Source organism: Ciconia boyciana, chromosome 12 (genome assembly GCF_034638445.1).
Source record: "Ciconia boyciana chromosome 12, ASM3463844v1, whole genome shotgun sequence".
Classification (NCBI taxonomy): Eukaryota; Metazoa; Chordata; class Aves; order Ciconiiformes; family Ciconiidae; genus Ciconia; species Ciconia boyciana.
Genome location: NC_132945.1, coordinates 17005174 through 17576713, shown reverse-complemented (window position 1 = coordinate 17576713; position 571540 = coordinate 17005174). Strand labels below are relative to the sequence as shown.

Sequence of the window (571540 nt, the reverse complement as noted above, 5' to 3'; positions counted from 1 at the left end):
ACACATTGATGTCACTTAAACATCTTTCTGCATAATTCACAGGTGCCATAAGGCTTGTGCCCAACAAACAAATGCACCTGCATTTACCTGCAGTTGTAAAACTGAAGCCTCCATATGGTAAACTGCTTACTTTCACAAAAAATACACCTCCTCTAGGTGTCCTGTCCTGTGCCAGCCCATGCAAAGCTCCACACTCCTCTTTAATTTAGTTCTGTCACTTTACTGTAAACTCCAAGGACTGTGCCAGGAGTGAATATGCTTGGTGACATGAGACACAGTGACTTCGTCACCACAGAACATGCTGAACAGCACTAAAAAAAAAAAAAGAAATTTAGCTTGAAATAAAACAACTGCAAGATAACCAGTTCAAATAGCAGCAACATATACTTTAGCCTTAGCTATGCTTGTGCTGGAGACAAGCACAAATATCCCTTCTTAACGGCAACAGAAAACTTCCTGCTATGTGAGCAGGGTGGTGGTAAGGGGAGGACGGGATGTTGAGCTGGAGTATTGCCCCTTGTACCTCATCTCTCTGCTTGGTCAGTGTAAAGAATACGGTCAAAAGATAAGGAGCATCCCAGAGCCTGGGATGCCCGAGCCAGTGTGCAAGAACTGTGGTGTGCCTCAAAGAACCGCATCTACCAATATTGCAGCTATTGTTCTGGATGAACTTTCCTGGTTAAACATAGATTCACAGTCAGTCACCCACAGCAGTAAAAAAAGTTATCCCCAAAGGAGTCCCCGAAGGATGGATACATTGCACCACTGCAGCAGAAACATGCTATTAAGAAGTGGAGTTTGCTATTCTTTCCCTTTAAAACACTTAGTAGTAAACTGTTTAAGTAAAACTTGGGCTCCTATGTTCCGCTTCACTTGAAATTCTTTGTAGGAGGCATGAATCACACAAGATATGACAACCACCATATCTGGAGGAGTAGCTCTTGGCTTTCCAACTCTTAGCACAGAAAGTAATGATAAGAATATTGGCAAAGGCTACAAGCAGGCTTTTGGGACTGTGACTATCTAAACTTGAAATGGGATTAGTGCCTGCCTGTTCTCTCCTTTGTGTATGTGTGGATTCATCACTTCTGAGACCGTTCCGTTATCCAGCTGCTTCTGTTATTGATGACAGAGTGGAATTCAGTCGAGAGGAATGCCTCAGAAGCCCTTCACAAATCAGTGGGGCTCTCCCAGGGGATACAACAGCATTATTGTTACAAAGCACCAGGGATGTGCTCAGTGCTTTCCTTTCCCCAAAGGGCTTAGTCATACAGGACTGCAGATAAGGAGAGCACTGAGCCATCTTAGGACTGCCGAGTATGCCACTTTGCTAATTGTGATTCAGTGAAGATGGAATAGATGCTATCTCTTGGTCAACAGCAATGCTGTGGCCAACTCACAGAAGCATATATTGTACATATGACCTGACAGGTCACCTTTCTTTCCAAAGAGTCCTCAGACACTCATGCCAGCTGCTGTTTCTTTCACTGGTCCTGTTTTTTGCTGCTTTTCAAAGCAGCTCTAGAGAGTGCTGACATGAGCCACTGCTCTTGGACAGCAGCAAGAGTAACCAAAAGCCATAGAGAAGGCTCACCACCCAGAGTAGCTGCACTCCTGGGGTCCCAAGGATCTTGCCAGGATGTGGTCAGGTTGTGTGGTCCATGCAAATGTGTGGTCTTGAAGGGGCATTGGAGGGGAGGCATCCTGGTAAAATAATGCATTGCTGGACATACAGGAGAAAATTCTGGTTAGTTTGGAGGTTTTTTAAGCATTAATGTCTAGGAAATTTTATTTCTGAGCCAAGTGTGGTCCGACTATGTTTTTATAGCTTTTCCTTGTAATGTCAAAGTACCATGCATTTATTTCATTTGACCTAATTAAGAAATATATGACAGCCTACTGGGGTCACTCTAATTTTGAGCTAGTAAGGAACTGCAAAGAGAGATTCCTGCATCTCTGAAAACACTTAAATCTTATATTGGATGTTGTCACCAAAGCAAAATTAGAATCTCTGAACAGTATTATCCATTTTTCCATCTTTATTTCTCTTGTACTGGCATTCACAGTAGTAAACGCGCAATTATATTATACCCCTGTCTTCAGCTGATAATGAACAATCCACTAGATAGATATATAGCTGTCACTTTGCTTCTAGGATCCATGGCATATATTGAAAGGACATTACAGGGTTTCAGAATTGTGAGTTTGACATATGTAAATGTTTTTAAAGTTTTACTGAGAATGGAAATTCATTCTGTGAGCTATACATCACTAGACTGATGTCAGAGAACATATTAACTTTCAGTCATTTTGGCATGCCATTCTCCTAGTGATGTTGCAAAGAACTTGGTAAGCATTCAAGTGGCTTCTAATTTAATTTACAACAGGTCCTTTGACACAACAGCAAACTGAGCACATCCCAGTTAAAAATAGTGTATGGAGGTTCATTTCCCAGTTACTTTGGTGACATACAGGAATACTAAAGAGCAGGTTTCCTGATTCTGCTCTGGAATAGATGTATCGATAAATTTCAGTAGAAACAATGTCTGGGAAGAAATTCAAAATCACATATCCATGATCTACTCTAAGATTTGTTACAAATGTGAGTCCTCACTTATTAACCTTTATATCACAGCATATCTTAGTATCTTGGTATTCTTCTCTGGCATAATCCTGTCAGCTGTGCAAGTTTCAATGACTTTATCTTCAAGTGGTAGTTTATATCAAAATTCACTAATTTCATCATCAAAAATAAAAGTCAGTAATTTCAGTCAGTCTTTGCATTGTTCAAAATCACACTGACCAATTACATGGCAGTGCTTTGTCTAGTGCTGGTAATAAATTTGTGCCTCCATTATGCAAAGTGGATCATACAATAGTCATCAGTCACAGGCTTTCCTGCTCCCCAAACCTCTCCTGAAGAGTGTTAGGCAATTACCCTCCTATCACGCTTGCACTGCCTGACAGTAAAGCACAACCTTCACTAAGAAAAAAATGATAAAAACATCCTTGCCTGGGCCAGATTCACAACTCTTGATAAATCCCCATGAAGACTGAATCAGTGTAAGCCAGAAGTGGAGCTGCTCTTTCCAGCTCCCACAGTGCTGCAGGACAACAGCACACTCCACGGCTCGGGGTGGAGCAGTAAGAATAAGAAACTTTCTCCTCCTCAAGTACCATCAACCTCATGGGAGGAGCTTTAGAGACAGATGCACAATGAAAACAGCTCAGTTTTACACCAAGAGTTACACTTAACAAAATCCTAATGTAAAACCAAAAGAAGCTTTAGTAGGACAGGGATGTGTTATGTGTACTTTAAAATCACTGTTTGGGAAACCAAGCCCAATGCAAAATAGAGTCTGAGTTTCAGTGAGATCTTTGGCAAAAATTCAGTAAATTTGAGCTAGGATCTAAACCCATTAGTGGTCTAGTTTCACACACACTTAGATTTTAGGCTGTAAATGTCACGCAGCTCATGCAGTCATTAGTCATCCCTATGCACAATACATACGTACAGAGGCAAAATGAATGTGGTTGCTGACTTATAGCAAAGAGCTCTTATGAACACCTATCTTGAACATTAATATTGATAAAAGTATCGTTAATAATATGGGATAGCAGAGTAAATTGGTTTCAATACATATAGGAACCTCTCAAACTTTTTTTCCTACAGCTGGGGTAGAACCTCTGGTGACATTTATATAAATTCAATTATTATTTTTTTAAATCTCGGTGATTTTTCTTGCCTCTGTACTTGAAGAGTCCAGATAAACAGGGACTGAATGCTGAAATGCTTTGAGAAAAGCAATTGACATAAGATTTCCAGCCCCAGCTTGAAGAATGAAAATGACGGGAGCACCAGATTAGCATCCAGAGGCTAATTCCCTGCCTGCATACATGAATGCAGCTCCACTGGGCAGAGAATTTGCCCCCCAGTCCTGTGACTGCTGATCCGAACTGAATCCATTCTCCTATGGCCTACTGCAGAAATGGCCTGACAGTACCTTGCTGTTGCTTTTGCAAGCTCACAACTAAAAATAAGATAAAAGACCACATCAGAAACCTTCAGATTCCAGTTTATCTTCTCAGCCAAAGCTGCACTGTTAGCTACTACCTCTGTCTGCCATGTCATGTCCTCTCCCACATTCCTTGCATATTAGCTGCCCTTTAAATGACTCATCCACTTCTCCATCTGGAAAGAACATCTCCTTCTCTGTATTCTTTTGAGGAGGGCTAATAAACTGCCTGAGTCATCACCATTTTTCACATGGTTTGGTCTTAATGTTTCAATATTCCAGTTTAGACAATATCCACTTGGAGGAGTTCTTTGCTCAGCAGCAGGAAAGAAAATAACTTTACTCCCTAATGAAAACCTCAAAAACATCCCAACTACTAAAGGGTAATGAGACATGGCCCTGATTGATTGCCTAATAACCTTTATCTAGATACTAATGAATGTAATAAATTGTGGGATTTATGGGTAGCCCCTGCTCATAGACCATCTTTTAAAGCACCTACTTGGGGAACACTAAGTTGTGACATGACTTCCAGCTTCAGTTTCACTGGAAGAAAAAGGCCTGTGTAATGTGTAGACTTGAACTGACAATCAATCAGCTGAGATGTTGAAGTGAAACAGTCTAGGGGAATAAATTAGCATTAAGTAAAGTTTGAGTATTACTGGAAAAAAAAAAACCCTGTATTTAAAAGTTCAGGCATACTTTGGAGGTCACAAAGGCCAGCCTGAATAGTAATATGATTTTATCATTATGGTTATTTATTACAATATTTGGTAATTAATTAGTATCTTAAAATCAAGTCCCAGGCAGAAAATCTTTCTAGCATGTCAGAACTGATTGTAATATTTGCAAAAAAAACTCAAAGCAACTTGGGATACGAAATCCCAGCTCCAAAAGTTACAATGTCTTCAATCCAGCTTTCCAAAGGTATTTACATAGGTAACTCTCATGTAAATCAATGTTCTGATTATAAGACTTTATATCTGAAGTGCTTTTGGTATCACTTAGACTTCCCAGATTTGGAAAGTAGGACTTTCAGGCTCGCTAGTTTTTGTTTGCCATTTAAACTCTTAACCCCTTATACTTTTGTTCTAAAAGAAGAAAAATTAATAAGAGCTCTGAGATAAAAGCAGGGTAACCTAAACAGGAGCTTCTATTTCGATTGCCAGTTCTCATATTCGAGGGCAGAAACTGAATCCTTACCACTTTTTGTGTTACTTGGCATCTCCAGGTCTATTTTGTTCCTCCATTTCTTTAGGGCAGGAACTTGTGGCCAGTTTTTAAGGAGCTTTTGTAGCTAGAGGACTCCTCCTACATAGAGCCTGATCTATGCATTTCTCCAGTTCAGGTAATACAGTCAAATCTCAGTGTCAAATTGCAGCTGATCATCACACATGTGCCAGGAATGTACAATGTGTTCTGGCCCTTTCCCCTCCAGCTCAAGGACGTTGGCCATGCCAGAGGAGCACCTGGCAGCTCCCTCAGGCAATGGGCTCTGCTCCAGTCTCATTAAGAAAGCCGGTGGGTAGGATGAATCCAGCAGGATAAAACTGGGTCTAAAATGCTTGGGGTAGACTGATGGTAGCAGAGCATCTCACAGTGAGACAGAAGACAGCCCACGGTTCTTGACATGATATGCTAAGAGCAAGCATTACCCCATGATTGCTGTGAATAGATTCTCTATATTTGGGGAACAGTTTTAACATTAGTTACTTCCAAAAGAAACCAGATAACACTTTCAGGGTGTTCCTTGCAAAAACAAACCTGAGACAAGTCCTAAGAGTTCCCAGGAAATTGAAACATCTCATATGAAGGCAAGAACAGTAACATCAATAAAGCCTATTTACAGCAGCACTTATGAATCATCAGTGCCTCATACTCATTTTGGTTGTGCAAATATTAATAGCCTTTTACTTCTTTTTATGCTACCATTGCTTGCCACCCAAAATCAATGTCAGTACAAATGAACAATGTACAAGAGAAAGTTTCCAATATTGTCTCCGTTTTAAGATTCCAGTGTTAGTTTTCCAACTTTCAGAAAGATTCAATATAAATTGGTAGTATCTTTGTGGCAATATCAATACCCATGATTATAAATATTCATAGAAACAGTAAGAGAAAGAGCTTTACTTTTCCGAAGACAATTGATTCTCTTGTAGAATTTGCTAATCTCTAGCATAGAGATTTTTTATTCTAGTTTTTATTCTAGTTTTTATTCTTTGAGGGAGAACATTTAACTCTTACCAGATGATAGTCTCTGCATGACTGCCCATTCCCTGTGTTGGGAAGAACAGTGTTTCAGAGGCTTTATGTAGTATTAACAAACAATGTCTGCTGCTCAAGACTGCAGAGAAAGCCGCGATCGCTCTGTAGCAATGATTTATGAGTAAAGTGCAGTCATGCAGTCTCACCAGAAAGCATCTCTCAATGTGCAGCACTAATGGTCTTTTAGAAAAACCTCTGCTTGTACCCTGTTTTTCCTGGTCCCTAAAGAACTTAACCTACAACTAATCCTGGGTTCAAATGCTGCCACTGCAACCTTACAATATCTGCTGCATGAAAATAACAGATGCACCTTCAAGACAGGTATCACAGGTGTAGCTGGGACTGGCAATATGTGAGAAACCCCAAAGCTAGCTAGTATCAGCAAAGTTACAAAGGAGGCCTTGCTTAGGAAGGCAAAGCTCATTTGTCACTTCTTTTAGCAAGCTGTACCCAAAGGTCCAATTTTTTCCAATTTCTTTTTTCTTTTGAAACCTTGAATAGCAAATAGTCTTTGCAAGCCCTGTAAAGTACGAAAATGTTTCCAAGAAGAAATCTCAGATACTGGTCCGAGTGAATAACATTATTAATATTATTTTTTGAAATCCCACATTAACAGCTCTTTCGAGAATTGGAAACCTCAGGGTTTTGACAGTTTTATGTTCTGGAGGCACGCATAATGCACAAATTAAATATAAAAATTATAACTTTTTTTAGAGGTAAAAATAGAGCTAAGGTTCAATTAATTTTTAAGATGCAGATGCTGTCCTCTTAGCACTATATAATTCCAAACTACAAAACGATCTTGTTTATATGATGATGTTTATATTTTTCTCACTATGCAGAGGAGGGAGGAATAAGAAACAAATTTTGCATTTTATGGCTTCTAAACGCATGCTCCTCCTTCTAAACACAGAGCATAAACATAGATGTACCACACACTATGACTTCAATGATATTATAGTTCTGTCAAACAACAGAGCATTAAAATAGTAACACTAACTATCAGAATATAATCTGATATAAATCACCACATAATCCTACCAGCATAAATACTATCTCCTTCATCTTCACTCACCCTGTTTGTTAATCTTGTCCGCTGTACTCAAAACTGTATTCCACAATATCACTTTCCAGGCTGAGGACCTTGCCTTTTGTTACTTTCTATAAATTCACTGACCAGGAAATTAAAATGATAATAGAAAACATAAAAAAGGCATCATATTAGCTAATTAGATTTCCAATCAACTTTTAGTAAAGGGCACAGTAAATTTATTTTTATGTTGTTGGTAAATATCAGACAAACAAAACCACTAAAATTCTCTGCAGTTCTATTAATTAATGCTCTCTGTGAATGAAAGGAGTTAAAGGAAGTTATCCTGGTTTATATATTAAACTGAGGTTCAGTCTTCCTGCCTCATCATATCTAAAATGATTGATTTAACCTTAGCAGCAACCATTAAGCATTAGGAAAGCATTACTGCAACAAGGGAGATACATGTGGGTGCCACCAGTTCAGCAACAGTATGTGCCCTGTATAAATAATAGGCTCAGAGCTAGATTCATCAAAGGGAGAATAGGAAGATATCTTGAAAGGGAGAGAGGGAAAATGAATTCAATGAATCATGTAAGTGGCAGCCTACATCTTGAGGGAACAGTTCTACATACTGTAATTATGAATGCGTTACATGCAGAGTTTCATCAGGAAATGCCAAAGAGGAGGAAAAAAAGCTTAGAGATAGCATGTCGGTGGGTACTCTGCCTGGGTGGTTCCAATTCAGGGCCCATGAACACTGCCGAACCAGGCTGGGACAGGCCCCAGTGGGACTGAGAGTTCGACAGTCTGAGACTGAGAGTGCCTCTTCTGCAAGGCACCATCTAGGAGAAGGAAGGAAATACAGGACTGCAGATGCGCTTTATAAGGGTCATTATCTTGCCACAAAGCTCCTGTTGATCGCAGGTCAAAACTGCAGCAGCCAGTCCCTCAGCCAGGCCAGTCCTTTGTGTAATTTAGGGGAACTCTTTTGCAGCTTCTTTCCAACTCAAATGCATAAGACACTAAAGCATTTGCATTTATAGAATAAAACTGACTGAAATAATTTAGAGGACTTATGTCACACAATATTTGTGGAAAATACCTGGTACTGTATTTTCCACAAATATTGTGACCCTCTTTCGAGGGCCACAGCGGGGGAGGAGAAGAGCCGCTGTCTGCCATCCATCCCACAGGACTGATTCCTTCATCACCCAGGCTGGCTACCAAAGCCCACCATCTCCCTCTCTTTTTCAGCAGGCCCAGGCTTCCTTCTGGTGTAAATGCATGTGCACAGCAGGTGGGGAGCACAGTCTCTGCATTCACAGCGAGGTCCCACCTCAAGCAAGGATCTAAAATTCACTCACAGATTCCCCCAGTTTAGAAGCATCTTGTGGCTACTCATATTGATCAAGTTATTGGGAAGATCAAGAGCCACTGAGAGAGACACAGATGCAATATTATCATATCACTGATTGTGTCATACAAACAGCAAACTACACAGAGTGAATCCCCGCTACGGCTTTCATAGCTGATAATTTATAAGCAACTCACAGACTGAGTTGTAATTACATATGGCATTCACTGAATAATTTCAAATTAATGAACGTGTTCACGAGTGCTTAAAGCCCTTTCACAGATCATTCATACACAAAAAGGGCTTCAGAAGCACCACAAGAACTTTTGGGAAATCGGCTTTCACTGTAAGTGGGATTTATAGTTTAAATTCTCATTGATGCTTTGCTAAATTAAGAGAAGGAAATTTTCTCAGCCAGATTTAGATTATATGCTAGGTTGGATTATCAGAGTGTCTAAATGAAGCTCATGCTATTGAAATCAGTAGAAGAATACCACGTTAGATACGTTTAGCATCTAGCTCACTAGTGTGGCAATCCTCTTTAGGCAGTCACAGCTCTAGGGGGAAAAAGGTTCACAACAACCTCCCTCCACAAAACCCTGCTTAAGCAGCAGCAACTATTTTGGGAAACTGAGTTTCAGACACTGTAGCTAAAAACGAGTTGGGACAAAACTGATTACCAATGAAGTCTAAGTAGTATTGTAGGAACAGCCTTTGGCCTTGCAGACGTCTTAGATTCTTTACTGGAGTAGAAAATTAAATTCATGAGATATATTGCAACATTTTGTCACTACCAAGCCATTTCATCCTGCTACTTGGCTGGGAGGCTATGCCCCATGTTGTTAGATAAGCATTTGGTCAAAGAAATTCAATAATGCATAGTTTCTAGAATTGATTATGATGAAGTGTTACGCGGAGAGCTAAACAAGAAAAACTAAAGACCCTGCAGCTGGTGCCAAGACAGGAAATGGAAGCTCTGTCACCCTCATACTTCCTTCTCTCCTCCAGCTACCCACGGGAAAGTAAGAACAATTTGAGGTCTTAAAAGAATTCTGAAGCACTTTCAAAACTCTTCCAGGTGTTTCCAGAGGCCACTTCTCCTTCAAATTGTGAAGCAGAGGTAGGTAGGATTAGAAAGGATCTCCTAGGTAATTAATTTCCTGACTGCGAAGGAACAATAAAAGTGCATGCAAATTCATAGATCATAAGACATCAGCAAGTATTTTTTTAAAGCATCAAGAGACAGGAAATAGGATGACCTACATTTTTAATCTAACTTCTTCATATCCATCTCAGAAAATTCCCGTGCAATAAGTTTTAAGGCTCTGCCCAGTTTTTAATTGCTGATAGTTCATGCTAGCCTGCACTGTACACTTGAAAGTTTGACAGATCATAGAGATTTTCCACAGGTAAAGCAGTGGCTGCTGGAACTACAAGTGCAGCAGCTTTAATTTTAAACCATACATTTTTCTCTTTAACTTAAACATCCCCTTTTAGTGCAAATTAAAAGAACTGTACAATATAGCTGACCTAGTTTTTATTAAACTTCAGTGGGATGCCTATCCAGTCTGTGAATGAGTTGACATTGATTTGAACTAAAAAACATGTAGATCTATAATATCTGGACTTAAAGGTGATAGTTTATTGTCATTGCCACACAGATGCCAATGGACTGCCACAGGAAGAATACATTATCTTGTAAACAACATAACAGAAGAGAAAAATATTTTTCAAAAAACATAGAAGGCAGTATTTAGGATATATTAGGGATATTTTGTGAACTTATTGCTGAGTAAAATGGGCAAGCTTAACAAAATACAATTAAGAATTAAATAATTGTGTCATCATGTGTTCAACTTTGTCACCTAAAACTGATTTAGCCAGTACTTCTACATGAATCATTTTGCCCTTCTTCACTTTTAATATACTTTATACATAAGAATACATCGCCCCAGGTTTCATAGGAATCGCAAGCTGATCCATTGCTAGCCCAGATGTCTACAAAGGGCTGACACAGAATTCCTGATTCAAACAGGAGTATATTGCTAGATCTGGCCTAAGTTTACATTACAAGGAGACCCATGAGAACTGTGGTACAAATCAGTGATAGGAAAAGTAAATGGCAAAAGAAATTCCATTTATCATCACTTCTAAAAATAATCGTGAAAGAAGTGTCCCAGGAGATAGGGTGCATTTTTACTTGCTTTCCTCAATTTTTCTTTTAAGCTGTTAACCCATCCCAGACTAGAAGATGATACTTGAGCCCTCCAAAAAACCACTAAGTATACAAGATGACAACACTGTTCCAAGTGAGCTGTAATTTCTCCCTAGGAGAGGTAAAGCAGGGGCAGCAGCACAGCAGGCTGACCTGATGATGCAGATGGGGTGGCTGTTGCCTTCTTCCTGCCACATGACACAGAGCAGGCACCTAGCTAGGAACACTAACAAGGTGAAGGAAAAAGGTCGCATCCATGCTTCCTTCAGAAATCTGCTCCTGAGGCTCAACGAAAACTTTTCCAAGGCCTGACGAGACTTAAATGTTAGACAGCAGTTTGGATATATCCACAAATAACCTGTGGGCTGGAGAGCCAGGTCCTTTTAGAATGAGGTACCTTTAGGCCCAAGCAGTATGTACACACAGAGTGCTGCCAGTTGGTAACCTTTTGATATCATGGAAAAAACTGAGAGGAAACAAGCAATCATCTTTTCCACTGAAAGTTCTTCTGCAAGCTGTAATTTCGATATGAAAAAAATAGACATTTTTGGAGCCAGGAAGAAGACAGAAGAAAACCTATTACATGGATGCCATGATAACTACTCTCCAGTCATTTGGTAAACACATTCCCAAGAACACTTGTCATCATCGTTTTCCTTTTCATTTTACTGATCTTACAGTGTGTAGTAAAAGAAACACCTGTGAAAACAAATGCAAGAGTGATTGCACATTCAGTCAGAAAAAGTTACATTTTGCTATCCTGCAAAATCAACAACGATGAAAATTTAAAGCAGGAGGTAAATGAGTGACAACCACTACTGTTTGATTGACAGAGCAGCGATCTGTGTCAAATGGCAGAGACATGCGACACCTCTCAGCCAAGAGGTGACCACATCCTACAAATTTACCACATAATTTGGCAAGCTTGGTGATTTTCTTGACTTCACGTTCCTTGAAAAGATGCCCTGAATCCACCTTCACACATTTCTCTGTGCAGATTTACAGGTCTGTGTACTCTCCATCCTCTTCAAATCACCTCTTAGGGACAATTTGTTGGTGATGGTGAGGGGATGGCTTTGTAACATCCCTCAACCTTTGCATACGGATGGACATGTGGGTACAGTGACCAACTGGTCCTCAGTTCACACTCTTAAGCGAGCCCTTGATATGTCAAGAATGAAGATCTGTGGAAAGAAAACTTGATACCTTTACCTTTATATGGCACATCTCATCTCAGGAACTGAAAGCACTGGATCATACTGGCAAAATCCTATCCTAGAGATGCAGAAACTAATGAAAGAAGGAAAGTAATTTTGCAAAGGTCATGTCCAATTCTATGATGTCTCCCTGGATTAAATGACAGTATTCGTGCAAACCCTGAATTTAAATCCTACCCTCTTCTTGGAGTAAATTATGACTACATGCAAAACCTCCTGTGTTTTAACAGGAAGACAAAGACAAAAGTTGAGCAGCATCTAAATGTTCTTTTAAGTAAGAAAGTCTGTGCATATACATTATGTCTGTTCCTTCATCCTTCTTTAATTTTTTACACCTATAAAGCAAGTCCTTTCCAAGTCTCTTTTTGCTTTGCATTAGCTGAATTTAATTGTAAGTGCTAACTGAGAAGTCTCAGAGTCTCTCAGCTCATTAGTGAAACATGCACCAAAAGAGTTAAGTAGGCAACTGACATTTTATCATTTTGTACCTTTTAAGCTTATTTTAATGAGAACAGATCCATTTTTTTAGTAAATTCATAAATAACTTTCCTCATAATGAATTGCCGCTCCATGAAATTTTAAGATGGATTTGAATTTGCCAGGAGAAGGATGATTTCCTTTGTAATTAACTAATGTATCAAAAGGGATCATTTATAATATCTGTGGTCAACATCAGTCAGCACTGTTACAGGGCAGCACGGTAGGGCATGACTAATGAGCACATGATGGAATAAAACTGACAGACAGAAAAGTCATAAATCTTTAATTTGCATCCTGAATTTCACATGTGAAATGGGCAGTTCGTATCAAAGTGATATGATTTGTGAACAAGCTACAAGCTTGAAGTCAATGTCAAATCTGAAACATGTGGCTAGCCATTCCTCTCTTCAGAAAGTAGCTGGAGAATTGAGCACTGATCCTCATAGTCTCCTTAGACATCCATGTGAACAGAAAGGCACCAGGCCCTATTCCACTTCCATCAGCAGATTTTCTAAAATGTTATGTTTCTCATGAGTGCCCCTGAAAATTGAAGTATTGATTACATAATATACTAAAGTGATGGGTGCTCTATAAATACCTAAGATCGATAGCATTCTTATCCTGCTTATCTTGGACAACAGTCTGCATCTCCACTCTAAATACTCATAGAATGGTTTACAGAATCACATAATCGTATAGGTTGGAAAAGACCTTTAAGACCATGGAGTCCAACCGTTAACCTAGCACTGCCAAGTCCACCACTAAACCTTGTCCCTAAGCACCTCATCCAAGCGTCTTTTAAATACCTCCAGGGATGGTGACTCAACCACTTCCCTGGGCAGCCTGTTCCAATGCTTGACAACCCTTTCGGTGAAGAAATTTTTCCTAATATCCGATCTAAACCTTCCCTGGTGCAACTTGAGGCCATTTCCTCTTGTCCTATCGCTTGTTACCTGGGAGAGGAGACTGACCCCCACCTCTCTACAACCTCCTTTCAGGCAGTTGTAGAGAGCAATAAGGTCTCCCCTCAGCCTCCTTTTCTCCAGACTAAACCACCCCAGTTCCCTCAGCCGCTCCTCATAAGACCCTTCACCAGCTTCGTTGCCCTTCTCTGGACACACTCCAGCCCCTCAATGTCTCTCTTGTAGTGAGGGGCCCAAAACTGAACACAGTATTCGAGGTGCGGCCTCACCAGTGCTGAGTACAGGGGTACGATCACTTCCCTACTCCTGCTGGCCACACTATTTCTGATACAAGCCAGGATGCTATTGGCCTTCTTGGCCACCTGGGCGCACTGGTGCCAGGTTTGATTCTTCTCTCGTCTTAGCTCCTCTGACTAACCCAATTTGTTCTACCCCAGCAACTTTCTTACTCAGTCCTCCATATAAGCACTCTCAAAATAAAGCTGCTTGAGCATCTGTCACTTATTCTTATGAAAGTCCTAGCAACTCTTCTCAGTGTCTCCCAATCATTCTATGAATGATTATGAACAGATTGTGTTATCTCTTGGAAAAGGAACATTACAGTGTTCACTCAATTCTCTTACTCTAGTTTGAGGAGATTTTGTTCAAACCTGTGGTCAGTGCTGTAGAAGATGTCAGCCTGAAAGACCACATCTGCTTTTATGATGTTTCAATATCAAATGGGCTTAATCATGTCATAGCATGGATGGGATGACTGCGCAATCATAGAGCTACACCTATGTCACGTGGCCAGACAATGCTCAGAGGAGAAAAAGGGGCTGTAAATCTCATACTCTCAAATATCACTGGTTTTTTAAAAGTTATGGCTATTAGGCTATGCATATATTCGTTCTCAAGCAGCATGGAATAATAGTAGATCTATAGAGCAAAAAGATGCTGAGGTCCTGATATCCATGATATGTCTGTTCCACGGTATTTCTTTCACTTCAGACTAGTTGTAGTCTGGTCCCATGGGCTGAGGGCCCATTTGCACTTGGAGTACTTCAGCTGCACTCCCAGAGTATGTCTTCTAGTTTTGTTTCATCCAGAAGGAATCCACTTCATGTGCTTTGAGACTGCTCTCAGATGCTAACCAAAGTACATATAGAGGGATCACCAGAAGACTAGCTTCAAAACATGCTCCTGATCCAAACTAAAACCACTAATGTAGCCACACCACACATATCTGCCTCTTCTCCAAAGATGCCATCAAAAGAGGAAGATGGGCCCAATCTCACCTTCATACACATCACATCACTGAACTCAGTGAATGCCAAAAGGTTCAAGAGCTCCCTTCAGTGTTAACATGCATGCTTGAACATAGTAAGCCATGCCATATGCAGGACAACTCCTTTGTCCAACCAACAGGCAGAGGCAGGGCATGGTGCCGTGTTCATCCAGGCTCTGACCAGTGGTGTGCACCTCCCCAGCTGGGCATGAAGTCATGCTGTGTCCATTCCTGGCTGCCCAGAGAGCTGCAGACACAGCATTAGGGGAAGCATAATGGTCATAAGAGGTGGGGTCACACATAATGGTAGGAAAAAAGGGTGGCAAATACAGCCTCATGTTGAAATCTGACCAAATAACTTCTATAGGCCCAATTACTCATCTGAGTTAGGTATGCCTGAGCAAGGTCTATTGCACTAATTTTGTTTTTAACGCCACAGAAAAGGATTATAAATTAATATAAATATTGTAAAAAAGTCTCCACATCAATTCTTTATATAGTTTTGCTTCTAATACTTCTTTACTCCTTATCCAACCTGCCCAGTCATTGTGGTTTTTCAGAGTCTTGGCAGAATGCAACCTTATTATCACAGTCAATATTACTATTAATAACAAAGTGTGACACACCATCCAGATCTGAGTAATGCCTCTCTGGCATAAAAGTTGTTTCTAGGACCACATGGTGTTAGACCTAGCCTACATGCAGCTATAGAGGCTGGACAGAGATGTTCAGAGCTTTACACACCATATGGAATGAGCAAAAATTAACCAGGAAGCATACAAAGTGGCTAGGAACATTGCCAGTATTTAGAGAAGGCATTCCCTCAAGTTTGGGGCATGCAGCAAATGAAGGAGAAAGGCTTTTTGGATCAAGGCCTTTTGTATTATATAGCAAGGGCTCATTTTGGCTCTGCTTGCCTTAGAGGTAAAATTTTGGTTATCAGTTGCCACTTTGTGTTTAAAAAGCAATCGTTCAAACATGATTTCTACACAGGGATAGCAAAGCTTACCCAGCGTGAGGGTTAAATAAGGTCTGTGATGCAAGAATTCTACTTTGTCAATGTCAGGAGACTACTCAATATTAAAGCAAGGATTTACTTCTAATGACAGCAGCTTGTGTACATGGCAACGTGCCATATTTACGAAGCTCCTTTACAAATATCCTCAATGGTTCCAAGTGGGGAGCAACCTAATAGAAATGTATTCTACGATCTACATGCTAAATCATCCTTCTGAAGGTCATGTTTTTCCACCTCATTGTGTTTCAGTCAGCTCCTGGTAGATGGCCATATTTCCTGAGATACAGTGCCACAGAGAGTGAAATAAGGGGAATATTTTGGCCTATACTCAGAATATTTTTGCTTTCAGGGGTTTAAATGCTTTAACAGCTGCTTAGAGTCTCGCATAAGGCAAGTAATAATGAGGCTAGTAAGGAGCACTCAAAAAAAGAAAAATACAACCAGATATATTTGCTGCATTACTCTTCAGTAGAAGACTTTTTTTACCTACTGTTTTTGATAATGTGAAGACTAGTTCAGCGACAAAGAATTCAGCAACATTTTTGAGAGAAAGCACGTATATCTGCTCTTTGTTATTTCATCTTTATGAGCCTCCTGAGAGACAGAGAGGAAGAAAGGATTTTAAGTTCCTGTACTTAATACTCATTTCAGGACACAGTACTTAAAAACTTCTGTACTTCAAAATCAAATATATGTCAACTTGGGTTTAAGATATCAAATTTTAATTTACAATGTCTGTATTTGTCACTGTAGATCTTTATAATCTATTTGCCATTGTCTCCAAAAGTATCTGATACATTGTGTGGAAGACCAAAAAGACACAGTGATTTTTCTTGTTGTTGTTGTTGGTTTGTGTTTTCAGTTTGAAATAAAACAATATGTTACATTAAGGGTGATTCAAACCCTCTGGTAGTCAATAAATGCTCTCTATTTATAACTTGGACCAAATAAAACTATTTGCAAATCATGCTGAATTAACTGAATTGTTTCAGTCTAAAACCGGAAGTTTTCTATTTTTTAAAGGAAAAATGTTATTTCTAATGGTTTCAAAAGATAGTATTTCTTTTATTGTGTGTCAAAATTAAGCCTACATTTAATTCTAGTGGGTTTTTTCTATTAACAACTTTTTCTGTATTTCAATCATTTTGCAAGCCAAAATATCAGTTGCTCATACAGCTCAGAGTACATTTAATCCTACAGAAACCCAAAAGAAAGATGCCGTATTTTCCATAAGATATAATGTCTCCTCACAGAACCATAACTATATGTGCATATGACTGTCTGTGTGATCACTAAATCTAATACAATCCGATTTAATCAATTCGGACAGTAATTAATGCCACTCACCTACCTCTCCACTGAACAATTCATCAAACTGCACATTAGAAAAACGTGCTCTCAGAATCACAGAAATGATGGTTGGATAGGACCTCTGGAGGTCCACTCGTCCATGTCGGGAGTACCAGATATACTTGTTCTCTGTAAATAATATCTGAATTAAATAATATCTGAACGCAACTGCCTGTTGAATATCATACCACACAACGTGTAAACTGTGACCAAAACTGGGCCCTAAGTAATTGTACTAAAAGTTCTTAGGCTAAATTTAGTCAAATACCACTTTTGTCTACAACGTACCTAACGCTCTATTTGCCAAATAGATTTCTCTACAGATTTGTCTACGTGTTTTTTAAATCCTGGCAATACTTCTAATCTTTGCAGTGCAATAGATGATTGTCACTGCATTAATTAACATACTACTGCCCCTTAACCCAGCATGGGAGAGGGGTATCCGAGAAATCCACCCAGACAAACAAAAGGAGGGACTAAGTGACCTGACAGGCTCTCTCCATCTCTAGGTCCCATGATTAAACCCTACCCCACCAGCAAACTGGCAACCTCCATTGAACAGTAGACTGCTCATCGCAATGAGGTGAACCACAGAGCCCAGCTCTTTATGGTCTAAATTAGAGACAACAGTGAGCACAATGAAGGTAGGTTGCTACAGAGGGCTACTAGAGAAACACTGCAGTGAATGCAAACCTCAGGAGATGCATTTGTCTCACTACAGAATAGCTAGTCTGAAGATACTTTTATGTATCTGTCCATTTTCCAGTTGTGATTGAGGTATCACCACAATGTACGTAGATATACTCAGGTCAGCTTTAACACAGCTAGCTCAGGTAGCAATGTCAGTGAAGATGTCACTAAGCAATTAATGGATTTCAGTGCCAGGGTCCTTGGCAGGTTTTGTGTGGTTCATACCAAAGCACGGTCTTCCCTGCTCTGGGGAACCCATGGCATTTCAGTGAAAGCTACCTCAGGTATGCCACCTACACATACCCAGACACGCATGCCTCCCACCTGCAGGGTAAGCAAACACAGTTTGGTTTCATGATCCAGTTCCTACAGGTCTGTCAAGCCTTCACAGCCCAGCAGAAAGTCATGCAGCACTCAACCACAGTACACTGTTCTAGCTGAACACAAGCTGCTGGCAAGATGCAGGAACCTACTAGGCCATGTTATAAGTGAGACTGGACTAGATGAACAGTAGGGTATCAGCTGACCTTCAAATCCACAAATCTATTACTTTAAGTAGGTGACCAGTTAATAATAAACTCGTAATTCCAATGCTTTTTGTGCAGTTCCAAAGGTTATTATCCCTTTGTCATCTATGATTCATTTTGCCTTTTAATTCAATAATCTATTTTTAAAATCCAACAAAAAGCCCTGCAATCATGAGCACCACAGGTAGACTACATTTTGAGTAGAAGACTACAACCTGTTATTGCTCTTAAATTTCCTGCTTTTTCATTTCAAGAACTATCATAAGCATTTTAGAGAAAAATGCCTCCTAAAATCCATAAACAAATAATGAGATTTTGCATTTACCTCCAAAGTAATTTTGCAATTGTATTGCTAAGCTCTTTAATTGTAATTGATTATGTCCAATTTTCCCTGAGAATTTAATCCTAGGATTCAGCTCAGTTACTCTATTCTGACTGACCTTGACTATATGAGATGCAACACTTGTTGTTGAAATTGAACAAAATTGGTTCCCTCTTTTGAATGTTTTGAAAGATTAAGTGTGAAATTACAGATTGAATATCAACCAGAGTAATACCAAGGTCACGCAAGTTAAATCAGTTACATCTGAGCACTCAGGATGTAATCGGGGAGCAGACGCATTAAAGGCTTTTACCGTGCTTTCTTTAATCCACAAAGCACTTGACTTTTCTGAAGAAATGGAGAACAGCACAGGGAAAGCAACACCAGCTCCATGAAGCTGTGAAGGAAATTCACTGACCACAAACTGCCAAATACCCGTACCATAGATTAAAAACCAGTTAAAGAAAGTTGACATGTATTATGCCCAAACTGACAGTTTTAATTTCTAAAAAAAATTATCACTTAGCAACAGCCTGAGCAACAGCAATACCAAGAGCCAAAACCTGCATTCCTGAGGCAAGCTCTAGCTTTCATACACAGGTAAGGAAGTTACAGTAGGGCACAAGGAAACCAGGGCATTTAAGGGATTAACACAGAGGGAGAAATAACCTTTACTGCAACATAGACATACTCAAGTAGCCTGTAGATTAACTAGTTGCGCCAGAGAAGCAATCTGATCACGGCAGCACAGAGCTGAGTGCAGGCTCCTGTTTCACTCTGCCTTGTCAGACCATAAAGCCAAAAGGACTTAGGACAGGAGGTGGATGGCCAGTGCATAACGTAAGGAAGTCCCTACACTGTTACAAACCCTTTCTTGGATTTGGTCCTCCTGCATGTCAAGAACTTCTTTTTCCTAGTGCAACTGGCACTGTATTGATCTCTGTTTCCTTGCATGTTGAGTAAATCAAGGTTAAGACTGCCTGTGAATCCCTAACCGATGCTAAATCCCAACATCCTAAATCCTGTCCTCACCAGTCTGAGTTACCCAGCTGTATTTCAAGCCTCACTGACAAAACATAGAGGTACAAAAAAAAAAGAATTCTCCAAGGTGCCACCTGTTTCATTCACCTTCGCCGAACATTAATTCCTCACCACCTGCCTCCTTTGCAGGTTTTCTGCAGGCTGCTGTCATGCTTTGTTTTGGGGAACTTTTTGAGAAGGATCCTCAAGCAGTGGGACTGGGGAGGCTTCCCAGTTACCATGACAACTAGTTTACAAGCCACGTTGTTAGTCAGAGGAGCATGTGCTGTCTTTGGAGAGAAATCTAACCCAGCTGCACCTTGCCTTTTCTTTTTCCACAAAAAGAATTAGTGCCTAGTCATACAGGGGGGTGAGGCTCTGAGGGCAGGCAGGGCCACCCCTCTCACGCACCTCTTGGCAGGATGGCGGCTGCTCCACGTCCCCTGAGCTTTCCCTCTGCCTTCAGTAAGGCTTAGCTAAATCCCATGTCACTCTCCAAGCTAACAAATTCAAAATGCTAAATGTTCAGACAATACAACATAACCCCATGCAGAGACGTGCTTTGATCTCAGATAAAGCTTCTGCATTATCTGAATCAATAAAATCAATACTAAATAGCATAACCAATTTGTGCATATATCTACTCTCAAGTTTAATATTTTATGTATTTTACACAGATCAAGAATTTCCTACTAAGTTTGTTCTCGCTTCTAACATTTTCTTCTATCTTTCCCCAATCAAAACTAGAACGTAAAGCTCTTTGGCTACTAACCCTGATGCCAAAGAACATAAAGGTGGAAAACTCCTTGCTCTAAAATCAAAAACACTTGGTAAGGAATGGTAATCCTTCTTAAAGGCAATACAAATAGAGTGCAGCTCTCTCAAATTCTTCAAGTTTCTGCAGTTATTTCAGCAAAGTCTTCTTACATTTAATTTCCACTACAGAACTTCTTGTACCGCACAGTTCCAACAGCATACGTTCTGTCATTGGCAAACATCATCACATTTTTGTAAATAAATCCTTAGATTCAGTCTCATGTCCTAAAAATGCTTCAGCTGAAGCAATCTTATTCTGAAAATACACTGTAGGATATACTTTCAAAAATCAAAGACCACCAATATCTGCAGATGATAAAACAATAAATGCCCAGTTTTGCATATCACCCAGCTGATAACTTAATACAAAGGGCTGTAATTCCCAGCTGTTGGACACCGGCACTGGCAATTATATGGCTTTTGTTACCAGAGTTGCACACTGGTGCAAACTCCCCAAACCAGAGTTTTGTTCCTGAGTTGCACACTATCTTCATGTATCTGTCCTCGCAGCATCCGTGGCAGTTAGCAATAAACTCTGGAGTCCTTGGGCCCTCATTTACATCAATGCAACCTCATTGACTTAACTGAGCACTAACAGAAGAATTCAGCACAAAATCTGGCACATACTAAGTTCAGCTATGCTTTCAGTGCCAGGTAAGCCTGTTGAAGTAGTGCCAACAGTACTGCTAAGACATAATAAATATAGTAAGAGGAAAAAATTTTCTGGTACGTTTAATTTGCAGACCAAAGGGAGTTTCCATAGATGAAGAGTGCAAAATAATTTACAGAAGCCAGCGTTTGAGATATTTGCCTGACAAACACGGTATGTCCTCTCAACGCTGCTAAAATCCCAGCAGAAACAGGATTAACAAACATTGTCTATTACAAATAGTTAATACACAGAAAGTGGACCAGGCTTTTTCTTTTTATTAATTGAAAAATAGCAGTATGAAAAATATGCACTCTCCAGGTAGGTCAATTACTTAAAATACAAATAAAGGGTAATATTGAAAAGCGTTTATTATGTAATATAGCATCTATAGCCTATTGTGAAATCCAAAAAAGTTTTAAAAATTAATGTAAACATTTGGTAATTCATATTTATTTGCATATGCACACATGCTTGGTTTGGCGTAATAATTTATTTATCTTTTTATTAAAACCAAATACAATATAGGGATATTTCTTCATTTTTATAAACTCCAGGTAGCACTTCCTTTATTGGCATGTTCCTATGTTAGAGTTTATGAATTACTAGTAATTTCATTCTTGATCTCTTTAATTCAGCATGAGAAACATTCAATTTCTGTAAAGACACTTTGACTCCAATTTATGTAAAGTAGCTTCTGTTTACTGATTGGTGGTTTTTATTTCATATCATTTATACTCTAATTAGATTTTCTTCCCCTTTTGAATAGGGTTTATGAATTCATCACAAGAACCACAGGCAGTTGTGAAAACCCCCTTAAGATAGACATGGGTTAATTACCATTATGGACGGGTGAACAAGTATCAGCCAATTTTATACCTACATCATGCTTGCTGAGAATTCAGATCTTACCAATTTGCCTTGTACCGATGAAGTATTAGAGAAAACAGGGGCAGAAAGCTGGAAAGCTAAACATGAAAGAAAGCATTCATGAAAGAATAATAAACTACACACCATGATCTGTGCCTGCTTCTGGCTTCAGTAGCTTTTTGCAAGAGTAAGAAGTTGCAGACTTTATCTGTAATTAGAAAAACTGTTCATGGGTAATCCATGGAGCAAGCCAACCACTTGTATTGGCAGTCTGTGGATTTATTCGGCCCCTCCCCCAACTTCAGTAAATACTAAACCGCTTTTAACTCTCTTCTCTCTTCAGAGCACACCAGACTTTTTAAAAGTGCCATTTCTTTACTACTATGTCATTTTCTCATATTTAACAAAAGGATCAATATATGCTACATATTCTCTATACTGTCAGTCTTTTACCTTTAAGAAAAGGATTCCCCACTAAAAAGCTTATACTGACAGACCACATACTGGACTTTCCTCCTCCCTAAACACTATCTTTTAACTCTGACAAAACTTAAATTCCAGAAGGAACGAAGGATCTTTCTTTCCCAGGTTGCCCTGTAGCACAGAAACTAGAAACAGCAAAACTCCTTCCGTTACAACTGACTGCCCTGTTTGTTCTACATCACTGCAGTGTGTTAAATAAGTGAATTTCCATTAAGCTGGCTTAATATGAGTGTAACAGCTGAAATCAATGATATTAATTCCTGATTTCTATCAGGTAGCAGCCAGAGGGAAATTTAGCTTATAGCTGAGAACTGGAATGTAAATCTGATTTCCAAAACTTTACACTTGATGGACTGCCTTGGGGGCAAAAATTAGGTGGGTAAATCTACAGTGTTTCCATTGCAAATTCCCATTGACTTTAGCAGTACTGCACACAAAACATATGCATAGAAATTAATCATGAATACAGATGCCATAAATTAAACTCCCTCAGAGATTTTATTAGACAAACCAGTGAATGATTTTCCTACTATTCTTCAATAAAGCTGTAATTAGGAGTATATATTCCAAACGATTTTCAATGAAATGCCAGATAATCCTACAACGTGAATGCTAGTTGTTCCAAAACACAGCAAGTACAATTTTTTTTTCAGTAAAATCTTTTGCTAACTCCAAAAACTTTTTACCATCCAATATATTCCAGATTGGTTGTGTTGGTAGGGATGACTAAAGAGAACTGGAAGGTAAGAAATCAACAAGATTAGTGAAACCTTCACCCTGGTTTATGGTCATTTAGTGAAAGGAACTGCTGCAATTCTTCTCTTTTACTGGTTCTCACATTTATAGATGAGTATGGCAGTTTTTCACATAAAAGGAACGTTCTTTTATGAAAGAATGAATAAAAGGACCTCTTCCTTCATAGCTGGGAAAAAGGATTTGGAGGATTTGGAATACTGGAAGAAAGCATTTTTCCCTGACTGCCATTTTTTGAAATGGACAGCTCTTAGAAGGACAGTTGTTGCATCCAGTAGTGAAACAGGCACACCACGATGAACTATTTTACTCAATCTGCTACAATTGGGTTGATGACTGTAATATGCTAGTAAACCTCCAAGTCCATTTCTGAGCACCTTAAGAAAGGGAGAAAGTCAGAAGGAAGCCTATGGGTAACTGTATAAATTCCATTCCATTCCATATGGAGACAAAAATGTAAACTCTTCAAAGTGCTACCTGTTCCATTTCTAATAAAGACTATAGTTTCTATAATTTGAAAGATGCTTCAGTGATTTTTATTTCCAAGTGAAATTCCTTCAGCTAAGTATTTAGTGCAGATTTAGCAAGATCAAGATGTGACAAATTTAATTTTTTTAAGCAACTTAGCAAAAATCAGTTACAACTGAGAATAAATTTGAACATTTCCCTTCAACATTTTCTAATCCAATTCAGTATTTTTAATTCAAGACAAATTTTATCTGAATTGTTCAAAATTAAAATGCAATGTTTTCTTTTGCAATGTACTCCTTTTATCAAATATCAATCTATGACATTTGATGAAATCAAGAAGACACATTTCAACTTGACAGTATCCACATTTTACTTATAAATTCATCAAAAGTATTGAATGGTTTTGGTTTTAATTCAACTCAAAATTACATTTTCCCTATTTTGATGAATTACTGGTGACTAGAAGAGCTCAAGTAGTCATCAGCCAAGTAATTTAAAACAGAAATCCAATGACACTATCTGTTGTCATTAGCTAAGAACATGAGAAAACGCTAAAATGCTTGGATGAATGAAGTTTGTTCTTAAATGCTTTGCTAACTCTAGCCTTTAAAAGTAAATCATAACTAAAATAACTAAGATAACTTTTTCCTCTAGTCTGTACTGCATTGGACAGTTAAACTACAGACATTATTTCCTTGATATTTGGCATTATAAACAAAAACATACAGAGATGAATTTACTAGCACCTACATAAGAAATAGTGGCAACTATTTTTATACTTTAACAAAAATATTCCATGGTGAAATAAAAGATTAAAGGTATTTTAAACTCTTCTTGAAAATAAACAGAGGTTAAAGAACTGCAGCACTCTGAATGGCACAGATTAACATTGTATTGGCCTTCAGTGCATTTATTGTTAATGGCATTAGACAATGACACTAACGTAACCAGGCATGGCGGGCTGAGCTCACTCTGGAGACTGAAAAAATTGTAATTGGGAGTATAGATTTTCAGCAATACACATTCTCAGTGTGAGAAGCCAACTGCATGCTCCATCACACTGACCTTTAGGAAAGGAAAGATGTGGAAGGCTTGTGGGAATAGTCCCAGGTCTGGTATTTAACTCCTCTAAACACATTCTTGTTAAGCCATAACGACCTTAAATAAATTCACAGTGAGACTCCCTGGTTTATAGTACTGCTTCTTCATTTCCTTTGCCTTGTTTTCATCTCTGTTATTGTTCAGTGCTCTACTCATCTGAATAACGATCTCTCTGCTGAGACGTGAGCCGGCAGTGACAGCAGCAGGGAAAGCCCAGTGTTTGTCACCTGCCTGCATGTTCACACAGGTACTTCACACGGCAGTGGAGAGGTAACATCACTGCCACTTGGGTGAGCTCACAGCTCCACAGCACAGTCTGTCACCTAAGCAGAGACAAAGGAAGAACAGAGAAAAGATAACTGCCTGTGTGCATTTCCTCACTCCACTCAAGAAGTATTACGCTTATGATTAACTTTATGGACATAAATACTCTCAAGGAATGCCTACGAATTCCTGCCAGTATTAAAGAGCTGGGAAAAATCTCACAGGGGCTTCGTGGCTGGGATTGCACCCAATAGGATTATAAAGGGGTCTAGAGCTCTGCAAAGCCTCACAGGTGTGCTAAGTGTAGGCTCTTGCGGTAGTTTTGTGCTTACCACCATCTGAAACATTACCTCTACTTTGTTTCTTCCCTCATTCTACACTTTGGGATAAGGCAGCAGAACTCCTGAGAGCACCTGCCTGAATGTTGAAGAATCATCCCCTTCATCAGGCTGTTCCTTCCTGGGGCTCAAGGGCCTTAAGAAAGGCACATATCCAAAGAGATACTGTTACTTTACTTTTTCCTACCAGTCTTCTCTGATTATTTTTTTCCTTTTTATGGCTTTTAGTAGCATAACCTTGAAGAGTCTCTTCATCTTTAAGCTGATTAAAAATATTTTTCACACCCAGTAAGCAAGATGTGACTCCATGCTATGTGTACTTAATAGAAGAAATATGCTTTACATGCTTCATTAAGTTATTTGTGAAATTGCATTAGTGCCATTCCATTAGTATACCTCTTTCAGCTACATCTGTGGCCTGTTTTTGACAGGCAAATTACCAGTTTCATAAGTCTATTTTGAGTTAGTAATGATCTTCTAATATGTTGAAAAATATCCATCTTAATAGCAATTGGAAAATAAAATAATAATATATTTTTCAATATAATGGGAGCAAAATTATCTGCCATGGGGCAAAATAATTATCAGATTTCTTAAAACAAGAAATTACTGGTTATTTTGGATATTTCATTAAAATTACAACCTTATGCAATACAGGAACATTAATCTTGAAATAAGATGTCATAGTGAAGTCAATATTGATCAGAAGAAGTGAAAGGAAAGTGTATACTGCATTAAAATCTTTTAAGACACCTGGAAAGATATTAAAATGATTAAAATGATGATATGGTGACTATGCACTAAATTGTGAGAAAATTTTTATACCTTCTTGCTCTGCACAGTAAGAATTCCTTTAAGAGAAGTGAAACATTACTGATCCTGGTGTGGGCACTAATAAAAAGCTGAGATTTAACACAATAGTAATTATTTTTTACTTTCTAGGCACTGTTTTATACTGAGATCCTATTTTAAATCATACCAAGATAGATGTCTAAGGTGTGAGATGTTATTTTCCATCTTCCTTCTAAGATTAATGATAACATACTGTTTGTGTTTAGTTAGCTCTTCACTTAAGATCAAGGTCTCATTATGTTAAGCATCATAAATATAAACACAAGAATTTATAGCCTCTGGCCTGGAGAACTTACAGTCAAAGACTTCAGAGCATACTCATCTATGCTGTGCTAGTGCAGAAGTAACCACGCACAACACATATTTCAGAATTGTTATTAAATAGGCTCCATGTGGCAACAACCTGCCAGAGTGAATGGGGGAACAAATATCTACATTTATCATTTGTCTAAGCTATTGACTGTTCCTGTCCTTTCTTCTGCCTGGCTTCTGACCTTCAAAATGAATGAGGGACCTTGTGTCAGGTTTTAATTCAGTTATATTAGGTGTGTTAAGATACTGAGTAGATAGTAGCTGTTTCACTAGACTAACAAAGATTACCTGAAGGGGAAAAAAAGCACTGAAATTAATAATCATTGGAATCAGTAAAGCTTGTGGTTGTATAATAATTCTGTATGCCAAAATCCCAGTTTAGAAGTATGCATGACTCAATTTCTTGAAGGTCTTCTGATGTTAAAGGAATATATATTGAGTGGAAAACATACTAGAGGTAAAAGTATCAATGACTGAAACAACATGAAGAATTACAGCATCACTCGAAGGCAGCTGTCTCCAAACATTCTGATTTTAGTCGAAAATGAAAGACTCTTGGCAGAATTCTGCCAATGACAAATATAAACCAAATTGGATGGCTTGTTTAGAGCACTCAATAGCAAAGTAGGGCATTTAGCCACCTCACAATTAAAATTGAATAGTAAATAGTTCAGGCTTTTTTCACAGCTTCTCTGGACACATTAGTGCTGCCCTTCAATGTGTAGAAGTATGTGAAGTTGAGAAGCCCTTCAAGTTGATCAGCTCACAACTCTGGCTCTTCACTTATTAAATCTTTTTGTTCATCATAGAAGAGCATAAGATGTCTCACATTGATGAAGGAATATAAATAGTCTTGTTAAGCTGAACATGTAGTGCATCTGTATTTAAAAACATCTCATTCATTTTATCTCAAAATATGACAGCTAGGACATCTGTATTTGGTATCATGGGGTTTGCAAACTCTGAAGCGAATCAAGCTGATTGCAATCTTGCACCACTACCACAAGAAGTTTCAGCTTTTGATTGTCTTCGAGATACATGGTACATGTATGCATAATAAAACCAAGCAGATTGTTTGCACGTGTCCCTGTGATACAAAATCTCTGTCCTTTACAATTCTTGCCGATACCTGACACATATTGTTCTTCAGCCTTTGCTGGGAACACTGTACCACAAGCATGAGACAAGCCCTACCATAAAGGTAGGAGTTCTGAATTACTGCCATTCTCTAGTTTTACACCTTGAAGATTTTGTAACCTTTCAATAGCTCGCTTACTGTAGACCAATTATCACTTACTTTTACTCATAAAATTAAAGGCAGACATCTGAAATGGCATATATAAAATGCCTCACTTATTTACAAGCATGAACCATACCCAAAGATTCATGCAGCTTGAGCAGCTTTAAAGGACCGCAGCTAAAATCAACGGCAATGCCACCAAGAATTTTCTCACGTAAGGCCATATGTCAGGTTCATTAGTATATTTGCTTCTGCCATTTACAAGCACAACTGTAAATTGCACTCTTCCTACCCTCACAGATTTTAGAGAATATTGACACAGGAGAGAGTCTGGCCCCAATTACAGCTCACAAAAGTCAAAGCTACAAGACTCATAAACACCTAGGACAAATGAACCACAGGGAAAGAAAAGCACAATTCAAGAAAGCTTGGAAATAAGGACTATTAATAGCTACAGACCTGTGGGACTAGGAGAGCAGCACACATGGGTACACAACAGTGCCCTACATTCACGAAAAGGTTACAGAGAGCACCAGCAGGCCATGAATCACACTCACAAATAGAAGGGCTGCTCCACAAATAAGTGGGGGTTTTTTAACTTTCTTGTGATAAAAATGTTGGTTTTGCTCTTCCTCTATTGAACCCAAATGCACTAAATGTTGTCTCAGTAACACAGAAGCACAGGCCAAACTTGACTGCTTTCATACAGAACATATGAAATTAAATATTTAAGTAAGACACTGATTTACAGACTGTATATAAGCTTTCATTCTCCTCTTGAATTTTACAGACACAGCAACTCCATGAAAACTGTCCATTTTTTATATAGGATAAGATGAAGATCCTGTCAGCGTTGTTTATTCTATATGGAGGTGTACCCATCTAAGTCTATTTCTGTCTGTACAACATTTTTACTATATAAAAGGCCCACTACTGCTGCTAACTCTTTATTCCATGTTTTAAAGAACAAACGCACAGGTTAACCAAGCATTACTCAGATCACATCATGCTTAGGTTGCAAACAGACAAAAAGACACGTGAAGATGGATTAAGAGGTAGGCCTTGGCTAGGCAGCGCGGTGGTGGCACCCAACAAGCGTGACCCTGCTCCTTGCCTCCATCTTCTGCAACCCTGAACTACTCCTGATGTAATCACCATAAACAGCCTGCTAAAAAGCCTGCCTAAGGACATTGGGATCTGACGGATGATTTTTTGACAGTACTAAACCTTAAAACAGGGTGTTTTTAAGTTTTGTGGATTGTTTTTTCCCTTCAAAGACTAAAGCAAACTGGTGTCAGAGGAGCAGGAATTACTTAAACCACTGATAATGTACAGTATATTTTAATGTTCCAGCTCCACTCAGGTACTAGAATAATTACGTGTATTTATAGAAGCACTTTTAGGGACCAGAGGTTTGGATTTTGGCATATGTGATCAAAGTAATTCTATAAAGAGGTGCTAAGGCCAGAATTTCTTGACCTTTATATTTGTGAAAGTTGTTGGTTCAATAAAGGTCAAGATGTGTGACAAAATTCAAGCCTGTCTGAACCAATTAATGACAAGTAACCAGACCATTAAAAATCTCATTTATGCTGAGCAGTCAAGTGGGTTATGTGAGGGCAGTCTGTACTTTAGATAGCCTACACACTCAGTTACAGGCTTGCAATAGAATAATAAAGGACAGAAGAAGGCAGAATGAGAGAATACTTAAAGTTTTAAGAGGAATAAGATAATCTTTCCAGCTCAACCAGCAGAGATAGAAACACATAAATAAAAAAAAATTGAAGAGCAGCATTTCTTTATTTCATTGTAAAGATTGGCATTTCACAAGAGAATATAAGAAAAATTGTGAATATTAAGAATTCATGGATATACTGTATTGATAAAATGCATGGCAATAAACTCTTCAACACAGCTATATGCAGATCATCAAGCACCAGTGATATGCAGAAATAAGATATTAAAGAAATAGTTTGAAAGTACCGAACTGCTCAGGGATTTCTTTCAAAACTCTGGAGAATTGAACAAATAAAGTATGACACTAATCACGAGGAAAACAGGAAAATTAGAACCTGAACTATGCTGTTAATGTCTGGTAACTCTAATTTTAGTCCCTAACAAAACTTGGGCCAACACTTTCTATTTTTTTTTTAAATCGTTGGAAAAATAAAATGGTGGTATTAAGCCTTTCTCTGTTTCAAGGTCGTAAATGTTTGCATTTAACCAAGGTCTTTTGAAACCAAGGGACAAAAGAGCCAGCAGGTTTCTTTTATTCAGACACCTTGGATTTTATGATAACGGCAAAAAGATTTCACTGGTTTAGATTTTGGTTTCTCCTGATAGTAGCAGCAATCTTCAGTTCATAAAAATGTAAGAAATCCTGCTTTGTTAGATAAGGTGTGATGCTAGTGAAAGGAATATGTCCAAAAATAAAAGCCAGCTTATACATATTTTCTGTTAAATAGGGACATATAAACTATGGCTTTTATTTCAACTTGCACATAACTCTCTGTTAAAACCAACACTAAATATTGCAAGTATCAGTTGTATTCCTAGTAAAATTGTGTTCCAAATAGGTACAATAAAAATTACATCCACCACCATCTCTGCAGCTAAAACCCTACACTGGGACTAACTGTGAAGAGGGGGAATGTGTGTTGTCAGACTCACAACCATCAAAGAACACTGCCTGGGGAAGGACAGACTTACTGACTCCAGCGTCCATGCTGCCTGCACAGACATCGGACATGGACTTAAATACAGGCAGGAGAGAGCATCTGCTAGGGCCTGAGGTGCAGAGCTGGAAAAACAGGTAAGACATGCCCCAGTGCTGTGGGGATGGAGCGGGATGGGGGGCAGACCAGCATGGCTTGAGGCTGCAGAAACTTCAGCACACAGAGCTGCAGCCCCAGGTCAGCCCCAGCCTGAGTGCCGCAATAAAATAGTAGATAACCTCATATTCATACAAGGAATGCACCTCCCTGCAGCAGCATGGCCCCAGCAGGCCCCAGGGGCAGGGAAACACTCTGGAACAGAAAGCAGACACCAGTCCTCTCTCACCCTCAAAGATACACAAAATAGAAACACATTTGCAACATTTTTGCTCAAAGTTGCTTAAATTACCTGACAGTGCCTTTTCTTTTAACAGCCCGTCATAACTTCCCTGAAGGCATTTAGTTAGCTTGGTAAATTTCAATTTGCAGTACGTTGTTTTTAAAGCAGTCTGACAGACACCTTTGCGTAAGGATCAGTAGCTTTCAATTTTTATACAGCAAAAAATTTTTACTTTCTTAATTGAACACTGCAAATCACATATGCAGCGCCTCTGCTACCACAGGAAGCAGGGCTGACAGGGCTGTGCCCAGGGCTGGCGGCCATCTTCAGACACAAAATGGATTCCGGCGCTAGACACAGGCCGCCTGCATGGCCTTACGCTTTGCATCTATTCAGCTTCTACTTCTCACGCACATAAACTTAAGCACATACGAGTCTCTAATAATTCAAACATACGATGCTTAGTGCACTATACAATCAGCTACTGAGATTGGGGCCTGGGACCCATGTCACAATATCCAGCTTTGGCACTTTCTGGAAAAGCCTTTTAAATAAAAAACAAAGCCACCTCCAAGGGAAACAGATACTTACCTCACACTTTCTTTTTTCCTGTCACCGCATATATCTCCAGAGCTATTTTAGCCCTAATTCAACAACTCTCCCTTCCTACTGTGTGCCCCCCAACATAAAATTTAGACTCATTCCTCACCCGCGTCCCTGCAACCTTTCCTGAGCCCAGGCCTGCTCTTTCAGCCCCTCTTCTCTCCCACTGCCTCCCCCTCCCTCCTCTCCCCTTTCTCCTCACATCTCTCCAGCGTCCCCTCATTAATAAAATAAGGGGGAATCTTCTTAACTTATTTTTCCCACTTTGCTATAGCTGAATCAGTGGGATTTAATTCCCAGGCAAAATTTGTCTCCAATATCAATGAGATTTATGGATTTAAAATAGTGCAAAATTTTCTATTTTATGATGGATACAATAATATTTTGTTCTGCATTCTATCTGTGACAGCAAAGCAAGTCCTCAGTAAGAAAAACACATTCATCCAAAATGTAGGAATTTGAAGTAAACACATGAAATACTTAGTTCCTTTACAACTGTTATTTTTGTGAGTGTTGCTGGAGATACACCTAAACAGAATACCTTTACATAGCCTTCCACTAGACTTCAGCTTTCCTTCAAATAAGACCCAGACAGGGGTGTACATATAAGTACACCCAAGAATATGATGCAACTCTGGAGTAAACTATTCTTCTACTTCAGCCTTTACCAGGAAAACTCCAAGTAAGTTATCAGCCTAAGCTACTTACGGTGTTTCAGCGTTGGTTTTCTTTTCTAGTAATGTGGCAGAAATTGCGCTTTGGAATTAGGAGGATCTGCAAGTTATATCTATGAAATCTCATGTCTGCTTTGTGCAAGGCAGGGTCACCCACAATGTTCATGAACTTATTTATGGCAATGAAATACTATTGGAAGAGAATATCTTAGACAAATTAAAAGAAAAATTAAAGGTTCTGAACATGCTCCAAATTCCCCACACAACCCTACAGCTTCCTATTCACAGCATGCAAAAAGTCGGTATTTCTAGGAATGAGGCAGGAACAAATTTATAATGTAGAAAGGCCTCTGATAATTTCAAACTCTAGAGAGCAGAGATGAAATTCCATTTGTTTGGGGTTTTTTCTAGTCTGGAGCATCTTAGTGACAATACAACTATGCAATTTTATTATTTATTTTTCTTAAATCCAAAAGACATGTTGAATACTGGAGAATCTGCAACATCCAAACCAGAAACTCTGCAGAACACCAGTCCATTCATAAAGACTCGATTCGCACATTCTCAGCACTTAGCTCCCTCTGAATGGTGTGACTAAAGAAACTGAAAATTCTCTATTAGTATTTCTGTAATGCAATTTAAAACATGACTCCTCTCTGCTTTTGCAAGGATTAGATAGTACAATCGCTTTTCACACTGCATGGAGTTGAAGCTCTAGCTTTACAAATAGATACAAGCCTGAGCATCCCAAAATAAAAGGTAATCATGTATTTGTATTTCTTTCCAAGCCTAATTCCTTTACTCATCTAACTTCAGAATGATTCAGGAACAAACAAGCTGCAGGTAAGCTGGCAGGTTTTCAACTGCATAGTGCATTGCAGTTTTCATATTCTTCACCTTAGCCGGAATTTTATTTTGCTGACAGCATCCTTTAACAGAATGCAGCTTAATTATACTCAGCATTACCTGATCAGCAGGACTTTATTTCTTTGAAACTTTTTTTTTTGGCCACTAAATGTATGAATTAAGTCTGGCCCATAGCTACCTTTACAATCTGCAATACTTAATTTAACAGCCTATATTACATTATGTTCATACTCAGAAAGAAATGTAATCTCAAAATGATTCATAGATGGTCGCAGTTGCCTACATAATGAGCACTCAAAAGACTAACAAAAATTGATTGTGCTTTGGGAATCAGTGTACAGCATATAAACTCCCTGTAAAGTCTGAGTCAGTCTGCAAACTCCATTTTGATGGCACGGCTCATCCTTGCCATCCCTCATTCTGAACTACAGTTCAAAAGGGTGATGGGACAAGATCAACACCACAGAGGGGACAGCCTTAGGTGACTCTGTTTTAACAGGCACACACCTGGATGTCTCTCATCATAGGCAAATCTGTTTTCTGGGGGTTTGCTTCAAATTTGAGTTCTGTGTGGGTGGCAGCTAAACTAAAAACCACCTGGCCAAAGAACTCATGAGAAGGGATAAGAATAGAAGAGGATGCCACATGAACAAAGAAATAAAGCATTATAAATCAAGGAGTCTCTTGATACAAAGTTAAGCTGACTTGCAGCAAAATCAGCCAGGCAAGACTCCAGGTGTCTGAAGAAACACTGCTTAGAAGAAAGGGCTGTCCCTGACCTTTCAGGGGACTTTGCCCTCAGCCCAGGTACTCCTGAACAGTGTGGAGGTCAAGGCAGCTCAATGCCCTGTATTGTCTCTAGCACTGTCTCTCTCTACAGTCCCCATAGCAAGGAGTAATTTGCTGTGGAATCTCTTTTCAACTAGTTCTGCTTTAAAGCAGACAACAGTTATTCCCAGGGCATGGACTTGACCAGGCTGTGAAATAGAGGCTAGTGTTCTGCTAAAGGCATGGCCTGAGCTCTTATCAACTCTCCCAGAGACTGGGTACAGGATCTCTAAAGGAGGTAGGGAGGGTCAGAGCCTCCCTGTCCCCTCTCCCCAGGAACACAGCAACCAGAGCACTCCCCCAGGACATGGTAAATTGGATTCAGTTCCACCGTCTCCTGATGCCAGCTCAGACATGTGTTCCTCCCAGAACGGACCTTTAATTGTAAGGTGGGACCTAAAGAAGTCCTGAACTGTGCAGGCAGTCTTGTCATTTTGACCTCTGTCTTATGCTTTGAATAATCTCCCCATCACCTTTATTTTGCAAGCACACCTTCCCACTGTGAGGCCATAGCATATGATGATGACATTTGCTTTCTATTCCTTCTCTCAAAGCTGTTCTACTTTGTAGACCAGAAAGTTTCACAGAGCCAGTGAGAGAGAACAGCATGGAGCACAGCTCTGCAGGCCTATAGCACTAAGCGCAGAGGGCTGTAGTTTCTACACCCCACTCCAAGGCCACTTACAAATATCATACATTAAATAATATTTGGACAAAATAACATTTTGGTCATATCTTGGGAGGAAAAAAAATCTATGTAATTGGCTCCAGAACTTTACTGAGTCCTCCAGGTCTTACTAAAATACCAGTTATAACAATAATGCCAATAGTGGCTGCACAACTTCCAATTCAGCCAAACAACATACACTTACAACTTCCCAACACTGTTCTGAGGATTTCAGCTCCAGTGTGCAACTATGCAATGCTTGGGAGGATTGTTGTAGACACTTCATTCCAGACTCTGTATTAATTAAGTCAGGGTATAGTGTTTTACTCTTCTTGGGTACGTCAAACTTACTGGGAGTAGGTGCACCCAAGCTGCATTAATGGTCTCAATTTCTTGCTAATCTGCCTCAAGGGACAGATATACATAATACCACCAACTTCAATACGCTCATATTAAAAACAGAGCAAAGTTTAGTCATCTACTTATGGCCCTGACTCAAGAAAGCTTTCCCACATATCTTTCACGATAAAGACAGATTCAGGCCCTACTTCTGGTAATGCTTAAGTGCTGTCCTAAGTGTGGGAGGACTTAACTGCATCTTAGAGTACTGCTGTGTTCAGAGGGAGTTTGTTTTCAGACGTTATGTCCAGCAGTCCATACTCAGGAAGATAGTCGCAGGTATAATAGAAATCAGCCAACCTTTCCCCAAGTTGCCTGCCTGTTCCATGTGCAGAAACTCAAACCACCACATCTGCCTCACTCTGAGTATAATTGCTACAAATTGAAAATAACAGCGTTTCCTTTCTACATTGTTTCAGCCTCAATAGCTGCACAGACACCCGAGATTGAAATCAAGAGTTGTAGATGAGAAATTTAGATATAATTGAGTGTGAAGCATCTCATTTCAGACAAATTGTTTCGCTTTAATACATACAAGTGTAGGGGTAAAAGATGTTTTGAATTGCAAAATCCAATCAATGAAAGTGTAAAAGAAATTAGTTACATTTTGCAAAACACATCGGAAAAATGTTTTCTATTGAAGTAAAAAGAACATTTCCTTTCTCATGAAGTAGGAGGTTTTTTAATAACTATTCTACAGTACATAAATCACATTCAGTCTAAAAGTACATGTATTAAAGAAAGAATTTCAGTAGCCAGTAGAGCTCAAGAAATTCTCACCTTTGCTGAATAGCTAATTAGAGCAGTCATTTATCATTCCAAAAGGCTCAGAAAAGATAAAACAAAAAGAAAACAAAAGAAACAATAAATACATGTGGCGGCAAGACAACTGAATAAGCTATGTCATCAGCTGAATTTAGTAAGTCTCAAAAATTTAATGCCAACAGAAACAGAGTGAAAATACCATCACAGGGAGATTCTGCAGCGTGGCTAAGGTGGTGCAGGCAGCCTCTCGGGAGCTCATAAGCAGCCACTGTGCAAAACCACAGTCCTGTTACTGAGTTTTGCATCTGCCATATTAGGACTAGCGTGAATTTGTGGCAAGCTGATGAAATTAATGGACTGTTTTACCTAGGGCTCATTTCTTCTTAGACAACTATCCATTTAAATGAAGAGCTCTATGACTCTTAGTTTGAAACGCTGGGGCTTTATAGAACTTACAGAAGGGCATGTTCCTTTCCAATATTTTACTGAAGACTTAGAGAGTTGCTATCCCTAACATACAACAACAAGCACAGAAGAAAGTATTTACTGGTTTGAACCATCAATGCCTTCACCTTGCTTTCTACTGTCTTCTGTGTAAGAAACATTGCCCAGTATATCTTTTGGAGCAGCTTGTTGTGCAAGTTGCTCCAGTTTTGATGCAGAAAAAAAAAAATCACAGTCAGTTCATAAAAACCTATCTTTGAGATGCTCTAATCTCACATCTCTCTGTAAAAGTCTTTGCATAGAAGAAAGGGTTTAGAGGAGGCAGGAGGGAAGGGGTCAATATATGAAGCACTGGAAAAATTTCAGAGTCCTGGAGCAAGTAAATGAAATGGAAGTGAGCTGAAAAGCTGAGAAAGACAAAGAAAATGAGACGTTCAGGTAGTTCACTAAAGGCAGTGCCCCATTTAATTTCTAGCGAGTGCCAAAATCAGCCTGTCCCCATCCTCATTTCTAATAAACTGTTCTGGTGGTGACACTGCTGGAGAGCACTGATTGAATCCACAGGATTTGCATGGCAGCATGGTAAATTGTTCTCTGTAATGGAATCCATTATAAAAATATGTGCACCTAATCATAAAATTCTGGCTATGTCCAACAACCTCTTATAGGAAAAGGTAGTAATGAGAATTTTATTAACTAAAATCAGTAATGTACACAACTGCAAGTTCTTACAGCTACAAAACCTATTGCATTGCAACTGGAGACTATACAATAAGTTGTATGTTTTCTGAAGCCACGTAAGCACCAACAATTACAGATGTAAACCAGCCATTTGTATGGTATCAACATATTAAACTCAGGACTGCCCTTTGAAATCCTTATTATAAAAGGACTGATTTATCTGGTGTGCAAGTAACATATCAATATAATCGCAAGCATAAAACTAACAATATGTTTTGCAAAATTCACTGCATGTATGACATGATACAGTTTTTGAAACATGCTTACCACATTGTGGCTCTGATGTAAAAATTAGACAATGATAGTTGATTTTGTGAATGCAAAATCTTCTATGGCCTACCAGTTTTTATGTATTTTTTCTTTAAAAAGACCAGATAACTTGTTAACTGGTCTCATCTCTAGGGCAAAAAGCTCTTGCTTCATAAAACTTCCACCCATAATTTGACACCATTTAGCAATTTCTGCTTATTGAAGCTGAATTAATTCACAAAGTAGGTGAATTACAACACTTGTTACTTGACCAGCAAATGTGCCCGCCTACATGATCACTGTTGAGGTCAGTGAAGGGACACTAACAGTGCCTATAATTTATTAGTTTGTACAGAAGAGTTTCCAGCTCAGTTTCTTTAAGCCCTTGAGCATATCTAAAACATATGGAAATAAAAAATAAATCTGAAATAAAATGATCAAGGTAAGGTGTTCTTAACTTTTCAGAATTGAGGAGATAGCTGGCTTTGATGAAAATAGAATTATTTTAGGGTGGATAATATTATTCAATACGGACATCTTATTAATTTTTGGACGCGCAAATACCCATGACTGTCTTGCGTACAGATCACGTGTTCAAGCGCATGGTTCTAAACTATGAAGTTCTCTTGTCACCTACAAGTGGGTTATACTTGGTTTCACTTCTCCACTTAGCATAAACTCTGCAGCACTGCCTGAAGCCACTCTTTCCTGACAAGTAAACTGGTGATCCACTAGCATTCAGTCCTGTTTTCCACTATGGTTCTGACAAGTACTAGACAGACCCCATATGTCTGCTTCGTTTCATGGCTGTTGAGCACAAACCTGAACCACCAGCCATTATTACACTACAGAATTACAAATTCCTGATCTGTCTGAGCATATGAAAAACCCCTCTCTGCCAATACATCTACTCCTATCTTCTCCTTAATAAACGTCTGATTCGTAATCATACTATCCATGGAAAGATCATATTTTTGATAAAGGATGCTGTCTTTTGTATAACAATGGGATATGGCAGATGACAATAGCATCCCTTCAGTGAATGCCTCTTGAGCACAAATTCCCCTTTATTTGTACATATTTTTAATTTTTTCTGCTAAAAACTTAGCGCAAGTGATCTAATACTGCTTTTGGTTACTTTAAATATTGTTTAAATGCAATATAAACAAATTGTCTGAACCTAACCTTCCCCCCATCAAGAAGCCGCAGTTTCTCTGTAGTTTAATTTTTCTTAGTTGTAGGTAACTGTTACATCAGTGAAAAATGCCATTGTGAACTGAAAAGATTTTTATTAAGTTGATATAGACAGTTCTTCTATCCATCATGTTGTGTCTACACGTATAGATTAGCACCCGCACATATCAACATGCCAGACTAAAAGAGGAACGAGGAAAGGAGAATGATGGATACAGGTATATTGCCAGCTAAGAGACAATGCCACGAGAAGAAGGGGGAGCAGGATGCTCTCTTCCCAAGTGAGGGTTGAGGCCAGATCAATCTGCTTCTTGTAGTACTGAGGCCTTTCTCACAAATGAAAAAATACCGTCAGCACATGTCCTGGGAAAATTCCAGATAAAACCTCCCTACAGCACAGCAATGCTTAACACATACTCAGTTGAAACAACTGCTGTGTCACATCCCTGAGGCAACAGGAAGTCAGTGAAGATAAAACAATTCTTTTGTACACTGTGTAGTTTTGCCATGGGCTTGAGGATCCATCTGCCTAGAAGGTGTTTGAGAAATGAAAGGTGTTATCTTGATTTTAATTGTTATGAATGTTTTTGATCAAACAGCAGCCCTTTTTTCAACAAACATGGTTACTGCTCTGCAGCTCTGACCCACTAACTATTCTGTGTTTTTGAAAGAAATTTAAAATAAATATTTAAACCAAAGGAGATGCAAGTTTCTCCACTTACTGCAGACCCCTTGATTTCAGATTCAAATGCATCATTTTGGCATACCAGGCACAAACTACCCTTTCTTTAATGACAGCCTCAGCAGCAAAAGCACGACAAGCATGCTCGAGTCTAGAGTGTTATAACTCAACAGTAAGCAATGTGCCTTGGGCTGGTACTGTCAGGAGAGGTCATGGACTGGGAAGAATATTTTTAAAAAATCAATCCTTTAGGCAAGTTCAGGAAGAGTGTAAGGGAAGTAATATAAAAGCTTTAAAGTCTCCTAGATCTATAATGTTTGTGTAGTGGAGTGAAAGGGCAGAAAGGTAGATTATTAGATACAGAAGGGGAGTTTTAATATGTTAAGTACCACCAAAATATTCCGTATGAAAAGTATTGAAATCCTTGGTCAAGGAGAAAAAAGCAAGCCAGGCATCACTTAAAATTAAGACAGAGTTTCTCACACAGTAAAAGGCAAGCAAGCCACCGGCTAACAATAAAGCGCAGTCATGAAAACAGGCATTAAAGTAATGCTAGCGATTTGATGGGAACTCAAAGATGCCACAACCAGGCTCCACCATTTTGTGCCCTACAATTACTAGGTGTAGCAATACTGTGATTCTCATGTCTCTCAGCTGTGCTATCGGACACTGAGGACAAATGAGCTGGTGCTTATACTTTCATTTCCCTTCCCTCGGTGGAGTTAAATTATGCAACACTGGGGTTTTTGGCACTCCTTTCTGTCTAGTTGTTGGATGACTGAGGATCCGTGTATCTGGAAAGATTGCCCCAAAGCGTTAACACTAATATGAACACCATTAATTTCAATCTTTTCCTGTATAGAATGCACTCCCAGTTCTTGTGTTATGCATCTCCATCTGGGTATATTTCTCCCTCTTTCAGATAGCTGGTGACAAAGAGGGCATCTTAGAGCTACTGCAAAGGCCGAGATTAGTATGTTTTTTATATTCATAAAAAATCTTGTGCAAAATCTTTCTGAGACCTAAGACAAAAAGTACTTGGGGAGACTTCACTGGTCTTGATGCAATTCCTGCTACACTACTTACTTTATTTAAATAAAAGAACACCTACAGGGCAAAGGAAATTAAACTGTTTCCAGAATTGACTCTGATAGTTAGGCCATCAGACACAAGACAGTCGATAGTGAAAGGCTTCCCCTCCACCTTTGATTCATCTTTTTTTTTTTTTTTAGTATTGACTGTAACTTGAATCCATGCACTGTATCAGGTTACCTGACGATCAGAGTCTCTACAACACACAGGTACAATGGAGTAAGTCAAAACCAAGGGAAAGTCTTAATACATTTCCACATTATTTCTCAGGGGTTTTTTTCACCTTCTTCATCCTTTTAACGCCAAACTGAGGTCTCTAATTTGCACACTAAGTTCAGAAGCACGCGGCTCACCCTGACTACTTAATAAACCTCAGCAAAACCCTATTGCTTTAGCGCTAAAAGATCTATGCAGACTTCAAAGCATGTTTTTCTGAGCTTGTTTAACGACAATGAGCCCACAGTAATGAGTTAGCCACAACAGCTAATCTGCACTCCACCATCTTTCTTGAGGTTGTGTTTTACCCTCAGTTTTGAATTTGGAAATCCTCACCACACTGGGGGAGGGGGATAGGAAAGAAAAGAGTTCCGCTTAATATATTAGAGGCAAATTGCCTTTAGTGCAGCACATCACTAACAAGTTTTTAAGACCCAGACACATCCTCCTTTTAAGCAAAATGAGACCTCCAGCAAGAGCAGCAGGAGATTATGATCCTCTTCATCTACATTCTGTGCCAGCCCTAAATATTATAAAGTAAGGATTGCTCTGAATATTCCACTCATTTATTACCATTATCCTTCTCTCCCCTTTCAGGAAAGGCTTTCGGTGTGTTGATTATATTTCTGTGCTGAGTTTCTAGAAATATTTAATCTAAAGTGACAATTTGACTAAATACAGTAGCTGCCATTTTACATAGCCAGCAGGAGAGGTGAAAAAGTCAGTCTGCTGCTTCACTCTGTGAAATGGATAATATAGCTCAGAGAATAGACATATAATATTTTCTGTCCATCAGTCTACTGCTTTCATTTTACAGTTTTATCTGCTATCTAAAAGCTACTTGTTTACCCAGTCACTCTTATCTTCCTTCTATGTGAAACTTCTTTGCAATAAATAAAATGCCTTGTGTTTGCCATGCCTCCAGATCATTTTGATTTCAAACACACTCAAGATTTCATTTTGATTGCCCTTCCAAAAATTATATTTCATATTATGCCATAGCATCAAAATGGACCAATATAGGATATTATTTCTGTTTGGTGGTTTTTTCTGTTTGTTTGCTAAACGAAAATAATTACATGTATCTTTTAAAAATTTTTCAGGGCATTTTCACTGAATTGAAGTGAACCAGTATTAATGGAGCTGCAGAGGGTGGTTCCAAAAGAAAATAGAAAGATGAGCGTAAACTGAGTTGACTACCAATAACTTCCTATAAGAAAGAGAAACTATTGTACTGATTAATCTACTAGTGAGACAGGTCTTAGCAAGATTATTTTCACTGTTCATTGAACCTCATAAAATATTTAGATGATCTCAGAACTTCAGCTGACAAACACACTGATGGCAATAAGAGGAGTTTTAGTCTGATACAATGATGCTAGAAATAAAAATGAAGTTCCTCTATCGATAGTGTTAGAAATTAGCTTCTTTGCATGAACCTAGGAATATAATTTAGCTTTTTCCATTCACATGCAAATGCACTATTCCAAGTGCACAAAAGATATCCCAAGGAAGAAACTAAAACATTATAGATTCTAATACTAGGGTTATTACATGTCAACCAAGTTTTGTGCTATGCTTTGTTTCAGGTTCTGTGTGATATGACAGCTGTTTCTATTCAGATGATATTTTAAAGGAAACATTTTCTGTAATTTCAGCTGACTCATTCAAACTAGCAATACTCCATTTTAAAATACCATTGAGAAAATGCAAAGCGTTTCTTCACTTAAGACAGCATTTACTGTTCTAATCTAATGCAAATGTTAGTTAGAATCAACAAGACTGCACAAATGCCAATATCGCTTGTCCCCCTTAAGATGATTTCACACCTAGCACAGCAACAGACACAATTTGCCAGAAAACACATTAAAAAGCAGTTTAAAATGTATCACTGGGTATTATCTCTATGGTAAATAACACAGTAGGTCCCAGATGGCTGTTCTAAACAAAGAAAAAACACAAAAACAATCTTGAAGCACAACAAGGTCTGCGATACAAATTCAAGTGGGACTAATATCGCAATCCCTAATAGAGACACCACCCTGATATTAATAAAAGTTTCTTTCTAGACAGGGACAGCCAACAGGTTGTCAAGTTAACGCATTATTTTCTTCTAAAGACAGAAATGTTAATTTAACTAGTAAAACCACCTTTCCCAGCTACTCCTGGATGAGTCCCATCCCATTTCACTAAGCAGAAGACAGATGTATGGACTGATAAGATCAAAGGATTATTTATGTGAAGATGAAGCACGTGTAGAGGTCTCAAGGAAGGACACAATGCCAAGATCACTTTGCCGTGTCAGAAGTTGCTCAAACCATATCCCCAAACAGCGCAAACAGCCCTGTGTCTGTGAGAAATGAAAGGCAGCAAAGCTTGTTGGCTAGGCAATACCAGAACAGTGTATGAAGCACTGATGGATGAGCCATATGGTAATAAGAAAATGGCAGCCATTTAGGCAGCCATAGGAGGATCATTTGTTTTGTGGGCAGTGATCAAAAGTAAAATGGAAAAAGCAGGAAGACTGGGGAAAGCACCTGGTGCTGCCAAATGGAACAGCTGATGCCATAAAACAGGTTGGTGATTATGCAGATATCATCCTTCATAAATCTGTCCCAGCATATGGTGAACAGGAGAATGAAGATGGCCAAAATACCAAAGCATACTTCCTATCAGGGACTGCTAAAGGTATCTAAGAGGTATAAGAAGTATGACCAGACACGACTCTAAGACCTGTGAACACGAATGTGCCCTCAAGATGAGGATGATGAAGGCCAAAACTGTTGCTGTCAGCCCAGTACTGTTTTTGAGAAAGAAAAAAAGAAAAAAAAAAGGAGAAAAAAAAAAGCACCAAAACTAAACTGAGAATCTAAATCCATGTTAAACGTGAGCCCAAGCACTGATGGGATTGTGTCCAGCACCTTCACAGCCAAGATGACTGCTCTTGATGTGCTGGGGGTTTCTCACCATTTGGACCTGGCTGAGACTCATAAGCCAGAGTTGTGCAAAGCAAATACTGACATATTGGAGCCCTGGCACTTGAATTTAGCTCAGTTTCAGTACACCTCTCATCTCGACACTCCCTGAGCCTTTTATTTTAACACGGCAACTCCTCCTTGCCCTTTCATCCCTCCTGCCTACTTACGAGAATGTGACCTCAGCCGCTAACCCTCAGCCTGGCATTGTGCACTGCTCCAGTCTCTTCTTCAATGAAATCACACATAATTTATTCATCTTGGGGCTCAGGACAGGTGCTGCAGCAAGAATGGCAAACATGGTTAGGTCAGTGGCAGGGAACGTGAGTCACCAGCACACCTGGGAAGCCATGTCCTGGCTAGTCCCAGCATTAGCTCTTGCTCCATTTAGCAGCATGGATGCTGTGCGTCACACTGTGAAATACTGATCACAGTAATTAAACCTGCACTCCCCGGCACATCAGTTGGTTACCAACCAGCACTTACATGGCACTGAACTGAAGACACTCCTTGGGAAATCTTGCCTGGATGAAATTTTGACATTGTTGGCTTCTACTTGTAAGGTTTACCTAATAGACTATGCATAATTGTGCTTCTGAAAGTGTCAGGCTTTGTATTCTATCCTTTCTAGAATAAACAAAAGACAGCGTACCCAAAAGGAAAAAAAAAAAAAATCTACTGTTAATTCAACATACATATCCCCCAACTTTCTGCACAGAGCAGATCATCATCAGTATGCACAGCAGATTGCATCCTACAGGACACAGAGACACTCCCAAGGCTGCGTCAAATCCGTCAGTGGTTTTGCTAATTGATAAAAGGATGTTTGAGGCCAGAAGCCAGTTCAGGTTCATGTCACGTCCCCCTCCCAGATGGCACTGAAATATTATGTTGATGCTGGAAGTAGCAACAACACAGTTCTCCTCAAAGACCTGTTGCCATCTGTTGCCAAACCACATCAGAAGGGGATGACAAGAGTCTTTAGCCCGTCACCCTCTCATGTGCTAAGCGGAGAGTCAGGAGGCAGCAGAGACATTCACATGCTGTCAAAAATTTCAGCAATGGATTAATTGAAACTGGCAGAAAGAAATGGGCTGATACGGACTGACTGGAGCGAAATTACTCAATATTTGGCCAATTCAAGTATATGCAATTTTAATAGAATTTTTTTGTAAGAACATTTCATCCAGCTTTAATTATCACCAAATAGGTGAGATGGATGGGGAAACAGAAGCAGAGAGGTAAAGCTACACACACAACACAAGTGTCACGGGTTTGTGCAGAACCCAGGACGTCAGTTTTGTGTCTCTTGCTCCAGGCTGGGACACACAGATCCTTCCTCAAGTGAGCTCAGCGCTCTAACACATTTCACAGGGAAATACAAATCCATCAAGTACTATCCTGCATTGAGAACTCAACTATTTTATTCCATATTCTCATTATATTTGCTTCCAGGTCAGTTGAATTTTTTTTGTCATATTTTCAGCTCTTATTAGAGCATAAAATTTATAACTTGGGTCTAGTTTTAATTTATTTCTACTCTATTATAAATATTTATCAGGCAAAAGATACAAAGTAGTAAGAATGAAAAGAGGTAGTATTAAAGTATAGGATAAATCATTACATCAAAAAGCTTGCAAAAAGAATCGAGTATTAAATTACTCTAGGCATCTGTTTGTCCTCTCAGACAACAGAGTTCCTTGACAGCCCTGCATTTATAACAGGCACAAATTAAAGCGAGAAACACAAAGGCAATCTCTTCAAGTGTAGGGCAAGAAATGTTTATAACTTCAGATTACGGCTGGCCGAAAGCAGACACACTCACTAGACTTTCAGTCACACAGCACTGAAAACTGATTACCAGAGCCATTACTGCACCAAACGGTGCCTGTTAAATTGAAAGCAAAAGCCAAAATGTAAAATCTTTATCCCATCTTATTAAATGGCTATTAAATAATAGAAATGCACCAGTAAGTATTTCAGAATGACATTTACAAGCAATAAAAGCACAGAAGACAAGGCAGACAATTTTCTCCCAAGTGTATTACTGTAACACAGAGACAGTTTTTAGAAAGGTGCCAAGGGGCAACAGCAGGTCACTCCAAGGATTATGGTTTTGTACCATTTCTTACAGCTCTACTTTATGCAGTTACTCTTCATGCATGTTGCCACTCCAGACGAGCAATCCATGCCCAGGCACAGATAAGATCACCAATTTACAGCCAGCAAGGCAAAAGGTCACCAACCAGACTGTTTCTGTCATTGCTAAAATGACTGTCCCTGTCTCCGGCACGGTGTCCAGAGCCAGATTGGGCATGACGGTGCTCTGTCCTGCCCTCCCGCAGAAAGCGCAAAGAGCACAAAGTCCGGGGGATACTTAAGGGATACTTAACCTGTAAGGAGGGACAGCCTGGGTGAGCTGCGCTGGGAAGCCCGTCCCAGCACGTCTCTAGCATCTTTTCCCGCATGCAGCTATTTTGAGGTCGGCTCATAGCCTGGCTCACATAGCCCGTGCCAAGGCCATCTCCTCTGAGCCAGCTGCCCACCCCACCACCTCCCATGGCAGAGAAGAGGTGCACCAGCCCTGTTAGAAATGAGGACAGCTAGGAAAGAAAAGCAGGGAAGGCAGAGGATTGCAGAGGGCAAAAAGCCTTCCGCACCAAAACAAGCACAGGAGCAGAGACAATCAAGGCAGAAAAATCAGCAGCTTCAGCAGTCAAAGTTTTCTTCCCAGCACCTGTGCTCTGTACAGAGCTAGCCACAGCGGCAAAGCAGACCTAAGGAAGCCACTCAACATTATGTGTCTGAGAGACACTGAGCGTTGTCCCCCATCCATTTATCCCACGTGAATCAAACTTACTGAACACAGGGCAAATTCTCTCAGCTGGGAAAGACTCCTCTGAGCAATGAAACATAAATGCAGAAACTCTTCTAAACACCTCGGCCGTACTGCTGTGGTGTTCCCTGCTGCTGTGGATGAACCTGCAGCAATGTATTTCTGCACTCTGCAGAGTGCCTGCCTGCTGAAGGGCTTTGTCATCAAGCTTGTAGTGAACAGCTCTTCTTAAAACAATGGGAAATATTTTCTTTTGTATTAGTAACAGAACTGATACAAAGGAATGCAAGAGAAACAATACAACAATACCAAAGCGAGAGAGGAAGCAAGCAGATGTGCCTCAGCACCACACAGGCTTCCTGGCCATTTAAAATTATTTTCATTTACATGATGTTTCCAGCTACAGCTGAGAGCAAGGAGAGCTCAAGGGTGTCATCGCTTTGTAAGCTAAACCAAGGCCCTTTTTGCTTTGCCTCAGGTAGAAAGCCTCCCAGTTTTGTGTGATTTCTCGGGATTTGCTCCCTCACTTGACACCTCTCTAAAGACTATATTTTCTAAGTGAGTAGTATGAGGAGTTTACTCCAGCATTCACGCAGGGCTGAACCACTTCTTGGTCCGTCTTGTCACAGACACCATTTCCACTAACCTTGATGACACGAGGATTATCTGCAAAGGCTGGCATCTTTCTATGCATTGTCTTCCACACAACTTTATCGAGTGCTAAAAAGCATTTCGGAATGATAGGCTCATCACCCCACAGATCAACTTGTTGCAATAACACAATCGTTATTCTCACTGTTTCCTATTTCATATGTTTTCTGATTTCTTCCCCCTTGCCTCCAGCACAGCAGCAGTGCGGTTGTACCACAGAGACACTGATGCGCCCACCCTCTAACCTAACACGTGCTACTACTACAGTAGGCTACTACCTCCACAGCAACACAAGGACCAAATGCCAAATACATTTCTCTGTCTGTAACACTTCCCCAGACACTGATCAGGCCCAGCCCTGTCCTGAAGAAGCTGTAGAAATTCGTAATGAGAGAGATGATCATACAAGACTGATAGGGAAATACCCTGGACCACCTCAGACCGCTGGTGCTGGGACTCCACAGAATAACACCCGGCCTCTGAGAAACAGCAGTATCTGACACCCGGCGATACTAAACAGATGCACAGTTATAGTGCCGTGATGCCTTTCTTGGACAAGTTACTTCCAAGATACTTGGCACTTGGTTGATCTGTTTTCTTCACAGCTATGCAGCTCAGTTGCTTCATTTTTCGTATTGGCCCCAGTTCATGCTTAAGCATGTCGGGGCAGAGATTGAAGTCATGTATGTGCTCATGGCACATGGCTCATGAAACCATGGCTGACTGTTTTAGCCCCATCAACTCTGCTTTCATTGCTGAGAGCAGTATGACAAGCTGGATGCAATAGACAGGGCTGTTGTTTAAATAATTTAGCAATTAACAAACCAAAAGACACTGTCAAATGTGTTCTATGTATAGATGTTTTCCACAGATTATTGTTGCTGTCTTGTCTTGGAAGAAATGTGTCACAAGATGAGCATTATTTCCTTTTTTCACCGTGGCGTAGCCATGATTTGATATTTGTATGAGCAAGCAATGCAAATACTTCATAAAAGCCTTTAATAGTGTAATTCAGCTAACAGTGGCAACAGTAATCAGCAGCTTGCTTCAGACACTGAGCAATGTGACAGCTTTCTCTGATTGCGTCTCAATATTTTGCTAAAAGCAAAGATTGCCGTAAATGGGTGGATTAAAAAAAGCAAAAGTATGATTGAACAGGTGTGTACAGGGGCCGATCATGGTCACTATGAAGTATTCATACTGTGTAAGAGAAAACAAATGGGAAAGGTGAAGAAAAATGGGCATCTTCAAGTTTTGTCCATATTAAATGAATATCAATTGTATCCACTTCAAATGAATTATAAGTTCTGCCACTGAGCAGATTTATGTACGCTTTGAGATGGTACTGAATAATCTTCCCATTAACAAAAATAGCTCAAACATGACAGATTTAAAAGAAATTCTGATTTAGGTGCCGCTAACTATATTTTGGAAGTTTAGAGAATCGCATATATATGCTGGCTCTTACAGAGGCAGATATTTCAAAAATCAAGTCAACAAAGTCAAGAGTACCAGTATTTATTCATTCATACTTTTAAAAGGTGAAATGCCCCAACTGAGCAGTAAGTTGTTTCTCACTTAGCTATGCCTCCTCTGTATTTAGCAAGGCATAACCCTAAAATGTTTTCACAAAATATCTCCTGTGTTTTCCTAACCTAACGCTTCACCAGTTCTGTGACACCCCTTAACTGTAATTATACTTCCTCTGGAATTGCACCCTAAATAGAAATTGAACTATTCATGCTGCAAATTGAAATTCTTCAATGCGAAGCCATACAAGTAACTTGCATTAGCATTAACCTGCTCCCAAAATTTGATAAGATCACTCTTGTTTCTCAGGAAGATGATACTAATTGCTGCTGTCCAGGCAGATACATTCAAAGCAACAAGTAAATGCTTGAATGACCCAGAAAAATTGCCCTTTAACTTTTAGAATATGTGGATGACCTCATGTGAAGACCCACTAACCGTACAGCCACGGTCAGAGCCGCTGTCTGTGTAACGGAGCTAACGGAGTGACAGCAGGCGGCATTTCAGCCATTAAAATGAGGGTTTGTGGCACTATGCACTTAAACGACAAAACAAAAACTCTTTTGGGATTATATAGCAACTGAGGAAGAAGCAACACAAGAACACTGTTGCAAGCTTTGTTAGACTAAGGTCCAAAGCACGCACAGACTTCAGTGGTGCTAAGTCGTAATCCTGCTACCTGCTATCCGGAGGGCTCCAGCCCTCCCCGAGCCCCCGACATGAGCTCCCCAGCTGCGCATAGGGCAGCTCCCCAGGAAGGACTCGACCAGCACGTGCCCCAGCCTCTCCGGTAGCTTAGCCTTTATTAGATTAAAGGACACAGTTAATTATTATTTCATCCCCACCGTTTCTCTCTGCCCTTCCATAGTCTCCTGTACCCCCCCTTCCACTTCCCTGCTAGCTTGTGTCACTGTAACTCATTAAGGCACCCCTTGGGTTAGGCTCAGAACTTCCTCATCATCCCAGCCTTTGGGACAGCCAAGTCAAGCTGACAAGACAAGGCCTGAAAGTACAGCTACAACAGATATCAGTAATAATAATTGGAGAAATACTATATTCCATTGTTCATCTAGAAAATATGACTGTTGAATGTTAAGCAATTATTTTTTTTTCCCTAATCACTGATATTGACAGCAGATCTTACCGGTCAGATGATAGACTTATTGCCATGGGTCTTAGGGCAGCAGGACACACACAGACAGGACATTGTACTTCTGCACTTACATGGCTGCCTGAATTTCCACTGGGAAAATCTGATTCCCCATGCCACTGCATCTCTAAGCCAGAGTAAGGAGAATTCCCAATTCTTTGCTTGCCATGCTTAACATTAGAGTTGATTCTCTACTATATGAAATCATCACTCAATAAAATCAAAAGCTCTGATTTCAATAGTGACAGATGTTAATGCACTGTGTGCAATATCCAGAGGAAAGCTCTTCTGCAGTAAGAAAAAACAGCATATATTCTAGAGGAGCCAATCCTGCAGGGGAAAGGAACTAGGCTGCAGGAATAAGCACACAATTTTCACCTCTAACTTCTACAATGTCATTATGGAAGACTTTGGAATATTTTCTTGGAGTAAATGCATTACTTCTGTGAACCAGAAGGGCTGGAATTAAATTACTTGAACAGAAAAATTGTATTAACATTTGTTCTTGAAATGCAGCATTATGATAACACACTTTACACTGGGAACATTTCTACAAATACTTTTTTTTTTTTTTAATAATAATGCCACTTCTCCTCCTGCTGAACAGACTATAAATATCCTCAGGTAATTAATTAGTAAGAGAGTCCAACTAATTAATTACTGCAGGCCTAGTTATACATTGTTATATTTGTTAAAGGGACATGGTCATGATAACATTCACTGACCAAAGTCATGATATTCATCTACAGAAAGTGCTAGATTTACAACAGAACCAACTTTAGCATGAAAAAGAAAATTGAAGGAGACACCGGTGTAGCCATGCATCCGGCACACGGTTTACTGCCTAAGCTAGGAGCAGAGCTGTCCTTCCATGAAATGGCTGGAAATGCCTTTCCTGGTCCAGGAAGGAGACACAGTAACCCCGTAACTCCTGAATAGTTCTCAACCTCAGAGCTAGATAATTAGAGATTATTTACATACCAATATAATCATATTAATTGTATCTGCTCCTGGTGTGCCTCTTAAAACCCAGTGACCCTTCTTCCAGCCCATCCCAGGTGTGGAGCCAGGTCTTTCCTACTTTGTAAGGAACTGACTTGCAGGGTCAGCAGGGGAAGGTGACTCCTGAAATCAGTCCCCGGCAGGCAAGCCGAGTGAGGCAGCCGGCAGCTGTGTTGGTTGAGGAAAGACGATTCATTTTTTGTTGCTTTGTGAGGGAGTTTGTTGTTTGAATTAATAAACAGGGCCCTGAGGAAGAGCCTGAAAGTGATCCGAGCATGTTGTTTAATCCTTACCGCCTGTTTCCCTAGCAGTCTATGCTAATCATGCCCAGCACCATCTGAAAACTGAAATACACAGCTGCCTAGTTGCCTTCATCATATTTATTAGCTAAAACAGCTGCCTGCAAAAAAAATAATATAGAAAGAAAAATCTTACATCTTAACACTACTGCAGATAAACCTAGGAAAGAGAAGTATGCTGTACTTGTACAGACATTTTCAGGTTAGATTTGTGCTCTTTAATTAAGCAAAACATTAAGAAGAAAAAGAACAAAAGACAGTAGAAACAAGTGCCTGTGGAAGTCAGCTCACGCTACCTTTCCTGCCAGTTGTAAAGCTGAATTTTAATAGCTCACCCTGCTATTCTCTTTGCACCAGTTTCAAAATCACATTACAGGCAAATACAGTGTAAGGTTAGCATCTTCAAGAGTCCTTTGCAACTTGTTTTTCCAGAAACAGCATCTGTGAATCTGATTGTTATCTGAATCCTTGTGTTACTTTACATCAACTGTGAAACTGCTTATGCTAACAGGGGATAACAGAACATTTCCCTGTGGATTTGTGAGCCTAAACTCCACATGCTGTCTATGGACACTTTGCACCTGGTCTCCTTTGTGAGCAATTTCATATAAAGTCATAAGAGTAATAAGAGGATCCTAAAAAAAATCTTCATAAATCCCTATGCAGCAACACTGGGAAACTTTGCTCATTGAGGTGCATTGCTAGCACCATTTGGAAAGAGAAAAATATCCGAAACATCCTTAACAAGGCTGAAGTATTCACATGCTCAGACATAGGAGATATGAAAAGAATAATTTTCACCTATAATTATGTTACATGACTTAAGATTGAATGCAAGCCCTGGGAAAATAACATCTCTAATATAAAAGGAACTTACAGAGAGGGATCACTTCCAGATCCACTTGAGAAAAGCAGACTGTTTTTATCACCTTTTGGATGCTCTTTTTCCTGGCTGTGGGCAGCAACACTACATATCAGCCAGTATCCACCACTGCAGTGCTACCATCCTGCAGCAGCACAAAGATCTGCTATCACACGCATCTGGTGTCCTAAACTTCCTATGGGATGTTCTCCATCTCAGCAAGATAATACGTATCGTTAAGAAAAGATGCCTCAACCTGAAAAGGCTGAAAACACAGAACAGCGGAACAAGCCAAAGAGACTGGGTACACACACACAAAAAATCACCCGAATAACAACAGTCCTATAACTGGTGCTAAAAAACATTGGTGGGGGGTGCGGGTGGGGGTGGGTGAGCATCTTTCCAGAAGCTGCCTGGGTTAAGTCACTCCACAGCTAGTAGCAACAGAGATGAAACTTTAATGAGGGTCAGATTGTTCCCACTTACTTATTAAGGGCAGCTCCTGGCCTAAATGAAGTGGACAAGCGCAGGTTGCTCCGAGAGCTGGAGAGCAGTCACAGGCTCCCGGCTCCCTCCGGCCACCCCAGGGAGCGTGAGTCAGCGACCCAGTTTCTCAGACCTCTCCCCGCATCGGTCCCTGTCCCACTTCTGCTTCCAGCCCTCGGGCTAGGGCAGGAAAATGCGGTTTTGCCTGCTCCGCTGAGAAGCCTTAAACCGGCCTGAGAAACTCTGCAGAGTTTTTGCACCTTCCATTGAAATTTCTGGGCTATTTACTCAGTTTGCAAGTGTATGAGCAAAATGCACGAGCAATGTATGCCAGAGACTGTAGGAGAGCGTAACTCAGTTGTTAGCTGGGCTAGGGATAACTTGCACCAGCCATTTGGAGGATCCCGGGTTGCTAATACACACTTAGAAAAACCAAGACCTTAGCAACAAAACTCAGTGTCAAACTACTACCATAGCACAAACAAGTAATCAAAAACATAGTGGACAAATGAGTGATCCTGAGACCCAGCGTGACCCCAAGGAGAGCCCAGCGGGTCCCCAGGCTCCCATTCCTGACCTGCATCTGGTCCTCACCCGTCCCCTACATACATGGGACAGAAATCAGCTGGACAGGCTAAAGAGCAGAAATCACCAGGGACAAAATTTGCCACCCCAATTCACCAAGCAATTTTTTTCACAGTAAATTGTGTTTTAATACCAAAACAGCTTTCTGCTGTATAATCCTAACGCACATTTCAGCCAAAGTAATGATAGCCATGTCTCAAGAAGAAAAAGAACCATTATTATTGATCATAAAAAGAGTAGTTTATAATTGGGCTATAGCACTTACTAGCCTTTTTTAATGACGCATTATACCATCTCATTTTTTCTTTTTTATTAAAAGAAATAATTTTCATTGCTTGTGGGTTTATAAAAGGACAAACAGGAATTGATTATTCAACATTTTCAGAGAATCTCTTCATTGACAACAACATGGTCTTCCAAAGAAGCAACCAAAAATTTGTAACTAGTGAATTCAAAGTCTTTTACCTTTTTTATTTGCCCAGCTTTCCAGCAGACAATGTTATGGCTTTTTTCTTCTCTTGGTCCATTATCATTGCAGCTAATCCACTAGAGAAGTGGATAGTATAGATTTTACTGAAAGTGCCATCAAACTATTTAATACATATACCCTATGACAAATAATAATTTAAATCCACTTGAAGGTTGGTCTTTTTATTTTTCACATAAGTTAATTCAGTTGTAACAATAACATATGTAGAAATATGTTGCCAATGAACATTAACTACATTTTATGTCTCTATTATTTTGTATTTTACCAGGTTGTCAAGAAACAGATTTACAATAGAATGCAAAACATGAACATTTCTGGTGTCCAAACATGTCTAGATGGTACATGAGCTGGCATTAGTAAGGAATTGTTTGTAATTTGCATTTATAAGACTCAGTTGGTAGCAACCAAACATATATATGAATTCATATGCATCAAAAGCCCATTTCAGTATTTTGCGTGAGAAGCACCATTTCTTTATTGACAATTCCTTGGTTTTAATGAGTCCTATACTCCACAAAATGCATGTTCTGAATTTCATGGGAAAATGCACTACAGGATAGAAACGTATCAACCACAATACATCATTGTAAATTATTCTTAAATCAAATAGGACAACATTTTGGCTTCAGTCAGCAACAGCAAACAGGAAGAAGGATCACTAGCAGCATACTTCGAACACCCAGTACCGTGTGTCCGATGCCTGGAGGCTGCCTACTCACCATGGGTCCTCAGGCAAGTCAGCTCATTGCTGGATGTACCATGTTTCTGTGTCACTGGAAAAATGTCACAGTTGGTTTGATTTTACTTTTTATTGGATTTGTGTTGCTATACAGTGTTTTCTGTGTCTGAACTCTTTGGCTTGTACTCTGTTTCATTCCCATGAATGGCTTCCAGTTTGATTATAATCCTGCTCTTTGAAATAATTTATATTAATTAGGAAATTAAGCCATTACCAGTCCTCAAACTACTATGATGACACGACAATGTAGAGAAAGACACCAGATAACTTTATGATTTCATTCACTACCTTTCATCTTTTAGAAACTCAAGTAAAGTTTTGACCAAGACATAGGTAAGAATGCATTTTTAACAAGGATTCTACTTCTTTTGTCTGTATCACAAAATTATGATGACAACAACATATGTGCTTAAAAAAACAGAACTGGAATCAGAAAGGGAGATACCTCTCAGATCGGGACCAAGCCTCTGGTCTAATCAATACTATTCAATTTTATATTACTGCCACACAGAATAAAGTGTTTGTAAGGCAATAATTAGGTATTAGTATTTGTTTTTGTGAAGCATCTGGGAACAGTACCAATATTACATCCTCTTTGAAATATCTAATGAAAGGAAATACAATGCAGCAGAAAATCACTTTTTCTTTAGATTAAGTGTGCATCAAACATATTTATTGGCTTTTGAGGCAAAATTAATGTGTACAGGGAAACACCAGCAGTCTGTTATTACAGGGTTCTACTGAAAGGAACAGACCTACACGTGGGTTTTGTTCTGAAAATCTGAGACACATACTGTATTAAAATAAGATGCTTGCCTGCAGTAACACTGGATTTTACAATACAGAGCAGAAAGATGATTTAAAAGTTCTCCTCAATGACTGCATACGCAGATGATCAGGTAGAACACTGGTCCAATGCTTCATTTAGCAGGCCATGAACTCACAATGAAGAATTGAAAAGTAAGCTTGAGTATCGATTGCTGAACATGCAGATGAAATACTGGGAAATACACTTCACAAATACAAGAACAGTCCAACAGTGTTTAGAGAACCAATTTATAAACAACCTTTTCTGGCTCTCCATTACTTCATTCCACGTAATAAATCACTACCACGTATTCTCACATCTGTGTCCAGGATTCCTCAGAGAGCTCAGAAAAGCATAGAGCAAACAAACGTGGCAAGGACAGATCTACCCGTACCAGTGAGAAAACATCTACAGGTGCAGGTTCAGGTGTCCAAAATGAACAGCTATATTACTTAAAATATCTCTTTTGCCTACTTTTTTAAAGTCTTACAGGATTGCACCACTGTGAACTATTTTCTGAGTCAATTCTTTCCCAATGTAAGGAAATGAGCTCAAGACAGCAGGTGGGTATAAGGAGAACAGTTCAGGGCAACATGACCCATAATGTGCTCTGCAAGAAGAGAAATCAAAGTGTTTCACATAACACATCACAGCAGTCTCTCTGAAGGTCTGATCTGCCAATGTGCTAAAAAAACCTCACTTCCCAAAGCCAACAGGACAGGAGAACACTAATAACTCTATGTGGAGCCCTTAGCATTTAAAAAGCTGCAGGAAGGGAAAAGTAAATCCAGCTCTCCAAAACACGGTCTCAAAGAGAAAAAGAGGGAAGAGAAGGGCCACACCTCATGTCAAACCTCAACACAGTGAAGCAATAAATTCAAGCATCTGGTGTCAAGTGTGCCGAGTAAGTGGATCAAAGATCCAGCATGGTGAGCTCTGACCGAGACCTGGCCGGTAGGTTGGCCGGGGCACAGAGCAGGTGAGCAGGAGCTGGCCCAGAGGGTCCGAGCTTTGCCTCATCTTCCAGGGAAATGAGCATGGCCATCCCCACTTCAGTGATGGAGGAAGAAAGGAAGCACATTATTGCTGCTGGAAGCAGCTAGCCCTGGCACAGAAGAAATTGCAAGAAGAAAGGGTAAAGAAGCAGCAAACCTCCCAGCATGCAGCTTCAGTCAGAGGTTCCTGCTAATGGTAAGAGAGTTCTGCAAGTTTTCCCTTATCCCACTGAACTCAGTTATTTGAAAAACGCTGCTCTTCAGTTCTTTGCCCAACAGAAAATAACTACATTTGCTCTAACACAGCACAATAAAATGTTAACAAAATGTTACAAATCACTAGAGAAAAGTGTCCTCCAAAATTAGCTCTGTATAAACCAAAGGAAATTCTTGCTATGCATGAATGAGGCCCAGATCTGAAAAAAATCTCTGCTCCCTAAACAAATAAGGCCATTCCCTCTTTTTTAAGGAACTGGAATGTTTTTTCTTTCCGTTTTTCCTGAAAATCCCCTTCCCTGCAAATGAATGCCCATGATAACTATTTCGGAACAGCTCTGCAGTAAAAACTTGCTGCCGCCCTTCAGTTTTTCATAACTTTGGAGTGCTGCAGCAATGGCACACACAGGTACCTCTCACAGTTATGGGTCCCTCTGGAAATGACCATGCCAGGCAAATGAAGGGAGAAGGGACCAGGATTTATTAGAGGAACACACCGTCTGCTTCTCTCCACTGACCTCTCCTCCTTCAGTACGTGCTAGTTTCCTCTGAAAGCTCTGGCCTCTGCAGCATACAAAGCCCAAACGTAACAGGACCAGCACCTCCTGCAACCAAAGACAGATAGGATGGAGCAAGGCTACCCCAAACCTGGTTTCTAGCCAGAACCCCAGCGTGCCTGGCTCCCTGATGTACTGCCTGAGCAACCCCAAGTGCCGGGCACGAGGGAGGGGGGCTCTGACCCTCCCCACAACCCTCTGTGCCTGGCAGCCCCTCAGCATCCCTCTGGCCTCCGTGCCCCAGCGAGAGACACCCGCAGCAGCACCGAGCTCATCCCTAGGCAGAGGCCGGGAGGTCGGTGAGCTTGAGGGTGAAAAAGGACATCTGAGAAGAGAGGGGATGAGGAAGGTGGCTTGGGGAAAGCAAGGTGAAATTATTTAAGTCAGGAATTCAAGCTGCTGATTTCAGTGTTGACTCAAATCATGGTTCATTTAAAAAAATAAAAACCAGCTGGTCTTTCCTGGTTGCACTCTCAGAACTTATTTTTCTAAAGATAGATCAGTTCTTGCCACCTAGTAACCATCAAGGCATTTGATTAATAACTAAACTTTCCCTTTACACTCTCTTTGACCCACCTTTTTAAGCAACCAAGAGAGTATGCTACATACACAGTAAAGCACTTATGCGGGTTGACACGTGGACTTGCAGTTTCTGCATTTCGTTAGACAGCAGAAAACTTGAGACTGTATCTGAGAGCTTTGAATGGAAACTGGAACCCAGTTCTTTTTCTAATCCTTTCTCCAACTCCTGTTATGAGGCCAAAAGCACACTTTTTGATAGAAAACACAGAACAAGAAAGGGACATGAAGGAAGATGAAAAGGGACCTGGCCCACTTTGGTGGGACAGAGAGCTAGAGCTGGTAGATTTTCTTCCACTTCACTCAAAGCCAGACCTGGCAATCACACACTTTCCAGGTTTGCTTGATACAGAGTACTTCTCAATGACAGTCATCTCCAGGAGCCCATGGATGAGATGTCCCAGACTCCACCTGGATATTCTGAGCTAAACCACATGCAGAAACCACAAACTCTGCCACATCATCTTGCTGATAAAACAGCACTCTGTATAAAGTCTTCATTAATCTTTCTGTTTAGAGATTTTTACCCATGGATTTGGTACAGACTCCCACAAACATTGTATAGGTGCCTTATATTTCTCATGGCTGGTTCACACCTGAAGACTGGAATTTAGCTTTCAGTTATTCTGTGTACAAAATCCCCCCTGCCACTTTTGAGCTTACATCTGCTCCACAGCTTTCCTTGGCTGCAGGCTTGGGGAGAAGTGAGACACAAAGAGCTCACAGCATTTTGCCCAGTGTGTTCTGCGTGTTTCCTTGCGACATCTCATCAACTGCTGCACACGTTTTATTGTCAAAGGCAGATGGTCAAATTAGAGATATGAAAAATCTCCCAACTGCAATTGCCTGAGAGTGTCCCTGAGCCACTGGGGACAACTGAAGTGAAATCTCAGATCAGACCGGGGAAACCTCTAAATTCACCCAACTAGAAACTGTTTACACAGACCTCTGCAAAAAGAGACCAGTAATGCTTCCCAGCTTTGTTCAAAGTCACAGCGATGCCCCCAGGCCTGCTTTATCCTCCAACTATTCTTTAACATGCTGAGAAGTTTTTCAGTTGTTCCACTTTCTTCTTGCCCTCATTGGGCTTCAGGAGGAAAACTGAATTTGTTTCTCCTCAGGATGTGCAGAACTTGGAGGGGGGTGGAGGAAATCAGAGGACCAGATGTATTTCACCTCCTTTGCCTCCCTAACAGATGGGCAGCTATTCTTCTACTCGTGAATCTCCTGTCTCAACAAGGAAATACAAGCCAAAGCCCTGAGGTAGAGAGGCTTGAGGTTTTTTCGTATTTTTTGGTGAGCTCAGGTGGAGGGAAAATAAACTTCTGTCCCTATGCGTCCCACCTGATTGCATTCAACCACAGCGTTTGATGCAACTGCCCTGAAATAATTTCAAAGTAGATGCTAAAATTAATCTTCTCTCACAGAGCACCAACACAGGATTAACTCACAGCCTGGCACTCCACACACATGGATCTCTCTGGGATGGATGGACGCCCTTCTCGCAGGAAGGCCCGCCACAAGCCTATGCCTACAGCTCCATCCTGCCAGTTGCTTATGAGTTATGTTTTTTGATCTATATTTCCTCCCATTTCTCAGACCTGGGTTGCAGGACACAGCAGAGGCTTCAATGAGCATTCAGAGAGAAATAAACAGGACTCGTCTCCCCACAGCATCCATTCCCCTCCTCCCACTTTTTGGGACAAAGACAGAGATATCACAGAGGAGTCCTGTTTCCTGCCTGTCATAGCTGGGAAAAAAAGAGAAGGGATAAGCTCAGAAAGTCCTTTAGGCTGTAGGAACAGTCCTACCCACAAGTTCAGCTCTCCATCTGCCAGACTGGCTCCAGGAACAGCCAAATGGGCAAAGAAATTAATTGACCACGTTAAACCCTAACCATACACATCTCTTCCACTTACATTTTGACTGTATAAAGACAGAAGCTAGGATCCTTACACTGAGAAATTATAAAGAACAGCACTTCAATATTAAAAGTCTTTCTCCAACCAGTGCTACAAATTGCAGTAGGTCAGGAGCTGTTGTTCATGTAAGTGCACAGTTCCTACCATCAGCGCTGCTATTAGGCTGAAGGGAACAAACGTTACTCTTCTTTCAAAAAGATACAGGCCAAGGTCAAAGCTTATGTCACCACAAACGCAAAACATGAGAAGCCTACACATTGCTTTCAGCAAGAGTTCATTTCGCTGACATGCAGTTTTCTATTCATTTAGGACATTTCTGTCTAAGATTAAAAGCCAGAGGGTACACTCTGTGCTGACCTTCCTCCAACAATTAAAAAGAACACAAAATCTTCAGGCATCAGAGGGAAAAAATTGGTGCCAATTTAGTCTTAGATAACGCAACATCAATGAGCCCAATCGATATTGCACACAAGACAGTCAGCAATTTAGGCATCTTGTTACATTTCTTTTTTGGGGGTATGCATAGTAGCAAAAGAAAAAAAAATTTGCTATAAGGATCAAAGCGTAGTAGAGAAAAGCTGACAATTGACTACAATTGCAGCTCAGTATTATATTTCTGAAAAGATACTACCAGAGCAATTTGCAGCATCTCTGAGACTCATTGCCTCCACCAAGATCTCAAACAAGTATTCTTCATTTTTGGTTAGCTATTAATTGTACTGGAAACTTATTTATGCTGAAGGATAGCAAAGCCACACAAAAGTATTTTATTGAATATTTTCATCTAAATAAAAACCATGGTTCTGTTTGGGAGCAGAGCAACGCTGGCTGCATTACATTATTCTCAAAGCAAGTTCAACCGATCAGTTTTCCAAGACTGCAAAAAAATAAAAGGGACAGAAATTGAAAGTACATTTAAGACCCTGTAAATCATGATACATCAGGCAAGTGCACATGATTACCCTGTATTAGAGGCATTTTGCTTTATTATGTTTCAATTTCAGTAGATTTGGATTTTTTTCTTCCTCTCCAGAAACAGTTGTGATCCATCACAATTTATGTGACTATTCTGACTGTTGCTTTGTGGCTGCCTGACCCATCCATGTTTGGCTGGAGGGTCAGCCCATTCCTAGAACTTGGCTCTTTTTCTCTTTTATGCAGAGGGTCTCCAAAGTCAAGAAAATTCAGTGTCAGACCACAGAGGGAGCATCTGAAACAACTCTCCCCTTGCATCTCTGAGCAACCTTTTGTTGGCAGAGCTTTAGGCTGGCCAAATTTTCAAATGCTGGTTTGTCTGTTCTGAAAACGCTGGCCTCCAGCAACTTTCTAACTCACTGAAAGTTATTGTACCAGGCCTTGAGCTATGCTTTATTTTAAAATAAAACTTTTAAGCAAAGGCCTTTCACTGCCAGGCAGATGTGACAAACCCATCCCAAAAGAACGATTGCAGTAGCTATAATGAATGGCTCAAATGACCCGTTTAACAGGGAGGATGCAGCAGCAATCCTAGTTCCCACAGCTGGAGATGGACAGGAGGAGATCTAATGCAGAACATAGGCGTTACAAGTCAGGTACTCCGATGTTAACCGTCTAGACTCTTAGTTCCCAGGATTGAAAGTCAAGCTTAGAGTTAAGCCTCTAGGCAGGTGCTAACACTACACAGTATTGTAAGTTTAAATGACTTCCCACACTCTGGATCCAAAGATGATGCTTTCCTGAGAACAGGCACCTATAAATAGTTTTTGAAAGAAATGAGGTGTCTCAAAACGTGGCCATCAGTACAGAAGATATTATCCATCTCCAACATAATAGCAAATACCTCTATCTGCCAATGATGTGTATTGTACATGTCCTAGCTCAACACCTCGTGGCATTCCAGCCCTCTCTGAGGACATTATTTAACTCGGCCCACACAGACCGTTATTACCATAAGTCCCTGTTCCTGGCTATTCTGATGCCTGTTCTCTCACTACTCCTCTTAAACAGAAAGAAGCCAGGTGAGGGGTGTGGAGAGGGTAGAGACTAATTCTTTTAAGAAGTAGTAATTAAGTAATTAGTCTCCAGTCTACACACAGACAGCAGGATCTGGACACAAGTGACCCAGGTGACTATTTGCATGTTGATGGCAAAGGACAGCCCAGACAGGTCAAGAAGGAATGTTTTAACATCAGAGTAGCTACCTCATTCCCCCAGGAAACAAGAGGCTTCACCTCCAAGCTGCTGCTTTGGTAAAGTTAGGTGAATAGCAGGAAAGTGCAATCCCCCAGAAATTAGATGTTGGCAAAACATAATGAATAGTGGCATAACTGGTGTACACGTTCCCTGGTTGCACACGTCTGATGTTTAATAAGAATTCTGGTTGCATTATGTACACATGCAAGAATAGTTCATTTTTCAAACAGTCACTGCCAAGGAATTAAATTAGGAAAAGTTACTAATTAAGAGACATTGAGGTTGTCTAGTAGAATAAACTGATTCTTTCTAGAAAGGTGATAACACACAAACAAAAGCAAGCTTTCACTGGAGTGCAGACCATGGCATATTAAGGAGCTAATTAACACTGAGCAACACAAATTTATGACTTCCATTTAAAAAAAAAAAAAAAAACACACAAGACAAATATTTGTGATTGCCTACTTGAGAAACAATTGAGAACTGGATTGCTAACATCAGACTCCCTCCAGGCGTTTCAAGTAAACATTGATTGGAAATGTCAAAGAATCAAAATCTCATTAACAGGAATTTGCCCTGCATTGATCTGACCCTCTGTCCAGTCAGCAGAAGTGTTGGGTTGTGTTTCTGCAGTGGAGAAATACCATGAATGGATGGTTAAGCAAAAGAGCAGAACATACTAAGCAGAGACACAGACACGTTTTTATCCTCAGGCAATCCAACTGATCTATGATTATTTCATTACTAAAAGTTTTATTATCCAAACAGGTTTGGGGTGTTTTTTAAAGCCAGGAAGATGATTTATTAATCCTGTTACACAGTTCCCATCACAAACTGAAGAGATATTGAGCCTGAGTCTGCTCCCACTCAGACAAGTCCCTGGAGTTGCCCTGATAGAAAACTGAGGTGAATATGAGAAGAATCAGGCTCTCAAATTACACCAGTCACATACTTTCTTCCAGTGAGAATATTATATATGGTACCTCACCAACAGGCAAGTAGTTTAGGAGGTTTAAAAGCACAGAGGCAATCTTTAAACACGGCAAAATAAAGAACAGCTCATGCAAATCCACATAACTCATGATATCACCTCATGCCAATGGAAAATGTCACTAATTTTTTCTACAAAGAAACGCATATTGGATAGCCAATGAAAAGTGCAGACTGCAGTTAAAAGGAAATTTTCAATCCCCCAAAAGACAGGAATTAAATAATTTGCTGATATGAAAAAGAACGGAAGCATGGAGTTTCTCAACTCTCAGTTTAGGCACAGCCGCAGTACTAGATTTTGCAACCATGCCCTCCTCTGCCTTAGGAAGTAATCTCTCTTGTTTTCTCCCTGACACCCCCCCCACCCCGCATTCCCCAGCCAATGGACTCGAGCTTCTCCAAAAAGCCCCCTTTGCTTCTATTGAAAGGAGGCACCTGCACTGAAACTTGCTCCAAGACCGCCTCTGTTGCAACTTCCCCACACGCCTCCCTGCGCTGCCTTTTTCCCACTGCAACATCATCCGTCCCCATCCTGCCCCTTTTAGCACAACTCACACTTTTCATCCTAGACCATCTCTCAAAAGCCTGCACAGCTGCATTTCCTGCTAACCTTTTCTTATCCATTCTTCTGCTCCAGAGTATCTTTTCTTCTAGGTTATCTTCTCAGTCTTGTAAAACTACCTGTTATACAGCTTTCAGTGCACAGTGCATGCCTGAGCTGAAGCTGTTCAGCTATTCTACTGGAATACCACCCAGGTACCCCTACCCCAAGCTCCCTGACACTCATGAACAGCAACTGTTAAGAGGCAAAACCATTATTCACTGGGTTGGATGTGTCCATTTTTAAAGTACTTTCAGTAAAATTTTGCTGCTCTTGTTTCTAATGTCCTTCCCCCATCTACTTCAAGAACCATTTTACAGTCTTATGTTTCCTAATTTTATCCCTCATTCCATCCTGAAAAATTATTTCCTGCTTGATGCTCATACTCTTAAAATAGTTGTCTGATTACGTCAGTCTAAGACCCTTCATTGTCACTTCGCTAGGTCATACATCTCGGATTCTTCTTCCTTCCTGGTATGGACTGTACTCCCAAATGGATTTGTTTCTTAGATTGTCACGGTCTAGCAATTAATCCCACAGAAAGCCTTTAATTGCAGGCTATGAAAGCTGTTGTCCGCCAAAAACCACCTGACACTACTCCTAGCAGTTAAAAATGAGACAAGTGACAAGCTTGCTTTTTTGTCTTCAGACAAAGCAAAGCAGGTGTCTAGTTAACATTGTGAAACCCAAATTCATGACTTCCGCAAAAATAAGAGACAAAAATATTTGCACTCTCTCTACCTGGTGCTCTCTAGAATTCCTGCTCGTGTTTGTTGTCAAGCACCAATTGACTGCTGGTCTTTGTTGACTGTTTCCTTGGTTTGTCAGTGCCTCTTAAGTCAGAAAGCTTGTAAAACATTCAAATGTATGTTAGTGTGTCAAAAATTTTACAGCAATAAATCAGAAAGCACACAGGGAGTGAGAAGGTAAAACCTGGACCCTTACAAACAGCAGTGGAGTCCCACCTTGCAGAAGATGCTACAATGACATACCCAGGAGTCTAGCAACTTGCACAGTCACTTGACAACTTTGTCACAGATTTCTTATGCAATCACAGACAAGTTCAAGAAACTTGTTCCAAATGAGTTTTCTAGTTATAAACAAAAGATAATGAGACTTCCCTCTTTCACAAGGGTGTTGTAAGTGGAACTACATTGATGATTACCAGGTGCTCAAAAAACTCTTGCAGTGGGCCAATATAAAACCTGAAAATAATGATACAATAAGGGGTAATGCATAACATATTCATTTTGAAAATGTGACCTTTTGTTGTCAATCCTTCTTAAGCTAGAAAGAGCAGATGTGGATTTTTCAATTTACAAGCCTGAAAATTGCAAATTGAAAAGAATTCACTTCTGCCCTCTACTGTGAGATAGCTAAGTATGAGTGACAAGTAGACATGCTCTAAATATAACAACTTTAATTTCTTTTGAAAGCCATTTGCAAAAATTCCTGTTCTCTCCAATTCTTCTCCATAGTGAATCATTCTGGGGTAGAAGACAAGTTCTCAATAGTGATATGAAGATGATGAGTAGACCTGTGTTTCCATCAAACACATTCTTCAAATATGGTATTTTGTAACAAAGGAATCATTTAGTGATTTTGCAAGTCAATGAGCCAAAACAGAATAATTAATGTCAATGGTAGATGATGAACCCTTAGAGGTAGTAGGAAACTAATTGCCATTAACACACAGTACCGCATCTAATAATTCTGGTTTAAAACAGCTCCTGTAAAGGAAACTGAATGATCACATGGAATTATTTGCATTCTCTACATGGCAAGAAAAAATTGGTGACAAGACCTTTGTTCTGATGTATTTGATTTGTGACAGAATTAATGCTGTGGAATTGATGGCCAGCTGTTCAGTTCCAAATACTGCTTTGTTTGATTTTAAAACTCACAAGCATTACTGCTTTTCAGGTTATGACTGAATACAGCTATTGCTGAGAGCTCAGGTTTAAATACTGTAGGAAATATCAAATAGTCCTCCAATAATATTTTGTCTTTTAACAACTAGGATCCTATAGAACAATGCATATTTGCTCATAAATAATGGGAAAGATTGTCTTGCCTTGGACTCTACCCTAATTAGTGTGATCTAAACTTAGCCATAAATCACACTTTAGTGTATAAACTGAGCTTTACTCAAAAGACATACTTAGAAACGATTGAAGCTGAAATTCATGTGTGGAGCTACAAGGTCCACACACTCTCCCCACCCTTCCCTACTCCACTGCCTATCCCACTTTATGTCTTCCAAAACTTCCAGCTCCTTTTTCAGTCCTCCTACCAAGTATTAAAGGTAGAGCACATACGCACTCACAGACACATTATCCTACAATGAGATTCTACCTTCCTTTGGTCTGAATGGAGAGAAAATGGAAACATCCTCCATGCTGCCAACTAGGTATTGAAATTCCTGTGGGTTTAGATACTGTTTGGTTGTCTGCATATGGTAAGTCATTCTTTTTTACAAGACTCTACACAGCACTGTGCAGAGATACCCAAGTGAGCTCTCAAAAGCCACATTAGGTCCTAGAAGCCCTAAGTCTATGTCAGCTCAACACAGTGTCGAGTCAGGTACCATAAGAAATACTGGTATGTTCTTTCCCATACCATTGCTAGCACACGCAGGCATGTATTCAGCGATGTGGACCAAACCTATAGGTCAACCATTGTCAATGTACCGAATTTCACCCAGCAGGCATAAAGACCCTATGGTGAAAAATACACAGCGCGGTGACTGCAAAATCCAGCTTTGGTGCTGCTGACATCAGAGAAAACCAGCAAAGACACAGGACTTTGTTTCCAAAGCACAGGGAAAAGGGAGTTTCCCACTCATTCTTGGAAGGTGCAGGACACACGATACGTGGTTGCTCAGTTACAGGCATCAGGCAGAGAGTAGAAGTTCACGTGCACACTAAATGGTACATCATGCTACATTTAATAATTCTAAGTGCTGATGTCTCTAACATGCATGTTTCTGAAAAAAACAGCAGCTGTTTGTAATTAAATGTAGGACTTTCAATAAACTGAAGAATGAGAAGTGCAAGGGCAGACAGAACAAATCTTCTGTAGGTCATTAGCAAGATCAAACACAAAACCTTCAGCATTTACGCACTCAGGGTTTGCAGGGAAAAATAACAGATTTCAGCAAATGGCAGCATTATCATTAAGGTCAATTCTTAGAAAAGGACATGCTCACACAAAGCCAGAGCGTTTCCCAGGTAAGTGCTACACAGACCAGATTAATATAATTGCAGTAAGACAGATGCTCGCTGCTCCTCCACCCCCTTTCCACTCTTTGCAGCCAGGCTACCGTATAGGACAGGCAGGTCTCCCAACCTTTGCTGCAGGCAATTCCTAGGAGACTCCAACTGATACAAGACAGCAGATCACAGCTTGCACCCCAAGGTGTCCCAGGGCCATGGAAACTGGACACAAAGCTTCTCTCAGTCAAGCTGCATGGGACCCAACAGTAGCTCACACGAGTCCACAAAGGACACGGATCCTGAATTCACACAGTGCTACCCACCAGGACTTGGATGCAGCCAAGTGGCTGCCCCTCACAGCAGCAGGTGAGCCAGGAGCCGAGGGTGACACCACGCCAGATAGGGCAGCGACCTCCTTAACAAGGGCACAGTCCCACAGCGCCAAGCAAGAAGGGCAGACCAGGTCTATGATAGCAGCCACAGCGATCACCAGAGGCAGGTCAGCAGGTCAAGCCAAGAAGTCAAGTCAGCAAGACAAGGTCAGGACCAGCAAGGTACCTAGCAGGGCATAGGCATATCTGTAAGAGCCATATCTATAGGCATATCTATAAGAGCCAAAGGCAAGGTATTTGAGCTTACAAACACCTCCTGAACCAGAAAGTTCCAGATGAGATTTCTGCCAGCTCTTTCCCCCACAGATCTTCCGGGCAGTCAGAGCATCAGAGCTGACCTTGAGCAGCCAAACCCCCAGGCAAAGAGGAGACATGCAAACATGTCTCTGACAGCTCTCACCATTGCAAAAGGAATTTCTCAATCATTTTTATCAAAGTAGAATGGCCAGTCTTAGCATCTACCTTCAATTCCACTGCAGTTTGACTCGGTAACCTCCCCAGCCCCACAGATTACCTTGCAGAGCTCCTTAGCATCCAGTGCATCATTCAGCAGTCACCAAGGCCCATACTTCTTCAGGGTGTGAAAGAATTCCCATTTTCCATTTATCAGCCTCACAAAATGGCAGGAGTCAGTAGTAATGTGTATGCAGCTCTGATCTCTAGGTAGGTGCATAGTGCTGTGGAAGTGCTGATGGCAGCGGTGCCCAAGGGGAACCTTGGGAACTCCCCTTCATCCACTTCTAATTTTACGGTCTCATTGATCCTCCCGCACCTTTGCACCCTGCAAGCGTCTTGACACACCTACACCCAAAGCATTCTCATTTTAAATTCTTAATCTTTCCAAAGAACAAATACCCTCCTGATACATTCAGGTTGCATTCAACTTATTAATCTCCATACTTGTCAAAGGCACTCAGAACTGGGCAATAGCACCAAAAACATCCATCCTTTTGTCATGAACCGCCCCCCGGGATCAGCATAAACACCCACTCATAGCAAGAGGCCAAATCAGTGTTCACAGAAAACAGAGCTGTGCACTCAAAACACACCTTCTACTTCTAACCTTTCTCTCAGACATACAACAGGGAATTTGGCATAAGGGATGCCCTTTGTATATCCTATACATTTGGGGGAAAACTGGCCTATTTTCCTGTCTCCATTCATCTCCTTCTGTTCTTTGAAGTCTATACAGGCAGTTAATCTTTCTTCAGTGGGAACTGTAGCAGTGTCTTATTTTTATGCTATCGATCATTGCAATGTTTGTGTGGAACAGCTAATGTAACATAATTCAGTCATGAAAAGCATGAAGACTGTCGGTCAGGGAAGTCTCTAAATATTTTGAGAGGAGCCTTGCCCCACAAAAGTAAAGAGAAAACAGTAAAGAAGGAAAACCAAGCAGGAAATACTAAGGATTTTCAAATATTTGTCCTAACTGCTTCCTAAAGACCTTGCAAAAGGCCAGGAGAGGGGAAGCAATAAATAACATGCAAGAAAAGCCTTGCTAACAAAATTGGCTCTTCCTGAGGCTACTTTCAACAGCAAACATGGTAGTGGTCTGGGATTCAGGTGACAGAAGCTTTGCCATCACTACTGATCTGCCAGATGGTCTTGAGCAAGTCCTTTATCTCAATTCCTCCTCCCATCCTTGCCTACTCTTTCATTTCAAAAAAAAAAAAAAAAGAAAAAAAAAAAAAGAAAAAGCTTTGGAGCAAAGACTCGTTCACTCCTGATCAGGTACCGCAGACTCAGGGGTAGCCCAACAAGTTACCAGGACATATTTACTTAAAACATATTAATAGTGGAGGAAATGAAAATTGAAGCCATTATGACCACTAACATCTCTGTTCAGCTATAAAAGGAATTATTCCCATTATTCCTCATCTCCCACTGTCTCCATGAAGAGCTCAAGAGAAGGGCTGCCTGCCAAAGGGCAAGCCCCCTTTCCCTTCCTCACCAAACTCCATTACTCACCTCCCTTGCATGAGGTGTCAGCTCAGTAATGCTTGGGGAAGCATCGGCCGTTGCTGGCATGAAGGCTCTGCACAGGGCAGAGCTGATGCTAACGCAAAATTGAGAGCAGTGTCTATTCTACCATCACTGCTGTGGTGACAGCACCACGTATACAACACCTAAGGCATCTCTGCTTGTAGGTACACATCCAGCCTAGGAAAGCAGCCACAGCACCATGGGAGATGGTGTAGCTTTAGTTTAAGACTAGCTTCTATACAGTTGTTGTCAATAAAGGAAAAATATGGACTGTAAAAGCATAGGAATTTAGGGCTTGTTTGAAGATTTTTTTTTTAATTCTTTTTTTCCACTTCCTGGGTTCAAGAATAGCCTAAGAAATATTCTTTAAAATTGTTTCAAGACTGATTAAACCTGACAAGAGACTTCAAGTAAAGGAAATCCTCCTAAACTCTTGGAGTTTATCAAAGTCTGTGTACACTGCATTTGAAATCAATAATCCTGCACGATATACAGTGTAAGTGCCTACCTCCTCTCTCACAGCAACAAAATCACATTTGGGAGGATGCTGTCTAGATCTATCTAGCATAAGCAATAATAGCAGAACCATTAGGCATCTCCAGCTTTAGCATATGCTTGCAAACAGAGTACGTACCATAACTATTAACAACTAATACTGAATAGCCACCAGTGCTGGTAGAACTGGGTGTCCCACTTCAGGCTAAGTTAACTCCAAAAAGAGCCTATATACCTCTAACCATGCCTACAGAGCCATTCTTCTGCTTGCTTCTGCTCTTGAAAATTTGCTATCTTCCCCATCACTTTTGACCAAAAGAGGCATTTGAGAATCTCAAGTCCAGCCCTGGATTATACAACCTTCCTTGTTGGAAGACCTCTACTGCTTCAGTCAGGGTAAAAATCTCCAGATGGGTTACTTCTGCTCAGTCAAGATGTGGAACTATTCCTGCTCTTTTTCCTTAAGTGATCCCACCAAATTACATAGTCCCATATGAAAACGTTGGTTCAATCAACCCTTAGGACACAGGTAGCACAATATTAAATTCCAGTTTTGCTAACATTACTGCTTAGTCGGGGCAGCTGATAAATTCTGTAGCACTTTAGGGCACTATATTATCAGCACCAACAATAATTTGCTAAAGGTGAATTGAGCTTGCTTAACTGAGTGCCTCAGTTCACGTATCAGACACTAAAATCTTCGGGACAAAAAAAAAGTCCCACTTTGTAAATATTGGATATCCAGGAATACACACCAGGCAATGCCTCTCACAGGTCCTTAGCTCAGTACCAGTGAGAATGAAAAACAGTTTCTCGCCTTCTAATGAAACCATTTCTAGACACCTATTCCTGCATCAGGCATGGACACAACTGTTTGCTTGAACTTCTGCTCTTTCTCCAACTGGCCAGCTCCCTAAGCCCCAACTCTCCTTTCTATAGACTTGAGAAGCTGACTTGTCTATCTCATCGTTCCTTTCTTTGACAAATAAATGCTTTTACAATGACCTCTTGGTTCAATACATTTAGTAGAAAAACGCCAGTGATGGAAAAAGTTCTGCTGATTTCCATGACGCTATCACTTCTCCCACAATAAAAGTCTGGGGGATATGAATATCCATATATTTTCCAATTCTTACTACAGTAGTAAGGAAAATAAAATGTTCTTTAAATCTAAAATGATACAAAAATGACCCAAAGGTAAAAGTTTTTGTGGGGTTTTTTTACCTCTTATTTGACTTACTTGCTTCTAATCAAAGCTTTTATCAGTTTTCATGAAAGCAAGAATAAAGATAAAGGCTAGGAAGGTCCCATCAGCTGAAATTTGCATTCACATGTAGGCATATTCAATTTCCAACTTCAGAAATCAATGAGAACAGATACTAAAATTTACCTGATCAGGAAAATAGGATTAAACAGAGTAACACCAGCATGTCCTAAAATATTTTTCAAGTAAACCAATTTCAACTTGGGATCAATTCAGGATTAAGATAGCAAGTGGCAACATTGAGCTGGACATTAGATCAAAGGTAATGATGCTTGCACTCTCTCTGGCTCCAAAACCATTTGCGAATATATTTGTATTACTAGCAGCAAGACGACCTACCATTTATTTGTCATTAGTTTCACCAGGTCATGAAAGAAATGATTGTATTAACTGTAACACATATTATTTAGTAGGAGCCCTTGTGCGTTTCTCTCACAATAATTCATGCTTAAATTTATGGGAGGCATAAAATTCCTGTGTTAGAGTGCCTGTAATAGAACTAATGTATCTTGTATGACAGTTATTGACAGCAAAAAGAACTCTTAACTTGCAACATGTCCTAGTTAATTGGTACCTTTGGTCTCAAAGAAGACACATTAAATAAATGTTTTTTAATCATTTCTCTTTGTTTGAAGTACACAGCGGAATTTATAGTGACCTCATTTGGACTTTATCATCAGCTTTTTATAACAGGTTCCTTCAATCCCCACTTGGTAGATTAGATTGGACCTTGAGAACAGATTAATTTAGAATGTACCATCTTCAAGCTTCAAGAGAATGGGGTCATTCCAAAATCAAATTTCAGCAGGTACCAAGTGTGGGTTTGAAGGTGGCCTCTTTTCTACATCTGCATATGGGAACATGAAGCTATAGCAAGAATAAACAATTTGGCAATAGGAGTATGGCCTTAGCAAAGGAACCTCTAAGAATAAACAAATGAAGAACCACTGCTGTGACTCATTATACCATCAATCTGAGGGGGAAAAGAGAGAATAATATTTTTCTCCACTGGATTTTTGCAAATCTTTTTACTTGTAAATGTAAACACTCACATGGTGATCCTGAATGGTGCGTTGCAAAGATTGCTGCAATCTCCTGCCCACATGCATGCATGCAACTCTGCTCCCTGCAGCCAGGGAAGACACCCACTATGTATAGTTAAGCACATGCAAAAGTCTGCAGGATCTGGACTTGGGATACTCAGTTTCAATAAGTGCAACTTAATTTTTCCCATACATAGCTAGCATCTCCCTTGATATTCTAAGGAAGAATTAAGACAGAGAACATGAAAGTAGGCACAAACCAAGTGAAGGACAATGGCTGGAAGCTGGAGGTGCAACCTTAGTTTAGAATACGCAGTTTGATATCTACAGCCACAACTTTTGTTTCTGCAGAAGTTGAGGAACAGGATGCTCAGGCATAGGAGTCAGAAATAAAGTGGAACTTGGAGCGAGATTTGGAGAAGATAAACATCCAGCCAGGAAGAAGAGGCCCATCTCCCTGCAGGAGGGAATGGCAGGAAAAGCACTCATCTGGAGGAGAGACGAGCAGCAAAGGCTACAAGTTCAGCCCTGGAAAATACTGCCTCAAACCCAAAGCACATCCACCAAAGGCTCCTTTTAGGTGTATTAACATTTTAGGGGAGTAAAAGTCACTTAGTGTTGATTTCATCAGGAATGCGCACACCTAACAAAGCCTCAAACGCCGTGACAAACCTCAGCAACCTACAGCAGCCACAGGGCAGGACAACTGAGTACTGAGCTGAAAGTAAAGGCAGTGAGCCCAGAGAGATGCCCAAGACCTTGTTTATGTTCTCAGTGCTTAGCTGTGAGATTTAGAAAAACCAAACCACCCCAGCCAGCAACTGTTTGGACAATATAGGTATAAAGCAGTTCTTTGAGAGCTATGAGCTAGCCAAGGAAGAGGACTTTCTTCTGCTATAATTGCTCCTGTGCACATGCACAGCAATGCCATTGAGAGATGGGGTGAGAACCCCAAATGACAAAGCTACACCAGGAAAAACTGAAGAAACAAACCCCAAGCCTTTAGAGAGGGGGTGGACTCTAGACCTTTCTTCATCTACTTCAACACAAGAGAGAAATGAAAGTGTGAAATAGAGAAGCCCCACATCATAAGGCTCAAATCCCATCCTGGACAAGGAGCAGACAGGACAAGGACTTGTAGCCTCCTTCCCCCCAGGTAGCTCCTTGCGGACTGGCGTGTTCTTCCCTTGCTGCGGGGCACAGGGCTCCCACACCTCAGGGTAGAGTGGGCAGATGACATCTCACACGGAAAATTTTAAAACTGGCAACAGAAGAAGGAGGAGATGTTGACCTAATAAAGCCTTTCCCTCTGAGCTGGGTCTCACAGGGACTCAGGTGGATGTTAGAGACCAACATGGCATATCTGAAAAAAGACGAAATTTAAAATAACATAGCCTGGTATTTCTGCCAAAGACCGGAAAAGTATACTGTTCTGAGTTCAGAAAGAGCTCTTACTTGTTGAGGAAACATACCATTCTATCACTATAATATACATTACTGTACACTGCCTGCTATGGAAGGGCAAACAACATCTGATTTGGCATAAAATTGGGACAGGGGAGAGATACAAAACATGAACCTGCAACAAAGCCCATCACTCTCAGTTAAACCACCAAAACACTTTGCATACATCTGAAGTGACACAGCCGCTGTAAGTTGATGCTGTATACCACAGATCTGTGGGGCTTCTCAAAGGGTTGCAAATAGCTGCAAGTTTAGAGAAGCTGGATTTACCGTTTTACAAACCATACTGTATTAAAAGCTTATATAATACATTGGTACCCAAGGTATGCAGTTCAATGGTTAACTCTTGCAGACATTGGATTAATCTTTAACTAAACTGAAAGTAGTAATATCCCCAGGCCACCTCTGTTCATAAACTGGTAGCCACACGTTATTCATACCTGTCACTTCACGACAGTCACACCCGAGTCACTTTTTCCCTTCTTTGTATGATCTACACCATGTATCAGAACTCTTCCCTTCCTTTAACTCATGAACACTCTACAAACAGGTTATGATTTTCAAGAGCTCCCTCATTACATGTGTAACTGTTTGATAGTCTTGTGTGCAAATTAAAAGAAAAAAAAACCTTTTCAAAAGGACTAAGTCACTTCTAGTGGGAATACCTCAGAAATCTATGTAAGTATCCATGGTGCTTTTGTCTTCTGTGTTTTGTTCTTGTGAATAAGAATTAGCTCAACCAGATGTTCGCACATAAAGTGATTAAAATGGTATGCAATGTCAGCAAATCAAATCAGCAGGTTTTATTCACAAGAACATTCACAAATACTTTATTGCTATATTCACTCAACTCCAATCTGAGCTTCTTTGGCTGTACTTCTTTCTTCCAGCAGCCTCTCCTCCTCTTGATAGCTTTTAACAGATTTGTTGAAGTTTCATTCCTGCTGCAAGTCTCTGTTACACTTAGTATTAAATCTGGTTTTGTGTTAATTATACATTTAACATACCAGCACAGTAACAGCTAGGAGAAGTTAGACTTGGTTTTTTTCCTTTTTCTACTTAGTTTCACTGGGAAGCACTATGAAGGAGTAGGGAGGATTCACATCTTGAAAACAGCAAAAAACAAAACAGTGCGCAAGTATGAAACCAGTAAGGATTTCCAAGAAAATTCCTTTACACTTTAAGATTCAAGTCTGTGTTAAGCACTCTTGACCTTCTGTAGCAGAAGACTGAAAGTTCCGTCACCCAGTTTTAATTCTTCTTTTCCCCCAGTATATTTTTTTCCAAACAAACCTAACTTCAGAAGTGAGGGGGACACACATTGTAAAAAACATTAGCCAAGATAAAACAGCAATGCCTTCATCTCTGTATGAATCATCTAACAGAAGAAAACCAAGGACACTGATTAGGCTTTTTGTGATAGGAAGCAAGATGAATGTTCTGCAGGTTACAGCTAATGAGGATACAATTTCACAATAGGCCTATTCTTTCCTGAGCACCTGAGTAATATAGGTCAGGTGCTTAATTGAGGGGGGGGGGTGCCAACTTTCCAGCAAAATAATTCAAGAAAACAACATAGGACAGTGACTGTGTAATGCTGCAGTGCAGTATAGAGAGTGTCCCAAAATTCACTTTCTTATTTTTATGTGACAAACGGCTCTCATTTCTGTCCCTGAGGAGAAATGACTCATTGGCTTCTTAGCTCCCTGAAGAGAAGTTTGTGCTCTGCTCTCCCCACCCTCTGTTACTACTTTGTTTTCTTTTCTTTAGGCTGTAACTGTTGTCCATTCGAAGCCTCCAGGAGTAACATAAGGCAGTAGTTTTTCGTTACTCCTTTGGCTTTTTACATCCCTACTGCTCAAGGCGGGTTTTGTTGTGGTTGTTTTCTTCGAAACAAACAAACTATCTCTTCCAAGCCACAGCAGAAGCAAAAGTAAAACAGTAATAACACTTTTGTAACGCTAGTGGTTTCTAGGGTACCAGATGTGATGCAGCATTTTGGAGAGGGATTTATACAAGAAGGGAGTGCCAGGGAAAAGGGAACGATGGCTGAAACAAGGCTGACAGCCTGGTGTTTTATATCAGCATTTTCTACAAAAGCATACTCCAAAGAGGAGTAGAAGGATGAGACGACACAGGAAGGAGTGAAGGAAAAATCTCAGATTGTTTTTTTCCTACTACAGACCCCCAAGGCGTTGATGGAGTATTTTCAACCAGTATCCTGCTTGCAGCCTATTTGCAATAACACTGCGTTGCAAGACCACAGGAGCAGCTCTTAATGAATTAGATGCTTGCAAGGTACTGTATCTCAAATGACATAACACGTCAAGGTCTCCTGAGTACTGTTTATTCTCTAAAAGGCAATTTTATAAAGATTTTGTTTGCAGTTTAAGGTTCAGAAACACTGGAAACTAATGATTTGTAACCAAAATGAAATCCATGTCTCCTATTGATTTTGTTTTAGTTACTTGGAAACAATATTGATTCCCAAGAGATGCATCTAAACACCAAGTCTGAGGCCTAAAGAATTTCCATACCATTGATTAATAGATGCTATCTATCACTTTCACTTTTAATGAGACATTTTCTCTTCCATGAGATACTGTATTCTATCGAAAGGTCAAATGTGGATTCTGTGCAAGAGAGAAATACCAGTGCACACAACCAGCCTCAGCTCCAGAACAGCTGATTTGTTTGCTTCTTTAATTAAATCACAAGCAATTGTTTTCCTTCCTGTTCCCCCAAAAGTTATTTTATTAGTGCGCTTTGTTCTTTTGATAGTCAGCTCTGTTGATATTTAACCTATGCTTTGGTTGGATGTTCTTTAAAATTAAGACTGCTTTTGCCCTATGGTTTTATAGGACACAATAGAAACCTGATTCACGACCAGGTCAGTGCATTACAAATAATAATGATCCTCATTAAAGAAATCCCCATTACTCTTTGAGGCATCTTTCCTCTGGGCCAAATGCCGTTATCTGTGCAATGCCCTTAAACAAAACCAGCAAAACTAGAAGTGACAGTAAATATAAAGCCATTCATAAAGGAAGCTGATTTGCAACGATATTCGCCAACCCATTGGGAAATACATATCACTAGGAATTCAGTAAGTGATACAAGTGCTTATTATACATTCAGCTTGGTAAACGATGAGAAAATTTCCTCCAGGCCTCGGAGAGAATAGCTTTAAATAAATCCTTATGGATTAACGATACTTCCAGTAGTATTTGGCAGCACGCAGACAGAATACACAAGTTACCACAATAGGAAGGTTGAAAAATGGGGAATTTGCATCCCAGAAGTTTGAGGTGACAGGGTAGCAGGGCCTAGCATCATCAGCCAGTTGCAAACCCACAGGCAGGAGCAGCAGAACCCTAATCCTAAACCACTGAAAGGAGAACCAGGTTTAAATAATAATTCAGGTTGAAATGGCCCTTGGAGGTCTCTACCCCAAGCATCTGCTGCCTCTTGTGCTTCCATGGAGCACCTCCAAGAAGAACCTGTCTCAAATGCCCCTATGCCATCCCTTTGGGTGGCTGATTTTAGATCCTCCCCCCACCCCAGTCCTCTGGGCTGCCATCATCTCTCGGCAGACACTTGCTCTACCCTGTGCCCGACCGATGGCTATTCCCAGAGCACCCCCACAAAAAGCAATGACGTCCGTAAACATCAGTTCTGCTGCACAGCAGAGCACTTGGTCATCTGCTTAATTTTATATGCATAAATGCCCTGGTTTAGGAGAGCAGGGCAATTCGATGCTCTGGAGCTGAGCAAATCATGACTGGAATTTGGTGATCTAATGACTGGCACTTACTGATTCAAGGGATTCACCCTCACCCCCACAATTAATAAGAGAAGCTGGCTTTATTTAAAATACTTCAATTCTAAAACATGCATTTTTCTTTATAAATAGCAAACTGAATATATTATGAAAATATTCATCAATGCCTAAAGTTACCGGGCTTCTAGTGAAGCAAAGTAAATTAACAAATTAAATGGTAATATTCAAGCACTATATGCTATTGACAAAGTTTATGAAAAAAATGAGGTAAGGGAGTCACTGTCTAAGCATCTGAGCTGGAGTCTGGTATATAATAAACCGAGCCTTGACATTTTAGCTCTCTCTCCAACAGGTTCCAAGAATATATTCTCTTTACCTTTTTCCCCACTGAGCCTAGTTCAGTTTCATATGTAATTCTTTCAAAGTAAAAGAGCAGCTAGGATTTGCAAATTCAGAAATTTCTTTCCTTTCTGTAATCTATTAATAAAAACTAACTTTGAGAATGCAAAAACTACAGAAAGGTATTTTGACCAGAAATCATCAGCTCAATTCACCAAGTCCTGACAATACTGTCTTTAATAAATCAGCATTAGATGACTTGTTAAAGGAAAATGGGAAATATATTTTGATTACATTTTGCTTCATTATTCAGTACATTTAATGTTAATTTATTTTAAAGTACCAGTTTTCTGCACAAGTTTAATTCCAGTTTCTAGTCAAAAGCCAGATCAAACAGTCAAAATAAGTAAGTTATTCAGGCCTGTTTAGCAAAACCAACTGCAAAATTAAGGAGCCAACCTAATGCATGTTAGAGTTCATGTGACATAGTAGATACATCATTAAACTCTAAAACTAAGCGCCAAATTTTGGATAACGACTTGACTTCATCAAAAATCCACATTCTAAAGGTTACTAGTTAATCAGAACAAACCTCTGTTCAGAAAAATTATCTTTAAAAGTATCAATAGGAAACAAGAATAATACTGATGGCGATACAGCAAAGTTTTTGATTGCTGTTTCAGATCACCGATTTCCACTGATGCTTTCCAGACCTACCCTGACAAGCACTGAAATGCCCCAGCATAATCTCCCCAAACCTGTACTCCCCTCCCCACTGGCTGTAATAAGTTCTGGATTAGCCCCCCCCTACATTAACGTGCCTAGGGAGCAGCAAGGGAATATTATCCCTTGGGCAGACATGAAGCAGAGGTGGAAGAGCTACATGAAGCCCACACCAAGATGCCCGCACACACATAGCCCATCACCTTTCCCAGCAAAGCCAGCATGCACGTCCACAGGCTGTATGAAGTCTGAGCCTTCGCAAAACGCAGAGCAGAACTGCAAAGAGCTTTTCTGCCTTCCCATACTCCAGGCACAAAGGCAGAATCAGCCAAAGAAGTGCCACACATCACCTATATTAAATGCACCTGTAGTAAATGGCAGCCAACAGTAATTCTCTCAATCTATCCACTAGTATTTAGGGACTAGAGGATGAAATGCTGACCATATATAGCATGCTGCACAAGATCTGTTTTATTGCTAAAAAATTTGGCACTTCCTTATCATGTCATAAATCAGCACTGAGAGAATAAGCACATATGTTTTCCAAACAGTATATTAAATCAATTGTCACCAAGAAAATAAAAACTGTGGCAGCGACATGAACAATTGTATCCTGCCTGGAAGACAGAGAATATAAGCAGTTTCTTTAATTGTATTTTGGCAGTTCCATTCACACTGATATAATCAGGTTGCCTCAGCAATCGTAGCGTGATCTGCCTTTATAGATTTACGACCCACCTCAAGAAAGGCTTCCTAGGGCCAAAACTTGATATCTGAGGTCCGTATTACTAACCTGCATGTTTGCACATTGAGAAGAAACATTGAATGTTCAAAAACCCAGGCTCTCCCCTTGCTAAAACACGACTGCACTTTTTTTTTTTTCTCATGTGCACTTCTTTTACAGCACTACAAGTGCAGAGAAATAGCTGGAAAGAGAAAATCATTAACTGGAACAGCGACAGCTAATCCATCTGCAAACGCCGGCTCCCTCCGCTCCCGCAGCCACAGGGAAGCGGGGCTCCCCCACACCAGCTGAGGCCCAATTAAGAGCTCCTGGTCCCAGGTGTTTGTAGGTGAGCACTTTACTAACAGCAGCCCAGACAAATCCAATTACTCCCAAACTCTTAGAACAGGAGTGATCACAAATATTTTTATAATGGTTATTACGGTTTTAGGGTAACTGTTAATCTAAATAAGGTCCCACAGATCAAAACAAATGGTTTGCCAGGCACTGGTGTTAAAAAAAAACAAATGCTTTAATGAAATTCTCCTTGAAAGCAGTTTACCTTTAAAAGCTCATTCTTAAAGTTCTCCATCACTTTTTCCACCTGCCCACGTATCCCAGGGTTTCTGCTGCCACCTCCTACAATCTCGAGGTCCAGATCCTCCAAGATACAGGGCCAGATTCAAAAGGCAACAGTTACAAGGCACTCACAAAAGTCAGCTGGACAAATACCAGCTGCCAAAAAAAAAAGAAAAAAAAAGACATTTCCGTGTTATGTACAGACACATAAGACAAGTTGTCCTTAAAGAACAAAATACTAATAACAAAATTCTAATGTCAGACTCCGTGACAGGTGAAGTGACTGAGATTAGCCAACCAAAAATCATCATGTGTTACTAGAAAGGTAATTAAAGCTGAAGTTCCATCTCTGTATTGCAGAAACCTGCAATTAAGGAAACCACCTGGAACTTGGGAACTGATCAGGAGCATTCCAGGCACACTTATTTGGACAAAAAACTAAATAAACAAGGTAACTTAAAAAGAAATTATATATTCTTACATACCATTTCAAGATACAAATATTCAATTTCAGAGCACATACTTTAGGACCAAAAAAGTATAGGAAAGAAACCCTGTTTCAGAGCAGCAACTACACAGTTTTAGATCAAGGGGTGCTGAAAGAATATCAATGGCATGATCTTTAAATTTCCCACAAATCCAAAAACTCAAACAAAACTGCTAAGCCACCTATATTACTGTTGTGACAGTGTGCAATTGTTTCCATGGATATATTAATCCAGATTTATACATGACACAAGCTGGTTAGTAGAGCAAGCTTAACACACTGACATTTCAGCGTTCATATTCTGTCAAACACCTAGAGTTTTTAGTAGATTTTTTCTCCCTTGCACTTAAAGAGAGAACAGAGGTGGCTTTGAGACATTTTCCTATTCAGATCACTAGGTTCGTCTCAGTTGGCAGGGCTTTTCTTATTGCCAGAGGTCATCAGGATTCTAGGATACCTGAAGATAAACACAGATACAGTCTTTCAGTTTTGGTTACATATGTGGCCCGAATTCCAGCGTTTTAAGTTAACCTACGTGCTTAAGATGTTATCAACCTGAGTTTCACTTCAGAGTTTCCATTGCTAACCAGACAGCTTCAACATCTATAAAAAAAATCAGATTAGGTACGTATAAATGCATGGCATCATGTTCTGCTACCTACCACACAGCTTGTATTTTGGCAAAAATAAGAAATACAGAAACGATAAGAAATATTAGATATCTACAAAGGTCATTATTAAACAGTCCTTAGCCTTAATGTTACCTGGCATTCTTATTTGTCATTAACTGCAGAGGAACAGCCTGGTACCCTACCAACCTTGTCTTTTTGTAGTGACACAGTAAGAAGTTTCAGTCTCAATCATTTAAAACTTCAGCAGAGTGAAGAAAGGAGAACAGACACAGTTAATGTCCAGTTAGCTTCCCGGTGCTATTATCAAGAAGAAGAAAAAGAATGCCGAGAAAACAGTTGTAACTTCCCTTTTAAAAAGGGTGAAATATTTATGACAGTCTTTTTCCTCATGTCTAGAAAGACTACTTCATCTGCCATTGAACGGTACAAACAGCTTTCATTCGCTTAAAGGATATTTGTTGAAGTTAGACCTCCTCTTCCTCTCCTCGTGTTATTTATTCTATGTATAGCTGTGGTTTTCTAAAGTAAATCCTTCTAAGACCTTGTTTATGCTTCTGCCCTTCCTTGGAAGCTGGTGATTAACAAAACACACACAGACATTAAATGTGAAGCTTATCTCTAAAGGGTTTGCCAAAGTATGTTGGCAGCCCTATACTCATATCAAGTTTTTTGCAGAGTGCGCTTCATAACAAACTAAACTTTATACATCCTTACCAGCATTTGCACCATATTTCTCTTAGTGTTCAATATGTGAAGCCAAACTACTCTGGTTTAAATATTCAGGAAGACATACAGAATAGCTACAGGCCTAAAGCCAAGAACGTTTCAATGAATGTAAATACAAATTAAAAGCAATCAGGAAATTTTGAAGAGCAGGGGAGTAAGGACAAACAGTACTGGAGAGCTGTGTTACACCCAGTCACAGGCACGAGGTGTGGATAAAGAGAAAGAGAGGAGGGAGGAGAGAGGTGGTTAGGGCAGTCCCTCCTTTACCAAGATGGCCATTCTTCTCTGGAGGACGCCACAGGGGACGCAAGCTCTTGCAAACTAGAGACAGTTGTTAACCACCCTTAGAAAATGAGATGCCGAGAGGGCAAAGGAGAGGCCTTCTTGTTTAGCACATTTAATAACGCACCTTATTATTTTTACACTTTTTTTTAACCTTTTCCACTAGAAGAATTTTGGTTTTGCAAGCAAAGTTATCTCTGTATAGCCTGCCACTTGTTAGTGTGTCCCAGGCCATCTGGCGATCCATCAAACCAAGGTACAGGAACCGGTTTTCAGTAACCAGCTCCCAAATTATCTACAACACCCAAGGATGAGAGGGTGCACTTCTTAAAGTTTACGCATTCATCGGAGAGCCATAAGGCACGACCTGAGAGGCAGAATCATAGTTTAGGGTCTGGTGCCAGACAGGCAAACACCTACAAATAAGGGGAAGATGGATGCTTGGGCCAGGAGGTCCCTGCAAAGCTTTGCAACTGCACCATGCAGGCTGCTCTGTTCACAGTAAAGTCAGAGCGATAAAGTCAGGTGCAGCAAAAACCACTCAACTATTCCTAGCATCCAAGCATTTGGGTCCAGCTTGCTGTGAATGCAACAAGCGTCTGGAGAGACAGCGTTGCACCATCACCACCTCTCCCTGCTTCCACCCAAGGCCTCTGCTGGGCATGAGTTGTGCTGTGACACTGAACTGGGCCATATTTGTTTGTGGGTGCAGCTCCCATCTAAAGAAATAAGCCTTTCCAAGGAATATGAGGATATCCATAATGCTGTTTCTCTGCTAACAGAGAAAAAACATTAAAGATGCTCTGAAGAAAGGTGTTTGGATATAAGCTCTTCCTTAAAGCATTCTGCAGTGCTTACAGCTCTAATGCAAGTCTGAAAAAGTCAGTAGTTTCCCACTGACTTTGATGGGATTTGGGTTTGGTCTCTGATGAAAAAAAAAATATATATATATAGCCATCAGAGTTTTTAAAAGAGCTCCAGTAAATGCAGCTATTGCTGCATTACAGGACTAGAAAACAAAATCATTACCTGTAATTCATCCATCTCCACGGGAACTTCCCTGTAAGAACTACAGATCTGTGACAGAAAAAGAACATTATCATCCTTTTTATCCCAGATCCTGGGAGAAGGAAATATGCCAGAAAAAGACAATAAGACATTGATTTCCACTGGAAGAATGAAAGAATGACTCATCAGATGGCTCATCTAAAAAGTTCACATTCACAGTAAAGGGGAGAAATCCTACCCTGGGCTTAGGTGTTACACAGGGAGGAAAAGATTTACAGTGATCCTTCATAAACTGATTAGATACATCAGAGAAATATGAAATCCTGGTCAAAGATTTAAGTGAAAACAGATTTGGGAAAGGATTTCATGTTGTTTAAGAACTTCTGTTTGACTTTTAAATGCTTTCACACTTTTTAATACCCAAAAAACCCATGACTCTTGTCAAGACAAAACCTCCAAAGTTTCCTTTTCCAGAAAAGCAATGTCCTTGAGGTGCTCTGCTCTACCATGTAATTTGAACACAGCACCTGTTCCCACCTGCAGGAAGCAGAGCTCTAGACACACTAAACAGCAATGGATTTCATAGAAATGAAGTATGAGAAAGGAGACATGTAAATATTGCTAGAATAACATCTAATCATTTTTGTCCTCCTAAACAGTGCTCTGACATGATGGATGTGCTGCTGACACCCAGTGTTATATTGGTTGCCACTTTTAAAGATCATGTTTTAAATCTAAAGTGCAGAAACAGCTACACTGTAGGCACTAATAAATAAAGGGCTTTTTGACATCTATGGAAAGGGAAGAAGTTACACATACTGCCAAGTTAAATTAAACCCAAAATTCAGGGTTTATAACAAGCTTTAGCAAAAGCTAAGACAATCAAAAACTTTCCAGGAGATTATTTCTTTTCATTTTAATGAAATCAATGAAGCACTTCTCTCAACATATAACTCCTAGATCTGTAGTCCACCAAGGACATCAGTAAAAGTCGTGCTGCACTAACAAGCCACTAGCTTTTATATACAGCTGGTATTGAGGACAGGCTGGGTGTAGCATGGCATTTACCACAGACAGAATAAACCAAAGGTTCAAGATTTCCACAGAAGTACCCCACATTCCTCAGCTGCCGTGTACGGTCATCATATTGTCACCGCCCTGGGCCAGACTCAAAGGCAATTTGCAGGTACTGGGTTCCCAAGACCATAAACACGCCCCAATTCACACTGCATTTCTGCATTACAGTAATTTACATTCCATGCTCAAAAGTAAATTTAATGGAGTTTATAGGTTGGGAGAGGAATCATAGAATCATGGAATCATTTAGGTTGGAAAAGACCTTTAAGATCATCAAGTCCAACCATTAACCTAGCACTGCCAAGTCCACCACTAAACCATGTCCCTAGGCACCTCATCCAAGCGTCTTTTAAATACCTCCACGGATGGCAACTCAACCACTTCCCAGGACAGCCTGTTCCAGTGCTTGACAACCCTTCCGGTGAGGAAATTTTTCCTAATATCCAATCTAAACCTTCCCTGGTGCAACTTGAGGCCATTTCCTCTTGTCCTATCGCTTGTTACCTGGGAGAGGAGACGGACCCCCACCTCTCTACAACCTCCTTTCAGGCAGTTGTAGGGAGCGATGAGGTCTCCCCTCAGCCTCCTTTTCTCCAGGGTAAACAACCCCAGTTCCCTCAGCCGCTCCCCATCAGCCTTGTGCTCCAGACCCTTCACCAGCTTCGTTGCCCTTCTCTGGACACGCTCCAGCCCCTCAATGTCTCTCTTGTAGTGAGGCGCCCAAAACCGAACACAGTATTCGAGGTGCGGCCTCACCAGTGCCAAGTACAGGGGGACAATCATTTCCTTAGTCCTGCTGGCCACACTATTTCTGATACAAGCCAGGATGCTATTTGGCCTTCTTGGCCACCTGGGCACACTGCTGGCTCATATTCAGCCAGCTGTCGACCAACACCCCCTTTTAGCCTTGTTGAACCTCATACAATTGGCCTCGGCCCATCGATCCAGCCTGTCCAGGTCCCTCTGCAGAGCCTTCCTACCCTCCAGCAGATCAACACTCCCGCACAACTTGGTGTCATCTGCAGACTTACTGAGGGTGCACTCAATCCCCTCGTCCAGATCATTGATAAAGATATTAAACAGAATTGGCCCCAATACTGAGCCCTGGGGGACACCACTTGTGACTGGCCACCAACTGGAGTAAACTCCATTCACCACCACTCTTTGGGCCCAGCCATCCAGCCAGTTCTTTACCCAGCAAAGAGTACACCCATGCAAGCCATGAGCAGCCAGTTTCTCCGGGAGCATGCTGTGGGAAATGGTGTCAAAGGCTTTACTAAAGTCCAGGTAAACATCATCCACAGCCTTCCCCTCATCCACTAGGCGAGTCACCTTGTCATAGAAGGAGCTCAGGTTGGTCAAGCAGGACCTGTCTTTCATAAACCCATGCTGACTGGGCCTGATCACCTGGTTGTCCTGGAAGTGCCGCTTAACGGCACTCAAGATGCTCCATAACCTTCCTTGGCACCAAGGTCAAACTGACAGGCCTGTAGTTCCCGGGGTCCTCCTTCCAGCCCTTCTTGTAGATGGGTGTCACATTTGCTAAGCTCCAGTCAACTGAGACCTCCCCAGTTAGCCAGGACTGCTGGTAAAGGATTGAAAGTGACTTGTTGAGCACTGCCGCCAGCTCCCTCGGTACCCTCGGGTGGATCCCATCCGGCCCCGTGGACTTGTGTGTGTCTAAGTGGTGTAGCAGGTCACTAACCATTTCCCCTTGGGTTATGGGGGCTTCATTCTGGTCCCCGTCCCTATCTTCCAGTGCAAGGGGCTGGGTACCCAGAGAACAACTCGTCTTACTATTAAAGACTGAGGCAAAGGTGGCATTAAGTACCTCAGCCTTCTATTCATCCTTTGTCACTATGTTTCCTCCCAGATCCAATAAAGGATGGAGAGTCTCCTTAGCCCTCCTTTTGTTGCCGATGTATTTATAGAAACATTTTTTGTTGTCTTTTACAGCAGTAGCCAGATTGAGCTCTAGTTGGGCCATCTTATTTTCTCCCTGCATAACCTCACGACATCTTTGTAGTCCTCCTCAGTTGCCTGCCCCTTCTTCCAAAGGTCATAAACTCTCCTTTATTTCCTGAGTTCCAACCAAAGCTCTTTGTTCAGCCAGGCCAGTTGTCTTCCCCACCAGCTTGTCTTTTGGCACATAGGGATGGCCTGCTCTTGTGCCTTTAAGATTTCCTTCTTGAAGAATGTCCAGCCTTCCTGGACTCCTTTGCCCTTCAGGACTCCCTCCCAAAGAACTCTGTCAACCAGTCTCCTAAACAGGCCAAAGGCTGCCCTCCAGAAGTCCAAAGTAGCAGTTCTGCTGTCCCCGCTCCTTACTTCTCCAAGAATCAAAAACTTTATCATTTTGTGATCGCTGTACCCGAGGTGGCCTCCAACCACCACATGACCTACAAGTCCTTCTCTGTTCACAAACAGCAGGTCCAGCGGGGCACCTTCCCTAGTTGGCTCGCTCACCAGCTGTGTCAGGAAGTTCTCTGCCACACACTCCAGGAACCTCCTAGACTGTTTCCTCTCTGCTGCATTGTATTTCCAGCAGACATCCGGTAGGTTGAAGTCCCCCACAAGAACAAGGGCTAGCGATTGTGAGGCTTCTCCCACCTGCTTATAGGATATTTCATCTGCCTCTTCATCCTGGTTGGGTGGTCTGTAACAGACTCCCACCATAATATCTGCCTTGTTGGCCTTCTCCCTGATTCTTACCCATAAACACTCAACCCTATCACCACCATCATTAAGTTCTAGACAATCAAAACACTCCCTAATGTACAGGACTACCCCACCGCCTCTCCTGCCTTGCCTATCCCTTCTGAGGAGTTTATAGCCATCCATTGCACCATTCCCGTTGTGCGAGACATCCCACCATGTTTCTGTGATGGCAACTATATCGTAATTTTCCTGCTACACAATGGTTTCCAGCTCCTCCTGTTTGTTGCCCATGCTGCACGCGTTGGTGTAGATGCACTTCAGTTGGGCTATTGATCCTGCCACCTTTTTTGGGGAAGAAGCCCTAATTCCTATGTGACCATGCTCAGGCACTTCCGTGGTTTCTAACACATCCGTAACCCTTGCGTCTTTGCTGCCGCATGGACCTCCATCCCCTACCTCCACTGAGACGGCAGAGTGAGGAAGAATGAGGGAGGATGAAGAACACCTGTAGTATTTCCTAGGGTTATGTATTTATAACAAAAATTGAAAGGCATTGGAAAACCTGTTCTGTTGAACAATATTTTGTGATAGCACACATTTGACAGGAAGAACATTCAGATACTTATCTAGCAATAGTTGTGGGTTGTTTAGATGGATGGAAAATAAAAAGAGCACGAGTCAAGGCCATAAAACCTTCTGATTTATAAAGAGATGTCACTGTATTAGTAAAAAGGCGATTCAGTCAATATCCAGGAAGCTTTGAAGTAAATGTGACTTACAACTAAATAAGAACAGGTTGTGAAATTTTATATACTCTGCCACTGAAAAGTCATACTATAAAGCATCCATTCTTATAAATGAGATGAAATTCACAATAATTTCTGAATGGTTATTTCAGAGATGGATTGCAAATGCATTTTACTAAATACTAGTATCTTTGCTTATTCTTCATGCAGTGAACACACATTTCATTTTTCTTCCTCGGAAAAAATAACTCTGTCAGTGCCGAGGAACAACGCAGAGTACTTGCTGCGCGCAGCTCAGGGAGCGGCAGTCAGGCTCACGGCATGGGTACGACAGAAGAATACGGAGGCACACAAATAAGGAAAGCAAACATTCTTATCACGAGCAGAAGCTTTGTAAAGCTTTACAATTCACAAAAGCACAGGGGCACCTCAGTGCATGTAGTTAAGCTATAACAACATGATTTCACAGGATTATCCGTCGTCATTAGAAACTTCCTGAATTCCTTGCAGGATGCAAGATTTCCTGATACCTTTCGATTAACTTACCTCTTTAATCTCACTTCACTGGAGTAAAGGAGAATTGACAACAGCAACGCTTGCTGCCCCTGCCCTCCCCTTTTATCTCTCCACGTTCCCTGCCACACAGGCAAGGGCACGCAGAGCCACGCACGCCGCAGGAGCTGCGGCAGCCACCATCAGTGTGGCTTCCCAGGGCCTGACCCTGTCTCTGCTGTAATAGTGACATGCTAGGGCTGAAAATGCGAATGAAGGCACATCTCCTGGAGCCCAGAGGCTCCCTGCACCGCAGGTCCATGCACCACACCAGCACAGTGCAGCAGCCCTAGGCTGCACCATGCTTCACCCCTTACATGGGACTTCATGCCTTGAGAGGGACCTGCAGCAACCTAAGGCTGAGCATCACCATCACGGCATGAGCCATAGCTACAACTGAAATTAATTCTTCTGGGATCTCATAGGTAACGCAGCATTAGCCACCGATATTAATGTGATTCATGTTCTTGGGGATCTCATCCCATTCCTCTGAGTTAACATATTACTACTTTACAGACAGCAACATCAGCTTTTCGACGCATCTCCAAAAAACAGTTATACACATGTGCCTATCTATTACTCTTTTAGCAGTGCCAATCCATGACTTTGCAGCAAAAAAGGATGTTGAAGATCCAGCCAGACATCAACAGTTACGGAGCTGCTTGTAATTTGTGTTAAACAGAAGTTGCAGTAGAACGACGTGACAGACAGACCCCAGAGGCAACGGAGGAGGTGCATGTTCTGCTCCTACATCTGCTGCTGGCCTGTTGGGTGACCTTGAGCTAGTCCTTTCACTTCAGTGTCGTGTCTATAAAAGCTGAGCCAATACATCTGACCTCTCTCAAGATGAGCTTTGAGCTCTACCCGTGAAAAGGTCTGTGCAAGAGCACAGGGGTATTGCATTATCACTGCACGGATACATTAGCTCAGTTCTATAGGGATCAGTTTACAACACAGGCAGAGAAAAATAGCTCAAGCTAACCCTAGTGAAGGGACACTTTCAGAACAGTTACAGAAAAAATGCCAGATCTGTCAAGATTTTGCCTATGATCTCCTGCTAATGATGAATTCAGGTTTTTCAGAAATGGCAAAGGTTTACATGAACCCAGGAGTCCAGAGCACTGGGCAGGACTTGAAAGGACTCTGAGCACTACAGCACAAGCTCTATGGGAATGACCATGCGGGTGTCAAGAGATAGGCAGGATTTGGGGGATTTTTTTGTTGGGTTTTGTGGATTTTTTGTTTTTATTGTTTTTTGGGGGTGGTTTTTGTTCCATTTTGGTTTTCACTGTTTTAACTCCTTCCTCTAGAATGCTTTTTCATTTCTGCCAAACATACCACAATTCAGTTTTAAGAAAGTTCTTGGGCAAGCACTCACGTATGAAAGAAACTTCATTAAAACCAGTGGGTTCTTCAAGACAAAGCAGATCTGGGATGGTAAATCAGTGATTGATCTTCAGAGTATATCTTTCGCTATTCTGAGCTGGGAAAAGCCAAGGCCTATGATCTGTACAAGAATACATCCTCAAAGGTCAGCAGCCACACAGATGGTGCCAGCAACCAACAACAAACACGTTCAAGAGATGATAGTCTACCTTTCCGCCATCTCTTTCCAGGGCTAGTATATTAAAAGAGAAGCTGTTTAAGGACACTTCAAAACAGCCTTTGCAAGCCTCTGAAGTATGACCTCATTTTCTAAATCATTAGTAACCATTTTGGGGATCAAACTAAGATTCTAGGAGTAATTAGAAAACTGGAAAGTTTCCTGAAAACACGGACAATATGCGAGACAGTTGAAAAGCCAGTAGTGTAAAAATAACGGTGGCGAGGAATGAAAATAAACAGAAACAAAAAGACTTCAGAAGAAAGGATGGCCGAAACATTTTGCCTGCAACTTGTAGCACAAGAAGGATAACAATAAAGTGGATATTAAAGAGAACAGCAATTTTACCATGGTATGGCAAATCACCTTTTTGACATTCATGTCGGATGAAGAAAACCTGCACAGTCAAATTATCAATGTTTTAAGAGAATATAAATTAAATTCCCCCCCCCCTTTTTTTTTCCCCTTTTAAACTAAACCCCCTTATTTCCTTAGGATTACATATTGTCACCAAAAACACTGTGGAGAAGGACCAGGCTGCTCAGTTCTCTCATGACCAAGCTTCTCAGGTACAACCAACACCTACAGACATTAGAAATCCTGCAAACACAGAGAGTGACAAAACCAGCAGCAGTCAGCAGCCTTCTGCTTTAGGCCTCATAAGTGCATTAAGATCAGCCGTACGCAAGAAAACCTGTTACTCTCCCGCTAGCCAATTACTGCCTGATTAACTTGCACACCTGCGATTCCAGCGGCTCTCCCGAGAGCACAGGACTGAAACGCAACTCAGGGCTGTGAAGGAAAGTACCAGTTTGTACAGAGGAAAACTACTCCTTTTCAGCCAAGGCCAACACAGCTCCTGCTGATGGCAGGACGACTTCTTCCCTTCCCAGGAGCTCCAGGATCCTGCATATAACAGCTAAGGGAGTAACAAAGGCTACTAATTTTCTGTGTGTTTGGTTTTTTCCACTTTCAGCTGATTCCCATGGGCAGCTTGTATTACCTGACAGCACACTGACGTAGGTGCCGATTTGCCGGAAGGTGAGAGCCAAGCCATACCTTTCCAAGGGGTTTTATAACATTCAGACACTGCTGGTATCTAGTCAGATGGTTTTTTTCCAGCTATTTTTACAATCAGTAATGGAAGGGTCACATTGCTGCTGCTTTTCAAGTGCGTGCATCCACTCAATTCCACATATAATTGGGACAAATGCGAACCCAACTTTTTTTTTTTTTAACTGTGTCCAGTTTGGAGGAAGAAAGAGATTACGTAAGCTATTCTTAAAGGTTTTTCTGTCATTGTACTCACGCACCAAATACAAATTCTTTCAGCTTCAAAAAGTTCAACCCATTACTCTGAAAATTTCCAGACATCTGATACAATAGTACCTGCTCTTCCTTGCTACATGCCTGAAAACCTTTACATGGGAGTCCAATTACCAGTCTCTCACCAGTCACATGAATACAAAAAGCAGCTGTAGCTTCCAAAATAGTGATCATTTAAAACCCTCTGAAATCAGTGTGCTTGAAGAGACATCTTGCTGTTTTGGTCAGCTGATTAATGAATCCAGAAGCCCCTGAAACACTGGCGTACAGAAACCTTGGTAAAGTTTTTCCACTATCACCAGATAAAGAATTACACTGTGCCCAGTCCTATATTCTTCCTGTACCCCATGGGGAAAGCAAGCACTGAGGATAGCCAGCCTGACCAAATATTTCTAAGAGGAGCCCAAGAGAGCAGCGGAGAAGCCCCTACATCCACGCAAAGCCTTTGCAGCACTCGCAGCGGCCCAGGCCAGGGAGCTGCACCCACGTGAGTCCGTTCGCCCCCCACCTGCAGGCTGAACTCGCCCTTGAAACAGTACCAAGGAGAAAAGCACTCCCGGGACTCTTCTTCCCTTGGAGGTATGAGGAAGGCTTGAAGAAAGCCTAACCAAAACTTTGCAGATTTCTCAAGTGTTGGAAATCATCATTTGGAAAAAGCATTGCACAGGAAAAAGAAAAGCGTAGGGCAGAAGTCAGATTCTTACAAGTATCTTAGCTTAGGTACACATCCTACATAACACACGCACTCCCATCCACTGGCTTAGGGAGTCCACAAGCCACAAACTGTGGGAGGCCGGCAGCCGGACACGGGATGGGATGGGATGGGATGGGACGCCTGTTCCCTTCACTGTCGTACTCTGTTGTAATTATTCACTTGTAAGCACGGGTCGAGGCGGGATACTATACCAGACAGCGCCTTGGTCTCGCCCAATATATTTGTTCTTATGGCTCTACAGTCCCTTCAGGCATGGAAAAGGTGTTCAAAGCAAGGTTTTGCAAAATAGCTTAGCATCACCACGCTGCTCTCCTTGAATATGCGAGGAAACTTGCTGATGTATGAAGAGCTACGTCCTTGGTCTCGCCTCTCGTCTCCGAGAGCAATCAGAATCCAGGGTGGGAGAGCGTTTTCAGAGGGAAAGTCACCCACGCCAGCGACCTTCCCTCCATTTGCAGCTGCTAACGTACCTGAACTGGCAGCCTGGAGGGTCGGCCTCCCACGCAGCCCTGACAGCGCGAGAGGGGCTTTGCCTGGGAGAAATGAGCTTAAGAAGAGAGCGTTACTAAAGCTCCCTGACAAATAACTACAGCATGCTTGAAAACAGGACTCCTGTGTGCCTCTAAGTCCCTTTTTTTTTTTTATAAAAGATAAAATAATTTTCTGTTGAGAACTTTTTGTATCAAAACCTGCTCAGCACATATGAAATGAATTTGATGTTATAACCAACCGTTTTTACAAACTGTAGGAAGAGACAAGTGTGAAAATTACAGTTATTTATATTCAGACAAACAGCTGACAAGACTGCACAACAGCCCAGTAGCACAATAGCAATGGCTCAGAGTGAATCAAATTAGCCTGGCATTTTAATTAAAAATTTTCTGCTTCCTGGAATGCACCGATTGTCGCCTTTCTCTGTGTCACAGATTAACAGAGTATCCTTTAACTGCTTTTATGTAAGAAACTATTCATATATTAAATATAGAAAATATTAAAATGAGTTAGTGTATCTTTAGAGGCTTTTCCTTAACATATATGCTGGAATTGAAACGTTGAGTGATGTATCCTACAAGAAATTGGAGGGTGGGGAATCTAGAAGCTGCCTTTGACAGCTAAATCAGGGGGAGGTTGTTTCTTTTTTATTATTTTTAGAGTTTGGATAGTCTAGCTCACTTAGATCTAACTCTGGATCTCAGATAACGTTACATTATTCCCTGATCAAAGACAATTAATTGTTTTGGTGCTGCATGATGAGATTCTTGCATGATGTCATACAGTGCTGCTAACTTGTGGCCTCTGATGTTTTTCTTCAAGCTCAAGCTCCTGAGAGATTCTCAAGTTTCAGAGTTTGTTTTAAGAATCCTTTCAGCTTTTGTGGCTTTAGAGAAAGGAGTTAACCACTAAGCAGTCCAAGACTGGAAAACAATCTAAAAAACTTTAGCATTCCCTTAAAACCTAAGCCAATGTTATGATTTTCTTGGTGCCCGATGCAGGACTTTGCAGTATTGTCACAAGTCTCAAAACATGTGAGAGACCGGTGACTTCCTAAGCTTATCACAAGTGCTTACATCTTACTGAAGCTCAATAGGTTTAAGTGCAGACGTCTGCACTTGCCTCAGCGATAGCCAGGCCAAAGAGAAGATTCCTCCAACTTTTTCTTAAGGAAACATACTTAAGCTCCTATTTACTCTTCTAACTGCAAAATGATATCAGACAACAATTTAAAAACCAAACCAGAAGCCAAGAAGCAGGACAGCAATGGTTAGGTGCTCTCTTCTGTGCCTAGAGCACGCACACCCTCCGGCGTGGTGCAGTTGCGATGGAGGCAGCAGCGCCGCCTCCTCGAGGGGCATCCGGCAGAGCCCCAGGTCCGCTTCCCGATGGCTTCTGAGCATATGGGAGGAGGGAAGAAGAGGGATGAGGGTAATTTCTTTCTCCTGTCCTCTTGAATAATGCAAATAATAAATACTAGAAAGTCTCATTCTCTGCAAAATTATAATTGTCAGGTAGTCACCATTCCCCTGCCACAAATTAGGCAATTATTTCTCAGTTTAGGGAAACGCTCACCTGCCATTTCTGTCCACTTTTGTTTAAACACAGGCCTCAGGGGACTTCATAAATTGAAGCAGTTCGCAATCATTGCCAAGATACAAAATGTGTTTATTTTTCAGCACCACATGTTGGATGGGAGGGGCTATTGTGCAGCAGCATAGCTCTGTGCTGGGAAAGCAAATAGGTTCTCTAGACCTAAATCAACTTGTCCTGAAAAGACATTACAAATTTGCTGGTATTTCTCATACCCTACACAAAAAATACACAACCCAAGGAAACTGTGCGTTATCTTCCTTCCTCCCTATTTTAACAGGGATTTGAACTTTTTGGGGTATGAGAAGTATAGCACACACGTTGGGGAGGACAGTACTTGCTCTGAGACTGTATGAGTAAAACCATTAGTTAAATCGAGTTTAATTATGCCAGTCTAATTAATTTAAAGAAATTTATCATGTGTTGGCCTTTTTAGATCCCAAGTGAACAACAGAGATTTCTAACCTTCCACATCATCAAAACTAATTAAAATACCATGCATATGATTTCTGAGTACAGAATTATGCAGGACCGGAAGGGACCTCAGAGCCTTTCAGTCCAGGACACACTTGAGGGGCTGTATGACACAAGAAACTTTTGCAAATGTTCACAGAAAGCACTTCCTATGCTCATAAACAAGCACACAAAACAGGGTGATGGACAGGGGAAGAAAAGTTAAACAAAAAATTAACACACATAAAAACTATTTTTTCTTGTATTCAGAACGCAAAATCTCCATGGCAGCATTGTACAAAACAGTCCCGGCTATATTTGGGCTTCTCCTCAGAAAAGTTAGCCAGTCCTTTGATTAAGAAAAGTTGATCAAGTCTATCCTCCTGCAACACATGAGGTTGCAATCATCTACCCTAGCACTGACCCAGTAGGTGTGTTATTGTTGACTGGCTGTTCTTCTTGGGCCAACTGTGACTGCCTGCTAAAGGATCAGAAGTTGCTTATTAGCTGAGGAGCTGGGCAGTGGAAGAGGCTTTTTGGCATTCAGTATACTAGCAAATCCATCCGTGAAACGTTTTGATGTAGCTGCACCAATTGCCTGATCCACTTGGTCCCCCATTAATTCATCTGATTTTGACGTTACACATCAATAAGCATCAACATTGTCTCTTACTGAGGCTTAATGCGTCACATACAAATGAAAGAAAACAGTACAAATATGCATATAATACACACATTGAGCACTAACTCAAACAAATCTACACATGATTTTAAATGAACCATGCTTATTCACTGCTCACGAATGTAGCAACTTTCCTTAAATCAAGCACTTTATCCCAAGGAAAGAAGAGGAGAAGGGATATAAAAAGGTCGTCTTTTTTTTTTTTAATCTAATTTGATACCATAAATACTAATTCTTTTTATTTTTGTTACCGAGCAGCATTATTACTGTCAATGTTACTTGGGTCTCTAACATTGTATTTCCACATTTTGAAGTATTAAGATTTCCTTTAACAATAAATGATTAATTTTCTGATATGTAGTACTTGTTTGGGGGATAATTAATATCCCCGTTGCGATTTTTTTGCTCTTAAATGATTACAAGCATGTCAGCCTTAACTCCATCTCACCACAGGGGTTTATCTAGCAGTGTGAGCAAAAACATCCAGTGAAATCCTGTATTCAGATTTTTTTCTAGCGGGATTATTTTGATGAAGGCGTTTGTTACTGGATTTTGTAACTGAATAGACAGGGAATTTTGTGGCAATGTCAATACTGCGCTTTCCTGCTATAAAACTGGGGGTTGGGGGGAGGGCAGAGGGGTGGTGTTTATGGATGACTAGGAAACCAAGCATCAGATGGAAAGGCAACACATCTACAAGTTCAGAACACTAATGAATCCTGAATGTCCTGCAACGCTATTCTGCTTGTTAGTCTTATCATTAAACAGTCGTGCTGGAAAGCCTGCGTATTTGCTTCCAATTGCCATCAGTATATGAAAAATATGCTCATGCCCCTTTCGTTAACTTCCAAGACACTGTCTCTCCACCAGCATCCCCACACAAGCTGGAGGATGGGGCAGACCTGAGGCAGAGTACTGCTCCTTGGCCAGACCAGAGCATCAAAAAAACCCATCACACCATATCTCACCCTTTGCAAACTGAATGTTTGTAGAAAACCTGGTGCTAAATCATTTGTAGATGACCTGATTCTGCGGCCCTTGCCCTGTGAGCAGAGGCTGAGGCAGCTGGGCTCGTTCAGCTTAGACAGTGGCTGCTTCAGGGGGCCCAACATCAGCCACCCCATCCTTACGTTGAGGTTATTAAAGAGAAGGAGCCAGGTTCTTCCAACACAATGTGCCTTTAGCAATACCTATGATTGCATCAGTGACTACCTTCATAAAAAGTAATCAGCTTCATAAAAGTATATCAACTGAAAGCTATGCTTATAAAGACCACAGATAACCAGACAAGAAAAACCATGCACAGGCCATGCCTAAAGAACTGTAGAAGGGACAAAAAAAAAAAAAAAGGGACAACAGTATTTGACTGCGGGGAATTTAAAGGCAGAGAAACAAGTTCACCAGGCTCACAGCAGGGACTAACCAGGCTTGAGCATCACCAAGACTCCTGGGGTCCTCCCCGGTGCACTTCAGCCCCCCCGCCCCTGCCAAGGGATACTTCCTAACAAACAGTATAGATGAGGCCACACTACTGGGCAGGGGAGAGGGAAGAGAGAACGTGTGCTGCTCCATGCCACTTGATCTTAGTGCTAGAGAGTGGCCCTCACCTGCTTTATTCACCGTTACACCTGCTTTACTTACTACCCTAGATGCAGGCTCCCCACCAGCTCAGCCAGCCTTTCAGTTCTGAGCACTCATCCTTCTCTACCCTGTTTTTGGTTACAATTTTTTCTGCAGTGATTGGATGAAGAATGATTAAAAGAGACCTATAAATAAATCCAGTGACCACATAAGATTGTAACACAGCAATACTTGGTTTCCTCCTTACTACGAAGCTGCATTGCTTGCTGCTAATCTTCTGCAAACCTTGCTTCCCATCATCCAGTTAAATGCAAATCTTAGCTAACTTTTGCTTATAAAAAATTTGCATTTACAAGAACTTTGCTATCATTCATATGGTGAAGTCTACATCGTGATTTGCATGCAAGACTCATAGGAACAGCATAACCTAGCTCTCCATGTCATTTTATCTCGTGAATCCAGCCTTCAACCTAACTCATGTTAGATGAAAACAAATCTTAAAATATTCCATCCAGCGCGAGCACAGCATCTTTAAGCAGCACCACCTTTCTATCACACTTTATTTCTCTTTGCATTTAAGGCAGCACTGTCAGTAATCATTCAGCACTTTTCTTTATCCTAGCCCTTTCCTAAAAAAACACAAACCCAGCAAATTAAATAGAAGTAGAGTTGCCAGGAGTGAAGCAAAATAGTGAGTTTTCCAAATAAACCATTACATATTTAATCAAATGAAAACCACTTAAACAACCAATTCTGATAGAACCATGTTACGCATGCTGTATCACATTATAGCAAAGGAAAACCTCTATAAGGCAATATTAATGCAGTTACATCTATATTAAAGATCAAGGAAGTGATGGTTATAGAAATTAGAGACGGTTAAACTAAAAGACTTGTACAGAGCTCTCCAAAATGCATCCAAAGTCCTCTGGGAGCAAAATATCGTGATGTTTCCAGTGCTTCTTCAATCCAAATAGTCTGAAAACAGCACCAGAGATTGGTTTTACACAGAGGTGGGCCCAGATGGCAAGCTTCCAGTTTGAACGTGGGTGTATTCGAATTCATAGCTTTGGCTTATGTTAATAAGCATTTTAACACTTATGCCTCCTGTCACAGGAGGAAAAAAAATAACAGTATGCTGAGCTATTGCATGAGAAACAGGAACAAAGAAGAAAGAACAGCAAAACTAAATCAAAGAACTTTGGGAAGAGGCTCAGCTTAGCTACAGGCAGGGATGATAATTCTTGCTACCCTCATACAGACTGTCTTCTTGTAGACCTTAATGATGCCTTTGCTAATTTGAGAAAGACTACCACTGAACTGACTCTGAGACCGAAAACTAAGAGGGCAGCATCTTCATAAGCAAGTTGGGAGTTACCTGGCAGAAAAACATAAGGTGGAAAAAAATACATGTTTAACTTTTGCATTTTGCAACAATAAATTAAAGGCTTCAAATACTGGGAAGTGTTCCCACACACACACAATTGTATAACAGAGTGAAGAGGGGAGAAAAAAAGAGCTTATATTAACTTCCAAAACCAGATGAGGATTGATGACACCTTTGATTCTAACAAGGATTAGGAAAGGCAGTTGTACTCTGTTAAGAATGGCCTTAAACTGACTTTCCATGCAGACAAGCGACAGCAGCACAAGTAGTCAGAAACAAAGTGTCACAGTTTGATTAATATGCAATCCTTTAGATCTTTAGCTTACATCCAAGGTTTCAGTTCACTCTGGGGTGGTTTCTATTAATTTCTCTCCATTTGAAGCAAAACCAAATCATTTTTCATACACTGACACAACTTTGTCTTTGAATATGATACCTGATTCAGCAAGAGGTGCAAACAGATGCAAGTACTATCTGCACGTTCAAAAAGTGCATTTCTGCTCAGTTCTTTTCTCTGACAGAGTCCCGGTGCTCTATCCTGCTAATTATGGACTACTAAATCACAGAAACAAACAGATGTGCATGCACACTGGTGAGAAAGATTTTAATGTACATGTGATGAAGATATTTAACCCTGTCTCTGCTTCTTTAGGAAGCCATGTCCACTGTCAAAGTCCACTGACTTTTCAAAGCTCTCATTCAACTTGCAACCAAGGTTTTTTTTCCAGTAGAAATTTGGAGAAGTACATGTATGTCCATCTCACTGTCTTTGGCAATTTCTTCTAGTTCACTTCCACAACTTTCCGCTCATCTGAAGAGCGCCTGAAATTTTTTTCCTGAGATTACTTCTCCATCCATTGTACTGGAACCTTCTGGCTAAGGCCTCTATAGGCCTTAGAACCCTCTGGCTAAGGCCAGTTTTGCCTCAAGCCACCATCCCAGCAATGCTATCCATGGTCAGCAACTATCTAGAAAACCATTTTATACAGCAACATATAATCCTTTAGCAACATATGGTCCTTAAGTTTCAGCAACGGGAAGTTTCCAACTTGTTTGAATGTTTTATTCTCAATTCGTAATTGGTGTTAAGCATCTAACACTGGTAGTACCCTTTAAAATCTCTAGACCATCTATCTTTCCTTCCTCTCCCCCAGCCTTCTCCTAATATCCTTTTACCTGTGTCTAGTGGCATTAACTGTACTCATCCAACACACGACAGCAGGGAAAAAAATACTTGATGGATCAAAGCGCCAACTTAAGAAATTCCACATCACTGACAATCTTCAGTCTAAGAGTTAGGCTAAGGGTTTCACAAAAGGCTACACGCACAGTACAAGACGAATAGCTGTTTCTTATAAGCCTCTTTACCATGCAAGGTCCCCATTATCATTCTCCAGCAGCAATAAATTTCTGTGGGAATTAAACATCTCTCAAACAACCCCATCGATCAGTATAACACTGTCAGATGCTGCTAAGTACTGCCTCGAGGGAGAACGCTGTATTTCCAAAGTCCCGTTATCACCAGGAACTGGAAAAACCCTACATTTCCAAGCAAGAGTGAACTTTCAGAAGAGCCACTCTGCCTCAGTGCCATATTATTTTACACTATATTAAAAGCAGCAACAATAGTTGATCTTCTTTTCTCTCAGTGCCTTTTTCCCCCCTTCCTATGCTACTCATGACCTTGTGCTCTTCACCACCGTATTAAACATTATCAGACAGTTAATAGCCCAAGAGAGGCTATTACCACTCAAACACCAGAAAATCCAGACACGATCTCTCAGTATGGCAACCTCTCTCTCATGTTTTAGTATACTGAATTCAATAACTGACTTATCAGGTCAGAGACCTCAGGGTTTTGCTCATAATCATCCTAAAAATCCCATCTCTCTTCTCAAAGGTCGGGGGGGAGCCCAGCATGGGAATTTCTGCCACCCAAATTTTCACTTCAGTTTTTGCCATTTTAGAACATGAAGAAATCTTGGCAAACCCTTTCTGAACACAACTGGATTTTCTTCACAGGTTTTAATTTAGTTTTTGAGAACAGCTGTAGTCAGATACTCTCATTTCAAAGACTAGTGCAGATAATTAAAGAAAGGGCTCATTTACTCCTAAGTAGCTTGCAGAAAACTTTCTTCCCAATATGTGGCCTTCCTCTCCTCCCCCTCCTTTATTCCATAATCACTATTTGTAATTTATTATATGTGCCTAATTAAACGTGGGATGCAACTGATCTTAAGTCTCAAATTTCAACTTATCTTGGTATTTGTACAAGATGTTCTCATTTTATAAATTAATTGACCTAAAGCGTGGAGAAGATACTAAATCTTCTGCTGGTTAGTACAGCCTAATATAACTATTGAAGTATTCACTGTTGTATAACAGTATTTTCATTTCATAGCCATACTTCCAACATATGCCAGCGTGGAGAAATAAAGTGGAAGAAAAGAGGCTAGATGTTTGCCTCCCAAGAAGCCAGGTAAGCATAAAGTTAAAAGAATTAGAAAGAAAAAAAAATTGCTGGCAAAATCCATTGAGATGAGAAACAGTATATCCATGGCCAACTACTTTTTATGTTAAATCTTGTCTGCAGGGTGAAGACAAAGAAAAATAGTATTTTTCCTGTCGCCTTTCTCTTCTGTGCGACTTCCCTGTATCGGTTATTACACGCAAAAAAGCTTCATATATAAGGGCTGTTTTTCCAAAATCCAACATTTGGTTGAAGGGAAACAAAAAAGACAAAGCTATTTAGTAATAGCAAATTATTTAAAACAAGGCGCTCTTTAGAAAACACAGGCTTATAAAAGACAAGGCAGGCAGAGGGGCTGTTCCCCTCAAGCATTCACATCTCATTTCAAAGTTATCATTCCTTCTATTTTATTACTTTTCATTAAGCATGCGAGACACACAACATGAGAGTTCTTGAGTGTGGTACCTTCAAGAGCCAAATCTGAGGGGAGGGGAAGGTTCTGTTTGGTTTTTAAACAAGCTGTGGGGATGGCACTGGGGAAGCAGGTGCTGGAAGCAGGGCTTCCTCCCCGCAGGCCAGCGTCCTGCTGGGCTGCAGCCTCACCGTGCCCTTCCCGGCGCTGGCACGCTCCGCTCCCACGTACACCACAGGGATCGCCGCACCCGGCGGGCGGTCTCGAGAAAACAGCAGAGCTCGCCCACTCCTGGAAGGCACAAGATGTAGGTCCAAGTGCCTGGGGACAGAGCTTCACGCAGAATCCCTGCTCTTGAGAAAGTGCTTTAACCAGCAAGTGAAAGAGGGAGCTCACTCCCAGCTACCCAGCCTGAGCCACCGCGCAACTGCAGCCACGATGCCCTGTGCTGACCACCGCGCTGCTGGGTTACAGGAGACAGACCACAGCGCGCTGGCAAGGCCCGGGCCCCTGTGTCTCGCTTGCGCATCCCAGAGAGACGTCCCCAGTTACTGACACTGAGACACCTAAGCCAACACATTCGCTGTTGTAGACGCGCGCAGCAACACAACGCGGGGCTCCGGAGCCACATCTGACAGCTAAATAGCAGCCGATGGGCTGTTGAAACACGTGAGCAATTAGGTGCTATCTTGTAGGTTGCTCTGTTAGACTTTGGCACCTATACATGGTCCAAAAGAAAAAGACAAACCCGAGTTTGTCTTTTTTAGGATACAGCCTCCAGTTCTGGAGGTAAAAAGTCAGGCCTAAAGAGTGTGTTGTATCTGAAGCACTGGCCTTGAAGTGAATCTCTTGGCAAGCACGAAGAAAGTATTTGTCACCCCACCGAGATGGTCAGTCGGTCTGGTGTCACGACAGACCCTGCAGAATACAGAGGCAGGAAAAACCAAGCCAGACAAGAAAGGAAAATAAATAAGTATAGCGATACCCTCTCCAAGTTGATGAGCTGCCTGGCTTAGGAAGGGCAGTAATTATTCATTGACTGTTCCTGAACAGATCCTCAGAGAGTACGTGTGGTCTGGTGTCTGGTTAGAGAGGGGAAAAAAATCCTCCATCCTGCAGTGTAAATGTCAGGGCTGCACGCTACCTGCCATTTAGTCATACGCTATTGTTTTATCAGATGCAAGGTTATTTCATCAGGGCCAAAGTGGCGGCAGATGCAGCGGCCCGGAGCTTTTGCTGCACTTGCTGATAAACCCGCGAGAAGCCTGCGCTGGAGACCAGGAGCAGGGACCGGGTGTAACAGGGCTGGGCCATCGCCTCTTCAGCAACAGTCTGGACTACACAAGGGCTGGGAATATTAAATAAGGGAAAACAACATCTTAAATACATGAGCCATAAAGGGTATACTGCAGGGGGGCAAATCAAATTACAAATAGTTTTTTCCTCCAACTTCAGCCAAAATACTTGAAGTCATTTTGCAAAATGATTTGCATTTGGGTTTGCTTTTGAATTCTGCGTACTGTGGAATACCTGGAGTTTCTAACACTGGGTTTAACAACTGCAGACTCCATGGTGATAGCTACTGACACAAACAAATGATAATTTGGGAACTAACACACTTACTTTTGAGTAACATGTGAATATTTTTATATTATTTGGGTTTTGAGTGGGTTGTTTTTTTTTTTAACTTGATGCTGAAGGTCTCACAGGCTGCAATAATGGGTGAAAGACTTGCAAGCGCAAACAAGTAAAAGCTGAAATTGTTTTATACTTTAATAATATATTGCAATATTTAAGACTACTCAGAAGCTTTAACTAATACACAAAGTGGCTGTCTACTTATTTAGTAGAGCCATGAGAATTAATACACTAATTCTGTGAAGTTTCCCCTACCTTACAATTTTCTTCCGAGTGTTATTCAGGGAGATAATTTTTATCCTTAAAATTCTATCTGATTTGGGAAGGTTCCTGGGGGACAGGAATGAATCTAATATAACTGGCTATAAGAGAAGAATGTATTTAGAAATGCTATTAATCCTGCATCTTTCTGGCTTTATTTTGTTCCTTCTTACTTATTAAGGCAGGAGGCAACACTGGGTCCATCCAGCCCCACAAGGACCTTGAAATTTCATTCACTTTCTCCCACACTGATATCCAGCAGCTGAAGTTTAATTAAACTATAGGCAAGCTTTGAGTCTCAGTCTAAGGAAATCAAGAAAGGGAGAAAAATACTACTGTGCATTCCTGTTCTAACCTTGTATTATCTTCTGTGTTAGCAGAAGGGAAATCCTAGTTGCACTTTGAATTTACTAGCTTTTAACAGGCAGCCGCTGGTTATCAGACATTAACATGAAGTTATTTTGAAGGGGAAGTTTACATAACAGAGCTATTCGTACAGCTGAAGCTAGCAGAGGAGCTGGTGAACACTGTTGATTAAACAGAGTTTCAGCAGAATCTCTTCCCTGTTTGTAGCTGTCAAAAATCATTTCTGCTCTCTAGTCTGACTTACTTCTTTTGAACCCACTTGATGTGGAGACTTAAAATGACCATTTTATTCATTACCCTCATGCCCTGACAGCACAGATTGAGCTGAGCTAGGACAGCAGCAGTGTTGCATGGAAATCAGGACTCTCTAGGAGGGAAAAAAAAAGTGGTCAATTTTGGTTTCATCTTTCTATCATAATCTGTGAAGAAAGACAATATATCTTTATGATTGAAATTATTTTTCCCCACTAAAAGTAACATCTCCAGTTTCATCTAGCAAGAAAACACATATGCCTGTTAACAGATCTTGTAAATTCTGGTTCAAAGGCAAAATTCTTCTCGATGCCTAAGTAATTGCCCCAATATAGCTCCACTAAATGCCACCACTGAACAGTCCGCTGGCAACTACTCAAAAAAAAAAAAATTCAAACTTTTTGCCTAGGTGCTTTGCTATTTGGATTCTGCTTCTGTCTATATTGTTTTTCTTCTCATTGTTCTACCTACAGTCTTCAGTATAAATCTGCAGTAGCTCTAGCATGAATCCTCCAATTTTTGCTAATAAAGCAAGTACAGTTACAGCAGGCATTGGGAATTCTCCCTAAATCTTCTCCTTTCAGGACTGCTCCAAAATTCAGTTTCTGGGCAGAATATATTCCCATATTGATTCCTAAACAAGAAAATGTAGCTCATTGCTATGCTGTTGCAAGGGGAAGACTAAATAAGATCATCATATGTCAGTCTGAAGAAATATGACCTAAAGCTCTCTCAGACCACAGTATTTCAACAGATCACATCCTTGCAGCTGCATGTAGGAAATGCAGCAGAATGATGACAACAAAGAAGCACCTGAAAAGAAGAAATTACATCTGTTCTGTCTGTCACTCCTCCAATTTTAAATGCAATTAATTTAAGCAGCTTTATATCTTAGTGCAAGATGCTAAAATTCTTAGTAATTAAAAGGTGCATTCAATCAACTATTCCCCTGCTGGCAAGAAAAGATAAACATATTTTGATTTTGCTTTCCTGGATGTACAGCAAACACTGATGACAAGCACTATCCTCCAGCCGTGTTACCAGCCCCCCGATGCTGGTGCCCAGACCCTGCAACGGGAATCCCAAGCTGGGTTATCACTGACCCCAGCCAAAATACACAGAGGGTAATGGAAACACCTGGAGAAGAGGAACAGAACATGGAAAAGCTTGGGGGGGGGGGGTGGGGGAAATGAGCATGGAAAGATAGATTCTGGCTTCTTACAATAGAGATACTTGGTTTTTTTTTTCAAAAAACATGTCAACCCAGAGGGGAATTGGTGCCAGCCACCTGCCAGGCAGATGTCTTTTTGGTCCTAAGCACTGATCTTCACAGGCTTTCCTCTGGCTGAGGAGAACCACCAACCCAGGCAGAACTAGGATGCAGAGCTGATGTGGTACCACTATTTTCCTTTGCATATTTTCAGCATGTTTGCTTGAGCAAGATTTAGTTCATTATTTCAGGCCTCTAAAATACAGCAAATCGATGGGAGACAGGAGAGATTAATATTAAAAATAGAAACCCCAAGCCTACTTAAAACTAAAAATCAACAGTACAGTCTTATTCCTTTCCCTTCACATATAAATGTGAGATCTACTGTTAAGTTTCACAAGCTTTGACAAATTCCTGTCTTCCTCATCAGTTTTTAGGCATATTCTTCCTGCCTTATTACACTGGGAAAGAGTCCAGAAGTACTTTTTGTTTGGCACATTAAAAACTGAGCTATAAAGTATTAATCCAATATTAACTTAAATTTAACTATGTAACTTTGTGGAAACAACATCAAAAATTGGAACTAAAAAGAAAACGGGGGGAAGGAAGATCATCTGGATTCACTTGAGCTTAAAACCATTTCCTGCTTCTACAGAAGAAATTGATCATTCCAGTGATTTCATTTATTAGGGTGACATCTCTATTTGTAGTTTTTTCCAAAAAGACACAGGAAACACTCACCTTAAAAAAACATTTTAGATTTCAGTGGTAATAGCACCCCACAGCCTGAATCTACGATAAGTTTATTAATTATACATTGTTCTCAATGCATAACTATGTAAAGTGCAACAAATTTGGTCTGATTTACTTTTCCCTTATGTGGCAAGAGTACATCCATATTTAATGAGGCCATTGTAGCAAACATGAAAGTCTAAACTCCTCGCACTGTCCACGGTTATGAAGACAGTAAATTAGAGCTTCAGCGTGGGTCCTTTGAGGAAAATGCAGCAATTAAAAAACTGTATCCAAAAATTACTTTTTTTTAGTAGGGGAATAAAAAAACCTAAACATCACACTACAACAGTTTTGCTACAAAGCCAGTGATATTTTCAAATTCACATCCATGACATTTATTATATATAAGCTTTTAGATAAAACACTAAAAACATAATATTGTTTTAGTCTGCCAGCAATAGGCCATGTATTTTTTAAAGTATTCTACCCAATGTTTCCAAGCATTCTTCCTAATGGCATTTCAGCTCTCTTCTCCCTGGCATTTTAAACCACATCCAGATTCCTCCTAAACCTCTTTATTTAAACTCTCAATTTGTTAGTTCTACAGCTTTAGTCACTGTTTTAGATAGAAAATCCTGAAAACAGAAAAACACATCAGTCTACAGACAGCACAAAAAGGGCTGATACAGAAATAAGACTGTTGCTAACAAACTCAAGATTATTACTATAGATTTGCAAAAGCACTTTTCCCCGATGTGTGCATGGTGAAAAAAAGTAACACAAAGCTTCTGGTCAGCCTCTTGTGACAGGCAAGAGGGGAAGAAACAAGAGCAAACACTCAAAATTATCAGCCAGATGCCCTGCAGCTGCATGGCTGAAGTGCAATTTATAGAGATGCAGAAGTCGAGACCAGAGAACAGCAGCGTTGATGAACCAAGTTAATTTGTGACACCTTAAAGAAGACCGACCCAGAGATGACAAGGGAATGGTCGAGTAGGAAGAAAGCCTAGCAGCACAGCCAGAAGTTTGTGTAGGAAACATGTGCCAGGAAGTCACATCAGAGATGTGCTGGAAGGTTGTGACAAGCTTAAATCTGAGGCAATGGGAAAAGAGAGGACTGCAACATGACCAAAATAAAGAGAGAGCAAAACCACATGATAAATTTCAAAACTAAGACTTTTTTTCTCCCTGTAACGTCCAAATAAAACAACTCAGATCTCTGTCTCCAAAACCTCCCACTGCAGCTTGTGAGAAGAATTCCTTACCCACATTAGCCTTGTCAGGCTTTCTTCTGGAGCAGTGTCAATGCATAGCTCATGCATCAAAAAAGTGCCAAAAGAAACCTATTAAAAAAAAACAAACAAAAAAAAAAACCAAAGAAAACCAAAGACAATAACAAGGTATGCATACTGCCACAGCAGATGGCAACCTGCACAGTCAGGGAGTTTGAAAAACTTTCAGTTCTAGCACCAAAATCGTGACTGAACTTTCCAAAGGACATTAAAAGGGATACTTTCAGAAGCTGAAAACTTCTGCAGTTCTTCCTCCAAAAGGAACTCAAAAGCCTGAAATAGTCTATGCAGTCTAATATAGCCTTATCTTTGTTTTCTTAACAGCTTTGCCAGCATCTCACAAACCAGTTTTGAGAAAGTTTGTAACATTTCGTACAGTTGTCCATGATATCCAGTTTCCATGAATATCCATTTTGCAAGAGCCCCAGAAGAGGGGCAGAAGAGAGGACTCTGATGGCTAATTTCCACCAGGCTCACTGACGTCCAGCTCACTGCGCAAAAGCTGGGGTGGTCTAAGCTCCCACACATGATATCCCTGTAAGACTTTGCTTTTTCTGGATCCCTTCCATCTTTTCTATATCCGATATCTTCATGGGAGCAAGTTTAGCAATAACAGACTGACAATAATGTAAATCTGTGCATTTCATTAAAGTCAGTCTGAGTACGTCAAACCAAACCCAAAAATAACTCAGTCCACTTTTGGTAAATGTTGCTTTGAAGCCATACTCCACCCGTTCTTTTCTCTGCCTCTTCCCAAACTAAAAGTTTCTTCCTCTACTGCAGAAAAAGTAAAATCCTCTGTAGATTTTCTTCCTTTAAGATATTCCTCATTTTAAGCACTGCTGATTCCATGAAATTTGGCACATGAAATATCAGAGTGCAAAACAGTCTTTGAGGCCATCAACATAAAAATCAAATCTAATATTTATATCGGGGGGGGAAAAAAGCTGAAGATGATGCATAAGGAAAACTCAGAAGAAACCTGGTAGCATCTAAAATATTAAATTAAACCCATTTATCTGAAGCAGAAGATAAGTTGAAGGAGTTTACAAAAGAAGGGAAAGCCAACAGTGATGAATGTAGCAATTTGGAAACTGAGAAAGAAAGAAAAGCATGAGGAGGAGAAGTTATGGAGGAGGAAAGCAGGGAGGACTAATAAAAGGAGAGACTTTGGAGGGAGGAGAGGAAACTCTGGGTAGCTCTGTATGCATCAAATTGTTTTCCATGGCAATAAAACAGAAATGGGCAACCTCATCCTTCTGACTTTAGTGACCTCAGTAGAGTTAAAAGGATAAAACAGGCTGCAAAATATTAAGCTGAAGTCTCTGCACTAAAACCCTCTCAACCCATTGCATAAATAGCTCGTCTCCCTCATGGGATTTTCAGTTCCATTATCTAAAGGCAGCTGACATATTTACAGCTTTGACACTGAGGAAGGCAATAATCCGGATCGTTTAGGAAAACCAGGGGCTTTCCATGGACCTCTGGCTTGTGGTGGAGTTGGGGATTTCTTTCCCCTGCTCTCTCCCACTACAGCATTTGACATACAGTATGTGAGACTTTTTGGTCTTTCTACTAAACAACTTCATATTTTTAATAGACATGGGAGCCATTTAATGATCTACTTGCAGTGGCTCAGGAGACGTGTAAGAAGAACGGATGTTTCTGTGAAATTGTCTCAATTCAACATCTGCTATATAGATGCCTGTGATTGCAGCCGAGTGGATTCAGCAACCCATGTGTTCCCCAGCTATCCTGTAGTTCCAACCATTTCTTTTCTGCTGCAAGGTAGCAAGATAGAAAAAAAATTTAATCCTAGGAGAGCGAAAAAATTAGATGCACAAAGGAAAGCAAGCTACTCAACAAGATACACACAGCACACATTAAAGAATTTCTTCATACCCCAAGGTTCATTATCACCACAGGAAGCTTCACAAAATCAGAAATTAATTGCTTAACAATGACAATCACTGATAGAACAGATGTTAATGTTCATTATCATATTAAGAAACTGGCTAGATAGTTAAACAACTCTGAAGCCACAAGAACATTAATCCACAAAAGTAGTTTTAATTCAGCTAAAACGTTTTTGAGTACCTGTGTTGTATCTTTGGATTGCTGACACCTATGTCCAGCCTCCAGCCCGTCTAACCAACACACGTTTTCCTGACGGTCTGCAGATGAGTTGGCTATTTAACCCAGGATTCCTCAGGAAATAGCAAAAGCAAGGCATTACTGGAAGTATTTAATTTTGCAAGAGTCTGAAGGGCACCAAAGTGCTTTGCAAATTATTCTATTTGAGTTTTAGAGCTACAGCTCTGGTTTTTGAATAGCACATTGCATTTGTTTCTTCATACAACAGCTTCTCTGTACTGCTTATCCTGCACACTTCCCACAAAAGCCACCCACCTTCTTTCATGCTGGCCCATACACACCATGTGTTCTAGCTGAGCATGAAAATATAACCTTCTCGTGCCACCAAACTGGCCAAGGACACCTTCAAAAAACAAATAAAAGTGCAATCCAAACAGGCTGCCAATCCAAACCAATGATGCTCTGGCCCCATGGTTTTGCCAGCCACTGGGGAAATCAGACACTCAGCCTCAGCTGGAAACACAAGAACCGAGGCATGCAATTTTAAGAGAATAGCACATTTTTCTTTAGCTCTTTATTCATAAACGAAGCTAACTTTTTTCACCTCCCTCATTAGTTTTTTGTGGGGGCCTAGGGGGGGTTTTTTGGTTGTTTGTGTTGTGGTTTTTTTTTTTGTTTCTGTACCACCTACTTGGTGCTCTCTTCACTTTGCATGGTTCAATGCTTATCTTTCAGCCCGCTCTTATACACTGATTTTTCACATGGCATTCAATACTAATGGCAATGACCTGAAAAAACAACTGGCTGATGGTTATCCATATCACCTCAGTAAAAAAAGTAACTCATTAAAGACTATAATGGAACTGGTGCTTATCCAGATAAAATGCAAGTTTGTAGAAAATGAAACCAAAGCCAAGAGAGTTAAAGTACCGTCGAGGTTTAGAGAAAAATTAACTATCAAAACATACATGAAATACAGTAGCGGCACAACAGGCATATGTCTCACACACACAGCCCAGCAATCCCTTGCTTGTGTCTTGTGTTTGAAGTAAAAACCTTTAAACAGCATTCATAGGAAAGGACCCAGAGGCCCACTGGGACTATGGGACATCCTAGCACCCTGCAGAACCAGGCCACTGGGTCCCCCATTACCCCGGTTGCCTCCAGTGCAAAGAGCAGCCGCTGTGCAGCACTGCACGCCCTGGCCCTGCCAAAGCCACCAGGACCATGGGGACATAGGAGACCAAAGGAGACCAGCTGCACGGCCAGCAGTGCTGGGTCCTCCCTGCTGCTCAGCGGCTGCTCGCACCAAGCAATGGAGGGATGGGCTTCAGTCAAGGGGATGCTACTGGCAACCATCCTAGCCATAAAGCTCTATTTGTTTGCTTTTTCTCCCAACAATGTACTTGCAGTTTTGCTACCTGGCCACTCATTGCCACAAGCGATAAACAGCTCAGACAAGTGAATCCCTACCATCAAACCATCTGCTTAACCAAGGCCCATGTCAGCAGTAACCAAGAGGCATTCCCAGCTGCGTTTGGGAAGCGACGCTGTCAGATGAGCAGCCACAGCCCAGGCCCCAGCAGACAAAAGATTCCTTTGCAACTGGCATGAACGAATCTCCCTGCCAGAAACTTTAGGAGGTTTTAAGACATAGCACTAAACTCAGTCCATCAATTACATTCCTACACAAAATGCAGGCACAATCAGGAGAATGTTAACCCATCTTCTCACAGCCAAGCACAGACTGGAGGCACCTCTGTGTTTAAAGTGAAGAGATAAACATATGAAACTTAGAAAATATTTTCCTTCCTTTAGTACCAAGGGAATGATTATAACAACTTGGACTTCAAACATTTCTCTAACGCACTGGACGTTTAGACCACATGCTGCTTCCTGCAAACACTGCTGGCTGGGGGAAAACACATTCTTTCTGTTCCAGCCAAGTTAATGCTGCATTTTGAATCCGTGGTGGAGCGAAGAGTTGACACAGTGTCAACATGAAGATGCCAATTAGCACACTATACCATGATAGCCCCTACATCTTCCAAAGAAACTAGGGACATTTTTACATCCAGTGACAAGTGGTGTTCCTCAGGGGTCGGTACTGGGACCGGCGCCGTTTCACATCTTTGTCGGCGACATGGACAGCGGGATCGAGTGCACCCTCAGCAAGTTTGCCGGTGACACCAAGCTGTGTGGTGCGGTTGACACACTGGAGGGAAGGGACGCCATCCAGAGGGACCTTGACGGGCTTGAGAGGTGGGCCCATGAGAACCTCATGAAGTTCAACAAGGCCAAGTGCAAGGTCCTGCACATGGTTCGGGGCAATCCCAAGCACAAACACAGGCTGGGCAGAGAATGGATTGAGAGCAGCCCTAAGGAGAAGGACTTGGGGGTGTTGGTTGATGAGAAGCTCAACATGACCCAGCAATGTGTGCTTAAAGCCCAGAAAGCCAACCACATCCTGGGCTGCATCAAAAGAAGCGTGACCAGCAGGTCGAGGGAGGCGATTCTCCCCCTCTACTCCGCTCTCATGAGACCCCACCTGGAGTACTGTGTCCAGCTCTGGGGCCCCAACATAAGAAGGACATGGACCTGTTGGAGCGAGTCCAGAGGGAGGGCCACAAAGATGATCAGAGGGCTGGAGCACCTCTCCTGTGAAGACAGGCTGAGAGAGTTGGGGTCGTTCAGCCTGGAGAAGAGAAGGCTCCAGGGAGACCTTATAGCAGCCTGCCAGTACCTGAAGGAGGCCTACAAGAAAGCTGGAGAGGGACTTTTTACAAGGGCATGTAGGGATAGGACAACAGGTAATGGCTTTAAACTGAAAGAGGGTAGATTTGGTTAGATATAAGGAAGAAATTCTTCACTATGAGGGTGGTGAGGCACTGGAACAGGTTGCCCAGAGAAGTTGTGGATGCCCCATCCCTGGAAGTGTTCAAGGCCAGGCTGGATGGGGCTTTGAGCAACCTGGTCTAGCGGAAGGTGGCTCTGCCCATGGCAGGAGTGTTGGAACTAGATGATCTTTAAGGTCCCCTCCAACCCAAACCTTTCTACCATTCTATGATCTTCTCTGGGAATCAAGTTGTTAGTAAACTTTGTGGGTTCACATTCTTTTCAAGAAAAGCTAGTTATTCTTCTGCAGAGATGTAAAAGGATGGAATCAGACATGGGTAAAAGAGCTATTTTAACACCTAGGTGGAACAAAAATTAGGAGTGACCAAAGAGCAAATTAAGTCTTTGTTGGGAATTAACTTATTAATGAAGAAATATACATAGTTTGCTGCTGTCAATTTTTTTTTTAAGGATCTGCAATATTCTTCCTGCAAACTATTTGTGATTGACAGTCACCTGTGATTTGCATCTTTATGAGGAAGAATTGCAACAATCCATTAAACAGCAGAGGCAATGTGTTACTCTTTCCAACAGGAGATACTCTACCAGGGATGCTGCAAAGAGTGGTCTTAAAGTAGACTGACTGTCACCAGCCCTTTGAGCAACTTCTTTTCCAGCTCACCAAGGTTCATAAACCTCTAGGTCTACAATGGAAGACAATATCTGGGAAAACATAGGCATCCGTTTACATCTTCATGATAAAGGTACAGCATGGGGCTGAATAGCTTAAGGGAAAACAAAGTAGAAATTTCTCTTAAAACCTCTCTGAAATGATTGAAAACATTCTGACTTGGGGTCTTCCAAGCTGAGACAAACAGAAAGGCAAGCACCCTTCTCCTTCTGTCTGCTTTGAACCTGAGGCAGCTCCACCAGGAGTTCCTCTGCTCAACTGCAGAAATGCAGGGCCTCTGTCCAGCTCACAGGGACTTCTGCAGTCTTCTGCTTTCCTTGGAGTAGTGCAAAAATGCATTCCAACACTTTGAACATACATAAAACAGGAAGCATGAGGTGTTTTCACCAAATCAGTCAGCATACTGACTTTTCCATAGTACCTCCTGTGAACACATCTTCTATGTAGAGAGGATGTAGAGAAACACCTTGAGAATCTGATAGTAAAAACTATGAGCTATTGTTAAGCATCTATTAAATGCTATACTATTTTCCTAGAAGGGATATACTGTTTTGAGCTGAGCAGCTTGAATTTCCTTTCATCACTCAGCCTGAGGCCAGGGGAGTGCAGGAATGATCTGCCCATTATGTGTCTTGAAGTCATTATAACAACCGTTACCAAATTTTTGAGGCAGTTTTATTTAACAGCATCCATCACAGCTCTGCATCACTTCACAGGTACTGTCTCAGCACAGCACTCACACAGGCAGGATAACTGAACCATCAGACTCCAAAGGGTAGTGGTAACTTCTGCCCTGCAGCAGTGATTAGCACCAGAAAGGTCAAGGTTTAAAATGAGGTTTTGCTGTTTCACTTCATATGAGCAATTTTGGACTAATAGCTGTCCCATCTCTTATTAGTGCCGAGCAGTAAGTCATACTATGAAAGCCCTGCAAGGCACACCTGACAATGATTTCATTTTTTACTACTACTACCTTCAGGCATTCTCCTTGAGCTGGCACAGGAATATTATTTACATTACGGTTAGAAAGTAGATAGACACTGCATTTTGATTGGTTTCATGTACTGTAATTCTAGGATTCACAATTTGCACTCAGCCAAGTGGCTGAATACCCATGAGACTCTTACTACTAAATACAGAGTGATCTAGACAAATGTTACGGTTCTAATCATTTGTACTTCTCAAAGGCATCAGCCATGCAGCCGCAGATCAACAGTTTCAAGGTAGATGTAAAAGACTGTTTTCACGCTTACCAATTTGCATGTTTGAAACGGTAATATTCTTCCTTATAGTTAACAGATGAGATGCTCAATTTACTGCCAACGTTTTTAGAAGTTGACATTTGCAATTCACCGCATTCAAATCAAAATATAAAGGAAGGCCTTACGACTTTTAGCAGAGAGGTTTCCAGCACTACTGGCAGGAATATCTTTCCACCTGAATAACCACTGCCACTTGCAACAGTAGGCTCGATTCTGACTTCATCCGGATGCGTGGGAGTTTATGCATGAGCTCCTGATTATGCCTAGATTTTTCACTTCAAGCAGAGAATGTGTGCACCTCCATATCATCAGATAGTAGCAGTCCCTGTAATTATCTTGTCTCCTTCGATTTTTTTTTTTTTCTTAGGCTTTCCAAAGATTATTCTCCCTCTCAGAAATTATTACACCCAGGAAGATGACATTCATTAAATACAGTGAGGCAATGCTAATATCAAGGACAAGGAAGGAAAAGGGGTTGAGCTTTTATCCTTTTCATTCAAGAAAGCAGAATGAAATTATTTTTATTGTAATGCTGGAAGGAAAAGAGATCAGTCTAAAGTTTTAAATTCTATAAATCTCCAAAGCACTATTTTTTTCACAAACTTTTCAAGTTTATCTTTAAGATTTTAAATTTCTTTACTGAATGAATATTTATCTGCATCTTCCAAGAAGAAACATGATTCCTAGGCTAAACAAGTACCTGTGTAATACCCACTCAATGCATTCAAATATCCAGTGAGATAATTCCTACTTCTCCCCTTTGCCATTTGCATTTACGTAGTCTGGTATTTCACTGGGGAGAAAATTACATTTAAAAGGATATAACCTGTATTAGTTATACTTTTGTGAACAGAAAGTTAGAATTACTAAAATAATTACACAAAAGCTCTTGAGAAGCCAAGAGACACAAACAACAAAGGCCAAAGCTGAACGCACACATCAAAGTACTTTGACTCTCTAAGATCTACTCAATATTATCTGCAACTTTGGAAGTTATGTTATTCCTCTAAGTCCAATAGCTGCATTAAACTGATAACACATGTCTATATATCTTAGGGAAAAGTAATAAACCCTGCTGTGAAACACTATTTCCGTAGTATCTTGGAGGAAAGATAACTTTTTACACAAACTCATTTTTCATTTCCACAGCATTGTCTTCTCTCTCAAACAGGATATAAGATTATTCCACAGACAGCTTAAAAAAATGGGTGTTTATCCAAGCTCACCCTTTACACAAAAGCTGTCCATCTCAAGAAATGAATAAAAATAGAATGCATTATATTCCACCAGAAAGTGAAAGACAACACTAGCGATCAGCAGAGCTAAAGTATTTCAAGTTCTTTTCAAGGCAGAGACATCACCTCCTATTGGTTAAAAGGACAGTCTAGTTGAGAAATAACATTTTTACAATGAGTCACTTTTATTCTCACTTTTCCTGTAGCAAAATAGGTAATTTGAAACATTATTAACTACATCATAAGACCGTCACACCATCATAAGACCTTCATAACTACATCACCTAATGGTGATTTTCCACCTTTTCCTAAACCAGTTGCCTTTGTGTTACCATTCGGACATCACTTTCTTACTGTATTTTCTCCACCTCCTCTAGAAGCATTTACGGGAAACTTCGTATATGGGCTGTAATGGTGTAAAGGTATAGACATCAGCTTCCATGTGGCAGGGAAATCTCCAGTGAAGACTGGACCCTCCAGCCCTGTTAATGCTGCGAGCATTATTGAGGTCCACAAGGACAACCATTTACCGTACTTCTACAACTTCCTTCTAATTTAATTTCCCATTGAAGATATCTTTGAAAGATTAGCACTACCGTAATGAGATAATGTGTCATTATAATCCTATTGGAACAGAACAGCTCAGAATTTATTGCTGTCAGCAGTGTAATTGCAGAGTTAATGCCACTCTTCTACTGCTGGGATGGGAAGGAAGCAGAGGTGCTCAGCCCCACAGCCCATCCAAACCTCTGCTCCAGCACAGTGAGGGACACAGCAGACTTGGTTTGGGTTCCAACAGAAGCAATAAATAAGGTCTCCTCTCCGGCCCAGCAGTACCCATCATCTTCTGCTCAGCACTTGGAGTCTCGCCCCGAAAGCAGGGTCTGCCGTACTGCCTGCACGTGGGGCACACATGCCCTTGACTTTGCTACAGACCCTTGTTAGTCCAGGGCATGCACCATCACCATACATCTGCATGCTCCTAGCAAGACATTAATTTCTCCAACTGCAGCTACTCTCTAACCATCCTTAGCAATGCTGATGCGACTTTAATGCTGGCCAACCAGCAGGTATTCTATTGATTAGAATTTTAATTATAACTTTAGAACTCCTTTCCGGCACAGTACTACAGACTCTGACCCTAATTTAACAAAAACACTTTGAGTCATACAAGAAACAGTTCCTGCCATGAAACTACTCACAGTCTGAGTTGTAAGAGCATGCTTAAGGGCAATTCAACACTCTGCTGAGTTTAAGTTACTCATTAGCTGGTCACCCACTGGCACCATTCAAGAAAAGTTCCCGGCCCCGATTTTGCTTGGCAACCTCATCTCCCACTAACATACAGCCACTGGCCTGGAACTTCAAAATCTTACGGAATTTTTAATCACTCTAAAGACAGTTTTTAGAAACAAGATATAACTTCAGAACAAGACAAGACATGACCAGGAAAGATCAAACTCATTCAGCCTGGCAGCCTGCTTCAGATGAATACCCCCATGAGTTGGGAAAGGTGCACAGCTCCCCCAGGACAGCTGATGGTGAGTAGGTATGCCCCAAGGCATGTCCATCCTTTAGATGGACGTAACAAAACATCAATGCCTTTCAAGCCTTATGTATCCATAAATACAGACTTAAATTGCAATTTTTTTTTTTTTTTTTAAGTGGTTGGTAAACCTGTGTCAGGAAACTTCACAAGAATATCCAAACATAGCATTACAAACATACTTTAACCCTCTTCATAAACTGAAAAGAGGAAGGGGAAATATCACAAACTAATCCTGTTTTAAGGAGGGATCGGGGGGGAATGTTTGGGTGTTTGGGGGGGGGTATGGGGGTGTTTTGTTGGGGGGTTTTTTGGCACTTTTGGTTTTGTTTGTTTTTTAACTAAAACAGAAATAAGTCTGAGGCTTTGGCTTGGTTTTTAGAATATGGCAAAAACAAAAAGACTTCCTCTTTTCCCAGAACTCACACAGCAAGATTGACTACGAAAAAAACCCTACAAATTGGCACAAATCTGTGAAATTTTTCAGTCAGCTTAAACCTGCCTTTTCCTCTCTTATTTTAGCAGGAGTGAGGGGTGGGCAAGGATCACTGTAACATATCTGTCTTAACTACAACTTTGAGATCAATCCTAAAAGTCACTGACCTCCTCTAAGCTTTATCTCCTCCCTGTGTCAAGCCCTACCATTAATCGTCACTTGTCTCTAGAGCTCTGAGACTGACACGAGCTATCCTTGGCAACGGGTCGCTACCACTGTAGTATCTCCACCAAAGCTAGCTATAGTACCTATGAATATCTGATGATGTTTCTTTTAAATTAGTATTAGCAAGTATAAAAACAGTAGTGCAAACAAAGACAGAGGAGACTGCAGAAACAAAGGAAGACTGGGGGTGGGGGTCAGGTGTCTCCCCCTCCCCCAAAAATAACACAAAGAAAACAAGTTCAGAAAACACGTTTGTGAGCAACTTTTCCTAAATTCTGTATTGACAAAGCAAGATCATGTCATCGCCTTGTTTTCAATGTAGCTGCAGGCAAAAAGGCCTGGAGCTAAATAGTGAATCTCTGCGATTCCCTATTGTTATCTCTTTCAAGTCAGTTTTTCTGCAGGGACATGGTGCCTCCTGCTTTTGCTGTGCCTGGTACGAGCGAGTGATCATCTTCCCCTATCCTCGCGTAGAGAAATCAGCTCGCCCAAAGGAGTATCTGATTGTCTGTATTGGGTATGGATGGCAGGTCAATAGAGTCACATTGCAGTTTTCACCTGATAGCTCCAGGTAATGACTGCAGTAGAAAGAAGAAAAAAAATCTCCACCATACACCTACTACATGTGAAATGATGCAACTAGTGGAAAGTTCCCATGCAACTACTACGGATATCATCTTAAAAGCTAGCTGATGAGACTGGGCTTCAGTTATCTTAACCTCCACAAAAATGATTGTTTAGATTTGCTACTATTCATTCCCAGTAAAATCTATCCAGCCTCTGTTTAAATATACCACTATTATTTTACTCTGTTCTTTGTCTCCAGTTGCTAAAAGCAACTCGGAGGCAAATAGGGCAGTAGGAATGGCACTGCTGCATGATAAGGTCGAATAGTTATTTCTCTGTCCAAGTGGATTTCAAGCCAGGGGGATTTGTTCATTTCTCCCACACCAACCCCAGTAATCGGCCAGCTCGAGTGAGTGCACTTCTTTGGCTGAAATGGCAGTGCCCAGAGCCCAAAGGTGCCAACGAAATCACCAGAGCCACGCAAGCTGACTGCTGCATGTGGAAGCAAAATGATAAATAACCACGCCTGAGTGACGGCTACAGACTCGAGAATGGGAAAAGTCGGGATCGCATGCGCAGCGCTGCTCTGCGGAGTGGGCAGAGGCTGCTGCTGCTGGATGCGGGGTTTGATCCAGCACAACAGGAAAACAGAAGGTGCCCAACAACTCTCTCAGCTGGCAAAGGGCCCTGCCGTTGCTGCCAGTTTGGAGGCTGGGGGAGGCCACTTAGGCAGCCGGTATCTGTCAGACTGATTATCAGAGCAATGCCACACAGTAAGTGAGGGAAAGGAGGAAGAGGAGGAATTTAAAAGACATTTCCAGAGTGAAGACAGTGAGGTCCCAGATTAATCGCTCAAATCGCTCAATTCTAAAGAAGGGAGAGACTAGTGACTGCATAAAGCCAAGACTTAACTCAGACACTCCTTACACCTCAGAAAACCCTTGGTTAAGTTTCTGCTGTGACTGGTTCAAGCCAGAGATTTGAACATAGGTCTCATACAATCCAGTAAGCAATATAATCCCTAGTTATCACTGCCTGGCAGGGACAGGACTCCTTCAGAGCTGCACTACTTTTATAAATAAATGTTTACTGCAGGCAAGATACAAAGATAAGTCATGACATACAGCCAGTAAGACAGGCTACAAGGTTCAGTATCCTTCCCCCAAAGTTTTAGTTTACTTATACAAAGAACAGCTCCAGCTGCAGAGGTTGAGACCAAACCCCCAGAGAGTCCTGAAGCACAGCCACGATGTCCATTTGAGGGCTGCCCCGCTGCTGATGCGGGGTAGGAACTTATCTTACTTCAAAACTCCGTCATCAATTTGAGAACAGCATCCAAACCTTATTTCATTTTTTCCAAAAAAACCAACCTGTCACATTCTTGTGGAAGTTTTACACTTTGTCAGATTAGCACTCTCAGAAAGGAAGAGCATTCACCACAACGCTTCACCCCAGCTTGGGCTCAAGCTTTATGGCAGAACTGCAAGAGGACCTCTACCTCTTTACACAGGAGATCACTCTGAAAATAGCCCGCAGTGAAACATTTTACATTAATAAGATCATCTAAGTTCATCTTTCTGTCAGGTCTTCTCCCTTGCTACTTTGTAAGACACCGATGTGTGCCACTGGGCAGTCAGCAGAACTTGAGCCAATGGTTTAAGTTTAAAAACGTTAGAAATCAGGTTATAATTACATAACAGCCAGGACAGATAAAGGGGGTAGGGGGAAGGGGAATAGAAGTCCATTCCCCAATTTGTTACTATACAGAACAGAACTTTCTCATAATGTATAAAATTATCTTCCTCATGACTCTTGCCTGTATGAAATTCTATTTGCTGTGCATTTACTTTCCATTACCGACAACACAGAAAGCAGGCTGCAAAAAATAGTTTCTCTAAGTCACTGAATCACATTTAAAGGGGAAAAAATTGTTTTGGAATACACCACGCTAGCAGAGATACAAACTTTCAGCTGCAGCTAAAACATAATAAAATGCTACCAGACTAGGGGTAGAGGCACAGGTTTTCTTGGTTACCAAGAAACACAGACCTAGGTAGCAACAGGTACTTTTGTCAACTTCCTTAAGCCTGTTTTCACATCAGAAAGACCATTTGCCCATCCTGCTTCCATTTCAATAGAAAGCACACAAGCTTTCAAAGCTTTGAAAGCACACAAGCTTTCAAAAAGCACACAAGCTTTTGGGTTTTGTTTGCAGTGCTTGCAGTGCTGAGTTAAGTTCTCCTTGTCAGCTCCTATTTTTCACCATTGCACCAAAATGCAAGTCAGGCCAAGCTCATCAAAACCCTGCCCGCCTCATCAGGAATTTTGGAAACCCTGTACGAAGCACAGAGCCATTACTTGCAACATCGGGAAGTCCAATTCAATCTTTAAAGAGAAGTGATGGAGGGTACATCCTCTCCTGTTTTATTTATTTTTCATGCCATCAGACACCTTCCTTCACTCCAAGTGAAGAGAATACTAATGCTGTTTGTAATTGTTGTTTTGTGTATTAAAAACATACTACTATCTGGAAGAATATCATGAAATGGAGATTCATTTAGAGTTGCTCTGTATTTATCCCAATAGCATAAGGAATAAGCTGTATAAGCATTGCAGAATTTCCAGTAAAAAAAGAAGAGTAATATCAGTTATATAAAGACTATTTAAAAAATAGTGGGAAGAACCAGACATGAGAAATTTATCATAGCAGCTATATATTCCTAATAATGAATATGACAATATCTCTTTAGACTCTAACTTCCTGAGCAAAAGCAGCTATGTAGGCCACCTGAAGTTAGGTAGACATACCAATAAATTCAAAAAGTGTTCAGTTGCCATACTGTTGTTAAAGAGGTAACAGGCAGCCCTTTATAAGAACAGAACACAGCACGAGTATCAGAAGTATTTATTTCCCCCCAAACAGAAAGGATAAAAAAGAACAAAATTCCTCACTATGATTACAAACAAGTTGAATAAGCTGCAAGAATATGGTGTCAGAGTGAAGACTAAGAAGGTCCAATCAATAGTTTCTTTCTTCTTTTCAACATTGGTTCTAAGTGCCATTTCAAAATTATGTAATGGTAATCCTGAAACAAACATCAATAAACACAGTTAAGCCAGTTATTAAACCAGTCAGTAATGTCACATCAATAGCAGCCCTCATTCTCATCAACAGAAGTCCCAACTCAAAGCGGACATTTTGTTGTTGTTAAATTAATGCTTCTGGTACTAATTTGTTTTCTTCATGTCATTATGGATAAATTAGCATGTTTCATATGCATTCCCTAATAAATCAGAGCTTAACATGGAAGAACTGTACGACAGGGTAATTCAGAGGAGAGGGACGCCGTCTGAACCCATTTCAGAAAAACACATGACAGTAAGCACTGCTGCGTTCACTTTCTTGCCCCATGTAAAACAAATGAAGAACTGGAAGCACGTACTGCCAGTCTGCTTTCACAGCAGGAACACCCAGAGTCCATCTACAGGCCAAAACATCCTTATTTGTTTGAAAAAGTATGTAACAAAAATAGGTTATGGTTTTATTTGAACATAAGTGACTATCTGTGTGATACTTACCTCCCAAACATAACAACATAGTAGCAAATCTTGAAGGAATGGTCAACTTGTTTGCCAAAAACTCTTAATCAAAAAGGTATCAGAGAAAAAACTAATAAAAATATCTAGAGGAAAGATTGATAGAGAGCTCACATCCTTCACAAAATGCCAAGATAGCCAGTTTACAGAGGGACGATATAAAGAGGAAGAGGGTTTCCAAAATCTCCCCAAGATTTTAGGAAGTTGGATATGTTGAGTTGCTTTCTCTGAAGGTACTGCTGAAATAGAGTCCTGAGATTCATGAGATGACACGTTATGAAAATATACATACTTGCAAGCTACCCTATGCTCAAAACCTGAGTCAGTCACATATAGAAGCAATATTCCTCTTTTACAGTATGTGAAATAGTTTTATTATTGTATCAGGGAGTTTTTTTACTTTCAAGGAGATAGTGAAACCCAGCTAGTTGTTTTCTCTCTTATTAAAAAGTAACACTGGGGCAAATGGGAAGAGCTCGGAATACTGGAGATAAAAATTCAATTATGTCTTTCAGACCATTTTCCAGATCCCATATAGGTACAGCTTGGCTCAGTTCCTTTTACACAACCCCAAAAGTCTCAGCTGAGTATTGTCCTTAGCCAGGCACCACTGACCGTATGCATGTCCAGCCAGGATGCAGACTCACCTGGGTGCAACCACATGTAACAGGATGGTCTGTCCTACGTACAGCTTGAACAAGCATGGAAGGACCATCATGCATATAAACGGAACAACCCTGTTTGGACAAGACACCCCAAAAATATCAACATAGACATTAGGGTGCAAAATCACCCTTGATGCACTTGGGGAGCTTGAATCATTTTCTGCCTTGGAGGCAAAATCCTCCCCTCAAATCTCTTGCCCTGGATAGAGATGTATGTGCTGCAGACTTCAGATATACTGTATACGTTCATGCATGTAATCTGCATCTCGGGTAATTTACCCTTTTACAAATACCGCTCCCGGAACAGAAGTCCTCAGATACCAATTATAATAGAAATAATGATTTGGAGAACTAGCATTAATGTATATGGAACAATCCGTGACCAAAACCCATAAGATGAAGTGTATGTGTGTGCTAGAAAGTGATTCTAGCAGTCTTAAGAGATAAGGGCACTGGAAATTTGTGAAACTCCCCAGTATATCTGTTCTAATGGCTTCGCTACCCATGTTGCAGGCTGCTCTTTACTCCTCTTCACCCAGCTACTCACCGCAGAGCCTGCGTTGTAGGCAGCGCTGTGTCATTACCAAGACAAGCTTTCCTGCTGCCTACCCAAATCCCCATATTTACTTTTCACATGCAGAAAAGGTTGCATCCACCTCTGTTTTAATATATTCTTGGTTGATAGACGAGTTCTAAGCTTCAGTTTCTGCCAAGACCTTTCTCATGCAGTCCAGAAAGCAAAAGCAATACAGCCGCAAGACAGGAAATAATGTGTGCAAATGTGACCTGATGCAGATCAGTAACCATGCAGTTCAGGGCAATTAATTTCTAGCTCTTGCCATATTCAAGTACTAAGACTGCCTTAGAATTACTTATTTTCATATTAGCAGCACTGGCAACCAAGTGTTCCAAATGATAGCTTATCAGATATGCATTTTTTACCCTCTAGGTTGATTTTGCTTATAAAGAGACCACAAAAGAGTGTTGTATGAAGGTAAGCCTTCTGCATAAGTATAACACAATCCATTTCATTTTAAAGCACACCTTCACCTCTACCAACTGTAAAACAAAATTTAAAATAAATATACACTATGAAATGAAAAAGAAGAGCAGCCTACCGTGAAAAAAGGAGAATTTGACATGATGAGAGAGAAATAGGTATAAATGCCAGCCAAGAGGTCATGCTAACAAACAGCTTTGAGACAAGTTTGAAGTAGTCATTAAAAAGTGATGAGCTAGGACACAGCTGGTTCCACAGCCTTGCATGCAGAGCCATCTGTGTAAAGCTTTGGCAATCCCTCACTTCCCCAGAAACAAAGGATGCACACGATGCCTGCACATATATAAGACAGTAGCTCACCAAGATTCCTGCAATGGAGACTAGCACTAGGAAAGTTAGCTCTGAGAAATCATCTGTGAAACACTGCTGTACCAGCATGACAAACCCTAACGTTGCTTCCTTCCAGAGGGCTGAGGAAAACGACCTAATAAACTCCTCCTCCACAGCTGTGGTGCGCCCAAGGCAGAAACTTTACATTTTCTCTTTTCTTTGCCCTCCATGAAACTTAGCAAAACAATCAAAACCAACCATGACGAGACGGTTTGAGTATGTCAAATGGGTAAAATATGTCCTACTAAAAAACACATTGGAGTGTGGTGGCGATAAAAAAAAAGCTGCCTACCCACCAAATCTCCAATACGCTTACAGGTAAAATACCACACTGAAAAACCTGGCTACTAACTCGACAGCCTGTGCTGGAAATATATGATGGCCATAACACTTAGGATGGACAGAATCACACTGAAAAGGAGAAAAAAAGCCAGTGGATATTTCCAGTCTGCCCGAGAAGCACACAACACAACCTCCAGCTGTTTAAATTCAGCACCACAGCCCTTGTGCTGCCTGATGCAATACCTTACGTAAAAGCAGCACTGCAATACACTGAACAGCCCCCGGGCAGGGCAGACAGAAGGCATAAAATGCTGCATCAAACAGCACATGCCCCTTGTTAGTGCTGCTGGGACTGCGGAGGAGAATAGCCTGTGACAGCAGCCTCGATGCCTGCAACACACTAGAGAGGCAGGATTTTTTGAACGAGTGCCTTTTCCTCTCAGAGAAAATACCAACCAAAAGCTTTTGGGAGTGGGGGGAGGTTGGGGAGAAAAAGGGCAACTCCCTGAGGAGAACAGAGAGACCTTTGTGCTCCCTCCCTTTTGCAGCAAGGGGGGGGGGGGGAACACACACACAAAAAAGAACCACCACACACAAAAAACCACTCCTTTTTATTTGAAAAATATGTATTTTGTGGTAGCAAGGACTGCTCGTCTCTTACAGGCAGTCAGAACTTGCAGAATCAGTGTGGTCCGTCACGCATGACCTTTTCAGCTTCTTTTTTGGTGTCCAGGCGCACTACGACCGGCAGAGGAAGATGCAGGGAGAGCCCAGCTAACCCCAAGACAGTTGTCTAGGCGAAACTCCTGCCAATACTTCCAGAAAAGCCAAAACCAGGAGAGCCCCCCACTCAGGAAAGCAACACGCTGCCACTCCTGCCACTCCCATTCAAGGTGCGCTGACAACAGCAAGCAGGGTCTGACGAAGCCGTCCAGCTCAGGGCTAGGAAACCAGACGGAAAAGAAGCCTGTTGCAAGGGAGCTGATCATTAGCAGCCCAGACCCCGAACAGCCAACAAGCTCCCACTGCTATGAAATCTGTTGGCCTCATACACATAGCACCAAGAAGAAACACTGGATGCCCGGCTTTCCAAAGCAGACAAGGCTTCAGCCTTCCAGAGTTATACTTGAAATTACAACATGAGAGCAGCCATATGGGGTTAGGTCAAACGCTCATCCTTCCTGTGTCCTAACATTGGCCATAAGCAGAGGCCACAGGGAAGTTAGAACAAGATAAAAATGGATAATGCTTCCCCCAGTTCCAGATCAGCCCTGTGAGACGAGGAAGGTACTGGGAAAGCAAACACCACCTGCAGAGCTCTGCAAGCAGCAGCCGATGGTGACAGACTGTGTCCTTGCACTTCGGTGCAGCACCCCTCCCACAGCCAGGCTCCGAGCAGAGCACACGCAGTGATTAAAGACTGTGCTGCTGACTACCATCAGAGTTATAACCACTATACCAAGAAGAGACCTCACTGAATGCCTCACTCATTTTTTTTTCTGTCAAGTCATTTCAGCAGTTTACAAGGTACAATCCAGGGGAGAAGGCAGTTAAACTGTAAAGCTAATTTGGCTGAGAACACAAGACTCTTGCTTTATCCTCACAGAAGGCAGCAAATACTTGCTTTGTTCAGTTTAATCAATAGTAGGTTCTACACACTGCAGATATAAATGACTTTCACAGACTTGGCTTAGCACCTAGAACAAAGAGAAATCTGAAAGTAGAAAGCCATGTTATTTGTGAAACAGCATTGCATCCTGTATTTATAATATGTGTTATGTCCATACATCAATGAGAAGAGCTCATCAATAAGCAGCCATAGCTCCAAGTTTCTGCAACTTTTTTTTTTTTAGTATTTACTTATATTCACAATGGTCTCATAATGATATAATGCCTTAGGATAAAGTGTTAGGGTTTAGGGACAAGGCCTGAAATCATTTTTGTATTTGTTTGCATAACCTATACAATCGGCCTCCACTGTAACAACTGTCAGAGATTTTGCTGTCCTGTACCACTGCAAATATAGCAGGAGAGAACTCCACTCCTGCACAGTTTTCACTTTTCCAATAAATTAAGCATGAAAACTATCCATGTACTGTGCAGTGTTTCACCTGCATCAGCCTCCCACTGCTTGATCTGGAGCACCTCAGATCCTAACCATAAACCTCCCACCTACAGCAGAGCAAGATGTAAAGGAAATGAGTCAAGAACTTTCCTCAGACTTAAGAACTTAAAGAGGAACTCACACATAGAGAGGAAACCTAGAAAACTGCTGCCTAGCTTGCAGAAATATCACTAAATTCTGTATGACAAGACATTTGGTTAAGAGGGAAGGAAAAAAACCACACGTTATGAATTTCCATCCTCTCTCACAAAATGTGAAACTGACTTCTTACTTTCTAATGATTACGTGGCTACAAAATAGTAGTCATGTCATGGGTACGGCATCACTAAGTACAAGAAAAATCTATAATGACCAGTTTAGTCATCACCCCAGAAAAACAAACGGGCTTAAAACGGAAGTAGAGGAAATTCAGATTATAGACTACAGAGTAAAAAAGGCATACTGAATGTACATAATTTGGCACTGTTAATTTGTGCCAAATTAACAAAAAATTAAACCAAAAGAGAGGCTTTGTAAACACCTAGAGCACAAGGAGATTACTGCAAGGGCTGATCCAAAAACTGTGTCACCTAGTCCATCATGGGCAGGGAGAGACCAGATGGACCAACAGAAGATGTTCAATCAGATGGTCCCAAGCAATTATGTAGTCCATGGTTTAAAACATAGCAGAATTGATAGAGATCATCTTGCTTCTATTCCCATCTGTCCCTGGCTCACTCGGACAAAGGAGCTTCAGAACCTGTTTCCAAAGGGAAGTACTGCTGTTCCCAGGCATACAGAAAGCACCAGGTAATAAATCCTGCAAGCTTTGAGCTTACCTCCATGAAGTACCTTGAAATATGTCAGAATTATTGAAACAGAAACTTCACAGATACAACACCAAAAACTTGAAGTTATAACAGCATTACAGCCAAAGCCAGCTGTGGCTGGAATCCACACACTCAAGGTAAGCATGCCTCTTATGGGACACTGAAGAGACAGAGAAAATTAGTTGCTAGAATTGGTTGTTAGCAAACATTTGTTTTCCAAACAAAATCGTGGCTACACCAATTCTCCTATAGCTTTTAGTGGCCACATTGTGCTCCACTCCCATCTTCCTCTGCATATCAGACATAGCCAGCAGTACTCTTGCTACTAACCCAGCTAAGATGAGCTACCTACACAGTCTGGAACTAACATCCATAAACGTATCAGGGCTCTAACACATGCACAGCATGGCTTGTTTCTGCTGCAGACCACATAACCTGTTTCTCAGCTTCTCCTCAGCATGCAACCTCCCTTCCACAGACTTTAGCTCTTGACATTCAGCACAGAACATAAAAAGTTACAGTCCTCTGCTCTAAGGAGCAAGTTGCTGGAAGGGAGATACAAAAGGAAAGAGATCAGAGAAGCAGCATCAGGATCATCGTCCTGTAAAGTTGTCTGCATCAACTGAAGCTGGGTTAGACAGAGAGCAATCAGCTTTATCCAAATGGATTGCACATGGACAGGGTGCGTAAGAGAATGGTTACCCATATGGAAACAGCTACCTTTTCTCTTATATCCCCAAAGTCCCAGACCACTAGGGATGCAGCCTGTAATCGGTTCCCGTGTAAGTGGGATACTGTTTGAGGAGAGTGTTGGTATCATGAACAGGAATTCTATTTTGCTATTTTGAGGGAGGCCATCATCTTTAAAGACAGGCCTCGTTCACTGTACAGACATCCAACAATACATCCAGTAAGGGCTTCTCCTTGATTTTTAAAGGACTTGTGTTTCTCTTTCCCATCTCCTGCATTCTGAGTTCCCTTTTCTGCAGCAGTTACTGTGACCAGGCTATTTGCAATGCTACATGATCCTTTCCTCCAGCTTTACTGTCCTACTTCCTTGCAGACTGAGCTCCCTGACCTGCGACTGAGCCTTCCACTATGATCAACTTCATCGGGGTTCCCTCCGCCTCGCTGTCTAATGAGCTTAGAAAAATTCTGAACATCTTGTCATGGTTTCACTTTAACAGATTATTTTTCCTTAACTGAGATGGGCAGGAGGCAATAGCTCCAGAGCTGCCTCTGAGCTGCGGAGTTCAAAAGCTAGGTTGGGGTGGTTCCCCCTCCCCTTCCATTTCTACTGTTCCCTTTGACATTTTGGAGTTCATAGGGCTTCATACAGAGGCAAGATAAAATTTCTCACGTGGCCAGCTGAAGGCTCCTAAAGAGAACAACAAATTAACAGTAATGGATTACAAGAAGTAAACTGGGTTTTGCTCATCTGCAGCCATGCTCTGCCCCCAAGGGACAATTTTTATAAATACAGTGTTGTTGTTATTCAAATGTTTCCCCTCGAATCTAGACTCTCACCTCTTTATCAGTGGCAGGTACTGTTGTCAAAGTAAATGTAAATAAACCATCACGATAATCCATGGAGCAAAGAGCAGACTAGAAGGCTCAAGATTGTCAAGCTATTTGCATTTCTGTCGTAAACTGCTTGCACCGCAGCTCCAAAGCGGGCCTTATGCGATCTATAAGTTTCCTATTCATCTTCATAAAATTCTGATTTTACACAGCAGTAGTGTAAAGTCAGTTAAACACAAGAATGATTTTATAGGTTTCCAGAGAGCTGATGTCATTTGGGAACAGTGTACTCCATTTATGCATTATGTCTGAAAAAAACACAGTCAAATACAAATCACAAAGAAACATAGTGAGCATTCTATGAGCTCATAAATCTAAGGCTATGGATATGCAGGAACCAAAATTTGAATCTTTAAGCACCACGATTTATGGACACAAAAGGATTCATTTTAACTTCACAATATTTAGAATATGAGCAAAACATGCTGCAGCAGAAGCAAATATATGATGCACTAAAATAGCACTAACTAAAAATATTTTATTATTGTTCCATCGCACAAGTTCAAAGGCAGTGGTCTAAGCATGTAACAGTGTGCATCAATAAGAGATGCTGTGAGAACAGACACATAGCACACGTGCAGTGCCTCACACATGCTCTAGTTTGGCTGATCATTACATAACTTTCTTTTTTTTTCTCCCCCCTTTTCTTCTCCATCAAGAAGGATCAGGAAGAACGAATACACAAGAAAGGGTCCTGATTTGCAGCTGGTGAAATGCAATGTTATATTCTTTATAACTGTACATTCCTCTGCTGCCTATCGACACAGGTGCTGCTCAAATGCATAATGGCAGAAGTTTAATCAGCATTCATCCATAGCCAGGAAGCATGCAAGTACACAGAGCAGCAAAGCTAATGTGCTTTAAAAAAAAAAAATGGTACAACCTGGACACAATTTTAATTTTTTTTTCCAACCCAAATTTTATCCCTGCTCCCCAGCTACATCTGTCTGTTCTGCAGCAAAGCACCTCCATGTGCCAGCAGCTGAAAGCTATGTCAGCCATGCTTCAGTGGGGCAGAAAAGTACCTTCTGTTTAAAGAAACAGGACATAAGAATAATCTTAACAGGCAAAATTTAACACTACATTGCCCATCAGCTTCTGGGGTGACATGTATGATTACACACTTGGAAATGCAGTGAATTATGGTAAAGGCTGAGGTGTTAGAGGCACTTGAGACATGGCCACAGCACACGATTCCCCACACACGTGCACCTGCACCCCCATACACAGTGAGAGAAGGCACCACCAGCGGTTTAGCATCAGTTTAAAGGAGATTCACACTATGGCCAGAATACAGGGCCACTTCTGGCACAAATATGGTAGATCCCTGGTTAAACAGAGCAAAAGCACATACCTAACATGAAGATGTAAGTCATAGAAAGTTCTCAGGTGGACGCTTAGGTGCTCTTCTGACTTCAGTTTAAACCCTAACCCAGTTTCAAACTTGAAGACACTAAGAACACAGAAGACATGTTCAAGGCCTCACCAGGCACCAGAGCAAGCAATAAACCCTCTACATCTCTCACCTTGGTCTTTGCCCCAAGCCCATCTTACTCTTCACAAATGCTAATACTACCTCAATAAGCTTACTTTGAGGAGAGGTCAAAAATAAATGATGTGTAATCACAGAAAACATCGATCAGAAGCCATCCTTAATCAGCACTGCAGCGCTTGGAGTCAGCAACACTCTCCACCTAGGCACAGCTACAGGTCTTCTGGGTCTGAACTGAGCTCCACTGAAACACATTGAAACATTCTTCCTAAGATCAAGCTGAAGCACAAGGCGTTCTCGCAAGCAGGTATTATATCCTTTTTGTAAATAAGCAAAGTGAGACACAGATGAGTTCATACACATCTCAATGGTATCTCAAGTAGCATTTTCGGCCCTGACTCTCAGCTGCTTGCTCTGGTCTTCCAGTGCCATAAAAATCAAAGCACAAAGTCAGTTTCAAGTAAAGCAAAACACAGGGTAGACACATGGGTGTCCTTAGCTGGGACCAATTAGCAAAGGCCCACTAGCTCTGTAATGATTGGGGCTGTGTCACAACTGGTAATCCTCCCTTTAAGTAGAAGAACATAGATATGATCAGGATAGTTCCAGCTGTTTCCCTCCTACTTTCCATCTTTCTCCCACACAGACACCCACATTGCCACTATTTTCGCTCAGTTTTAAGAGGTCATTCACATTTTTCTTACTATCGTTTTCATTGCAATGCCTAATTAACAATACTTAGACAGTAATAGTAGCTTTTATAGAAGAAAGCTTTCCATCAGTAGATCACCAGGCTTCAAATGGCAGCCTGCATCATCCTCTCTGTAGAGATGAGGAAGCAGATCCAGGGGAATAAAGTGACTCACGCACCATCCAACAAACTAATAGCAAGACTAGATATAGGAACCTGGTATTGCCAGTGCCCCATGGACTATGTTCTCAGGCTGCTCCCCCAGTAAAGCAGCAGCTTGCTTTCTGTTCTCACAAATTAGACTATCATCAGGATGCAATAAAGAGCCTTCTCTACAATTCAAACCTGTTGCAGTCACTGCTGTTGTATGCTCTGGCCCAGGCCTCCGTTAAGTTCGAAAAAGCAATTCATATAAGAAGTTTAAGAGCTAGTTTAGGACTGAAAACAAAGATGTAATATGGAGAAAATGCTAAAATAAACTACAGTTGGGATCTTAAATCTAAGAGAAAAAACACACACAAAAAAATAAGCTTAAAGTGAAAGAAAACATATCTGTATATTACAAATACCAATATTACAAATACCAATACAGACAGTTATAAATACAATGCATTTTAGCATTTGCCCAATGAAGTAGGACATCAAACATTAACAATTGCCCTTACTATTTCAAGTGTAATCTTGCTTTCAGGAGCAACACATTACAGAAATTTCATGCAGTACATTCAGAACTACTGTAGTTATAATAAATTACATGTTTGGATTCAATTATCAGACCCTGATGAGTCATAGCCTATGGCATTTATTTACAAAAAAAAAATCTTGGAAGCCTCTAGCGCCACAAAGAAAATTCAAAGGGAGGGTGAATTCAAGCATTTGAAAAAAATGAGAGGTGCATTAATCAGCAGGTTCAACCTCCCAACAGCAGGAAAAAAATTTATTGCTTGTCTCAGGCATCCTTCAATCTGACCTGCAAAGCAAGCAGATTTAAAGTAACATCCAGTACCTTACTGAGGCTCACACGCTGCGAGCCAAAACCGTCTCCATTATTTGCATTTCCCACACACATATAGACAAGTGTCTTAACCACATCAAGGTCATTCAACACCAAGACCATTAATTTAAGTTTTCCTCTAAAATGAGGCCTCATTATCAAGACTAATTAAAAGGATGACAAAACCTTCTGAACAGTTCCAATCCTCAGCAAAGGCTTATTCATGACTAGAGCATTCTTTAGAAATGAAGTTGATTAAAATTATTAAAAGCTATTTTAGTCTCTGTGTTAAAGGTCTCCTGACTATCAACACTAGAACTCTATAAAATTGCTATGATACATGATTTTTCTATTTGCACTTTCACCACATGCTTTTTATTGATCTTCTGGACTCACTGGCTCCCTAATTTTGGCAGTTATCCATCAATGTTTGGAAATCACAGTATATGGGAAAAAGGCATGATATAATGCTCCATTGTATCCCAGGAACATTGATTCCACATGAGCAGACTGTACCACTTACAGGAGCTTATTCCTGCTGTTAGCATTTTAGATTTCTGGTTCAGATGTGTCAAAAACTTGTTGAGTGGTTCTCAGTGCTAGAACAGAAACAAGCTTATTTCTTAGTGGCTTGTACAGTTAGTATTACCTAGACAGCACCAGACACACAAGCAGTGCTTTGTGAACTCATCTGAGGTCTGAATCTGAATTTCCAAAGTGCCTGATTATGTTAGCAGAGGAGCACAGGTAATAGAAAGAATATAAAAAGGCCTGCACTCCTCTCCAGAGACACATCTGTGGGTCTTAGACCTCAGGAAGAAACTTCTGATATCCTATTTGCAGTCTCCATGTGGAACAGAAACTGTTCCACTTACTCCTCTTATCCATGGCTCCACGTAAAAAAACATCTCCCATGAGCTTCCCCTTGTCCTCTGAATCTCCCTTCCATCTATTACACACAATGCAGAGATTTGCATCACGTGTTTGAAATGAGATTGAGAACCCTAGACTGTAAAATCATTTTCAAGATGCAAAAAGCTAAGAAACTGCGATTACTTCAGGTAAGCACTCGGAGTCTTATGAGTTTCTTCCATTTCAGTGCAAGAATGGATTATATGCGAAGTGAGAAGTTTCTTTTGGTGCCATTGCAATTAACAAAGAACCTACAAAATCCCATTTGCCTGCACACAGCAAACGAGAATACCCAGCTCCTTCCTAGCTCTGTCATCTTGCTCAGTCTTTGCCACGAGCCCCACGCCCCAGAACAGCTCCGTCTCTACCTCCTCCCAAGGCTGTGCTCACCACTCTGAGCTTCCTCATCGTTAACTTTACTCACACAGGCAGAACTCAGTCCCCAGGCTGCTGCCATCAGTCCCCTCAGTCTAATTTAATTAGCCTTGCTGTATATGCCCCCAGGCCTGAAACAGTAATTTCCTACCATTTCCACCATCACATGTAGGGTGAAATGGCCTCATCCTTTCAGGCTGAAGCAGGAAGGGCTATCACGTCCATCTGCTTTAACCAGGTCTTTAAGAGGTGACTACCATTAACGCCTTCTTCCTGCGGACCAGGTGTTGTTGCCAGCAGGACTATTGCTTATTGCTTCTCAGCAGGAGACACGGGCGAAACATCCACGTAGCTCACAAGAGTTTCCACACTATGTGCATGGGGAATCTGAAAGCAGCTGAAAATCTTGCAAGGCAACCCATAATAAAAGATTTCATGCTGCCTTTCTCAGACCCATTCCGAGGGGATGGATACAATCTGTTTTCCATAATTAGATGCTCCCATTGCCTGATCAAGAACCCAGGGAAGAATCAATACTTGGAAAGTACAGTTTTCACAAGAAATTGCATCAACAGAGCAATAGCAATGAGGTTCTTAAGTACTAAACCTGCCAGTGAGCAGGGAAAATGCTGGAGAAAGGAAGCTAATCCAGAGCAGCAGGTACAGAGATATTAAAGAACAGCATGCCCAGACCTTTGTAAGGCACATATACTGTGGTGACTACTTGGAAAAAGGTGCAAAGCTTCTAAAAAGATATTTTTTTCACTTGTTCTCCTTGAGGGGATGTGGTTCCAAGAATGAAAAGAGACTTCTTAGAGCTCTGAAGAATGTGGGAAAACTTATCTAACCCTGGACCACCTTCTAGCATATGGAAATTAAATTGATAAATTTGCTACCCAGAATACTTTTCATACAAGGCACGTCACTACAACAGGCTCCTTTACTTCATCTTTTTCTTTTCTTTCGCTCTGCTGGGTCCCTCCCAACCTCACATAAACCTTTCTCTCTGCCTGTCCCTAGGCTTTAATTCTTTTGATGAACTTCTGTCTCTTTGCCTAACACTGACCTGTCTTTCCCCCTTGGAGAAAAACATCCCATAGAGGTAAAATATAAGAAAGAAAAAAGAAAGGACAGTAATGGGTTGTCACTGTAAAATGGATTTACCCCATTCCCCATGCTCTACATCAAAAAGTCCCTCAAAAGCCAAGTCATCAATCACTTCTCCATTATTGCAAAACATATTATAATCCACTTGTATACTTTGGCAATTTTAAGATTAAAATTACACTGTCAAGACATTTTTATAGCTTTTAATTTTTTTTTCTTTACTTGTGTTTTAATACCCTCTCACTAGGCTTGAAAAGCAAATGTCTTTCCCTATTGATTCTGTTCTTTCCCTTTGGCAAACATTGATTTTTTTTTTCCCCCCGAGTTACAAATAAATCAAAAATTAACATGTCTGTTCTGTTCTATGACAACAGTTTCTCAGTATCAATTGTGGCCCCCCCTCAGCTCACCAAAGCCTTCATCATTCATGACTCAGTACTATAAAGGGTGACTAAGCACCCTTCACAAAGCTACTTTTGCTACAAAGACTGAACAAGCCAAAGTATGGCTGGTTTGCCAAGCCTTGAGACTGTTCCATGACCTTAAACATTAAGATCGATCTTAATCATGTTCTTATATTTAAGCATACAGAAGCGTCACACTGATCTCTTGACTGCTGTATGTGGAACAGAAGGAATGCATTGAACAGAGGTGTATACATATTCACGTACACACATAGTTACACTCGGTATGTAGAGGTATACAAGTCCCCACTTCTAAAGTGATTGCAGCCACCCAGTGCTGTGGTCATCTGAATAAATCCCAGGACATGAGAAAAAAACAATCCCATGATGCTTGTCCTTGCTGTTGTTGCCCACCAGAAACAACAGAAGACTTTGGACAAGAAGAAAGGGTCAAACTAAAACTCCTAGAGTTCCTCTTCTGTCATCCATGAGTTTGCCGCCATTAATTTTCTACCTTTGTTAAGCAACTTGCTTTCTGGTTACATAGGGATCTGCAGTACTTTGACATTGTGGGAATACAGCTAACAAGTGAGGAAGGTGATTAAATTGTCCAGGTGTTTCTGAGGACTGAAAAGGCAGCAGAAATACCCTACAAAAAAGCAAGGTGTTGTTTTGCTATTAGTTGAATGCAATCTTTTGGACATCCAAGGAATCCAGACAGATGGGACTTAGAAGAAAAGGAGTAAGAAAAGAAAGTGGACATTAATTACAAGCAAGAAAGGGTCTCTCCAAAATATCTCAAGCGGTACAGGATGCTCTTTACCACACACGACAGCAATGATTTCCCCTAAAAGAGGCTGGGGGTGCAGCTCTTAAAAAGAGTAATTATATCCTGAATGTCTGAAGAGATCCCCATGGAAGTCAGCGTGGGGGATGATCACAGCCAACAGAACAGGTGTGAACTCACCACGAGTAACCAGAGGTGATCTCCTTTGGAAGCATTCATACAGACAAGTGGCAACTGTTGAAAATAAACCAACGCACTGGGGTTTACACAGGTACACAGACAGGCTAAGTCAAGCGCAGGGAATGCAGCGTAGGAGAAGAGCTGGAAGACTGCCAGGAAGAAGGAAAAGGAAAAAAAAAAAAGAAAAAAAGAGTTAAGAATAAGATAAACTTTCTAAAGAGGAGGTTCCTCTTGTTCCAAAGCAGATTGCTTACTGTAACCTAAGGCACCAGATAACTGCTTAAAAATAAGTTGTGTGCAGACACAGGGCAGTTCTGATGGCAATGCCAATATGACACGCTCTCACTCAATCTGAGGTGCTAAAGCTGTCCCACTTCGCATGCAATAATTAGATATTCACTGGGACAATGAGACAGAGCGAGCATTGCTGCAGAAGGTGCTGCATTAGCACGTGGGGGCAAGCCTGAGCTTTATACACAAGCTGGGCTGGGACCGACTGTCACAGACCAAGATGCAAGAGGGGTTCCTAACTCTGCAGCAGTGTCACGACCTCAGTACTTCTGGCCCTGCCAGCAGGAAAGCAGAAACTAAGAGCCGGAATTTCTTCACCCGACAAAACACTGCCACCTCCACAGTTAGGCAGGAGCTGGGCAGGGATTTTGAAGCGCTAAATTCCGGAGTTGAGCTCTTTGATGCCCAAATCTCTTCACAGTTCTAGGTATTTAGGGGAGACTGACTCCAGGTACTTTCCAGGTTAAAGCCCACAGAGATCACAAGATGTGTCCATCAGTCACTTTTAAACACAGGGATGAACTTTATTTGTCACAACCTCAAACAACAGCCAGAATCCCGTTCGAAACGCCACAGAGACAGACTCAACTCTATCTACTGTCTCCCTCAAACTGTCTGTGGCTTGATTCAATACAGGAAACAGACCACATCCATCTGTAATTGTCTGTAACTGTGTAAAAAGTACTGTTCTCACCTGGCTAAGCACAAAGTAATGATAATTCAGCCCCTGCCCCCAAAAATGGTGTTTTCACTGGCCACTGCATGAAACAATTTCTCTATCTTGAATAAATATGGTGCCAGCCTGCCAAAGCATGTCTGCCAGGGAGTCCAGAATCCTTTCAGAAGCTATTAGACAGGTACTCCAAGATCTTTATACAACACTTCACACTGTCTTGAGGTAAGAGACTCAAAGCCAATACTAATGCTTTTCACATGATGAACAGAAAAAACCCAAAACACAAATTGCTGGAGGGAATAAAAACAGTGCCAGCATCACTGGTCACTAGCTTGCCTACTGTGAAGGAAGATACACTCATGCATTTTGTGCTGCACTTTACCTCTCCCTGGGATTTCAGAGCATTTCACTCCCTGGGGCAGCTAGGATTTTGAGATGTTTTACACCAGTATTTTCAGATTTTATTTTTTATTTCTTAGCTGCTCTTTCACCAAAACCAATATGCTTTTCATCACCCACAGCAGCTCACCTAGCAAATTCTTCACGTAAGTAACCACTGACAGGTATCACTGAGAAGCCAAGGAAGAAAACAAAGGTATGTGGAAAATCGGCTTGAAGTATGAAGTATTAGACAAATATACTAAAGGCTAGTGAAAGCAAGCCAACTAAACACTAGTTTGTGGTCTTTACTTTAGACATGGAGGATAAACAGTGTCCAATTAATGCCCCAATATTGCAGCAAATCAAAAAATCTTCCTCATAAGACAATATGGCAGGTTTTACACAGACTGTCAGTCCACAGGACAAAGTTCCACTTCTTTTAGGCAAAAGTCCACTGCCTTTCCAACTACCTTTCAACTTCACAACAAGCACATCCTTAACTCTGAGTGGTTACACTGTGAGTGGAAGTGTTGAAATGAAAGGGCTGTACAAGGAATAAGGACACTCAGGCAGAAGTTTGGAAGGATGAGCAGAGCAGCCGTGGTGAAAAGTAACAGCAAAGCCCGAGATGAGCTGGGTGTCAGGGCAGACTCTGATCTCGAGTCCCCTGACAGATACATTCCCCAAGAAATGCTCTGTATTGACTGCAAAGCACACGATCTTCCTCTAAATTACGCCAGGTTGGTTTGGAGCTTTATGTGAAAGCACAATCTTTGTGCATGTATGTGTGTCTGCCTCTCTGCCACAATCACATGTAAACCTATTGGTTGATGGTGATCCACTTGGACAGAGGTCTTCAAGGTTACTAAATCCCTCAAATTTCATGAAAGATAGACAAGCTGGTAGAGGAAAAAAAGATGTTATGGTGAATAGAGAGGGTAAGACATCAGTGGGAGCTCAGCCCTTATTAATCAAAGAACCTTCTTGGGAAAGACTCGTTTGGAGTGCTCTAATTGCAGAAAAAGCATCTCTCAAACTTTGCAGTTATTAGACATGAGAAATTCTACCTCTTATTCACATTTTTTTATGCTCCTATGAATCCTCCAGAGCTCACTCTTAGTTATAAACTCAGTTAAATCTCTTCCCATAACCAAAATATTCTCTCTCCCCAACTCATCCCCACTTTTTGTGAATTTTCTGATGTCTTATAAAGCTCTACCTCGCTACTGTAGCTCTAGAATAATTTAGTTAAAAAGCCAATCAACCATGAGACACAAAGCCATAGGAAATGAGTTTTCATTAGTTCTGCTAGTCACAAAAGTACTTGTTTATTATTACAGAAGCAGCTGGAATATATTTGGTTTCTGCACAATGTCTCTCAAATTTTACTCTCAAAACCAAGAACAGCTGGGACATAAGATTACTGACAGTTGCCTGTAACATTATTAAAAAAAAGAGGATAGCATCACAAGATAAAGCCCCAATCTGTTGAGGAAGAGCACACTAGGGTAAGGCAAGAAATCTGCCAAAAAGCAGGCTGTATCTTTGCAATCTTTACTGGTGATCTAGAAAAAGAAATAAAGACATGTTAATGAAAGCAGGCAGGTGATGAGAGCCAGGGGCATGCTGTCAACAACAGAAAAATCCAGAGGAATCCAACAGCACAGCAAGGAAAATGCTGTGAGAAAGTGTCTCAAGTTATCACTCACATCTTAAAAGTGAACTCCCTTTAACCTGGTTCTCCACAACGTGGATGTTAAATGGTTGAGCTTTGCATGCAAGACTGCCTGTCTGCACTCTGCTATCCGTATCTGAAGCAGTCTGTTCTACGGTACAGCATGATACAATGAGATAAAAGAGCTTTCCAACCCCCTTCCATAAGCCTGATGCATCAGCAATTTAACCAGGGCAGAGGGCAAGCAGTAGCAAAAACTTTATTACCAGACAGTCCAAAATTGGCTCTGCAAGAACAAGCAAAGTCAATATAGAAAACAGCTCATCAAGGGCCAGAGACAGCCTGCATGACTGAATAGTCTCTTTAGGGAGGAGGATGAGCCACTGCGAAGCTTAAGGACTTGCTTAATGCCCTGCTCCAACACAGATCTCTGCAACACACTGAACAAGTCATCTCGGCACATAGTTTTGCATTAGATACAGACATCTAACTCCCTTTCGAGTCAACTAAAATGAAGGAGTTGAGTGCTTCAGAAGTTCTCTCCGTAGTCAGATCCTCGTCTGTGAAAGGGTCAGGTAATAAGTGGAGACTGCAGAAAGGACCAAGACATTCAGACTGACAGCAATAGATGGCTGAGGCTCGCTGCACACCTGGGGCTCCGAGGTTTGGTGGAAGGGCTTTCCTAGCTTCTCTAGCAACACAGACACAAAGCAAACAGCGGGAGAACTTCTGGAGCAGATAAACTAAGCAAGACGCACCACTTAATGCTGACGTACATAAGCAACCTTGCAAGGAAAAAAGTGATTTTGCTGTTTCACTGGGGAAGATGTCTGAATTGTGAATTCAGATCTACCACATTCCATCTTCAGGTAGACGATGCTTGTAGCAGTGGAAACTGGCCATGTAAGAGACAAGGGATTATTACAGCTGAGATTTTTTTTCCCAGGGATCTAAAGGTATGTCACAACCTGAGGTGGCTACAAAAGGCTAACTGAGAACAGCCAAGTCTAAAGGGAACCACTTAGCAGTGATGAAATCTGTCAGGTAATATCATTGCTGTCACGTACAGTAATAACCAATATGATCTAAGCATCCTGAGGACAAACTAGCTGACTGCTACTCAGCCAAACCTGAACTTCAGCAAGGACATCGCTAGCAAGGCAATCATAGAATCATAGAATATCTCAAGTTGGAAGGGACCCATAAGAATCAAGTCCAACTCCCTGCTCCTCGCAGGACTACCTAAAACTAAACCATATGACCAAGAGTGTCGTCCAGAGGCTCCTTGAACTCTAACAGGCTTGGTGCCACGACCACTTCCCTGGGGACCCTGTTCCAGTGACCGACCACCCTCTCAGTGAAAAGCCTTTTCCTAACGTCCAATCTGAACTTCCCCTGACGCAGCTTCATTCCATTTCCTCCTGTCCTATTGCTGGTCACCAGAGAGAGGAGATCAGCACCTCCCCCTCCTCTGCCCCCCTTTAAGAAGTTGTAGACTGCAATGAGGGCACCCCTCAGCCTTCTCTTCTCCAAGGTGAACAAGCCAAGTGACCTCAGCCACTCCTCATAAGTCTTGCCCTGGAGGCCTTTCACCATCTCGGTCTCCCTCCTCTGGACACTCTAATAGTTCGATGTCCTTCTTACCTCGAGGCACCCAAAACTGCACACAGCACTCGAGGCGGGGCCACACCAGTGCAGCAGAGATTGGGGCAAATCACCTCCCTTGACGGGCTAGCTATGCTGTGCTTGACGCACCCCAGGACACGGTTGGCCCTTTTGGCTGCCAGGGCACACTGTTGACTCATATTCAACTTGCCATGAACCCAAACCCTCAGATCTCTTTCCACGGGGCTGGTCTCCAGCCTCTCGTCCCCCAGTTTCTGTGTATAACCAGGATTACCCCATCCCAGGTGGAGAATCCTGCACTTGCTCTTGTTAAATTTCATATGGTTGGTGATTGCCCACCTCTCTAGCCTATCCAGATCTCTCTGTAAGGCCTCTCTACCCTCGAGGGAGTCCACAGCTCCTCCTAGTTTAGTATTGTTGGCAAACTTACTCAATGTATGTTCGATTCCTGCATCCAGATCATTTATAAAAATATTAGAGAGCACTGGCCCTAAAATTGAGCCCTGGAGAACCCCACTGGTGACTGGCCACCAGCCTGATGCCACCACCACAGTGAGATGACTCCTCCAGCTCTGGGCCCCATTGAACACAGCTTTCTAGGAGCTTTTAGAAATCACCTTCACATCTTTCATCCCATGGTCAAGCTGTATTTCTGTGCCTTGCTTCTGAATCTTACTTCTGACAGCAATGACTCAGTTTGCTTTTATTGGGCAAGTCAGTTGTGCCCAGCTTTACTGGTCCACAAAGTCACGAGCCAGACAGAGCTCCACAGCACAGCTCCCACCTTAGAGGGGATGGGGAGAGGAGAGATCAGAGAGCAAAGAAAGTGGCATCAGTGGGCAGTGGAGTATTACAACTGAGCTCATGTGAAGGTGGTGGGAATGCGGAGGGAAGCATACCATAGCTTAGCTCCATACCATAGGAGCTTCACCTTCTCTCCCCAGCCAGAAAAAATAGGCAAGAAACACCAATATTTTTGTTGTTTGGTGGGATTTGGGGAGGTTGTTTAAGAAAAGTGAGGCCACCACATTATATTACATCTTGGTAGAATTGCCTGAACTTAAAAAGCAGGCTAGGAAAAATGTTTATTCTTATTACAACTGGGAAGTACAAGCTACTGTTCATCTTCATCCAACGGAAGCCAATAGCCATGGTATTTAAGTAGGGGGGCTGTTCTTCGGACTGTTTTCTTCTCTGAACAACAACAGTGGTGTTTTTCCGTGCCAAAAAAAGTAGACTAATGAATGATATTTACAGGACTATCCTACAGAATAAAAGCAGTAGGGAAAGGAAATGCCTTGGACGATAGACATCTACAGCTCTCCTAAAAACCTGGACAGCCTATAGAGTCCCAAAATCCCATATCTACAAATGAACTTTCTATGCCTATATCGCATGAGACAGAGGAAGCTATTGCTTCCCTTTTACAGATGAGAAATGAAGCAGTGACTTATTCCTAGAGGGACTGGTGAGAGCTCATACCTGAAATGCATTTTGCTGCCGGGCAGTCCGGCAGGACTATGAAGAGCAGAGAAAAAATAAAGCCATCACTTTGAAAAATCCACTGAGCTCACAACAGTGGCATGGAATAACTCAGCAAGCCTGGGGACAGTGGTCAGAATGAGGCAGACCTGAAAAGAGAAGAACCAGGAGGGACAGCAGTTGGGACCAGGAGCAGCTAAAACTTACAAATCCAGATTTCTGGACTTTTGCAGAACAGCAGTACTGGTTTTGCACAGAACTTAGGGCATCTCCTGCTCTGTCTTCCACAATCTACAGAAAAATGGATTGGCCAAATATTCCTACTGCTGAATCATTCCTTCCACTACTAGTCACAGCCCTTGTCTCACAGGAGTTTAAGCATCAGAAATTAAGGCTAGAAGCCTCTCTCAGGCACTTAGCTCATCTTAAGACAGGAAAGGGATTCTGGACAGTAAAGTAGGGATTCCTTTTACTGTCAAAAAATCATATACCCTCCATGTGGGCAATAATAAATACCTCCAGTTATGACTGCCTGAACTACTTTTGTAGCTTACGACCAGACTTTTATCCTTATTGAACAGAAAACATGATACCTATATAGGCCCTCTAATAAAGTTAAAGCATGATAAATACAAGGGATCTGCTTGACGAATACAGAGTTTGCAGGTGGTATAAGCAGCAGGAATTACGTGGGCCAAAGCATCAGGCCTTGAAGATAACTGAGCGGCCTAAGGTCACCAAAGCCTGGTGGCTGCAGGCTGGGCTGCAACCGCCAGCCCGGTCTGCCTCCCTCGCTGTTGGGCAAGCCACCTCATCCACACCTCCCTCAGCTTCCAGATCCAAGTTACACAGAGGAAAGCAAAGTTACCAAATAAAAAACAGTCTGTCAAAGCGTGTTGTCTCTGGTCTGGTTCAGTGTTTTTCTGCCTTCTCCTCCTTCCCCTGCTTGAGAGAAGACCAACAAGACTGCAGTTAAATTCTGTGTCTTTGAGACAAAGAGGAAACTTAATTGCAGTCTTCAGGAAACTGAATTTCTATTGAATAAGATAATGAAGCATAACCAATTGCATTGCGGTGCCAGGGCTCAGAAGGCAATTTGCTAAGAAGCAGAGGTGTGGAGCAATCTCCTCAGTGCAGTGATACGCTGAAACACAGCAACTGGCAGACACAGACAATCAGCCCCAGATAGAAGGCTTTCACGGATGACAGTAAGAGGAGCTTTTAAAAGGCTCCAGCTCAGGTAAACTGGGAAAGACATGTCACCACTGACCAGCTAATTAACAAAAATTATTACTAGAATTAGCAATATACACGTATAGAACCTTCCCTATAAACACTGAAGCAAAAATATTTACTGTTAACATAAAACCACTGAATTAGTCATGCAGTCTCTAAGTACCTTCCTGCTGTCAGCAGTGTCTGGATTCAACAAAACAAGATGCTGCTCAGGACAGAAGTGTCTAACTCTAGCCCTGAATAAATGGATTCTTAAAATGCTTACTAAATCACTACACAATAACTAGTGCTATATCACAGGAAGCCTCATTTTCTACTGCTAGAAAAGAGCAGCTAAACAGCTTTATTTTTCAATGTATTTTTGGAACGTGCTTCTATGAGCTTAAATGATGGTGTTGAGTCATAAGCTCTGGGATTCATCTATTCAGCCCGTGCTCAGGTATCTGGAATGCAAAAGGCTGGGAAAGAGAGATATGAGCTTTAGGTTCTTCACCAACTCAGTATGTCCTATATTCCACCAAGTATTTCCCTCCTCCAAAAGCAACTTCAGAATAACTTAAGCAACCTATAGAGATACCTCTATCTTATGTATTGCTGCCCAAACACCTGACATGCTGGAAAATCCAAACAGAGCTCTGCAAAGATATCTGATCTCCCACAGGAAACCCAATTCTTTTATCATTGGTGAAGGAAATACAGTTCTTCATTCAACAGAGTCAGCTCTGAGTTGTGAGAATTCAGTGGCTCTGTCACTCAGGATCACATGCCCACTTAAACACCAGATGAGCCAAATGTTTAGGAACAAAATCAAGAGCAGAACCACAACTGACAAACTTCTACGAGCTTGTAAAGAACCGGACAACCTACCACCTAAATGAGATGGTTGTCACTTCAAGAATACCCACCGCATTTAGGTTCATCTGACCCCGCCCGCCCCCCTCCAAAAAACCCACATTCCCTGGCTGAAAGTAGAACACACTACAGCAGAAAAAATTCACATTCTTCTAGACAACTGTAGATAGCGCTGGGTCACATACCCCTCTCAAAACAGTAGAGTGGGAAGAGGAGCAGAAAGGAAGATCTGACTACATTTTCTGTCCTTCTCTGTACTGATTTTTTTCAGACACTTGTACAAGACAGAATTTGACAGAGCAAAGTCTCAGCCAGGAACTCCTCAGACTGACATGATCTGGAGAAGATTTAAATTAGGGAAGAAATTGTACAGCCTTGGTCTCAGCTGTGAGACCTCAAACATAACGTCCATCATCCAGTAAAGACACTTATAAAATGGAATCTCAGTGATTGTCAGGAAGAAAGGGCTTGGGATTTGTAGCAAAAGCCAATTAAACAGTTCCCATCTCGACTCTCTGAGCATTTGAGACTGCAGCCCGAGGAGAGTGTCTAACCACGTCCCCCTAAGACAAAACGCATAAAGCAAAATATTCAATTACTCTAACTTCACGGTTCTAACAGGAAAGGGGACTCAAATCAACACTCCTAGGTACTGGGAACTCTGGATTAAGATGTACAGAAGTTCACAGTTCATTCCTAACCAATTAAACAGCTACATCAAGACCTTAAACCAAGAACTACATATCTCAATACTCCTGGGTTCTGGGGAGTTTGTTACAGATCTTGGCTGTTTTAGCTGTACAGATTTAGTACAGAGTAGCTACGCAGAGCAAAAGATAAATAAAGACCACACAGTGCTGTCATTAGCAAGTTCCCAAGCAATTCAGTTCCTCTGCTCTTTTTAGACAGTGCTGTTTTCGAGACAGAACAGAGTTTCTGGACAGCGTTATTTTATGTCACAAAGTGTTGGGGTTTTTTTAATGAATTAGAAAAACAGAACTTACTGTCACTAATACTTTGCACACTACAAAGGGTAACTAACATCATAGACTTACTGCAAGCACGTGGCATTGCGCACATTTGTGGAGGATAGAAATGCGTCAAATTCCAGCGTCATGGGTGAAAAATGACATGGATCTTTACACCCACGCCTCATCCACAAACAAACAGTGCAAATACTTCACATGCTGCTGCCTTGGCACAAAAGCCTACCCTTGCCCTGCAAGTGGCCATGGGCCAAAGTCAGCTTTCAAAGGCCCTCCAGTGCTGGCATAAGCGTGCTTCCACTGAAATCAGTGGGAATTTCCTCACTGAGCTAATGAGAGGAGACCCTGGCCAAAACCAGTCCCATCTGTACCGAGTATAATCCATCGTTCTAACAAAGTAGAAAATTCATTCATACACAAAACAAATGAATATTCAGCACAGCTATACGTGATACTGAGTCCAGTAGCATTATCAGCTATCTCACAGTCATGAGCAGAGAAAACCGCATTCTTGCAGGTCTATACTAAATCTGAACAGGCAAATGGCACATTATTTATTACAGCCTCTGAGCCACCCAGTCCCTTAACGGATGCTTCCAAGTTTTTTCATTTCTCAAAGATCTCAGCTATCGTTTATCTGTCATCCCCATCTGCTAAAACACAAGTCTGCTTCCCCCAGCTTTGACTGAGAACGTTGCAACTTCTAATTCTCCGAGCCCATTTTCTAATTGGATGGCTCACTCCCCAGCATAATCATTTTATGGGGAACCAAAGCATGATTTAATCTGTCAGGTTCCTTAATATATCTTAAGGAACCTCTGCATTCCCAGAGGGTCAGAAATCTTAAACTGTTGATTGCTGAGAGTATTTGCAATAGGCAGAAGACTGGAGTATATTTGCTTTGTTCCATGTATTCTTTCCCTAGGCATCCTCTTTTGGCCACAGTCAGAGACAGACTGCTGTGCTAAATGGAAAATAAGACCTGTGTGGAAGTATTTATGTTCTGCAATGGATCTAAAATGAAAGGCAACACGTACATGTTCACTTATATTACTAGTGTCCTGCAATGACCAGGTGCACCCTCTATTTTATCCTTCCAATCTGTTCATAGATGCTATATTTTCAATGCATCAAAGTAATCGAGACAGAATTGCCACATATTAACATAAACCTAAATGATAATTTAAGACTACACAAGGCAAGCATCAGAAAATAGCATTAAAGCTGTAAACCTGCCCAAACCAATTACTTGTTTCTCCTTCCAGTGAAATTAAAATAACAGTTCATCAACAGTATTCAGGGGAGAAAAAAAAAAAAAAAAACACACAACACACCAGCATGATTATTCCCTTTCTCCATTTTCAAATTTTCTTTACCTAAACAGGTAGTGAAAAGCAAAGTCAAATCTGTCCAGAGTTCTCTAGGAAATCTCCTCTATAAGAGATGCCATGCAATACTTGTCAACTCTCACCGTTTCACAGCCAATAACTGCTTTAGCAAGAAATTCTCAGTCATGCAACATCATCATTTCATCCTGGCTGAGTTTCCTTCGCTGTCCTTATCTCCAACTGCTGAACCTGCCTCACCTTTTCAGAATCTATTTATATCAAATGCCAGCAAGGTAGCAGGGATTGTCAGCTCCCACCTGAGTGGGACACAGCTCTGCAGAGACAGAGAGGACATCATTTCAGCAATATGAAAGGAAAATAGCTTTCTTCTTCCAGAAGAAAAAGCAACAAGAAAGCCTTCATATTAATGTGTAAACCAAAGCAAGGAATAGTTGTTTATGCAAGGGAATGACACACCCAGGGAATACTTTTGCTAACAGCACTGCAAGGAAGCTTCAAGATGGTGAGTGTGCTGCAGCAAGCCTGCATATATACAGCATAGGCCCAGGCCACACCAAGCCTTTTGATTCCTCTTATCAGTGAAAATTAATGGAAGGATGAGCAATACACAGACTCAAAGCATCTAGTTAAGGGGGGGACGACACAAAACACACAGCTAAGGGGATTGTTTTTCCCCAACATGCTAAAGGGGAAGCTATGTTAATACTTCCAATAACCTGAAGGCACAGGAGACAGCAGTACCCACACAATCCCTCCCCTCAGATTTGCACCAGGCCAACTCAGTTTCCCACAGAGAGTGCCCCAACACAGCTTCCCTTCCAATACTCCTATTTGAGGAAAATCAGGAAAGCCTCCAAAGGGACCAAAGCTCTAGCAGCTGTAGCCCGCCCCGTGGTCTGAGCAGCGTGATCCCCCCTAGTGCCTCTCCCCATGTTGCAGCTTTGGCAGGCTACTCCCCCTCCCATCCCACAGTGCTTCCATCACTTCCCACCCTCGGGTTCCAGGCACAGAAGTGAGCTGTCATCCACTCAGTTTTACCCAAACAATGGTCCTACCCCTTCCTAGGTCCCCCACCTGAGCTATGCCCCTTGCTGAAGTACTCCAGAGAGGTAGCGAGGGGTCCTGCTGTGACTACTTGCACACTCGATGGTGCTCGGCCGCTCCGGCCAGGAGCCAGGGCAGGGACTGCACTGCAGATGGGCACGCTGATGGGCCCACGTGCAGAGGGACCCCGACACGCAGAGCAGGCTTTGCTCCTCTCCCTTTCACACACAAGAGCTTGCTAGCACCGATGGATGAAGTGTGTCCATGCCGGCCCTGGACAACATCCTAGTCACCCTGAAAATCAAGCAGCATTGACAAAAAAGCACAGGTCTTAAGTATAAATGTGAAGCTGACTTCAACTGTTGCTCCAGCCAGCAGCTACGCCAGCTTTTGCTGAGAATATCTGGATGCCAGCCTAGTTGCGCTGTCTTCTTCACAGCCGGTGGTTGGTTAAGCCTATGCATCACTACCAAAGCCATACAATCATATGGACTGGTTACAGCAGCAACCCACAAATGAATGTGGCCACAAGCTCCTCTTAAAATGATCTAGCCCTCTTTTGTACGTTCCATTCTTGAGAAAGGATGTTTTGTATCACCCAAATCCAGTAGATATGAGTCCCTTTTTCACAAAGCTGTTTTGCCTTAGAAATTTGCCTTTCCTATCCCTACCCAAGCACAAAGTGATGAAGGCCCATTTGTTACTATTTATGTGCATTAAATACAGTTGAATACATGCTAAGTAATTGGCTAAACACAATAAGAAAATACATCTGATCAAAGCCTCAGAAATAATCAAAAAGTAGGAGTGAAAATTAACTGCCATAAAGTATCCAGCAGATTACAGCCTCATTGCTTCAACATGGCATACGTATTTTTCAACCTCACCCACTCCTCCTATGTGCATGAAGCACATTGCGCTGCAGAACTTGCCCCAGCAGCCAATGTGATGGTAACATTTTCTTCTCAGTTGTATTATCTATTTACAAAACTGTTGCTTGATAAACAGGGTTAAACAAGAACGTAAAAGGTACCTATAGTACATATTTTGGCCTGTGGTGTGCAGCGAATCGAGATGATAAAAGTCATCAATTATGCTTAGTGATGGCATCTTAGTGATGTCCTTATCTTCGTGATGACATTCAAAAGAAATTAAAAAACAGTCCAACATAAGAATGTAAATACCAAAAATCTAATTCTGCTTTACAACAGCTTCTCCTGGATAAAATCAAATCTCACAATTATGAAACTAACCCCAAGGCAGCAGAGAACATACGTGCTTCTTGTGCTACGTTAGGAGCATCCTTAATGGACACTCCTCTCTGATGGCTTATGGATGGCTTATTCCTATAGCAGGAATGCTCCTATGGGAGGAGAAGCAAGTCAAAACCTCTCAGGGGATGCAACCAAAAAATCCCCATGTGGGACTTTTCAAAATCAGAGCAGACAAAGAGCGCAAATACCTAACAGATACTGTGTTAGCAAGTGAAACACCCTGTACTAGCCAGCAAGATTGTCCTCTCCAAATCATCCATCTGCAAAACATGCTTTGTCCCATTCACACAACACAATGCAATTTTGAAGTGGCTGGTGGAGACTCGATCTTCAGCCGAGCAACGCTTTCAGTGAAAACCCATGGAGGAGATAGACCCAGATCCTGGGCAGCAAGAAGTAACAGGCAGATGCGTGGTGGACAAAACAGTGTTTTGCTAACTCAAGAGTCACTAGTGAACTCTAAATCAGCAAATGAAACTGCTCCTGACAGCTTTACTATACGGCATGGACCAAGGCAACCACTCTGCGTCTGTGCACACCCTCCCTCACCTTGCAGGTCCGGCATCATGAGCAGCAGGAGCTCAGCTCTCTTCCAGCACATTGCAGCTCCATGACTCTACATCTGAGCCGGGTATTCAAGAATATTTAAACTGCTCTTGGATCCAGCACAGACAATATGCCAGGAAGCTCTATCAGGAAACAGTTTTGAAGCGTGGTCTGCTCAGTCATTAGGGGCTTTCAAATTTTTTTTGCTATTTAAACCAAACAGTAGCAGTTTAATCTTGAAATTCAAAACCAGGCAGCTTTACCTCCCAAAGAGAAAGGCTGGAAAGACCGCACTAAGGATGCCATTCCTTAGGGAGTCATTCAATACATGTACTAATATTTTTCCCTCTCCTTCCCTACTGTCCAACAACTTTGCTGCCCAATTTTAGTGGGAGTTATCGTTACACTGATTTTCCATTCCTTTGTGTTTGTCTTCATGGGCTGCAGTATTGGTAACAAAAATAAGCAGATGATCTGCCTATTCCACTTCTATTCTACTAAAATTCATCAGAATTTATGAATTTGTGAGCCATAATTGGCTACAAAAACATGGGGAGAAAACAGTGATATGCAATGTTAATTTTTCTTGTCCTAGAATACAGCAACTGCACTGCAAGTAAGCAATTCTAGGAAAATATCTCCTGCATTAACAAGAAAGATTCACTACCTTATTACTAACAATCCCAAAGCATAATTCATGTTCACATAACTGCCAGGAACATTCAGTTATTCTTTAATAACAAAAAGTCAGTCAGCTGCTCCTGCTTTTCTCCCTAATTATGAAAAATGTGGTCCTTCTAATTCTGAATTATAATAAAAGCACTGCCTGGGGCTGTTCGAGTTCCTCTCTTTCTACATATGAATTGTCCTTGAACGATTGCAAGGTAGCTAATGCATCAACTTGTGAAAAATCTTCACATGTAAGTACCTAGAGAACACATCTGCACGTGTCCTTGAGGCACACCATAACATCGCATTTCAATGAGAAATCGATGTCTGCAGCCTTCGCTGACGAGGTAGTACCATGCATTTTAGTACATATTCTGCCCTAGTCACTCCCCCTTAATATCAACAGGAAACACTCACTACAGATATTCTACTAACATTTCATATATTCTACTAACGTTTCACACATTCTAAAGCACTTAACTTTTCCATGTATACTGTAGTGCATTAGGGGAACATCCAAAGACTGCAGTCAGTCTTATCACAGCCTGCTGTTGGAAAAGCTCTCTTTATACTAAGTGACTTTAAAAGTACAGACAGCTTCACACTGCTGCTGCTTTGCACTGGGCAGAGCTTCATATTTGGCATTTATCTACACCACCACAAACCACAGCACTGGCTTGAAACATTGATGAGTTTTACATCCATGACTGAACATCATGGTGTTTTCTCCATCAAAAGCTAAAAAGTAAGTTTTACGCGCATTTACTTCAAGGGGACTAAAGTTTACTCTAAATTCAAGCTAATTACACTTCACAGCACTTTCATTCTGTGAATCTGTAGGCTTCTTAAAAGTCTTGGGCCTGATACTGAAGTCGTCTGCATAAAGAGCCACTGCTGCCACGAAGGACACTTCAAAGCGGGGAACGCAACCTTGAAGTGAACATCCAGAAGGTCACCACAGCCACCAGTGAAACGCAGCTGTGTTCGGGATAGAGGGGACGAAGAAGGGACAGAGACATGCATGGCGTGCAACTGCCAATACAAAGAAAAAAAGAAAAAATGAAGAACATTGTATTTTTATCTAATTGCACAGAGAAGTAATTTCACTATACACAAAGGATAAAGTATCTGTTCTTGTAAGACCTACTGTGCCAGTTTAATAAGCCACAAGTGGGCAAAACCTTTTGCCACACAGCTGTTCCATCATCCTGTGCTGCCTTGCACAGCAGTAGGAAAACTTTTCCAGGGGAAAGCTCATCACAAACCAATACGCCAGAGCCCAGGAAAATACCCAGGGGATGTCTACTTGATACAGCATAGGTCCAAGAGGGCCAACATATATATAGTCACATTCATGCATTGCTGAATCCAAGTTCTCTAGATTCTTGCCAAAAAACATTTGTTCAGCCTCTTGCCAGAATTTGTTAGTGCAGCTTCAGCACGGTACCTGCCACAGCCATATGACTTTTGGTTGGCACAAAGCCCAGAGGAGCTCCCATCCACCACAGGTTTCTCCCTCACAGTACATTTATCAGCACAGTTTGCACGTCATAAAAACAATTTCTAACTTTGTGTTGCTTTAACTTCATCTCTTATTTCAGTGACCCAGCAGATACACTCTGTTAAGTTAGAGAGGCGAGTCCCACCTTTCTCTGCCTCATTCCTTCCATGAGGATTCTCCCCTCTGCAACGTGGCTGTGATATTCACCCCTGGCGGTCACGTGAAGCTGCTTACTTCACGTACAGAAAAGTCTCCAGGCAGAGCAACAGGAAGGATGTGTCACTCAGTCTCAATGCTACCATCGAAGGAAGAAGAGGCACCTGAAGAGCCATCCCCTTCTGCAACAAGGTACTTATTTCTACACGGGCTCAAATACAAGGGCTCAACTGGGATGACCCTGCTTCTTTTGCCAAATCACAGCCTTGGACAGTATAGCTTCAGGCACTCGGAGAGATCTGTATTTTTGCTTGTGTTTGATTTTGGCTCGTTTCTGACATGGGTTCATGCTCCCAGAAGCAGGTAATTTCACAAGCCCTTCTACCAGATAGTAAGTAAATACATTACGGTTCTGCATGAAGGAACTGCAATATATACTGAAAATCAATGCCTGCATAATTCTGAGGGCAAGAACTTCAGGATGTAATTTTACTTCAATATCTTATGTATTTACATGCTCTCACTGGGTACCAATAAAAGCTTAACAGCATTCAGTTTGAATACAGCTCTGCTACGGGTATGTACATTTGACAAAAAGTGTATTATTAAAGCAGCTTTGATCAGTTCACTGCATGGCCTATCCCTTTTTTCTATTTAGAGAACAAAGACTGGAGTCATAATCACAGAAAATTATGGTCAATGGATTTGAAAATACAACCAACTGTGGGATACCAGGCAAGAAGCCTGTGGCTGGCACAGGAAAGCAGTACCTCTGAAAAGCCACTGGATTCTCCCGTTTCTGTTCTATCCTGAAAGGGTAGCCAGTCGCCGTGATGGTGTTGGCCTGCTGGACCACAGCAAGGGCCCTTGAAAGGGGCCCCCCAGATAAACAGCAACAGGGTTTCCATGCAGTAGAGAAGAAAAAGACCAAGTCAAGCAAGTGCAGAAGGGCAGAGAAGGGCAGCAGGGTCCTGAGCAATGCTCGGGGTGCGACACAGGAGCACACAGACCTTGCTGCCCAGCAGCTCTGCAAGATCAAAACCCAGGGACAGCACTACAGACGGTCAAGCAGCAGCCAGCTTGAGCAGCCCGCAACGCCCCTACAAACATCCCTCTGGGTGTGAGGTGTATTACAACCCACTTCGCTATTATACAGTTTTACTGTATATGTTTCAAAACAGGGCATGCAAAGCTCAGCTTCCCTGTCTAGGGTTATATGTAAGCAGCCGAGGTCAGTCATTTTTCCCAGGAAACATTTGCTTGATATATCTTTTATTTCAAATCTGATTCAAAAGCTTTGTGTTCAGCTTTGAAGACACTAAACAAGCAGCATAAGATTATGTACACAGTTTATGCAGCCTACAAGAGGCTATGTACCTGCCAGCCGTCATTCACAGCGGATGTTAGTTTAGATGCAATACTGAAAATATCTCAGTGAAGGCTGAAAGAATGAAAAGCAATCTCTGCAGTCACATATTGCCCACAAATCAATGCACCAGTCAGACTTAAGGAGAGAGACTTACATCTCCATAATGAAAGGCGGTCGAATTTTGATATTCACAGACTTCAAAATTAAGCTTGCCAGATGATATATCACCAGCAGGACTATTAACCAGGAAATCCAACTTTTGTGTTGGTTTATTTGGGTTTTGGGGGATTTTTTTTATTTTGTTTTGCTTTTAAAGTCTGAAGTTAAATAAGAGCTGGAAATTTCTGATGGGTTTTACTGTGATGAACTGAAGACTGATGCAAAATCTCATATCAGGTGCAGTGAATACATACAAGAACCGTATCACACTACTGGGTTACAGCCCAGTTTTGCACAATAACATGCAATATCTGGAACGTGCCGTGACTTATCCCAGAGGATATTGCACAGAATTTATCCATAAAACCCTGAAGTAAAAGAATTTTTGTAAAAAAAAAAAATTTAACAGGTCAATATTTTCTAGAAGCTTTGGTTAAAAATACATCATTTTCTTTAAAATGACAAATTGTGACCATCTTTCACATTCTTCTAACAAGAAACAACTGCTGCCACCTCATAAGTTTTGCACATAAGCCTTTGAAATCTCCCTGTTCGGCATCCTCTGAATGGGATGCCAGGCAATTTTAAATATCTCATCAACTAGGAAATACAGGTGGCAAAAGAGGGTTGATTGAGAACAGAGATTGAACTGTAACTCTGAACAGTTTCTCCTGTGAAGGAGACAGAAGAACAAATTGCAATACAGCTCACATGAGTGAAGCTGTATAATTGCAAAACGCAATCTCTCTCCATGGATGAGAACGAACTTTCCCTATCAATATTTATAAGCTTGGTATTTCAGAATCTCATTAGAACATGTCTGATCTCTCACAGGTTGTGTAGAAAATAAAAAATAATGGCATATTTGCCACGGCTTCTGACAAATGCCAGCTTCTTTTTAAACAAACACCATCCTGCATCCACTACCCTGTGCTCACTGAATGCTCCATCTGATGTTCTGCTTTAGGGGGTGTTTGTTGCTGTGTGTAGCAGAGCATGTCACAGTAAAGTTTATGCTTGGAAAAAGTCAAGCCTGCCTAAAATACGTTGCTCTCCAACCTAGTAGAAATAAATATTTTAGTTACTTCCCCTCTTCTACAGTCAGGCTGATGTTTTTCTTCTGCTTCTAGCCACAGGCTTTTCCTTTGGGCCTCTCTCATTTACACAATTTGATAAAAGAAACAGACTCTTCCAAATAACTTTGCTTTGGATGAAGAGCTTAGTTAGCATTTCCTCCCTTTTAGTGCAAGATCTCCAGTCACCAAGGAGACATTAAAAAAAAAAAGCACAGTTGAAACAAGCACCCAAACGTTTGTGCAACTGGGGGGGGCAGGGGGGGAACACAACATTCTTCAACACCATAGGAGCTTCAGAAGCAGACGATGGATTCATGCATGGGAAGTCTACGCAAGTGTATGCATGCCTTTGCGCATACAAATCAACAGCGCAGGATCAAAACACTCTGCCTTACATACTTGCATTAATGCAAGTGCAAATATAATAATCCAATAACATGCACAAGCAACATTCTTGCACAAGCAATTGGTCTTTACCCTCTACTATTCTCTATATAACAAAACCATTTTTAAAGCTCATTTTGAGCCATGAGTGACACCAACAGAGACTAGATTAAAGCCACTAAAATTCTGAAAATCCTGCATTAAGGTAGATGTATCAACAGGAACAGCAGCCAATGATACATATCTGTACGTTATCACTCTTCCTTGAGCAGATCAGAATGAAAGCAAGCATTGCACATCATTCGACGTGAGGATATGGCCCAGCATGTTAAGACCTGGGCAGGAACCATAATGAGAATAAGGGAGTTCTTATAACGAAGAAGTCTTTACAACAAGAACTTCCCTGTTGAACTACTCCACTGTTAAAACATAAATCGTGACACAGCTTTACATTTTCAAGTTCATTCTGAAACCTGATCCCAGCTCTGCTAAACACCAGGAACTCCCACCTGGATCTTCAGGATTGCTTGGTATAAAGCATACTCACTCCTCTCCCAAATTTAAACAACAAATATATTATTTTAACCACTATATTATATATGTTCATATTATTCTGGTATCTCAGTGCCCTCAGCAAATATGAATAAAAGGAACAGCCGCCTACGTAAAGGCTGAGCATTATGTATCCCCCCCTCTTCACAGCAGAAAGCAGGCACATTCCCAAGCTGGGAACAGACAGGAAATACTGAGCTTCCCAACGCCAAGAGCTCTGTTCTTGTTCAGTGCCACCAAAACAAAGTCTCCAAGGCAAAAGTGTTTCTCCTCCAAAGAAAAAAGAGATCCTGAAAACTCCTTTTTAATTTCGGTCTTTATAGAAGCATGTTTTTTAACCTCTCAAGAATTTTCAACTTTTTTCAAATCAGTTTTCTGCACCAAGTCAAAAAATACCTTTGTGTTGCTTACCCATAGGCAGTAAGACTAAAAATTAAAAAGGTTCACGATTAAACTGCAGGAGTTGACAACACAACTTTAAAATAACTTGTCCTGTAATAACAGGACACCTTTGTGAAGCACACCATGTAGGTGCCCTGAAGGAACAGGACAGAAATGCTGCAAAGGACAACTGGCTACTTGCAGCAAGAGTTCTCAGGAATGTAGGGGTGCAAAAGCGTGAGCAAAAGTCAGATGCATCACTGGGTGGACGATCATTGTTTCTCTGGGTTGCTTAAAGTTTGGTTAAGTACCCTGGTGTGAAGTTATAATAGCACTGGTATTTAGTGATCAAAATAAATCTTAAAACCTATACAGTATATAGAAATACTGTTAAATTCATACAGAAACATCCCCAGAACACTGTCTCAACCTGGATGTCACTGCTGTTCATGACTCCATATAACACAGATAGTTTTGTGTTTAACGCTCTTTTGGGAGTGCAAGGGGAGGGTGGGCTGCAGGGAGACTGTATGAGCCCAGAAACTATTAGCAGGAAAGGGATATTGTCTAATTCACAGTCCTAAGGCCACCCATGTTCAAGATGCCACATGATTAAAGAGGCACACAAAAATAGGGACTAGCTAGAGATACTTAGTACATTTCTGATGACATCCTGGCACAAATTAAAGTGCCAGCTGCTGAGGATCTCTGCAGAGAGACTACAACAACCACCAGTCAGCGGTAGCCCACCTGCGATAGTTGCCAGCGCTGTCACAGGAATAAGTAATAATACTTACCCTCCCCACAGGGGTGTTGTGAGGATTAATTATAGCTAATGTTTGTACAACACTGAACATGTATAGTGCAATGTAAGTGCAAAGGATTATCATCTCTGTGTCATACTGAGGGAGTTCGAGTCTCCACGGAGGGGCCTGTTTTGAGAGCACAGTCACTGCCATGCCAGCGTTGCTCATCCTGTACTTTCTGCCTTAACGCCTGTTGTTTTACACATATTGTCATTTCAGCTGCAGATTTAATTGTTTGTGGTTAATAAGAGTTATGTACATATTTAATGCTTCACATATTGCTAGTTTTATGAGATAATTCATCTCCTTGGACACATTAACCCTGAAAGGGTTGTCAAGCACTGGAACAGGCTGCCCAGGGAAGTGGTTGAGTCACCATCCCTGGAGGTATTTAAAAGACGTTTGGATGAGGTGCTTAGGGACATGGTTTAGTGGTGGTCTTGGTAGCGTTAGGTTTATTGTTGGACTCAATGATCTTAAGGGTCTTTTCCAACCTAAATGGTTCTATGATTACCCTGAGAACACATACTGGGATTCATCAGACTACTAGGTCTGAAAACAGACTGGGATCTTCGGTCCATGCTGGGAGGTCCAACCAGAATATTTCCTAAACCACATGACAAGTCTGCAAGCTTTAAAGTACTCATTGACATTTAACCAAAAATGCCTCCATCAGGAAGTTTCAATGTTATACTGTATATATGACAATTTGGCAAGAGCAAGCCCATAACCTGTACCTGGGAATAACTGTTGTGATTATGGATGCAAAACAGATTATCAATACTTGTGCATTTGCATAAAAATCAATAACTGGGGGGAGGATTGAGACCTTCCTATTGCTGCCCAGCACATTTACTGAAGAAGTATGAGAATATCTCACTTCATCAGGAACAGAGAATTGTTTGAGGCAGGACAGAGCGCTACCTAAGCAAGTTCTCTCTCCCCTTGGCCAAGAGGGAATACAGGAGCTCCTGTCTGGTGCATAGTCATGGAGAACAGGACAGAAAGGGTGCGGGGGCTCCATATAGAGCAGCCACCAGGCAAACCGCTCCGCTAACACATGCGGGGAGCAGACCCAGTGACAACCAACCCACCCTACATCACGAGTTGTCAAAATGAAACACTACCTACAGAAGGATGCAGATGCAATCAGAGAATAATATTGTACCCTCTTGTAGCCTGCCAAAAGCACTAAGAAGGGACCCTGGAGCAGGTCACCGGTTCGCTTCAGTGCATGACCAGGAGAAAGACTTCAGCAGTGAGCTGAAGAGCAACACAAATGTCTACAGCCTTTGATTAGCCTGGAACATGCCATGTGTGTCAAATAGATTAGCCCTAAATGGAGACTATGGCATTTATTCCCCACAAACTATTTCAAATATATGGCTTCTATTTTTTTTTTACCAGAAATAGTTCTTCCAAAATAAAAATTGAGCTCTTATCCTGTCAGCACCTCAGTGAACATGATGACTTCTCATGATTTGGTACAGCTAGCGGACATTAAACAAGGACTCTGCTATTTTTAACAGCATAAATAATGACATAGCTATTTGGGGATCTCTCTTCCATTGGATCTTCAGGATATTTAAGTACAGTTGATATTCAACTACTACTGAAGAAAAGAGAAATTAAGGATGAAATTCCTCCAAGAACAAACAGCACAAATCACCACTACTGAGCACAGAGGACTACTCCAGTGTATTCGTAATGCATTGCCAGAAATATTTCACATCTCCCTGATATGAAAACAACAGCATACAACAATAACACATTCTTTTCCTTTGACACAAGTGCTTACATTTAAAAATCCCTAAAAGGCATGACAGAAATCTAAAGCAATTCAAGAACAGGAAAATTAAAAGTAAATATGAAAATAAGCTGTCATTTTAGCATGACCCTTCCTAATTAGGAGTAAACAATGAAATGTTATGTAAAAAGAACTATATTCTCCTTCTGTTAGTTCCACAGAAATCAAGCTACAACAGGAACATTTCAGTAACATGCCAGCTCCTCTCTGTCCTCTCTTGAGTTCCTCCAGGCAGTAATTAACGCTACTGTAGGGATCCAGTCACTCTCCTTCGCCAGTGAAGTCTCATCAGCCACCCTCATTTGGAGCCTCAGGAGGAATCTCAATACAACAAATCAGCAATCCGCAGCAATCAGAGGTCAAAATCCCACCACATTAAGTGAAAAGTGGCTATATTGTAAGGAATAGGCTGCTTTTCTACATTCACCTCCAGAAAAAGATTAAAGCAACACTGTAATCGCCATCAAAAGCTTCCTACCACTTTTAACATCACAACTGTCTCACAATAAAGCTTTTCAGAAAGAAAAAACACAAATATATTTATAAAAAAGTTTCCCCACTGTTACAGCCAGGAAATTTAAAAGACAAAGAGCTTACTCGGTCAGGAAAACAGCATATTAAGATGTTGTTAAGCTAGCACACTATTTAGTATTTATTATAGACAAAAACATCCCTCAGGAGATGTGTGTTTTAGGAACATATGTCTACACGAAGAGACATTTACCTCTTTTACTCCTCTGAGTCTCTGAACCTAGATTGAATGACTCTCCATTATCACCAAGTCAAGAAGAGTTCAGAAACATACTTAAATACCATGTTTCCTTCATAAAATAGCACTCTCATGTCAAAAACTGTGCCTTTTCAACATTACCTATCCCAACATCCAACAGGAGGATGTTTGCACCCTCCTGCACATCACAAGGGCCTGAGGGACAATGTAAGCTAAAACAGTCCCAAAAAATGCACTCGTAACTTGCCATCTCCCCCAACAGGCTGTTAAGGAAGAGATAGTGAAGTCCCTGAGGCTTGGAGAAGTGACTAATCAAAGAAAGCACTTTTTTTTCAATGGCTTAAAGATACTTTTTTCTTGCAAAAGTTTTTCAGACAATTACTGAGGTCAGCAATGACCAAGGAATAATTAAACGCCTGCAGTGCTGTGAAAGCTGAATTTGGAGGCACAGCAAGGAAGAAAAGATGCGCAGTTCGGGCTTTAACCTACGGGGAGCCCCCAGATTTAAATCCGTATTTCACTAAGGACTGCTGGTGTCAGTCAGAGCAGACCGAGTTCCTCTGTGCAGCACCGGCCTGCTCCTGGGGACATCAGCAGCAGCCCCTTGCAGAGCACTAAGCAGATAAATACATTGGACACAGCGAAGAAATTCAATACTGTGTCAATGGGGCACAGTAACCATGTGCAAGGATGCATGCTGGAACAAGTCAGGAGGTAGTGTTTCATGAGGCAGCCTTCGTCCTGAAGGCCAGAAGTCAGAAGAGGGCTGAAGCCACAGTTCACAGCATTTACCCCTTTTAACCTTTTTATTATGCACACACCGAGTCATCCCCAGACAGGCTTCTCGCCACATAAGGTTTGCAGCAGAGAGGAGTTTGTCCCAAAGGTTTAGGGAGGTACAGGACAACAAAAAAGCTAATTTGTTGGAAGCTGTATTTCTGCTCTAAAATAACTATGCACAGTCCTTGGGTGCTGGAAAGGGAAGTTAGCACTGGACTTGCAGGTGCTTAACAAGAGACACAGAACGAAGCCCTTACAGCACCGCTCACAGACACCAGGCTCCCCCATGGCTTCTGGGTGCCCACATTTCTCAAAGCCCAGTAATAGTTGTAATTTCTAAACCAAAAGATTTCTAGGCACTGTCCACCCATCTTGAACAGCATCCGTGGAAAGAAACTCTGTTGAGGTGGTCATATTTGAAGAACTGACAATATTTTGTCTCTGATTTTTCTTCCCAAAATTCAGGTAGCGAAGTCGGGGCACCAGGCACACAAACCCTGCTTTTACCATTTTAAAAACATACTAATAACATTGTTCTGTAAAAGGTGGCTTTGGGTAAACCATAAGACCAGTAAACATAATCTTTATTTTTTGTTCAGTGGCAAAATAACTGCCTTGGAGAAGGCTCTGAATGCAGATTAAACAGTCGGCGTTGCGTGCAGGTCTCGCAGCAGCGTAGCTGTTGTGACATACGAACTGTAGCAGGGAGGGAAGGACCGGCTGAACTGTCTGCCACAGCCAGACACTCGGAGGAAGCAACACACTGCAAACCCCCTTCCACTTCCGTCACACAGCTACGGTTGGAAAGAAAGAGCTTACCATCAAATAAATACAAGCAGCTGAGACCAGTAACTTCCTTTGATGTTTAAGTGCACAATCTCCGCAAATTAGGCCCTTTTTTTTTTTTTAAGCACCCAGAAAGGACAGGGGTACATTAAGTACTAACAAAGGTGCCCTCAATTGGCAATGTCAAGGCAAGAGCTTGGAGGCAATTGCCATGTGGTAACTGTACAAATGAACAGGTTTTCTGGGAAGAAATTACCTTGGCCTCTTTCTAGGCTGGAAAGTCAGAGGTTTATCCCAATTCAAGGGGCTGCCCCATGTAGCCATACATCCTGCTCACTGGTCCATGCCAGACGATGTCTAAGAGGTGCTATGTAGCTACAAGGATGTGTATCTCCCCCTTCCTGGTGGTCACCAGGAGCAAGATAAAATGCTACTAAGAGCAAGACAGGTTTAACTAGGTCCTCTGCAATTTGCTTTTTTATAGGAGTGAATTCTTATATAAAGGAGGACAAAGGGGGCAAGCAGGGGTGCTCTTCCCTTGTAGACTACACCTCTGGGCTGAACACCATGTCAGTCCTTTATGATGCACAGCCCTCAAACCCACAAGCCCCCAATATTACTTCACTTGCTAAGTGAAAAAATACCACAGGCACCATGGCAGGTGTCTATTCAGCAAGTAAAGTTATTAGATCAAACAACAGAAGCCAACGATCTCCATACTCAAGAAAAGCATGTGCAAATGTCAAAAAAAAAAAAAGAAAAAAGGCTATGTTCAGTTTTAGCAAAGAAAAATTGCATCAGGCCAAACTTGTAATAGCCTAAAGGATTTACTATCTGACCAAGTTGCTTTGGCTGCAGAGGCCTTCAAGGGGCTATTCCAATAGCCTGGACTCAGAGTACAACAGCCCTACAGTCAGCACTCATCCACCCCCACTCTCCTCCCTGCGTGCCCAGGGCCAGCAAGCAGGAGAGCTCCCAGCAGAGCCCGCGTGCATTCAGCTACGCTGCCTTTATGTCACCCAGGAATAGTCTTATGCTGGAAAAAATCTCCAAACAGGAAACAAAAATCAACGTTCCAGCTGCTTTTGCTTCCATAAGTGAACACAAAGCATCTGCTTGGGGGTGCCCAGTTGTGAGCTGACAACAGCAGGGTGCAGCCCAGCTTCACACCCCGCTCCTCTGTGTATAGGCCATGGCCCATAGGGTACAGTCCCAAAAATCTATTCGCCCTCAAGACCAGCAATACCAGAGAGGGGTATATTAGTGAAACAAGAGCTTTGTGGTGTTCTTATCACATGCTACAGCTAACAAGACAAGGAAAACAATCAAGCAGGTCAGCATGAGCTCTTCCTCTGCGCGCAGGCAGGGAAGGAAGGTTTGCTGTGCTGTTTTCCCCTCCACTTTATCTAGAGGCATTCTAGACAACTCTGAAAATGCCTTTTTGCTTGCCTTTTTTTTTTTAAATCCCTGCAGTAGGTAGAAGCTGAACTCTGGTAAAAAGGTACTACAAGAGCAGTGCATAGAAATCAAGGTATTGCAAACATTTTAGAGACAAAAGCATTTAATGAGTACATGTATGGAAAGCAGAACTAGCATTTATTGAACCCTCTGGAAACTTGCTGAAGTTATTTTGCATGAAACTGAATAACCCATCATCAATTCAAATGAGTGGGAGAAGAAACAAAGATGCAATCTTGCAAGTCTTCCAATTATTTAGTTTGTTTAAAGAATTAATTTTTGACAGTCAGGGCTCAGTCCTAACCTATGCTGAACATTCCCCATTTTCATTTACTATTACAAAGAAAAACCTGCAATTCACAGAGTTAGGCCCTACGTAATATATTTCCTGCTGGACTGTTCTACCTGTCAAGCTGTGCTTGTGCTATTAGACACTCCACACTGTATCTACCTCAATCCTTGCAGTGCCTTTTGATAAGCTGCTTCTTTTTCCACAATGCAAAATTGCAGTTCACCAACAGCCTTTGCAGTTCACCTTAGAAGTGACTTCCTTGCAGTGATGGAGAAACACACAAATTGGACACAGGAGAATACACTACAGGTCCCTAAAACGTGCAGATATGAGTATGATCCCTCTGATGACCTGTTTTAAAAACCACAGTAGAGAAACGCTGAGGTTAAGAGCAGAGTACTGTTGAAAGGCAAAGATTTTACAGTAAGTACTTGTACGAAAAAATGCAACCAGTGAAGCGGTAAGAGTAACACAGTATTCTTTCTCAGTGTTTTTAATGGACTTATCACTCTCCTTTAGAGGGGAAGTTGAATAAAAATAATTACTCAGCCTGAGTTTCTAACTCTCAGTATTACAGAGTGACAGAAAGCAAAGTTGACCAGAGTGCCTATGCCACGCGTGACCTTCTGAGGTCTGGGGATTGTTTCCAAGGACTAGGGATGGATCAGAAAGTTATGTGAGTTAATGATTTATCTTTCCTGCAGCTTCATGGTAAACTCAAACCCCACTTAGCAGCAAGAACAAATGTGTCAAAACATTTAAACTCTAAAAAAAATTCTCAAAGCTGAAAACTGAAGGGACAATCCATTGGAGGGAAAGTAGTTCAGGATTTTCACTTTGGCATGGAACAAAGCTTTCTCAACTCAGGAGAGTATGAAACAATTCTACGCCTCTGTTCAGCCTCCAGAACACCAGTTATTCACAGTGCTTTTGCTAGAGACTGTGCTGCTGCAGGCTGCCTCTCTCGAGGCCAAGCCTCCAAGAAACCCTATTCCTCGTGCTTTTCTGCCAGCCACTGTACTTTGTTAGAGCCCTGCCCGAAACAGCCACTGGAAATTAAGGGACTTCACATACCCCAAGTTCAGGAGAACGTGCGTATTGACCAGGAACGAGGTACCTCCATTTAGCCTGATACTAAAAATGTAGGAATCTATATACTTTCTTTCACGTACTATACATGAAGTAACACTGCAAACCTGTTTTTCAAGTTTGATTAACAGAAAGTTTTCCAAACAAAAATCTTCAGGAAAGGATCTTTTGCAGCAATTTTCTGTCATCTTTTTCATGTATATACATTACTAGCTTACATGATCACAGATTTTGATAAAAAAAAAAAAAAGAACAGTAGGGAACATCTAGAGAGAACTACTGTGACAGTAACCTGGTGAGTTGATAACTCCTGCCCCTGCATACCATGTTTTTCCAATATAATTATTGCTACTACAGTATTACTGGCCAATGACCAGCACCACACTCAGATGCATGAGAATGCATTTCAATGATTAACAGTTCAGTCATGCCTAAACTGGACTTTTCTGTACAAACATCATCCTGCGCTCTGATTATATCAGCATTTGTTCTCAATCACCACAGCAGTCATTAGAATATTAATAATTTCTGACACATACCACACCTATTGCCAGCTACAAATGTTGAGGAAAACAGGTATCTTGTATCACTCTTTGGAAATCAGTGGCTGGTGAGACGACATTTGCGATGCTTGAGCAAAAAGCTTTCCTGTACAGAACTTCTCATTTTCTATCATTCCAAATATGACTATATAACAGAAGGTGCAAACCTCAATCTGTTTTAATTAACAGTTACAGGGTTTTATACTGAGCGTACCATATTTGGAATGACTATTCTTCAAAAAAAGCACTTTAGTAGGAAAGTGTTATTGATCTCATGGAAAGAAAGACTACACACCCCTAAGAATTACTGCAAGCGAGTCTAATAATACTATATCAAATATATGTCCAATGTAGAAAACAAAAGTCTCATGTGGCTTGCTCCTAGCTACCTTAAATTGCTAAGTTTGTCCATAGGGTCAAATCAACACATTATTTCTGTAATTAGCAGTTCTTTTTATGGAAATCAGCATCATATCTCTTAAGTCATCCACTAGCTTAACTTTTAATGTTATTGTTCTAGTTCGTTAGAAAGCTGGGGAGATTGTATGTGAATATTTGAAGAGTACTGTCCAGGCCTAGCCAAGACAAAAATGTTATGTGAAGTGAAGTCAACACTGCTTTGCATCATACCGTCCTGCTTACCAAAGAGTTGATCCAGCAACATAAGTCAGGTTAAGGCTGTATTTCAGGCCTGTCCCTATCACTTGGAAAGGACAAATTGTCCTTGGGATTCAGAGAGAATAATTCCAGAAGCAAGATCTTCTCCCACTGGCAAGATCTGCGGGGTGAGGATAACCCAAACAAGAGCACAACTTCTTTACTGCAGATAAACAACCTGAAAACAAACATCTAATGAGCCACTCAGAGGGCAGAGGTACCTGGAAGAGGATGGTTTAAAGAAACACCCTACATGCCACTGCAGCTGTCACCTACTCAGGATGAAGTCTTTCACTGCAGAAGCAGCTAGGCACTGTGGCACAATACGTGCCAAGACGTTTGAGCATACTTGTTGTGACAGACAGTACCTGAACAATGAAAGAAAAGAGGACAATTAGTTCAGAGGTTCTTCTGCCTGCCTTTGGGACTGGTTATGCTCCAGCTGATGACTGGAAAACTTAAAATGCACATAACAAGAACGAACTGCTTGCAGGCACTCCACTACTGTCAGTCACAGAGATTCTCATCCAACATGCTGCCATCCAAACTGCAAAAGGTTGAAGCCATTCTGAAGGTACGTATTATACTCAGACTGCCCTTTGCCCAAGGATCTTTTGTGGGGGAGAACATGACAATCATTAAGCTTCCCAATGCCCCTACGAGGCAAGCCCACTGCTACCAGGGAATACAGCGGCAAAGCTATGAAGCTCTGAAAAGTTCTCAGTCAAACTAAAAACTCCCTCCTAGAAATTAACATCGGGCAACTCACTTGCAGACTGATCATCACCTTTTGCCGTGTAACACAGGGGACCAAATTTAGCCCTGATTTTAAGTGGGTAGATAGCCACAAGAGAGCATGTGGAGCTTAAAAAGGGATTCCATCAGCTCTTCACAACAAATAAGGTGAAAAGACCACTACAGTTTTCCTTGATTTAATTCTTACAAAAATGTCTTATCCCCCTCTATGGCCTGTACACTGGTTATCCCTTTAAAACTTCTTCACTCTCCTAGATTGCAACGTGCCCGCTGCTTCCCAAACAGGTGCTCAGAGGCTTGTCTTGGATGTTCTGTAAAAGAACTAACTGGATATTAGAAAGATAATAATTACACTGTTCTGTGAAAGCTTTTATTTTCACTCACATTGCAGAAGCGTCCAGAGGTGTGAACCACGAGCAAATTCTCCTTCTATTAGAGCCCACAAAACAACAAACAATTCAGAAAAAGCAGAAAAACAGAAAAGCACCCTGTGCTGACAGTGAAAGCAGAAAAGATAGGAACAGAAACAGAAGCGAGGAGCAGAAATTGCCCAAGGCCATGTGGGTGTTCATATTAATGGAAGGTTTGCAACTAGATCTTACAATTTCCACTTGGGAGGTACCCTGTAAGCTAAAGTGTTGCATTCTGCTGAGTGTCCTACTGCCATCCTTTACAACTCCTGAGGATTAGCCATGTTATTTCTAGTTAGTTCTGAATACTTATTTCAAACACTGAAAAACCTTTCCTAAGAAACCTTGAAAGAGTCCCATGCAACCAAACCTTCCACAGAGAGGCCTCAAAGTTGACATTTAAAACAATGGAACCACATATAGCCCACCGCTCTGCAACAGCTCCCACTGCTGACCCAATATATACACAAATGCGTGGGAATAAGCTACAGCATGCAATGAATTGCCTTGGTCTAAACACATGAGTTCATTCTGCTAAAAGCGTCACATTATGCAACCTCTGTGGTTCAGAACTCAGTACTACAGGTAGAGGCTAACGCAAACTATTCCAGTTAATGAAAACAGGGCTGTTCTTACAAGCCTGCTGGATTGCCAGTTAGGATGACTAAGGCTGTAGCATGCTGTGAACTTAGAATCTGACTCTTCAACTATGCAGTGTGCAGCACGAGAGCCTGTGATGTCTCAGTCATTGCCAGAACAAGTAATTGAGTTTTCATATTCTGAACTAACTCTGCCTAAGGATTTTAATACTCTGCAATTACACAATCCCACCTCTTCTCCCCAGACCCTAGGGATTTCACATGATTTAAATCAAGTTAAAGGTTATACTCTGCCCAGAACAACCCTAAGCCCCACATAAACTGACAGGAATCATAATTCAGACTTTGCCACTTACAGGAATATGTGACTCCCTGAATAGGGAGTCACAAGATTTCCCCCCGCCATACCCACTGCCAGGGCATGAGATACTATTTCATTTAACAGTGCAGCACAAAGCCTCAAATCAGTATCCGCAGGAACATTCTGCTTTGCTATAAGAAAGTAAAACAAATAAAATATCTAAACTTGGGAAGTTGGACAGTACATTAGGGGAAAAATATTCAAGTCTCTATGCCACATATGCAGACCTGGGCAAAGGTTTTGTTTTCCCTGCAACACAGCCTTGTGTCAGACAAAGGCTGACAGATACATGAGCCTTGCTCAGTGGAATCCAGAGGAATTTTGACACTAACTTCAAGAGGAGCGCAATCCTACCCGAAGACTTGTATGTCAGCAGAAGGGAAGCACCCTTCTATGAGTGCTTCAGCATGGTTGCATTTCCATTTCATTAGCGATGTCTGTGTCTGCCTTTCACTGATCATCTCACCAGTTAAAACGTCTAGCTTTCCAAGACAACTTTTTGCACTGTTTGTATTGGGACTGCTCCAAAATCAGGTTAGGGTCGTTGGAGTGTTTGTTTTTTGAAGTTAGGCATATTAAAGAAATATTGAAGTCCTACCTTGAGTTACAGGCAGTGAAGCAGCATAGCTTATGTCAGTAATACCAAGTTATATCCAAGTCTTAACTGTGAGTCATGGAGTTATAGAGAATGGCTGCCTAGTGAAAATCTTCATATATTCCATAGGATTATCTTCTTGACACGGAATAGGTTTCTGGCTCAAAGAGGTTCTTTGCCATCAGGTGTGAAGGGCTCAGGTTATATGTCTACTCTGACAAGTAGCACAGCACAGTGGGAACAGATCTACAGAGTAAAGCAGGTGGTGCTAAAGATCCAATATTTGCACTGGGCACATTTCTCAGATTCCTCTTCAGACCACATCTAGTTGGTCCCACAGACCAACATGCTCATTAGTCACTGAAGCATATTAGATGCAATCCTAGTTTGTATTCTGCAGTTCAGTTTCATCCAAAAGAAACCCAGGTTGTATGCTCCTAGACTGCCCCATGATGCAAACAAAGGTACTCTAAGCAAGGACAGTTGGGAGATAAATTTCAAAAAACACCGTTAATCCAAGCTAAAATGCTAATGTAGAGAGAGCATTTGCTCTCCCTGCTGTAAACGCTTACAAAATATGCAGCCTACCTGAACTTTGGATACCAATGCTTGCAAGAGGCAAGAAAGGTACAGAGCTAATGGGGTTCCTGAGCCTCCAAGTTCTCCTGGGAGGCACAGGTTTTGACTCTCCTAACAAGTTTCTCCTGGGCTACAGTAACTCTCAGATCCCAGTAGAGGAGATCCTGTTTCAGTTGAGTGACAGCCATAGAGACTGTGCAAATGGAGACCTGACCAGGTTTGATTGTAGGAGGTGCTGAATCACAACCATCTCTCACAGATGATTCACAAATGCAGAACAAATTCTTCAACACGAACAGAATGCAGTTAGTGTTTTGGGATCGAGATATATCTTCCAGCAATACAGTTATCTCAGCAATGTCTTTATGAAGCAAAAAGATCATTCCACAAGGTGCTGAAGTACACGAGACCCTCAAGCTAAGGCTAAAATTAAATCTCAGTCCAACACGGAAAATTGGACACATGCTTCCTATAGGGAACAGGATCTACAGTGGTCCAAAGCTTGGATATAATCCAGAAAATCTTCCCAGAGGGAAGCCTTTTCTCTTTATTGTTCTCTTTGCTGTGAAGCATTTCCCCTGGGAGCTGCTCTGTACAAAGCTCTAAGTCAGCTTTCAATTTAAAAGGGCTCCCAGTGACAGAATCTTGGTGCAGACAGAGCTTAGTGTCTGTGTGCAGACAGCCCTCTCACAGGGTAAAGCCGCTCCAGTTAAATTATTGGAAATTAGTGGCATGGAAAGAGAACAGCCTCCGCACAGTTTTAAAAGCTCATGGGTCTTCTATGGTCCATTTTGAAAGACATGCATCTGCTTTAGAAATCCTTGAGCTGCCCATGTTTAGACAGCAAGATGGGGCCCTACAAGTTTATTCTTTCATGGCTAAATATTTCCATAAAGGTATATAAATGATGACAAATCTCTTCTGTTAGCAGATTTAATTACGAGTTTTACATTAATAAAGCCTCGGGCTTTTACTGATATAAGTGGCATTTCCTAGCATGCATTTGAATTAGAAAGTGCAGAAAGAATATAAATCAATCTTTGAAGTTAACTAAGTGGCCAGCAAAAGTTCCTGTTTCCCACAGCATGCTGTAAAGTTTTTGATAAATTATGAAATATAGCTTTTTTATGTCTAACTAGTAGAGTGACATTTGAACTGGCTTTAACGGATCTCAGAGACCAGCTAATCCAGCAAAGCCACCAACAACTGCCTTCTCCTTTAAGTAAACATGTGCAACTTTGCATGATATGGAAGCAGTCTGCACCTCTCTGCACCTCACATTAATGGAGATAGATGTGGTAGCCTGTAATAACCACCTGGGCTCTAGGAAAAATCCAGCTGCACAGCTCCCAAAGCACATGCTTTTCTCAGTTCTTGCCTCTAACACACTTTCCTAGAAGACCCTGGTTAGGACATCCCTGTTTCCAATATAGGTTTACACATACATTTCCTAAAAAAATAATTTTGTAACTGATTAGGAGAGAGGACGAAATGGGACTCCACTGGGACTAAACACACCCACGCAAACATACAGGATGCCAAGTTAAAGTTCTCAAGTCCAGTTCAGGCTGACCAAGAGCTGAACCCCTGGTATGCCAAATCAGTGCCTTAACAACTGGTCTATTGTTATTTCCAGCTTTACCCCAAAGCTTTCCCATACTTCAGAAAACCCACCAAGGTTAAATTTAATTAGAAATGGCAGGCTGCCATGAAGCAAACAGCAAAAAATCTTCATGTTAAAAGGTTCTAGACAAGCTTTAGCCTGACACCTACATGGGCAAACACTCCTGCCTGTGGCAAGCTGTGTTGAAGCCCACAAATATTAACAGAAACACAAGTGCAGGATCAAGTCAAAATATTCCCATTTGTCAGAGACTGGAAGGTCTTTGTGCATCATAACCAGTCTGGCCAAAGTGCTGGCCTTCTCCCTTCCCCTGAAACTTGCTCTGAAGGACCACAGGACCCTTCATTTGTCAGTCCTTGGCCAAGTGATCACCACCTTCAACACTGTGGTTCACCTCCCACCACTCCCACCAGACAGCAGCACCAGCGCCTTCACTTTCATGGCCAGCAAAAGAATAGGTGTTTTATACCCCCTCGTCCTCATGCCAGCCACACTCTTTACTAGGAACTAAGCTTTGGCTGGCCTCCGGCTGGAGCCTTCTCCCTGCCTGATATTTATCTCCTTGATATATTTATAGGCAAACATACCCTCTCTTGGCCTTCATTGTACTATGCTAAGCAAGCAAGCCAACCTCTTCTAGTCTCCTCTCATAAAGTAAGCTCTCTATTTTCCTTATCACACTAGCAAGCTTTCTTTGCACCAGTTTATTTTCCTTGGACATGGGTCATCAGAACTGTACACGATATTCCAGAAGAGATCAATTCAGGTCCTTGTTAAGTAGCATTTATGTTCTCCACTGGAAGCAGCTCTCACTGATACATTCTAATTCTCTCTGCTTCCAACCTCTCAGTCTCCTGCAGGCTCTCCATTCCCATTTTCATCACTCCTATCACTCCTGTCCCCCCCAAACGCAAATACAGCAGCTGCCACTTCCACACCCAAGGCACAGGTCTCTGGAGAGCAAAGGGAGATTCTCGAGGGAGGCGAGACTCAGACGGCATTCCCCGTCCTGCAATAGCAGGGACTTTGGACAGGACACAGGTGGTAGAGTCCTGTCCCAGCAGGAATTTTGCAGTGTTTGAGAGCACAGTATGTCCAAATTTGGGCAAATTTTCCTCAGCTAGGAACCTTGACACAAAAACTGCAACCAGATTAATTTTTTTTTACCTCCCCCCCCCAAGCATAGAAATACTAAGACAGGTCAAAGGACTGCCCTACCTGTCCCACCTATAACATTTCTAGAGTTTCTTATCCAGAAGATGACACTCATTTCTTTCACAAGAAATTTTCCCTTTAATTTTTTACTGGAATTCCTCATCTCTTTCAATTACAACTGGAACTGATATTATTCACCTGTTTAACTAGAATGCTGAAGCAGCACTCTAAAATGACTATGTAGCAACAAGCACTCTGCAGGCTTTACTTCTGGCACTGGACAGTCAGAGCATGTTGAATTCAAGTCCTATTTACACATTGTTCTATTAGCTGAAAGATTTCACTGAGTAGTGACAGACGCAGTTGCCTGAAAGCTCATTATAATATGCAACGCCTGTTATCCTGGAAGTCAGGCACAGGAGTATAAATTAACTGTGTTTCATATTGTAATACATGCAGCATACCTAATCTGGAAACAATATATACTTGTTGCTTTTGTTATAACCAGTAGCCTTCGCGTAACACAAAATTCAACTCCAGAGTTCAGCAGATGCTCCAAAATTTCATAATTTTACCCCACCTTCATCTTCAAAAGATACTTTGTGTTTGGCAAAAAGGAGTCTAATTAAAATTCTCAGTGCCCTTCAAATAAGACTTTAAAAAAAATCAGGACTTAATGAGATTATACAATTAAAGATGCTTAAAAAACTGCATATATTGTGCAAAAATTGCCATGTTCTGTGGTTATAGTCTCCTGTGGTCAATAGGAGCCTTCACTATGCTTCAGTTGTCCCATTAACAAACATGTATTAATTGAACTATGCAAGTCCTTAGTAAAAATACTTACTTACAAACTCAGGAAATACTGAAAAGCACGCAGAACTATTCTATGAGTCTCATGAATACCATTTGGCAATACTGTATGGGATCCTGTCACAAAAAAAAAAAACCACCGAGCTTCACATCAACAGCACGTATTTACAAGTCTATAATTCAGATTTTTTTTGTGGGAAGATGCAAGGTTACAGAGGGAATTTTGTTATGAATGAGGGAAAAAAAGGCTTTTAAGGCAAGCACTATTTCATTGAAGGAGACTGCTCTTTTCAGATACCAAGTCCCAGTTTGGAAAGCACATTTTTCCCGTTGCAGTGAAAAGCCAGAATCAAATGTTGACTTAAATTAATGCAGCAGGGCAGTCAGTAACACTGCGCTAGTTAAACACTGACATCTACAGTCGTGTCTTGGGAAAAAGATTGTCTCTGGAGCAGGATCCGACAGAGTCACCAGCATCCTTTGGAAAGCATTGCCCTGTACTCACACTCCAGTAGGCACGTCCCATTCATAATTAACTGGTGCGAAACTCGCTGTGCAGATTAAGGATTATGCCATGACAACAGACCTGGCAGAATTACTACTTGTTATCAACAATGAAAGGACAGGCACACGCAGAAGAACAATACTGCTATCAGGAGGCAGGAAATAAACACAGAACTCAAAGCCAGGCCCATGGCTTGGTTTTTCAATGCCACTTGAACATCCATAATTTCAACTGGAGTTTTCTCTGTGCTGGCACTCTGACAAGAGGAGGAAACACCTTGCAGTTTCTACTGCTCCAAATGGGTAGTGGGGTTTTTAATTATACTATTTATTAGTCCAGTAATTGCAACTGAAAGGAAAAAAATTAATTTGATAACTTATATTGTACCTGAGTCACATACTGCCAACAAACAAAACTGGATGACAGCTATAAGTTTAACAATATTTCATGCTAAAAAAGAAAAAAGAATAGCATTTACAGTCAGAGTGCATATTTAAATTAAATTATTAACACTAGCTTGGCCTTGAACTTTCCTCAGGTGAGACCAGATGCCTGGATCTGCACAAATCCTTCCCAGCTGCATGTCTTTTGTTCTAACTGCTACAGAACAAGCTCTCAATTTTTTAAAATATCAAGGAAAAATAAAGCTCGAAGAAGTCTGGGGCAACAGCTACTCCCAGGCTCTGCGCGTTCATCCCGTGCAGTACCTTCACTCCACTGTCAGATCACTGGCTGCGGTGCCCACAGCCCTCGCCTTGTCACTCCAGCACACTACTGGAAGGATCACACACCTCAAATTCACTCCTGCTAAACTCCAGTAGCTGACACCGTACTGCTGCTCATCCACGGTCTACATGCACTCAAGCCATCTCTTCATCCACGTGTTATAAGATTGATTTTTAGTCAATGCCCACTCACATTGAAGGGATCAGCCACATCAACGATAATTTTAAACCTTCAGAGATCCACCTCCTTCAAAATGACCTGAGCTCCCTTTATTATGCTCACTTCAGTGTTCCCCTGAAGAGAAATCTCAGCACACGCAGCAGGGAGGAACAGTTAAAATATCCCTGTCATATACCGAGGAATACACTCACAAAACAACAGCTACTAGCAGGGAAAGGGAACAAAAATCACCACATGTATTAGAGTCTGTATTTCCTATCTCAAAGGGACAAAGTTGTAGTTCCTATCTGGAAACACAACATAAAAGAGATTTTAAAATAAGCATGAAGGCCAGGAGAGAAGAAAAACACATGAATTGATGGATGGATGAAGAGAATTGAGTAAGCTGTTGTTACAAGTGGCCTTTTACCATGAAGAGGTAAGACATTGAGGGGCTGGAGCGTGTCCAGAGAAGGGCAATGAAGCTGGTGAAGGGTCTGGAGCACAAGGCTGATGGGGAGCGGCTGAGGGAACTGGGGTTGTTCAGCCTGGAGAAAAGGAGGCTGAGGGGAGACCTCATCGCTCTCTACAACTGCCTGAAAAGAGGTTGCAGTGAGCTGGGTGTTGGTCTCTTCTCCCAGGTAACAAGCCATAGGACAAGAGGAAATAGCCTCAAGTTGCGCCAGGGGAGGTTTAGACCGGATATTAGGAAAAATTTCTTCCCTGAAAGAGTTGTCAAGCACTGGAACAGGCTGCCCAGGGAAGTGGTTGAGTCGCCATCCCTGGAGGTATTTAAAAGACGTGTGGATGAGGTGCTTAGGGACATGGTTTAGCGGTAGACTTGGCAGTGTTAGCTTAACAGTCGGACCTGATGATCTTAAAGGTTTTTTCCAGCTTAAATGATTCTATGATTCTGTAAGAGCTTAAGCCCTTAACTTCTGTCAAATTGGAGAGCGCTCATCTATTCTCAGGTAATATTCACCTCATTAGGGAAGGTTCTATTAAAAATGCAGCTCTCAGACCCTCAGCTTTATTGTTTTTCTCTTACCTGCTGGTCAGAGGGGGTTTTATTACCTTAATTTCCTCTCAGTTGGTGGACTGGATTTTCCTGACTAAAAGTCAGGAAATCCTCTTTTACCAGCCTCTTTTCATGCATGTAATCCCAGGCTACTCTATAACAATGCTATTGCACATTGCCCTTATGATCACTGATTAGATGCAGGACAACTATTGCTCTCTTGGCAATTTGCACTCTTAGTAGAGCAAGTCACAGTCGGGTCAAACAGCATCAAAAATATCTAGGTGTTTCGGTTTAGAGCCAGCTCTTCCCTTTCTCAGAAGTGCTTAAACTTGCAACCTCTGTCAGGGTTCACCATCATTTATCCAGTTATCCTACTTCTATTACCTGATGGTAGATCTGGGTTCATAAACACCTTGCCTGAAAACTCCATCTCGCAAGTTAAGTGATTTTCCATTCATGGTTTTTGCTCTCACAACCAAGGGTCTTGCCAGTTGTTACCCAAGATGATTCTATCCTGTCCACCCACATAACCAACATTGCAATTCAGTTAGCATCCACCGTGCTCAGTATACCAGTCACTGTAACATCTGGGCTAGATTATGTGGCAGCAGTCCTTGGATGGTAAGCAATGGATTGGCAGGGATGTCAGGAATGCTCCCGGGTAACCGACTGCAGAGTCCTGTGTTCACAAAGCAAGCAGAGTTAAGTGATCTGCAGAAGGCTGTAAAACCACTGAAACACAAAACCGTGTATTCTCCCATTCTGTCGTAAGTACACGAGTAACATTTCCATGACGTTTACTACACAACTCCTGCTGTTCAGGGGTGCAATACTAAACCTTGCTTTGCGGTTGCTTCTGTCTTTTGTCCTGGGGATTAGGCACATCAGGTCCTCCGAGACCAATAAGGCTCACCAGGCTGTTTGTGCCATATTTCAGGATTAATTCAAAACAGGAATGCAGAACAGAGCTCAAAGTTTAGTCTGCTTTCAAGTCTTTGCCTCACAAAATAATTAACTAATTTTCCTCATGCCTTACCCAGAATATCACAGACTGGAAAGATAAGAAGAGAGTGAAGAGAAGCCAAATTTAAAAATGGCATATCTTAAAAATTTCTTTGGAATACATTATGGTTTCTCACCCCAACTGCCAGCCTCGATCCCCTTACTCCCCAGTCTCTGTGCATGAATCCTCTCCCACTGAAAGAAACCCTTAAGTGGAGAAGTCATTTCTGCAAAATCCTCAAGAAGCTGCAGTTCCTTAGTCTCCCAGTCCTTTCACCCTCAAACAGGGGGAGCCAAGCATACCTTTGCATTACATGTGCAAATGAAGGATGATGCAAATAGCTGCCTGTAAAATCCAATTATGGTAGCATTGAAAAGGTTTTATGCAAGACTTCTGGTTTGCAAGAAAAGCAGATGACTGCTTTTAAGCTACCAGTGATGGAGTACTTTAGATTAAAAAACAACCATCTGTTTTGTTTATTTATTTAAATTTTAAGTATTGGAACACTGGTTCTTTGAAGACTTGTGCTGGGTTCAGTTTATTAAAGAAGTTATGCAACTCACTAGAACACTAGCTGAAAGGCAAGTTTCTTTCCAGTATTAAATTAATATCAAACCATATCTTGTCACAGAGAAAGCTATTTTTCAGAGTTCCTCCTTGAAAACAAAAACTGTCAGCTAAGGCCAGTAGATAGGGAGTGCAATCAAAGGATGAGAGGAGGAAAACTCTTAACTGCAAATCCCTGGACTACCTCTATCATCACTCAAAGAAACAAAACATATATCTGGGTGTTTATATATCACTATAATTTATTCAGGTGGGCGGCAGGTTTTACACTTTTATAGTCATAATTGCACAATGCCGTATTGCTCTTCAGCAAAAGTATACACAAAGTAAGTTTCAAGAGACCATTATAGAGCTCAAATCTGCTCACAACTAGCGATCTCAAGCCTGTTATTACATCCCTTCCCATTTTTTTCAACAGATCAAGTCACACAAAAACACTTGTTCCCATTAATGGAAACAAGGAAAAAGGATAGGATGCAGTGTTTTACCTTGCAAAAGAATTTTGACACTATCCCTATCCTCCCCCAAAAAAGCAGTTTTCCAACCTACTAGAAAGAAACACTTCAGCTTTTATTGCAAAGCATTTTCAGGTAGTTTATAGAAGACAAAATGCCCCAAACTACTTGTATTTTACTACATCTCAAGTTTAATTGGCTGTTCAATCAAATACAATTGCCAAAAATTGAGTTTTTTCAAAAATATCCGTTTCCAATCAGAAATTAACACAAGGTCACAGGAGATTTTAGAGACTGAATTTTCCTGATATTTCCATAAATTATAATTGTTTTAATCATCTCTAAAAGTCAGAAAATCATAGTAGGTGAAGGACTATTATTTATATTATCTTATTTTGTTATGTTGAAGGCCTTTCTATTCAGAGAAAGAAAAATTCTCGAGCTGCCTCAGGTTGCCCTGCAGGCATCACCACCCTCACTTGAGTGTTGGGGCAGGACGGGGGGGGCAGGGGGCAGAGGGTTAATTGATTTTTTGTGGGGATATTTGTAGCTTGACCAAAATTGTCCACACATTTGTCCTTCAAGTCTTATTTTTATCTTGTAGCTAAATTTTTCCTCTCGATTGTTTTCCAGCTCTGTTTATTGTTTTTTAATTTCCTAACACTAACAAGGCTTCCTCCTCTCCCTGGCTTTTTCACCTGCCCAGCGCTGGGCACCTCCACAGACACTATCACTCCACACCTCCACATATCACTTCAAAAAAGTAGTCAGAGGAGCAGGAAACACAGATCCTTTGTATGTCCTTTCACAGGTCATACAAATTAGGTGCAACGTTACTGGTAAGAATCCTGCTAACAATTAATTCCATTTCATTCGCGAGACTTGTATTACCAAGTATCTCAGCATATGCCGAACAAGCTATTTGTTCACAAGGTTGGTGCCTCACCCTCAGCTGGACAGGAGCAAGGACACCCAGCCAACTGGACTAGCCCCAGTACTGCAGCAATTTAGAGGTGGTACCCAGACCCCAGAGAAAACTGTCCTGTCATCGGACTAGAGCGATGCTACTGAAAGCAGAAGGGTAGGGAGCGTGACAGGATGCTAAAATAGATTTTGGAAATAGCATGTTGGTTAATAAAGATGACTATTTTAGCAACCAAAAAAATGAAAAAAACCTGAGCTGGAGGGTGGGATGTAGGATAAGGTCCCTGGGATACTTCAAGAGCACAGATTACTCACGTGTGGATAGGACACACTTGTAGAGATTCACCTCTGCTACACATACAGCAGTTTTCATTATTTGGCCCAGATATATGCATCTTCTATGATTTGTTAGAGAATGATTGATATAGCAGCTGTATTAGTCTCTCCATATTGCTTCCTTTAGGGTGCTCTTGTGGGTTACATTGTCAGTCAGAGCACATACAGATGCAATGCATAGGAAAGCTACTGTCACTGGGAACACTTTAGGGGAAACACATTAGACTTGGTCCCAAAAACAAGTCCTGTGAAGGGTTACCAGGTAGGGGCTTGCTCAGGATATCTGTCTGAGAAACACTCTCTGCCTGCACCTAAGTTTAGAAGTATGTAAATCCAGCACAAGGGTCTCACCAGCGGGCAGGGTATCATCCCAGAAGGCAACATCACCCATGACCATGTAGCCAAGCTTGTAACAGATGTGGCAAGCACCATCCCAGCCATCGTATTAACACGCCACTATGATCTGCCAGCAGATGGATAACACTTCTATTAACACTCCACAGGATATTTCACATCCCACTGGTATTCTAATAGCATTTATTAAATACGGAGCTCAACAGCCATGAGAAAAAAAAAATCCAGCTTTGCCTGCATGCTGTAGGATACTTTTTTTATTGTTTTAAACCCAAATATATCTATTGCTGTTTTTCTGAAACTCCAGAAGAGACAACCCCTGAGATTACTGGAGCTCTAAAGATGCCCCAGCCCTTCCCGCTCTCCCCGGGAAGCTGCCCCAGGGCTGGCTGCCAGAGCTGCCCAGCACAGCCCCCCCGTTCTGACCGGCTGCGCCCAACAGGTACAACTGCTAGAGTCCACCTCACAAAAGCAACAGTAATCTCCAAAATTTTGCTGACATTGAAGTTGTAACTTGGCCTAGTATAAAAAGGACCAATTATTTTTTAACAGTGCCATAAAAAGCCTATTCTTTTAATATATTCACATGGATCATTAATAGCTTCTCTATCTCAATTAAACATTTAGTTTCAGTAAACCAATGGCATGATAATGGAAACTCATCTGCTAGTTCTTATGTGTATTTAAAAGACAATGGCAGGCACATTTGGCAATAATACTCCCTATTACTATTATCACCATGACTGCTACATATAGTCAAAAGACATCCTTGAGGCTGCATCAATTTTTAGAGTTTCCATTGACTACAAGCACGAGAGGTTAACCCTGGGACACAGGCAATCTGCCAGGCAGGACTGCAACATCCTCCTTGGATCAAGTCACCAACTCTTCCTCACCACCTCAGAACCCCTTTTGCCCTTCCACGTTATATTTCCTCCTCGCTGGCTGCCCTCTGTACACCAGAGGTTTTCCTCTCTCTTCATCTGCTGAGAAAGTTCACTGACATTTTCCCCGGTTTCCCCTCACACTAGTATTTCATATAAATAAAACCCTTTTCAGAACACCTCTCATAGTAAAGCAAAAGTAATAAAGTTTTACTATATAGATATATCAAATCCAATTAAACATCATACGGTGATAATATTTTACAGGGATTATTTTAAGTATGATTTTGAAATTTGTTATGAGCAAACAGATTTGCATCCCTGAATTTACCAAGTCTTCCTGGAATATGTAATGCCTCAGACATTCGTTTTAGCATCCATTCGAAAGATGAGGTCTCCAACCCTTATATTTGAGCATGTTCTTTAATTTACTAATGGCAATAAAGAGATTTCTCAGACAATATACACAGAAAAAAAACCACCTTTCTTCAGTACAGAGGACTGACCACACCAAAAACCCAGACTGAATGACACCTGAATGCTACAGTTTATAAATTAGAAGTCAGTCAGAAACATGAAAACTCCTAACTCCTCCTCAAGCCCTATCCACTAATATTTGTTATTTTTCTCAATATGTTATCTAGTCCTACTGATCATTACTGAAGACTAGAGAACTGCAAAAGTATTACATAATTCTAAGGTAATCATCATTTTATGATTCTACTTAGATTTTGAGCCATTATCAGGTCATAAGTGTGTTATGAGCTGTAGCCATATTGTCCAAAACCTATGCAATATTGTAACCAATTTGTGAGTATTTAATATTCAATATAGCAATATAACAACACTTGGCAGTAAAAAGACTGTACTATGTTATTCAAAATGCCTATATTCCACAATACATATCAATTAATTTATATTATAAAATCCATCAACCCCATTTCACCATTTTGAGACCTTTAACAAATAATTTTTTCCTTGGATAATATATTGAACAAATTGCCACAATCAGGGAACAAAACTGAAGATAAGAAGAGAATGAAGATATTAGAAATCCACTTGCAGATCTCATAAGATAACCAAACAAGACACTCATTCCCACTCTCCCCTGGCAGAAATATAGCTGTGTTTATAATTGACTTAGTTGATTTGACAGATTATCTATTTTAAAAAATGCAGAAGTTCCACTGCTTTTAGAGTCATAGCAATAAACTTGATAAATGCCAACTTCAGTGCTCACTGGCTACCACATCATAAGATCGGAATCACTCTTGAAAGACTTTGTCCTTTGTCATTATTAATCAATTCGTAACATAAGTATTTTACATGCAGAGACACTCCTTATTTTCTTCATTACTCCTACAACCCCGGTGCTAGAGTAGAGGATAGGAACATAGGGAACTCCTTAGAACCCACAATCAGTCGTTCTTTTGTTTGTTTGGGGTTTTTTTTAATAATTCAGGTTTTCGGTTCAGAAGTGAATGTTCCCTCAACAATGCAATGTTGGCTTCCCTCATTTTTTCTGTCATTACATTTTATAATCATAAGAGCCTCAAGCACCCCTTTCAAAACTGAATTTACTACATTACTCAGACTGTCCATCCATCACTAGCCATCCCCTAGTCCTTAGGGATGCTGGCATGCCATCTGTCAAGGTGCTCTGGTGCACCTGGGGACGGCTGGAGCACAGGGCAGGTGGCACAAGGACAGCCTGCCGAGAGGTGCAGCCCGAGGAGGCAGTTTCCAATCTGAAGCTCAGTGGCCAACTCCCTAGCATCAAGATGGGAAACCCTGAGAGTACAAGAGAAACAACGGGTTCGTAAGGTGAATTGTTTGGACAGAGTTACCATTCTGTAGAGCACAGCACAGACTGTGCTCCCAAGAGAGCATGCAAAATAAATTCACTTTTTTTTCTTTTTGCAAAGGAAATATTTCCAAAGGAGAACCAAGCTTGCATGCACAAAGGAAGATACATGGTCCATGTACAGCATTACGCCAAGATCCAGAGGATTACGAGAGCACACACAATATTAGGATGGTCAACAGGTTGGAGGGAGAAAAGCAGAGAGTAAGCTACTATCTGAAGACACCAAGTCTTATTCCTCCCCATCCAAGTACATGCACCCATGCCAGCAGCCTCATTCTACTGGAATACTGGCTTTTCCAGGACGTCCTAAGCATTGTGGCTTCTCCAGGTGTGCCATCCTTTTTTGCCTCCTCCTCTGGCCAGCTTCTACTGCCTCCTTCTTCTCACTTCCTTCCATTAACAGAAAAGCAGTAGCTCTGGGCTTTTCAAATGTACATCATTCACCACTGACTGTGATCCATACACTGAAGAAGTGAGAAATGCAGAAAAATGCAAAAAAGCAAAACACCCTCAAAATAGATTTGAAGGGATAAGAAAAACCGCTATCATAAATAATGTACGATCCAGGGGAGTCAGCCTTAGAAACCACTACACTCTGAGCAAGTTTCCAGATGTACAAGGAGGCCAGGCAATTATGTTCAATTCTTGACTGATTTAATTGGTATGCACAGCAAACCCACAAGACAAACTACAGGCAAAGTTATAATTGCCCTGATTACATAGCTCTACAAGAAGCTTTCAACAAAATAACATGCAGCAGTTTTCCTTTATTTATATTGGACACTGAAGAACATCATGGAAAACCTCCTCTAAAGAAGCTATTATCAGAAGCGAAGAATAATAAAAACAGGAGGTGGAAAACCAGTGATCTAATCGGTACCTTGAAGTATATCCCATCTGCTTTAATGTCTCTATTTTGTTTTGTTTATGAAGGCTTAGGTTTAAAAAAAAAAAAATGCCCAACAGTTTTAATGACAAAAATAGCAATTTATGATGTAATTTCTTGATGCCATAATGTAGCAGTGAAGATCTTTGGTTTTTGAGAGATAAAAAAATGTTTTCTCTCACTAAATAGGCTCACAAAGCAGGGTTTGCAGCACAAACATTACCCTCTAGCTTGAGCTGAATTTCTCCCACTACTGCCGACACGTCAACTTAATCAATAGGTTATACTCAACTGTCAAAGTCTTTCCTACGCTTATATTTTATCTCGCTCTTCAGTAGTTAGAGAGGAAGGAAAAATGCACTACCTAAACCAACATAAAGCCAAACACTGCATAAAACCTTTCTCTCACAGCCTGCAAAGATGAACCTCTCTCCCAGCTGTTCTGCGTGCTGGTGTGCAAAGCAGAGGTGCACAGGACAGCAATGCTTTCACCCCAACCCCACGTGCTTCCAGCAAAGGCAGGAGACAATGTTATTCCTTGCAGTTCTTCTGCACCAAGGAAACTCTTTCTCTACTACTGACAAAGGGCTGTTTCATCTCTGGCTCAAGAGCTCTGTCTGCATGAAATAATTCATATGTGCATATGGACCAGCACAGGTACATAGGACACAACACTGAAATCTTGAAATTTTCAAAGCTATTATCCATCTTTACCAATGCGTTCCCCATTTGCCAAGGATCCTACACCTCAAACGGAGATGTATTGTGCTAAGAGTCAGTCTTCTCCTGCCCCTTCGGGAACTTACCAGCGCAAGTGCTGACCACTCCTCTTACTGATAACATTGGGTAGATTCCTACTTCTTTCAGGGATTTGTGATCTTCATACTGAGTTATGTATCTTAATTGCTGACTGCATTGTCTGGCCTATTTAATCAGACTTCATTAAACACCATCACTTTTACCGCTTTAACAGACTGACCAGTGAAATAGCCTGGTACATGCTGATCGTTTGGAAGTAACTAAAAGGCTACATGGGACACAGATCAATATGCAAATTCTGACCCCAGATCAGCAAAGCAGAGCTGCACAGCCTGGCCTCCCAACAGAGGAAGGCACCAGCTGGAGCATGGAAATCGAGGTGGAAATTCCGGTTCCATCCCAGCTTCTGTGTGATTTGGAAAAATACATTTGACCCATGGGTGATTTTCCCAAGTGGTACCTCGGTATTTACTAGAGCTTTCGGGCAGGCCTAAGTAGGTTGCTCAGTCCCAAAGCCAATGGCAAGGAAACTCATAACCTCCTTAGGCATTTGTAAATCCACCTGGGTATTGATCTGCATAATGAAGTATCTGAACAGAGCTAGTCCTTAGTTTCTCACTGCCTTGACTGTCTCCCATTGAAATGAAACAAAAGCTGAATATATCTATTGAGAGAGACAGACTGAACCAGAAGCTCTACCAGCATAAGTCTGGCACACATTTATTTGGCATAAATTTGGTCCAGCAGATTTGTTGCCTCAAAGCTTAAAATAAACTAAAAACAAAGCTGCAGATTCAAAGCTTCACACTTCATCCTTGGAAGCCTGGGGTAGTTCTGGAAAATAGCTGTGAAAGTTACAAATGGCAATAATACATTTTTAATAAAATTGCTGCTTTAAATCATTTGCTTTTAACATCTATTTTGCAAGTCTCAGAGGAAACCAAAAGCCATTTTGTGGCAGCTTCCTCATTTTTATATATTATGAAGAATCTCAAAGATCACTCCAGCTATAAATACATGTTATGAATGGAGTTTGGTATGGAGGACAATAGCTGTAAAATAATGCCTAGGGGAATGAAAAATTTACTGAGGCTTTGATATAACACTGACAGGCAGAGGCTGAGTGCATTATTTCAGCATCAAGGTAACTTTTCTGTCCCAAGGACAATATTTTACACAGCGATTGCTTGAAAAAACAACCAATATTTCTTTTATTACACTTGTCTGTATTTTTTTCCCCACACCCACATATTGAAATTGCTATAAATCCTATTTGCTCAGGGCAACATTACCCATTTCATTTATTTGGGTGACACGCTTCTGAGCACATGCTATTTTTTCCACACTATTTCCCAATTTTCCAGAAAACTGTGCATATTAGGTTGTTTTAGCCAGTTAAGGGACAGGGGGAAGAAATCAGGAGCTCTCAGAACAGCTGTAATGATCCTGACCCCCACAGAGAGGAAGAGCAGTACAGTACACAAAATCAATACACCCCTCAACCGCCGTCACAAATTGTGCATGTGATGGAGACCCTCTTGCAGCAAACTGCCAGCTGCAAACAGACAGGTTGTTACGCAGCACACACACAAGGCACAAGCAGGAATCCTTGTCTTTCGAGATACACTGAGGAAAAAAAGAAAAAAATACATACACATTCTTTTAGCACAGCACCTCAGCAGTGCTGTGATTCCCCACAAAGTCAGGGCATTACTCCACTAAAAGCAGTTTGCTTTGTGCCCCAGCAGGAAACATTTCAGACACACGGACAGAACTCCAGCCTGGCCGTCGCTGCGAAGCAGCATGTTGAACAGCTGCGACAGCAAGCTGCATTTGGAAATTTTAGGTAAGTTTCCAAATGCAAGAGCCATTAAGGGAAGCTCGGTCAGCACGGCGGTACTGCCAGGAAAGCAGAGAGTACGCTGGCACATGGCACCAACAGGACACTAGCAGCACCCTGCACACTAGCTCCAGCTGCACAGCAGAAGGCTGCTGGGCTCAACCTAATTCTCCTCTCACCCTCTCTCAGTTCAGGAGCTGCAGATAACCTCAGAAAGCTTTCCTCTTGCAGCGTTTCCACACAGGAAGGCTTTTCCTAGCTTTGAGCATTTAGCCAGCTACAAACCCATTTTCTCCGTGTCCCTTGTGCTAACACTGAAGCACGCGAAGTGAAGGATACGTAGCAGGTCTAAGGGGCACTTTCAGAGCTACAGGTTTCTCTGAAAAATGGCTGACAGGCTAGCTGGGAAGATACAAAGCTACACGGGCAGCAACAGAACCAATTGTTGCAGTACAGAGCCAGCTGCAGCATGTTGCTGTGCTGGCAGGGAGCAGGAGCACTAGAGAGTTTATATTTGCCAAGGTTTGTTATAATTCTGACTGTATTCCAACCAGGGAGAACGAGCTCCCTTGACTAGGTTTTGCAAAGTTGCTGCATCTTGAATTTTAGTCACCAGTTTGTTACGCTGTTAGTTTTCAGCCAGACCAATTCCTGGTAGTCTTGGAGAAGCGCAGCCCCTTCAGGTGACTCTGAAGAGCCCCTTTGCCTCGGAAAAGTGCTTTAATACATGCATTACTGTGGCACCTAGAGCTTGAGTCAGAGACCAGAGACTGGCGTATGAAATGCCCAGAGAAGAGAAATGGGCATAAAGAGCCTATATGAGCAAGCCCAGCAAAGAGGGGGTTGAGGGCACGTGCTGAGCCCCAGTATCATTACCACTACCTTAGCATCTGCATGGCAACTTTGGAACAGAACCAACACAGTGCTCTTCCTCCTGACACAGGCAGGGTGCTGCATTTCTGTCATCTATGTGTCTTTTCTGTTTTCATCACCTGCATGGTGATGCCTGTCTGTCTAGGCAGAAATGATAGCAACCGTAGTAACTGTTCCTGAAACATTCCCGCTTCAATCCAGGATGAAAGTCCCACACTGTGTGCTCTTACTTGCAATGGCACTATAGCCAATAAAACAAATTGGGCCAAGGAAGATTGATTGCTTTGTTTGATCAAATTACAAAAAACAGTAGCTGAAGGGAACACAGGAGATGCAATATCTCGACTTTCATCAAACATCCACTACGCTGCCTCACAAAATCTCTAAAATGTTTGAATCAAATTGGTTTGGACAGAAGCACTGTCAGATGGTTTGAAAGTTAACTGGAAATCATAAGCAGAGAGCAACATTGGGCAGCAGTGTTTTGAACAAGGAAGGCATTTATAAGTGTGCTTCCTCAGGGATTAACATTAGACTCCATTCTATATAAAATTTCTACTGAAGCATCTGGAAGAGCAAATAAGTAGCACATTACATTTGTGAATAGTAATTGCATAGAACAAAGAGGAGCCAGTTAGAATTGAAAGTACAACCACGCAACCACTTGCAATGCAACCAACCCATAGTATTTAACTGGTATGAAAACATCATGGCAGGAAAAATAGTGGGAAAGCAGTAAAAGCAAAAGAGATGCCTTGCCATTTGGCCAGCAGAGTAGCAGAACCATGACTGAAGGCCATCTGTTTTCCAAACAAGTTGCCATTCTCCTGAGCAGAGTAGATAAGATCACAGGGCACATGACAGCTATTTATGAAATGTACCATCATTAGGTCAGAGCTGGCCATCTGAAGACTAGACAGATCCCAGCGAAGCCGAAAAGGTTTGAAGAAAGGTCTCTATATTTATTACATCCTGGGAGGTTTTCCTTGTTAATTAGCAAGTGATTTTCTCTGAGCAGCAAGGAAGGTGGAATACAATAAAAGCTGACACTTGCAAACGCTAGCAAGAAACAGATGGTCCTGCTCTCAGTCAGGGAGACAAGGCTATGGATTTGAGTCTCTCAATTTGTAAATACTATCTCTTTCTTTTGAATTATATTAATCTGGAAATAAGGTTCCCATAATATAATATAGTCTAGACATCACACTCAGGCTGACTTTACTGCTCTCTAATTCACCTTCTGTCAAGTCTGCAGCTGAAATACACAAATTTTCCTTTCATTTCTGTCTGCTGTCAATATACCTCAGGTCTTACACACATTCATTAACAGCCTATGATCTGTTTTGCACAGCCAGTCTCACAGCTGATTAAGTTGCTAGATAAAACACATTAAATTTCAGGTCCTAATTCCCTTTATCAACTATAAGAAAACACTCCACACCATAAAATAACAAGCCTTACTGTTAGTCTTCAGTAGCACCTACAAGGTATTAGATGTACAAATTAAAGAGATTCGTATCTCCTGCTGTAATGCAAGAGTCCAAGCGCATCAAGATGCTCTGCAACCTCTCCCTGGCAGAGCTTGCCTGCTCTGACCTGGCACAGTGGTAACCTGGCATCCAGCTGCTGGGAAGAGCCACAGCAGGGGAAAGATACAGGAGAGGTCTTGGCTGGGCCCTCTCGCCCTTGGTTCAGGAGGTGTTTGTAAGCTCAGGGAGGTCACTGCTCTGCCTGGCTCAGCATCACCCTTGGCTCCCAGCTTGCCTGCCCTCGCTGCTCCCTGACATCTAACTTGTTTACCCACCATCGGGGTAGAGCACCTGGTAGTCAAAGTTATGCTTCACATGAACAGGAGCTAAGTAACCTCCACTCATTTGTAATTAAAGTACATGATTGCTAATACAAACTATTCCCAAACGCTGCTCTATAACCAACACTGGCCCTAGGGCCATCGTTAGTAGTTGAACTCAGGCAGGAGACAGTCAAGGCAATGAGTCAAAACAACAAGAGCTATGGTGGATGTTACTGCTGATATTCTGGGCACGCTGCCTGCGCCTCACACCTGTCCAACACTCACCCTGATCCACTGGTGCTGTGCATACAACAAAGCACCAGCCTAGTGACACTTTACTACCAAACCCATGAAAGCTGGAAGTGCTGAGGATCTCCTGCTCCTGAAGTACAAGCCACACAATGCACAGAATGGCATGTTCTCATGGGTGCTCTGCAAAAGAGGAAAGGAAAAGAAAAAGGGCCCTTCGGGCCAGCACTGCTGAACTCCAGAGGCTGCTCTCGGCGACATATCAACGAGAGCTATGGTTGTGTGGCTCAGAAGCGGCACACTAGTCACAACACTTCATTTGCTTTTCTTTTTTAAATGGGGAGGGAATGGGGGATGTTAACCAACAAGTGAGGAAGTACATCCAGGCACGCTATGCACAACACGGTGAAATGTATAAGTCATCAGCTACTACCCTAATCCTATAAATACAGCATAACTGGCTTAAGTGAAAAACACCAATCTTGTGATCAACGGCACCAAGTCCAACCGGTGCCACTAGTAGCATCCCTCAGAGACAGATATTAGAGTCAATACTATTTAAAGTCTTTTTTGAACAACCTAAACAACATTCTCAGCAAGTTTGCAGACAACACCAAATTGAGGCCAGTGCTTGAAATTCTGATTATATATTTGCACTCCCCCCCACGCAGGTGATCAACCACCAGAGCAGGGGCCGGGTGGGTGGGGAAGGTTTATCCTTGGACATATTTGAAACCCAACTAGACAAAACTCTGAGTAGCCCGATCCAAGCTGGCCCTGCTTCAAGCAGGGCATCTCTGAACAGATGACCCCCAGAGGTCCCTCCCAACCGAAGTTATTTTAAGACAGCATTAGTTAATATATCAACAGTGGGGCCTGTGCTTTTGTATACCGTCTATCCAATATTACTACAATGGGTTATAGAAGCCTGAACATCCTGAATAACACCTTATCTTCAGGTTTCTTTTTTTGTTAACATATCTAGCTTCTGACACAAACTAAATTAGATTTTACTCAATACTAAGCTGCAGTGAACAGACCGTCTAATGAGCACAGAAACATCCTCAAGCCACCTCTCCTTGATGGCAATTGTTACAATGACACATTTTGAGCTCAGTAGCCACTTTCAAGGCAAATTATGCAAACTATACAGGTTCTTCTCAGAATTAGGTACAAACCTTAGGTCAGCTATTTTATAGATTAAAAAGAAAAATAACACACAATAAAACTCCTGATGGCCAAGTGTGAGTAATTACTTATCTAATTAAAAGCACATTTCCCCCATGTCCTCAACGCTGTTGAGATCGTCTGCCCATGGTTTTTGTAAGCAGACTAATTCTCAGCCTGCCATCCTTTGCCTACACTAGTGCATTCTGCTGTGATAAATTGTTGCCTGTAGATGCACTGAATCTGCAGGAATAAAAAAAAAAAAGGAACCTCTCCTTATGGTAATACTGCTAGAAAAAGAGCAAAACACAAAAACATTAATTTTAGCCATAGCGCAATGAGTAATGAAGGAATAAATAAATTATAATTGGTTAAATTATTGATGTCTATCATTTAGGAATCTTCTTGTTCAGCAGTAGATGTTTTCCTCCCGTAGCTATTTACAATGTACGGGTGGAGCAGAGGTAGAGGGTGATATATTTGCAGCTGTATTTGGATAGCGTAGTTTTGCAAGCATTCAGTATTCTATTGAGATCTGAGAAGTTGTTGACCCTGCCAGCAAACAGCAATTACAAGATCAGTAGGATCTGGCTGTCCTAAAGCCTCGCTTTAAGGAAGCCTCCAGCTTATTAACATGATACCAGCTTTCAAAATAAATACAGAAGGATCTCCTTGCTTATAAAGTACGTAGCAGCATTATACACATGAACAGCCTGAGACCTGCAAAGCATTTTTCTGGTTAGTTGGCATTTTTCTTCATAAGTAATTGTGGTACTAATGATTCTATTAAAGCAAATATGTACTTGAAAAACATTCAGGAAATTTATTCTATGTAATGGACCATTTCTCCTTAAGGATGAGGCTCTATGAAAATACGGACCATAAACCTTCCTTTTTGATAGAAAAATACCATGCTTTCCAGGTTATTAAGGTTTAAGCAGTTATCAGAAAAATAGGGCTCAACTAATTACTATCCTGTTTTCTTTCAACACAGTATTGAAGTGTACCAATTTGAAAGAAATGAAAGCTGCAGCCACAAAATGTCTCAGCAGAGTTTTGTAGCTCCCCATGTTTTAGTGTTGTTTTGCCTTGTGAAGGAGTGTGTGGCATCTGAATTACTCTCCCAGGGTCCCTATGCACCATACAAACACTGCGGTGCACTGCAGAAGGGGAACCGCAGAGGCCCGCTCACTAACCACGGAGCCCTTCCTAAGGCTTCAGCTGAAACATAACCCAATTGTCGTAACGCACGCTAGGACCAGTATCACTACTCAGTATGGAGCCCAGAAGAAAAATAACACCACCGCTCCCTCCCATGTTCTTCCCTCTGTGGTTTATTAGTTATGTGCGATGTTCAGGGCTCTCTATTGTTATGAGCCTGACTCCAGTGGTAATTAATGGCAATTCCTAAGAACATAACAGGATCCTCTTAAGGTTGTCAGCAGCAAGTGCTGAGAGCACAGAAAGCCCATTTCTCCAAAGTGCTTTGTCTTTCAGCTGCAGAGATGCACCTCCCCACATACCTTGAAAAGTCTCCTGAACTTTTTGAACAAAAAGAAGTCTCTTTGAACCACCACCCTGCTTTTTTTTTTCTTTCTCTGTGCTAACCAATACCTTTCCCCCAGCTGTTGTTGCTACCTGCAGTATGTTTTTTACTGACACACAAAAGCTGTTGACCTGGCCAGCAAATAGCAGTTACAGATTGACTGGGAACGTGCTGTCTTTAAGCTTAGCTATGAAGAAGCCTATCTAACCCCAGGATCAAGTACACAGAAAGTCACAGGTTCAGATGCCTCTTTGCCAGAGGAAACTCAAGCATACTGCTCCAAGGAGGATCCTCTGGCAACAGGTTACTTGGAACAAAGGAGAAAGCAATACTTGCACTCATACAAACTAAGGCAGACCTGCTCCACGTTGAATAGTTACACAATCACTGACCACGGAGGAGCACAGTACCCAAGGAATACTAGCAGAGGAAAACAACCTGGATTGCAGTCCTTCCCCCCTCCCCAATTCATTGCTATTGTATATAATTTAGGATTCCCAGTTCCTCCCTCTCCCAACATCCCCAAATCCCAAAGTGAAAAAACATCATACTTGCTCTTTCTTCTCTCAACAGCCAGCTGTTCCCCCCTCCAAAGGGCACATGGTCCAGCAGTCAGCGCACTCACCCAGAAGATGGGTCAAATCATCCTAAATAAAGGAAGGAAACAACATTAGTCCTCCCATAATACCACTGTCCCCTTCTACAGGGTGACAGAGAGCCTACTCTCCTACATAAGCCCTAACAAATACCTGTTAGATCAGCAGTCACAATCAAGACAAGCACAGCAAAACCACAGCCCCAGGTAGAGACCAGGCCACCCAGCACAGGTCTGACTTACCTCTCTCTGAGCCAAGCAGCATAATTTAAGGCACCTGTGGCACTTCAGTAACAAAAACCAAATACACCTGAAGACATGGGCTCCTCAGGGGTTAACACAGTTGTAAGGATTTTAACTTTGGACTTGCATGTCCCAAAAGTAGTAGCTTGTCCCATATCTGCCTTCCTGAGGATCTAAGCCCAAGTAAATTCAGAAAGAAGGGAATAAGCCTTTGCTAGGCACCACTGTCTCCCTTCATTTTTCAAGTATTATTCATTTAGGGCTTGGTGTAAATGTGGGTGAAAGCCCAGCCCCTCAAGGAATAACCACCATCAGCCTTCTCCTGTATGCAGTGACCTTGACAACTTTACACCACCAATTTTCAATCATAGATGATGGATTAATCAAGGCTGATTTGAACCAGCTGCACTCTGTCAGAGTCTTTGCTCTGATCTTCACGCTGCAATAACTTTCCATTTTAACTGATTCTGCCAGGGGTGAGGCTGTTAAGACAGCAAAGTACTCTTTGCCTCCCTTCTGCCACAAAAAAAAAACCAAACCCAAACAATTTTCACTAATACTACTAAGGTATTTTTCTACAATAGCGAGAAGACTGACGACCCGATTTCTGTCAAATGCTTGTGTGTGCACATGTCCTCATTACTTGAGGCTTCAGAAACCGACCTAAAATTTTAATGTCAGCAGACCAGGCAACAGGAGGAGAGGCTTACGCCACAAACAAACTCACATCTGTAGAAGATTATTCATAGGTTTCCCAGCTCTTTCTGTGCAACTTAGAGCTTGCTGCCTTTCAAGGAAAAAATTTAGTACTGTCCCCAGTCTCTATCATGTACCATAATAGTTGCCATATAAATGCATCTCACTGCTTATCTGTCACAAAAAGCACATTTTGCGGAGGCTTGTACGTCCCCAAAGCCTAAATCAAAAGTTGGTGTTAGACTGTTTACTCTCCAGTTCCCAGCACGCACGCACACACAAGCACATGCTTGCCTGTTAAGACCATTTTTAGATGATCAGTAATTGACAGACTGCTCCAGGCACAGTTTCCTGCAAAAGCTACTGGTCTTAGTGAGGTGGAAGGGCAGTGGAGTAGCCACCTGGAAACCCAAGATCCAGGATGGATGAAGTTGGCACTGGGCCACAGGCTCTGATCACCACCTGCACTCCCATCCCAGACAAGGAACTGCAGAGCACCAGCCCAATAACCCAGTCAGCTCTGTTCCACCATCTCAGACAGCTACTTTATGAACTCTGACAAAAGCTGCTCACTTTCCCCTTGTCTGGGTAAACAGAAATCCTTCCCAAAGCATCAGGAATTACCTCAGTTTCAGATTTTGGTTGCAGGGACCCTGCTGTCAGCACAGGGGACAACAGCACCAGATAAAAGAGACCATCTACTGTCTCTCCGTGTCCCACAGCAGGCCATCCAGCATTAGACACACTCCTGTTGCTGCTTGCTGGCATGCTGGTTCCTTTAAGTATGCTTTCATTTCTCACACTGGGCTTAGCACACAACAGACCATTTTGCCTTACAATCCAGTCTCTCATTCAACTGATTGCTTCTGTCCACTCAAAAGTATCTGAGATCACAAGTACCTCTCTGCTGCTAGAGCCCCACGTTACTAGGTACAGCAACACTGCCAGTGAACTGAGGGTTAATAGTAATTTCACTGACACAGGTGCTTAGATAATTAGATCCTGGAAGGATCATGGGAATCAGGAGTACTTATCAACCACTAAATTAAACTGTTTATTGGCCTCCTTGCACAGGCTCTAATTTACACCATTCTCTGCAGGGTAGCGTATAAAGGAGTATCAGCTCTGAAGCTGGCTGGGATTCAGCACTGGTAAAGCAGCTGCAGCACCACTGATTCCAAGAGTGGCTTCATTTCACCCAGTGGACAATCTCAGCAGCCTTCCTGAACTGAACGTGGACCTAGCCAACAGATCCCTGTACGCATTCCTGTCCCCACGTGTCAACAAAGCTGCCTGACCAGATTCACTGACTTTATTTCAGTTTAAATATTGGAGTGCATGAGTACATCAAGAAAGGCCTTAGGCCCCCCATAGCCAACTCTTTCCAACCTTCCTGGTTCCTCCAGAGAAGCTTAAAAATTCTGAAGACCATACAGACAAATATTGTTATAATATTATAGAAGTAAAACTACAACAGCTACTAAAACAACTTTAGTAAAAAATAATCAGCAGTATACAATAAGACAGAATATACTAAGGTGGCTCCTTTTAAATGCTACAGTAGAAGAAGCTAGTCTGAAACATGCAATCCTGACAATGCCTGAGCTATGAAGGGACATCGGAAGGCTCATCAGAAAAAAATATCATTAAATGAGGGCCTCCACCAGGTGAATTTGAACAACAACGCACCACTGATCAGCTCTAAGGGACAGCTCCTCCCTTTGTGACCCAGGGAGGGATCAGAGTGGAAAGAAATGGGGATTAGCATTCAACCCAACATCCATTCCCTCTGATGCGAGAAGATGTGATGCATACGGTCTCTTCTAGCACATTAATGCACCCACTCTGCTCCTTTCTTGCCTCATTTGACTGGAGGATAAACAGTTCATTGGCATCATCCGAGACTTCATGACAAACTTTTGAACTAACTCATCATGGGAGAAATGCCTGCAGTCCATTTCTCTCTAATATTTATTATTTCAGGCTGACAGCAGGAATAAAGCATTGATTACATGCAGTTCATGTTTTGAATATTAACTTCCCAACCATAAAGAGTAGAGACATTTTAGTTTAAACAAGAGTTTAGCTTTTAGGACACAAAATAGCAATTTCCAGAAGAAAAAAAAAGATACCACTTTACCAAGCCTGTACTGTATCCCAGTTTGGCCCTTGGGTCTAGTGCTGAAAGCCAACACCTGAGCAAATGCTGGAAGCAAATGCAGACATATGAATCCAGACAAGTCACTTAATCATGCTGCGCCTCCATCTTCTCATAGGAATAATGCACAGCTACTTCACTGGGGTAATGCAAAGCTGATTTCATTAGCATTCACAAATTGCTTTCTGCCCAGCAGAGGAAAGTATTAGGGAAATGCTAAGAGTCTCTACTGCTGGGCTTCTCTTCTAAACTAGCTCTTTTCATAAGTTATGTCCTACCAAGCATGCAAAAATTTCTTAGAACCTTCTTAATCAAGAAAGCAAACACATCCTCATTTACCAAACACAGGCTCGTAATTATGTGGGAACAAAGCAGAAACAGCACATACATGCATTAACATTGACATGATCAAGAGATAACAGCACCATTAATATATCCTCTTGGAAATGACAGTTTGCAGCCAGAAAAACAGTTGGAAAATCATGACTGAGGCTCATTAAACATTTTCTTTTGCAAGATGAATTAAACAAAGAGGAGGCTTAAAGAATGCTGCAGTAACTCAAGGGAGAAAAGGGACAGTGGTGCTCAAGTGCGCTAATACATTCTAAACTATCCATGCAAATGGACCCATGGACCTCAGGTACCCAGAGCAGACATTTAATGGACTGCTGGACAGCTGTAAATAACCAGATGACCTTGTACGAGCTCCTTCACCTGCTTCAGACAGAAAAAATCTCGGTCGGTAAAGATAAAAAAGCACATGCTCCTCAATAATTGACGCTAGCACCCAGAAATGGTAGCAAGGTGAGCAGCAGGAAGGTGAGCAGCAGCACTGGGCATAGGAACGGAGCAGTCCATAAAACACTTGCCATTACAACACAGGTTACCTGAAGGAAAGCACTGCAGAAACACCTGGATCTGTGCTGGAATCCAGTGTAAAGTCAGGGTAAAATATATTCCACTGTCAATCTGTAACATAGAAGCTGTTCTTACTCTTACCATAGCATTGACACATAAACAACTTAATATCATGCTGCCATATCCTGAATTAGTTTCTTTCTTTCTTCTTTTTCTTTTTAATTAGAATAGATTTATCTTTCCAATTATCATTTTTCAGCACCACAAGTCAGCATTCTAACTCCCATTATTTTCAACTACATTGACATTGGGAAATACAGAAACAATCCCACGGTTGTTTCTTTACTTCCAGATTCCATGAAAAACAGCTTGACACATACTGACCCAGATGCAAATGACTGTGCTATACATACTGTCAAGTCAAATGCCTTCAAGTCATTTCACCTGCTACAGACAGTCAAGAGATTATATCTATATTAGTATTACTAGAGATAATAAACATTAGTTCAAGAGTTAAAGGCCCAGTTCCAGTCGCAAAAATCATATTGTCACAGAATAACTTGAGTTGGAAGGGTCCTCCTGAGGTCCTGCTCAGAGCAGGTTCAATTAGAGCAGGTTGCTCAGGGACCCAGCCAGCTGAGGCTTGAACAACTCCAAAGACAGAGATCCCACAACCTCTCTAGGCACCAATGCAGTAAAAAATACTTCTCTTATAATTAACCAGAATTTCCTATGTTCCAACTTGCACCCATTGCCTCTCGTCCCGTCCCTGTGCACCTATGAGAAGAGTTTGGTTCTGTCTCCTCCGTGTTCTCCGACCAGGCAGTTGCAGACAGCAATAACGTCTCCCCTAACCTTCTCTCACTACAAGTATTTTAGCTACTGAATAGTTATAAGATTTCCAGTGCTTTGTAAACTACGTGAACCTATATGAAGGAGGGTGGTCTTCTCATTGCTTTGGTTTCTATTATAAACACAAGTGACCATTCTCTTCCAAAAGCTTCATATTTGGTAGATCTTTCTCTGTGTGACATGCAAGACAGAGCCCTTTCATTTTAGCAATGGTTAAGATTGGATTAGTTTAAACAAATGCAAGGCACTTGGATCTTTTTCTAAAACAAATTAAGGATCCAATATACTTTATTAGATCTGGGAAATACAGGATATTCCTCTAGACTAAAAGCTATATTGCTTCTGTTCTGTGATATTGCTACAGCTCAGGTGCTCAGAATTTGTATCAGCACCTTCCAATATCTTTAAAGTTCCAACATGTTGTAAAGTAAAGCTTTAATTATCTTCTTGTCATTTTACCGTTGTTGATCTGCCACCCGTATCATTGTATTAAGTCACAGAACAGAGACGTGACATGGGCAAATACTACTGATGGGGAGTTCTGGCAAAAAAAAATTACCTTAGTTACATTAATAAGCTTTCCCCATCAGGCAAACTCGGCTCAAGCTGCTGCAGTCTTAATTTCTAATTTGTTTGGAATCCGTTTTGATTTTCTGTCTCCTATTAAATAGAATTCTCTTCGGGGCTCTGTTTTATGCATTGATTTTTGCAATTGCATCCATATTACATTGGGACCCAAATCCACAGTTGTCTAATTCAGGTTACACAGAAAAGTTTAGACAAATAATCCTATTTTTTTTTTACTAGAGAAATACTTTGCCTCTTTGAACAAGGATGGGACTCAGACTAGTTACAGCACCGTTTGTTCCCACAGTCAAGGATACACATCAGGAAGGGATGGACTGTCGACTTTTTAAGAGTATACTAAAAAAAAATTCTCTCTGGACTATACTGTGTATTGGAGAAACTTACAGTTTAATTAAGTCATCAAACTATTATTTTAAATAGCTGTGCTCCAGAGTAGCCATCAGTGCTGCACTGAGAGAGAATACAGAGAATCTCCTAAAAATCCCTTCCACCCAGGCGAAATCTCTAATGCAGCACATGATGACTTTCCTCTTAAATAACCACAAGTGGGTCTGACATTTTTATTTCAAGCAGGGTAATTTTTACTGATTTTTATGGCTACTAGATTAGTTTTCGCATGTATTCATCTCAAAAATACACACAGAGAGCAGAAAGATCATTACCACTGCACAGACCTGGTTTCTATTCCTGGCAAGTCATTTAAGGCTTTCTGGAAAATGCAGGTGCAAAGTCTCCTACCCCTGCTCTCAGCTCAGTAACTCCACTGCTGAAGGCTGTACCTGTGTCAGCACAGCACCATACCCAACCTAATCCGGTTGTATCCTCTCTTCCAAGAAACTCCTCCAGCTATCCTTGTCTTCAACTGGAATGTAAGAAGGCAACAGCTCTGAGGATTACAATTCAAAATTAACTGGGCTTAAGACCATCCCATTTGTAAGGAGCAAATACTATTAACTACTTTTTGGTGTTTTGCCAGCTGAAGTTACTCGGAGCTTGTAGAAGTACTCGGTGGGTATGAAAAAGAGGATGATACATAAACATTGAGAACCATTTAAGGGGTAGAGATTTTTTTTCTGTCTGTTTTATATAAAAGCAAATAAGAATTCTGGCTAGCAGCTGACAATTTCTGCTGCTATAGGAAATGCTGTTTCAAAGGCAATTAAATCTTTGTACCTAAACACCCTTCCTTCACCCCCTTTATTCACAGGGTGTGATACAATAGTTTTGATCCTCTCTTGCATTCAGTTCAAATAAATATTTTCAATCCCAAACTTATTTTATATAGACAACCAGAATATCGTCAAGGACAAGAGTCTCCTTCCTGGTTGTCCTCTCCCCCCGTTTCTTCCTACAACAAATATGCCACAAGATAGAGATGCCCACGGTACTATTACACTAATATTAAGAGATTTGGTTTCCTTCCTCTTAGAAAACAGCCTGTTAGAGCTAGATGCATGCTAGATTGCTTGCTTTCAAAATAGCCAAGAAACAGCCTGAGAGGTGTTTTGGGCTTGGTTTTGGTGTGGGTTTTTTGGAGCATAAGCAAGGGCTCCCTTCTTACCCCTCTTCAACAGAGCATAATCTGTATGCTTTTCTGATATACTGCTCGTTGTCTAAGTTTACTCACCATGTTGACCAAGGAGTCTGGAGTAGTTTAAGCACCCTCATTGTGTTCTCATTTTCATTTCAGAGATTGCCTTCTCTCCATCATCTCAGATGGAAGAAAGCAGAGCAGTCACTCTGATGTGCTACCCTACCATTGCGCTGACCAATCACACAGAAAAAGACGCTTTGTACATTTTTTAAGAAGATGGAGTTTTCTATTGCTCCACCACAGTGATTATTTTTGTGTCTCATTATTTCAAACCCTTTCCGCTTCATTATAAAAACACCATTTGCTAGAGGTAAGGTAACTAGCACAATAGCATTTCAAGGCAGCGTGAATTAATCAATACAGCCTCTACAGCTGAGAAGCACAATGTCACTCTCATTGGGAAGGTGTAGGTTTCATTTCAAGCTGCTCTCCACCCTCCCAATTAAGCACTTTATAACTCATCTTCTACAAAAAGCCTCAGCTCCCAGCTATAAAAACAAACATCTCTGTTCAGAAACAGATGTGAATGTAACCGGAGTCAAAACAAAATAACCCATCTGTAGGAGAAAAAAAAGAAAGAAAGAAAGAAAGAAAAAAAATTTGAGTCAAATATGATAGTCCCTACTCCATCTAGAATAGTTAGGCTTGACCCATACACACCTGCTATTTTCTGTACAGTGTTCCCAAGCCTCGGGGTCACTTGTTTGATCTGGCAAGAAGAAAGGAAGCAAGGGCCCAGAGTGGTTTCCTACCCATCCTTTTCACTGCCTAACACCCCATCCCATTGCCAAAGAGCAATGGCACCAGGGTGCTGTGAGAGCACACAGCATGCAGCCTGGCACTCACTAGAATTCAAAAAGACAGATTTTTATTGCCAGGGCCACTACTGAACCAGGAAGCTATTAAGGGTTAAGGCTCATGATGTTATTTCAGCTTCACTGAGTGACCTGTGTGGGCTCTACATCAACCATTCAGTCCATTAGCTGTACTTACAAAAATTGTACTTCTGTTCTTAAAATAGGATACTATGTTCCACTGTGTCTTGTGAGTGGAGATTATTTCCACCACCACCCCCAACCCACCCACAGCAAACCAGACCAGTGGGAGCCAGCAGAGCCCTGGGTTAATTGCCATCGGAGCTGCTTGCCAAACGCCTCTACAACCCCACCAATACAGTCATCCTTTGTCACTCACAGCCCCTCTATCCTTGCAACTTGCAACTCAGCCTCTAGAATTAAGAGAAATGTCTTACAGCAAGAAAGCCAGCCCTGGTCCTTTCCACTTCCAAGCCATCATTTCAAGACGTAGAAGAGGCCAGGCTCAGGGACTGTAGTCCAATACTAGCTCTTCCTAATTGCATGATTAGGAAATGGGAGGAGCAGCACCAGTCCTTCAGAGCAGGAGGAGTTCTTCCCTTCCTGCAGCACAGCAGTATAGTCACCTTCTCCTTCAGAAGCGACAGAAGCGCTAACTAGGAGTTAGCACTTACCTGTTTGTGCCTCACCGTGCTGAAGGGTGGATCTGGCATGCACTTCTGCCTCTAGTGATCATACAGGAAAAAGCAGACAAATGGGAAAACATCATTTCTCCTTTTACTCCCAAACCTTTTATCTATTCTGCAGTCAAGCTCTAAAGCAAAGGCTTAACACAGCCAGTGTTTTCTTTAACAAGAGGTCTCCCCCCGGCTGCTTTTGTTGAGCTGTGCCACATACAGATCTGGTTTGGGGTCTTTTAGAAAGTGCTGCAGAGCTGACAGAGGTAGAATAAATGCTTTGAATAGGGAAATTGTGTGCATTTTTTTAATTTGCTTTGTGGGAATCCTCCTCACAGACCAAGACTAATATTGCGCCGAGAGCCATACGCATGCAACACTGCAGTTTATTCTGTATCATGCTGCTAGTTTTCCAGCGTAATTTAATGCATGGGATTTTATCACCAGTCTTTCAACAGCAGATACCAAGCAGTCAGAATGAAATGGCTTACAAGATCTCTTACTGGCAAGAGTTTAGATGTGTGCTTGAAAGGCAACTGGAGTTGAAATATGACAGGCAGTAGACTAACCCATAGCTTAACAAAGGATGAAGCTTTCAGACAGTTCTTTCTCTCCCAAAACACAGTCAGCTCCTCTGGGGTCTGCTTTTCCTGTATGTTATAAAGGCTTGTAACAGTGTGCTAATCCAGCCCTTGGGGCTGGCTCAGAACAAGAGATGGTGTTGACTGCAAGCTTGGGAAAGAGCAGCACTCTTTTTACTGAGATGAAGCTGGCTGGCTGTTATTTTACTTTCCCCCTTTCAGAAAGATATTTGCTTAAAAACAAATGCCATCAAGACACCAGTCTACTTACCACTCTGTCAGATGGAAAGCAACTCAGCTTTAGTGAGCAATCTCCCAGCACATTAGCCTTTCCACCCCAATTTAAGGACAAGTTTCACTTTCTTCAGTTTCTAAGTCTATCTAAAAGCAGATCCAGTAGCAACTCTTCCACGTATCTACTTTATCCTCCAGTGGAGAGAATCAGAAGGACACAGCTCTCAGAATCAGCTACAACCAATGCAGAGAACTGCCAGCCCTTGGATGAATGGTACCAAGGATGATACATGGCATAGCTTCACATATACACTGTTTGGCCAGACTGGTTTCTACCATACTTTTCTGTGTTTCAGTACTATAGTGACCACCTTCAAGCCAAGGAACTTCTGTTCCTTAAGTTCTGCCAGCTGTGGTGAACGCATATAGTCTGCTTTGAGATGCTTTGCGACAGTGACACTGCTACCTCTTCTGCAGCTCTTCTGCAGCCTCATCTAGGTTTTTTTTCCTACCAGGATGAAGTTCAACTACCAAATGACCTGGGCTTTTACTTACTCTTATTCAGTATTCCAACAGTAATAAACAAGCAAAGGCTGGAGCTAGGATCTTTGGCAGGTAGAGTAAAAGTCTATTCCTCTCTGAGCAGGCTGTTAGAAATAGTTATCTTCCAAGATAATACTTCAAGGGCTATTCTCACATGTATTTTATATGAAGACAAAGGACACTTCAGGTAAAAAAAATTTAAAAAAAAAAAATCAGGCCTCTTATTTGGTCCAGGATTGACAACTGAGGTAACCATCTAGCTGAAGATTTTGTAGCAGCCAGAGGAGGAAGCAGTCACTGCCCCGCTTGCCTCCACAAAGTTAATCCCGGAGGAAGGATCTATTTCATCAGATCAGAAACAGTCCCCAGCCCTCAGTTTCCTCCAAGAGCTGCCTGTTAAACAGCTGCAGCAGGCTCCAGATTTTTCTAGCAGGCCTTAACTTCCTAGTACAGACACCTTCATATCATTGCCTCTCCAGCATCCTTTTCAGAACAGATCTGCAAAACATGTTGACTCCCTCCCCCTTAAAAATGGAGGTTGGCTAATTGTGGAACTCACCACTTCTTTTGGCATTGTCTAGATTAGTGTTGCATTATTGCACCTGCTTATCTCAAGTATTTTTGTTGCTTTTCCCATTTCTTTTAACACCACTGATATTACTGCAACTGGGCAATAATCCCTCATACCTGACTGAGTACTCATCAACCCAGCGTAAGCACAACATGCCAGAGCAATATAAACGGAGGGTACAGAGCTCGGCATGCAAAGCCCCCTTGCAAGACTGCTCTACCTTGCAGCATGGACACAACTACCCCATCTTTCACTAGCTGGGTCAGTTCTCCAGTTTCAGCCTGAGAAGAGCCAGAGACCACAGCAACTTCTCCTCCCACCATGCTGGGCTGACTGTACATACACACAGCCCTGACACCTCCTAAGCAAATGGGCTTTGCTCTGCAAGTGCAGAAGAGTAGCTTCTTCAGCTGAGGAAAACATGCTGGGCTTATTGCAGAGCTGAGGTAGTGCAGACAGGCGCAAATTCTGTGGCTGCCTGCCAGCACGCAGAGCAGCAACTGCAAATGCACAGCACTGTCCTCCCACGGCCGAGATGGCAGAGTTACACCGCGAAGGCAGAGAGCAGGAGCGGGCTGGTACCAGCACAACGCCTTTGGTCTGAGAACAGCTCCCAGAGGAATAGTCTCAGCCACAACAGGCCTTCAAGCTGCAGTCTGAGCAACCCTGCTCTAAAAATGGGAGGCATCTATGTAGCGCATTAATACTCAAGGACACACAGGCACACACCAGGCAAGATATCTATCCTGCTAGCAACACGCTTCCTGATGCTAGACAACATGAGAGCTACTAAGCTGAAATCCAATTTTAATCCCCTTGTTGAGTGAGTTCACGTAATTTCAAAAGGGAGCTCTCTATCATTGTTATAGATCTCATCTCCTGAGACAAGGTGAGGCAAGTAAATCAACAGAAGTATCGTTACTAAACCATAGGAGAAATGGGTGTACTGGGGCTGAGTTGGTTTTCTAACTACAGCTTTGATTCACCTGTTTTTCTCAAGCCTGTCTCATCTGTCAAGCTTTCCGAACCGGTACCATTTCAATGCCTAGCTGAGCTATAAAGCTTCCACTATTCCTCATCCAGCTTAATGTAGCACTCAAGCCTCTGCGCTAAAAACTGTAGCACCACATGGAGAGAATAGATACGTTTAAGTTTAATGCTCACTATAGCTAACAGTCATTTATGTTAATAGACACTTTTGTTTCTTGGAATTAATCTTCCTCGGGGATTTTTTTTGCTGGCATAAATCAGGACGGATTATTTCCCTTACAATTTAGAATACTCTTCTTTCTCAGATACTAAGAGCAGAGACAATCACAAGCAATGGAATTACCATATCCTAATGAACTACCATTTGTCAGCTGAGCCAGAGTGACTATTTCCTTGCATGTAGCAGGTAAACATCAGAGAGGCTTGAGGAAGGTGATTAAAGCCAGGATGCTTAATTCTGCATTTGCAGTAGGCTGAGAGAGCACCGTCAACCACTTACAGCCACTTGCCTTCAAATCTCCATCAACTGCAACCTCTTGTCCTTACTCCACATTTTCATTTCAGCCTTTTCCAACTCTCCCAACACTGGCTACTCCGGCCTGTTCCTGCTCCCACTGACCTCTGAGTGCTGGAGAGAGATGTATTCCTGAACAACACAGGTTTCTGGACCACCAGCACAGGGAAGTGAAGAGGCTTGCCTGGTGTCCTAGGAAGCCAGACAGCAGCTCTATTCTCAGCTCTGCAAGAGCCATTTTGACATTTCTTATGCCTCCTTTTCCTCACATCTGAATTGAGAATAACTTTGCAAAACATCCTGAGATCCTTGGTGAGAGAATTAGATATATAACACTCTGGGAGAAGGAGATGCCCAAATGTGACATCTTGAACGACTGCAGCATATACACATTTGAAACCTTAGCTACTAAAAGAAAAAAAATCCTCCTCTCCTATCCAATAAAGGGTTAAGGGTTCAAAAGAAACAGTTTTAGCAAATCTGGGTGCAATATTAGCTCAGATACATGAGTTGAACCCATATGGCATATTAACAATTCCCAGCAAGGAAACAATTTCAGGAGCTATTCATTTAAGCAATAGTTTTCATTCTATCTAAATACTGGAAGCAATAAAGGCTCCTATGCACCCAGTAAAATAGATGAGGAAATGGCATAGTATGAAAATCAGAGAATAGGAGACAGATGTCAGAGTTCCAAGGAATAGAAGGTAATATTTTTATTTTTCCTGTTCCAGCTTTGTGTGCATGAAGGGGCATACACAGAGCCTGCTCTGGTTTTCAACACAGTATCCAAAGATAGGAGCTTGTATTCCCCCCAGGAGAATACAAGGTGAAAGAAGGGAGTGTTTCCAACGGAGCTGGTGATTCAGAGGACCAAAAGATTATGTGCCTAAAATAGGGAAGGGGTGAATAATCCCCTCACCTGGAAAGCAGCTGGACTTGCCTCAGGACTAGCCCTTTAGATACTCTGCTACTGTTTTGAAACTCCGTAAGAAAAATGAGAGAAAGCTTAGTACAAGCGAACTCCCCTATGTGCAGCATGGGGAAAAGCAGTGCATGCTTAGCCCCAGTCTGTCATCGTACACTCGTAACGCCCTGCACCAGTGTCACATCCATGCGCCCACGTATTCCTTCTTACAAAGGCCTGATCTCACAGGCAGCTGGGGACTACAGGATGGCTCAAGCAGCCTTTGGCTGGCCCACACAAGAAATATGTTAGGGCTGTGGAGCATAAGTCACAGAACATACATTTCTCCAGACGCTGAATTTTTCCTGATGAGATGTGATCACCTTGTGCTCTTGATGATGTCTGTGAAGACAATGCACAAGTAGCACCACATACGTCAGCAACAAACACTAAGGATCTGATCTTTCTTCATAGAAATATATATTCTAATAGAAAAGTTTATTGGTGTTTTTGCATCATATTAATTGGAGCTGGATCAAACCCAGGATGAAGGACAGCATTCCCTCCTGAGACAAACGGCAACAGTGACCTGGAGCCCTTTCATCTCATTACCATCAGACCATCCCCCCAGTTACATCAGCACTACACAGAGACTAAGGTTTTGTCCTGGCTCCTGTCATCCAGCATTTGAGTAGACTTAACTACTGCGGTATTATTTCCAAAAAAGGCTAGGCTGCCACAGGCAGGAATAATCACTTCTCTCTCTCCAGGAGGATGTATGCACATTGCTGGGGAGTCATAAAGGAAATGCATCCCAGAACTACAGCAAAATCAGTGAAATGCTTTACTTTGTTCAACTTGCTGTTGAACCATCCTATTTGGCCACATATGGAGGCAGGCACTATGCTACTGCTCTTTAAGGAATTTGTATCTACCATCTTTCTTCAAAAGGAACAGTAACAAAACTTCAAATATCCAAAAACTCTGAGGCATTCAGGAAGCCTACAGTGCACCTGGCACTGCTCTCTGAATGCAGCGCTGCTAGTGCTCTACCATGTCCTCTACCCTGTCCCATCAGATGTGTTGGGTGTACTCACCTGAGCTGTGCTTTGAATACCAGCTACTTCTGGGATCACCTTAGATATTTTTCTTGTTCAAGCAACTCTGCAGCAATGCTTCCCTCAACAGTATTTCAGCCTTGCTGCCACCTCATCAGACTAAACAGATCAGCACTCAGTTTCCCCAGAGTCTGTAGAAATGGGGCTTATTCTAAGAGAATGCTAAGGGCTTCTGATAAGAGCTGAAGCCTCCTCTGTCATCGACCTCAGGAGGGATTAAAACCATTGAAATTTAACATCTTGCAGATAAATCTGTCTACACTGAGCCACCAAGTTCCGGGATAGGATGCACACGTGTCGTACACAAGAGCCTAATAACTCACTCGCAATGTCTTTAATGCTATCATTGTAGGGGGAAAGAACATTTTATCAGAGCAACAGAAGCCTCTTTTTTTAACATTGCCTGAAAACTGACAAAAAACCCTACCCACAGCCACTGAAAAGGCTTTTCTTCAGGAGCCGCAGAGACCTTTCACTTTTCTTCAAGGCTAAAAGAGCTTTCTGCAGTACCACTTTCATGTCCTATTTTTCACCATCTCTGCTCTGCCCACTCCTTCTGGGCGTCCTCTCTGCTTCCCTTCTCCAGATCTGGGTCCTCTTTGAACAGTCTTTCTGTTCTAGAAGTTGGGAGAGGAAAAACACACTCCTCTCTTCTTATCTTTTCCCCTTCCCCACCAGCAGTGCTTCCCTCTCTGCCCAGCAAATTGCCAGTGTGGAGCTGCCCTGTGTGTCAGGGGGAAGAGCTGCTCTGGATGGCACGTCCTGTACCTAGGGTTGGTGGGAGAGACAACAGGAGTACCAGCGCTCCCTTGGGCTGCTTCACACGCCTACCTCCAGCACAAGGCATATCTCCAAGAACATGTCCTGACACCTTGGCAAAAGCCGAGCAGCAGGGGTTGGGTGCAGCTAGGAGGGAAAGTCCCGACACCCTGTCTGAAAGGTTGAAAAGTATCATCACTGCTAGTGAGATGGTGTTGCTTTCGTGGGAAGTTCAGCTGACATCACCTGTCACCATGCAGTGAATGGGTAGCTCAAATGTGCACACCCTTGTTGCTCTACATACACTGTTTGCATTTCTGCAGAGTCCGAAAACCAGGAAGAATGGGCAAGCAAGGGAAATTACGATTGACCTCCCCTGTTGACCTCATAATGGTATTGTCAACATTATGGCACTGCTACAGGTCTTGCAAATTTGGCTACATACAAGGCATGCTCCATCATGCTGACATTTGACATACGGGCCTAGCAAACAGACTCTCCAAAGCAAAAGCTACCTATACTGCAACGCTGATTTTTCTAAGCTGCAATTTCCTGTGCTCAGTTGGCAGTTATAGGAATGTTCTCAGTATATTCATGCCAAGAAGTCCAACCATGAAAGCAAAAACTAAAGAAGGAGGACATTGCCAAAGAAAATCTGACCTTTCTGAGACTCTGACATGTCATGAATACTGTAGATGTCGGGTGGTTCTGCTCCTAAATACTCCTGAAGTCAGCCATTAAATATTGTACAATAAATCCAGTGTGGACTCACTGCCCTATACTGAAAGTTTTGCCTACCCTTTAGAGATCCTACAAAAAGTTATAGCAGGAAGAAGTGAGGCCACCCATCCTAAAAAGAAGCACTTCCATTAATCAGAATTATAGGGCCACCACTGACAAATACAGCAAACCTGTTAGCAGAGAGTTAGGTGACCTTGGGGGGAATATCACCTTCTAAGAAACTTCTAAGACTCAAAATTAGCGGGGTGAAAGGCCTCACAGGCTTTCGTGTCCTTGGTCACTTCCTTTGAGCCAAGTCATGACTTGTGATGAAGCACTGAGCACATTAAGTTCCATGAAACTCACTGTCCTGTTCTTGTGGGTTTGAGTCATTTCTTAGAACTGCTATTTTTAGTGATTATAATCTTGCAGGAACCCTGGGCATAGGGCTGAAGGGACCTCATGGATCACTGAATCCAGCCTCCTTTTCTTGAAATTCTGCCATAGAATCCCACTCACAAGACTTGCAAATTCAGGCTTTAAACTAGCAAGGTAGCTTGTTCCCAGTGCTCTATGGATATGGCTTTTCAACTTAGTGCCCTGATGCTTAACTGTTTCTGCTGCGGTTTTAGCAAGTTTTATGTAATACTGACTCTCTTTACAGCTCTACCTGCAAAGTACTTCAAAAGATTCTCTGTTAAGACTACCACAGTAAACCTGCTGACTCCATAATACAAATTCAAAGTAATTCCAGGTCAAACCTTTAATCAAAGAGACCTCTCTAAGCTTCTTCTCACCCTTATTAAAGAGATTTACAAAACCGTGAAGGAGGTTGGAGAGTTAATGATGTGCCATTTAAAAAGGCTCCATTAAGATTTGGGTATTTTTATCTTTTAGAAAAAAAGCATTTGCAGATTATAACTCTAAGGAGACAATTATAAGAGCATTCTGAGAGTCTTTTCACTTGATCTATAAGGGGGAGAAATGGTACAGCAGAGTATAGGAAAGAAAATACACTGCCTAAGCCTTTTTCTTGAATAGGATCCTAACTAGCCATGTTGCAGCTGCAGTGAAGTGTCTTATGTTCCTGTGATTTATTACTATAAGGGCCACATCATCTGCCAAAGTGTGCTTGTAAGAAATTAAATGGTTTCCAAAGGAAACATTAGAACAAGACAGATTTTAGATTTGCATTTTTACCCTGATTAGTGTCTGTGAAGCTCCTTTGAAAACTTTTGTATCAAACACAAATACAAAATTATTGCCAAATGCAGTTTGAATTTGGGAAGGTTTCAGGAAGGAAGCCCAGTTACCCACAGAAAGGGTAACGTGAAGAGTCTGTTTACAGGAGTGAGAATGCAGAACAGTACTGAAAGAGAAAGGAAGTGGCAACCTTCCAACACGCTGCGTCTTGGACCAAATTGCTTTCTGTCTAACATGATGAGTTGTTCACAGGCCTGAGTTATTCCGTTACCCTTTTAGCTCAACCTTGGACACTAAGCTTCAAATCAAATGTAAGTAACAAATTAAGGGCTTGATCCTGCACGCCAACTTCCCTTTCACTTGAAACTGAGGAGGGGGAGTGGTATTAAGACCTATATTAATGTTGATCATGGTGGTATTCCTGATGGACTTCCAACCAGAAAAATCACCAGAGAAGAAAACTCCCACAATTAGCCTGGCTACTGCTGACAGACAATTTGGGATCATAGCAGAAAATGAAGCAGCACTATTTCCATTGATCCCAATAGCATCCGTGAACCTCAGAGTCAGTCTTTCAAGACGTTCTTTTGCATATGAGCATTTCTGCCAACTTGTATTGATTTCTCAGTTTCAAAGGGAAAGAAATTCAACCTCACAGTATTTGTTCATATTTGTAAGACTCAGCTCTGTTGTCCTGCTGTAAGTCACGGAAACTGAGTGCAACTTAAAGAAGTCCCAATATTTCCATCAGAAATACCTTGGGAACATAAAATATGAGTCTATTACACTTTTTTATTTCTCATTAAAGCATGGGAAGAGGCAAAACAAAATACAAATATATGTAATAATCTAAAAGCAAAAATATGTAATAATCTAAACAGGTTGGCAAGCTGTAACACTGGGCATTCTGTCACGAATGCCCAGTTTACTACCTACAGGCCAAACAAGCCTCTTGGTCAGTATACATGTTGTATAAAACACCAAAACACTAGCAGTGAGAAAGGACTGGCATCTTGCTGGCCTAAAGAAGTCACTTGATTTTCAGATGTGTCAGGAAGTTGCTCCTGGCAAATTACTGTTGTCCCAAATAACATGCATTCTGTAGAATAATTGGTAACTTTAGTTTTCTAGGACAGTGTCGTGGTTTAGACCCAGCTGGCAACTAAGCACCACGCAGCCGCTCGCTCACTCCCCCCTGGTGGAATGGGGGAGAGAATTGGAAGAACAAAAGTAAGAAAACGCGAAGGTTGAGATAAAGACAGTTTAATAGGTAAAGCAAAAGCCACACATGCAAGCAAAGCAAAGCAAGGAATTCATTCACTACTTCCCATGGGCAGGCAGGTGGTCAGCCATCTCCAGGAAAGCAGGGCTCCATCACGCGTAGTGGTTACTTGGGAAGACAAACGCCATCACTCCGAACGTCCCCCCTTCCTTCTTCTTCCCCAGCTTTATATACTGAGCATGACATCATGTGGTATGGAATAGCCCTTTGGTCAGTTTGGATCAACTGTCCTGGCTGTGTCCCCTCCCAGCTGCTTCTGCACCTGGCAGAGCATGGGAAGCTGAAAAGTCCTTGACCGGTGCAGCAACAACTAAAACATCTCTGTATTATCAACACTGTTTTCAGCACAAATCCAAAACATAGCCCCACACCAGCCACTATAAAGAAAATTAACTCTATCTCAGCTGAAACCAGGACAGACAGGAATCAAAAAGCACAAATAGTTGCCATGAGACACTGGGAACAAAGCAGCTTTGGTAGTTAACACCACAGAGGAAAATTCTCCCCTAAATTTATATAGTCTTCAGAGGGGATGTAAATAATCCCAGGGAATAATCAGATGCATGAACAGCTGTAAATATGTGGCTAATCATGAAAAGAGAAGGGTTTTTTTGACCTGGCTCTTCCCACCTTTATCTGTATTCCTCCTAGAGAAGTTATGCAGAGCTTCTACAAGGGATTATTTCTGATTTTCAATTTGCAATAGCAGTTGTAACCAATAGCAGCTCCCTGCAAGCCATTAATACCTCCATCCACATTCAAGGAGCAAGAGTTACACCACCTCAATAGCTCAATCCATTTGCTTTAGCACCAACCTATAAAAGGATGACCCATAACTGTTCAGTCTTCTACCCACTTCCTTTTCTCATTTCATGGTCAAAATAAGCACTTCACCTAAAACACTGCAAATTTCCTTGGGGAGATAGGGTCACATTATGATGAAGCCCATCAGATTTGTTTTAGAACTAAAAAACGTCAAGATCAGCCCATAAGAATCCTTCCAAGTGTATGGCGTAGTTCTCTTCCTATACATTATTTCTACAATCCCATTCCAATTACTATGTTCCAAAGCCTTTTCCTCACGCAGAGAAGCCAGGTAACACATGAGAACCAATTGAAAACATTTCTGACAGCTTCTTTGACAGATGTTCAAGACACGCTGTTGACAGTATATCTTTTAACTGCTTAGGATTAATAATTAAAACTGATTCAGCACTGAGAATCTTCTAACTTTGTTCTGATCAGGAAAAATCATGTTCAACTACAAAATGACTAGTATCATTAAAATTCTATTTCAGAGAACTGCTGTTAAGTGATAATTTTGCTTTTCAAATTAGGAGAGAGGATTAATAATTGAATCCAAAGACCTAGTTATATATTTTGGTGGGTTTGTTTCCTAATAGGAAGAATGACTTGAGCAGAAATCCATTAAAATTTTTAGTATTCCCATGCTAGTCTGATTCTAAGCTTTTCCATTAAGTAGCACAGTCATAATGGCATTAAACCACTTAAGCAGCAAAAACAGCACATAATTATCACTTTTAATTCAATCTTTTAGAGTGTGAATAGATACTGTACATCACTGACAATTCATACTCCTAAAGAGATTTTTCTATTCCTTCCTAGCAGCTTCACAGTCTCTTGTACTGATATAACTGACCCAAACGTGTATAATTTTTTTCTCAAGAAAAATTCCTCAGAACAATGAGATAGCAAAATTAGGCCCAGATGAAAGAAGGTATAACAATCAGCTACTGCTTTATTCTTACCTTAAGGTAGATGTTTAGATATGAGTGGGAACTAGGGCACCATTATCCGTGTATCAGCATATCAACATTTGGAACTATGAGTGTACTCTCAGAATTATGAGCCTGTTAGATATTGCACATATTAAAAAAAAAAAGTCCCACATAGAGAGTATAAAGCACATGGAAGCTCTATAGAAATGAGGGGAGAACAGAGAAGACTATGCAGCATGTAGAATCCCCTCCCTTGCTCCTCAACAGACCCCACTGTATTTACCGCCTGGGACCTCTTTCCCTTGGGAATTAGGAAGTGTGACATCTTATCTGTACCTGCTGCCCCAAGGAGCAGTGACAATGGCTTGCTCCCTGCCATCAGAGGACTGCTGGGAGGTGCAGCTGCTGTGAACAGAACCAGTACTCACTTCGCACCACTGCCATCCTCGATGCCAGCGCTGCAGGGAGCCAGGAGCAACACTGCTCCAACATTGTAAGGTCAGGGATCCCCCAGGCGCCTTTCTCCTAGTGCCCCTCCCATACGACTAAGCCTCTGGCACACTGTAGATACTACCATAGTGCTAAGGAGCAGTGGTACTTTTGCATTCTTGTATATGTTAAAGGGTTCCATAAAGGCAAACAAAAGGCAGAGCCCAGGAGCGCTGTGGTTTAGTTGTCGACAGCAGTGCCTCTGCTGAAGGCTGCAGCGCAGTAGCTGCAGTAACAGAAGGCTGTGCAAGTCAGGAGTCTAAATACAGCCCACTATTTACAAACCAAACTGAAAGAAACCAGACGGCACACTAGGACTGGCCAAGCTGAGCCCCTGTGAGACAATACAACACCGTCAACATCTGTTTGAAAGAGAAAGAGGCTAAAATCTGACACATCGACTGATCTCAAATGCAGCAATCTCAGACCCTAGGCGCTCTCCTCTTTTGCCTGCAGTTTATGCTACTCCCTGCTCACATGCGCATGCTATCAACACTGCTTACATCCCTGCTTCACCAGAAAGCATAAAGCTTCTACATCTGATCGCAGTGCCAGAGTGACAGCATCTCCTCCTACACAGAACAAGCTCTTTTTCATGGGTCCTCAGCTAGCAGGTAAAGATGAAGCGGTTCTTTCGCCCCCCAGGACCAGGTATATAATGTTCTTGGTACATCTCCTCTCTGCTAAACCACAGATTTACAGTTCCAGTACAGGGCCCTGAGTTGCTGCTCTAACATCGTCAATAATTCCAGTGTGTTGCAAACACATATCTAGCAGACATTTTTGTTTGCCTCTGCACATACATCTCGGGAGTCTCCTATTTCAACATCAGTATAGGAAAGCAAATGTCTGCTTGGAGAATCTGATACTTCAAAACCTCAGTTTCCTTGGCAAAATTAAGGGATGTCAATATTTGGTACAAGAAAGGATCTCATGGAAGCTACTGACATGCGGGCCTGTCAAATATTCTGCTATTTCCATCCTTCCTCTTCCTCCTCTTCACTTAGTGGGCTAACATCAACAGAACTTCACAGATGTTTCCATCTAGTAACAATAACTATTTACACACCGTGACCCCTTTTACAATAAATACCATGCCAGAAGCTTTTGTCTATCTCCAGGCTGCAGGTAACCAAACTGAGGCAAGTACAATTTTCTCAGACACTGGAACAGAACTCCTGTAAACCAAAACACAAACCTAGTCCTGTGCTCGGGCTCCACAAGCTGTCCATAAATCATGCCAAGGCAGCGCCCAAAGAGCAAGGTTCCCCTTCTGGCTTGTCTGCGTGCCATGGGGCCGTCTTTGTCACTGCTGCTCACAACGGTGCTTCTTACCTATGCAATCTGAGCTTGAAAACCATAATTTGAGACCATAATTTTCTGCAGAGGCCCCTTTTCAAATAACCTCACACTGACAAAAGCAAGCTCCTTAAAGATGCAGCAAAATCACTTCATCACTGTTTCATGCATTTTATTTTAAAGGACTATTAAGAACCCATTCTTTCTGATAGAATTCTATTTTCATCTCCATTTTTTTTTCCTTTGGGAGCTTGAAAAATAAGATTTCTCTAGTTCTGCCTTTTTTTTTCCTGTCTGTTTCTATTTGATCAATGATGATTCTTTTTTTCCTGTGCTTCTAAGAGAGTTGACATTAAAATGTCTAGTTCCTATTCTCTTTCTGTTGTATTTGTGCATCAGAGCCATTCACAATGATGTCAGCTCAGCTCTGGGCATTGTCTCTGCTAGTTCAATTCCACCTGAATTGCTGGAGCTAGCAGGACATTAGCATTCACTTGATTGATTTAGCATACCCAGAGAATAAGATGGGTTTTGCATTCAGCTACACACATTAAAAACTGAAGAAATTATAAAGCAGTCCAAAGTTGGTAAGTTCTTTTGGAGTCACACATCTTTTGCTTCTCATATATTTTCCTGTGCTTGAGGGCACCATTTAAATAATGGCTATTCCAAGGCCAAGCCCTTCCTTGACAGTGCTCATGGATGAAAGAGGAGAGAAAAGTGATTTAAAACTATTGTTTAACATAGTTAATAAATTTAACATATTTCAAGCCTAAAAAATCATATTATGCATTATCTCCTATAAAATGTGGGCTATACAATTTCATCCTGTAATTCCAGCATTTTGTCCAACAACTGGAGAGAATACTTTTTCAGAGGTAAATACTTCAACCTGAGCTTTGAAATTAGTATTAAAAATATTACACTCTGTCTCTTGTTGGCTTTAAAACTTTCTTCCTTTGTCCAGTGCCTAACCCTGTGACAAGGTCTTGGTGTCACATGTGGCTGTGCACACTTGCTCAAGATGCACATGACCTACGAAGAGTTCATGGCTTTCCAGATTCCAGATTTTGAGTGTGAAACTAAAGTGAAGAGGAGGATGCAGGGCAAGATTTTCAGAAGAGGGAGCTAAAGTTTGGCTCCAGAATCCATCCTCCTCCAAAAGAAATGCTGAGCAGCTCCCTGTGAAGCGAATGAAGAAATCTGGCTTTACCTACCTGCAAACTAGAATCTCCACCTGACTATTTTATGACTTTAAAACAGGGATTCCCACACCTTTTCCAACAATAGGATTGAAGACCTCAGCAGATATGTTTGTTCAATTATGCACTTTACAGGCTGAATGAAACAATGGAAGTATTAGGCATGTAACAGAACAGTAATAGCTGGCCTCTTCATAAAAGCCCTTTTCCTGCACTGTCTCTATTGACTTCAACGAGAGTTCAGCTATTCAAGATGAGAGTTGGTAACTTTCAGACCATAACCACACTTGACCCCCTCGTCAGATGGACGAGAAGAACTTGTGTGTTTTCCAGTAGCTTCAGCATTATCAATATATGGGTGATGTGACAAGGTCAGCTGTCCCAGTTCAACCATACCTCCGCATTTCTCACAATTTCAACAGTATCTTCTGATTAGGGGTTCTTTCTATACGGCCAATAGCATAACTGGTGTTTTTACCGCCCAGAAACGTCTGCAATAGCTCACCTTTAGCTTCAGTTACCCGTTCTGAAAGTTACTGCACCGCTCTAGCTCAGCCTCTCTGCTGCACACTTACATAACAGAGACAGATGAGTCTGTTTCCAAGAGAGTGGACAGTCATTTGTGATCATTAACAAGCAGTCACTGTAAAAGATGACAACTCATGTGTCAGCTGAAACAGTTCGCATTAATTGGAACAAAGTTCCTATCAAATATGTTTTGATAATAGCCAATCTCTCATGGACATTTTGGACCACACAATGAGAACATAATGTTTGATGTCTTTCCTTGGAGGCAAGAAAGAGCATCAGAAGGCAAACGCAGCTGCAGCCAGCAAAGAAAGACAAACAGAACACAGCAGGGGATCAGCTGTCTGTCAAGACAAGCAACAAGCTGCGGAGCTCTTCAGCTCTGTCAGCACTTTAGATCCTGGCACAGGTCTGTAGGTTTCAAAAGCTGCTATTGTTTGAGAGTGCAGGAGAGACACTACGAATGATCGGCAGCAAGTAAGGGGTGAAGCTGCAGCTAAAGAACATCTCAATGGACAGCAAGTCAATACTCGAAGCTGAAATCTGGCCAATATTCTGTGTGCATACATGACTACATGTTTTAATACAAAACTAATGCACAGCCATTTGCAGATCTTAGAGGAGCCAGCTCTTCTGGCTCATTCCTACCGTGTGACTCAGCATCTCCCTTGGCTTTCCTCACTTTACTTCCATCTTAGGGCTGGCCCTTCCTTGGTTATGACATTTGACCGGTTCCCAGCCCATGGCGAAATGACTTCAAACACTTATCACCTGCAGTTCTTAAAAACAGTTTCTTGTGGTAATTTTAGATGGATAGTTTACAGGAGTACGTGTGTGTCTAAATGAGCTCTAATATAGCTCCAGAATACTTAACAATGGCTGTTGTGAGATCTTATGCATTACTATGCCAATTTAGCCAATTTTAACAGCAAGCAACACTTTCAAGCAACACAGAAGCCAGAAGAGTCTCTTCAGGTTTATAACATGCTTTACATGCTGCTTAAACTTTCTCTTCACTGATCTGCTGCTGGATAAAAGCAACGTTGAAAAGATATTAAAGTGACAGTCAAGATCTGTAGCTACATTAGTCATTCTGTCAGAGCCTTGGAAAGAACCTCACTGAAGTCAAGCAGGAAAATAATTTGTTGAAGCATCAGCTGAAGCTGTGAGTCGCGACTCATTCAAATCTCTCTAAAATACATGATCAAGCAACTGCTGAAGCCCTGAAAGCCACAATTGATTCTGCAAATAGGAGATATGTAACACAAACTTTAAACTGACCTCCAACCTCTCATATGTGATAACAACCAGAGCGTCCACCTATTTATACCTTAAAAGCAGCCAGGTGGGAAAAGATAGGATGAGTGATGTTCCCTTAGTGCAGTAACAGAACTACCTGAACATACAAACTGACAATATTTTCCTATCACAGTGTGTAATTAGGGTTTAGTTCCACTGAATGGAGCCATTCTGGACATATACTGATCCAACCAAAATCCCTATCTTGCAACATTTTTACCTGCACCACAGGCAATGGTTCTCCAGGCCCAGAAGAGTCAAGCAATTGATGTTCTTACAGATCTTTTCACCAAAGATAACAGCATTAAGCTTTGATGTCTACAGTACAGCCACGAGCCTAAAAAAGAAAAAACTTACCTGAATAACTGAGGCATCTGGGGAACCCAGCCAGATGCCAGAGAATCCAGAGCAGCTCAGCTGTAAATTGACTTAAATAAAACTCACTAAGTTCAGCCAACCAGGGCATAACTTACCATATAGGGAAAAACCTATATAGGACTTTATCCTAACCACTATGTTGGCCTAAGGGTACACTACAATCAGCTAATAAAGAGATAAAACATGTAAAACCTTTTTTTTCCAAGAGGCTGGTGGAAAAAGGGAGCAAACTATTGTTCAGTGATGCTCCTTCAAATCAGATGTCAATTCTAACCTCTTGAGAGATGACGTGTAGCTAGTGATTCGGACGTACTTCTTTCAATCTGGAGCTCAGGAATAATTATCACTAAAGGAAAGAAAAAGTTACATTAATAGAAAAAAGTTTGGGCTTTACTCTTTAAATATTAACTGATCTTGTGTATGTGTTGTGCTCTGTGCTAGGGGAAAGGAAAACAAGCGAAACATAGTACGCTTCCAGCACAGTTTATTGTATTGGTTTGGAAATTTAGGGCAGTATATCCGATCGGCGTCAGCAGATTTGATCCTGGATAGGGTTTAAGGCCAGTTCTGCCTTTCCTTCGCCATCCTGTCCCCATTCGTATACCTTCTAATTTAAAAGCAGCGAGTTTGTGCTAGAAACTTAAACTGCTTTCCCCGATAGTCACGTACGTACGTTCACAAAGAGAGAGATTCAGATGAATGTAGTCAACAGGACTAACCAGCCCGCGCCCGCGCCGGCACAGCGCGGCAGGGGCGGCCCAGCCCCGCCACAGCAGCCCGCGCCCTTTCTCCACAGCTCAAGCTCGGAGCCGGCCTCGACGACTCCAGGCTGGCCCGCGGGTTCCGCCGGGGAGAAGCTGCAAGCGGCCCTTCCCCGCAAGATGGCAGGGCTGCCCCGCCACGCCGGCTGCTCCTCCGCCGGCTCGGCAGCGGCCCGTCGAGGAAGCCCGTCGTGCCCCTGCCTAAAGGCGAACCGGCAGCGCACGGCCCCGCTTCTCTGAACCACAAGGGCGCAGAGGCAGCCTCGCCCTTGCCGAGGCTCCCGCCCTCGCCCGCCCGGCAAGCCAGCCTCCCTGACGGGACCCTCCGCGCTCTCCTGCCCCGCCGGCCCTGAGGGGACTGCCGCCCGCGGTGAGGGGCCGCCGCCCCGAAGGCAACGCGCGGGGAGAGGCTGAGGCGGGGGCAGGACGCCGTGAGGGCAGGACGCCGTGAGGGCAGGGCGGGGCGGGTCAGGTCAGGCGGGCAGCGGGGCTCGCTGTCCCGCGGGCGAGGGCGCAGGGCGGCGGGCAGCGGCAGCGGGATCGGGGTGGGCACCGCGAGATGGAGTCCGCGCCGACAGGAGGCGCCTCCGCACCAGCGAGAGGGCGGCGGGCGGCGCCTAGAAGGGCCGCGCGCGGCGCTTCCGGCGAGGAAAAGGAAGGGGCGGTGGGGCGGCGCAGCGCGCTTCCGGGGCGGGGCGCGGGCGGCCCCGGTGGCACCGGTAAGCGGCGGCCGCGCGGGGGAAGGGGAGGCGGGAGCGGGCCCCGCCGTGCTCCGGGTCACGGCACCAGCCTCAGCGGCGGTAAGGCTCCCCCGGCGCTCCGGGTGTCGCGGGGGACTGCGGCGGGCGGGCCGGGCCGCCTTACCGGCGTCGCGGGAAGTGTCCCGGAGCGCGGCGGGGAGCGGGCCCGGCGGGACTCTGCCTCCGCGAAGGCTCCCCCGGGGAAGCGCCGCCGCGCACGGGCCACGACGTGGCGGCGGCAGCGCCCGACCGGTGCCGCGGCGTCTCGGCCCTGCGGGAGGGCGGGCGGGGAGGCTGCGGGGCGGGGGCCGTGCGGTCACGGCGGTAGAGCAGGTCCGGGGAACAAGAGCCCTCCCGCGGGGCTCTGTCACGCCGTTAGCGGTAACGAGGGCCGAGATGGGGAACTTTCTTTTTGCCACCTGTGCTTCGCCAGCGCTGCCCTGGCGCGTCAGTTAAGGGAACGGCAGCTGGGTTTAGAAACTGAAGAACATATTAAAATGATACGGAATCTGCAGTAGTAAAGTTATTCCCGTAAGTTCTTACGGCACGTCTCCTTTCTAGGAAAAATGATTTCTGAGAGCAGCTCCTTCATGAAGGGTGTGGTGCTAGGAGGAGCCTTCTGCGTGTTGGTTACACTCCTCGGACATATTAAGGTGGGCCACGGGACTAAAGCACATCACCACGAGCACCATCACATCCAGGCTCCCAACAAAGAAGATGTCTTAAACCTTTCAGAAGGTGAACGCATGGAGCTTAGTAAAAGTATCCGCATTTATTGTATCATCCTTGTGAAACCGAAAGATCTGGGGCACTGGGCTGCAGTGAAAGAGACATGGAGCAAGCACTGTGACAAGGTAGAATTCTACAGCTCTGAAAACGTCAAAGTGTTTGATTCCATAGCCCTCAACACAAATGATATGTGGGTGATGATGAGGAAAGCTTACAAGATAACATATGAACGCTATAAAGATGAATTCAACTGGTTCTTCCTTGCATATCCAACCACATTTGCTATTATTGAAAATCTCAAGTATTTCTTACTGAAAAAAGACCCCTTGCAGCCTTTTTATATAGGCCATACTGTGAAATCTGGGGACCTTGAGTATGTAGATGGTGAGGGAGGAATAGTCTTAAGCATTGAATCACTAAGACGACTCTCCCATGTCCTTGAAGACTCTGACAAGTGCCCAGAGCAGGGAGGTATGATCTGGAAAGTTGCTGAGGATAAACAGCTAGCAATCTGCCTGAAGTATACTGGAGTGTTTGCCGAAAACGCGGAAGATTCAGAAGGAAGAGACGTCTTTAACACTAAATCAGTCGGTGCTCTCATTAAGGAAGCGATGTCTACTCACCCTCAGCAGGTGGTGGACGGCTGCTGCTCCGACATGGCCATCACGTTCAGCGGACTGGCCCCAAACCACATGCACGTGATGATGTACGGTGTTTACAGGCTGAGACCCTACGGCCACACATACAACGACGCACTCGTCTTCCTTCCACCCGCAGGCTCAGACAATGACTGATGTCTCTTCAGGGAAAACCTGGAACCGTGGAGTCAGTTCTTTTCATGACATGCATTTGTACTGACAGATTCGATTTTTGGATCTGGTGGTACTGGTGTACAATTTTTTTTGCACATTGAGGTTTGGTAAAGCTCTTAATTTTAAAAGTGAGGGAGAACTTTTTTCTAAATCTTTTATACAGAAATGCTTCTGGCTTTTGACAGTGCTGGAATGAAATGATAAAGGAAGTTGTTAATGTTTATGATAAAAGGAAATTAAGTTTATATGGGGGGTTTGTACATGTAAATATTTATTAATGAAAACTCAAATGAACTTTAGTCTACTGTTAAAAATATATTTTTGCAAGACTTTCTTTCACTTCTTCCAGGCATTTCTAAAATGTCTTTATATCTTTCTAAGATGTACCAATAAAACTGACTTTAGATTCAGTCTTGAAGACTAACTTTAAGCTATTTCCTTTATACTAAACTACACAATAGCTTGAGCTATGCTGTTAATGCAGCGCCTATCGCTCTATGTACAGCCTCCTAACCCAGTAAGGAATTAGCAGGAAGCAAGCTGACAAGAGCTGTTAGGAAGTTGCAGCAGAGTAAGTGACCTTTGGACTGCTGTTTTTAAGCAGACAAAAGAAAGAGATAACTATATTTGAATAAGTATTAACATGGTGAGGTAAGCCTGCTAGCTGTTAGCTTATTTAAAATTTCACTTCGTATATAAGCGTATTAGAAAAAAGCATAAATACATTTTCACTTTTGTTAGTGGTGCTAATAGCGTTTACAAGCAAGAAGTTGGTTAACTGTCAATACAAATGTAGTGTAGATATATTTACAGATATTTTTAACACCAAGATGCAGAAAGAGCAACACATGCTTGCACTCCCAACCTTTGAATATTACGCAGAACAGGTTACATGCACAACAAAGCAATATGCAGAACTCCCCAATACTGGGTTGGGGGGGGAGGGGGGTAGATTTGGTTTTGTTGTTGGTTTTGTTTTTTGGGTTTTTTTTTTTTTTGTTTTTGGTTGTTTTTTTGTTTTTTTTTTTTTACAATTGAGTGCCCTTGAAGTCAGTTTTATCCAAGTTACCAGATCACACTCCCTTCCAGTCACAGGAAGTGGGAATAAACAGCACTTCAATATTCACTCCATTTAGAATTCACTGACGTGAATGTTTCCAGACTTAAGGAAGGTACTACATCTACCTGCTACATCTAGGACTATCACAGGCTCTGTTGGTACTATAATATCCATAAAAGACCCGAGAAGACAGTATGCTATCTCACCTTTAACAGACCATTTGTAATACCTCATCCTATCCTGAGCTGCAAGGGGGCAGGTAGGAAAGTGAAACAGCTGCTTCAGAGCTGGTGAGGATATCCACATCTTTTTTGTTTTAAGCGTCAGGTCCTTCATTTTTGACAAGAATGGTGAGACAACTGCTCAGACCCCCAAGCAAGCTACCACAGCTCAGCTGTTTCAGAAGGCACACCTTGTCTCACCTTTTGCACATTCTCCTCCTCCGTGTCAGTCAGAGCTCAGCTGACATCGCAAGACAAACATGTACGTGGTTGCTGACAAAACCTAGATAAAACTCAAGTTTAGTATTTTTGACAATGTTTTGCTAAATTGGTATACAAATTTACTTAAGCATGAGTTAACTTTTATATTCTTACAGAATCATTTTTAAAAGATTAGGTCCACAGTTGGGAATGCTCTGACAGAGGCAGAGAAAGAAAGTAAAATTTTGATTTCAGTGGTGTTTCTGATATTAAGAAGAGTTCTGACCCCGCTGCAACAACAGCGGTCATAGAGCAAGTCAAGGAAAAAGAATGGGAGTTAATTCAAACCAGAACAGATCTCATTTATCACAGATTTGAGAGGTACCATAACAGAACAGGAGGAAACAAGGTGGAAGAGGAAAAAGCAAGCCACAGAACTCAAGACTAGCTTGTTGTATGCAAAAAAGAACCACTGAAGCACAAACTGATTCCCCATAGCACTAACAAGAAATTAGTACATTTATAGCAGAGTCTAAGATGCATAAAGATGTCCGTTAGCATTCTGAAAGGAAGGTCTGAGGTTTGACGAAACTTTTTTCTGCAACACTGCTGTCGAATAATCACCTTAATTTTTGTCTTCCTGCGTTAATAAATAGTTTCAGATTTACCCTGTCATTTTCAGAAGTACTATCTTGTAAATAATTTTACAAGAGAAATTTCAAAGTAGCACATTCTAGGTAAAACATTCCATCTCCCATGTCTTAATTTGACTTTAGAATCGGAAGAACACCTCTGCCACTATCTTCTGTAAAGGTCCCAGAGTGAGGAAACCAAACACACAGAACAGCACCAAGACAAGGCACTTGCATACAAAATTATGGTCTGCCATTATAAAATACAAGTGTTAGAACAGAGACTTGAAATATTAATAAATGCTTCCAGAGACAGAGTTATGAGTGGTAGACCTTAAAGTTTCCTTAGTTTATTACACGATTCCATGGCACAGGCTGTTTTCCATAGGTATAGCTTTGGGTATGCAGTCGCTGAACAGAGTTGGATTATCCAGACAAATACACAGTGCTCTTTAACCCGTTCTGTAGATGTACATACATGTGGCAGTGTGCACAAGCTGAGATCTCTTTTGAAGTTCCACCTGAAGAAGCTGCTCCTGGCTACACTGATAACCATGTTTTGCTATCATGCCTTTGCTAAACAGTGATTTTGTTTCTGCTCCTAAAATAAGAAGGCAAACAGGGAGTAGAGCATCAGGCACCAAGTTGGCACACACTCCATTTGGAGTATGCCCACCATTACTATAAACTCCACTATAAGGAGAGCAATATCAAACAGTGTCGGCAGGTAGAAATTTGAACATATATATATTCTTCAGGTATGAACTAGCATAAAAGAATTTCTAGTCCACATACCAGTGGAAGTTCATAAATCCTATACAGATAAATGCATATTAAAAAGAGAAAATCCTTACGTAAAATACTGAAGTTAATGCTGTTAATAAATTAAGTTAAAAAATAAATGTCAAAAAAACTGATTTCTCCACATTCAAGAAACAGGTAGACTAACCAGATGTTAATCAGAAGAAAAAATCTGAAATGTTTCAGAGGTTTTATAAACCATATTAATTACATTTCACATACGCTTTATATTACTCTTAGAAGACCATAAAAATGTAAACATTTCTTGGCTTTTTCCTCCTTTTTGTTTAAAATAGTCTACTCACAGTCCATGCAGGATCTTTCCATCAGGTATCTTCAGTTACTGAAGACTTGGGTTAAGACAAAACAAAAAAACTGTAATAAAAAGAAATCTAGAAAACTATTGTAGCCTAACAGTACTTTCGCATTCACTTGATTTATTTAGCATAGCCACAGAACAAAATAATTTGTACATTCAGTCACATTAAAAACAAGGAATTACAAAGCAGTCCACATTTAATCTAAGTGCATTCCTTTGGAGTAACACAGTTCCTTTGCTTCACTTGTATGTCTTCATATGCCAAAGGCCATCGTTTAAATAGTGGATGTTTTCGATACCAATCCCTTTGTTGACCTTCTCACTGTAGAAGGAGGAAAAAGGTACAGAAGTATTAGCTAGGTTAAATATTAGAGCAGTACAAAATACAATATTTAAGGTAGAAAATGCAACATTTGTCAGCTGGAAGGGGAGAAGCTATCATCCACAGTCATAATCTTCAATAGCAGGTAGACAAGAAACAAGGTTTGTTATTACATGTACCCACATTGCTGAATGATAAGAGGCTAATATTTGCCTTCCACAATATTTTTAACTACTTCTTTGTGGGAGGCAGTTCTTCAGACAACACTTCTGCTACTTTTCTTAATTTTAGCATTTCTCTATCAAAGTAGCACAGCAGTTGTGACTCTCCCCCTCCTAGCACAGGAGGTGGTGTAACATGGCTGGAATGTGGGATTTGACTAGTTCTGGTTCCCAGTGTGCCACTGACACTATCAAATGCAGGTGAGCTGCTCACTGCTAGTTGCAGAACATCTACCCATTTAAAAAAGAATTATAAATGCTAAATTTATGTGCCAAGGACTTGCAGCATGTTACACACATACTATCCTTCCATATCTTTTGAGACATGTCATCTCTTAAAAATGATTGTTTTGTGTGTCTGCGTTGTATTTGTGTTCATCTTTTTGCCAGTACATTATTCCATGGAAAAATCTAGTCTTGTCACAATAAACAAGACAAATCTCATCATTCTAGGACTGAGAACAAGTTTCATTCCCCTGGAGAATATAATTTACTGTATTTACACCAAGTGTTACATTACTTATACAACTTGTCCAAAGGTAATCAGGAAGGAAAATACTGCTATGTTAATTGCATTAACACGTCGTGTATCATAATCACACCAAGTGACTGAAATCATACCATTTCACAATTTTCTCATTTAAACAATATCACACAAAAAAGCATGCTAATGGGCTGCATAGATCAGTATCATTTCATTTTCCTCTCCAGTTCATGTTGCTTCTCACAGGAACAGGATACTCAGCTGCAAGGCTGCTGAATTTGAAGTTCAGATTAGGAATACAGATAATCTTGGTTTGCAGTGATCACAGAAGATGACTGCAGATGTAGGACTGGGACAAAAGCAGCTATTCTTTCCACCTACTCTTGGAGTCTTTCAAAGGCACTACAAAGAATCCTGAGGAATATAATTCTTCAACAGCTACAGCAGGTCCAAATCCAGGTTGCTGCAGTGCCACTCTACCCTGTCCTCTTTAACACATTCCCACCTCTCTCCCTTGTGCTACCATTACAACTTAGCAACCACGACTTAGGAACCCAGTACAGAAGATGATCCTGCTGAGAATTATCCCCACAAGAAAAAGTGACTTGTTTTCATCAAAATCAGCTTCCTCACCCACACAAGTGCTAGACAGGGCTGGAACTAAATGCAGCCCAAACCTGTTGGGTGCACCTTACATCCTGCCGCAAGACATTGTAGACCTTAAAATGACAAAGTGGTTTAACTACTTACAATTTAGCACTATCTGAATGCTAAGAACAACTAACATCCATTTCCATTTTCTGTCTCTTCCTTCTCAGATAGTTTTCAGTTGACGTTTATCCCCTGAACAGACCTCCTCATTTCACAAGAAGCTCAGCTAAGCTAGTAAGTACATCAAGCAGGAATGCTGCATGTGGGTACAAGGTAAAGAAAAAGAGAAGGCCACAGAGGAAAGCCCAGCTGGTCAACCAAGTACCAGCAGGACTTTAGTCTCTGTTGTCCCTGCAGACAAAAAACACTTCAATGTTTTCAACCCCCTCAAATCCAAATTACATCTCTTGCCCAGCCCGGGTAGTAAGTACTCTATAGAAGTATTTCTTTGTTCAGCAAGATCTTTGAGTATGATCAAAGAGCAAGAAATACTAACATTCAGTGGTAGTACTAATGTTGTGCGTCTTAAAATCCATATTCACATGAAAAGAACTATTTTGATTCCATTTGGTAAACAAATAAGTAGGGAAGATATTCCCTGCCTCCTCTTCTTTCCCTGAATATTAATCCACAAAATGAAATCTTAAAAAATTCTGTACTTGAATGACATAAGCTGCACCAGTGATGCAGTAACCTTGACAGTGGTGCTTATATTCCAAACTAACATAGCAATAATGACGTGGGACAGGTTATATTTCAATTTTAAAAACACTTACATGTCCTCAGCTGACATCTTCATTACTCCCACACATAATGCATGTTGTTTTCCCTCTGCCATTATTGCCTACAAGTTACCACTAAGGAAAACAGATTTTTTTAAAAACTATTTCAGAAAAGTAAAAGCAATATGAGGAAACGAATTTCCAAAAGGTTTCAAAATCACATGTTGAACTTTTACCCTTTTAGTAATTCTAGAGCTCTAGCTCTTAAAGATAAGCAAAACAATGCACTGCATTTAACTGAATCACAGTGAGTAGAACAAAGCATGCATTTATGAACTTTGAACAGCAATTACAGAAAAAGATCTCCCAGCACTACACTCCATTTCTTCCTTTGTGCCTAACACTGAGAGATGATAGTCTCACCCTTTCAGGAACAAAACTGTACATGTTTGTGGGGCCATTTTTGATTCCAAGGTACAGGAGAATTAAGACACAAATCAAAAAACCAGAAGTACTGAAATCGGACGTGTCCTTTCAAAGCTTAGCGACACGTGACACTAACTGCTGATCTTTCCCTACAGCATCTAACTAACAACAAAAGCAGTACAGCCTGGTATTATTAATGCTGTATTTGCTCAGGGTTCCTTTCTCAGCAATACAATAAGCAGGAGTGAATTAGCATACTTTCCTCATTTTACATATGCTAATTTCATCAGACACATAGAGCAAATCCTGACTACAGCAAAGCTCTTCCTAAACATCTTTCCAAATTCCCTAGGAACAGGAGCAAATTCTTCTATAACTGAAGGAGATAAAAGATTGATTAAGGAGGCAGGGGACAAATTACACTGTACCTCATCTATTTTTACAGTTCTGCATAAAGTCACAAAGGAGCTCGACTTATCAATTACATTAATGGAACAGCATCCCACCCAACAGCACAGCAGGAATAGTTATTTGGTTTGGAACATTACAGTAAGTAAAAAAAATTAAGCACAATTTTAACCTTACCAAATAACATCTGAACCTCTGCAGCTCTTTTCAGATTACTAGTTATTCCATGAAATACCATTAAAATCCAAAATAATTCAGATTATGATCAGGTGAGAACACAAGAACAGAAATTTAATTCATCTGACAGCAAGCAGTAAATCATAGTTAAAGAAGGATACAACAACAGTATCAACGGCAGCAGGGTAAAGTTTTGCTCCAGGAGACGTCAGGCCAGGGCACATTATATTAGCTCCACTTAGTACAAATTTAATGGCGCCTTTATCAACCTGCTGATGTGGTAGAATAAATGGGTCTAGGAGGGGAAAGATACAGCATTACAATTAATACAGTAAGATGACAACATGAATAACTCATTATCAAGTCAGTTTAGACGGAGCAATTAGATACATAGTATGCTGCAAGGGTAGGAAGTTTGATAAACAATTATCAGAGCTCCTGCTGGGCTGTACTGTCCCAAAAGGACACAAGTACTGTTCTCCCAGACCACATCTTTTACCTGAAAACCAAAGGATAATCCAACACTAGGCCTATGCCTCCTGCATGCTCATATACTCTTATACCCATATACTGAGTAACAATTTTAACAAGTTCCCCCAATGAAAACAATCACACAAGTGCCCACATACTAAGAGGTCTTAAAACCAAGGGGTCTTAAATCCATCAAATTACATGTATAACCTCTTACATGAAAAAGAAACAGTTTGATGTTAACAGGACAAAAAAGGCAAAGATGGACGAAATTCATGAAGGTTGTCAGCTCTCCAAGCCATCCTTCAAGTGCACACACCTTCCTGAAGTATTTCAAATATTAAGATTTCACTGAATAACATCTTAGGGACAACTATGCTCATCCAAATCAGAGTAACACAATCAAGCAGAACAGTGAGAACAGCAAGAAAAATAATGCAAGAGAGTAAATTGTAGAAAGTAAAAAGCATGCAGCATAAATTCTTACAAGAGACAAGCATGCACTACATCATTAAATTAATTATTAAAGAATATTTTTGTAGTAAGAACCTACAAGTACTTGGAAGGAAGCAAAAAGGGTTTAAAGAAAGACTTGAAAGAACAAAGATAGGGACTAACAACAGGAAATTTAGATCTCTGCCCTAGGGAAACATCTCTCAAGATTTTTTGCAGAGCTTTGCACAATTTAATTCTTAGAAATCAAAGTTTAGATTGCTTAACATATCGCATTACAATAATTATGGGGGAAGCAATCCATATAGGCACCTGAAATAGCAAAGCAATAAGTTACAGCTGAGAAGGTATACTATATCTTTAAGATCTACTCTGGAATGTATATATGCATGTAAGTAGCAAGTTCTTTTTAATTCAGTTCTACAGAAGTCCTGTGGAATCATGCGCTCACCCCTCTCTCCCCACCACTACCTCCTCAGGAAACTTACATTTGTGAAGCAACCTTAGCGTCGGGTAAAAAATCCCTTCTCTTTGTCTGAAGAACAGCAACTCCCCATTCACAGTAAGGATTTCTATATGTTCATGACTGCAAGATTTAAAAAAAAAAAAATTCAAATAGCTACTTAACCCTTTTATAGTTTAAATTAAGTATTTCACTTCACAGAGTCTGGTTTTATCTTGGCACCTGAGAATTACGACAATTAGCAATAAAATGTAAAACTATTATCTTATTTTATGGCTTGTTCTTCAACACTGGCCTCCTGCACAATTTCTTCCCCTTTAAAAAAAAAAAAAGAACAAAAAGAAAAAATCTACAGACACCCAGCTGTTCACAAACTGCACTTCTTTGGTTTTTTTTAAAATGCAATACAAACAGTGGACAAGGAGAAGGCATCAGCAAAAATATACTACCCTCTATTTAAAAAGAATAAAATAATCCAGATAATATATAGAAGCCCACAAATAGTAAAAAAATCCTACTGGAAGCTATCTAAACAAGTTTGAGCTTCCATATCCATAAAGCTGAATGCTTCCCTTCAACAACAGGCTGATCCCTGGAGCGTCCCCAAATATGTTGCACATTCACTACTAGGCAGCATTTTTGTTTTCCTCAAATATCCTTCATGCCTTCAAGAGCACGATGAGCACATGCAAACTTTCTGGTGTGGCCATAACATGGACTATTATCTATTAAGAAATGAGAGCTGCTTTTCAAAAACACTAGGTTCATCTACTATACAAAATAAACATATAAAGGAAGCAATCCTATCACGTTGGAAGCAAAGGTTAAGAGAAAAGAAACTTACCATCTTACTATTTTGACTGGGTCTTTCTTTGGCATAATTTGGTTTAGCCATGGTTCAATAACAGGAAACTGGTCTATCAGCTGATTCTTAATACCTTTAATAACTGAAGTCTTCAGCTGGATGCAGTTTGATACATTCTCCTTTTCATCAAATCTGTCAAGTGAGTTAAAGTATTTCAGAAATGCACAACCTGCTGCCCTAAAGATGCCGTATCTCAGCAGAGTTCTTCAGAAATGTTTATAAAGTCTCTGTAACACCTTAGCAGTACCACATCTGTCCAACTCTCAAATCTAGGATTTCATGAGGCTTAAATTTGTCCCCTGGGAACACTGGGCTGGGGGAAGGCAGGGGGGTTCCCACTGACAGGCCATCTTTGTCCCTAAACTTGGCATACATCCGTGAAACATGTTTCTGCTCTCACAGATACACCTTGGCACACAGCGTTATTTCATCTACTTGTAGAGTAGGCTTTGCTGGCAACACCAACAGCGCTGTTCAGATGTCTTTATAAGAGTGCTTCACCTTTACCACAGACGCATGAACTGCGCTTTGTACTACCCCAAAGTTCAGACAACTTAATGACTCAGCTTACTTTTTAGGTTTTTTCTTTTAGCAAGCAAATGCCCCAACAGCCCAGGCCAGCGCGCCCGAAGGCAAAGCTGACGGCTGCGGGGCAGCGCTGCCCCGCGGGCTGAGGGCGAGCCCTGCGCCCCGAAGAGGCCGCGGGGGCTGGCGGGGAGCGGGGCCGGCCACTCCCGCGCTGCCCTGGCCCCAGCCCCCGAGCAGAGCCCGGCCGTGCCGGTCCCGCGGGCGCAGCGCTGAGCCCGGGCCGGCAGGGCCGAGCCCCGGGGCAGAGGGGGCACTGGGCCGGCCCCGGCCCCCCTTCCCGCACCCTCGCGCCTCCCCCGAGCGCCGGCCTGGCGGGGGCGGCGGGCCCGGCCTCACTCACTTCTTGAACATCCTGGGGACGGTGGGCGCCGGGCGGGCGAGTGCCTGGGGCCGGGCGTGGGGCCGGCGGGCGGCGGCGCGGGCACCCACAGCCTCCGCGCTCCCTCACACGAGGCTCCCGGCCCACCCCTCCGCGCCAGCCGGAAGCGCCGCGCGCTTTACGGCCTGTCGCGCCGCTCCATAACAACGGAACGCGCGCAGCGTCACCGGGGCGGGCGGGGACTACAACTCCCAGGGGGAGGCGCGGTACCCCAGCGCATGCGCACGACCGGCGCGCAGCGCCCCGGGGCAGGGCGGCGGCTGAGCCGGGTCCTCCCCGTCCCCGTCCCCGTCCCCGTCGTTCCGGTGAGAGCCGCCACGCCCCGCTCCCCGGTACGGCTCTTCGGCGGCTTGCCTGCCGCCTTTCGGTCCTTCTTATCGCTCCCCTCTGAACCCCTCCGCTGTGATCCCGTATCGCCACTCTCATGCTCCCGACCCCGAACAGCGCGGCTTCGTTCTAGGCGACAACGCTGCCAGGAAGGACAAACTCCAGCTTTAAAACCGGTCATTTCTTAAAAATCAGCACACCCGTTTGAAGTATTCACTCTGAGGAAAGACGCTTCGCCTGTAGTTTTCTAAGGCGTACGTGATAACCCGCGTTTGTCAGAACGCGCGTACAGACACGGCGTGGGTGAGAAGTTACCTCGCTTCCAGACCTTTGGCGTGCTCCTCTGCCAAACCGCCGCACAAGGGCGGCTTTATTAGGCTTTCACAAGAGCTAGGTGCCTGTTACTTGCAGACACGGCACTGTTTTCCCAGGTAATATATCACTTTCCATTAAAATAAATCCTTCAAAAGAAAATCAGAGTGCTAACAACTACTAACATCGTTTAAATGCAAAGTACGTTCAACAGGAAAAAAAGGCAGCCACCTTCAAATTAGCAGAGCAGAAGCTATCCTCCCCCCCATTTCAGAACGGGACACGAGATCCGGTCTACAGCACTCTGAAAAAAGGTGCGTTTCTTGTCAAACAGCAGATGCTGGAGCCAGCCAGGGAATCGGTCAGCGGTGACGGTGCCGCGTCCTTCAACGTGGAGAAGGAGCAGAAGAAACCTGGCTTCCAGTGAAGATCTCAACTGCCAGAGAGATGGGTTCTGATGAAGATAACAATACTACATAGTGTTTATTAGAATCAAATTAGGTTTTGCTTGGTGATGGCTGCAGTAATTGTGAATATTAATAGAAAAATGTAGATAGAGGGAATTTACCGTACTGCTTTTTAACTCTTTGAAGAACAGACATGCATCTTTTTGTTCTTTAGGCAGGTAGCTGCCATAGAAGCATACATACAGGTGACCGGCCGATTTCTTTTTAGAGTAATGGAAATGTCGCCACTGGCATAAAGGGGAATAGGGAGAGGACATAAAAGACCAGGTCATCATTTATGCCAACTACCAAGTTCTTTTTTCCATACAAACCAAATTAATCAGCCTTGATACTGTAACAACTAATTAAAACCTACTACGAAAGAGTTGTATCAGTCATACAAAGTAAAATCAAGCCTTTATACATGGTATCATTTATTCAAATAATGAAATACAGAGTCAGGAACACACTAGTACTTTTAAAAGGATAGGAATGAACTATGGCATTATATAAATAGTCAGGCATTTAACTCATGAACACCACCTCCACCTACTTTGTAGCATCACTAAAAATACTAAGCTATAATCAAGAATTCAATTTTAACTAAAACACAGCGACATTGCTCATGCCCAGATTAGAAAGTGAGAACAGGAGTTTATCATGCTGACAAACTATTCCGTACATTCTTTGTGCTCCTGAGAATAATTTATATTAAATAATACTTTGCCAAGTAAACAATCCTTGCAGGTGTGCTCACATTTTTAAACACTGTAGTGAAAAATTCATCATACTCCCACCTCGCATGTTAGAAACATAAGGTAAACTTTTACCCTCAATGACCCCTGATAAATACAGTACATCTCACTGAAACTATCCGAACCACTGGTTTTATGCTAGCCTAAAACAGCAAGATTCGTTCCTAATTTTCAAAAATGGCTTTTTGTCAACAGGAAGCTCTTATCTCCATTCTTCTGCGACCTAAAAGCACCTGGACCACTGGCTCCCTTCAGGGCTGAGCTAACCTTGAGCCTGGTCTCAACATCTCCAACGTTTCTTCCAAATGCTTTTTGTTGGTGTAGCTGCAAAGACTTCAAGGCCAGATAACTGCTTGCCTGATACAAATTTGCTTGTACAAAGGGTTTTTGATTAAGGCTCTGAGCACCTAGACTGGAATTTTGTAATAGAGCTCTGATTGTTATTGTTCAGCCTCACCACCAAAAAGCTGGAGACCTTTGCTCTGGTTGCAGTGTCACTTTTAAGTAACGCAATTTTAAAAGCATGGTACCTGGGTAAGACTGACAAAGCAAGCAGCACATCCAGCAAATGGCTTTACAACCCCTCCAGCTCTGAGAGAAAGCACCCTTCAGGATCATATGCTAAATAGAAAGGATTTAGAATCTCTCCCCCATATGTTTCAGTGGGAAAAGGGCAAAATCCATTGCACCTGGCTTCCTCCTGGGTCCCCAGCACTTCACCTCGCCTTCACCCGCTCTCCCACGTATCCCAGGCCATGAGTGGTCAGGAGCTGCGTACTCTGACTGCTGGGACACAGTCACGGACTCTTTCCCGCCTGAATGACTGCATGGAGAGGATAACCCTCCTGCTTCTCCAGCAAAAGGGACACTTACTCATGTCTCCTCTTTTATAAATCTAATCGGTTTCACAAATCAAGAATCCGTAGAAATTTAAGATCTCTTACATCTCTACGCCTCTTACCTAATTTGGCTTAAGTGAACACGACAGTTACTGGGAACAGAGGAAAACTTGACAGCATAATCACGTAAGGTTTTTTTACTTAGCAAAGCTGTTTATTCCTGTTACATCTGACTTGGAATGTAACTTATTAGTGCTTGGGAACTATACAACCTGTTCTAAAGCCAGTCAAAAACAGACTGAAGCTTTGTTTGGTTTTTTTCAATCTGGAAAAAGTAGTTTTCTACACATCACTAGCATTAGGTTTCAGGCCTCAGGAGCTGTCTGGCAGTTACTCAGACAGAAAACACGCTCCAGAAAAACCTCAGTAAAATTACATTCATATCTCTCTGAACCATAGTTTCTGTCAAGACAAGTTAGCGTATCTTTTTCTATCAAACACAGAACTGCCAACAGCCTCCCTCCGAGGAGCCCTGCTGTCAGGAGGGCAGGTGTAAGCTCTCAGCTGAAGCCCTTGGAGAATCTCTTCTGGAACAAAAGCGTATCGCTTGTTCGGTTACTTTTTCTGCAGCTATTTCTCAGCAGTGATTGAATCCTAATGGCGCTCTTGGAGAGTTCACGTTTCCTTTGGTAACAGATACACCAGCATCAAAAAAGAGCCGCTAAAGGTCCAAGGTTTCTATTTTTGCTTCCAAACGTTTAAAAAAAACCAAAAAAACAAAACAACCTCAGGCCTTAGCCCGATACAAGTCCATCCATATTCAAATCATACGAAAAAGCTGACACCAGACGATTGTTTACACATAAACATAAGAAAAATCATCTCCAAAATAAGCTCACAGGCCGAAGCCTTCCACCTGACCGCTGGCTCAGGGCAGAGCACCGGAGTCCGAGTTCTAATTAAACCCCACTGCGTGCCACATTTACCTCAGCCGAAGTCCGTGCCGCAAGCGAAAAGCCGGACTTCGGCTTCCTGCGCGTCCTGCGGGCTCTGCCCCGGCACGGGCACCGACCGGCACCGATGTGCTCCGGCAGGAGGCCCGCGGGCGGCAGCCGAGGCCGCCCGGGCCGAGGGACGGGGAGCGGCCCCGCTGTGGAGGGCGGGGCAGGGCAGGGCCCCCGGTACGGGGCGCGACGAGGGACAAGCCCAGCGCCCCCCGCCCGCCCGCCGAGCCCCGCCCCCTCCGCGCTCCCGCCACGCGGAGGGCGGCGGCCACGCCCCCTTCCGCGCGACGCGGCCTGCGCCGGCGCGCGAGGGGGTAACGAGCGCGCCCGTTAGGAGCGGCCGGCAACGATGATCACTTCCGGTAGGTCAGAGAGCAGCGGAAAGGAGCGGGGGGCGCCGGCGAGAGCGGGGCGTGCGGGCAGGGCCGCCGGCCTGGAGGTGGGGCCCGCCGCCTCGCCGGGCTGCCCGGCCGCGCTTCCGGGCGGCCGCGCCCCAGCATGCACGGCGACCGGATGTGCCGCCATCTTTAGGCTCCCTCTCTGCCGTGTATTGACAATAACAAGCCCCGGGCCGGGCCGTCCCCCCTCAGGAAGCGCGAGCAGGAGGCAGAGAGGGGGGAGGCGGGAGCCCGAGGAGAGCGGGCCGCGGGGGGAGAGCGGGCCGGGCGGCGGCGAGGGAGCGGGAGGCGTGTGGGGCGAGGGGCTGGAGACGAGGCGTGAGGGAGCCGCGCTCAGCCTTCCCCGCTGCTGCTCGGCGGAGACGAGGCGGCCGGAGCAGGAGGGGAGCGGAAGGAAAAGCTGGGGGAGCGGGCAGCCGTGGGGAAATACTGGTGTTGGAGAGAAGAATTGAAAGAAACTAGTGGGTGGCGAGAGGCAGGAACGGAGACGCTCCGCTGAGAAAGGAGTAAAAGCAGGAAAGCAGAGACAAACTACGAGAAGAAACAAAGTAATAAAGAAAAGGGGAAGAGAGGAGATAAAGTGATTCCTCCGAGAAAGAAGGCGGCGAAGGAGAGGGAATACGGAAGGACTTCACTGATGAGAGAGCGGAGTTGAAAGACACCTCCCCCGAGAGACACCAAAGAGACTGACTCTAAAACTCTCTCTCTCTCTTTGTCACACCACAAGGATTTGATGCCCCTCAGCCTGTTCACTTCTGTGTGTTCATGTTTCCCACAGGTTTCTCTTCCCCCAACCCCCCAGCTGCAGCCCAGGAGGTCAGACCTGCCACTGATGGTAATACCAGCAGCAGCTCCTCCTGCAAGAAGAGAAAGTTAAATAACAGCAGCAACAGCAATTCTGAAAAAGAAGAATTTGATTCCATTTCTTCCTGCACCTCTTCTCCTTCCAAAAACACCTCCTCATCATCTTCCTCTGTCATCACCACCTCCTCGTGCTCCTCCTCAGGGGTTGCCTCCTCTAACCATCACCTCCAGAAGAAGCTGCGCTTTGAGGACTCCGTGGATTTTATTGGACTCGATGTGAAGATGGCTGAAGAGTCTTCTTCCTCCTCTTCTCCTGCTGCCTCTTCTCAACAGCAGCACCAACAACAGCTCAAAAATAAAAGCCTTTTAATTTCGTCAGTGGCTGTGGGGCACCATGCAAATGGCCTGACCAAAGCTGCCTCCTCTACTGTTTCCAGTTTCGCCAACAGTAAACCTGGCTCCGCTAAGAAATTAGTGATCAAGAACTTTAAAGGTAACAGGCCATAATTTGTCACAACCTATGGGGAGCTGACGCTCAACTTTGTGTTTTGTTTTCAACATGAAAACCAGTTGGCTTTCAAATAGCTCCAAGTTTTACAGGAAATGCTTTTCTGTGGTGAATGTTTCTATACTTATGTAAAGGGCAAATAATGTTCTATGATGCATACTTGCCCAGTCATGTACACATCCTGAGCTACACTTTGCTGCTTGGGATTATTTTTCAGACTCCGTTCACTCTATCTGTTGAGAAGGCCTTAACTTTTATGTTAGACAAAAGGTTTTACTACATCAGTGTGTAAATTGCCTTTCTTCAAACTTTTAACGTTTGATATCTCTTTTCTAGTAATCGTGATTCAGGGCTTAGTATATATTTTAGCCCAGTTTATGATAAGTCTTTGCACAGAATGCATTTTTTTTAAATTGGGCCTGAATCTGTATGGCTGCCTCTATCCATGTTGTCTGTTTATAGGTTAATCTGCCTGTGCTTAGTTTTAAATGTTGAAACTAAGGTGATTATCAGGCTATTACGGGGGATTTCCTTTCTGGTTTCCCCACTTGCCTTTAAAGTAGGTAGGTCAAATTTTTGCTGAGTGTTTTCCTTGCAATATCCTTGCTGTAATTTTTATTATTTAACTCTTTAATGTCTTTTCTCTGTCTTAACATACTCTCACTTTAGAAGCGTACATTATTTTATAAAATCTCTCGAAAGATGTGTTTGAGATTCTCGAGTATTGTTACTAGAGACCAACTGATTCAGAGAAATGAAACTCTTCTGCTGTGATGATGCTTCATTTTCTAGTAAACAAAAATACAAATAGGTGTAGGCAAAAGCTTAGCAAAAATTCTGTAATTTTCTTTTCCCTATAAAGATGGGGAAATCATGGGCTTTTCTTGTTTTCTGCCTCTTGCTATCTTCTAAAATAGTTCAATAGCGTGCTTTCTTGGGTTGTTTTTCTTTTTCCCCATGTGTTTGGGGTTGGGGGGGGTAAAAGATACTACTGACATCAAAATTAATTTCTAAATACGCAATTGATACAAATGTGCTGTAGAGATATTGCGGAAGGTAGGGATTAGGATTATTTTAGCCACTGTAATGTTTTACTGCAATTCATGATCACAGTGTAACTTTTTGCTTTAAGGTCCTCCTAATTCTCAAAAATGTTTTCCACCCATCACATCATCATCATTTAATTTGACTGATTATTTTAAAATTTATGCTTACAATGCACGATAGTGAGAAATAAATGTCACTCTTCTGTTGCTTGTACACTTTATCTTTAAGGGAATTCAATTTTTCATGTTTAAAATATTTGTTAAATGTCATGGATTGCATGGTGCTGTGATCATCATTGCTTATGAATTGGTATTTGAATCATTTGTCTAAAAAGGATGTCTCAAGAATCTGCCAGCTTTGCTTTTTATTTACTCTCAGATGCTGAACTGAATAATAATCTTAAGATTATTGTCTTTATCTTAGTGTGATAGCAATAATATCCTTTACAACTTAAATAACCGGCTAAAATCCAGAACCTTGGTATTTAATGCTGAGTAGCATACTTACTAGTTGCTGGTGAAAAATAAGCAAGTCTTACTTGCAGTTAGTTGTCTCTCTAGATTCTTACGATACAGCTAATGTTGGGATATTGCCAATATTGTAGGGAAATGCTTGGGAGGACAAAAAAATTACTTATCTCTGTTTGTTATTTCTAGAGAAATCATAAAGCTTTACAACTTGTTTTTTACCTTTAGGTATGTAAAAGTCAATTTTAATAGAGTATAAACTCTAGGCCAGTTCCACCTGTTGGTGGCATAGATGTGCATGTGACTTCCTCCCTAAATTTTCTGCTCCTTCCTTCTCCATTTGGGAACGTGCTTATTAGAACAAAAATGGTCATTTTAGCTAGTTATGAGAACACACCGAATTTTAAAATAGTCCTGGTATTCTGCGGACATGACTTGGGGAATCTCTCTTAGCATGTTGTAAATGCTTTAGTCTTGTTGAAGACGCTGCATAGCAGAGGCATCTCTAGAAAAGAGGCTGGGAAAAAAAAAAGAGTCAAATCTGCAAAGCTTGAGCTATTTGAACATTAAAAGAGGGCTTAACTCTTAACAAATATCCACTGGCCAAACCCGAGAGAGACATAAATGGATTACTTTAAAATAGGAAGGTTTTCCTTGCGAACCATAAAGCCTGTACTATAATTACAGTATTTCCATGCATGTTTCTTGAGGGTTTCTTTCCAACTGTTAATACAAAGTAGAATTAATGAGCAGTAAATTAAAAAAAAAAAAGTTGTACACAGCTCTATATCTTTTCATCCATCATTTTTGGCTTTTATGTTCACTTTCTTTTAGCTGTACTGTCCTGGTAGTGAAAAAGTGTAATGTAATGAAGATGCAGATCATTCTTGCTGGTTTTCAGCCTTTTATCCCGTCTTGAGCTGCTCAGACACAGTATTGTGATTTTTATAAATCAGACATACTGTTTGGGCTACAGATGCTGTGATGTGCATGTGAAGAGCAACGCTGAATTTTTACAATGCGTTACTATTTCAGATGTAAATAAGATACTGCTCTTACACTACTGCTTTCTTTTCATGTAAGTATAAATTAAAATCTAGAGCATCGGCCCATACCTCTTTCCTCTCAAAGCTATGTTTTTAATTTCTGTAGAAGGTAAAATGTTCTGCTTTTTCTAAATACTTTCTCAAACTCTATATGATTTCTTTTAAAGATAAACCCAAATTGCCTGAAAACTACACAGATGAAACCTGGCAAAAACTGAAAGAAGCTGTAGAAGCTATCCAGAACAGTACTTCAATTAAGTACAATTTAGAGGAGCTCTATCAGGTAAGTGCTTTAAGTAAAAGCAATGGGGTACGTTTTTTTGTTTTGTTGTTGGATTTTTTTTTTGCTTAAAACACTTTTGATACAGTGGTAAGAATATGACATTTTCCTTGATAGCTGCTTTTGTCATTGAAAAACTTTTCATCGAATAGTTTCTCAAATTTTAAGATCATCAGTAAAAATTTCACAAGATCTGACATTGAACTCGGAAATTTTTTTACTTGCCACAACATAATCCAAGATACGGTTTTCCTTGCAACAGTTGACAAGAATTAAGTAAGGCAAGGTTTTCCTTTTACTGTTTTGGGGTTTATGGTGTGTAGCTGCTAAAGGAGAAATGTGAAGTCCTAAAACATTGGTGTTTAGGTAAGAAAAAGATGAATTATATGAAAATATAATCCTTTTTCTGAAGACAGTGTCTGTTCATGATCAAGGATCATAAATCATTTAAAAACTGAAACTTTTTACTTGACTTCTTAAAAGTAAATAAATACCATTTTTTCTTCATGAATTGTATTATTTTGGTTTGATTGTAATTTTTTATCATTCAGCATTCTGTCTATTCTAACAACTGAGAATGAAAATTTATTCCCAGCAACAGGTCTGATTGTTTTGCCCTAAATGTTTTAGGAAGTGATCAGACTTGAACTGTATTTCCTAACTTTTTTTATAAGCTCCACTTCTGCTTTTTCAGCTGAATGTGTTAGGGAGACTTCTTCCCCTCCTCACCTTTTCCCTACTAACGTTGTGGTACTTGCAGTTTTAGCGGCCTAGCAACAGTACTGCTTTAGCTAGGTATTAAGAAGCACTTACACTTTTTTTACTCTATTTTTAAAGCCTTTATTACCTGGTTAGTTGTTTGGTTTGTTCCTCTGTGTGTATATAGCCTCCTCGCCATCTGGTTTTAGTGTCTCTTCTTCCCCTACCCTCCCCTTTTCAATAAAAGTTGCATTTGAATATGACTGATTTTTGTGAAAAGTTGGGGCAAAAAAACCTGTTTGCAGAAGGTTTGGGGTCAGATTTAGGGAAGGATAAATTGCCATTCCTCATGGAACCAAGAACCTCATGGGCCAAGTTCCTCAGTCCAGTGCGTTTTTAAGCTCATGATAATCTTTTATAATGTTCGATTAATCTAAAAATAGCTTTTTAACAGTTTGTCAGGATAATATATAGTATTGTTAAAGTAACAATAGTATTGTTACTTTTGCAAAACTTGGTGAAACTAATGACAAATTACAATCCACTGTACTGGATGGTATTGTAAATTACTTACTCTAGACTGAACAGCAGAGCAAATAACTGTTAATTAAATACTTGAAGGATATCCAAAATTGTTTAAAAATACAAAGTTCTATTGAAAGCCTTGCTTCTGCTTCACAGTTATCACTTACATTTCTGCTCACTTTTACCACAGGCTTAATTTAATGTTGCTTGTGCTCAGAAAATGAAAAATACACTTTTTTCTTTAAATCTCAGTTTTAACATTGTAATAACTTAGATACTTTTCAATGAAATAAAATGCAATCAAGTATGACTTTTTTTATAAATCTAAAAATAAATGTCTTCATTTAAAAATAGTAATAGGATTCACTAGTGTTTTTAAATGCTAACTAAACTAATGTCATTTCTGAACAGCTGCTTGGTAAATGGATCTGATGCCAAATATGCCTTGGCAGACACCATTATCCAAGCATAGAGGGGAATTGCAAAAGAGTCTGCCCACCTCAAAATAAGATACTACTTTTTTTAATGAAGTTAAACTTCCTGAGTTTGGTTTAACTCTTGTCTGTGTTGGAAAATCCCACTGAGCAAACATTTTGAGGCTTTATTTCTTTGTGGGACACTAGCTTCGTACTTGCTTTGTTCTTCCCCAGCAAGAGACATGATACACATCTTTGAGTAACTGAAGTGCTACAGAATTGCAAGTTTCTTTAGTAGAATAATTTTCCTTAGGTTAGTACCAGAAAATAGAGATCTAGATCTTTGGTACCAGATCCCTAGTTAATTTTTTTTTTAATCAATCAGAGTTAAGTACTTCTGGAAAGTTCTGATTTTCTCTCATCAGAGCTGTGTTCAGTTCTTTTTTCCTACTTTTTCCCAGCACACAAACCCAGGTGTGGAAGCTGCAATTAAAAAAAAAAGTTACACAAAGGAAATATGACGCATCACCTTTGGATGTTCTGACCATCTTCAGGGCGCACAGGTTCCCTGATCAGAAAGTTTTATTCCACTAATTCAGAACAAGATAATTCTGTGAACTAGAGCCCCCAAAGTTGTTGGGAATTTTTGATACATTACAATTATTGTTGTGTAGCACCAGTAATTAAACTTGCAAAGCATAATATTGCAGTAGTGGTGTTATGCTCCACAGAGCAAATCTTAGTAAAAGGTTTTGTATTTGTGTGCTTAGAAAGTTTAATCTCTTAAAAAGGCCAATTGAGCAGAATTCACAAGCTAAAATTAAAACATTTCTATGGATGTTATCAATGAAGATGCAGAAGTTTTGCACTTGATGTTCAAACACTCAATACTAGCAGATGTGTTTAACATTTTGGAATTTCTGATACACAAATGCAGAAGCTCAGCTTATACGAACACTACATAAAAGTAAGTGTATATTAATATATGTGAACTTATTTCACTGAGAGTTAATGGTATGTGTTTGTCCGTCTACAGTGCAGAGGCTAATTCTTTTAAGGATTTGGAGCAGCATGGTTAAATAGTACTTGTTTTCATAGACAGTGGCTGTGAAAATGTTGGTAGTTGAGATGGATGAACTGCCCAGAAGTGCAGCAAAATGGCTGCTGGTAGGTAGAAGCAAGACTACCTGTGGTTGTGCAGGTGACTAGCAAGTCATATCTAAAACGCTCATCTTTACAGCTCTCAGTTGGCTTCTCCAAAGTAAGTGGGAGAAAAGAAGAAACCCATTTATTGCACTTGCTGCAAGCTCTTCAAGCTTAGTGTTTTCCATCCCCTTTTTCTTCTGAAATTGAAGTAGTGGTTATTTCCTGTTTTGCTGCTGTTCTGTTTAGAACTGACCCTGTGGGTATAATAGCAGAATAGAGTTGAGCAGTGTCCATAACCTGCTCTGAACAGTGAACTGTAGAATATGTTTTCCTATCACATCGTTGTATTTGTTTGGGGCATTAAGCATTAATTACCTTAAGCATTAAGGCTGAGAGTTGAATTTGTTGCTATTTCCAAATACTAAGATATGTACACTTCAGTGATAATTCTGGCTTTCCTAGTAATCATCATTCAGACCTGGTTTAGTCTTAATTGGCATGCTCACTCTCTTGCTATACCTGTTTGTTTCTGACAGTAAGCTTATGCAGGTTTGGTTTTCTTTTGTTGTTATTGTTGTGTGGGATGTTTTTTTGGTGGGGTTTTTGGGTTTTGTGGTGGGGTTTTGGGTTTTGTTTTTTTTTTTTTAACTCCTCTGTGTCCTAGAGCCAGTATTAAGCTGTAGCACACTTGCTCTAGAGAGTTGTTTACTGTTGATATCCTAGGATAAACTGAGGAACTCCTTGTTGAGCTGTTTTGATTGTTTCTGTGCTTTTAGTGGTGGCTGTTTACTGTTTGCTGGTGGCTTCTATTTGGACTGTTGGGAAATATTCTGGGGGACTTCAGTATAATGGAGTAGATCTGCTCTGTATACTTCTGAACTATGCTGTCCCTGCATGGTTGCTTGCGGTTGCTGGGGAACAAACGTGATCTTCCAGTCCTTTTTTTCCTATGAGTTGTACTGGCAACTAGAGTACTTTCCATTAAAAAAAAATAAATAAAATCAGGAGGCATTAGTTGAAGATCATTTATACCTCTCCTCTCGAGCTTCTACAGATGTTTTACAGAATAATCACATACTGTGTCTTCCACCGGTCCGCAAAGAGTTAAAGTTGCTCAGTTGCTTTCCAAATCTGGGCAATTGGTATGAATTTTGGAAGTCTTGAGTTACACTTATGGACTTAGGAATGCTTGCTTGCTTGATCAATCTCCAAGACATGTCCCCATTAAACTTCTTGTTGCTTCTCGCTGTGAAGCACAGTGACAATTGTTCTAATACTTGATTATGACCTAGAAATCTGAGATTTGTCACTAAACATCTGGAATGTAATCATACTACTAAAAATTGTTCAGAATTATAACTAAACATATGCAGGCAAGGGGTCAATGGATGGAGAGAGAGAGATATATATAAAAAATATATGTATATATGTACTTTTGGGGATGAGGGAAGCTTAATCAAGGAAAGGACTGCAAAAAGAAATAACACTAGCAGTGCTTTTCTACTAATATTAGTGTGACTTGCAGAGCACAGCAGTTAATAAAATTAAGACCTTAAGTGTCTGCTTTGAAGTATGAAACCCAGCAAGCTGCTGGAACATATTAAACTAATGTCCTTGTTCTTAGAGATGCAAGTCCTGCAGTTCCTTATGAGATATCGGTACTCTGACTGAAATTAATAAACTGTAAGCTGTTCAGGGCATGGCCTGCCTTTGTCTCTTACTACCATTATAGTGCCATGTCTCTCTTTGGTGTTTTGCATGCAGCTGTTAAGTATGTTAGAATTAAAAGCTGGTAGATTTTTGAGTGAGAAGCAGCAGAATTCCATGGTTGGTTTTGGGTTTTTTCCCCCCTTTCCTTGTAAAACCACATATAAGAATATAAACAGATTTCTTAGTATCTGTTTCTCTTTACTTCAGGCTGTTGAAAATCTCTGCTCCTACAAGATTTCTGCAAATTTGTACAAACAATTGAGACAGATCTGTGAAGACCACATTAAAGCACAAATTCACCAGTTCAGAGAATATCCTTTTTTTAGCTGTTGACAAGCCAAAACATTTTTACCTGCCAGTATGTGGTGATGGATGTCTTTGACTAGTTCATGACAGTAGGCCGTGGTAATCTGAATTCCTGGTTTTTGCATAATTGGGTCTGTATTCTTTTTTTTTTGTGGGACCTCAGAGAACACTACTAGTTCCTCTATGTCTGTAACCATTTGAAAAGTTTGTGAGAAAGTTTCATTGGTATTTGTGAAACACTTTGACATCTTACAAAAGCTGATATTAGGCTTACAGCAAGGCTTAAAAAGACTGTATTGGCTGTATCACTTCAGGCTTTTTTTATATGCTGATCTTGCCGTGCTCAGGTAAACAGAAAAGTCTTCCAACAAGTAGTTCGTGGGTTTTGTTTGGGGTTGGCTTTGGTTGTTTTTTTGTTTTTAAAAGTGCTAGTGGTCTGGCAGCATACAGTGTTAGTGGTTCCGAGGATCAAAATGTTTTATTTTCAAAAGTTTTGAGGTGCATCAGATCCAAGATCCTGTTAAGTGGATATTAATTAGTACCAGAACTATGCAGTGAACTGAATACAAGTTAAATTTCAACAACAAAATTTATCTCTTAAGGTTCTCTCTTAACATGAGCTGAAATTATAGTATCTATGTAGTGGTGGGCTCTTACATGTATTGTGGATTGTTGGTTTTTGAGGTGTGGGGATATGTATGTTTGTTCCACTCCCCAGGAATGAGGGATTAGGCAAAACACTCAAAAGTGTTTAGATCCTTTTTTTTAAATCGTTCAAATCATTTTGATTTCTCATTATTAACACAAGGACCCTCGTTAAAAATAAAAATAAACATGTTGCAAGAAGTTAACTGGTTCTTTTTGGGAATAGGTGAGTTTGTTGTGCTCTCTGTTAAGTGTCTTTAAAAAAAATAATGGTTCATTTCATTGCTAACACTACCTATTAATCATAATTTTCTTAATGATTTTTCATGGATTCATTGGATAGTGTCCTTTTTCTAAAGAAAATAGACAAATGTTGGCAAGATCACTGCAGACAAATGGTAAGTTTTTTATCTTTTTAAAGAAAACCACTTGCCTAGTCAGCCTATGTTTTGCTTAACTTTGTTCCTTTACAAACATACTGTGCTTCTGAAATGTTCCCTTAAATTTATATAAGGCTTCTTCATGAAATACAACTGTATCTAGTTTGTTAGAAATCGAGCCTTGAAAATACTTGTCTGTAGTGTGTTTCTTGACACATTGGTCTGACCTTGGACACACCCCCACACACACCCAACTCCTAACTGTTGTTTCTATGCAAACCTTTCTCCTTTTATACCTATTATAAAAGGACCTATTCTTTTATACAGAAAGATGCTAAATGTCACATTGATCATCTCACTGAGATTGGCAGAATGTTTTAAACAAATCAACACGGTCTAAGAAAGCACTACCTGAAACCTGTCAGTGGGATTTTTTTTGTCGTTGAACATAATTTGTGTTGCTCTTCAATTTCAAGAGTAAAATGATTGTTGCTTTTTTATTCCTTCTCATAACAGATTATGATTAGAAGTATCTTTTTGTTCTTGGATCGAACTTATGTACTTCAGAATTCAATGCTGCCATCTATTTGGTAAGGGCACAAAGAATAAAATTATTTGGGGGGTATATTTAAATTATCGCACATATCTTGCTGATTTTCAGGTGTGTTTTTTTAATATAAACTTTATAGTGACCTGTAAATTAGATGGTGAATACATACATGCTTGTTGCAAAGGGAGATTTCACTTTTATTTGCCATAAATTACAGGATTCTTCTAGAATAGCTGTGGTAACAAATTTCAGCTAAGTACCTATCAACATCCAGTTTGCACAGTAAAAGGAAAGGGCCTGTTCCACAACTGAAGTGCGAGGGTTTGGGTTGCCCAGTTACTAGCTTTAACACGCATAACATTCAAAGTTCTGTAAGTATTTTTGAAGGGAAAAATTACCTAAAATAAAAGCAAGTTACTCTCTTTTGGACTTCAACCTTCCTTGCACACACACCCACACCCCACCCCCTCCCCCCCCAATATTTCAATAATTAGCAAATACCCTACAATGCCTTTGGCACTACCTGAATTGCTTTGCCAGAGATTGAAGGAGTGGTGGATGGAGGGCCTAGCTTTTCCTAAAATGGTCCAGACCCACAGTTTCAAATTCATGGAAGGTTTTAACTGGGATGCCCAAAGCAGAGATCCTTGCCTTTCACATTACTGAGTTCTTGTAAGCTCTGCCTAAGAATTAGAGATTAGGAAGTGATGGACAAAAAAAGAATATTGTCCAACAGCTTAACCATGGAATTGGGACCCAGGATGACTTTGTCCTTTTCTTGTGAAGGCTGCCTTTCATTCAGTTTCTATCATCCTGCCAACCAAGTGAAAAGTAAAGATGCTGCAAAAGTTAGGTGGCTATTTAGGAAAAAAATATATGCTTTGGTCTTTAAAATCTGTAGGTTACTGTTGATGCTTTAGTTTATTTTAGTGTTTATATGTTTGCTCATCTTGAGTGATTTGGGGGCAGAGGAATGAGGAATTAAAGAATGCTAGTATTGAATGGCCTCTCTTTGATCTAGATCAAATTTTATTAATAGAGAATATTTGGGGTTGATTCTTACACAATTTATTGAACAGTCTTTATATTCTTTTTAGGGATATGGGGCTAGAATTGTTCAGAACTCATATAATCAGTGATCAGAAGGTTCAGAACAAAACTATTGATGGTATTCTTCTGCTGATTGAGAGGGAAAGAAATGGTGAGGCTATCGATAGGAGTTTACTGCGAAGCCTTCTAAGCATGCTTTCTGACTTGCAGGTGGGTAAACTTGTTTCACCTTTAAACCAATAAACAGCTCAAATTCTTATTTAGTGCTCAGGAGGCTTTACCCTGGACTGCTATTGTGTTGTTTCCCTAGATTTATCAAGACTCTTTCGAACATAGATTCTTGGAAGAGACTAACCGCCTGTATGCAGCAGAGGGGCAAAGGCTTATGCAGGAACGAGAGGTATTTTGAATGTTTAACAATATTTGTTACGCCTAATGACGAAGCATTTGTCAGGGAGAGGAACTATTCTGCTGCCTTAGCCAGTGTAGAGAGCAATAATGTGACCTTTATGTTTTATAGTTCTCTGAAAAAGCAAATTCACATGCAGTTGTGTGCAGCCTTCAGTCACAGTGCTCATGATTTCTGCTTAAAACTGGAGCTGCTGCTGCTGTCAGACCAGTATTGTTCCCCCCCCCCCTCGCCTTGATTTTTTTAAAACATACAAAACTATTCTGACATTTTCAGGTTCCAGAATATCTTCACCATGTCAACAAGCGCTTGGAAGAAGAAGCAGACAGGATAATCACTTATTTAGATCAGAGCACACAGTAAGTGCAATCTTTCTTTGCTTGGTATTGTTAGCTGTTTGGCTCTTCTTCTGTTGAGGGCCATCTAATAGCTACAGTTTATTTCAGTTATTGACTGACCATCAACTGCTTCTCACTTCCTGCAGTTCCTTGTTTACAATGAAGCACTGTCTTGGCTCACACACTAATATCCTTTTCTTTTAAGTAACTAATTATTTTGACATAAACGCTGGGCATTTGGTTGGAGAAAAATAGGCTGCCACCCCCAGTCCAAACATCTCTTTCTTGCTGAAATGCAATTAATCAGCTGTTGTCCTACCTGAAAAAGATAGGACCCGGGACAGAGAATTCTCAAGCTAAAGGCTCTGAATATTTACATAAAAATATTTGCATATTCTTTATGGAGTCTGGGAAATTATTGACTAATGTCACTCTTCAGTCTTTTCTACTTAGAGGCAGGATTTCCTCAAATACAATCAAGTGGAGGTCATGACTGATAGGACAGGAGAAATGTTCTCCTAACATAAAGCCACAGCTGTCGTGTCTGACAGAAAATGTAGGTCACTAATATAACAAAACTCTTCAAGCAAGTGGTAGCAACTTCTTAAAGAGCCAAGTACAGAGTATCTCTCTGAGAGGATGGTATTTTATTGCTACTGTCATACATTTTTATTTCCTTCCTCCTTCAGCTGTTAAAAACATTTAGCTTGTTTAGTGGCTTCCTTCTTCCACAGCATTATTAGTGGCCTACTCCCTCTTTTGTTTTAATACCTCTTGACTTGTGACTCATGAGGTGTGTGTTTTCTTCTCCTTGGTTTGTCTCCCAAGACATGAATCTCCTCCCACAAAACAGGAGAAGGTACAGTCTTTGACAAACTTTTGCCCAGTTTCTTCACTGATGGAATCATTGTCCAGCTCCCTAGAGGTCATGTACAACAGGCTTATTGTGTGAATTAAATCCTCTATCAGCAAACAGAAAAAAAGATTGCTGACTGGGGAGGAAAAAGGATAAATATGTGTATAATCATTTTAGGTCCTTGGCCACAGATAACTAGAGCACTCCCAATGACAAGAGTAGTTAACATAATCTCAAAAAAAGGATTTAAAACTGTCAATAACGGAAAAAGGAAAAGTAATTCTAAACGTTTTTTCTATAGGAAGCCACTAATTGCTACTGTAGAAAAGCAACTTCTAGGTGAACATTTAACAGCCATTCTTCAGAAAGGTAATCTTTCTTCTTTATAGAAATGTTTCTAATTACTGCTTTGGGGCTTTCAATTCCTGTGCTGAAAAAGAAAGTGACAGATTCACGTGCTGGGGGAGGACACAAGCTACATCATTCTTTAATGCCCTTTGCTATTCAGTTCATGAAATAGCACTGACCATTTTGCAAGAGGGCAAGTACCACTCTCCTTGTCAGAGGTAAGGAGACGCAACGCTGCCTTCAGATACAAAGCAAAAGGAAAACTAGAATAGTAGGGGACTCTTGCATTCAGTGTGTTAAGTAGCATTTTGAAGACTCAGAGGTAAAGGAGTAGTCTTCGAATTATGGCTGTACCAGAAAGGGGAAACATTGATTACTCGCTGCTCACAAAAAGCAGCTTGTTTTAAAAGTTTAGTACAATTTGAGCAATGAAGTACATTGCCTCAGTTCTGCAGTAGTTGCTGTGGAGTGACCCTCTGTTGCTCTGAAAGATAGTTGGAAATAGATACGGGTGCAGCAAGAGTTGAATAATAAAAGAGAATGATCAAGTCCTTACTAGCCAGATTCTGGATGAAAAAGGTATGTGAGCATCTTCCTGCACATCTGTAACAGACTCTTTATTGAGAGGAGGATCAAGTTTGCAATATTTACCCATCTACTTTCTTAGAACCTTGCTGTGGAGCATCAGGCGTTCTCTGCCAAAAAGTTAAAAAGTGAAAGGTGAAGATACCTTGAAGCTGCTTGCCTTCAAACATCTTTAAAATTTATTTTACAGCTGGAATTGAACCTCAGACCTCTGTCTTGCCAAGGAACCTTTCCTACAGATCAGTAGAGCATAAACTTTTCAAATCTTTAGGGAATAGTAAAGCAGAAGTAAGCAAAGGTGTTTGTGATATGTATGTTATGTAAAGTACATATAGCCTAAGATATCCAGTGCAATAACAAGGTTTTTAAGGTTTGAGCCAGTTCAGGGAGCCATTCTGTCTCACTGTTAAATTAGGTAGCTTAAAAAACAACAAACAAACCCCACACCACTAATTGCTTGATAAAAAATACTAGCTTTGAAGAGGTCCCTTACAGCATCTTGTAATAATATGCCACACTTTCTTTGGATTACTCTGGTTTTAATTTCTATTGAAATTTTCTCATTTGCAGGTTTAAACCACCTTCTTGATGAAAACCGAATTCAAGACCTGTCTCTTCTGTATCAGTTGTTCAGTCGTGTGAGAGGCGGAGTACAGGTTCTCTTGCAACACTGGATTGAGTACATAAAGGTACTGTTTCTAGAACTGTGGAACAGATACCACTATTGTTTTGATGGGGTTTAGACACAGATATTTGAGTTCTCTCTGTAAACTATTGCATTTTTCTAAGAATTAAAAGACTACTTGCTTGTAAACCTATATTTAATGGGCAGCTTTTGAAACTGTACTAGGTACAGTAACTGTTCTAGCCCTACCGAAGAAAATATTGAACATTCAGTTGAATTACTGAACTCCAAATTTATTAGGAGTTTTTATCTTGCTTATAGTTAGTTGTGGGGGACAATTATTTCTGCAATAGACATTTTGGTAATGGCAGAATGTTTCTGTCTTCTCCCTCCTAAAATTTCTTGTCAGAATGAGTGGTAGCTTAAGTTACCAACCAAATGAAGTTCAAAAAGCACTTGAATATCACTTAAGATGTTTCATCTTGTTACTCAGTGAAAACATTGTCACAGAAAGTATGGTTGTTGTGAAGGAAGGCTTTGTAATGGCATAGGAGTACTGTTAAATAAAATTGAGTTTAGTGGGAGCTTTACTTGTGTAAAACCCGAGGATATAGATGTTTAAAAAGGCTGTGTTGTTTTTGTCATGCTTAAGTTTATTTCTTCAGACAAAAGTTCTGAATCTGTTCACTTACTCATAGATGGGTTTGAATCAACATACAAGGTCTAGGAATGATTATATAGTAAATACTTTGTAATGCTATTACTTCTGTTGTGTTAATGGAACTAATATGAATACCAGAAACAAGACATTACAAAGATAACAGGGTTTTAGAAGTCTTGTCATTTAAATTCATTATTCAGGTTAATTGAAAGATGTTTTATTTTGCAGGCATTTGGTAGCACCATAGTAATTAATCCAGAAAAAGACAAAACCATGGTCCAAGAACTACTTGATTTTAAAGACAAAGTTGACCATATTATTGATGTTTGCTTTCTCAAGAATGAGAAGTTTGTAAATGCCATGAAAGAAGCCTTTGAAACATTCATTAACAAAAGACCAAATAAGCCAGCTGAACTCATAGGTATTTTTCTTCAGTTTCTTCCCATGTGAGAATTTGGGTGGGGGACAAGAGGGAGTTGCTGATGCAGCTTACAGATGGGATGTGATGGAATTGTGTGTTAAAAGACATAATGCATAATGCATTGTCAATCGAGGGATCTCCTGTGCCTTGTTATGCAAGTGAATTATTTGATAGGATAGCATTAACATTAAGAACAAGCTCTGTTCATCAGTTCACTGGCTAGGCTATAGAAAAGTGAAGAACATTAGAACTTAGTCTGGTGTCCAGATGTGAGAATACTGCTAATAATTTGACTTTTTCAGAAGCTTACATAACTGTGCCACCAACACATGTGCACAGAGCTATTAGGGGCTCTACATAGATACCTATGTTTTAGTATATAAAAGTGAAGAGAGACAAGCATGCACTGTACCTCTCATGTTATGGGGACAGAGCCTCTGTAAGTTTGCAAATAACACTTACAGATTTGTGCATTATAAGCCTGGCACTCTGCACGTTTGAAAACCTTAATCATTTCCCCACACAGTGCATAATACCTGCTTTGCAGTCTGTTGTGCTGTTAGGCTTGTGGAGTGATGCTTTCTGTCCTCCGTTTTTTAAATTAATTCACTAACTGTAATGTGCTTACCAAACCATTTGAAATTAAAACAAACAGTAATCTGCTAGTGAAATTCAGCAATATAGTCAACACATTTAAATAACTGGTTTACATATTTTTCTTCTGATCTTTTTGCTTCTATTATAGCCATGTCAATCTATAGCAATAGTAACTTTTTACTTTGAGATCATAATATGGACCAGGATTTTTTTACTTACACAAAAATCTTTTTCAACATTATGTATGCTAATAAAGTTAAGATATTGCTTATCTGAAAAAAGTAATTGCTTATCTGAAAAAAGAGATTAGGCTATAACATTTTTATAACTTTATAGTTTCTATGAAAATATGTCAATCTAGCTGTGCTGAAACTAATTGGAAGGTAATTTCAGGATCCTTTATATTTCCAAAAGATTTCACAATATTAGATTTAAAAAAAAAAAAGATATTAAATCATTGTTTCATTCTGATACTAAGCATATGCTAAACTTTTTATTCCTCAACACTCTTTTAGCTAAATATGTAGATTCAAAGCTTCGTGCAGGCAACAAAGAAGCTACTGATGAAGAACTCGAAAAAATGCTGGATAAAATTATGATCATATTTAGATTCATATATGGTAAGTATTGCTTTTTTGTGGGGATACAGTTGTTTAATCAGTAACATAAAGGTACTTTGAAGTAATTTTTGCAGTCTGTCTGCATTTTCAAGTGTTCATTCTCTCTAGATGCAGTTTGTTGGTGTAGTGCTGTTTAACTAGTTTGTGTGTTAAAATGCTGATAAGACCTGACTCAAAAGTCTGTGGAAATATTAATGTGAAGGCCCTTGTTAGCTTTACTGAGCTTTGAATTGGGCGTCTTGTAGGTAATGTTTGTTTAAAAAAAACAGTGATTTGTGATGGCTGTCAAATCTCATCTCTTACAGGAAAAGATGTCTTTGAGGCCTTTTATAAAAAAGATCTAGCAAAGAGACTATTAGTTGGGAAGAGTGCATCAGTAGATGCTGAAAAATCTATGCTTTCCAAGCTCAAGCATGGTAAATATCTCTGTATCTATCTGTCTATCAGCTTGCTTTCTTTTTAAAATAGTCGTTTTAACAGGCCTTCCCTGAAGTGCTGTTTGTCTTTTCCCTTTACACAAGGGCAAAAACCTCGTGTGCAAGTCTTGAATGACTGGTGGGTTTTGAGGAGACTCATTTGTTTTTAGTTTTGTAATTACAGCAGCAATAGCCAAAAACCGGGAACTTAAAGTGCACAATGTATCTTGGCCTGTGGGATAGAGTTGAGGTTCCCTGCTGAATAAATTGGTGATGTGCTCAGAGAACTTGAGGATGACTTCTGCTTGTTATTCACTCCATATAAGGTCTGAAACATGAAGCTGCCAGCTAGCAGTCTTCTAGTCTGGTCTTCATTGTTTCATAGGATGGAGTCTGTGAGTGGTAAGAGTAAGATTTTTAGAACTTGATCTTGTTCTGCTGTCAAGAGACAGTTTGGCAGGCAGCTGATAGGGATTAGAATTGTCATCCGAGTGACAGGTTGCCAGTGGAGTCCTAGGATGACCAGTCACGTCCATATGGACAAACAACTGAGTTGCAAAATAGCTGCCACATTAAAACATTTTCCTCCTCCTTGTTTATAACCTTATTCTGTATCTTAATTAGAATCCAGGTCTTTATGTAAGAACAGATGCTGAAATAGGTCATCTTGCTTGAAAGTACATTCTGATATTCAGAATAACTATTCTATGGTGTTGAAAATAAACAAGATGAATTTTAAGATTTAAATTTTCTCTTTCAATAGAATGTGGAGCTGCTTTCACCAGCAAACTTGAAGGAATGTTTAAAGATATGGAGCTTTCAAAAGACATAATGATACAATTCAAACAGGTACTGCAGGAAGGCCTGCCATGGCTCCTTCATTTACTTACTTTTTGAATGATTTGTTCTCAGAAAGCCTAATGAGAAGGTGCAGGATGTCTTCAGTTGTGAACATTTCTATTGTAATTGAGTTAAACTCCTTTTGAATTATTCCAGTTGTCTGTAATGTTCTTTCACTACAGAGAAAAGGACTTTGTAGGTGATTGCTTTCAAAAGGAGTGGACGAAAGCCCAACTGGGAAAATGGTCTCTACTGAAAATCAGTTGGAATCTATTTCTTAATTCTGTGCTGTCTGTGCTTTTGAAAATTTTACTGAATTTATTAATGGTTATCCTGAACAGCAAAGCAAAAAACCTGAAACAGGAAGCTTCTTTAAAAAAAAAAAAAAATCACAGTAATAAAAGAACTGTAAACTTACAAACCATTTTAACACCAGTTATAAAACACTTTAACACCACTATATTCTGATGTAGGTTTTGCCCATTAGTTCTGGCAGTTCTGTAATGTTTTGATTACAAGCAAATTTTAATATTCTTTCCTCCATTCACACGTAATTAGGTACATCTTCACATCAGCCTGCTACAACACTTCTTTTGCTGTTTTCTTCCTGTATGGAAGTGCCTTTAGAACTTCAGAAAAATGCTTTTTCTTATCCTAATTTTCTTGTATGTAACTCGGAGTTTATATAGCAAAGACATCATAAGGTCACTTGTATTCTGTGCTCTCATAATGCGTGTTATAACCAACTCTTCAGTTCTACCTGAAATATGTTTAATAAACATTGCTTTATTTCAATTTACTTTGTTTCTTTCTGCAGTATATGCAAAATCAGAATGTACCTGGCAACATTGAACTAACAGTGAATATTCTGACTATGGGTTATTGGCCAACCTATGTGCCTATGGAGGTCCATTTGCCCCCAGAGGTAATGAATATAGATGTATTATACCAAGTATCAGCCTATCAGTAATGCATCTTGATATGAACTGCAACTTGGTTTTAAATATGTATATAATGTCTAGAAAGAAATGCAGAAGTGTCTTTTTTTAAACAAACTTTGTTTTCTTTTCTTGCAATTCCCTTCATCTTTCTAAGCCTTTATTTAAGGCTTATTTGATTGTGGAGGAGGGAAGGAAGAATGCTTTTAAAGTAGAAATTGTGTTTTAGTGTTTTGGGTTTCTTCTTTTTTTAGATGGTAAAACTGCAGGAGATTTTCAAGACCTTTTATTTAGGAAAACACAGTGGCAGGAAACTTCAGTGGCAGTCAACACTAGGACACTGTGTACTAAAAGCAGAATTTAAAGAGGTAAGTGTCTTGTTTCTCTTGTTCCTGTTGTTTTGCTGATTCCAAGTCTGGGTTGTACATTAGGGATATATCGGGAAGCTTTTTTTGTGCTGTGATGGAAAACTTAGCACTGTTTTTCCAATTACTTTTAACTTTTGACCTCTTGCTATCATTTCTGGAGTTGGTAGTTTCTGAAATAGATGTATTAAGTCTAAGAAGATGCATCCAATTTCTGTATCAGTGGAAAAAAATAAAAAGTTGTTGGCTACTGCTTGGGGAAAATATCCAGTGGGTTTAGTTCTGTATTAAAAATGGCACTAGTTTTTATACTGGGGAGAAAAAAAAAAGGGGCTGTGTTCCATAGATGACCTTACTTCATCTGACAGCATTAAGCATCTTTACAGTAAGCTTTTCACTACTGAAATAAATAAAAGTTCTGGATTGTACAAGAACACAACTGTTTTTTAAAGGGCTTCCAGTTATTCCCCTTCAGTATTTCTTCATGGGCACAAATATATTTCAAGAAAATTTCTCTTAGAACTGGTAAGCATTCCTAGTCCATTTTTCAGAAAAATGTTAATGGTAAAACAAGTATTATCAAACTTGGTTATTTCAAAGACCCTATAGTTCCTAACTAATATTTGTGTTACACTTTGATTTAAAGGTCTTTCAAATTGTAATTTTAAGCACTCGGTGCTTTGAGATTTGTCTTGAGTAAGCTGATGCATATCTTGGGTGAGTTTTGTCACTGGATAAAATAGTCTAACCTTCTGACCTCTAGTTTATTCTGCATTTCATAGTAAACACAAGGTGACCAGTAACTTCTATTCTTTCATATTCCCAAATGAATAAAATAACAATCACATCCTTAAGTGAAATAATTGACATGAGTGACTTGTTCCTTACCCTCCCACACCCCCAAAAGAAAAAACAGCCTAGTGATGTCTGTTAATTTCCCTTGTGACAGGGCAAAAAAGAACTTCAAGTCTCCTTGTTCCAGACACTGGTGCTACTCATGTTTAATGAAGGAGAGGAGTTCAGTTTAGAGGAGATAAAACAAGCCACTGGGATAGGTTGGTATGGAAAACAGCTGACTACTTCCAAGTGTTCTTACTAAAAAAAAACCTAAACAACTTCTTTCTGCTTTAGAGGACGGAGAGCTGAGAAGGACACTTCAGTCTCTGGCTTGTGGCAAAGCCAGAGTACTGACTAAAAGCCCCAAAGGCAAAGATGTGGAAGACGGTGATAAATTCACATGTAATGATGATTTCAGACATAAGCTCTTCAGGATAAAGATCAACCAAATTCAGATGAAAGAAACGGTATATTCTTTTTAATCCTCTGGGGTTTAGATTCTTGGGTTAAGTATCTTGTTGCCTGCCCATTTACAAGCTTTTTTCTTCTGAGTTGTAGCATACATACTGGTATCTTTGTAAAAGTTACACGTATAATTTGGATGATGGCACATACCCAACAGCGCAGACTTAAATGTGTGCTTCCATACTAACTTAGACACCAGTAATGCTAGATGTCTCTAAATAAGGTTGTTTAAGAGAAGTTCCAATTAGTAAATGTTCTTTTCACCCTTGATCATTCCCTGGAGCTTTACTGAATGGTTTGTGAACATAGAAACAAGTTCACAGTGAATTTTCCCTGACAGCCATCCAATGTAAAATCTGTGCAAAGATTTTAATTCCTTGTACAAGTGGGTTTTTTTTAGTAACCGGTCTCCATATTTGTAAAGGGTTTATGCCAAATACTTGACAACAGACATTTTACTGTCTCACACTGAGAATTGTCTTAGAGATACAAAGAAGAATTGTTTTGACATTTCTAGTGTTCTCTTTAAAACTTTTCTAAACTGATCCTTCAGGTGGAGGAACAGGCAAGCACTACAGAGAGAGTATTCCAGGACCGGCAATACCAGATTGACGCTGCAATTGTACGAATCATGAAGATGCGCAAGACACTGAGTCATAACCTGCTTGTGTCAGAGGTCTACAACCAGCTTAAATTCCCAGTAAAGGTGTAGTACTGATTTTTCTTCTAAAAGTTTTTACTTTTTATATTCCCTGGCCTGTCCTCAGTTAAACAGTGCTTCTGTCTAAAACATGCATCTTTTTACTATTAGAAAGGACAAATAATCACTTTCAGGAATTTTTAAAGTGCGAATTGCATTCATTTTTCCGAATATTACCTCAGGCTTTTAGTAAGTTAATAAAACCTATTACCAAAGGCTTTCAGAACCATAGTCTGTTAGTAGTAACTGTGAGGCTAGCTCTCCCTGTACGCTGTTGTTCTTGCATTTAAGAATTCTAGCAATGCGTTCTTGGGGACAAGGGGAAAATTGATTCGGATGTGTGATGCAGAATTGGTTTTGATTCTTAATTTGGTTGATACTTTTAAATAAATTAGTAACCAATAAATGTACAGTGGTTTTTCCAGCCAGATTATATTGGTTAATATATGTGTACACACACACATTTATATTTATGGAATGAAAATTAGGTATTGGTGAATGTCTCAAAGCTAAAGAAGCCCACAGTTGCAATATAAAATGAATAGCTTAATTATTGTGTACAAATGGAAATGGATTTTCAAATAGACAGTGATGCATCTGTTTGAATTCAAATATACAATGCTTTCTGTCACTGGAAATGTAAAATAAAAGGTACTGCCATCTCATTCTGTCTTGTTACCATGTTAAGTTCCTGCAGGCCTGTAAGTCTTTAATAAACTGCAGTTGGGCTTGCAGGGTTATAACAGATGATTTAAATGCTTTTCCTCACTCTATCATGAGGCATTTTTATGAAGTCCTTCACCCAACAAAATCATAGGGCACCCAGACTGTTGCAAAACTCACATGCGTCGAGATAAAATGAAACTTTTACCATCTTTTACCAGGTAAAAGTCAGAAATAGAAACACTTTGGTACATAATGCATGAATTGCAGATCTTTAAAGTAGAGTTCAGTTTAAACAGCAGCAAATATCTTTCCCTGCTGTAAAAAGTCTGTGCTTAGCTGCAGGTGACAAGCTAATTTTGTAACTTTCTCTTCAACCAATTATACATTGCAGAGTTTAGAAGCTTTGATGCTTTAAGGGATTTTTTTTTTTAAACTGTGATTTCTGTTTCCTCAGCCATCTCAAACAGTATGGATATTTGCCTTAAGTAGAAAGAAAGAACTGAGAAACATTAACTGCAAAGTAATAATGCTGACATCTGCTTTATTTTACAGCCTGCTGACCTTAAGAAGAGAATAGAATCCTTAATTGACAGGGACTACATGGAAAGAGATAAAGAAAACCCGAATCAGTACAACTATATTGCATAAACATATGTTGGCCTTTGTTTTACTGCACACTTGGTGTCATACACAGTTGCCAGTGGATAAACTAGCCTGTTGATCCCGTTAATTGACTTTTTATACTACCGATGATTGAATGAAAGCAGTGTAATGGAAAAGTATAGTAGAGTGGACTTCTTCCAGTGGTTAACATGCCCGTTTAAAGAGTACTATTTACATTTTAAGAAGAATGCTGTTGAACTCTTTGCATGTTATTTAGTAAGATGTGCAGAAAGCTGAAAGGAAGTACCCGGTCTTTGTGATTCCATTTGTCTCTGGGTCTGAAGAGGAGTCCCTTGATATATGACAGATGTCTTTCACACCTTTAAATGGAAACAGAAGGTTAATTAATATAAGAAAATAGCCTTTAAAATGCTTAAACTGCATGCAAACTTTTAATTTACTGTACAGAATGCATTTCAGTTAGTAACATACCATTGGTTTGGTTGATGCCCACACTTGGATTTTTCCCTTGAGGGAGGGAAAATGGGGAATAAGCCAAGCTATGCTTATTGCTGATCTAATGGAAAATATTCTTGGTCACAATTAAGACAAAATGGTACCAATATAAAACCATGTATAAAGTTTGCAGTGTGGGCATATATACTGTATATACAAACACCATTCTTAACTGCTACAACAAAACAAGTTCAGATTAGATTTATATGGCTTGCCTATAAGACTTAGTGTTCACCTTTGGGAATTTTAAGCATAAAACAGCCATAATGGAAAAAGTGACAGTTTTTACTAGTCATGGGTAGGAGGCCTTCACCTCTTGGCAGCAATACTCTAGAAAAGAGAATCTATTTACAGATATCTATGAAAAGCCACACTGTTCTTGTGGTAAAGCTGTAAGAACAAAAATTACAAATGGATTTTAATACTTGTTTTGCTTTGCAACAACCTAAACTTGAACTAACCTCAAGGTTTAGACAGGGCAGCTCTCCTAAGACTGCCCTGCTTTGGATTGCTTTAACTTAAAGCTTTAAGAACTCAGCCCTAGATGTGGCAGGCCTCCTAGAACCCAGAAGCCTACCTCTCATATAGAAAGTTAAGTATTGCTACAAGGCATCTAAAATATATTTTCTTAGATGACCAGAGAGCATTCTTTGCATCTTTATAAGACATGGGAGAATAAGTCACTTGAATGTAGAGCTTTGTTTCAACAAAATGCATTTTTTTAGTGCTATAGCAGCATGTGCCAGGAATATATGGAAAAAAAAGTGTCAGCAGAAAAGGTAACTCCTCCAAACAGTTCTTCCTTACCCAGCCAGGCTTTAGACGTACGATCAGCTGTGTTGCAGAGCACAATGAAAAACCTCATCCTCTTTCAGGCACTGATAGTCCTGGGAAATACCAGATATTTCTTGAAAGCAAGATGTTACTTTTGTTTAATGGCAGTGTAACTTAGCTCTCTATGATCTATAACTTTTATCACTGTGATCCCACATTCAGGGGTGTGCATGTGCAAGAGAGGAATAGTGTGTGTGTGTGTGTATTTTGTATCTGACACATCCCATCCTTATTGTTCTTTTGATCTACTGTTTAATTCCATATTTTCTCCAGCTGTGTTTTCTCTCAGGCTCTTTTATATGCAGTCATCAGCTGACAGATGAAGCAGATGTTTCTTTTTCCTACTAAATTATTTGCTGTCACCCTCTAGTAACTGTCATACAGCTCTTTGTGATCTGCAGAAAATCTGCCTTATCCTTTGACACTATTGCAGCATAACCACTGGTAGACATCCAGGACCACCCTTGCCTCTGTAAGAAAAATACTAACAGTAGAGTTATCTGGTAAGAAACTTGAAGACTGCTCCTGCAAATCTTTAAGGATTAGTTCAGAGATCCACTGGGGAGGAAAGAATGCCCCCCCAAAAGCCTTCTGTATTTTGCATTCAATGTTCCTTTATCTTGTATGTTTTTTGTATCTTTAGCCAATAAAAGATTCCTTTTAAAAAGGTGTTTTGGAGAAGGAGCATAAACTTAATTCTTTGGGAGACAGGAGATGATGAATATTGGTATTGAACTGGTTCCATTCAGTCTGTTGTAGCATATAAATTTAACACCACTACATGTTTAAAATACCTATTCTGCTAAAATCCTCCCTCATTAGACAAGTGTGTTGTATTCAGTCAAACTAACCAGAAAGGTCTGAAGGTTTATTTAATTTTTATCCCATCCATTTCATAACTTAAATGCAGAAAATATTATATAGAAAATGTCCTCAAATCTCATCAGACTTCCACAATCTGAGGCAGACCCTAAGTGGCAATCTAGTTAAAGCAACCCAAAGAATGGACTTTGAGAACCCTGGCTAGGCTGAGAGAGGGGAGAGGAGAAGGCTTCTCCTTCTTATATCTTCATGGGTTTTCCCCAAGAACTTGTTCATCTCTTCTGCTAAGGTCTCGCTCATTCCTGGTTAATGACAAAGCTGCAGCCAAGATTTATTGTCCAGCCGTACAACTCTGCAACTTCTTGCTGGGATCATGTGCCTGCCTATTGAGCCATATATATCTCTGTAAGAAAAAAATTAGTGGGCTTGGACCACAACTCATCTGGCTATAACACAGCTTGTCTGTTTGGCCACACATTTTTAATCTTGACTCTTGCATGCAGTTTATAGCACCTTGTTCATAAGAAATTGCAGTTTATTCTTAGAAATATATATTTTAGGTTTTTTAATCTTTATACCCATAAATGGACTATTTTTTTGTCTTGGCTGGTTTAAAAAGTGACCATTTTGTTTAAATGCTGTAATTGCAAATGTGTTGTAAACGTTGTTTTGTTCTATAGTTTACACAAAGGTGCCAAAGTAAATAGTTAATAAAAAAAAAAAACAAACCCTAGCAAATTGTTAAGTTGCTTTAGCTGTTCTTCATATTTTGGTCTCTGCTTTTTTTTTGTCAGTCTTTCATTTTTTTCCTAGACATATCATTTGCCCTAATGCTTTCTTTAAAAAAAAAAAGTGCATCTAAAGAAATGTTCAAATACCACTTTTTTAGTGATTTCATATAGTAGGAAGAATATTTTCTTTGAAACGTTACACTAAAATTGTAAGAGTACAGCAGCATTCAAAAATGTAATATACTTTTTGTATAACAGTTCTTCAGAGTATGTCTGGAGTGGGGGAAAAAAACTAACCCTGTTACTTTTCAGAAGCCTCTTCACTCGGCTACCAGAATATAAAATTGTGCTTTTTCACTGCATCAAAAAGTTACAGTTTATGCAGACTTGCAAACAGGGCATGTATCACCGTTGCATCCTTCGATGCAAAAAGCAGCAAAACTTTTTTTATGTTTCATAAGTCTGATATGGGTACAGAGAGTCTTTCTTAAGTTGGTAAATAATGTAAATACATGTCCTTTCAGAGAGTGAGTCTGTTATCTAGGTATTTTGTGTCATTTAATAAATATTAAACAGTTTTGTGTTGATAAACTCTTGTGTGTAAAACGCCTTCTTACTCAAAGTTCTGTATGTTGGGCTTACTAATGTTTGTGGCTTCTTTAAATTCTTTAACTTGTGCTTTGATAGCAAAATACCTGTTTGCTACTTAAATATAATAAGTAGTTCCTTCTTCATTCAGTCATTAAAATCCCTTGAGTTTTCTAAGTGGCCTCCATTCCTGAATTTTTTTTTTTTACTAAGTCTTCTACAAGGTTATTGGAGGGGAAGGAAATAAGCATCCTCACAAACTCTGAATCGGGATTAGAATGTGTAGAAGTGCCAGAAAGGGTACAAAAATACCAAAGGTGGTGGTTTGTTGCTAGTAGAGGAGGCTGCTCTCCTGCTGTACAATTATTCCTTGTCTCCCGGTAGAGTTAGTAATTTTTTTTAATGGCTCTGGTACAATTATTGAAGTACAAAGGACAGGGCTGGACAGGGAACTTGCTTCTGTTATTGGTGGCCAGCTGGGCTGTATCTTAATTTTTCTTCAGCCAATTGGAACCACTGGCCTAAATCTGAGCAGAATTTGTCACGAATATCTTAAATCCAGCCTTTCCCGGTGCAGGTGCTCTGAGGACTTGGTGGAGAGGGGAGGAAGAGTGTTTTAATTTTACTTTCCGAGCTCTGGAGGGGTGGTTTGGCAACACAGATAGCTGTAGCAAAGCATGTGCTGATCCTCCAAACTGATCTCTGTTGAAGGCTTGCATGTACAGCAGGGAGGCTGACCTTGCACAGTACTGCTGTAATCACAAAACGTTCCTAGTGCATGGTGGTTTTAAATAGGTATGGTAAATGTCTTCCACTAATACTGCTCAGGTGCTTTCTTTCTCTGTTACAGCTTGGAGGCATCTAAATGCATGGGATGGTTTTTCCACTAACAATTTCTCCTTAAAAAGAATGTTTCCTACTTCCTACACTCTCCACATTTTGTTGTAGAAAAAAAAAAAACCTACAGAAGCAGATGGATATTTGGAGATTGATAGATCTTCTCTCTACTCTGAGAAAAATACCAGAGAGCAGTAAATACTTTTCATTTCTGTTACTGTATGAATGCAATATACATTACTGTACTTTCTCCTGATTTTGAGAGAAACTGGTGTCAAATCAAATTTAAGATGGTAGCTTTGGATTTTTTTGGGGTTTTGGTTTGGTTTTTTTTCCCCTTAAAGAGGCAAGGGCTTGTGGACAAACTGGTATTTAGGAAATGAACACCTCAAAAACTTGAGGGGTTGACAGACATTGGACTTTGTGCAGAGGGTATCTTGTAAAATATGGAGGTAACTGGGAAGAGGAGCAACAGATGTTGATCAACCTACAATGGAGCAGGTTTTTCTTCTGACTAAGTAACTGCTTCCTGATACAAGGTCATCTTTAAAATGACTCTTCTAACTTGCCTTGCTGCTGCTTGTGGGAAATAAGCATTAGGATATAAACAAAAGAAGAAAAGTAACTTTGAAAGTTAATTTTCTAAATTCGGTAAGACATTGCAGCACGGTAGATAAACCCCTTTTCTTAAGCTTAGGAAAAGTAGTTCACATCCAGCAAATACTAAATTTTTATTGACTGTTACAGATTTACGCACGCCGGCCACTGTAACAGGGTCCAACCCTCAGATCCCGCTGAGAATGCCAGGTCTGAGTGAAGGTTTCCAATTAGTCTTTTATTAGCTCTTCGGTTACAGCCCGAGCTGGGTGCCTCCGGAGAGGGACCCCTACCCCAATTCACGCCTCTCCATTATGCCCGTACCACCCAGCACCCGATCCCCAGGTCCAATCACTTAATCTGGTCGGTGGTCTCTCGATTTCTTACTGGTTTTCACTGTCGGTGGGCTGGCCGCCTTCTGAAGTTACTTCATTCTCTCGGAATTGTCTCCTTGTTCCTTATCTTCTTAATTCCGCTCGTACCTGCTGAATTCAGTGAGTTCTTTGTTAGCAGCATTAGTTTTATCAAAAGTTTACACTTGGTCAGCTCTTGCAGCCTAAGGCTTCAGCTACTTTAGCTGCTAATGCTAGGCCACTAATGCTAAATGAGACTAATCAGAGAGGAGAATACAGTTAATCAAATTTCTTCTGTAACATTGATGATAGTTCTTTAGCTTACTCCTTAAAACAATCAGTTGTTTGTCAGTTTGAAACACCTGTACTTTAGAGCTGGAGGAAAATAGGGATGTCACTAGGTACTTCTGTGTTAAAATGCCCAAGTAATCTTAACTTGCTTTTGCTGTGAAATTTTGTCTTTTCAAAAAAAGTGTAAGTCTAGAGGTTCTGCTCCATCTAATGATATTTTCAGTAATAAGGAAGTTGCAGTAACTGCTTTTCCAGTAGATCCAACATTTAAGATGCTTTATACAACAAAGGCACACACAGGGTCAGGCGTCAGACTCTCTGATAATGCCCAGGCCATTGCAGGGCTCAAGGGTTGCAATGCTTCTTTGCAAAGCTTAGTCACTATGACTTTGCAAATAGAGAGGGGCTAGTATGCAAGCAAATTGCATCTAAGATCATATGGAACGAATTTCTTTTTACTATTTGGAGTGGTAAGTAGTTCTAATACAGCATGAAACAGTGCTGGATTATTAGCAAGATGTTCACTTAATATGTAGCTTTTTTTCCCTCCCAGACCAAACCTCATATGAAATTATCACAATGCGTGTTCTGTTTTACCTTTGTATGGTCTCTGAAGCTTGAAGCATATCTGAGGACAATTTGTTACCATGGTCAAAAACAGATACCTTTTTTCAAAAGCAGTCCCTTAGCTATAGCAAGAAAATCTTTCAGTTGGTGCTAGTTTGAGGCTCAAAGCAAGACTGCTCTACTAATTTTCACTAAAGGCTGGGCAAGACACCGTGCAGACCAAGTTCTGCCACGTGCGTGCTGGGGAGGAGGTACAGCTTTCAGGCATGAGATAGGAACAAAGATTACAAAATACAGCCTCTGCAGAGGTGAGCTGGAGCCTTGTCACTGTGCAGGTAAAGCTTGCTTGTAGGCTGTGGCCAGGGAGTAGGCTTGTAGGCTGTGGCCACGCTTACTCCTCTGGAGAACTGGTTCTGCAACCAAAGGGCTGTGATTCTTGCAGAATTGGCACCGTCCGTGTTCAGTTTCTTCCTTTTTACTCCTATGGCAGCGGCTGCTGCTTCAAATCCTAGCTCCAAAAGCACGAAGCAGGCATGCAACCTCAAACTGGAGAGAGATCGTTCCCTGGAAGAGTTTTGTTGCTCAGGACAATGCAGTGAACAGGCATTAGCTCAGGGTTTGCTAGACCTGGTTTCCTACCTCTGTCAGAATTGGAAGCAGCAGACTGATTACATGTATCATTATTACATATATCGTCTCCCCTGATGTGCTCTCTGTAAATGGGATGTAATGTTATTCTAGGTCACAAGGGATCCTGTAGCACTGAAGTCCTGCAGTTAAAATATGCAGATATGAAAATGACTGTATAATACATAGTCTCCCTTCCAACCCTGTATTTTAGATATAACTTCCTTTCCTGCTGAAATTTCTCAGAAAACGTTACAGTCACCACATCTTTCATAAGAGTTGGAAGTGGGAGGTGCCTTGTGTGCAGAGCCAGTCATTTTCACAAAATAATTTCTGCTCTGAAGCTGACAGATGTATCTCCAGCAAGTTATCAATGTATGTTGATAAAAACACTAAATTGAGAGTATTGACATTTTTCTACTTTGCTGTTACAAGCCCAAAGACTATGTTGAGTTGTCGTTCCAACAAGTTTTTTCACATTAAACAGATCTACATCTAGAAGTAGTTTGGCGTGACTCACAAAATGCATAAATCTCATCTGCTGCCACATGTTAACCCAGCTGCCAAGTGCTCTAGTACGTCACATCCAGCAGCAGCTGGAAATGCTTCTGAGCACAACAGGGTACCCCAACACTAACGGCACCACCTCGCCCTGCATCCTGCAGCGTCGAGGATGCCCCCAGTGGGACAGCAAAGGAGCACCTGCTGTGCCAGCACCATGTCGAACCCCAGCTCCTGCCTCTTTCACCTCCCCAGGCAGCCAGCGTATGATTAAACCAAGCTGCGTGTATATGAACTATGTTTGTATAACAGGCTTGTGACGAAATACAGCCTGAGCCTGAGCCGCCTGAGCCTTTGCTTCTTCCTGCTAAGCTGGGAATGTGTTTTTCCAGCTGTGTCACAACATGAGATTTCAGAGTGCTTTTGCAGGAATTTTTGCAGCTGTCTGCTGCAACCTGCTCTCTGATCTCTTCACCTCCCCACCAAGGTTTCTTTTCTTGGCATTTCATGTGATTGCCCCAGTCTTGACTCAGCAGTTTCCTGCAGCAGCATTTAATGGTTTGGTTTCCTACCACCACCTCCTCCAGAAACCCGACAGCTCAGAAACACTGCCATCTGCTCAGAGCAATCGTGAACCACAGCTTTCGCACGTTTTAGATAATAAGCGATTTTGTCAGAGCTAGCACAGCAGAGCTATTGGGAGTCATCCCTTTTCTACCACTGAGCAGGCTAGCATACCCAGCTGAAGCACTGCAGATGTCACACTGTGCCGGACAAAGTATGGTCTTCATTCTAGTGTCCGGATCACTGCAAATCCTTATTCCCCAGGCTACAAACTGGGGCTGCGTGAGAAGGAAAACTTCGGTGAATAGCTGTAACTCGTGCAGTTGTTGGCACAGTATCAAGAAGGTCCCTGTGGTTCATCCCCCTCTGCCAAGTGAATCTGTGACCTCTCTGGCCAGCATTAATCTCTTCCTCTTTCCACCCCTCCCATGTGAAATGGTACCGAATCCTTCCTCTGCCTCCTGGAAAGGAATAATTGGTTCTGCCATAGTCTCGTCCCTGGAAAAAATACAGAAAATGCCCTGTTGCTTAAAGGGACATCTAAAAGAATGAATAAAAATACATTAGAATAAAGTAGTGACTACTGCATGTCCTACGTAGTCTCTCTTTCTTCCATCACAAGCTGAACTCTTCTGCACCGGAGACCAGAAACATTAAGTTACTCAGTGCTTCATTAAACACTGGACACTTTGCTTCTGACCATGCGCATCCATCAATTTTTGCAAGTCCCAGGGTTAAGAAAAGTTTGATTACAGATATAATATCTAACCAGCTGAAACTGCTAAAGCATTCGCAAAGGATTAAGCATACGCTGGACATCAAGAATATGATGTGAATGAAAGTCACAGAACAGCCTATACATTTGAAATTAGGCATGAATTTATATTCCTTGATGAACCAAAGCTTTAAAAAGAAATCATAAGGTTTTGTCATATTTGTTCTCAGCACATGTCAATACCTTCTTAAAACTACTGACACCAGACTAAGTATAACATGCAATAAAAATGTAATGCTGTACAGAAACATTACAGTCCTCATTTTCACATCCGGCAATAAACATAAGGAATGTCTTAGAAAAGCAGGATCAGCTTGCCATCCATCAGTGGCTCCCAAAATCATGCCAAATGCAAAATCATTTCTCTCTAGGAAGCAAAAGGGTAAGGCATTTTCTCTGCATCATGGTAACGATCATTCACACTTCTATCATTAAAGGAAAACAGCTGATCATATGAGTTTGATCTTATGTTTCTGAAGTCCAACTATCCCATAAATTTTACTGTTCTTTAAGACTGCCACAATCAACGAAGAAATTACTCAGGATAAATAAGATGCAGTGGATATTTGTTGGAGGTTGAATCCTACAAGTACTGAATATAATAGCTTTCCATGGAATTTAAGAGGAATCAGACAACATCTGACCCCAACCACTAATTTTTTTTTCTAAGGAAAGCTGGAGGATTTGTTAAACAAGAGAGGAACGGAGTTTCATTTTGCTCCCTCCAGAGCTACAAACAATACTGGGAACTGCCCAAATTTTGGGAACTGCCCAAATTTTGGGAACTGCCCAAAATTTCTCTATTTAGGGACAACAGTGCCAAAACCAAGCTTCTGTCAGTTGGCTGGGCAAGAGGAGACTCACTGTGCTAATGCAAGAGCACATTGTTTTTAACAACCTTTTAACATACTCAGATGGCTGGAGCATGTGGGCTTTGATGGGCAAACTTCATCCCGTACGTGAACGTGAGGTGCCTGTACCAACTCCCTGCAGGTGGAATGTGATCCTTTGGTCTCCCAGGGACTCCAGGCAAGGGCAGAAACCCTTCGGGCTGCCTTTGGGGCTGCCTCATCGCTTCCTGCGTTGTCACTAGAGTCAGCCTTAACGTACACACACCACAGGCACATCAGTCTCTCCTGTGATATTCTGTGACAATGAAAACAAACCACCAGTTCAGAGTCTCTGAATTCATACAACTTCATCTTTCTATTAAGCTACTCCTATAGCCAGGGTGGCATTGACTTAACTGAAACCAGGATTAGCCCCTACGTTGTTTTTCCACAGCTCCAAGGGAGGAACTGTCCTCTCATTTATCTTGACTGATACAGCAAGCAAGAAGTAAGCCTCTGAATAAAAAATGCACCTGCTAAGATCACAGTAAAATGATGTAATACCACAAAGCGCTCGCGGAAGGCAGTTATATGGCAGGGATGGAGATACAGGGAGGGCAAAGCAACCCGGTGCAAACAAAGAAAGAGAATAAACCATGTTCTGATATTGATGATTATATTCCTGGTGCAAAACAATATACTTTTCATTATGCTAAATTATATAAACTATACTGTTCTTTTAATCCCACACCAGTTGCTACTTTTATTCTGTGTTATTGAACAGAAACTGATTTGCTTGTTATGATAGCTACCATTTGATTTCATTTCAAGCTTCACTAAATTGGCATAAAGGAAACAAGGTAATCAGTCTTCCTTTTATGTCTGCAGAACATCTAGTCCCTTTACAGTCTATTTTCTATGTGGAAGCAAGAGATCAAAATATTCAGGATTCTTCACTCAGAACAAGGGGGTGTGTGAACATACCAATGTTTATACATAAAGCTACATGTCCTGAGGCTACATGTCCATGCACTAAAACGGTGAAGCCCGAGGAAATGTAAAAGCCCCAGCAGCAGGACTCCCCCTAGCCTCTGAAATGCCCCATTCTTTGCGGTGGAGCTGAGGACGACGAAAGACTGGCTGCTTTCAGAATTCATGGTTTCATCTGTGCTGCTGTTGCTGGATGCTCCCCCACAGCCTATAGCAAGTGCTGGCTCAGTTATTAAATATGAAGTTTATTTCTTCAGATAAGTTTTCAGTAAATTAAGCCCAAAGGCTAAACAAAAAATTATTCTAAGTATTTTGAAATTACATTAATTTTGATATTCACATGCAACAATGCTTAGACAGATGCATGTACAGGTATGTAATACACATGGTAAGTCGGTTCTAGGTGCAGTTATTAAGCACAAAAAGAAATGCGAAGAAGCAGTGAACATGTCTGATCAAGCATTTGTCCATGGAACCCCCATTTGTACGATGCACTGGTTTCAGTGGTGGTCCTGACTTGCCAGGTTTGGTTTTATGATAGTCTTTGGAAAAGTATGGTATTGCAAGTATACGACGGAGAGTATTTAACTGACATTTAATCACAAATTGCATTATTTCAACTTCCTCAAGACTTCATAACTGCTTTCTTATCAACACCGTCTACACTCCCACTGTCTCACTATATCAGGTCAATGTGTTTTATTGCCTTCTTCAAGAGCTTTCATTTTCTTCCCCCATGACTGGGCATGTCTCTTAGTGTCTGATTATTCAAAATACTATTTGCAGTTCTCCCACAGCATCAGAAACAGGAATATGCTATTCCAGGAGGGCCCTTCCTCGCTGAGTCCAGAGCTCCCGTCTCCTCAGGCAGCTGAGCGGCTGCCTGCCATTTTCCTTGCTGTCTCCCAGCCTCAATCTCTTCTTCCCCGTCTCCCCTTACTTTGCAAGCCAGCCTTTTTTTTTTTTTTTTTTCCCCTAATCAATACTCTCCACGCTGCAATCCAACGTCCATCACATTTTATACCTCCCTCCAGCCTCAAATCCACCAGGTTTCTTGTCCGCTCCTGTCTTCTCGCCCCCTTCTCTTCTCTTTTCACATTTGCACCAGACGGCTGCTTTCTCCCACCCTCTTTCTGCCCCATGTTTTGCATTTCGGCGTCAGCAAAAACACAGCAAAGCGTCCCAGTCCTCGGTGCTGGTGCCAACCCCCTCCCTGCTTTGCAGAGGCCATTACTGGAGAGGTTTCTGCCCCGTCACGGTGGGGGCAGAGTCCCCCAGGGAGCCTGAGCCCATCTCTGGTCGGCCCTGGGTGATGTGGGAGGGTGGGCAACAATGACAGCCGTGTCAGCCAGGAGGGGCACCGCCAGACCAGCTCAGGCCGCCCGGCCCAGCGGCACAGCCCTTTCCCGCGGGCAGGCCGGCCTGCCTGCCCGCCTGCCTGCCCGCCTGCCTGCCTGCCCGCCTGCCTGCCCGCCTGCCTGCGCCCCGGCCGCGCGGCAGCCCCGGGCAGCGCTCGGCTGCTCCTGCACCACCGACTGGAACATTTAGGTCCATTTAGCCCGTTTCTCACCCTTTTTATTTATTGTAAACATGGAAAACATCCTCATTCTTTATTTTTTGCAGCGAAAGCCTCTCCATTAAACTTCTTTGAATGCGTGTCTCCTCACAGCTTTCTCTCCTCAACCTACAGCAGCCCCAGCGGAGACAGCAAAGGCTGCCGAGGGCCAAAGCAAGCCGCCGGTAACCTGCTCCTGCAGAGGCCCACGGTGGCCGCACAGGGCAGGGGCAGGCGCCCGGTGCCGCCCCCCACCAGGCCCGGCCGGGCCTCCCGAGCCGGCGGGGGCGGGGGCAGACCCGCACCGACCCGCACCGATCCGCCGCCCGCCCGCGGCGGCGCGCAGCGAGCGACTGTCCGCGAGCCATAGAATCGAGACCCGGCGCGGCGATTGGCGGCGCGCGGGCGGCACCGCCCCTCCCCTCACATGACCGATGGCGAGGTTTTTATCGCGCCCGCTCGCCTCGCCCGCTCGTCCCTCACTGCCTCTCGGCGCCCCTGCGCCTGCCGCCCGGAGCATGGAGCCGCGCTGCCGCTCCTCCCCCCGTCTGCTCTTCCTGCTGCTGCTCGGCGCCTCCGGTGAGCGGGGCGGCGGCCGGCCCCAGGCCCGCGGGAGGGCGCCGGGCCTGCGGGGGGGGGGGGGGCAGGCAGGTGTCCCCGCGGGCGCGTGCCGCTCCCCCCCACCTCCCCCCGTCGCGCATGTGACGCGGCGTCGGGCAACGGTCGGGCGCGCGTGGGGGTGCCGCGGGCCGCCGGGGTCCGCGCAGGCCCGGGGCCGCCTCAGCCCGGCGGCGGCTTCCCCGGGGCGGCTCCGCGCTCGGCCCCGCGGCGGAGGCGGCGCCGGGCTGCCTCCCCGCCTCCCCCCCGCGCTGTCGCCCGCAGAAGGGGAGCGGGGGCCGGGCCGCGTCGCGCTGGCCCAGCGGCACCCTGTTGCTGGTGCCGCCGCCGGGAGGGCCGCGCGGGCCAGCGGCGTGGCCGAGAGCGTCGGGGAGGAGCGCGGGGCCGGCCCGGCGCCCTTGCCAGGCCGGGGTGCGAGGCGGGCGGCTGCCGCCTGTGTTTCGGCGGGGGTCTGTGGCCGGGGCAGCCTTGCCCGCCGCTGGCTCCCGGAGCGCCGCTGGCCGGCCGGTGGCTATCTGCGCGGGTGGATCTTGTCAGCCCCCCTCGTCGGGTCAGCTCAGCTCAGAGCTGTGGGAGTCGAGGGTCACAGCAATGCAAATCACGGGTGGCTACGGGGGAATGCCTCTGTTGAGATTCAGTGGGTTAAAAATCCAACAACTATAAAAAGTTCTCTACAAATGTAAAGGGAATTTAACATCCATGTCTTGTGAGCCAGAAAGTGTGGAAACCCAACGAAGGCACCCTGATATCATCTCTTGGAGGTCAACTTGAGTCATACCACTGATGAAACAGATAATAGGAAGACCCTGGTCTACAAACAGTACATTGTTTAAGTGCTGTGTTCATGCACTTCAGTTTACTCAGTTTGTCACCAGAAAGCTAATGCTTATTTAGATTACTAGTCTTTGTCAGGTAAATAGACTATAAAACACTCTCTTAACTTTTATTTAGCTTTGGTAACTTCATGGTGTGCTTCCTAGTTTTAATACTTTTTAGAAATCTAGCTGTTCTTCTGGTGTTTAGCAGATTGAATCCAGTCCTGCAATAATTTACTACTTTGTAATGAGCTGTCCTCTTAAGTGATTCTAGAAAATTAAGTAAAAGCAATGTCTGAATAGGTAATAATCATATCTTATAGGTTTTTTCCAGTCCTATGCAGTGGAAGTAGATCTAAAGGATGCCTCTAATGCTACGTGCCTGTATGCAAAATGGATGATGAGATTCTTAATAAAATATGAAACAAACAGTAGTGATTATGTAAGTATTTGGAGATAACTTTTGTTGAGAACTGTATTTTGTCCTGCATAAAAATTTAGTACACTCTTTTACCTAGGGTGTTTGGCTTTTTACTTTTTTTTACTAAGTCAGTTGTTAAGAGCATTCCTAAATATTCGTTTTAAAACAAAGCATAAGTTCTCAATTAATAATACAAATAACTGAAAGTGCCCTATTGCACTTACTTAAATGGCATACTGGTCAAACTTGGTGGTTTTTGTGCATCAGTGTAGTAAAGTTCTTAGCCCAAACAGTAAGTGTAAATTGCAGCTCAGCACGGTCAAGATTTACAGCCAACTTAGATTTGTACTTTTGTACTTGAATCTGGTATGGCTCCTTTCTAACTCAGATGTCAGGGAGCCTTTTCATAATTTTGTAGAATAACCTAAAATAATCTCGCTAACCTTGTGCAAGATTCCATCTAACTCCAGCAGGTTTATAACATTGTCATGGGGAAGAACTGCTCTCTGTGAAAACTTTTAAAATTACCCTTTTCTTCTAGAAAAACACAACACTGAATTTGTCATCCAGTGTGACACACAATGGAAGCGTCTGTGGCAGTGACACGGAAGCTGCACTTCTGGCAGTACAGTTTGGAGAAGGTCACTCTTGGAGCATTAACTTTACAAAAAACAACGAAACTTACCAGGGGGACTTCATCACATTTACCTACAACACCAATGATACTGCTGTATTTCCTGATGCTAAAAGAAAAGGTAATGTTCAGTGCAGAATCCTCCTTACAAAACAATCTCGGCCACAAGTGTCAGATCTCGTGCACCTGACCTTGGTGGGCTTTTTCAAAGTTAGAAGGACTAATAATGTATCTCATGACTTCTGTGCCATATACTGCCTAACTATTGTTCATCGTACCTGCCTACTGGATAAGAATACAGATGAGTTAGCTTTGCTGAATGTATAATTCCTTTAAGTGGAACGGAAGGGGAAGGTTAACTGTTTGAACAGCCTTGATCAGTGAGGTACTGCTAGTAGACAACAGGCATATGGAAGATTCATTTTTGTGTGCACTACTTTACCTTCCACCTGGTAAAGCAATATGGTGTTAGGCTTTCCGTGTACTAATACCTGCTAATAATAGGAATTTTTTTCCTTAAATAAGAACTTAAGTAAAAGGGTTCACCTTTCTAATGGCTTGTCTAGTTCTGGAAGCTTGGTTACTCCTCTGCATTACTTAGCACTTCAGGTCAGGGCACATAGGTAAAACATTCAAGAGAGGTTAGGATTGTTAAACTTAATTGATTATCTCTTACTCTTTGTGTTACGGAATTATATAAAACATAACACTGCCTATAAATGTTCTTGTAGTTCAAAAAGCATTAAAATATTTGTGCTTATTTGTAGGACCAATTACTATTGTTGTAAAGGATACTATGCGTCCAGTTCAACTGAATAACATCTTCGTGTGTCATAATACTGACCTTTTTGAAGCAGAAAATGTAACACAGATTTTCTGGAATGTTACTGTGCAGGCTTTTGTTAAGAATGGCACGATCAGTAAAAAAGGTGAGCATTTTAATTTGTGAATGAGCTGTTTTGTATTGCACCTTAGTGCAGAGAGCAAAGTCCCATAATAAAAAATCCACCAGTTCTAAGATGTGCTGTGTTGAATAATATTCATGTAAATATCCTTTAGTAGGTCTTTCTTTGTTCCTGGAAAAATAGATTAGTAGAACAGATTTAGTAGTATATAGTAATGTAGATTATTAGACTGCCACCTTGGCATGGGAACAAAGTGTATATCCCAGTAACTGGGTATTAAAAATAAGCACTTCAGAACTACTGTTGCTGACTAGATCACTTGAGCTTCAAGGTTTTTAACTGACTGCCTTCCATTTTCAGTGGTAGCTTCTGCTTTTTCATTTAAATAGTTCAGAGCTGTTGTCTTGTCTCATAGCTCAACTACTCAAGAGATGAGCACATCATCCTGCTACATATAGCTTAATAGGGTTGCTTACTTTGTCTACAGCAAATAAATATCACACTTTTATAACCACTTAGCTATCTTTGTCCGTGTGTTTCACTTCCGTGTAAGTAGTAAGTAAGTAGTACTGCATATGCTACATGGATTTAAAACTATGGGCATTACAGAATTTCTGAGAGTAAATGGTAGCTGTAAATTGTTTGGAATACTGTGCCATAGTGCAGAGTTTGAGACTTCTGACTTCGTGATTAGCAGACTCCCAATGAGCCTAGATTTCAACAGAGAAATTGGTATCTGTATTGAACTGACCTGAGTCACAAGACTTTAATAAAATTTCAGCACTGAAATGGTGGTTAAAATTTCTTTTCAGAGTCTAGATGTCGTGCCGATACACCTACTTCTGCACCTACTGTTCCGCCTACTATTGCCAATGTAACTACTGCATCTACCACCACTTTATCACCTGCTCCAACCGCTGCTCCCAAACCTGTGGAGAATCCAGACACAGGAAACTATTCTCTTAAAAGTGGAAATAAAACTTGTCTTCTGGCTACTGTGGGGCTGCAGCTGAATGTTTCCCAAGACAAGGTGCTTCTCTTCTATTTTAGAAGAGTAGAAACGTTGCTGTAGTTATTCGGTATGAAATGTGAGTGCAGGGTGTTTGCTTTGTACACTGCTGGCTGTCCAGAACTGCTTCTGAGTATTGTATGTAGCATCTCTCTCAGGATAGTTTTGTGGCATAGTATCTAGCTTTGAAACCATACGTGGATTCAATGTAACTCATTACTGGGAGTACCTCTGACATCATCAAAAGCCTGGAACTTTCTTAGCTTTCAAGGCTGTTGGTCCCTGCAGATGCTGTCTTTCCCCACAGAGGGAGCCAAAGCTAACCTGTTGTATTAGGTCAACAGAATGTGACTTCACTGGGCAATTTATTTGCTTCAGTATTACCAGCATGTAAATTTAAGTAGCCTTGGTTCGATAGTAGCCAGGCTCAGTCTTCCTGCTGTCATCTTCATGACAAGCTCTTCTAGCCCAAGACTGCTACTGACTGAAACAATGTATTCCTAATGGCAGCTGAACTTCTTTGATGTGGTATGTCTGTATTTCAGCCTCTTCTGATCAACATCAACCCAAAGACAACTAGTGCAGATGGTGTATGTGGTAACACCACAGCTGTTCTGAAATTGAATGATGGAAATAGCACATTGATTGGTTTCACATTTGTTGTTGTAAGTAACTTCTTTTATTTTAAACCAAGTTTCCACTTTAACAGCATTGCATGATGATCACTTGCAGTAAAATCCTTCTGTCACTTGCTGGTGGTAGGCTATTCCCATATAGGAAGTGGAACTGGCCAGCTGACTGCCTCAAGACAAATGGAGAATTGAGTTAAAGTTGTAGAAAATGTAAGACTGGTAAATGTGTTTAGCCTTTGTAAAGCATGTGTTACTAAAGTCAAAAATGCAGAATTGCACATTGACAGTTGGTTCTTGCTTCTTAAACAGAAAAATGCAAGTGGAAGCGTACAAAAATTTTATCTGAAAGAGGTGAATGTTACACTACTCAACCGTCTGAATGGTTCTGGTAAGAAATAGTATCTGCCTTAAAGCAAGTGTAAGCTGTTATTCAATGTCTGTATTTATCAAATACTTCTGACTTTTTTTTTCAATGCTGTTCATGATTACTGTTACTTCCTACTTTAAGTCTTTAAGTTGGTAGGAACAAAAGTAATAAGCAGAAATGGCTACAAGAGTTACTTTAAAACAGCAGTGTGGGATCATTCTCTTTTCCTGAAACTTATGCTAATGGGGTCTCTTACTTTGTGATAAACATATAAATAGAGGGCTTCTTTATATCTGTTTTCAGTAACATAATTTTTTGAGGTGTGAAATACAGTTGTACCAACTCTGAAGCTTTTTGTTTTTCCTAAACCAGCTATTGTCGTCTTTGATTGAAGATGCTGCTGTATCTTCCAACCACTTCTACTTAACTCTCACAGGGAAAAGAGGCCAGTCCTTCAAAAACTAAAGCATACTTTTTTCCAAATCAGAAGTATGGTTTGTTGTTTTTTTTTTTAAGCTGCTTGTCACGGCTACTGCAATTAAAAGGGCATTAAAGCTAAAATGCTCGCAACTCTGCAATGTTGGGATGAGTGGAGGTACAAGGAAAGCCTGATGCCGTGTCTATATGGAGGATAGGTTACTGCTAAGTACTGTAGTAACTTCAGTGCCTGACTTCTTTTGGTTAAGCAGATCAATCACACTTCAGACTACCTTATTTTTCAGAGTAGTCAGTGTTGAAAAGTTGGCTCCTCTAGATTCAGCTCCTTAGTCTTATGACTGTATTAGCAACTCTCTTGCATTTAAAGTGGGCATACAAATTTCCTCTTTTCTTTCCCCCTTTGTTTAGTCATTTCAAGTGCAGATAACAACAATTTCAGCAAGTGGGATGCTTTCCTTGGTAGTTCTTATATGTGCCGAAAAGAGCAAACTCTTCAGATTAATGAAGATCTTCAAATACATACTTTTAATCTATGGATTCAGCCATTCCTTGTGAAGGCAAATAAGTTCTCTACAGGTAAGAGTTCTTTTTTTGTTAATTCTTGCAATGCTGGCAAAATTTTTACTTGCTAAAAAGCACCAGTGTTGGGCACAAGGACTTTGTTTGAAGCTCTTGTTCCATTATTCTCTATCTCTTTATTTTTTTAACACATGGAATGAAGAGAAGTTCTGACACTGAAACTCAAGTTCAAGGAAAGCTTTGTTCTCACTTTAAAAATGTCTGCTAGGTATGTTGGTTCTCCTTCATAAAACTTGAGGGAGCTAGGGATGCTGAAGAGGGACTTAAGCATTAAGCGTTACCTTGCAGAATAGGTTAGAAGTTATCTGACATCATCTTGACATAGCTTTTTTGTAGCTTGAGTATATAAGAAAATGGGACAAAACTTTAGCAGAAGCGGACTTTGGTAATACCGTTAGGTGTTTTGTTTCTTTTTACCTGTCAGTTTAAGGAATAGGAGTGTTGGGGGGGGGGGTGAACTGACAGAGCTTCTTTCAGAAGCAGTCTTGAATATCCAGAACTAAAGAAAGATTCTAAAATGTTTGTTTGCTGCATTATTCTGGTCTTGTCTGGGAAAAACTAGAATGGCTTAAATTACCTCTCTTTTAATCTTTAGTGTAACCTGGTCTTTGTACTTAATGATAATACTTGTAGCACAGTCTTATTAGACTAGACTAATCTGGAGATGGATAGATTGGGTGCAGATTTTTGAACTTCTGTTTTTAGGTAGAGGTAAGTTAGCTCCCCAAATGTATGCAGGGTAAACAGTATTTATCATAACACATTCTAAAGAGTTAGGGTCCCATTTCACTCTGTAGTTCAAGTTGCAGCTAGCTTCCTTCTTCTAATTACAGTTATTTCATCTTTCTGTAACATGTCTCTATTCTGGATAGGTTTTTCATACCAAATCTAGGTCACTTTATTCTTAATGAGTAAAAGCACCAGACTTGCCTTAAGTACTAAATAGATAAGCCTGGTTCTGCCTTAACAGTAGAAGAATGGCTACTCCGTTGTCTAGTACAGATCTTGTGCACGTGAAAACTCATACATCAAGAGCACTTCCATTAGCTTACTATAGTTTATCAAATGTTCCAAGTGATTATAATGCTTAATATATGCTAGATGTACCCATGAGACCTCTGCAGTTCTTTATCTCTTGGTTTAAAGATGTAATAATACTTGATTTTTTTAACTCCTTCATATTAAGGAAAACAGATTTTTATACCACACTTGGCAAGTATTCTGTCTTTATTTACTCCTTGTTGCAACCTTTTTCTCATCTACAGCCCAGGAGTGTTTGCTGGATGATGACGGCATTCTAATCCCAATTGTAGTTGGTGCCGCACTTGCTGGCTTGATTGCCATTATAGTGGTTGCTTACATAATTGGCAGAAGAAAAAGCTATGCTGGATATCAAACTTTGTGAATCTAAATGTGATTCCTGTTCTGATTTCATTCTAAGCAAAGCAAGTGCAAGTTCTGAAGTCCAAAAAAGACCCAAAACTTAGGAGTAATTACTAGCCACAGCTAATTGGAGTTGAGAAAGAAAGAGAGAATGTTTATCTCAGATGAAGCAGAACTACGTTTTTAGTTTTCCTGCTCTAAGAAGACGACGTGGGTTTCATAGCTGTTTTGAAGATGTCAAATATTGGATGAATTGCTAGGCTAAGGATTTTACCTTGCAAAAACCCTGAAGTGTTTAGGATTTAATTCTGCTTTTTACAAATTGTAGCCTGAAACAAGAACACATTCTAAACTGATGTGTATTGGGCAACTTCCAAAATAGCATAGAATTTGTACTTGCTTCTCTCCTCTGCGTTCCTTAGTTGTTGTCATAGTTGTGGGTTAAGCTGGCAGCGTTAGTCACTATGTTGACTCGTATGGTGTTTAACAAGGATTGTATGATGCCCAGTAACAACTTTGTTTTTCATAGAATTGAACTTTAGGCTGGTGACTAAGTGATCTTTTGAAGTGGCAGCAGTAACTTACTTAGCTTTGACAGAATTTGAGTAGTTACTCCTGCCTTGGTGTAGTTTCAGGAGTCATTCCTATACCCTGGCTGTACAAACAAAATGGGTAATCTGTATTTGCAGAATGGTGGATATATAGGAAGACTTCAGTGCTGTTTCCAAATGCTTTCAAAAAAAAAATATTACTGTTAGGCACTGAATTCTTCATCACTTATTATACCTTGGCAATCATCTAAAATAGTCAACTGAGGCAGAGTTCCGCTAAATTAATGCAAGCTTTTTTGCTGGCATCAGTTTAAAGGGAATAACCTTTCTAAATATTCCAGAACTTTAAAGTGCACTTAACTTTATATCATACTCTGCACAGAACTGGTGTGTCTTGTTGCTTTGAATGACCATTGTTTAAAGATGCTTTCATTTAATGAGCCAGTATCTGTTGTTGCAGCTTGAGCTGTCTTTAAATCTTCATCTTGAATGGTTCTCTGCCAGTCAAAATTCACATTATAACTGCCTGCCATTGGCATTCTGAATGTTTAATGTACTTTGTGTTTGTTTGTTTGTGTAGCATTTAGTAATGTTAAGAATACAGAAGCCAAACAAGTCTGAGATCAACCCACAACACCTGTTTTCCCTTGCTGTATAGAAAGGATAACTAGCTTAAAAAATGCAGTGCAACTGGACTGTTCTTAAACTGCAGCTCTGTAGAGACTAACCCTTGCTGCACAACTCTTCTCTGGCCTCCTTGTGCTGTAATACATAGTTTTTACTGCATGGGGAAAAAAAGTCTTTTGGACTTTTAGATAAGTGTGGCTTTTTAGCATATGTCATAATATGAGCTGCCTAAACTAGTTATTTAATGAACATAACATCGTCTCCCCTTTAGAGTGAATTTAACCTGCATCAAAGCTGGTTTAGTGTTTTATTAGTGTTTTCTAGGATTGTAGAGATGTCTGTGGCATGTTTGTATACAAATCATAAAATACACTTCTTTCAGTAAATTTTTTTTGTCAAAACAGTTTACTCTTGACACTAGCCAAGGAAGCAAGTATGGGTGGATAACACTACAGCTTGTAGTCTACTGCTTGAATTTTGCATCAGTTACTGAAATTCATTTTAATGAAAGTGGGGAACTACTATAAGTTTAATCCTGAAACAGGCTTCAAGACTTTCAATTTTAATTAAAAAAGTGGATCTAATGACTTTCATATTAATATATCCTCAAATGCAGAAGTTCATATAGATTTTTAGCAATTTTGTGACTGATGTTCAGTGGCACCAGTTATACGTGCATTTCTGTTAAGGAGTAGTTACCACACTGTATTCATCTGACCATGCAAATTTTTCAACTGTGCATGGTTTCCAAGTGACAATATAGAAGACTAGTGCAAACTGCTCCTGAAATTCAACAGTACTAGAAGTATCTTCGCAAAAACCTGCAACTGAATCTTCATTTGCAAGTGTATTGGCTCAGAGATTAAAGTACTCCCAGACTGATGTGCAGATAACTGGTTAAAAAAAAATCTAAGTTTTACCTGACTGCCTGTTGTTATAAAACCACTAGTTTGCCTGTATGTATTGCTCCACAGGGAACTGTCAATCTGTTCAACATGTGCTCTAAATAATAAAGATTGTTCTATTTCTTAAGGAAACTTGTTCACATTTTTTAACTGATTTGAAAACAGACATCTTGTATTGTCTTTTTTTAAAGAAAATAAACTAAATGAGTAAGGTCAACCTCAGTCAGTCTATATCTGAGATTCTGTTATATAGCTGGTGAAGGTGCTCCTCGAAGAGTCCTCTGTCTGTGTCTTAATGCTTTGTTTTGCAGCACAGTCTGAAGTGTGCTTGGGTACAATCCACTAGCAGAAGACAGCTTGGGAACTAATTGAGACACTGTACATCTGGTTCATCATTAGAAATTTGCTTGTAAACTTTTTGTCAATTGTAGCTCCATCCAGACAAGATGTTTTTATGATTGATTTTGCTAGCCATCTTAAATTGGTGTACAGCTGTGAACAGTTCCATTTCTTCTTGTAGTCATCCTGGAAAATGAAATTGCTCTCTGCATTCGGCAAAAGTGGGCAAGTATTAGAGACCCTTCTGGGAATTGCTTAGTAGCTTCATCCTCTAAGGTGGAAGCTGTGTTGATCCTGTCTGTGCTGCCAGTTCTTCTGGTAATAGTACTAGTACAGAAAAACTATATACTTTTTTCTGCATCAAGAGAGGCACTAGTGTTCCCTTTACCATACCTCTTTCTGGTGTATCTTGTGAACTCTATGGTCGTATGACAAGAGGAAAAAGTGCAGTCTAATCTTATACCCTTTCTTCTTGATTCTAGCCTGCACTGCTTATATAATCATTATGTTAAAGCTACCTTATCTGCTACACAAAGTCAAAATAACGTTAGCACCTTTCTGAAGTGTAAGCTGAAGCTTTTTTAATGTGAAGAAAAACACAAATATTTTAATAGGCTCTTGTTAAAGAGCCTAACAGTGAGTGTCCTAAGGCTGTAAATCAGTCAAAGTGAATTCAAACTACAATGGGACTGCAGGCATCAAATTTCCATCAAATTATCAGTACAAGTCAGTCTGCAAGAATCTGTGACAACACTTGGAACAAGCAGGACTTGCTGCTGTCCTGTAATAAGTGTAAAGACTTCTTTTTCTTAGAGTTACTGTCAAAGTATTACTGTTTTTACTATCTCCAGTATTGTGGTCTCTCCTGGAGACTTGCAGTGAATATCTAGACCCTGGAAGGCTGGACTTCGTAGTGTACAATAAGCATAAATCTACAGTAATATGCAGATATGTGCTCTCCAAGAAAGTATATCATGGAATTATGAGTCTGTTAGTTGTTACGTTTTGGAAGGGGGAGGAGGTCAGGGTTTTGTGCATGACTGACTGATGTCCTGTTTGGGAAAGCCATAACAGTTTTAAATAATTAGAGGGAGATTATAGTGTTAAATACTTTCATTTAAATGCACTTGGTTTTTAAACTTGCCCTTTTTGTATTTAGCTGAAGACTACAGCCCAGAGGTGGACAACTTCATTGTACCCATAGCAGTAGGAGCAGCTTGGGGAGGGTTAGTTATCCTAGTATTTTCTGGCTTACTTTCTTGGTTACAAGAAACACTCTAATGCTGGATATGAGTATTTTTAAAATGGGAAAGTTTAACTTTATTAAAAAAAAAAATTGAACTCAAAAGATGGCTTGCTTGCTGAGTCAGGCAAACAGTTTGTTAAAAACAAACCTGGTTCAGAAATGATGCAGAATGTATTGTCATGGTTTGTTTGAACCTAACAACTTAGGCAGAATATGTTCTGCTTCATAATCAATGGATGAATTAATTTCAGTTCCTCCAAAATGCTACACTTTTAGTTTCAGAATGTTAAAGGCATGCAGTGGCATTATGCGAATAAAAATAGTTTTGTTCTGGTCTGTGGAAACAGCATTTAACTTGTGTGTGCTTGTGGATGTTGAATATTAATGTGTACAATCTGTCATAGATTGCAGTTTGTTTTGATTACTTTTGACTGTGCCTTATACGGTTAACTAAATTTTAAAATTGTGCTCTAAGGTACCAAGATTTCTGATCTTTTAGCTTAAAGATACTCTGCTAGTAGTCGTCAAAAGAAGCTTTTCCAGCCAATGAGGGCTTTTTTTTTTTAAATTCTTAACTTTACCAGAGTGTTCTCTATTGTATAGCATATACCAATAAAAACAAAATTTTGGGCTATCTGTTGCATCTCATGATTGGAATTAAAAGGGAAGGTAGCTTTTATAAAAATGTTGGGGGCCAAAATTTCTCATTATTTTGAATAGACACACATTCAACCAAGTATGTCAAAAAAGCTATTCCTCCTGGCCTGAATGTGGAGTCTGTTTGTCATGGTGTACGGTTACCAGGCTCTGCATTTGAAGATGCTTGTCTGAACCTTCTAACTGTTGCACAGTAACAATGCATGGACAGGTGTGTGCCAACAACGGTGGCAAACTGGAGAGAGGTAAAGGATGGAATGTTCCTGGTATGAAATTTTAAACCTCTTTTTATCCTGGGAATTCTTTGTGCCATAGTGTGATGCGTATTGCAGCGATCTCCCTCCTTTAAAGAAGAGAGAAAGGGAATTTCTGTCACTGCCTGCTGAGCACCTTTCATCCCTGGCAAATTCATTCATCTTTAGTATTCATGACCCATTATCCAACATGTAGTAGTTAAATTGTGTATGTTGATCTTCAGTGAACAAAGATGACTAAACATCAAATGCAATTCTCTTTCTAAGATGCTTAAATACTTTCTCAGTAGTCAGAATACTTTGAAATAGCTCACTGTGTAAGGTACAGACTTCCTTTCCTCTTTTTTTTTCCTTCCAAGCGTTGCTCTACTTGGCAGCAGGTGCCTTCAGATTGTCCAAGTTTAGTATTTTCAGGTGCTGAACCTCCATATGTTGTTTTCTTTCCTCTTAGCCAAAGGCATTGTATAGCCTTTCGTGAAGGGGTAGTGGCAAGTGTGTACTGGACTGTAATGAGCTACATCAAGACAGTAAATTTCCCATAACTAAGCCTGATTCAGTTAGAGGCTCAAATGCTTTAAATATTCACTTAAAACAATAGCCAGCTTTTGATAAAGCATTGAATGTGTGCATGACACTCTGCTCTAATATAAACTCGGGCAAAAAAGTTTTACAAGGAGCTCCACTTTATTAAAAGCGTCTAAGTCAAGCACCCTTACAGTGCTGAAGCAGTACACAGGCGCTGCATCATCTTACTAAACATCTCATCTTGGCACCACGCAGGTGGAGCTCTGCTCTCTTTACAAATGGGAGGAGTGCTAAGCCCTGCCTCCATGTCTAAGGTGTATCACTGAGTTTGAAACCAGTTCCCAGTGTTGTTTGCTAGTCCTTGCATGAGTGTTTGTGTCAGCAAGGAGTTCATCACCTATTTTACAACCTGTATATTAAAAACCACTGTAGCATCACAGCTGTCTCTTCTTTTTTTTCCTCCTATGTTGATTTTGGTAAGGTCTGCATAGTTCTCAGATTAAACTGATAACCCTTTTCTTGTATTTGGATTGAAAATAAATAAAGTTGCCAACCCAAAGAGAGAGTCCTTCAGTGTTTTCCATTTAGTGCTTTCAGCATATTTATCTTAGATGTACCTTGACTGTCTGGTGTAGTTTTCAGTAAGTTTTTACTTTGTTACTCGGTTTGCTGTCTGTTATGTCTCTGTATGTCTAGAACCTAGAGAAGTGCTGGTGACTTGAGGGTTTGGGCAGTCACTTGGCAAGGCAGTAACGTACCAGTCTGTCTGTCTTTGTTGCTATATTGCTGTTAACTCTGAGGTGTGATCAGCTAATGCATGCTCAGACTGCTGTTTTGTCCTCACATTTCTAATCTGAGTGGACAGCTCGCTAGAGGAAGATGAAATTAAATGTACAAATCGGAAGAAGTATATTACCAATACAAATGATGTGCATAATACATATTTTTAAAGAAATCAATCTTTCTATCAATTCTTTACTCAGTACTGATTTTACTTCAGATGTATTATTGTATCTAATACAGTGTAAGTTCTCAAAAGTGTCTGTTTGCTCCTTGCTTTCTTTGGTTTCTAATGCTCGATTTCCTTTACTAATTTATTCTCCCTTGCTTTTTTTGTTTTTCTTCTTTCTGCAGCCGAAGAATGCTTTGCTGATTCTGACCTGAACTTTCTTATTCCCATCGCAGTGGGCATGGCACTTGGCTTCCTTATCATTCTTGTCTTTATATCTTATATCATTGGAAGAAGAAAAAGTCGTACTGGCTATCAGTCTGTATAATATCTTAATTCCGTCTCTGTTGCCACCTTCCCTGCTCTTCTCCTTTTCCCAGACTCCCTGATCTGCCCCTTTAAAAAGAAGAAAAACAATTGAGTTCATAGTTTCTTTATTTAAAAAAAATTTTAAAACCTTCACGACAGAATAACGTGCCACGAGTCTGAAGATGAGTTGCAGAATTACTTGAAGCTACTGTGTGATTTTGGAGAAAGTAAGTGTTCTGAGTACCATAGAATTGAGTAGGGTTGATGTGTGTCCACGTGAGAAATGTGGCTGAGTAAAAAAGACATCTAAGAAACTTTATTTCTGCTATTCAGTCTTTTTATACACAGAAATTTCTAGTTGCATACAGCTTATCTTGGATAATGCTGAAGCTAAAACCATAATTAAAGGTGTGAATGCTGTGTCGAAAGGGACCGTACATGCTATGGGAAAACGAATACCAAGCTCTTAACAGACTTCTGTTGGGAACTTGGCATATGGCTGTTGTCTTTTTTCATTAGCATCTTGTTCTTGTGAATCAGTCTGAATTCCCTGTTCCTTCTAAATGTAAAGGTAGTACCTGATCTTGCTAATAAACTAACATAATATGAGAAGAACATCTGATTCTTCTAGTAAATTAATTTGTTTAACATCAGTATGGAGAAGTTGACTGCTAATGTATGTTAAATAGCTTTGCACTAGCATGATGTCTTTAATGTCTTTATTCACTAAGATAAGGCTCAGTCCTGGAGAACTTTCACTACTCTGAAAAGCCAACAGTCTGCTAAAGGAAATGTGTCCTGTGCTATTTTGTTTGACTGTGTTTTCCCTTTTGTTCTGAGCTCAATTGTGAAATGGGGGCGGGAGGCTGGAATTTCACTGGCTGCAGTTTGTCTCAGCTTTGGTTCTGTGCACATAAAAGAAACTACACAGTGTTTCAGCACTGGTCCATGTGAGGCTCAAGAGTATTTTGAGAGCTCTCAAAGACTGACTAACAACATGGATTGTTCAGAGATTCCTGCAGTTCCTTTGGACAGCTTTCAGGGGCTAACAGGGGATCACTGAAAAGCTGTGATCTAGGAATGCAAGTGAAGGTAGAAAAACAGTCTGTTTTGATAGGATTAATCTGCTTTTCACCTCCCAATTATTGTGCTCTCAAACAACAGTTGAATAGTATAAGAGCACAAAATTTCTAGTATGAGGAATGCTGATCATAAAGCAGAAACTAATATATATATATATATGTATATATATATAGTGAAGAAAGTGAGTTCCAAAGGAATAAGAGCATCTGACTTGTTTGAAGATGCTTTCTTTGTTATCAATGCCATACCTTTTGCAATTCCATGTTCCATACCTAAACTGTACCAAAATAGAAGCTATTCGTTTCTGGTTGTGTTCTGCTTCGTTCCCATCAGGTTCACGTTGATAGGATGAAAGAAGCCTCTTGCTCTTTCACCCTCTATGGTCCGTCTTGGTAAAAGCCTTTTGCAGCTCGTGAACCCTCATTTCCAACTGTGGGGCAGCTCAAGAGCTGCCAGGTCTGCGGAGAGCTACCGATGGCACACAAAGTTTCTGTCCTCTGCAGCAAGTGTTTACTAAAACTACTTTAATATTTAATCTCTTTGTGCATTGAGCCTGTATCTATGTTGTGGGGAAAGCACCTCCAGTAATTCACATGCATAAAGGAGACAGTCAGCACTGATGTTTAAGTAACAACAGCTATACATTCAGGGAAGGGAGATTTCTAAAGAGTTAGTTTTGATGTTTGAGAAATACCTGTATGTTCAATTATTCTTGTCCTCACTGTGACCAAAGATAAGCTTTACCTGAATCTGACAAAACTGATTTTTGTACCGCAAATGGGCTCTTGAACCAAGTTGTCTTTTTTTAGGAGTATAATTTAATGCTGCTGAGTTGGACTGTGTGCTTTGGTTTTGGTTGTCTTGGTCTTTTGTGTTGTACCTCTGCTCTCGCAATACTTGATTTCCCTGCCAGAGTGGCAAATGATGAATTATTTTGAGACTGGCAATTTCTGAGTAACACCTGCTTGTCAGAGCGCGGTGCTTCTCTGCTGCCAGCAGATGGATTGCATCTATGGTTTCATGCTCAGATTGCAGATCAAAGTATGTTGCATCACTTTTGCTAGGTTATTTTAGTAAAATGTGGCAATTTCCTAGATGCACACACATATATATTTTGTATATACGTATAAAGTATTATTTTGAGCTTCAATAGAAGTCAAAAATTGAGCCAGCACTTTAAGGTTGTTGTAGCATGAAGAGTGGTGTATACAATTCTCCAAATCTTGAAATGACTGTACAAATATGCTGAAAGCAGAATATGTGTATGGAAAATAAAGTTAACGTGTTTATAAAGCTTTGTTATAGTGTAAGTAGACACGCATGCCATTTCTGAGAGCTTTTCCAACAGGATTGTCAGTGTGCCTGGATCTGGATGTTGGTGGGGAAACAGAAACTTTTGCTTCTAAGCTGTTCATGCATTTACCTCCCAATTAGTTGATCTTTCTTTGTCGATTGGATCAAAGCATGGGTCCAGCATCTGCGAAAGAACCAGCTGCTTCATGAATCCTTCCAATAGGCAGGTAGGGAATAGATATAAATAAAGTTTTGTCCTATTGCTAGCTGGAGAGCTGTTAATTTCATGGCCTGAAGCATGAAGGGTTTGGTTTCCTTTCAGGATCCTACAGAAATATAAATGTTCTAAAAGAGCTAAAGCAATTGGCAGGCAGGGAAGTTTGTGGGTTTAACTTATTTCTGATGTCAAAGGAAGAGCTGCTGCCATGGCAGCATCTTCCTTGGCAGAAGCCTGTTTCTGTTAATCAGAACATGCCCTTTCAGAAAAGTTGTGCAGGCAGAATGATGGTGTTGCCCTAGCTCTATCAGTGTCATATGAATAACCACAGCTGAGCAAAATTAGTTCCTAAACTAATTTTTTAGGTTTTTAACAGTTCTTAATAAATAGTTTTTGCCTGATAGTTGCTTGTGATACTTAGTGTATAGCAAGTCTTATTGTACTGGGCTTCTGAACTCTTTGGCGCTAGAAAGCTAATCAAGTGCTCAAAATTCAAGGATCACATTACATGCTGCTTTGAAATTCAGTCTCTGACTAGCCAGCACAGGCAGCTAAAGTCACAAACTGCACCTCTTACACCAGTGTTTTAAGAATGGTACCATACAGTTAACTTCACTGTAGTCGCTTTATTTTTAATACAAAAAATTACTTCTTAGAGACTTATATAGATCAGGAAATGATGGTGGGTTAAGTACCTGGGCTAGGATGTAGGACAAACATACCATAATGCTCTTGTTCAGTCAGTAATTTTAGTAAGTGTGCTTTCCAGCTAGCCCATTATCCTGAGGTGTCCTGTCCTGCTGTGTTCTTGTAGCTCAAAACATGCGGAGTGTAGTTCATCTCTGTCAAATATGAAGGCTACATGCTCACGGGCCCGGGAGGGTCCGGCTGCCCGTGCAGCAGAGGTTGCTCAGGTTAGGAGCGCTCCGCTCTGACAAGGACGTGTGCTTCATAGGTCTTTGAGGATGATGAATCGATGACTTCACTAATACCAACATTGACCCCTTAATGATGAAATGACTAAGCATTTCCCTGTGGTTTTCTGCAGCATTATAGCTGTGACCTCTCTGGAAGAGGGAAGAACAGGCCTGAAATATTTGGGGGGTCTAGCGCGTTTCACTGGCACTTCTGTGCCTGAACAGGGGAAGGAGGTGCCGTCAACCTGCGAACTGTGACAAGGAGAGAAGAGCTCCTTTCACTCGCGCCTGCCTGGTAGGCTTGGTGAGGATTCCTGGGGCAGAGAGAAGTACTGGAGTGAGGAGGAGGAGGGGGAAATGCATTAATCTTCCCACTTCAGAAAGGAACAGTTGGAAAGGTTCAAGGGCAAATGATTTTCTACGTGGCCTTTGCTCCGACGCCTTGGGTGTGCTGAACAAGCTATGTGAAATGCTGCAGTCAAGATGCTCCTGATGCTGAAGATCCTAGGAGGCATTTTGAGATCTACCGTTTTCACTTTCTAACTGTATTATTGCAGGCATAATCCAGAATTTTTGCTGTTTATTATTTTAACAAGAATAGTGCTAAGCTACCCTCTTGTTAGCTTTTGCCTGAGAAATGCACATAAAACTATGGTAAAGATTAAAATTTAAAGCCAGGAAAAATGCATTCCACAGGGGTCACTCGTAAAAGACCGTACGAAAATAGTGTTCAGATACCAGAGGTTTTTTTAAATCAAAACTGAAATGCTTTTGCAGGTTCTCTGCCCAGGAGATAACTTTTAATTTTTACTAATAATGAGTTACATCGGATGATGAAAAATGTGGTTCCATGCTCCATTGCATCTCATTTGTTTCCTAACTATGAACAAAAATAAATTAACAAAAATCTCCATGTGCCTGTTTTTCCTAGCAGAAAAAATGCTGGCTTTATGCTTTAAAAAGGAAAAAGCCTCTGACTGACTTAACCTAAGTGCCCAGTGTTTGCGGTGGCTACTTTCCAATGCTGAGTGTGAAGATGATTCGGCCCAGGAAGCGGTCGCTGTTAACGTTGTTGATAATACCTTTCCCATTCAGACTGCACTGAATAGGCACCACGTAATTCTTCTTCACATCTGTAAAGTGCATAGCCACCAGTGGGGATGTATAGTTGACCTGAAAAGAAAGGAGATTTAAGTGTAATTTTTGAGGGAGCAGAAAAGCAGGCAGTGCTTTCATGTTCAGTAAAAATCATTAGTAATTGGTTCATGGTTCCCAGGTGTCTGAGTGCGTTTGCCTGATGTCCGTCGTGGTCCCTCGGGATGCTGAAGCTGAGCCTTATCTGTGCCTGTGCCCCAGAGGGACAGGATCACGTCAGAGTTTTGCACTGCACCGTGCCTCTTGGCTTGATTAGCCAGGACAAGTAACACCGGATAATGGGACTCTCAAATACTTTCTGCTGTTCTAAAAACCAACCTATGGCTTGTAATAAGAAATCCGTGGTGTTCCTTGGATCTGTGTGCTCAAAGGACATGCAGACCTGGCATCTGGGCTGTTACTCATCCTCAGCCAGCAGCAGTATGGGAACAGGAGTCTAGTGCCTGCCTCAGCTTCCATTTCAGCTTTTGTTGTGAAGGTGCGCTACCTCCTAATGCTGTACAGCCCAGCGCAGACCAAAGCGGTGCTGGCCAGCACGTTCAGAAATAGCCACCGGTGTTGGACTGCTCCGTTCTGAGCCACCCAGCCTGAAGTGGTTTTGTCATAGCTTTGACAGAAGCCCCATGGTTTTCCTCTTGTGTCACCTGATGCCTGACTTCCCTAATGCCCTGGGAAAATGCTGGTGTTGAGACCTTCTCTGGGAGTTAGCAAAGCCAGTCTTAGTCTCCAAATGATAAATGTAATCATTCCCATTGCTGGCAAGGGGGAACCGGAGTCCCCAAGGATTTCCTGCAGTTTGTCAGAGACAGAAATAGAGTGCTGTAATCCCAGTGCCCATGGCCTCCCTCCTGCCTGCATCTGCTCAAAATAGCCAGAAAGCACATCTGTACTCTGTGCAGCAGCTCCTGCCCTCTCCTTCCCAAGGAGACGTAACAAAGATGCCAGAGTCCTTACTTACGTGAGTGATCTTGCCGTAGTAGGGATAATACATGAGATCAAATGTCCCATTTCCAGGGTAGAAGTCCACCGATCTGAGATCGCTCTCATTGCCTTTCTGTGTTTGGAAAAAAAAATAAAGGTACACACATACCACATGGGACACAAAATACAGCTCTCTTCAGAGTAAGGTGAAGGAGCTTTAATACAGACATCTCTTGCAAATCCACATCAGGGCTCAGCTCTGCCTGCCTGCCTGCTTGCAGCATGTTTGCTGCGAGAGCCTGCTGCTGCTGCAGCGAGCCAGAGCATACCGGTGCTATGAAGGCACAGATGAGGGTTACAGAATTTTCTGCCTGTCGATCCCTCCCTGCGCTTGCCTACTGCTTTATTGCTCTCTAAGGGTATGATCCAGCTGCTGCCCGAGCAGTGGGAGCCCTTCCTTCACCCTATTGCGTTGCCTTGCAGGGTGCTCCCCAGGACCGAGGGTGGGATGGATGTGAGCAGCTCCTGCCTCTTTCCCCCCCAGCTCCAGGCTCCAGCTGGCACCCTGGCACCCAGCCCTGCGGGTCTGGCCTCAGGGGCTGAGCACTGCTGGTGAGGCTGGCAGGAGCCAGGCCAGGAAGCAGGAGACTGGTGGCCTCTGTCATTCTCAGCAGACCGGCCCCCACTCGTGCCCAGAGGCATTGGCAGCGCTGGGTCCTGTGAGTGTTTGGGGCTAAAATGAGGACAGATGTTGGTGGGGTCCATCAGAGAGAGACACTTGGCCTTCTACGCGCCACACTGCTGAGCACGAGTGAAAGCAGTACCTGCACTTTGCAGTCCACGCTCACAGGGACCCCAGCACCGGGGCGGTAGCCTATGATCTGCAAAAACAGAAGACATCCATGCTTGTATGAAATGCAGTGCCAAGCGTGTGCTGCCTCCCTTCTCCAGGGCTTAAGCTCTTCTACGTGCCGGTCAGGTTGCCCAGGACAGGAGTTATGTGCCCCTGAAGCAGGGTCTGCCACCCTGTGCAGCGCAGCTTGCCCGTGCCTGAGAGCAGAGGCAGAGCAGAGCATCCAGAGAGCCCACACTCCCTGGAGCGATACAGCCACTTCCCCACACAGCTCACACCCCACCCCATTTATTTTCCCAGCAGCATGCACTGAGCCGCCATGCTATTAGAAGATTTCAAATAAACTTGATTCTGTGAAAATTCCCATTATAAAGAGACTGGGGTCTGAGGTGTAGCCCTAAAGCTCAGTTCCTCCCACACAGGGGCCTGGCACAAGACCCTCCCAGCACTTAGGCCTCAGGAAATCAAATCGAGCAAGTTTTGTAGTGTTTCTTTTTTATGTTTTCTAGCGGGTATGAGCCAGCAGGTTTTGGGATTCTAGTTCCCTTTTTCCCTGGGCCTGAGAAGTGGAGGAGTTTCAGTCCTGCATGGTCTTTATCACGCTGGGATGCACTGAAGGAAGGAATTAAGACGACCAGCTTTCTCTGTACCCGGTTCATCTTCAGCAGGATGCAGGGCTGGCCTTTAGAGTAGCCAAACGTTGGGTCCTCAATGCCAGAGCAGTTCTGCAGCAGTGAGCGCTTGAACTGGCAGGCTTTCTTCTCCTCGCTTTCATTGCCCCCTTGGATGAAGTACTGTCCTGAGACACACTCGATATTCTTCTCCTCTTGAACTTTGTCATCGTAAGCTGGTGGGGACCAAGAGACTTGTTAATGTTTCTCGAGACCTGCACAGACCCATGTTCTCGGAGTACATCCGCATGTCAAGGGAGTTAGAAAGTCCCACCTGGAAAGGCAAGGCTCCCTCCCACACAGGCTCCCATGACCACATTATGAGCCTCCCTTTCTAGGTGGGGGTGGTGAGATGCCGAGAGCTGATCTGCGCCCCAGGAGGAGACCCCTGCACTGTGTGCGTGCGTGCATGGAAGCAAACAGCTTGCCAGTGTGACTCTCGGGGTGCCTAAGAGCTTACCTGCTAGGAAGTGGTGCATGCTATCCGCGTAGGGCTGCCACGTGCTGGGCTGAGAGACGTTGAAGGCAATGGTGAACCCATTCAAGTACGGTCTGATCATTACTCCTGGAGAAGGAAACGGCCCCTGTTAAAGCAGACATGGGTGGGCTGGCCACAGGCTTGGGGCGTGTTGCAGGGGCTGGTTGCACTGCGACTGGGCTTGGGGCTGGGCACAGGCACGAGAGCAGCAGCACCAGCTCACAAATAAACTCTCTCCTCAACCCGCTGATCCCTCACCTCCATTTCACACCCAGAGAACACCATGCACATCAAAATATCCCGGGAAACATGGGAGACCTGGAGCGTCTCAGCAGTGCTGCAGGGAAGAGATGGGCTTGGGGCTGCACGTGGAGGCTGAGGGGTCCCCCATGCTCCCAGCCGTGCAGCCAGCTCCAGGCAGGGAGCAGGGCGAGGAGGCCTTGTGTTCCCCACTGACAAAAAAACACAGGGAAAATGCTGCTTCTGTCGTAGGGAAAGGAGTTTTTAAACATTATCTTGCCAGGACTCCCCCAAATAATAATGCATAAAAGCTACTCTTGATTTGCATTTTATTTTGAAGATATGAGGTATAAAGGGGCAGCAACTGAAATGAATGGGCATCACCTACAAAATGCCTAAACTTGCTAATTTACCTTGAGAATAATTAGCCTAATAATTAGCATAATTAGAACAACAATTAGTATAATTAGAATGAATGCTTCACATGGGGCTATTTAAGATGCCTGACCCTCTGCAGAGAACCTGCAGCACTGGCAGTGCCCTGGGGTAAGTGATAACGCCCTGTGTTATGGAGGGCTGGTTGGCCGTAGGAGCGTACCGCTCCAGCGGGGCTTTACCCGATGTCCCTGCCGTGCCATTTAGGTAGCACTTTGCTGGGCAAGTGCCTGAGGCTGGGCTGGCTGGGGCACGTACCTGGCGGAGACACGCGGTCCCGGTACGTGGGTGTGTAGGGGCTCAGCGTGAGCAGCATCACATACATGCAAAAGGCAAACATTCCTGCCAGGCACGTGTAGAAAATGAAGTAAAACAGTAAGATCAAGCCTGCAAAAGAGAGAGGGCATGTCGCTGTTAACGCAACCAGAGCACGTCCCATGGGCTGCGTCCTGCAGGGATGCACAGCCATGCTCAGCATGGCGTCCTCCGCAGCTCTGAGTCCATCGTGGAGGTGGGAGCTCGCAGCCCCCCTCCGCGCACAGACCCTGGCATTTTTGGGAGCAGGACTCAGCCAGACACGCTCCCTGCCCAGCCCCGGCGCTGGGGCAGCTGCCGTTTGGCTCTGTACCCCTTTTGCTGCGTGGCCCTTCCCAAAGCTGGGTCAGGACCAGGTCCGTGTGTCCACCTGCCTCGGCTCTCTCTGACAGACAGACCCGACCTTGGTTCTTGCCCTTCCCACCCGCTCTTGGCATGGTAACACACGAGGGTACCCGGTGGCTGCAGCATGTCCAAATCCCTGATGGGGGCTGGGGGCCGATGCTCCTGCCCCGACTCCTGTCGCCTGCGTGCTGGGACTGAAGCGAGCAGCGTTGCTCAGGGGCTGCGGCAGCGCTGGCTGTTTCATAGCCCTGACGTCCAGGGAATGGGTTTGTTTTTCCTCTGGACCAGGCTGATGGCTGAGGATGTCTCAAGAGGCCACGGCCTATGAATAAAACCCAGCGGCTCAGAAAGCAAAGTGAAGCCCTAACCCAAATATTTCCCAGGAGAAATGTGCCGGCAGCTCAGAGGGAGCCCTGGGAACGCAGATGTGTGCTCCTGCCGTGCTTCTGCCGGGGCCGCGGTGCTGGGAACCACTGCAGGGCTGTGTCCTGCTGCAGGGCAAGCCAGGGTGGATGGGACCATCCCCGCTGCTGGTGGCACAGCAGGGACAATGTCCAGCCCTGCCAACAATGATGCTGGGACGGTGCTGGGGTGCTGAGCCGACGCTTGTTGGGATGTGATGCTGCCACCGTTCCCATTCTCATTTTTCCTGCAATGCAGCAGGAAGCGTTGTCACCGGCAGGCAGATCTGGGGGTGCAGCCTTTCCAGGGCTGACCCTGTGGCTAGCTGGCTCCCTGTATTTTGGCAGAGCTCCCTGAGCCTCCCTGGGGAACACCTTCAGGGCCAGCACTGGGGAGCAGCCCCAGGCTGGGCAAACTCCCTCCTCCTCACCTGTGAGATGAGAGCAGGAAAGTTCAGCTCCATTCACCTCCAAATGCTGTCATTTTAAAAGAAAAATTGATTTTCACAGTAGCTTCAATGCCTCTCTCCTGCCCCCCTGTACGGGTACGTGAGCATACAGGCGTGTGCAGCCGGGGGTATGTGTGTCCATAGGGCAGCGGGGCCGTATAGCACGCCATGATGCTCCCAGGGCAGAGGAGGACACTACACCCTCCCCAAGGCTGTAAATAAATAACTTCTGGCAGTAGCCAGCCAGGGACACACGCACACCAGCCTGAGCAAGCCCTCTCACAGGGCTTTTCTCAGCACCTGGCAGAGCCTCCAGAAACCCAAACCCGTGTCCCTAAGGACTGTCACCCCCATCCTGCTCCCGCACTCCCGTCTGCGCCTTCCCATCCAGCAAAGGAGCCGCAAAACTGGGCTGCCTCTGTGGCCAGCAAAGGGAGCAAACGTGGATTTCAAGGTCTGCCCCAGACTCGCGCTTGCCGGTTTTCAGACTCCTCCGATGTTCATGGGCAGTTTCCTTTGTTTCTCCTGGCTGTCCCCACCGGCTTTGCAGGAGACCCAGCACGCTTGGCAGGGGCACAGGCAGGCTGTGGGGCTTGCGAGCACGTTGCCAGTGCCAGCCGCCGAGGGCTGCAAACACCGAGCAGCAGCCCCCAATAATTCACAGCCTTACACCGGTGCGGATGTGCACATGACTCTGGGCTAAGGTTGGGGATTTTCACTCCGCTGAGGGGGCCGTGCACTGTCAGGAGCTGCAAAGGTGGACGGCATCGCACGTGCTGCGGCACCTTGGTCTCAGACTGAGCCTGCAGCAGTGCTCGCCCCGCAGCCGTGGGCTGCTCTTAACCACCCGGGGCACCTCCAGGCTCAGCGATAATTTTTGAAGGTCACATGGATACGGATAATATAGACAGGGTGCTTAAAACCCTCACTGGCACATCGCAGCCCACCAGCCCCAATAGCACATGCGGGCTCTGCTGTGGGCACCGTGTCACGCCCCGGCAAGCTGTGGGGTGACAGCGATGACCACCCCTTCCCCCCGCAGAGCCAGGGTGCACGCAGGCAAGGAGGGCTGCTCGGCCCCGCGGTGTGCACCCTCCCGAAACGCCTGCCCCGTGGCTTGGGCGCTCTTCCCCCACCAACACTGATGACCCCAAAGCTACCTCCCCATGGGCTCCTGACTTACACAGGCAGGAGCCAGGCTGCTGGCAGCAGCAGGGGTGCGTGGCTGTGGCAGACCGACCTGCAGCCCCCACGCTTGCTCAGGCTCTTAATTTCTTCCCTTAATTTCTTCACGGTTTGGGCAGCCTGAAATCTTTGCTTTCACATTCTCAGTAAACATCAACATCCAGACCAAGGGTAACTTTCCCAAGGTTTTCTGCTTGTCCTCCTCACTAGTTCTTTATTGCACTGGTTAGAAACATCTGCCCTGAAAATGTGGGATGGGGGTGGTCAGTCCAAGCTATCAAGGACATTCACAGGCAAGTGCATCCATCATGAAGCAGAAAAGGCAACAATCCCCAAAAGCGGGGCTTGAGCAAGGACCTACCCCAGCTCTTGGCCGTTCTCCCCAGGCACGTTCTCTCCTCTGGGTTCCACAGGAACATCTTCATCTCCCCAGCGAGGTCTGCCCAGGTTTTGCTGCCCATCTCTGCCTTGGTCTCGTCCTCCCCTCTGTCAGGATCCTGGACCTTCTCCTCATGCTTATTTTCCTGGAAGAGTTACAGAACACAACCCCCACATACAAGCTGAACATCTCATTGGCCAAAAATAAATGCAAAAGCACTTAATAGCTGGAAATGTTTCAAATTTCCATTTTCCCATCATCACTCTTGAGTTAAAGAGAGGCAGTTTTGGCTGTTCTGACTTAAGATCGCTTAGATCCCAGCATCCATTTTTCCATGACACGTACGTCACTGCCGTCACACTGGCTACTGTCTCCTTGTCCTGGCATTTACAGAAACTCATCTTTTTCCACCTGCACGAACATGACCAAAGAAAACCTGTGATCTGGGAGGGCCGGGGTTGTTCCCACGCTTCTGCAACCTCTCTGAGCTCAAGTGCATGTTTTCTGTGCTACTACAGATGACAGCAGGCAGCATTATTTAAGAGGTCATCCAGTTTGTTTTTCTTGGCGTGTGAGCAAGTGTTTAGTCTTTGGAGAAATCCCTGTGTTGTTATTTTTTTAGTTACACTAAGTTCCAGGGAAAAGCATCTGCCCAGGCAGCAAGAGTTTGCTTTTAACCTCGGTGGTGAAAACTCATTTGTCTGCAGCTCGGGAACACAAATCTCTCTGTACCTGCCCTGGCCAAGAGTTGCTTGAGATAAGACACGGCAGCTGTCCCTAACCCCCCTTGAATCTGGGTGGGCTCTACTTCTCCAAAAGCAGGCAGGGAGGTGGGAGAGGGTGCAGACCTCGCTTTGAGCTCGGGGCAGGGCTGGGCCAGGTACCGCCAGGGAGAAGGGGTGATGCTGAGATCTGGAGGGGTTCATCGCCTCCCAGCGCTTTAATGCAAACGCTGCTGCAGGGCTCAGCTGCTCCTGGCTGGGTCAGGGCCATGCTCGCCCACCCCGGCCATGTCTCCCTGAGGCCACTGTGCCCACGGTGAGTGCAGCCCCGCAGCAGCTTCAGCGGTACGATCACCCGTGTCTGCGCTGAGGGCCATGCAAACCCGCTGGCCACGGGCACCTGTTGGAGCCAGGGCCGACAAGCGAGATATTTACACCCTGCGGGTCGCCCTGGGGGAGCCGGGAAGCGGCTGACAGCTCTGCAGAAAGTCTGGCTTGGAAACACCTTTGAATTGGGGGGGATCAAACTCTGCTCAGACACTCAAATACTGCAAAACAGTGAGAATGAGGGGAGAGTACCAACTCCACAGCCTGAATTTGAGCCTTGGAGAGCCTGGGCCAGACCCAGGGGGGCTGTAAACCATCACCATCCCACTGATTGTCCCGATCGGACCCGGTGAAAGCCCCGGCGGGGCTCTTCTGGAGGCATGCCTGTGTCAGAGTGCTGCCGCCGGCAAAATGCCTGCGGCCGCCTGTACAGTGAAGGCAATGCTTGGCCCAGGTCCCGCACCCCGGGCTGGAGCCCTTCCTGAGCCAGCTCCCACATGGCCACAGCCCTGTACCATGCAGGGCTGATGAAACCAGAGGATTTTGGAGCGGGAAAGCAGCAGCCCCAGCACAAGTCGCCAGCAGGGACATTGGAGAGAAGGTGCGGGGGCTGCTGGCTGCCAGGACACCCGCAGAGGAGCAAGTGATGGAAGAAGAGGAGGAGGAGGAGTTCTCCTTCCTCCCGCTCTCCTATCCATTATATAAAAGAGCTACTGGCAGCTGTTCTGGAAACATTTTCTCAGACTGCCAGAGTAGTGGGGACTGCTCGGAGGGACTCTGCACCGATGCTTAGTGCTGCTTTGGGAAAAGCCCTTTGGATTTCACACCAGCCGCAGCTCGGAGGCAGTGGGAGCAGCGCATGGGCTCTGTGCAGAGCCCTCACCCAGAACCTGCTACCGATGCTTAGAGCTCTGGGGGGACGTGGGGATGCCCCCCCATGGGCTCTCACCCGTGGAACCCTATGGCTCTGCCCTGCAGAAGGCTTTTGCAAGGAGGGAAAAGTTTCCAGCTCTCCTGGCTCCATGCTGCGTATCCAGCATTTGGTGGCCCATCCTGCCCACTGGGAGAGGCCATGGGGCTCTGTGGCAGCGCGGGAAGGCTGAGGAGGCCCCGAGCTCTCCCCACGGGCAGGGAGGTCTGTGTGGGGCAGCCAGACAGGACGGGATGTCCCCACTGCCAGGTCCCTGGTGGAGGTCCCTGAGCTAGGGAACTATGTTATGTCTGCATTGCAACACCTCCCAGCTGTTTTATCTTTGCAGCCCAGGACCAGAGATGGTCTCGGAGTAGTCCCTTGCACCTGGACAAGGGGCGGGAGGAGCGGCAGGAGCTGGGGTAGGAGCATGCTGGGGCAGGGAGTGGGCACAGCCATGGCAGGACCTGTCGGGACACTGGACAGCCCTGAGCTGCTGCCTGCCATGGCAGCTGGGGTGACTCCGGGCGGCGAAGCAAAGCTGGGCTCATCCCTGGCAGGATCACGCTGCGCTGTCGGTCATGGGTGTCCTGGGAGAGGCCAGGGGCTTTCCCCCATCCCCACCCAGCACCAGGTCAGCTGTCCACAGCAGGTTCCTGCTGAAAGCCAGGTGTGCAGCGGGTGGCCCATGCCCAGGTGGCCCCGTCCCTCCTAACCCCCCTCACTGCCCAGGGCCACCAGCCAGACCCCCTGCTGCCCCTTCCCCTCTCAGTGCAAAGTGCTTACACTTTGCCTAAGGGATAAAGCAGCATTTCCTAAAGCAAAGTAGCTATATTTATCAGCCATGAAGCAAGTCCTTGCTAACAGCCCCCACCTCGCCTCTGGGAGGGTGGCCAGCAGCCCCCAAAAGACTCACCGCCTTCCGGTGAGGGCTCCTGTGCTGGCCCTCCATGCCTCTGGCGCTGGCGTTCCCATCCATCCCTGGGTGGGAAACGCAGAGAAACATGAGCGTTAGCACTGCAGGATCCCGGGGCTGAGCCCAGCAGCACCAGCCCCATCGTGGGTGCCACGTCGCCCCGGCTCTCAGGGACCTGCAGGCACAGCCCCCTCCCCAGCACAGCTCCCCAGCACCCCCCAAAAGTCTGAGTGAGCGCGGCTGCACCAAGACCTTTGCCTGTCTGCAGGGAACCACGCTGCTTTCCCTCCCTACCCTGCAGGACTTCAGCTTTCAGGAGTGGATCAAAAAATAACTTGCTTTCCCAAGAGGGGTGAGCTCAACGCAACAGGATCCCATCCTGAGCCCCCTGGCATCTGGTGCCCTTTGCAGCACCCTCGCAGCATCCTGCCCCACGCCCAAGTCACCATCAATGCCAGCCAACACCCTACATGGGGAAGCCGGGCTCTCTGCCCTGGGGAGACCATGTAGCTGTTAATAAACCTTAGCAAATCGCGAGAGCTTTCGATGGCTGCATGTGTCCATCAATATGTGCTTGTCAGTCACGGCAGGGCCATGGCTAATGCTTGCAAAATCTCTTTTGCACTGAAGGGGTAGTGCGAGGGACAGGTCTATATTTATCCCTTCGAATTGAGACAGCAGCAAGGAGCGCAGAGTGTCAGCTTCCCCGACCCAGCTGTAAGAGCCGGCCACAGCCACCGAGACAAAATCCAGAGGGACACCTTGCTGTGACACCCTGCAGACCAGGGCTGGGGAGTATCAGATTTTCCTCCATCAGTGAATTGTGGGCTCAAGGTGGTGCATTAGGGGCACAGGGGTCTGTGCTGGAGTCCCGCTGCTGCGAGGGGCCAGCGTGGTGGGAGTGCGGGGTGGGCAGCAGGAGGACGGGGCACTGGTGTAGGGGCAGCCTCTCCAAAACCCTGCCTGCTGCTGCACGTGCAGCAGCGCCTGGAACAGCGTCAGCGGTGTGACGGCAGCGTGCGACGGCTGCCCGTCCCTGGCTGTGCCTCATGCAGCTCTCGAGGAAGAGCGTGGCTTGTTTTACGCCGGCTGTCCCAGCAGGACCTCAGCACTATCCACCAGCTCATCCCCTCGGCACATTGCCAATGGGGCTGGCGACCCTTCCCTTTGCGGGAGAGCCAGGCCCTGTTCGATGGTGGGGAAAGGCTGCCTTGCCCCAGGCTGGGGCTTTGCCCAGAGGCACAGGGATGTCTGTCCTGGGATCCCGCAGGGCTGCACCGCACCGTCCAAGCAGGCAAAGCACCATTTCTCCCTTTCCTCTCCTGACCATGGCTGAAAGCCGCTCACCGGCTGTGCTAATAAATGGGCGCAGCGGGAAAGAAAGAGGTCTGGCAGCTGCCCCAGTCTGCGCCGAGCTGGCCGGGGCTGCCGCATGCCTGCTGCCGGGTACGCAGGCAGGGCTGGCTCAGTAGCCATGCCTGCCCGCAGCCAGGCCCGCCGGCAGGAGGGCATGCAGGCAGCCATGCTCACAGCTGGCTCTCCCCGGCCGGGCTGGGGCCTCGGGGCCGGAGAGTCGCCTGCCCGAAGCTCGGGAGCTGGGATGGGGCGCAGGGATCTGACCTGGCCCGGGCAGTTGTGGAGCACCAGCAGCTCCCCGGGGGCACATGCGCCCCGTCACAGCGGGCGTGCTGCCACACAGCCCGGCCCTGGCACAGAGCGGAGGAGGGAGCCAAGACCCGTCACCCCCATCACTGGCACGGAGCGGGGGCAACTGAGCAGGAGGGGGCCAGTGCCAGCCCCGCTGCGCAGTGGGGCTCAGGCAGTGAGCACAGGGCTCCTGTAGTTCATCCGAGGTAAATAACTGCTGTTTTCTCTGGAGGTGACGCATTCTTTGCCATTAATTGATCTGGGCATTTGTAACTTGCCTCTTGCACTGCTGTCAGTGTATGCTTTCTCTTTTCTCCCGGGAGAAGCTGGTAATTAGGCTCTTATCCAATAAAAGTGTGGGTTTTTTTGAAGCAGAGATAGGATTAGTTTCTTTTAACTTGATGAAATATGCTTTGGCTTGAAATAATTACATGATTTGCACTTAGCACCTCTCAGCCCAGGGCATTAAAGTGATTTACAAGCAATTATGAAGCTTGCTGGGAAGATGCTTTTATCCCCATTTTACAGATACGATATGGAAAACAGAGGTTGAGGGCCTGCCCCGGCTGCTTGGCCAGAGATGCGGGGAGCTTGCAGGGTCTCCTGGGAGTGCTGCCTCCGTGGGACGGGGCGCAGGCAGCAACAGGCATCACCACGGGAGCAGAGATCTCAGAGCACTGAGAAGTCAAAAACCGGGCCAGTGGCCGTGTGGCTGCCCGGGAGGGCCACCAGCACCACTCTGGGGCTCAGCGCTGCAGGGAGGAGGGAGACGGGGGGGACAGAGAGGTGCCAGGGAGATGCTTGGGGAAGCGCAGAACGGCCTGGAGCAGCGGGGCTGGAGGTGGGGTGGGAGCTGCTGGGGTGCAAAGGGGCTGGGGAAAAGATGGGGAGAGGGCAGGGGACACCCAAGGCCAGGGAGGTGCTGAGCCCCTCCGGCCGGGCTGCTGCTGAGTGCGGGGGGGTCCAGCGCCGGGAACCTCCTGGAGACGGGGCCCGACCTCTGTCCCTCCCCTCCCGAAAACCCCTCCAGGGCACGAGCGCTCCGCTGGCTTCCCGCAGAACGGTGCCAGCGACGCGTGCGGGCCCACGCCTCCCCACGCCGCGGGGGGTAAGCGGGCACTCCGGGAGGAACGGCACGTCCCAGAGCCCTCCCCGGTGAGACACCCCCCCCCCCGGGGCACCGCCGCGGGCCCGCCCCCGGCCCAGTCCCGCCGCCGGGCGGGAGCAGCGGGCGGCGCGGAGCCGCCCGGCCCGGCCCCGCAGCTCCCGCCGCTCCCGCCCCAGCGCGCAGGCGCGGCGGAGCCGCTGCCGGGGCTCTGTCCGCCGCCGTGGCCCGGCGGGCTGCGGCGGGGAGCGGGGCCGGCGGCGGCAGCAGCCTCAGCATGCGGCAGTCCCTGACTCAGCAGCGCCCGGGCGGCGTGGCCCTGCCCGACTCCGTGGGTAAGTGCCGCGGGGCGGGGAGGCCCCGCCGGCCCGGGGGGACGCGCCGCGCTGCGGGGCGGTGCGCGGGGGCCGGGGGCGCGCGGCCATTTTGGGCGGTGGGTCCCCGGGGGGCGGGGGGGCCGCCGCCGCCGCCCGGACGGGACCGGAGCCCCGCCGCGGCCAGGGACTGCAGCGGCCGAGGCGCCCGCCGCCTCCCCCGGCCCCGCTCCCCTGCCCGCCCCGCCGCCGTTCAGGCGCGGATTCAGCCGCAGGGGACGGCCCGTCTCCCCCCCGGGTCCGCGCCGCCCTGGTGCGGGGCTGCGGCAGAGACCCCCGTGGGGCGGCTCGCTGCCCGGGCGGAGGCAGCCGCCGGCCCCGCGCAGCCCCCGGGTCGCGCAGCATCCTTTGGACCGGGGACGGCGGGCGCGCCCGCTCCCCTCGCAGCGCGCCTTCCGCTCCCCGAGGAGGTCAGACGAGCCTCGGCGCTCCGCGCCGGCCGCGAATTGCGATTGCCCCGGCCTTCCGCCCATCCAAGCAGGAGATGAGCCACCCAGACGCCTGCAGCCCCCCTCCCGCGGGCCTGCCAGCGGGGCCCTTAGCTGGAGTGGGGTCTGGGTCACAGCTCGCACACGAAGGCTTTTTTAGCAGAGAGGTGGAACAACAGGAGAGGGCTGGGAAGCAGAACGGCTCGGTGCCATTTGCCCCCGGCTCTCCGAGGGTAAAAGTTAAGGCTGGCTTCCTTGGACTGCTTTGTGCTTAGTCTTCGCTGGTGGCTTCCCCCCCCAAAGAACAAGATGGAGAAGTCGGTGCTGTTTCTGTGCCATCTTGTCTATTTTCTTCTGATAATCAGGGAAAAACTGAAGTCAATCGGGGGCGGTACAAAGATATGTATTATTGCAAACTTTTAAAGTAATCTGGAAAAACCTGCTACAACCTTGTTTTTAGAGTGGGCTTGTATATGGCAACTATAATAAGAGGATGTTTCTGAGGCTTAAAATAAAAATGATCTTTCCGAAGCCTGTCCACATTCTGAGTGCCATTTTAGCAAAAGAAATAGCCGGACTACAGATAGGATTAGTTTCTTTACGTCTTCCTCACAGAGTTAAGCACAGTGTTTCAAACCACCTTGTATACCCACATTGAGGTAAGCACTGCAAGTTGTGAGCTATCTAATTTGGATAAATCACAGAGAGGCTATTACTCTCTCTTAAAAGCAGAGATAGCAAAGCTGTCGTAGCTCCACTTCTGTGTGTAAAGCTGTACCAGTAGTAAAGAGGAAAACAATCTAATGGGGAATACTTTCAGCAAAAATTAATGTTGAGAGAGAGGATTTTGCCAGGGCAGCCCTTCAGCAGCTATCAGTGGAGATGCTGAGTATGAGTCCATGTGTGCTGAAGCAGCTGCAGGCATCCTTACAGAAGTACAAAACCACTTTCTCAGTATACACATAACAAAACATGTTTTCAGAGAGAGAAAAAATGGAATTAGTGGCCCAGTACAGAGCTGAAGTGGAGGTAATCACATTAGCTCTTCAATTTCACATCTCTCTCCAGTATCAAGTTAAAGGATTATGGTTGGTTTTGTCAGGACTTGGAATAAAAGCGTTTTGGTTTTGGTTTTTTGTTTGTTTGTTTTTAATCTTGTGGGGCATATTGAAAAGCTTTCAGAAATTTTCCAGTTGGAAACCTTTTGCTGTACATCTGTATTCCGTGTTGGTGTGTGCCAGTTGTGAGCTGGGAAACAATGTAGAATGTAAGAGTGGAAAACATGGTGGTTCTGAAACAAGTTCAGAATCCATAAACAGTGTTTCAAGCTGCTTCTTTTAGAGTGTTTTCCTGCAGAAACGCTGTTACAAAATACTCTGGTTTTGAGGAAAACAGCACATTTTGCAGGTTTTTTCATTGTAACTTTTTGAAGCATCTCTGATGGGAATGCAGGAATACCGGGTTGTGTGTGTAAATGCCGTGCTCGTGTCCCCACGACACTCAGACCTGCTCTGCAGGGTGGCTTTGCATGGCACGCAACCATCTGCACACCCACCCAGCCTAACTGCAAAGAGTTTAAGCTGTGTAAGGAACTTACGGTTGGTTTTACTTATCTTCAGCTCATTTGCCAGCCAAACTGTAGCAGTAATCAGAAATTTGGTAATCTACCATGCGTGTAAGTGAGACAGGTTCATTCTTTCTCTCCTTTCAGAACTAATCTGTGTAAGAAGTAGCAATTTTTTCTCCAGTTTCTGAAGTGTTGTTCAGCTAAACCTTTGGTCCCAGTACTTTGGAATTTTAAGACGTTTATGTGACACATTTAAATAATTACAGTGGTAGCAGAGCGTGGCACAAGCTATAGTATTTGGGAGGCAATACATACAGAATGGCCCTAATACCTTGATGAATTTTGAACGCTTTAGAAGTCTAGATTTCATATTATTAACTTATTTGGCAGATTTAGGAGAATAAAAAGATTCACCCCAAATTCAACCTGCAGCAAACAGTTGGGTTCCTTTATCTCCATCCTGTAAAAAATGGCATGAAAAACTAAGGATCACTGATAAAAGATCCAGCCTGGATCTTAGGGTTCTCTAGCAGTTATTTCATTTTCTTTTGTTTGAAATCAGTAACTGTCTAGCTACTCATTCCAGCTAAGGACTAACTAGTTGTCAGGCTCCTTGCTCTTAGACCCAGTGATGTCCCGGTGGTGCGGTCACAGCTTTGCTCCAGGACATGAGCAGAAGGTTTGTGGGTGGAGAGCTTTCCTTCCAGAGACACTGGTCAGTCAAAAAGGATGTTGCTTGTCTTTATAAACCTCTCTTCCCTATCATCTCCTTGTGTTGGGCTTTTAAGCCCAAAGTTTAGGGCTTGTCTGTGATTTCAAGCTCATCTGGTTGGTGTGGGTGAAATGATCCAGCCCCATGCCCATGGCAGCCGCACCAGCCCAGAGCATGGACCGGCATGGAGAGGGAGCGCTCCTGCCAGCAGCACGGCTGGTGGGTCAGGCTGGAGTGGGTGTGGAGGAGCAGCGGGGAGCTGCTGCCCTTTTCCCTGGGGAGAGCTGTGCCCGTGGAGGAAGGGAGATAATTTGTACCAGTGTGTGTGCGTATGGCTGCATCGGTATGGCTGTTAGGCTGCAAAGATCTCTCTAGCTGTGCTGCAGATCTGTGCAGACCCTAAAGAAGGGCCTGTGGGCACCTGTGGTGTACATCTTCAAGACAGAAAGCTGCCCAGCAAGGCCTGGTGTGCTTCTTTCTGGAGAATTTGGACAAGGAGGTTGTGCTTGGCTTGGCTGAGTCTTTCCTCCCAGCCTTTCTGCAGGTGTTTTATCTCAGCACATACAGGCTGTCAGGGAGCCCCTGAACACCTCAGATGGGGGTTCCCAACATAGTTTGCTTTAGGAAATATGCGCAGCAATGGTGGAAGCAGCTCCTTGCTCTTGGAACGTGTCCCTGCCCTCCTCTGAAACACTCTGAGAAGTGCTGGTAGCATGCACGTGACTTGGGAGCCTCTGGGATGGGAGATACCTTTGCCTGCTCCTGGGGCACGTTGGAGAGCCCCAGGCTGCAGGGATGGGATTCAGGGTGGCCCCAGCAGCCCACAGGGAGTGCGGCAGGGGCTGTTACAGTCCGTTATCCTACCAGCCGCTCTTGCAGGTGCTGGGTTATGTCTGCGTAATGTATGAAATATAATCAAAAAGATTGTTCCACAAAGTGATGTAAAGATGGCAGAGCACATGCTGAACAAACACGCCTAAAGATGTTGCCGAGTGTAACGTCGCAGCCAGCTTTCCTCTTGGCCGATGGAATCACTATTTTATATTTATGCTCACTTGGGAGATCTATAAATATATAAAAGAAAAAAACCATAATCAGGCAGCTGTAGATGAGTTTCACTAATCCACAAATTCATTATTCAAGCATCTAAAAATACCTGGTCCTTGCTGAAAGTAGAGGATGATACTACAGGAGGAGAAGTGGCTGTTACTGGTGATGTCTCATTTACATGGAAAATTGTGGATGCCTTATGATATGATTACAGCCAAGATTTCTCCCCTTAAAACAAGTGGCATACAGTGTGGTTATTTAGCTTGATGTAAGCAGACTGATCAGAAAATATATAAATGCCTAACGGTAATATTTCTTATTAGCTCAATTGCCCCAGGCCAGAGGGGCTGGGAGGCTCTGATGTATCCAAATGAGCTTTGCAAAGTTACAGTTCTTAAGGCTCTCTTCATCTACGTCAGAGCAATGACAAGTAAATGTGAATTCAGCTGCCCTAGTAATGCTTGATAAAGCATGTTAGTGAAGGTGAAAAGTGACAGCCAAACCCAAAAATATTCTCAATTTAGAAGAAAGAAAATTCACCACGATGTGGTTGGTGGTGGGAGGAGAAATTTGCAGTACCGTGACTGTCCCCAGATGGAATCAGCAAATTCTGTTGTGTATGTGTGTTTTTAGGGTCGTTCAATAGAAGAAAAAGAAATTCCCTCTACGTAACTGTGACTCTCCTCATTGTGTCAGTATTAATTCTAACGGTGGGCCTAGCTGCTACAACAAGAACCCAAAATGTGACTGTTGGAGGTTATTACCCAGGGGTTATTGTAAGTATAGAACTCCTAGGTAGGTCTAGAAAACTTATTGCCTACAAAGTCCCTTGTAATGCTGCAAATGTTATAAAGGGTGATCTTGTCCTGAATATTATGCTCAGCTACTTCATTGCCATTTGATTTATTTGTTTTATTATTATTTTGCACCTGCTGCTCATTCCCATGCAAAAATCCCATCCAAGTGGCAGCTTCCTCTGAGCTTAGGTAATAACATGCTTTTGGGCTAACGGTGAGACAGATAAATAGGTCCAATGTCAGTCAAAGCAACCTTAGAACTCCTTTGTTTGCATGCATCACATTAACCCCAGGCAGAAGTAAGGCAAAGAAGGACCATAGGTGCCAAGAACAGTTGAGAGACCAGGTCTTGAAATACTGTTCACATGAACTCATGGTCATAAAGTTCACTTGCAGAAGTGTTTAATGATTCGGAGTCCCTGAATGAGGAGAAGCACGTTAGCAATAGCTGTGGCAGCTTGCCAGGGGAGCATGCACACCAAAGCAGCTAGCACATCCATTTCTTCTTATTTGTTATCAACAGATGAAAATGGGAAAGGGCAATCTTTTAGCTTCAAATAGCTTAATTTAGAGAAGACCACTGGTGCCCAGCCTTCTTGCCAGTAGATGTGTAACGTCCTGCAGAAGCATAAGGGGCAAGTAAATCGTGCCCCTCCCGGCATGAACAGAGGTCTAACATGAGCTGGAAAGCAAGTCTTGGTCTGTTCCTGTGCGTGTCTGACACGTGCTCCAAAAGAAGCACAAAAAGGACTGAGCTGCAGCCAAATTAGGTGTCTTAGCAGGTTGAGTGTAGCTGCAGCCCCCCAGCTCGAGGCTCCTGGTGCAACAGCCATGGAGCGCTGTGCAATTAGGTTTGGAGCCTCGAAGCTGGAGTCTTAAAGCCAGTCCAGATAAATAGGTGGAGACTTGTTCTTGCCTTAATGCGGTTTGATTTATTTGCCACCCATTGCTGATCTCAGGGAGGTTTATACTTCTCTGTGGACAAGCTCTTCTATGACTGAAGAAAGCCCCTTTACAGCCATTAGTGCGGAACATTGTTACAGACTGTGTTGGGCGTCTTCGGTTTAGGATTGGTTTTCTGGATTGTCCCAGTAACTCCTGCAGTTAGGCCTGATCTTTTTTAAAGAGAAGTATAGAAGGAAGGTGTTGAGAAAGGTGACAGGCTTGCTTCAAACTCTCCGCACTTAGCCCACGCTCTGTCAGCCTGAGTTGAACCTCGTGCTTCAGAGCAGGTCCTGCAGACTGATGCAGATGGGTAGAGCCTGTTGTTCACGTCCCCTTGACATCTCCCGTGCTATTTATGCTCCGGGAACGTCAGCATTGCTTATGCTTTTGTAAGACTCGGTCTACTCAAGGAATTAATGAATTCCTGGACTTGGGAAGGGCGTTGAATTACTTTATTCAGAGGCACCCTGACAGTTTGTGTTTGTCACCAAATTCCCCCTCTCAGCTAATTCATTAATCCACTGTATGGAAATGTGTGACGACCTCGCCTGTCTCCCTGCACAGGAAAACATTTCAGTGTGCTGCTGGATGCTTCAGCAGGTGCTTAAAATAGCTGATGTTTTGTAACAAGCTGGAATTTCTCCCTTTACTGTGGAAAAAGGGCTTGCTGTGGTGCATGACTACTTGGTGAGTTGTCCCTGAGCAGGTGGCTTCCACAGCCCCAACGAAGCAGCTCCTTGAAGGTCTTGTCATCCAGAGCTTCACACGAATGTTAGGCCTGTGTGCATCTCCATCAGGGGTTTCTGTGCACCGTTAGTGGTGCACCACCATTAGTCATGCCCTGAGTGCCCTGCACTGGTAAGGAGAAGATAGAGCCAGAAGACTCTTTGTGTGCTGGGTGACTTCTCCATGTGTGGACCAGATCCGTGGATGGGATCATCTCATGGGATATCAGGTGTCTCATCGCTGCCATGCCTAATGCACCGTTGTTTCCTCCTTTAACTTGTGTGTCTTGGGCAAACACCTCTTGTGCAAGGAGGAAATATGCAAAGAAGTGGCTGTCTGATGCGGGGGATTATCTTCCCAGGCCTCTGCTCCGAGGAAGGACAGAATTGGGCACTGGAGACCTTCCACACATCAGTGGGATTTTGGTTGTTTGGGTTTTTGGGTGGTTTTGGGGTTTGTTTTTTTTTTTCCCAAACAGTGCAGTTCCTCATTGATGCAACTGGAGGAGCTGAAGCAGAGGGTGCAATGACACGTCCTGTAGCCAGGCTGCCTTCCATGGTCTTCCATGGTCTTCCATGACCACCGACACCTTCACGACTACATCTGTGAGCACCCCAGCTGTGCCTCTGTGGGAAATATCCTCACCTGTGGCTGGATGACTGACCTGGGCCTGGGAAGCCCAGAGTGTAACAGTGATGCTCAGCAGACAAGAGTAACGATCAGGTGCAGAGGGCAAGCACCCTTATGGAAGTGAGGCTCTGTGAGATACCTGGGTTGTCTCCAAGTTATACCAGCTTCCAGCAGCTGTGTAAATGACTGACCTTTCTTAGGCTTTGACTGGCAAACCTCTTCTGTAATGGTTCCTTGTCAAGCATGTTGGCCTGGGGCTTTACTCTGGAAAAGCACATTGATTTTGTGTCCTGTGCTCCCTTCAGACAGACATCCCAGGGGATCATATCCACCAGCAAGTAAGTGATGCAATTGATGCAGATTACTAAGATCTCTTTGTCCCATCCGTAGAAGAACAAGTGGTTTTCCCATTAATGCAATGAGAATTCCCATTAATTAATGAGAATCCACTAATTTATTTGGTCTTCACCTGTTGGATGTACAGACTTGCTCTAATTTCTTCTTTTTGAATTATCTTAAATTATCTTAAGTATTCCACCTTTTGCTTTGAGGCTGCTCTGAAACACCACATGGACATTTCTCTTAAACGTGTTGGATCAAGCTCAAACGGCACAAAACTTTTTTCTTCAGTATTTGCCTTAGGTGTGTGTTGCCACACAACTTCCTTGTTGCTAAACATCACCAGACTGAAAATAATGCCTGGATCTGTCTCGCTGTTAATGCCTGGATCTCCCAGGTTTGGGGCTTGTAACTGAGCTGTAAAACTCCTGTTACTTGGAGAAGGTGGGGGTTTTGCTTGCCCAAGCTGAGCAAAATAATAAGCCCAGAAGCACTGGCAGATCACTTTGGGGCAGTTCAGCAGTGCCCTGGCTCTCTGCCCTGCCTGCCTGCTGCCCCAGTGTTAAGCAGCACCTAGCCTCGTTGCTGTGCTTCCTGCCATGGTAGTTTGTCCCTGATGCGGGGACAACGGTCTCCGAGAGCTCAGAGTGCCAGGCAGGCAGCCGGGAAGCAGTAGCCTGATCGGCTGCTCCACTTTAATCCCTGCCATTTGAGCCAGCAGCCCTTGCTGCCCGCGGCACTGCACCAAATGTTACTGGGCTTAAGCAGAGCGGGGGAAGGTTTAAGCCCAACTTTTCATCACGTTTGTGTCTGCTAATCTCTGCACGTGCCTCTGCTTGTTAGTATTGGATTTATTAAACCTTTGTTTTCTATTCCTGGATCTTAAAATATCGATTCCAGGTTAGTTGACTCATTCTTGAATCACTGCAGCTTGTCTTGTGCCTTATTCTGCTTCCTGAGGAGTCGGCCAGTTATTTGGCATTCTCACCCGGATCTTCATGCACTGCCCCCCTAGTCTATTGACTGGGTTTGTACCTGCTTAATATGACCAGTCCAACTGAAGGACTTTTGTGGCATTTCTCATTTTGCCGACCCATAGAAGTGGAGTTGGATATGCTCTACACCAATCAAAGACCTTTCTCAGTGTGACACAGAAGTACTTGTGCATCTCCCCCACCTAGTCTGTGGTTCCTGGTTGAAGTCCCTGTTGCTGGCCCGGCTGAGGTGTGCTCTGTCCTAGAAACTTCTATTTAGTGTAGCTAAATAGCTTAAGGCTGTGGAGAAAGGAGGTGGGAAATCGCACTCCTGGCTGACTTCACTGAGCTGAAATAAGAACAGTGTTGTCAGTTATGGCAGCAAGAAGAGATGCTTTTGCTGGAGTAGCTTATTCTGTTGACTGGGGTGGCATGAGCTCTTCTGGTAGAAGACCTGGTTGATGCATCCTCACCCCTGGAGATGAGGGAGGAGTAGAAGGAAGCAGAAAACTGCTAAATCTTCCTGAGTGTAATTCTCCCTTATTTCATACTTCACATCAAGAAACTCTCTGAGTTGAAAAAGTAGGTGATTGCTCGCACCCTTGGTGAGGTTATAAAAGCCTGGTCCTGCAGACGCTAGTGATATGGTCCTGCTAGGTTTGCATCTGGAGGCTCCTGAGTGTTTGTAGGGTCATTCCAAGACAGGAATGCATATCCTCATCCACCAACCATTTCTCAGCATCACTGGGGAGGGGATGGAATTCAGAACTCATCCTTTTGGTTTCTACACACGCTTTTGGTGTCATATAAGGGATGCACTTGATAGTTCCTGCTAGTGAGAGACTCCACTGATTCCTTGCTGAAGGAAGAGGGTTCACACATCCGCAGTATGTTCTTTTGCTGCTTCTGGATGTAATTGTGTTCTGTCTGTATGTAAAATATGTTGGATATTGTCCTGATCTAAATGCTAACAATATGTTGTTTTTCAGCTTGGTTTTGGGTCGTTTCTTGGAATAATTGGATCAAACTTGATAGAAAACAAAAGGCAAATGGTAAGTTCATTATAAAAACTTTTAAAAAAAAAACAAAAAACAGTAACTCAAATTTTGTATGTAAAGGGTATTACTGTTTTTTCTAACTCTTCCAGGGTAGTGTTGCATATCTCTTGAGAAATAGAGATGGTTTCTGGCAGCCCAGGAGAACAAGGCTGTTAACCTTGATATTTTTAAATTAAAAAAAAAAAAAAACCACGTGCTCGAGGAAGCACAAAGTGACTATACACAGTCTCATTGAACTCAGTGGGATTTTTTTAAAGGGCTTGAAATTGAGTGTTTGGAGTTTTCAGGGTAGTCAGTGCTTCACAGACTCAGGCCCAGCGCTGCTTCTGTTGAGCTGTCACAGTATGTGATACATAATATGCTAAATAACATAAACATAGCACATTTATTTTAAATCTTTTAAAATAAATTCTTAGAGCCTTGGGACCCTGCAAAAATTGCTTTTGGCCACTTTCTATTCTAAGCAAAGGATAGAGAAGAGGATCAAGCAGGTGGTATAACAGCCAGCCCGGAGGCTGGAGGTAAAAGCCCTTAGAGGGCCCAGCAGAAAGTCCTTCCTGAGGACAGGAGTGCTCAGAGCTCTCTGCTCTAGATACGTCTACAGAATAAGTCACTCGAGATATCGACAAGATGAAAAGCATGAACACTGGTGTAATTGAAAAGCAACCAACTTCTCCAGTGTTGCTGATTAACATGCATGTTGCTGGTCCTTGTTTCCAAACACCTCTTCAAGTAGGAAGGAAAACCAAGGAACTTTGCATGCTGTCAAGCAGCAGTTGGGGACCTGAGAAGCACAGAAGACGCTGCCTAGACCAGATGTGCAGACCACAGCGCGCTCTGGTTCCCTCCTCACGCTGCAAGGAGGCTTTTGTGTGCTGGGGCTGGGCAGCCGCTGGGTAGGCAGGTCTCTGGTGTCCCATCCTGTGGGAGCAACATTCAGAAGAGAGGAGGTGGGCAGGGAACATGCAGATAGCACAAACCAGATGAGACCAGTGCTGCTGATACGATACGATCACAACTGAGCTTGTGCTGGGGTGGGAGGGGGTCTCTTTGTGCAGTGGGGACAGAGCTGGCCCAGATTACCCCCTTTGGCAAGCACAGGAGACTTGTGTGCACTTGGCTGGGTCCCTGATGGCCCCTAAACATGTCTTGCAGATGCTGTTTCACAAACCCCTCATCTTCCTGCCTGTGCCTGAAGGTAGGGACTATAGTGCTTGGAGGTGTCAGTAACAGGACTTAGGGTGGGGGAAAGGCTTTTGGGAGAATTTAGCAAAAGATGTGGATAGAGAAAGGTCAAAATAAGTTGGTACCTGACGCGGTCCCGGCAGGCTGTCGAGCTCAATCTTTCCTAGCCTGTTTTCTTTGCTTGCCGCCTGTGGCTGGCTAGAGGTAGCCTGTGGGGAGGGTACAGTCCAGCTCCTGGAGCACCCTGTGGGCATGCCTGCCTCCTGCCTCCCCGCAGAGCGGCCGCAATCCCCCTCCCCGGTGGTTGCCCCATGCTCTGGCAGCGAGATCCCTCCAGCCTTCCTCGTATGAGGTTGCACAGGGCCAAGGGGGGATCGTGCTGTCCCTGCAGCCTGTCCCGCTGGCCCAGCGCTGCTGCCTGCTTTTGCAGGGACGGAGCTGCCTCTGCGGGGGGCTCAGGGATCCAAATAGCAGGGTGTGCTGCTGACCACGGCCAAGGCGCAGTTTGCCGAGCTGCAGAGGGAGTTGGGAGAGATTCCTGTTTGTCCTAATGCAGAGGCTGGGCTGGGCTGCTTTGCCCTTTGCTGTGCAAATAGCGTGCTCCCTGCAGAGCAGGAGGGAGAGGGTGAGGTGGACCCTGCAGGAGAGGAAAGCTGCCTTTCCCACAATCGGACAGGGTGCAGGGGAGGTGGGTTTCCCAGTGGATATTTTTTGTTGTTTTCATCCTGGCTCTGCGAGAGCAACATGTCCTGTTCTTTCTGTCCTAGCAGGGTTTCCAAGCCTCTTGCTCATCATGTATTGGCAGCATGTCAGGGTCTGGTTGAGCAATGACGGTGTTACGCCAGTCCTGCGTTCTTCACAGGAGTGCCCATGAGTGACAGCGTGGCTCTGACTTGACTTGTTTGTTTATTCTGAGGAGCCCTGGGCAGCCCCTGTTTATTCTTTTCATCTCTCTATCGTTTTGTGTCCTAAAAAGCACACATGACCCAGCTTTGCGGGGATTGTGTCGCTGCTGCCTGGGTTGGCAGCTGGCGGGGCTCTGCTCTGACCACGGAGAGGCCGTGTGGTAGCTGTCACTTATTGTCCCTGTGCTTTAGTCACATCTCCTCCTTGCCCAGGAGCACTTTACAGTGGCAGCTTTGTCCATTACCTGATACCACTGGCAGTGCAGGATTTTTTTTTTTTAATCTTCTATGAACTTCCCCAGTGTCCTAGTTTGCTAAAAGGCAGTCTTGGTGCTGCTTGTTACGCAGCTGCTCCTCAGTGATGGCAGGAAGAGCTAAAAGCAGCTTCCGCTGCCATGTTCCTGTGTGTGTCTCTGCCCATAAGCTGGCTGGGGAGCGTGAGGAGTCGAGCAAGCCAGTGTGGCTGATGGGGAGAGCTAACCTGAAGCAGTGCTCCTCACTTCTCTCCAGCCTGCCGACAGGAATAGACCTCTCTCATTTTTCCCACCCGAGCGTCTTGGCTTTCATGCCGTGCGTCTGCACTTCCCACTTGTCAAAGCAAGGGAGGGCTTTTGTCCCCCCGGGCAGGGCCAGCTGCCCAGCAGCACTGCCCGCCTGCCTGCCAGTGCTGCAGGCAGCTGACTACACCCGAGCTGCCCGCTCAGCAGTTTTCAAGTGAGGAGTCAGCGTTTTACGTGGCTTTGTGACAGTCATCGTGCCATGGAAAAGTAATAACCAACAGCTTCACAGCCCATGTGTCGCTGGACCGTGGCCTAAAGGGAACCTCAGCCCAGAGCACTCCTGCTTGAGGGTTCCCGCACTATCTGAACCCAGTTTGTCTTTTCTTGTCCGAATGCTAACTTCCGCAGGGGTTAGATGAGTGAAGAGCACACTAAAATCACACGGCTCTTGAGAGGGACTTCTGCTTGCTACAGTAACAGTATTGTCAACCCCCAATCAAAAATCTTGTTGGCAACTTATGAGATTAGTTGAAAACCGTGGGATTGTTAAGATGAATTTGTATGGTTTTATTTGCTGTTTGATTTTCTTTATCATAAATTCTCAGTGTTTGGTTTTCAGGCTTTTCTTTCTCCAGCTGAGAGAGAGGAAACTGTGTGTAAATAAAGTAAGCAAACCCATTTCTAACACCAGATCCTTACGTCCTAGTAGGGCTGTTATGAAAGTATCATCATTAACCTTGTATTATTTTAAATAACCATATTAGCAGCTCCTATCTGCAAGCAGGGGCGACTGACAAATACTCTAATTGTATATATTTAGTGTTTGGCTCACTTCCCATCTCCACGGGTCATGCTATTTAGGGAGGATATCCTCTTTCATGTATGTATGAAACAAAGGACAGTACAGAGAAAAACTAAACTTGCTGCAAAATAACCTAAGCCATAAAACCCATGTCTTCTACCGAGGCTGTAAGAAGCTGTGCTTTCTCCTCTTGTGTGGTTTCACTGGTTGTGGTTAGTGAAACGCTGTGACTGCTGTAATGGATAGCGCAAGTTGTGATCCAGATGTGCAGGTGGTGTGGGTCTGAGTGGGGAGAAAACGCTGGTGTTTACAGCTGACAGAAACAGGGTCCCAGCATAGGACCTGATCCTGGAAAACTTGCCACCTGCTGCCATCTGCAAGTATTTTGTGGCACAGCATCTAATATTCCAGTAACAGTTTGTTACTTGTGACCGTGACTTGTTTGTGTGGTCGTTGGATTAATTTCACAATCTGCTCTATCTACTGCTGCAGTTTGTATTTGCGGTGGTACAGTGTACATCTTGAATACTTGCCTCTTCTAGAAACCCATTTTATTTTCTCTCATTTTGAAGTTAACTGAAGTAAGCAATTGTACAGGGACCATTTCCACTGTCCCAAGTGAGCCCTCCTGCACCTCCACTCATTGCTCAAGCTGACCTGGTCTGCACGTGGATGTTGCTGGAGGAAGGTCTGTTTTCACTGAGGGAAGTTTAGGTAAAAACAGTGTGATTAACCTAAAAATCCTGAGATACTTTAAAAATACATATAGAATCCTTCTGGCTTGTGTTTGTCAAAGGGTTTGGCTTGTCTTTCTGAGAACTGGATTCTCGTGCAGTGGCAGGAACCAAGTTTTTTGAGAAAACTTAGCACCTGGAGCTTTAAAACAAACATCCCCATGCCAGGAGACCCGAGATATCTGTCAGTGCTGACCAAGCTAACTGTTATTTTTGTATTTGGGCTATTAGTGATTTTTACTATTGCTCAAAGTTCCCAATGACCAGTCACCTTTGTACTTGTGGAGAAGCAGTTTTTAACAGCTGTCAGCGACCGACACTTGAAGGCTGTGATTGCTGGAGTGGAAAACCACCAGGGAAAAACTCACTAAAGCTTTCAGTTCTTTAAATGGAAATACTGCTGTTCCCCAAGCTACATCTTTGTGAACCTGTCTGTTTGAATGCCACGCTTGCCCTCCCTCCACAGCCCTGTCGATATCCCCTATGTGCTTTGGCGAGGGGGATTGGGATCCGTCTCGGGAGCTCTGTGTGTGATGAGCTGGCCTGGAGCCCGCTGGCAGCGGCTGAGCTGCCGCTCAGGAGCAAGGAGGAGTCGTGTCGGCACTCGTGCATGGTTCCCACAGCTGAGCGCTGGCTCTTTGGCAGAGCTGGTGTTGTAAAGTGGTGTAGTGAGAGTGGAGACCTTGTTTCTCATACCTGGGTTGGGGTTTGAGTATTGCTGGTTTACCTTCTGAATGCTTTCACCCTAATTTTAAGACTGGGCAGGATGGGGCCAGTGGAAGAGGATCAGACCTGTCTGACTTCCCTCCATGAGCAGAAGGTGGAGATCTCTCTCCTTGCAGCTCCTCCAAGCCAGGGGGAGGCCCCGTGGGGCGTGCTTGCCGCAGCCCGGCAGCGAGGAGCCCAGCCAGGCTGCTGTGCGGGTGTACAACGCGGATGGCATAGGCTGGTCACCTGTCTTCTGGTCTCATGGCTTTGTGCTTATGCCTGCATGAAGGCGTTGTTTCCTGGAGGCGCAGTCCCACCAGAGAGGTTCGCATACAGCAGTCTCCTGTGTTCTTGCAGCCTGGGAAGTGTTCACAGGAGCAGCTCCCCACAGCGCTCCAGGATGGGGAGAGAAGAAATCCCCCCCTTTCTCTCCAGGGAAGAGTTAAGGACAGCAGCAGCCAGAAGAGGAGGTGTATCCTCAGCCTAAGTTTAGTGCTTTGGAGTCATGGAGAAAGTTGCATTACGATATCAAGTCCCCAGAGAACCAGTCTGGCACAACCCTACTTCTCCTGCCGCCTTGCAGGAGCAGACACTCTCCTTGGAGATGCACATCCCATTGCCTTCAGTGAGACCAGTCTGTGCAGCCTGGGCAAACGTTTGGGTCATTGATTGCTTGAGGGCTTATTGACTGTGGTTTACGTATCCTTGTGGAGAGGGCGCAGAACGCTTGGGTGTGGACAGGCAGATGATACTTTGCTTTGTTTTCCTTTCTCAGCTGGTTGCATCGATCGTCTTCATCAGCTTTGGCGTCATTGCTGCGTTCTGCTGTGCCATAGTAGACGGTGTCTTTGCTGCCAGACACATAGTAAGTGCTTCCAGGAAAACACAGGTCCTGCAACGCTTTTACTCTAGGAAAACAAGTGATGGTGTCCGTAATCCCCTATCAGGCCACATCAAACCCTGTAAATATATGTCATGTGCTGAATGCTGTTTTAAATCATAAACTTTAGAAAAATGTATCAGTTTTGCAAAAATATTTTGAAATGAGCCGCGAGCATTAAGATCTTAAAGCTTTGCTTTGTTTTTTTTGTGTATTCTTTATGTGTTTACTGAGTCTCAAAACTATAAGGTGTAATGTGAGGCTATTGCCGAGGGACAATATATGAGCAGTAACATCTGTCGTATTTTAAATATTAGCAGAGGTAGTTCTTAACGCTGATTGAACCGCTGGATGTTGTAGTAGAATGAAGCAATTTGATACGAAGCTCATTAAAGTGTTATAGTATAAACAGGAAGCACTTGCAGTAGGTTCTCAGTTTCCATTCCATGACTTAAAAAATATGAGCTACTGCTGTCATGCCCAATCTCTAGTACAGCGGGACATGCAAAAGCTTCAGTTATTAGTATAGAAATGAAAAAACACAATTCCATTTCAACTTTTTAATTGAAATTTATAACTGCAAACAGGTTTTTGTCCTGCAACTCTGAAGTTTGATGACTTTTTTAAAATTTTTGGCAAAATGGGATTAAAAAGACAGATTTGGGGTTTATTTGTGATCAAAATGGAAAGGAATTTCAGAAGGTCAGAATTACCCATGAAGTGGAAACTCCCCATGTCAGCTGGCTTGTTATTCTCCTTGTAAAGCCGGCTCCCCTTGCCCGCCCCTGAGCATTCCAATGGTAGAAAGACGGCTGGACGGCAGGATTTGCTGACAGCGCAAAGGGCAGCTCCGCTCAACTGCGTGATAGGTCTCCGTCTGTCTGGATGCAACCAGCAAGTCTTGGCCATCTCTGACCCCCCTTGCGAGGGCATGTGAAGCATTAGCTTTGATAAAAAGGTGAAGCTCCTTTGACTCCTGATCCTGGCCGTGTGGGTCTGAGCCCCGCAGACTTGCTCTGTGATTTTTAGGTGCTGACCTCACAGGCTGGGTAATGGCATGAGCTGGCACCTCCTCCCAGCCAGCTACGGGGATGTCTGCATGTCTGAGACAGCCAGAGCCGAGCAGTTGGGATGATGAGGGCTCTGGTTTCTGCCTCTTGATGAACGGACGTGCTTTTGGCCTCGCTTCGCCCCCTAACCGTCCAAGAATGTCGTCTTGCTGGAGACGTGCTCGTGCCACGCTAGCACATAGCATTCCCCCTATTGCCTGCTGCTGCCACTGCTCTGTCACCCCGAGCTTTGGATCAGATGCCCAGAAAGCAAGTCCAGCCGCTCCTGGGAAGGGCTCGCTGAAGCAGATACACATCCAGCGTTGCTTTCCCTGAGGTTTTGCCCTGGGGACCAGGCTGCCCCGAAGGGAGACGTTAATGCAGGTTGTTTGCAGGCTGAGCCATTGGTAATGCTCCAGAGCTTTCCCACAAGTTGCTCGAGAGCCCAGAAAGACAAATTTGCCAACAATTTAATAATAAATTGTTATGATTCATCATGAAGAACCCTTGGAAACATGTCAGGCAGCCCTGGGATGTGTCTGGGGGGATAAGGAATGAATCGTTCAGTTCAGGGTGGCCGCCCTCACCCAAACGAGCCTGGCTTAAGAGCCTGCTCCTTCCATGTTAGCTGCAACAAATACATGCCTCCAAGGACCAGGGTTAAACATCAGCTGGGGCTCAGGGGGCTGAGGTGGGGGGCTGCCGTGGGTGGGGATGTTGCAGAACAGCCACTGTATTGAGGTGCTGATGCGAGAGCAAGATCTGTCTAAAGCCTGGCCCCAAAACCAGCTAGCTGATTTTGATTTTGCTGCGATGCTAAGCCTGGTGCTTTTCCGTCGGCAGGATCTGAGGCCGCTGTATGCGGGGCGTTGTCAGTACTACTCCAAGAGTACAACCCCACCGGAGGTGAGAGCAGGTTCGGCTGTGCTGTCTCGTGAAGGGGATGGCTTCATGGTGCAGGTGGAGGAACCTGCTGCCAGGTTGCTGGTCTGGTGTACCGGAGGTCTGCGAAGCGAGGAGCGGGTGGGAGGCTGGGCCTGGGGTGGGAGCGGGGTGCCGGGAGGACTCACGGAGTGAATTCCTCCATGCTTGGTACTGCCACATTAGTGAAGGAGCAGGTGGGGGAGAGGAAAATACACCAGTTTCTCTAGATCTTCAGCTGTGCATTCATTACAGGAGCAGGGTGGTGGGTTAAGAGTTCAGACAGCAGTATTTTCTGTGGATACAAGCAACATACACCAGCCTCTGCACCTCTGCTGCCTACTGTCTTCTCCAAAGAGAAGCCTGTTGGGGATGGATGTTCCTGCCGCATACTGATAGTGTGTGTGGACATCTTTGGCTGCCTTTGCTGTGCACCGAGGGCCTCTCTGAGATTTCCTCACAAGTTCCCAAGTAGTTTTGAATAACCGCTATATGCCAAATTAAAATGCCTGCTTGAGGTGCAAAGTAAGTACTACGCAGTGGCATTGGTGGGGTCCATTTTCTTTTCAGCCCAAAGACCGTCCGTGTGAGCTTGGGTGTTATGACCCACAGGCAGACAATTAACCGCTTTAGTCAGTTATTCACCAATATGGGAATCTTGCTCTCGGTTTGTATCATCCTATTGACAACTCTTTGCTCTGGGTTGCTGTGTGGTGAGGAGTGTTAGTTCAGCAAGGTCTTGGCTGCTTGTAGAGTTGCACAACCTCCTTCCTATGCAGGCACGTGTTTATCTGTGACTTCCCCATGGTGGAAGGAAATGCTGGTCTGTTCTAGTCTAGTGCGTCTTTATTCTAGTATAACTGTACTTTTGTAGGAGCTGTGCTGCAAGATAAGGAAAGAAAAATCTGCCTGGGGCTAATCTGGAGATCAGTGCAAAATCTACATGTAGAGCAGGCCAAATAGCAGCAGAAACCATGTTTGGTGATTATGTCTTTATGTGCTTTATGTATTTTTCTGGATTCACGCAGGCAATCTGTCACCCCCAGCGCCGTGCACCCTGCACGCCGAAAATAAAAACCAACACCTGCTTCTGCTGTGACCTGTACAACTGTGGAAAGTGAGTAAGCTAAAAATACCATTCCTGGCCGTGGGAAGGGCCAGTAGTGGTCATGCTGGTTTGGAGGTGTCTGAAGGGCCAGGATAGGGTGGGAGCAAAGTATCAGTTAATGATAGCTGTTGTGGGAAGGGATCTTAAGCTGTGGTTGCTAGCCACAGGGACTCCTAGGCAAAAGATAACCAAGTAAAGGCATGTATGAAATACACTAAAGCCATCCCAGCTACGGGTGAACATGCTCTGGGCCAGCCCAGCTGGAAAGATGAAGAGGGCAGGAATTTCCATTACTTCCATGCTTGGTGCCTTCCCCAGTTTTTCCCCTGTTGAGTGTCCCTTCTCCTAACGCCTTCCTTCTCTGTTGGCACGGCTTGTTTGCTGGGTTTTATTTTGTTTTAGAAGATGGAAGATGTAAAAACTGGGACACTGTTCTTCTTCACCTTCTCACCGTTTCATTCCCCACCCTGCTAACAGGGAGGAGAGTTCACAGGCTGGTGCCACCTGCGTGTTCATAAATCAGTGTCCTCTCTGCCCAGTGAGTATCTTTCATGGTCACAAGAGATTGGAAGGTGTACCAGCACTGTGCGAAGATGAGTCAGAAGGGTGGTTACCAATCGAGCACCACTGCATAGTGATCACACCATCATTAGATCTGGCTACTGTGCCTAAGCCAACTTAATTTACAGCATGCGCTGCTTATATCATTTGGAGTGTCTAATGTGTGTCAGCAAGCAATTAATAAATTGATTTTTTTTTAGTGCTGGCTCTTGCCTAGGGCTGTTTCAGGCTTAGCATTTCTCACAGTACTTAGTTGGGCTGGCCCCCACTTAAATGATTGACTGGCGGAAGAGGATCAAAAGCTGCTGTTGGGAGAGGGTGGTTCCGCGTGCTGGGAAGGGTAATCACTGGTCTCCGTAGGACTTTGTTTCTGTGGAAGCCACCGCAAAGGGGTGAAGCTCACACTTTCCATTGGCAGTTTACAGAACATGATCCCTTGTTATTAGCTGAAGAGAGCGATACACAGAGAAGTGATTGGAATAGAAAAACTTGTAACTTTTCTGTATTTTTTTTCTTTTTTATTCCCCAGTCAGGCTGGTTCAGGGTCCTGCCTCTGACCCATTTTCCCCTCTCTGATACATCAGTTGTTACCATCTCAGTCTTGCTTAGTGCCACACAAGCGTTCTGCACTGAGGAGGTGCTGGTTCTTTTGGGTTCTCAGTAAGAAAGGGACAGACACTCAAGGCTGGTTAGCTCATGTATTAAGTAAAGGATGGAAATTATAGAAAAAGTGGCAGCAATCTTGCATCCCTCCTGATGCTGGGAACCCTGGCTGTGGCAGCGTCGGATGAGCCCCTTCCCATTGATAAGTACATGCTGTACTTACCTGTACAGTGCTGAATGTTCTCAGTGGTAAGGTTCGCTGAGAGCTTTACACTCTCACACATCTCCATAGGAACGAGCTCTTGCAAACAGTACATACAGGTTGTATTGTTAGAGGCAGTCACGGTGTGTGCTCAGGTTATCCAGAGGTCATGCAGGCTAACATACAGGTTTTTGCAACCTGTGGTTATGCTCTGCCTCGATTCTGCTTGAAATCCCTGTCTCCTTGTTGCAACGTCTTCTGCAGTGGCCCGCTACAACAAGATACGGAAAAAAGGAAAAGCAGAAACCCAAACTGAGTAATGAGGGAAGGAGGGTGGCTCTTGTGAAAGGGGGCAGGTTCCTGCAGGCCTTGCAGAGTCTGCTGGGGAGCTGAGCCTGGATCTCCTGCTTCTTGGCCTTAAATGTGAGCCTGTTCTTTCCCATTTCCTCAAAGCCCTTGTGCAGTTTGAGCCTAAGCCCATATGTGAGCTGGGAGATAAGTCATTCATAAGCCCTTAGTATTGTTTGTCCCCGATAAGTATGTTTTCTTAAGGGGAATTTGCTGTAGCCCACTACATCTGGTAAGCTACGCTGAAGGCCAGCCTGTTCCCCCAAGCAGCAGTCAGAGAGAAGTCGTTGCTGAAGAATCCTGCCTGTCAGACTCCAGCCCACATGTTGCAGGAGCCGCTCTTCCCTTTCCAAAACAATGACCTAAGTGGATTCGACCGAGTTTTCTCCATCTCTTTTCTGCATGTGGAAAAGCTTAAAAATGTGAGCAGAAAGACTTCTCTCTGCCAGGGTCCCAGGGGTCCTGCCAGCCCATGCCATTGTAGAGCTGCAAAGGGCAGGCAGCTGGAGCAGAGCAGCTGAGCTGGACGTGCTCTGTGGCCAAGCCCTGCAGTGCCAGGAGGCCAGCTGTGCTGTCCTGTGTCCGTCCCATCCAGCCGCTCTTGTGGCTGTGAGCAGCAGCCAGCAGCAGCAGCTGCCGCTCCTCGGGGCACAGACTGATTTACCTGGGTAATTCCAAGACCGGTTTGACCTTGGGAAGCCTCCAGGATCTCTGTGAAGATATTAGATGATAGAAATAAGAGGCAGATTCAGACTCAAGGTCATTTGGGGTATTTGCAGGCCTTGCAGGACTTGTTTGTTTCACAACAGATCAAGCCGTCTTCTGCCGTTGTCATGCAGGGAGATCTCAGATGCCACAAGCGTGGGATCTAGCAGGCTTTATGCCCACTCCCTTGGTAGTTAGGTCCAGGCTATCATTAAATTGCAGAATGCATTTTACTGTCCAGCAGAAGTGCTTAGGTTTTATGATGTGTGGTGCCTTTTTTTATCGTTATTGTTGTTTTTTGTCTAATCTAGCAGAGTAGAGATTTCTGGAGGCTACTATGAATTCATTGATGTCAGCAGCTGCCAGGACATCATCCACCTTTACCACTTGCTTTGGTCAGCAACGATTCTGAACATAGTGGGGCTATTCCTAGGGATCATTACAGCAGCGATACTTGGAGGCTTTAAAGACATGGTAAGATGGGACCAATTTCTCTGTGCATTAAACGAAACAGATCAGGCAAATTGCCTTTTAAAAATAATCACGAAAACAGCCATTGGTATTTCAATGCAAGTGATCTGTGCATCACTGCAATCGGGCTGGGAAGAAGGGCGTGAAATAACTGTAAGGAGAAAGTGGAAATGATTCACCTTTCTGATCTGGTGTCACCACCTGAACACAATTGGAAAAGATGAACAGAATTGGGAGATTGTATTTTCAAAAGGAACCTTCTCAGAGGTATTGGCAATACCAGGATGAATAAAAATAAGCTCTTTCTTAAAAATTGATCTTCCTTTTCATAGTATTGACCTTCTACAAGGAAATGTGTGGTGGTTGCTCATGAATTGTTGATTTTATAGCAGTAGTGATGTTCTGAGCTTTACAGACTGTTTAAGCAGCCCTGTTAGGCTGAAACTCTCCATCTAGTTTCTTCACGGTGCAGAGTCTGAGAGGGTAAACTGGGCACCAAAACCAAGTGAAAGATTGCAAACTTCAGATAATGAAAAAAATGCTGTTCTCGTAACGTGAGCTTTGAAATAGCCTCACTTAACCAGGCTGCCTGTTACCTTCCATACAGTTTTGTTGTGCAGAGGACAAATCAACGGGGAGAACTGAACATTCAACAGATAAATTGGGGTTTTTTTCCAGTCTCTTGTGACTCATTTGGAATAATACAAAATGAGACACCCAGAAAAGAGCCTTTGTTGTCCTGGCAATACATTTTTCTTACAAACAAATCTTGGGGCCTGCACTAAGGGTGCCTTATTTCAGAACTCTGAACTTTCCTACACTCTTCAGACTCACCAAGATATTCCCAAACAAAACAGGAGACGCATTCCCAGCTGTGCATCGTGGGCTTTTGAGATTCGATCCACACCAGACAGCCTGTAAACCTCTGCAAAAAAAAAAAAAAGTATAGAAGTGTCTGTGAACAGCAGTACAAGAGGAATTGAAATATGCTGATCTCAAAATGCACTGAATAACAGAGTCATCAAAATTAATGCATTCTTTCTCCTGCCTGTGAAGATGCAATCTGAATGGTTGTCTTGTTTGAGTACTGGCGTGCACTGGGCTATTGCCAGCTTGTTCTGTGGAATCTGAGAGAAAACAATAGGTGGCTGAGGAATGAAATGACCGCCGGTCTCACCTGCTGCCTAAGAGGGAACCGGATTGCCACTTGCTAATTTGGCAGAGTTGAGCTCTAAAGACACACAGTGCTCCTTTAAATCATTTCTGCTTTCATTCAGCTGTCAGCTTTCTGTGACTTGGTTAGCAGCCTGAGATTCTCTCTTTTTGTTTTAACAGACTCCTTCCCTCCCTACTCTGAACTGTACAGTTGAAAATGCGCACCCTTCGGTGTCCTACTACTCAAGGCCACAAGTGACATCTTACAACACCTACTACCACAGCACTCCTCACCTGCCTCCCTACTCTGCATACGACTTTCAGGTAGGGAACGTTACAGGATGTTTTCTTGCTTAGCAGCAAGGTTAAATCCAGCCGGTCCGCAGGACTCTGTCTTCCTGTCATTCACACAGTTTAATTTTCCTGTTCCTGCAGAGAATACCAAACCTTTCCAACTAGGCATTGGTCCTTGGCAAGGCAGTGTTTTCCTGAAAGCCGTCCTTGAAGAGAAAGCAACAGAACCTGCTGCCTGCCTGCCTGCCTCCCCCGTTGCTCACTGGTAGAGGCCACATTAAAAATAGGCATTGCCTCTGGCACCTGCAATGCTCTGAGGACAGAGGCAAAGCGAGCTGTTCAGGTGCTAGTTTTTATTAGGCCAACTGCTATGTCTGAGAGAAACAGATGAGCTTTTGGAAACAAGCTATTTGAGCTCCTGAAGGCACATACTGACTGAAAAGCTCTTCTGTTGTGTTTTTTTTCTGCACACTTCAGCTGGTCTAAGAACGGTCCCTGCAAACACCACCTCTGCTGTAATGCATCCCTTCCTCTTCTGAGTTATGGAGCTGTGCTGTTGGAAACAGTGATTTCATGTGAACCTTGCTGTCAACATCAGCTTTCACTTGTTGAAGCAGATGAGGACATTTCCTCCTCAGCTCTTCTGTCAGGTGGATGTTACCACAGTGGTGATGTTAACTTAACACATCATACATTTTCTCTGCAACCATCAGGGCTGGAGACTTTTTTTATTAACAAGAACTTGAGGTCTTGGACATCAACTAAGAGGTGTGCTGTGTAATAGCCACCATCTCCCTCATCAGAGCCATGCATTAGAGGTAACATGAATCTAAACCTTTCTGGTTTTACTGCTAGTGCCACCAGACAACACTCTTGTCAGGCTTCCTAGAAATACATGAACACTTACATCAGAATTTCTAGGACTGAGTTACACAGATCTGTGACTCATTTTTGAGATTAACGCAACCTGGGACAGTCACTAGTGTTGTATAACTTTTTACAGTTACAAAAATGCCAACCTCAGCACATACCAAACCCAGCTCTGCTGTGAAGTCCTATTCTCAGCCGCTCGACTGGTACTAAGCACTGTTTAATTTGGGGTTTGTCTGTACGGCAGCCACTGTACCAGCAGAGAGCTCAGCACGGGTGGGTTTGCCCTGCTTTTCAACTAGAAGTACTGCTGGGGCTCTGCTAGCGCTTACGTCTCAGCTGGAGGGATGAAAGTCTCTCTGTGTCTCACTGCTTCGAGCACAGGTGCTGGCTTAGGAACCGGCACAAAAGCTGGGTGTGAATTGAGGTAATCTAACTTTAAAATAGCCAAGTGTCTCTTTCAAATGCAATTCCAAGTCTGAGCCTTGCTTATCTTCCAGGGAACTCGTGAAAGCATTAGCTGAGGCCTCTGGCTGTGGGGACTCTCTCTTGCCTTGAGCCCTGCTCTGACCCAAGCAGTGTCTGTACCGCCCTGACGCCTTCTCCCCTGCCACCCTACAGCACACGGAGCAAGCCCAGCCTCGCCTCTCAAATCCCTTTCGAAGGCTGCGCTCCCTCTGGTGCAAGAATTGGCCAAGTCGGTGCTTCCCACTCATCCCACGCATCTTTCACAGGAAAAAATAAAACAACGCTCCAGAATTTCTAAGGGAGCCTGTGCCCCTGCAAGAGCCTGGCTTTCACCCACAACTCTAAAATGGCAGACCCAGCTCTCTGGTTTTTGGAGGAGCACAAGCCGACGGGTGTTGCAGTGGCCACCGCCTGTGCCATGGCTAATGACGCTCCACCCAGCTGGTCGCGGTGAGGAAGGCAGCAGGCCTTTGCAGTGGGCCATGACGGGAACCAGGCGGGAGGGAAGGGCCCTGGTGGAAGCAGTGCCTGTCCCTTTCTCCTCACTCTGTGTGCTTGGCTGGGGGCAGTCGGGTGAGAAAGTCTCAGTCCTGCAGCGTTTTGACTTCTGCAGGCCCCGAGTCACGTTTGGCTCTGATGAGAGAACGGAGGTGAGCGGTGGCCTTCTCTGCCTTTCACCCCATGGAAAGAGGAATTAGTGCCATCTTCCCAGCCGCCGGCTTCGTTAACAAAGCCAGGCTGCTGCCCGCAGCCGGTGCGAGCCAGGACTCGTGGCTGTGGCTGAGGCAGCCGGGCATGGGTGCTTTGTGACGGTGAAAACCCAGGGCTGCGATCGCTGACGAGCGCCGGTGCCGTGTCGCTGCGGCAGAGCCCTTCCAAATGTCTTTGCAGTCGGGGAGCTCCCACCCCTTGGCCTTTACGTGAACTGGGGCGTGATGAAAGAGCTGTTGTGTTGTTTGAAACGGGAGTGGTTTGTATGGCTTTCTGTGAGGTCCTCGATGAGCAGGCTGGGCTTTCATGGTCTATATATCCACTTAATAAACCGTCACAGGTTGGTGTTAGGGGAGTGACACAAAAAAGATGCTGTTTGAAAACGAGCTGCTATTACTGCAGAGTCCGTCATCCCTCCACCCACCAAGGCAAAATCACATGGTCGCCGCCTCCGACCTCGTACATGGTCACCGCTGCCTACAGCTCGGCCTCGCTGCCCCTGGCACGGGTCCCTCGGCATGCACTCCCGCGCCCCTTGCAGCACAGCACAAATCCTCCTCACGCTTCTGTCTCTGCCGGGGCCTTAAGCCAGGCACATTTGGGATTTGCAGCCCGTGCCCGCAGCCAAAGGGTGGCGAAGGGCTGCGTGGTGCCCGAGCAGAAAGGCGCTCTGCTCCAGTGTGCCAGCGGCCTGGCCGAGCGCCGTCCAACACTGCTGGCTCTGCGGGTGGCTTGTGCGGGTGGGCTAGGTGGCCAGCAGCAGCACAGGGTGCGGCGTGACTGTCAGGGATAAAACCACAGTGTATTAGTGGCCAGAGGAGCGAATGCATTTCATTGCCTATTTGTCTGGCCTGTTTCTGGACAAAACACAGCCTGTGCGCAGGTCTCTGACAGCGCCAGCGCCATATGACTTGCGGCTTTAGAGCTAAGGTATTTTTGATAACGAAGGTATTTTGGAGAGCAGAAATTAATCTTCAGGCATGCACAGATTTTGTTACTCCACCTTTTCAAGCTTTTTACTTACTGAAGGAATAAATTATTTTGTTATCATTAATTTCTGGGGTTTTTTTATTTGTGATGAAGAGAAAAAGGTAGTCTAAAAAGAAATTATCTGCAGCCTGTTCATTGTTGCTACTGGCTGATGTGTGAAACCCAAGATTCGAGAGAGACTCATCAGTTTTCAGTTGTCCAGCCTCTGTGAAATGCAGCAGGTAAACAGAAGTGATGAAAGAGATTTTTTTTTTTTAAATGCCTTCTTCAATTTTATGTCTAAGGAGTCTCATTATGCAAAACTGTTACTTACAGGCTGCGCTTACCTTGAATGCAACAAGTTATTTGAATACTTATTTGTATGTACATATGTTTTGCAGAAGTAAGCCTTGAAATGTTAATTTTGCACTGCTTGGTAATGAAGTATCGCTTTGCCAGGGTCCTTTACATGTAGGAGTGTTTACATTACAGCCTTCTTGCTGTCTCCCTGCAGCATTCCAGCGTGTTTCCAGCCTCCACTCCTTCTGGCCTCTCCGATGACCCCCAGTCAGTGTCGCCGTCTCCCAGCTATATGTGGTCCTCTAATGCGCCGCCTCGTTACTCGCCACCGTATTTTCCACCTTTTGAAAAGCCACCACCTTATACACCATAAAGAATGTGGGAAAGAAGAAAAAAAATTTGCCATTGAAATAATTGTGAACATTTTGTATTTATATTTTACTGTGGGAGGGAGCGGGAGGATAGATACAGAAGATAATTGCAAATACAAATATTAGATTGGACTGTTCTTTCTTGCGAGACTTATTTCAGAGGTTTAACAACGGAGTATGAGAAAGGGAACATACTGCTGATGTTTTGCAGTGTCGGTGAGTAGCGGATGGCCTAAATTCCAGCCTCCTTGTTTTACCACAAGGTTCACGTAGTCCTTGGTTTTTAATAAAGCGATACAACACAGATGATAGATTCTGGTCTGCCTTACTCCATCTTGTGCCAAGCTGAAGTAAGGGTAGCCAAGATCGATAGTTGCCAGAGAGTATCAGTCTGTTTAAGGTGAGGGTGCTTGCAGGCAGCTCGCCTTGATGCTTGTTTTGTTTGGCCTTGGGGCTCCAGTTGCTGGGATTTTTTGGGGCCACAGAACTTAGCTTACATCCCTTGTTCGTTACAGCCTATGCGCTGGAAAAATCTTGGGGGGAACCGCAACAGTGTCTCAAACTTTAATGCTAATGAAAAGAGATAACGTCATAGGATATTTTCATGTATGTCTAGCAAAACAGTTGGAATATTGCTTTTTTGAGGGGAAAAGATTTAATAGGCAAGCTGTTTTTATTTCAGGATGCTTCTTAAGATAGAAGGTGAAATGCAGTTGTGTCTCTGAATTCTGTGTAAGTAATGCTGAAGTCAAACAGTTTGGATGGTTGCACTGCCTAAATCTTCCTTGTATTCCTACAGAGAGCATCAGGAACTGTCCACAAGTCACTGAAACAGTGCAATGAAAACATTATTATTATTATTGTTGTTATTATTCCCCTTCTGTTTGGTTGGGAATTTTTTTTTAAGCTTGGACTTTTTTAATGGACTGAATCAGCACCCTGAATAAGCACTGTTTTAGTAGCTGTATTATGGGCTGCACATAATGAATATCCACTACTAGTTCTCCAAGATGTAAGTCTCACATGGATAAAACTCAACACCCTGTAATATAGGATGAAACTGATAGGAATTTGCAATTATTGTTGTGACTTTCATTTAATCTTCAGCTGATGACTGTGCCAATTGATCTAGATTCCAACAGATTTTGCATGCATCCTGCATAACAAAAGAAGGTCAGCTTTATTATGTGACACAGTGTCCTGTAAAGTGTGGTTCTACTCCAGGAAGTGATTTCAGATGACAACGTTCAGATCTGAGCTGCTCGACCTGAGCATTCTCAACTGCTTACTTCAGGGATAAAAATAAGGTATTGGCATTTTACTCCTTATTTCCTAAAGATTTAATTTCCTTGGCATCAGGTTGTTGACCCTAATCCTCAATTGTCTACCTTCACTTTCAACTGATGCAGACAAAAAGGTACCTAAAAGCTAAATCCGGCTTTCAGAATCTAAAATAAGAATACATGCGGGGGAGGGGGGTCCAGTTGGATTTTAAGCTATGGCATCTCTCTACTTTTAATCTAAAAAAATTTGAAATACTGTCAAAATGGAAAACAACACTGAAGTCTCTGATCTCACTTTTCAAAGTACACCCACACTTTATAATGCTGTTTTTAATCCTATGCATTTGCAAAGCCTTTAGGCTAGGCTATGTGTTAACGTTATCATTTCCACTGTCAAATACTAATCAGTGTGTTAATAAGCTAAAGGATGACACTGTTTATCCAGAAGCAAATGTAACTTTTCTTCAGTAATGAAGAAAATAAATGTCTGGAGAAAGGAATACAACTCATGGGATTTAAAGCAGTAGTGTATGCAGAACATATCCTGGTGACATTTTGTTTTCCTATAGATTGTTGAAGTGCAGCTCCTATAAATTTGCGTACTGGAAATAAATTTATATACTAGGGCTTCATCCATTTTATATTACATTTTCCTGAATTAAATCTTGATAAAGAGATCGTGGGCAATTTCAAAATAGGCAGTACTTCTCCTAATAAAACTCCCCACAAAACTAGAATCAGAAGGGCACATTAATTTCAGAAAACATTTTATTGCTGCATCTTTGAAATAAAAGCTAACAGTCCTGTCCCACTTCTGACAAACTTACTCTACCATTTGTGCCTGTCAACTAAATAGGGCTAGAAGGACTAGGGGACACTACAGGACAGGACTAAGAAACTCATGAGGGGAACATAACTTAGTGGCAGAGAAACAATTAGGAAATTATTGTGTCATTGGTTTTGAGTTGACAAATACTAAACTTAGGAAATTATCCAAATTCTCATTTTTTTCTAAGGAATATTTAAGCAAAAATTACATTGCTGCTTTAAATTCACTATAAAAGGACAAGTCCATTTTCACATTTAAAAAATTACTAGTGGGATTTTCTGTTGAATTACCCGTTTCCTTCTGCTTGAGTAAAACTAAGCGTTTAATGTAAATGCAACATTCTGCACTGTATTCATCATTTCTTATGAGAATGTCAAGATTGTGACTCATATGTACCCTTTTATTACTTTACCAAAGTTAAATAAAATTGTGTGACTTTTGTAAACATTTATAAATTGCATTTTACATTTTAGCAACTTTCCTGTTTTACCAGCATCTTTCATGTTAGTTCAGGAATTCCAGTATAATAGCATTGTGCATGGAAAAAAACAAACCAAAACAAAAACAAAAAAACCACCCTGAAAAACTGTATTTGCTATACTGGAAACTGGTGTTTCTACCAGGATTACAGACACCTTTTTTTTTAAAGTTCTGTTTTTAAAAGCTCCAGATGCCCCCACACTTCATAATTCTGCAGTTCTACCCACATACCAGGGTGCCCTGACTTCAATCACTGTGAAGTCATCGCTGCTGATTTTTTGCTTAACACAGAGGCAAATGATCCAGCCAGTGCAGTGTCAGTGTCTCCTGTACTTACTTTCATGTTGACTATATTACTTTGGGCCTAATTCTGTCCTGATGATGTCAGCAGCTCTTTGATGTTAGCAGAAGTAGGTGGAAGCCCTATGCCAAGGAGATAAAGGCATCTAAAACATCATTCGGTATGTTACTCATTAAATTGCATTCCTTAACTGTAATAAGAAGTCTACATAAAGTAACTAATTTTCTCCACGTTAGCCACAGTTCACCAACAATCTAACTCTTCCAAATCATAACTAGTCAGCAACCTGGTAAGAAGAGGAGCCCTAACCATGACTTAGCTGAAATGCGTTGCACTGGTCACTATGTATGGTTTTCTTGATTTCTAGCTCATTTGCAGTAACAATAGTAGTAGGGCAGACTGTTCCACAGCAGCTCTGCCTATTCTGAGAGTAAGCCTTCACAACATTCTATCACAATACACAGTGGAGTTTTTCAGCTCATTTGCTTTCTTGGAAAGTGCTAAAAAAAAAAAAAACCAAACAACACCACACACCAAAAAAACCACACACAAAAAAACCCCCCCCGCCAAGCCCTAAACAAAGAAAAACAAACACAAAAAACCCTAAGCCCCAAATAAAAACACCTTCTCCCCCCCCGCCCCCCCCCCGGGGGGTTCCTTGCTATTCCCAAAGACCTGGAAAAGGAAGCTACAAACCATTGGTAATCTAACCTGTTGGACTGTAGAAGTTGAGTTGTCATTAAAAAGAAACATGCTACGCTCATCTTCAGAATTAAACTTTTTTATTTTTGCCATAGAAAGCTCTAAGAACTAATATCAAGTATTGATTAATGAAAAGTAGAACACAAGTTTAAAAAGTATGCTAAGGAAAGACTGTACAACTATATACATTACAGATCTGGCAAAAATGATAAATGTTTCCCATGGAACAGTTCCTAGGCAATAGCTGTAGAACCCAATGTTCAGTGTATATAGTCATCAGCTTCTGCATCTTTTTATAAGCTGCATGCCTTAACAGTACAAAATAAATAAGCAGTCAATTGTTATCTCAATATTTGTTTAATTCACATACTGGAATGCTATGGTATGAATCCCCAAAGAAACCATAGAGTGAGGATGCAGCCACCATTATCATATTTTGCAGCAGATCCGTTAATGTTTTTATATGCATATAAATGACTGTGAGGTTTGCTACCATACTCTGTTGAAGTTTTACATTTTTATATAAATGCTTTTTCAGATTCAATCTTTTTCTTCCATTACCCCAAAGCCAATTTCTTAATATTTACATAAGGTTTTTCATTAAGTTAAACTGGAAGCTAAGTGTTTACAAAAACAAAAACACAAATATAAGTGCAATAGCCAGAAATCTAAATATAAAAGCTCATGGCCCCATAAAAAGTTTTAAAAGAATGGATTTAACATGTTTCCAAACCAATAAATACTGGAAGTGGAATAAAAAAATGCTTTACATGACCTCTGGACTTTGGATATCAAAAATCACTTCCAAGGAAAACTGAAGACCCTGAGACACATGCAAGCACGAGTCTTCTAGCAAAAATAGTTACAAAGCCCTAATTTTCCAGTTTTCCTCCAAAAAGAGACCTTTAGTAGGCACAGTTTAATTTAAGGTTTTAAATATATGAGCAGCAAATATCGATAGCCATTATGTTTAATTATTACTGAATGTACACTTTGCAATGTATGCTTAATTCCAGATGTGTTGTGTCAATAACAAAAATAACATTGTATTTTTCTTGTCAAAAAGTTCAGGAAGTCTCAATGTAGCACGCAGCCAGCTACGTCAGAGCTACCTGTGCTAATACAGGCAATCCATACTTATGTCTTGTGAGGATTATGTTTGACTGCTGAAATGCCATCTCGGATAACATCCAGCCTGTAACATTGGAAAGCGTACCCCATTACATTCAAAGGGGTCTGCAATGTGATCTGAAGATAACCATGTATATCACGTTCTCGGCCTACAAAACAGAAGTGCTGAGCATTAACATGCATAAAGTAAACAAATCCTCCTCTTTCTCCCATTGTTACTCATACAGATTTCTGGTACCCTTTTTTATAGCTCAAGTTGTATTTGAACCATGGACCATTTAAATGTCTTTCTGCCTAGAGTACTGTATGTCTAGGTCATAGGATCAAGATGCTTAAAACATGAAAAAGAAAAGAAAAACCTTTAACTGTAATTTAAGCAATGAAAAGTTACAATAACTAAGTAGTACTATGCACGACAATCCTTCTCAGTCATCTCTAGAACTTGAGCAGTTTTTCATATTACCATCCACAAAAATTCAACAAGTCACTAAATCTGAAATGCTAAACTATGACTCCAGTAAACAGCTGTTTTTCTCAGATCTACTGTTTCCTGTTCAAGTTGGACAACTAATTTATCTTCTAAGTGCCGAAACATGTACCAATTGCAAGGAGAAAAAAAGGACACTATAATAAACCCAAAACCGAAAACAGATGACAACTAGACGACTGCAGAGAAATGATACTTTGGATTATGGTGGGTGGAGGGTATTTTTTGATTGTTGGTTTAGTCCTCATGCTTCCACACCCTATAAATCGGGGGAAAAAATCCAAATCCCTGTCTCACTTAAAGATCTAGCCAAATAAGCATACAAGATCTCCAGCAGTCTCAGTGCTAAACCGATACAGCACTTAAGCTTATTTCATAGTTTTGAGAAGTACATTTCAAAGCCTTCAGCTAAAAAAAAGTATTACTTTTATTGTAAGTATTACTTTTTTTTTAAAAACACCAGACTGAAGCCCTTCTTCTTGAAGAGCAAAAAAAGGAACAGCACTTTATTCCAAACTAACTACTGGCATCTTTTCCAGTAGTAAGAAAACCTGATGTTATTCCTCAAGCTTTGAAAAGGCAAAATTATCTCCTTTCTAAGTGTTCTAAGCTTCTTCACTATTGAGCTTTCTGGGTTTTGGGTTGTTTTTTTTTTCCCCATTGCAAAAAGAGTAAAATACAATGGTCCAGACACCGAATACTCTGCTCACCATACTGCCAAGTGTAAGTAAAGTTTGTTCAAGTTAGCCCTAACTGAGTATCTCTTGTTGGCAAGACTATCTCCATGAAGACAGATAATTCATAGTGCTTGTAAAAGCAGAACTAAGATGCTAGTTGAAAAATACACTACTCCGAAGTACTGGGTCAGTTATTTTGAACCCTTGCAGTAATGCATTGTTCACAAAAATAAATATGAGTTGTGGGTTTGTTTTTTTAAAAATGGTTCCATATTCAAGAGACTACAATGAAAAAATCTTACTGTTTTCTTGGTTAACGTCTAAACACGATTCAGCATTAAAGTGCTAACATGAAAGAAAGGGTTTACATAGTAAGTATGGGTACAGGAAATACCTCGATTACTTTAGAAGAAAGATTTCTAGCTCTTTAGAAGAAATTGTACATTTTCAAGTACAACTCCCCACGTTTTGATCAAAATTAACATACCAGAAAACACTGCCAGCTCCTTGGAAATTTCTTATGCTCTATTCAAGTACACTTTCAGATGAATCGCTTCCACAAATCACTTACAGCTACTAATGATCCATCTAAGTGCTACCATTTGATGACTTGGTAGAACAAGTTAACTTGTTTACAGTTCATTTAAAACACCTGCAATATTTCTGCACTGAATCCTTTTCCCAGCATTTAATGCTTTTTCAGTAAGATTCCGGTATTACAAACTCAAATTCAGTACTTCCCTCGGATGGATTTTGTTTAAAAATTGCTTCATTTCCCTGTGGAATGAAAATGTCATCCCAGGTAATTTGTTTGGCTGGAGGGTTAGATGTTGTTCCTTCAGTGCCATCCTTTCCTGTGCCAACACGATAAACAATTCCACCCTCATTTATTACTGGTATACTGCTCGAGTGATCAGTAATGTACGCGTACTGTCTGATCTGCAAAGACCTGCAAGGATGCAACCGATAAAGCTTGGTATCTCCAGAAGGGTCTTGGCTATGAACTGATCTTATGTGGGAGGCCGTAATTTGGTAGTTGATGAAAGATTTGCCACACGTCAAGCACTGGTACCTTCGCTCACCAGTGTGGTGAATTTCATGCTTCGTACGGTATTCTGCAAGAGGAAACACTTTGTCACAGTATCGACACGGATACTTCTTCTCCCAGGAATGAACGTTAAAATGTCTCCGTAAACTCGTCAGACATGCATATGATCTCTTACACACAATACAAATGTAATAGACTCTTCCATCCACTATGAGCTCATAATGGTCATCGTGCTTTACTTTCATGCGTTTCCTGTTTGGAGATTCACCACCAGACGTTCTAGGCGTTTCATCTAGCTTGGCTTCGCCTTCCTCGGAATCACCCTTTACAGGAATTACTATGTCGTATGTATCCTCACCGATATTTGCATAAACCTTACAGCCTGTGGATAGGCCTTCTATTTCAGTTGCTGTATCTAATGTTATGATTTTCTGCCCTTCTGCCACATGCTTTGATGCTACACCTGAACTGAATTCCTTGTTGTTTCCAGTAAGGACATCGGAAATTTTTATTTTAAATTCTCCAGGTTTAGAAAATGGCTCTTGTGAAAATGTAACAACCTGTTTCTTCTGTACACCTGATCCTTCAGTGGTTGCTGCTTTGGGTACAGAAGGTTGCTGAACCAAAGAGCTACTGCTGACTGAACCAGGACTAGAGGAGCTAATGATATCGACATCATCTTCAACAACCTCTTCATCATCAACAGCAGTTGTTTCCACTTCAGTTAAGGAGCCGTTATTAGATGGCTGCTGGTTCTCCTCAAGTAAATTAATTGTAGGGGTCACATGTGTTTGATGCGAGGAGCTGGCACTGAGCGACGCGTTAAGCAGAGGCTTATTTAGCACAATGATATTAGGAGTCAAATGCTGCGGTGCTGCAGAGACAAGTGATTCGGCGTTTGATTGTGTTTGGTTTGGGCTTAGCTGACTGGCAGACGAAGTGAGTTTTTGAGCTGCTGTGGTGCTTGTCAAATGGGGAGAGCCACCACTGCCACATGATTTTTGGTCAGACACTCCAGCTGGACTTGAGCAAGGCTGGTTCTGGGTTGCAGCATTCGTATCTTTAGTACATTCTTTTGGAGGAACAATCTCAGAGCAAAAAATTACATCATCGTCCTCATCATCTGAATCACTCACTGTAATTTTTGTAGTCTCATATTCTATGCCATGTAAGGAGAATGATTGTGTTATAACAGGCATCCCATCCGTTACCTCTTGACTCTCTGGCCTTATTACAGGTACTTGTGTTTCAGCATCCTTTTGACCTGGACTAGAAGTTGAAGGTTCTGAAGCACTGTCTTTGACCTTGCTTGGCATGTTTTTTCCTTCAGACGGAGCTACGCCCAGATCAGCTATGAATTTAACACCCAGCTGTTGCCCTGATTTAATCAGTTCATCAAGTAAATCGGATCGAATGCTGATTATTTTGGAACTATAAATATAGTTAAGAATTTCTGCAAAAATTTCTGCTCTTACAAAGCTCAGTTCAACCACTTGCCCAGCGACTGAGAAAAGCTGGTGAAAATATGTGCTTGAGGCCGAAAGGATGTTTCTGTGAGCTCGAAATTTCCGGTCCTCCACGATGACAGTAACGTCACAAAAAAGTCCATGGCCACGTTGTTCATTCAAAGACTGAAGCAGCACACTAGAATACTGCGTGTCTGTTGCAGAAATCAGTTTTTTCCCCTCCATTCCTACAAAGAGAAAGTAAAAGGCATCAAATTAGTAAAAATACAGATGTATGGTTTTAACTGCATGACAACATTCCCACATTTACTGTTTATTCTTTCTTTTGAAAAAAAACAATTATCCGAGACGCTATTCATAAGCTTATATGCTATAGCACTTTGCAAATTTGTTTCTTACTGTTATTTGTCCCTTCACTTTCTACTCCAGGTGTGTGCAATTCTGAAGATACCCTCTATTCTTACAAGGGGAAGAACAGAGAAGCAACTGCTTATCTGATTCAACAGCAAATAAGGTAAAGTTGAAAACCAAGAAGATGCAACATTCGGGTCCCTCAAAAGCCTTTAAACGTTATTAGAGATTTCTTTTTATTTGTGAAAATATTCCATAAATTGTTATGAGAAAGCCCAATAACATCCAGGTTATTAACGGGCCAGAGAACATCTGTGCATCCGTATATTACCACTCAGCTGAGGTTAATGAAAATGCTATTGATACTTCGTCTCCTTGCTCAGAAAAAGAAACTTTTTTTTTAACCCCTCCTCATACATTCGCAAGGTTGCTTTGTGTTTGAAACCAAAACACTGAGGCAGCACGGTAACAAAAAAGACCTGTAAAGTCAAACTAATCCATCTATCGGCACTTCCGACTCGATGCCCCCCACGAGGTGCAAAAGAGAACATCAAGATATGCGAACAGCGAGTTAAAGGCTGCAAGTCCTTAATTTTGCTCGTAAAACTTCACTTCCCCGCGCCTGGAAGGGCAGGATGCGATGAAGAGGCCGAGACCCCCCGCCGCCGAGCGCCAGCCTCCCGCGCCGCCGTGCCGAGACGGCCGCGGGGCTGCAGCCGCGGCTAACGCACACCCCGCTCTCCTCAAGGCCAACCGCTCGGCTCCCCCCGCAGCCCCCGGCGAAGTTTACCATGAAAACGAGGGTTTCGAGCCAAAGACGCCGCCGCCGCGGGGAGGGCACCGTCGCGGGAGGTGCTTCGCGGGCGGCCGCCGGGCCCCGCCGCGGGCTCCCCGGGCGGTGCAGCAGGGGCCGCCCGGCCCCCCCTCAGCCAGACGGAGCGGGGGCGGCGCTGACAGGCGGCGGGCCCGGGAGCGGCCCGGCGGCGGCAGCCGGAGCTGACGGACGGCCCCTCCGCCGCCTCCGCGCAGCCAGGCCGTGCCCGCCGCCGCCGCTTCCTGCTCGAGGGGAGGCGAGCGGAGCCGACCGCCACCGGCGGCGGGAGGGGGAAGGCAGCCCGCGGCGCGGAGGAGGAAGGCGAGGGCCCCCCCCCCCCGTTACCTGCGCTCCGGCCGCCAGCACCCGCCGCCCTTCCCCGCACAACGGGCACCGGCCGCCGCCGCTGCTCGGGCTCGGGCGCCGCCCCCGCTGCGCGGCCGCCAGGGGGCGCTGCACCACGCTGCCCTCCCTTGCGGGCCGCCGCGCTCCGCCTCACCCTTCGGCTCCCTGACCCGAACTGCCTCGGGAATCTTCGCGCGCGCTCGGGGCGGGGCGGGGCGGGGCGGTCCTCCGGCCGCCTGGAGCGGAGGCCTCGGGCTGGGCCGCCCGGCCGGGCTGTGCCCGTGCCTGCCGTGGGCTGCCCCGGGCCGGCCTCCTGCCGAGCCTCCCCCCGCCCCGTGGCGCCGGGAGCCCCTGGGCCGCGGTGGCGGCGTAGCGGGCTGAGGTGCTTGGCGGCTGCCAGGAACCCCCGGACACCGCCTGGGGCTGCACCGCCCGGGTCGCCGCAGCCCTCGGCGCCGTCTCCCGCCCCTTCGTGTCGGCGCCTTCAGGTGCACCGCGGGCCGGTTACAGGCCCCGAGGCCCCACGTGTTGGCCCCTGCCGGGGGCGGGGAGCTCGGCACCTTGCCAGCCCCCGGCCCTGCTCTGCTGGAGGCCTTGGGCAGCCGAGGGCCGAGCTCACGGGCCTCGCTTCGGCCTTGACAATTCCTGCCTGGCTCCCGCCTATCCCGCTCTCCATGCCCCAGGCGAAGCCTGCAGTAAGCCCCCCAACACCTGCCTTATGTCTGACCGTGTTGGATAAGGCTGTGGAGACGTGATGGCAGCAGGTTATTTCCCGCAGCGGCTCACTTCCTTCACAGGGGCAGAGACCAGGCTGGCGCTGCTCTGCCAACCACTGACGCAGCTGGCACCTCCGCCCAGCAGCGAGGAAATCTCCTGTAACCTAAACACCCACGCTCGCACTGCAGGATCATTTATTTTGTATTCTTTGCACCACAGTGGCACGTGTTAGACTCCACTAGGAGCTGTACGGACGTAAGTCCTTTGACAAAATGCGGCTCTTGGCACATTCGACATGTGGTCATCAAAGTGACATACCCACAGTGTGGTCTCTTGGAAACTGTCACTGTTCATGAATGCTCAAAGAGCACCAAGATCATAAAAGGTATTTTTCATCTTCAGTTACTGATCTGTTCCTTTTTTTTTCTCTATGAATTTTGTGGACTTGAGCCACAGGGGTTCTTCATTTTTCTTAAGATTCAAAAACATTGCCAGGAACAAATGTCCTTCTATCAAGTTCAACCAAAAACATTAACAGGCCACAGTCACTGGCACAAACAACTGCAGTCCTTCACTGCATATATCAGCAACAAAATCAGAGAATCATAGAATCATTGAATCGTTTACGTTGGAAAAGACCTTTAAGATCATCAAGTCCAACCATTAACCTAGCACTGCCAAGTCCACCACTAAACCGTGTCCCTAAGTGCTACATCTACACGTCTTTTAAATACCTCCAGGGATGGTGACTTAACTGCTTCCCTGGGCAGCCTGTTCCAGTGCTTGACAACCCTTTCAGGGAAGAAATTTTTCCTAATGTCCAATCTAAACCTCCCCTGGTGCAACTTGAGGCCATTTCCTCTTGTCCTATCGCTTGTTACTTGGGAGAAAAGACGGACACCCACCTCTCTACAACCTCCTTTCAGGCAGTTGTAGAGAGCAATAAGGTCTCCCCTCAGCCTCCTTCTCTCCAGGGTAAACAACCCCAGTTCCCTCAGCCGCTCCCCATCAGCCTTGTGCTCCAGACCCTTCACCAGCTTCGTTGCCCTTCTCTGGACACGCTCCAGCCCCTCAATGTCTCTCTTGTAGTGAGGGGCCCAAAACCGAACACAGTATTCGAGGTGTGGCCTCACCAGTGCTGAGTACAGGGGGACGATCACTGCCCTAGTCCTGCTGGCCACACTATTTCTGATACAAGCCAGGATGCCATTGGCCTTCTTGGCCACCTGGGCACACTGCTGGCTCATATTCAGGCAGCTGTCAGCCAACACTCCCAGGTCCTTTTCCACCAGGCAGCTTTCCAGCCACTCTTCCCCAAGCCTGTAGCATTGCATGGGGTTGTTGTGACCCAAATGCAGGACCCGGCACTGAGCCCCGTTGAACCTCATACAATTGGCCTCGGCCCATCGATCCAGCCTGTCCAGGTCCCTCTGCAGAGCCTTCCTGCCCTCCAGCAGATCAACACTCCCGCACAACTTGGTGTCATCTGCAAACTTACTGAGGGTGCACTCGATCCCTTCGTCCAGATCATTGATAAAGATATTAAACAGAATTGGCCCCAATACTGAGCCCGGGGGGACACCACTTGTGACCAGCCACGAACTGGGGTAAACTCCATTCACCACCACTCTTTGGGCCCAGCCATCCAGCCAGTTCTTTACCCAGCAAAGAGTACACCCGTCCAAGCCATGAGCACCCAGTTTCTCCAGGAGAATGCTGTGGGAAACAGTGTCAAAGGCTTTACTGAAGTCTAGATAGACAACATCCACAGCCTTCCCCTCATCCACTAAGCGGGTCACTTTGTCATAGAAGGAGATCAGGTTAGTCAAGCAGGACCTGTCTTTCATAAACCCGTGCTGACTGGGCCTGATCACCTGGTTCTCCTGCCTAGCTTTATGAGCCCTTCTAGCAAGAAAATCACCTGCCATGCTCCCTGTATTTGTACAGCTTGTAGCAGAAGTGCTTCTTTGAAGTGAGCCTTCAGATCTGAAACGTTACAAAGCCAGTTTCTGTTTATTTATAGGTTTTCCCAGAGAGTTGAGCAAAGAAGAATAAATAATACAAAAGAATAATCAGGGGAAAATGTAGGCTTTTCTTCCTCAGATAACCCTTCGATTAAGTTTTCTCCTTTGATATAGGTTCTTAGTAATTTTTAAATAGGAGGTTATATTAAATGAAGATAAGACTATAATAGTTTTAATTTTTAATGTATAATTCAGTGTTCTCTTTTCTACTCCAAAAATGTCTGATGGTCCAAATTAAACTATTTCTTAGCCTTTCATCCTTCGGCTTTGGAAGAAAACTCCTTAGTTTTCTTCTCATTGCCTATCTCATTTCTAAATAACAGGAAAATTTACAGATAAAGATGAGCACTGATTTGGAAGAAGCCCTGCTCCTGAAGCATCAGCAGTTCTCAATAATCAGGTTTGAACTCCTTATGCTTAGGCACAGAAATGCTGGCTAGTTTAAAAGATGCTGGTCTAGCTCTGAGAGTTGCACCATCTCCTTGACTTTTACCTTTTTGCAGAAGCTATGGCAACTTCTTGTATCAGATATAAAATCTGAACCCCACTGCCACCTTGCCATGGTCAGGGTAGAGCTAATGCTCTGACCAGCTTAATAAATTTTATTGACGCTGCTACGCAGTCCTCCTGCACCTGAATGCAGAATGTTTAGTGATTTGACTCACATAAAAACTCTTACAGTGACAAATTAAAAGAACCATTTTATCTAAGATATTGACAAGAAATGTCTAGAACATAGAACTAAACGTGGTGTTCTTGGAACTGAAAAAATAGGTAAGAGACACAATAGCAACTTTTATTTTGATGCATAGAAGTGATCCAAAAAATCTCTGGGATGGAGGCTCTGAAAATGCGAAGTTCAAATTTAAAGAAGTGATGTGCAGGCTTTTGTGAGAAGACAAAAAAAATACTCAATTCAGTAACACGTTTTCCATTAAGCAATTTGAAGGGCTCTCTTCTTTTTTAAAAATATAGTTTGTGGGAACATAAAATTCTTTTAAAAGACTTGACAAATCTGAGAGACAAAGAAGTGTTCTCTGTCATGAAAAAATATTTTTTCCATTTAAATAAACTGAATTTGATAAACAGGACAGTGAATTTGCCCTTAGGGCCTTCAGTAAAATCAAAATTCAACAGTTATCCTAGCTAAGACTACTTTTAGGGACATAAATATTATTTTTGTGGAATTTCAAATAAAACACCACTGTGTGGTGGTGCCCCCCCCCTCCACGTAAGCCGTAAGGAGTGGGGGTCGTGGTGGCTGCATCCAGCTTGTGCTGGACTTGGGGATGGATGGAAGCACAGTGGCCAAGGGCTGGCTGGTGTAGTGACCCAGACGTCTTGCTGGTATGCAAATATGAGACTGTAAGTCAATTATCTCACTCCATAAATAGTGGACAGCCCGGGGCCCGTTGAGCTCTCCTGCATGGCAGCGGGCTGCGCACCAGGATCTCCCCTTGAGCAGGGACGCCTCTCGAGGCTACAACGTTGAGAGATTCCTCGCCGCAACACATCCTCGGTAAGTGACTAATAGCATGCTAAACTTTGTAATCTTGGCTAAGTGATATAAAGGATTGATGGCGCAGATATAATCCTTTAGGCATAAACCGTTGACCAAGTCCGGGACTAAGTTTGGACCCAGCCGCACCTCGACTACTCCAAGGGAAGGAGTTCAGAGCGCCAGGGGGTCCTCTCTGAACACCGTGACTCAACGGGAGGGACTCCCTGACAGTTCTGTCTGACCTGTCCTCTGTGCAGTAAATAATCCAGTGTACCTTGCCGTCGAATCTTGTTAAACCACTGTCGCATTTACCGTTGAACTTTGTTACCTCACTGTTTTATATCGATAAAGTATATCGTCGGTTCTCTCTTGCCACTGAACGGCACTCTCACTCTATCTGTGACAAATTGGCGTAGTCGGTAGGATGGCATGTAGTATCACCGATTATTTATGGAGGCATGGAGTGAATCCCAGTCCCAACTTCTCAGAAGAGTGGGCTCAATGGCATAACTGGGAAGCTGCTGAAGAGCTGCAAATGAGGACTGCATTAGCACTCAAGGTCGGCCTACTGGCATTGTCTTTACAACTACCTGAAAGGAGGTTGTAGAGAGGTGGGGGTCGGTCTCTTCTCCCAAGTAACAAGTGATAGGACGAGAGGAAATGGCCTCAAGTTGCGCCAGGGGAGGTTTAGACTGGATATTAGGAAATTTTACTTCACTGAAAGGGTTATCAAGCATTGGAACAGGCTGCCCAGGGAAGTGGTTGAGCCACCATCCCTGGAGGTATTTAAAAGACGTTTGGATGAGGTGCTTAGGCACATAGTGCAGTGGTGGTCTTGGTAGTGTTAGGTTTACAGTTGGACTCGATGATCTTAAAGGTCTTTTCCAACCTGTGCGATTCTGTGATTCTGTCTGATCGGAGCATTCCAGAAGCGAGATCTCGGTGAAAGGAAGGAGCGTGTGTCAACTGCTCCGGCGCCAGTCCCCAGAGAGGGAGACAACCCCTTCCTTCCCCTTCGGGAGGGACTGCGGGGCATGAAGCCAAAAACTGAGCAGTGTCCGGAAGGCAACTGGGCCTGCCTGTCCGGAACGTGGAGGCTTATCAGGTGACGATGGCCCAGACATTTTAATTCCAGTTGGTCCTCAGGGACCAGTTATCTCTGAGGCTGAGGTTTTTAATAGATACGGGAGCACAAATTTCAATACTAACACAACACGATGCCGAGAAGCTGGGCGCGCGACCCGGACGGCAAAGGGTTAAGATCACGGGTGCGAGTCTGGAGTGCCGAAGGGCCAAGGTCAATTCATGGCGCCTGGGCCAGAAGCAATTAAAGATCACCAGGAAAATACTTGAGGCTCCGATGTTTCACACGGACGGACCTGGCGGCTGCGGCTCCAGCCCCCGCCCCAGCCCGGCAGACACCGGGAGGCCCCGGTGCAGCCCTTGGCGCAGGCCCTGCCCGCCCCGAGGCAAAGACCGGTAGCGTACCGCAACACCCCGCGTCTGCTGCGGTCCTGAAGTCACAGCTGACGGGGAGAAACGACAGCCTGCCTCCGAGCCCACTCCCATACAACCCACCGGCCCGGCCGGTTCGGAACCAGGCGGGAGGTGGCCCTTGGCAGCCGATTATCGATTATCGGTGCCTGAACGCTGACACGGCCCCACTCACAGCTGCTCCGCCGACCACTGCCAGCTTCACAGCTGCTTTGCAAGCAGCTGCACACCCCATGGATGGCGGCGATAGATGTGGAAGATACGTTCGTTATGGTTCCCTTGAAGGAGGAGGATAAAGAGAAGTTTGCCTTCGCTTGGGAGGGAATACAATGCACCTTTAACAGACTCCCACAGGGGTATAAACATTCACCCGCAACTGCTCATGCCGCACTTGCCGAACGTTTACAGCCTCACTCCCCCAAGGAGTGAAGCTGTACCAGTACACGGATGATATTCCGATTGGAGGCACTTCCTTCCCCTGAGAAGGTGGGGGAAGCGGCAGCAGCAGTATGGCAAGCACTAAATAAAGCAGAACTTGAGATTCCACCCAGAAAAGGCCAGGGACCAAGTAAAGAAGTACAATTTTTAGGTACTCGGTGGATAGCAGGCAGTGCAGTGATTCCTCCAGATACCTTAAGAAAAATCGAAGAGCTGCAAATGCCTCAATCAAGGAAGGAGTTACAACAATTAATGGGAACTTTAGGATCTTGGAGGAAGCATGTACCTGGATTTTCTATAATTTCCCGTCCATTATACTCACTCTTATGGAAAGGCAAACCCTGGGAGTGGAAATTAGAACATAAAGAAGCGGTCAAAACTCTCACTGAAGAATTAAAAGCATATCAGTCACTGGGACCAGTACACCCCCGCAAACCTATTATAGCTGAATGGGGTTTTGCCAAACACGCTACTTACTGTAACCTGTTCCAAACTGGCCCCGATGGGCCAAAAAGACCTTTATCGTTTGGCTCTACCACATTTAAAGAAACAGAACAACAATACTCTGAATGGGAAAAGGGGCTTCTATCTTTAGTCCAAGCAGTTAAACAAGTTGAGAAAATACATCAGGGACAACCTGATGGAGGACCATTTAATTTACTAGGAGCAATCCTAAAGGGGACTGCTCCCCCAGAAGGAGTTGTGCAAAAACCCAGTCAGAAAATGGTATGCCGACCTAACAGGAGTTGCAGAAAATATGCAATTAACTGAAGGACGCACTAAGGTTTCCAAATTGCAGGTGCCCATAAACACAGACCCTTCAGCGTTACAACAACCTTTTAAACCTTCACCCATTCTGGATGCACCGCCCCTCACTGAGGGTACACCAACAGAAAACATTTGTTTTACGGATGCTTCAGCAAAAAGGGTAAACGATAAATGGTAATATAAGACCGTTGCATTAGATATTACCACTGGCAAACAAGTAATAGAGGAAGTTGAAGGCAGTGCACAAATAGGAGAAATAACAGCAGTTGTTTTGGCAGCACAGAATGGAACAAAAATTCTATATGTAGACTCTTATGCTGTGTGGGCTGGTGCCACACAGTGGCTCTGTCAGTGGGAAACCTTGAACTGGGAAGTCAACAGATCCCCAGTTTGGAGAAACAAAGATTGGCAATTATTACTAGATATAGCCAATAAAACACCTTTCAAGATGGGATGGGTAAAAGCTCATGCTAAGGATAATCAACCAGCCACAAAGTGGAATCAAAAAGTGGATGAGTTAACTAAAATTAGGAAAATCACCTTAAATCCTGAGTGGTACCAATTGGGAGAATGGTTACATCAAAACCTAGGCCACACAGGTAAAGAAGCACTTTACTTTGCTGCACAGAGTAAAGGCTGGCCTATGAACAGGAAAACTTGTGAAACTATTCTTACAGAATGTCCCCAGTGTAGATTGAAATTACAGGCAGATCATCCTGCTAAAGCACCACCTCTACATATCAACGAAGGGAAAGCTTTATGGTCTACATGGCAAATTGATTATATCAAACCGTTCAAATCCTCTGCGGGATATCGATACATCCTCACAGGAGTGGAAGTAGTCTCCGGCTTGCTTATGGTGACTAAGTGTCAGAAAGCTGATGGGCGAAATACAGTGTGAGGGCTATTGTTTTGGTTCTCAAATCTACTTACTCCTGATGGTATCCAAAGTGATCATGGCTCACGGTTTTCATGTAAGGAAGTACAAGATTGGGCAAAACAAGAGGGAATTAAATGGGTATTCCACACCCCATACTACCCTCAATCAAATGGGATGGTGGAAAGAGCTAATGGCTTATTGAAAAGGAATCTCAAACCACATAAGGCTCAACGGAATATGCGACTTCCCAAAGTACCCCATCAATTAAATAATCTATACGGGCCTATTGGAAGACCTGTAAGCCAAGCATTCTTTGTAAAAACTGAGCTTAGCGCTCCACTTACTAGGAAAAGAAAATATCCAACGACATTACAGCCAGGGCAGCCTGCGATGGTCAATTTACCATCCATCGGTACTGTGCCCATTACTTTAATTAAACCTCGTGGCCCACTTGCCTGAGAAGCTACCAATAGCAATGGTGCAAAACACAGAACTAGTGCACAATGAACTTTTCCTTCTTTTTAATGGGGTAACCTGTTCAGACTCTCCCCACCAAAATAAGTCTCCATTTTCTCTTACAGCACCCCGCAGGATGACAAACGGAAATGCTGTGTTCATGTTACTACCTCAAACCCTAACAATGCTAATACCTCAAGACCCTAACAACACCCATTGCGGTCTTCTCTGTTAGCATTGGAACTAAGCAATGGCTCATCTTACATATTGCCTCAGTGGGAAAGAATTAATGAAAGGCACCACCAATTGATTGTGGAGGCACTTGGTGCAGTCCAGAATAATGTTTCTCTAGCTCTTAGTTGTATCCAGGCTCAATTGTGGATGCAATCAATGGTAGCAGCAATTACAAGAGAAGGTGAAGAGGGCACCTTACCCACTGAAATTCAAAAGGTAGTTTGGGATAATGCAACTAAATTTGAGAAAGAATTCCAACCCTGGTGGTATTTAGTCAATTTCACTATGACCCCATCAACAATAAGGCCCACAGCTTTTGTCTTAACAGTACACAATGTTCCGGTATACACCATATACCCAATCATTGCGTTAGGATTAAATCACAATGGAACTACATCCATTGGAACATAGAGCGTGGGCCCAATGAAACAGAAGCAAATGGCAAACTGTTGATGATTGATAATGCATGCGTTGTATGGGAACAACGAGGACTGATTTGTGAGAGTAACACCATCAAAGCCCAAGACATTTGTCTTGACACTGAACAAAATGTTTGTCATCTTGAAATACAACCCGATGAAGCCCCTGAAACTGTACTTGTATATATCGGAAAAGGATGTGTTTGTGTGAGAACCCTTTGTGATTTTTTATTTGTAGACAACATTACTGTAGATACAAGCAATCGCCCAAATATTAGTGTTTGTAACTTTACTAAAGTTGTGGGATGTGACTTTATTCAGCTTCTGTTATGTGTTATCAATTGTTACAATCTAATTATACATTAAGTCAAGATTTATTGCCTACCCCCATCGGAATGAATCTTACATTGGTAAAGAAACGTTACAACACGATGACCTGTGTCAACTGCTAGAACGCGTCCAAAACAACAGACACGAAACTCGAATCACTGTTCATCATGATACAGAAGGGATACACCATGTCTTGGACAAAATGAAGAAGGACGGAGAATACCATTGGTGGGAAGCTCTTCTTGGATGGTCACCAACAGCAACGGGAGTGTTTAATCTTATGCTTCACCCAGTTGTGATTTTACTAACTCTAACTTTAATATGTCTATTGCTTATAATTATATTGTATATAAAGGCTTGGTACATGATAAAACAAATAACCCAACTTCAACCACCCAAAACATACAAATTAACACATAACAAACAGCAGTGTTTCACTATCTACTTACCATGGATCTATAAGCGCCCAAACTATCAATATACTATTTATGGCACAGAGGCAAGAGGTGACCCTGCCACCACTCTGAAGGTAAGATTAATTGACTGTAGTCAAAGGGTGGAGCGTGGCGGTGTGCTTCCCCCGCCACGTAAGCTGTAAGGAGTGGGGGTCGTGGTGGCTGCATCCAGCTTGTGCTGCACTTTGGGGACGGATGGAAGCACCGTGGCCAAGGGCTGGCTGGTGTAGTGACCCAGACGTCTTGCTGGTATGCAAATATGAGACTGTAAGTCAATTATCTCACTCCATAAATAGTGGACAGCCCGGGGCCCGCTGAGCTCTCCTGCACGGCAGCGGGCTGCACACCAGGATCTCCCCTTGAGCAGGGACGCCTCTCGAGGCTACAAGGTCGAGAGATTCCTCGCCGCAACACGTCCTCGGTAAGTGACTAATAGCATGCTAAACTTTGTAATCTTGGCTAAGTGATATAAAGGATTGATGGCGCAGATATAATCCTTTAGGCATAAACCGTTGACCAAGTCCGGGACTAAGTTTGGACCCAGCCGCACCTCGACTACTCCAAGGGAAGGAGTTCAGAGCGCCAGGGGGTCCTCTCTGAACACCATGACTCAACGGGAGGGACTCCCTGACAGTTCTGTCTGACCTGTCCTCTGTGCAGTAAATAATCCAGTGTACCTTGCCGTCGAATCTTGTTAAACCACTGTCGCATTTACCGTTGAACTTTGTTACCTCACTGTTTTATATCGATAAAGTATATCGTCGCTTCTCTCTTGCTAGTGAACGGCACTCTCGCTCTATCTGCGAGACTGCTTCTGAAGGACTCTAAAATGCTAATTTCCACCATTTGTGCTCTGAGGAATTTTCAGAGAGTATTTTTCCTGTCAATCCCATTATATAAAGCCTCGTATAACTGAATTTAAAGTCCAGTAATAACTTTTAATTGACATTAGTTGTTGTTGTAGATGCTGTTACCTATTGTATATGTGGGCATTGTATAACCTGTGTAGAAAAATACTTCAAATGACTTTACGATACCAAGTAACAGAGGTGCAGAGTGCTCTTGAAAGGTAGATGTTTTAGTCACCATTTTGCCAAGACAGACCCTCAGGTGCAGATGTGAGTGGCCTTATCGCGAGAGCTGCCTCAGTGCAACCAAAGGCTGGCAGCCAGCTGTGCCGAGCGCTGCAGTGCTCAGAGCCTCTGAACCCCCCTGGCTGTCCGCCTCTCAGCCAGCCCGTGTCAGCACACGGTAAACCCAGGCTCCAGTGCCCAGCACGCTGCCGCCGGACACGTTTCAGGGTCTTCCACCCTTCTCCGGGGCTAGCCCTGAGCCTTGGCTGTGGGGGATCCCGGGGGAGAAGCTAGGGAGGGCCACGTGCCCTCATGAAGGCCTCAGGGGTACATTTACTTGCCCCGTGGATGGGTCCCTACGTTACATGTCTGGCCCAGCAGCTTCCATCTCTCTCATGGGTTGGTGACATGACCTCATGTAACCGGTGCTGGGAGTACATAGTGGCCTGGACTTCTTCCTGGGGACATCTGACTTCACAGACCACAGGGGTAAACGAACGCGGGCAGCCTGTGAGGAGAGCGGGGATGCGGGCTGCCAAGTCTCGGGATCAGCCTGGGTTTCAGGTTCTTCCTGAGACTGGAAGCTCGGAGAGACGAAGTGACTGAGCCTTAATTCATGCAGTACGGATTCAGCTGGCAAAAACACAGCCACTGCAGACTGCCAGCTGTCTCATTCAAATGACCCTACCGCCGATCACAACAACAGCCTTTTAAAAGATAGCTTTATCTAGTTTAATTAGGCAAGCAGTAGTCCCTGATATTCAAAATATTCACAAAGCCTCACAGCAAGGAGATACCAGGCTGTCCTCGGGCAGGCAGAGGATGCGGTAACACCATACACACATGCAAAGCTCTGGCAACATCTTTTCCACCCCCGTTCTGCATGTACTTACATGCACCCAAGATAATACACAATTTAAACAGGCTTCCACCTTCTTACAGATTTTTTTACGCTGCTTATGATAGCTCTGGGAACTGAAAGAGGGTTTCATTTGTGAAAAAGAGACTGACATACTCAGACATCTTTTCTGGACGGCAAAAACCAGCGTGGGCTTTCCGGGATGGAGCGGCCATCTGGAACGCCCCGTTTACGCCGAGCTTACCGGAGCCCAGCCACGTTAGGCCGCACTTCCCAGGGCAGAGCAGAAACTCGGGTTTTTCACAAGAGCACGGCTGCAAGGTGCTCGAACCTGCAGCCGAAGGGGAAGGACGCTCGCAGGACAGCGAGCGCTCGTCTTAATTTGTACAATTCTCTCCCCACACCGCTGCTGTTCCGGATGCTCCTTCCGTGCTGCCGCCGAGACCGGCGGCCGGCACCACGACGGCCCGGTCCGGGAGGTGCCGTACTTCGTGATTTTCAAAACTCGGCCGTGAAGGTGCCGGGCGGCGCCGGGCCCCGCTGCCCGGGGAAGGGGGAGCCCCGGCGCCCGCAGCCCCGCGGGGCCCGGGGGAGGACGAGTAACGGGGACTCCCCGCCTTGCCCCCGGCGGCGGGGGCGGGCCGTGAGCTGTCCGCCGGGCAGTGCTGCTCCCGGGCCGCCCTGGACAGCTCCCGGCCGCGGCCCCGCGCCCGGTCCCCCGCCGGCGTCCGCGGAGCGGGGCGGGGACGGGCCTGCGCCGCCGCCGCCCGCCGCGCCCGGGGCGCGGCCCCACCCCCCGCCGCCGCCGCCGCCGCCGCCCGCGCCGCCTTACCTGGCGCCGGCGCTGCCCGCACGTCCATGCCGCCGGGGGGCCGCGGCGGGGCTGGCCCGCCGCCGGCAGCGCAAAGGGAGCCGCCGCCGGGAACGCCGCTCCGTGGCACCGTGTTGCCGCACGGGCGGGTGGGGCGGTGCGCCCCGCGGGCGGGGCTGCCCCGCTTCCGCCCCGCCGCCCGCCCCCGCCCGGGCGGGAGGGCGCCGGAAGCCGCGCGCCGCCCGGAAGTGGCTCATCGGCAGCGGCCGCCCCGCCGCCATGGCGCCGGCGTCGCGGTCCCGCAGTCCGCCGGCCGCCAGCCCCGAGCGCCGCGGCCGCAGGTCGCGGTCGCGCTCCCGCTCCCGCGAGCGCAACGGCCTGAAGCGCCCGAGCCACCGGCGGAGCCGCAGCTGGTCCCGCTCCCGCGAGCGCACGCCCGGCGGGCCGCGCTCCGCCGCGCACCACGGCCACCACCACGGCAAGGCCTGGCCCGAGTACTACGAGAAGGAGAAGGAGGAGATCCTGCGGCAGAGGCGAGCGCCGGCCGCGGGCTGCCCCTGCCCGGGGCTTTCCGCAGGGCCTGTCGTGCCGGTTCCTCCCCGCCGCTCGGAGGAACCGGCGCTCCCGGGGCGGGGAGGGCAGGGTGCCGGGCCTGCGGTTCGCGGGGAGGGGGCGGCCGGGCCTGTTTCCTCACGGCCCGGCGTGGCGGCGCTGCCCGGCGCTGCCCGGCGCTGCCCGGCGCTGCCCGGCGCTTTAAGCCCCTCGGGCCGCTCCGTGCGGCGTTCCCCGCGGCTGTGCCGGGTGGCGGGGCGCCCGGGCGGGCCGGGCCGGGCCGGGGCTGGGCTGGAGGGGCGCTAACGCCCGTTACCCGGCCGTCGTCTGCAGCGCGCGGAGGTTTGCTTCCGGCCTCCCAGGCCGCTGGTTGCGGCTTCTCCTTACGTAGCTGCTTCAGGCGATTAGAAATGGTAAGAGACACCGGAGCGAAGGTGTTTACGCGCGGGGGAGGGCACGCTGGGCTTCAGCGACGGTGTTTTCCGTTGCAGGAGGCTCAATGAGAGAGAGAGAATTGGAGAACTGGGGGCACCTGAAGTCTGGGGACTGTCACCAAAGGTTCCTGACCCCGAGTAAGGCATATTCTTTCTTCCTCCCTTCTGGTTTTTATGATAGGGATTATACGTGGGTTTAATTTACAAAAATGTCTTACCCCTGCACTAGTCCCTTTGCCACAATTCGTCTGTGTCAGTTCACTTCTGAATCAACACAATGAGATTATTACTTTATTTCCCATTTCCCCCTCAAATAATTCCAACAAACCAGTTGCGCAAGATGTGATTTATTGTGGATCAGGTGACCTTTGTGTTGTGGGTCTGAAAGCAGTGCCCATGCTGCAAACTAGCTGTTTAATAGTTTATGCTATTGCGAGTATTGACTCAAAATCTGCAAGCGTGTGTTTGGGCATATGCGTACCTTTGATCTCGAATACTACAAAATGGATTTTAAGTAGCAAATTTTTATTTTTACTCAGTTCCGATGAGCATACACCAGTAGAAGATGAAGAGGCAAAATCTAAGAGTAGTTCTTCAGATTCCAGCTCAGAAGGTATGTTGTTTTGCTTACACAGCTTCTTTCGAAAATGGGAAGCTACCGAAGTCTAGAATCTGCTGTTGTTGCTTGCAAGAGGATCACTGACTTTGATCGGCGGAAGTGAGTGTGGTGGGCTCCGGCTCAAAGGAGAGCGCTGCTTTGGGAAGATCAGGAAATACGTATTCAGCTAGATGATTTTTGTCTGTTCTCTAATGTTATCTTTTAAAAATATTCTAGAGGAAAAAAAGAAAAAGAAGAAGAAAAGAAAGAAGAAAAAGCGGAAGGCATCCAAAAGAAAACGCAGAAAACATTCTGAGGACAGCGACAGCGAGTCGGAGTCTGAGCAGAACTCCAGTGGTAAGAAAAGAGGGTTTTGGCTAATGTGCGTGGTGCGAGAGTTCTCCTTCTGCTCCTCTGAACACAAAGCAACGTGTCTGGCTTTTGTTGCACACTTGCAGTGTTCTGAAGTTACAGAGCTGTAGCATCAATCCAGTATTCTCTTCTTTCACCATCTTGCTGGGTTTGCAGTGCCTTTTCCTTGAGTGCCTGCGGTCTGGCCTCAGGAAGTAGGATTTCTGAATTTAGCATCCATTGGGCGTCTCATGCCAGAGATATGTGCGATATATTCTCACAACGAACAATGCTGCAGGTAGCTTTCTGCTAATACTGTCTCAGTATTATTTGGTATCTAAACGAATCACATCTGAGAAGCTGTGTACTCAGGCATTCTGATGGAGGCAGTTAGTTATTCACAGTGCAGTAAACTACTTGGTTATAGCTAATAATCTCTTTTTGGTAATACATATACTTTCTTTTTTTCAGATGAAGATAAAAAGAAAAGCAAGAAGAAGAAAAAGAAGAACAGAAAGTAAGTTTCCAGGTGGTTGTGTGTAATTCTACCTGCTTTTGACTAGAGGGCAGCACCGCTTTCTTAGCAGGTAGTGAGGAAGGCTGAGCACTCCTGTAATTAGGGCTATAAATGCTGTCGAATACTCTTAATTTGATGGATTTTTTTTTTTTGATCTACAGAACCATGCAGCATAGAGGACTCGCTGGAAAGATAGGGAGCCACTTTTTAACGCTATATGAAAGGCATAACAGTGTATATGTTGTCTTTGTTATGCTGTAAGGTGTTTTCTATGAAGCAACAATCTATATGCAGACAGCCAGGCTTCCCATAGGTGGAAGTTGCCATGAGAAACTAATGACTTGAGTATGATTCCAAGGACTTTCTTTCATGTTAAATTTTGGTAAATAGCATGTCTGTCTCTACCTTATCACAGGAAGAAGTATAAGAAAAAGAAAAATAAGAAGAGCAGGAAGGAATCCAGTGATTCAAGTAGTGAAGATTCTGATGACGAAACGTTTCAAGGGGAAGATCTCTGGATTGAGAGATCAAGTAGGTTCATGTGACTTTAAACTTGGATTGAAACTTCTTGGTGTCATTTTTGTGAATTCTTTGTTAGGTGTTGCTGACCTGTGTAACTGTTCTGATAACAAAGAACAACGGGCACAATATTAATCTTCATCATTATTTGATTGTGCAGAAAATACAGAAGCTGATAGCTTGATTGGACCGGAAGCTCCCAAAACACATGCATCTCAGGATGATAGGCCTTTGAAGTGAGTAGCCAGCTCTAACGGTACTTTGATCAAATCAAGTAAATCAAGCCTGAAGGTTAGTGTTCAAAAGGGCTGTTAGAACAATATGGCATGCATCAGAGAGAAATGCTGTGCCAGAAACTCAGACAGAAGTGGTAGTGGTGCTAGCCTTTACCCGGGCCTGAACTCAGGTAGAAAAGTCTGATTTATGCTTTTTAGCCTTGATTCCTAGAAAATCAATTGTAAGATGCCTTTATTCTAATGCTCTGCAGTATTGTGACTTTATAGTGTCTTCATGACTGTTTAATCAGAATGGATTCAACTGGTAACTTAAGTTGTTGTCCCTAGTGTTAGCCATAAAGAAGAAACAGGTCGATATGTGGGAAAGAAGAAGAAAGTGCTTAAAAATGCAGCTGTAGCAAGTAGTCAACAGGGAAGCTGGATGTTTAGCTCAGGCTCTCTCTAGGTGAGACAGATTGAAATCACTGCTTTTTTTTTTTTTTTTAAAGCTACGGACATGCCCTCTTGCCCGGTGAAGGTGCAGCAATGGCAGAGTATGTAAAAGCAGGAAAACGTATACCCCGGAGAGGTGAAATCGGCTTGACCAGTGAAGAGATCGCGTCGTTTGAGAGCTCTGGTTACGTCATGAGTGGCAGCAGGTATGGTTTTGGTGATGGCAGTGGTTCAGTGAAATTTTTGAGAGCTGCTCCCTCTGGCCGGTTGGAAGACTGCTTCCAAGCCCTAGTTGAAAGCACAGAAGAGATGGTGCTCTGTGCGCTTGCAGTAATCTACGCTAAACTCCCTATTGCTGTAGATAGATGGTGAGTTTTTTAAGGACACTTTCTCCTCAAGAGCAAAAATTCTTTCCAGGTAATATACTCCTAATTATCTCGTATTTCAAATGAGGAGATGCTTGTGTCAGGTGGCTCAAAGCTGGTGTGTTTGGACAGCAGTGGTGATGTGCTGGCTCTTCAGTAGGAGACAAATCAAAGTGTGAGAGGTTGACTGCACTTTTTTCTCTATGAGTCCAACAGGAATTTCACTTAAATTTTGGTGAGCCAGCAGTTGACACCCTGGGGGTAGGTGGGGCTTCTGGCTGACTGCTTGAGAGCAGACACCCCCAGAAGTCAGTTTCTCTCTCTGCCACACTCCTGGGAAGGTTTGTGTGCAGTCTGGATTCTCTAGTGTAGGTATCTTTCTTTATAAGCCCTCAAAACATTCAGGTCAGTCGATGGATGGAAGCCGTGACACGGCATTACATCCCTCTGCCCATGCTGATGTACACGATGTTCTCCTCCACAGACATCGCCGAATGGAAGCTGTGCGTCTGCGTAAAGAGAACCAGATTTACAGCGCAGATGAAAAGAGAGCTCTGGCATCCTTCAACCAGGAGGAGAGGAGGAAACGAGAGAATAAGATCCTTGCAAGCTTTCGAGAGATGGTCTACAGAAAGACTAAGGGCAAAGAAGAAAAATAATTCTTTATTTGAACTATACACCATAGATTCTACCAAGCAGCAGCGAGCCTGTGCCAGTCATGATTTGATAAAAGCTACAAGTGCTGCAGTGCCTTTCACCCAACAGGGCCAAGGCTCAGGAGTGGATTACTTGTATCAAGGAAACAGTTACTTTTGTCAGATTTTCTTGGATGATTTGTTCACCATCTACAAGGAATCCCTGTAAAGTGAAAGGCTACAAGGCAGGGAAGGCAGGAACAGGCAGGGAAGATTAGAGGTGGCGATGTTCTGTGCTCACTTTGAATCAGACAAGCAGGAGGATTCCATGGGAAGGCTTTGTTACCTGATGCCAATAAGTGTGATTTTCCATTTATTTTGACTAATGAGAGTAGACTGGCCATCAGAAGCAAGCTACTAGTAACAGTAGCAAAAATTAAGGATCTCCTGTTTAAGATCTAAGACTGTCCCCTTAGGTATTTTTTCATAAGTCTTTTAGATTTATTTTTTTCTCAAAACAGTTGAGTTTGGTTTGTGGTTCAAACTAGACTTGTAAATAGAAATGAGTTTGTAATTTAATACAGATGGGCTTCAGTTACTTTAAAGCAAGCAGACCGCAACTGGGATATAAAGTAACAGTAGCAGTAATAGGAGGGTCTTCAATCCACCAAAGCCTGTGTTGAAGAACTAAATTGCTTGCTTCTTTTCTCCTATGTTATACATAGGTATCAGAGCAGTGGGGTGCAGTGATTGGAATGCCTGGATGTACACAGGTGGTAACAAGGATGTATCTTTCAATTTTTTTGAAATTTTTTTGTCTATTAATGTGTTCTAGATTAAAACCTTATTTTAACTCCTGGGGTATTTTAATTTGGTCTGTTTCAGTGGTATTACATGGCTCTCTTTAAACTCTGTACTCAGAGGCCTGCTCTGGGTAGTGCTTCTGTGGTGGTGAGCTTTGATTCAACTGCATATTTCCAAACATACCCCCCTTAGCCGCCTTTTTCTCAAATGCTTTTAAAAGCAAAGTGTTTTCTAGAGGGTTTTTTTGTTCCCCTAAATCTCTGTTGTAGTTTTGGCAGCAGAGATGTCTTGTATGTTTGTATAAAGAAAATAAAAATGCTATAATGTTTGCCGCGGAGTTCTGCAGACCTGGTTTTCACAAACAGCTGCCTCTTCCCGTTTACACTCTGGAACCTGGTTCCATCCTGCCGTGCCCACCCATACCTGCAAGGGACCGTCGTGTAAAGCCAGCTGCCAGGTCAGGCCGTAGTTGATTTTGCACAGATTTAATGCTTTTTATGTATCCACAAAGTAGAAATGCTAATAAGGAAGAGCCATTCTTTCTTCATTGTGTTTATTTGATTCTCCACAAAATACCAACAGAGCATTGGTGAATTGGAGTTGTTAATTAGAAAGTAAGTCTTTCCATGAGGAAAGACTTTATTTTTAATGATGTCCTTAAGCTGCTTTCAGCTGACACTGTTCTGGCCTGGTGGATGGAATAAAAAGAGAGTAAATGGTAAGAATAATATTGAATCCAAGTTTGGCCAGCTGAGAGCTGGCCTTTATTCACAGGGCAAGCTTATCTGCTGAAAAAAAGACCACCACCTAGACCTGTGTAAACCCAGGACAAATTCATTATGGAGAAGGCAGGTGCTCATGGGGAGGCTATCCATGCTTGTGGTGGAGTGAAGCTAATGATAAGCAGGGTCATTTTGTTTTGCATAGCAAGATTTTGACAGCTTCCTCCACCTCTCTGCTATTATTGCAAACTTATTTACATCAAGCTCCCTGTTTGTTTTTGGCATGGAAAAGCTTACTAGAACCTCCTGAGTTGTGTCAGTGATGGAAGAGTAGTAACATTGACCTGTGAATTGGCCTGCTGGACTCCAGAGTGAAGAATACCTTCACGGGCAAGGTCTGCAAGAGAGGAGAGACAGGGCAGAGTTCACATACAGGACCTCAAAAAGCAGACATTTTAATTAGGTGAGAGCTAAATATACTATGTGTATTTGTACAACATCTCTGATATGGATTAGAATAGTTTTGGTTTAAAGCCTCTGTGAGTATTCTCTTGTGAAGGCAAAGACTCAGATGTTACAATTTTCAGCTTGTGCTAGGATATAAGATTTCTGACCAGTGGCTATGAGCTGTTGTGCTGGTTTTGGCTGGGGTAGAGTTAATTTTCTTCCCAGGAGCTAGTACGGGACTGTGTTTTGGATTTGTGCTGGAAACAGTGTTGATAACACAGGGGTGTTTTCGTTACTGCTGAGCAGGGCTTACACAGGGTCAAGGCCTTTTCTCTTCTCACCCCACCCCACCAGCGAGGAGGCTGGGGGGGCACAAGGAGCTGGGAGGGGACACAGCCGGGACAGCTGACCCCAGCTGACCAAAGGGACATCCCACACCGTATGACGTCATGCTCAGCAATAAAACTATGGGGAGGTTGGCATTGGGGGTGGGCACTGCTCCTGGACTGGCTGGGCATCTGTTGGTTGGTGGTGAGAAATTGTTTTCATTTGCATCACTTGTCTTTCTTAGTTTTCTCTCTCCTGCTTTATTTTTTCCTTACAATTTGTTATTATTTCTTTTTTTAAATTATTAAACTGTTTTTATCTCAACCCACGAGTTTTCTTGCTTTACACTTCCAATTCTCTCCTCCATCCCAGCAGGGCAGGGGGGAAGTGAGCGAGCAACTGTGTGGTGCTTAGTTGCCAGCTGGGGTTAAACCACGACATCTGTGGACTGCTGCTTGGGGATCCATAGCCAGTAAGTAGAAAAGCTAAGGTTCAGTATGACTAAGCATAGGTTCTGGAGGTAAAAAATCTACTTAGTGCAATTTATTTCTTGTTTTTCTCTTGAGCTGCACCATATTATGGTACAGGTGACAAATGTCAGGCCGATCCGGAGAGGGGTTCCGAGACAGCATGAAGAGCAGCGGGCCACTCTCCCTCTACTGACGCCTTGTTCCATAACTCGCCTCCGCTCAGCCCTACTTACAGCTGCCCAGAGTCATTGCTGTTGCTTGGACGGGGAAGACGGTATGAGCAGGAAAGCAGATGTGGGATCCTGCCAGATCCTCTGTTTGTCGTGTTTCTGCCAGTTTCCAGCTCTGTGCTCTGCCAAATGCAGACTCAGTCCAGCTTTCACAGCAGTGCTGTAGGCTCTGAACATCAGCGCTTGCAACACAGAGCCCTTCAGACCACAGATGCTACATGAGAGAGGTCAGAGATGTTTTAGCAGAACGCAGCGTGCTGAATTCCCAGCAGCCACTCTTCCAGAATGACAAGGGGCTGTTATAAGGATTCAGCTACTAGAGAAATAAATTAGCAAAGTGTAGGTCCTAGTCCTTGTGGTCTGATAGAGATGCTTACTGCTTGAAGGTGAAAGGAGGTGGTGAGAGCTATGGGAAGCTGGTTTAGGTTTGTATGAGATGGGAGAATGAATATCAACAGGTAATACCGCAGAGCAGAAGCGAGCTGTGAAACTTTCCTTTGCCCATTGGCACACTTTGTTCTGTGTTTCTTATGGGAGTTTTCTTCATTTGGTTTCATCCCCTCAGTAACAAAGTTGGGAAGAACAACTGCAGCATAAGCATCTGCTTTGAAGGACACATGGGAGAAAAGAATCCCGAGGACCCTGGCATAGGAGTTGTGCCAAGACAAGGGGAAACATCTGAGGGGGAACTGGTCAACAGGTTGGAAAATGGCTTCGCAGCTGATGGGAAGGTCTTGTGCTGGAACTGCTGGGGAGGCAAGGCTTGGGATGCAGACCCCTGAAGAGCTCTGTGTGTGTGACAGATGAGGCCCACCCATTTACTGCATCTCATGCAACAAAGGAAGCTTCTTCCAGCTGCTGCTCGGGACATGCTGTAGGGTGAGCACAGTCCAAGGCATGGTGTCAAACAGAAAAGGCCTCTTCTGAGCCCAAAAGTTCTCCTTGCAACACGCTTACCCAGGCAGGACGAGTCTCACAATAGCTGTTCAAGGCTCCTTGGTATCTGGAAGGCTTACCGCAAACCCTGCCTAAAGCAGCCCTGGTTTGCTTTTCAGCTGTCTAGCTTGGGAGAGGTGCTCAAGGCTAGTGTGAGCCCTGGAAGCCTGTCTCCTCCTCTGCTTCCTGTCCTGATCTCCACATCTTTCCCCTCTCGTTTCTTGTTCTCCTGATCTTCTCTTCCTGCTAGTTCTTCTGTCTCTCCAGCCAGTGCTGTAGCTGACTACCTGGTGGTAAGTGCTTTGGGCTGGTATTTCATTGATTCCCAAGCTCTTTTCAGCCCTTCAGAAAACTGAGACCTTGACAAGCTTGTCAGGAGCCAAACCCAAGGCTGACCACATCTAGAAAGCCCGAGCAGCTGGACAGCTTAATTTAACCACATCGTTCCAGAGCCTGGACACAGCGTGCCCCAGAGAAGTGTCAGATGTATCTGTCCCTGCTCAGTGACACAGGCTATGTTCAGTTACGGTTCAGGACTACTGATAGACTATCAGAAACACTTCGTCCCAACCCAACTAGTCAGCAGAGGAATTCTGATGCAAATTTCTCTGTCTGAACTTGCTGTTACTCATGCTGATGTAAATCTAGAAGAATTCTGTTTACGTCAGTGTATTTTCTTTTTCTGAAATATTACTACTTTTTCAATATGGCTACAAGCAAATAGAGGATTATATTAGAGACACGCAGAGCAGAGAAACGGACTTGGTTACAGTCAGCAGAAAACAACTTCTAGTGCTGCTGGGCATCCTTAGCTCTCACTGGCTGCAGAACAGTAAAAGGGTATTTTGCTGCTGGCCTGGCTGCTCTTTCAGTAGACTCTGTCTAGCTCAGTGAGCATAACTTTCCAGTCAGAAATTTCTGTCATTTATGTGACTCTGCACCTTGTTTACTCTATGGGGTTATTTGTGGTTGTTCCACACCCCATGCCTCTTGGTGAATCAGTGTTAATGGTAGTGACACAAGATCTGCATTTCACTCTCCCATTTCCCATACTTTGACAAGCAGACAAGTGAGAGTCATTGTTTATAGAGGATTTAGGATGTAGCAGAAGCAGGTTTTGGCTGTATTGTAAGTTAAAACTATGGTGGGAGGGAAGAATCGCAAGCTGCAGGAGGTGATGCTGGCTGTTCACGCAGACTGCTGCACAGTCAGCAGGGTTGCTACAGGGAACTGCAGGTCAGCAGAAGTGGGTACAAAAATAGAATCAGTCCTGCTGTCTTTCTGCATTTTGCTAGTACTTATTGTTACAGATGCATCCGTAATGGTAGTTTTGTGGTAGTCCTCTTGGCATTCCTTTTCTTCCTCTCAGACACCTGTGTAGTGTATATCAGAGTGCATAAAGTGAGGAAACCAATTCTGTCCAAAGCTTATATGCAACTGTATTGGGTTGGCATGGCAAGGTTTTGGTAGCAGAGGGGCTGCAGGGGTGACTTTTGTGAGAAGATGGCAGAAGCTTCCCCTATGTCCGATAGAGCCAATGCCAGCCGGCTCCAAGACAGACCCGCTGAGGCTGAGCCCATCAGTGACGGTGGTAGCCCCTCTGGGATAACATATTTAAGAAGGGAAAAAAACTGCTGCACAACAGCAGCCGGAGAGAGGAGTGAGAATATGTGAGAGGAACAGCTCTGCAGACACCAAGGGCAGTGAAGAAGGAGGGGGAGGAGGTGCTCCAGGCGCCGGAGCAGAGATTCCCCTGCAGCCCGTGGTGAAGACCATGGTGAGGCAGGCTGTCCCCTGCAGCCCATGGAGGTCCATGGTGGAGCAGATATCCACCCGCAGCCCCTGGAGGACCCCACACCAGAGCAGGTGGATGCCCAAAGGAGGCTGTGACCCTGTGGGAAGCCCATGCTGGAGCAGGCTCCTGACAGGACCTGTGGCCCCACGGAGAGAAGAGTCCACGCTGGAGCAGGTTTGCTGGCAGGACTTGTGACCCCACGGGGGACCCACGCTGGAGCAGTCTGTTCCTGAAGGACTGCACCCGTGGAAGGGACCCACGCTGGAGCAGTTTGTGAAGAACTGCAGCCCATGGGAAGAACTCATCTTGGAGAAGTTTGTGGAGAACTGTTTGGAGAACTGAGTGTGAGGAGGAAGGAGCAGCAGAGACAACGTGTGATGAACTGACCACAACCCCTATTCCCCATCCCCCTGCGCGGCTGGGGGGCAGGAGGTGGAGAAAATCAGGAGTGAAGCTGAGCCTGAGAAGAAGGGAGAGGTGGGGGGAAGGTGTTTTAAGATTTCATTTTATTTCTCATTACCCTACTGTGATTTGAGTAGTAATAAATTAATTTTCCCCAAGTTGAGTCTGTTTTGCCCGTGATGGTGATTGGCGAGTGATCTCCCTTGTCCCTGTCTCAACCCACGAGCCTTTTGTTGTATTTTCTCTCCCCTGTCCAGCTGAGGAGGGGAGTGATAGAGCGGTTTGGTGGGCACCTGGCATCCAGCCAGGGTCAACCCACCACAGCAACACATACAACGGCTGAACGCTTGTATATCTTTATTAAAGAGTTAAATCATTTTATATAGATATGTGGATTCTTCAACGTGCTGCCACCTTAGTCTATGTTCTCCAGACCCTGAAAAAGAAAAAGTAACAGCTGTATCTGCACCATTCTCGTCGCTAACTTCCAAGAGGGCATAGCTGAAAATGCAGGTTTTCAAACTATGCTGAAGTACCCAAGTCCTAATCAAAAATCTAATCCTAAGTACTAATCCTAATCAAAAGAACCCTTGAAACGCACATCCCCGCGGGCAGGCCAGCTGCAGGCCACCAGCCCCAAGGGCGAGCAGTGCCTGCCGCAGAGGCCGCGGGAGCCCCCAGCCCGGAGCTCGGGGATGGGGGGAGCAGCGCACGGCCCCCGCTTCCCCGCCAGCAGCACCGGCCCCGAGCACCTGCCTTGGAGTCGTAGTACTTGTTGATACCCGACAGCCGCCTGTCTCTTTCCATCAGGGTCCACTGGTAGGGATAGCGGGCGATCCTCTTCTCCTGCGGGCACGCACCGTGCTGCCTGTTACCGCCGCTCCCCGGGGGAAGGGGGATCTCGGAGGGAAGGGGTCCCGGGGGAAGGAGGGACCCGGGGGAAGGGGAGCCCCGGGAGGGAGGGGATCCCGGGGGGGGAGGCGGAGCCCCGGGATCTCGGGCCGGGGGCAGGGCCGCCCCGCCCCGCGCTGACCTTGCCGCCGTTGCACCAGCGGTGCATGTAGACGGTGGAGAGGCCGGGGATGCTGAGGCAGATGGCCATGATGGCCATGCCGGGCAGGATCTCGTACCACATCTCGCCGGCGCCGCGCTGCCCCTACCGCTGCCCCGGGCTCCCCACGGGCACTCCCGGCCTGCCCCGCGCGCCGCCGCGCTGCCGTCACCACCGCCACTGCCGTCACTGCCGCCACTGCCGAGGCAGGCCCGGAAGGAGGGTGGTAGCGACAGCGCCGCGGTCCGTAGTGCCGGCGCAGGCAATGAGGCCGTGGCCGCGCCCCAGCCCGCCCGGCCCCGGCCCCGGAGGCTGACCCCGCCGGGTGCGGGCGGTGCCGGGGGGCCGCGGGCCCCGCCGGGGGCATGCCGGGAGCCGTAGTCCGGCGGGCCCGGGGCATGCCGGGAGCCGTAGTCCGGCGGGCCCGGGGCGGGGAGGCCTCGGCCGAGGGCGCGGCTCGTGGCCCTTTAAGGCGCAGTCGCGCGAGAGGCGCGGCGGCCAATGGGCGCGTGGGGGCGCGCGGCGCTGTCCCGCGGCCGGGATGAAGGAGGACAAGGAAAACGCCAGGCCCAAGGAGCGGCGCGGGCCCGCCGCCGGGCCGGGGGCCCTGCTGGGGACGGGGACGGGGCCCGGGCCCGCCGCCGGCTCGGATGGCAGGGCCGGCGGCGCCGAGCTCGACCGCCTCGAGCGGCCCAAGGACAAGAAGGAGGCGCTCAGCAAGGTGGGGCCTGCGCGCTGCCCGGTGTGGGCCCCCCGCCCGCCGTAACGGGCCTCGCGCGGCGGCCGTCGCGGGGGGAGGGGCCGGGGCCGCCCGGGGGGATGGGGGGGCGGCGGCGGCGGCGACGACCTACTCCCCGGCGCCGCGGGCCGCCCTAACCGCCGTCGCCGTGCCGCAGGTGGTGATCCGCCGGCTGCCGCCCAGCCTGACGAAGGAGCAGCTGGAGGAGCACCTCCAGCCCCTGCCCGAGCACGACTACTTCGAGTTCTTCGCCAACGACTCCAGGTACGGCCGCCGGCCCCGCCCGGGCGGCTCCCGGGAGCCGCCGCTGCCGCCGGCCAGGCCCCCCGAGGCGCCGCCGCCTAGTCAGCTCTGCTCTCTCGGTCTTGTCTTTCCGCAGCTTGTACCCTCACATGTTCTCGAGAGCCTATATCAACTTTAAAAACCAGGAAGACATAGTCCTCTTCAGGGATCGGTTTGATGGCTATGTTTTCGTCGACCACAAAGGCAAGTGAACGGCGCTGGGCTGTATGTTTACATCTTTCCTGGTGTGTGTGTGTGTGTGCAGTGTGCCGGTTGAATTTTAGAGGGATGTGAATGAGCAGCCTAACATGCCGCTTCTGATTTGTTTGGCTTTAGTGCCCTAAACGAATGTCACGCAGTATTTCAAAGAACAAAGAAAATGTACTTGTGCTTTGTGGAAACCAATCTAAATTGATTTTGTGTGTTTCTAAATTGATTTTGTATATTACATGTAAAAACCCAGCTAAGCGTACATCAAGGCAGTAGTGGTATCAATGTAAAATCAGTTGCTGTGTTACCGAGGTTAATATGTGCGTTGTCATACCTGAGTATAAAGTCTGAAAAGTGAAAGTGAGTAGGTGGTGTCGCTGTCCAAACTGAATGAAGCTGGGGTTAATGATGCTACCCTCTGCTACTCCCCTCACCTGTTCTGTATGCTTCTAACAGTGTGACTTATTTTTTGGTCAGTTTTTAATTCAGATTACTACTTGTTCCAATTTACAACTGTAATCTTGATTCAGTAAAAGGAACAGCTTGTTCCTTGCAGTCTAAGTTGTGAAAGTGGCTGCTCTCTGGAGACGTTCATCTGTAGGAAATGAATATCTTGTTTAATTCATTGGTTAAACACCCAAGTACTTATCTCTTTTCTGAATACAGGTTAGATATTCAGTACATCTCATGTTTTTAAATTTTGCATTTCAAAATGCTTACATTGGGTAGCACTAAAAGTTGGTAGTCTCTCATTGATAGACCTTAAATTTACATATTTAGCAAAAGCTTTAACAAGAGTCTTCCTGTTGGCTTCAGTAGGCTAAGGAGTTCACCTTGAACTTTGTTTCAAGTACACATTTTAGGTTTCATCCAGCCAGGTGTTTTGTGTGACACAAAGCTCTGTCCACAAGATTCTTCCTTATTTAGGAGGGTTCTAATAACGCCTAGTAGGAGGGTTGGATGACAAGGTTCTAATAGCACCTAGATCTTTTAAATAAGCTGGTTTGCAGTGTAACAGCACACTGTGTTTGCCATACCCCACAGCAATATTGGATTTATGCACCTATAAATGTAGCATTCTTGTCAAAAGAGAAAACTTTAAAGCCTGCCTGTAATGTGTGGTATTCTATTGTTTTTTGCCGAAAATTGAGATTTGCCTCAGTTTCATTAACTGAAAATACTCTCTTCTACTTGCACAATGAATGTATAGTCTGTAGGATGAGGATGTTACATGGTGTGGTGTAGCTGAGGTGGCTGAACTGACAGTTATGGTCAGCCTTAAGTCTTGTATTTCCTCTTGTTGTGAGTCTGTGAATTTACTGTTTTGTTAACATAGTGAGAGTCATGAATTCTGCTGTCTCTCAAATGTTTTCTTATTAAATGGCTTTCAAAATACAAGATTGTTTTATGCTGTCCAAGTAGTCTCTTCTAGTATTGCATATTTCTTGCGAGCCTTATCTTCCTGCATTAGGCATGGACAATATACTCTATTTTATATCTGTTTCATCTCTATTTTAATGTATTTTTCCCCTCTCCTCTTAACAGGACAGGAATATGCTGCCATAGTTGAGTTTGCACCTTTCCAGAAAGCTGCAAAAAAGAAGAGTAAGAAAAAGGATGCCAAAACTGGAACTATCGAAGATGGTATAACAGCTAGCTAGTTTTTTTTGCATGTGTTGACTTGAAAGTCCTAGCAGTAATTTGAATGTTTTTACTGTGACACTGTAGTTTATCAATAGAATGTTTGCTTAATTATATCTGAAGCTTATTAGCACAGCTTTGTCAGCTGCAAATCTATGAAATATGATTGTCCTAGACAAACATAATGCAGCAGCTCATTTGAGAGCTGCCAACATATGAAAAGGTGACATATAAACAAAACAACTTATGCAATCTAACCCAGACTTTCATCAGTGTGCAATGCAAATTATTTTCATGCTACAGTATATCTCTTTTCCCTTTTTTTTTTCCCTCCCCCCGCCCCCATAGATCCAGAGTACAAGAAGTTTTTGGAAAGTTACAGTGCAGATGATGAAAAATTAACCTCCACTCCTGAAACTTTGTTGGAGGAAATAGAGGCAAGAAACAAAGAGCTAATAGGTATGGAAATCTATGTACTATAGTTACATTTTCCTAGAGCACAAAGAAATGCATGTGATGTAATTTGAAGCTGTGATTTCTCAACCTGGAGGAGACTGAATTCTTTTGTGTGCTTGCTTGGTGTTTGTTAAACCTTTAGGCTAATATTATTCAGTGTATTTTATTTTGCTCCCAAGCTCTAAATTCTTCTCTAGGTTTAAAAAGTTTTATATGATACCCTTCCTGTTTTAGGCTGCTATTCAGATGTTTGTTAGCCAGACTAGGCTGTGGATTGGCGGCATTTCAGTGAGATGCAGTGATGTTTAATGCAAAATGCTGTGAGCAGTGATGTTCCATGCAGGCACAAGTTAAGAGTTACTGTGATTGGGTAAAATACCACAAAAATGACTAGAAGACTCTCTTTTTAAGCATGTTACAGATATCTCTTTCAAAGCTTTCTAAAGTGAGAGAATCTGGGAAAAGCCTAATGCATACTGAATATCCCTTTATAGATAGGTGTACTGGATATCGTATTAGTGTCCTGAAGCTTATAGAATCCTAATAGTTGCCACTGTTCAGGGATAGGATTGGAATACTTGTTTCACTGCTGTATGTGAGAGGAGGTAGGCTGGATAATCCATAAGGCTTCTTCATTTCATGTAGGGTTTTGTTGTAGGTATTGCAGTATGGGATAAGGCAAATGGTTTACATCTGTTTTTATATATTCTTTAGCTAAAAAGACTACTCCTTTATTGAACTTCTTGAAAAATAAACAGGTAAGACTTATCTCAAGAATTTTCTTGTTGTTTGCAAGTACAACTTGCTCATTTAAAGCATGGGTGTGTATATTGCAATGTGTATATTGATATGTTTCTGCCCTTTCTTTTGAAGAAGCAGGTTTTGACCCAACTTCCTTGTTAACATCTGGTTCACATATTTTAAACTACTAGAACGCTGGCCTTTGTAGGAATGGTGGTGCTTTATGTGCACTCTGGTGACAGCTAAACATCTCTGTGGCACTGCCAAACCAGATTCCATTTAATGCTTTCATTTTTAATGCAGTTATGGCTGAGGTCCTTGTAGATGATCTTTCTCCTAGCACATAAGCTCATTTTAATTTTTAGCAATGCAGAAGATCACAGCTGGGGCAGATTTATTTAAAATTAGAATGATAAAGGCTGAGGCTAATGTTGTGTTTGGGCTTTTTTTAAGACAGAACAAATCAAGGCTTATGAGTGAGGGAAAAAAAAGAAATGCTGCTGTAACATGTTCAGGTTCACAACAGAACAATAGAGACAACAGGACTTTTTTTTTTTCTTTTATAATAGGGGCAGTTTTGAGGTGAGTTATTTGGTGATGAAATACTTTATCACTTTGGCAGGGTATCTTGTTGGGCTTAAAGGGATGTTTTCTAGTGTGGAAATACACTATTTCTCTCTGCTTTTACACACACAGAGACTGAGAGAAGAAAAAAGAGAGGAGAGGAGGAGGAGAGAATTGGAAAGAAAAAGACAAAGAGAAGAAGAAAGAAGAAAATGGAAAGAAGAGGAGAGAAGGAAGAGAAAAGAAGCAGAAAAACTGAAGAAAGTAGACAGATGCCCAGAAAAAGAAAGAGACAGATCAAAAGAAGAACCAAAGATTAAGGTCTAGAACAGTTCTTTATTATAAACTGTTACACTCCCTTCCCCTATTATTTGTATATCAGTCTCTCAAAATGTGTTTTGAGCATTGTGTGAAGAATCACATGAGTTTGATGTTAGTAAATTACCACTTTTTTGTAATATTCAATATTAGGCATTGTAAAGGTTTACATGCTGTAATGCTTCATAGTAATATTTAAAGCTTTTGTCATGTGACTGTTGTACATGCTGTGGTAAACAGAATCATGAATTCACTATGGAATGGAGACTATTTTGAAGCTTTCTAAAATGGCCTGGTTTAGGAGAAAAATCCTAGTCTGCTCTGTGGATTATGCTTACTCATACACTCCAGCTTTTAGAAATACTATGATTTGCAGTAACATTACTTTAATGTTTGTTTCTTACTGGACTGTGGTTCCTTTGATGCAATGTTGGTGTTGTGCCAGACAATATGTGTTAGAGTGAGCTTTTTAGTTGAGACTTCTGTTTTCTTTGTAGCTACTTAAGAAGCCTGAAAAAGATGAAAAAGACTTGGAGAAAAAAGAAAAATCCAAGAAACTGGAAAAAGAGACTCTGAGGGAGGAAAAAAATGCGAGTAGTGCATCTGCCAAACGATCTGATGGGGAGACAAAAGAAGAGAAGGCAAAAAAGTATTCTAGTACTTGCTATAAATATATATATATGTATATATATCTTGTTTCCTGATCGTACTGAGGCTTAGGCAGCTCTGCCATGACCATGTTTTGAAATTCCTTTCAGATTATTTTTCTGACATGAGGCATGGGATGTGTTCTCTGTGGCAGTGCACATCCCCATGATTACAGAAAGCTGTGTGAATTACCTGACAATTCTTCACTAGTGGACAAATTTTAATATTTTTGCAACTCACAGTAGGAACTCAGCAAAAGAAGCCCAGGTGTAGGGCTTCAACAGCCTACAACAGGCTGTGAGCACTGTCCTTGCAATGGGAGAATTATAACCATGGCAAGAGGAGCGGTGTACTCCAGTTGCTAGTCCCTTTAAGTCTTGTAAAAGGTCAAAGTGGAAAGTGTCATTCTCAACAGGTCCGTGATCTGTGCAAGGTTCAGTTCTGCCATGTGAGAAATAGAGATGAGACAGAGAAATTTAGGTGTTTTCCAAAGCCAGAGGAGACTCAGCCCGCTATGTGAGTAGAAGGCTAGGAAATGCTAGTAATCAGTGTCATCTCTGGTTATCATGCATGACTCAGGTTATTACAGCTTCCCAAAAGCTCCCTAGAACCTACCAGTCTGTCGTCTTCGTATTGCAAATTTCCACCAGTATTACATTGATCTCCCAGCTCTGTTTGATGAATCTTTTGAGCTTAATTTTCAGTTTTGTTTTCATACAGATCAGAAGATGAGTGTGTAAAGGACTACAGGGACCGAGATAGAGATTTTGAAAGAGACAGAGAATATGAGAGAGCACAGAGGGAGAAGCTGAGACGCCAAGAAGAGGAGCGTCGGAGGCAGAAAGAGCGCTTTGAGAAAGAGAAGGTTTTTAGAAGAAAAGAGGAAGAGGTGAAAAAGGAGAGAGACTTACTCAGAGAAAAGGGAAAGAAAAGTGATCTTACAGACTTTACCAGCAGCACGGACAAATCTGAGAAAGTAGCCAAAGACGATAAAAAAGAGGATACAATTAAGAGGGATCGTATCAGAAACAAGGTGCTGGATTTCTTTAAATTCATGTGTTGATTCATAGGACCAGTTTGTGGGTTTCAGGATAAAAGCACTTTAAGGAAAGAACTATGTGGTTTCTCTGTTGAAACTTTTCCCTGTTCTGGTAACAAACTCTGCCATTGTTAGAAAGCTTGCCTGTTTGTCCACTGAACTTTGCTAAACTGTTTGCGATATCTTGTCACTGTATAGGAATTAAGCCAAGATACCTTGGGCTAAATTGTAAAGACAGTGATCCCTTTTCATTTGCTGACTTATGCCATAGGCTGTATCTTTAAAGTGTCGGTAGAGCATCAGTAATCTACCTGTATCTGTGCTGATGCTATACGTGCCTGAAAATATATCTTGAAGTGGGAGAGTGATTGAACAGGTTCCTCCAAAACAGGGATAAGACTGCTACATGCAGAATATGACAGAAGATCTCCTGTGGACTGAAGAAATAATGTATTGAGTTCAGTTTTATATACTCTGCAAATCTGGTTTTGCAGCATCAGTATGCAAGTTTTCCATGTCACTGAAGGCATTATCGGGTACAAATGAAACTAAAGGCTTTGAGGAAGCTTTGAAGTTGGCCTCTATTCTGAGACAGGGTGAGCTGAACCCTTCTCAAGAGGAAACTCTTTACAAATAACTCAAAGGAAACTCTTTACAAATAACTTCAACTATGTGCAGTGTTCTTTGTGGCTCGAACAGGGATGTTGCCTTACAACAGAGACAACCTTGATTTGAGACAGTTGAAGTTACGTTGCCACCATGGTGGAATAAGTTAATTTGGAACACCTTGAAAAGTTTGAATTTGAGCCATTTCTAGTATTGCTGATGCCATAATAACCATGATAGCATGGGGCTATGAAAGAGTCTAAATAGTTTTGATTTATTTCAGGATCGTCCAGCAATGCAGCTGTACCAGCCAGGAGCCCGAAGCCGAAGCAGATTGTGTCAGTATGAAGACAGTGCTGCAAAGCCCACAGATCAGGGAGCGGACAAGAAACAAGAGAGTGAGACCAGTAATATGAAGGAAGAGGAGTGACTAGCGTGCAAGCCTTATGTGTTCTGACTGTCTGTGCAGCCAAAGAGCATGTACTACGCAATCCAGAAGTGCCTTCGAAGCGAAGAAGGAACAAAGGAAGAAAAGGGGGCATTGTGCTGTTGGATGTTTCTGGTTAAAGAACGTCAGCTGTAGATTCAGAATTTGAAATGTGTTCTCATTGTATTTTCAGTTATTTGAATTTATTTTTCCAGCATCTAACTACAACAGAGAAGAGAATCTTTGCAAACTAGAAAGACTATATGGCCTTAAGTACAATAATAAATGAGTCATGCGGTCAGGAGATGACACCTGGATCTAAAGCCAGAGCTTTACTGTAAAGCGATCAGAGCCAGTGTTTGACGCACTTAAGCTGAGCAAGCTTGAAGTTGCCCGGAGTTAACAGAGGTGTTGCTATGTCGTGTGGTGCTCCTACCTGAGGCAATGATAGCTAAATTATGTCAGTCTAGCACCGAGACAGGTATGCAGGCTGGGGTTGTTGAGGTACCAGTGAACAGGAGGACCCCTCTGGCACATAAAGAGGAGGACATCTGGCATTGCAGTAATAATGTTGGGGAGGGAGAGACCTTTTCTGTGGTTTTCTGGACAAAGTAACTAAGTTGGAGTGTATGAATAAGCTGGCTTAATATTGGAATACTTCTTGACAAATTCTCATGTAAAGTCTACCTACATTGAAATGCTTATTTTTTAATCAGAGGTAGCTGGTTTGAGCATCCTGTTCTTTTCCAGCGTTCTCCCTTCTTTAGAGTCTGAACTGTTTCCTGACCTCTGCCCTCTCGGTACTGCTTCATCTTCCCTCATAACCTGAAGTATTGTTTTACAGCCCAGAAAGAGACTTCACCAGTAGCAGCTCCTCCTAAGCTAGCGAATTTTAGCCATAGCTATTTTGTACTAAAACCAATAAACTCGCAGAAACTCGTGCCGCCGCCGTCCCTCACTGAGCTCCGTCTGCGCCGGGGCGGGCCCGCCGGGCCGCCAGGGGGTGCTGTGGCCGCGCAGCCCGCGCTGCCCCCGCCTCTCTCGCCGCTTCCCTCCGCCCCTTCCGTCTCTTCCGCCGCCGCCATCGCCGGGACGCCAGGCAGCTCGGCGCTATGGTGAGGCCATCGGCCGCCATCCGCCGCCGTACCGCGACACCCCGAGCCCTCTCGCCGCCGCGGGCTAGCTCGGGATTCCCGGCGGGCAGGCCGCGGGGGGTGGCGGGGCGGAACGGCCGCGGCGGAGGGGGAGGGCCCCGGGTGCAGCTTCCCCGCCTCGCTGAGGCCTTGCGGCCCCCCGGCCGCCTCACCGCGGGGGCGGTGCCGGTGCCGGTGCCGGTGCCTGGCTCTGCGGGGCCTCCCGCCCGCGCTGGCGCGGCTGAGTTCCTGCGGTGGGGCCGGCCCGGGCCCGGCGGAGCTGCCCTCCGCCGGCTGCGAGCCGGGGGCTGTGCGGGGGCTGCCGTGCGGGACTAACGGCTGTTCTCTCTTCCAGTCGTCTCACAAGACGTTCAAGATCAAGCGCTTCCTTGCCAAGAAGCAGAAGCAGAACCGGCCTATCCCGCAATGGATTCGCATGAAAACGGGCAATAAGATCAGGTAATATCGGCTGTTGCTTTCTGAGGAGCTGCAGCCTGCAGCCGCACAGGCTCTAAATCAGGCTGCCTGTGCGGTATGGGCTGAAGTCAGAAGCTGGTTGTGTAAAAGCGTTTATGCAAGCAAAAGTGCAGTTTTGTGGCCGTGAATACCATACAAGTATGCTAGTGCAGATCTACAACTCTACCCGATACCGTCGTCCCGTTGTGTTTTCTTGAGGCAGCGTGGAGCTTCCATGCCATTTCCTTCTGTAGCAGTTCGGTTCCTTCCAGCGCTCTGCAAGTATCCGCAGGTATTCAGTGGAGGCACGTTGAAACTGAAAGCATGCACTGTACGTGTGGATAATTTCTTCCAGAATTTGTACCCTGGTGGTTTCTCCGCTTCTGACATTCCTTTTCCCAACACCCTTCCCGTCTCTCACAGCTGTCCCTCTGAGTTCCTGCATTTTCAAGGAACAGTACCTTACTGAGCATGGGTGTTCTGAGATACAGGAGATTGTGCGTAAGGGAGCAAAGGGCTGCTCGGGTGTATGGGAGATAAAATTGCTAGTATAAGATCCTTGGCACGTGACTGCAGAATTAATTTACAACAGTTCCTTTTTGTTTGCCCATAGTGTTTGTTTTCAAGCATTGTATTTAGGAAAATGCAGTAAGAGAGTACTGTAGAATACTAGGTAAATGTGAGGCATGCAGAAGGTGGTACACATCTGGGCCCTCTGGATTAAAAGCTTCAACCAGTGTAGCTCGGTCACTCGTGCTGTGCAGCTAGCTTCTTGTCTCATAGTCCCTTGTCTAGACTTTTCAAGGGAACAGGATTCTTTCTCTCAGATCATTTTTTGTCCTAGGTAGTGAGGAGAGTGGCAGTGGCAGCGTCTGGCTCAGGCAGTGAAATGGCACAGAATCGCCAGGTTCTGTTCCTGTTACTTCTCCTAACTTGTTTCTTTCAAGGAAAAATCAGTGTTGTGTGCCCCAGACTGTATTCTTGTCTTCCAGATACCGACTTACAACGGGGTTCTGTTTTAGCTAAAGTGCAGTGCTTTGAAATACTTTATCATGGGGCAAAATCATGAATTTTTGTCTTGCAGCACTTCAGTACCTTGGTCATCAGTTTTATCCAAACTGTGTGCTAAAGCAGGCTGCAATTACAGTGCTTCATTCTGTGGGAGTACTGCCATTTTCCTGCTGAGAGTAACTCTGTTAATGCTGTCTTCGGTTTCACCTATACGGTGGTGAAACTGTCTGTTCTTAACATGTACAAGTACGTACTCATAAATGTATATAATTTCCTGGAAGAAGGCCTTTTCCGTATGCTGCTCTGCTTGCATATTTTGAACAAAAATATGTTTTGTGTTAGACTATGAACTACATTCAAGAGGTAGTTTTCATTATCATTGGACAATCAGTACAAGATCACAGGTCTTGTCTCCAAAAGAGGAGGTAGGACATTCACACGCCGGTGCTGATGCATCTCTCTGCAGGCGTCTTTATCTCTTTGAGGTTTAGATTCTGTTGCAGTAATGTGCTAGTTGATTAGTGAATGAAGAAAGTAAACAGAGATGGAAATTTTAAAAAATAAGTACACAGCTGATTATTGTTGGCAGCTTGCCATTATAGCACGTAATAAAGATCTCAGTCCTTTACTGTTGAGCTAATTCAAGGTGGTTTCAGTCCACCTGGATCCTCAAATGTGTGTGTGCACTTTGCTAATTTACACTGCTTTTGTCTTAGGTACAATTCCAAAAGGAGACACTGGAGAAGGACCAAACTGGGCTTGTAAGAGAGACTGTCTCCTGGGAACTCTAATAACACGTGTCTTTCTGCGTCAGATTGATACACCCTGTACGCTCTTCGGGGACCCCCAAGTGATTCCTTCTGTAGTGCTGGACTGCAACCCCCAATGTTTCTGGGGGTTTTTGTTATAAGCTGGTCTGGGATATTGATATTAACTGGGAAAATCCTGAAATAATTTGCATCTGAAACATGAAGACTGTGTCCTATTAGTGTTCTTTCTTTCAGGCATCATCATGAGTATTGACAGTGTACAGGCTTACTAATAAATATGGACCTGAATGACTTGGTTGAAATTATTTCCTATATATATATGGCAGGATAGTGATGGAGAATAAAAACTAACAGTACTGTGAATATAATCTCATTGAGTGAGAAACCTTGTCAGCTCTTTTCAGCTGGAGTAGGCTGTGTCTTCCTTTTCACTTACTGTAAACCTTTGAGAGCAAAGTGTACCAGTTTTTTAAAGAAAAGGTAAAAATCAAAACTGATTTTAGAGGAGTTAACTTGAAGAAAATCTTTTATTAGACGAACTTTTAAAAAAATAGTCTTCTAGAGGCAGGTGTGAAAAAGGCAGACTTCACTTTATGATCCATAGACCACTGTGGCTACAGTAACTCTGTTTGGAGTGTCAGCCTCTTACTACTTAACCCCAGGGAAGCCTCTGGATTACATTTCTGGTAGATTTATGAAATGTTACTGTGAAAAGTAAGCAGCATTGTCCGAATTTGCTAAAGATGTGTCTGTATAGCCGCCGGATGCATTTTATGGGGCTGGAAAGCAAAGCACGCTGAGATCCAAACTAACAAAGCCTTTTGCTAAACCAAGTCAACCTCCAGTCACCACCCTCTCTTACATTATGCTTACACGTTGGATGCATGCATGTTCCCTACAGCTGGCTTCTGTTGCAGCTGCAGATTCTCGAGTCCCCCCTTACCTTCCACATGACTCTTTTGAACATCCAGGGTAGACCACGTAGTGAAGTGTAGCTAGGCCTGTTGGTCAGTCAGATAACTTTTTTTTTTATTAATGGAAGCGCATGTCTGAACTGCAAGTGTTGAACAGCATGAATGATGGCACTACCGTACTGGGCAAATGCTGAAATGTTACATGCCTAGAAGTACTGTAAAAATACTTGCCCAGGGAGCGAGAACGTGGAGCTGAGAATAATCAATGATCCTTGAATACCAAGACTACCTGTCCTGCACCTGAGCAGCAGACCGGCAAGGCCGCCCCTGAACACCAGCCTGCGTTAGCTGTAGGTGGCTCCTTGGGAGCCTCACGCCTGCAGTGAGCCAAGGGTGGCAGGTTCTTACCCTGCATGGGTCTGGCCCCTGCGCCTGCAGCACTGGGCGCTGCTCCCCGGTAGGATGTGAGGCAGGGCAGCCCTTGGAGCCTGGGGTTAAGATCCTGGCTGGGGAGTGGGTACAATGGAATAATCAGATGACAGAAAGTTTCACTTAGGAGCTGGGGAAGGAGGAGGAAATGGAAGAATACAGCAAGGGCAGTGGATAGATTTGTCTCCTACAAAATGCAATATTCCTATAGGCTGTAGTATGTAATGTCTGCGTGTTCCCTAGAATATGTAATAACCACCTGAGTTTTGTTTGGACCTCTGTGTTGGCTTCATCAAGTTGGTCTTGATGCCAGCCACAGGTGCAGCTTAATTTAAAACATTCTCAGCAGAGAAGGGTAGTAACTCAAGATGTTGCTCAAAGGAAGAGTTAGCAACTATTTAAAAAAGGGGAGAGACGAAAGAAGGGATTAAACCACTCAGAGTAGTTGGCACTACAGCTCCCCGACACCGGCATTCTCTGCTGGGGCCTGTGAAACATCCCCTATTTACTTGCATGGAAGGGGAGGAGGCGGCTGTGGCTCAGCACTAAGGCTGGTGTGGCTGCTGCTCCTTTCCCTTCTGCAGTGCAGGCCAGGGATGGATGCTCTGGTCAGCAGGAAACAACTGAAGTTTTCGAAACAACTGAAACAACTGAAACAACTGAAGGTGCGAGCCTGTTTTGGATGTGGCTGCAGCAAAGCCCATCCTGACTTCGCAGCTGAGGGCTGCGAAGTGCTCTGGTGCTGTTTTCTGGGTTCAGCCTGCTGTGGTGGCTCAGTTCCTGGGTGGCAGCTTCCTGAGGAAGCTTCAGGCTGCCACACCTTCTGTGTTGCTGCTTTTCATGTTGAAGGTAAATAGATTTATCTCCTTCGCATTACAATTCGTAGCAAATAATGCTGGGCAGCAGCATATGCCAAGCATGGGTAAATGCATAACAAACATATGCCTCGCTCAGAGCTTGTGACAGTCTCGCCCTCCTAAGGTGTGCTGGAGGTTTCTGTGAGCACAGGAGAGCAAGGCTGGGATTTTTACCAGCTTGAGGACACTTCAGAGGTATCTTCTAGCTTCTTTTCCTGTGGTAAGAGTCTAGTTTCTACTTCGTTATCAGGGGGAAGCAGTAAGTCACTGCAACAGGAAAGCAGCAGACAGCATTGCCAAAGTTGTTTCAACAGAGGTCCACGTGCTGCAAACGGTTTTACCCCAATGTTTTTAAATGTCTTCGATGCTCTTCTCTTTGAAGCAAGTGTTTAGGAAATAACAGCACTGCTGAGAATTGAAGATCAGCCTTGGAGCCTTGCGAACCGCCCCCTACCTCTCCCCATCACCACCGCTGGCAGGCAAAGCTGCTTGCAGAGTTCCTCTTTAACTGTGTCTATGAGGACATGGCTGAGGAGGGAAAAAGTAATTTTATGGACTTGAGAATGGAAAGAGACAGTTTTTCTCCATGGCATTTGTGGGAAAGCTTTCCTGAGCAATAGATTGAACTATTTATTTATTAGATAGTCTCCCTATTACTGTTATTACTGTGCTATTTTTATTAGATGGAAACAGCTTCTACCAAGGAGCTGCTTTGGAAAATAACCCCTCATATTATTTTTCCCCATTTGACTGAATCTGCTTTTCAAATTGGACGTTAAGGGACAGGACGAAGTAAATTTAGTACAAATTAAAATTGGATTAAAATCAGTCTTCTGCAGAACCTTAACCAACACAAATACCTCTGGGTTTGAATTATTTCTGATGTTCCTGTGGCAGTGCTCTTTGCCCTCTCCTTCCCCGTGAGAGTTGCGAGGGGGATTAGGGATCTCTGCAGAACTGGGCTAGCACACGATAAGTGAGACATCAACAGGAGCTTTAAAGAAAAAATCTAAGTAATTTGGATATTCTAATCCATTAATTTTGGTGGATATGCTTTTGTTTTCCGAGTAAGAAGCAAAGTTAGAGCTGATTGTATACTTGAGGAATATTTTTTAAACATGTCTGTATTTCCAAACCAACTGCCCCCTTGTAGGTATGAAAATAAACCGCACAAGACAGAGGGGTGGGTCGCTGGAAGTGGCGTGGTGTTTAGGGCAAACACAACGCACAGCAGCAGAAAGGGTACTGCGATTTGAAGATCCTCTTTTTGCTCTGTGGAGAGGAACCCTTGCAGGGCAGGCAAGGCAGGGGGTGGCATTGATGAGTCTGTTGTAACACCACCCAGAGAAGCAGGGCTCTGGTCTTGCTCCTTCTGAAGTGCCTGCCTAATTTGCCTCAGAGCAGAATACAGCTTCAAACCCATGACCAAAAGATGGGGGGAAAAGATGCATTTAGGGGGTTTTGATTACCTGTCAAGGGGAGGCAAGTACTAAAAATCATTTAGTCATATTTAAGTATAGCGTTTGACAGTTAAATTTTACTTTCTAATGGAACACTGAAGTCCAGGTTTCCTGGTGCAGCGTGACTAAGCTGCAGGTACAAATGCCAAGGAAACAGCTCCTTCAAGGAAATTCTCACTAATTCCACTGTTTACTCTGTGCCTTACTCAGAGGAGGATGTAAGAGCAGTCCCGCGCCCTCTCCCTGACAGCACACTGCTGCGAAAGGGTGACGGAGGACTAACAGGTAAAAAAATATTTCGTCAGACATGCACCCACCTGTCTTATCAACAGCACTTCGGTTACCAGAACTAAAGATTGCAGGCATTCTGACATCAGTGCTTTTCATGGAGTTTGTGCTGGCATGACCAGACTCATTAGAAGCCAGCCTGCTGTCCCATGGCATGGATGTAGCCAGAGAAGTTCTGGAAGAAGCTGTGTTGCCATAATCTTTAATCTATTAGAGTTAAAGCATTACAAAATCAGTGTAGATCAGGCATTAAATCCATTCCCAGTGTGTTTTATATGTCGCTGCTGCTGACCTCAGTGATTAAAAAGATGTCCAGACACTATGTGTCCACCCAGTCACCTGAACTGGGCACTCTCCAGCCACTGGATCACTATCTGCTCATCTGGAGGCTGTTCTTCCATGTATTGTCCGCTGCAGACTGGGCTATTCCCATGTCTGAGCAGCATTTCGGAGCACAATCTGAATATAAACGGGGTTTGCTCAGGGTCTGTGAAACCCACAGTCTCCAGTTCCTCTGAGGGAGTTAACCGTGTATCTTTCTGCATCAAGGTGCAAATTCACCCACTCAGCCAGGCCAGAGATCATCTTGAGTCCCTCGGTCATCTCTGCAGACCCCCAGAAAGGCAGCTGGAAAGAAACCGCGACTCCCCTCTGAAGCAAGGTGTCTCTGCAAGGGCTGCCGCTCTGCAATGGGGAACAGAAACTCCCCAGCTGCTGTCTGAGAGTCACTTCTCAAATGGGACTGCTATTTAAGGGGATAGAAATGGTCTCATGCCGATGAGAAAGAGGAAGGAGCAGTTGTTTTTCTGAAGATGTTTTGAAGCAGCCCTGGCCTTCAAGAACATGAAAAGCAAGTTGAAATCAGCTGAGCTCCATTTGGTGAACAAAACACAAACAGGCGAGCAGAGGCTTTGGCCTTTTAATGCAGTTGCCAGTACATACATGCGGGGTTATGCTGCTGTAGGGATGTTTCTCAAGAGTTTCATTTTTGAGCATGACCACAGTAGCAACAAAGATAATCTCACAGCCTTCATACCTTTTCCATGGTTTTGAGCAATGAATCATCTTTCCAGAGCTGCTCCTGGACTCTAGTCCCTGCGGGAGCCACCGCATGCCACCACCCTGGGCATCCCTCCTGCCTGCTCTGCTCCGGCCCCCATCCCCAGCGGGGCTGAGCATCTCAGGCTCCCCTGGACAGGGGTCCCCAGGGAAGGGCTGCCAGGGCGACTTATCTTGCACTTTGAAAGACTTCTCTGGGCCCAACCTCCTCTGGCAAAACGGGCACTCCAGCTCTTACTTTACTGAGAAACAGCTTTATCAGTCATAAACAAACAGCAACCCAGAGGAGGCACATGTGGCAGAGATCTGGGGATCTCACAGGGAGCTGGAAAGTGTTTGCAGCTTGGTGGCACAGTCTGCTTGTCTGTACCCGCTCTCCCTGCCGGCAGAGAAGCGTACATAAAAAAGTGTTTGGGGGGGGGGGGGTGTTTCTAAAGCCATAGATGCTTCTCCATCATCAGCCCAGTGTCAGGCCTCTGGCATCTCAGAGTATGGTTGTGAAATATTATATTCTGCCAGCATCTCCATCCAGGCACCCAAGGCGTCATGACCAGTCCAACCTCACAGCGTTGCTGGGAGCCAGGGCAGTGCCGACGGCCTCATTTTACAGGTGGGTCACCAAGTTGCTGCGTGACCCACCTACAGTTCAGCATCCCCCCACGGGCACACGGGGTGTCAGAGAAGCAGCTCCCTGCAGCAGGGCCAGCACGTGAGCCCCCACCGTGGGGCTCTGCTGGGCTGCAGCAAGGAGTCCCCATCAGCAGGGGCAGGGGGCAAAACCCCCTCCAGGGACAGGCAGTTTTTTGGAAGGGCTGTCCCCAGGCAGTGCTCCTGGTGGACATGGTTGCCACACACACACTCACACCAGCACAGCCCCAAAAGACCACGCGAGACCTGGGGTGGCCACGGTGCTCCTGTGCAAGGGGTTAATCCCTGCTTGGCCAGGATTTTGAGTGCCGGCCCTCGCCAAGTTCCCAGCTCCCTGCAGGCTCCTCCGGCTGCTATTCAGCGCGGGTTTGCAGGTGAATGGGCCAGGGGAGCTTCAGCGCTCTTGGAAGAAAGCAAATGCCTGTCTGACAAAGTCCCGGAGGGTCGACAGTCTCCAGGGGCGCTGGGCTTTCCCCTCAGCCTCGGAGTCCACACAGTCCCGCCCTGCCCTGGCTTCTCTGGATGACTTACAGTTGTTGTTGGTGTTGTGAGAGCGCAGCTGGACCAAGTCCTCCTCCAAGGCACCTGCCAGCTCCTTCAGCTCCCTGGAGGCGTCTGCCCTCAGGTACTGCCAAGCCTTGCGCCCGTTGTGGTCCCTGCGGCTGGTGTCGGCCCCGTAAGCTCCCACCAGCACTTTGATGAGCAGCTCGTGTCCCTGCAGGGCGGCCAGGTGCAAGGGGGTGAGCCCGCCACTGGTCGTGGGGATGTTCACGTTGACGGGATAGCCCTTCTTCTGGGCATGGGAGATGACCTGGATGAAGCTCTCATGGTGGCCGTGCTTGGCCAGCCAGTGGAGAGCGGTGAAGCCCGTCACAAAGTCTTTCCTGGTCAGCAGGCTGGGATCCAGGTCCAGCAGCCTGACGATGTTGTCCGCATCACCCTGGGCCACCGTCAGCAGCCACTCGTGCTCCAGGGGATCCAGGGCAAGAGACAGCACCTCAGGGCTCTGCTCGGGCTTCTGCTCTTGTTGTGGCCCTGCAGGGAGACTGCTGCCATTGGATGTCTTCTGAGCGGTGGCAAATCGGATGGTGCTGCCAGGGCTATTGCTCTGCAGAAGGATTTCCTTCAGCTCCTTCCTCCGGGTGCTGCCGGGGCCGACGGACAACCTGCCTGCAGTCCTACCCCAGCTTCCCAGGCTCTGGCTGCTCCTGCTGACGCTCCTGTTGGTGTCCATCTTCTGCAGGGGATGGAAACGCTCCCTGCTCCCCGTGGCGGCCGGCCAGAGATGGGAGCTGCGGGCTAGGCTCCCCACTTGGGACTGGGCGGCTTCCAGTAAGGAGAACGTCCGGACGATGCCAGCTACCTTCTGCTCCGCCGAGCCCCGCTCCCGCTCCCGCTCCCACCGGGCCATAGCGGTGACTCCTGCGGGGCTGGCTGGCAGCCCGCTCCCCGGCAGGGCACAGCTCGCAGCTCGCGCTCCCCAGCTCTCACCCCACACTTCCTGCCCCGGCGTTAGGCAAAGGAGGAACCGACTCTGCACGGCGGGAGGGCACGCCAGGCATGGCGGCGGATCCGCGGTGCTGCCGTGCTGCCGGGGCGGTGCAGGCGACCTTTGGTCACGCTGCGTCTGCGTCTGCCGCCAGCGCCGGGCACGGCCACAGCCACCGGCCGTCCGCCCCCCTGGGCCCTGCTCGCCTGCGGCATCGCAGAGGGAGAGCGGTTGTGTGTGCGAGGGCTGCGGGGAGCATGCGGCACTGCTCGGGCAGGCAGAGGCTGGGGGGTCCTGGACAGCCCGATGCTGGTGTTAGAGAAGAAATTTGATTAACTGTATTCTCCTCTCTGATTAGTTACATTTAGCATTAGTGGCCTAGCATTAGCAGCTAAAGTAGCTGAAGCCTTAGGCTGCAAGAGCTGACCAAGTGTAAACTTTTGATAAAACTAATGCTGCTAACAAAGAACTCACTGAATTCAGCAGGTACGAGCGGAATTAAGAAGATAAGGAACAAGGAGACAATTCCGAGAGAATGAAGTAACTTCAGAAGGCGGCCAGCCCACCGACAGTGAAAACCAGTAAGAAATCGAGAGACCACCGACCAGATTAAGTGATTGGACCTGGGGATCGGGTGCTGGGTGGTACGGGCATAATGGAGAGGCGTGAATTGGGGTAGGGGTCCCTCTCCGGAGGCACCCAGCTCGGGCTGTAACCGAAGAGCTAATAAAAGACTAATTGGAAACCTTCACTCAGACCTGGCATTCTCAGCGGGATCTGAGGGTTGGACCCTGTTACAGTGGCCGGCGTGCGTAAATCCGTAACACTGGTCCTGGGGACACTTCCTCTGGCCCCGGCGGCACCCCAAAGCCCTGGGTGCCTTGCTGAGGCACTTGCCCTACAGCCCCCCCAACCCCCAGTTGCCCCCCACCATTGCAATGCTTTTCCTTGGTGCTGTGCTCAGGAAGGCCGAGGTTACTGCCCCACGGGGCCGCTTTCCCGGTGGCCGGTGGGTCTCTGTGCTGTAAGGGAGACCCAGCCTGGGGCAGTGTTTTGGGTCCCTTGCCACCCAATGTTTCAGCCCAGCGGCATTTTGGCCTTCCTGTCTTGCTGTGTTTCATTTTCCAGCAAGGCCCCATGCCTGGCGTTGTTGGCAGCTGCAACCACCAGCAGTTTGTACCGTAATTTTGTTAGGAATCAGGACAAATTCCTCTGCCCTGAAAGCCCGCAGCCCTGTTTCTCCCAAGGCTTTTCTTATCCATGACTCCTCAGACACCCATAGCATGACTGAACTGTCACCAGGTGTTTTTGTGGCTGGTCAGGCAGCTAAGAGCCACACCAGTCCCTTCAACCCTTTTTCTTTGCCTTCCCTGAGCTTTAGCCCTGCTCCAACCTGCCCCGGGCTGGTCATCAGCCTTCGAGGGAGCTTTGCCGTTCTCCAACCACTTGGACCAGTTTTTCTGGGATGCGTGGGGAGCCAGCGTCTTCCCATAAAGCCCAAATGACTGGTGGTGAAAACATAATTGTGCCCTTGCTCCCTTTCTGGTGCTGCCTGGTTTTGTCACTGGCTGTTGGTGGCTTCTGTGGGCTCCGGGCAGCAGAGAACCTGACCCACAGAGCCATGGGATCCTGGGGAACAGTTTAAAACACTTGTTGGGTGTTAGCTGGGGAAAACAAGGAGGGAAATTAGGTGCTGCTTTGGGGGAATGAGGGCACCTACAGTGCAAAGCAAAGCACCTATTTAGGGGCACCCTGGTCGTGCCTGCATTAGGGACTGGTCGCACTGGCGAGCTCTGACCAGGCTAAAACCTTGGGGGCTTTACTTGAGGGTCCCAGGGGCTGGGAAAGTTATTTGCTTTGGGTAAGGACCGAGTTTCCTGTCTCTCAGCCTTTGTTTGATGCTTGTGCTGGCATCAAATGAAGGGAAACAGAAGCGGCACCAGCTACACCCCCAAAGCAGCAGATCGGCTTATCCAGCCCTTATCCTGCCGGGCCGGGAGCTGAGGCTGCACCGAGGGGCCGGGGAAGGGGCTTTACTGCCGGTGGAGGAGAAATCGGCGCAGCCACCGTCAGTCGGGTTCCTAGGTGAACACAAACCGTCCTGGGAAAGCGCGCAAAGCGCACAGACGTTTTATTTTAAATAGCAAGTGATTCACTGAGGCTGGGAGACCTCAGGCCCTTAGACCTAAACCGTAAACCCCAGGCTCAGTGCTGCACGGCTCTGCCCTGGTCCTGGCCAGGTGCACGGCCCGTGTTACCGGAGGGGCCACAGGGCAATCGGGCAGGGTCCCCCCGGGCCTGCCCTGAGGAGTCGGTGCGGGGGAACCCATCACCGTGCTGGGAGCGGGCAGGGGCCGGGGGAGGCCGCGGTGGCGGGCAGGGCGCGGCCGGGCTGCAGGCAGCCCGCGGGCCTGGCAGGGGCTCTGGGGGCTGCGGAGCCGCTGGCCGGGGGCTCGGGCGCCCAGACCCCGCTCGCAGCCGCCCCCAGGGCCCCGCACCCGCCGTGCCCCGCGCCCCGCCACACTGTGGCCGCGGCCCCGCCCGCAGCCCGGGCTGCACCATCACGGGCGGCCGCGGGGGGGGAACTGGCAGCCCCGCGCCTCCCGGAGCGGGGGGGCGGCGGCGGGACCGGCGGGACCGAGCCGGACGAGGGGGCGGCGGGCGGGGCGGGGGGGGAGGGGGCCGCGGAGCTGCTCGGGGCGGGGCCAGGGCCAGGGGCGCGGCCGGTCCCCCCCGCGCGGCGTCGCGGTGGGCGCGCCCGGAGCCGCCCGGCCGGCCGGGGCGGGCCCTGTGGCGGGCTGGCAGCGATGGCGGCGGCCGAGGTGGCGCGGCAGGTGGGAGCGGGCGCCGGGCGCCGCCGGCGGCGGCCTCGTGTGCGCCGGGCATGGCCGGGGCGGCGGGCGGGAGCGCCTGGCATGGCCGGGGCGGCCGGCCGGGGCGGGTAGGGCCGGGGCGGGCCGGGTCAGGGTGCGCCGGGCGGGGCGCGGGCTGCGGGGGCACCGGCCTGGCGCCTCCCGCGGGCTCCGGGGCTCGGCCCGGGGCGGCGGCGGCGGCCTCCGGGGGATCGGAGTTTTGGGGCCGCTCTGAGGGGAGCCGGGGTTACCTGGGGGAGGGAAGGTTTGGGGTCCCCCCCCGCTGGCTGCGGGGCAGCAGCCCGGCCCGGCGACCTTGGGCTGCCCGCACCGGGGTGGGCCCGGGAGTCCTGGCCTGCCCTGCCGGTCCCTCCGTCCCTGGGCCCCGCCGCGGCCGCGGAGGGACCCGCAGCGCAGCCCGGGGCTGGCCGGACTGCCGTGCTGGGGAGGCCTCATCCTGCACCCTTACCCTGGGCTGGGGGCCCCTCGCCAGGCCAGGGTGCAGTAGTGGGCGAAGCGCTCCTTGGCGTCCTCGTCTCTCCAGGGATTCTGTTCTCCTCCCAAAGAAACGGCCATCCCGTGCTCATTAGTGCGTGATGCGGGGAAGGTCATCAGTCCGGCACCGTGTGCCGCCGAGGAGCTGTGAGAGCCCTGCCGGACATTGGCACCGCGTCCCCGGTGTGCTTTGTCCCCAGGGGTCCCCCCGCGGTGTCATTGCTGGCTGCCCATGGGCACACCTGCCGCCGCCGATGCTCGCCTGCCTTCCTAGCACGGCACAAAGCTCTCGGCGTGCCTGCGGAGAATTATCCAGAAGAGGAGCAGAGGGAGTTGAGCCACCTCTGCGTTTGTTAGAGACGTGCTAAGGAGGCATCTTTAATGTATTTGCATGCAGCAGCGTTTTGTCTGTGATTTGATGGGTTTCCAACTTCTGTGTCCATGCGTTAGTACAGAAATAATACTTGAGATTAATGCTTGCCATTTCGTCTTCAAAGCAGTAGGTTTAGCATGGACCCAGTCTTGTTGAACGGGTAGGTGTAGCCGTTCCTTGACAGTTCATGATGTTATTTCCTCCTGGACATACCCTTTGCCTTGTATGTGACTGCCAAGGTATGTAAAGTGACTCATTTGCTCCCCTGTCTTTTAAAGAAATTGAGCATTAGGCTTTCCTAAGGTAATGTACAGGAGTTTCAGACATCTGCTAGTGGCCTGGAATGAATTGTGATACAGCACAGCCTCTTTGGAGGGAAAAGGGAGAGCTAGCTGTGAGATGGACATGAAATTAGTGTGCTGCAAATTGAAAATGTCTTTGTCCAGACAGATGACTTGTCAGCCCAGGTCTTGGGCATCCGGTCGTGGCCGTGGTTCGTGGAGCAGTCAGCCATAACGTCCTGGTGATGCAGAGGGCTGCTCTGTGTGTGCCGACGGAGTTAAACACATGCGAGAGCTGGGACTGGGTAGTGAGTGAGTTGGGGTCACCACCCTACCTCTGTCCCCACGAACCCTTGATCTAAACCCACGTTTATTGTGGAGATGGTTGGTGAAACCCGCTCCTCCCTGGGCAGGCAGGGCAGCCCCGTCACCGCCAAGCTGAGGCCCCTCTCCTCTCCTCTGCTGGCATGGAGGGTGCGGGTTTTAAACAGAGACCCACAGGGGATGTGTCCACCCTGCTCCCCGTGGGTGGAGGACAGGTGCAGAGGACCAGCTTGCCGGGCACTGTCTAACTCTCCATCTTTCTAGTACAGTTCAGAAAAATCATTAAGACTGCTGATACAGATACGTATTTTTTTAATTGCTGGAGGAGACTTCTTCTGGGAATGTGTCCAAACAGCATGGCGTTTCTGCAGCCCTTTGGCAGGGGCATAAAGAAATGTAATCTTAAGAGCTGTCAGAATTTGAGATTTCGGAAGCACTTGACCGTTTGTGAATGTTGAATGGCTGAATGATGCAGCGCGCCTGAGGAGGGTGGTCAATGGTCAGGAGCTTTGGTGAGATGTTTCTTGCTTTCCGTGGTGGCTGATTCAGAGCTATTTCTCTCCCACTTTTCTGTTGTTTTTCTTTTATATGCGTCCTGACGATTTGTTATCAGCCGAGCAAGGAAAAGAAATACAAAGTCTTTATCTACACTTTACACTCCTGCTTTGCATTTATCTTGTGGAGGATGTTTATACTGTCTGCTGGATAATTCTCTCATTGCATAAGAGAATTACACACTTGTACAAGTGAGAAGTAATTGGTACAAGTGTTGCTGTAATTTGCTGTTTAATTAGAGCCAAATGCAGTCTGGGGAAGTGGATGCCGTAACGCCAAGGTCATGAGAAGGGATCTGATGTTGTTCTGGCTTAAAGATGATGTGAAAAACTGTGGTGTGGAAACCTGAATTCAGGTTCTGCCTTGCTTTGTGATTTGACTTCTTGTGCAAGAGTTGTCTCAGGTATAGGGGTTAACCCCCCGAGTCTCAGCTTTACGGGGTGGCAGAGGGGCAGGGGGGTGGCTGCTGTGAACATCGACAGGGGTGGTGGAGCTCTGTGAGTGTTGTTTGATTTGTTTTCGTTGAGGGATGGTGCTGTTGTGTTTGTTCCAGCCGTTTGGAAATCCTTTGAAGGGAGAATCCAAGGCCTCGGCATTTGAAGTAATTCTCATCTGGGAAGAGGTGGGAAATTGTGTCCGAAGTACTAAATGTCAGCTGTCAGTGTCCTAAACAGAAACACTCTTTTCAATTAGATGCAGAAGAGGTATCGTACTGCAGTCTTCGGGAGTGTTTTCTTGTTGTGTGGGCCTCATTTGGACACTGGGTCCCTCGGGTTCACAGCTGTAGCATTCTTCATTTGCTGTGCTCTGCCTGAATATCACCAAGTGGAGGCTTTTCCTTTGCCATGGTGTCCTTTTTCATTGTTCCTTTAGTCCAGGCCACCAGAAATTGTCCTGAATATGGAGCATTGACATTTGCAATGATCAGCACCATTGCGTGTCTCAGGGAGGATGCTCTGCTTTATCTTCACAAAGCAGTAATGGCCTGTTGGGGCTCCGAGGATGTCGGGAGCTGACAGTGCTGTACCTACTTGTCGTGTAAAGCAGATCAAGGCAGAGACACACATTCAGCAAGATTTTCCTCTAATCATTTTTTCATCCCGAGGACCCTGAAGTGATTCAAACACCTGGAGTCTAAATCTTGCCCATTTTATGTCAACTAATATTTAATGTGCAGTGCTTTCAGGCTTGGGGTCATTTATTATAACATCTTTGTATTTTCCATATATTTCTGATAGTTCTCTGTAAGAATGAGAGTAGGCAGTGGTGGTTTCTGTGGCATGGAGAAGCCCTAACAAAAGGTGTGTAAATCCTCCAAAAACATGGAAAAAATAAAATGATCTCTCCAAGTGGCTACTCGTTACTTTCACTTTGCAATAGCCCCGCCTGGTAATGGAGCAAGAAAGCGCGTTGCTCTTTTTGTTCTTTTAATCTTGTTTGTGTCAAACACGCTTTGCTTCCTCCCAAGCAACAACAGCCCATTCTATACTAGGGGGGTCACTCTGTGTATATGGGGAAGAAAAAAGGCATCTGGTATCTTGGTGTGGTGCCAGTGTTCACACAGGCTTCCCAGAGATCCCGCCTTTGTCTTTGTTCCAAGAAGATGTTAACTTTAAAACAGAGAGTATGGAAGGACACTCAGCCATCCAGCACTCACTGATGCTTGTGGAAAAAGCCTTCACACAGACAATAGTTAAACCTTGCTTACCTTGTTGGTACCTCTTTATGTTTTAAATTTGACCTAAAAGATTGTTTTTGAAGATAAATAATGCAAGATAGCTCTTGAACACTTCTTCAGCAAAAAGCTTATAAACTTAACATATTCTCCTTCGGTTTTGAGCAAGGTAATCCAAATCTACATTTAATGCCCAGGCAGGATGACTAATTGCTGTGTTCATATGTTGTTTATGATGATGCTGTTTATATATAGCAGCATTCTGGATACAGAGACACCACTTGGTGCATGAAGGCTGGTGACTTGCACTGTTTCTTGATGGATCAGATAGAAAATGTTTCTTTTATCTCTGCAGGTTTGGTAATTGCTGACAACTTTCTGATATGTGTCAAAACCAGTCTGACCTTCCAACATTCTCTCTTTTTTTTTTTTTTCACCGCATCTGATCTCTCAATGCCTTGGCCAAGCAGGCTTTGGATTTTTAGCCAAAGTAGCACAATATACCTCATGGCTATGTACTTAACATGATGGTTCAGCTGCTGTGACTGGAAATCAGATTTTGCAGTACTTGTTTCCTGGCCTGTAGCAGCTGTGAAGTGTGGTTTAACTGCATTGTAAAACCACAGGTGACTAGAAGAAGAGGCTACAGGAAATGACTTGCAGGCTGAATTCTGTGCGATGGTAAATGCCTCCTCTCAGCCGAGAGTGGCTTAACTTCTACCGTTTATTTTGTTCCATCTGGATCGCACGTATATTTAGGGATGAGGAGAAGATTTGTTCTTAATGAGAGCCTACACTCCTGCCCACGCTTCCTGGGGAGAGTAGTGTTCAAACAGTCTTTCAACGGTGCAGTTTTAAGGCTGAGTATTAAAAATACACTTGATATTTCTCCTTCCCCAGGCGGAGTCTGCCCGTGGTTCTCTCTTGCGCCTTTGCGCACTCTGTCCACCCATCTGTTCTTCACCGGGGCCATGGTGCGCTCTCGCTGCAGATCAAACACTGCCATGAGATACCCCAGTGCTGGGTTTTTGTTTTGGTGAAAGCAGTGTAGGAGAGTTTAGGTGTGTCATCACAAAATCTGTGTGCCTGATGGTCTCCCTTGCTTCTGCTTTAGCTGTTTGTTTGTGAATTATTGGGCCTTGGAGCTGCAGCCTCAGAAGGCAAAAACAGAATCTGCTGGGGAACTCGAGTGCCTTCCTGATGAGCATGTCATTTGGAGGCAAGGTGCTCAGGAATTAATAAAGCACCATATTTGGTGAACATCTTGGCAGGAAGAGTCAGACTAATACACAAAATATGGCTAAGGGGAAACATATTTACACATCACAGGGTGGTAAATATGGTTAATGGCTTAAGTGTGTTTGGAGCCTCATATCTGGAAAAAAACCCCACACCAGGAAAACAGTAACAAGGCAAGTGATCGTACTCTGACAGGCTACTGTGGTAAATGTAGTCCTTGGGGAAGTTTTCCTAGCCTAAAATACCAGTGCCATTAACAGAAGAGGGAAAACCAGTATGCCTGTCCCTATAAACAGGCTTTCAAGATATGTGAAAACATGATTAAGAATAAGTTAAAAATGACACCCTATAAACTATTGCCTTTTGACTGTAGTATTTCTTGCAAACAGATGATGTCCCTGAAAGGCCAGAGGGGAATTTTCTGTATTTGACACTAAAATACATTGTTAAGAAAAGCCTTCGCTCCAGACAGGGAAGTACCTTGCCGGGGGGCTGCAGGAGGGGAACTTTCCAGTACACACAAATACACGGGGTTAGCACTGACTCTCCATTTTGCATGGTGCCATTTCTGAGGTTGAGCCTCTGCATGTAGTTTGTTACTGTCTGCTGTGCAGGTTTGGAACCCAGAGTGCCTTGGCATACATAGGCCTTTGTGCAATGGCCAGGTGAAAATTTCTGACCTCCCCCCTCCAGAAGCAAGTGGCTGTGCTGGGTGTGGAGCACAGCGTGAGCAGGAGCTGGAACTGGAGCTCGGCCCTTCTGCTCCCCAGGGCAGAAAGGGGACGCCTGGCCGGGGAGACTGGGTTAGTGGTGTCGGGCACAGGAGAGAGCAGGGTGTGGGAGCAGCTTCTCACGAAGTCGTTTGGGTGGCTGGGCAGGAGCGGCCCATCTGCTGGTACCTCCGCTCCCAAACCCCCGTGCAGGCTCCCTTCTGGCAGGGCTGCATGGTTATGAGCAGCTCAGTTCTGGACACCTTTTCCTCAGCTTTTCTTTCTGTTCAGTTCCTAGCTTTGAAAGATATGCTCCGAAGGCTGGTTAGCAACACTCAGAGCTGGAGAAGACCAGCTACCTTGCATGGTCTGGCCACTTGCCCATGCGAGCATCTTCCTTGCAGCTTCCTTCAATGATCCCTGATTTTCTGGTGCTCATGGCTGTTCTATAGATTTGGACAGACTGCTGTTTGCAGTCTGAGATTTTCATCTTCGCAACAATATGGAAAATATTTCTGTGTTTGATAGCTCAAAGACTGTATTCTCTGCTGTTTCTGTGCTACAGCACTTGAGCTTTGCAGAGGCAGTGTGTTTGGGTTGTTCAGTTACCAGATGTAGGTACAGTTTTCCTAACTGTTCCTAGCTAGTTTCTGTAATTGCAGCTGTGAACGTGAATTACATGTGAGTTACAATTCACATTAAGTGAATTGTAATAAGCATATAGGAGGAGGCATTGTTAATACAGTCCTTTGCACAGGGGATTATTTTTGTTTTCAGTATAAGGTCAGACTTGAGTGTCTACATAATTTCTCAAGAAACAAATGTTTTGCTGCTTCTTTATTTCAGCAGCTGTGTTTGGGTATGTGTTTTGCATGGTTTAATATTTTTCTAACAGGGCTACCTTCTAATGTGTGGCAAATGAAATGTTCTATTTGTGCTGTCTGGATTTGTTTTGGAGAAGAGGGAAGCATGCTGACACGATTTATAGTGTATGATTTACAGTATACATGCAAATCTCTGCTTGGACTGTGCAGTTGATTCTGTTTGGGAGGTCTTAAGGTTTTATACCGATAAGTGTATTTTGCTTGAAAATGACACAACTATTTCATTGTATTTCAGGGTGAAGGCTGTCGCACTGTCCCACTTTCCGGACACGTAGGATTTGACAGTTTGCCTGACCAGCTGGTTAATAAGTCAGTTAATCATGGGTTTTGTTTCAACATCCTGTGTGTGGGTGAGTATTTCCATTTTGGGAAGTTCTCTTGCTGAAAAGGGCTTCTCTGCAGCTGGATGTAGCTTGTAGGTGGCAGAGTTAACAAGGTAGCTTTGATTTAAATTTTCCCCACTGTTCTGTCTATTTTCAGTAACAAGATTTACTGGTGCCCTGGGAAATCCCTGCTGAGTTTATGCAGTATGGCTTGCTACCAAGCAGTGAACCATAGAAATAAAATGCCTAAAATCCCAGGCTTTTATTACGATCTTTATTTTCCTAGTATGTTTCAATTTCATGTTTTTAAAAGAAAATAGGTACTCGTGCCAGAGAACTTTGTTCTGAGGTCTTGTTTGGTTAGGTATTGAATTATTATTATAATTATTTTAACAAAATACCAGTCATGCTTGTCTTAAATCACTAAAAGCTATTTTTTTCTCCTCCCTTCTGTGCATACTTGAATTAAAATAGCGTCTGGCCAAGCCTTAGCTGGTCAGACGATTATCCAAGCTGCCATGTGGCATGGATCTCAGCTGGGGCCTGGCGCTGTAGTAGGACTTGGTGTCTGTCCCTGCAGCGTCTGCCCGTCTCACAGGTCTTCCCCAGGGTTAGGATCCCAAACGGTCCCTCCTCAGAGGTACTCCCGGGTACAGAAGTAATATCTTGTATGGCTTTGGTACAGTAGTTTGGTAAGGTGAATAAGGGAATTAATAATAGGGAATTAATAATTGTGTGATAGGACAGTTAGGTTGGTTTACTGATGCCAGTGCTCTGCCTCCAGGAGCAGGAGGTTATTGTGTGGCCATGGCTACTTGGAGTAAGCCCTGTCTGCAGATGCTCCCAGGAGTGCCTGGCATGACAGAGGGGAGAGCTGCAGCTGCGGATACCTCCTGGGGACTCATCTTAGCTGGTGGTCAGCTCTGCACCCATGCAAAGGTTGTCTGTCCCCTCCCGTGAGAGATCCACTCATGGTATGGACCTGGTGTTTGCCCAGGACAGGGTTAAGTCTGAGACAAGGGGAGTAGAGTGAGGAGGGGGGAGCAGAGCCTGTTAAATGGAGCTGAGAAGAAAACTTTCCCTGACAATGGCGTTCCTGTGAGATGATAAACTTTGCTGACAAGTGGAGGTCACTGTCAGGCTGAGTCGCTAGGTGATTTCCACAGTACGTGAATGTGATATGACCTAGTGAAACTCTTGTCCCAAAGACTGAAGTCTTACAGTGTTTCCTTTTGCATTTATCGAGCTGCTGTGTTTTTTTTTTCCTACAAGTTATAGGTGCAGCAGTGGATGCCTCCTGTGGTTATACGTTCACTTTGATGTGTGGAGAGGGGTTGAATGCCTCTGCTTTCCTCTTTGCAGGACAGAAATAGAATGCATTAATCGCTTGTTGATCTGAATAACACGGACTTGCCAAGATCAATGCACATTAGTTATTACTGTCAGTCTTCTATGAATAGTAATAACACAGACATGGTCAATCTCAAAATAAAGAAACTTTATAGAAGAATTTAATAAGCTTCATTAGAAAAGGATCTGCAGATCTTGAGTTGAGGAGGTCAGGCTTTAAAATGTCTTTTAAGAGTTGTCTGGTGCCGCTGTTAACTTGTGATAACAAAGTTAAACTCTTAAACATCCTGGAGAAAGAAAACAAAAAGTCCCAGAGTCCATCAGTCATTTATTCCATTGGATCTCACTTGTACAGCAGGAGTTTGGGGCGAAAAATTGAAAGAACAGGGAGGAAATGAGGATTGGAGCCAACAGAACAACAAGTAGGTAAACTGATCCCATAGGCCACTAAGCATGATAGAAAGGCATTTCATTGCCCCCCACATTTCAGCTGTGTTTGGCATCTGTTGGAGGAAAAATCCAATGACAATTTTGCTCTGCGCCATACTGGACCTGAGCCACCGATTCCTCCAGCTCCCGATGGAGGAGCCAAGGAAAGCTTCAGAAATTACTCTCAGCAGCACATCCAGAGTGGAGCAATTTTTAGCTCTTCTCATGCTGAAAGCTGTCTCCCCTTTGAGACTAGAGCCAAAGATAGAGTAAATGAGCAAACCTCTCATACGAAGTTAGGGGTTGCGGATGGTTTCTCTGATATTTTATTCCTCAGCACAACTATTTTCTTCCTAAAGCTTCCGTGATAAAATGTTAGTTGCCTCTTAGTTCAGTGCAAAGGCTGGAGAAGTATTTAATGGTTGAGACATTCTGTGCTGACTGTATTTCTCAGTGAGATGGGGGAGATAAAGAGGAAGAATAGACTGACATTTTTTAACAAACTTTCTCAGATTTGGCCAGGGTAGATTATAGTTGCATTAGACTCATATTCCATTATAAGCAGGAGTTTCCCCCTCCCTTTCTCCCGGGATTTGCAGGGGATTTGTTCTAAGCAGCCTATTCAGTGCAATGAGAAACAGCTATTTTGTGGCAGAAATACCTTCTCTTTTCCCAGAGGCTGTACCACAACTGCTTGAGGTCTCTCGTTCCAAATGAGTGAGTCCCTTGCCATGCAGGAGCTCTCACCGGCTGGGGAAGGGAGGGATGTGCACGTCCCTCATGCAGACCTGCCGTCTGCTCTCCAGCAGGCAGCTTTCTGTGGGGTGATGAGCTGTACAGCCTGGAAATTGCCCAGTGGTTGTTTTTGTGGTCACTGGTGCAACCAGCTGAGGAAAGAACAGGGTTTCTCCAACTGAAAAGCGATCGGTCTTCTCAGTCCCCTCCTGCCCCCTCACTGCTGGTCCCTGGGGGTGGACGGTGGTGGCTGGGAATTGGGTAGTCCTCCGAGGCGCTTCAGCATCTTTTGTGAGCCCATGTTGCTCCTCTTGCCCTCGCAGCCCAGCCTTTGCCTTGCGATGGGCAAATCGTGCGGTGTCTCCGTACACCTCTCAGATGAAAATAACTATTTTTTCCTCTCTCCGTGAGAGGTGGCCTTATCAAGCTGAGCTGCCTCAGAGCTTGTCTCAACAAACCTGCTACATTGGATTAGCTCCCATTTCTTCACATGAAAGAGCTATGCATGCGTATACATTTTCTTTAAGATTGAATTATTTGATATCTGGAGCCACAGTTGTTAATCTCCTGAAGGCCAGGTGTTGCTCTCTCATGAAAGGGCGCTCTCGTGAAAGCTTCTCCATGCCTTTGAACAGGGAAATACTCCAAGCGCTCCTCTGTCTTCCCACAGAGTCGATTGAGGATGATATGACTGGGGCCTCTTAAATCCTGAGTGATGTGGAGAGGGGGGCCAATGAGCAGTTGTTTGTTGTTTCACTTATGTACTAGTGAAAAGCAAATTAAATTGCCAGGCACAAAAAAAGAGGTACAGCTTTTGTGGTGTATAATTCAGCTTACTGCTACAGGGTGCTTAGGATGCCAAAATTTCTGTGGAAGGAAGAAGCTATGAAGGTGCATTCAAGCACAAAGATGCCCATTTTAGGTTTGGGAAGCTGGGAGCTTCCCAAAGGAAGGAGCATTTGCTGTGGGCGCAGCTTCTTCTGTTCTTCCACCTTAGCTGCTGGTCAGTGTCAGAGACAGGTATGGTAGCACCTCACCTCCACCTCTCACCTCATCTCCATCTCACCCAGAATAGCTGGTGTTGGGTAGCCCTCACAGCATGACCTGTCACTTGGTGGTACCAATGGCAGGATCCCTCACTCCTTGCAGCACTGGTACTTGCTGTCTTTTGGCATGGGCTCTGCCTGGTCACCAGCTGGAGAGCCCCAGAGAGTGTGAGCGAAGTCCTGCCCAGGCAACACAGGGAGCGCAGTCTGGTCCCAGGGCAGAGGATCTCTGTGGAGTAGCTGAAGGGAGGAGAGCGGTGCTTGTCCCAGCTGTGTTTTTGCAAGTGGTGCCACTGCTCCATCAGTGAGGGATTTGATGAACCGTTTCCATCGAGCACTGAAGATGCCACGTGCACGTGCAGTTGGAGCAGGGAGCATGTCTCAGTAGACCGAGAGGAGGTGCAGGGAGCCCGGCACGGTGTCTCTAGCCTGGCAGGCTGTTGGGTGTTAAGAGTGGATGGTGCCTTCCGGGCACTGGTGTAGGGTTGCTGCGTGTCCAGAGCCTGACTGGTGTGGTGTATCTTGCCATTTTTTTTTTCACATCTCTGAAAATCATCAAATTTAACAGCAAAAATCCATCCCATGATGAAAGGCACAATGCTACAGCTTTTCAGTAGCTGTCAGAGCTTCCTGGTGCAGAACTCTTAACAGTGAAGGTTGCCCTCCCTGCCCTGTCCTCCCCACAGCGCTTTGTCAGCCCTGCTTTGGGAGAGCAGACCACTGCCGAGTTGCATAATCCTTAAGTACAATTTTGGAGATCAAATCACATGTGTGCCTATAAGCCTGACATCAGGAAATAATCTCCCTGCCAAGGACGCCTCTCACTCAGTTTGCATACACCGCTGCTTTTTCCACGGTAATTCTGCTTCCCTTAATCCCCATTCATCGTTTCTGCTTTTTGGAGAAGATTCCAGCGCTGTCGGCTGGAACGAGCACAGACTACTTGTCCTTTTCATCAGACCATCTGTTCCATCTGGACTCCTGTCCTTACAAGAAGCAGTTGGCACCACTTACATCTTCCAGCCAGCAGAAGTTGCCTCTGTGTCAGGCAGAAACTCCCAGGGAGATTCAGAAATCCTCCCTTCTGTCATTTTGCCCTTCAGAGTAGCACTACTTCCTAGCTCTGGTCATATTTAACACAGCAAAGCACTTTATTAACATCGTAAATCTTTTACCATCTCATGTCACTCCATCAGTGTTAAGGTTGTGTTTCTTTTAGCTGAGACAGTCATTCCTCTCTCCTCCATCCTCCTCTTCCCTGGCAGGCTTTAATGCCGTGCTGTGTCAGTGGGGTTACACAGTGCAGGGATGGGTGTATTTGCTGGCTGAATGTCATTTCTGGTGTGCAGACTTCACATTTGAGATGCCGTGTTAGTGGCTGGGTGCTTTTGTGTTTTAAACACAAAGTTGTAGGTGTTTGGATGGGCAGCTCCCACCTATGGAAAAATGCCTTACCAGTTTGGATCTTCCCCTTCCAAAAGGAAAACCTCAGTGTGTGAATTCAAAGTTGCCTTTGCTGGCCCTGCGTAGCTGGCCTGAGGTGGAGTATAAAAGCATGTTCCATCTTAAAAATTTGCCCACATCTCTTATGCACCTCTCCTGGCCCCTCTGACAGTTCAAGTCACTCCTGCTGGAAACAACACATTAGACTGATTTAAAGTAGGCAATGATTAGCAGGTTCAGGATGCGTTTAACAATAGTCTTGGCCTGACGTGAACGCTTTTCACCCTAAAGAAGGAGGGAGGCAGAAACGAGAGGTGGCTTACAGGGTGTTTTGTCTGCCTGGAAGCCTGTATGATTTACACGCAACCTTGTGTATCTGCTGCAGAGAGCAGCTCCCTGCCCTGGTCACCGCTCCTGCTCCCCTGTCACCCTGTCCTGCAGCCCTGGAGGCTCGGGGCATGGGTTGCTGGATCCAACCCTGCTCCAGGGCCTGCCAGGCTGTGGGATGGAGAGTGCAGGACAGCGGCACAAGAGGGGGTTTGCAGGCTGGTGTGTGGGCGATGCTCCCGCACCCCAGCGCTGACGAGCTCCCCTGTCCTGAGACGCCTCATCAGGGATCCTGGCATTCACAGGCAGGCAGCCAGCTCCCTGCTCTGTCCCACCCATCCCTTGGCAGGGGCTCTGGAAATGCTGCAGCCTTCTCAGGCTGTTTAGATTTTTGTCGTCTTTTACACTGCTGTTTTCCTAGAATCCCTGAGAAAGGCCCGGCGGGTTGTGCAGGCTGTCTGCAGTCACGTCTCAAAATCCCTGTCCAAACTGTCGCAATGCTCTGGTCTGCTGTGTTTTGTGCACCTGCTCCCCACTTGGGGCAAATGGTACCCCAAAAGCCCAGACTATGGCATTCCAAGTCAATGAAAGGCTTGGTGTGATCAGCCATAAGTCTTCTGGATGGTCCAGCTCATTCCTCCAGTGACAGAGATAACCTTGTGCTTTGCTGGGTCCCCCTCCCTTCCTCCTGCCGGTGCACACTGGTCGGCGGTGTTGTAGATACGGCTGATGCATTAACGTAGCACAAGGGATTGCAGCAACACTAGCTCCTAGTGCTGACTCCCTCTTCTCCCCTTTGGACTGCAAACGAGATTGGTGCGAAGAGCAACTGGATTTGTGGCTGTTCTAGTTGTAGCTGGCATCACTTGGTGATGGAGCACAAGCTCTTAGCTGGCTCCCAAGCAGCTCTGCAGCTCAAGGTGTACATTGACTTTCAAATGTTAGTGAATCTTGCTGCCTCTGGAAAGATTCTTGATATATAATCCTGGCAATCTGAGACGGCTCAGTTCCCAGAGCAGTGGATGTTTGCCCTGCCCTGCCTGTCATGTACTTCAGCCTTGAGTGAGAGAAGTCCCTTCTGAGGGACTGAGAGAGCGGCTGAGAGAGGAATTTGCCTGCTTGCAAGGGTGAGGCTTGGAGATTTGGATGGGGGAGGATGGGGAGGAGTTTCCCCCTGTTGAATTGGGCATTTCATGCAAGTTTGGATCTGTTGCAGAGCTCTAAGCCTACAAAAATAAGAAGCTCTTTTCTTCTGAGCAAAATAGGAAAATGATGAAGTCTTGGTTGGGAGCTGAGGGCTCAGGGAGGGAGGGGAAGGCTGCTTCAGCCAGACACAGTCTCCCTGTGGTCCTGCAGCAGGCTAGAGGAGCAGCCTTCGCAGTGGGTGGGGTTCGGCCGGCTCCTGAAGTTCCAACAAAAGCCAGCTGGGCGGCTCAGAAATCGCTGTTTCCCCAAAACACAACAGCCTTCACAGGGCAGCAAACCAGACTGCTTACGAGTTTAGCACAAAGTCAGATCCTTTTGAGCTCAGAAAGCTGGCTCCGTTGTCAGAGTGTGGCAAGGGAGGCTGCCCTGCGGAATGAGTGTATTTGTTTTGTTCTTCCTGGGATGTATCTAAAACAAATTTAAGACTGGTCTCTGGGATTTATCTCTTCCTTCCAGACAATAAAATAGTTCCCCGTGGATAGATGGAATCCAAATAGCAGTTCAATGCTGCAGAACTTTTGGAAGCAGATTTTGGAGTATTGTATAGCTTGTGTAGCCCCTAAGGTATGGAAACCAGATATTACAGAAAATGTCCCCTCCCAGTCTAGAAGCCTGTTCCCCCAACTCAATCTGTTGTGGGTACAAGAAGCCAACTGCACAACTTGCTGTAGGACTGGAACCAACTCTCAGTGTTTCTGCACAGAAGGAGGCTATTTCAGTGGCTGCTTATTAGAGGCATATTGATCTGGAGCATCTTTTTTTGGAAATGGCAATGAGCCCCATTCCCCCTCCCACTTTTTAATGAATACAGCATCTTCTGTAGTGTAGTTGTGGGTTTATGCAGGATCTGAACGATGCTTTCTCCTTTGCCTTTTCACCTCTTTCTTTTCATCTCTATTTTCTAACGATATTAATGGCAATTAGACTGTGAAATGTAATTTGCCCGGAATACAGACCTCCCATTGTACATGGCTTTCTGCTTGCCAGACGATCCCTTTGGAGCATGAGATCTGCCTTCATCTGCTACAATTTCACCCCTGTTAATGTTTGGAAGCTGAAAGGCCAAGCCATATTAATATTCAACAGAACATTTAAACTCTCTTTTTCTCCAACAGGGGAAACTGGCCTTGGTAAGTCCACCCTCATGGACACACTTTTCAACACAAAATTTGAAGGTGATCCAGCATCTCACTCACAGCCTGGGGTCCAGCTGAAATCCAATACCTACGACCTGCAGGAGAGCAACGTCAACCTCAAACTGACTATTGTGAGCACAGTGGGCTTTGGGGATCAGATCAACAAAGAGGACAGGTGAGTGAGGGGGGAGAGAGGCTGTATCGTGACCTGGTTTTCTCCTGTGCCCTAGTTGGGCCAGACTGCGCTGTAAAGTTTTCCTCCTTCCTTCTTATGGGTTGTCCTTGTCATCTCTTTGGGATGGGACAGGTAGAAGAGAGGACAGGGGCTGTGGTGTGTCAGCACTGCTCCAGCTATCAAAGCAGTTTTTCTCATGCTGTCAGAGCAATATCTGCCCTGCTGGCAGCCTTCTGCCCAAATTCATCTGGTAGGGAGAGCGGAGGGTTCCAGGGCATCTGTGCTTGTTTCCTTGTGCTGTGCTGACCGCAAGCTGCCGACCAAACCACTAGCGTGGTCTAGTGACCGCTTGGCTTAACGGCCACTTCTGGCAGGGCTCTTCCATGTTGCCAAAGAAAGCACGATACGTATGCAGTGAGATGCCCTGGGGAGGTATCTCTAGCAGCTCACGTCCCAGCATGGCTGGAGCGCGGCGGTTAAGGGGTGTGTAGTTCAACTAGACTGTCTCCAAGGTGCATCTTCACAGAGGCATTGCAGATGGGATTTGCTTTGCTGTGGGTCTGTTAGATTTTCTTTTCAGTTTTGTTTAAGGTGCACGGATGTCCTTTATATTGTGAGTCTGACAGGCTCTGTATTTTAGATGGCCTTGCAAGGGAGTTGCAGGGATTTCCTGCCCCAGAGCACTGGACAAAGGCAGTACTGAATGGAGGTGTGTCTTCCACGTTCAGGACTCGGGGCTGTGAGAGCAGCAAGCTGTTTGCTCCCTCAGTGCAAGCAAGGGTTACATACTGCTGCAAATGAGTCTACGTTATCCTTCTTTTAAAAAGTCTTTCACGGTCACAGTTGAAAGCATGAGAGTCCACTTTCCCTGGAAAGGATGGTGTGTCGCCTGTCCTCTGCTGAATCTCCAGTACTGTGTTTTGTCAAACAGGCTGCTAGAGTCTGATGTAAGATTCCTTCTCAGTAGTGCAACTTTTAAATTTCTTACGGGTGGGGAGGAAGGGAGATTGAGAGAATTGATCTTGGGAAGTGAAATCTAACAAGCAGCTTGTTTCTTAAAAGCAAGCAAAGGACCACTGTCTGTTTACTTCTCTGACTGTGAGATGTATAACTCTTTTTTTTTCCCTTTCACCAAAGCTATAAGCCCATCGTTGAGTTCATTGATGCTCAGTTTGAAGCCTACTTGCAAGAAGAACTGAAGATAAAAAGGGTCTTGCACAACTACCATGACACCCGGATCCACGCTTGCTTGTACTTCATTGCTCCGACAGGCCACTCGCTGAAATCCCTGGACTTGGTAACAATGAAGAAGCTTGACAGCAAGGTAGGCACGTTTAACTCTTACTGGGCAGGTTTGCCAGGTACGTAGCGGAAAGGCTGCTGCTTTTCCAGGGCACGTCTCCCCACCTTGAATAGCCCTTATGCTAGTGAAGATGACTGGGTTGGCAGATAAATCCTGTAGATTTATTGAGCACTTTTAAGTTTTTGTAAGTTGTAATGCAGACTTGGAAAAACTCCCTGGAGCAAAGCTGAGGGCTTCTTACCACTCTGTTCCTTTCTAGGTGAACATCATTCCCATCATTGCCAAATCTGATGCCATTTCCAAGAGTGAGCTGACCAAATTTAAAATTAAAATCACAAGCGAATTGGTCAGTAACGGTGTTCAGATCTACCAGTTCCCAACAGACGATGAATCAGTGGCGGAGATAAATGGGACAATGAATGTAAGTGACTCGGCACTTCCTCCTCTCCCAGAACAGCACTGTCACTGTAGGGGTTGGTGGCCTATATTGGGGTGCTTCTTAAATCCACTTTCCCTTTTATTTTGTGTCTTAAAACCGGAGGATTTCAAAGGGATCCCATCTTTGTAGTGTCATCCTAGGCTAGCAGAGCCTTGTGGTAGGCTACTGCCTCTCTGGTGGGCTTTTCTAGTCAGAAAACATATGGTCTTTTAACCCCTTCCTTGTCCTAATGCATACCTGCTGAGGGACATGTAGGAAATGGGACAGATGGCAAGGCCTGGGTGTGCAGGGCAAGGACAGTCCTGGGTTATGAATTAATCAGATGGGTATTATCTGTCTGGTGTGAGGGGCAGGCTGTCTACAGACATGCACCTCTCTGCTCCTCGCCCTGCATTTTTCACACCAGACAATTTTGCTCTCCTGGGCTGGTGTTTCCTGCGAAGCCCTGCCTCCATGGGTGTCTCCTCTTGCCTGTGGCTGTCCTTGCAGCAGAACCCCTTCAGCTGGCCGTCTCTGGGACTCCTGTCTGCACTGAGTTGCTGTTTTATTATTGATTAAGTTACTTAGCTGGGTCCTTGGTCTGGTTTGGCCTTTTGGCTCTGGTGCTGTTGGCCAGAACGGATGGACAGGGGGATACAACAAGGCTGGTTAGAGCACTGGCTTCCCTTGAGCTACGTCGAAGTGCTGATGTGAGAAATAAAACACAAGGGTGGGACCAGAGGCCCATCCCGCCCAGTGGCCCTAAACATCCCTTCCCTAAGAGAAGAAGCTCTTCTCTTCCCTAAACATCTGCTTTTGGTCACTTTTGGAGTACATAAGAAGAGAGGGAATGTGTACAATGCTTCACTTCCCCCAAATACTTCCCTAGCCTCTAACTACGTTCAGCTCGAGGGTGTCTCTAGATTTCTGTCCCATGCATCACCTGATGCCCCCCCACCAGTGCACTTCCAGGATCCTGTGGCAAGGAGTTACACAGCTTAACCAGCAACGTGTGAAAAACAGTACACAAATGGGGCCAAGCGTGTCTCAAGGTGCCTGCAAGTGCTCCTTCTCGCTCTGGTGTTCCCAGTATCGTGGGTGCCTGTCTGTGGCTCCCTGAAGACAGAGCAAGGTGTCCTTTGGCCCCTCTGGCAGCGTATCCTGACCATGCTCCCATTTTCCAGAAGGCTTTTAGGGGCAAGCAAGTAGGGGAAGTTGCTTGCTTAACTGCTGTTGATGAAGTACAGGTCTAGCTGATGTGCTTTTGTGTCATCTCTTGATCTAATATTAATAGTTGTAGAGTGTTGTGGAGAGGCCTGAAAGAAACATGAAGTTTGTCCTACCGTAAGAGCTGTCAGTGGTGGCTTCCTGGTCAGAGTAGTTTTGTGATGGCATCTTTCTCAGTGCTTGATGCTCTCACTGAGCAGGACTACCGTTACTCCAGGAAACGAAGATTCAACATCACTCCATCCTCAAGGAACCGGAGGTGTGATGACAAAGGGAGAAGTCCTCTCCCCTTGGCCCTTCTGAGGGCAGAAGTAAACCTCTGCTCGTCTTTCCTTTCAGTGATTTACGTGTCTCCTGGGAAGGGAAATGCTGTCTCGGGTTGTAGATGTTCTGGGTTGTGTCAGCTGCTGCACAGAGAGATCAACTCTTTAAATCCTCCATTAAACTGATATAAATCATAATTACCAGATTTATGGGGACTAAGCAGGCCAGAATCTGAATCTGATCAAGGCAGTTTTGCAGACCTGGAAAACTTGTATCCAAAGACTGATTTTATTAGCAACGTAAGACAAATCTGCTTATGCTCCAGGTCAGGAGATGAGCTTGTGGAAGGACTGAGACCAGTAAAAGAGCTAGGATGGGTTGATTTAGGTGTGTGACTTAAATTGCCAATTTTGGTCATGTTTAAAATTGAGGAATGGGAACCTTTGATTTAAATCAGTTGCCTTAACCTTTGTGTCTGTACTTCTCTACAGAAAGCTTCATTGTCTTTGCCTGTTACAGATCAACATCTTTGAAAGGTTATAAATGCAGTCTTCATGCTTAAGTGGTGCTTCTTGCTGACCAGCAACTTCTCTGGATCAGTTACTTTTTTTTTTCTTTTTTAATTACAGAGAAAATTGAGACTGGTCTTTTGATTACTTAATGTTTTGCTTATAACCTGCATTAGTTGCATCTTAACCTGTATCTTTTACAAGAAAAGTAAAATTAGGCTTTAAAATATGCAAACTCACTATTTCATATGCATTTTACTTTATTATATCCACTTGTGCTGGATACATTAGGAATTTTTTTCCAGAGTATTTTGCATTGCAAATTGGCTTACTAAACAGAGAAAATATTGCCTGATCTGACAGGAGTTGATTAACTGAAGGATTTAAAATCTGTGCCATCATGATCAGAAACAAAAGTATTTAACCATGAACAAAGGCATCAAGTGAAGTATTTAGAAAATAATCAGATTAAAGAAATCTTCAGAACAAAATGCCTGATTTTCCTTGAAATTGATTTGGTCTTTTTGAGAATCCCACCAAGCATGTATTTACAAGTTCAGAGAAAACACTGTCCAAAATTATTGCGGTGTCTTCCCATCTGGGTTTTATTCTTAAATCAAATAAGAAAAACAAGCTCTCATATTCTTTCAACTCCCTATTGGCTTTTCCATTTTGAATGAATTAGCCTAATTACTGAAGAAAATATTCTCCCTGCACCTGCTAGTTAAATGAAACCACATGCAGCTACATGAGCTGTCCCACATGGTGGGAGCTGGAACTTCCTTGCTGAGGGAAGAAGGAAATCACCAGCGCTTTCTCCCTGGCAAAGACAGCAGACGAACAGTTGGTACCAGTGGAGGAAGCGACTCTGCTGTTGAGGGTAACTGGGCCCATGGACGGCCAAGGTTCCCATGGACGGCCAAGGTTCAGGCTGTGCCTGTGTGGCCATAACATGGTGTTTCTGCCACTGTCTCAGGTTGCTCCTCTTGCTCCCATTGCTTGCTTTGTCCCTTGGAAATTCCCTTACTCTCCTGGAGATCTGGATACGAAGTAAACAAAAAGCATTTACAGCTGTGGGAGAAGCTGACCATGGGATGCTCCTCATGGACAGTCCAAAGAAGCCAACAGGGAGGTCTGGAAGTTCTCACCCAGAAGCGGCAGGATTGGAAGAGGAGAGAAGTGGGCAGCTCCGGTGGGCTGTGGAGGAGAGGATCACCAGTGGGGAGCACATTGCCTCTAGCAAACATTCACCTGATCCTGTGTCCTGGAGGGGGACAGGAACTGTGATGGCTTTTCCTCTGGAAATAGCACTGTGTAGGCCTGCAGAGGAGGCTGTAGCCTTTGTGGGGTTTAGTACCTGGGGTGTTTCAGAGTTTCCAGCAGTTGGACACAGGTACAGACCAGTTCCAGCACGTCCTGTGGTGAGGAGCCTGACCTACAGTAGGTGAAGAGCCCACCAAGTGCCTGGCAGTAGCCAGCATGTCCCCACGGTGTGATGTCTCCGGTTCCTCCCAGAGCAGCAGACGGTGGCGTGTGGCCCTTGCTCAGCCCTGGGGTCTCTGCTTGCCCTCTTCCTTGTCAGGCTGCTTGACAGTGGCTGCACAACGGGACACCAAGGGACATGCAAGGCCTGTTTGCGGCTGGTGGAGAGGCAGAGACCTGCTCCACAGGGACCACTGACGATTCTTCTTGACCCCATGTGCAGAAGTGTTTGTGGATAGTGCTGCTGCTTGTGTGTGGTCTGTCTTGAAGGCAGGAAAAGCTACAGCTTGTAGAAATGAGGTGGCAAGTTATTCCTTTGAAAGCTGGCTAGGGGAGTTTCCCTCATGTTGCGGTATGGAGGCTGTTCAGTTGAGACAGCTTTGTTTCCTTCCCCTCCAGTGTTTTGTATCCCCTGCCCTTTGCGACTAGACAGCCTTCTGCTGAAAATCAGATTCTTTCAACCCAGGAGACCGCTTTGATTTTTTTTTGCTGCTCGGCCTCTCCCGCAGGGAACTTACCCTGCACAGAGCAGGCACAGCTCCATGCTGGCCTGCGTCCCTCCAGGCGCTAGCGCATCAGCATGATGGCAATGGTAACTCGGCATGGAGAGTGACCCAGGAGGCCCCGGCGCACAGAGGCTCTGCATGGCCCAGGATGGCCCCATCAGGCTGACCACCAGCCCCACTTACTCTCCGTGTGTCCCATGCGAGAGCTGGGAGGCCAAGGAATAAAAGCTGAAGAGCCCACCTTTGTGAGTGCTTGCAGGCAGTTTTGCTGTATTTGGAGCTTGACTGTACGAGCCACACTCTGAAAGCAGAAAACATCATCTCTGAAACCTTTTGCTTGTACCAGCTGTCATGAACTTGTCCAAGTTTTCAGATAACCTGTGGAATGAAAACTTCACTACCTGCTCTTGAGAGCAATCCAGGGTCACAGATCTGCCATATAATTGGCTTCCTGGGGCCCTTTTAATTGCCCAGAACTCAGCACACTTTAAAAGCTCTAGCTAACAAATGTCACTGCACAAAACTCAGCAGAAGGGGTGGGTGCAGGGAGCTGGCAACTTTATTTTTAAGTGCTGAAACCTTGCACTTGACTTCTTTGCAGCTTGGCAGAATGCAGTATAGTTCCCAGGAGCAAGCGGAGGTGGGGAGAGATCTCACTTATTGCACAACAGATAAATGCAGCAAAGTACGATAGCAATGTCTGGGGGATTTTCTTGGCTGCCTGAGTTTGGGGAATGAGGGGAGTATAATGTGAGGTCTTCTGAGCCTAGAGAGGTGTCAGGAGTGTTTCTGTTCCAACTCTGCTGAGCTTGCACTGGGCGATTCTCTTAATCTCTCTGCAGAAGGCAAAAAATACCTTCCTTACTAAGAAGTGACTATTTTTTGGTTTTGAAAAGCAAATCCCTCTTGTTCTTAGTCAGCCTTCAGGTACTTGTAACAACCGTACTCTGTGGAGTGTGTGTCTCAGCTTGAAGAGCATAACAAGGCACAGTTGAGCTAGCAGCACAGCTCTGCTCTGCTGTCCCCAGGATCTCTCCTCATGGGTGTGATCCCTGGATTTGGCCTCCTTTGTCCTCCAGCTGTGCAGCCATCTAGCCGTGGCTGTGCGTAGCATCAACATCATGAGGATTTTAGAAAGCCTTCGGCACTCCTTTGGGTTTCTCAGAACCAGTTTTGATAAAGGCTTTGGGAGAGGGGGTGCTGAGGGTGAGCCCCAACACAGCCGCAGGAAGCGTGAGGCACTGTGGAGTGTTAGCATGGGGCAGGCTCAGCACAGCCCCAGGGAATGCAGAGTCCTTCCCAGCTCAGCCTGGGGCAGACCTCAGGGCACAGATGGATGCGGAGGCTGACCTGGAGCAGGGACGTGTTCAGTGCTTCCTCAGCAGGGCTGAAGCAAGTGGGGAGGAAGGAGCTGTTACTCTGGGGGTGAAGGAGGGACTTTGATCTCATGATCTGATAGAGCGAGTTGTCTTGTGCTCCAGTGTGAGCTGAGGGAGTGGTGGGGGGAATAAAATCAAGAAGGCTCCAAGACCTCTTTTATTGCTTCTGTGCTTGTGCAGATGTTCTCCTCAGCCATGGCAAGCCCCTGGGACAGCACCGCAGTCAGAGCCGCGCAGCACGTTGTTCGAGCTGTCATTCTGATGCTAGTCTTGCACTGGCTCATCTCACCTGAGATCCTGTGGCTGGGAGGATCAGCCAGGTAGAGGATATAGAGTGGTAGCACTAACAAGGTTTCCAAAAAGGACCCTCCCTTCTCCCCCCTTGTCTTGGGCTAGTGGCCAGTGACTAGACTCCCTGAGATTAGCGTGTGCATAATGACTGTCTTGCTCAGTGGCTGTGCTAATCTCTGTGTGCTGGCAAGTCAGCCAGAGTTGAGAGGGACTAACATGGGTATCATATAATGTGTTCCAGGCCCACTTGCCGTTTGCAGTGATCGGGAGCACAGAGGAGCTGAAAATAGGAAACAAAATGATGAAAGCTCGTCAGTACCCCTGGGGCACAGTGCAGGGTAAGTTCAGCCCTGGGATTTTCATGGCATGAATGGTGACACTTCTGCCAGGAGGCAGTGGGCTCTCATAAGAGGAGCAAGGGCCTGCTGTACTTTAATATCTCCCTGGGGATCATCCTTTGTTAAATCCATGTGTCAGGCCTACAGTGACAGTTTTCTCTGCTCAGAAGGGCTATTAAACCTGTTGGAGGAGTAGACAGGTGGGTAATGTGGGAAGAGACCTTTTTTCTGCCCCCATCTTACTCCTTATCGTGTCTTCTTACAGTGGAGAGTGAGGCTCACTGCGACTTCGTGAAGCTGCGGGAGATGCTGATCCGTGTGAACATGGAAGACCTTCGCGAACAGACCCACACACGCCACTATGAGCTGTACCGGCGATGTAAACTGGAAGAGATGGGTTTCAAGGACACCGATCCAGACAGCAAACCCTTCAGGTGGGATCCCTGGGGGAGACAGGAGAGCTCGAGAGAGGCATTGTTGGATGCGCTGCGTGTGTGTGTGTATGTGTGTGTCCTTGAGAGAACATGTAAAGAACCAATGCAGCAAGAAAACCTGCCAGGTCAGATAAATCCAGACTTCAGTGAAGGTGCTGACTGAGTGAGAGAAGGTGAAAACACAGAGAGTGTGTGCAGGATTGACTGTGAAAACTGCAAGTATAGGAGTAGAAATGTCTGTGCTGCAGAGATACAGCAGAGTCCCTCTGAACTAGTGTTTGTTGCCAGCTAGTCTCTTTGAATTGCCCAACATTCAACGTACAGAAAAGTGCAATAGCTTACACACCTCAGAAACAGTTGGATAAAGAAGACCTTGGGCACATGTGGGTGGGTGGGTGAGTGGCAAATGTGCTGTGGGCAAGCAATATTCATGGTGAGGGCCTGATTTCAGAGCCTCAGGGGAAGCAGAGTTTGTCCCAAGTCATGGCACTGGACTTTCCTTTCTTTTTAGCTTACAAGAAACTTATGAAGCCAAAAGAAATGAGTTTCTGGGGGAACTGCAGAAAAAGGAAGAGGCAATGAGGCAAATGTTTGTCCAGAGGGTCAAGGAAAAAGAAGCAGAGCTGAAGGAGGCTGAAAAAGAGGTGAAGACTGCAGTACTTGTCTTTTCATGGTTGTGAGTGATAGATCTGCTCCCAAGTAGGTAGCTGCTGCCAAAGCACTTTCTGCAGAGTGTGGTTTAAGACTTTCGTATCAAGAAGTCTAAAGTTTAACTTGGGATCATGGGGACATTAAGGTGTTCATCCTGTAGGACAAAACCAGATCACAGTGCTTGTAAGTGTACAACTTAACTGCACCATGAAAGTGCCATAGTCTTGATTCTGATGGAGAGTTGCAGTGTGGCAAAATTCAAGGAGAAAAACAGCCCCTGATATAAGCCTGTTATATAAAAAATATACCCATACAACTTCTTAGCGTTGTGAAAAATCTATTAATTTACTGACCTTTAAAGAGGAATAAGGTGGAGACCCCTGGAAATGGATTAATTTTTTTTTACGATTATACTCTCCCAATCCTCTATTGTTAGTCTGTGCAGTGGTGCATTGCTAGAACACTGCCTGGTTTGTAAGCTGTTGTGGAAGGAGACTGTTCCCTGCCCTTTGTCTACACAGCATCAGCTCAGGGAGCTAGAAGTGATGTAGAGACCAACAGAGACTTGCAGGCTCAGATCTGATGTGATCCTTCCATCTTCCTCTTTTCCTGTGAACAGAATATGTGGTAGTGCTGGGTCCTCCTCACGTCTCTCCTTTCCCTCTAGCTGCACGAAAAGTTTGATCGCCTGAAGAAGTTACATCAGGATGAAAAAAAGAAGCTAGAGGATAAGAAGAAGTCTCTGGATGATGAAGTAAATGCATTTAAACAAAGGAAGACAGCAGCTGAATTGCTCCAATCTCAGGCTCAGCAGGCTGGAGGATCGCAAACTCTTAAAAGAGATAAGGAAAGAAAAAAGTAAGTTGCTAACCCAGTGGTATTTGCTTTTTGGTGATCGTTCTCCTTTACCATTTTTCTGGGTGTTCATCTCTCTCTCCCAACCTAGCCAGTCCTTATCAGGGGAAGGTTTGCAGCCAGGTTTAATCCCTAGTAAGGCTGAGCAGCAGCTGGAAGCATTTTACCTTTAGCTGTCATCCTGAAGAGCAGGGAGCAGTGCTAACCTCCCTCATTGCTTGCTGACAGCATGGGAGAGGATGAACTTGTTTTTATTCCCCGAGATTCCCTGCTCCTCCCTTGGTCTGTCAGTGCCTGTAATAAGTGGAACGATATTGGCTGCCAAGGCTAGGGTGTGGGTAGCAGGGATGTCCTGCTACCCCCAGAGAGGAGCGTGTCCTGTCTCAGGGTCTTATTTGTTTAGGTTGGGGAAAAGCTTATATTGTGGAAATTATTCAGGGAGACTAATAGTCTTGAATTGTGGAATCTGCAAAATGAGGGGACAGGTCATAGCTCCTTGTTAGTGCTAGTAGTCTCTCCAGCCCTAAATCAGCTTTTTGCCCTCCACAGAAACAGTGAGAGATCTTGCATGGCTTTAGCAGGGGTTCCCCATGCCAGGGACTGGTGTGACAGGATCCAGCCCCTCGTCAGGGTCCTGTGATCTGGGCTGTCTGCAGTGCCCATGCCAGGCTCCTAATGCTCCACAGTTGCTCAAGAGCAACCAGCTGTACAGCTGAAACAGTCCTCCCGGTTCACCTAGCAATGAGCAGTTGCTTTTTTTTCTCACCATCGTACGTTTCCCAAAACAGAGTCCTGTGCCACCTTAGCATGTGCACAAAGAGCGGTATGCAGATAAACAAGGGTCTGGTTTCTATACCGCTGCCATAATCCCCTCTCTGCACATCCCTGGGGCAAATCCAGAGTAAATCTTGCCTGCGCTATGCAGTCTTAAGTACATGGAGAAGTGCTGTTAATATGAACAATATGGCACGTGCCCCAAGAGCTGACAGGACTGTTTGTCAGGGAAAATAGCCCTTGACTGTTAAGCTTGGAATCAAATGAGACAGGAGAGGAAAAACCCAATAACCAGAATGAGATCCTGGTTTAGTCTTTTTAGTTTTGAGCTGGAGCTGCTTCAACGTCAACATTCTTTTGCGATGAGCAATTAGTGCTCCTGCCCTTTTCTCGCTTGTCCGTTCCTTTTTCCACTGTGTGTTTCGATTTGGTCTTTTGAATTACCTTCAGGGGGGTTTTAATATCTTTTCATACTGAAGAGCCTGAGACTGACTGGGGACAGACTTCTTTCCCCAGCCTGGACTGTGTGAGGAATACACAACTGAGTTCTTTCATGCTTAGAGCCCTCAGACATCTGCACACTGAGGACTGCAGACTTCAGCCCTGAGATCAGTCAGGGTCAGGAATGCAGAGAAGGGAGATGACATGCCCTGTAGTATGAGCAATTAGTTGCTGTGGCCCAAGTCACACTCTTGTTCTAGAAGCAGTTCTGATCTCAGAAGGGCTCCTTGACACCAAGCATATTCATATGGAAAAGCATGGGTACCATCCTTGTCAGTTAAGGACACAGAAAGGCACAGAAAACTCCATGAAAAGAGATAGGTCAGTGCTTGAGTAAGGCTTGGGAAGATACTAGGAGGCCTCTCTCTCCTCCAGGAAAATAGCTGTGTTAGAAATGGTGCTGCTTTCTTTACTGTGTAACTTCTCCAATTGTCCTTAATAATTCATTTCAGTATTTAGATCATAAATACCTCTAACAATCCATGAATTTCACAAGCTGTAGCTTAATTGTATTTGTTTACTAGTGGCTGGCAGTACACTAGCCTTTTTCTTTCACAAGTGACTCTCTTAAACCCAAGCTCTGTAATTTGCACTAATCATGACTTGGTTTGGTTTTTTTTTTTTTGTGTTGTTGTTACATCTTTATCATCATTATTAGCTCTCACATGTATGCTGTTTTACAGTTAGCTGCTGTTTGGCTGCATGGTGCATGAGGCACATTGTCCTGGTAAGCGTCATTAACTAATATAGACCTCACAGTGGGATCAGTTACAGTTCCTAAAAAATCAGACCCTGTGCAAGACCAAGAAGCCTATAAGTATTATCTCTGTCTTCCTCTGCTTTCACCCTTACTATACATGCTCTACCAGTCTCTCTCTACATATGCAGTTGTAGAAAAAGGATGCAATGAAGTTCGTCTTTGCATTTTACTTTGCAGAATCTTTAGAGAGACTCAGTATTAGGACATGAGATGTAGAAAAATAAGGATTAGGTCCTCTTCCTTTTAAACCTTCCCAGCACTTTGTTGGCTCCGTTTTCTTTATTCCATCTCCCTTAGAAATAAATTATATTCTTTAATCACGTAGGCCATGTCGATACTATGGCAACAATTGCTATGGAGATATGGTGCTGATGACAGAACCCAGCTAGCCATGAAAATGTCTTTTCCCTTTCTCCTCCTTCCCTCCCACCCCTCCAAGTTGTAGTGTTAACTTGTGGTCACAGTGCAGGTGAAGGTAGATGCAACTAGTTTCTGTCCCCCCCTTCACATACTAACAGATGGTAAAATCTGTCAAACCTAGAGCTTTCCTTTGTCCCAAAGCACCAGAGAGTCACCAAACTGTGTGTGTGTGGGTGTGTGTGTATGTATGAGGGTGTGTTGAAGAAGCTACTGCTGAGTAACCAAACCAGTATTCACCTGCTGACCGATTATAGTTGATTGTCCAAAGCCACAAGAGATGGTGGGCTGAGCATTTAGCAGATAATGAAGGCTCTAAAGATAGTTCCCACTGGAGCAGAGCCCTGTCAGTGGTGTTACACTGTGAGTCTGCTTGCTCCAGTTGCTGTGACTCTGTGCAGAGTGTCTCTGCCTTAGTCATGGGCAGGCTTGTGGAACAGATAAGGTTGCCTGAAAGGGTTAACAAACCCTGCCATAAGCAAGTGTCCGCAGTGCGAAGTGCCAGCATCTATTGTAAAATGAATGCTCATTTAAACAAAGATGCGTAATAAATGCACCTGCCTGGCAGGAGAGCAGCATCCTCCTTAGGGTTATTAGTTAAACTGCTAATGACAGTGGTCTGCTTACAGCTAGGTCGAGTGTGTTTAATTGAGCCTTTTAAATTTGATGTTGATTCTCTGGTGAGAGGAAAAAGAAAGCTCCCACAGGAATGTCTTGCTTCTTGACAGAGCAGCAATACTTATTATCCAAGGCAAGGGTGACAGCACCCCAGGCTGAGGTGCACAGGTCTCTCGGAGAACGGACCTGTTGGAACAGCAGCACTTAACTATAAAACACCCTAAAAACTCAGCCTTGAGTCCACCCTTCCCTGCAGACAAAGCTAGGGTTTACATCCTCTCCGGGATACAGTCCAAACTAACTTAACAGTCTGCCCTTAAATAGGGAAAAGCCGATTCCAGGATTCCTTCCCTCTTAGCCCCACCAAGGGAAATGGAAAAGCCAGTAAACATTACACTGGCAGTGAGAGGCATTTGAATTTAATTTCAATGGGATGTTCCACTTAACAGAAGAGCTTCAGAAGGGTCTTGCACTGACTCAAACTGGAGCTTGCAGTCGTCTTGAGCAGTCCGGTTGAATGAATGTCTCTGCTGCCAACGGTAACTGTAAAACAATGAAAAGAACAATCCTCTGCTTATCAGGCTCTGAATGTGGAAAAAAAAGCTAAAAGAATAACAGTGTTCATTCTGGTGCTGAGTACAAAGGCACGGCTAAAGTGCAGTTAGAGTGAACATTACTGATTTTTGTTGGTTTTGGATTGCTTTTGGCAGTCCTCATAACTGTACACTGTTGTGTGCCGGGCTTTGAATCAAATGAAGTTCTTTGTTCCCACTATACAAATGCAGACAGTGCCTTTTTCAATGGTCATTTGTCCTTGCTAAATTAAATATGTATATATGGTACTTTTCCAGAATTCAGAAAAATACTCTCCATATTGATCCATAAAGTATTGCAGGGCTCCACTGTTTTGCAAGAATACAAACAAGTCACAGTTGATGTGTCCTGTAGCTTGCAAAACTGTGAAAGGATTGTTTTAGAAAATAGATTTGGTTCATCCCACTGCTGAGTCTGTGTGCGCGTATGCATGTGTGTGTATGCATGTGTGTGTCTGCATAAAGCATGTTTTGTAATCAAATTAAACCTTATTAACACTTAGCAACATTTCTTTTTTTGTGTGTGTGTGTGTTAGGAAACATTTATATTCTTATTTTGGTTTTTGTCATTAATCCATAAAACCATTAATCTGCCTTTTTCTTTCATTTTCAGTTCGGGTTTCCTGTAGAACCTTTCCCTTCACACCAGAAGCGAATGCCCCCACATTCAGTTAACACGCAGCTATGCCATTGTGCCTGTTTGCTCACCTTTACTCATTGCTCCCTTCCTGCGCTCACCATTTTGTTTTAAGCAAGAGTCCACGCCCCTGGCTGTTCTGGGTTATGGTTGTTCTTGTGAAGAACTCAGCAACAGCCTACGTGGAACTGGCAAGAGATGCTCATTGCTGATACCTCTTCCCCTTTGGGCAGTAGCAGGCTGCCGAGCGCTCGTAGGGCTAGTGTCCCCTCTTCTCAGTTGCTCGGCTTTTTGTCTCTCCCTCCATTTTGTGCGAGGGCTGCATGGTAAGAGAGCGCGGCTGCTTGGGGGTGTGCATTTAGCCCCTATCGTGGGACCGCTGTGAATGCAACCCGATGCTGCCGTGGGGTGGGACGTGCTGTCTCAAGAGACTGGCTGCCCTCTCCCCTTTTTAATTTGCTGTATCTAACCCCTTGTTACCCCCCTGCACTGCCATGTGTGACTCAAATAATTTTAAAGGACTTTTTGCAAAACTTGACATCCTCACAGGCGTGGGCCTGAGTCCAAACCTCTAGTCCCCGGGCTTGGGGGATTCTCAAACTTGGATCCATGGTTTGCAACTAAGTGTTCTCTGAATGCTGCAGGGGTCACGAAGGATCTCTTGCCTTGTCTCCCTCTCAGTGTGCTGGCCTGGATGCACATCCTGGATCCAATCTCAGGGAAGGCTGGTCACCTTGCTGTACATATCAGTGTTTGTGAAGAAAGACGATGTTTCTTCGACTTTCTTCTCGGTGATTCCAACAATTTATGGTTTTAATGCAAAAAGTATTACCTTTATTTTTTTTTATTAGGCATCTGTTTAGAAGTGTACAGATGCTGGCAGGTTGCTTCTCGTATTTTCTATTCAGCAAAAGCCTTGTTTTACTGCAAGATTTGCACTAAAAAGGAAGGTGTTTTGCTCACTGGGGCCAGGAGTTCACCTGGCCAAGTGCAACTGTGGTTTGCCTGCAGGTGTCTTCTCTGTGTATTTCTGGATGAGTTTTGTTTTTAAATAAAGACTTCATCAGACAGTGAATTCTGGTTAACATTTACTTCTTTTGTTTTTTGTTCTCTTTGCCCTTCTTTTACAGTAACCCATGGCTCTGTACTGAGTAATAACCCCTGAATACAATGGGCTGGAATGGACCTTCATTTACTTGTTAAATCGGAGGGTCTAATAAAACGTGACAGCATTTCAGCTGTGACCTTTCCATGGTGTTACCCTTGCTCTGTCCTATGTCCTCATTGTGATTCTGTCTTTACTATGTACTGGTCGTTATTGCTTTTATTAAACAATGTAAAATCAGTCCTAACAAGGTTTTGGATGCTGCAACTTTAAATCCTACAGTTTTTTTTCCCCTACAATTAATGGATTCCCCTTTCTCCTGGTCCCTCTCCACCCAGATAAATAAGGGATGTGGAAATAAGTTCTGTGAGTTATTTTTGCTGGCAAAATAACAACGCAGTTTAAATGTATTTATTGGTGACGTTAAAATGACAACACCACCTTAGTTTAATTATTGCATAGTTGAGAGATAAAAAGCTCTTTTCTCTTTATACTTGGTGTCATTTTCATGACATCATCTATCTTTTTTTATTTGCTTTTATTTTTTCTTTTGCTAATTCATGCTACCTGAAGACTAGCATGTAATCCTCATTTCCATTTCAGACTTGCTTGTTGTGACCCTGATCCTTCAGTCACACTGTGCGCAGGCTAAGTTCTCTGTATGTGGGTGAATCCACACGTCCTGACCCTGCTGAAAGATCAGGATGCGTGCTGCCAAATAGTTTCAACAAAAACCCTGCAAATCCTGGGTTTTTGGAAAACAAGTACACCTCAGACCTAGCCGTGATAGGTAATGCTGGTTTCAGCGCCAGCCGCTGCTGAGAATTTTAGTAGAAGGGTAGTCTGGATGATGCTAAAGCCTCACAGACAGTTTCTGCATACAACATGTTAGTCTGGCTGGCTGCTTGCAGCAGCAGCAAACCTTATGCAGTAACCCAGATCAAACGACAGTCTGTCCTCCGTTTCCAGCAATCAAGGCAGTTAAAACTCTTGATTGCAGTGTATTTTCTCAGGTATTCTGTTTCACCATAAATGCAATTTTATTTCCCATAAAAGTCTTTAACTGTTTTGTGTTGTGGTTGTTTTTGTTTGTTTTTTTTTTTTAAGCAAGTTAAAATAATTTGAGTAGTTACTTCTTCCTCTGCTGTGGAATGTTGGCCTGCTCCCCAAACTGGTCAATATCAGTCTGTCAATGATTTCTAGATTATCTGCTAAAAGAACCATTTAATGTGGCTTTTTTTTTACCATACTGCAGGTCACTGGCTGTTCTTCCTGACCATTTGCCTTATTAGAATGTTATTTCAAGTTAGGTAAAGTCTTTTAAAAGACTTTAAAGAAAAAAGGTTTTTACTTGTGTGATTTCCTTGAAGTACCTGAGGTACCACAAGGAGGTTCCATCTCTCCTCTGTCCGCTGTTTTCATGTTGCATCTCTTTTTCCTGCTTTTTGAATGTCTTTCTCTTTTTTGCTAATCTTCTGTTTTTTTCTCTTTTTTCCCTTTTCTCTCTCTGTAGCTTTTTTTAATCTGTCTTCGCCAGCTGCACTGGGTCTGAGGGAGAAGACTGCCACTTCTAGAAGAGTTTAAGGGTCTTATGTCTGGGGAGGGGGGGGAACAAATCTTCAGTGTTAGTGTCTTGGAAAGAAGCTCTTTTACTGACTTGCATGGTATCTAAAATTGAAGTGTCTTGTAATTTGTGTGACAAGACAGGGTAATACAGGGGAACTGATTGTTTACCTGGAATTTTGAGGAGCAACAGAAATGTGATGTTTGGACTAACGATGTAGCGAATACATTTTGAAACATTGTTATGGGCATATTTTTTTTCTAATTTTGTCTTTAATAATATAAATGTCATGGGCTTCCACGAGGTGTGAAGCCTAAGGAATATTTTCAATATTCAGTTGTTTGATTGGTTTTGGAAACTGTGCGTTCAGAGTCAAAGGAAATATAAACATGGTGCAATTTGCTCTGTTGGCAGCCACGAAATATTTAATTTCAACAAAGAAATAAAGTAAGAAGAACTGTGTGTTTGCATTGGTGTCCTCCTGCGTCTCACCACCTTATTAAACAAGCTCCATCGGCTGGTGGACGTGGGTCAAGTGGTACTTTTTTTTTTTTCCTAACTACATCTCCTCTTGTTCTTTAAAGTTAGAGAAAAGTTAGCAGCATCGGGAGGGAGAGGCGATACATAGTGACTTGGCCGCTGGTATAGTAATAGTAGTGATCCATCCAGCTCCCCCGTGGGAAGGGTGCAGCACCCTTGGAGCGGCCTGGAGCCAGCCCTCGCACTTCTCGCTCCTCCGCCCTGCCCTGGCCCGCTCACTGCATGCTTGTCCCAGCTGCCATCTGCTCTCCCCTCCTGGTTTGGTTTCCTTTTTACAAATAGAAGTGCGCGAGAACTGCACCGACTTGTATATTTACGCGACAAACATTGAAGAACCAGCACTGTTTAGCCTGATACCTTTCTAACTTTAGTGTACATTTTAAATAAAAAATATGAAAGCCTGCACGTGCGCTGTCGTCTTTGCTGCTGAGGCGGCCGGGCGGGAGGAACTCGCATGAGGCGAGCCCCGCTGGGGCCGGCCGGGCGCTGGGCCTGGCGAGTCGCACGACGGTCACCGACAAGAGCAAACCAACGGGTGCAGGCCGGGCGGGCCGCTCTGGCGGCGGGTTTCCCTGCCTCTCGGGCAGAAGCCTCCCCGCCGGCCCGTCTGCCCCTCCCGGCGCTGCTCCGCCGGCCGGGGCGGCACCGCCACCCTGCGAGCAGAGCCGCCCGCTCCCGCTGACCGCGGCTCTGGGCCCAGCGGTGCGCTGCCTGTGCTCGGCGAGCGTCCGGGGAAGGCCTGGCCCGGGGCGAGCCCCGCGGAGAGACCCCCGGGCCCTCGGTGAGGGGGGGGGGGGGTGGGAAAGGCCTCGGGCTCCCCCGAGCCGGTGCCCGGCGGGGAGGAGCTGCTGGGGCGGCGCCCGGAGCCGGTCCCGCGGGCACGGGGGCCGCTGGCTCAGGGCAGGCCGGGGCTCGGCCGCCCTGGCGCGGTGCCCGCCAGCCGCTCTCCCCGCCCCGGCCTTTCCCGGAGACCGAGGCTGCGCCCCGCCCCGCCGCGCCCGCCGCCGCCGCCAGGGGGCGCCGGGGAGCCGAGGCGGCCGGCCGGCAGTGGCGGCGGTTTCTCGCGGCGTCTCGCGCGCTCGTGACGGGTGGCCACGTGACGCGGCGCCGGCCGGGCCGCTCCGCTCCGCGCGAGCGAGGGGAGAGAGCGGCGCGGGGGGAGGGGAGGGAAGGGAAGGGAAGGGGAGGGCAGGGCAGGGCAGGGCAGGGCGAGCTCTCGCCGCACCGGCACCGGCACCGGCGGGGGCGCGGCGGGGCCGAGGCCGGGCCGTGCCGGCGCTCCCCGGCGAGCCGCGGCCTGGTCCGCACGTGGGGCCTGGTCCCCGCCGGCACTCCCGGGCCGCTTCCGCCGCCGTGCCCGGCTGCGCCCGGCGGCTCGGCGCCCACCGGCGGGGACGGCCCCTCGGCGACGCGGGGTCGTCCGCCGAGCCGCTGCCCGCCATGCCGCCGCCAGAGCCGGAGCAGGTGCCCGAGTCGGTGCTGGAGCAGTGGCGGCAGTACAACGAGACCGAGCGGCAATGGGGGCTGCGCCGCCGCTTCATCCTCCGCCACCTCCACGGCTACCCCGGCGCCGCCATCGACCAGCTCCTCTCGCTCTCCGTCCTCTGGACCAACCACGTCTTCATGGGCTGCAGGTGAGGCCCGGCGGGGCACCCCCGGCACCCGGCTGCCGCCGCGGGGCGGGGCGGGGGGCTCGCAACGTTGGGCCTGGGGGAGGCCCTGAGGAGGGCCCGGGGGCCGGGGGCGGGGGGAGGCCCTGAGGAGGGCCTGGGCCCTGAGGCGGCCGCCCGGGGTGGCCGTGGCGGGTGCCGGCCGCTCGACCCCGCTGCCTGCTGGGGCCTGGCGCTCGCTGTCAGGCGTGGGTGCCCCGGCGTGCAGCCGGCGTCAGGTCGGTCCCCCCGAGGCGTCGGGGCGGCCGAGGCACCGCGGAGGCGGCCCGGTCTGCTGGCGGGAGTCGGGGTAGGAGCTTGAAGCCGCCGCCTGGAGCGGGGCCGGGCCGCCCCCGGCGCCGGGCGGGGAGAAGGAGCTCGGGCTGCCTCCGGCCGCTGCTCCCGGCCGCCCCGCGCTCGGGCTGCCGTCGCGGCCGGTGCTGCTCGGCTGAATCTCGGCCCCAGCTGCCTTTTAAGAGGTAACCCCAGAAGAGCTGGGACGGAAGGGGCTGGTGCAGGAGAACTTCTGTTGCCGGACAGTTTTCCTCGCCCGAATACGCATGTATTTGTATGTGGAGGGGAGCAAGCTGCTGAAAAAGTGTGTATGTGTTTTGAAAGTACTTCTCGATGTCCCACCCCTGAGGACTCATTAAGCATGTGGTGCTGTGCTTTGTAATTTAATGGAGAAGAAAGCGTCCCTCTAAGCATAAAGCAGCCTACACAATCCCCTTAAAGCTCAGTTTTTCTGAGAGAACTAGGCCCAGTGAATGGAAGAGGTTTCCCTTCATCAGGATTACTGTTAACGTGCAGAAACCACCATACCGTAACTAGCAAGGTTGTGGAGATCTGCAGAGACATCACCCACCTCCTGACTGACGCTTTTGATGTTGTGATTATTTTTAACTCGACATAAGGCTTTAAAGACAGAACCAGCTGCTTAACGACTAACTTCAGCCAATTGTGCAGTGACAGAGGAGCTTGTAAACAGTGAAGGGCATATAGTTTGCCTTTTATTAATGTTACTGTCCCAAAGCCTTGTTGGGGAATATTTTGTGTCATTTGTACAGAGCCAAGTCAACATCTTTAAATGTAGATCTGCATGTTTTCTTATTTCTTTCTGGTCCAACTATTAAACTATTCTGCTCTGCAAGCACCAAAATTGAGCATAGTTTTAAAAGAGCTTCAAATTCTAAAGCTCGAGTAGAGTGTGAAAATTGAACGTATCTTTTTAAGACATAGTCTCTTTGGTCCATTAGCTCATCTTAAGTGTTTGTGTGGTGTGTTAGTGGAGGGCCACCTTTGTGAGAGTGCTTTTGGGAATCAGTGCAATAATATGGTTATGGGGTGCTGATAATGGAAGTGAAGCAAGTGTGGCAAGATCTAAAATCCTAAAAAATTATGCAGTTTAAGCCTTTAAGTGCACATGCTTTCCCTGATGAACATCTCTACCTGCAGCTCTGAGGGGAGACATGAGCAATAGATTTAGGCATGATGCAATGCAGAGCCATTATCAGTGAGGATGTTTCCCCAAAGCTTGTGTTGTGCATGAACATGAACACACCGCACGGGCAAGGTGAACACGCTGCGCTGTTAAAGAGCGGTTGGCAGCTTTACTTGGAGTTGTCTGAGGAAGGGAGGGCACCCACAGCTTTCTCTGGAACTGCCTTTTGCTGCTTGGGAAGAGCTGTTGTTGCTGTGTCAAGTGAATAACTTCGAAGTTTGGGGGATTTTTGGTGTTATAAGTTTGTTGGCTGGTTTTTGGTTTGGTGGTTTTTGGTGTTTTGGTTTGGTTTTTTTTAACGTTGATCACTTGCTAGCTGAAGGCAACTTGTTTGTCAGAGTAAATACAAATCAGAGTCTTTGCTGATGACACCTGAGGGAGTGTTCTAGTGGGGGATGATCTGGAGAATGTCCAGAAGGCTTAGAAAACATGGTCTGTGAGGAAGGAGTTAAGTAACAGGATTCATTTAGTTTAGGGGTGGATGAGAGAAGGTGCATGTGTTCTCAGATATGTTAAGGGTGGCTGCAAAATGGATGGGAGGGGGAGGAAAGCATTATGCTCCAGAGCTGCTGGGATCAGGATGAGAGGTAACACATTTAAGTCACACCAGGGAGACTTTCGTGAGGCATTGGATTCCTCTCCCTCCATGTGCAGTCTCCACAACTTGAGATTTCTAAGGCCAGGTTAGACAAACACATGTTGCGACTGGTCGATCTTCCCCTGGGGAAGAAATCTGAGCCCCAAACATCTCCATCCTTCGTGAAGAAGAGTGACACACTGTCAAATCTAACGGTGTTCTCGCGCCATGCTGGAAAAGGGCATTGTCCTTCGTGTTCCCATCACAGGCAGTGTACTCTTCTCCCTGTAAGCCAGAGAGAGGAATAGCGGTTCCCACCCCCCTCCTGTCTGGCTGCAGGAGGATGAGGATATCGCCGCTGTCTGCCTCCCTTTGATCCCTCTTGGGCCTTTTCTTCCCATGCTCGGTTCCACTGCCTCTCTGCTGGCGGCTGAGCTGTGCTGGGTACCTGCAGGTGGAGCAGGGACCGCAGTAGTGTGTGTTCAGAGTTCTCACCCGGTAATTTAAATGGATCTAATTTCTGCCTGGCCCTCTAAATCAGGAACAGGAAGGGCATTTCTTGAGTGGAGAGTGAGTAGATTTCCAGAGCCCTTGGAACAGTAGTATTTAAAAGCTGGTGCAAGTTATTGCAGCACTGGCTGTTGGGACAGTTGTGGACTCCTGTCCGTGGGCAGTGACCTGATGCTTTTTGACATTTGAAGGTGAGCACACTGTGGAACAGGTGCAAGATTGCTTTTTCTCCTTTCTAAACCACAGTGCGGAGCTGTCGGAGGCTAATTTCAGGCCATGTTTGTAGGTTCTCCTTGGTTAGAAAGGTTTGAGGGTTTTTTTCTTGTTCAGGTTCAGCCCTGCGAATGGCTTGAAAACATGTGACAGATCCCCCGAGCAATGGGAAACTTAAATGGTCAGGAATGTAAGGCCAAGAGGGATGGGGTTGTACAGTGTGTGTCCTGCCTGTGTGGAACTGTGTGTGTGCTGCAGCAGGGTCAGGGTTTGCACAGAGCCAGTTACAGCCACCTCACCTCTGTCATGGCTCAGGGATTTAAAACGTTTCAGTTACAGCTACCAAGCTAGAAACTAGTATGGCTTTTAAAGAGTGGTCGATAAAGGCTGAGCAGTGCCTTTGTCATCTGACATCCGCGATTGCAGTATTGGTGACGTACAGTCTGTGGCTGCTGACCCAGACAAGACTTCAGTGCCAGTCAGTCGCTCCTGTGCTTAGTTCGCTGAAGCTGCTGCGATGCCCATGGAGGCTCCTCCTTCTCCACACCCCTGTGTTTCTTAGTGTTCCTAGTAGCTCTGCCAAATGTTATATTTTTGACAGGTAATATATTTAAATTTAAGTTTAAAACACCGTCGGTTTGGTGGCTGCATGGTTTGTTATTCACAAGTGGGCTCACTTAGAGCCAGGTAGGTTGTTAGCTGGTGTGCAGGGTGTCTGCCAGCACTGAACTAGCTACAGCATGAGGCCGGTGGTCAGGTCCCGTGTTAATACGCTGGCAAAATCAGGGGGAGAGTCTCCCTTGCACCAGGTACTATGTCTCAGGCAGCTTTAGTTCTTGTTTTGCATAACAAAAGCTTGTGTGTGCATGTGTGTGTGTTGCCACTGTGGGACCAGTTCTAAAGTGGTTTGCTGTTGAATCCACACAGATACGGCTTGCAGGTCATGGAGAAGGTTCTCAAGATGGCTGAAGGCATCGATATCGGGGAAATGAGGACGTATGAGTTGGTCCCTAGCAGGAAGCTAAAAAGATACCGCTCTCCATCTGACAGTGAGTATATCTGCCTGTGTGTCCAAGGAGACACCCTTCCCTGTCGTGTTTGGTGGGCATTAGTGGGAGCGTGGGGAGAGCAATGTGCCACAGGGCTGCCTCCAAGAGAGCCAGCACAGCAGACTGAAGAGAAGTGACCATGATGTACTCTGCTACACTGCAGCCGTTTCCCCTCCTCTACCATGTTGTGGGGTGTACATAATTCATGCAGAGTTCTCTTTTTTCTTAAGAAAATATCATTTTTCATTGAAATTACCAAGTAATTGATTTTCCCTAGTGATAGCATTAGGGAATTGAGTCTATGTAATTAAATATCTGTCTGCCCTTCTTCGCTGTGATGAGGGGTGATGTTCTGACCTGAGAAGGGATTGTACGTGTGCATGGAGATGTGGAGTTCAGCTTATTGATTTTGAGTTATGACCTGCCTGGAGCATTGGGTGGTGGTGGGTTAATTTATTTTTTCTCCCTACTGGGCCTGGAAGAGTCCTGCATATGTCAGCCCAGTCCCATGGTCTCAGGGACTGATGTTCCAGCTGTAGCTTTTCCAGTGGAGGAAATGCAGCAGGCAGAGAGGGCTGGCAGTTCAGTGGCTCCGTCCGCCAGCTCCTCTCCAGCACCTTCAGAGCTCCCTGCCCTCTCTTCAGAGGGAGTGGTGGGGGAATTGTTCATGTGTGCAGGTGCAGGTTGTGGATGCGAGCAGGCAGGCTCTTGTTTTGTGAGCCAGCGTCAGTCAGTAGTTTGGCTATTTAAAACACAAATGGTCAGACAGCACAGGACTCCTCTAGGCTTGAATATAATCCTTAGCTCTGCCAAAGTTTCCTCCCTTTGACACCCAGAAATCTTTCTGTGCTTCCATGAGCCAGCTGCAAAACTGAGAAAAATACTACTTTTCTCCCATGTTTTGTCTGTCTCTCAGGCAGCAGCTCTGAGGGGAAGGGTTCTCTATGGCATGTTACACGGACAGCATAAAGAGCTGTTCTGCTGGTGAGAGCCTTTAGGTGCTGCTGCAGTGCAATCATCAAAATACCAAACTGAGCAAGAAATGTAAACCTTGCCATAATTCATCAAAACTGACAAAACACAAAACTGATTTAACTCATGTGTAAGAGCTTTGTCACCTGGTTTAAGTATGAAGGCCTATTTATGCTGTATGTGAAGTGGTTTCTTCATCTGCCATGAACTAGGCTATGATAAATACGCTATGGTAGTGTGATGTCTAGACAGATGTGTTGCCTCACCTATATTACAGTTGCACACATTGGCATTGGATTAGGCAGCTCATTCCAAGGCGCTGAGGTGGCCTTTTGCTCCTCTGATGAAATTACACACACGTACCACTTCAGCATGTGGGGGCTAAATCTTTCACAGAAGTCTGGTATAACCATCTTTTAGATGTAACATACTTGCTTATCAGCTATTTGATTCTCATTTTCTGCAGTAGCTGTGCGTATCAGAATATTCTGCTTCATCTGCATTTCTTCTGGTTAAGAAACGAGGTCTACCAGTAATGTGTAATGGCCCCCCCCCAGCCACTGCAGCTGTTGCCTGAGGCTGGGGCAGATTTCTCCATGTTTGGTGTCCTTTAGCCAAGGGCAGTTATATTTACAGAAAATATGCTTCTATTAACGCTGTCATTAACAGCGCTGCATGTTTTGGAAAGGAGGGTTCAGTATCACTGTGTTCCTCCATCAAATGAGGAGACTTGAAGATAAAGTAGTTTATCTGAGGTCATCCTGCAACCCTGCGGCAGGGTCAGAGCTGAGGCTCTAGTACCGCTCTGGTGTTCTGTCTTACTGGCCGTAGTTTTTACTGGTTTTAGTAGCTTTGAATGGATTAACTTCAGAAATGACTGGATGGGTTCAGTGGGCAACACTGGGGGACAGAGCGAGTGATTCACAGAACCACAGAATCACTTAGGTTGGAAAAAACCTTTAAGATCATGGAGTCCAACCATAAACCTAACGCTACCAAGACCACCACTATACCATGTCCCTAAGCACCTCATCGAAACGTCTTTTAAATGCTTCCAGGGATGGCGACTCAACCACTTCCCTGGGCAGCCTGTTCCAGTGCTTGACAACCCTTTCAGATTCAGACCTAAAATCCATGTAACTAAATATGTAGAGATTTTTGTATGGTACTTGTGGAGCTGGAAATACCACTGTAGTGACCTGCGCAAGAATGAATGGTCTTATTTGATCAGTTGTGAATGTCTTTGGAAGGAAACCTTTTGGTTTGTGGCTAAGAAGTGGGAATCCTGTGTTCGGAGCCTGCAGGCTCCTCCTGGAGATCACTCTGTGAAAATATTGTCTCCCTGTCATAGCATGTGTTGGTAACCTTGTCATTTTCTCCACCCCATAGGCCCAGAGCCAGAAGAGATTCCTGAGCCGCCCAAAAAGATGGTCCCCAGGTTCCGGGTGCGACCACGTTTTGAACCCATACACTTTGTCACCAGTGCTGAGAAGGATGACAAGAAGGAAGATCCTCTAGACAACCAAATGCAGGAGGTGAACCAGGAGGCAAATACAAACAGCATAGCGCAGCCAGCTGAAAACTGTACAAATTCTTTTGTGAGTGCACGGGAGGCGGACCCCCAGCTGTCTAACTCGGCTGGGTTTGGCTTTGCAGGCGAGGCAGCAGCAGCCAAGAAGGCTGTGAATAGTATGGACTCTACCACAAGCAGCGTGTTGCAGGTTTCTGTTTCTCCTTCAACTGTCCAGTGTGCATCAGAGACTTTCCCTCCGTCAGCTATAACGCTGAAGCAGAGTTTTATTGAGAAACTGTCAGCAGCTATCTGGAAAAATCTTGCTAACCCAGATGCAAACACTGGGACTGATAAAATTAACTATACCTATCTTCTGACACGTTCAATTCAGGCATGCAAGACAAATCCTGAGTATATTTATGTTCCTCTGAAAGAAATCGCCCCTGCTGACCTCCCCAAGAGCAAGAAGCTCCTAACAGATGGCTTCGCTTGTGAAGTGCGATGTCAGAATGTCTACCTGACCACCGGTTATGCCGGCAGCAAAAACGGATCCAGGGATCGAGCTGCGGAGCTGGCAGTCAAGCTGCTGAAGAAGTCTGTGGAAGTTAGAGTTGTTCAGCGGAAGTTCAAGCACACCTATCACGAAGACTTGGTGGTGTGCGAGGCGGGTGTGAGTCGCCCAGATTTCCCTCCTGCTCTCAAACCTCACGAGGAGTTTGTAGTTGCCAACAGGGACTGTGTCCCAATGCAGCCTGGTACTGAATCCGTGAAAGGTTCCACTAATACCAACAAACACTGGACTAGTTTTGTCCTCACGGAGAATGCCAGTGACGCAATAGGAATACTTAACAATTCTGCCTCATATAACAAAATGTCTGTTGAATATAAATATGAATTGATGCCCAACCGCTCGTGGCGTTGTCAGGTATATCTCCAAGATCACTGCCTAGCTGAAGGATTTGGCACTAAAAAGACCAGCAAGCATGCAGCAGCTGAGGAGGCACTGAAAATTCTGCAGAAGATGCAGTCAAATATAGCAGCCATCAAAGTGACCCAGGTTCAGAAAGTGGGCTGCTCGTCGCGGGGCTCCGGAAGGAAGAAGGACCTGAAGGACCTCGTAGTTTACGAGAACTCCAATAATCCAGTGTGCACGCTGAACGACACTGCCCAGTTCAACAAGATGACGGTGGAGTACGTCTTTGAAAGGATGACTGGCATGCGATGGAAATGCAAGGTGCTGCTTGAAGATGAATTCATTGCAGAAGCAGTTGGAGTGAAGAAATCTGTCAAGCATGAGGCAGCAGAGGAAGCCGTGAAAATCCTCAAAAAGACTCAGCCAACTGTTGTTAATAACCTGAAGAAAGGCACCGTCGAAGACGTCATCTCCAGAAATGAGATTCGGGGTCGATCAGCAGAAGAGGCTTTCAAACAGAAGATCAAAGAAGACAACATTGGGAATCAAATTTTGAGAAAGATGGGCTGGACAGGCGGTGGCCTAGGGAAAGATGGTGAAGGAATTAGAGAGCCTATTTCAGTGAAGGAGCAGTTTAAAAGGGAAGGACTTGGGCTTGACGTAGAAAGGGTGAACAAAATCGCTAAAAGAGATATTGAAGAGATCATTCGAAACTATGCACGCTCAGAAAGTCACATTGACTTGACTTTCTCTAGAGAACTGACCATGGATGAGCGGAAGCAGATACATCAGATCGCCCAAAAATATGGTCTTAAAAGTAAATCTCACGGGCAGGGGCACAACAGATACTTGGTGGTAAGCAGGAAGCGGCGCAAGGAAGATCTGTTAGACCAGCTGAAGCAAGAAGGCCAGGTTGGGCATTACGAGCTTATCATGCCTCAAGCAAACTGAGGTTTGGTGTCCCATTTTACCGGAGACTGAGCTTCCCAGATATTTGATTAAAGACAGAGATGCTGCATTTTTCTTGTTGTGGGTTATATTAACGTTAAAGTCTTTTACTTCGTTAATATAATTTCTAAAATGTTGTTAGACATTTAGAACTGACCAAGTTCTGTTCATTAGCACAACCCAAAAGCAGTAGTGCTGTTACTGTATGTGTCTTTGATATTACTTGTTCCTTCACATTTTAATAGTTTTGTAATAGCAAAAACACATGTCCAATGGGAAGGAATTTGACATCATTTAAAATTATAGTTCCCTTATTCTTCTTCACCAAGGAAGGAAAAAAAAAATGCCTTTTTTTAAAAAAAAAAAAAAAAGCAAGCAAAGGAAATGCAGTCTGGGAGAATAAACCTGTATGTAAAGTTGGTATTAATGACAATAAAAATAAAAGTTTTATTTCTGGAAAAAAACAGGATTTGTCACACTTTGTACAAAAAAAAAAAGTGTGAAAACTGCATTCATTCTTGAGAAGTAGCCAAGACCTCGTGCTGTATCTGCTGTGTATGTATGTGGAGAAATGTCCTTAGCCAGTTTAACAGTACAGTTTTATTCATAGATTTCTACCTTGAGTCTCTCATACTGAGAATTACTGAATGCACCTTAATCATCAGTGTGTCGGACTCAGATAATTCCAGTGCATTTCTACCTTGGAGCGCTGCGTGGCATGTGCAAATACCATGGTGAAGTGTGAAATATAAAAATGGGAGGTAAACGCAGAGCCCACGCTCAAAGATGCTCGTGTAGCTTGTGGGGACTGTTATATAACTTATTTTTTTACTTTGAATATAAGCTCTTTAATCCTGAGCAAAATCAAATCTGTGCCTAATTGTTTCTCTGCTCCATTACTGTACCTGTGCTTGTGTATGTCTTTCACAAGTAAACTGTCTGGTGTTGCTCTGACGAGTGGCCTGAGTGCGGTGTCTCTCCAGGACTGGCACATGCTGCTGGGAGGCTGGAGTGCTTCTCTCCTTGCCGGGAAAGCAGAGTCCGACCACCGGCCTGTGCTGTTCCACCGGCCGACATGGTGTTATGTGAGCCTTGGAGGAACGCTTGCTTCATGCTTGGAAGACAGAGAGGCTAGGAATTGACCTTGGAAGAGCCAAGAGTGAGATGTGCCTGGAGACGCTGGGTTTTTTCTGTCACCGGTAGGGCACGCTGATGGTTCTTCAGCGCAAAGCCAGTCCCAATGAAGTATGTTTTTTTGTCTGTTCTCCTGTTGCCTTGTGTCTCAGCTATGGTTTTTGGTTTTTCTGCTGCCTATATTTGCCTCTCTGTCTTTTTACATCATCCTGTAGCTTTTTTTTTTCCCACCTCCTGTTCTGTTTTCTTTTTAAATACTCTCAGTGCTGAGGAGAGGGTAATGCTGACCTCTACTGATGCAGCAGAATATCCTGGTGATGTGCAGTTAGAGGCATTTTCATCCCCACAGTGTGAAAAGGAAGAGGCTGCCCTGGCAGGTGAGACTCGCTCAGGAAGAAGAGAGCAAGCATTCCATCTTGTTTGCCTGGAAGGCTGCAGCACAGCTTCTGCTAGCTTGGACTTCTGAGATAAAAACATGCTGTTGCTGTCTTTGTAGAAGAATAATCTGGCAGTTAATTCTGAAAGTATGTTGGGTTTTTGGTTTTGTTGTTTGGGGTTTTTGTGTGCATTATTCCCTCTCTCTCTCTCCCCTTCTGATTTCTGCTCTCAAGAAGGCTGGGCTCTGGCAGATGGTGATGTAGGAGTGGAAGAAACCTGGTACTTTCTAGGCAGATCCTCCTGCAAGCAGGAGTGCAGCTCCCCCTCCCTAACTTGGATCCGCAGCAGGGCTTCAAAGCTTGGTGATGCCGAGAGGCAGCAAGAGCACCAGTGCAGTATTCGGGATGAAAAATGCCTCTCTTGGTGGGGGGGGCGCTGGCTAAACGGAATGGTACCTCAACAGGGGCGGCCATCTAGAGCGAGTCTGTGCAGGGCGATGCTTCTCCTGTCCTGGGTAGTGGCTGTGACACTCAGCCACCCATCTTTGCGAGTGCAGTACCTCCATGCAGGACCTGTCACCTTCCTGTTGAGTTAGTTATCTGTTTGAGCTAAAGAATTGCCAGCCTCTCCAGCTCCAGTGTATACAGCCGTAAGCTTTCTGGAGAGCCAGTATGTGGTTTAAAATTCAGTTAGTGGACAAAGGCCTTATCTCAGAGGGCTGTAAAGGTGAGGGGGTTTGGGGCTGTTGGGGTTTTTTTCCCCAGCTCTGTGCTGCTCTTTTTTCTGGCTGCCTCAAGAGTCCATGCCATCCTTTTTTTTTTTTTAGTGACTAGCAAGACAAATACAAAAACGGAAGGACTGATACGAGGGCTTCTGTGACATTAAAATGACTTGGACCATTCAGAAAGGGTTCTGCTTGCAATAGGTTGCAGAAATGGTTACAGCTGCTATGGGGGCAATGGTCAAGATGCTCTCAGTGACTGCAGTCATCCCTGTCGATGCAGGTGGTGGGGTTGGGTTGGGTCGGGTTTTTTTGCACTGGTCTGTAACTTAGTGGGTGCAAATAAGGTGCTCCTTGCTTGACTGGCTCTGACTTGGGAAAGCCTTGCAGAGGGAATGCTTAAGAAACATCACAATTACTTGGGGCAGACTCACTGTCCTGCCTTCTCCATACACACCTAAGCGCTTGCCAGATCTAGCGGTTAGGAGGGTCTGGTTAAGGTACTCCATCCTTTAGGAAAACAAGCTGGTGTAACTGAGGTAGGGCATGGGTGGAACAGCCTTTACCGCTGAAGACAAAAGGCCTGTTCAGGGGTCTGAGCTGTGGTCACAGCAGGTACAAATCCTGACTGAGTTTTTTGAGCCTGGCAGCTTCTATCTTAATTGTAGAGGTAAGCCAGCAGTACCAGCTTTTGTTATGTGTCAGTCACTTTAAATCCTGTTCTCTCCTTCATAAGACAGGAGGAAAACAAGTATGATTCCTGTATCAATTAATTACTGAGCTCATAACTCATTATCATAGGCTCCTTTTTTGTCAACAGTTCACACACATGACACAGTGCTGAGCTCCCTGCAAGTGCTTTTTTTTTTTCTTGCTAAGATTCATGTCTGTCTCTCCCCTTCCCAGCCTGCCCATTCCTCCTTTGCCCCTCACACCTCCTCCTCCTCCTGGCTGGAGGGGCCGAGTTGTTCACCCTGCACTACAGCTGGCACAGCTTTGGCCCACGCACAACAACTACTGCCCAGAAGGCTGGGAAGTATTTCAGTCCTGCCGTCAGGGTCTACCTGGAGCTTGATCCCGCACCCAACCCCTGCTGTCCCAGTTAAAATAAGCACAGTTATACACCTCTTGCCTATTTATACAATAAGCACTAAGGTTACACTTTATTTACAATTTTTGAAAAATGTACAGTTTCTTACATGGGTTACTTGTGCAAAGTTAAACTTCTCAACTAACAGACCAATGTGCACACAAAAGACACCGGAACAGTGGACAACACAATTGTAGGTTTCACCCCACGCTGCTGCTTAAGGTACTGTAACCAAACGTAGAAACTGAGCCTTACAAAAAAGTGAGTCTGGACTTACAAATGGTTTTTCAGAGTTGAAAAAAATACTTTCATAGAACTGAAGGGAAACTAACTCCAGCATGCAGCAGTAGCTCACACAAACCACACAGTAATCTACAAAGAGCAGAAACTGCAGAGACTCAAGTGCCTACCCCGTACTTTATTCAAACTTTCTACAAGGCAAAGTTGGATCCCAAAGAACTTATCTTTCTCAGCTAAAGATAAGGGGCAGGAGAAAGACACTGAAGGAGAGTAATCCCACTGCTGGAACACTTCAGGTTTTACCTCTTCCTTAACGCAGAAGGCCTTTCGCTCAGAGTACCACAGCTCTACCTGGTTTTGTCCAGTAATGCTCAGTGACAGGACTACAGAAACTTACTGAAGCAGTCGCTGTAGTATGTCCTTTAAAATAAAATAAAAAAGGGGGTTGTTTCTCACCCTAAGCAAAGATCAAAGTACCACAACTGTAGTGGTTTATGTATATCTGTACATAAATCTTGCATGTGAAGTGCAGACTAGCATTTCACAGTCTTACTAAATATTTGAATTTAAGAGTTTGTTTCTTTCCCATGAGTAAGGAGTCGATAAACCAATACAAAAGGGAAACAAGAGGTTATTTCTTCACTCAGTACTTACAAATGCAGTGGGGCCTAAACCAATAGTAGAGGTAAATGACCAGCCTGGACAGATCAGCACTTTAGTTAATATCAGTTAAAAAATGTGTATGTATATAAACATCCCTTTTATCAAGCTACACATAAGCATCACTGTGTATAACACAATTACAATTAAAAGCTTAGTGTACACTACGGAAATGCACAATACTGCCCTAAGACTGGAGAGGGACCACAGAAAATTAATTCAGCATCAGTAACTCTTTTGCAAGTAACCCAAGTACAGAACATTTGACTTCAAAGTGGGTGCTTTCTGATGTCCAAGGAGAAGAAGCTTCAGCAAGGGAGGGTGGCAACAGCACAACAGCTATTCTGCTTTCAAAGTAAATGCTAGGAGGAAAAAGATGACTGAGACACTTTGTTTATTTTCCTCATCAACAGAGTGTTCATTTGCATCATCCTGGGTCAACAGTCACGCCAGCTCTGTTCTACTATTGCAGAAACCCGTTTTTCATATTCCCGCTTATTCTCTTGGTATAGCTGAGCTGCCTGGCTGTTTGCTGGACTGTTAGGGTTTGGCTCATCCAATAGAGACTGTGCAAAGAGAAAGAGATTCTTAGGCACTTGAAGTATGCATAGTTTTCCAACATATTCCTTAAGCTATCCATACTAATAAGAGCATGGAAGTTCATCTAGATAGAGGTACACTACACTGCATTATTCCAGCTGTAAACGACTGGAAGCTTTCGCTATCAGTCTTACTCTTAGCAGTGCAGGTCGCTGTTTAACCAACAGCCAAGCAGCAATACCCAAGGAGTGCAATCACTGGACAGCTCCCTTCAGCAACCACCTGCTGTCACTTGTCTACTCAATTTACACCTGGGAAGTATTCACACTTCAGCCAATGTCAAGGTATAGCTCCTATACTGGCTATCAGGAGAAGAAAAAAAAAAAAGTGTTTCCTGAGCTGCTTTTGTTAAAGCATCCTAATTTCATTCTGCCTTTTCATGCAGAGTTCTTTTTACCTGTATGGATGTTAAGATGGAGGAGACATCGTAAGTAGGACTCCAACGATTCTGAAGAATATCCAGACATATACTACCGTCTGCATAGACTAGAAAAGGTTCAAGAAGAATGGCTTAAGACAGAAGTTGTACAGCTACACAGTTTTTTCCTAGTATTGCCTGATCCTGAAAACCTACGTACTGACAAACACTACAAAAGTCAATAGCATCTGACAGACTCAAATCCAGCAAACAAGCCTGTAGGTAGGAAGAGGTGAAGCTTGTCACCAACAGCTGCCTGAGGTATTTAAACTCAACCTCTGCTTATTCTTCAACATCAAGCTTCTCTGTGACATTGCAACTACCACTATGGAATGAATTAAAAACCACGAATAGGTTTTAAGGCAAAAACATTTAAGCTACCCACAAGTGAACCAAATAAAGAGCACAAGCAAAAAGCTGTTTACACACAAGGTTTCCCCAGAAAGCATCTACAACAGTCAGTGTCTAGTCACCTTTTTCACGGCAGCTTTAGAAGAACCTTCCCTCAGTGCACTTTACCCACACGTGCTTACTTGCTACATTTGAAAGTTTCAGGTATTTCTTCACAAACCTAGTATTTGTTTGGACGCAAGGAATACATCTCCAACCTTTAATTACCAAGGAAGGGGATTAATTAAACAATCTTACTATCACTGGCTATAGTTGGAAACTAGCACTACATTTCAAGGTATATCATTCTTACAGGCATTTTTGGGGAGTGATAAAAGACAACTGCATTCAGCAGCGTCATTATGCTATGTATGCAGCATGTATAGACAGAAGTCCAAGGCACTGCTATTTAAGTACCAAATATTCTTCTGTAAGGTTTAACAGGCAGTTGAGAGAGAAGAGCGTCTCATCAATACGGTGCTGTTACACCTGAAAGGTAAGAGGCTCCTTTTATTGCCCCTTTCATTTCAAGTCTGAGCACTGCTCACACATTCATCCTTACCAAAACTACATAGAACCACACTGGAATTTGGCTAGCTTATTAGATAATGGAACTTTTATAATAGACTTCTTTCTACAGTACTATAGCAAGCTATAACCAAAACCAAAACATAACAAACCCCCACCCAAAACAAAAAAGAGCATTGTCTAAGTACTTACCATTTGGATGAAACATTTTAGAGACAAATCTAACAGTAGGTGGCTTATTCGGATATTCTTCTGTGAATTCTATTGTAAGTTTGAAAGTTCCTGGAGTTGAGAGAGAGAGATAAGTAACCTTTATTCAGAATGAATTTACACAAGAGATGAATAAGTAGCATCCCTCCACAAACTGATACTATTGTGCTCATACACGCATGTTGGCTATGGAATACAGATTGTTCAGTCCTACGAGGATTCTTCTACTCTCTTCAGAGTTAATCATTAACCCTGAAGTGCTAGACAGTACTGGTACGAGAGTTTCTCCTGTGACTTTTATTGCCGAAACCACCACCCCAGTAAAAGTTTGTGTAAGGAAATAAATCTGCCCTTCCACAAAGCCTAATGCCAATCCACTGTAAAAACAACACAAGTGGGTGTACAACCATCTGTGTAACAGGCCATGATTTAGTAAGTCCCAGAGACTGAAATATGCTATCATAACAGGGACCTTCTCATTTATTTTCTGTTTAAGTTTCAAGAAAATACATTTTTATCAAGAACTGTAAAGTAATCAGGTCTTGCTGTAGAAAAGCAGTATTGAAAGCAGCATCTAAATAAGACACTTTAAAATAGAAATCTGATCATTTACTTCACACTTCCTTTGTTGTCCTTTGAGAAAGACTGATTAAGCAAAAACAGAAAACTCTGTAGTTAAGTCCTAATCCAAACGTTTTAACAGCCTGTACCAACATAAGCTATTTTAGCCCTTCTCCTCAGGCTATGACAATCTGAGAATAAGAAGTCTGTCAACTAAGCTGCATAAATATGGGTCCAAAGGACCAAGCGCTGCTAGTGATTCAGATCAGTAACTAAGGAACTCTACATACTTCACTTCAAAACATGCAAGCTTCTCTTTACCATGCTATCACCTCAGACCAACCAATCCAGGAGGCAGTTTATGAAGTTCCTGTGTATGCCCAGAGAGAAATATCTGAAGCACCTTCATGTAAATATATAGCTCTCCTGTAAAAGGAATGCACCTCACAGTGACAGCTGTAACAAGCTGCCAGGGCAGACATATTATTTTTTTTGAAAAGGCATTCTTGTATATCAGTAACAGGTTCCCCCCCCCCCCCAACACTCAGTGCCCAAATTAAAACTCAGGGGCTCAGATATAAAGCTCATCCTTGCTTCCTACTGTGAGGAAGTTTTCCAGGACTAATATAATTAATGTATTCCTTTGTTTGGCTGGCAAACACATGCCAACAACTGGTAGCCAGAGAACAGATTTTTCAACCCATTTTCCTTTTTTTCAGATCAGCAAGGACCTGCAGTATTTCCCAGGGACTCCCTCCTTTATAAGGAGATAAATAAACTGTAACATTGAGCTGCAAGGAGTGAAGGTCATTGTTTTGACGTTCCAGTTTGCGTATGAAGACAGATGCTTCAGAGTACAGATGCTTCAGAGCTTTCCGTACAGCAGTGGGAAGTCTCAACGTCCTGTTTTTGCATGTTTGGTTTTTATTAGCAGCCTAACAACACAACAGCACAGCCAACAGCATGCTATCTGACTGTAAAACAGAAGAACAAGAGTAGTATAGTTAAGATTGTTCGAATTAGCAGAAGTCTGCAGTGGGGCTTTCAAGCTTTACTCCAGCTAATCCAGAGGCACAGAGCCAGATCTGAGATCAGTTTGAAAGCCAGCACTGGAATGTTAGTAACAAGTTCTACCAGCTGTGAACATCAGCTCAGGACTACCTTTCCTTCCCTACACGGTGACAATCCCAAACAATATTGGTCCTTTAGAATTGAATGCTTAGAGATTTGATTCTAAATCTTAGAGATTCCCAGCTCTCCCTGCCCCAGTTCTGGTTCTCAGTAGCCTCCTTATGAGGTAGGAAAGCAGGCACTTTCTTCTGTGGAAGAGTGACTAAGCAAGCAGTAGGCTGAAAACTGAGCACAAACCATCAAACAGTAGAGTTCAACAAGCATACTTGAGAAAACGAATGCTATTCTAGAATGCTGACTGAAGCGGGAGCAGAGGGGACAGACAAGATGGCCAAAAAGCAGTAACAAGGGCAGTTTGGTCTTAGAATGCATTTAGAACTACTGAAAGAAAGGGAAGCTCTCTGTCCTACCAGGGACAGGACGGCATTACTTTTAATACAAATCTGAGTGGTTAGACAGCTTCCAGCTGGAGTATCTACCTACTCAAATTTCCAAGTCAAGACCCAGAGTGGCAATGGCTCTTTGAAAGTGCTCCACAGTACGCAACACCTCGCTGTTGAGCTTTATTAAAGGACAAATCCAGAGATCCGATGAACCAAAGCCCAAGGGTCACTCACACTGAAAGCCCACACAAGTGAAACAGGTATCACAACACACACTGCTCAGCATGAGGCCTTCAGTGTTCCGTCTCTTCTGTCACTAATTTTAAAGCTTTCAACTGGTATTCCTTGCAACTTGCCCTAGACAGCCAATTTTAAAACACAAATTATCCTATTCACTGTCATTATTGATATTAGGATCATCACTGATCTTAGGAAAACATTCTCTTTTCTCTCTTGTACTTACTTACCTTACCTTGTTGATCTGTTTCTCCTACCTCAGGATGTGAGACTCTCACACAGCTAACAAAGAGGCTTCTCCATGACCTGTACGCTGGCCCGAGTAACCCCCGCCAGAAGAGCACCCATGTCCCTGCCAGGACCTTCTCGCTGCAAGGAGCAAGAGCAGCCCCCTCTATTCCACTGTCCATAAAGCAGGGATGATCTGTATCCTGCATGAGGATACAGAATCCATATTCTGTAAGCAAGGAACAAACCATACAGAAGGCAAATGCCTTGCTTTCTCTGTTCAAGCCTGCTGCACGATGACAGCAAGGCAGGATACTGCAATAGCTGTGTTACTTAACTCTCTCCAAGCCAGGAATCCTGCACTAACCATGATATCATCATCCGGTTTCAGAGAAACAGGTCTGAAGGACTGGGAGAGCCTGGGTTTCCATCTCTGTGACAGCACTACCACTTTAGATGCCACACAAATACAGATTCTTAGAAATATGGTGAAGGGCAGGATAAATATCCCTGGGGTCCTACTGCAGACACCTGCAATCGAATCCTCTTAAACCAGAAGACGGAATTTATGCTGCTGATCTAAATTAGTAGTTGCTCCTAGGCCGAGTCAGCCTGCGCACCGAGTTGTGAAAACACCCTCTAAAGTCTGGGGGTGGAGGGGAGGGAGGGTTGTTAGCTGCATTATGCTGTACAGCAAGTAAACAAACGTGTTGGAATTTAAGGTTTTCAGTTCAGACAAAGCTAAGAAACCTCAGAAGCTGAGACTGGAGAAGGTCCTCACCAGAATGAGGATAAAGAACAGTAATTCTCACGATGTTGAAATGATTACACTTCTAGTTCAACAAAAATAAATTTCACAGGCTACTTTCACAAGAACTAAGGTATCTGAAGTCTTACAGTATCACCAGGAAGTGACAGAGCCTAAAAACGAAAATGCAAAGCGACTTCTGAAGAACGCTGCCCTGCAAAGGCTTCCTGAGAAGGATTACAGAGTTCCAGCATACCTTTGACTCACAAGGGCCTGCACAGTTACAAAACAAGCCCAAACTAACAGCTCAATACTGTTAAATAAAAATTCCCTTAATTTTACCTACATTAAGTTAAACTGCATCTGAACTGTGCTAGCATTATCTGAACTATGCTACTCTGCTCACTTAATGGAAAAGCACAGCCGAGGCACCAATACACCCCTATCTCTAGGCACCACTTAGTATTTTGTTATCTAGCACAATGTAAGATATGTCCCAGAGAAAAGGAGATAAGCATATCCTGCAACACAAGACGTATCTGTTTTCCTGGGCGCATACTGTGAAAACACACACTTTGCTATGAAAAGAGCAAACATCACACATCGAGATTATGAGATCAACCAAAGCAGTAGGACAGCAGTAGCAAACTCAAGCATCTGTTTGAACTTCAAACTGCTGCGAGTGCAACATGCCCAAAGTATTTCAGATAAAGACACAATGCTGCCACAGGGGAAAGCACAGATGAAATCAATATGTCAGGGCTCTCAAAGCACCCTCCAACCTTCTGCTACTAAATGGAAATATATGGAAAAAAGCCCTTATAGCATCTGTTAACCCCAAACTGAGGTGGAAGAGCCTCAACATGGAAACAACCTGCATTTTAGCACACTGCAAGGAGACAGCTTTCTGCTCCAAACAGTGAATCACTCTATCAGTGGCAGTGCACCAAGAACCTAAGCAGCTCTAGCAACCCTCACAGAAGTTTAAGGGAGCCCTTCTTCAAGGTTTACAAGATGAGATAACAGAATACATTTAGTCTACCTGTTCTATTATGCGATGTTATGGGATATTAAAGTCTAAACATAAGACTTCTGAAGCAGCTACTATAGCAAGTTTCTTAACTAATCAAGTACATGAAAAAAAGTAACTGGAGTCTTTGGAGTTTTCTTATGCCTGAAATATTTAAAATCTTCACATTAAAAAAAAAAATCTGCAATTTACAGGCATGCCCACAGGTGCTACCTCCGAGGATAAACAGAGACAAAGGAGTTAGCCAAGAACAACATAAGAGTTAAGGAATTTTTCCTATGCTTTTGTCATGAGTCATGGAGATCTAGGATTAATTATAGCCTGCACTGAAAGTATCTTAAGAAAAAAAATGCATCACTGATTTCAGTTAGACAGTATTTCATGTTTAACAAGTTTTCACAAAGATGCCAAAGTATTCATACAGCATCAGTAAAGCTATAAAAGACAGTAAGGCCAGACTGAAACTACTAGGACACAGGTATGTTACAAGGACATATTTAGTCAGTTTTTAAAGCTAAAAAGTCCTTTTAATCTTTAACCCTGAATGATACTGATCGTAGCAGGGTAAAGTAGATGCCAAGGGGAAAAAAAAAAAAAATCTGTTCAAAACTTCCTCAAACATTCAGCCCATCTCCTACTTCAGCTGACTCACATTAGGACTTACTCACAAAACACTTCCAGCATCAGAAAAAAACAGAACTCAAAACAAATGACAATGGTTCTATACCAGGTTTTTGACAGTTCTCCAAATATGAGTGTCCCTAAAAACATGACCCAGGGTTCAACAGAAAAGCTTGGAGATCCTTAAAATGGTACATTAAATTAGGCTTAGGATAGTCAGATTTAGCGATTACAAGCAAGCCCCTACAAGCTAATTTGTACATTTATGTAAATCAACATAGCAATCTAAATCTACAACACTTTCTTGGAGTGGGATTAAAAAAAAAAAAAGTACGTAAGTTCTGGATGCAGCATACAGATGTGCAGTCAGGTGAATATGCACCCGCGTCCCTTCTCCATCCCCAGGCCCACACCTGTTGCAAAGTCCACAGCAGTGACACACCAAGGCCGTGTCAAGCTGCAGCATTTTACCCCGAGAAAGCCAAACACCAGGCCGGCATGCAGCCGCACTTACCGTCCTCGAAAGGGGTCCCCTCGGGCCTAGAGGAGGGAAGAAGCAGAGCACAGCGTTACCCCGCGGGCAGCCCAGCTCTGACCCCCCCCAGGAGGCAGAGCGGCATCAGCCCCCGCGGCCTCCCGCCCCCGGCCCCCCGCCACCGCCCGACTCACCCGAAGATGACGGCGTTCCACACCATGATGTTGTTCTCGGAGGGGGCCCCGCTCACCCCGGCCGGGGGATCCTCCTGCAGCCTGCGGGGCACAGGGAGGGCTGAGGCGCCGGCCCCGCCGCCCCCACCCCCCCGGCGCCCCCCGCGCCGCCAGCGGCCGCCCCTGCGCACTTCGCGTAACCCAGGCAGGTAGCTACACGCCTCTGCGCAAACAGCGTAACCCGCAGGCAGACAGCGTCGACCGGCGCTACGCAATCAGCGGAGCGCGCCCTACCCCGCCGCCATGTTGTGCTGCCCCCCTCCTCCCCCGGTAGAGCCGGGCCCTTCGTCCTCCTCCCGCCCGCCCTCCCCTTTCCCCTCAGCCGGCGGCCTCGGTACCTCTTGAAGTCCCGCATGAGGCGCCTACGGGCCGGAGTGGACATGGCGGGCTCAGGGTTATAGATCACTCATACACTATCAGAGGGAGCACGGGGCGCCCAGAGGCGGCGGCGGCGGCGGCGGCAGCGAGCTCCAACTGAGGCAACGGCAGCGCTGACGAACAGGAGCGATCGCGGCCTCTACCACTGAGGCGGGCGCGGGGGGAGGCCCTGGGCTGCGCCGACTCCTGCGCCTGCTGCCGGGCGATCCCGGGACGTACCAACTGCCGCGGGGAGAGGGGGCGGAGCCGGAGCCGGATGCCGCTGAGCCCCCAGCCCAGCCTCTACCACCGCGGCGCGGGGGCGAGGGGCGGTGCCTAAGGGAGGGAGGCTGTACCAACGGCTGGAGCGGGCGGGGGGGGAATTGACCTGTGACGTCACGGAGGGAGGGCTGGCCCCGCCCCCGGACGCGGGCGGGCGGGCGGGGAAGTGGCGGCGGGCGGGGACGGGCGGCTGCGGCCCGGCGGCGGCGGGGCGGGGGTGGCTGCGGGGCCCTCGGTACCGGCGGGAGTCTTCTTGCACCTGCCCCTGCACCTGTGTCGTGGTTTAACCCCGGCCGGCAAATAAGCCCCCCCAGCCGCTCGCTCACTCCCCCGTGGGATGGGGGAGAGAATGGGAAAAGTGAGAAAACTCGTGGGTTGAGGTAAAGACAGTTTAACAGGTAAAGCGAAAGCTGCGTGTGCAAGCAAAGCAAACCAAGGAATTCATTCACTCCTCCCCATGGGCAGGCAGGTGTTCAGCCATCTCCAGGAAAGCAGGGCTCCATCACGCCTAACGGTGACTTGGGAAGACAAACGCCATCACTCCCAACATCCCCCCTTCCTTCTTCTTCCCCAGCTCTCTATGCTGAGCATGACGCCATACGGTGTGGGATGTCCCTGTGGTCAGCTGGGGTCAGCTGTCCCGGCTGTGCCCCCTCCCAGCTCCTTGTGCCCCCCCAGCCTCCTCGCTGGTGGGGTGGGGTGAGAAGAGAAAAGGCCTTGACCCTGTGTAAGCCCTGCTCAGCAGTAACGAAAACATCCCTGTATTATCGACACTGTTTCCAGCACAAATCCAAAACACAGCCCCGTACTAGCTCCTGGGAAGAAAATTAACTCTACCCCAGCCAAAACCAGCACAACTTGCTATGCTGCACTTTCTGCTTCCACAGAGAGCTTTTTCCAAGGGAAAATAATCTATTTTCTACCTCTTTTTGATTGCCTTTGGGAGTAAAGAATTTCTCTCTGCTGTTGTCTAGAGTAGACTGGATAGTCCCCGGTTTTTTAGCTTATCCTCACTTGTAACTGCATGTAATACAGCCGTGTGGGGAGATGGCTTCAGAGGCACGGGAGGAAGACCCACACCCTTTCACAGAAGTTGAAAGAAAATAATAAAAATATTGCTCTCACGGCTGCACTGAAAACCTCCAGTTCTTGACCTCTCCTGCTCTTACCCAGCCTATGCCGTAAGAAACGGATGAGCTCTCGGTGCTTGTCAGGAAGAGACTCTGTTCAGTGCCTTTGTAGTCTAACACGACCTCACGCTTGTGGGCAACACCTTCCCTTTGGTGCGCAAGAAATCCCCGTCACCCGGCCGATGATGGAGGCAGGGACAGGGGGGCACGGGGACAAGCTGCATGTGAAGGGGAATGGTGTCACCGACCCCCCGTCCCCCACGGGTCGGAGCTCCTCTGTGCCGAGGTCAGCCCCGCTTGTTTGTTAAGAGAAATGACGTCAGGCCCACATTTGGCCGCTGCAAAAACTTTCGCACTGCTGCGGAGGCCGGGCCTGCGGGGGGGCCGGGCCTGCGGGGGGGGCCGGGCCTGCGGGGGCCGGGCCTGCGGGGGCCGGGCCTGCGGGGAGGCCGGGCCTGCGGGGAGGCCGGGCCTGCGGGGAGGCCGGGCCTGCGGGGAGGCCGGGCCTGCGGGGGAGGCCGGGCCTGCGGGGGAGGCCGGGCCTGCGGGGGGGGCCGGGCCTGCGGGGGAGGCCGGGCCTGCGGGGAGGGCCGGGCCTGCGGGGAGGGCCGGGCCTGCGGGGGAGGCCGGGCCTGCGGGGGGGCCGGGCCTGCGGGGAGGGCCGGGCCTGCGGGGAGGGCCGGGCCTCGGCGCCGCCATGCCGAAGGTGGTGTCTCGCTCCGTCGTCTGCTCCGACACCCGTGACCGCGAGGAGTACGACGATGGGGAGAAGCCGCTTCACGTCTACTACTGCCTGTGCGGGCAGATGGTGCTGGTGCTGGGTGAGCGGCGGGCGGGGGGCAGGCCGCGGGCCGGGAGCAGGCCGCGGGCCCGGCGCGCTGAGGGCCCGGGAGGCGGCGGGGCGCGGGGAGGCGGGTGCCCGTCCCGGCCCCGCCGCCAGCCTGTCCCTGCCGCTGCCCCGCAGACTGCCAGCTGGAGAAGCTGCCGATGCGGCCGCGGGACCGCGCCCGGGTGATGGACGCCGCCAAGCACGCCCACAAGTTCTGCAACGCGGAGGAGGAGGAGAGCGTCTTCCTGCGCAGGTGGGACGCGGCCGGGCCCCGGCCTCTGCCCGCCCCGTCCCTCTGAGAGCCCCTCCGCGGCCCGGGGAAGGGGCTGGCCTGGCCTGGCCTGGCCTCCTCACCCGGCCGGGGTCCGTCAGCCGGGCACGGATGCCCGCCGTCTCCGCGCTCCTCTCAAGCTCTTCCTCTCTCCCCCAGACCAGAAGGCATAGAGCGGCAGTTCAGGAAGAAGTGTGGCAAGTGAGTGACCACGGCGGCTTCTTAGTGACTTCTGGAATCTGTTCGTGATCCATAGGAATCCAGAGTCTAGGTTTCCTCACCGCCACGTGTGTTTCTGTTTCCAGGTGTGGACTGCTGCTCTTTTATCAACACCAACAGAAAAATGCTCCCGTGACGTTCATTGTTGACGGTGCTGTGGTCAAATTTGGCCAGGGTTTTGGGAAAACAAACATATATACTCAGAAACAAGAACCTCCCAAAAAGGTAATTGGCTTTCGAGAAGTAAAAAGGCTATCTCTGCTTTTTAAAAAGGTGCGGTGAGTACTTTAACGGCAGGGGCAGAGGGGAGAAAAAAGAAAGAAAAGGACCTCTAAGCAATAACTCAGTTTGGTGTCTTCTCCCCATCTGCCTTAAGTTTTCCTTTACAGAGGTCACTGCAGCTTGGAGTCCTAGCACTAACGGAAAACAAAATAAACTTGGAAATCTAGACTGTCCCTGATGTTTAGGCTCAGTTACCATAAAGTTTCCATTTGTAAGTAGGTCAGGTTGGTAGTCTGCACAGTGATTCTTAAAATCTGGCTCATCTGTTATATATATGTCAGTGAGTTTGCTTCTGATCATGACAGCTCTAAGCCCAGAAATCACTGGAGATAATTCTCCTTTGCCACCCACGGAGTTCAGGTAATCTTAATGACTTGCATGAAAAGCCTTAAAAGCTTTGGAGAGGGAAGTGATCCCTAGTGGCACAACTGTTGCCAAGGTTTAACAAAATACTCTGCTCTCACCCAGGTGATGATGACCAAACGCACCAAAGACATGGGCAAGTTCAGTTCTGTCACAGTCTCCACGATTGATGAAGAGGAGGAGGAGATTGAAGCAGTGAGTTTTGCCTGCCCTTAGGGGCAGTCACATCTGAACTGGGCAGCTGTCTCAGACACTGATCAGAGCCAGTGATTGTCTCACCATTTGGATGAGGTGGTGTTACTCTGGGGTTTGCTGTTGCAAAGTGACATTGTATGTGTTTCAGAGGGAGATTGCAGACTCCTATGCACAGAATGCAAAAGTGATTGAGAAACAGCTGGAACGCAAAGGCATGAGCAAAAGAAGGCTACAGGAGCTGGTGAGTGTTTTTTTCGGTGTTGAACGTGAATCCCTGAGATCTGTTGGCTTTGTACACAAAAGCTACCTTGCAGATCAGACTACAAGTATAGAGAGGTCCTGGTACAGTCATAGGTAACTTATAGCTTTGTGAGGATGACTTTTCCTTTATGGGTTTTATAGAGATGTTCTTCTAGGCCTCCTGAACTTAAAATCATATGCAATTACCTATGGAGCTAACGGAAGAGCAGTCAGCAGAGCTTTTGCAGGGAGACTTTCCATGACCTGTTGGACAAGGAACAAGGGAAGGGGAAACCAGGCCATGGCTTTGCCAACCAGAGTACCCCTAATGCTGCGCTCTCAAGCCTGCTTGGCAGAGCAGGTCTTTGCCATGAGGCATCAGGGCAAGCTAAGGCCCTTGTGGAGGAGCTGCCAGCTCAGCTGCTACCGGAAGGGTCACTTGAAGAATTAATGGTAAGAACATCACAGCTGATCTTACCTGCTGTGACAGGAGAATAGTAGATGGTAAGGGGGGGAAGTGTGCAGCTTCCACCTGAGGATAGAAAGTATGAAATTGTCTCCTGTGCAGTTAGTCTTGGGCTTTTTATGATTTTAAAGGTGGTCCTCATTTTGTACCTGAGGGGAGGAGGGAGTCGGCAAAGAACTTGAGCTGCTCTTGCTCCTGGTGTGAAAAGCTTGCAGTGGTCAGACAAGACCACCAAACCTCATTGGAGCACTGAAGGGAAACATATCCAGACATTATTTCATTCTGTCTTAATTTTCTTAATCAGGCTGAGTTGGAAGCAAAGAAAGCCAAGATGAAAGGAACCCTGATTGATAACCAGTTCAAATGAAATGCTGCACATATGCTGGGTATTTGGAGACAGGAGAAAGCTACCAGGAGCTATCGCAGATCCGTCAACAAAGCAGAAGTAACAGACAACATTCAAGGGCAACATGCTGCAACCGGCTTGGAGGATGAGTACCTCTCTGTCATAAGTGATACTCTGGTACCAATTTTAATAACTCCAGCAGCACTGGAGACTTTGCTGAAACTGCAGTTCTCTACTGACCCAGTGTTATGAGCAAGCTGTTCCATCCAGAATATTTACTTTTGGGAAAATCTTCACTGGGTGCCTTCCTGAGTTCAGTGCACCTTTAGATACCTGTCTTTTTATTTTGGTAGTTTTCAAATGTGTAAAATTTCCATAAATGTATTAGAACAATAGGTCGACTGTACAACAAAGAAATCGTTACAAAAGTAAGCTCTGTGCCTGTTGTTCATTGTGTTATTTTAAATGTGTCCAAAACATGCAGAGACATCCTGAGAGACAGCCTGAGAGACATCCATTCCAACACGGTCTAGAACAACTCAGGTGCAAGGCTTGGGCATCGTGCTGCAGCTCACCCTGACCAGCAGACAGGCTGTCAAAGGTAGCCAGCACAGGCTTGGCTGTAGCTCCGAGTCTCGGCTCCTGTTGAACATCGGAAAGCCACGGTTGTACAGAATTACACTGTCCCAACAGATACTGCCCGATACAAGAACATGAAATCCAACCCTGTTTTATACTACTGAAAACAAGAACTGCCTGTGTATTATACTACTAATGAGTACAAAAATACAGTTGGAAGCTACTGATACGATTGGTGATCATTTAAAGTAGAATGCAACTGCACATCTGAACTAACCCGTTCTGCAAAACAGTGTCAGTATTTGGAGTTGTAAAGCGTGAAGGAGAAGGAAAAATGGTTTTGAATGCACTGGCCACTAAGGACTTGGATAAAGACAACATTAAGAATTGGTGTGTAAAGTATCTTGTTTGGGAAATAGTATTTTGTGTCTCTTGCGTGATGTAATAACAGTGCTCTGTAGCCCATGTCTTCATTGCTTTACTTGGGATTAAAGACCTTGTTACGGATTTGAACTAAAATACTTTTCCTAGGGTGTTCTTACTCTGCCAAGGATTGTAAAATAATGTGAACAATGAACAAGATGCTTCATCTCCCACAATTATTATGGAAGTCTTCCTATAATCAATAAAGATTTTCCACCTGGCTTTATAACCCTGACTGGGAAAGCTCATGTCTGCTTAGCCTAAGAATGTATCCTTCCTTTCTTTGAGAAAATAAGGTGTAAGGGACAGATTGAACTCTGCTCCAGAGCTGGCAGGCTGGGATGCATCAGTCGTGTGCCAATTTAAAGCCAGGCTGAGTAAGCACGTGTTCAGGCTAACTCAAGCAGCGCTGGTCTTCTTCACTGCTGATCATCTGCTAATCTGAAGCCTATTTCCAGAAGCCTATGTCCAGAGGCTCTTCAGTTAAGCTGTTATAAGGTGGTGTGTAATACTTGGGAAGGGCAGGAGGAATGAGTGGGTACACTCCGTTACACAAACCCCTCTTCCAAGTGTGGTAGCACAGTCCAGCCAGGCGAGGGCCTCAGGGTTCCTCTGGGTGCGACCCAAGCCCTGGATAGGCGCAGGTTGGTCTCTATAAAAATTAGGAAGTTTTTTCAAGCAGGAGTCAAAGACTTTGAAATTTGAAAATAGGTTTTGAACCACATGAGGTCTGCTGGGATGCAGACTTCTTAGTCTCCAGCTGTCAAAAAGGATGAAGTATGGTCCTGCTTCAAGTGACACCCAGAACAAAAGCTGGCTCAGATGATAGTGTAATTTACAGTTAGGGTTAAAGTTGGGAGTGAGTAAACGCGGGGCTTCAGCTGACGTGGGGCTGTGAAGGGGCTGCCAGGTGGGGCTAGGACCATCTTTGCAGTTTGGTGAGGCACAAAGAAAATTTGGTGAGTGCACAAGTTGTCGAAAGTAGCAGTTACCAACTGCCATCAACTTCCTCAGCCGCACACCTCGAGCCTTGAGGCAGCAGTGTTCACAGCACAAGCACTCCTCCTTTCCAGCTTTTAGAAGACCAGCCCATGTTCAGTCAGTGTTTTTCCCTCTTGTCATTAGAGATCTGCCTAGTTCAGCTCAGGACTTGCTCACAGACCCAGTCAGAAAGGGGAGTATGTATTTTGTCACTCTAGCAGTCCCTGAGATACTTCTAATACACTCTAGTTATGCAGTCAATGGCTGAAACAACTCCAACACAGAGAATCTGATCCAATACATTATTAAGTATGTATTACTTGCCCTAACTAGATCTAGTTCACAACAATTTAAATCAAGGTGGGTTTGTCATTTCTAGTTCTAAATGAATTAAAAGATGTTAGCTGACTATAGCAACAGGAAGCAGGGACACCTAGTTCAACTGCTTGATTAAATGTCCTATTACAATAGATAAAATGAGCAGTTCTGCAGTTTCCCCACACCCTGGTAGCAACTGGGTGAGCTGCAGCAGTGTTCAGACCAAAGAAAAGTCAGATTTTGTGTTACTGTAAAAGCCAACATCAGTCTTTATAAATCTGTAAATACAGGTACGTGATAGATTTGTTTGTTTGTTTAACTGAGCGCTATATTGTACATAAGAACTTGTCTGGATGCAGAGGTATTGCAGGGCAAAGTAGCATGTGAAATAAAAGTGGAGGAGGGGATCTGTTCCAAAAATAACGCCACACATGGCCAGACTTACCTTAGTGTGTTTCATGGCTTAGTCCAGTCTAGTTTCCAAGTGCCTTTGCAAGAACCTAGTCTGAATTACCATGTCGGAATAGCTCCATGTGTAGCAATGCTGCCTTGTTCTTCATAACCTGTAAAAAAACCTCACAGAGTTTGTAAACACTGAAGAGAAGCAGTAATGGTGAATGCGACCTCATCAGTATTAATTGCAGCTGTACCTGGGGAGCAAGGTGGGGTCCTCCCCTCCTGCCTCCCTGCACACAGCTGGTGCCATCACGAAGGCTCCGGGGTGCTGGATAACACTAAGGCTTGTTCAGAAGCTGGTATACAGCTTTATTGGCATTTATCTGCCTGGGCTCCAGGCAGGTTAATAGCTCAGAGGGAGCCAGGCCCTGGGAGCACAGTACGGGCTGTCTCCCAGGGCAGGGTTGCAGGGTGTTTTGGGGAGCCCTGCGGAGCTGCCCGGCCTTGCTGTCCTGGCCCCGTAACCCTGCACATGGCACAAGGAAGATGTTCCCACTCAGCACGGCTGCACGGGGCAGAAAGCTGCCTTCAAGGGAGCAAGCGCCGACAGTTCCCTTGCTTTGCACCCACGGCTGGTGCCTCACGCCCTGGGATGTGCTGTGCAGAGCTGCGCCCCACAGCGAGGGTCTGCCTGCGGGACATGGCAGCAGCGAGCCCCAGCTGGGACGCTCTCAGCTCCCCAGTTCCACGCGCATCCCCACGGGGCGATGGCACCAAGGTGCCTGGCAGTGGCCAGGTGGCTGGACCATGTGCAGAGCTCAGCCTCGAAACCTGAAGGCAAATATTTCTGGTCAGCTATTACAGCTCTCCTTGGGCTGTGCTCTGTGCTTCTACTATTTCACCCGCTAGACTGGCATAGAGATGGCTCGCTCTGACTCCCTAGGCTATTGCAATGAATATTAATAAATACACATTAACTTTTTTTTTGGGTGCCTGACAATGTGATCAGCTTGGGAACAGCACTGACTCATCAGCCTAAATCAAACTAGACTCAACTTTTGCTGGTGTTATCCTAAAGAGCCCCACAGGTCCATGGGGCACTGCCACATCTGGGCATTTAAAAATATAAAATAAAAATTATAGGCTTGTTTAAAAGGCTGCAGGGCTGGGCTCTGACGGATGGGGGAGGAAGCCTTGTAGCTCTCTGCTGGGGAGATCTTATGAACCTAGCTGGCCACAGCATGCTGGTTTTTTGGGTGGATTTCAAGGCACAAGTGGCACTCTTCTTGCTTGTCAGCCAGAAAAACACCGCCCCATCCCTGCAGCCAGGGCTGTAACTCCTGTGGACCCCAGCAGGATCAGACAGCGACAACCAGCAAACCCCTGGTGGGACAACACCTCCCAGAACCTCCCTGATGCTGCGGGTCTCGATGCGGGTCTTGGCAGCTCCTGAGGGCTCCGTGTGCCTGAAACCGCTCCCCCCACAGCAGCTCGGTATGGTGCCAGCGCGTGCAGAAACGGGGCTGTGTCCCCGCGGGCACACCGGCTTTAGCTCCTGCCCCGCAGCCTGACCCACGTGCTTTGGGCAGCCAACGGGGACACCTCGCATGGGTGGGCAGCAGCAGGATCAGTCCCGCAGGTGGTTTCAACACACCCACCCCACTGGGAACAGCGGATTTTACCCTGCGTGACCCAAAGCATCGCATCTTCCCCTGCCCCTCTGTGCCAGCTGCTGCTGGAGCGGTGCAGGCAGCATATGGAGGACGCTGGGCCCATGCTGGGTGACAAGGACACAGGGGCAGGGGGACTCCTGGCTCCATCCAGAGCCCAGAAACACAGCCTGGGGCGGCCCAACAACTGCTGAAGGGGACGGCAGGAGGGATGAGCTGGCAGTGCACTGGCCTTTTGTGAGTCAGGTCCTTGAGGTGGGACGCTCTCCATTGCAAGGCCCGGCAAGATCCAGGCACCAGCCCCTGCAGCGAGAAGTGCAGCGCGTGCACTGCAGAAAGCTTTCAGACAAGCCCCTGTTTCCTCAGGAGCAGGTTAACTCTATGCAACAAAACTGGTTTTCTGCTGCTCCTCCTCCAGTCCTGGCCCTGGGGCTTGGCTTTGCCACGCTCAGACCCTACACCAAGCTCAGCCAAGTGCTGAGCATGGCTTGGAAGAGGTCAGACCTCAGTGGCACTTTGAAGGGAGAGATGTGAAGGTGGAAACATGAGGCAGAAATGTGGCCTCATGCAGGCAGAGCAAGCCTGGGGCTGCCTGCCAAGGCATACCCCGAGCCTCTGCTCCCTGCCTGCGCCAGGTGGATGAAGATCCCTTCCACCCATGTGTGCCTGCTCGCCCCTGTTCCCCCACCACCCCTGGGACACCCCGGCCACGATGCTCCCCTGCAGGCTCCACAGCTCAGCCTGAGTGTGGGGTGAGATGGGGGCTGGGGAACACTGCTGTCCTCCCTGGTCACTGCCTGGCCCTGCACCCATCTCCAGCAGAGGAGAGAGCAGGGAAACTCAGCCATCCCACCTCCCTCCTGACATCCAGGGCGAGCCCCAGAGCCCTGCTCCCATCCCTGCTGCCATCAGCACCTCCCAAATCCCCCTAGGAAGAGGGCAGCTGCCCCTGCCTCGCCTTGCCCGGCACCCAAACCTCCAGGCGAAGAGTGGTCCCCGCAGCCTCCAGCCCAGCCAGCGAGGTCCCAGGCCTGCAGAGCTGGCAGGAGGCAAGGGCAGCCCCATCCCGCAGCCCCCGGCACCACGGCCAGCCCAGCCTGGGGAGGCCGGTGCGCACCCAGCCATTCCAAATATCCAGCACCGCTTGCCACCTGCCCCAGCCACTGACAAGCGTTTCATACGATCCCGTGCGCAGCCGTGCTGCGTCAACAGCTCCTAAGCCTGGGATTTACAGCCACCGGGCGAGGGGCCGAGATGAAAGCGGCATTACAGGCGCTCGCCCACCCCTCCCCACCAGCAAAGGGGCCAATACGCCAGGCCGGGCACGGCTCCCATGGAGGAAATCATGACCTACATGATGTTTGGTACTCGCCACAAGAGAATTGTGGTTACAAGGAAAATCCACCCCTGCCGTCCTTGGGGCAGCACAGCCCCGTGGACAAAATGCTTGTGTCGGAGGGACTGCACTCGCTCAGCTTGCTGCCTTGCCGCAGGCTGGCCCCAGTCCCTTTCCCGTGCCTCAGTTTCCCCGCAAGACAAAGCCCTTAATCCCTCTGTAACATGCTCCTGTGGCAGGCAAAAGCAGCAGCTGAACCCCCCAACCTGCTTCCCCAGGTAGAGCTGCTCCCAGGGGAGCTGCCAGGAGGGGGGAAGTTAAATCCCCAGGGGGTCCCAGGCCAGAGGAGGCTGCCGGCCTGTGCTCCCCGGCAGCAGAGCGCAGGGAAAACCCATTGAGGGCTCTGCCCCATGTCTCAATGCACCAAAGCTAAAAAAAAGCTGTGAAACACATGCTTGTTTCCTGTGTCCCAAAGGCAGTAACTAGCGTGGGCAGCTACAACCTATTTCACTCGGTAAAATGCACCCTGCACCCCAAGCCCAGTGCAAAATGCTGTAGGTCCAAGGACTTATGGGTCCCACAGCTCAGCTCCTTTGCAGCCCAGTACAACAGCCCAGCTCAGCGCCTCAGTCACCCACCACCGTGTGGAGGAAGAAATGATGCACTTACCTCCCTGTGCTAATGGCCCAACCACACATCCCCTGCGGAGGAAAGGAGAGGAAAGGATGCCCCACACTCAGCAACCAGCAGCATTTCAGGACAGCCCTTGAAATCCAGGAGAGCTTAGCAGCAGGAGGCAATAAGAGCCCAGAGCCCTTAATTAATTAGCTTGCATTTGTGCAGCAGGAGAGGGCTCCCTGGTTAAGGCTGCCCCATGGCGCAGCCCACTGCCAGGCTGCTGCCTGCTCCCCCCAGCATGCTGCCCACCACTTGTGGCATTGCTCTGCGTCCCACGGGGAAACTTTCAGCCCATTTTGTTTCCACAGCAAGCAGTGGGGGATCTCACACCGCATGAGCCCAGGGGCAGTTGAAAAGCACCAGCAAAGGCTCTTGGCTCAACAGCACGGCATGAGACCATCTCCCATCACGAATGCACACGCCCATTCGCATGGACCCAAGCATGCCGACACCATCTGCGGCAGGACGGTGCTGTGCTCTCATGCCCGGCTGCCCCGCTTAGATTTCAGCAATAAAAACAACTACCGCCCTTTGCAACACAAGGGCTTGTTTACCTGCCTCGGACAGTGGTTGAGATTGGTTTCAGTGATCGAAATCAACCGCTTCGAGCAGGCCTGGGCAGCCAGAAAAGACCAAAGGCGTGGGGGTGGTGAGGAAAGACTCGTTGATCTGAAGGGCAGAGGACCAGGAGAGCAGACAGTCACCACCCCAGCTTCCCAGGCAGAAACCAGGCAGCTTCACTGGGGTGGCTCACAGACCCATGGAGATGTCTGGGTAAAGGCCAAGCCACATACATTGCCCAGTCTTGCAGTGTTTTCCCCAAATTGCCCTGGCAGCATGAAGGAATTTCCCCTTTCCCCCAGAATTTGGGGCTGGGACAAGCTTAACTTCCAGGGGTAAGGGATGAGCCTGGGGATGCAGCTCCCTCCCTGGCAAGCACAGCCCTGGCACAAGAGCTGTCTGTCTCTGCTCAGCTACTACATCCCCCAGCACACCACCTCGTGCAAGGGCAAGGCTAGCCAGGGGCTCTACAGAAGAGCAGCAATTACCTGCACTTAGGTTCTCCAGCTGGGTTTTAACATGCCCAAGTAGGCAGCACAGTTCTAAGCCAGAGTACATGATGCCAGCTCTGCTCCTGCAGACAGCAGCAAATACTCCTTAGACATTTCTCCAGCCTCCCAGGCATTCAGCACTGTGGGGACAGCTATGCTTTGCACTCGGTTTAGGCACTTGGCGCTTTCAAAACAAGGTTTCGTCAGCTCCAGGGAGCAGACAGGCCAGAGTCAGGACCGGTGGCACGCAGCCAGTGCATCATCTCTGGTTACTGGGGTCTCAGGGGAGATCAGCTGGGTGAGTACTTCAGAGCAGCCAGTCCCCATTCCGGCCCACACCACTGGCCTCCACTGGGGAGGAAACACTACACAGCTTCCTCGGCAGCCTGCACTGTGTTTACCTGCCAGAGGCCACAGGTAGTTAGCAGGTAGCGGGGCGTGCGGGATGGAGGTAGTTCATCTTCCTCCTTCTCTACAATCACTGCAGAGACCCCCCACCTCCCTCATGCTGCAGCTGCTGCAAGAACAAACATGAGACAAGGAAAGTTGGTTTCAGATTTTTATTTCTTTATACTCTTTAAGCAGGAGTGATGGAAATAGAAACCATGGTGAGTCCCATCAGGGGGAATAACTTCATAAAGACAAGGCAGGCAGTTGCCCCTGCCCCATGCCAACCTGTATAAACATCAGCCGTCACTGTGTAGTAACTAGACGGTTTTCAAACAAGTCCATGAGCGGTCATAGACTACATATAACGACATGCCAGTTCACAACAGGAAACAACTTATGTGTACTTCTTGATTTCATCATACAGGACTAAGACAAAAGCACCACCCATTCCTCGGAGTACATTCGACCATGCACCTTTGAAAAACGCCTTGGAGCCCTCGTCCCGGGCAATCTTCCGCCAGCAGTCAATAGTGCCAGTGTACATTATGTCAGCTGCGGGAGACAAGACAGCGTTAGGAATTGGATGCCTGTGACCTCTGACATCCAGGTTGGAAATGGCCTAACGTATCTGCCAGCTTCATAACCTCAAGTGCACCCCATTTCTTTACTGACTTTCTCCAGTTTTAGCACATCAGAGATTGCCCAGGAGATACGCTGCTGCTGCATTACCCGTAGGAGACACTGGAAGGACCGGTTCGAGCAGAAGGCAGCTACTGTTTGCTTTGACACCAACACTTCCAGACCCAAAAGCTATTGCACAGTCAGCCAGGCCGTGCTACCAGCGATGTCTCTTCCTTGCCCAGAGACACTAGTTTGCAACACCCTTGGGCAAGTTCTGCTGTTCCTACCTACTGACAGATATGTGACTTGTGCATGCCACCTTACAGGCATGCTGCCGAGACTGACCTGTCCGTGCCCCCCACCTGACATCCGCTTCTGCAGCCCCTCTCACACCCTGCTGTTTACAAGAGGCGATGATATTTACATGGCTTGGTGAAAGCCAAGCCACTCTGCCTTCACCTCAGCTCCACCACCAACTGTTGATTCAGGGATGCCCAATGCTTCCTACACATGGAGGTACCAACTTACTTCCTTTACGGCCAGACTGCATCATCATGCGACGACGAACTGTATCAAAAGGGTAGGAGGTTAAACCGGCGACAGCGGTGACAGTCTGAGCGATCATCCAGCTGACAACGATGTGGGTGTTCTTTGGGTCTGGAAGCATGCCTGTGGGAGAGAGGGTTTGATAAAAACAGCAGGTGAGCCACCAGCATCTTCCAAAATGCACCACAGGCCTGCTGCAGCCCAGCATCTCCCTTTTAGTGCCATTTTGGTCAACCTACCCTTTGCGGTGTCATAGATGCCAAAGTAGGCGGCTCTGTAGATGATGATGCCCTGGACAGAGACATTGAAGCCCTGGTACAGGCCCCTGAGGCCATCCGACCGGAAGATTTTGACCAGGCAGTCACCGAGCCCACTGAACTCCCGGTCAGCCCCGGCTTTACCCACATCCGCTGCCAGGCGGGTTCGGGCAAAGTCAAGGGGGTAGACGAAGCACAGGGAGGTAGCGCCGGCGGCACCCCCGGATGCCAGGTTACCGGCGAAGTAGCGCCAGAACTGGGTTCGCTTGTCCACGCCGCCCAGGAAGATCTGCTTGTACTTATCCTTGAAGGCGAAGTTGAGGGCCTGGGTGGGGAAGTACCGGATCACATTGGCCAGGTTGCCGCGCCAGAAGGAGAGGACGCCCTGCTCCCGGGGGATGCGCACCACGCAGTCGATGATGCCCTTGTACTGCTTGTCGGCGGCGATCTGCTTGCTGGCGTGCTGCACCTGCGGGGGCCGAGACGCCGCCGTCAGCGCCGCTCCCCCGCGACCCCCTGGCCCGCCGCCGCCCCCCCTCTCCTTGCGGCGGCCTCGGGGCGGCCCCGGCCCCCGGCCCCGGCGCTCACCTGCAGCAGCAGCTTGACCCTCTCGATGGGGGCGACGGCGGTCTTGGAGATGGCGGCCGCCACCCCGCCGGCGAGGAAATCCTTGGCGAAGGACACGGCCGCATCGGTCATGGCGGGGGGAGCCGGCGGCGGCGGCGGGCGAGGGGAGGCGAAGCGAGGCCGGCTGAGGCGACGCGAGGCGACGCGAGGCGAGGCCGGCTGAGACGAGGCCAGACGGGAAGCGGCGCTGCGGGGCGGGCGGCTGAAATGGCCGCCTTATATAGGGGCGGGGGCGGACACGGGGGCGGGGCGTGCCGCGTCCCGCTCGCCTATTGGCTGCGGCAGGCGGGCGTAGCCGCCGCAGGGGGACGGGGCCGCCGCGGCACGCACCGGGGGGCACATGGCCGGGTCCCCGGGCGGAGAGGGGGGACCAGCGTCCCGGGGACAGCACTCGGCATCCGCGGGGTCACACGCCGCCAGGCAGCCCCGTGGGGCACACGCCGCCGCATCCCCGGGGTCCAGCCGACATCCCCGGGAGGGGGGGGGCACCCCGCCAGCCCCCCGCCGCGCGGGCGGGAGCAGGGTCGGAGCTGCCCGGGCCGGCCACGCTCGCCCCCGGGCAGCCCACGTGGCGGCGACGGGGTCTTCCGTGCCCGCGGCCCCTCTGCGCCGTCCGGGTGCCGTCATGAAGGCGATATAGAGGCAGCCGGGCAGGCAGCAGGGCTGTGGCTTCGGCAGGAATGGGGGGGGGGTGGGGGGGGTGGGCCGAGTCTGCTTCGTCTTCAGACACGTTCAGTGTCAAGTCTGGCTGCCCAACCTCACTGCATCCCAGCTGAGACCCCCCGCTCAGAGACCTCTCCCATTACTATCCTATGCCCCGGGATTCACAGAGCTCCTACAGGTTCCCTCCATCCGTCACACCGCTGAGCTCAGCTGTGACGATGCCACCACGTACCACCCACCACCTCTATCGCATGGCTGCACCCAAACGTCACTTGAGTTACAGTTCACCCACCTAAGAGTTGTCTCTGAGATTTAGCCTCGCTATTAACTGGTTCGTCATGATCATACACCACGTTACATATTAGTGATCTGCTGCTGAAGCACTTTAAGACAGCATCGAAACAAATATTTCAGTGGGGGATTTCTCATGCATAGATGTGATTACGCAAAGTAGAGGCTTGGCTGATAAAAGGTTAGTAAATGATTTATAGGTCGTAGGAGTACACTACAATACAAAGGTGTTGTTAGTATATCAGAGAAAAGTTAGAGGTAACTTTTTGACTCACTTGACTCTTACCAGGTTTGAAGAGCTGATCAGACATTCATATGCACCCATCACTCAATCTTTAAAATCTATTTAGAAATACAACATCAGTAAAAAACATACAGGCATGCTTGGACAAGGTGAGGGCACTCTTTAGAAATCCATTCCTCCCCAACACGCTCACAAGTCACATCTCCTTATTCATACATCTCAAATAAGTCTCAGTATTATTACCTGCACCATGCAGATAAGGAAACTGAGGCACAGAGGAACATGTTCACTAGGCAGGTTGATCAGAGAGCCAAAAGCACTTACAGCCTCAGTGTGATGCACGAGCCGCCAGATCTGCTCTCTACCATCTTAATTTTTGCTATCAATGCTTGCATTTCTTCTCTGAGAAGAAAACCAGTATGAAGCACCACTGCAGCAGAACTGAGCAAGCCCATTAAGAGAGATACTGCAAGACCTCAGCTGCAGGGACATCGAGTTCTAGGTGCAAGGCAGGCCTTACAATCATCCCAAAACTTCCTGCAAATCTCTCTCCATAGTCACAGGCTGTTCCTGCATCGATCTGCCATTGCCTCATCCCACTGTGACCTGGCCTAACCAAGCAGTTTCTGAGATTTACTTATTTCCACCCGTCAGGGACATAAAACAGCACAAAAACACACACAAAAAGCTGTGTAAACCAGCAGGCAAATGCTGTGCTGAGCCCAGGCTGCTGCAGCTAGGACAGGAGCACAGCTGGTGTGCACACGCCTTACTGAGCTGCTGTGATTCACACACTGCCACAGCCCAAGGCTGGTGGGACATGCCGCAGAGGGCAGAGCCGCCTTCCCACGTGGACATGGGGTTTAAGGTTTTCTATCAGAAGGCACTAGGATGGGGCTGTTCCATAGCTGGACTTCCACAAAGGAACCGGAGCAATACCACAGGTCCTCAGGTAAAACACCGAGATGATCTTTTATTGTCCAAAAGCTCCCTAGAGTGGTCAGAGGCCTATCAATTGCATTGGCACTGGCAATAACCTAGTGGTCTTGCAGAAAGGTTCCTATCTACAGAAGCTATCTGTGGCTCCTGGATCACAGCAGTTAAAGTGGAAAAACCACAGGTTGTGTGCACAGTGCTATTCTGCTGGCAAGTTCTGAGCAGCACAGTAAGCCTGGGTCTGTGCACAGGAACTAAAAAGTAGTTTAATATAAAAATAGAGCTTTAAGAATACCAAAACAACATGACAACGCTCGTGGCTCTGAAATATCTAACACATTTAAGAACTGCATTTTTCAGGAAATATTTCAGCTACAGAACTTCAGGAAAACTATTTTTCAAAGCCTGAAATAATTCACGTACATGTAGCAACAACACAGGAGAAAGAGGGGAAGATTTTCTAGTATGCACTTAAGTTCACAAGATTGTCATTCCAGTGTATTACAGTTCATTTTGCACATTACAATTCCCTCTTAGCAGAAGCACAGTTGCAGCAGCATATTTTCATCTTTACGCCAAAGATTCATACAAAATTATTATTCTCAAGTAAGTCTCAAAAACTGAAGAGTGGATTCTGGAGTGTGACTGAACTGAGACTAATTCTGCATCCACAGAATGCCACGTCCACACAGTATCACTAAAAAAAAGATATTTCAGTAGAAATTCTTGCATGTTCTATGTATTGTAGTCTGTTTATCATTTTTGGCTGACTCTGTACCTCAGATTACTTTAAAAAAATCCATTTGAATTTTCTTAATAGTTTTGAAGATACAATTTATACTCATATCTCAGTTCTCTTGCCTTTCTGCAAGTGGTTTTATCTCAAAATGGCTATCCAGTATTGAAAAGCACCTAGAATAATGTAATTTCAAATTCCAATAGCACAGTCTTTTCAAACTAGTTGCATCTCTCCTCTTCAGTATATGCTTGCTACTCACATTGTTTATATCCATTCAGCAAATGAGATACAATATTTATTCATTCCTGGCACTGGTGTCTCAGTACTAAAACCATGCAATCCGCTGAGATGATGGTACCTGTAGTTCAGCACGTCTTTCTTGCAAAGTTCCTTAAGAAAGGTACTGTGTATATCTGCAATGGACACTGCGATGTCAGTTTTCAAGAGCTGATTTTCTTGACTCAAAATTTTCCCTTCGGAGGAGCTTTAGTTCTCTCAGTTCTTGCGGCTGTAAACTCTGGTCCACGCCAGGAGTTAGCTTGTAATTTAAAGGAGATTCAATATAACCATTTCTGTACAGGCAGACCCGCTTGCAGAATTCAAAAGTGCTAAACATAACACCGAAGTATGGGACAATCTGATAAAATAATAAAAAAAGCAACATAAGATAAAAAAGCAATATTAGACTCACTAGTAGCATTTTTAGCTTAGATGTTTTAAAAAAGGAAACTTCTAGGACTTCAAATCTGATCTGATCTGCTAATAGAGCTGTGCTCATTTATATAAAATCAGTCTCACCTCAAACTACGCTGGCACCTGCAGCATGCTAAAAGTAGGAGTTTAGTATTGGTACATAACTAATTGTAACAATATTGTGAGGAACAAGGTCTGTGCTAGCCTATAGATTATCACAGCTTGTCAAATACCTAAGCAAATCCTAAGCAACCTCAGCAAATGCCAGTAGGAAATGTGTGATTTATTCTACATACAGCAGAGTGACTGAACAATTTTCTTCTTTTGCCCCATGCAGAGTCAGCAGCTCTGGTGCCATGTGACTTTATACCAGCCAAGGCAGGGCCAGGTACAGGCAGGCCATCGCAATCAATCATGTTATCACTCAATTACCACTCATTAGGTGACCTGCAGTACTCCATGTAGGTTAATCCTCACTGCAGCACTATAAAATGTATTTATGTAAACTAAATTACCTTCTGTTTAAGCTACCATGCTTTATTTCATGCTTTCAACTCAGCAAGGGCTGTAGTAACTGATACACGTGCATTAAATAGCTGGTCCAAAGTACTACTTTTGACTTCTGGGGAAGCGGCTTACGCAAGCACAATTTTCTTTACAGCTTGGTACAACATGTCAAGTTACTGGAGCTCAGCTGAGAAGTAGAACTTGTTTAGCTGTCATAAGTGGATCACTTGCAATTCCCCCATCCATACCCTGGCTTGTGTGTTAGCAGCACTCCCTTTTCTCTAAGGGCATTCAAATGAACTTGAAAGTAGTAACACCTAGAAGCCAAGCTTACATTTGGGGAAATATGACCAAACCAAGTTCCAAAGCTGGTTTATAACCTGCCTGAGGTTATACCTGCTCTGTCATGGACTCTGTCATCTATAAGCTGCTAATAAGTACGGAGGCACATCATAAGCTTTATAACCCCAACTGTCCAAAAGTGTGTCTTGATTACTTCAGGATAGTCTTTGATTGGGATGAAAGCATAACCTCACCTTGAGCAGACTGGGTGTGAGTCCACTCCAAAGTCCAAGCACACCTTTGTTCTTCACGGTTTGCCGGAAACAATCAGCCATGCCAGTAAAATGGACATCAACTGCTCCATAGTGGGGAAGCCAAGGACTCTGAGCCTGTTCAAGAGACACCCAGGGGGATTTAGAACAAGCAAAGGAAAACCAGAGTAATTAAAGATAATTATTTTCTGCATTCTGGTACATAAGGAACACTTAATGCCAGGTTTCAACAGACTGATCTGGATTCTTCTGTCAACACAAAAGAATCAGCTATTTTGCCTTGAAATACAAACTAAAAAGGGAGGGAATTCACTCCCTGACAGGTATGAAAGAGAAAGAGCGCCGTAGTTTCACACAGCACTTCCTTTTGTGCCATGTCACTACTAGAAATAAATCCCACCCTTGTGAAGACAAACCATCTGAACCAGAGCCGCGTAACCCACCAGCCCCACGTCTGCGAGCTGCTCAGGTCTGGGGAGAGGTATTTCACATCACTGGCAGTGGAGCGCCTATGAGAGGGAAGCTTGGGGCTGGCCCCAGATGCCTTCCTGTAATTCTGATCAAAAAGAAGAGCGTGCTGACTTCACTCTGGCTGCTGAGGCTGTGTCCACACTGCAATGAGAAGGGTGAACTGTACAATGGGTTGAGTAGCAACAGCACAGCAGAAATGAAGAACAGAGATTTCAGCCCAGGCTGTACCAGCCCACCACGGGCTGCAGGTGAGCAGTTGGTGCCCGTGCTCCTGTATCTTTGCTACACGGTCAGTTGATCCGGATCGGTTAAAGTTAGCTTGGGAGCATCCTGCTGGACTGCCGCGACATTTCCAGCTGCAGTATAGACAGTGTCTGTTCACATGGAAGAAGTGTAGTGGGTCATTTTTAACAGCAAAATCCTTCCTTCATTAATCTCCTACTGCGTTAGCACAGACAGGATAACCTGACCTTGAATAATCCCATACTCATCCATCTGTGCACATGGAGTCATAGGTTTATTTTGCATCGACAAATGAGGGTTTCACTTAAACACATGGCAAGTGACACTTCTCAGTCAGGAGTACGGGGGGACCCCAGGACACAGGTTGGTGACTTGGGCACGCAAGCTGATCACCACAGGGCAGAAGTTTGATAAAAATGAGACTTGTACAGTTAACTGATTGGTGAATACGGATATCATTATCCCCTCATTGATCTGAAACACCATGTTGTGTAGCATTTTTTCCCTCCTTGGCCAGACTAGCCTACAGCTTCTCAGAGCTGCTAAGCCTATGACAAGCCTCTCATAAACCGACAAGTGGTGATGACATTTTCTAGATGCCTCAGCTATAGCATTTCAAATACTTGGCAACTTAGATGCTGGAGATGGAAACAGATCAAAACTCATGCTCCAGGTATGTAAGAGAAGTTGCTAATCAAATAGTTTTAACGCTTTTGCATCCTCTTGCATTACTGGCAAGTCTACTGATAAAATTTAGAAGCTAACAAAAAAACCCCTAATCAAACTACACTAACTGCATAGTCTTCTTTATCTACACAAAATCACATCTCACGATTTTTTTCTCACCTTTTGTGCATGATTGAAACGCATGTGAAATACTTCTGAAGGCAGGTAACAGGTAAAACCATACACTTTCCTTTTGACAGGGCTTTGGGAGGTGATTTTGGGAAAGTAGCTGTCTGCACTGAGAAAAAAGGCAATAGGCTTCCACCACATCCTGATTTGTTATCTTCTGGATCCCCTTTATCACATCCTGGCTCTTTTACCCCAGCCATGAGTAGGGCTGAGGATTTAATCCATGGTCTTTCACACTTTAAGGAGGAAAGAAAAGAAGCATTTGCTTCTCTCTGAACCTTCGCAACAGTGCACCTGATTTGTAAGAGAGGAGTCACATTTGTCGGGGAGAAACTATTTCAACTGTTCTAATTGCTCGTCCCCTTTGTGTCTACATTGGCCTTGCTAACTCCATGGGGCTACAGCTGTTTCCATAATTCCTAACTGTGGTGCAAGCTCCCACAGCTTCCTGTTTCAGGACTCAGAGAGGCAGACGTTATGGGATTTAACGGCTGTGATTTTACAGTATTACCAGCCCTGCCTTTGCAGGTAGTTCAAGGTAACGGAGCTAGTCTGGTAGCCAAGGGTCATGCACATGTTCATTTATGCTCATTTGCTACAAGGAAGCTCAGCTGTCTGCTTGGCTCTGTTACTTAAGGGGTGTAAGGGTTTAAAAAGCAATAGCTAAATCCAACAGTGAGAAAGAGAGAAACAACTTTTCAAGCCTTATTCCACAGTACTTGAGAAACTCCTGCACAAAGACTCTCATGACTGTACTGTAGAAGACGCTGAGTGCTGCAACTGAGACTTCAGGGACCAGCTCCACTAAGAATGGTGATATTAGCACCAGGGATGCTTAGAAGAGCACCTGAATGATGTAAGTATCCTTAGAAATGCAACAGCAGTCATAGGAGAGCTGGATTCAAAACCCTGTTCTGCTTTCTGGACTGTCAGCCAGTTTCCACAAGCTTTTTTGGTAAAGGAAGGTATAGGCAGCCAAGCAGCGAAGAGGGACAGTTTCTAAAATGCTTCAGGAAAGCAGGAACGCTGTTAACATGCGACTCCCTTCCTTTTTAAGTCCCTTTGTGGTAGGCAGGGCATGACCTGCCTGAATTAACTGCACGAGTTTGACTTAATCCCCTTCGTCACTGTATACATTGCAAAGGCACATATCAAAGGGTGTTGATCGCAGTGCTCCTGCCTACAACACAAGACAGGCGACAAGCACGCTGCAGGTTTCAGTAAGATTCTGCATGCAGTAGACACATCCAGAAGACAGTTAAAAAGGAACAGGTAAGCCAAACCCCCAGATTTCTAATTTGCCCACAGACACTGACCTCTTAAGAGATTTACTGGAAGATTATTTATAGTAACATTCACCACAGTTACAGCCATTTTCAAGATTTCAGTCTGTGGGGTGAAGTATGCTTTGCCAGTCTTTCTGCTTTACAGGAGCAGTATGTTTCCAGGACCCTAGACACAATATTTAAATAAGAATTGTCCACAGAATCCCAGAATCACCTACTGCAAAAGGAAAACTAAGAACTGTTCCAGTCTGTAGTTAACACTTCAGTATTTTGGAACACAGCTAAACCAAGTTAAAATGTATTACTAAAAGAAAAAAAATTAGGAAGGCGTTTCATTTGGCACTGTTTTTAATGAAAAAAATAGTTGTGGGTTTTGGGTGGTTCTGCATCATCTAAGCATGTCCGCAACACTGCAATCCTTGCAACCGCCTTATGGCACCAGAGCCAGAAAATGGAAGTAACTGAACAGATCAAACGAGTTTCTCTACCTTTTTTGCAGAAACCTACTATGACATACAAATCAAACAGCTAATCTCATACCAAAAAGATCAGGTTTATAACAGAGACGTTTCACACCATGCACCTCAAAGCAGCTTGAATTCCTTTCTTTGGACACCCCTTGAGACTATGGGCTGCTGCATGGAAACCTGTTTGTTATGAACATTTTAAAAGACTTCCTTCCCCCCCAGTTAGGGCTGTCTCATACTGCAGAAGGCTGGAGATACAGTACAGCTCACTGCGCTGATAACAGAGTGCCAAGTTGTTAGTCATAGTAGTAGCGGGGCTAAGTTGCTAGTCGTAGTAGCGGGGCTAAGTTGCTAGTCGTAGTAGCGGGGCTAAGTTGCTAGTCGTAGTAGTAGCGGGGCTAAGTTGTTAGTCATAGTAGTAGCGGGGCTAAGTTGTTAGTCATAGTAGTAGCGGGGCTAAGTTGTTAGTCATAGTAGTAGCGGGGCTAAGTTGTTAGTCATAGTAGTAGCGGGGCTAAGTTGCTAATCTTTTTACCTCTGATGGACGATGGGTTCTCTAAACGATTAAAGCACATCAAATGCAGAATTGGCTCCATCTGCTCTCACAAACACAGTCTTTTAGTATCCAGAGGCCACCAAGTCTACTAAGTCACTGTGATACATCCCCAAAGTTAGCACTCTGTTCTATTTCGACAATCTAAATCCAAGAGAGAGACGTGTATATATATATAAAAAACCCAACCACCTGCACTCACATTTTTAAATATAAACAAAATATTTAAATAAGGGTGAAGTGTCATGACAAAACTCAAGTTAATTGTTAAAGTTAATTGTTACCTGAAGACTCTTCAGACACCATCTCTCCCATTGTCTGCATCACCAGGTGACTGCCAGAACACAGTCCCATTTTGGGAAGTAATCTCACAGACCCTTATAAAGATTTCCCCTTCAATGACCTCCCCCAGCCCCTCTCCTCCTCCTCTCTTCCTCTTAGGATTGAAGGACGGATGTCGTTCACCACAGTTGAAATGGGAACCATTGCCATCAAAAGATCAATCACTTGAATCTTCCCAAGGCTCACAGTAGCCACCTGGGGACCAAGCAGAGACCACCGGCTCAGGAAATGGCAGACGTGGTGGTTAGGTGCAAAATTCCCACTTGCACTTTAGGACATTTTGGTTTGCAACTATCTGGATTTACATGTATCAGGGACTATTTGGAAATACTTCCCTCTCAATTTGTGTACTTTTCCCCCCTTCCCTGCTCATAAAGTTTGTTGGTACAAAGACTTGCTATTTATTTGGTTTTTGGGCATGCAGTACTGTTGGAACAGAGTATGAAAGATCAATAGCTGCCATAGGTGGTATGCTATCCTGATGGTAGATATAGTAAAATTGCTTGTTGTTTATTTATTTTCAACAGATTCAGGTGTCCTACACTTCTGATCAATTTTAAAAAAAAGAAAAAAAAAAGCACAGGAAGGCACTTTACAACACAGCTCAAGAGTTCAGGCTCCTAATCTGGAAGCTAAAATAAGAAGTCTTTGCAGTCTGGGTTAATAAGGACACATGCAACAGGAAAGCGTAACTGTAGCTCAAAGCAAACTGAAGGACAAAGATTGCAGTTTTCATTCAAGCTAATGCCACTACAGTCAACAGAAATTTCACTCTCGAAAGAATTAAAATGTAAATCGGTATTAATATTGGGGAAAAAAGCATGCATTCTCTTGGGCTAATCAATCCTTTCTCCTGGAGGACAGCCTTAGTCGGTAGTCATTGTCTTTTCTGTGTCAGTGGTTCGGTAATGCCGAGTTACCCCTGGCTAAAGTCCACCAAAGGTATTCAGGCATGTAGGAAGGCAAAGGATGACAAGCGATCAGGAGGCAATTGGTTCCAGAGCAGCCCAGCAGGCAGCTGACCTCCAGCTTCCTGCACTCTAGGAACATGCTGTCCTTCCTCTGTAACCTGAACTGGGGCCAGATCATTTCGCCTTTTTGAGATTAATGGCACCCAATGAGAAAAACAGTTTACTGCTTGCTCAGAAGTTTGACTCTTAATTTAAATACATTATCGCCAGGCCTGTTGTACTCTGAGGCTTCACGGTTTGTTGCAGAATCCCTCCTTTGCTACTGAACCTAAGCTTTCCCTGCTTTTAACACCTGTGGGATGAAGAAATCTTTGATATGGAATATAGAGGTCTTTTTCCTCAAGGCAGTGCAAACCCCTTGCATGGACACCTCTGGGTGGTTTCTGAATGCCTCGTGATGGTTTAGCTCAATCCTTACAAACCGGTGCACCATTTTCATGCACATTAGCACTAGTTTATTTAATGGTGCACACCCTTAAGCAGACCAGCTTGGTCCCACACTTCACGCAGTGAACAGCAACGCTAGTTCCCGCATCTTCTGCTGTCTGTGTAGGAACCGATGAGAAAATTAACGTGTTACAGGACTAGGGCTTTACAGAGGACATATTTCCACTGGCCTTATGTGGATGAAGTAAGGAATTACACCAAATAAAAATAGATACAAAAGGAGAGAGTGTCCATAACGTTGTAGCTCCTGTTTAGGGAGTATTGTGCATAATTAATCACCTTACATGTCACAGGCACATAATTCTAAGCACAGAAAAATGGATACAAGGCTCTCCTGTATAACTGGTGCAAAAGTACTCACGTTAGGGGTAACAGTGATAGCTGTCATTCTGGAGACATTACTGTCTCCTTGCTGAAAATTACGGCTATAATAGCTGTGTGCACACAGCAGCGTACCCTAACCCGTGTCAGGCCATGTCAGCTGGGTGAACTTACTAAGTTTAAAAAGGTGGGCTGAGTTAACCCACCTGATTTGCCCCAAAGCAGATTAGAGAGCTCTTGCTCGTACCACACTGATCACAGAGCTGCGGAGCCTGTAAGACGCTGGCGGCCATGCTCAGCTGGCACTACCAAAACTAGGACTGGGAGCATGGTGGCCACTTCAGTGTCTGGGAAAATAATTTGGAAAGAATTGCATTCTGCTCTTCCTCAGATCTGCATTTCAAATGGGTACAGGGCATTTTCCTGCTTTTCTTCGGCAGACCACTGTGCTGCAGTGCTAAGCTACTGCTGTAATCCACCTCAGAGAGAGTATTACATACTTATCGCACCACAGCTCCTTGGACAAACAGGGTTAAAGACCACTAGACGCAGCATGAGCTGTCACAAGGCAGACCTGACTGTTACATCTGCCCAGTCCTGCTTCCGATTCTTGATTTACGATTTTCCCTTCTTACCCAGTTTTTCCACTGGCACTGTTCAGTGTTTCAGCTTCACAGGCAGTCAGTCTTTGTGGTTGTCTCCTGTGGAAGTCTAGGGATCTAAGAGAAATGCTTCTGAGGTTTGTTCAGATGCACAAAAGCTGATCTAGGCTGTTACAAAAGGCAAAGCCTACGTTACGGTCGGTAGCTTTTTTCAGGCATCGTCTCAACCATTTACTGGACCAAGTACTTCCCAAAGCAGTAGGGCACTATTCTGCAACAGCCTCAGAGAAAGTGGTATAAAATATCTTTATAGCAACATCAACAAAACAATAAAAAATGCTGGAAGCTCAAAGCATTTAGACATACGGAAAAAGAGAAAGAAGGAAGGGATTTTACCAAAACCAGAATCTAACGTCTATTACCTATTTGCTAATAACCAGAGGGAGCCAGGATGGTCCCAAGTTCAAGTACCACCCAGGGCATGGGGTCCTGGCTGATGCCTGAACCCCAGCAGCAAGGAGAAGGGGAGCGTGAGATCATAGGGAGAAGTAAGAAAAGTAAGAACTCACACTGCAGCTTCCCGCTCAGGTGAAGTATTTTTGGAGTTTTGTCTCTATCTGTGCACTTGTTTTCACAAAACTTGAAGGAAGTTAATATCTCTGAAACCTCCACTCCTCTGTCAAGTTTAGTTGAAGTTGGACAGCAGGATCAAAAGTTATTGGGGGCAAGGACAGACAGCTAGCAACCGTATAAACCTTACTTCCACAGGAAATCAGACTATAAGTAGTAATACTGCTCCTTATTTGCTTCCACACTATGGAATTTGCCACTCTGTGTGGTCAAATGGCTCCATCTCTGAAAATTTTCAAGGCTCAGGCTCCCATGCCGCTCACTATTAAAGGGTCTCTCCGCATGAAGTGGCACATATGCTCAGAGCACTCTCAGAGCACATATGCTTTTGAGATGTCGTGTGAACCACATGACCCAAAAAGGATTTCTTATTTTTAAACTGGGTCATGACTCCAATAACTTTCATATTCCCAGCTGACAAGAACACAGATCTCACAAACGGCAGGGACACCACAGCTTGAGAGCTTTCGGAGGCTGCCATGCCAGCACCAGTGACCATCTCCAATGACAGAGCACTCTTTGCAAGTTACTCATGTTTAAGCAACACAGGAGCACTGTCTCCTCATTTCAGCAGGGAGAAGGTGCTTTTCTAACGAACATTTATCACCTTCTTTTCCAAAGCTTTGTTTATAACCCAGCCACTGGATTCCTGCTAGACTGACTTCTACCATGCAAGGAACATAGTTAGGGGACTATTTTAAAATAAATACTTAAATAACAATCCTGCTTTTAAAGAGAGACTTCAGTATCTCCTTTAACTGACTTCAGTCTAGAAATGTGCCAAGAGGGCACAAGATTGCATTTACTTTAAACAAGCTACCTCACAAAGGGAATGACTGCTTAGTTTTCTCCAGGTTACTAAGAACTCATAGCATTTACATAATTTACAACAGATTTCACGCTTGCAGAGCATCTTGTGTTCCAAAGAAACAGAAAGAACCCAACAAAAAAACCCAAAACACTTCACAGATTTATAGGCAGCCGAGGCTTAACTGATTCACTTTTGTCACTGAAAAGAGGCCACTTTTTGGGTGATGCATGGCAACAGTCTACACTACAAGAACAGTGAGCCTGTTTGTTTATGGCGGTGGAGGGAATTCAAAGCCTGGATTTTAAAACAGAAAGATCACTACTGAACAATGCTTTCCCTGGAGAGGGATCCTCATAGCTTGAGGATGTTGTGCAGTCAACACCAAAAATGCACTGAATCCTGCAGTATACTAAAAGTATGCCTATTCTATATCACAAAGGTTTGATGGTAAAGCTATACCTGAGTAGCATTTACTGGCAAGGAGAGTTTCAGACAAGTTTTAGTCACAGAAATTAAAACAAATTATACAATCAAAATATGGGGACAGGACTGAGCTTCTGCAAACCAGGAAAAGTTTGTTCATGTAAGCAAGTAAGGAGTAACTGTACAGTGGCTGGAGTATCTGTGAAACTTTAGGGTCCTCTTTGTGCATTTTGCCTAACAAAACTATCAAAGTCACAGGTCAATCTGGAACGAAGGCTGAGAAGTGCCAGCCAGGGGTATCTGAGCCTACCTCTGAGGGTCACGTGCACAGAGGGAAGTGCCAAACTTGGGTATTAGGTCTGTGCTGACCTAATTTGCATGTTTGTGGATCTTCTACAAGCATTTGCATGTTTGTAGATTTTCAGTTCTACACATAGCCTGGGATCAGTGTCATTCTAATAATGATCTTCTATACAGCATATAACAGCTCTAAATTCATCTTCCCTTACTGAAATGCCAGAGCTCAGTCCAATATGCACTTAGGAAGGTCATCACAGGCAAAAAGATGATGTGGGGAAGTGGAAACATATTACCAGTGCTTCCCTTAGACCCAGACTCATTCATAGGCAGGTATTTCCCTGCTTAAGGTAAAAAAAAAAAAAAGTAGAAAAAGAAAAAAATAGCGTTCTTTTATGCAAGTCTGCAAGCTAGAAGTGCAGTACTTGAATATCGCTTAGCTACTGGATTTAACAAAGAACATGAAATTGTGAGGTAAGGAAGGAAAGCCAAGAATAACAGTCAGAAGGATATAAACATCAGTAAGTTTTTGTTCAGCAGCTGATATAGCATAAGAGTGAGTCAGGAAAGCATTTGATATAGAACATCCCTTTGAATAACCCTCTCCTTCACTAATCCCCTTCTACAGATGCACAACAAAAGCCGTATTTCCATGCCAAAACATGCATACAGTACCTCTTAATTCTCTAACATGCCAATCAGGAGCAAAGTGAAAAAAGGAAGACAAAGGAATAAAATTAGGATAAGCACAACATAGAGGACTCACATATTCAGTAAGACTCACTCATATTAATTAACATTTCTGTTAAGAAAAACATTCAAGTCTATTTAGCAAACACAGCATCTTTGTTTAAAAAAAAAAAGTAAACATGATAAAGATAATTCTAATAGCAGAGGGGGAAGAAGCCATGGTTATGGAGCAAATCTGACATCGTAAATCACCACCAAAACACAGAGGAAGAATTGTTCACTGACAGTCAGCTCCTACTCCCACAGATGTCAGTGACAGAAGCTGCCGACGTCAGAAGTGTAGGATTCAGATATGTAAAATGAGAAAGGATAAAACAAAATTATTACAACTGAGATAAAAAATAACACCTTATCCTTCCTCCCACAGCAGAATTTATTTTCTAGTCTGTCCAAACAATTCAAGCGTTGTCTAGATGAGGAGATGGATGGAGCTAACTCTTCCAAGACTGCCTAGCGTGTCAGGTAAAGATCTGAACTGGATGTTCTGGTCTCAGGCTTGTACTCCATCCCAGAATCAGAGAAGACCACCTTGTGTCCTAGTTTCTCGGTTTTTGAAGCTCTTGAGACAGACTGCCTTACAGCTCCCTGGTTCCCCATCACCAACAGGTTCACTGGAAAAGTCTTCTTTGGCAATATACTACCTCCATCTGTCAGATCAGCGGGACAGAAGGGAAGGAAGAGGAATCTGATACTGACCTCCACAATGTGCTGGGTTCCTCTTCAGACGTTAAACCAGCATTCATTGCTTCAAAACAAAGCCAGCGTTTCCCCACATGCACTGCAGAGCAGTCACACCAGGCCTGGGGGTAGCTGAAGGCTTTGGTACATCCCTCTTCCTATCAGCTAGAAAGGTGAACCACTGTATGGAGGCTGATCAGAATACGATGTCTGAGAAAAAACTGGGATCAGAGGTATCTGCTCCCCTGTTTTCTACAGAACACTGAAATGTCTTGAAGCTCTTTTTCCCCCTTCTTTATTCTCCCCCTTTCTAGGTCGCTTTGCACAATACCTTTTCTGGTGCTGTCCTAGACACTTCGCTCTTCTGACCACCACCCTGGCAAACTGAACAGGCCAGCAAGTAGGCAGAAAGCAGAGCTGATCCCTGCAAAGCTGGGCCATACCCTGGCGCTAACTGTGAAAACCAAACTTCTTGGATGACCTTACATGAGTTCCAGTGAGCTCTTAGTATCAGCTTGGGTGTGATCTTCAACAGGTCTCTTTTCTGGACAAGCCTCCTTGACTTACATCATTTCCAGTACCAAACAAATTATGGGCTTTCACACCTAGGCAGCTAGTTCTTCTGAAACACCTTTGCCTTTTCCCATGCCTTCAGAATAAACTACTGAACAGGAGGTGTTTCTCTAAGCTTGGCAAATCACTATTCAGTTGTTGCAATGCATTCATGAGGAAAAAAAAAAAAAGCTCTGTCATTGAGCCTTTTTTCCATGCAAAGTTATTTTTAGCATATCCACTTCCTACATATTTAGGCAATAAATCCAGTTCCTTTCTTATTTCTAGAAGTGCCAAGCAGAAGTTTTAAGCATCCCTTTGGTGAAAGAGTACAGCCTAGTGGCAGGAAAATGAAAGATGGGCCTGTTCCACTTCTCTACTTGCCTGCCAAGACAAAGCTTGGCACAGAACATCACACCAGTTACCACTGAAAGTTACTTTTGAACTGATTATGAAAACTGAACGTTCAAGTAACTGATATATCGACAGAAAATATTAAAAGGGAAACAGCACAGTAAATGCCTTTCTCTTCTTTATTCCTTAGGGCAACAGTACTGCTGTGAGCCTAAGGATATAAAGAAAAAGAGGACCTGTAAGGAGTAATTGCTTTTCTTAGACCTACTGATACAGCTGGGAAAAATGATCAAGGTTTCATGCTCAGAATCTCTTTCTCACCTGAGACATTTTATGAGATACCTGATGAAAGGGCTCAGCTTAAAGCTTGACTTCTGGACACAATAGCTACATGAGCTAGTCTAATAGAAGACATTACTTCTCCTGCTGAGGTCCTCTGTTACGAGACGGAGAGAGGGCAACAAAGGCTTCTGTGCCACTGGATCTGAGCCCTGTCTGAAAAAGGGAACCTGGGGAGCAGGAGAGGGGAATTCAAACTTTCACTGACTTTTTGCTAGCTTGTGACTTACCAACCAAGCTACCACTTGATGAGGGGGATGGGGACCTATATAATGCTGCCACACCAAATGACTGTTTTTTTAATAAGCTCACAAAAGCTTCCCATAAATCTGCAGTCACATGAACTAGGCTGAAAGAAGAAACCCACATGCCCCAGCCAGAAAGCCACCAGATGATGACAGCTATTCACTGTCACTCTACTGATGAAGTTCTAATGAAAAGTCAACATCATCAAATGAATTATGTCAGTGAGATGGAAGCTGTGGCATAGTGGTTGTTTTGTGGTTTGTTTTATTTTTTAGATCTTTATTGCTAAACTTTCAGGAGAAAAGATCAGCAAGATAACATAAAATTATATAGTAACTTGATATAGTAACTCTCATGTTGCTGATGCTCCAGGAAAGCAGCAGCAGCAGCAACTGGGAAGTCACTTGTTAACCAGACTTAATACCTGCTGTGCAAGTTACTTGTGGTTGCCAGTACGTAGGTCAGGCATAAATGGCAGACACACAGGCTCTGAAAATGACATGGATCTCATTCATCCTGCCTACCACCAAGGGAACTGAATGCCTCTATTTGACTGAAAGCTTGCCAATTCTGAACTGTGAGAATTTGATGGAATTGCTATGAAAAAGAAAAGAAATAAAGCTAAAGACACAGAGTCTGAGGGTATACATATATCCCATGATAGTACTTGAACCCACCTTAAAAGTGTAACACCACACTTGTAACAGTAATTTTCAGACTTTAAAAAAAAAAAAAGAAACCAAAAACCAAAACCAAACCAAAACCCAACCAACCTAAAACAAAGTCTCTGTAGCCTACTGGTAAGAGAAATAGTGGCACTCATGATCATCTGGCTAGTCTTGTCCCAAGCACCTGCAACAAGCACCTATAACAAAGTACTAGTAACATGAATGGTCTGTACCTGCATCTTCCTCTTGACAGTCTCAAAGGGGAAAGAAAGTGTCTGTGCCACACCAGCTGCTACACAGCCATTTATGAAGTTCTGAAGAGGAGTGAAATGAACTATGGGTTCTCGCCAGATTTTGTCCAAATTGATGTAAACAAAGAATGAGCCCGCAGAAAATGGGACAGCACCTAGAAAGCAAACCAGACAGGTTTATATTAACACACTGTACACTAAGAAAACAGAGCTGCACATCACATAAACTAGAAAGATGGGATGAGCTGCTGCCAGTTTTAACCTCGCATTGCTCAAACCTGATCAATATTTTGAAGAACTTTATTTTTGAGTCACTGGTTTACCACCAGACACCCATATTGTAGCATCTCAATGTGCTGACAGGGGCATATATTTACATATTAAAATGTGTGTGTCGTCAGAATTATTAACTGCTTTATTCTCATGACAGGTCAGCTCTTTCTCCAGGTTCTCTCTTCTGCGACAAGCTCTTTCTCCAGTCCAGCTCAACCCTAGCAGTTGTAGAGGTAAACAGAGTTGCCCCTTCAGTCAAGCTGATGAGGGGTACTTCTGTCCTCTTTTGCTTGTTTCATGCTCTCATCAATTTTATAGCGGGATTATACATTATTATTATTATTATGTGTTTTTTATAATGTCATATTGTGAAAAAGTGGACTCAAAGTTAAATGGCATTTTTAAAAGCTATGGACAGTAAATAAATATTAAAAAGTCATTTCATGTAAAGAGAGAATATCACTAATCTTCACTTTTCACACCAGTTATACATTACTGCTCCTACTGGTTTCACTGAACAGCTAGGGAGACACTCTCACACCTAGATAGGAATTAGGAACACTCTGTGTGTGTGTATATATATATATATTTTTGTTAAATGGTGGAAATCTTGCATCTGAGCACAACTACATCATGTATAAAAGAAGGAAAAGAGTATTTTGTTGAACACTTAACCATACATAAAATGCTACGCGCTTGGTCATAATTTGAAGCAATAAAGCTGCAGCAGAGGTAATCAGTATTGTTGTGCCTTGTAAATCTGCATACTTCCTACAGAAGAACATTACTATTTGCTTTTGAAATCAAGTGAGCAAATGAACGCACTACATAGCTGCAATAAACAATGTGCAATGAGGTGATTTTTCCCCATTATTATTTTACCTAATATAGCCGGTGAAACGCCACGGTAGAGTGCAAGGAGTCCTTCTTGGTGATAAATTTTGTAAAAAGCATGAAGAATTCCTTCGTAAGATGGTTCCAGTCGGTTCTGCACAATGAGCCGTGTTTTAATTACATCAGTGGGGTAAGTCACAATGGTTGCAACCATGCCAGCCAGACTCCCTGCCATGATGGCTCTCCAGTGGGAAATATGACCCAACTCATCCGTGAAAAGTATAACAAGTCTAGAGTAAACACATAAAAGAGGTACTATTAATGACAGTATGAACAAAACACACCAAAAATTAAGGCAGATCATTCTCGATGTAATTGTTCTTCTGCCCACAAGCCCCTTCAGCAGCAGGAGTTGAAACTTTAACATGTAATTCATCCAAGACCTTACTACATATAACACCACACAAGCATCAGAACCTCTGTGAAACAGAAGGTGTGAACGGGCAAACATGAGCAGAGTCTAAAAAACATGCCTAAGAGCCCGAAAAGATTTTGGGTAAATCCACGCTGCACAGAAGTGCAGAAATGCAAAAGTTATAGTTAACAATCAAGTCAGGGACTGGAATATATAATGCTGCAAATACAATTTGCTTTGATTTTAGTGTTACTGAGCTAAAATACTTCCAGTACCTGAAAGAGCTTTTTCAGAGGCAGCTTGCATAGCTCTACCTGCACCACAGTTCCCAGGACAGACTAAGGTCACATAGCTTGAGTTGTGGTACCGTGCTGGAAATTCAGAGCACTGATTCAACAACGAAAAAATCTTCAAAGATATGGAGACTAATTGTTTGAAAGATTTACTTGTTTGCTTTGCAAGAGACTTTTAAAGTAATTTTTGACCACAAAGTAATTTTTTATATTTCCATCTACAGGATGAAAATTACCATGACTTAAGACATATCTGCAAGAAATTCTCTGATCATCAGTCATCAGTTAGCAACACTGGTCCAACCCCCAGTCACAGTTATCATGTATGAAGAAATACATAGATAACGTCATCACGGGCCTTCTGAGAACAACTGAACCTTCCTCTGTTGCTTATGTTGGGACAGAAAGGTCCACAGGGATACTCCTCCAGAGAAGACTTACGTCCAGGCACTATTATGCTCAGGAAGTTAAGTCTAAATTTGAAATTTTGAACTTGAAGCAGAGAGTTTTAAAGGCTGACCTACAACTCATGCATTTGTGATGCACAGAAGGACTTTTCTACGTACGGAGGGCACTCCTACATCAGGGAGAAGTATCATGGAAGCAGCAAGAAACAAGTAAAAAGACTTGAGAGGAAAATCTTAGCTGGAGGTAAAGAAACTTATTATTCTATTTTGGAAGCATTAACTAAACTGCCTAAACAGCAGATTTACATTTAAACTACATGGTGTTACCATGTCCAGAACAAAATAATTTTCAAAGATTTACAAGTCACTGCTTGCTCAGTTGATGTTTTTTCACATGAGCGTGCATTTTCTACTGCATGACAGATCCCTGCATCTACTTGTCTCGTGCCTGGAGAGAGCCCAGAGCAGAAAGACTAGCCAAGCAGAAGTGAAAACTTTTTTTTCTGTGTCTTGTACAGTCCCTAAAGCAACACAGCCTGATTTTCCTGTGCGTGCACAAATGTGTGGGGAGGGTGGTGGGGTGTTTCTAGCACTACCCAGATAACATTTTAAACTGCCACGGAAAGACAGAGTCTGTGCACAGTAAGCGGAGACGGAGTGCAGAGCCAGCTAAACCCCCCCTTCCCCAGCCAGCTCCCCCCACGCCGCCGTTCCTGGGGCTGCTGACTGTGCCCAGCCCAGGTCCTTCTGCAATTGGCATTACTATTTACTTCAGTTACCATGTAACATTTCCCTTTTTGTGTTTTGCCTTTATATACACCATACTTTCACTAGAAAATACATTAAAAACATCCTCAAACAATATTATCAAGAAATATGTGTAGGCAGCTTTTATTTAATTTCCTGGTAGCCTACTTCCACTTGTAATTCAAAAGAACACCCTGTGCAAACTAGAGACAAACTATAGCCTTGCAAAGGCAATACACTGTTACAAGCTGAACAAACAATGAAGTTAGTTATTTTGGTCAAAATCAGCTGGTTTATACTGGTGCAACACACTGGCTCTTCTGTGAACTTTAAATTACATTTAAATCACGGTTTCTGCCTTCCCACTGCCATTACCCCTCCCCTTGCTCAACCACTGCCTGCATTACAAGCAGAAGGACACAACAAAGCTGCCCGATTCCAGGGTTGCTCCATCAATCATGTCCTGAAGGGCGCAGGCAGAGCTGGGAGGACGACTCTTGCTCAGGAGGATGAATGACAAACCCCAGCAGGCTACGCAGCGTCAGGGCGAGAGCCGCAGCGGGCCGGATTGGCCAGCGCGGCATGAGCCCATGCTTCTCCCCACCCAACACAGCCCACGAACTGGAATAACCCATCGCCCAGCTGGGCGGAAATGTCAAGTGCATACCATGCACACAGCTGACCTTAATAAAAAAAGGAAAGAAAGAAACCCAACCCTCCCAGCGGCAAAACACGCTGGTGCGTGCAAACAGTCAGGCGCTCCTTTCAAGGCTAAAAGATACTGGCGCTGAAAGGGAATCCTAGGAAAGAGCACGGGTCGGCAGAGCTCAGTCAGCCCTGCTCCATGTGGATCCTGCTGCAGTCCTTCCAGTATTTACCTTAATTTAATGTCTGTGTATTATCGCAAACAAGAACTTAAAACAAATAATGTCACGTATCGACTTCAAAACCGATCAAATTTGCATAACCACCGCCGCATAATAGGGTAAAAGATTTGAACCATTATTTTGTTATTTTCTTTGCTATTGACAATATAAATACTTGAAAGCATATAAAAGAATACAATAAATCAGTTGTAAAGAACAGGTGTTGCAGTCACATTTGTAGGTAGCACTGTAACTTCATTTCTAAAGGAATCTGGCCGAGCAGAAGACATTTAACAGACTACGAACGCTTCATCACTTGAAGAACAGCTATGACTTTATAAGCAGTTGCTGGCACATCACCAGGCCCTAAGAGGTGCTACGCGCCGAATAAACTAACTAAATGCAGTTATTAGCCAGGGTACATGCCCCTGGGGAGAGGCGACACACAACCAGCTAGCCATCCAGCCGAGACAGCGACATTAAAGTGCCCCTACGGCCAAGCTCTCCGCTTTCCATCCCCTCCTCTTTTGTAATAGGCACGAAAGGCCGGAGCGAGAGCGCGTCCCTCCCCGCGGAGCCCTGCCCCGGCCGGGGCCGGGGCCGGGGCCGGGGCCGCTCGCTTACCGGCGGGAGGCGGCGAGCTGCAGCGCGCTGTAGGGGAAGAGGCGCAGGCAGGCGGTGAGGTTCCCCTTCCAGAGGGCGCGCACGCCCTCGGCGCGGCACAGGCTTTGCCCGGCGCCGCGCAGCCCCCGCCGGCAGTGCCAGGTGCCCACCTGCGCCAGCACCGTCAGCAGCTCCAGCGGCGCCGTCAGGCTGAGGCTCAGCGCGCCCGCCAGCCCGGCGCAGCCCAGCCGCTGCAGGGCGGTCACCCGGCCGTCCCGCCGCCAGGTGGCCATGGCCGAGCGGCTCGGCTCGGCGCGGCGCGGCGCGGCTCGGCCCGGCGGGCCCTCGCAGCGGCGGGCCCGGCCCGGCCCGGCCCGGCTCGGCTCGGCCCGGCCCGGCCCGGGGGGGGGCGCGGCCAGCGCGGGGGGCGGCGCCGCCAGCCTCGGTCGCCGGAGGGCGCTGTGACGCGGGGCGCCGCCCGCCCGCCTCCTGCCCTGCCCGGCCCGGCCCGGCCCGGCACGGCGCGGCCCCGCCGTCCCCGCTGCCGCCGTCCCCAGGCGGAAGGGAAGACGCGGGGCCGGGCGGAGCGGCCCGCTGGGTCCCTGGGCCGCCCTGCATCGGTGCCTCTGCGCAGAACGCTCCGCAAGGCGCTGGGGCCAGGTGCGTTATGTGCGTGGGACGGGGTTGCGCTCGGTAGTCTGCTGCCATCCGTGCTGCCGCGGGCCAGCGGCACGGGTTTGCGCAAAGGCAGCCAGAATGGCGAGGAACCCCGAGTGCTCGCTGCTCCTGCTTGTATTTAAATTCACGTAGTAGTACATTATTTGCATTTATGTAGCATAAAAAAAAAAGCCCTCACAACAGTGCATCCAGGACACTTCCCTTTGTCTTTAACATTAAAAGTATTTCCACAGTGATCAAATGCATCCATTCGTTACTGTTTACTGCCTGCACTACTAGCCAAAAATACTGCTTCCTACATGGTGAGTTCTGCTTCTGAAGCCCTGTGTGTTGATGCTGAAAGTGAGGAACTGAGTGACCATCGTTAATAAGATTTATGAGGTCAGTTAGTCCAGGCTTTGTTGATGTGCTACCAGAGAAAAGGGGAAAAAGGCATGGGGAGGGGAGAGAAGAAAGTGGAAAGGAGATACAGATAGTGACCAGGACCTATGGAGTGAGGAGGTAATGGCTAGTAAGAAGGCAGTACCAGTGGTTTGCTCCAAAACAGGATGTCTGCTCTGTTTCTTGTAATAATATTAATAATAACAACAATAATAATAAAACAAAAAACCAAACAAAAAAACCCAAATCAAAACCTTAATTAGTCTACCTTCAGTACCCTTTTACATTGCATCCAACTAAACGGTAAAGGAAGATGCCCCTTAGCCCACCTTTGGCAAGAATGCTCTGCTGCTGATCCAACAGAGTATTCCCAAATCAATAAAAGATCTCTCTACTTGCCAGGAACTCAACTATTTATGGCATTGTATTTCCTTGGTGGGAAGAAAGTGTTTAATCATCAGGGAGGGGAAAAAAATCAACTATTTAAAGGAAAATTTCAAAACCAGAATAAATGAGTATAAACTTGCTGTACATTAATATGCTTGGAAATTGAAGCCTTCTAACCATGAAAGGGTGATATTTCTTTTACGGGTTTGCCTTTCTTGCTTGTCTGCACAAGACAAACCTCAGCTTAAGATTCTTCCTGAGCACAGGTTTTTTCCATCCAGTCTACCCATTTCCATTACTCTTTTTTTGGTCGAGTTTTTACGTACTTGTTCTGGCTGATAAAATGAATCAGCAGGTGACCTCAGCCTTCCACAGCACAATCTAATCCATGGAGAAGTTCAACAAAGTTCAACAAAGACAAATGTAAGGTCCTGCACTTGAGAAAACATAATCCAGAAATGCAGCACAGGCTGGGATTTACCTGGCTGGCGAGTGGCTCTGTGGAAACGGACCCGGGGGTCCTGGTGGACAACAAGCTCAATATGAGAGAACGGTGCACTGCTACGGCAAAGAAAGCCGACAGGATGCTGGGTTGCATCAACAATGGCATCACCAGCAGGGACAAAGAAGTCATTATCCCACTCTACTCAGCGCTTGTCAGGCCACACCTGGAATACTGTGTTCAGTTTTGGTCCCCGCTATGCAAAAAAGACGTGGACAGGCTGGAGAGGGTCCAGGGCAGGGCCACAAAGATGATCAAAGGACTGGGAAGCCTGCCATATGAGGAAAGACTGAGAGAACTGGCTTTGTTCGGCCTTGAGAAAAGGCGGCTTAGGGAGACCTTATCACTATGTTCCGGTATTTAAAGGGTGGCTACAAAGAACATGGAGACTCCCTTTTTACAAGGAGTCACATGGAAAAGACAGGGGTAACGTAATGGGTACAAGTTACTTCTGCCAGCCCAATCAAGTTTATATTGTTTATGTCCTACTTAGTTTCCTGTATCTCACAAGCTATCACTGCAAAAACAACCAGAGCAAGTGAATCCTCTGACGGAACTGATTTTCTTTTGTCTCTTTTGTTATTCATACAAAAATACATTTTTATAACAGTTGGAGACTGAATTTAATTGAACATACATTTTATGCAGTCAAGTCCTTTGTAAGAATAATTCTGAACATAACTTTTATCTCCTAGAAGATCACTGTGTATTTCTTTATACTTTGTCTTGCATAGTTGTAGTTAATAAAGAACAACGTATACTGTCTTTAAAGTAGCTACTAGTTCATTCTTTAATCATTCCTACATGACATCATCTTGCATTACTATACACCTTTTAATCAATAATGCCATCTTTGAAAACTGCCTCAGACACCCTTGCAGTGAAAACATCAAGTTCTGGATTGGTTTTGGTGGTTTGTTGTTTGGTTTTTTTTTTAACTCTGCTAATAGTTTGGTCTCTATCAATGAGTTGCTTCAGGATAATACAGTTGTAGCTAACATCAGGATCAGGCACAACACTGAAATCTGTCAGACACTGGTTTTATTCGTAAAGGTGGTGTTGGAGCATGCTGTCATTTCCTAAATTAAATTCCATTCTACTCTGACACTGTCTTCCTCGGGCATGTCAGTACCTAACAAGAATATGTTTAAAGTCTCATGGGAAACTTCTGAGATCAGGGAGGGAGAATGAACAAAGCTGTCCAAGAACCCACTTTTCTGCCCGTGCCATCCGCACATATGAGTTAGAAAAGCTCTACATTTAGTGCAGCTCTGAGGCGTTCAGTTGCCACTGCTTTCCAGGACATTTGCTGGAGACTCCTAGAGCACAACATGCTCTCGGTCCATTCCTTCATTGGTGGGGGGAGGAGAAGCCACTCCAGCAAGCAGCTGGGTTGTCCATATGACCAATAGTGAAAATTAGCAGATTTGCCTATGATAACCCAGGACGTCTGTGACGGAGCCAGAAATAGAACCTCACACTCCCACTCCTGTGACTTTTATCACAAGCCTGCCTTTCTGTACTAAGAGCGATTCACAGTGCCAGCTGGCTTTGTCAGTTGTAAAGCAGACTTTAGAAAAAGGAAGCAACCAAGAAGCTTCTTCAATGTCTGTATCTATAACAAAAAGCTCACACTAGAATTAATACCGTTGATATGCATTCTAAGCATAGCTCAGAAATTTTATAAAACGTAATTCTATTAAAAATGATTGTGTATCCTGGACTTTCTGTCTAAATTATTGTATTTCCTCTGGCTGGACAGCTTATGTTCTGGAAAACTAATTCTCCTTACAGCCAAAAATTACCTGTTAGACTGAGAACTTTTTTCTTTTTTTTTTTTATAGCCTCTAAGCAAAATCACCCACTCATATACAAAGTATTTCTGAGGTAACCTTGTAGATTTCTCAACTTAATGCATCTTCAGTAAAGCAGCAGGTACAGAGTAGATTAATATAATGACCCTGCAGCTGCAAATGGATCTCAAATTCTAGTTTGCCTGTTTGAGTTTGGAAAAATAAACATAGAAAGCAAAAAATCACGTAACTTAGAGACAGTATCTTTGAAATTTAACCTTTTGTGCCAACAAAACACAATTTTATCTTTTAAGATAAACACAAACAAATGTCAGCATATAATAGATTCCTAGAAAACCTTCCTAATGCAAGGAGAACCAACAACTGTGGAGAAGGCAACTGGACCCAATAAAAGTTTGTAGGTAAAGGTAGTATCTTTATCATATCAACTTGTATAGTGAGAAAACGCAGACATGCTTTTTGGCACACAAAGTTGTAACAGAAATAGACTCCCACAGTAAATATACCCATAACAATTGTTCTCAGGTTGTAATTGCATACATAGCAATTAGATCATCTGTGAAAAGAAGTGCTTGGTACAGACCTCTACCTGCAGCCCTGGCCTTGTGTGCATCCTACGTCATCGACCATCGTAGTTATAACCGTAGTACCACAAGGTAAGAAATAACGTGTCTGTTTTTAAGAGGGAGAAAGGATATAAAATGTACCATGACGTTGTAAAAGTATATGTTAATATACTAACATCATTAATATGATGTTGTAAAAGTATGACTTAACAAAGTTTGATGGCAAGGTTCACTCTATTACTGTACGGCACAATCATTTGAACAATGATTCAAAACTACCAAGACACAAATCAAAGTTACCAAGTCAAATCAAAGTTACCAGAATCAAAGTTACCAAGGCACAAATCAAAATTACCAAGACAAAATCAAAGTTACCACACTACAAGGTTATGCGCGATATTGGTCACTTACCAAAGACCTGCCATTGGTGAAAGGTCTCTCTGCCTTGAGGAGCAACCTTGAGAGGCATCCCAGCTCACCGGGAGATCACCGCCATGCAGCCAGGCTGCTTAGCTGGGAAAGGTCAAAGAAGGCTCACTTAGGCTGTCATATTTATGGAAGGCTTGTAGTCAAATTACATGCGATGGGAAAGGTATGCATGAGACTCCTCGTACCCACAACTTTCTTTGTTCCTTGATAAATGAGTCTTGGAAAAGCCACCTGGTATTCATGTGTTAATTGCATGATGGGTGTTCCAAGCTCACAGGCATCAATGCTCACTGTGTCACTCTGCTCCTTTGTGGGTCTTCAGAGAACAGATTGAAACTAGAGCAGTTCTTGGCCTGGCTACGGCTCAGGCCTTTACCTCCTTTGGAGCCTGTACCAAACTACTGCTAGTTTGGTTAAGGGGTTGAGTGCATCCGTTGCAGTAGCTGGTACCATCTGTGACAAGGTAACACAAGAACTCAGCAAAGTGCAGGGTGTTGCAAAAGTTCTAGTGGCTCAGCATGATGTATACAAGGGATTTCTAGCAGAAGAGCTGACTCCCTTGGAAACTCATAAAAAATGTAATTTCACCCACATTTGTGCTGGAGCATCTGCCTTTGGGAAGAATCTTATTCCCAGAGTGGCTGGCAAACTTGATGTTGCCCCTGTTTCTGACAGTATTGAAATTCAGGAAGTCAACAGACACTTTTGTGAGAACCACCTATGCAGGAAATATTCTTTGCACTGTTCTGGTGGGTTGACCCTGGCTTAACTTTACTCCTGAATTCTCTACCTCCTCCCCCTCAGCAGCGCAGGGGGACAGGAAATGGGGGTTGTGGTCAGTTCATCATAGATTGTCTCTGCTGCTCCTTCCTCCTCAGGAGGAGGACTCCTCACACCCTTCCCCTCCTCCAGCATGGGGTCCCTCCCATGGGAGACAGCCTTCCATGAACTTCTCCAGTGTGAGTCCTTCCTACAGGCTGCAGTTCTTCACAAACTGCTCCAGCGTGGGTCCCTTCCACGGGTGCAGTCCTTCAGGAACAGACTGCTCCAGCGTGGGTCCCCCACGGGGTCACAAGTCCTGCCAGCAAACCTGCTCCAGCGTGGGCTCCTCTCTCCACGGGGCCACAGGTCCTGCCAGGAGCCTGCTCCAGCATGGGCTTCCCACAGGGTCCCAGCCTCCTTCAGGCGCATCCACCTGCTCTGGTGTGGGGTCCTCCAGGGGCTGCGGGTGGATATCTGCTCCACCATGGACCTCCATGGGCTGCAGGGGACAGCCTGCCTCACCACAGTCTTCACCAGGGCCTGCAGGGGAATCTCTGTTCCGGCACCTGGAGCACCTCCTCCGCCTCCTTCTTCACTGACCTTGGTGTCTGCAGAGTTCTCTCACATATTCTCACTACTCTCTCCGGCTGCTGTTGCTGTTGTGCAGGTTTTTTCCCTCCCTTCCTAAATATGTTATCCCAGAGGCACTACCACCGTCACTGATGGGCTCAGCCTTGGCCAGTGGCTGGTCCATCTTGGAGCCGGCTGGCATTGGCTCTATTAGACATGGGGGAAGCTTCTGGCATCTTCTCACAAAAGCCACCCTTGTAGCCCCCCCGCAACCAAAACCTTGCCACGCAAACCCAATACAATTTGAAAAAGCACAAGCCATAGCTCTCCAATCTGTGTGGGCAATTACACCACATCAGGCTATCAAAGCTGGAGTAATATTAGCTGAAGGAGCTGGAGCAATGGCATATGTATTACTGGAAGGAGATGACACTCCTGTTTTCCTCCCTTATCACAGGTTGGCTCATCGTGCTTTGTAGTCTTGTACTACAAGCACATGCTCTGGTTACATTTCTGCAAGATCAACATGTAAATACTTGGATTTGGTTGGCCTCTACTGTAACTAACTCATCTGCCTTCTGTATTAAGGGAGGATTAACAGCTGCAGATCTTTTGACAACGTGTTTCATTGGCGTGCCAACCCCAGTAGCTGTATTACAGAATTATACTACGCTAAGTGATTTTGATATTAATGTTTCTCATTGCTATTTTTTCTGAGTAGGTAATGGCTGTACGCCAATGAACGTTACAAATCGATTAGCAGTGGACTACTGCCTCCTTTGACACCATAAATGCTGCTTCGATTTTGAAGGCATGTGTTGCTTCAACATAACTGATGAATCAGCCAGTGTAGAGGACAACATTCAACATCTCCAGGACTTAATGCATCAAAAGAAACAATCTACTGGAGGTGCCTGGCTGGCTGAGTGGTTTAATTCCCTGACAGGATGAATGGGACACCTGATTCAAAGCATTATTGTAGAGATATATTTATTTATTTTTCTATATGTGCTTATTGCATACCTCTGTAAATTACTCTGCGCTACACCCCACAAGCCCAAATGGACACAGAATCACAGAGGCTGGAAAAGACCTTTAAGATCATCGAGTCCAACCGATAACCTAACACTACCAAAACCACCAATAAACCATGTCCATAAGCACCTCATCCAAACGTCTTTTAAATACTTCCAGGGATGGTGACTCAACCACCTCACTGGGCAGCCTGTTCCAATGCTTGACAACCCTTTCAGTGAAGTAAAATTTCCTAATATCCAGTCTAAACCTCCCCTGGTGCAACTTGAGGCCATTTCCTCTCATCCTATCACTTGTTACTTGGGAGAAGAGACCAACCCCCACCTCTCTACAACCTCCTTTCAGGTTTCACACACCTCCAACTTTGCCAGCCCCAGCAGAAGTGGTCTCTTGAGTGAGGGGGTGGAATGTGGGGAAATAAGGGAAGACTGGCGAGGAGGACTGTAAACATGCTCAAGTGACTTGCAGCTGGGGTGTAGAAAAACAGATATATCATACTAATCGTTGTTTAGTCTTGTGTGCTTGACAAGTAGAACATCTGTGTTTAGATAACATAGGCCTGTGATAGAGGCACCATATCAAACAGGCTTGAGATTCCTGCCCTGCTGTGGGAAAGATCAAAGCACAGTGCTAAACTACACCTGCATGAATCCCTGATATACGGGCAAAACCAGCAGGTTCGGTGAACCTCTAGCAAGGACCGAGCTCCACGGTGCCTGTGTGCCTGCTTGTGTGCCTCTGCCCGGGTGCTGCTTTGGGGATTCCCTGGTCCGCAAGGTAACGAAAATAAATTTACTCTTTGCATTTCGTCTGTGGTTTTGTGGTTGTTCCTGCATCCTGCCTGTGTCGGCTCACACATTTGGTGTAGTCAGCAGGATATTAAGAATCCACCTTGGTACCGATTATAAAGTTCCTCCCAATCGTCCCTCACAAATTTCTAAGCAGCTTTCCTCCCCTGCTTGCTGCCTCCAGCTACTCCACCAATAACAGATACCGTGTCCTGGGGACGTACCTCTTCTGAAAGTGCAAAGGTGAGATCTTTTTGAATCAGTTCTGGTTGAGAGATGGCTCCAAGAACTCGTTCAAGTCGTTTCTCCTCCTCCTGCATGTCTGCTTGCTTGTGAAGCTTCAGCATAGTGTCTAAAGTAGTACTATCTCTATGCTTCAAAACAGTTACATCTACAGGACTCCTCAGATCAGCTGACAGCATATCTTTTCATTCCACGTTCTCCTTAAACTGGCGTCGGGCTTCTTCTAATGTTGCCTTGTGCCCAGCTTTTCCTAGTTTGCCCAAGACCAGACCTCTCAGAAGGGCACCTAGATGACCCTCTCCAGGTTTGGGGTCCCACCCCAGTCTCTTCGCTACTGGAGAAGGGACATCTTTCACAAGCACCTGGAGTTCCTCATAGAAGTCTGTGTGGGACAGGAGAGTTGAGAGAATCCCCAGGCCACAGCTGAGGTCGACCCACACGGCGGGAAGCCGCGGCCCGCACAGCCTCCAGCACCTGCGGCTCCGCCATGCCCCGCTTTGCGAATCGCTCCTCAACACCACGCGTGAAATCCGCAAACACCACACAGCCACGCCGCCCCGGACCGCCCTTCCCCCGGGGTCTGACCGCCGCAAAATGGCCCCGGCGGGTGCCGCGCCCCTCCGGCCTGGGTCGAGGCGGGCAGCCGGGCCCGGCCACCGCCGCCCGCCGAGCTCCGGGAGGCGGGAGGAGCGGGCGGTGCTGGGCCGCGCCCCAGAGGCGGGTCCCCTCGCCGCTGCTCAGCGTGCGCCGCGCTCCGCCCCGGGGTGGCGGCGGGAAGGGCGCCCGGAAGCGTGGGCGGCGGGCGGCGGCAGTGTCGGCCGGAGCGGTAAGGGCAGCCGGCCCGCTGCGGCCTGTGGGAGCGGGGCGCTGCCGGCGGAGGGCGTCCGCCGCTGCGGGAGGCGCTCCTGGGGCGGGGCGGGCGGCTGGCGGCTGGCTGGGCTCGGTGCCCCGCTCCTTCGGGGGCCGCAGCCGCGGCTGCCGGGCGCCCCGCTGGCGAAGGGCGCTGGGGGCGCCGGGGAGCGGCCGCGGCGCGGCCCGGCCCGGCCTGTGTTGGGAAGGGGCCGCGGCCGGAGGGCTGCCGCTCCCCTCCCCTCCGTGCCGGCCGGGCCTGGCCTGGCCCGGGCCGCGCCCGCCGGGGCACCGGGGGGTCGAGCAATTCCCGGCAGCTCCGGTGGGGCTGCCCGGAGCCCGTGGCCAAGCCGGAACGGGCTGGCGGGTGTCGGGTTCGGCTCGGGCGGTGGCCGTGCACCGGGCTCGGGCGGGCCGGCCCTCCCCTCCGGCTGCCGGGGCGGCGGCGGGCTCGACCGGAGGAGTGTCACCCCCTGGCCTCCTCAGCCGGCCCCCGCGGTGGGTGGCTGGGCCCGGGGGGTTTACTGACCCGGCTGGCGTGCGGCCGCAGAGGCGCTCCGGCAGCCCGGAGCGGGGCCCGGGGGTGGCTGCCCGCCCCCTCACCGGGGCAGGAGAGCGGGTCGGGCCCTGCCGCTGCCTCCGTCCTCCAGTTCCCGCTGAAACCGCCTCTCGGGCGCTGGCCGAGGGGTGAGCGCCAGCCTGGCGGCCGCTGGGCCCTGGCCGCGGGGCTCCTTTTGGCCGGCGGTGCGATAACCCGACTTGCGGTGCTGCTGATCCCGCTGGAGCTCGGGCACCTTCCCGCTGAGCAGAGGGACCGCGGCCTTACGGCAGTTGCGTCCATGGAGACGGGGTTGGCTTGCGGTTTTCTTTATCCCCACCTCAAAACACGCAGCATGAAGTAGTGATGGTAGAAGCGCTAGCTTTAAAATGCCCCTTTTATTGCGATATTTGTGTGAGCAGCAGCACTTCTGATCATCCTGCTCTTCACTTAATTTTGCACAGAGCAAGCTGAATAAACTAGTCCTGTCTGTTGAAAAGCTGTTTAAACCTCTTGTTTAAACTTCTCCAGGTGACTCTGGTAAACGCTTTTCCCTGCGTGACAAACTCTTTCTGCTACTATGGATCAATACGTACGCTTGCCACATTGCCATTTGCTCGTAGGTGCTCTTGCATACCCACCTCTGCGGAATTAAGATATTTCTTCTGCTTCAAGCTGTCCTTCCGCTGTGCCGGTGGAACTGCTTGGGGGCTGCGCTGTGCACGAGGGCAGGGAAAACAACTGTCTGAAAAGTAACCTGGCAAAATACAATTATTTGTTTTTTTCTTCAAGCTAGATCGCTTTCCTGACCCGGTTGATGGTATGGTCTCAGAAACAGTTATGATGGCCCAGGGCCTGGCATGAGTGACCAGCTGGGAAACTGGGGATGGTAAGAGCTGTTTGAGCTAGCGGTACCGTGAGCAAATGCGAGGGACAACTTTGGATCACATTATTCTCACTACTTGCATTTTGCTCGTATGGACTATATGGGTGTTTCAGGTTAGATATTGCCAGGCAGTTAATGTTTCCCTAAAGTCTAATTTTGTTTTAAAGTATGAACTTGGCTGACACATTTTAGGGTGTTCTGAAATAATTTAGTCAATGTAAAAAGGATCGTGCAGATATTCAGAAAAATAATTTAATAGTTACTGATTTATCCTCATGGTTTTCTTTAAGGCTATGGAAGGGTTATTGTAGTACATTAGTAACAGCTTGGGTTTCCCTTGCAGTGTTGTGGGGAGTATGTTTAAGTGGTGATAGAAAGTAGGCTTAAAGGAGTTAATTTGCTGTGTATGGTACTGGCCAAATTAATACTGTGTGCAGGTTTGGGATTTATATGTTTTACGTTGGAGAGTGTTAGAATATTGCGATAAAAATTACTCAGGGGCTGGAGAAAGTGCCTCACAATGAGGGACTATGAGAGAGCTCTCAAAGAGCTCAAGCTATGTATTTTATATAAGACAGATGACTGAGAGGCACCTGGATTATAGCATGTAAGAGGAAAAGAAAAAAACAAACCCACCAACAAAAACCCCACAAAACCACCTAGATGCTAAAAGAATGTGAATCTAGTAGGAGACGGCTTATGAAAAATCAATATGGGGAAGTGGCTTCCATTTTAAATGGCAATTGAGTAAGGAATGGAACAAACTGCCTGTGGGAAGTGGCAGGCTTTTGTATCATCGTGTTTTCAAACCAGAGCCAGGTGCCTTCCTGGAAGAGATGTTTCAGCCAAATACCCTCAGCACAGGCCAGAGTAAGTGATCTGATGGCCTGTTGTGGTCCTGATCAGCTTGAATCTCTTCTAAAATACTGTATTATTTTAGGCCCCTGAGACATAGGAAGTTACGGGGTTTCACAGGAATTCCTCAGCCAAGCTAGGAATTGATCACAGATCTGTGGAGTCCCAGGTCAGTATCTTGGTTCCTTTTTATCCATTTAAGTAGCTTTCTTTTTTTTAGTATATATTAGGGTTATGAGAGCATGTGATTGCAGCAGACAGACATGCAGGTAGCAAAGGACAGTTCAGCCTGTAGTTATCGTAGTAAACACTAGTGCAAGGGCAGGTGTGTTCCTTGTGTTATAACCATGGCAGAATGGCTAAAAGGAAACAATAATTGGGTAAAGGGGTCAAATGTCAGATTCCTTGTGATTTGTCAGTTGGCACAGTTAAAACTTAAAGTTAAGATAACAGCTTATTAATATGTCAGGGTTGATTCCAAAAGGCCATGCTGCTGAGCAGCAAGCTAGTGGATCAGCCAGTAAATAACTCTCTGCTTTGTATGCAGTTATGCGATGAGAAATACATTTCTGATGCTTGAAGAGCTCCTGGCTCTTCATGAAGGAGGGTGGGGAGGAGCAAGGGTAATGGTCTGCACTGGCAAACCACTATACCGTACTCGGCTCTATGGAGAGACTTTTGGGCTTACTTTTAGGTGATTTATTGCAGTAGTAGGAATATCGTTGCAGCCATGATGGTGTAAGGATATAAGTGAAGAAAGATTTGCAAGGGCAGGGTAATATCAGTTGGTTTAATAGAAGATGTACTTGCAAAACAGAACAAGCTTTTGGGTACACCAGCCCTTCTTCAGGCTTGACTTTCATGTCTCTACAGGTTTCAACAACAGTGTTGTGGATGTTTTAACCTGCCGCACGTCAAATCTTAGTGTGATGGAAAAAGTCTAGTTGATACTAACATTATAGGTAGCTTTAGGAAGCTCTTTATCTTAATGCATGGTGGGCAGAAAGGATTCTAGAGACTACTTGCTTTTTCAGTTTTGTAATACATACTTGGGGTGTATCTGCTTTGCTTAGATGAGATACTGAAGGTGTGTCTGTATATGTACAAGGCTGTAGTCAGAGATTAATCCTGAGATATTCAGCCTTGCCTAACAAAGTTGTGGTTAATTCTGAGTGCATTTGGCAGCAATTCCTTAACAGGAGCAATTCAGTGCTGCAGTCTGTGCTGTAGCTGCTGCTTCCAGAGATTCCTGTTTTTTTTTTTAATTACACTAGCTTTTCCTTCAGAAAAATGTGGGCTTTTTTCTTCATCATTCTGAGTAAAGTACAGTCACCCTCTTTTAGCTGGCAGCTTCTTGCACTGCACTTGTCTTCCCGTGTAGATTCCTATATTGAAGGCAAACAGGCATTCTTCAAGTAATGGCAGTAGAGTTTTTAACCTGTGACAACCATCTTCCAGACTTCTTTTCATGTTGCTTCAGTGGAAGCTTTTATGTGGCACTCCTGCAGTTCTCTATGTATATGTATCTTCCCCTCCCCTCCTTCGGCTTAGTCTGTATTTATGTTAAAATGGTGGCTAAAAAGAAAGAAAAATATAGCACATGGACAGCATTAAAATATACTAACCTTTATTTGTTACTAGCTGCTGAGATTTTGTGGAAGAAACTGACATGGTGGTTTGCCAGCTTCTGCTCTTTTTTCCTTGAAGTTAGGCCTGAGAAGTCCTTGCTAACCAGTGGAAGTCTCTCTGTAAACTTTTTGGATGCTTAAGCATCTGAGGGGAAAAAAACTTATGATTATCCTGTTTGTACTGGGTATAGAGATACTGATAGATGAAGTTCACGTATCTGAACTTAAGTCCTTTAATTAAAAAAAAGGCATTTTACTGTTTTGATTTCCTGAAAAACTGGTGTGGGCGAGGTAAAAGTTGTAAATATTTTCAGTGTGGTTGGCACTGGAATTGGGAGATGATCTCAGGAGCTGGTGAGACTCTTTGAAAGATACTTGATTTCTTATTGTTAAGCATGAAGTAGGTGCAGCAGCTGCCCTAATTTAGGTGGTTCTTGGCTAGTAAAGGGTACCCTATCTCTTCTCTGTACCTATTTGCTTAAGTATATTGAGGGATTAATCCATTTAAGTGCTGTGCTTAGTATGGCATTATGAAAGAAAACTTGCAATCTGAAGCTTAATTTCAGCAGCCCAATAGCTTACCTCCATAAGTACTTATGAGGTGTACCCTGTTTCAGTATTTTTCCCCAGCAGGTAATTTCTAAACTGTGACCCTAAAATACACTCTATGCTGGAAATAACACTTCATATTACTTATTTTTTCAGTGTAGATAGACCTTGATACAGTTTGCTTGCATGTTTTCTTTTAATGTGCTCACATCTGGGCATTTGAAGCTGATTAAATGCAGCACACATCAACAGAAGTCATCAATTTTTAAGCAAACAAGCAAGCATTTGATCCAAAAGATGTTGCTCTGAGTCAGTGAACTCTAGTTTTGGCAGAACTGCACGAATCCTGCAGCTAGGAATGCTCTGCTGAACATACTGAACTTTGAGTCCCCAGAAGAGCATGCCAGGAATGGGTTTGGCCAAGGGTATGATGTCAGATTGTGAGCCCCTTGTGTCACAGCAGGAAGAGACATTTGGGAGTGGGGTGTTTGAGCTTGACTGACAACCCAGTGTGAACTTCAGAAGAGATGTTCTAGTATGCCAGGGTAGAGAGAGAGATTCTCACGAGTGTAGTAGTATTTGGTAGTCACCTCGGGGCTCTCATTTGCTCAGCAGGTCGTCTGTGTCTGTATAAATACACAGCAAACTGAACTGCTAAGTCTGATTCTGCTTCTTCTGTGACAGGTGACTTCTGGTACAACCAGACATTTTAGTGAAGGAGCCATAAGAAAGAGAAGCCTGGAAAGACTAAAGCTGCAAGAACAGGAGCACGTTCGAAAAAAGGGGGAAAAAAAGAGAGGGGGTTGAAAGGTGAGAGTGTATTTTTAGAGAATGTCCCATTTTCTTGAGATTTGTTACACGACTTCATGCCAAGTAAAATCCAGGAAGAGTGGCCAGTGTAAAAATCCAGGCTTTGATGAAACAGGAGTTGGAGAACTTGAAGCAATACTATGTAGTTTTTAATTCATGTGTTACTGTTGGAAAGAAAAGCATCATGATAATTCTGTGTGTAAGGTATTAGATGGAGGGGTCTGAGTTATGAGGAAGGTTGGACTAGAGACATCCTGAGGTCCCTTTCAGATTGGATTATTCTATGATTCTGTGGGCCTGGAGTGAAATTGGGGAGCTGGTGCTCTCAAATTGCTCTGAGGCTTGATTGCTTAAGATTTTGCATGTGGCCTTCTTGTATTGCTCTATGCTGCAACATCACAAATTAATGCCTTTATGCCCTGAAGTAAAATTAATGTGACGTACATTTCTAGGTGCCTCCCAGTTGACTGGAAGGCCCAAAGCTAGAGATGAACACTTTTCTGCCTTTCCCTCTACCCCTTCTTACATGTTTTTTTTTTTTTTTTCCCATTGTTGTTATCTTTATGTCAGTGTTCTTAAATTTTGTGTGTGAGTAATAGTAGTATATTGAAGTTTTAATTCTGTAGATAATGTGTTTGGATGACATCTTAAGCTGTCACTAGTAATTAGTCATGTTACACACCTTCATATCTTAAAAACACTCAACACTTAGAATGCAGAGCATAGCAACTCTAATGCTAGGTCTCTGAAAACATTGCTATGCTTCCATTGTTAATACCTTCTTATTCAAATACTTTTTAAAAAAATATTTTTAAACACTTATGTGTGTGAACACTTTGTCATAAGGGTAAAAGTGAGAAAATTCGTGGGTTGAGATAAAGACAGTTTAATAGGTAAAGCAAAAGCCACAGAGGCAAGAAAGCAAACCAAGGAATTCATTCACTCCTCCCCATGGGCAGGCAGGTGTTCAGCCATCTCCAGGAAAGCAGGGCTCCATCACGCCTAACGGTGACTTGGGAAGACAAACGCCATCACTCCCAACATCCCCCCTTCCTTCTTCTTCCCCAGCTTTATATGCTGAGCATGACGCCATACGGTGTGGGATGTCCCTTTGGTCAGCTGGGGTCAGCTGTCCCGGCTGTGTCCCCTCCCAGCTCCTTGTGCCCCCCCAGCCTCCTCGCTGGTGGGGTGGGGTGAGAAGAGAAAAGGCCTTGACCCTGTGTAAGCCCTGCTCAGCAGTAACGAAAACATCCCTGTGTTATCAACACTGTTTCCAGCACAAATCCAAAACACAGCTCCGTACTAGCTCCTGTGAAGAAAATTAACTCTACCCCAGCCAAAACCAGCACACAGCTTCAACTTTAAGTTTTAGAACAGTGGAAATAGTCTTGTAATATCTCTTAAATGGGACCCTCATGCTAATCGGTAGGGGAGATTTGTTAACTTAAGAATTAGATCCAAATGATTGGTCTCTAGTTGTGTCATTGGAGACAAATGATGTGAATCTGTCATCTTGGCAGTGCTTATAAAGAAAACCCTAGAATGCAAACCATTTGAAGAGACAAAGAACTTTTTAAACGTGTGCATCAGTTGGATGCATGTCATCTGTGTGCCATGTTTTTTTAAACATGTTATTCTAACAAACAAGATTTCTTGTTAGCCACATGTGGGTTCTTGGCGACTGGTTGCTTATTATTAGCACTTCAAAGACTTGCATCCAATTCCCCAGGAATCAAAATGTAAACAAGTGTCATCTAAATTGTCCCATATTGATAATTACCTAGAAAAAGACGTGGTGCTGAAAAGAAGTTCAAGAGAGAAAAAAGAAAGCTAAGCTCGGGAGGAGAGAAGAAAGGCAGATAGATGGAGATGAGAAACATCCCCAAAAGCAGCAGAAGGTACCAGCTGAAGAACAGCAGTGGCCAGAGAATATGCCTGAATGGGAAGAAAGGATATCCCTGCTAGCTCAGAGAAGAGTGGAGTCTGTCAGACTGCTTACAGTGCTGTTAAACCGTGTGAAAGTAAGACTATTTTAAAACATACTTTAAATTTTGAAGGGTATATATTAGAGCTTGAATAATTCACTAGACATTTGATGTCTTGATGTTATTCAGAAGAATGCCTTGGGAACACTGAGAAGACCTGAGGTCTAAGTCTTGTGACAGTCTGCTCTCAGTCTTTCCCTGAGAGCAAAGGTGGTGCATTTCCACCCAGAAACTTTGCCTTTGATGCTTGTTCGAGGCCTTGTCATTACTGAGTAAAAATAGGGCTGGAAGGACTGTATTGGCTCTATTAGACTTGATCCAGCATTGCAAACAAGGAGTTTCGGGGCGGGATGCAAATGATGCTATCTCTGCTTGTTTTGGTCTCATGTCTGCAAGTGACAGAATTAAATTGACATGGATTATGCCAGCTGCATTTCTAGTAGCCTCTCTTTTGTGGCCAACACTAAACTATCAGTTTTATTTCAGTTTGATTCAGCTAAGATCTTGAGAAAGTCAGCAGAGGAGTGATAAAAGTTTAAGTGTCTTGCACACAGATTAATGTTTGGAGGTTTATTTTAGTGCTTTGGGCTAAAAAAAAGTTTTAAATGAAAACAAGGGTTTTCATTTCTCAGGGGTGCTAACATGGCTTTGTCTTCACTATTTGCTAAGCAAAAATTTGCTTGTAGCTTTTAAAAAGTGTATGTTTTCCCCAATCCTTAATGTTAAAAATTTCTAAAGAACTGTAATTTACTAAGAGTTGAAGTCAGAGGCTATCCTTGCCATTCTGCATGACTTTTAGGGCCCCATAATGTCTGACATTGGCCTTCTTAGTTATGAAGGTGATGTGTTAAATAAACTTCTATTTTCCTTGTTTCACCACTTGGAAAGCTTTAGTTTGGTTGTATTTGGACCCATTTAAAACAATGTATAACAAAGCAATTTATTCTAAATAAAATATTTGATCTACAAAAGTCTAGTAATTTTACTGTTGCATGCAATACTAGTTGTGATGCTGTGATCAAAGAAAGAATAAATATTTTCTTATGCAGTTGCAGTGAGATAGATAAAATCGTTGAAAGGACCACTTTCTTACTGAATTGAGAATGCAGCTTTCTGAGATGATGAAATACTGTAGTTCTAACTTAGGAATAGTGAGATAGTTCAGAGCTCAATCGTACAAAGCCAAACTTATCCCTCACCTGTATAATTCTTCTGACTGTGGGACTGCTTGCTTATGAGTTTGCAGTTTAGCACTCTATAGCACTCAATAAATGTACATAATAATTTTCCTGATTTTTTTTTTATTTGAAGGATTTTGCCCAGTTGTCAAGTCAAAAAGTGGATCCTTCATTGGGCGTAAGGAAGGACAATTCCTTTTCTGAAACAGCATTAAAAGACATTAATCGGGAACTGATTAACTCCCATTATCATACGCACAAAGAGGTGAAACATAAGGAAGAGTTTAAGTGCCCGTTAACCCAAAAAGGTAGCAGCTTATGTAGTGAGGAAGGAGATGGGAGTAACTTCCATGCGTCTACTTGTCATATAGTCAGGACGATTTTAAATGATTCCTCTACAGCCCCGAGTTTTGACGGACTGCCTGGCAGAGAAGTGTACAACTCCTTTGGCTGTGGATCTTTACAGATTACAGTTACGCAAGACTGCAGGGTCATCGAATCTCTCGATGGAAGGGACTACCCAACATTGAATGTAGTTCACACGCAGCCAGTGTCTGGTGAAGACAGTTGTGAAAAGCAAAAGGTTTTTGAGACTGATGAATTCATCCATTATTTACTAAACTACTATCAGACACCACGCTATGCACGTGTTTGCTTAGAGCCAAAAACCACTGCAAACAAGTGCTGGTGGAAGAGAGTGGTGTCTGATGATGACAGTGATTTTGACATCAGCTTGAGTAACAAACATGGTCAGCACTTCTCTGAAGTGAGTCCTGTACGAAACCTCAACAAGAGAAATTGTACTAGCGATGATAATTATAGACTGGTGATCACTGTTGGGGAACTTGGGTCAGCAGACACAGCATTAGAAAACAAGACCTATGGGGGTAGGTTTGCAAAAAAGTTGCAAGTGCAGAGGAATGACTCACTCACTGTTGATAACTTGCCACATGCTGGACTGACTCATTCTTTGGATTGCACTGCTCTTACTCATGATAAGGAATTCAAACAAGAAGATGGTAGCGATGAAGGTACTGTACCATACAAGACATGTAGATCTGCTTGCAGATTAAAGGATTTGTTGGAAGAGATCAGTGATTCCGAGTACTTTAGAGAGGCACGTAGTGGCTCAGTGAAGAGAACAGAAAGAAGGTGTGAAGAAATTTACAGCAATTGTACTAAAGGGTGCTTGCCTGCAAGAGCTGGGGAAAGAAAATTACTGGTTTACCTTAAAAATGTAACTCTGGAAGGTCAAGAGAAGGAAAGCAGCAAATGTAGCTTCTGTTCTAATTCTGTCCGTGAGGGCTTGGCAAGGCAGTGTGAACATAAGCTTAAAAAGTCGTGCAAGAGGTCTAGTAGTAAATTAAGACATGAAGGACAGAAAAGCGAGAGACAATCCAGGGAAGAGGAGAGAAATGCTCACAAAATGAAGAAAAAGCGAAAAAAGCCTTCTTCTAATCTATTATATGATGAATGTGGCTTTTCAGAGACGGACAGTTGCATGCAGCTGGAGTCACTCAGAAAGATACAAAGAAAATGTAAGAAAATGTTCCACAACAAAGTGAAATTGAAGACGCTTCACACCGCCGTGGCAGCCCCAGATGTTACCCCTCGTGATGGCTTGCCACTTCAGGAGACCCTCCAGAGGACAGGTGAGAAAGAGGGACACCAGAACTAAGGTGACTGAATTTGACAGGTCTCCGGCAGGTGAGGATAGTTGCTACAGTTCTTACAGTGATGAATGGTAAGTGTTTTTAAAAAGACTTTTAAAAAGTATAAACATGGTGTAAAAAAAGCGTGCAACTTCTCTGCAGTTAAAGGTTTGTTCAATTTAGCTCAGAAACACTACACACAGCTGCAGTTGAAGAGTAGTATTTGTCTACTTAATTGGACAGCAGAGTATCTGTCGTGCGCCTTATCAGATAGGTGGTTATTCTGCTAATAACAACGTGCATGCTAACAACTCAACATGCTTTAGACAACTAGAACTTTGTTAGGCAACTCAATATGTGACACATCTGGGTGGGAAGTGCTGTCTGAAGTTAGTGAATTTATATATAGGCAGTCATCTGATCGCCATACAGGATTGCTACGTTTCTGGCTACTGTTACAGCCCTCTCACAATGTACTATGCTTTCAGTTTGTTGGCTGATACCTTACAGCTACCTCCCCATACCCTTTCCCTCCCTGTCCCCCAACAAACTCATTTCAAGTAACTTTTTCATATACTTATCTACAGGAGATGAGAGGAAATTAATGTTGAGAAGAGAGATGGATGCAGATGTCAGAGGATGCCCTCTATTTCCTCTTGAGATAATTCAGACAAACCCCTGCTCAGATACTTTCTGTGGAGCAGAGCCCAGAAGAGGATGCTGAACAGCTACTATGTAATAGCTCTTAAGTTTTTATACAGAAGTGGGAGAAGAAAGCCCTTTGACCATTAAAAGGTATATGAAATACTGGGGTGTTTTTGCTTAGGTAATCCCTTTGGTTAGAATATCTAATCGGTGTAGTGAGCCACAAAACCAGAATCTGTGTTTGCCTTTGGATAACAGAGGACCAAAGCTTTTCCCAGGGCCAGACAAACTTTCAAGGACCAGCCGCTAACAATTTGAAAGGTTACAGATTTGAGATCTGAGAGTGTTATAACCTGATTAAATGTAGGGAACCATGTAAATATCAAAGTTATGGTATTTAGTAATAATGAGTCATTGGAAAAAAACATAGCTATGTAAATCCTAGAGCAAGCATATGAAGTGCCTCCTCAATCAGATTGTTAAAATTATGGGACTGGAAGGTGTAGGGCATATTTATACTCAATTGTGGGAAGTAAAGGATTTCCAGATACGAAAAAAATCCCATCTTCTGTAAAATCCACACTGGAAAAATGCTTGTTTCCTATTTACAATTCTAGAGGTGTTTCTGAAAACTTGCTGGCCTTGGGAGGATGGATTTCACTGAACTTGTGCTAGATGTAGTGCTTCCAGGAATCTGAATGATGGTGTAAGCAAAGCTCTGAATGTTAGATAGTGAAAGGGCAATGCGTGTCAGCATGCTGACAGCCCCCATATATATACAGGTTGAAAATTTGTTCACAAGATTTCAAAGTGTGCCCTTTTGAAGGCACATGCAGCGAGATAGCTATTTAGTATGAGCTTGCTTACAAATAATTTCCAGAGGAATTGTCAAATGTTGTCAGAGTTGTGCTGCATGTAGGTAAAAATGTGAAAACGCAGTCTAGGAGCTGGAGTTATATCCATATTTATTCAGCTGGCTATATTTATAAGACAGCCACAATTGCTTTTGGACAAAGTCCCTTAGCAAGATATAGAGGACCAGTTCTAAGTTGAATACAATGATTATTTCAGCTTTCATTTTAGGATGCTTTATTTATTACATGTCAATATACTAAGTTAATGTGATGATGTTGCCTTCTTTACATAGACTCTTACCCATGTTTGTAACTTCTGCTCTAATAAACAGTAATAAAAAGAAATTGTAATTGTTCATGGTAGATAGGTTTTCCCCCAGTGTTCAATACTGGCAATTCCTACAGGCTTCTAAGCCAGGTTTTACCAGTCTTCTCTGTTCACATGTTCAGACGTTGAGTGCCTTTTCAGGGTCATGAATGAGAAATGGTTGCTACTCAAAGTACTGTTAATCTATTACTTTTACCTAAAAAGATCTTATTTCCTTGACAAAAATATTTTCTGACTATTTTGGAGAACACTTATGCCCCTCTTAAGTCTCCTTTTTAGTATTTTATACAGTTATAATGAAGATCAACTATTGTACTTGTTGACTGTGTAAAATGTTTCAGTTGCACTGATATGACATACGAAGGGTGTTTTTTCTCTATGCAATATTTGCGGATTAAAGATGACAAAACTTCGTGCCCCGTCACTCTATAGACAGTCCTGTGTGCATAAGTACCCATTTCCCACGAGACAGGCTTTTTGATTACAGGTGAGGAAGTATTTTTTGTTAATCTGGGGGAGCAGGAACTAAAGATTTCCTTAGGTGTACATTTCCAGTGTTTTATCAACATGTCACAATATTCAATAACAAATAAATACCAGTTCCATAACTGCTTCTTGCGTTCACCTGTATTGATTGAAATTGATAAAGCAAATCCTCTATCTCCAAGGCCTCATTCTGTGTAAAGCATTGTTAGTAAATAAAATGTGTGCACTTTAAAATGTGAGGCACCATTGTAATCTTCATACTGAAACAGAACTTTTGGGTTTCCTATTTGTTTACAGGTGGTATTATTTAGAGCCTGTTTTCAGGTGTTTTAATACTAATTCTTTACTTTTCCTATTGACACACTTAATTTGAGCCCCATCCTCTCATATGCTGGACAGTATAATTTTGTTTATTATCCTGAAGGCTAATCTTTAATGATACGTGTAACAGTTTGCTTTAAAACTTTTTAAACATAGCTTTCTAGATTAATTTTCAATAGTTATAGGAATAAATGTCACATCTCAAGTATGCAAGTTACAGAATGTTTAGACAATTAGAACATTTAATAGGTGAAAAGATGCATTAAAAGCAGCATTTATATAGTTCAGCAATGGAAATGTATAATATTGCTGGCATGATTTCACACCTTTCAGTTTGAGGCTGGCGGGTGCTGTTGTAGAGGTTCGAGAGGTTTGGTTTTTTTATGGAAACGCTGTTTACTCTGACATGTACGAAGTAGGGCCCTGAGACTGCAGATCTTGCAATCAAATCTGACTTTCTGTACAGAACTAATGAGAACACCTCCTAATGGAGCTAGTGAGAGGAGAAGTCTTCTCAGGGGAGCTGTCAGAACTAAGCTCGTTACCAGAAATACATGGCCAGCTGGTTGTACCTCGCGCTGAATGCTGAAGTCAAAATCCTACAGGCTCTTTTTAAAGCAGAAATACACAATGCCCATTATTACATCAGTCCGTCTCCTTGAAATACAAGAATACACCAATGATGATATAAAGCCCTTTCTTCTTAATCCAGAGATTCCAGGCAAGGCATAGAAACGCCTCACCTTTTGAAAAATCCCTTACATAACTCTTGACATAAGCATTAATTACTGAATTTTTTTTGTTTAACTGGAACAGCGTAAGAGCTAATAAAGATTAAGAGCAGGTAGAGCCCAGATAAAAGAATATCTGAATTTTACAAAGCAGTTGACAGTACACCAGAAGTGGTTGGAAATGAGATGCTAGTGGATTTTGATTTGTCCTAGAGCTCCTCACATATGCCTTCGTGACACACACACATGTAACGGGTGTTTGGACACTTCAGAAGGGGGAGATTGCTGACAGTCTCTGCTCTTAGTTGGTCATCATGCTCTGCTTCGTTAATGTACAATCCGTTAAGCTACCTGGCATGGTTCTTTTTGCTTAGTCATTGCAGCCAGTCACTGGTGAAGGAAGGGATCAGGTTGCAATGAACAGGGAGTAAAAAAGAAGCTAAATGCCATCCATTTTCTTCAGCACTTTAGAAGAAAATCAAATCCATGCCTGCTGCTTCATGAAACCACTGCTTTTGTGACTCGCTTCTTCCCCTTTCACAATAAATTCTTTGTTTTCTCTGAAAAAGTGGTCTTACCAAAGTGTAATACTTCCTTCCCAAGAGGCACAAATGCTTAACGTTAAGCTTTGCCTTGTGTTACTGCCAGTTTTCTGGGTAGTTTTTATTTATTATTATTCTTTGTGACACATCATTTAACATACAGATTAATACTTAAAATAGGGTTCAGTTCCTCAGGATACGTTATGGAGTAACCGAAGAGTCAGATGGTTGGGTCCACTGAAAGGCAGGTTACAGCCTAGCCTAGTTCCACTACATGACTGCCTTCCAAGGCTCCAGATTTTGCTCAGTGTTAACAATTACTTGGGCCTTTTTATGCCCAACTGTTTTTGCAGCAGCAAAGCATATTATACAACGTGAACGTTGTATAACGTGTGCTTAAACAAATAAAAGCACATTTCCGATTTGAGGTAAACCATTAGTAGTAGTTTGCAAAGAGTATAAATGTCTCCAAAAATAAAACAGCAACACAAATGTCATTACAATATTTACATTTGTCTCTAGACCTTCATCAGGTAGTTCATACGGTACCACTTTAAGCAAGCTATCTGGCTCAAACTCTTTATTTGAAGGCCCAGTGTAACCAAAAGAAAATGCCGTGAAAGTGTTAGGACTGAGGGAAAGTAATTTATTCTCACTACAGATGGTCTCAGGCACTTTAACATGTTGTGTCAACTTGTTTATCAAAGCTGCTGTTGTGCAACGCACTCTACTTCCGAACAACTTTGCCTAGTTTACACCTTCCCACTCAGTTTGTCATTTTGGTCATGTTGCCAAATTGAAACAACTCGGCTGAACGGCCGAACCAGAGCAACTAAATACAGGGAACTATACCAGACAGGCACCCAAGCAGAACCGCCTGGACAAGAAACACATTTACGAGTGATCAGCAAATCATTAGTTATCTCTTGGGATTTCTGATAAAGTTTTGCAGAAGTATTTTGGATTATGAAGGAGCAGATTTACATTTTCCTTGGTCAAATCCATTTACCCAGCCCCCTCTGGTAGCAGACTAGGTTAGGTAGTCAGAACAAACCTAGTAACTGAGCATAGATGTAGCTAAGACAGCAAATAAGTAAAAAGTGATTCAAAGGTCAGGTCCCCTGGGTATAGCATTGCTGGTTATGCAGGAGATCATGCCGTTTCTTTTAATGGCAACGTTCCAAAGCAAGAGAGGCCTCAACACAGAAACGGCTTACGCCATGTTATTTTATTTTGTACAGTGAAACTTGTGTAAGTTACATTGACCAGTAACATTCTTCTGCTAGTTAAAGCTGCATGTACAAGAGCATTTGTTAATAATGCCATACCAGCAAGTCTTTTTTAGGCCTAGCAATCAAAAGCAACTGATCTTCCTTGTTTAATATAATTTCATTAAAATTCACAGAAGAGTTTTACTAAGCAGGAAAGTGAATGAATAGTAGTCCAGTCGAGTCACACTTCATGGTATACCCGGTTTTTAGGGATGCTTAGTTACACTCAATATCTAAACCTTTGTAACACTTAAGATGTGCTTTAAAAGTAAACAAAGAATATTAATCCATGCATAATTATGCATGACTGAATACATCAAGTATTCATCAGTCCTTATTAATTCTGTAAGTATCTAAAAGTGATTTAACCTCTCAAAAATTCCCATCTTTTTTTAAAGCAGTTAGCGTTTCATCTGTGAGCTGCTATGAAACTCCTTAAAAGCCAAATTATCTTACATAATATTGAATTACATTGCACCACAAATGAGTATGATGCTTCACGGACAAATAAAATAGAGTCCCTTTTCTAAAGGAATTACAACCCAAGGCCCAGATCGTGCAGAAGCTAACACAAAACAAGATTTAGTGGAATGTGTTCCGTATGTGAAGTTACTGTTGTGCTTGTGTCCACAGTGCTCGGTTGTTAATGAAAAACTGGATTTCAGCCTGCTCTGCACTAAGTGGTGATAGGAGAAAAACAGTCCTTTATTGCCAAAATTGCAGTTTACTTTAGCACAGACCTTTTCCGTGCATACTTCAGATTATGCAGGCTTAAAGGAAGATAGATCTTAGACCTTTAGTAGTTTACCAAATTTGAAAAGGAAACCTTTGAAAAGAAAAAATTCACTGTAACTTTGGACCTTTTGTAAGCATTGCTGCTGTTGCAACTTGTAAAACAGAAGTGGAATGTTACAAATGATCCTTTATGATTCAAAAATAGATGGTTCCTCACTGCACTCTTTAGTCTTTCTTTGCATCCTGGGCATCTTTTTCTTCTTCATCAGAGTACACAGTGGGTTCCTCCCCTTCCTTCAGCAGCTTACCAACATAGTGATACTTAACTGGGAAAAAGAAAAGAATCCAGGTCATTACTCTGCCCTGAAGATGTACCTTTTTAAACTCCTATGTCTGTTTCCTGAATTAACAAAATGCCTATATTATAATAAAATAGCTCTCAGCAACTTATTCCAAACACCGGGGGGAAGGAGAAAAGCCGAAATCAACTACCTGAACTACTATTAATGTTGTAGTAAGTGTAGGAAACATGAAAGGGAATGTAACTGTAATTCTCCTTCTATTGCCTAAGCCAAAAGATGAATGAATGTAAAGACATGTGTAAACTGAGGGACTCATTCGGCTAAAGAAACAGAATCCTCGATTAGATTATTTTTCTTGCCAATGTCAAAGCTAGTTTTTCAGTCAATGGCATTGTTAGAATATTTATGTTATGTATTATACATGCATGCACATACATACGTGCACACACGTACACAACTTTCAAGGGTTTTATTTTTTGTAATATATACTGAAAATATCCAATAGGACAGAAGAGAGATCCTTTCTCCCAAAGATAAAGATGGATCTGTTATCCAATTGTGCAGCTAAGCCTCTGCCTTATTTTCTATCTCTTTTTGAACATGTAAAAATGCCGAGATCATATACATGTAAGAACTGAGAGCTATGCTATGTTGCCCATCTGTCAACTTCAACAAAGCAAAAGATGCCTCTGATTACAGGTATTTTGGACTAACATTGTTGTTATAATTAATAAGAATTTAAAGCAACTCATTGGCAAATTTACTAGAAACATAGTAATAAAAAGAGCGCAGTTCACTGTCAGTCCTGATGCCCGACTCTTGAAAAGGTAGATTTAAACACTACTTTAGGTCAGATATTTGGTAGCATAGTTCTGGTTTCTGCGACATACTTGTTAGCATAATAAAACAGCCATTCAGTGTGGCATGATTAACAGTCTTGATTAAGACAGGAAGAGCGCCAAAATAGTAGGGGCACATCAGGTCAGGACTGAGATGTTCTAATGACATTATGGGGAGGAAAGCTCCATGCTAGCTAGTGATAGTAAATCTTTAATACTGAACACTAGACTTAAAAACAAAAACCATTTATTTCCACTACACTACTTTTTTGTATATGCAATTTATTTTTTGTATATGCAATTTATCAAGACAAACAACTGATACATTTATTTTTTGTCTTATCTGAGCACAAAAAATCCCTTTGGTGTTCACTTGCCTAAAAGGCATCATGAGATATGGAGGAATTATTTTTCATCAAGAAGATATGCAATAGGAGAAAAAAAAAAAATCATACCAGTGGGCATGCCCTGGTACAAGGTCAACACAGCAATTTCCATAAAACGGAGGTTTGAAGTTCTCCTTTTTGAGCAGCAAGTTGAGGCACACGCCACAGAACAGTTGGAATTGCCTTTTTTAAACTTTTAATACTAAGCATAGAAAAACAAGGCAACTATGAAAGTGACTTCCATCTGTTAATTTTAGAACAAACATCTCAAGTGTGGAAGTTGTGTTTTTTCCTCTGCCACTCTGGCCATCACTGGCACAGCAATGACCAGGCTGCTTGCAAGCACAGAGGTGGCATTTGCCCATTTCTGATCACCTTCTGGGGAGAGGGTCAGCTGGACACAGTTGTCCATGAATCTGATAAAGCCACCAGCAAGGCCATGCAGAACAACTTATTTAGAGTAAAAAAAGTTGTATCAAGAGCTCCAAGGGGAAAAGGCCTAGTTTAAACAGTCTTCAAAACTCAAAAAACGCAAGAAGTAATAATTCAAGTGCTACTCTTATTTCTGAGAAGCTGAACAGGACATAAGCTTCGTTTTTCAGAGCATTAAAATCTAATTGTCTTTATAGATGGGATCTTAACTGTATCAAAAGCATGCTCTTAATTTCCAATTCCTGTCAACTTTTCGCGTGGTCTTATAGATCGTATCCTATGACAGCACTTCCATCTCTCGTACAGTTCTGTAAGGAGCAGAGGGAGGGAGACCGCAGAAGGAAAACCTGACATTTATCTTAATTCTTTTGAGTAACAGTAATTCTATTAATACTTAGTAAACTGAGGTACTAACTCAAAATAAGTTTCCAGACTGATGTTTCCAGCTGGTAACAGCCTTTTAACCATTGCTTCCCTTATTACACACTAGTTAGCTACTTCTTTGTAAACAGGTTTAAAATTGCTTACAAGTGAATTGTGACTCCCAGTCCCTCAAGGCCTCTTGCTGTGTAGCGTTGAGATCAGAGAGGTCATCATAGTCATCCCTCAGAGCCTCCTTATCCAGGCAGAAAGTGGCAAGACCTCGGGATGCATCTCTTCCAGCAAAAATCCCATACGGGCCCCCTTTAAAATAAAAACATAAGCTGCATTATTACAGAGGTAATGGATGCTGTATGATCTTCGTGGATCAGAGTCCCCAAACTGAAACAGATGATTAGTTCCTACCTTCACTTGTGTGTCAGAGGTGCCTCAAATTTCTGAAATGTTTTAAAGTTTTATTCTACTTGGTAATAAGGGAAAACAGAGGAAGAGGACAAGAAACAAAACCATGGGAAGAGATGCCGAGTTTGCTGAAAAATCAGGACAATGAACCACACAATGGTGCATGGAACATACAAACAGGGTAAGAACAAGCATACAAACTAGGAAGCACATCCTCAGAAAGAGGAACAGAGGAAGGATTTGCAAGTCTGAGGTGAAATGGAAGTTTTCTAAGAGATGCTCCTGACTTCAAGAGCTGAAAGGATGACTTGACAGCAAATGTGGTGGAGATACCAGAAATTACCAACTTGGAAGAAACATCTATTAAAACTTTCAAAATGCAAGATGAACTCAAATGATCAAAGCTTGCAACTCACAGTAGACCAGAGCTATCTTATCAAGAGAGACTCTTCATTAATGATTAACTTGCTTGCATGACAAGCTGAAAATGGAGATATCACGTTGCAACTAGACATTGAAAGTTCTTCTTAAGGGAGCTTAAAGAAGTTAGATGTGAACTTTGGTTACTGTAGAGAGCACACCACCTTCCACACCTCCCGGAGTGAGTTTTTTCCTAAATTCATCAAAAGAGTTTTACTTTTCCATTAAAATTAAAACAAAACTAGCCAGACACTGTGATGAACCATTCAGCAATTACCAAATTAGATACAACGGGCAGCTTCTACTGTTGTCAAGAAAGGTAGCATCCAAAGCATGGTCCTTAAGTCAAGTGGTTTTTAGTTTGCACAAATACAAAACTGCACATCTAACTCAGCTGTACATATCATCTTGACTGCTGCAGAATGCAAAGTTACAGTCCAGCATCATTCAGCGACAGCCTCCAGCCTGTGTTTGGACCAAAACTAATAATCTCATCATGCTTCCAAATACATGGTGTCTCCTGCACTATTCTTCTTGTCTCTGAGCAGCACTGGCAGCTCACTACTGCAGCTACCAGCTGTCTGGACAGTGCAAGGGTGGTTATGCCAGACAAAACCTGGTACAAATTAGCAAGCCTCAGTGAGGCTTTTTAACAGGAGGCCTCTTAAAAATAAAACCCCATGCCCTAGTGGAGGTGATTAAACTCTTACACCTGGGTGCACGTACTCCCACCCACCTCATCACCAGCTCCTCTATAAGCCTCTGCATAGCTTATTCTATCTTTGCACATTTGAACTGCCTACGCTCCTGATAGGAAGCTGGTTTAATCTAAATTGCTATGTATTTAGTATAAATATTATGCAATAGAGTGATGTCCGCTAAAAGTTGGGAATGGAATGTAAACACTTGGCTTCTGCTGCCCGGTGTCAGGCAAAGGCACCCGAGGGCAGTGAAGCCACGCAACCCAGCAGCGGCACAACCCCTTACGGTACTTGCAGTATGTGTAACCTGCCCTGGGAAAATAAAGAGAATAATGAAGCAACGCAGGCTGGCAAAGCCGGAGCTTTTACAACATCGAGGCCCGGCTCTGGAGCCCAGGCAATGGCGGTAATCCTGCCCTCCGCCTCACCCGGGGAGGCAGGTTTCCCAGCACTGCTGGTTCCGCGATCTGGTCCCAGGCCGAGCTGCGCACACCCTTCGCAGCTCTAAGAAAGCCCAGTCCTTTCCAAATCTCCGGATCGTGAGCAGGGGCGAGAGGGCACGGGCAGCTTAGCCGAGCGTTTATCCCGCAGGCCAGGAGGTGGCTTAGGCAGTAACGCGGAGCACGCTGATCCCCGCACCGCAGGAACAAACTCCCCCGCCAGCACCGGCCCCGCGGCGGGGCCGCCCCTCCCCGCGCCCGGCGCCCGAGCAGCGGCTGCGCAGGGCGGCGGGGGGCGCGGGCCGCCCTGCCCGCGGGCTCCGAGCGGCGGCCAAGCCACCGAGGCGCCCGTGATCCTTCCGGCCAGCGGCGCCGGCCGGATCCCGGGCACAAAGAGACGGGGGTCCCCGGGCTGGGCCCGCCCCGGGCTCTCCGCGCCGCCGGCCCCGCCCGTCCGGCCCTCACCGGGCCCGTAGAACTTCCTGGCGCGGGTCACGTCGAAGACTTTGCCGTTGATGGCCATGAGGATGCGGGGGTCGCGCACCCCGTCGTAGGGCCGCAGCTGCGCCAGCGTGAAGTCGCGGCGCTTCATCTTGGGCAGCGGCGGCGGGTCCGCCTCGCCCGCCGGCGCCGCGGGCCGCTCGCCCCGCAGGATCTGGTAGAGCAGGAAGAGGCAGAGGCCCAGCAGGCTCAGGTTGAGCGGGGAGCCCACGATCTCCAGCAGCAGGCCGCCCCCCTCGGCCGCCGCCGCCTCCTCGCCGGCCACCGCCGCCTCCTCGCGGGCCATCGGGCTCGGCTGCGCTCCGGCACGGCGGGCTCTGAGCCGCGATGCGAAGGCGGCGGCAGGGAGGAGGAGCCGGCCCGCCTCAGCGCGCTGAGGGGGCGGGACGCGGCCGGAGGGCGGGCTGAGGGGGCGGCCCGGCCGTGTGGGGCCGGCGGCGGCGGGAGGAAGGGAGGGGCTGAGGGCGGGAGGACGCTGAGGCGCGGGCGGTGCTGCCGCCCTCCGTCTGAGGGGCTCGGCGCCGGCCGGCCCCTGACCGGCCTCCGACAGTAGGTGGTGGTGTGAGCCAGGCGATGGCGGTCGCCGTCTGGAGAGCCCGCGGCCCGGTGAGGGACTTCGCGCAGCTGAGGCGAGGACGGCTCCGTGGGGGGCGCCGCCGGCCGCCATTCTCTCGCTGAAGGCGGCAGCAGGTCAGGTCAGGCCGCTGCAGCGGCGGCTCCGTGGCACACGGTTTCACAGAAATTTTGGCAAAAATAACCTGCGACTTGCGTTAGACCCGCGTCAAAGCTGCCGCGCTGGCCTCCTGGGAGCCGGCCGGTCCCTTCGGGCTCTCCCTCCCCCTGTGCGAGGGAGCATCTTCGTTTTCCTGAAGGAACAGTATGTTTTTGGAGTGCTTACTAGCGGTCGTGCCAAACTTAAAGTAGGAGAAAAGGGAGGAAATTACTAGACTTCTGGGTTTTTCACGTTCAGGTAATACCCCCTGGCACCCAAAAAACACAGAAGCAGCAACCACAAGGCACTATTATAACATGAAAAAGAAAAGTGTCCAGTCGTGGACTTCTTTATTCAGGCTTCTTTTCAATAGAAATTTTGGTGAAGTAAAACTTAAGATGAAGGAAGTACTGACTTGATGTATCTACTCGGTATGGTGTTCACATGGAGCAACTAGAGTCCTGAAAACAGCTAAGTACTACTGGTGCCGTCTGCTCCTTGGTGTTAGGTGTGAGAAAGCAGAAGTGATGTTTTGGGTCTGAGTAGTTGTCTCTGCAAATTGTGTCCTCACCATCCTTTAAAAAGAACACAAACCAATGCCTAGTCAGAATATCATTGTTCCCTCTACACAAGTGAGTAATATCACTTAGGGTGCACATGGAGAAGAAATGCAGCATACCAACCTTGGTTGTGCACTGTAGCTTGCCAGGTGGTTCATATCACTGCTTCAGTGGTTGAAGGCTGCTTTTACTGAAGCTATCATTGGGACATTTAGTTAAATAAAATTGAAAGCAGTGCATTTCATTTACTTTCTGCTTCTCAGTGTTAGGAAAATTTTAACTCTGTGGGCCACTGGGCCTACTGATAAACAGTTTTGCCTTTTGGGATACGCTCAGGACCTCTCAGGACTAAGGTGTTTAAACATGTTGGCTCTTGTGAGGTAGGGTGTTTGATTCCACCTGCTGTCTGATTTGGGAGGCTCCTTTTATTGATCAGCATTTGGACCTTGATCTGTCCCTTCATGGTATACACTGACTTTTGCTTCCACCTGCTTTGTAACTTGAAAAACTCATTGTTTCACTGATCTGATGACTGAGATTTGTATTTAGTAATAAAGTAGGTCTGGGTTTTGACCCTATTTAGGATACTAGATAAATCTCTGAAACTTTAGAATTATTCAAACTAGGAGCTGTGTTACCTAGATGGCAGTTAATTCTGCTCAGTGTAGATGTGACACTATTGCACTTCATCATGTGATATAACATGTTGGAGGAATAGATGTAGAATAAACAGAAATTTGGAGGGAGATTTTTCTTTCATTTTTTGCAATACATTTTGTTAAAGAAAGAGGAAAAAACCCAGACTCCAAAACAACCCCAACCCTGAATTTGACCATGAACCAGACACTGAAGGGAGGGAAAAAGAAGCTCTGTTTATGCCTAGTATCCTAGAGAAACCATCCAAGAACAGTTCATTCTTAGATAAAGAAGGGCCAGGAAACATTGCCAAGATTGATAGAATCTCAAGTTCTGTGCCACATGAGCGCTGGTACTGCAAGTTACAGTTGCCCAACTTCAAGCTCTTTTTTTACCTTGCAGCATATAAAAAAATATTCATATACCTCAGAATGCATCTTACTTAAGAAAAAAATAAGAGCAGATATTTAGAAGTAAATGGGCATAAATAAAATTATGATACATCAGTCAGAATTATCTAAATTCATGACCCCTTTGTTATACAATTATTGCTAGCAAGCTTACTTGGCAATTCCTTTAAATGGAACTGAGGTTCTAGTCAGAATGGAGTTGGCTTCAGCTCCAGATAAATACCACAGGTATTAGCTGTGCTCCCACAGAGGTTTTTGTCTCCATTCTATAGACAACAACAGTATCCTCCTTGAAACCATTCTGTTAACAACATCTATGAGATGGGTTGATAAAGCAGTTCTAATACAATGCTCTCTTCTTATTAATTGAAGAAAACATTAGAACTCAGATAACTTTCATATCCTTGCAAATCGGAGTACTTCAAACAGTTTTGAAATATTCCTACTTGTTTTTTTGATAACCAGCGTAAATCTGTTAGAGATGAAGCAAAATTAGCTCTACTATACCTCAGCATTCTTCTTACTGCTCTATTTCCACTTTGGGACTTGTCTGGTAGATGTAATGAATCTTTTAGAGCATATTTAATGCTTCTAAACAAAGTGTGCTTTGCCTAGGTTCCCCATGATACACTTTACCTTGGCCGAGTACACGGGGACCGTTGTTGCCAAGCTGGTTTTGGTCCTCATGTTCACTCTTTGTTCCTTTGGAAGGCCTCCACAGGAATTCTTTTCTCTAACTTACCTGGCTGACAATTTTAATTCAAACTATGACTGCAAGAAAGTTTTCAGAAGTTTGCAAAGATACTGATGCCCAGTTTGCATTACTTGTGAGCAGATTCCCAGAGCTGCTGGTCACCTGGAACTATTGCTGGCTTTCATTTGACCTGCAAGGACCCAGGGTTTCTGAAGTAGAGATGAGGTATCTTAGTCTCTGAGCTTTCTGAGAACTGGTGATACATAAAACCACTGGCAAGTTAGATCTTTACTGTCCAGCCTGAAGTCTGATTTGTAACTCCCACCTGAGAATTTGAGAGACTTCAGTAGAGTACCATAGGATTGCATTACAAACAGCTTGTAACATCAAGTGGCAGCCGTAGAGAGAATTTTTTGCCTTGCGGCCCAGAGGCCTCTTGGAATCTGTAGACTTCTCAGGAAACTAAGTAAAGAAACTAAAAAGCGAGATTAAATGTGCCTTACAGGGACACAAGGAATCCAAGCCCTCTGGAGAGAGGCCATCCAATAAATTTACGTAGGCAAGCTCCATCATACCTGCCTGTTTCTCACAGCTGCTGTAAAATGGGTATTACTTCTCCCTCTGCTCCCCCCCCCCGTAATAATTTAACTTACTAACAAGGAAAAAGAAACAAATGATGAGGAGCTGTAATCTCACTCTTCTTTTACTGACTGGTGCCTACCTATGCCAAGAAAACAGAACCCCTCCCTAAACTGCAGAGGTCCAGCAGGTCAAATGTACTCCTGACGCTGGCAACAGCTGTTGTGTTAAGCTGTTGTTAGAGTGGGTCTGTTCCAGGTGCAGAGCAGGCACCTGACCTAGGAATGTCCGGAATTATGTCTGGTCCTCAGATCAAAAGCATACACCATCTTTCTGCTGGACTTTTTTTTTTTAGTTCTTATTTCCATCTCTGTCACATTTCTGTTTATTTTTCAGTTGCATCTTCTGACTTTCTAGCTGTGTTCTTCATCCAGCTAAATGCTAGAAGAAAGAACTTTGCAATGTGAAGATGACACTATGCTGAAGGCTATCAAGATCCTGTCATTCCTGGAGATATATGTGTAAACATCTGCAGCATAAAGCAGCTCCAGATGGGAATTTTTACCAAGTTTTAGAAAACGTGTTGGAGAGGGGGGTCAGAAAGGCAGAGACTGCTCATGCTGGAGAATTGCTTTCCTTGGAAACATACTGATGTGAGCTTGCAACTAAAATCTTCCCCCCTCCCCCAGCCTCACTTTCCCCCTTGCTTGCTTGTCTTTTAGGCTGCCAGGACCATGGTTTTTGATTCAGTCATGCTGAACAGGACTGACAGTCACTGTGACAAGAAAGCTTGCTTGGTCAGTATGTACAGCAACTACGCTAGGAAGTTTTGGAGATGTCTTGTCTTTTACCTATGGATGAAAATCCAGGTGTGAATTCTGAGTATGGGCTCCTTTTTTGAAAGGCAGCAGATGTCAAAAACAATCTGGACAAGCTGTAGATACTTCGGGAAGAGGCAAGGAAAAAAGATAACATGTCTGCCTGTGATTCTTGCAATGTAACAGTCTCAGTATCCCTCGAAAGCACGCTGATTGATGCTGAAAGAGTAAATAAAATCCCTGACTTCCTGAAAATGACTCCTTGGATTTGCTTATGGGTCTGATGAGCCAGGAGGGTTTTATGTGTCAAAAATAACTGGGTGACATGAAGGAAACTTGGTGCATTCACAGACTGAGTCAAATCAGTAGCACTGTTAGAGGGAGTAGGAACTGTTACCTCTGCTCTGCCAGTGTTGGCTAGGGGAATGGTATCCATTGCATGTACACGGGTTCTTCACAAGGAGCAATTTTTACTTACACTGGAGACATTCACTTTGCATGTCGGAATGCATGTCACTATGCACATCTTTGTGCGTGTCACTATATCCCTGAAGTAGGGCTGTTATTTCTCTGCCACTGTGATGGAGTGCTATTTCTGCTACAGAGCAGTTCATCCTGTTTCAATGTGAATTGACAACCAGCTTCAATGTTAATAGATTTAAAGGTTAGAAGAAGGGAGGTACCAATAAACTAGGATGGTAGAGGTTTCTAGGTGTAACCTTGCAACATTTTAGTTACAGAAATGCAATGAGATAGGCGTGGATTCTCATCTCAGTTTGAGTTTATTTAGCTGAAATCTGCTTCTAACACCCCTAGTTGATTACAAAGAGTGCTTTTGCTGCCTTTCTTTGGTCTGCTTTAGTTAGGTGGTCAAATCCAAAGCAGCACAGACAAGACAGGGGTGACTGAGTAAAAAGAAGAAAGCAGCAGGAAGACAGACATGTGGAAGGAATATCACTTGCTTTTTTTCCAAAATCATCTAGGTGTCTAGTTAGATTAGATACACTTCCAGGTGCAAGCCAAATTTCTGTCTGTTCCACAAATGGTTCCTTTTATCTTTGGTTTTCTGGTTTTATTAAACAGTTGAAGACAGTTCAGTCGTGCGTGGTTTGACACAAAGTTAGATTGCTAAGTAGTGATCCAGTGGAATCCAGTTTTCGACACATTAAGGAAGCACTCCATTAATTTCTCAGCCTGATGCCTTTCCAGCTGCTCTAGTTATGCAATGTCCTCAATGGGAAAATCTTTCAGACCCTCAAAGTCATCCCACAGCCTGAGAGATGTTACACAAATTATACCTGCTGAGAAGATGCCTTGCACCGTTCCCCAGATCCTCTAGGCAATGTGCTGAATGCAGACGTCCTAGGTCATCAAGCTTAATGTTTTCCCAAGCATTGTGTCTCAGGAGCTAGGCCACAGAACTGCCTGCTACCTTCACGCCCTAGCCTTGCCTTACACAGCTGAGGTATTACAGGTCTCCCAGGTCCGTGAGATTCACGGATGCTATACCTGTGGGGAAGCCCCGGAAGCCTTGGAGACAGCACAGGCTTCCCACCCCGTGAAGGCAAAAGAAAGAGCCAAAATTCCTGCGGTATCAAACACCTCCCTTTTATTTAACCTGGCTTCCCAGGCCAAGCGCGACTTTCCGGCGGCGGCAGAGCGGCCCACTCTGATGGGCAGTCCCAGCGCGGGGGTGCCGGGGGCTGACCCGCCTTCACCCGGGGAGGCCCCGCCGCCGCTCCCCCGGCTCTTCGGGGCGTCTCTGCCGCTCCACTCCCTGGCTCCCCGAGGGACGGCTCCCGCGAGGGACCGCCCCCCCGCTGCCGCTAACGCGGTGCGTGGGAGCTGGGGCCTGCTACCTGCGGCACGAGGCCCGGTGCCCGGGGCGGGCGCTGCCCGGGGCGCGCGCTGGGTGCCGTTGGGCGGTGGCGGCGGGCGGGGCGCGCGGCGGGGCCGCCCCGGGGCGGCGGGTGCGGAACGGCGCGGGGCGCTCGGGCGGCGGCCGGTGAGTGGCGGCGGCAGCGGGCGGAGGGGGGACGGGACGGGACGGGACGGGACGGGGAGGGCAGGCGGTAACCGGGAGGGGGCTCGGCCCCGGCCCCAGCCCCAGCCCGGGCGGCTCCCGTCCCCGCTGCCTCGGCGCGGGGAGGACTCCCGCCCGCTGCTCCCGCCCTCCCTGCCCCTGGGCAGCGGCGTAGCGGGGCCGTGCCGGTGAGAGCTGCTCGGGTCGGGCTGTGCACAGGCGAGACCCTCGGTGCTTTGCAGAAACGGAGTAACGCTAACGGGTGTTTCGTGGCGTACGCGAGCGGCGTGAGCTTGCTGTGAGGCACTCTTTGTTCAAACGCTTCATTCACCGACTGCTGGCAAACGTCTCCTTACTCCTCCTGCGAACGTGGGGTCTGCCGGGCTAAACGGGCAAATCCTCAACTTACAGACTTGCAGTCTTTCAGTGTCAGATCTCCACATTTCATGCCCTAAAACAATTTTTTTAACCTATGTTAATTAGCTGGAGTAGTCACGGTTATTAATATGAGCTGGACTTTATTTTGTGTCTTGCATTGCTAGTGGAATTGCTGACTGTCTCCCAGATGCGAAGTCGTAACACTGGTGTTGGGGACGGGGAGAATCCATGTGATCTCAGAGCGAGAATGCAGTGGTGACGTGAGAGAAGTAGTAAGGTCTTGTAAAGGGAGCAGATTAGATCCATAACCTGTAGTAGAATGAAAAGACACCCACTGTGTCATTTCTTTCATGATTATTTTGCTGATACACTCCATAGTTTAAGAGCTTGATCTTACAAACAACTCTATGCAGGAGTAAAGCCTTAACCATGTCATGACTTTGATGCATTTCCTATGATAACTATCCTTGTGCAAGTAGGAGTGACTCATGTAAGGGCAAGTGCTTTCGTCCAGGTAACAAGCTGCAGGCAGAGTACGAGCACAGAGTATCCAAGAACCCCAGCGAACCACCTCCACTCTTTTCCATAGTCTAGTCCAACTGCTTTCTTGGAAATGTCATTCGAAATGTCCCTTTCCCCTTCCAGCCATTGTGCTGTGTCCTTGCACCACATGCTACGGAGATCTCTGTGAGAGTGGATTCCTCTGCCTAGACCCACACAATCATCATAGCTTGTCTGATGCAGATTTGGATGGGGTTTTATTAATTTCAGAGCTGGTGTAGCAGATTGGAGAACTGGAGAGCGGTAGCCTAGTACACATACTCTGAACTGCTTGGGATTACACTCGCTGTAGATATTTTACACTTTGCGTTGTCCTTCTGATATTTGGTGGGAACTGAAGGAGGTTACAGGTAACTTGAAGTATACTGTCAGGAGCCTTTAAAACAGAAAGGCAAGTTTGGTGGCATTATCTTTTATGAACAGCTTCATGAACATGATTTTCTATTTCTTTTTCTCTCACACAATGTAATAAATGATAATTAAGACTCCAGTACCTTTGCAGATACATTATAAGATGAGAAATGCAAATATATATTTGTCTTGCTGTTATAAAATAAATACAATGAAAAATTAATCCAGTGATTTCATGGGCATGGAATCACTTCTTGCACTGTTTGGTTGATCAGTTGTTTATAGGTTGGACTTCTAGCTATATCATGTACAGACCAGTACAATTCCTGAAGTATATTGCACCTGAAAAGTTACATTGACTTAGTGAAATTACTCATCTGTTTCTAAAGAATGTCAGTAGCTGACTTATCACAAGATCAACACAGTTACACTTCTCCAGACTGGGCTCCTATATAGTAATTAAAAAATGCAGCCCTGTTGCACAGGTGGGGTGTGAGGTTTGCAAGGATTCCAGAACTATCCAGCCCAACAGAGAATTTGGGTCTATATCTGCAAAATTCAAAGTTGGCTTGGTTCTTACTCACTATACTATAAGAAAGTACAAAGCACTTCTCCTTACCTTGGACTTCATGACTGACTCAAGTTTAGTATATATATAGATTTATGTGATTATGTATGTATATAAATGCTTTTTCTACTATGCAAAACCAAGTTACTTGGATGTTACATGAACCAAAAGTAAAGTCCTGTGTTTTTTTAGATCATTGTGAGTTGGAAGACTTTTCCACTTAAGCTGTTTGCTTGTGTTTCTGTCAAAGATTTGATGGAAGTTTTCTGAAAATGAAATGTCACAGATTCCTGTGACCACTAAGATGGAGATATGCCCAGTGCAGATTTGATGACTCAAAACTCTTTGTCCTTTGGAACCCACAGCACAGGTTTTTGGCTGTATTCAGACATTTGGGAAGTAGATCCCCTTTTCGACTTCTTTTTAGTCTTCCCAGGAGCCAGTAAGTGCAGAAGTAATCAGCAAAAGTTAAGTTTTACAACTTAAGAATTTTTACTGGCAGTGGCTTCTGTTTCAGAGTTAACATTTGTCTTCACTTGAAATGTGTCTTAGTTTACCAGTCAGAGAATTTGCTGCAGACAAATGCACAGCTATGTGTTCTTTTACCAGAAGATGTATGACAGTCAAAGAAGAAATGAGAAATTGTACTTGGTCCAAAGCCCTGCTTAATACAGGCCCATTTATTTAGATTCTAAATACATTTATTTAGAGTCCGATGGTTACTTAGAATATTTCACAAGAAAGCACTAGCTGCAAGTGCAAATACTGGGATCATGCTTAAGCATTAAGAGAAGGGCTAAGATGTTACTCAATTTTGAACAGCTGTGAAAATCGGCAGTCAGTGAACAATACTTTGTGTACATGGGAGAGAGTCTAATACGTTTCATACCAACAAACACATCTTTAATCGTTACTGCTTAATCTCTGCTAAAATCCACTACAACTTTGACCAGAATGCTTACTGTATCTGATACTGTTGAAGTGTGTTAGAGATTCATTCATCTTTATTTATTTATATGAACTCTCTCTATATAAACAAAAAGGAAGTACACATTGGTTTAGCAAACTGGGGAGTTGATCCCCCCCCCGAGGATTTTCAGTAATCCTTATGTTTGTAGTGTGGACAGTGTGCGTGGTGTGGTTGGTCTCAATATCTTTAGTTATGTAACATAAACATCAAGCTGTGCAGTAAGTCAAACGGGACAAAGCAGCGTGACTGTAGTCCCTGTTGTACATCAGATTGCAAGCCTAGGCTATGATAGGAAGAGTTGAACTCACTGGAAAGACTGTCATTGATTTTAATGAGCTCTGGATATGGCCCAAACTCAAGAATCGGTGGCTTGACTTTATTGGAATGCCACCAGCATCATGTTGAGTCATGAGTACACAGATACATATACATCCTCTTAAAGTTTAAAATAGCTTTCAAAAGCAATGCCAATGCCACAAGCATAGATGCCATTTGAATTTAATCAGTTTCTTCTAAATGAATTCAAACACATTGCATGTCGAGATTTTGTTACTCGACATTGGTTTTAGTGGAAATGCAGTCCTGTCCCCTCATCATTCCCTCAGATGAGTTTCTATGCTGAGTCTTCTGTCTAAGGTCAATCTATTGTATAGTTTAAGCATAAAGCTAAATAGATTTCTCTCCATCTGGAGAGATTTATCTCCATATCTTTGGTTGACAGCTTACCTGTGCAACGGAAGGAGTGCTGCAGGTTACAACTTGAAACCACCTCTTTGGCGAGCAGCAGACACTGAGATTTGCAGCTGATGTTATTAACAAGGATCGTTTTAACTACTATTCTTCCCTCACTCCTGCTGACTATTGCAGTTCCCCGATAAATCTCATGAGATCTTATCAGGTCATAGCTCGAACAGCCAAGCGATCATGCAAGACTCTGAACATTCTTCTGACCAGCCAAAACCAGGCAAAACTGCCAAAATACATACTTGGCCACAAAGCTTGAAAGCAGGATCTTTAATGATTGAAACAAATATTATTTCCAATATACCCACTTGTTTAAGCCATCACATAGTTTTGCTGACTCAGGAGTGCTGAATTTGGGATGGCTGCACTACTCTAAGCTCTTAAAACTGTAGGAAGTAATGAGGATCTTATTTCACAGCTTCTTTTTAAATTGCTGCTTAAAAGCCTGTGGGGGAAAATGGAGTTTAGTGCACATACTTGTTTTGCTTACAACTTTGACACCCTCTCTAGAGCTAACCTCAGCAAAACGGTATGTCAAGGAGTTATAGTCTCTCCTGCTTTCTCTGCCATTCTTTGGCTTTTCATCTGCTGTTCCAGCCCTTTCTTCTTTCTGCTGAACATGCATTTCTTAAATTTAATTGATATTTACTAGTAAGAAGAGGCTGCCATCATTCATGGAAGTCTGTTAAATATTATTGCTATGATTTGCCAGAAGACGTTACAGTAGCTTGCAGTCAAGTGTGTCCTTTCCTTTCTCCCAATTTACACTTCACAAGACCATTTTTGTATTCCACGAGGTTAAGTGGGAAGGATACCTGCCAGCGCATAAGGGGTTAATGCTGCTGTAGTTTGGCTGGTTCTTTGCCAGTCTTTGCTCTTTTGAGTGCCAAGACTTTTTTTTTTTATTATTATTATTTTTTTTTTAAATTTAAGATTCCCAGCTTAAGAGAGTTGGAACTGCAGCCCTTACCATGCGATCTGGGGACATTTGTCTCACCCTGGATCATGGTATCTGGCAAACCAGCATCTTTTCCCAGGCCTGTTGCTGACTTACGGCACATGACTGCAGCCAGGTAACAGGGATGTAAGGCTCTTCCTTGCAATGTCAGGATAAATTTTATCCCTATGGTTCAAGAAACTATTTGTATATTCCTAAGCACTGGTAATGACAGGAGGGGGAAGGTTTGGAGAAGACACATTCTCTCATCCTATTTTCTTTCAAAGCAGTGTCAGGATTTCTGAGTTCTGAATTTACCCTCTGTTTTTTTATATGATACATTTAATTATCTAAGTAGGAGGAAGTGAAAGGGCGAGGGAAAGAAGGCAGGGGAGGTAGGCTGTTTGGTTTACTTGACATTTGAGAAATGGTCCAAGAGTTTCTCTACAAATTTAAACTATAGACCCATAGTATAATTACCCAGGAACATGCTACGAGCGGGGAGTGTGTATGAACTGTGCTTGCTTGATTTTGTTGCTTTTTCAATCTATACGTTGTATTTGAGTCTGCCAGCAAATGATTTAACACATCATAGGGAGCTTGTGGATTTATATAATTGACTCTTTAAATCTTAGTTAAAAAAAGGGAGATGTGAACACAATGTTACAGAGGATGGGGCATAGAAAACCTCCTGTGCATGAGGAGAGTAAACGCAGCTGGAGATGTGATTTCAGAATTGCCTTGTGTACAATACCAATGAAAGCTCTTTCCAAAATCCTTCATTCTTTCTTTACAGAATATATTAAGACAGACCTTATTTACAGATGCACAAAGCTTTAAATTTTTAAAGATTTTGGTCCTTTGAAAGAGACGTAGCATGCAGCTATTCTGTGTCAGAGTAAATTTCAAAACCACAATGCAATGTCTTTGTGTGCTCTTAAGAGTTCAAGAGCAATACAGTGAGCAGAAGAACATTAGACTGTTTCTACACCTGTTGTTGAATACCAGCATGTCCTTCTTTAAGCATTTATTTTTTTAATGCTTGTTTTCTTATTTTGGATCTATCTTTTGTACATTATCACTTTGTTGCTACTGTGCTGACTGAAGAGTGGATTTAATGAGAGTTAAACTCCTAAAGCTGTGGGTTCTGCAATAATTAAAATGATATCTTATTGTACAAGAAAATACATTAAAATGTTAAAGTTCTTACAATAAATCAGCTTAAAGCAAGAAATCTGAGTCAAGGAAAGACTATCATTTATCTCAGAAGTTCTTGCGTTAGTTGATTTGTCAAGCTTCTACACTCTGCAAAAGGTTTTATATTATCTTTTTAATGTGAAACAGTGTAAAATAATGTTAAAAAGAGGAAAAAAAGGAGCAAACCAGCCATTATTATTGTGATGAGTCTGAAGAAACTATGTTATAAACAATACCACCACAACTTTTGTTGATTGGATTAGAGGAAAAAAAGGAATACGAGCAATTTACATGCTCTGATTCTGGTGATCACATTTCTTCTGCTCTGCTGGCCCTCAAACTACGGCCATTGCCACTGCTTTTCATTCTGCAGTTAGAAGAGGGATACAAACAGTCATAGGGTGTGACTTAGATTTTATTCTACTATAAATTACATGGCATCAGCACAATCATGTGCCCTCATTCCTGCAAAGGAAAAATATTTCAGATTTTGAACAGGTTTTCATTTTGGTGGAAGGGGTGTTACATTTGTAGTGCATATGGGACCCTTCAGAGATAACATATTTGCTGTTTTTGTAACTGATTCTGATAAAAATAAAAGCTTGATCATATCATCACTAATACCATTTTTACTGATGACCAGTGGTTATTCTGCAACATTCAATGGCATTTCCTTTGGATATTTGTTACTAACATCCCATTATGTTTAGCAATTACATATTAATTCATGGTGAGAAAACTTCGCACAATCTAGAAAAAAAATCCAGGAGTCTTATTAGCGTTTAGCATTTGTACTTGGTTACAGTTGCCTTCCTGAGATATTAAATCTCATCCACAGTGAGAAAATATTGCAATATAGGTATTGTGTAATCAAGAAAGCAGTGCAAATCCATCTTGTAACTTAGCTCATCAACCTTTAGTTGCTTTTAAATACTATATAGTCTTGTACACTTTACGTATAAATAGTTCTCAGTAGATGGAGGCTTGCTTAGTATTTTCATGACCAGCGGGAGCTCTCTGAGTGCAGAACAAGCATAGCTAATCTTTGGACTTTATAGTAGCTTATCTCCAGGCAGTATATAGAGTCCCTTGAGGACTCAATTAGTACCATGCTAGACAGTATCAGCTATATTAGCCTCTATGTTATATCCAAAGGAGCTGTTTCATGAGAGGATCTGAGTTTGTGTTCTTGAGTAGGTGCTGATAAAACCTGTAGAAGGGGTAGATGACTTTTCAGCTACATGGCGCATGGTGACAGCTGCTCCTCTTCTGGTTTGGACCTGCAGAGTCGGCTGGTATTTCACTGTATGGAAGCTACCTAGATGGAAGGAACCGCTTAGTAGCAAGGATTCAATACCTGAAGCCAATACCCGTGGATCTCAAGTATGTTCCATTTAAAGGCTAGCAGTAGGGGCCAGAGTGGTGAGGCTGAGTGTGGCATTTATCCTAGGAAAGCTGTAGGTATCCCCTAATCCCCGTGGTAAAGCAGAAAGATACTAAAGCAATGGACTTAAGATTGTCATGCTCTTAACTGTAGCTTTTTCAGATACCGCTGGTCCTGGGATAATAGATAGACCCATCAGCTCAGTGCATTACTTAAGTGTATGCCCAGCTCTGTGGTTGCACTGTTTGAAATGGGAAGGACCAAGCAGAGATCCAGTTTAAGCGTATGATTATGTGACTTAGTGACACAGAACTGTAGTTTATTCAACAGTTTTAGGTAAAATTCTTCTGCAATTAGCTTATTTCCTGCCTCTGGATATTTATTAGGTACTTTCCCTTCCCATTATGATGGGAACAGCTCCCGCATATTTAAGAGACAATTGGGAACACACTGGGATATTTAAAGATTCCCAGAACTTGAATCCGAGTAATGCGTTGGGCTGCCGTGTAAGGACTCTGCTGGGCTATGGGTCTGTTCTGGTAAAATTGGCTCAGTATGCGGTATTTTTTATTATGTGATGATTTTAAAACTCTGGATGGGCTGGGCCAAATCATGTAGTGCAGTCATTGATTTCTAATTTAACTCAGCATTTTGATGCCAGTGACCCTGTAAGAGTTCCCACGGCTGAAGGCTGGCTAGTGAACTTAAAGTTATCTAGGATATTTATAGGGTGCCTATTCTTGTAGGGTCTTTCTGGCTGTCCTTATAGAGTGAGGGAGGATGGGGAAGGACTCTAAAACACAGTTCCAGGCACTGGGAACTTTGGGTTCAGTTGCAGTTTATGGTTTCTGGAATAGTTACTGAATTACTCTGCCTCACTTCTCCCAGTTGTATCTGCAGTATGGAGTAATAATATATTCTGTGCAGAGGGGCACATGTCTGGTGCTTGTGATTAGTCTTGCAGATATCAAGCGGTAGGAGTAAACTTACTATTACTTAATACTTTCTACTTATTTTGCAGTTTGTGGAATGAACCAGGTACTGTATTCATGCTTTATACAGAGGAAAGCTAACAAAGAAGGCAAGATGTTACCATTGCCTACTAATTTGAGTTAAATGTCAAGAGTATGCAGTTTTGACTTTTATTTTCCTGTTCATTTCTCCTTGGAGAAATAAAGCCTGCAGGCAGGACATTCTGGGACCTCACTGCCCTTCTCTGAAGGTTAATGGTCACTTTATCTTTAGCCTTGTGTTTGCAGGCACTGGAGTCAGACAGCCTTTTCCCCAGAACTGTGCTTCTGTGATTTCCTGTATTATTACTTCAGCTGACAGCCAGTGAGATGGTATCAGGGATGACCTTCGCTTTTGAATTTTTATTTCAGTTGCAGTTGAAATTCAGGATGTTGATGGTTTTAGGAATATTATTCCAGATGTGTGAGTCCCTGGTTCTCCTCTTGCTTATACCTGTACAAACAAATCAGGAGTAATTCTTTTGAAGAGGTGGGCCTACATTAGTGCAAAACTAATATACATGGGAAGTCATTAAACTTGATTGCTATTCACAGCACAAGCATTTGTGGCAATGTCGGTCTGATGTGTCTCCAAGGGAGCTTGGCCAGAGTGTTGCAAGGACATTGACTGGATCTGTCCCTAGAGGGGAATTTGGGAAGAATGGGGTGTAGAAAATTCAATTCATTATTCACATCGTCTCAGGATATTTGTTTAGACTCGGTAACCGTTACCTCTGATGTTCGACATCTAGACTAGGCACTGGTCCATGTGCCTGTAGCTACATACTGTGTTCTCACATTTCTTTCCAGATGGTCTTGTATATTGGTGCCTGCTTGGACACCGGGAAGGAAAAGTTGTGTTGTTGGAACTTAATATTTTTTAACATGGTATTTTCTTAAGTCAGAATGTGTAGAAATAGAGCTCTTTTGTTCAGCTTCTGCACTACCCCCCTTTAGACAAAAGAACCACAGTTTCCCAGTATATAAAATATTGACCGTGCTAGTATTTTCACAGGAAATACCAAGCTCTTCCACTGTGTCAAAAATAATCTGCTTTTCATTCAGACTCATTAAAATCTTAAATTTTAGATTTATGATCTTGGATGAAAAAAGCAGATACGTGAGAGGCAGCACATCCTGGCTATATTGTCTATGTATACAGGGACGCTGTTACTTTCTTTATAAATAAATGACATATTTATGTGCAAATCAATCCTTGTAGATTTGTAAAATGTCGAACAAACACTTCTATCTCTTTATCTGTATTATTTGTTTGGCAATTGGTATTTTCTGACACTGAATCTGAGGTTACATCTGTGATCCTGTTGCAAATCTAGGGGAAATTACCTTTTGAATGACACATGGCCTGACCTTCATCTCCAGGTAATCCAGGAAGAGTTCATGGTTGACTTTGGGGGCACAAAGGACAGATTTAGCAGACCAGTATCTTTTTGGCCATATTTTAGAATTCAGTAATGCACTGGATACCCCATACCAAAGTTTATCTTCACTCCTTCCTCAGAAGTGAAGACAGTGTGTGTGTGGTAAACTGCAAGAAATGAGTTGGACTCAGAATTACCAAGCACTGGAATCAAAGAGATTATATGTATTGCTGCTTTCTTTGAAATATTCTCTTTATTCAAGGAGCTTGCAGGAAGTCCTCTAGCAGGGAATAACAACAACAAAAATCCCCCAAATCCCACACGTTGTACACAAAGTATAAAAATAGACATAATTAGAGCAACATACAGTAATTAGACTCCAGAGCAAGTATCATGGCAAATTCTTCAGGCTTATATGCATGAATAAAAAGCTGATATAGTGCATAGTTAGAGGCCCCTGACTGCACTCTCTACTTTCAGTTTCAGAGATAGGCTTTGACCCTCATTTTCCTCCTAATATTAATCACAGATGGATGTATAAACTCTGCAAGGCAGAAATCCTCTTATCTCCACTTCTTTGTTGTCTGCAGAGTACTGTGTTTGATTCCAACCCTGTTTGTTTAAAGCTCTGATACTGCAGCTTTTAACAGTGATGCATGTTTAGTTGTTTCTTTAGCATTGAAGGGTTTTCACTGAAAATTTCCAAGCCAGGCCCATTTGCCAGCCTGGGAATCTCACTTGTAAGAAAGCTGAATCCATTTCTGCTTCAGGAAAGTGTTTCCTGAGAGTCACTTTTATGTGAGAGCACAGGTAAACAATCCACATGCCAAATGCAGAGAGAATTGTGATATGGGAAGAGTGACTTGCAATGTTATGGTTAGATTTCTGTGCAAGGTTTATTCCAGGTTATAATGGAAGGAGTGCTTTACATGCAATTCAGCTGGAATGGCACATTTATGTAAACACTCGGGTAAGATCAAGTGCAGCATAAAATCTAGTCTGAAAGTTCTCAATTAACCTAGGCTTCATTGCTTAATGGTAAAGACATGAGAACTGGAAGCTAGACTTGGATTCTGCTGGATTTGCCCCAAATACCTCATTTGATGTCCAGGCACTGACAGGGCTACTTTTTCAGAGTTAAACAAATTAATAGAAAATGTCAGTTGTTTGAGGGTATGCAGCCCTGTCCTAAAAGGAGGGGAGGGTCTGTGCAGCTGCATAGCTTCAAGTGCATTAAGGGATGCAGGAGGGCACGTGGTGCTCAGGCTAACAGTAGCTGGGAAAGGTGGAGAGAGGCAAAATAACTGAAAAGTGCAAAATGTTGCTAGGGGTACAAATGCAACACGCATGTAAGAAATACACAGAATCTTCATTATATAAAATCCAAGTGCATATAGATCAGTATATGACAGCTCACCCCATCACAACGGTGATAGGGGGAGCTGCAAACCTCCTTCAGTGAATTCTCACCTGATCGACGTGGTTTTTCGCAACAGCAAAACTTACCAGAGGAATGCAGTCAAAATGTGACTTTGTTACAGTCACTAGGAGAGAGGGAAGTAGACTGGATTTTAGTAGAGTCTAAAGGCTAAAAATGAGAGACCAGAGTCTGTCTTGTTAAGAAGAAGTCAGTTCAGAGACACCAAAATACACAGGAGGTCTGAAGTGCTACGGTTTATCAGTTTGCTGTAGGATTTCTACTCCTACCCCTACATTTGTTTGGTGAAAAATTCACAGGAAACTTTTGTCCCTTTCTGAAAATAAATTAAGAAAATATAAATCAAAGATCCATGTTTAAACACAGTTTGTGAATCATGGGATTTCCTGTGTGACATCTGGTCCACCCCTGCTGCTTTGCACTGTGTACGTGTCCTGATTGCATGCAAGCCAGCTTTGAATGCACATTTTGCAAAGTGTGAAGTGTTCACTGTCTGAGAGCCGGGGAGGCAAGGACACGGTTAGCCCTTAGAGACCTAGTTGCAAGAGGCTGTAAGAAAAGCAGTAGATCTGTCGGACACAAAACATATTTTGAATTGCTGGTTGTGTGTGTAGCTCCTAACACCTCTGCTGTCAGGCTGCTGGCATGTACCCTGTGTACGTGTATATGTGTAGGAAGTGACTGTGGAAACATGCCAGTGTTTTTTAGCTCACATTAAGTTTCCCTCATTGGATTACTAGTTGCTGCTGGAGGCCGTTTTTGCAATGACACAGGTGAAAGTGCCTGTGAAACAAATAACTCTCTGATTTTAGGCGCTGTATTTTGGTGCAGGCATTTCTCAGTGATTGGGTTGCTGGGCCTTGCTCAGACTTGCGTCTCCCTTCGGAGAAATTAAGAAACTTGTTGGGAAGTTTACCAGGCGCTGGGAGCTCTGCTGCTACCTCTTCATTACTGCCGGTACCACTGCGGGAGGGCAGCTTGCCACCTGGACTGCTTGGTCTGCCTGCAGACTCAGAAGATGAAGCGAGGTGGATTTGGATGTGTAGTGATCACAAGGGGATGGTGAAATTTTGGGCTGTTGAGGGAAAGCAGTGACAGTGAGTTTGAAAAAGTCAATGGGGAAGGCCATAATTTTCAAATGAAAGTGGGCCTAGACTGGACTATTTCAATCAAGCCAAGCCACAAACTTTAGAGGAAATCCAGATCTGATTCAACTTCCAGGTGTTTAAACTCGCTGTCTTCCCCACCTTTAAAGAACCATCTTTACTTTGCCAAAGTCTGTATTCTGTGGTTATTTGGTGTTCGTCTACTTTCCAAGCTGAAAACAGCTTTAATTAATTCACTGGCAGTAGAGCAGCCCGTTTGCTTTAGCACTTGACAAGTGAAGAGCTAATGTCAGCGCAGCGACTGTTTGGCTGTCGGACCTGGGGTACAGTACATAACTGCTTGCTTGCACTGATTTACCTGTGGACGTAGAGCCATGATGTTTATCAACATCTAAGATTTCAGATCTGTGCCCAAAAAGCTCAGTGTGTAGCCATTTGGAGCTGTGCTAGGGATAAAGAGGCAGAGCAGCGAATAATAAATGCTACCATGAAGTGGCTTGGAGACTGATATGAAAATAGAAAATCAAAAAGGATTAAATCCTGAGGTGGGGTAATTATTTTTAATGGCTGTTTACTGGTCTGTGCTTCTTGGAAAGTAAGGGGGTTTCTAGATGGTGCAATGTGTGTTGCTAAACTGCCAGATCCTGGGAACAGGACTATGTTTGACCTAAATGGAACCCAACAGATGAAGATTTGCAATTTCAAGTAAGTAACTTCAAGACAAAAATACATGAAAGAAAAATAATAATGAAAGGAAACATATTCTGAAGGCAAACCATCTGAGGAGGTTAGGAGACAGGGAATCTGCTTCATGTTAGCAAAAAATCTGATCTTTTGAAGCTTGTGGGCCATATTCTACACCAGTTAAAGTGACGAAATTCTTCCAAAGCCATCAAGATTACACCCTTCCACTGTCTTTAGGGATTGGGCCTTCCCACTGGAAGGCCATTTGATCTTTCTTGCTTTTAAATACAAATGCGAATTTCTCATGAGGTCTCCTTCATTTCTTACTATAAATGTTTCCATTGGCAGCATTTTCTGAACTAAATGCCAGGCAGATTTCAGATGCAATCCTACATCCAAGGTTTTGTACATTAAGCCAGTCAGAAGGTTTCTTCAGTAATCTCCAGGAATTCCTTCTTCGTGGTTGTTACCCAATAACCGGAGCCTTGATTTTGACTTTTTTTTTTCTGTGGGCTTTCTCTGATGGGTGGAGACTAGTGGTCTCTAGCTAGCCTTTTTGTGTTAGGATTAGGAGTTCAGCACGAAGTCATTGTGACAAATGCAGTAATTCAGGACAACAGTGAAACTCATTTGGGTAAAACTTCAACTAGTGTTACTGTATTTTTTCTTCTTTTCTTTGCTTCTTTGTCTTTTCACAAGAGAGAGAAAGTGTATCTGCTTGAGGTCAGGTTTGATTTGCAGTTCTCCTGTGGATGGCATCGAAGTCGGCTGCTTGTAGAGGCTTTCTCTTTCCTCCTAAGTGGGAAACTAGACTACAATATGATTTGGTTCCTGTTTGTGATGGCCCTTGCACTTGCTGTCATTTATTATTTGTGTCATGACTTTCCCTTGTGTAGGGGGCTTTATAGAAAATAGAGAAATGGAGTTGTCTGTTCATAGATTTCAAAGTTCTGCACCATTATGAAACTGCTGTAGCTGAGTCGGTTATGGGACCCCTCACTAGAGGTGCATTTCTCAAACTTCATGTCTCTCTTAAGGGAAAGGTGTTAAAATAAAATATTTTTTTCCAAGTATTCCAGAAGAACTGCTCCACCTTAGATCTGGTCTTGCTACTCAACGCCTTTAAGAGAAACTCATACAGAAATACTCATGTAATACTCCCTCTTAGTGGCTTGCCAGACCCAAGTATTCAAGTAGTATGTACTAGCTGAGAAACAGAAATAAATGTGGTTTTCTTCTGATCTTTTAGGAATGAGTGTAAATCTTTCCTTTGCAATTATGAGAGTTATGAACTTACTACATTTAAATATGCATGCTTCTTTTTAATCAAGAGCTGAGTTTCTTACCAAGATGTGTGACTCCAGGAACAGGCTAACACTTTGTTACTGGCTGCTGATACTCCCTAGTTGTGTGCAGGCAGCACAAGCAATGTCTTGCCTCACCTCTCTGCTTTTACCTCAGCAGAGGCCATTAACAGCCATGATGCGGATTCATTTCCATATGAACTTAATGCAATGTAATATCAGAAATGTGTGCAGGTATGTTGTCCCCAGGGCTTGGGTCACCCCTGTGAAAGAAGCTGCTTGAGCTTTATGTTCCCCAGCATTAAACCATAGCCATTTTCCTCCTTCCACACCCACTGAGGGCCTCCTTAGTTGTGGTAGTGAGTAACAACTGTTAGTGTGTTGTCAGAGGGCATCACCAGGCAGTAATTTTCTCATATGGGTGTGCTGGCTACTTTAAACTCCAGAGCTTTTTGCCTGACCTTGCAATATTGCAGGGACGTATTTTTTTTCTGTTAATGTGCAGAATAGCTTGTTAGAATAGATTGTGATTTACAGTGAGATGGGATAATGCCGGTTCTGGAAGGTCCCGTGCACCCCTTATGTGCTAGAGAATGACTACATTTTTTAGTGGTTATTTCAAAGATGTTGCAAGTATTTTCTGTAGCCTTTCTCTGTCTCAAAAAAAACAATAACAATTAATCTCCTCAGGGCTTCTGCACATCCTAATTACAACCAAGCCTCTCATTAGTCCCACAGGGAGACAGAATCAAATGCCATATGGTATTTTACACTTAGGATGCTGTGCTTACCAAGAGCTGGAAGGAGACAGGAAAAGGGGGAGTTAACAATTCATAACCATTTATGGAACAGGCACAGCCCTCCCTGGACCCAGTTCAGCAGAGTCTGAGGGCCTCAGATCAGGAACTTTATCTGGCTAGTAATTGTATCGGCATGCTGGCTTTCTTGTGTGCGTGTGTGGGCATTTGGTGAGCAGGATACAAAGCTGCAGAATCTTTGTGCTGGCATCCACACACAAGGATGAATTAAATGCACACACGCCTCCTGGGAAGGACCATGGCTGGATTCTACGGTTGCCTGAAAAGTAAAAAGTAAGTGCCATGCTGAGCCCTCCCCTCCACGTTTCCAAAGTGAGCTGAGTCTAGTGGGTGCTTTGAAATTCTGTCTTTGTTGTATTTCAGCAGCAGCACTGAACAAAATGCTTATGCCTTGAGACTGAAGTACCATTCTGAGTACAAAAGTCCAAAAAATCAATCCTGGCTGAAATACCAGATCGGTGAAAATTGGTCATGTTTTTTTCCTTCAGAGGTATAGACATGAAATATTGAAAAAGGAATTAAGAACTTTTTCCTGTCTAATTATAGCAAGAGGAAAAATGCCTTCTTCCTTATTGATTAGCTATATTGTTTATACATTACCACATAAAAATGAGAAATACAGAAATGCACATTGGCTTTTAAAAAATGTTCAGCTAGAAATCTGGCAGTAAATGCTCTTTGAGAACTTCATGTGCTCAGTTTTTGTATAAGCAACCTGACGTTCGTTTCTGTAATCACTCCCTGTTGAGAGATTTGGTTGTGTTTAAAATAAATATTTTTTATTGCTTCACTGACATATTCTGTTCGAGCAGACTATAAAGGGAGAAGAGAATGGGACAATGCATGTTAGTATTTGTGCTTTAACCACCATGAAGATACATTCCGTTTTTCCTTTGACATTCTCCCTGCTAAGGAATGGAACAAAATTTTCTGCTGCAAAAACTGAGCAGTGGTTTTTGATAATGTTTTGCATCAGCAGACTGTAGAGGGCTCTATTCTTGCATACAGTATGGGATTACAGAAAGTGAAAATGCACAGTGAAAGGCAAGCAAAGTTGTATCTTGAGGCTTAAGATGTGAATGCTGATAGTTAAATGTATGGATAAGTCCTGGTTAGTAGAGGGGAAAAAATAGTTCAAAAGTGAAGCTGGCAATTCACTCTTTCTCCTTTTCCCTCTTCTAAAGGTTGTATCCCTCATACCAACAGTTTGTCTCACATTACTCTGGTGGAAATGTGCATTTTCAAAGCACACAGTTCCTATTGGATTTCAGTTAGCATTTGCATCCCATATTGACTCTTTTCCTCCTCTGAAATTTGTAACAATGTCTATGAGAGGTCATTAATATTTGGAAAGCAAGTCTGCCTTAGATAAAGGGGGAGGATGCGATCAGAACTAGCAAAAGGTCTAAGAGTGAGTCCTGATGAAGGTAGAAGGATTGGCACTTGAACTGACAAAAAAAATCAGTTTATATAGTTTGATTTATGCTACGTTGTTTTACCCCCAAATCCTCCAGCATCTAATGCAGTTAAACAAACTTGGAAGCCTGAGAGAGGCTATAAAGGCTGGGCAGATGAAGGCATATGATCATTCATGTGGCATACGATCTCTTCTTTCCTGGTGGATCTCCACCTGACTTATGAGGAACAGGGGATTTTTTCTTCAACAAATTCTTCTTTCTTGTTACTCTTCAGTTAGGTCTCTACACTTGATATATATACAGATTATATTCCTCAATCTGTTATTTCAGCCCTGTGATGTGTTCCCAAGTAGATTAGTGCAGCTATTAATACTTTGCAGTCTCTACAGATTTTATATGCTGCTTTGGCTGTGATTATTGGCAGGTAAAATGAGTCTAAGACACCAATTGCAGTAACAGTGATGTTTTTAGCCTGAGATTAATTTGGGATGAAATTTGTTTGGAGTTTGACATGAAGTGTTTGTCATTCTGGACAAATGGGTCATTGGAACAGCTTCCCCAAATCCTCATGTGGTCATTTGACCTGTAGGAGTTAGTTTGCTCTCTGAATGAAAGCTATTTTGGAATGAAATTATTTTTATGTTTTAAACAATTGGCTTGGGTACCAGTAGGGATTTAGCCAAAGCGGCATAGAGTTCAGTGCAGGCCATAAAACCTCCCACTGACATTGGGAAAGGAGTCCATCCAGGGCTTTGAGCTGCTGCGTCCAGCTAAAGCACCTGGGCTGTTTTAAAAGCTGCTCCTGTGCTGCTGTCACATTTACCTTCACTCCCCCACATTTTGCAAGGGGAAGCAAAGGCTCTGCCTTGGTACACTGCGATAATGTATGGCTGAATCTGACCTTTCTGCAGAGTCCTGCCCCTGTGCTTTGGTAATGTTCTTTTATGAGATGTCACATTAAAAAAAAAAAAGCCCAAAGCCTAATCCAGGTAATTCTTTGTCACAGCCCCAACCTTGGCTGCTATTCCACTGAAATAAAAGTTGTAGATTGCTTTCATATTTCTCTTTAACCACCATCTGCAACCTGAATAATCTTAAATTGTTTTTCCAGTAAGTTTGTGTCTCATCATCCTTGTTGCAAAGTTTCGTTGTGCTTGGTCCTAGTATGGTGTCAGAAAAAAATATTAGATCTGGACAGATATGATGAAGTTTTCTAAAGCCTGTGGAGGAGTCTTTTCATATGTCTCTCAGTTTTTGGTACTAGCCAAGTACATAGTTATGAGCTGAAAATGTGGTTGCTTGAATAGTAAGGTTCACTGATGGTCAATGCAAACTGCCAATTTCAAAGACAAATATAGTGTGTTAGAAGCTATATAAAATATTTGGCTGAAGGCTTTGCATGCCAGCTCAGAACTGGTTTCTATAACAGACTATAAGGAAATGTATTTAACTGGTCTGTACTTAATGTGGTCACTCAGGATTTCATGGTGCCTTTCACAAGCAATCCCAGAATTATGGACATATTTCAATTTGAATGTCTTGTGCTATGCCAAGCTCTGCACTTCCGGTGGGATATTGTATTATTTTCTTATAGTCTGAAATTGTCAAAAAATGCTGATGTGCACTCTTATCCAGCAAACAAGTTCAGCATTTGGGTAAAGCAAGTTGATCAAGGAATGCATCAGTATAATTTTCAATATATTTTTAGGTTGTTTGAGGTGAAAGTAATTGCAAATGTAAAATTATGTTATGACCATGAAATCGAGTAAAATGTGTTTTCTGGATTAGGTGCTGTTGCTCTGTTGCTGTAGCTTGTGTTGTTGCCTGTTCAGATGAGTGTCAGGAGGAGATTTTGGTGTTTACTGGGATTATTGCAAAGATGGTATACTGCTGTCCACCTGATGGGTAACCAACTAAGCTGAGATGGCTGTTCACGGCCTCCCGCACCCTCGCCCCAGGCCCCCTTGTTGGAAGGGGTGATGTTTTTAGCCTGAGATTAATTTGGGATGAATTTTGTTTGGAGTTTGACATGAAGTGTTTGTCATTCTGGACAAATGGGTCATTGGAACAGCTTCCCCAAATCCTCATGTGGTCATTTGACGGTAGGGCACGGTGGAAGGAGTGCCGGAAGTCCCTTCGACCTTGGCGTGTAATACACTTTTTACAGCTTTTATATCTGTGTGGGGTCCTTAGAGCCTTTGGTTCCCCATCCACAGCGAGCAGCTGCTGTTTTAGCTTGGACACTAGCAAGTGAACTGGAAGTGGTTTAAAGCTCCCCCAGCTGCTACTGAAGTAGCAGCTTGGCACTGTGGGGAACGGGGCAGTTTAAAACTGTTGGCTCTTCTCTGTCAGCAGCTCATTCGCCTCCTGTGGCCTCTCTCACTTTTTGGAGGCACATAATTGCCGTGGGGTCTAAGTAGCTGTCTTTACTGACTGTCCGCAGTACACGACGCCTTGCCCGTCGGCACAATTTTAGACACGGAGCATCTCTCCAGGACTCACAGGCTGTTTAAAGTGAGACACTGAGTTCCCTGGCCATCCCTGCCTGTGGCATACCCCAGCATACCTGGGCTCAGCTCGGCTCGGCTCAGCAGCGGTCCGTAGGCTCAGTGGGGCTGTCAGCTGTCAGGAGGCCGTGCGGCTTTGGAGTCGGTGCGTGCTGCCTGGGAGCTGTGGCAGAGCTAGTGCTGCGGTCCCGTGGTCATCTCTGGGGTCTGTCTGTGTGGCCGATGAATTCTGGTGAGGTGAAATGCTTCCCATGAACACTCTGATATCCTGAAATATGTTTGTTTACCTGTCTTTATTGTATACCACTTTAACACAATATTTCCCAACAAGGGCAAGGATCACTCAGTAACAGTTTTTCAGTGATTTTTTTGAGATGAAAACATCTGAGGATGAAAGGCGGTTCCTGCCCAGCAAAGCAAGGTCACCAGTGTGGAGACAAGCCCTGGATCCATACAGGGGTGACAATACTGGGTTTCAAGAAATGGCTTACAGAGGGTGCAAGAGAAAAAGCATTGAACAGGAGAAGGGATGGGCTTTTGTGGAAAGTGGAGAGCTCTCCCAGCTGGAGCCAAGTCAGAGAGGGTGAGCTGAGGTGAAAGGACTCCCCGGGCATCGTGAGTCTCTCAGGGGAATCTTTCAATACACAACCCATGAGCATGTTCCTGTACATGGCAATTATACAGAGTATATGGACATTTGTGAGCATTTTGTCTTCAGCCCACAGGGACCGTTCAGTGCTATGCCTGGTATTAAATGTGTGCAGGCTTAAGTCCTGTTTTCTTACTCAAGAATAGCAGAGAGGGTGAACAAAAGCAGTCAGGAGGTGGCAGAGCCATGGCACTGCAGGCAGTTGAGCACAGTTAGTACAATGGAGCTGTATTATTAACAAAAAGATCAACTATTTCTCTTTGTTGATTCATTCCATTTGACTCATCTCTGTGCAAGAAGTTCAGTTCTGGCTTAATATACCAATGAGTCACTCCACGTCTCCCAGTCCTCCTTGTTCTGTTCGTGCTTCTCTCTGGATGGTGTTTGTTTTAGCAGCCGCAGTGATGCGGTGCATTTGCTGGCTGTAGGCAGAGGAATTCCAAGCAGGCATGCCCGTTTGTTTGGTGTCAGCAGAACAGCCCTTTCCCTATCACCAAGGTGCTGAGTATTTGACAGATGTGCACTTCTAATGCTGCTTGTCCTACTTCTCTTTCACTGGAGCAGAAGCTTCTTTGTTTGGGACAATCTGCTGAATGTGATTCTCACTCTTCTGCACCATTTGGCTGTCAGTTTTTTTGCCTACATTATTTTGCCAGACTGAGCCATGAAAACACCTTGTCATAATTTTGCCTTGTGTTCTCCTCTTACACAGAAACCTTTGCTGCTCAAAGTGTCTAGCTTTGTACCCTTACAGCCAACTGGAGAGATTAATTTGTCATTTCCTCCTTGTACAGAAGTCTAGAAAGTTTAACAGCTGTGATGTGAAGGCCTAGAATTGGCTTTAGAACCTGAAATCTCGCTATAGATATGTGGGACAAAAATGTAGCAGGTCCAAGCTGTACTTCCAGTAGATAACCTACCTGAGCTGGGTAGGGCAGCTAGAGCTGATTACTAGCCAAACTTGGGAAAATCTGAGATAAGTCTGTCTGTGGGGAAACAGGAAAAAAACCCCAAGGTAATTCCAAGGTTGATTTTCCCCCTGCCCACCAAATTACTCCTAAGGGTTGCTGCTGTAAGAAAACAGTTGAGCCCAAGGTGCTCTACTCTAACGTGACCCAAGCTTATAGTTCTGCATTAAATCTGTTGTAGTTTCAAGGTTGGTAAAACTATTATGGATCAAGGAGTTTTAAGCAGTATTTTGAATACAGCAAATACTAACTGCAGACTTTTTGATTTTTTTTTGTATCTTGTTGTTATATTACTCATAATTATTTGTATCAAGATAGCAGGTGGCCCTCCAAGGCTCCATTGTGGGAGTCACTGTTTAAACAACAACAAAAAGTCAGTCAGTTAATATCCTATCTGATTTTGCTTGCAGATGCTGAGCTGTCAGTGTTCATCACTGCGTTAGCAGTCAGGGTTGTGCTAATAGCTCAACATTTCTAACATGATGTACATGAAAAAGCTGAGACCTGGGCCACACACATCATTGTTCATTTTTTAACTGTATCGTTATACTGGTGTGTGCTGCTGCATTCATATAGGTGCAGAGGTACCAAGGTATTCTGTGGTCTGTTGTATCCTGTCACCATGCTATAGCACATTGGTATCTTTCTGACTGTTAGAAGGGATCGTAGCACTCTCAGTCAGAGCAGGGTAACTTGGCTGTGCAGGCAAAGCTGCCTGATTTTGCTTTTTAACCATCCAGCCAGAGCTGAGGCGGAATTCCAGCTTCAAATTTTTGTGGTGGTTGTTTCTTTTGGCCTCCGAGTTTCAAGAATCTGGTGCAAATTAGTGAACTAAATGTTTGACTTTTATTCATGATGAATTAATTTATGCTTATTCATTCTCAGAAATATCTAACTGTGCGCTTTTGCCAGGGCTTGTAAGTATCACTCATCTAACAGCGCAGTTCTGATCCACACAGTAGTTCGGATGCAAATGGGATGTATTTGAATGCTCTAGCTCAGAATTACGATGCAGACATCATGTTAATCATCAAGCTATCTGTGTATGTGGGAAAATACAGATCTGACAGAGGTGCAGAGGAATTGTTTGCTGGTTCACTTTAGCAGTCAAACTGCTTTCCATCATCTCAGTTTAGCGAAAAGAATGTTTCAGAAGTTGAAATTTCATTGCTTTCCTTCAAAAAATGCAAATTGTCTTATTGCTTCCTTTCCTGCAGCCTTGGCCTGTGAAGACCTTACAGAATGTCTGTCCCCATCTGATTCCCTCCCCGCCCCCCCTATTGCCTACTTGTCAGTACCCAGTCTTGCAGTCCTTGTTGTCTTTGGTGTCACCCTCCTGGGTTTTTCTACTGTTGTGTACCCTCTCTGCTCCCTGATGCTACCATACCACCTTCTTCAAAACACAGTTGAATACAGCTTGATATTCCGTTGGTGCAAAACAGCATTACCTCTAAAATCTTATTTTAGATGATCCTATTTTAGAGAGGTATTTGTGTCTGGAATCCCGGAGAAGTAGGATCCCTTTTTAGTGGTTGCTCATACTAAAGAGAAAAGTCAGTAGATGCCCTTGGGACAGAAATGGCTCAGGGACTGCTTTAAGCACATGCATGATTGATCTCCCTTGGCTCTAACAGTTCTCCATGTGCTTCAAGACCAAGTGTACTTCAGAAGCTGCCTAACTTGTGGCTCTGGAGAGAGCAGCCAGGAGAGAAGAGCAGGGACAGCAAGAGGTTTCCTTTAGGGCAAAAGAAGGGAGACCCTCAAACTCCACACACAGCTCCAGAAGAGCTCCTTCTGCAAGCACAGAAGCTGCCCCAAGCCTTCCTTGATCAGCAGCCAAAATGGGGTCTGAATTCCAGGAATACCCACGGGCAGTGGGAACTCAGGGGGTTTATCCAGCCAGACACAGTATGTTTCAACATAGGAGGGAGCTGGCCTTGTTTTTATTTTTGTGTGTGTACAGGCAGTAGATGTTGCCCCAGGTAGGTTTTGGGACTTCACATGAAGAGAGATTTCTTGAGCTTCCTGCCAAAGGCAGCCTCTGAGACCACCAAGCCTGCATTTTATTTGCTCTCTTATAGCCAAAAGATGGCTGACAGTTTTTGTGACAGTTTGATCTTCAGAGTGAAAATTTGTAACACAGTTTGCCCTGGAAATTTCTGTTAGCCTTTCCTTTTTTTCAGTGCACTTTGTATTCTTGGGCATTAAATGTCTATATTATCTCCTCTTGGAAGAAATGTGTCCTGGGAATTTTGATCTATCTGAAGATTTATTTTATTTTTTCCCATCCTTAAGCTGCTCTTTAACCCACAAATTGAAGGGTAAGTGACTGTTTTGGAAAAACCTTAAAAAAAAGAAAGCTTTAGACATAGCCTAAAGTCCCATGTTTCAGTTCTGGCGTTCAGTTCGCTATTGTTTCAGCCTCATTTCCCCTGCAATATTCAGACAGCTTAATTTGGTAAAAATGTCTCCAGACTCTTTCGTTCAGGCCTAGAATGTAATGATTCTTCACATTTTGTGAGAATAAGATCTTGGGAATCAGTGTGATACTCAAATACAAGGGCATGACAGATACGCAGGCTACTCTTGTGAAATGTTATGGTTTTTGTTATTTATCTTTTATGTAGTGGTAGCACTTGACAGCAGTGTCAATTGGTACGATTCCAGGATGCTGGTCTCCCATAGTGTAGGTAGTGCTTAGCTCCTCCATAGGGCTCATTAAGCTTTCCAGATGTTCATTGTGACCATCTCGATTCCACAGGTAAAGAAACTCAAGGCTGAGCAATAAATAACTCGTCTATTGTCAGCAATCCGGTAATTTGCCTTGTTATCCAGTGACAGAGCCAGGAAAATCAGCCAATTCTCCCAAGTCCCAGCCCAGTAGTCTCCGTCTGCTAGGATATCTTTAAAAGATGAGCTCTGTCTCAAAGATTTTACTGTCTAAACTAATAATTGTCACCTTCACAGTTTGTGGATATTGGCAATTTCCATGGAGTTTTCCCAGACATGCAATTTTTCAAGCCCCTGTAGAGCACGTTGAAGCCAGCTGACGGTAAACTTCTTTCCTTAGCTAGCTTTTGCTGATCGCCATGAAGCAGCCCGTGGAGTCTGCAGCCCAGGGCTCTGCACACCACAGGTCAGATATCAGTCATCTAACTTTATGCTGGGAGGCCACAGGTGGAATAAAATTAATTAGGAGTTTGGAGAGGGAGTAAAAAGCACACACACAAGGTAGAAAACAGTGGCCAAATATGCCCACCACCCAGCTCTGGGATGGAAGATTACGGATATTTGTTGAATTTGCCACATGAAAAGGCAGAGACAGTGAGCTTTACTTTTATTCCCATATTTGACTCTGATATCTTGACTCTGCTAGCATGAGGCATGTCTGCTGTTCAGTGATAGTGGCTTGACATTTCCTGTTGCTTTGCTCTTTAAACTGCTTCCAAAGGCAGTAATGCTTACTGGGTGTAGCTCCCTAACTGGCAAAGGCAGCCTTTGGTTACATCCTTGTTGATTTTTAAATGCCTGTTCCCCCCCCTTCCTAACTAGTCCAAATGTATCCATCTCAAGTAGATCTGAGAGTGTCTTCTACTGCTGGCAACGTACTAGCTCCTTAGCATGGCTGCTGGATGACTCTGCTGCTTCTTTTACTTCTTTTTAGGAAGAGTGGAAGAAGATCCTCATTCCAGCTGTTTCCTGAAATTTCCCCAGTGTGGTAGTGTAAAGAAAAAGAATTACTACGTGGGAAAAGCACTGATTATTCCTGTGCTAATGCCAAATGGTGCAATTAGCTGGGTCATTTAATGTACATCCCTTTAAAATGGAGGCAGTCTGGGCCCAAAATATTGGCGGAGCTCTTGTGTATGCTTATATCATGACTATGTTAGTGCCAGTCTTGATTTGAGCAAAGTTTCGTCACACTTCTGCTGACTGGTGCAGACCAGAAAATGCACTGGAAAAACTATGTAATAAATTATTATCAGGGATGGGCGGTTCAGAAACATTTTACTTAGCTTTTGGCAAACAGGTAGATATTTGCTCTATTGTCTGAGCAGATACAAACTTGCAGTGGAGATCCTCGCGCTGACAGCAACTACACAAGGTCATGCTAATAAGCACCACAGAGTAATTAGGTGTATGAGGGCAGCTTGAAGTGGCATGTCCAAAACAGGCTAATCTGTCTGGCATGGGTGCCAAGTGTTGCGAAGCTATGGTAGCTTGGACTTCAGTTTGGCCTCTTGAGCTGAGTAGAAACTAACAGCTGCTCTGCTACTGGTACCTGCCTCAGGTTTAAGGTGACACAGGCCTGTGTATGTATGCTGCTGTCGCGTCCCCACGTGCAGGGAGACTGTTCTGCAGTGATTTAGCAAATGGCATGACTGCTGAGAGGGAGTGAGTCCGAGGAGACGGGGCAGGATGCAGGGGACAGAAGCATTTACTCTCTCAGTTCCTGGACTGGTAACGGAGAGCATTTCCACTGTTTTCTGTAGTAGCTTATGAATGTTTTTGTCTCATTTGCCCTTCCCCCTTCTTATCCTTTTGGCTTCTCACACAATTACAGACTGAGCTTGTGTGACTGTATGAAAGGCATTTCCTCCTGTTACTTTTTTTTTTAAGTCAGCTTCAGCCCACCAGCTGCTTTCCATTAGTGTTACACACTCACTAGGAGGGCAGCACGTAATGCTTCAGGCACTGCTGAATAGCAGAAATCCTTCAGAATCACTGTCAGACAGAGGCTTCTCAAAGCAGATTGTAGGTGAAAAGAGTTCAGCACATTGGGACCTGTCTTCTGGCAAGCCTTCTTGGAGAAGCCAAGGTGTGGGGACAGAGGGTGGTGAGGGGGTGTTGTCTGAATGCAAAGTGTGAAAGCTGTGAATAGATCTCTTTATGTGAACGGTTGTTTGCTCTGGATATCTCATCAAGGGTAGGAGCTGAATGTTGTCTGTTGCTATGGGGAATTATGACCCCCTACTTGATCCTGGGGGAGAGAATTTTGTTGATATTAAATATTATCTAGTTGCTTGTCCAGACTTCCTGATGGCTACTATTGCTGTATTATTTGTGATCCTTGGAAAAGGATCTTAAACTTTCTTAAACTCTCCCTCCTTCTGTGAAAATTACAAGAGCAATATTCATTAACTTTGTAACCTCCTCCCCTCACTGTTATCAGCGGAGGCAGTAGCAAGAGTCCTAATGTAAACTGCTGTTTGTGCTATTCTCTTACGCCTACCTAAAACAGTCACGGTCTGGCAAGGGACATACCAGCTAGGGGCTGGCAAATAAACCTGGGAATTTCATCCTAGAAACACTACACTCTAGAAGAGCACAATGGGATCAGCTGTGCAAGGTCAGATCCCCGTTCCTGCTGTCATGTTGGCTCATACCCTATTTCAGCAAAGTTTTTTGTGGGGTCCCACACTATTCAGCAGGTTCCCTGAAGGTGGACCTTGAAGTGCAGTTTGCTCGGCTCATTGCATGGAGAGCAAAGAGAGCTTTGTTTGCTGAGTTTCTGATATGCTCAAGGGATGTGAAAACTGAATAGAAATCTTGCTGGCTCTATTGCTTTATGATTGACTCTGAAAATCCTGTTCCGTGGAGTTGCAGAGGGTAAACTTTACTTCATTTACTGTCATTGGATTAACGAGTTCATTGGTAGTTAGCTTGTAGAGTTCCCAGAGAGGAAAGCAATCAACCACATTTTGTCAGAACAAAGTCCTCTAACGTGCTTTAATAAGACAGTAAAAATTTAACCTGTCAGTCACCTTTTGCTGCCGAAAGTAATCTGAATACTAAACCATCCTGCATTCTGTGTTTTTTTTTAAACTCAGTGCTCAGGAGAAGTAGAGGGGCTTTCTCTGAGGTCCTGCAGTAGCTTGAAGTGTGTTCTGGGGGGAGGCTGGCTGCAGGGTGGTGGCCTAGAGGACCAGGTGAGGGGCATGCATTTCCCTATGCCGATCCATCTTGCTGTGCAAAGTGTGTGTCCTGAGATCTGGAGCATAAGCTTGATTTCAGGTAATTTTTGTAGCCTGAAGGAAATCGGCCTTTAAAAGCTCCAGGCAAAAATTTCACCTCTTTCTCTTGGCTGCTTGCCATTGTCTGTCTTCTATAGGCTATGAAGATGCTAACTGAACGCAGTGCCTTGTATTCTTGAGTCTTTATTTCCTCAAGCATTTATTTGTTAGGAAAGAGGCTGTTCAGGGTTCAGCGTCTCCTTTGATCTCTCTGTCATAAGGCCTTCCGGAATGCTTATACAGAAGCATGGGACTGAAGCTGAAGAAACACTAAAGGTGGGGTAGGAGCTTGCTTGCTGTGCAGTCTCCAAGTCTTCTGCTCCGCTGGAGAGACAGCAAGGAGGCTGTGTCCCTTTTCTGAGGCTGAGCAGAAGGCGTTTCTGTTTGTCTTGGGCCTTTGTTAAATGCAGGAAACTTGAGTCCTGTACAATGTTAACTTCCCAGGAGTCCTTAAATACACAAACCAAGCAGTGAAAGGGAATTGTCTTTTCTTCTTTTAGCATTCCCCCCACTCCCCCCATGATGTACATATTCAGTAACGTGCTCAGCTGGGAAAAGGGAATGGTCGGAATACCACCCTGTGACTTAATTTCTTTTGCCCTATCACTGCCTCCCCATAGAGCACTCCAAATATCTGTCCAGTTGCCCCAGTTTGTAAAAGGGAGACAAGGATATTTCTCCTGTGCCTGGAGATGTCTTTTTTCTCTTAAGACTCATTAGTTCCTTTAATGAGTTGAAGAGCTCCAAGTGAATGCGACACAGTAGGATTATTAATGGAAGTTTTGTATGGGATAGCCGGGAGCCTAGATCTAAACCATCAAACAAGGTAAGGGTAGTGATGATTGCTAACTAGGTCCCGTTGCCTGCTTTGAAAGTAAAGCAAGCCCTGCAACTTTGTAAGAGTTTTATTGCTTTAAAATACACCCTGGCAATGCAAATAGGGTCTAGTAATGTCAGGTTTATTGTTGTGATTGCATCTCTATAGGAAGCCGCTTCACTGTTTGCAAGTAATTCATTAATTCATAGGTGTAATAATGCAGCCCATCACCCTGTGCAAGGAGAGGTGAACACCGTGTAGTCAGTCCTTGCTGCTCTCAGTAAGCTTTCAGTCTTTTCCATGGCCTTACACAGGAATTGCTGCAGTGGACTTACTGGGCAGGGCCAGGCCTGGCTTTTAAAGTGTCTAGCAGAGACTCAGCGTCTTGTTTGTACTGTACCTCTGCACTGTACCTCTGCAGCTGGAGGCCTGTGCATACGCAGGGATTGCAAATGGTGTTTGAGAGAGGATTAAGAACATGATTAGAAAGTTGCAGACTGGGGAAATGTGCCCACTGTTCTAGTGGGAAGCAAACAGTAGCTGGGATTTGACAACTCTGCTACCTTGGCTGGCCACAGCTGTCAATCTGTTGCTGCTCTGCCTTGACTGCTCCCCCACTGGGGAGACAGTCTCCTTCATCCCTCTGCGAGCTCCTTCTCCCAGCTGTCCTCTAGCATCTCCTAGCCTGAAAAGTATCAGCAATACTGCTCCAAAAGGCCATTTATTTTACCTGATATTTTTATCACTAAAAATCAATACGCATACAGTGTTTGTTTAAAAACTTTGTAATGGTGTAATGCTCTGGGAAAGCTCACAGGGTGCACGTGGTTGGTACAGCTGATTGAACTGAACGTACATGGTATTGATGCATCCTGACACTGCGTCTGTCAGCTGTCATTAAGGCCTGGAAGTAGTGAATGTCTGAAGGTTCGATCAGTTAATGCCTGTGCACTCACATGTATTTGTATTGATGGGTTTTTGTCCTCTTTTTCTCCATTACATTGATCTCCAGGCTAGGGTTTGTTGCTCAGAACATGTGCTAGCTGTTCTCTGTAAAGTACAACTCACTGCCACCAGAATTTGAAGTCTAAGTGTCGTCTAATTGCTAACTTTCCTTCAGGTATGTCATCAAGCTTTTAGTGATGGAACTTACACTTTGCTGTAATTTTTTTTTTTTTTTTTTTTTGTCATTTAAATACTTGCTAACTTAAAGCTTGGAAAAATCTGTGATGGTTTCCCTCACCTCAAGTCACTGCTCAGTTCACTGGAAAAAGATGATACTGTGACGATGTATACAAAGGCACCAAACCATTAGGTCCTAAATGGGGCACATTTGCAAACAGCCGGTGCACCCTTGCAATTGACACTTGACCTCCGTATGCCCCAGAGAACTCAGCTATAAAATCAAATTAATGCAGGAGCTGATCTGACTGTGAAGAGACTGCCTCGGAGCTGAACTGCTTTTCAATTATAGTTGTACTTGTATAAAAGATACACCAATTGGAAATAAATGCTTGCAGTTGTAATAAACACAGCAGTCAAAATATCTCCAAAAGCTGGAAGGATTCTGAGTGAGCAGCTGAGATGATTGAGTAATTTAAATATATGTAGAGCCGGTGAAAACAAAGCTGGATCTGAAAGCAGCATTTTCTCTTGCTTTGATTTTATTGAAGGTGGGTAGAGCAGAAGTTAGAGATCTAAATGAGTCAAATGTCAGGCCCACTCACATTCTGTGAAAATAAGCTCAAGTCTGGGGACTTGCCAGTTTGTCCTTGTAAATTTGTTGAGTGCTTTCTTGATGTTTTATTTCAAATGCATTTCCCTTTCCCTCAAGAAAAATCTAACATAACCAATATGCATGGTGTATAAAGTTGAGGGGGAAAATTGGAACCAAATTTCTTTTTAATACAGAGAAAGAGTCTGCTGATGACCACTTTAATCAAAATATGCAGGAAATGCAGACATTTTCATGGATAATTGATGGGACATGGGGCAAAAAGGGAAAAGAGTTGAATGGTTATGATCATCCAAAAGGGAAAATCTTAAAAGTTTTTTTTTTGTTGTTGCTTCTCAATATTGTCTAACAATTGTTTCAAAAACATCCTCAGTGAATCTTATTTAGAAAAGGTATAATCGGTCCTGGTTGCTGCAATGACTTTTTCATTGACTTTTAGCAAGTTGAGATGAGATTGTTTGGACTACAGTGTGTTAATGCACTCCTGTGTTCACTGCTCACAGATGATCTGTTATAAAGCAGAAGAAAACTGAAGTCTGTCTCCTCCGTTTCTGCCTACAGTTCAGCAGCATGCCAGTTTGCTATCTGTGTGGCCGCTACAGGGAAAGCTTACTCTGCAGTCCATTTTTTTGCAGGAGCCCTGCCTATTTTACCTCCATGGTCTGCTCCCCACCCCCCCCCTTTTTTTTGACAGTCCCATCGCCTCTGCCTCTGGTTTTGTGCACCTTATCTCTTAAGGTTATCTGAGGACATGGGCTCATAGGAAAGTCCCAGTGCTTTTGGGCATGACAGATTATAGAATGTGTGGGTGATACAGAAGAAATAGAATAGTTTACTGATTGGCCAAATTAGTATAGAATCATAATCTTGCTTGCTGTTGAGATACTTAACTTGACAGTATTGTTACACCACTTCGAGGTGGAAAATTGTTAGATGAGGTCTATGCAGAAAAGGGAGCAGGATTTGTTTCTGGGTATTTTCATTTGTTTGTAAAGATTTCTTACTCTTTAAGTCCTGACACAGCATATTGGAACTGCTAACTATGTAAATGTATCACCTAGATATCTTCTGTAACAAAGGACAGTATTTATGAGCTGCCCTGCTAAACTGTCACATTTCCATTGTTGCTTGACATTTGTACTGTAACTCTTGTGGTCTGCTGCTTAATTCCTTTGTCTCTGACAGACGCCCATTTAGGAGTCTTGGAAAATACAAAGTGGAGCCAGTTAACATTGAATGATCTTAAAACTAGGCTGAACTTTTGTTTTCATCGGGGAGGAAGATGATGCCATCAGCTAATTTGGTTGATCAATAGCTCTGCTTGCGATAAGGTTTCAAAGCTTGTGGCTAAAAGCTGATTGCACTGGATCCAAAATAAATTTGATCTATTGGTTTCCACAAATGTAGCATAGCCTAGGATGATGCTTCAGTGCTGATGCTTAACTAATTTTAATAATGCTGACAGATTAGCCTGGTGCCTGCTGTGAGGACACTGTGATACATGAACACTCGGCAGCAGAGCACTTACTTAAGATGTTTTTTACAGTAGCATGGAGCTGTCACTCTCTAGCAAAGAGCAATCATAAAAGTTCATTATTCTGAGGCTGGGAAGCATTACAGTCTTTGCTGAGCAAGTTTAATGACATCTTTCATTAATGCAAACTTTGATCCTGTTTTCCTAAAAAGAGAGAGGTACTGGCAAGAAATTGGACTGGTTTGTTAGTTTTGGCTGGAGGAATATGTGTGACTGAAAAATGAGGAAAAGTTCTGTGGCCGAAGTGCAAAAAAGTGTGCAACCTGTGTTTGTGATGAGCATTTGGGTATGCAGTTTCAGAAAGGATCCAGCCATGTTCTTTCTTCATGCTGGGTGGGACCATATTCTGCTGGGGAGGTGGACTAGAATTTAAGTGATGCTTTTATCTCTATTTCAGTGACTATATCATGGCTACGGGGCCAACAGAGATCACACAGTCACCTGAAACAGGAGAGACAGTTGAAGAGTGCACAGGTAAGCAGTTGTTCTCTGAATGTATAGCTGATCTGGAAGTCGAGACTTATTTTCTTCAGGTCAGGGGGTCTGTAGTGACTTGTTTTGCAGTGTTGTTTTGTTTTTTGTAGTGTAAAAAAAAATTCTGTGTGGTTTTGTCAGCTGCCAATATTATGGGAAGGATCTTTTAACGTGCAGTACTGGAGGGTCGTAACCTGACAGAGGATATTCTTTTCTGATTCTGGCTTGGATTTTCAAAAACAGGACGTTAGAGTTTGAAGGGCTGATTGTTGTGCCTGCTTTGATGGATTCTACAGAGCTGGGAGCTGAGCCTGTTAGCCAGCCTCTGTCTGTGGGAGCTGTATCAGTACCCCCCACTGCAGCCTCATTCTCTGCTTCTGGCCACAGACAACCATTTATTACTTATTCTTTAATCTAGTGGCATGGGCTGATGCAAACAGCCATGAGGGAATGGAATAATAGGCAAGAAAGGAAAATATCTTACTTATGCCAAAGAATTGTCTTAGTTAAAGGAAATCCCCTTTGCCAATGTTCAGACTGTTCTTGAAGAGGTAGGTGAATATGAAGAATAGCATCATGGCTGAGGCATTTCAGGAGAAGTGGCTGTCATATCACTTGATTTTTTTTTCTTTTCTTTGGCTAATGTCTTGCAATCATCTTAAATGTTTGTGTTTCAAAGGTCGTCTTGCTTTATCCTTTAGAAATACATTTGCCACCATCAGAATGTTGGTAGAAGAGAGAAGCAAATGGCAAAGTGACTGTTAGTTGAGCTCTGCATGGCAGATAGATAGGAGTGAAGAAAGTGTGATGGTGGATGCTCAGCAGCAGCTGGTTTCTAAAATATATAATCTAGTTTATCCCATAGTCCAGTGCTATCCGTGGCACACTGGTGAACTTGTGTGAAACCCACGTATGCAAATTTTGTACTCAAGTTCACTAGAACATTCAGAAAATGGATCAAATTGACACCTGATCCAGGTGACAGGGAAGGCAGGAGATGGCTTGCTGTCTTAAGTGTTGGCTCTAAAACCACCAGGAATATTTCTGTCTCTAACTGAAACAAAATTTAAAAAAGTTAAAGGCTGCTGCGCTATTGCTGAAGTATTCAAGAGACACTCGACTGGACCTGGGTAAAGCCATTTTAGGGTCTTTTGTTTACTTCCCATATAATGTAGGAATGCCTCACCTCTTCCTCTTCATAGCTTTAATTGGCTTGTGATGTAAAGGCTCTAGGTGAATTAGATTAATTTCTTGAGGTTTATCTTATTGTCTGACTAGTAGTAGAGGGCTTCCAGTGCATGCTGCTCCTTCTTGATGGCAATAACTAGGTCACTGTCCAAAAACTGTCAGCACCCAGTGTTAGCCTTACTGAATTCCATGATTTAATTGCCTTTCTGGCAATATCAGGTATTTTTTATGAAGCTGGAATCATGGTATTTTTCTGAGAATCTTGTCTGTGGGCTTTTTTTATCATGTGCTTTTATTGGTGAAAGTATCTAGTCCTTGGATTTGAGGAAAAAATGGAAAATGTGTCCTGAACACACCTTAGGAAGAGAGCACAGAAGTTCCCGAAATTAACGGCTTAATTTAAATATGATAATTGAGCTCCCAAATCAGATGTTCCCTATGCTTTTTACAGTCTCAGTTTGGCACTGGAAAAAGCATCTTTTTCTCTTCCATCTTGTTATAGGGAAGAACCATGCAAAGAGCAGAAGGACATGCATTAATTCTCTGTGCACAGGAGAAATAACGAAATAGGCAGTACACAAACAGTAAAAAATACAGAATAAACAAACTTTACAGAGAAAGCAAAATGCTTACTCCTGCTCCTTTTCTGTTATAGTGGGCTAAATCATAGTTAGCATAAGCAACTAATTTTTGGGAAAGCTTTTGCTTTTTAGGGCAGTAGCCTTTAAATTTAATCTTTTATTTTTAATGCCATAAAACTGAAGATGGTAACTGTAAGAATTAAAAAATCATGTGTCATTATTCATCAGTGGGTGAAGGGGAAATAGGCATAGTTGTCTGAGCTTGGGTTTTCTCTCCTTGCTTTGGCTGGATTTTTGTTATGCAATGAATTTTTTCCATTTTAAGTAATAAGATCCTCTTGTATTAGTTCAAGTATCATAGAGCACTCTAACTATTTAGTGACATGTTGGGCTACGTCACAGTGCACTGAAATGTAGGCACCTTTAAATTAAATGTGGCATCCTTTTAATGGTATGTGAAGCCAGCGCACAACTGTTGGCAGCAGGAAACGAACATGAACACTGTCTTTCTGAACCATGTCTTTATTGCCAAATGGTCTCACATAGAGCAGTCCCACAGTTTTCATCTGCATGCTGCAGTAAGTGTCTAGTAGTGATTTTATCTTTTTTGGCGTAACAATATGGCAAATGCCCATCTCCTGGAACTGCAGGGAAACTTACTGTTTTCTCATTCATCTGAAACAGCTGAAGGCATGCAGCTGAGCAGAGCACAGCTGAAGAGGAATTATTGCTGGAGGGGGTGTGCCCTGCACATCAGTAATAAATTAGAGGCTAGAGAGGGCACTGAAGTAACTGATGTGTCTGCATCAGAAGACTCTCTGTTGCACAATGATACCCAAGTGTCGTCCCATGCCAGATGAGGCTTAGTCATTGGCAGTGTTTGCAAATCCTTTCCATGGGCTCCATTCTAAAGTTAGCACCACTTCTGATCTAAACAAGTATTTGGAGTAGTACCTTGGCAATGTTATCCTTTGTGGTAGGACTTATGTCTGTTTCTCTCAAACGGCCTTAGGATCACTTCTTTTTTTGTTGTTATTGTGTTGTGTGGTTTTGGGGGTTTTTTTTTGTTTTTTTTTTAAACATTCCCCTGGTTCTCTGGAAATACCAGCATCTAATTAAGCTCATCAGTAATACTTGCACTAGAATTGAACTTGTTTTCTGTCCATACCACTGCCAGCTGACCAGTGTACATGATAATGTCCTTGTTTTTCATTTAGACTGCCTTTAAGTTGCAGAGCTCTCTGCATGTGGCAAAGTCTGCCATTTTGTTCTTTGAGTCATTGGACTGTGTTAGCAGACATTGCTGAATTGATAATTTTGGGGCACTGCTTTCATGAAACTTTTTGATCTTTTGTTTTGCTCATCTAAAATAAACCAACTCAGCTTTGACAAGTTTCCTGGGAGAATACCATATACGTTGCCTAATTGCTGATATGAATGGCAGTAATGGTAGGGAGGCATTTCTAAAGACTCACTAAAGGGCACTCAACATGCTTGTTTTATTTGAGAGGCACTGTGGTCTTCCAGTTGCTGTGTGACCCGTCTTCTCTTACCAGTACTTGCTATGGGCACAGCATGAAACTCATCGAGCCCTGTGAGAGTCTTAACAAATCCAAAAGCCTTGGGGTCAGCTCTGTAGTCTGGGGCAGGCAATATAACCTGTATGTTTTCTGTGACTATCTCATTCACTTACTGCCTGATAAGCAGCAGTGGAAGATAAAAAGGGTCTTCCACTGATAAACCCTCCATGGGAGCGCTACATTCCAATATTATTCAGATGAGTGGGACTCCGTTGATAGTTTTGCTCTACATGGTTTGAAAGATGATTTAGTCTCAGTGACAGCCCAAGTCACTTGAAAAGCAATGTGCAGGTCTTCCCTGGCTGCTACTGCTCTGCAGAGAGGTAGCCATTTCATCAGTCCATGCCGGACAGTGTAGCAGCATCCTTGTATGTCCTGATGCATGGTGCTGGCACTGGTCTTGAGAGCAGGGAGGAGACAGGGTGAGTAGATCTCAGTATCATTGTTTATTTATCAAAGTGGCTACTGTCTGATGCAGCTGTGCAGTGGCACAGTTTCAGCCCAGATAAGGCCCATTGGCAGAGATCCCTACACGTACAGGGCACACGTTGAGACAGAGCATTGCCGACTAAATCATTGCTGGGAGAAGACAATAATTGTGTTGAAATAATGCCTTGCTTATGAAGGAATCCTCCAGCTGTGGGCATTTATTATGCCAACTGCTGTAAAGTATTAATTAAACAATGAATTTGGCTCAGATATGCAGTGATGTTATTGCTCTGCATATGTATTTAAGTCAATCACAGGGGTCTTAGTACAATAGTTTGGCCCAAACCACTCCAAACTGACCCCTCAATGTAAGGGTCGGTGACAAAATGCAGCACTTGTGTGCTGAAAGAAAACATAAATAAGAATGTTAAAGTATCTTAGGTTATTAAAAATGAAAGAAGTCAGTGATGTTTTGTATGGTTTATTTGGTTATTTTTGTATTCCTTTTCATTTGGACAGTGGAAAATCTGAAATCAGATTAACAGTTTTCTAATTGTATTCTTAGGGCTGCTATGTTTGGGGGTTTCATGTCCTGCAGGGCAGTGTCTTAGTTTGTTTGCTCCATTGTCCTTGGAGACATTTTATTTTGGGGCAGTGGTTTAATGTGGAAACAGATATTTTGGTTTCAGAGTTCATAAATTCTTTTGCCAGTTTCAATCTTTTTGCCAAATGTTGAATATCCTTCAGGTGATGTCTCCTTACAGCCCTTGAGTAAAGAGAAAGCAGAACTAAACCAAGCTAAGTAAAGAACAGTAAGAGTTAGACATTGACATCAATTTTTTTATTGAAAATATATCAAGTATGATGGGCATGATCACTGTTCAGTTGTAGGTAGATACGTTCTGTATATAAGGTGTATTTTTCATAAACTGGAACCTAAGTAGGCACCACTATTGTCAGCTTAATGCCAGTGTTGCTTTATAGGCAGCAAATGTAAGAACTGCAGCTTCATCTTTCACTGGACTCCAGCACTGAATTATTTACAAAGGAGCTGACTAAAACTGAATGGGCTGCTCTAGCTTTGAGGCTTCCTCCAGAATTTAAGAGATAACATTCTCCAAGCTAAGCAACACCTCCAACTTCCATAAATTTTCATTTTTCTCATGTTGCAGGAAAGAAAAAATCCAAATTTCAGACTTTCAAGAACTTCTTTGCCAAGAAGAAAAGGAAAGAGCCTCCACCTCCCAGGGGGGAGAGTAATTTAAAACCTAGCCAGTCCAGCAGCGATGTCAGCATTTCTGTGCTCGACACTACTGCACTTCATTCACCGAAGGAGGCTGGGTAAGCTGGTGGGGAAGGAAAATAAATAAATAAAAGTGGACCGCTCACAGCAGTAGGATGAAAGCATGAGTTGGCCCCTTAGGAGCAACCTCTGTCCAAGTTTGTGCAAAACAAGCCCTAATGCTGATGAAGGAATTCCAGGAATTTCCTCTTTCTTTGCTAGTGCTTCAAAAGCCAGCCTGGAGAGGAGGGGGAGGGCAGCCAGGGGCAGGGGTGATCCAACCTCTTAGTCTAAAACTTCAGATAGCCCAGGTTGCTTTGATTGGTTTTAGTGTTTGAAATCTGTCCTGGACGGTCTGATCAGCCTCAGCTTTACAGGAGGATGATGATCGAGTAGTGCTAGTACAGGGAATACGTGTGAAGTTGCGTTGCTATTTTTTAGCATAAATGGTGCCCTCCGTCATGGCTGGGGTAAAGGGAATGAAGTATTTTTGGTGTATTATCAGTATGAGATTGCTGCTTTAACTTTCTTACGTAGCCATTTAGGTATAGATAACAACCGAAGGCCTCTAGGTTTGTGTCAGCTACCCCTGAATGGCTGTGCATGTGAGTGAGGTTTGCAAGTCCTTAAGGTGTGTCCAGAGCAATTCTCAGATGCCTGAATGATGTTAGTTCAAAACCCTTTTTTTCAGTTAGTGTAATACATGATACTAGCTTGCACTGCTAACACTGCTTCACTGATAACGTTAGACCACCAAGCTACACAGCACTTCCATTGCTTGTTTCTGACTGAATCTGGGGTGGGACAACCCTCTGGACAGGGTTGCGTCTCTCACCAGGGGTGTCATGGATCAGTATCTGGCAACCTATAATTTGGCTGTTTTCCAAATCCCCACCCTCCTTATTACTCCCCTGTTAGCTACTCAGCCAGGCCTCTCTTTGGATTACCCTAGGCCTCGGGTTGTGGAGCTGCAGACTAATAAAGTGTGACAAAACACTGGCCACATCCTATGGTTTGCAGTGTTTTGTTGGAGGGGACATTGGATGGGTGTGACACTGGCAGAGGGCATGAATAGGTGACTAGAATGGGACATGCTGAAACCAGCATTGCTGCCAAATGCTTTGTATCAGCAAATAAGGCATTTGGTGGAGCTGGACACTACGTTTCTTCTGGTGGAACAGCTTATGGATGTTACTTTCTCATGGGTGCTTGTTCCTCCTTGCCCCACCTTTCCCCACTCTCTGTTGTGTTTATGCAACTGCATCATGGAAATGATCTGGGAATGAAACAACAATCTCTTTATTTTGTTTGTTAGCATAACAGCAACAGAGTAAGTGACCACACAACCAGTCCCGTGGGGTAAGGAGAATTAGAGTGACTCAGCTAACCCAGTCCAAAAGGCTTAGGAACAGCTGAGCTTACCCCATCAGCCCATAGAAGGGATCTGGCTTAAAATCAGCTGTCTGCTCCAGAGGCAGTGTGGGTGCGAACTCTTTCTCTTGCCCTTAACCAAGTACTTCAAGTCCAGTTGCTGTTTACCTCAGCACTATCCTCCAGTGATTATGAACTGTTTTGCAAGATCAGAGATCAGGAAGTGAGTAAAACTCTTCTGTTTTTTCCCTTAGAGATAGGATTAGATGGACTGTCCAAAAAAATTAGAGGATATGTTTGTGCTACTTGAAAACCCTATCATGTCCAGACCCTGCATGGCATAAGCATGCTTTGTAAGTACCTAGAGAGACTGAACAACATAATCCGTTGGAAAACCTGATCCTGAAAGCCAGTGGAAATACAACTTGTGAAGGGTTTATAGCAGGTTTCGGAGCTTTGTAATTTCTGGCATGCAGAATATCAAAACCAATCCTAGAACAATACTGCTGTTTGTTTGTTCTTGAGGCAGAAGCATTGGTTTTCTTTTTTTCGTTCTTTTTTTTTTTTTAAACCATGTATTTTAAAATCTTTTTGTGTTGATTTTTAAATTTTAAAAATTTAATTTAAAAAATTTTTTTAAAAATCAAAAATCTTTTTAAAATTTAACTTTTCTGAATACTAACCAGAGACCAAACCCCCAGATGTGCCAAATTGTTCTTGTAACAGCCAGAGGGATGTGCCCAGATGTCAAGGGGCTGTAGGGAATCAATGGGATTGGGCATCTGTGAAGGGGAAGGGAGCTTTATGTGCCACTGCCTCTTAGTTTTCCGAGAGGCATGAGTTTTGAATGGAAACAGAAAAACCTTGATGGCAAAGTTAAAGCATGTGCTATGGATGACTTCTTGTCTGTATCATCAAAAGGATAAAAGACCTTACATAGAGGAAAATTGGGTCTCAAATAGTCTTATTCCAGTTAGAAAGCTTTGAGCAGGAAAAACTGCTGGGACAATATGTAAAATTGTCCTGGTGTTTGCAGTGAACACTCACTGCTTTGGCAGGCTGCAGTTGTTTTTGACAGAGCGGCTGCCTGAAGGAATTGTGTCACCTTTCTTCCTCCTACCTCAAACACTAATAAAAGGAGTGGGGTAGCAGCAATTAGAAGTCGAAGATAGCACAGGCCATGATGAGTTTAGGAGCGGCTTTATTGCTGGCCGTAGAGTCCCATCATTTTCTCAGTCATGGCAGCTCAAGTGTTGCTACACATGAATGAATTGAGCATTTGTATAGGGAAATCAGTGTGGAGATACAGTGGCTAAAACATCTGGGGGTTTAGCTAACAGTGCATCTTTAGCTTCAGCGCAAATATAACTACACTGCCTGGAATTACACATGAGTGTATATTTGCACATAAGAGACTCATCTGTACTAAAGCTGCAGTTAATTCTATATTTAATCCAATGCTCTTTTTGTGACTGCCAGAAGAAAATACAGTAATTCTCTTGCAAGCACATATGATACATAAGCAGAGAGAGAAAAAAAGAAACAGATCTCGTACTGGCAGTCTCAAGAACAAGGAAACCTCAGCTTTTATTGCTAAAGAATTCCAAGTAAAGGAAGTGAGGAAATCCCCAGTTAAAAAGGTTAATACATCCTAATGCACATGCATTCTTTGCAGTAAATAAAATATGCCAACTAATAATGAGTATAGATTACAGTAAATAGAAGTTGCATGACACTGTCTTTCTGAATGCAGTAAAATTATGTCTTGCCCATATAGTGTCTTCCATGCTGAAAAGGACTCTAAAATCAAACACACAAAAAGGTGGGATGGCTTCATTCACTCTAATGATGAAATAAGGCAAGCTCCTTACTTGTGTGTAGAACTGCTGTCCTATAAACTAACACAGACATTAACTATTAAATATGAGAGGAAGCACGAACTCTGACCTGTGCTGTGAGAGAAAGAGCTCAAATTGTCTTTGAAACAACATAAACATAGAGCAAAATTATTTTGCCCTACTGTGGGACTCACCATAACTGTATACTGATTGACTACACCTTTGGGGCAACAGGAGGATTAGTCAAGGAGACAAAGGAGATGTTGTCTCCAGAGATGTAAAGAAGGGAGATGCAGGAGGAAAAAGAGTAATTTGTTTGGGTTTTTTTACATGGTGTATATACTTTATGAATGTTCACAGTCTTTCAGGGCTTTCTTCTAAGTAAAGAGAGAATCTGGGGTTAGGCAAATAGCAGAGACCTCTTCTATTTGATTTCCTTGCAGAAGAGTGTTAGCCTTACTGGATTTTCCTTGCCAGAGTTCTGTTCCTAATCATCCCCTGTTACCCAGAGTCAAACTTTCAGAGGCAATGAGCATTGCCTGCATGGCAGCTGAGCCAAGGAATCCGTGTAACTTGTGGGTTACGAGGCTGGCAGCCAACAACATGAGAGTATTCTCTGTTGTTTTCCAGTTAAGTGCTAGAATGAAATCCTGGTAGAGGCCATCCTTGTGGCCTTTTGGACAAAGTAATGTACAGACAGTGCTTGCCTATGCTGATGGAACTTGGTGAATAAAAGATTTGTAGCCTTCCTTGTCATGCCACCCAAGTGCAAAATTTGCCCTGCACAACCTAATAGCCCAACCCCAATCAATCTCAGTTGATTACAGCTCAGTTGACAGCTGAACACCCAGTGAGCACAGAAGCAGAGCGGGAATATCTTACCTGGGTACTTTAACTTGGCCATGGATAGGTATGTAACTGTGGCCATAGACACTTGTCGCATCTACATTTTTTAATATGCTTGGGATCTGGCGATGCTCATGATACAGGTGAACAGAACTGTTTTTATTGCTGGACCTGAGAGGATTTGAATCAAGTTTTTTTATGTAGTTGAACTACATTTTCTGCCTGCATTTGCAAGAAGGGGAAAAAAAAATTCACAATCTTTGGCATGTGCGACACACACCAGACTGCAAAGGTTGTATCCTGAATGTCTTATGCTAGGCACATTCCCACCAAAGGAGGGCAGGGGACTCCTGTTGCCCTCCTCTGCGCTCATAGACATTTCTCAGGGTGGCATGCATCCAACTAAATCTTAGCATCTGACCTAATCACCCTGCACTCCCTCTAGTCCATAGAGACTGGCCTGTGTGTTCAATGCAGATGCTGAATACATCTGAAAAGAGACACCTACATTTGATCAGCATCCTAAAAAGTGTTTCTTCCTCCCTTCTGAGTATAAAAGGAGCTAGCAGTGAGTACCTTAGACAGCTAACATGCATAAATCTGAAGTTAAGCGAGATGCATCCCACCCTCGCCTCTTTATGATCCCTCTGCCCTGGTGAAGTACTGCAGGGAGGTGTTGGAGGGCTGTACTCAGTGCATTGACCACTCTTCCTTCCTTCCCAGGCCCAAAGGAAGCATGGGAAACAAAGCCTTGTCCCATGACAGCGTCTTCATTTTTGAGTCTGCACCAGGAAATGTGGCAGGTGACATGTTGTCTCAGGAAAACATACCTGGAAGAGTGAAAACTTTGCAGGTGAGAACATCTTCCCCTCATTCATGGTGCTGCTTTGTATTAGCTGTCTCCTAGGAAACTCTGTTGCTTGATTCCTCTGCTATGTACCTTACGACGTTGTTGACTAAAGTGTCCAAAGCCAGATTTACTACTTTTGGATCTATTCTGCCTCTTGGAAGCTGCATCTTTGAGCAGTCCTGGTACTTTCAGCCTTGCCCAGGTCTCATAGTGTGTGAGTGACATGAATCCAGTTCATGGGCTCTTGGAAACTTTCCTTAATGAGCATGTCCTCTTCCAATGGGATTTCCATTCTTTACTTCATAGCTACTGCTTTTGGGTTAAGGCCATTTATTTATACTGTAGTGTGTCCCTTACACTGTTATTCTTTATATATTATTTATATGTTATTCTTTTTGGCAATTCTGGCTATGATGTTTTCACTGTACATGCTAGCACCAGCAGCTGTGTAAGTGTGTGGGATGATGGATATGTCAGGGCACTCTTAGCAACAGCTTTATTTAGATCATTATTCTTCCGATCTCTGCCAGCAAAGGATACTGTATTCTGCTAGATCATTTCCTTCTTCCAAGGCACATACTGAACCCTCCTTGACAGCTCCCTTATCAACTGTCGGTTATATTAATTGCATTTAAATAACTGCCCAGCTCAGAGCACTGAGATAAAAGTTTAAGATTTTTCCAGAGACTGAAAACAAACTGTTGATAAGGCAGCCAAAGGCCATTGAAATTCTTCCTTTGCTCAGTGTGAGCTTCATGTTGCAAAACAGAATTGCATCACATGTTAAATAATAAAAGATGCACAGAGGGACTTGTTCCTCCATAAGGCTGCAAAATAGGCCAAGCTTCAGTTCAGGGTATTTTTTGTATAACAATAGGAGTGGCAGGAGAAATCATGTTTGTATATGACAGAACTTTGTTGGGGAAAAAAAGCTCTTTTCATGCTATCTCCAGTCCACTGTGCCCTCTCTTCATCCATCCATCATCCTGCATGGTAATGTAATACTGCCAGCACTATTTTTATAGCCATAAAAGACAGCCTTTTTCTGTGAGCTTGACTCTTGTCAGGATAAAAGCCAAGCACTAATAAAAGCTGTTATTTTCTTAGCAATGTAAATTAACTTCTACCGGTAGAAGACAGACCATAAATTCAGAGTTTCCCCCACAACACTTTGCTGTCTGCATGTAATAAATTTAATAAATCAAAGCTGAGAAGTTATGAAAAGAGGGAAAGGCAAAATTGACTTTCTGTATTTTCCTTCCTATGAAGTGCACAGGTATGTTGTATGTCTTGTTTTGCCCATATATTGCAATCTTTGTGCAGTTTGTCATCAGTCCTGCTTTTGCAGATCGTATTGGTGATACTTCTTTGATTGTTCTGGGTAAAAGGGCAAGAAAGCTGTTTGAACTGGGGGTCTGGTGGATTAAAGGGTGACATTGTGCTACCCTGTGTGGCTATTAGATCTATAGGAATTACGTTCCAAGTGAATCTTGCTGAATAAGAATGGTGGCTATTTAGATCTATTTTACAGAGATAGAAATGAATGCATAGCTTGCAGAAGAGCACAGAATTAGGCCTAAAATTTCCCAATCTGGTTTAATAAGCAAAGAAACAGAAACAACAGGTCTGCATGTTTATCTTGGGAATATTCAGTTGAGATGTTTTTAGTTGAAGGACAAAGTTTCTGTTCAGACCTTGTTTCTATTCCAGCTTTGACATAGCTGACAGACTTAAGCCAAGAATTTTAGTAATGGTGTTTCCTGAGATCTGAACTTTTTTGGTTTGAGGGAACATCTGGCTGCTTGTGAGGTTGCAGACTTTGTTTTATTTTTCTAGGGTCAGGGTCCTGCCAGAGCATTCTTTTGTGCAATCTTGGAAAAGAATCCCCATACTCCCTTACAAACAAAGTTGTTCCTGGCTGCCGTTATCATTCTTGCTGTAGACAGGATCAGGATGTGATGCTGGGGAAAATTAACAAGCAATTCATTAGGGTGGACCAGAAATTGAATTAAATTGTCTTTGTATAAAAGGTGGGACTCAGCTACTTGTGCGGGAGAGGGTGGTGACAAACTGTCAATATTTGGAAGGGCTTTGTGAAGGAAAGCTGACCACATAAACCTGGGGTTGGGAGCTGCTAACTGACAATACTTTGTGTGACTATTTGGGACATCCAGATACATGTAATTATTTAAAGAATACTTAAATCTAGAATTTTTAAAGTTTTAAATTTAAAACTGAGTTAAACTTCTGTAAATTTTCTGGAATGGTGAAATTTCTGTCTTTGGTAACTTACTGAATAAAACTGATTTTGATTTTAACTTTGTACCAAAGCCAGTTCTAAAGATGGGTCCTTGATGAATGTAACCAAATAGAATTTTATTAATGGCTCTTTTCTGTAAATGGTCTGTTTCTTCAAGTATTTCTGTTAACTAAGAGATTCTGCATGCCTAATGGGAGCAACTGGGGTAAAAGTGTCCAAAATGTCCCTTATAAATAATGCCATTGAAAGTCTATATTCTAAATTTCTTTTGAACCACAGCTTCAGTTGCAGCAGAACATCAGACTTGGATCACCTCCTCTTGTTATAACTGGAAAGAAACTGGAAGATGCAGGTGCTGTTTCTGAAGATGATGGTTTACCTAGAAGCCCTCCTGAAATTTCAACCCTTCATGAAGTTCTGACAGATTCACCAAGCAAGGTATAATTGTTATGTCACTTTAGCGACTACCTGTACAGAAAAGATAAAATCTGCTTGGAGAAGGGGAAGACCTTTTTGCTTGCTTGTGATAAAATCTGATGGTACAGATCAGTCAGAACTAGAACAAATTACCTAGGTGCATTGTGGACTTGTCACTGTGGGGGATACCTAGGAAGTGGCCTTACCAATACCCCTTCTGAGTACAATTTTCTATGCTTTTATGTAGACCAGTGGTGGGGCAGTTGTGACCTATATCATTAGGGAAAGAGGAGAGAAATTCAGTTGATATGACAACTCTCAGTGCCTTTGGGCAAGGCAGTCTCTCCTGTCAGGTCTGTATGGCAGAAAGCTTAAAAAGTGAGTTATTCACGGGCAAGTGTTGTGTGACTGTGACTGTTCCACTTCCAGTCCGAGAACAAGCTGAGGTACTCAACACTGCACAAAAAACTTCTCATGTCTTCCAGCTTCCCAGCTCTTCCAGAAGAGCTGGAGAGATTGGCAGTTTCCTGCACCTGTGAAAGGGGAAGAGTTTTGGGGTGTTTTAAAGCTAGTGAGGAAAACAAAAATAGTGAGGATTGCAAGAGAATCTTAAACAATTACTGGTTTTGGAGTGAAATAGCTCAAAACCAGGGCAATATTAGTTGAATTGACAGGAAAGTGACAATCCTGAGTCTGAGGAGAACAGGTCCTGATGGGACTCAGAGGGGGTTTGGGTTATCTTCTTTCTTAGGAATTGCCTTCTCACAGCAGATGCATGATTTTGGACTTGAGTGAGCATGTGAGCATTTGTAAATTTGAAGATCTTAAAACAATAAGCCAAAACAACTTTATAAAATGTATTGCCTCATATGGTCAACCTTTATGGCACATCTCATAGCAGGATAAAGCTCCCCTACTTTATGTTTGATCCCCAATGAACAAACGAAACCTACTCTGTAAGGCAGGGACTCAGTGACCCTTCCTTTATCTTTCCTCTTGTGTTTTCTCATAATTAGCACTGGATATCCAGTCCCAGATAATTCAATGTGATACTTCCCTTGACTTACCCTCTTCCTTATTTTATCCCACAGTCCTCCAACCCTGTTCAGCGTCATAGCTCTTTGAGTTTAGGCGGGACAGACAGTGAAGATGAACAGGTAAATAGCTACTTTTCCTGCTAATAAACTTTCCTGAGACAGCATGTGTGGTGTCTCTATGGAGCCAGTACAATAATCTTTTTTTTTTTAATCTATTCTGGGTACAATGTATCCTAGCAAATAATTCATGAACAGTCCAGAGTGATGCAAGTGATACTGAAAATGTACCTCTCACAGAGTTTTGAATAAGAACCAAATAAAGAGAGGCAGAAACCTACTGGTAAGTGGTTTGTGTGAACAGCGTAGTCAGCTGTGTGACACAGTATGAATCTGTAAAGTTACACAACAAAATTGGGCAAGGCAAAAAGCACTTCAGTTCTGCCTCCATGTCCCAGGGCCCCAATACCCAACAGCAGTAACAGCTTAACAACACCTGCCCATCAGTAGTGGCTTGTGAGCAATGCCCTTCATCAATCTTATCACGGGAAATAATTGCAGGATCAGCCCTTTCTGACGCCAGGTATTCCACAGGAAAAGGTCTGTGTTCATTTGCAGTTTTCTCTGGATAATAAGTGACCACCAGCAGCAGTGGGTTCTGCTGTCAGACCAACACAGTCTATTCCTTGACCAGCTCAGAAAAATTTACAGAGGTCATATTTTTGGAGAGGAGCCTAGGGGACCTTCACCTTGACTGTCTCTGCTGCTGGAAGCTGAGTTGAGTTCCTGCCTATCTCATACTTTCAAGGCAGGTGTACAAGGTTTGCTTATACTGCCTTTCTCCAGCATTAATATAATGTCTGAAAAACCAGTCAGACCACAGTTATACCAATGGGGTCTTCAAATGCCAGTCACAAAGGCAGCCACCACTCCAACAGGGCTGATTCGATTCATGGGATAGCCCTTGCAATTGTATAAGCAAAGTAATCTGCCATTTAGGTGAGAAGGGGAATATTTATGGGACCAGAACAGCTACGGGCCATTTTGGCCCAGGCTTTGCAGTCCTCCATACAGAATCCCTGTTTGAGAAGCTCACCAGAGAGAACACGATTTAACCCTTTGTGAAACTGAGAATAGCCCATAAGTAAAGGGGAGGTAGCAGGGTACCTAGAAGATTCCTTCCTGATGAAGAGGGCCTTAAGCAGCCAGGACAACATCTTGAGGGTCAAACAGTTGGTGCCAACCCGACTGCTAAGGAAGCTTTCCCTTTCACTGTCTCTTTGGCCAGCCTTCTCAAAGGGAGAAAGCAACCTTTGGGCATGACCAGCTCAACTGTCCTGTCCATGGTTGAGATCAGACACTCTCCTGCTCAGTCGTTCCTAGATCTTCTGCTTTAGGGATAGAAAGATAAAGCAATGTCTCCCTCTCGTAGTAGGCTACTATTCACACAACTCTAAAGGCCCAAGTGATCTAGGTAACTTGGATTGTCATTATTTTTAATAACTTCTTGTGTATATTTTATCATTACTTCAATGTACATTTTATATTTTGACTAAAATGCTCCATTTTGTAAGCCTGCATACTGCTTTTCCTTACAATGCAAAAAGCCCTTTTCTATCCAGTTCTGCAGTCTTTGAGCTCTTTCAGTCTTACAACCTCATGTCCTATGAGAAAGAAAGACAGGGACAGGAGAAATTTTTTTTCTCTCTTCTATATTGCACAGAATTCCACACTTAAAGGCTCTTCCTTTTTCTCCCCAACTCACTAGGAATCTGGCTAGCTTCTCTACAGTACTGTGTATGTTCCTTTACCCAAATATTTTTCTTAGTCAGCAGTTTGGCTTAGCAGAAATCTTGCCAATATGTTTGTCTAAAATAAAAAACCTTTTCCTAAATAATAATCTTTTTTTTCAGTAGCTTTTGAAACTATTTATGTAATAGCAGGATTTGAGCTAGCAGAACACAAGTTGTTAAACTGATTAACCTCATCCCAAAGATGAGGAAAATTGTGAAAAGCACCAAGAAATCTACAGCAGTTACTCCATTTAACAATGTTGTGTATTTAGTAAAGGAAAAACAGGATTTGGTCCTAAGCAATCCGAAGTTACACACAGTGTAGTGGTTTACATTTTACTATTGTATTGCTCTTGCTGCAGATGATAGTTACTTCATTTCTTTGCCCTGTGCTGCTTCACTGGGTTTTCCAACAGCTTCATGCTGCTGTCACCTCTGTGTGAAACCCTGATGTGTCACCCGTGTAACTTCTCAGTGCCTTCCACATTTATAAATACCCACTTTCTGACTAATCTAAAGCTAAATGTGAGGCTATCACTCAAAGTGAGCAGCAAGTGACTTCACAGAGGCATTAATCAGCATTACCCTGCCTTTGCCAGATAGCCTTTACGGAAATCTAACTTCCTTGCTGGCATCTTTAGCCTGGACTGATTAAAAGCAAAACAGGGTCTCGGCTTGTGGAGCTGAGGACAGTGCTTTGGTACAAACACTCTTTAGGAAATGGGCCTCCTAGCTGCAGCATTCTCCTTGTGCAGGTTCCTGTAACTGCACAATAACCAACAAACACCAAATTTATCTTACACTTAAACACTGGTGTGGAAATCCTGTGTCTGCTCCACTCTCTTTGAGAGAAGATACCAACTGTCAGTCAGTGCTCAGAGAAAAAAATATCCTGAATCCTCAGTGGAGTAGGGAATTTGCCATTTATGTACAGCAGTAGCTCAGATATTAGCTGCAGGTGTTTTTTTTATTAAATAAGCACAACTGTAATTTTATAATTGAAAGGCAGAAGAACTTGTATGTAGGAATTAATGACAGTGTTACTATTTTTATAAGTTGTAGTGATCCTTACAGGTTTATCATTAATCTTGTAGAATTATAACAATAGTTAGCTTATTTACTAGCTGTGTTCTTCTTTCTCTCTTTCACAGCGTGTAAATTTTTCATGAGAAGAGTCTGTATCTGTCATAATACATTCTGTTGCGGTTTATTTCAGATCTAGGAACTAAAAAAATTCAGTGGAGAATAAGGAAATTAATTTTAGCTACCTTAAACACAAAGCAATGTACCTAGACAATTTTTGTAGATCAGGTGGGAAGATGCTTTCATTATCTTTAAAACTTCATCAGCATACATGTTTTAAATACTGTGTTATATCCTAAGCTTAAGCAAAACTAAAATCTGAATGCCAAGCACCGTTAAATGGCTGTATTTCACCTAGCTTTATGGCCATAGCCAAAATAGCAGGTATGTTATACTGAATGAAGTTCATTTGGCACGTCTCTGAAATTTTGCAAATGTTCCAGAAAGTCTGGTCTACATTTCAAAACAGTAACAAAATCAGCCATGCTGCATGTTTAGGGGTTTCTCTATAAACACTTCTGTAACCCCCTTTTTCTTTGATAGCATCATCTAAAGTTACTGCTGTTTAGTTCCCCAGAGCAGCATTGTGGCGAGGGTGAGATCCACATCACTGTCTGGAAGATGGTTCTGGGATACTTGTTGGAGAGAAGCATTTGATTTTTCTGGGAGAGTGGATATTAAAAGAGTAAAGTGGCTATGGTAGCTTTCTTAGAAATAGAGATAATGAGGAGCAAGTATCCATGCTACTTTTGTGGCTTTTTAGTAACGTATTCCTGCGATGTGTCACATTATTGGGATGAAAAGGCAGCTATAAAAACTGCACCAGTGTCTCCTGCTGGTGCATACATATATTGCAAATGGTTTCTCAGATAAGAACTGGGAAGGGGACAGCTGAGGCTCTTACTGTGGGAGAGGGAGAGACAGGTATTTCTCACTTTTGTGTAACATACAGCTGAACACACAGAACTGAGTAATCTCTATGCAGAGACGACATTAGGCATGCATTTTAAAGTGAGGATTTATGTCAAAAAATACAGCCATTTCAGGCTTCTGAAATGGAATGAGCTAGCAAAGGAATTGTTTCAGAGATGTGGGGAAGCCAAGCAAAATGTATAGCGAAGTGTTTGTGTTTTACAGATACCTTCCGGAGCTTCCTCCAGGCCCATCAGTCCTTCATCCTCTGCTGCTCTGGGGGCCCCCGGCTCACGAGGCAGCAGCTTCCTTCCCGTTGACTTCACCATCCCTGCCAGTCCCCTTGGCTGCCTGGACACCTCAGCAGCCAGGCACAGGATTGCCATAAACCCCCGGAAACAGAAAGGCTTTACCAACAAGAATCAGCAACCCCCCCAGGTAAGTGTTTTCTGGAAAAGAATCACTGTGCAGAAGGAAATGGATATGAATTTGTAATTATTATTTTAAATGGGGTTTTTTCCATTTTTTTTTCTTTCCTCTCCATATTCCTTTACTTTTTTTGTTCTTCCATTGGAAGAAGGGAAACCACCTATTCTCCACCAACCAGCCCAACAAAAAATACTCAGAAAACCTCAATATCATGGGAGCTGAAGAAAAGTGCAACTTTAGTCTTTTATTATTTAGCCAAAAAAGTTGTGGGTTACACTTCATTTGTAAAAGCATACCTCTTGTTTGAAAAGCTAGTTTTTCAGTTTTAAAGAAGCCTAAGTCTATTTCTGCAATTTCAGATTAGCTTTAACTTAATTCTTTGTATGTCAAAGGAAAGACTGAAGGACTTTGGGAAGGAATGTGGCTTTGCATGTGGGAAATTAGAATGAGATGCTTCTCATCCTGGCTTCTAGGAAACACATTGTGAAGATGAAGTTCACCAGGTAGAAAAGGTTGTTGAGCTGGAGTGTGACAGAAATAAGGAGTAACGCTTCTGTACGGCGTGTTCCCCTCTCCGTCAGAGAATCATGCTTGAAAATCTGTCCTGGAGTTAGAAGTGCCCTGCCCTGAGAAAAGGAGTGGGAAGGGAGAAATTCAGGATGAGTGTAATACAGAATGAGGTCGTCTTGGAAACTTGGGCCCTACAGCATCTTTGCTGGATATTCTTTGTGCTGCAGCTGGTACAACTACAGTGCTGAAGGAGAAAAGCTAGTTGTGGAGTGTCAATCAGAGATACCAGAATTGATGATATTGGTCTGTTCTATGCCACCAGGTAGCTTGGGTGATGTCTTAAAAACATACTCGTTCACTCAGAATATGTCAATCCCAGAATGTTTCAGATTCAAGAGAGATCAATGGGCTGCCTTTGACATTTTAAACACGAATGATTTCTAGGTTCTTAATTGGAATAGTACATTACTCACAGTGTTGGTAAATTACAGGATGGGGGTTTTGTGTCTATGTCTTGAGTATTCATAAACATGCATGTGTATAAAATACAATTTTTGTGCCTTATTCTTTAATTAAAAGATCTTACTGCACTTCATTAGGTGGAGCAGCTGGAAAATGAAGCATGTCTTTCTGCAACTCCAGAAAAGAAGGGAAATTCAACAGAATTACTTGAGAGTGACCAGCATAAAAGTGATTGGGAAGGTAATGCAGACTTATGTATTGCTACTTTTGAGTGCTTGAACTCTTCTGCATAAGGCTGACAGGACCTATTTGAATTGTAAGTCCTTTCAAACTAGGCATCTTTTGGTTTTATATCATAAAACCAATCCTGGCTGCTAAAGTGTTATGATGGAAAAAGTTATGTACTCCACTCAACACAGTGCTGAAATGGTGAACTTTGAGGGCAGCATTAAAAAAATACGTGCGGTGAAAGTACCATGTTCAGACGTACCTATGCTACACAGTTGGCTAGATCTCATTGACTGTGGATCCGAGTTCCTTGAAACTCAGAAAAACCTTAACCTCAGCATTGTATCTATTATGTGTGTAAGGTGATTTTAATTGGCTTGTGTTTACTAGATCTTCCTTTGCCACCTCCCCCCTTATAATTTGAATAATAGCTAATTGCCAGTCGCAGCACAATTGTAATTGTAAATTGTAAAAACAAATGAAATTTCTCCAAAACAGCACCGAAGACTTTTCTCTTTAGCACTGCATTACAAATGCACTGGCTGATGGTAATGCTCTAGTGTAGTGGGAATGGTGGCACTTTGTTGTCAGGGCAGACTCAGGACCTCAGGCTGTCACACATCAGAGTTAATGTGTGTGCAGACATATCTAAGCTATCCAGATGTTCAGCAGCCCTGCTGGAGCTGCAGGAGGCAGAGCTACCTGATGCTGAGATGTTCTGCTTAAATACAGAAAATCCTCTAGATTATTCTAGACAGGCTTTCTAGGCATACACATGAAGAAATGTCTAGGGAGATCTGGCTAGTAGTCTTACGACTAGGGGTGTGCACAGGAAAGAAATAAACAGCAACTGATTTGGTACACCTTAAGCAGACAGCAACAACTTTCAGTCATTCCCGGGATTAGGTATGTTCAAACTAAAAACTTCATTAGTCTCCTCACTTGGACAGCCCATTTCTAAATATGCTTTTAACAGCCTTATTTATCAGACAATGGTGGCCAGACATGGGGAACTCATGCTAAATGACCACACTATCTGGAATGAATTACACAGATTCACAGATGGTGCTTGAATTGTAACCTTTAAGTGCACACTCTTCTCCTCTGTTTACTATAGGATTATCAGTCCAGGTGGGACATTGTGCAAAGGGAAGCGGTTCTAAGGAGACACCAGGTGTAAAAAGTCCCACTGATGCTGCCCGTGACTCTTGTGATTCCACACTTGTGGCAGAAGACTCTTGTGCTTTGCTGCAAAAGGATGCATGCCTTCCGGACATGGACCATCACTATAAAGCAGCTGCACCCCTTCTGAGACCTGAGCCTTCTCCAGTGAAGCTGGAGGAACACCACAGTGCAAAAGTGTCGTACTATTCAGATGAGTCTGCTGATGAATTGAAATTACATCAGCAAAATACTAATACTGAAGTATCTACGCTTCCAAAATCGCAACAAATTGAAGGAGAAACTGTTGTGGTTCCAGACATACTAGCAGCTGACTTATTTAGCAATGGTGTGGAAATAGAAGGCATAGATATATTGGCAGATGTTGCGCAAAGGTCCTCAGTAAATTCTGTGGACCCAAACATCAAAGACCAGGAAAAGGGCGATCCACTGTTTATTAGCAAAGTAGAAGCCGGCTTGGGTACTATTGAGAATCATTCCAACCACGCTGTCTCAGATACAGCACCAAGCACTTCACAGGTTGCGGTAGCCGATTCAGAGTCATCTTCTGACATCAAGACAGTGGCTGTTTTGAAGCCTGAAAACAGTTCAGTAACAAGAAATGACAAAGAAACTTGTGAAATAATGGAATTTCAGTCATCCAAAGGCGATGCAGAAAAAAATATAGACACTGCTGCATCTGTCTTGGAAGCAGGTTGCATACTAACTCCCAGTGAATTGGAAGTATGTTTTACAGCAGAAACTGTTTCTGTTTTGAAGGGTAACCAAGGCAGTCAACAGGCCAACACATCATACATTTCTGAAAAACTTTCCATTGGATGTCTTGCCTCTTCAAGTTTGGCTGGCTTGAAGAGTCATATCTCTTCCGATGATGACAGTAAGGAGTACCAGATAAGCAGTACAGCTTCTCACAGAAAAACAGTGGAAGACAGTCGATCTTCAGATGAAAATGTAAAAAGTCCACTGAAGACTGCTTCTGCTAAACCAGTCAGATTTACCATTGCACCAGCATGGCAAAGATCTCTCTCAGGGGGTTCAAATTCAAAGGAAGATTCCTATACTAGAAGTTCCCCAACGTCCCCTATAAGACCAGAGTTGTTTGAAGGAATGACAAAAGAACACACACGTTTTGATGCAGTCATCCAGGAATCAGCAAAAACCAGCTCAGATAGATTTGATCGAAACTGTAAGGACAGTGATTTGCATTTGAATTCTTCTATGGAGTGGGCTGACCATGAAGCACAAAATGTTGAAAACCCATTTGGGATCAGACTAAGGAGAACATCTTCTTTACTAAAATACCAGAATGAAAGCCGTGCTGAGTCTCCAAAGCTGATCCCCTCAGCTGTTCCCATTGCTTCTTCTGCTTCAGTCAAGGAGGATCAGAAATCGGTGGGCACTGGGAAGCCACCTCCAGGCCTTCCTGTCAGCACAAAATCATTTGTTAAAAAAACAGATCTCCTAGAAGATAAAAGTCTTCCCAAGACAAGATCAGAAGAAGTTGCAAAGAAGCAAAATGGTCATAAACTTTCAGGTATTTATGCTGTATTTTTATCCAAACATTGTAGAAAACAATGGTTGTATAAGAACTTTGGCAGAGTGGCAAACAAAAGTTAAAAATCCTCTTGACAAGGACCAAATTTAGCCTTGAGTTCGTCAGCACCATAATTTAATTGGCTTGATGATTTGGCCCGTCAAGAGAATTCTTGGCTTATCTTAATGAGGGGTGTGTTCCAGCAAGAATAACAACAGAGTAATAGCTTAAGGGCCTTTGAAACATTTCTGGTGCGACCTACTTTTGCATATAGTTGGAGTTTTAACACAGCTTTTTAAAACTTGCTGCTCTTTTGTAGTTAATTTTCCAGACTACAGCAGCTCAAACCCTAAGTAGGAGTTGCATTAGGTGTGATTAGTTTTTCTATTATTTTCTACAATTGTTTCATTTAAAATATTTAAAAAGTGAAAAGGCAGCCTGTATTTTACTGCCTACATGAAAAAATAGTGGTTATCATACTCATTTAATCTCCAATGTAAGGATGTTGTTTCAAAGGCAAAATCCGGTTCACAGTGATCTCAGTGGGATTTCTGCCATTAACTTAAACAGAAGCAGAGTCAGGTCAAAAACTCCAGAATAAATAGAAAAACAGTTATTGCCAAGGACAAAATCATCAGGGAAGGTAATTTTATCTCTGCAGTGTTCAAAGGGTATTACAGATGCTGAAGGATTTTAAACACAGAACACTAGCTTTAGACTGACTTGACCTAAATCCCTTCATTACTTCAGAAATGCTTCTTTTGTAGAAAAAGTCTCCTCTCGACATTTGGAAACTGCTTCCTCTGAACCAGCTTGGGTCTCCATGGCAAAACTAAAACAAAAGGGTTTCCAGGACCACCCTCTTGCCAAAGAACATATAGCTGAAGACAAAGCTTTGACCAAAGTGGATCAAGAGGAGGTAGAGTACCAACTAATGTTGCATGGGTGTGAATCCTGCACCAGATTATCTGGGTACTTTTGCAAACTGTTTAATATCATCTTTATGGGAGGCGCATTGTGAGCACTACTCGGAGATTTTCAGGACTGGCCTCTAAAATGTATTGAGACAGACAAGTGATGCAAGTGAGCAAACACATGTGTGACTATACTGTCACAGTGATTAGTTTCAGAGCTGGATCCTCCTATAAGTTCCTTTGCACTACTCAAACCTGAACCTTTTCAGAGCTTGCCTATTGCCCAGAATGTATTTATGTAGCCCAAGAGCTGCTTTGAGTTGCCCTAGCTTCCTCACCATTAGTGACCTACAGACTGCATTCACTGCTCTGCTCTGGAGACTGCGTACTGAAATTTTGGCTTTTCCACTGACTCTTGTACAAGTTTCTTGTCAGCTTGGGCAAGTTCTTCTATTGCCCATCCGTAAGGGAGAGAGGATAACTTGCCTGCATGTGAAGTAACCCTGTATTTGTAGCAGCTGTCTTCCTTCTTGCCTTCTCCCTCCCTCCCACAGGATGTCCCCAACCATCCTTGGCTGGCTTTTGCTGCATTTCCATAGTCAGGTTTAGAGATGTTGCCAGGGTGAGCTTTATGAGTGCCAGTGGCTAGCAGGTTTCTTAGTTGCATTCTTTTCTTCTCTCCTCCTTTTGTAGCAAGGGAACTGTGCCAGCGAGAACATACTGAAGAAGAATATGTCTTCCAGCTTGAGCTCTCAGGACAGGAAAATGCACGTGAAGACCAGTGTGTCTGCTGCAGCAGGTATTCTTTTTCTTTACATCTTTACACAGTGGCTACAGTTTACACCAGTAAGTGGTGTGGGTGGCAGGTAATGGAGGGAGATAGCTACCTTTTTTGATAATCGGCACACTTTATGTAAGGCCTGTTCAGACTATAGTTTGCATATAAGTCAACATATTGGCTTGCTCACTTAGCAGAGAAAGCAAGTGTGGAACTTTTATCTCCACTGCCAGTTCATGGAATGGCATATAGATAGTATGGTGATTTATTACCGGCAAAGGTCACTACTAAAGAATAGCAGTTGAAATTGGAGAGTGTCCAGAAGAGAGCAGCAAAAAAGGTCAGGTCTTCTAGACCTCCAGTCAGCCAGGAAATACTGATGGGAGTGGAGTTGTTTAGTCTAGAGAAGACAACTTAATTTTTGCTGCAGAGAACAAGACTAGTCTTTATGCCCTGTATGAGCTTAAAATGCACCAGGGGAGATTGAGCTTAGATGTTAGGAAATACTTTCTAAGAATAAGAGTGATGAAGTGTGGAATAGCATAGGTTGCTTACCGAGTGTGTGCAGGTTCCATTGCTGGATGTGTTTAATAGATAAACATGTATCAAGAATAATTTAGGTAGAGTCAGTTCCACCCTCAGGTGAACACAGAGGCTTGATGGCCCCTCTCCTGCCCTGTTAGCTGTGATTCTCTATAAGAAAGATGCAGGGGAAGAGTGTGACTCAGACATCGTGACTCACATACCTCTTCCAAGGCTACTGCTGGGCTGCAGCTTATCCCTCCCTGCTTACTCAGTGTGGTGCCAAACCTCAGAGACACACTCCAGCTAGATATAGATAAGCCAGTTCTTCAGCTGTAAAAGCATGTTGTGCTAGCTGAAAGCTATTGATTTCAGATACTGCCTAAGAAGATAAGAAATACCCCACTGTGTCAGAGCAGTGGCTTTTCCATTCCAGGTTCCTGTTGCTGATACTGTAAGTAAGAGGTGCTGTCTAGAGAGAGCGTGTGCACCTGGCCGCTTTCCCCTTATAATCCACCAGCATCCAGAATTGTTGTAGTAGAGATATTAGGGGGTATGTCTGTGCCTGCTCCCTGTAGTAGTTGTTTATAGAGCTGTTATCCATTTTTGATTCTACAGGTCCTACAAAATAAGCTTTCTCCCTTACTACAGGTAGCTGACCAGCTGAGGATGTGCACCAACACAGAGGCTCTGATGTCAGTTGCCAGCCTGTGTGTGTGTGTGATTAAAACACAATAGTTTTTAAAAAGAATTCTGTTACAGGCCAGCTTCATCTTACGGTTTTAGGTGCAAAGTGAGAGGTGAAACATAAACATGCCAAGATTTTTGCTCAGATTAGAAGATCTTCTTTTGAAAGACTGGCACAAACAGACTGGATTTCTTTGTGTTGAATCATCTACACCTTGGAAGCCCAGCAGCCTTCAGTCAAAATTCAGAACTCCACAAAGTACTCTGCTACTCGTTTACTAGAACTTACACTAATTGTGGTCCTTGCAGCAGAATTACAAGTTTTTCTGCATCACCTCTTCCCAAGAATTGGCCTGGTTTCCCGACATCCAATGACTGTTTCCTCCCCTCCAGGGATAGCATTTATGGGCATATTCTAGTCTTCCACTTCTTGAATACCACAAAGAGCTCTGTCCAGTGTTGATGTTTACGGAAAACACTACTCCTCTACTGCTCAGAAAACCATGCCCTATTGTTTAGGAAGTGTTCAGCACCATCAGCACATGAGTAGGAAATTGGGAATACCAAAAGTAAACTCTCCTTCTCTGATTTGGTTCCCATTAGCACAGCCAGCAATTTGTCTAGTTGAAGGTGCTGGTGGTGGAAAGGATGTAGATTTAATATCCAGAGGAGTTATTAATTTGGATCCTGCTTTTTGGCTTATGTTAACTGTTAGCAGTTTTCTTGATGGATGGTCAAGGTTTTCTGCATCCTGTATACAGCAGCAAGAGCCAGGACAGCTCAAGGTCAGCTAAATTTGGAAGAGAATTCCAAGAAATCAGATCCTTACTTTACTGTGACTGTTTTGTTACTGCTGCATGACAGCCCATGTCATAACCAGGGGAAGATTACTTAGGATCTGAGAATCATTTAGGTTGGAAAAAACCTTTAAGATCATCAAGTCCAACTGTTAACCTAACACTGCCAAGTCCGCTACTAAACCATGTCCCTAAGCACCACATCTACATGTCTTTTAAATACCTCCAGGGATGGTGACTCAACCACTTCCCTGGGCAGCCTGTTCCAGTGCTTGACAACCCTTTCGGTGAAGAAATTTTTCCTAATATCCGATCTAAACCTCCCCTGGTGCAACTTGAGGCCATTTCCTCTTGTCCTATTGCTTGTTACTTGGGAGAAGAGACCGACCCCCACCTCTCTACAGCCTCCTTTCAGGTAGTTGTAGAGAGTGATAAGGTCTCCCCTCAGCCTCCTTCTCTCCAGGCTGAACAACCCCAGTTCCCTCAGCCGCTCCTCATCAGCCTTGTGCTCCAGACCCTTCACCAGCTTCGTTGCTCTTCTTTGGACACACCCCAGCACCTCAATGTCTTTCTTGTAGCGAGGGGCCCAAAACTGAACGCAATATTCAAGGTGTGGCCTCACCAGTGCCAAGTACAGGGGGACGATCACTTCCCTAGTCCTGCTGGCCACGCTATTTCTGATACAAGCCAGGATGCCATTGGCTTTCTTGGCCACCTGGGCACACTGCTGGCTCATATTCAGCCGTCTGTCAACCAACACTTAGCTTGCCTCTTCTCTCTCCCACTTCACCCTAAGCATGGTAAGGTTTGTCTCAAAGCCCATCTTCCCTCAAATAGGCATGAGCCACCGTTTTGGAGTTTTGTTTTACCTTGTGCTGTTGAGAGCATGCAAAGGGCTTTAGAGTTCGCTTCTGCTTATTACAAAGAAGGAAGTCTCCCAAAATGTGAAAATTCATTTCCAAAATCAAAATTTCAGTAACACTTAAATTTCTACATTACCTTAGATACTTCTGAAAAATGTGCAGTGTATGTAGAGCTGCAGCCTGTTTTTAATGGATAGTATACTTCCTCCAGTATTCCTAAGTATAGCTTGCCTCCTGCAAGAACTACCAATGAGCCAGGATTTTTAAAAGAGCAGTGACCTCCTGAGTGGAGATCGGGAACTTCTTTGGCTTTGCTCAGGACTGTGACTGATGGAGCTGATGGACATTTTCCATTGATTTTGGTGCAAGCAAGATCAAGCTTCTTGTACTTAACATTGCTTAAGTCCCCATGTGGCCTCTGTTCTTGTGCTGGAGCACAGCGGCCTCATCATGCCTGCCACATGCCATGCACAGACTAATCAAGTATGAGAAAAAGTTTGAATTTTCTCAGTTTGAGTTACACACAGAAATGAAGTACTGCCTGGGTTGAAATGGATGGAGAGCGCACAATGTTGAAAGACTTGTGAACCATATCTTGAGAAATGAGAGCTGCATCTGTTCAGAGATGCATTCTGTGAAGCCCCATTCCAGGTTGTTGGTCTGAAGACATTAATCTTGAAAATTTTCCAACAAGATGGATGGAGGAGGCCTTTTCTAAATAGTAACTCAAAGCCATACAAGGAGTGTTATCTGTATTCCTCCATCCTTTGTGAGGATGACAGGTTGTGTTAGGCTGCATGAAGAGGAACACCTAGTCCCAACAGAATCCCACCTTCTTGGCTTACAAGTCCAAGAACATAAAACACTGGTTTGATCCCTACCTAGTATTCAATAATATTGCTGGAGCAATATTTGTGCTGGCAGTGAAGACTGAAAAAAAATCTTTAAGACTTCTCAGTGTTGAAACCCATATACCAATTACTTTTAACCCCACAGCAAGCCTGGGGTGATCCTTGCCCTGCAGATATTTTGTTTCCATTTTCCTGCATACTCAGGAGTCTTATTCCTAGATTTTCTTGCACTCACAGAGCAGAATAAGCCTGTGGAACTCCTTGCTGTGCACTGTCATGGAAATTAAGAGTTTGAAAAGATTAAAAAATGAGTTAGCCAAGAATATATGAATTATAAAAATACCTGGGGCTATAGTCTCCACATGCTTGAAGAATTTTGAAGAACTTCTTCATTTATCAGGGCTTAGACACTTGCTGTTGGGACTGAGGAGAAGATTCTTTTATGGTCAGATTATTCACTAACAGCTTAGTAACAGTTTTTCCATTGCAATAGCTAGTCCTTGCCATTGTTGTAGCTGGACCAGATAGTGCTAGCGATACCCAGTTTAACAATTCCTCTGACTTATTTTTGAGTCACAAACATTCTGGGCTGTAAAACGATTGCTTTAGAGAGAAGGAAATATTATTGGCAGAAATAGAGTTTTTAACTCTCTAGCCTTCTGATGAGTGATGGATATCTTGTTGTTGGCAGGTAAAGTTGGACCTATTGCTCAGGAAGCATCTGTGATTCCTGCTGTTGAAAAGGAAGCAAGACACTCCTCTAACCTGCCAATGACACCATGCAGCCCTGCTGAACCACCGTGGCTGTCCCTGGCCAAGAAGAAAGCCAAAGCATGGAGTGAAATGCCCCAGATTGTACAATAGCAAATGAAATGAGCATCCTTCTTTGTATTGCCAATAGCTGCGTTAACTCCATTTAATCACTTCTTTACTGTGACCATTTTTTTTAGAAATAAGAGCCTTAAAACTTTTGATCAGACTGTTGTATGTAAATACACAATGAAGAAATGCCATTGCAGGCTTAATTTGAAGTATTAGGAAGCTGAGCGTTTCCTACTACCAAATACTAAGAAAACTTGATCAATTTGTTATATCCTTACACATTTGACAGTGATGTTCTAAGAAGACATGCTTCAGCCTTTTGAAACATTTCCCTTGCAAAATATGTTTTTAAAGTTTTCGCAGACCATACAGTATTCTGTGCAATGTGGCTTTGGCTAAGAAATTAATGTATGTTATAAAATAGATATAATGCTGGGTGCTGACACATCATGACTCATGGGCACTGATGTCATCACACTTCTTTCTGTAATGCTCTGGGATGGGCAGTCTGACTTTGCTTCTGATTGTTAATGGATCTGTTTTGGATAGCTATATGATCTAAACAGCATTGTGAGTTGGAGTAATTCTGACTTTTGGGCGGTTTGAAGTCACAATGCTGTGGGTCTTGTGCTTTGCTCATTGATGCCTGCTGGAATGGCCCAGAGCCACACACCTTCTGTTCTCTCCCGTGCGCTAGAAAAACTCCACGCTCTAGCATATACTCTGCTTTTGGTTATACCTTTGGAAATCTGGGATAATTTGGGCATTCTACCAAAAAAAAAGGTCCTTTCTTTAATTATGGCAAATAGTGATTTATTTTTTGTGAGATTCCTCAGCCAATTGTCTCTCTTAAAGAGTGTGTTGGGGATGGGAACTATTTGCTAGCTAGAAAGTGGCATCTTGTTTTCAATAAATGCCACTCTACTCTCCATGTTCGTGTGGATGTGTATTTAGTCAGGTGTATTTAATATTAGTGATAAAAGAGGCATCTGCTTTCCTCCTTGCCTTGTCAGTCTTTAACCAGTAACTCAACATCAGTCTAAGAATGTGCAGCTGGGAAAGGATTATTCTCTCAGGCCTTGCAGTCACTTAAGTTGACAGAAGTTTTGCTACTGACTTTGAAGGAAGCAGACATTTGAAAAAGAAGCTTTGTAAAATGATGTTAGTGGCTTAAGTGGCAGTGGCACTTACCAGTCCTTTTCAGTTTTTGCAGCATTGCACATTTATGTAGTTTTTGTTTACAGTCAGTGCAAAATTTGAAGGCTGACCTGGCTGACTGACAGTTTTTAGCTGGAAAGTTGGTAGGTATTTTTAAGGAAAATATTATCTATTGATAGGATTAACTGCAAAAAATTTGGTTTCAGATCAGCTCAAGCAAGACTTTAATCTTCCAGTCTTGGCCTGAATTTAATATGTAGCTCTTGCAATTTGAAAACAGTATTAATTAGGAGCTAGACTGTGATTTTTTTTTTTTTTAATATAGATGAAAACTTACTCACCCAAGTAGGCTCACTGAAGCTATAGATACTGTTTATTTTGTACTAACACCAGAAAGAGTAAGAGTTTCACACTGGCTTGGTAATCCACACCTATTTTATGACTTGTTTTTCTCTATTTTGGGAAGCATATCTTCTCTTACAAAGAACTGAAACATTTGTGTTTCTCTGAAACTTTTGAGTATAATGTAAATGAACATACTCAGCTTTGATTCCTGAAGTTTTGTACAGCTGCCATCCCATCACAAGCTTACTGACCCTGTGTAAAATATGTGCATTTCTATATTCAGCAAACTCTCTTCTCTTTTTATTAGTGTGGATTGTGATCCTTCACCCAAAGTACTGCAAATGATACTATAATCTCTCTTTCCCTGTGTTTGCTTTTGATCTTAATATTGTTTCTGTCTTTTATGTTTGCTATGTATATATGTTTTTGTAATCCTTGTCTTGAAGGAACCCCTTTTGTATTCCATTCCCCTATTTGGTTTACAATTAAATGATGTTGCCAGTGGTGATGATATAATTCCTGGGAAAAGAAGAGTGATAGGTGGCCCGCATTCGTTAAGGAAAAAATAAAAAGAGGTCTTTGGTCAATATAGACTTTATATATGGATATACTGCATAGATCTTGTTTTGAGATGATTTTGTGTGGCCTAGGACTGATCAACACAGCTGGTCAGACTAATGAGCTTTTCTAAATCTAGCTATTCAAAAGTGTAAAACATCACCAGAGAGCTGATGGCTCTCCTTTTGTTCTGGAGTTATTGCGCCTTCAGTACAGGGTTGGCTTCGAAGGCTAGCACTTGTGGCAGGAAGCCTTGTAAATACGCGTTTGAATGTGTTTTGGTATTGCTAGCCAGCTGCTGTAAGACATTTTGGGGTTGCTTTAAAAAAGAAGAAAAACACGAGAATCATGTGATGTTACATTTGAAATTTACTTGCCATCTGGATTTCTGAAATTAATGTTTTCAAGTTTCTCTCTGCAACCAAGAGAACAAAACACATGTAGAGAAAAAAACAGAACTGAGTCTCATGTAATCACAAGAGTTTAGAAGATGGGGTTTTAAGACAAACATTGAGATATCAGTGATTTATTGATGCATTTATAGAAGTTGATAGCTCTATTAGCATGGCTTTGATTTCCTGTCATCCTAGTGTAGTTTTTAGGTGTTCGATCAGTGCAAGTAACTAATATAATAAGCTCATTGTGGATGATTATTTCTAGACACAGTCACTGTCTTTGAAAATAAGCTGTCTTGAAGTGCAGAGTTCATTGCAGAATGTCATTGTGAGGTTTTATGGCTCAGGATCTTTAGCGGAGGATCTAGAAAGCTGTCCCTGAAATTCCCTGTGCACAGTAGAGCGACTGGGGTTTCAGCTGACTTTGGTGCTGCTGTGTGACAGCAGAGGGGGCTAGTGCCATCCCCGAGGAGCGCAGAAGGGTCCTCGCTGTTACAGAAAGCAGGTTTCAGTATGCATTTATATGTGCACTATGACAGTAAGGAGACTGGAGGCTTTTATTAATGCAGAGAATTATGCATTATTCCGTTAATGCAGAGAGGTCTGAAAGAGAGGTGTATTTCTGTTTGCGATTTGATGGAGTGTTTGGACCTATAAAGTGTGGAAAAAATACTTTACCTTGTTGTTACAAGAAGCCCCTGAGAACTGGTGACTACGATGGGGAAAGGTAGGTTACATGGTGAATTCAGTCCTGCAGTGGGGCCATGCGGGAAGATACGTGAATGTGTCCAAAAAGAGCATTGCAGTTTGGCGTTTTAACTCTGCTGCTTAAACAACTGCTGCCTGCCTAGAGGTTGATCTTTATCCCAGCCGGACGTAGAATCTGAAGATTTTACAGAAGAGATTAGAGAGACAAGCAGCAACTTGGTGTGCAGCTAGCTGTAGACTACAGAGATTCCTCTTGCTGCAACAGTGAGGTAAAGACTGGGGCTAAAAGAGAATCTGTTATGTTATCATCCAGCTGGGAACCTCCTTGTAATTAAGTGGTTTGTGGACAAGAAGGAATGAGTCAGTTTAAATGAGGGAAAAAGACTCCAGAATTTCCAAAGCTATGTACTTGTGCTCTAGCACAACTCTGACAACACTTTTATTACGAGAATCTTATGTACACATCTCCTTAATTTTAGAATTTATTCTTTGGGTCTATTTCAGATATAACTGAGGAGCCAATACTCATTTCAATTACCATACTTAGAAGGAAAGTCTTAGAATAGTGAGGAAAGACTAACCACATTGAAAACACTAAACATTAGCCCTTTTCATGTTAGAAAGTTTGGCTAGGGAGGCCCCCCCTAACTAGTATTACGTTGTCTTTTTAAGTACTGTAGTCTAAAATATTAAATGCAATTTGTTTTGAAGTATTACATTAGAAGTTCTCAGCTTAGAAAAGCTGTAATTCCTGAGTTTGTGCCGCCTGCTTTGTTAAGTGCTTTTGAGATCAATACCGGAAAGATATTAGCCTGTGAAGATACTTTGTCCTTCAGAACTGCTACTGGAAGGTGAGACATCTGAAGGATACTGGTAATGAGAGATGTGATTAGCTGCCTAATAAATAAGGCAAACATCTCTCTGTCTTTTCCTCCAGTGTGTGTTAGCCTATCTACGTTTTTGTTAGAGCTTTGTCCTGGTTATAAGATTTGACAAACTTGTCTCATCAACCGTCACCAAAATCATAGAATCATTTAGGTTGGAAAAGACCTTTAAGATCATCAAGTTCAACCATTAAAATGTTAGTAATGATGATGTGGAACCTCTCATATTTTGGGAATCTGAGCATCTGTTTAGGATTCTGACCTTGATTTCTTGCTTGCTGTAGTTGCATTCTGTCTCTTCTATGTTGTCAGGAAGTATTGCACCCAAAGTGTCAATATTTGTTACAGGCTATTGTTGTTACGGTCTGGGTTAGTTCTTGGTGCAGAGGTTGACTGAAACCTCTATTTCTCATTGAAAATGTTTTTTAATGTCTTTCATGGAAGTAGGCAGGTGAAATAAACTGTAAATTCTGAACCTGGAACACAAAACCATGCATCTGCCCAGAACAAAAAGGTTGCTCAGGTATTTCCAGCTGGATGGATGAAGGGGCATGGTTGGATGAAAGTGAATGACTAGGGAAGAATGACAGTTCAAGTTGGGAAACAAAAGGCTTAGAGTGGGAAGCTACAATTCAAATTACTCTTCCATAGTGGGATGTGTCTAAGCCCGAGGAGAGGTATTGAAAGGGGCCTTAAGTAGCAAAGCTCTTCATGCATCTCTTCTCTCTGCACATGAGGAAGCAGAACTTCATATGTTCTTGTAAATGAATGGAAATACATCGGAGATGCCCACTGCCATCCCCAGCTTTTTTTTTTTTTTTTTTTTGGATGCAGTCCATGCATTCCACTTTATTTGGTCCAGGAGAGGTAACGCTTTGTTACTAGACCTCATTCCTTATTCTGAACCACATTAAGCAGGTGAGCATCTTGACTGCAGTGCAAATCAAAGCATGTTGTGACCTGCTGGTCAAGTCCACGGCAGTGCAGCACTTTAAATGGAAGTGCTGTATGATCTGTGTGTTAAAATGCAGCTTCTCAGAAGTGAGCTAAGCCAAAGTTTTGCAGCTTCCCGTGACTTGAGGGGCAGATTATTGACTATGGAAAATGTGAGATGCTATTATTATTCTTATTGTGCTAGGAGAGATTTAAAAATAAGCTATTTTAATAGCTGTTTATTTTTTAAAGGCAGTTAGAAGAAGAAAAATCCAGAGGCATATTATTTAAACAGGATTATTAACTGTCGATACTTAGACTGATCTGTAAACTAAGTTAGTCACTAAACAAGAAAGAGGTATGACAATGGATGAGGCGTGGAGTATTTCATTGATATAATTTTGTATGATGTAGAAATGAAAAGGCAGCAAGAAGGGATTGATTGACATAAATAACCTAAATGGAAAAGGTTGTTTATTACCTGAAACTGTCGTTCCAGCCTTTCTTCTATCTGCCTCAGAACAGTTCTGTTAAAAAATCATAGCTTCTCTCTCTAAGTGTTCTTAGTTTTCATTTGTGGGATCAAAACCACTTTTTACTTAAGCTATTTTGTAGTCAGCCATATTTTACAGAAATCTAATGAAAAGCTGACAAGTTCAAGATCACATACCTATCAATACTGGCAACACTGCCTTGCTCCAAGTTCACCCTAACCTGCTTTGTTAAGCTAATACTTCATTACATTTTCCCTGTTATACCATTCTGGCTCCAAATTAGTTTTGATTTACAGGTATTTTTCCAATACAGAATGCTGAGGTTGACTGCTTTAAAATTAGAAGCTTTCCACATTGCTCACGAGTATGTTTCTGTGGCATTGAGGTAACTTTTTCCAAATTACACAATGAGTTCATTGTAGCAACTGCAGCAATGTATGGGAAAGGGTCGAAGTCCTGAGGCTGTGTTGTGTTTCCATAGAGTTTAAATTGCATGCAGCAGCCTTCCCTAATGATGTCACCGGCACCGTTGAGAGGTAACAAAGCAGGAGGAGATGTTGCTGGCTGGCTCCTGGAGAGTGCGTCGTTCCTGCTGTGCTAAATACCTACGTCATTGGTGACGTGGGCAAATGGAATAAAGTGACAGTCATTGAGAAGCAATGGAGGGGTGATGTGCCCCCCAGAGGTGCAGCATTTTACCAGTTGTGCATATGGGATGAAATAACTTCACTGGACTTCGTGAGCTGTGGAAGTATGTTTTATTCATACAGGAGTAAATAAAGTGACTTTTCTGTCACAGCTAGATGTACAAATTAGGATATATCTACATTAATCTAGAGCTGTGTTTTAAACACAAGAGGCATTTACTCAGTTTGGATCCTGAATATTTCAAAGAGGAGGAATATATATCTGGTTTAGTTGAGCATTTCATTGGTAAAGCGAGTTCTACATAAAGATGAGTGACCTGATCTGTACTTGCATGAAAGGAAATAGGAACAGAGCCTCATTTTATGGTTTGGGGTTTTTTTTTCCATTTTGACAGGACAATTTATTACATAAGCATTCTTAGTGTTATGATCCCTTATAAAAATAACTGTCTCCTTACTTCACATTGTTTATAAAATAAGAGCTTTGGCTGTGAGAAGTATTGTGGTAGAATAATAACTGGGAATATGTACATTGCATGTAAAATGCTAGAAGAATCAACATCACTTTTTACTTGCTATTTATTTAATAGTTTCAGAGTATGACTTGGTGCTAAAACCCAAATTCTGCAAAGTACTTTAGCATGGATCAGGACGGGCTGGGGCTTGGACTGACTATGTGTGGCCGATTGAAAGGTAGACTACAGGTCTAGTCCCATTCTTGACTGGCCACAGTGGAAATTGGATTTGGCCCCCTTTAAGAGATGCAAAACAGAACAAAATCTTTCAGGGAAGTGCATTATTTTTTTGGTAGTCAATCATGTCATGCAAATTCAAGCAATATAACTTGGGGCTTAAAATGGCATGGGTTGTTGTGACAAAGCATAACACTGCAATCTCGAGTCCAGCCACCCTTGGATGGGGGAAAGTTGGGTGTTACCACTCGCTCCTGAGAATCCAAGTCTGGTAACCAGGTCGGTGCGGCTCTGGGGCTGTGATCTGTCTAACACCTCTAGGAGACGTGTTTGGCTTAGACTTGCTGGGTGTGAAGGTCTTAACTTATTCCTAGGTAATGCCACCCCCAAATGGTGTTATCTGAAGGATCTCATGACGTCAGCCAGAAGTTCCAAGCAAATGCATCTTCCCTAAAGCCAAGTTTGAGAAGTTATTTCTGAGAGTCTTTTAAATCCAAATGCAGAGTAGCTGTTTCATGCAGCGTGCTCGCACCCGTGCCAACAGACACCCTGCTCTACAGAGCATTTTGCTTTACTTTCAGACAGAAGCTCCCTACTGCGATACAGCAAGAGAAATGTTTCTGCGGCTTCCGTTTAGGGACTGTCATGAGTGAGCTGCTGCCAGTCATTGTCCAGATGTGATCTCTGGTGTCGTTCATAGTATGTTTAATTAATTTAGTTCAGTGAGTTTCCTACAGCATAGGTGGCCTTATGACTGCATGACACCAATTTGGCCCAATATATTCAGTTCACATGTAGCGACAGTCTCATTTGCAGCTTCACCAAAGTCACTGGAATTGACTGGAATCAGGTGGGAATGTGATTTGTTAATGCTGGTTTACATCTTATTCCATCCTTTTCCTTATGGATTTCTCCTTTGAAGGCAGTGGCTCAAAAGTGAAATGATACAGATGTACTGCCATGACTAGTTCATTTTTAGAGCGTGACACTCCTTTAGAAAGACAGTTTGTATCCCTGGAAAGCTAATGGCATAGCAGAGGGAGCTGGGATGGAGCAGTGGGATGCCTGAACCCCTCTGTGGAGACTTCAGGTGCACCAGAGCCTGTTCCCCTCCCTGCTTCACCTTCTCTGCCCTGGCCAGCAGTACTGAAACCTGGCTAGGGTGCAACGAGGTGAACCAGGGGGCTGGCATGTCCAGCCCCAGCCCTGTGCTGGGGGCTGCTGTGGATGCCAGAGTCTCATGGTCTCGGCCAGCCTTCAGCTCTGTTGCTGCGGGAGGTGGCAGCGCCTGCGCTGACCGGGTGCCGCTTGTGCTCTCCTGGCTGAGACCAGTGGCTCGGCTTCCTGAAGGCACTCTGCAGGTGGCTGCCGTCTCGCAGGCGCAGAGCCTTGGCATTTATTTATTCTCCCCTGGTGTTTCCCTTGCTGTCCTGATGTAACCAAGACCATTGCATATACCATTGCAATAACCTGGTCTTCAAAATGAATTTCGCGTGGCTTTTACCATGTGAAAGAAGTTGAGCCAGGGTTGCTGGCGGTGTCCAGAGCCAGAGCTGCTGGAACATCTGATTTCTTTGCCTTGGACAGGCAGCTTGTCAGTCTTCTCACTCTGTTTAATAATGGCAATTTTAGAAGCACGCACACACACTTTTGTATTGACTGAGCAGGTAAAACCAACAATTTTCCAGACAGAACTGATACTTTTGCTAGAGTTTTGCATTTGTTTTTATTAACAGTATGGGTCTGTAACCACAGTACTGCAGCAAAGATTTTTTATTTCAGGGAGTGACTTAAACAACGACAGACTTCATGCAATTTTCCAAAGAAATGTAAAATAACAAGAAGGATTTCAGTGCTAAGTGGTGCTTTGGGCTTTCTTTCAGATCTCAGGAAGAGCTCTGTCAGTCAGGAACAAATCTACTAAAGCCAATGGAATTAGTTTGGTCTAAATAAGATTATAATTGGGCCTTTTTGTTTCTGCATTGCTCAAAAATAAATCTCAGTAAATAACTTGGGGTTAAGTCTCCTCTTAGCTGTGCCAGAACTATACTGAAGTTGGGGGAAATTGCCCCAAATTCACACTGCCTGATAGTCTACAGTAAAAAAAAGGTTGAACAAATATCTGTGTTTCCTAGGTAGC

General features: G+C 43.9%; 22 protein-coding genes, 1 long non-coding RNA gene and 1 other non-coding gene across 65 annotated transcripts; 14 read left to right on the top strand and 10 right to left on the bottom strand.

Moving 5' to 3' along the window:
• Positions 1–187736: 187736 nt before the first annotated feature.
• Positions 187737–214530, bottom strand: LOC140658691 (uncharacterized). The gene is made up of 5 exons (XM_072877377.1): positions 214521–214530; positions 213258–214310; positions 212813–212884; positions 212381–212497; positions 187737–187753 (listed from the first exon to the last, which is right to left on the bottom strand). Exons 1-4 carry the CDS (start codon positions 214528–214530, stop codon positions 212418–212420), a joined length of 1215 nt encoding a protein of 404 aa, XP_072733478.1. The 3' UTR covers positions 187737–187753; positions 212381–212417.
• Positions 213530–215988, top strand: C1GALT1C1 (C1GALT1 specific chaperone 1). 3 transcript variants are annotated; one of them, XM_072877306.1, is made up of 2 exons: positions 213530–213669; positions 214601–215988. In XM_072877306.1, exon 2 carries the CDS (start codon positions 214606–214608, stop codon positions 215560–215562), a length of 957 nt encoding a protein of 318 aa, XP_072733407.1. In that variant the 5' UTR covers positions 213530–213669; positions 214601–214605; the 3' UTR covers positions 215563–215988. The 3 variants fall into 3 exon arrangements, with proteins under 3 accessions (XP_072733407.1, XP_072733405.1, XP_072733404.1); XM_072877304.1 differs by lacking the exon at positions 213530–213669 and adding an exon at positions 213954–214018 and having other exon boundaries at positions 214601–215987; XM_072877303.1 differs by lacking the exon at positions 213530–213669 and adding an exon at positions 214000–214099 and having other exon boundaries at positions 214601–215987.
• Positions 215989–218912: 2924 nt separating this feature from the next.
• On the bottom strand, positions 218913–225568 carry MCTS1 (MCTS1 re-initiation and release factor). The gene is made up of 6 exons (XM_072877262.1): positions 225406–225568; positions 224457–224609; positions 223638–223735; positions 222387–222520; positions 221269–221336; positions 218913–219136 (listed from the first exon to the last, which is right to left on the bottom strand). The coding sequence occupies exons 1-6, from the start codon at positions 225414–225416 to the stop codon at positions 219055–219057; spliced, it is 546 nt and encodes a 181-aa protein (XP_072733363.1). The 5' UTR covers positions 225417–225568; the 3' UTR covers positions 218913–219054.
• Positions 225569–229358: 3790 nt separating this feature from the next.
• CUL4B (cullin 4B) lies at positions 229359–256035 on the top strand. Its single transcript, XM_072876601.1, has 21 exons — positions 229359–229489; positions 230304–230822; positions 233565–233680; positions 238381–238484; positions 239453–239522; positions 240021–240094; positions 241152–241314; positions 241415–241504; positions 241790–241872; positions 243009–243076; positions 244211–244329; positions 245155–245347; positions 246460–246564; positions 246870–246980; positions 247744–247829; positions 248638–248745; positions 249013–249126; positions 250073–250178; positions 250255–250427; positions 250979–251131; positions 252344–256035. The coding sequence occupies exons 1-21, from the start codon at positions 229477–229479 to the stop codon at positions 252437–252439; spliced, it is 2664 nt and encodes an 887-aa protein (XP_072732702.1). The 5' UTR covers positions 229359–229476; the 3' UTR covers positions 252440–256035.
• An 8738-nt stretch (positions 256036–264773) lies between these two features.
• Positions 264774–282199, top strand: LAMP2 (lysosomal associated membrane protein 2). 5 transcript variants are annotated; one of them, XM_072876637.1, is made up of 9 exons: positions 264774–264951; positions 266129–266247; positions 266768–266981; positions 267628–267789; positions 268578–268795; positions 269320–269439; positions 269716–269794; positions 270620–270787; positions 278412–278569. In XM_072876637.1, exons 1-9 carry the CDS (start codon positions 264807–264809, stop codon positions 278552–278554), a joined length of 1368 nt encoding a protein of 455 aa, XP_072732738.1. In that variant the 5' UTR covers positions 264774–264806; the 3' UTR covers positions 278555–278569. The 5 variants fall into 5 exon arrangements, with proteins under 5 accessions (XP_072732738.1, XP_072732742.1, XP_072732741.1 ...); XM_072876641.1 differs by lacking the exon at positions 278412–278569 and adding an exon at positions 282177–282199 and having other exon boundaries at positions 264777–264951; XM_072876640.1 differs by lacking the exon at positions 278412–278569 and adding an exon at positions 270933–271216 and having other exon boundaries at positions 264777–264951.
• An 857-nt stretch (positions 282200–283056) lies between these two features.
• On the bottom strand, positions 283057–292810 carry ATP1B4 (ATPase Na+/K+ transporting family member beta 4). The gene is made up of 8 exons (XM_072877213.1): positions 292748–292810; positions 289855–290017; positions 287057–287185; positions 286106–286210; positions 285625–285821; positions 284946–285002; positions 284159–284254; positions 283057–283218 (listed from the first exon to the last, which is right to left on the bottom strand). The coding sequence occupies exons 1-8, from the start codon at positions 292808–292810 to the stop codon at positions 283057–283059; spliced, it is 972 nt and encodes a 323-aa protein (XP_072733314.1).
• Positions 292811–295622: 2812 nt separating this feature from the next.
• Positions 295623–324479, top strand: TMEM255A (transmembrane protein 255A). 10 transcript variants are annotated; one of them, XM_072877046.1, is made up of 10 exons: positions 295624–295834; positions 300264–300406; positions 305031–305093; positions 310709–310798; positions 312706–312768; positions 313812–313900; positions 316625–316784; positions 318117–318260; positions 319835–320018; positions 321763–324479. In XM_072877046.1, the coding sequence occupies exons 1-10, from the start codon at positions 295777–295779 to the stop codon at positions 321807–321809; spliced, it is 1041 nt and encodes a 346-aa protein (XP_072733147.1). In that variant the 5' UTR covers positions 295624–295776; the 3' UTR covers positions 321810–324479. The 10 variants fall into 10 exon arrangements, 8 of the variants coding, with proteins under 8 accessions (XP_072733151.1, XP_072733147.1, XP_072733146.1 ...); XM_072877045.1 differs by having other exon boundaries at positions 295626–295834; positions 316622–316784; positions 321763–324478; XR_012044750.1 differs by lacking the exon at positions 321763–324479 and adding an exon at positions 318372–319048 and having other exon boundaries at positions 295629–295834; positions 316622–316784; positions 319835–319943.
• Positions 324480–325577: 1098 nt separating this feature from the next.
• On the bottom strand, positions 325578–344485 carry ZBTB33 (zinc finger and BTB domain containing 33). Of its 4 annotated transcripts, XR_012044753.1 has the most exons (3): positions 344314–344485; positions 328297–330550; positions 325578–326794 (listed from the first exon to the last, which is right to left on the bottom strand). XR_012044753.1 is itself a non-coding variant. In XM_072877078.1 (2 exons), the coding sequence occupies exons 1-2, from the start codon at positions 344339–344341 to the stop codon at positions 328509–328511; spliced, it is 2070 nt and encodes a 689-aa protein (XP_072733179.1). In that variant the 5' UTR covers positions 344342–344485; the 3' UTR covers positions 325578–328508. The 4 variants fall into 4 exon arrangements, 3 of the variants coding, with proteins under 3 accessions (XP_072733179.1, XP_072733180.1, XP_072733181.1); XM_072877078.1 differs by having other exon boundaries at positions 325578–330550; XM_072877079.1 differs by lacking the exon at positions 344314–344485 and adding an exon at positions 331465–331993 and having other exon boundaries at positions 325578–330550.
• Positions 344486–344534: 49 nt separating this feature from the next.
• On the top strand, positions 344535–349105 carry NKAP (NFKB activating protein). Its single transcript, XM_072877082.1, has 9 exons — positions 344535–344825; positions 345336–345416; positions 345818–345891; positions 346114–346233; positions 346699–346744; positions 347160–347275; positions 347424–347499; positions 347988–348137; positions 348781–349105. Exons 1-9 carry the CDS (start codon positions 344572–344574, stop codon positions 348953–348955), a joined length of 1092 nt encoding a protein of 363 aa, XP_072733183.1. The 5' UTR covers positions 344535–344571; the 3' UTR covers positions 348956–349105.
• Positions 349106–349161: 56 nt separating this feature from the next.
• On the top strand, positions 349162–355227 carry LOC140658528 (uncharacterized). 2 transcript variants are annotated; one of them, XR_012044756.1, is made up of 4 exons: positions 349162–350920; positions 351607–351703; positions 351798–351975; positions 352497–355227. It is a non-coding gene; the product is annotated as an uncharacterized lncRNA (long non-coding RNA). The 2 variants fall into 2 exon arrangements; XR_012044755.1 differs by having other exon boundaries at positions 351604–351703.
• A 177-nt stretch (positions 355228–355404) lies between these two features.
• Positions 355405–356383, bottom strand: NDUFA1 (NADH:ubiquinone oxidoreductase subunit A1). The gene is made up of 3 exons (XM_072877083.1): positions 356098–356383; positions 355821–355910; positions 355405–355500 (listed from the first exon to the last, which is right to left on the bottom strand). The coding sequence occupies exons 1-3, from the start codon at positions 356197–356199 to the stop codon at positions 355480–355482; spliced, it is 213 nt and encodes a 70-aa protein (XP_072733184.1). The 5' UTR covers positions 356200–356383; the 3' UTR covers positions 355405–355479.
• Positions 356384–356506: 123 nt separating this feature from the next.
• On the top strand, positions 356507–364726 carry UPF3B (UPF3B regulator of nonsense mediated mRNA decay). Its single transcript, XM_072877081.1, has 10 exons — positions 356507–356836; positions 357012–357118; positions 357234–357340; positions 358892–358990; positions 359336–359446; positions 360158–360201; positions 360881–361069; positions 361564–361715; positions 362435–362747; positions 363643–364726. Exons 1-10 carry the CDS (start codon positions 356657–356659, stop codon positions 363787–363789), a joined length of 1449 nt encoding a protein of 482 aa, XP_072733182.1. The 5' UTR covers positions 356507–356656; the 3' UTR covers positions 363790–364726.
• A 36-nt stretch (positions 364727–364762) lies between these two features.
• On the top strand, positions 364763–367444 carry RPL39 (ribosomal protein L39). Its single transcript, XM_072877084.1, has 3 exons — positions 364763–364901; positions 365275–365378; positions 367103–367444. The coding sequence occupies exons 1-3, from the start codon at positions 364899–364901 to the stop codon at positions 367149–367151; spliced, it is 156 nt and encodes a 51-aa protein (XP_072733185.1). The 5' UTR covers positions 364763–364898; the 3' UTR covers positions 367152–367444.
• LOC140658766 (small nucleolar RNA SNORA69) lies at positions 366503–366634 on the top strand. The gene has a single exon (XR_012044863.1). It is a non-coding gene; the product is annotated as a small nucleolar RNA SNORA69 (small nucleolar RNA).
• Positions 367445–373045: 5601 nt separating the features above from the next.
• SOWAHD (sosondowah ankyrin repeat domain family member D) lies at positions 373046–374222 on the bottom strand. The gene has a single exon (XM_072876970.1). The coding sequence runs from the start codon at positions 374220–374222 to the stop codon at positions 373206–373208; it is 1017 nt and encodes a 338-aa protein (XP_072733071.1). The 3' UTR covers positions 373046–373205.
• Positions 374223–377023: 2801 nt separating this feature from the next.
• Positions 377024–409415, top strand: SEPTIN6 (septin 6). 7 transcript variants are annotated; one of them, XM_072876943.1, is made up of 11 exons: positions 377024–377134; positions 383924–384038; positions 391663–391858; positions 392996–393182; positions 393421–393582; positions 399479–399575; positions 399841–400009; positions 400521–400653; positions 401328–401518; positions 403474–403517; positions 406946–408427. In XM_072876943.1, exons 1-10 carry the CDS (start codon positions 377108–377110, stop codon positions 403475–403477), a joined length of 1281 nt encoding a protein of 426 aa, XP_072733044.1. In that variant the 5' UTR covers positions 377024–377107; the 3' UTR covers positions 403478–403517; positions 406946–408427. The 7 variants fall into 7 exon arrangements, with proteins under 7 accessions (XP_072733044.1, XP_072733043.1, XP_072733042.1 ...); XM_072876942.1 differs by lacking the exon at positions 406946–408427 and adding an exon at positions 405792–406602; XM_072876941.1 differs by lacking the exons at positions 403474–403517; positions 406946–408427 and adding an exon at positions 408434–409415.
• A 795-nt stretch (positions 409416–410210) lies between these two features.
• On the top strand, positions 410211–419823 carry NKRF (NFKB repressing factor). Its single transcript, XM_072876936.1, has 3 exons — positions 410211–410658; positions 414402–414523; positions 416885–419823. The coding sequence occupies exons 1-3, from the start codon at positions 410465–410467 to the stop codon at positions 418870–418872; spliced, it is 2304 nt and encodes a 767-aa protein (XP_072733037.1). The 5' UTR covers positions 410211–410464; the 3' UTR covers positions 418873–419823.
• A 2411-nt stretch (positions 419824–422234) lies between these two features.
• UBE2A (ubiquitin conjugating enzyme E2 A) lies at positions 422235–431575 on the bottom strand. The gene is made up of 6 exons (XM_072876945.1): positions 431224–431575; positions 430847–430927; positions 430692–430717; positions 425221–425310; positions 424090–424178; positions 422235–423658 (listed from the first exon to the last, which is right to left on the bottom strand). Exons 1-6 carry the CDS (start codon positions 431265–431267, stop codon positions 423530–423532), a joined length of 459 nt encoding a protein of 152 aa, XP_072733046.1. The 5' UTR covers positions 431268–431575; the 3' UTR covers positions 422235–423529.
• Positions 431576–433319: 1744 nt separating this feature from the next.
• On the top strand, positions 433320–436963 carry STEEP1 (STING1 ER exit protein 1). 2 transcript variants are annotated; one of them, XM_072877147.1, is made up of 7 exons: positions 433320–433475; positions 433619–433736; positions 433914–433955; positions 434060–434198; positions 434724–434813; positions 434962–435054; positions 435824–436963. In XM_072877147.1, the coding sequence occupies exons 1-7, from the start codon at positions 433352–433354 to the stop codon at positions 435884–435886; spliced, it is 669 nt and encodes a 222-aa protein (XP_072733248.1). In that variant the 5' UTR covers positions 433320–433351; the 3' UTR covers positions 435887–436963. The 2 variants fall into 2 exon arrangements, with proteins under 2 accessions (XP_072733248.1, XP_072733249.1); XM_072877148.1 differs by having other exon boundaries at positions 433321–433449.
• A 6889-nt stretch (positions 436964–443852) lies between these two features.
• SLC25A5 (solute carrier family 25 member 5) lies at positions 443853–445941 on the bottom strand. Its single transcript, XM_072877146.1, has 4 exons — positions 445701–445941; positions 445095–445581; positions 444838–444978; positions 443853–444240 (listed from the first exon to the last, which is right to left on the bottom strand). The coding sequence occupies exons 1-4, from the start codon at positions 445809–445811 to the stop codon at positions 444083–444085; spliced, it is 897 nt and encodes a 298-aa protein (XP_072733247.1). The 5' UTR covers positions 445812–445941; the 3' UTR covers positions 443853–444082.
• A 17-nt stretch (positions 445942–445958) lies between these two features.
• Positions 445959–467742, bottom strand: SLC25A43 (solute carrier family 25 member 43). 2 transcript variants are annotated; one of them, XR_012044780.1, is made up of 6 exons: positions 467383–467742; positions 464079–464320; positions 462906–463078; positions 450349–450483; positions 448971–449249; positions 445959–447035 (listed from the first exon to the last, which is right to left on the bottom strand). XR_012044780.1 is itself a non-coding variant. In XM_072877145.1 (5 exons), exons 1-5 carry the CDS (start codon positions 467652–467654, stop codon positions 449046–449048), a joined length of 1026 nt encoding a protein of 341 aa, XP_072733246.1. In that variant the 5' UTR covers positions 467655–467742; the 3' UTR covers positions 447891–449045. The 2 variants fall into 2 exon arrangements, 1 of the variants encoding a protein (XP_072733246.1); XM_072877145.1 differs by lacking the exon at positions 445959–447035 and having other exon boundaries at positions 447891–449249.
• An 8497-nt stretch (positions 467743–476239) lies between these two features.
• On the top strand, positions 476240–489075 carry LOC140658556 (A-kinase anchor protein 17B-like). 9 transcript variants are annotated; one of them, XM_072877143.1, is made up of 8 exons: positions 476240–476342; positions 477700–477792; positions 478730–478813; positions 481506–481631; positions 483416–483652; positions 484928–485825; positions 486282–486446; positions 487034–489075. In XM_072877143.1, the coding sequence occupies exons 5-8, from the start codon at positions 483563–483565 to the stop codon at positions 487168–487170; spliced, it is 1290 nt and encodes a 429-aa protein (XP_072733244.1). In that variant the 5' UTR covers positions 476240–476342; positions 477700–477792; positions 478730–478813; positions 481506–481631; positions 483416–483562; the 3' UTR covers positions 487171–489075. The 9 variants fall into 9 exon arrangements, 1 of the variants encoding a protein (XP_072733244.1); XR_012044779.1 differs by lacking the exon at positions 484928–485825 and having other exon boundaries at positions 476248–476342; positions 487034–489073; XR_012044774.1 differs by having other exon boundaries at positions 476300–476342; positions 477696–477792; positions 484928–486446.
• A 2486-nt stretch (positions 489076–491561) lies between these two features.
• Positions 491562–497527, bottom strand: PGRMC1 (progesterone receptor membrane component 1). Its single transcript, XM_072877150.1, has 3 exons — positions 497128–497527; positions 494847–495002; positions 491562–492685 (listed from the first exon to the last, which is right to left on the bottom strand). Exons 1-3 carry the CDS (start codon positions 497447–497449, stop codon positions 492585–492587), a joined length of 579 nt encoding a protein of 192 aa, XP_072733251.1. The 5' UTR covers positions 497450–497527; the 3' UTR covers positions 491562–492584.
• Positions 497528–518509: 20982 nt separating this feature from the next.
• On the top strand, positions 518510–564678 carry KIAA1210 (KIAA1210 ortholog). Of its 7 annotated transcripts, XM_072877105.1 has the most exons (13): positions 528746–528788; positions 531813–531920; positions 534467–534543; positions 539494–539662; positions 544382–544511; positions 547048–547206; positions 548277–548342; positions 552233–552445; positions 553546–553648; positions 554754–556352; positions 557120–557271; positions 557960–558065; positions 562456–564678. In XM_072877105.1, exons 3-13 carry the CDS (start codon positions 534477–534479, stop codon positions 562626–562628), a joined length of 2937 nt encoding a protein of 978 aa, XP_072733206.1. In that variant the 5' UTR covers positions 528746–528788; positions 531813–531920; positions 534467–534476; the 3' UTR covers positions 562629–564678. The 7 variants fall into 7 exon arrangements, with proteins under 7 accessions (XP_072733204.1, XP_072733210.1, XP_072733208.1 ...); XM_072877103.1 differs by lacking the exons at positions 528746–528788; positions 531813–531920 and adding an exon at positions 518510–518700; XM_072877104.1 differs by lacking the exon at positions 531813–531920 and having other exon boundaries at positions 528649–528788; positions 562456–564677.
• The last annotated feature ends 6862 nt before the right edge of the window (positions 564679–571540 follow it).

Coding starts and splice junctions, on each gene's coding strand:
- LOC140658691 (XM_072877377.1), bottom strand. Junction 212,885..213,257: donor GCCGGCGCGGGCGCGGGCTG/GTTAGTCCTGTT, acceptor TCTTTCCTTTAG/TGATAATTATTCCTGAGCTC. Junction 212,498..212,812: donor TACACGTCATCTCTCAAGAG/GTTAGAATTGAC, acceptor TTTCTTTTTTAG/GCTCGTGGCTGTACTGTAGA.
- C1GALT1C1 (XM_072877306.1), top strand. CDS start 214,606: ATGATTTCTGAGAGCAGCTCCTTCATGAAGGGTGTGGTGCTAGGAGGA.
- MCTS1 (XM_072877262.1), bottom strand. Junction 223,736..224,456: donor CCAGTCAAAATAGTAAGATG/GTAAGTTTCTTT, acceptor TAAATCTTGCAG/TCATGAACATATAGAAATCC. Junction 221,337..222,386: donor CTGCCGTTGATACTGTTGTT/GTATCCTTCTTT, acceptor GGTAACTTGTAG/GCAATAATGGCAGAGGGAAA.
- CUL4B (XM_072876601.1), top strand. Junction 246,565..246,869: donor CATATTTAGATTCATATATG/GTAAGTATTGCT, acceptor CATCTCTTACAG/GAAAAGATGTCTTTGAGGCC. Junction 251,132..252,343: donor AGCTTAAATTCCCAGTAAAG/GTGTAGTACTGA, acceptor TTTATTTTACAG/CCTGCTGACCTTAAGAAGAG.
- LAMP2 (XM_072876637.1), top strand. CDS start 264,807: ATGGCGAGGTTTTTATCGCGCCCGCTCGCCTCGCCCGCTCGTCCCTCA. Junction 268,796..269,319: donor TGAATGTTTCCCAAGACAAG/GTGCTTCTCTTC, acceptor TCTGTATTTCAG/CCTCTTCTGATCAACATCAA. Junction 269,795..270,619: donor CAACCGTCTGAATGGTTCTG/GTAAGAAATAGT, acceptor CCCTTTGTTTAG/TCATTTCAAGTGCAGATAAC.
- ATP1B4 (XM_072877213.1), bottom strand. CDS start 292,810: ATGGATGGGAACGCCAGCGCCAGAGGCATGGAGGGCCAGCACAGGAGC. Junction 284,255..284,945: donor GCGTGGACTGCAAAGTGCAG/GTACTGCTTTCA, acceptor TTCCAAACACAG/AAAGGCAATGAGAGCGATCT. Junction 283,219..284,158: donor ACTACGGCAAGATCACTCAC/GTAAGTAAGGAC, acceptor CTTTCTTTTCAG/GTCAACTATACATCCCCACT.
- TMEM255A (XM_072877045.1), top strand. CDS start 295,777: ATGCGGCAGTCCCTGACTCAGCAGCGCCCGGGCGGCGTGGCCCTGCCC. Junction 295,835..300,263: donor GGCCCTGCCCGACTCCGTGG/GTAAGTGCCGCG, acceptor GTGTGTTTTTAG/GGTCGTTCAATAGAAGAAAA. Junction 300,407..305,030: donor GTTATTACCCAGGGGTTATT/GTAAGTATAGAA, acceptor GTTGTTTTTCAG/CTTGGTTTTGGGTCGTTTCT.
- ZBTB33 (XM_072877078.1), bottom strand. CDS start 344,341: ATGGACGTGCGGGCAGCGCCGGCGCCAG. Junction 330,551..344,313: donor GCGGGCAGCGCCGGCGCCAG/GTAAGGCGGCGC, acceptor TTCTCTTTGTAG/GAATGGAGGGGAAAAAACTG.
- NKAP (XM_072877082.1), top strand. CDS start 344,572: ATGGCGCCGGCGTCGCGGTCCCGCAGTCCGCCGGCCGCCAGCCCCGAG. Junction 345,892..346,113: donor TTCAGATTCCAGCTCAGAAG/GTATGTTGTTTT, acceptor AAAATATTCTAG/AGGAAAAAAAGAAAAAGAAG. Junction 347,500..347,987: donor CAGGATGATAGGCCTTTGAA/GTGAGTAGCCAG, acceptor TTTTTTTTAAAG/CTACGGACATGCCCTCTTGC.
- NDUFA1 (XM_072877083.1), bottom strand. CDS start 356,199: ATGTGGTACGAGATCCTGCCCGGCATGGCCATCATGGCCATCTGCCTC. Junction 355,911..356,097: donor GCTGGTGCAACGGCGGCAAG/GTCAGCGCGGGG, acceptor GCGTGCCCGCAG/GAGAAGAGGATCGCCCGCTA. Junction 355,501..355,820: donor ACAAGTACTACGACTCCAAG/GCAGGTGCTCGG, acceptor TTTCTTTTTCAG/GGTCTGGAGAACATAGACTA.
- UPF3B (XM_072877081.1), top strand. CDS start 356,657: ATGAAGGAGGACAAGGAAAACGCCAGGCCCAAGGAGCGGCGCGGGCCC. Junction 357,341..358,891: donor TGTTTTCGTCGACCACAAAG/GCAAGTGAACGG, acceptor TCCTCTTAACAG/GACAGGAATATGCTGCCATA. Junction 362,748..363,642: donor GGGATCGTATCAGAAACAAG/GTGCTGGATTTC, acceptor GATTTATTTCAG/GATCGTCCAGCAATGCAGCT.
- RPL39 (XM_072877084.1), top strand. Junction 365,379..367,102: donor AAAACGGGCAATAAGATCAG/GTAATATCGGCT, acceptor CTTTTGTCTTAG/GTACAATTCCAAAAGGAGAC.
- SOWAHD (XM_072876970.1), bottom strand. CDS start 374,222: ATGGCCCGGTGGGAGCGGGAGCGGGAGCGGGGCTCGGCGGAGCAGAAG.
- SEPTIN6 (XM_072876937.1), top strand. CDS start 377,108: ATGGCGGCGGCCGAGGTGGCGCGGCAG. Junction 393,183..393,420: donor TGAAGAAGCTTGACAGCAAG/GTAGGCACGTTT, acceptor GTTCCTTTCTAG/GTGAACATCATTCCCATCAT. Junction 400,654..401,327: donor TGAAGGAGGCTGAAAAAGAG/GTGAAGACTGCA, acceptor CTTTCCCTCTAG/CTGCACGAAAAGTTTGATCG.
- NKRF (XM_072876936.1), top strand. CDS start 410,465: ATGCCGCCGCCAGAGCCGGAGCAGGTGCCCGAGTCGGTGCTGGAGCAG. Junction 410,659..414,401: donor CACGTCTTCATGGGCTGCAG/GTGAGGCCCGGC, acceptor GAATCCACACAG/ATACGGCTTGCAGGTCATGG. Junction 414,524..416,884: donor ATACCGCTCTCCATCTGACA/GTGAGTATATCT, acceptor TCCACCCCATAG/GCCCAGAGCCAGAAGAGATT.
- UBE2A (XM_072876945.1), bottom strand. CDS start 431,267: ATGTCCACTCCGGCCCGTAGGCGCCTCATGCGGGACTTCAAGAG. Junction 430,928..431,223: donor CTCATGCGGGACTTCAAGAG/GTACCGAGGCCG, acceptor TGTGCCCCGCAG/GCTGCAGGAGGATCCCCCGG. Junction 424,179..425,220: donor TAAAATGTTTCATCCAAATG/GTAAGTACTTAG, acceptor AACCTTTTCTAG/TCTATGCAGACGGTAGTATA.
- STEEP1 (XM_072877147.1), top strand. CDS start 433,352: ATGCCGAAGGTGGTGTCTCGCTCCGTCGTCTGCTCCGACACCCGTGAC. Junction 433,476..433,618: donor GCAGATGGTGCTGGTGCTGG/GTGAGCGGCGGG, acceptor GCTGCCCCGCAG/ACTGCCAGCTGGAGAAGCTG. Junction 434,199..434,723: donor AACAAGAACCTCCCAAAAAG/GTAATTGGCTTT, acceptor GCTCTCACCCAG/GTGATGATGACCAAACGCAC.
- SLC25A5 (XM_072877146.1), bottom strand. CDS start 445,811: ATGACCGATGCGGCCGTGTCCTTCGCCAAGGATTTCCTCGCCGGCGGG. Junction 445,582..445,700: donor GGGTCAAGCTGCTGCTGCAG/GTGAGCGCCGGG, acceptor CGGCCCCCGCAG/GTGCAGCACGCCAGCAAGCA. Junction 444,241..444,837: donor GCAGTCTGGCCGTAAAGGAA/GTAAGTTGGTAC, acceptor TGTCTCCCGCAG/CTGACATAATGTACACTGGC.
- SLC25A43 (XM_072877145.1), bottom strand. CDS start 467,654: ATGGCCACCTGGCGGCGGGACGGCCGGGTGACCGCCCTGCAGCGGCTG. Junction 464,321..467,382: donor CAGCTCGCCGCCTCCCGCCG/GTAAGCGAGCGG, acceptor TGTTTACTCTAG/ACTTGTTATACTTTTCACGG. Junction 449,250..450,348: donor TCACACCCAGTCTGCTCAAG/GTGAGGTTATGC, acceptor TTATTTTATCAG/ATTGTCCCATACTTCGGTGT.
- LOC140658556 (XM_072877143.1), top strand. CDS start 483,563: ATGCCTGAATGGGAAGAAAGGATATCCCTGCTAGCTCAGAGAAGAGTG. Junction 483,653..484,927: donor TGCTGTTAAACCGTGTGAAA/GTAAGACTATTT, acceptor TTTTATTTGAAG/GATTTTGCCCAGTTGTCAAG. Junction 485,826..486,281: donor AGAAGATGGTAGCGATGAAG/GTACTGTACCAT, acceptor GTGGCTTTTCAG/AGACGGACAGTTGCATGCAG.
- PGRMC1 (XM_072877150.1), bottom strand. CDS start 497,449: ATGGCCCGCGAGGAGGCGGCGGTGGCCGGCGAGGAGGCGGCGGCGGCC. Junction 495,003..497,127: donor CAGGAAGTTCTACGGGCCCG/GTGAGGGCCGGA, acceptor TTTATTTTAAAG/GGGGCCCGTATGGGATTTTT. Junction 492,686..494,846: donor CTGGGAGTCACAATTCACTT/GTAAGCAATTTT, acceptor TCTTTTTCCCAG/TTAAGTATCACTATGTTGGT.
- KIAA1210 (XM_072877103.1), top strand. CDS start 518,639: ATGCACACACGCCTCCTGGGAAGGACCATGGCTGGATTCTACGGTTGC. Junction 534,544..539,493: donor GACAGTTGAAGAGTGCACAG/GTAAGCAGTTGT, acceptor CTCATGTTGCAG/GAAAGAAAAAATCCAAATTT. Junction 544,512..547,047: donor GAAGAGTGAAAACTTTGCAG/GTGAGAACATCT, acceptor TTTGAACCACAG/CTTCAGTTGCAGCAGAACAT.